The sequence below is a fragment of the Vigna unguiculata genome, chromosome 5 (assembly GCF_004118075.2).
Source record: "Vigna unguiculata cultivar IT97K-499-35 chromosome 5, ASM411807v1, whole genome shotgun sequence".
Lineage (NCBI taxonomy): Eukaryota > Viridiplantae > Streptophyta > Magnoliopsida > Fabales > Fabaceae > Vigna > Vigna unguiculata.
The window spans coordinates 48,165,222-48,706,132 of record NC_040283.1 but is presented as its reverse complement, the minus strand read 5'-3'; the positions used below and the strand labels follow the sequence as shown (position 1 = coordinate 48,706,132).

At 32.5% G+C, this 540,911-nt stretch overlaps 70 protein-coding genes across 123 annotated transcripts; 35 read left to right on the top strand and 35 right to left on the bottom strand.

Moving 5' to 3' along the window:
* Window positions 1-2,004: 2,004 nt before the first annotated feature.
* On the top strand, window positions 2,005-7,972 carry LOC114184593. Of its 5 annotated transcripts, none has more exons than XM_028071904.1 (9): window positions 2,005-2,299; window positions 3,937-3,996; window positions 4,208-5,169; window positions 5,301-5,407; window positions 5,489-5,565; window positions 5,638-5,704; window positions 6,793-6,880; window positions 6,963-7,022; window positions 7,224-7,972. In XM_028071904.1, the coding sequence occupies exons 3-9, from the start codon at window positions 4,645-4,647 to the stop codon at window positions 7,833-7,835; spliced, it is 1,536 nt and encodes a 511-aa protein (XP_027927705.1). In that variant the 5' UTR covers window positions 2,005-2,299; window positions 3,937-3,996; window positions 4,208-4,644; the 3' UTR covers window positions 7,836-7,972. The 5 variants fall into 5 exon arrangements, with proteins under 5 accessions (XP_027927705.1, XP_027927708.1, XP_027927707.1 ...); XM_028071907.1 differs by having other exon boundaries at window positions 2,006-2,299; window positions 4,807-5,169; XM_028071906.1 differs by having other exon boundaries at window positions 2,014-2,299; window positions 3,271-3,996.
* A 5,677-nt stretch (window positions 7,973-13,649) lies between these two features.
* On the top strand, window positions 13,650-35,372 carry LOC114185536 (histone acetyltransferase HAC1-like). 3 transcript variants are annotated; one of them, XM_028073319.1, is made up of 17 exons: window positions 13,650-13,732; window positions 14,294-14,570; window positions 15,537-15,651; window positions 15,884-16,181; window positions 16,260-16,760; window positions 17,521-19,316; window positions 20,113-20,409; window positions 20,486-20,764; window positions 22,643-22,771; window positions 22,863-23,063; window positions 23,222-23,364; window positions 23,483-23,795; window positions 24,016-24,155; window positions 28,719-28,797; window positions 33,588-33,980; window positions 34,458-34,675; window positions 34,756-35,372. In XM_028073319.1, exons 2-17 carry the CDS (start codon window positions 14,389-14,391, stop codon window positions 34,868-34,870), a joined length of 5,199 nt encoding a protein of 1,732 aa, XP_027929120.1. In that variant the 5' UTR covers window positions 13,650-13,732; window positions 14,294-14,388; the 3' UTR covers window positions 34,871-35,372. The 3 variants fall into 3 exon arrangements, with proteins under 3 accessions (XP_027929120.1, XP_027929122.1, XP_027929121.1); XM_028073320.1 differs by lacking the exon at window positions 13,650-13,732 and adding an exon at window positions 13,753-13,846; XM_028073321.1 differs by lacking the exons at window positions 34,458-34,675; window positions 34,756-35,372 and adding an exon at window positions 34,427-34,450.
* A 3,908-nt stretch (window positions 35,373-39,280) lies between these two features.
* LOC114183700 lies at window positions 39,281-43,814 on the top strand. The gene is made up of 3 exons (XM_028070814.1): window positions 39,281-39,740; window positions 39,840-39,884; window positions 43,576-43,814. The coding sequence occupies exons 1-3, from the start codon at window positions 39,352-39,354 to the stop codon at window positions 43,637-43,639; spliced, it is 498 nt and encodes a 165-aa protein (XP_027926615.1). The 5' UTR covers window positions 39,281-39,351; the 3' UTR covers window positions 43,640-43,814.
* A 3,827-nt stretch (window positions 43,815-47,641) lies between these two features.
* LOC114183938 (pollen receptor-like kinase 4) lies at window positions 47,642-50,554 on the top strand. Its single transcript, XM_028071137.1, has 3 exons — window positions 47,642-48,677; window positions 48,759-49,409; window positions 49,562-50,554. Exons 1-3 carry the CDS (start codon window positions 47,921-47,923, stop codon window positions 50,191-50,193), a joined length of 2,040 nt encoding a protein of 679 aa, XP_027926938.1. The 5' UTR covers window positions 47,642-47,920; the 3' UTR covers window positions 50,194-50,554.
* Window positions 50,555-53,981: 3,427 nt separating this feature from the next.
* Window positions 53,982-58,539, top strand: LOC114184137 (U-box domain-containing protein 35-like). The gene is made up of 10 exons (XM_028071394.1): window positions 53,982-54,247; window positions 54,383-54,504; window positions 54,610-54,731; window positions 54,904-55,115; window positions 55,203-55,248; window positions 55,330-55,615; window positions 56,102-56,209; window positions 56,294-56,722; window positions 57,271-58,035; window positions 58,173-58,539. The coding sequence occupies exons 1-10, from the start codon at window positions 54,052-54,054 to the stop codon at window positions 58,248-58,250; spliced, it is 2,364 nt and encodes a 787-aa protein (XP_027927195.1). The 5' UTR covers window positions 53,982-54,051; the 3' UTR covers window positions 58,251-58,539.
* A 2,700-nt stretch (window positions 58,540-61,239) lies between these two features.
* LOC114185990 (transcription termination factor MTERF2, chloroplastic) lies at window positions 61,240-67,018 on the top strand. The gene is made up of 5 exons (XM_028073981.1): window positions 61,240-62,259; window positions 62,386-62,499; window positions 62,739-62,921; window positions 65,897-66,114; window positions 66,511-67,018. Exons 1-5 carry the CDS (start codon window positions 61,273-61,275, stop codon window positions 66,857-66,859), a joined length of 1,851 nt encoding a protein of 616 aa, XP_027929782.1. The 5' UTR covers window positions 61,240-61,272; the 3' UTR covers window positions 66,860-67,018.
* A 929-nt stretch (window positions 67,019-67,947) lies between these two features.
* On the bottom strand, window positions 67,948-90,391 carry LOC114183220 (helicase SEN1). 5 transcript variants are annotated; one of them, XM_028070152.1, is made up of 23 exons: window positions 90,073-90,386; window positions 89,219-89,603; window positions 88,379-88,495; window positions 88,210-88,289; window positions 87,706-87,852; window positions 87,463-87,611; window positions 87,240-87,370; window positions 87,012-87,134; window positions 86,806-86,879; window positions 84,015-84,617; window positions 83,790-83,901; window positions 83,558-83,695; window positions 80,469-80,798; window positions 78,976-79,249; window positions 77,629-78,881; window positions 76,452-76,854; window positions 75,424-76,343; window positions 75,269-75,334; window positions 75,063-75,188; window positions 72,724-72,968; window positions 71,476-72,647; window positions 70,244-70,402; window positions 67,948-68,309 (listed from the first exon to the last, which is right to left on the bottom strand). In XM_028070152.1, the coding sequence occupies exons 1-22, from the start codon at window positions 90,210-90,212 to the stop codon at window positions 70,386-70,388; spliced, it is 7,005 nt and encodes a 2,334-aa protein (XP_027925953.1). In that variant the 5' UTR covers window positions 90,213-90,386; the 3' UTR covers window positions 67,948-68,309; window positions 70,244-70,385. The 5 variants fall into 5 exon arrangements, with proteins under 5 accessions (XP_027925953.1, XP_027925951.1, XP_027925954.1 ...); XM_028070150.1 differs by having other exon boundaries at window positions 67,948-68,261; XM_028070155.1 differs by lacking the exons at window positions 67,948-68,309; window positions 70,244-70,402 and having other exon boundaries at window positions 72,367-72,647; window positions 72,724-72,963; window positions 90,073-90,391.
* A 3,692-nt stretch (window positions 90,392-94,083) lies between these two features.
* Window positions 94,084-104,754, top strand: LOC114185935. Its single transcript, XM_028073902.1, has 14 exons — window positions 94,084-94,594; window positions 94,736-95,038; window positions 95,521-95,700; window positions 96,765-96,900; window positions 97,338-97,669; window positions 99,347-99,476; window positions 99,844-99,972; window positions 100,097-100,141; window positions 102,301-102,380; window positions 103,174-103,270; window positions 103,390-103,479; window positions 104,034-104,087; window positions 104,203-104,268; window positions 104,385-104,754. Exons 1-14 carry the CDS (start codon window positions 94,230-94,232, stop codon window positions 104,535-104,537), a joined length of 2,160 nt encoding a protein of 719 aa, XP_027929703.1. The 5' UTR covers window positions 94,084-94,229; the 3' UTR covers window positions 104,538-104,754.
* An 11,304-nt stretch (window positions 104,755-116,058) lies between these two features.
* On the top strand, window positions 116,059-120,556 carry LOC114184863 (putative pentatricopeptide repeat-containing protein At1g16830). 5 transcript variants are annotated; one of them, XM_028072228.1, is made up of 4 exons: window positions 116,059-117,488; window positions 117,594-118,678; window positions 118,953-119,656; window positions 119,992-120,556. In XM_028072228.1, the coding sequence occupies exons 1-2, from the start codon at window positions 116,627-116,629 to the stop codon at window positions 118,589-118,591; spliced, it is 1,860 nt and encodes a 619-aa protein (XP_027928029.1). In that variant the 5' UTR covers window positions 116,059-116,626; the 3' UTR covers window positions 118,592-118,678; window positions 118,953-119,656; window positions 119,992-120,556. The 5 variants fall into 5 exon arrangements, with proteins under 5 accessions (XP_027928029.1, XP_027928028.1, XP_027928026.1 ...); XM_028072227.1 differs by having other exon boundaries at window positions 116,059-118,678; window positions 118,953-119,096; window positions 120,056-120,556; XM_028072225.1 differs by having other exon boundaries at window positions 116,059-118,678; window positions 118,953-119,096.
* A 2,239-nt stretch (window positions 120,557-122,795) lies between these two features.
* On the bottom strand, window positions 122,796-130,013 carry LOC114185283 (mediator of RNA polymerase II transcription subunit 8). The gene is made up of 6 exons (XM_028072922.1): window positions 129,240-130,013; window positions 128,770-129,158; window positions 128,093-128,299; window positions 125,561-125,614; window positions 123,432-123,492; window positions 122,796-123,261 (listed from the first exon to the last, which is right to left on the bottom strand). The coding sequence occupies exons 1-6, from the start codon at window positions 129,985-129,987 to the stop codon at window positions 123,071-123,073; spliced, it is 1,650 nt and encodes a 549-aa protein (XP_027928723.1). The 5' UTR covers window positions 129,988-130,013; the 3' UTR covers window positions 122,796-123,070.
* Window positions 130,014-131,057: 1,044 nt separating this feature from the next.
* LOC114185559 (E3 ubiquitin-protein ligase MARCH2-like) lies at window positions 131,058-136,190 on the top strand. Of its 3 annotated transcripts, none has more exons than XM_028073367.1 (8): window positions 131,058-131,302; window positions 131,661-131,979; window positions 132,141-132,226; window positions 132,423-132,569; window positions 134,721-134,823; window positions 135,031-135,143; window positions 135,366-135,461; window positions 135,801-136,136. In XM_028073367.1, exons 2-7 carry the CDS (start codon window positions 131,748-131,750, stop codon window positions 135,456-135,458), a joined length of 774 nt encoding a protein of 257 aa, XP_027929168.1. In that variant the 5' UTR covers window positions 131,058-131,302; window positions 131,661-131,747; the 3' UTR covers window positions 135,459-135,461; window positions 135,801-136,136. The 3 variants fall into 3 exon arrangements, with proteins under 3 accessions (XP_027929168.1, XP_027929169.1, XP_027929167.1); XM_028073368.1 differs by having other exon boundaries at window positions 131,079-131,307; XM_028073366.1 differs by lacking the exon at window positions 131,058-131,302 and adding an exon at window positions 131,498-131,660 and having other exon boundaries at window positions 131,758-131,979; window positions 135,801-136,190.
* Window positions 136,191-138,356: 2,166 nt separating this feature from the next.
* Window positions 138,357-142,540, bottom strand: LOC114185373 (uncharacterized membrane protein At1g16860-like). Of its 2 annotated transcripts, none has more exons than XM_028073062.1 (5): window positions 142,237-142,540; window positions 140,655-141,545; window positions 140,233-140,388; window positions 139,317-139,528; window positions 138,357-139,073 (listed from the first exon to the last, which is right to left on the bottom strand). In XM_028073062.1, exons 2-5 carry the CDS (start codon window positions 141,525-141,527, stop codon window positions 138,881-138,883), a joined length of 1,434 nt encoding a protein of 477 aa, XP_027928863.1. In that variant the 5' UTR covers window positions 141,528-141,545; window positions 142,237-142,540; the 3' UTR covers window positions 138,357-138,880. The 2 variants fall into 2 exon arrangements, with proteins under 2 accessions (XP_027928863.1, XP_027928862.1); XM_028073061.1 differs by having other exon boundaries at window positions 140,655-141,605; window positions 142,237-142,539.
* A 3,576-nt stretch (window positions 142,541-146,116) lies between these two features.
* On the top strand, window positions 146,117-152,106 carry LOC114183120. The gene is made up of 10 exons (XM_028070016.1): window positions 146,117-146,220; window positions 146,346-146,614; window positions 146,705-146,821; window positions 146,926-147,015; window positions 148,102-148,198; window positions 148,402-148,544; window positions 150,762-150,864; window positions 151,058-151,170; window positions 151,399-151,484; window positions 151,826-152,106. Exons 2-9 carry the CDS (start codon window positions 146,525-146,527, stop codon window positions 151,450-151,452), a joined length of 807 nt encoding a protein of 268 aa, XP_027925817.1. The 5' UTR covers window positions 146,117-146,220; window positions 146,346-146,524; the 3' UTR covers window positions 151,453-151,484; window positions 151,826-152,106.
* Window positions 152,107-153,773: 1,667 nt separating this feature from the next.
* Window positions 153,774-170,831, top strand: LOC114183119 (calcium-transporting ATPase 9, plasma membrane-type-like). Of its 6 annotated transcripts, XM_028070013.1 has the most exons (33): window positions 153,774-154,407; window positions 154,487-154,603; window positions 154,691-154,730; window positions 154,857-154,960; window positions 155,054-155,187; window positions 155,275-155,365; window positions 157,736-157,805; window positions 158,987-159,057; window positions 159,132-159,215; window positions 161,149-161,226; window positions 161,306-161,377; window positions 163,126-163,209; window positions 163,315-163,397; window positions 163,490-163,598; window positions 163,674-163,729; window positions 163,845-163,887; window positions 163,980-164,063; window positions 164,164-164,301; window positions 165,639-165,704; window positions 165,785-165,883; window positions 166,092-166,202; window positions 166,493-166,660; window positions 167,437-167,496; window positions 167,702-167,866; window positions 168,029-168,145; window positions 168,260-168,358; window positions 169,154-169,291; window positions 169,537-169,637; window positions 169,737-169,782; window positions 169,887-170,018; window positions 170,145-170,252; window positions 170,317-170,408; window positions 170,488-170,698. In XM_028070013.1, the coding sequence occupies exons 1-33, from the start codon at window positions 154,237-154,239 to the stop codon at window positions 170,600-170,602; spliced, it is 3,246 nt and encodes a 1,081-aa protein (XP_027925814.1). In that variant the 5' UTR covers window positions 153,774-154,236; the 3' UTR covers window positions 170,603-170,698. The 6 variants fall into 6 exon arrangements, with proteins under 6 accessions (XP_027925814.1, XP_027925812.1, XP_027925811.1 ...); XM_028070011.1 differs by lacking the exons at window positions 153,774-154,407; window positions 154,487-154,603; window positions 154,691-154,730; window positions 154,857-154,960 and having other exon boundaries at window positions 155,059-155,185; XM_028070010.1 differs by lacking the exons at window positions 153,774-154,407; window positions 154,487-154,603; window positions 154,691-154,730; window positions 154,857-154,960 and having other exon boundaries at window positions 155,059-155,185; window positions 170,124-170,252.
* A 412-nt stretch (window positions 170,832-171,243) lies between these two features.
* On the bottom strand, window positions 171,244-174,821 carry LOC114183118 (protein MANNAN SYNTHESIS-RELATED 1-like). Of its 3 annotated transcripts, none has more exons than XM_028070006.1 (7): window positions 174,620-174,821; window positions 174,391-174,544; window positions 173,673-173,808; window positions 173,502-173,572; window positions 173,022-173,107; window positions 171,879-172,458; window positions 171,244-171,787 (listed from the first exon to the last, which is right to left on the bottom strand). In XM_028070006.1, exons 2-7 carry the CDS (start codon window positions 174,490-174,492, stop codon window positions 171,530-171,532), a joined length of 1,233 nt encoding a protein of 410 aa, XP_027925807.1. In that variant the 5' UTR covers window positions 174,493-174,544; window positions 174,620-174,821; the 3' UTR covers window positions 171,244-171,529. The 3 variants fall into 3 exon arrangements, with proteins under 3 accessions (XP_027925807.1, XP_027925808.1, XP_027925806.1); XM_028070007.1 differs by having other exon boundaries at window positions 173,673-173,802; XM_028070005.1 differs by having other exon boundaries at window positions 174,391-174,626.
* Window positions 174,822-177,005: 2,184 nt separating this feature from the next.
* Window positions 177,006-181,029, bottom strand: LOC114182933 (receptor-like protein kinase). The gene is made up of 2 exons (XM_028069744.1): window positions 177,867-181,029; window positions 177,006-177,749 (listed from the first exon to the last, which is right to left on the bottom strand). Exons 1-2 carry the CDS (start codon window positions 180,766-180,768, stop codon window positions 177,397-177,399), a joined length of 3,255 nt encoding a protein of 1,084 aa, XP_027925545.1. The 5' UTR covers window positions 180,769-181,029; the 3' UTR covers window positions 177,006-177,396.
* A 1,227-nt stretch (window positions 181,030-182,256) lies between these two features.
* Window positions 182,257-187,629, top strand: LOC114185481 (DNA-dependent metalloprotease WSS1-like). Of its 5 annotated transcripts, none has more exons than XM_028073217.1 (7): window positions 182,257-182,484; window positions 183,024-183,211; window positions 183,300-183,495; window positions 184,045-184,479; window positions 185,036-185,216; window positions 185,410-185,502; window positions 186,604-187,629. In XM_028073217.1, exons 2-6 carry the CDS (start codon window positions 183,057-183,059, stop codon window positions 185,478-185,480), a joined length of 1,038 nt encoding a protein of 345 aa, XP_027929018.1. In that variant the 5' UTR covers window positions 182,257-182,484; window positions 183,024-183,056; the 3' UTR covers window positions 185,481-185,502; window positions 186,604-187,629. The 5 variants fall into 5 exon arrangements, with proteins under 5 accessions (XP_027929018.1, XP_027929023.1, XP_027929022.1 ...); XM_028073220.1 differs by lacking the exon at window positions 182,257-182,484 and adding an exon at window positions 182,497-182,605; XM_028073219.1 differs by lacking the exon at window positions 182,257-182,484 and adding an exon at window positions 182,646-182,943.
* A 1,063-nt stretch (window positions 187,630-188,692) lies between these two features.
* LOC114185371 (vacuolar cation/proton exchanger 3-like) lies at window positions 188,693-195,849 on the top strand. The gene is made up of 11 exons (XM_028073060.1): window positions 188,693-189,356; window positions 189,447-189,475; window positions 189,674-189,870; window positions 189,975-190,187; window positions 192,411-192,542; window positions 193,792-193,870; window positions 194,086-194,123; window positions 194,198-194,251; window positions 194,418-194,534; window positions 194,685-194,781; window positions 195,499-195,849. The coding sequence occupies exons 1-11, from the start codon at window positions 189,016-189,018 to the stop codon at window positions 195,504-195,506; spliced, it is 1,305 nt and encodes a 434-aa protein (XP_027928861.1). The 5' UTR covers window positions 188,693-189,015; the 3' UTR covers window positions 195,507-195,849.
* A 1,172-nt stretch (window positions 195,850-197,021) lies between these two features.
* On the bottom strand, window positions 197,022-199,305 carry LOC114185517 (4-coumarate--CoA ligase 1-like). Its single transcript, XM_028073275.1, has 4 exons — window positions 198,028-199,305; window positions 197,691-197,904; window positions 197,506-197,611; window positions 197,022-197,434 (listed from the first exon to the last, which is right to left on the bottom strand). The coding sequence occupies exons 1-4, from the start codon at window positions 199,223-199,225 to the stop codon at window positions 197,303-197,305; spliced, it is 1,650 nt and encodes a 549-aa protein (XP_027929076.1). The 5' UTR covers window positions 199,226-199,305; the 3' UTR covers window positions 197,022-197,302.
* Window positions 199,306-200,855: 1,550 nt separating this feature from the next.
* On the top strand, window positions 200,856-202,325 carry LOC114185460 (probable pectinesterase/pectinesterase inhibitor 36). The gene is made up of 2 exons (XM_028073191.1): window positions 200,856-201,483; window positions 201,569-202,325. Exons 1-2 carry the CDS (start codon window positions 201,189-201,191, stop codon window positions 202,246-202,248), a joined length of 975 nt encoding a protein of 324 aa, XP_027928992.1. The 5' UTR covers window positions 200,856-201,188; the 3' UTR covers window positions 202,249-202,325.
* A 111-nt stretch (window positions 202,326-202,436) lies between these two features.
* Window positions 202,437-209,127, top strand: LOC114185459 (ribulose bisphosphate carboxylase/oxygenase activase, chloroplastic). 2 transcript variants are annotated; one of them, XM_028073189.1, is made up of 12 exons: window positions 202,437-202,826; window positions 202,929-203,014; window positions 203,095-203,104; window positions 203,458-203,520; window positions 203,839-203,952; window positions 204,245-204,306; window positions 205,202-205,256; window positions 205,421-205,622; window positions 205,897-206,003; window positions 206,355-206,410; window positions 207,308-207,400; window positions 208,679-209,127. In XM_028073189.1, exons 1-12 carry the CDS (start codon window positions 202,487-202,489, stop codon window positions 208,691-208,693), a joined length of 1,203 nt encoding a protein of 400 aa, XP_027928990.1. In that variant the 5' UTR covers window positions 202,437-202,486; the 3' UTR covers window positions 208,694-209,127. The 2 variants fall into 2 exon arrangements, with proteins under 2 accessions (XP_027928990.1, XP_027928989.1); XM_028073188.1 differs by lacking the exon at window positions 208,679-209,127 and adding an exon at window positions 207,901-208,291 and having other exon boundaries at window positions 202,438-202,826.
* Window positions 209,128-213,781: 4,654 nt separating this feature from the next.
* On the top strand, window positions 213,782-215,612 carry LOC114186150. The gene is made up of 2 exons (XM_028074177.1): window positions 213,782-214,306; window positions 214,915-215,612. The coding sequence occupies exons 1-2, from the start codon at window positions 214,225-214,227 to the stop codon at window positions 215,109-215,111; spliced, it is 279 nt and encodes a 92-aa protein (XP_027929978.1). The 5' UTR covers window positions 213,782-214,224; the 3' UTR covers window positions 215,112-215,612.
* A 995-nt stretch (window positions 215,613-216,607) lies between these two features.
* On the bottom strand, window positions 216,608-218,282 carry LOC114184804 (anti-sigma-I factor RsgI2-like). Its single transcript, XM_028072110.1, has one exon. The coding sequence runs from the start codon at window positions 217,802-217,804 to the stop codon at window positions 216,608-216,610; it is 1,197 nt and encodes a 398-aa protein (XP_027927911.1). The 5' UTR covers window positions 217,805-218,282.
* On the top strand, window positions 217,566-225,008 carry LOC114185248 (ubiquitin receptor RAD23b-like). 2 transcript variants are annotated; one of them, XM_028072869.1, is made up of 12 exons: window positions 217,566-217,726; window positions 219,195-219,356; window positions 220,880-220,918; window positions 221,005-221,066; window positions 221,145-221,189; window positions 222,746-222,923; window positions 223,009-223,143; window positions 223,217-223,279; window positions 223,889-223,936; window positions 224,021-224,130; window positions 224,336-224,414; window positions 224,523-225,008. In XM_028072869.1, exons 2-12 carry the CDS (start codon window positions 219,198-219,200, stop codon window positions 224,637-224,639), a joined length of 1,035 nt encoding a protein of 344 aa, XP_027928670.1. In that variant the 5' UTR covers window positions 217,566-217,726; window positions 219,195-219,197; the 3' UTR covers window positions 224,640-225,008. The 2 variants fall into 2 exon arrangements, with proteins under 2 accessions (XP_027928670.1, XP_027928669.1); XM_028072868.1 differs by lacking the exon at window positions 217,566-217,726 and adding an exon at window positions 218,692-218,971.
* A 564-nt stretch (window positions 225,009-225,572) lies between these two features.
* On the bottom strand, window positions 225,573-228,296 carry LOC114185878 (protein FAR1-RELATED SEQUENCE 6-like). Its single transcript, XM_028073818.1, has 2 exons — window positions 227,847-228,296; window positions 225,573-227,720 (listed from the first exon to the last, which is right to left on the bottom strand). Exon 2 carries the CDS (start codon window positions 227,648-227,650, stop codon window positions 225,767-225,769), a length of 1,884 nt encoding a protein of 627 aa, XP_027929619.1. The 5' UTR covers window positions 227,651-227,720; window positions 227,847-228,296; the 3' UTR covers window positions 225,573-225,766.
* Window positions 228,297-230,273: 1,977 nt separating this feature from the next.
* Window positions 230,274-237,117, top strand: LOC114185553 (nudix hydrolase 3-like). 2 transcript variants are annotated; one of them, XM_028073349.1, is made up of 22 exons: window positions 230,274-230,406; window positions 231,461-231,508; window positions 231,593-231,748; window positions 231,947-232,024; window positions 232,111-232,201; window positions 232,328-232,437; window positions 232,589-232,670; window positions 232,774-232,860; window positions 232,989-233,095; window positions 233,190-233,361; window positions 233,447-233,685; window positions 233,962-234,043; window positions 234,365-234,430; window positions 234,733-234,810; window positions 234,917-235,012; window positions 235,137-235,243; window positions 235,330-235,498; window positions 235,743-235,826; window positions 235,925-236,019; window positions 236,102-236,192; window positions 236,269-236,415; window positions 236,862-237,117. In XM_028073349.1, the coding sequence occupies exons 2-22, from the start codon at window positions 231,468-231,470 to the stop codon at window positions 236,913-236,915; spliced, it is 2,232 nt and encodes a 743-aa protein (XP_027929150.1). In that variant the 5' UTR covers window positions 230,274-230,406; window positions 231,461-231,467; the 3' UTR covers window positions 236,916-237,117. The 2 variants fall into 2 exon arrangements, with proteins under 2 accessions (XP_027929150.1, XP_027929151.1); XM_028073350.1 differs by having other exon boundaries at window positions 230,292-230,399.
* A 790-nt stretch (window positions 237,118-237,907) lies between these two features.
* On the top strand, window positions 237,908-244,547 carry LOC114185465 (threonine--tRNA ligase, chloroplastic/mitochondrial 2). The gene is made up of 8 exons (XM_028073199.1): window positions 237,908-238,266; window positions 238,485-238,631; window positions 238,748-238,895; window positions 240,602-240,855; window positions 240,932-241,309; window positions 241,597-241,905; window positions 242,620-242,820; window positions 244,056-244,547. The coding sequence occupies exons 1-8, from the start codon at window positions 238,006-238,008 to the stop codon at window positions 244,314-244,316; spliced, it is 1,959 nt and encodes a 652-aa protein (XP_027929000.1). The 5' UTR covers window positions 237,908-238,005; the 3' UTR covers window positions 244,317-244,547.
* A 722-nt stretch (window positions 244,548-245,269) lies between these two features.
* On the top strand, window positions 245,270-247,664 carry LOC114184184 (tubby-like protein 8). Its single transcript, XM_028071455.1, has 9 exons — window positions 245,270-245,712; window positions 245,791-245,905; window positions 246,052-246,228; window positions 246,316-246,371; window positions 246,459-246,555; window positions 246,670-246,759; window positions 246,832-246,924; window positions 247,105-247,172; window positions 247,267-247,664. The coding sequence occupies exons 1-9, from the start codon at window positions 245,369-245,371 to the stop codon at window positions 247,340-247,342; spliced, it is 1,116 nt and encodes a 371-aa protein (XP_027927256.1). The 5' UTR covers window positions 245,270-245,368; the 3' UTR covers window positions 247,343-247,664.
* A 390-nt stretch (window positions 247,665-248,054) lies between these two features.
* LOC114185845 (AP2-like ethylene-responsive transcription factor At1g16060) lies at window positions 248,055-251,810 on the bottom strand. 2 transcript variants are annotated; one of them, XM_028073782.1, is made up of 8 exons: window positions 251,545-251,810; window positions 251,361-251,437; window positions 251,216-251,224; window positions 251,046-251,134; window positions 250,875-250,948; window positions 250,726-250,776; window positions 250,027-250,103; window positions 248,055-248,545 (listed from the first exon to the last, which is right to left on the bottom strand). In XM_028073782.1, the coding sequence occupies exons 1-8, from the start codon at window positions 251,676-251,678 to the stop codon at window positions 248,136-248,138; spliced, it is 921 nt and encodes a 306-aa protein (XP_027929583.1). In that variant the 5' UTR covers window positions 251,679-251,810; the 3' UTR covers window positions 248,055-248,135. The 2 variants fall into 2 exon arrangements, with proteins under 2 accessions (XP_027929583.1, XP_027929582.1); XM_028073781.1 differs by having other exon boundaries at window positions 248,056-248,545; window positions 251,361-251,443.
* Window positions 251,811-254,220: 2,410 nt separating this feature from the next.
* On the bottom strand, window positions 254,221-256,222 carry LOC114183885 (aspartyl protease family protein At5g10770-like). The gene is made up of 2 exons (XM_028071052.1): window positions 255,978-256,222; window positions 254,221-255,687 (listed from the first exon to the last, which is right to left on the bottom strand). Exons 1-2 carry the CDS (start codon window positions 256,195-256,197, stop codon window positions 254,429-254,431), a joined length of 1,479 nt encoding a protein of 492 aa, XP_027926853.1. The 5' UTR covers window positions 256,198-256,222; the 3' UTR covers window positions 254,221-254,428.
* A 943-nt stretch (window positions 256,223-257,165) lies between these two features.
* LOC114183786 lies at window positions 257,166-262,065 on the bottom strand. The gene is made up of 5 exons (XM_028070918.1): window positions 261,888-262,065; window positions 259,856-261,235; window positions 258,800-258,874; window positions 258,180-258,703; window positions 257,166-257,551 (listed from the first exon to the last, which is right to left on the bottom strand). Exons 2-4 carry the CDS (start codon window positions 261,198-261,200, stop codon window positions 258,264-258,266), a joined length of 1,860 nt encoding a protein of 619 aa, XP_027926719.1. The 5' UTR covers window positions 261,201-261,235; window positions 261,888-262,065; the 3' UTR covers window positions 257,166-257,551; window positions 258,180-258,263.
* An 817-nt stretch (window positions 262,066-262,882) lies between these two features.
* On the bottom strand, window positions 262,883-263,519 carry LOC114182955 (anther-specific proline-rich protein APG-like). The gene is made up of 2 exons (XM_028069765.1): window positions 263,417-263,519; window positions 262,883-263,300 (listed from the first exon to the last, which is right to left on the bottom strand). Exons 1-2 carry the CDS (start codon window positions 263,508-263,510, stop codon window positions 263,110-263,112), a joined length of 285 nt encoding a protein of 94 aa, XP_027925566.1. The 5' UTR covers window positions 263,511-263,519; the 3' UTR covers window positions 262,883-263,109.
* Window positions 263,520-266,409: 2,890 nt separating this feature from the next.
* Window positions 266,410-269,923, top strand: LOC114183721 (putative leucine-rich repeat receptor-like serine/threonine-protein kinase At2g24130). Of its 2 annotated transcripts, XM_028070838.1 has the most exons (3): window positions 266,411-268,281; window positions 268,387-269,196; window positions 269,299-269,923. In XM_028070838.1, exons 1-3 carry the CDS (start codon window positions 266,673-266,675, stop codon window positions 269,712-269,714), a joined length of 2,835 nt encoding a protein of 944 aa, XP_027926639.1. In that variant the 5' UTR covers window positions 266,411-266,672; the 3' UTR covers window positions 269,715-269,923. The 2 variants fall into 2 exon arrangements, with proteins under 2 accessions (XP_027926638.1, XP_027926639.1); XM_028070837.1 differs by having other exon boundaries at window positions 266,410-269,196.
* Window positions 269,924-274,301: 4,378 nt separating this feature from the next.
* Window positions 274,302-278,982, bottom strand: LOC114185566 (shikimate O-hydroxycinnamoyltransferase-like). Of its 3 annotated transcripts, none has more exons than XM_028073381.1 (3): window positions 278,467-278,982; window positions 276,164-277,097; window positions 274,302-274,541 (listed from the first exon to the last, which is right to left on the bottom strand). In XM_028073381.1, exons 1-2 carry the CDS (start codon window positions 278,872-278,874, stop codon window positions 276,198-276,200), a joined length of 1,308 nt encoding a protein of 435 aa, XP_027929182.1. In that variant the 5' UTR covers window positions 278,875-278,982; the 3' UTR covers window positions 274,302-274,541; window positions 276,164-276,197. The 3 variants fall into 3 exon arrangements, with proteins under 3 accessions (XP_027929182.1, XP_027929181.1, XP_027929180.1); XM_028073380.1 differs by having other exon boundaries at window positions 274,302-274,532; XM_028073379.1 differs by lacking the exon at window positions 274,302-274,541 and having other exon boundaries at window positions 275,669-277,097.
* On the top strand, window positions 274,964-275,513 carry LOC114185567. Its single transcript, XM_028073383.1, has 2 exons — window positions 274,964-275,119; window positions 275,239-275,513. The coding sequence occupies exons 1-2, from the start codon at window positions 274,969-274,971 to the stop codon at window positions 275,436-275,438; spliced, it is 351 nt and encodes a 116-aa protein (XP_027929184.1). The 5' UTR covers window positions 274,964-274,968; the 3' UTR covers window positions 275,439-275,513.
* Window positions 278,983-282,158: 3,176 nt separating the features above from the next.
* Window positions 282,159-287,623, bottom strand: LOC114185154 (magnesium transporter MRS2-1). Of its 3 annotated transcripts, none has more exons than XR_003604754.1 (7): window positions 287,274-287,623; window positions 286,038-286,647; window positions 284,861-284,989; window positions 284,426-284,758; window positions 284,295-284,342; window positions 282,961-283,254; window positions 282,159-282,362 (listed from the first exon to the last, which is right to left on the bottom strand). XR_003604754.1 is itself a non-coding variant. In XM_028072709.1 (6 exons), the coding sequence occupies exons 2-6, from the start codon at window positions 286,626-286,628 to the stop codon at window positions 283,024-283,026; spliced, it is 1,332 nt and encodes a 443-aa protein (XP_027928510.1). In that variant the 5' UTR covers window positions 286,629-286,647; window positions 287,274-287,623; the 3' UTR covers window positions 282,719-283,023. The 3 variants fall into 3 exon arrangements, 1 of the variants encoding a protein (XP_027928510.1); XR_003604755.1 differs by having other exon boundaries at window positions 282,159-282,359; XM_028072709.1 differs by lacking the exon at window positions 282,159-282,362 and having other exon boundaries at window positions 282,719-283,254.
* Window positions 287,624-289,772: 2,149 nt separating this feature from the next.
* LOC114183949 (pentatricopeptide repeat-containing protein At1g80880, mitochondrial) lies at window positions 289,773-292,062 on the top strand. Its single transcript, XM_028071153.1, has 2 exons — window positions 289,773-290,410; window positions 290,770-292,062. The coding sequence occupies exons 1-2, from the start codon at window positions 289,887-289,889 to the stop codon at window positions 291,782-291,784; spliced, it is 1,539 nt and encodes a 512-aa protein (XP_027926954.1). The 5' UTR covers window positions 289,773-289,886; the 3' UTR covers window positions 291,785-292,062.
* Window positions 292,063-294,383: 2,321 nt separating this feature from the next.
* LOC114185256 (putative receptor-like protein kinase At1g80870) lies at window positions 294,384-297,212 on the bottom strand. Its single transcript, XM_028072878.1, has one exon. It carries the CDS (start codon window positions 296,826-296,828, stop codon window positions 294,690-294,692), a length of 2,139 nt encoding a protein of 712 aa, XP_027928679.1. The 5' UTR covers window positions 296,829-297,212; the 3' UTR covers window positions 294,384-294,689.
* Window positions 297,213-299,691: 2,479 nt separating this feature from the next.
* LOC114183684 lies at window positions 299,692-300,346 on the bottom strand. Its single transcript, XM_028070794.1, has one exon. The coding sequence runs from the start codon at window positions 300,285-300,287 to the stop codon at window positions 300,108-300,110; it is 180 nt and encodes a 59-aa protein (XP_027926595.1). The 5' UTR covers window positions 300,288-300,346; the 3' UTR covers window positions 299,692-300,107.
* A 3,565-nt stretch (window positions 300,347-303,911) lies between these two features.
* Window positions 303,912-306,521, bottom strand: LOC114184115 (EKC/KEOPS complex subunit Tprkb). 2 transcript variants are annotated; one of them, XM_028071364.1, is made up of 7 exons: window positions 306,436-306,521; window positions 305,651-305,737; window positions 305,003-305,069; window positions 304,587-304,709; window positions 304,424-304,507; window positions 304,251-304,337; window positions 303,912-304,172 (listed from the first exon to the last, which is right to left on the bottom strand). In XM_028071364.1, exons 2-7 carry the CDS (start codon window positions 305,716-305,718, stop codon window positions 304,086-304,088), a joined length of 516 nt encoding a protein of 171 aa, XP_027927165.1. In that variant the 5' UTR covers window positions 305,719-305,737; window positions 306,436-306,521; the 3' UTR covers window positions 303,912-304,085. The 2 variants fall into 2 exon arrangements, with proteins under 2 accessions (XP_027927165.1, XP_027927166.1); XM_028071365.1 differs by lacking the exon at window positions 306,436-306,521 and adding an exon at window positions 306,345-306,434.
* A 1,100-nt stretch (window positions 306,522-307,621) lies between these two features.
* LOC114185635 (probable fucosyltransferase 8) lies at window positions 307,622-311,294 on the bottom strand. Of its 3 annotated transcripts, none has more exons than XR_003604852.1 (5): window positions 311,072-311,294; window positions 310,603-310,980; window positions 310,399-310,482; window positions 308,035-309,988; window positions 307,622-307,964 (listed from the first exon to the last, which is right to left on the bottom strand). XR_003604852.1 is itself a non-coding variant. In XM_028073486.1 (5 exons), exons 2-4 carry the CDS (start codon window positions 310,892-310,894, stop codon window positions 308,523-308,525), a joined length of 1,842 nt encoding a protein of 613 aa, XP_027929287.1. In that variant the 5' UTR covers window positions 310,895-310,980; window positions 311,072-311,294; the 3' UTR covers window positions 307,622-308,435. The 3 variants fall into 3 exon arrangements, 1 of the variants encoding a protein (XP_027929287.1); XR_003604853.1 differs by having other exon boundaries at window positions 308,044-309,988; XM_028073486.1 differs by having other exon boundaries at window positions 307,622-308,435; window positions 308,523-309,988.
* A 969-nt stretch (window positions 311,295-312,263) lies between these two features.
* On the bottom strand, window positions 312,264-314,250 carry LOC114182969 (galactoside 2-alpha-L-fucosyltransferase-like). The gene is made up of 2 exons (XM_028069781.1): window positions 313,812-314,250; window positions 312,264-313,708 (listed from the first exon to the last, which is right to left on the bottom strand). The coding sequence occupies exons 1-2, from the start codon at window positions 314,053-314,055 to the stop codon at window positions 312,435-312,437; spliced, it is 1,518 nt and encodes a 505-aa protein (XP_027925582.1). The 5' UTR covers window positions 314,056-314,250; the 3' UTR covers window positions 312,264-312,434.
* A 2,080-nt stretch (window positions 314,251-316,330) lies between these two features.
* On the bottom strand, window positions 316,331-319,906 carry LOC114184084 (galactoside 2-alpha-L-fucosyltransferase-like). Its single transcript, XM_028071323.1, has 3 exons — window positions 319,754-319,906; window positions 317,889-318,076; window positions 316,331-317,786 (listed from the first exon to the last, which is right to left on the bottom strand). The coding sequence occupies exons 2-3, from the start codon at window positions 318,073-318,075 to the stop codon at window positions 316,363-316,365; spliced, it is 1,611 nt and encodes a 536-aa protein (XP_027927124.1). The 5' UTR covers window position 318,076; window positions 319,754-319,906; the 3' UTR covers window positions 316,331-316,362.
* A 5,592-nt stretch (window positions 319,907-325,498) lies between these two features.
* LOC114185848 (galactoside 2-alpha-L-fucosyltransferase-like) lies at window positions 325,499-329,392 on the bottom strand. Its single transcript, XM_028073786.1, has 3 exons — window positions 329,264-329,392; window positions 327,109-327,221; window positions 325,499-326,998 (listed from the first exon to the last, which is right to left on the bottom strand). Exons 2-3 carry the CDS (start codon window positions 327,218-327,220, stop codon window positions 325,545-325,547), a joined length of 1,566 nt encoding a protein of 521 aa, XP_027929587.1. The 5' UTR covers window position 327,221; window positions 329,264-329,392; the 3' UTR covers window positions 325,499-325,544.
* Window positions 329,393-334,044: 4,652 nt separating this feature from the next.
* LOC114184803 lies at window positions 334,045-341,571 on the bottom strand. The gene is made up of 6 exons (XM_028072109.1): window positions 341,552-341,571; window positions 341,332-341,444; window positions 339,778-341,221; window positions 335,855-335,896; window positions 335,560-335,747; window positions 334,045-335,446 (listed from the first exon to the last, which is right to left on the bottom strand). Exons 2-6 carry the CDS (start codon window positions 341,441-341,443, stop codon window positions 334,050-334,052), a joined length of 3,183 nt encoding a protein of 1,060 aa, XP_027927910.1. The 5' UTR covers window position 341,444; window positions 341,552-341,571; the 3' UTR covers window positions 334,045-334,049.
* A 777-nt stretch (window positions 341,572-342,348) lies between these two features.
* Window positions 342,349-346,184, top strand: LOC114185355. 2 transcript variants are annotated; one of them, XR_003604783.1, is made up of 3 exons: window positions 342,349-342,717; window positions 343,691-343,935; window positions 345,275-346,184. XR_003604783.1 is itself a non-coding variant. In XM_028073026.1 (2 exons), exon 1 carries the CDS (start codon window positions 342,374-342,376, stop codon window positions 342,710-342,712), a length of 339 nt encoding a protein of 112 aa, XP_027928827.1. In that variant the 5' UTR covers window positions 342,349-342,373; the 3' UTR covers window positions 342,713-342,717; window positions 343,691-344,204. The 2 variants fall into 2 exon arrangements, 1 of the variants encoding a protein (XP_027928827.1); XM_028073026.1 differs by lacking the exon at window positions 345,275-346,184 and having other exon boundaries at window positions 343,691-344,204.
* LOC114185354 (aquaporin NIP6-1-like) lies at window positions 343,486-347,194 on the bottom strand. Its single transcript, XM_028073025.1, has 4 exons — window positions 346,484-347,194; window positions 346,206-346,400; window positions 345,316-345,377; window positions 343,486-343,923 (listed from the first exon to the last, which is right to left on the bottom strand). The coding sequence occupies exons 1-4, from the start codon at window positions 347,102-347,104 to the stop codon at window positions 343,725-343,727; spliced, it is 1,077 nt and encodes a 358-aa protein (XP_027928826.1). The 5' UTR covers window positions 347,105-347,194; the 3' UTR covers window positions 343,486-343,724.
* Window positions 347,195-354,300: 7,106 nt separating this feature from the next.
* On the top strand, window positions 354,301-356,070 carry LOC114185712 (40S ribosomal protein S12-like). Its single transcript, XM_028073588.1, has 5 exons — window positions 354,301-354,422; window positions 354,520-354,563; window positions 355,209-355,497; window positions 355,685-355,750; window positions 355,835-356,070. The coding sequence occupies exons 2-5, from the start codon at window positions 354,556-354,558 to the stop codon at window positions 355,892-355,894; spliced, it is 423 nt and encodes a 140-aa protein (XP_027929389.1). The 5' UTR covers window positions 354,301-354,422; window positions 354,520-354,555; the 3' UTR covers window positions 355,895-356,070.
* Window positions 356,071-357,627: 1,557 nt separating this feature from the next.
* LOC114185711 (40S ribosomal protein S12-like) lies at window positions 357,628-359,509 on the top strand. Its single transcript, XM_028073587.1, has 5 exons — window positions 357,628-357,764; window positions 357,847-357,888; window positions 358,667-358,955; window positions 359,143-359,199; window positions 359,283-359,509. Exons 2-5 carry the CDS (start codon window positions 357,881-357,883, stop codon window positions 359,340-359,342), a joined length of 414 nt encoding a protein of 137 aa, XP_027929388.1. The 5' UTR covers window positions 357,628-357,764; window positions 357,847-357,880; the 3' UTR covers window positions 359,343-359,509.
* Window positions 359,510-361,843: 2,334 nt separating this feature from the next.
* On the top strand, window positions 361,844-364,561 carry LOC114185415 (cinnamoyl-CoA reductase 1-like). Its single transcript, XM_028073128.1, has 5 exons — window positions 361,844-362,088; window positions 362,208-362,362; window positions 362,678-362,863; window positions 362,955-363,307; window positions 364,122-364,561. Exons 1-5 carry the CDS (start codon window positions 361,953-361,955, stop codon window positions 364,306-364,308), a joined length of 1,017 nt encoding a protein of 338 aa, XP_027928929.1. The 5' UTR covers window positions 361,844-361,952; the 3' UTR covers window positions 364,309-364,561.
* Window positions 364,562-373,907: 9,346 nt separating this feature from the next.
* On the bottom strand, window positions 373,908-376,095 carry LOC114184189 (CBL-interacting serine/threonine-protein kinase 5-like). Its single transcript, XM_028071462.1, has one exon. The coding sequence runs from the start codon at window positions 375,619-375,621 to the stop codon at window positions 374,224-374,226; it is 1,398 nt and encodes a 465-aa protein (XP_027927263.1). The 5' UTR covers window positions 375,622-376,095; the 3' UTR covers window positions 373,908-374,223.
* A 15,318-nt stretch (window positions 376,096-391,413) lies between these two features.
* On the top strand, window positions 391,414-393,319 carry LOC114186032 (probable WRKY transcription factor 40). 2 transcript variants are annotated; one of them, XM_028074031.1, is made up of 5 exons: window positions 391,414-391,724; window positions 391,836-391,898; window positions 392,009-392,397; window positions 392,498-392,614; window positions 392,710-393,319. In XM_028074031.1, exons 3-5 carry the CDS (start codon window positions 392,044-392,046, stop codon window positions 393,052-393,054), a joined length of 816 nt encoding a protein of 271 aa, XP_027929832.1. In that variant the 5' UTR covers window positions 391,414-391,724; window positions 391,836-391,898; window positions 392,009-392,043; the 3' UTR covers window positions 393,055-393,319. The 2 variants fall into 2 exon arrangements, with proteins under 2 accessions (XP_027929832.1, XP_027929831.1); XM_028074030.1 differs by having other exon boundaries at window positions 391,415-391,724; window positions 392,071-392,397.
* Window positions 393,320-395,863: 2,544 nt separating this feature from the next.
* LOC114184102 (ACT domain-containing protein ACR11-like) lies at window positions 395,864-398,522 on the bottom strand. Its single transcript, XM_028071344.1, has 10 exons — window positions 398,255-398,522; window positions 397,944-398,004; window positions 397,673-397,798; window positions 397,494-397,588; window positions 396,871-396,955; window positions 396,716-396,775; window positions 396,503-396,558; window positions 396,319-396,424; window positions 396,175-396,243; window positions 395,864-396,107 (listed from the first exon to the last, which is right to left on the bottom strand). The coding sequence occupies exons 1-10, from the start codon at window positions 398,395-398,397 to the stop codon at window positions 396,045-396,047; spliced, it is 864 nt and encodes a 287-aa protein (XP_027927145.1). The 5' UTR covers window positions 398,398-398,522; the 3' UTR covers window positions 395,864-396,044.
* Window positions 398,523-400,576: 2,054 nt separating this feature from the next.
* Window positions 400,577-404,603, top strand: LOC114183154 (3-isopropylmalate dehydrogenase 2, chloroplastic-like). The gene is made up of 11 exons (XM_028070064.1): window positions 400,577-400,886; window positions 400,964-401,093; window positions 401,175-401,286; window positions 401,565-401,640; window positions 401,769-401,857; window positions 402,545-402,631; window positions 403,250-403,366; window positions 403,498-403,605; window positions 403,749-403,802; window positions 403,883-404,035; window positions 404,194-404,603. The coding sequence occupies exons 1-11, from the start codon at window positions 400,673-400,675 to the stop codon at window positions 404,272-404,274; spliced, it is 1,221 nt and encodes a 406-aa protein (XP_027925865.1). The 5' UTR covers window positions 400,577-400,672; the 3' UTR covers window positions 404,275-404,603.
* Window positions 404,604-405,654: 1,051 nt separating this feature from the next.
* On the top strand, window positions 405,655-408,928 carry LOC114186075 (BRCA1-associated protein). The gene is made up of 12 exons (XM_028074089.1): window positions 405,655-405,927; window positions 406,001-406,116; window positions 406,196-406,304; window positions 406,409-406,523; window positions 406,674-406,771; window positions 406,926-407,032; window positions 407,145-407,391; window positions 407,491-407,544; window positions 407,641-407,784; window positions 408,020-408,084; window positions 408,404-408,458; window positions 408,561-408,928. Exons 1-12 carry the CDS (start codon window positions 405,748-405,750, stop codon window positions 408,714-408,716), a joined length of 1,446 nt encoding a protein of 481 aa, XP_027929890.1. The 5' UTR covers window positions 405,655-405,747; the 3' UTR covers window positions 408,717-408,928.
* A 75-nt stretch (window positions 408,929-409,003) lies between these two features.
* LOC114186076 (transcription factor bHLH18-like) lies at window positions 409,004-410,917 on the bottom strand. The gene is made up of 4 exons (XM_028074090.1): window positions 410,714-410,917; window positions 410,090-410,521; window positions 409,309-409,668; window positions 409,004-409,223 (listed from the first exon to the last, which is right to left on the bottom strand). The coding sequence occupies exons 1-4, from the start codon at window positions 410,753-410,755 to the stop codon at window positions 409,137-409,139; spliced, it is 921 nt and encodes a 306-aa protein (XP_027929891.1). The 5' UTR covers window positions 410,756-410,917; the 3' UTR covers window positions 409,004-409,136.
* Window positions 410,918-419,590: 8,673 nt separating this feature from the next.
* On the top strand, window positions 419,591-421,735 carry LOC114183793 (transcription factor NAI1-like). Its single transcript, XM_028070933.1, has 4 exons — window positions 419,591-419,743; window positions 419,819-420,244; window positions 421,003-421,353; window positions 421,439-421,735. Exons 1-4 carry the CDS (start codon window positions 419,615-419,617, stop codon window positions 421,532-421,534), a joined length of 1,002 nt encoding a protein of 333 aa, XP_027926734.1. The 5' UTR covers window positions 419,591-419,614; the 3' UTR covers window positions 421,535-421,735.
* Window positions 421,736-425,096: 3,361 nt separating this feature from the next.
* LOC114185588 (F-box/LRR-repeat protein 14) lies at window positions 425,097-427,238 on the top strand. The gene is made up of 2 exons (XM_028073411.1): window positions 425,097-425,254; window positions 425,622-427,238. The coding sequence occupies exon 2, from the start codon at window positions 425,625-425,627 to the stop codon at window positions 427,026-427,028; it is 1,404 nt and encodes a 467-aa protein (XP_027929212.1). The 5' UTR covers window positions 425,097-425,254; window positions 425,622-425,624; the 3' UTR covers window positions 427,029-427,238.
* Window positions 427,239-429,524: 2,286 nt separating this feature from the next.
* Window positions 429,525-434,394, bottom strand: LOC114186311. The gene is made up of 5 exons (XM_028074367.1): window positions 433,800-434,394; window positions 431,634-431,684; window positions 430,472-430,534; window positions 430,282-430,350; window positions 429,525-430,154 (listed from the first exon to the last, which is right to left on the bottom strand). Exons 1-5 carry the CDS (start codon window positions 434,118-434,120, stop codon window positions 429,912-429,914), a joined length of 747 nt encoding a protein of 248 aa, XP_027930168.1. The 5' UTR covers window positions 434,121-434,394; the 3' UTR covers window positions 429,525-429,911.
* A 4,295-nt stretch (window positions 434,395-438,689) lies between these two features.
* LOC114184174 (probable receptor-like protein kinase At1g80640) lies at window positions 438,690-442,623 on the top strand. Its single transcript, XM_028071441.1, has 10 exons — window positions 438,690-439,181; window positions 439,849-440,019; window positions 440,140-440,381; window positions 440,478-440,610; window positions 440,708-440,771; window positions 440,858-440,954; window positions 441,042-441,141; window positions 442,002-442,120; window positions 442,211-442,300; window positions 442,386-442,623. The coding sequence occupies exons 1-10, from the start codon at window positions 439,064-439,066 to the stop codon at window positions 442,536-442,538; spliced, it is 1,287 nt and encodes a 428-aa protein (XP_027927242.1). The 5' UTR covers window positions 438,690-439,063; the 3' UTR covers window positions 442,539-442,623.
* Window positions 442,624-443,668: 1,045 nt separating this feature from the next.
* On the bottom strand, window positions 443,669-446,220 carry LOC114183095 (ribonuclease 3-like protein 1). Of its 2 annotated transcripts, XR_003604291.1 has the most exons (5): window positions 445,934-446,220; window positions 445,605-445,824; window positions 445,257-445,368; window positions 444,630-444,910; window positions 443,669-444,387 (listed from the first exon to the last, which is right to left on the bottom strand). XR_003604291.1 is itself a non-coding variant. In XM_028069962.1 (4 exons), exons 1-4 carry the CDS (start codon window positions 446,033-446,035, stop codon window positions 444,772-444,774), a joined length of 573 nt encoding a protein of 190 aa, XP_027925763.1. In that variant the 5' UTR covers window positions 446,036-446,220; the 3' UTR covers window positions 443,669-444,771. The 2 variants fall into 2 exon arrangements, 1 of the variants encoding a protein (XP_027925763.1); XM_028069962.1 differs by having other exon boundaries at window positions 443,669-444,910.
* Window positions 446,221-447,883: 1,663 nt separating this feature from the next.
* Window positions 447,884-451,890, bottom strand: LOC114184133 (ATPase 9, plasma membrane-type-like). Its single transcript, XM_028071386.1, has 9 exons — window positions 451,688-451,890; window positions 451,470-451,589; window positions 450,813-451,364; window positions 450,259-450,705; window positions 450,042-450,164; window positions 449,017-449,946; window positions 448,752-448,925; window positions 448,483-448,665; window positions 447,884-448,374 (listed from the first exon to the last, which is right to left on the bottom strand). The coding sequence occupies exons 1-9, from the start codon at window positions 451,727-451,729 to the stop codon at window positions 448,096-448,098; spliced, it is 2,850 nt and encodes a 949-aa protein (XP_027927187.1). The 5' UTR covers window positions 451,730-451,890; the 3' UTR covers window positions 447,884-448,095.
* A 3,484-nt stretch (window positions 451,891-455,374) lies between these two features.
* On the bottom strand, window positions 455,375-456,542 carry LOC114185688 (ethylene-responsive transcription factor ERF003-like). Its single transcript, XM_028073560.1, has 2 exons — window positions 456,229-456,542; window positions 455,375-456,108 (listed from the first exon to the last, which is right to left on the bottom strand). Exons 1-2 carry the CDS (start codon window positions 456,309-456,311, stop codon window positions 455,619-455,621), a joined length of 573 nt encoding a protein of 190 aa, XP_027929361.1. The 5' UTR covers window positions 456,312-456,542; the 3' UTR covers window positions 455,375-455,618.
* An 8,501-nt stretch (window positions 456,543-465,043) lies between these two features.
* Window positions 465,044-466,388, bottom strand: LOC114185863 (zinc finger protein 1-like). Of its 2 annotated transcripts, none has more exons than XM_028073805.1 (2): window positions 466,314-466,388; window positions 465,044-465,996 (listed from the first exon to the last, which is right to left on the bottom strand). In XM_028073805.1, the coding sequence occupies exon 2, from the start codon at window positions 465,984-465,986 to the stop codon at window positions 465,240-465,242; it is 747 nt and encodes a 248-aa protein (XP_027929606.1). In that variant the 5' UTR covers window positions 465,987-465,996; window positions 466,314-466,388; the 3' UTR covers window positions 465,044-465,239. The 2 variants fall into 2 exon arrangements, with proteins under 2 accessions (XP_027929606.1, XP_027929607.1); XM_028073806.1 differs by lacking the exon at window positions 466,314-466,388 and adding an exon at window positions 466,221-466,304.
* Window positions 466,389-470,248: 3,860 nt separating this feature from the next.
* On the top strand, window positions 470,249-472,801 carry LOC114183935 (mediator of RNA polymerase II transcription subunit 15a-like). 2 transcript variants are annotated; one of them, XM_028071133.1, is made up of 6 exons: window positions 470,249-470,392; window positions 470,767-470,867; window positions 471,609-471,711; window positions 471,809-471,993; window positions 472,261-472,372; window positions 472,474-472,801. In XM_028071133.1, the coding sequence occupies exons 2-6, from the start codon at window positions 470,767-470,769 to the stop codon at window positions 472,540-472,542; spliced, it is 570 nt and encodes a 189-aa protein (XP_027926934.1). In that variant the 5' UTR covers window positions 470,249-470,392; the 3' UTR covers window positions 472,543-472,801. The 2 variants fall into 2 exon arrangements, with proteins under 2 accessions (XP_027926934.1, XP_027926935.1); XM_028071134.1 differs by having other exon boundaries at window positions 470,281-470,392; window positions 470,734-470,867.
* Window positions 472,802-474,744: 1,943 nt separating this feature from the next.
* Window positions 474,745-481,919, bottom strand: LOC114183420 (pentatricopeptide repeat-containing protein At3g53360, mitochondrial-like). Of its 5 annotated transcripts, none has more exons than XM_028070436.1 (9): window positions 481,825-481,919; window positions 481,592-481,692; window positions 480,466-481,458; window positions 478,931-479,616; window positions 476,115-478,765; window positions 475,867-475,988; window positions 475,652-475,780; window positions 475,345-475,486; window positions 474,745-475,204 (listed from the first exon to the last, which is right to left on the bottom strand). In XM_028070436.1, coding segments are annotated over exons 5-6 (2,289 nt in total). In that variant the 5' UTR covers window positions 478,403-478,765; window positions 478,931-479,616; window positions 480,466-481,458; window positions 481,592-481,692; window positions 481,825-481,919; the 3' UTR covers window positions 474,745-475,204; window positions 475,345-475,486; window positions 475,652-475,780; window positions 475,867-475,987. The 5 variants fall into 5 exon arrangements, with proteins under 5 accessions (XP_027926237.1, XP_027926238.1, XP_027926236.1 ...); XM_028070437.1 differs by having other exon boundaries at window positions 476,133-478,765; XM_028070435.1 differs by having other exon boundaries at window positions 475,867-478,765.
* Window positions 481,920-482,038: 119 nt separating this feature from the next.
* LOC114183421 lies at window positions 482,039-485,038 on the bottom strand. Its single transcript, XM_028070438.1, has 3 exons — window positions 484,627-485,038; window positions 484,395-484,463; window positions 482,039-482,830 (listed from the first exon to the last, which is right to left on the bottom strand). The coding sequence occupies exons 1-3, from the start codon at window positions 484,842-484,844 to the stop codon at window positions 482,332-482,334; spliced, it is 786 nt and encodes a 261-aa protein (XP_027926239.1). The 5' UTR covers window positions 484,845-485,038; the 3' UTR covers window positions 482,039-482,331.
* A 3,813-nt stretch (window positions 485,039-488,851) lies between these two features.
* LOC114185394 (vacuolar protein-sorting-associated protein 33 homolog) lies at window positions 488,852-503,214 on the bottom strand. Of its 3 annotated transcripts, none has more exons than XR_003604791.1 (22): window positions 503,005-503,214; window positions 502,862-502,901; window positions 502,591-502,671; window positions 501,984-502,178; window positions 501,767-501,877; window positions 501,567-501,632; window positions 501,267-501,374; window positions 501,094-501,138; window positions 500,670-500,726; window positions 500,263-500,357; window positions 499,302-499,353; window positions 499,065-499,121; window positions 498,636-498,698; window positions 498,442-498,548; window positions 497,418-497,540; window positions 497,151-497,232; window positions 496,988-497,058; window positions 496,376-496,461; window positions 490,743-490,800; window positions 490,550-490,614; window positions 490,072-490,165; window positions 488,852-489,264 (listed from the first exon to the last, which is right to left on the bottom strand). XR_003604791.1 is itself a non-coding variant. In XM_028073095.1 (22 exons), exons 1-22 carry the CDS (start codon window positions 503,055-503,057, stop codon window positions 489,175-489,177), a joined length of 1,794 nt encoding a protein of 597 aa, XP_027928896.1. In that variant the 5' UTR covers window positions 503,058-503,214; the 3' UTR covers window positions 488,852-489,174. The 3 variants fall into 3 exon arrangements, 2 of the variants coding, with proteins under 2 accessions (XP_027928896.1, XP_027928897.1); XM_028073095.1 differs by having other exon boundaries at window positions 496,376-496,456; XM_028073096.1 differs by lacking the exon at window positions 488,852-489,264 and adding an exon at window positions 489,905-489,960 and having other exon boundaries at window positions 496,376-496,456.
* Window positions 503,215-512,986: 9,772 nt separating this feature from the next.
* On the top strand, window positions 512,987-524,685 carry LOC114186042 (mediator of RNA polymerase II transcription subunit 15a). Of its 2 annotated transcripts, none has more exons than XM_028074038.1 (12): window positions 512,987-513,116; window positions 513,633-513,756; window positions 515,674-515,785; window positions 515,884-515,998; window positions 517,206-518,474; window positions 520,351-520,421; window positions 520,833-520,907; window positions 521,127-522,479; window positions 522,609-522,953; window positions 523,493-523,693; window positions 523,794-523,882; window positions 524,150-524,685. In XM_028074038.1, the coding sequence occupies exons 2-12, from the start codon at window positions 513,647-513,649 to the stop codon at window positions 524,352-524,354; spliced, it is 3,945 nt and encodes a 1,314-aa protein (XP_027929839.1). In that variant the 5' UTR covers window positions 512,987-513,116; window positions 513,633-513,646; the 3' UTR covers window positions 524,355-524,685. The 2 variants fall into 2 exon arrangements, with proteins under 2 accessions (XP_027929839.1, XP_027929840.1); XM_028074039.1 differs by having other exon boundaries at window positions 512,990-513,116; window positions 513,677-513,756.
* Window positions 524,686-527,801: 3,116 nt separating this feature from the next.
* LOC114184855 (topless-related protein 1) lies at window positions 527,802-536,201 on the bottom strand. 2 transcript variants are annotated; one of them, XM_028072202.1, is made up of 26 exons: window positions 535,943-536,201; window positions 535,361-535,497; window positions 535,050-535,229; window positions 534,849-534,962; window positions 534,622-534,780; window positions 533,979-534,156; window positions 533,760-533,883; window positions 533,538-533,647; window positions 533,266-533,431; window positions 533,044-533,153; window positions 532,897-532,966; window positions 532,724-532,797; window positions 532,529-532,624; window positions 532,358-532,453; window positions 532,082-532,209; window positions 531,725-531,959; window positions 531,480-531,641; window positions 531,308-531,406; window positions 531,015-531,161; window positions 530,295-530,405; window positions 530,020-530,199; window positions 529,810-529,938; window positions 529,630-529,725; window positions 529,261-529,449; window positions 529,013-529,179; window positions 527,802-528,390 (listed from the first exon to the last, which is right to left on the bottom strand). In XM_028072202.1, the coding sequence occupies exons 2-26, from the start codon at window positions 535,438-535,440 to the stop codon at window positions 528,186-528,188; spliced, it is 3,405 nt and encodes a 1,134-aa protein (XP_027928003.1). In that variant the 5' UTR covers window positions 535,441-535,497; window positions 535,943-536,201; the 3' UTR covers window positions 527,802-528,185. The 2 variants fall into 2 exon arrangements, with proteins under 2 accessions (XP_027928003.1, XP_027928004.1); XM_028072203.1 differs by having other exon boundaries at window positions 533,538-533,581.
* Window positions 536,202-540,911: the final 4,710 nt, after the last annotated feature.

The window sequence follows — 540,911 nt, the reverse complement described above, 5'->3', positions numbered from 1 at the left end:
TCTTATCTTTTTTTTCTTTTCTCTTTTCTATTTTCTCTTATCTCTTATATCTTATCTCTTATCTCTTTCTCTTTTCTCTTTTCTCTTTTCTCTTTTCTCTTTTCTCTTTTCTCTTTTCTCTTTTCTCTTTTCTCTTATCTCTTATCTCTTATCTCTTATCTCTTATCTCTTATCTCTTTTCTCTTTTCTCTTTTCTCTTTTCTCTTTTCTCTTTTATCTTTTATCTTATCTCATATCCTTTATCTAATTTCTCTTTATCTTATCTCATTTCTCTTTTTTGTTATCTCTTATCTCTTATATCTTATATCATATCCTTTGTCTAATATCTTTTATCTCTAATCTCTTATCTCTAATCTCGTGATTGTTTAACAAATAATTAAAGAAACCAAAGTAAACGTAAACATAAAAGGTTAAATAGAAATGAAGAAAAAATTTGATCTATGACATAATTGCTAACCGAAAAAAGGCTGGAAAATGTATAGAATAGAAAACATATCAAGGAATCATTGATCTTAAGGAGATAAATTTACCAGACTATATAAAATAAAGTGGACTCGCGATTATGGATGTGTAAAATTAAAAAGTATTTATATAAACTAAAAAAAATTCTTACAGAATATTATTATTATTTATTATAATTATGAATTTTATTATTATTAAACTCATTTTTACATTTTTAAACCCATTTTTGTTTACTTTAGGACCTAGTAGTTCAATGGCTTTTTCTTATTTTTACAACCATCTTATTTTTTCTGTTTGAACCCCTTGCAATCTTCTCCACGCTGTCACATGCCCCAATTTCTTTATCTCTCTCCCAACAGAAAACACTAAGGGTGTGTTCACTTGAGAGGATGAATTTGAGGAATAAGTGAATGGATGTATCTTAGTGAATCTGGATGAATTTTAGTTGTTTCTTTTAAGGGATTTGAAGGTAAAGTGGCTGAATTTGATGGTAAAGTTTATAAAAATTTGTGAATGATATGATAAATGAAAAAAATTTAATAGATTAAAATATAAGATTACTATTTTACCCTCATAATTAAAATTAACATATTATTATTATTACTATTATTAAATATTATTATTATTTTTATTATTTAACATTATTATTATTACTATTATATATATATATATATATATATATATATATATATATATATATATATATATGGGAAAGAGCATATAGTTATATATTTATTAAGGGCAACATAATTTATATTTGGCTTGTATCGATTATCCGATCGAATACAAGGAACTAATTTACTTAATCAATAAATTGTTTGGAAGCAAATATAAGTTAGAATATTATGTTACCTGAATTTAGGATTAGGGATATTATAGTAAAAATTCAATTTAATCCTAGAAATCCTTTCATTTTGGTGAGATATACATCCCACAAATTCTCTTATTCACTTGCTCAAGAATCTTTGAAAACTAACTGTTAATAATCTCGTAAATCTGCTCATCATAATCTGTCTGTACAATGAATCTGTCCAAACGAGCAGACCCTAACGCTCACCCCAAAATCACACACTCGAGGCACACCTCACTCATAGTGCGGGCCCTCACCCTAACACCACTCACTATTCACACACGCTGACTCTGGTGCACACCACACACCAAAGAGAGTACTTTCACCTTTCGCCTTTAAAAAGTTACCAAAATATCCTTAATGAAAAAATAGAATGATTTTATAATTTGATGTTATAAAAATAATTATAAATAATTAATACAAATTAAAAAAATATTAAAATTATATAAAATTTTAAAATAAAAAAAATTATGAATGTAAAAAATTATATATATATATATATATATATATATATATATATATATATGAAACTCGGTTTTCCATCGTCACAAATTTAAATTTCTTTTTTTTATCACGAATCATGAACTTAGTTTAATTATTATACAAAGAAGAATATAAAGGTAAAATGATAAATAATATATATATATATATATAAATAATATACATAAATCTGAAGCGGATGAAACTTTGGTTCGTAAGAAGGACCCACTATAAAGAATCGGAACACAAAGGCACTACACACGAGAAATCACGTTTTTTCTCTCTGGGTACAGTGCGGGTGAGCATAAATCCTACCGCGTTCGTCTTTAAGCGGCACCACCGTTCACCGGTCGTTACCGTCAGCTGCTCACCGAATATGACCTAACAGTGAGGACCATTACGCACCCTCTGCCTCAGTCGTTCATCCGACGTGCTACAGTCCCAAACCCCGACGAGATTCACTCAACGGTAGCGTCTACATCCGAAGCTCCATAGCTGCTGCCGAGGGTATCTATGCCTCTATCCCTTCTGTCGTTCACGTCATACCGAAAAACCTAAGCCATAAACAGCCATTGGCCACTGGTTTCCCCTCTTTGTCTCTGTTTTATTCATTTCTGGCCATTGTTTGAATATTAATTGGATTTTGTTTGGGTCCATAGCTGTTAAAGCCAAATTGATGAGGCTATTGAGTAGCTATGAGTTGGCATTCGAGTTGCTGTTATTGGCAATTTGTGGAATCTATGTGTGCGTTTTTGGGTTTAAGTCGATTTTGTTGGTGTTTTGGTTCGTGACTGGGTTGGTATTTTCTGATTGTTCTTGGGGTGGGAATCATTGGGTTATAATATATCTAGATCTGTATTTGGATTGATGAGCTAGAGTCAGTACTGCTTGTGTTACATGAGTGAGGAAATGGCCATGAAAAAGAAGAATGAATCGCATTGGTATAGATTTAATTCCATAATTGATTTGTTTGAAATAAGCATTTCGTTAATTGGTAATTTGAGCCCACGCCTTTTGCTGTTTTCTTTAATTGGGGTTTTTCAGTTTATAATTGTGGTTTGAATTTGAGTTTATGCATTCTTTGGGCTATGTTTAGAGGAAGTGAATAATGAGTTAAATTTGGATTGTTGATGGTTTCAATTTCGTTTAGAATGTTCAATTGTAGAGATGTTCTTAAATGCCAAATATGTTGAGACATATGCTTATTGTTTGTACTGATTTCTCCTTCTCCATAGCTTTGTGGTTTTGGTTTGTGAATTTTGAATTCATTTTTTGGGTGTATTTGGAGTTACACGTTGATGTATTATAGAAGTTTAAGCTGAAACAGGAGTGTGACTTTGTGATTAAATTTGTTACTCATTTATTATTATTATTATTATATTTTAATTGTTGTTGCGTAGAGAAATGAAATTAATTGCTGAGGTTGTTTTGTTATGAGTTTAATACTGTTTTTTTTGCTGCTGCTGGTGAATTTGTAGTTGTCTTGGGGCTGGTTCGTGTGGCAGAACTTCTCCACTGTTCTATCTTTTTTATCTGGTTCGATTGTGTATTTTTGAGCTAGTGTAAAATTCCCATGGTTTGTGTTTGTCAATGGTTGGAAAGATGAGAAAATTTATACTCATTTCTTTTAGGTATTGATTTTTACGATTTTGTCGTGGAAACTCTTTCCTATCACCAACAAATACAAATTACCAACAGCAACAGAACCAAGCACTGTGTTTGAAATCAAACAATAATAGAGAGGAAAATTTATCTGAATCAGTCACCATAACCAAACACAAATAGAGATATGAAATATTTCATTTTCACCTTAGCAAACCAGGATGTATGCAAGCTTATCTTATGAGTGGATAATGTGATTGAAGCAGCACCTTATATTTTTTTACTAAAATGTTGCTGCAACATAAATCATTGATTATTAGTCTGCTGTTTTTAAGCATTTAGTTTTTGGTAAGTGCTTAAAATTGACGTTGACTTGTTTAGTTCCTAGAAGAGGAGGGTTGGGGAGGGGAAACCGAGTTTTTATATTTTGTGAATGTACAATTACTGGCTTATTATGTTTATGTTTAAATGTGTAAACTGCAAACTTCTCACATTAACTAACTGTAAATTTTTACATTTCGGTTTGACTCTGTTTTTGACAGGTCAATTTGTTGGTAAATATAAGGCTGTGTATGTAATTGTCTTATTGATATCAACATTTGGTAAGCCTTCTTTCTCAACAGTTATTTGTCACCTCTTTTTTATTTGTCTTGTCATTCTCTCTCAATTGGTTGTTGTTCTTCCTCAGTTGCCTGGTTTATTTCTTAACTGATGTTTCCAATCTTGTTAAATTTGGCATGCAAGCAGATTCCATATATTTAATGATCGCAACTGTGTATAATGGAGGTTGTTGTCCTTTTTTGCTTTGATCAGGTTCAGAGTTTTTGTGTTCCTTTCCTACACTTCAGATTCCAAAACTGTGTTTCATTGAAACTTTGAATTGTATAAATTTCTTGTGTTTATGTTAACATCATGGCTAACAATGCCAACTCCTCCTCCAAAACCCAACCCCCTTATGCTCCTAATCCTAACCATCAAAATTTCTTACAAAACAATGGTGTAGGCATGACACCCCAGGCCCAATTTTGTTTTGGCAACCACCAAAGCCAAAGCTTGTTGCCCCCTTTTATGCAGCCACTACCCATGAATGCGGCACCTTTCATGAATGCTGCAAATCACAATCATTTTCCCTTGCAAAACGATCAGATGCATCTGCGTCAAATGGGTATGCCTGGTCATCAACAGGGTCAACCCCTTGTGGGGGTTTAGGTCCCCAAAATAACGTTAGCAATCCCAATTACAGCAATCCAATGTATCCTGTTCAGGGACAAGTCATGCTGAATGCAGCTCAACTCAATTTGTCTCAATTACAGGGACAAATGTTGGCACAGAGTATTTTGAATATACTTCAGCCATCTAATATGAATATGAGTATGCCAAATGGCCAATTTTGTGCCCCTTATCCTATGCAGAATATGAATCAACAGTTACCTACACAAATGCCAAGCCCTTCTCAAGGGGTTCCGCATGGCATGCATCCGAGTTCCTGCCCCATGTTTGGGTTTCCAAACCAACTGCCTGAGGCTATGGTCCCACAGAATTCATTACTTTCTGCAAGTCCACAGTTAGGTTTTGAGCCTGGAAGGCAGGTCCGATTGCACATTGAGCCGAACGAGAAAAACCTTACTCCACCAAACGTGAATGCAAATGCTTTTGTATCACGGTCGCATTTTTCATCTCAGCAATTACAAGGGAATACTTCTGGGTCACGTAATTCTAATTTGGCTCATACAAGTAACTCTCAACCTCCTGCATTTTTAAAGTCGCACTCACAGGTATTTAAAACTAAAGTGTTTTCTGTCTTTTCATTGTATGTTAGCAGAATTTATTGTTCTACTATATGTAAATACTATTGTAAATGATGTTGTGGTATTATATTTACTGCAAATCTCAATAATTGTTGCAGGAGAATCCTTATGGCAATATTAAAACTAATGTTCCAAATACCAACTGGAATGGATCACCCAGCAAAAACTTCAAAAGTAGACCAAAACGAGGGGGGTTTAAAGGAGGGTATGTTATTTTCTTTTCTCTTTGTTACTCTTGATCACTTGCATGTTTTTCCTGGGCGTTACAATTGTCCTGTTTCTTTAGATTCCAGAAGTCTAAATTTAATGATGTCAATAATGGAAAGAGGAGAACTGGGTTTCCTAAAGATCATAATGGAATAGGTTTGAACTTTTCTACCTTGTTACCCAGATGAAACATTTTCTATGGTTAGGCTAATGTTGTGATGAAAGCAGGCCCTTACAGTGGGAGGGCAGGACAGGATAGTTTAAGATCAAAGGAATTTAAGCATCAACCAGAAAGGTAGCTTCTGCTTCACTTTCTAATCCTTTATCTGGTCCCAGTCTATTACTTGTTTGCAGTCCTTTTTTAATTGTCTTTGTTGATAATGATAATGTGTAACAACATGATGCTAATTAATTAATTCTTAGTTTATTTGTTACTTCCTGAAATTGAAGGTTATTTTACATTGCTGTTTCTGGATAAAATAGATAGTAGAATTAGGGATAACAAATAAATCTACACCCAGGGAAATCTGTGGATAAAATATGTAATAGATACTAAATGAATACTATTAATGGATAACTATGGATTAGAGTATTTTGATTACTTAGTTGTAACGGGTATGGATGTCATGGTATTCAACCCACATATACTTGCTAATCATTATTAGTGAATTTTATTTGAATACTTAAAGAAACAAGTGGTAAAAAATTAAGTCATGAGTGAGAGAAGTATTATTCATTAAGGAAGGTTTTGGAATTTGATTTTGTATTTTTATATTTTTTTCTTTAGTTCTATGAAATTTAAATTATTTCTAGAAAGATTAATTCCTTAAAACGTATTCTTTGGTGCAACTCAATTAAAGAAATCATATCAGATGAAACAGTTGACAAAGACTTACGCATAGAAATTTCTGTTGGAGGGAAATTTTCCAAATTGATTCTTGTAATGGAGGCGTGATAAACAGATAATACATCTAGTATAGTATTTTTAACTTTTACATTCAACATGGACATTAGTATGTGTTGTGTGTATTATTTGATCCATCTGAGTTTTTAAATGTATGATAAGTGTGGTTGTCAAACACACATGTGGTTCTATATAATTACATCGTCCTGCCTCCCTTTCGGCATCAGACTTGTGACTTTTGTCCAAATAAATGTTTTCCACAATCCAGATAACCTTCTAAATGAAATTAGATTTCCTTTTGGTATTATTTTTATAAATTGTCTGCTTTCTTATTAGATTTTTATTGTCTTTTCACTATTAAATTACTTTTCTTAAACTTCGAATTTCACAGCTTATTCTTTTATTATACTGAAAATATTTTAACTCTAACCCTGATTTTTTTTTTATGATTGCTATTATTTCATTTTTTGAATGGTTAGATCTTTCTCTGTGACTTACACTGAGCAAGAAATCCAACAATGGCGTGAAGCACGGAAAAAGAATCATCCTTGTAACAACTTTCAGAAGGTTGTAAACAAACTGATATATCTACCGCTTGTGTTTATCAGATGTTATTTTCTAAATATCAATTCCTGAATACTAATTGCAGAGGCACAGTGAATGGCCGATGGACTCCAAGGTCATTAATAGGGAGGTCTTACAAAGAGAGGTATACTTAGAGGGATGTTATTAACTTGTAACACTTCCCAATATAATATTATCATGTCGTAAAATTTAATAATGTTGTTCAATATGTAAGTTAAGAAAATAGGCTTTTTTAGCAGGAAATATAAGTGCTCACATAAATATTTCTTGGACTCAGCAAATGGTATTCCAATTCATTAGCAATGTATATATTTTGTCTTTGCAGCTTAAGGAGGTTTTAGCAAAGCAAGCTGAATTGGGAATCGAAGTTGCTGAAATACCATCACACTACCTTAAGAATTCTGAAAATCAAGGTCTTCAGAATGAAGGGAAAAACAAATTTAGTGACAAAAGAAAGTTCCAAAACAAATTCAACAAGAAATTGGACAGAAAAGGTCGGTTCGGCAAGACGCAAAAGTTTGCTGACTTTTCAGAAAACCCTTCGTTAAAGAAGAGGAAGCCAACTTTATTGCAGAAACTCTTGAGTGCAAATATAAGTAAGGATAAGAGCCACCTGTTTCAGGTTTTCAGGTTCATGGTAATAAATTCTTTCTTCAAACATTGTCCTGACAAGCCACTTAGATATCCATCAGTCATGGTTAAAGAGAACGGGTCTGAAGTTGACACTATAAAGGATGTTCCTAAACGCGGGAACGAGGGAGCGGTCAAAAAAATTGTTAGCCTCAATAATGATGATGATCATAATAGTGAAGACGAAGACAGTGATGTGGATGAGAATGACTCTACTGTACATAATAATCCACACGAAACACTTTTTTCCTTGGTTAAAGAAGGATTTGAGAAATCTGATGAAGAAGAGGGAGAAATTTTAGAATGAAATTCGGAGATTGGTGCTCCAATTTTTGCAGCAAAGTTTTGAATACTGTAGTGGTAACATTTTTTGTTTAATCATTTGTTTCCCTTATGGTTTTACCATCACGCATAATGTTACAGTAAATATATTTTTGCAGCAAAGGTTTCTTAATACTAATTTTAAGCAATATATTTGCGTACATGTCTATCTGCTGCTTTTAGCAAAGGATTATTAAGAAAAGTTTAATTAGATATTTTTAATATATTTTTACTTTATTTCTTAGTTAGCTACTAACCGAGCCTTTTACCATTATATGTTTTTTTCTCTGTCTGCACGTTTGAGTAAAATTTTCCTGTCCATTAATATATATATATATATATATATATATATATATATATATATAATGAATTTACATGTCAAAAAGTAGCTTAACCCTCAAACCTAAATTTTCTTTTCCCAAGTTTCGTCCTAAACTTTTTATATACTTTTTACAAATATTCATTAAGATATCATCAATTTATTTATAGAAGGTTGCAGATTGGATATTACATTTAAACAACTGATTAATTCAGGCAAGGTTGTTTCTTTCTGCACCCTCACTTTTTTCTTCTGCACTACCGTAAAATATGGAATTCCCAAACTAAACCTTGCTAAAATTATAATAAAAATTGCTACATCTCCTTTTTAATATTTTTCGAAAATTCAAAAATATTTTCAAGTTCCAAAATAACATCAGAAACATTTATTTTTTTATATTCTAAAATGGCTGTTATGAAATGTATTTTTGAATTTGGACTATGGAATGTAGATTATAGATTATACAGTACACAGAGGCCACAAACCATAGTCCATTGGCTCATGGTCCATAGATTATAGATAATAGTGGTTTGTGGACCGGGGTTGTGAACTTTTTTATACTGTGATCCAGTAAACAATGGATTGACACTATAGATTATGGATTATAGTCCATTATGGACTATGTGTTGGGATATATTTCATATTATAGTCATTGAAAAATTGTGGTTTTATATATATGACATGATCTTATACATATAAGACATTTGACACCACTTTAACCTCAAAACCTTAAGACAATTATGTTATGGATATTTATTTTTATATAGTGTTTAACTTTGTCTATTCTATCCAAGGTGAGACTTTTGATTCATACTTGGACTTTTTCCAACAATTTCCCCTCAAGGGTGAGTCTTTTTTTTTTCATATGATATATTTCCCTTTAGGTGTATGTTGACTCCTTTTTTACCCGTTTTTTTTTTGTTATGGGTATTTATTTTTATATAGTGTTTAACTTTGTCTATTCTATCCAATGTGGAACTTTTGACTCACATTTTGACTATTCCCAACAATTTCTCCTCAAGGGTGAGTCCCTTTTTTTTTCATATGATATATTTCCCTTCAAGTGTATCGTGACTCCTTTTTTTGTATGGTTGTGCAGTTAGTCACTTCGGTGACCCCTTTTTTTTGTTATGGTTATGCGGTCAGTCACTCTGAACCATCGATTTTGATGCCACTGTTGGGTTTATATATATATATATATATATATATATATATATATATATATATATATATATATATATATATATATATATATATATGGGTTATGCTTATAGAGAAATTGTTGTTCTGTGTATATGATATTAGTCTTACACATATAAGACATTTGACAACACTTTAACCCCAAAATCTTAAGGCAATGGTATTATGGGTCTTTATTCTTATGGTGTTTAACTTTGTCTATTCTATCCAATGTGAGACTTTTGACTTACACTTGAACTATTCCCAACACTATGTACTAGTGGACTGTGGTCCTATTGTCTGTGGACTATGGCTAATGGCCTATGGACAATATAGACTATATATTATAGCAGTGGACTATGGACGATGACTTATGACCCATGACCTATATAGATTTAGATTATTGATTATGGATTATGGATTGTGAATCGTGGACTATGGATTGTGTACAAAGGTCTATAATGTGAATTATTGACTGCAAACTATGAATAGTGGACCGTGACCCATGGACTATGACCCATAGTCCGTTGACCACTAGCCACTAGCCATTGTCCAAGTCCATTGGTCACAAGTTAAAAGGGGGCTTCTTGCTGCACCCCCAAGCCTTCTCATGTACCCCCAATAATTACCCTTTTGACCCTAATCAATTTTTACTTGTCAAGGTGGATGGGTGAAAGCAATGTAATTACCCCTCCCCCTCAGTAGTTACACTCCCTCTCTTCCCCTCCAACAACCTCACCCTCTACGGTGACGCCTTCTTCTCTCACAAAGTCATCACTCTCACCACCCACCAACCCACCTGCTCCTCCTTCTCCATCGGCAAAGCCTTCTTTATCTACCCCATCCATTTTCTTGACCCCTAAACCAATTACACTGCTTCCTTCTCCTCTCGCTTCTCCTTCTCCATCATCTCCTCTCCCTCCTGCCCCTTCGGCGAAGGCCTCGCCTTCCGCATCGCCTCCTCCACCCACTTCCCTGCCCTCTCCATGGGCCTCCCCCAGCTCAACCTCCTTCTTCGCCGTCGAGTTCGACACTACCTTCGACCCCTTCCTCAACGACATCAACGAAAACCACGTGGCCTTCGACGTCAACAACGCCTCCTCCTTCGTGTCCGTCGATGCCTTCTCCCGCGACATTGACCTCAAGAGTGGCAAACTCATCATTGCATAGGTGGAGTCATGCAATCAAGATGGTACGTGTCTGGCTCGCTTATTCCTCCACCAGACCTTCCACTCCCATTCTTGTTTCCCAAATAGACCTCTCTGAGACATTCGAAGACTTCATGCACGTTGGTTTCACGGCCTCCAATGGGGAGGGGTCAAGTGATTACACAGATAAGTATCAAAAACAGAATTCGTGATCCGTTTCAGAAAAGTATGCAACGAATCCTGAAATTCATTTCATAAAAAAACATGAAAATTTATGAAACGGATTTTGGAATCCGTTTCATACTTTTCTGAAACAGATCACGAATTCTGTTTCTGAAAAAAAAATTGTGAAACGGAATTCATGATCCGTTTCAGAAAAGTATGAAACGGATCCCGAAATCCGTTTCATAAAAAAAACATGAAAATTTATGAAACGGATTTTGGAATCCGTTTCATACTTTTCTGAAACGGATCACAAATTCCATTTCGGAAAAAAGAAATTTAAAATTTGGGAAACGAAATTCGTGATCCGTTTAAGAAAAGTAAGAAACGGATCCTAAAAGTCGTTTCATAAAAAAAACATGAAAACTTATGAAATGGATTTCGAGATTCGTTTCATACTTTTCTCAAACGGATCACGAATTCCGTTTCTGGAAAAAAAAAATAAAAAATACCAAATTGACCACTTTGGAGAGAATGAAGCACATAGAAGAGAATTAAAATGAAGGGACCACTCAGAAATGAAAGGGACCACACTCAGAAAGCAAAAAAGACCGCTTTGGAGAAGAAACAAAGAGGAGAAAGAAGTTGTCGAAATAATTGGGGGTGCAACTCAGATAAGAAAAATACGTTGTCGCAATAAATATCATTTACTGCTCTTCCACCTGTTTTCACCTACTATCAACTATAAATTAATTAGGGATAAAATGGTAAATTTGGGATACCGAAAAAGACTTGGAGTTGCAGGGAGAAAGCGCTGGTTAAAATTCATAGTTCATAATCTACATGCCATAGTCCATCGTTCAAAGCTAACAGTCCAATAACCACACACCACAGTCCACAATCTATAATCCATAACTACATTCAATGAACCGTGGCATAGATGAATAAACGATGGACTATGATTGTGGCACAATCCACAATTTAATTCTTTTGTAAATTAAAATAATTTCTATTTTATTTTTTTAATAATTATTTTGGTCCCTTTATTTGTCATGAAATTTTATTTTGGTCCTCGCGTTTTTCGTTGTCTCAATTTGGTCCTCATTTTCTTAAAAATGACTCAATTTGGTTCTCACCGTTAACTTTGACCAAACGGTGTTAAAGTTAACACCACGTGTCAATTTCTGATTATTTTTTTTTTTAAATTTTCAAATTTTTTAATATTTTTTAAAATTTTTTTCTTTTTGACACGTGTCACTTCACAGTCATGCCACGTGTCAAAGTGACTCAATTTAGTCCCTATATTTGTTTTTAGTTTCAATTTAGTCCTAATTTTTGTAAAAATGAAACAATATTGTCCTTTCTCAAATTGACACTAAATTTACTTTTTTATAAATCTTATGGTGATATTCTTATTAAAATTAACGTTTTTATTAAATATTTCTATAAATATTTTAAATTAACTTTAAATTCTACACAAAACATTAGACTTTGATTTTGTTTTGAACTTGAAATTTAGTTTCTAAATTTATGTGTGACAAGTTATTTGATTTTTAATCTTTACCAAGTTTGTATAATATGATACACTTGATGCCTTTATATATGATGACAAAATTGTTAATTTTTGAAATTAAGTTTGGGGTTTAACTTTGTTTAATAATAAAACTAAAAAAAAATTATTTAAAAATATTTCTATAAATATTTAATAAATATGTCAATTTTATTAAGAATATCATCATAAGTTGTATACAAAGATTAAATTGAGTCTCAATCTAAGGAGGGACAATATTGCTTCATTCTTACAAAAATTGGGACTAAATTAAAACTAAAAACAAATATAGGAACCAAATTGAGTCACTTTGACACGTGGCACAATGGTGAAATGACATGTGTCAAAAATAAAAAAAAAATTCAAAAAAAAAATTAAAAAAATTCAAAAAAACCAGAAATTGACACGTGGCATTGACTTTAACACCGTCTGGTCAAAGTTAACGGTGAGGACCAAATCGAGTCATTTTTAAGAAAATAAGAACCAAATTAAGACAACGAAAAACACGAGAACCAAAATGAAATTTCATGACAAATAGAGGGACCAAAATGGTAATTTAACCTAATCCATAACTACATTCTATGAACCGTGGCATAGATGAATAAACGATGGACTATGACTGTGGCACAATCCACAATTTAATTCTTTTGTAAATTAAAATAATTTCTATTTTATTTTTTTAATAATCATTTTTTTAATTCAAAAAAAAAATTATAACAAAAAATTATTTAATAATGAAATATTATACAAATTATTTATTTATATAACTATTTATAATAAAAAATATTTTATAATTTAAAAATTTATTCTAGAATAAAGAAAAATAGACATACGTGTTTTCATTAATTATTATCCATAATTACTTTTAATAAAAAATATTACTTTTATTAACTACTCCATAATTAATATTTGGAATACACATTTTAATCTCAATTCTATCTTTATTAATATAAATTATTTTATCCTTTATATTTTATAATTATCTTTTGAGAATATAACTTTTATAACTTAAATAAAATTTTCTATTTTAATATTAATTAGAATAATTAATTTTTATTTTATATTTTAAACACACATATCTTCACTAGTATATAATAAATAATTTATTATATAATAAATAATTTAATAATAATTAGAATAAATAATTTTCTATTTTATTTTATATTTTAAACACACATATCTTCACTAGTATATAATAAATAATTTATTATGTGTTATAACGTAATTTTTAATTGTGAATAACTTTTAAACAAACATTGAAATTGAAACAAGATTTAAAAGTAATACATTAAAAGAGATAAAAGTAAAAAAAAAAAAAAAACTAAAAATATTATCATTAACGTAATTATTATATTTTTTATATTTTTGCAGGTTGAATTTTGACAAAGAAAAATTAGCAGGTGAAACCTATTTAAACAAACTTGTTTTCTAAAGTTTGCTTTTGCATACTTCACTTCCTGTTTTGATTCGTTCGTGGCAAATTCCGCACGTGCGTTTACTTGGAACGGTGTAACCGACTTTCTAAGGTAAAAGAATCGTTGATGGTAGTCGTCTTGGTCATCTGATAATCGTGGCTACTTCCGATTTCATTTAGTAATTTCGAACTTCTGATGAGTTTTAACCTATCATCCCTCGTTTAGGTTCGATGTAACCCATCAACCTTAGGGTTTATTTTTCCCTTGCCTGTTTTTATTTGGTTTGATTTACTGTCTACCTATCTACAGTGGGTTACTCACTGTAACTATTGTAGTTAATTAAATTTATTTAATACAATTTTAATATTTCAATTACCAATCACGAGCAGAGGGGATTTGCGTAGTCGGAATTTTGTCTGCGCCTTCCCTTCTGTTAGAATTCAGCATATTTTATAATGGATGATGGTATTTATTATATTCAGTCATTTCCTTCCAGATTTTGTAACTTTAGATATCTTTATTCTCTGTAGTTTGGGCTTTTGAATTGTTGACTTTTTGATATATTTAAACGGGGTTTAGAAACTGAGAATACTGGCAACAGTTCTTTTGTATGATTCTTGGATTGTTCCGTGAGTTGTGTCAAGTAATCATATTTAGTTGTCTTTTCTACAGGCATACAACTGAACTGCTATTTGATGGTGGAATCCTGGCACAGGTTTTAGAAATGCAATATTTGGCTGGAAAATCAAATGTGAATAATACAGACAATGAAATCACAGGCACAGTTTCCAGAAAAGATATCAGGGCAGGTACCTAATCAATCTGGGTCTCAGTTGCCTGGCCTGATTCAGCTGAATGGAAATGCCCTGCATCAAATGCCAAATTTAGGTGTTTTTCCAACTATGGACGCTGAATTTCTTAGAGCACGATCTCTTACACTGGAAAAAATGTAAGTTTTATTTTTAATGCATTTGTAAATAGTTTATTCTTGGTACACATTCAGTTTGGTGAACTGTGCTGAGTCACTTGAACAGTAGTTTTATCTTTAGGGTAGGGTATTAATATGGGTAATGTATTTTTATTAGACAAAGTCAATTGACACAATGTAGTCAGACAAGGCTTACATTCTATACATAAGTTCATATTTGGAAATAACCTGTTGAAGTTATCTAAATACACAACTAGAGAAATATTTTTTGATAGAGCTCAATGACATTGATCAAGGAACCTCATGTAGTAGTAGGATATGAGTATAAGACTTTATACTCCTCATGGTAAAACGAATGAGAAGTGAAAGAGTTTGAGAGCTTGCTAATGTTGAAGCTTTAAGTATGACAATAGATTCTGTTTAGTCTTTTTCATAATTTAATTGCTTAACTTTGTATTAGCCAGTTCAGTCTATCAAAGTTATTGACTAGAACCCTCGTAGTTTAGGTGCTTTCTAGGTGAACTGGTTAGTCTTTCCATCGATGATTATATTAAGTGCCCATGGACCCATCTATCTTTGATCTACATACCCTTAAAATTGTATAATATACACTTGATAATCTTGTTTTACTGTGTGTTTGGGAGCACCTCCAACATAGGCTTCACATGTCAGCTTGAAACTAATATTACTTGCCTCTACTTTTTTTATATGCTTTTGGAGTGAAAAATTTTCAATATGAGCACTTCTAAAGCTAGACTAGCTCTTAGGTATAGAATCATTCACAAGCATTATTGAATTTCTTTAGCTTTCGAAATAATTTTTTCATGAGATGTGATCAAAGCCCTTATGCCAATGCTCAAGAAGGCAGGTCTGATTATGCTTTCACCTAGAAAAATAAGTTTCTGGAATAGTTATTTTATGACAATCTTTTATATTTTATGCTAATTTTACTTGACAACAACAGATGTGTTACTTGCTACCTTTCAGATGTAATATATTACTGAAGCGGTACCAGCATCCTGTTACAGAAGCACATAAAAGGAAGGTTAAGGATCTTGCAAAACGTCTCGAGGAGGGCCTGTTAAAAGCTGCTATATCTAAGGTTTTTCCAGCCTCTATCTAATTGTCTTGTACACTTTTTGGTGGGATGTCATTGAAATTTACTTTTCCTCTTTAAATTCTTGAAATTTCTGATTCTGTCAGTTACAGCATGCTACTTGTACATTGTTTCGTTGTCTAATCTTAGGATCTTTGTACTGTTCTCTGGTTTTATATTATGTTCCCAACTATTACAATTTTTTAGTGATGATGATGGTTTTGTATTTGTTTCTCAGGAGGACTACATGAACTTAGACACGCTAGAGAGTCGCTTATCTAATTTCCTTAGAATGTCATCTATGACTACTAACAACCAACAACATCCTCAGCTTGTTAGCTCTTCTCCAATTGCTACAATGATACCAACCCCTGGCATGTCACATATTACAAATTCCACCATGATCACGGCATCTTCTGTGGATACGTCGATGATTGCTGCCAGTGGATCTAACAGCATATCATCCCCATCAGTCAATAGTGTAAACATGTTACCAGCAGGTGGCATGCTTGGCAGCACCTTAAATAGATCTGATGGTAATTCTGGTTGCTTGTATTCCTTAGTCCTTTCACTGTGATTTTCTTTTCATGCATTATTGGGTCTACTTATTGCAGGTTTGTCGAATGGTTATAAGCACTCTGCTACAAGTTTTTCCATTGGTTCAGGAGGAAATATGTCATCCGTTGGGGTGCAAAGAGTTACTAGTCAGATGATTCCAACTCCAGGATTTAGTGTCAGCAATAATCATAATCATAATCATTCATATACAAATTTGGATCCTTCAAGTAACAACAGTTCTTTTTCCGGTGTTGATTCTACATTATTATTGCCGTCACAGTCTCAGCCACAGCGGCACCAGAAGCTGCAAGATAGTGACCACAACAATCATGCATTGCACAACCTTGGCAGTCAAATTGATGGTGGAAGGAGATCTGATTTACTGCAAAACACATTTGCATTTCCAAATGGTTCTATAAATAGTGGGCTAGGTTTGATTGGAAACAACATACAAATTGCAAATGAACTCGGGACTGAAGACTACACTTCAGCATACTCTAATTCCCCCAAGAACTTACAGCAGCTATTTGATCAAAATCAACAACCAGTAGTGCAGGGTAATATTTCTTATTCTTTTTGTTTGATTTTTTGGAGTGTGAAATCAAATGCTTTTACCTCCTTTCCTGCCCCTCCTTGCAGTGGTATAATCTTTTTTAGCTGTATTGTTGTTGGCTTTACATGATTTATGATAAAACTATTATGAACCTTCATTTAGAGGATCGAGTGTTGGACATATACCTGAAGTAATCTTTCTTGCAGACTATGGTAAAAGCAAGAAGAGGGTCCTCCTAGACTAGTCAAGTTTTTCTGACTATGATTTCACATCAATTATGTTTCAATCAAGCCTGCCCTTTAAAAGGGTTACAAAGATATCCCAAACATTTATCCTATTGGTCCTTATTGACAAAATTAAATATTTTCCTAATTTATAGAATCATAACTAGCAATATCCTAATTGATAAATAAAATAAAGAGATCCCTATTTAATATGACCGTATCTAAAAATTATCCTAACTAATAAAGGAAGGATCTGAAATTAGGATTCTGATATCCAGATCTTATTAAGATAGAAAAAGCTGAAGAAACAAGATGAAAAATAAATCTATATTGAAATATAGAGATATGATAATCCTAATTAGTAGTCCACACAAAAACGTCTTGTTTTCAACCTAATGGAAAAAGGCTTGGTTGTTGTTGTTTGTTGGGTCATATATCTATGTGCACATCTTTTCCTGTTAGACTTTGAGGGACGGAAAGATATTTTGTTCTCTCTACCAATTTTGGATCTCACTCAAAGGGTAACAATCTCATTTTCAGGTGACAAATATGGATTGATTAATGTTGACACTTTTAATTCTGGAAGCTTTTACGCATCTGCAACATCCTCGGGCTCTATGTTGAACACTCAGAACATGACTGCTGTAAAATTGCCCTCAATACCCATTTCTAGCTCACTCATAAGTGGTCATTCGAATTTGCACAGTATGAATCATACTGCTCATCACAACTCCCAAGCAATAAATTCGTTGAAAAATTTAAAATTCCAGCCTTCCCTGACTTCAAGAAATGACCGTGTAAATACTCAACATCAATATGAGCAAAGACCCCAACAATGTCACCAGTCAGATTGGTATGCTCCACAGCAATTTCAGCTGAATCAGCAAAGTCAGCAACCTCAGCATTTGGTCAACAATGATGCCTTCCCTCAGTCTCAACTCTCCTCCGGTCTAGACAATAACATAAAGTCTGAGCCTGGTGTTGAACCATATAAAGAAATTCTCTCTTCTCAGCTTTCTCAGCAGTTCCATACATCTGAAATGCACAACCAGTTCCAACAGATTTCTTCTAAAGACTGCTCTAAGGCTGCTCAGCAGCAGGTTTCATTGGATCAGCACAACTCATCCTCATCACCACCTCAAATTTCTCAACAAATGTTGCATCCTTATCAATTGGTTTCAGAGTCTCAAAATAATTTTAACTGTCTTTCAGTTGGATCACAATCCAAATCCATACTTAAGAATCAGTGGTCTCAATCACAGGATGAAAATGATGTTCCTAAGGGTATGTCACATGAACAGCATCTTCCCATTGATTTTCATCAAAGAATACCAAGGCAAGATGAAACTCAATGCTGTAATTTACCATTAGATGGATCTATTATTGGTCAAGCTGTTGCCTCTAGAAGCTCAGTTCAGCTGCTAGACCCAATGAATTCTATAGAGAAGGAACACAGAAATCAACAGAAGTGGCTTTTATTTTTGTTTCATGCTCGATGCTGTTCTGCCCCAGAAGGGCGATGCCAAGAACGCCATTGTTCTATTATGCAGAAGTTATGTAATCATGTAGATAGATGCATTATATCTCATTGTTCATATCCTCGTTGTGGTCGTACCAGGAAATTGCTTCATCATTACATAAAATGCAGGAATCCACGTTGCCCTGTTTGCATTTTAGTAAGGAAGTATAGGCATGCATTTCAACAGAAGTCCCGAGTTCAGTCAGATCTTGAACCATGTTTGCCGGTTGCTTTAAATGTATCCACCGAAACCTTTAATGCAGTGGGCCTTTCACCTAGATTGATCTCCAAGTCTCAACTAGTGGTTGAAACTTCAGAAGACCTACCAGCTCCAAAGCGTATGAAAACTGAGCAATACACCCAGTCCACTAATCCTGAATATGATAATGCTGCCTCATCTGCTCTTCCAAGCTGTGAATTACGAGATTCAAAGGATACTCAATGCCAATCCTACTCCATTGGGGATATGTCTGTATCAATTAAATCTGAGCTTAATGAAGTTAAAGCAGAAGTTCTGGCGCACTCAATGCATGAAAATCTCAGCGAGACGAGAATGGAGGAGGATAATGCACATGACAAAAGGCCTGCTGGTAAGCCTGTCACATACAATGAGCCTGCTAATATAGCTAGGTTGGAGAATATTAGAACTGAGAAAGAAAGTGGTCAAGATAAGCAAGAAAATGTGACCCAACCATCTGAACCTGGAGCTGCAACCAAGTCTGGTAAGCCAAAAATAAAGGGGGTCTCATTGACCGAGCTGTTTACTCCTGAGCAAGTCAGGGAACATATCACCGGCCTCAGGCAATGGGTTGGCCAAGTAAGACTATTTATTCTGATGCAATCTTTTTTCAATGGAAAAATTACTTTATAGCCATTAATTTAATGATAGCATGAATAATATCTATTATAATTTAAAAATCATGAAATGCAGGAATTTCATTGAGCTTTCCCTGCCTTTGTCTTATATAAACCCCAAACCCTAGTTTACTAAACCTCCTATCTCAGGATTCTCTGAAAACCTAAAAATGACTAAATGCATCAGATGGAAATCATGAACTATGTTTATCATTCATATGCAGAACTTGAGTTCCTAATCATCATTTCATCTTGATACTTATGCTATTTGTTATCTACTGAACTTTGTGATTATTCATGCATATAATACGACATGTCTATAATTTGTTTGAGTGTTTGAATCTTTCCCCTCATTTTGTCAAGTTTATGAAGATGTAATTTCCTATGCTTCTTCTAGAGGCTTAATTTGCTTAATGCAATCAGCTTTATTTTCATTTTAGCTTCTCTTTACTTTTGTGAGGCATATATTTTGCATGCAAAAATCCAGACTGATAACCATTATTTTTTTCTATAGGTGTTTAGGGAATTTATTGAGTTAAATGCTCACAAACTCGTTGAAAAACAAAATCCTATCGTCCCAATTATTTAAAAATGCTAGGATGTTAGTTTTGCTAAATGTTACAAATAACCTTTTGAAGGTTTTCCTTATAATTATATAATGCTTGTTTTTACTTCTTCAGTTGCTTGATCTCATTCTTATTCTTTGATTTTGTGGATATCCTTATTTTTTCCATGATGCATCTAATTTATTGTGCCAGAGCAAATCAAAGGCAGAGAAGAATCAAGCAATGGAGCATTCGATGAGTGAGAACTCCTGTCAGTTGTGTGCAGTAGAGAAATTAACTTTTGAACCACCCCCTATTTATTGCACAACATGTGGTGTTCGGATTAAACGCAATAATATGTATTATACAATGGGTACCGGTGATACACGACATTATTTTTGTATACCATGCTACAATGAGCCTCGTGGAGACACCATTGTTGTTGATGGGACTTCTTTTCCTAAGTCAAGGTTAGAAAAGAAGAAAAATGATGAGGAAACAGAGGAATGGGTTCGTATCATATGTCTTATTTTATTTATCAATTAGCAGTTTACTTTGTTCTATTAACCATCTACTTTATCTACAGTGGGTTCAATGTGATAAATGTGAAGCATGGCAACATCAAATTTGTGCTTTATTTAATGGTCGAAGAAATGATGGTGGACAAGCTGAATATACTTGCCCTAACTGCTATATTCAAGAAGTAGAAAGAGGTGAGCGCAAGCCCTTACCCCAAAATGCTGTTCTTGGAGCCAAGGATTTACCCAGAACAATTCTCAGTGACCAAATAGAGCAACGATTATTTAGGAGACTAAAGCTTGAGAGACAAGAGAGGGCCCGACTTCAAGGGAAAAATTATGATGAGGTGATTTATTTCTTTCTATATTGCATATGTAGAGAATCATTCACGAGCTTTTGTCTAATAATGGCATGAGATATATGTAAAGTTGACTCTCGGCATATATAAGTATATATGACTAAATTGGATAGAGCTCTATTGATGTGACCTTTTCCTTAAAAGTATTGAATTTCAACAAAGGGTAGGTTGGGCTTTGTAATTATCCGTGCTTCAAGCCCAATGGACTCTTGTGTCGGTGTCTTGTGCCATTCATAAGCCTTCACCTAATAGCTTTAGCTTTTAGAAGAGTTAAAACTTGATAGTTACTGGTGGTAATCTCACATTAACTAAAGATATAACCAAATTATAACATATAAATGGTTGTAAAATTTCACCTTGAAAATCTGATCAGGAAAATTAAGTTAAGTTAGATTTAAGACCCACTTTATAAGAGTTACCATTTCTTCATTTAACATCTATTACTAAAACCAAATTGCATGCTGAATTTTTACCGGGTAATGGCTGCAGATTATTTATTACAGTCATAAGAGTAATTATAGGGTGGACCACTCTATAAGTTGGTCTATGAAGGACCATTATTTATAACACTTGGATTAATCTACAGTGTTATTTTAAATCCTCTCCATCAAACATTTTCTTCTTTACTCCTCTTTCTGAGCAACCCTTCACCTGCTTCTAGTGACATCTCCATGCCTCCGAAGATGCCCCATTGCATCCGGCACTACGCTTCAGGCACATTTCTGACAACATATCTGCATTCAACACCGTAAATTCAAATATTGACCCGTTTCTCATTTTAGATGATGTGAGTCTTCTCATTTGAATGCCTGACACAAATCCTTTCTTCTGGAGTACTTTCCCCTTCACCGAGTTCCTTATTTGCTGATGTGGGGGTGTCCATGGCACTTTTTTGTTTCCTTCTCCGTAGTCTCTGAGCTCTTTGCATTTGGCCAGTTAAATTGAATACACTATATTATTTTTTTTTATTTATACACGTGATTTTTGTTTTTGTTTAACCCCATTGGATTATCAAATACCTGGAGCTTGTTCAGGACTGATGCCTCCTCTGCCGTCAGTGTGTTTATACTATAATAATAAGTTGCAACTGTGGTTATGCGGGGGGCTGGTACCGCTGTCTGATGGCATTTGGATCTGTTGCAATGTGGGTGGCATGGCTGTTGAGGCTGGAGATGTGGTAGTTGTCAGCATGTTTTTGTGTCTGTAGATGGAATGCCAAAGGAAAAAAAGAAAAAGCTTACTGCTGCTGCAGAAATCCCTTCAGCGGCCAATGGTGGCCTGTGAGATTGGGGGAATGGGACAAGTATTTTGTGTGGAGAAGTCTATAATTGATCAATGTTATGGTTAAAATTAATTGCTGATCAAGGACCACTCATCTAGATAGTCAACTAGTCTCACTCATTATCATAAAATTTCATTTATCAGTTATTTGTATTATTGTATGCTTCCATCCGAATTTTGTTTGATTGGAGAATTGAGCTTAATTTGATCATTTATTTTTTGTGTGGAGAATTCTATAATTATTAGATCAATGTACGGTTAAAATTAATTGTTGACCTAGGACCACTCATTTAGATAGTCAACCCTAGTCTTATTCATTATTATAGAATTTTTCATTTATCAGTTATTTGTATTATTGTATGCTTCCATCCGAATTTTGTTTGATTGGAGCATTGAGCTTAATTTGATCATTTAATTTTTTTATATACATATTCTTGTCATTCTGTGTGTTATTGTGTTTTATGTTGGTGGCATATTCTTATTGGAGCTTGATGACTCCTCCTAACTGGTTTTCTGCTGAGAGGATTCTGTTTTGGTGTGTGTTTATGCTGGATATATATATAAGCACTTTTTAATTGTTCCCAGGTGCCTGGAGCTGAATCTCTTGTTATAAGGGTTGTGTCGTCTGTTGACAAGAAGTTAGAAGTTAAACAGCGGTTTTTGGAGATTTTTCAGGAAGAAAATTACCCAACAGAATTCCCATATAAATCGAAGGTAAGGGGAAGGCTGCTTCATATTTAGTTATGTTGGTAATCAAGTTGTTATTGATTATGTGAATTTTTATGACATTTGGTTTTCATTTCAGGTAGTTTTGTTGTTTCAGAAGATTGAAGGGGTGGAAGTATGCCTCTTCGGCATGTATGTTCAAGAGTTTGGATCTGAAAGTAAATTTCCAAATCAGCGCCGGGCTTATCTTTCATATCTGGACTCTGTTAAGTATTTTAGGCCTGAGGTTAAAGCAGTGACTGGAGAAGCTCTTCGAACCTTTGTTTATCATGAAATTCTGGTAACCTTTATTGCTGATTCCTTGTCCTTGTGTACGATGATCTGTTGTACAGCTTTGTGGACCCTTTCTTTGATACATTCAAGTTCTGATTTGTTTTCTTCTTGTAGTTTCTATGATATAGAAATATTTGAGTAGTTTTAATTCTGATTTTCTTTTAGATTGGATACCTTGAGTATTGCAAGAAACGTGGTTTCACTAGCTGCTACATTTGGGCTTGTCCGCCACTAAAGGGTGAAGATTATATTTTATATTGTCATCCAGAAATTCAGAAAACACCAAAATCTGATAAGCTTAGGGAATGGTAAGTTTTAAAGCTTCACAAATGAGAAAGTAAAGTAGGTTCAATGTTCTGTATGTACAAAATGCAGAAGGTTTTCATCTCTAACTCTAAAAATTTGTTTCATAATATATTTTTACAGGTACCTTGCTATGTTAAGAAAAGCTGCCAAGGAGAATATTGTGGTTGATCTCACCAACTTGTACGACCATTTCTTTGTATCTTCTGGTGAATGTAGGGCGAAGGTTACAGCTGCAAGGCTCCCATATTTTGATGGTGACTATTGGCCTGGGGCTGCCGAGGATTTGATTCATCAGCTTCGCCAAGAGGAAGATGGAAGAAAACAAAATAAGAAAGGAACAACTAAGAAGACTATAACAAAAAGGGCTTTAAAAGCATCTGGTCAGTCAGATCTTTCTGGAAATGCCACAAAGGATCTTCTCCTGATGCACAAAGTAAGTTGGCATTTTAATAGTGGAACATATTATTCTTCATTTGTTCTTTTCTGCAAATTAAGTCCATTGCTAATCATGTTTTTGAATTTGTTTCTTATTTTATATACCTAGATCTTCAAATAATTATATATTCTTCTCACTTTTGCGTTTGACATCCATATGGGGTTAACTTCTGTGGAATTAATAATTTCTTTATTGTAAAATTTTGATCCCTCTCCAGCTTGGTGAAACCATTTCCCCAATGAAGGAAGATTTTATCATGGTTCATTTGCAGCATGCATGCAGTCATTGTTGTATTCTGATGGTGTCAGGCAACCGTTGGGTTTGCAGGCAATGCAAGAATTTTCAGATTTGTGACAAGTAAGGATTCTTTGATAAACTTGTTCTGTCATTTAGTATGACAATTTAAATATGCCAAAAATATATTATCATATTTCTTTTTTGTTTTCCTGAGTAGAGAGAATTTTTTTTTTCTTTTTCTGAATTTGCAAGGATTGTACTATTATTACTATTTTCAGGAGACCAATAAAACATTTAAAATATCACCACTTCCTAAGGTACATTGAATTCAACTAGACCCAATAACCGATGCTGTCAAGACGTTGCACCAGGAGTGGGGTTGCAAGATCATGAAAAGTAGGCACTGGGGTTCGTAAGATCTTAATAAAAATAGAAAATATGTTTTGATACAAATGTATTAGCTAGTACCTTTAATAATATCACAAATTCGTTTAATAATTTAAATAATTTGTTGGGAGAGTACAATTGCCTTTTTCACTTAGCCACTTCCATTCCAAGAAAGTATCTTAACTCCAAATTCTATCTCAAATTTTTGTTGAGAGGAACTTCTCAATTTATTTATCTCTAATGCTATGAAGCACCGTCTTAGATACTAAACATGACACTGCCATGAATATTGGGACACAACTAATGTCAAAAATATGACACATCCCCGCTAGTAATTTGACAAAAAATAGTTTGGTTTGAGAATTAAGATTTATATAATTCTCATTGTAAAAAGAATTTGCTAAGTTTTTTTACAACTTCCCTATATTAGAAGCGTTTCTCTTTATAGTTGAAATAACTACTTAAGTCACATGAAATAAACCTAAAAAAGTGTTGTGTACCTTAGGTATTTTATAATATACGTTGTTTTGTTATAACTTCTTTTTACATTTTTATGATATTAGTGTCAAGGAAGTGTTTAGCCAAAAATAGGTGTCTTTTCATTATTCATGCTCATGCCGTATTGAAGAGGTGTTCAAGATGTGTCAAAGTTGAAAAAAAAATATTCTTTTAAGAAATGAGATGGGAAAAATACAGTGTATTCAACTTATATTGTTAGACTTTTATTGATGTATTTATAGGATACAAAGAAGAGGCAAGACACTTGCCTAAAACCCTAACTCTAATGTATTTATAAGTGTGTCTTCTTTGGCTAACTCAGTCTAAAAGGATATAGGTGCTTCTCACCCTCCCTTCATTGTTACTTAATTTTAGGCACCATCACCTTCTTTGAGTCTCATCCTTACTTTGCATTGATTTTCTTAGCCCGTTACCATGCCTTCATCTACTTTGATGTACCTTACTTCGTCCTTTTTGGTTCTGCCTCCTCAGCATGATCTTCTTATTGTCCTTTCTAATCGTACACACTCCAGTTGTAATCATTTCCTCATTATATCACTCTGAGCTAGCATTGTTTGTCTCCTTTCTATTACATGTTCCTCTTCCATTTCCTCGTGCCTATTCCTAAAACTACAAGTGATGCCTTGGCCCACTTTGGTTGGAGACAAGCCATGCTTGTCGAAGTGTATGCTCTTCAGAATAGTGGTAGTTGAGATCTTGTTCCTTTGCCTCCCAAGAAGTTAGTTGTTGGTTGTTGATAGGTTTTAACAAACAAAGTTGGCCCTAATGGAATTATTGATCAACTCAGCTTTTTTTGTAGCCAATGTTATACTCATTTTCGAGCTAGACTTGGTGAAATGTTCTCTCGAGTCATCAAGATGACCTCTGGTAGATTATAATTAGCCATGGCTACTCATCAATGTTGGCTCCTCTACTAGTTGAACATTAAAAAGACCTTTCTACATGGTGATTTGCTAGAGGAAGTATATATGGAGCAACCACTTGGATTTGTTTCTTAGCTTAGTAAGTTGTCTCTACAAATCTTTGTAAGGTCTGGAAGTATATATGGAGCAACCACTTGGATTTGTTTCTTAGCTTAGTAAGTTGTCTCTACAAATCTTTGTAAGGTCTTACTTAATTTCCTGAGGCATGGTCGGTATATTCAATTAGTAGTCCAACAATTTGGTATGACTTGAAGCAATTCTAACCATTATGTGTTCATCATTCAATTGTTGGGTGCATCTACTTGATAATGTATGTTGATGATATTGTTCTCATAATGGCATCTCAGATATATAAGAACACTTTTGTCAACATTTTCAGACAAAAGATCTTGGCAGACTCAGGTACATTTTGGGGATTGAGGTGGAACAATCTAATAGTGGATTAGATATTTTAGAGATGGGCTAATGCATTCCAAACCCATTGACACACTTTTGGATTCCAAATGTTAAACATTTACTGAGTTAGGGTAGCCACTTTTAGATACTTGGAAATATAGGAGACTAGTTGGAAAATTGAACTACCTTATCATCACTTGTTATGCCATCTCATTTGTAGTCAATTTCTTAACTCCATGTTTAGGATGTTGGAATGCAGACATTCACATTCCAAAGTACGTTGAAGGGGGCTTAGGAAAAGGTTTGTTATATGAACTCAATAATCATACTCAAGGTAGTCAAACTCGAGAGTTTACGTAAACTCGGAGAAGGCTAGTAAACTCGGATCGTAAACTCGTAAAAATCTATTTAAATAAAAAAAGTAAAATTATCTATAAATAATATAATACTTTATTATTATATAATTTTATAAATAATTTTTTATATTTTTTTAATGAAATATTATTATTATTATTATTATTAGATTATTATATTATACTTTTAAATACTTTTTTATATTTTTCTTATATTATAGTTCTTCTAGAATAATTGTAATTAGTTAGATTATGAATGGACTCTACTTTATATATAGATAAAATAGGTTGGATTTAGGTCGAAATATACCTTAACTAAAATTTGAAATTAAAAACCTTAATTCCTAATTTAAAGATTCTATCTTAAAAAGCTGCATCACAGACACCACACACTAAAATTCTTTTTCCTACACACAACACGACCCCTTCTTTCCTCTCCTAACCACAGTAAAATTCCTTTTCTCCTACACAACAACACAACACCTGCCTTGCTCTCCTAACCGTCAGCACAGTTGCAACACAACGAGATGCAATCTAGCGGCATGGAATGACAAGCAAACGAGTGACGACGAAATGGTGGTGCAACTAGCAGCAAGTGAGTAACTGTGCAAATACTCTATCTCACAGTGCTTTAGCCAAGAAAGAACACAAAAGCAGATGCAGAAATGAAATCCTACGAGTTTTCTTCACTATCTCACACCAAACAACTATGGTGGCTGCGATTTGGTGTTTAAAATTTTTTTCCTTCAAACTTGTCAACTCAGTACCAAACTCGCGAGTCTGAACGAGTTCACCAAGTACACTTGAAAACTATTAGTAAAAACGCAAACTCGGACGAGTTAACATCATAGACACCACACTAAAATTCTTTTTCCTACATGCAATACGACCCCTTCCTTCCTCTTCTAACCACAATAAAATTCGTTTTCTCCTACACAATAACACGACACCTTCCTTGCTCTCCTAATCATCAGCACAGTGAGATGCAATCAAGCGGCATGGAGCGGCAAGCAAACGACGACGTGGCAAGTGACGATAAAATGGCAGTGCAACGAGCAACAAGTGAGTAACTGTGCATATACTCTATCTCACAGTGCTTTAGCCAAGAAAGAACACAAAAGCAGATGCATAAATGAAATCCTACAAGTTTTCTTCACTTTTTCACTCCAAACAAGTATGGTGGCTGCGATTTGGTGTTTAAAATTTTTTTCCTTCAAACTTGTCAACTCGGTACCAAACTCGCGAGTCTAAACAAGTTCACTTCCGAGTTTACCGAGTTTACACCGAAAATGAGTTTACTTTCGAGTTAACTCAAAAGCTATTAGTAAAAACGCAAACTCGGACGAGTTAACTCACGAGTTTGATAACCATGATCATACTGGAGTTTTGGTATACTCATGTGCAGATTGGGTAGGCTTACATAGTTGCAAGAGATCCACTTTTTGATATTGTGTTTTTATTGGTAACAACTTAAGCTCTTGGGAAAGTAAGAAGCAAAATGTAGTGGCAGGATCTAGTTCAAAAGCAGTTTATAAAGCCATTACTTGTGTATCCTGTGAACTGATTTTGTTCTAGTTGTTGCTTAAAGAACTGTTGAGATTTGAGGAAGTTACACAAATCTGTCTTTTATGATAACAAAGATGCTCTTCATTAGAGAACTGTTGAGATTTGGGGAAGTTACACAAATGTCTGTCGTTATTCTGTTTTGTTTATTATTTTATATTAAGTTCTCTACTTGCATCTGGCCCCTTCTATTCGTATGCTACCACTATCTACAGTCAACATATTTTCTTTCACCTTTGTGAAGTCATCATTGTTTTCTGGGAGGATTTTATGATTTGTATGTCAATGTTTGGGTTCCTTTTGCTGGAGAACACTGGAAAGGCTGGTGACATTGTCTCATTTGCATACACATCTTAAAATTGCAATTAGTATGCATTATTGGCATTATTTTTATGTTAACTAAACCAGTTCTCTCCTTGTCTAGGATTATCTGTTAACTAAACCAGTTCCATACACCTAGAAATTTTATTTGTCACACACTGTCTTGCTTTTTCCCTTTATATTCAAAGATGTTCAATATGTTGATAACAGTGTTCTCTTAGGTGTTATGAAGCAGAACTAAAGCGTGAAGAAAGAGAGCGGCATCCTATTAACCAGAGGGAGAAACACATCCTTTATCCTGTGAGTAAGCAGGCATTTTTAATGTTCACATTTAAAGTGATTGATTTTTCACCAGTTTTTGTAACCTTTACAGATGTGAACAATTGTTAGCACTAGGCAGCCAATACTTACACTTATATGACATGCCTAGTCATATATCCTGGGTGTATAACACATGTGAAAAAATTATTATGAGCTAATATATTTGAGATTCAGATCCGGTGCTTGAGGGGCTTGGATCCTACAATCTCAAATTTAGAAAGAATGATATAGTTCTTCTGTATTACAATAATGAGGCCATTGGATCTATAAATACATGAACCTGCTGGTTATTTTAGGAAATATAGAGACCTAATTCTAAGGAAACAAATGCGGTAATTATGGGATTGAATCTGAATACATAATCCTGTAGTATTGATAGCAAGATACTATTGTAATGAAGAATAAATTTATAGCAAGGATAAAATAAAAAAAACTTCCTAAAATGCATAATATGTGTTGAGAATAAAGAAAATAGGGATTGAGATTAATCTCCCTTGTGTATAAACCATACATAGGGTAATCTATTTATAATAGAGAGAGGTACACGTAAAAAGAGTAACTGAAAATAAAAATATTAAATAGAAGATATTGTTTGATATTGTGGTTATCAATATCTAACAATATCTTAATAATATCAAACAATATCTAACACTCCCCCTCAAGCTGGAGCATACAAATCGTATGTGCCAAGCTTGTTACAAATATAATCAATTCTAGGCCCCAGTAAAGACTTAGTAAAAATATCTGCTAACTCTGATCACTTGAGTTAACAAACTCAGTCTTAATGTCTCCAGACATAACCTTTTCCCGAACGAAATGACAATCAATCTCAATGTGTTTGGTCCTCTCGTGAAAGACAGGATTAGAGCTAATATGAAGAGCAGCCTGATTGTCACACACAAGTGTCATTTGAGTAACATCTCCAAATTGTAACTCTTGAAGCAATTGCTTGAGCCAAACAAGTTCACAAGCAGCTGAGGTCATAGCTCTATATTCTGCTTCTACACTGGATCTTGCTACAACACTCTGTTTCTTACTTTTCCACGAGATCAAGTTACCACCAATGGAGACACAATACCCAGATGTAGATCTTCTATCAGAAGGAGATCCTGCCCAATCAGCATCTGAATAGCAAACAACTCTTGTATGGTTATTAGAACCATATAACAATCCTTTTCCAGGAGATTTTTTAATATACTTCAAGATGCGAATGACTGCATTCCAATGATCTTCACATGGAGAATTAAGAAATTGGCTTACCACACTGACTGCAAAGGAAATGTCAGGACGAGTAACGGTAAGATAATTCAATTTCCCAACGAATCGTCTATACTGCTCAGGATCAGATATAAGCTCCCCCTGATTTGGTAGAAGTTTAGTATTGGGATCCATGGGTGTATCAACGTGTATCAACAGACTTTGAACTCATCAACCTAGTTTCCTCTAGAATATCCATGGCATACTTTCTCTGAGATATAACAATACCATCATTAGACTGTGCCACCTCAATACCTAAGAAATATATGAGTTTGCCAAGATCTTTGGTCTGAAAATGGTGACAGATATGTTGTTTCAACTGAGAGATGCCATGGTTGTTACTCCCTGTAAGAACGATGTCATCAACATATACTATCAAGTAAACACATTCAGCACTCGAGTGTTGATAAAAGACAGAATGATCTGCTTCACACCGAGTCATACCAAATTGCTGAACAACATTGCTAAACTTTCCAAACCAAGCCCTAGGAGATTGTTTTAGGCCATATAGGGATTTGCGAACACGACATACCATCCCAAGACTCCGCCTGAGCAACAAATCCAGGAGGTTGCTCCATATAGATTTCTTCTTGCAAATCACCATTGAGGAAAACATTTTTAACATCTAGTTGATAAAGAGGCCATTGTTGAAGAGAAGCCATGCCGATAAATAAACGAACAGAAGCCATCTTTGCCACGGGGGAAAAAGTATCTCCATAATCCATCCCAAAAATTTGAGTATAACCTTTGGACACAAGATGAGCTTTGAGGCGATCAATAGTACCATCAGGTCCAACTTTGATAGCAAACACCCACCTGCAACCAACAACAAATTTCCCAGACGGCAACGGGACCAGTTCCCAAGTTCCACTGTTATGAAGAACACTTAATTCATCTGTCATGGCCTGACGCCAACCAGGATGGGCTAAAGCGTCACGGACAGTTTTTGGAATGGTCACAGAAGAAAGAGAGGAAAGACATGTATAAAAAGGTAATGACAATCGATGATAACTCAAAGCAATATAATGGGGAGAGGGATTACGAGTAGAACGCATACCTTTTCGGAGGGAAATGGGAAGGTCAGACTCAGGTGTCAGAGCCGGAGGAGACAGAGTAGTTGGCACTGGAGTGGAGTCACATGGTGGTGGTTTTGATCGATTACGGCAACTATAAACCTGAAGAGGTGGTGGAGGAGCAGGTGACTGTGGAGCAGGAACCGAGGGTGAAGAAGACACAATAAGAGGGTCACAAACAATAGGAACATTAAAGGTATTAGAAGAGTTGTCAGGATTGGATGGAGTCAGAGGTGAAGATTGACTCTTAAAATAAAGGGAGAACTCATTAAAGGTGACATCTGCAGACACAAAATAACGGTTAAGAAAAGGAGAAAAACATTTGTATCCTCTTTGTGATCTTGTAAACCCTAAGAAAACACACTTATGTGATCTAGGAGAAAGCTTGTCAAGACCAGGACTAAAATTATGAACAAAACAAGTAGACCCGAAAACTCTTAAAGGTAAGGGATGAAGAGGTTCATGAGGGAATAAAATGGAATGAGGTATGTTATTCTTTAAAATCGAAGAAGACATACGATTAATGAGATAACAGGCAGTAAGAATGGCATCACCCCAGAAATGTTCAGGAACCTCGTCATGAATTAAAAGAGTGCGAGTGGTTTCCATAAGATGTCTATTTTTACGTTCAGCTACACCATTTTGTTGAGGGGTATAAGCACCAGAAGTTTGATGCAAAATGCAAAATGCCGTGAGAAGCCATAAATTGTTTGAAAGAATGAGAAAGATATTCACGGCCATTATCACTACGCAAAACTCTAATAGAAACACCGAACTGAGTTTTAATTTCATTAAAAAAGGATTTAAAGATATGAAATAATTCCGAATGATGTTTCATTAAAAATAACCAAGTGCATCTGGAATAATCATCAATGAAAGTAACAAAGTATTGAAAACCTAAAATAGACTTAACGCGGCTAGGACCCCAAATGTCAAAGTGAACCAAGGCAAAAGGGGACGAAGCATCACGTGTGACACTACGAGGAAAAGAAGTACGAGTATGCTTGCCTAATTGACACGACTCACAATCCAAACGAGACAACTTGGACAAGGCAGGGACAAGCTGTTGTAACTTGGCAAGGCTTGGATGACCTAACTGAGCATGAATAAGAGAGGGAGACTCCATAACTGCACCAACATGTGTAGAGGGACGGAGATGATAAAGACCATGAGACTCATATCCTGTGCCAATCACCTGTTTCGAACTACGGTCCTATAAACAGACAAAATTGTTGGTAAAAGAAACAACACAATCAAGAGAACGAGTTAGGCGACTGATGGACAACAGGTTAAAAGGAGACCTAGGTACATAAGGAACATTATCAATGGATAAAGAAGGAAAAAGTTTAACAGTGCCAACACCATGAGATGAGACTCTAGAACCATCAGCCAGTGTAACAGAAGGTAAAGGATTAGTTGAGGATAAAGAAGAGAACAAAGATTTGTTACCAGTAATATGATCAGTGGCTCCTGAATCAAAAACCCAAGGACCAGGAGAAGAAGATTGAGTCAGACCAACAAAAGATGTACCTGTGTGAGCAACAAATGCAGTGAAACTAGAAAACTGTTGATCCTTATACCATTTGAGAAATTTGTTGAACATAATAAGTATATCGGATGAAACAGAAGAGATTTCAGAACTGAAAGAAGCAGTTGAAGACGCCATGGAGGAACTGGAAGAGACGCGACTTCGAATGGCGCATGAGGGACGATCAGAACTGTATGGTCGCTGGTCGGAACTAACACTCCGGCGACGACGACTCGGCGGCGACGGTGGTGGCGGCTCCGGCAGTGGCTCCGGTAGCGTTTCTGGCAACGGCTGCGGCGGGCGGTGCCGGCGGCTCCGGTGGTAGCAGCGGCAGTGGCGGCAGAGACGGAGGCAGCTGTAGCGAAAAAAAAAAAACTTAAGCTCTAGATACCATGTTGAGAATAAAGAAAATAAGGATTGAAATTAATCTCCCTTGTGTATAAACCACACATAGGGTAATCTATTTATAATAGAGAGAGGTACAAGTAAAAAGAGTAACTGAAAATAAAAAGATTAAATAGAAGATATTGTTTGATATTGTGGTTATCAATATCTAACAATATCTTAATAATATCAAACAATATCTAACAATATGGATCACGGTTTTGACATACAACAATCCAAAATCCCTTTCAAATTACAAGATCCTATCAACCGTTTTTCTTATTTGTATGCAACTTCCCCAAATGACTACCTCTAATAATCAGTCTCGTCACAGATAGTGTTTATATAGATTTTTCTTTTAGTGTATGTTAAGGTTTAGTGTTTCCCATGTCATATTTTAATACTTCAACTTGGCTTTGAATCACCCTGGTTATGGAGCTCGAAATTTGATTTAATATTTTCTTTTGATGACTTAATTTAGAAAAAAATGAATTTGAAATTTTTCAAACCCTGTATGTCCTTTGCAGGTGGAAATTATTGATGTACCTGCCGATACAAAGGACAAAGATGAGATTCTTGAGAGTGAGTTCTTTGACACTAGGCAGGCATTTCTGAGTCTCTGCCAGGGAAATCATTATCAGTATGATACTCTAAGACGGGCCAAGCATTCCTCTATGATGGTTCTCTATCATCTTCATAATCCAACTGCTCCTGCATTTGTTACTACATGTAACATTTGCCGTCTTGACATAGAAACAGGCCAAGGTTGGCGTTGTGAAGTGTGCCCTGAATATGATGTGTGCAATGCTTGCTATCAAAAGGATGGTGGCACTGATCATCCTCATAAATTGACAAATCATCCATCAATGGCAGATCGTGATGCTCAGAACAAGGAAGCTAGGCAACTACGAGTATTACAGGTTTGAATGAGATTATATTTGACCGTATCCGTGTCATTTTAATGATCATGTTTATTAGTTGGTTATATTGGATTTCTAATAAGGAAATCATGCATCTAGTGAAATTTGAGTGTGAAGAGGAATGTGAGAATTATGAATTTTTCTTGAATTTTATGCATATGTAGAACATACATGTTGGAGTGTTTATTTGGTTACTATCAATGATAACAGCAGCCGCAACAAAGGCCGCATGACCTCTAGTTAGTCATCTTCCGTGGTTAACTTGGTTAAACTTTTTCTGATTATCATCAATAAATTGGCAATTTATTTTTCGGAAGGAGAGGGGAGGTTTACAAAATACGTTGTTATTTACACGGGATAATACTTTAATTGCATACTATTGAATTCTTTATGGTTGTGCACCAATTCACCATGCTCAGTGACGATATTGCTCTTCTCTTCGTAAGGTCTGATGTGAATGGATTTCATAATTTGCAGTTACGAAGAATGCTTGATCTTCTTGTGCATGCATCTCAATGTCGTTCTGCCCATTGCCAATATCCAAATTGTCGGAAGGTGAAGGGGCTTTTCCGTCATGGGATGCATTGCAAAACACGTGCCTCCGGAGGTTGCGTTCTATGTAAGAAAATGTGGTATTTGCTTCAACTCCATGCTCGTGCCTGCAAAGAATCTGAATGCCATGTACCACGTTGCAGGTTTGTGGGTCAAGCGTTGCAATTTCTGTAGTCACTAGTGTATTTTGCTTGTATAACATTTTTCTTTTGGGTGAAATCAGAGATTTAAAAGAACACTTGAGGAGGTTGCAGCAACAGTCTGATTCACGGCGAAGAGCAGCTGTAATGGAGATGATGAGGCAGAGAGCTGCAGAAGTTGCAAACAATTCTGGATGAGCATTTTTTATTTTTGGGCATGTGCATGTGGGATGTTTTGGAAAATGCTCCTGGCAAATATTAAGTGCTGGAAACCGTATTCTGACTAACTGTGCGAAGATGGTTTGTATGACTAGAAGATATAGCCTCTTGGAGATTTGCTTGTCTATATGCATGACCTGATTGACCCCATGAGGATCATTCAGCTCTGCCCACTAGTAATGCCTTTCACTAAGCGGGTCCAGCTGGGTATAACTGTGGTGGTGCTATGCGATTTGATGATTCTTTGATATTGCCAGCTTCTCCTTTCATCTCTAACGGTCATTCTGTGGCAAATGTCCTATATTCTTAATTCGTCAAAGTATCTTACGTTGTTTATTGCGGGCGGGGGGTTGAAGTCGCATTTTGTCCTCTTCGCAAATATTGACACTTTCTGTAGTAGTTTTAATTTAAAAGATGAAAGAATCAATTAGTTACAGAAATTCGTAGTATATGTTCTCTTATGAGATTTAGGGTTTGGAAATGGGTTGCATGGCAAGTAATTCTATTATCAAGTAAGATGTCTCTAACATTACATTATGCCATTTTTAAAATAAATTCGATTTCAAACTTGGTTTATTATCCGTTGACTACTAAAACAAATGCATTTCAATCGATGTACGGTAAAGATTATCCTGCTGCAATACCAGCTTAAAATATATTGATAATCATGGTTTTTTCCCACTTTGATAATATTGTAAAATTTGTAATAATTAATATTGTAAAATTATGTACGTTATATTGTAGTTTGTTCATTAAAGGAGACGCTTTTAATATATATTTTGGTAAAAAAAATGAAATATACTGTAAATGCAAGATTAGACTAATGTGATGAACTAAAAAAATATTTGTAACTTCTCAATTTAATAGATAAATTTATTTAAATAAAACATAATATATATTATAATATTTAAGGACACGAAATTTAAAGTGTAAGGATTTCACAGCTATTGAAGTATTTAATGAAGAAAACCAAGGCATTCCATTGTACCCTTAACCCAAGACGGAAAGACTCGACAGATGATCAAAAATTTGCTCATAAGCAAGAGATTATAATATAATAATGGCTCTTCATGGGCTTAGCAGCGGTCCAAAACTAAACCATGTCCAACTAAGTTGCAATATCCATGTCGCTACTACGATTACCAAGAATTTTTACATCTGCTCACATTAATAAATTGTGATCATCGTAAAAGGTGAAAATCACACACAAAACACACAAACAAATATAAAGATTAAGTTAGAGTGGAAAAAAAGTATCATACAATTGAGCATGCAACTTAAAAGTTAAAGATAGATAAATCAACCAAGCATGTGAGGACCAACAAACAAGACACTAAGACTCAATTATCTGGATACATATAATCAGTCAGATTCACTGGATGCTTGCACTTGTGGTGGCCTCTACTGCTCTGCAGATCTAATTGCCAATGAGTTTCACCTTACCACGCACAAGGTTAACCTTCAAACATCTAAGGTCATTATCCTGCCAAAGACTAGGGTCTTTTGCTACTTTGACCACTTGAGTCAGTGCGCTCTACGTGAGATTAACTGACTCCTTAGAGTTTTAGGATGCAATCCTTACTAAATTATATGATGAGGCACCACTACGAAACCTTCGTGGAATTACATCCTAACCATGAGGCACCACCATGAGCTCCCACTAACAGAGGTCATGGAATTACTTACGTCTTAACCATGAGGCACCACCACAAAACCATCATGAAATTATGTTCTGACCATGAGGCACCACCATGAAACCTTCGGGGAATTACATCCTAAACCATACCAAAATTATGCATTATCAACCCAACATAGAATTATCATGCATACCAACCCAATATACAACCAACCATCCAACCATGTTTCATACGCATATCTTGCCAAGCTCATCAATTCCAGATCCCAATATATCATATAGAACATACAAGACATCATACTTGAACTATTTAAAGCAATCAATCATTCGATCATGTGAAACATACAAGTATCCAACAAACCCTGTCAATCTTGCTCATGCTAAAGAGCTCTCGCTCAGGCGAGAGGGATCCCTTGCTCAAGCTACCAGCTCTCGCCTGGGCGAGACTGCATACAGAGGGCACGTTGAGGTCTCGCTCAAGCTAGCTCAGGCGAGACTACTCTCGTTCAAGCAAGTGGCTTTCGTTTAGGCGAGCCCTCGAACTAGAGAGAAAAGTGGGTTGCAGTTGTTCTCGCTCGGGCGAGAGCTCCTCGCTTAAGTGAGAGTTTTTCATATTGAGCGACCAGGCGAGATCAACAAAACCTCCCCTGCTCTCAAGCATACCAAGCCATATTCAATCACATTAATAGCACAGATAATGTATTTTCATACGACAAACAACATGAATCAAGCACCCATAATGCAAAACAGGCAAAGCATGCAAAAATTACTTTAAACAACGGAACCCTAGCATCCCTTACCTGGAAAATACTAGCCAAAGACACCAACACCTAAGCCAACGAGCACAACAACTCCAAGAGTAGATTCGAGAGTTGGGAACAATGGTACATATTAAAAACGAGGTTATCAACGTGCATCTCAGTTGGAAATCACAAAATAGAGCTTAGAAAAGAGAGGGTACGGGTTGAGAAACAACTTACGTGGAATAAAATGGGGTTCTTCTAGCTCAATGAAGAGTGAGAGCAAAATCCTAGTACAGCTCACGTAGCAATAAAGGGAGAGGGGATGAGAAACTGTTTTTCTGAAAAGTGTAGAATGAGGGGGGTTAGGGCTGGTTTTGAGGGTTTTGGGCACCTTGTGGACCAACCTTAGGCTCAACTGATTAGAACAGACCCCTTAAATATAAGGAGTAGACCCCTTAAATATAAGGAGTAGAAAAAGTGGGTCTTACAATCTCTTATACTATGGTATGGTGAATGTGGAAAATAATGTTTATTTCTATTGACATCTCTAGTTTTACAAGAAAACCAACTACTACTTAATTAAAAAATTAGGTTTAATCAAGTGGGAAGTACATTTTTAATGGAGTTTTCATTAAATTTTTTTTAATATATGAAGTATTCAAAATTTTCAATTGAGTTTTTATTATAATTTTTCTATTAATTAAAACGGTGTGACTATTATCTTTAAGTGATATAATTAATTGTTATCTTATTTATTTTGTTTTCATGTGTAAAAAAAATGTGAGGTTTTGCATGCATATTTTCATAAAATTTGAGATTTCGATATTAATATAAAAACAAATTCCATGATTAATATTAAATAATATAAATTTATGAAGTATTCAAAATTTTCAATTGAATTCTTATTGTAATTTTTCTATTAATTAAAACGGTGTGACTATTATCTTTAAGTGATATAATTGTTATCTTGTTTATTTTGTTTTCACGTGTGAAAAAAATGAGAGGTTTTGCATACTTGTTTTCATAAAATTTGAGATTTCCTTATTAATATAAAAAATTTCATGATTAATATAAAATAATATAATTGTTAATGTAAAATAACAAATAGCTTTTTCAAAATGATTTTGATTTTATTATCTACGAGTATTAGCCATCAGCACCACTGATCAGATTATCAATGTCAGGTGTTGGAAGTTGTACCTTATTATCCAACAATTTTTAATTAAAATAATAAAAGTAACTTGTTAATTTATATTAAAGCAAATGTTATTTTATATTAATTACAAATTTCATATATCTTAACTTGTAAAGTAAGATAACGTAGTCAAATAATAGTTATATTATATAATTAATAAAAAAATGAAACTATGAAGACTCAGTTGAAATATATAAATTAAGTATTTAATAAACACAAATTTAATGAAACTCAATTAAAAATATCCAATTTAAGAGGGATTTGTAACTTAATTAAGCCTAAGTTAATATATTACAAATACTTTCTTGTAGAGATGTAAGTTAAGAAGTTATTTTAAACTTTCAAAACATTAATATAAACTTGAGAGCAATTTTGCTTATACTAGATTCTATAACACCTCAAAGACCAAACAGGATTGGTAAATATTCTCATAGTTCCCACTTCTGCAAGTAACAAGGTGTTTCTAAGTCAAACAAATTTAGAAAAATTAAATATCCACTCACTTTGGGGTTTGACACAAGAGGATCCAAATATTAATTACATAATGAATTCTAATTATGTCCTAACAATGAAATTCTAAAATGATTTATCCAACACAATTCTACACATAAGGTATGGCCAGAGTATTTCACCATTTTTGAATTATTGGTTTCAATAAAATAACATGTCAATTAATTAGAAATAAAATACGTAATTTTATTGAACATGTTAATTAATTAGAAATAACATGTCTCCATTTGCACTTCTAGGTAGAAATTTTTAAAAAATTAAGTGCAATTAATTTTGAAAAATTATCCATTGATTCTTTTGTCTTGCTCCCACAAAAACGCAGTGCATACAAAAGGGAAGAGAAGATAATTATGTAGTTGGGGAGTGCCTAAAGATAATGGTAATTTATGGCCCTTGTTTATCGGAGAACTGTGGTTGGTGGGTACGTGCCGGGGGGATTCAGAGTGCGACTGGAACTGGGAGAAGAAGCATGGTCACTTGCAAAATCCAGAGTGTGAGATTCAGTAAAGCATGCAGTGTGGCACTGACTACCTTTCTCACGACTGCTGCTGTAATAGCTTCTGTGGCAACAGCTGATGAACCGGAAACTCTATCTAATATACCCCAAACATTGTCCGGTGAGTGCACGCTGCCCAAAGACTGCAAGAAAACTAGAATACAGAAACCAAAGTCGAGGAAAGCGGAATCGTGCACAATTAAGTGTGTCACCACTTGCATTCGAGGTGGCGAAGGCTCTCCTGGAGAAGGCCCTTTTAACGTTATAAGGTACAACAAGCAAAACAATAAACTTCCTTCTTTGATATTTTAAACGTTGCATTACCTTGGTTTATGTAGTTGTCTAAATGGATTTCTTTTTTTTTTCAGACCTCTGGTTGTTTTTAAGCAAGGGTTTCGAACTCGTCAATACTGGTAAATCACTTCAACTCTTTGCTGTAGTTTTTAACTAGTGAGAGCTTCCTGTCAAAATGATGGGTTGCCTGCTAATTTTATGTGCTTGTTAGTGATAAAATTAGCTGTGGACTTCCATACCAACTGAAATTTTTTGAGGGATATCGAAACGGTATTTTAATAAACCCTCCCCTTGTAGATAGAAGTTTGATATCCTTAGGCTAAAAAATATCTTAAAAGATTCTCAAAGACAGAATCATTCTCTTCTGTCACTCACCCTTTGCACAGACACAAATATATACGTGAGAGTTACAACAGAACGCCTAAGATTGGGCTATCCAGATTTATTCCCAAAATAAATGGGATTATTCCAAAATGTAACTCCCAAAATCACGTCCACATGATTGTTGGCTAATAATGTGTGGTCATATCGATAATGTTTTCATCATCAATTCTGCTATGATTTAATCATAACAACTTGTTGTCTTGTAATTGTAATGATCTCACTATCCCCATCAAGTTAGAGTATGTAGATTGTAGGATCTTATATAGTGAACTTCTTTCTAAGAGATCGTTGTTTGGTTTTAAATTGCGTCTAATAGCTTAGTGTGTCTCATAGGAGCGTATATTGGGTTAGAGTTGGTTTCGATCTTTGTCCTTTATCAATGATTAGTTGTTGAAAGAAAGAGGGGTATCATTTCCAAGATCAAGAAATTCAATGTGTAAGTTTCTACAGGTTTGCACGAGACAAAAGATTAGATTGCATCCACGTGGATTGTTGGGTGCCATCTAATGCTCTAGTATTGGGAGGATACTTTTTCTTAATAAACAGTGATTGGTCAAGATTCAAATGGGTATTCATGAGAAGTAAAAATCGAAGGCCTTTGAGAATTTCAAGCATTTGATGCTCCCAGTAAATTGGTCAAATGTAAATCGGTCAAGTGTGTTAGGATTAACAATGATTTGAAGTTTTTCTCTAAGGTGATTAACAACTTCTATAGATATAAAAGCATAGTTAGAAATTTGATTGTACTCCATACTTCACAGTAGAATAAAGCCATTCAGAGGATGAACAAAACCGTGGTGAAGAGAAAAAGGAGTATGTTGTCACACAAACACTCCAGTTTGGACAAACACTACCAGGTAAAACTATACTCAAGATAAATAGACTGGAAATAAAAGAGATAATGTATTTTAGAGGGTTGGAAAACACCTCTCTTATGATCTCATATTTATAATGATAGAATTCTAATACAATGAGAAGTGGTGAAGATCAAAGATCAAAAGTTTGAGCCAAAAGCCTAGGTACAAAACTAGGAACAGCTCAAGATTTAATTACTTAACATTGAGGGTATTTGGTTGTCATGCTTATTATCAAGTAGACAATGGTAAGCTTGGGTCTAGGTCCATGAAATGTGTGTTGGTTGTGGAGTTGGAGTGGAGGTTTCAGAGTTTAGTCACCATATGAAGGAAGGGTGATTTTCGGTACAGACTTTTTTTATGAAGTCTTTATGACCCAAAGGAGATCGAAGGAGGGAGGCATCGGAGTATACGACTGAAAGTTCGGAGGGAGTGCAAAAATAAGTGGAGTTTTCTTTGAAGTAGTCATCGGATGGACCTATGTCAAAATGCCTCTGATCATCAAATCTCTATTCAGAGATCTCAATGGCAAATTTGTCAACTTGAGAAATATGGATTTAGTTGTACCCTTGCTATGCTCTAGTTTCACAAACGAGGCGGAGTCTCTTGGGTTTGGAGAATAAACTTAGATGTATTAGTCGTTGGACTCTATAGATAGTTAATGTATTAGTTGTTGAAGGCTTATGGATAGTTAATATGTATTAGTCATTGAAGTTTTATGGATAATTAATTGTTAGTCATTTTTGTCTGTTTTGAGTACAATGGTCAGAAATATGTGAGTCTATAAATTTTATTGGTGAATAAGTTTGTGTTGAGAGTGACAATTGGCTTTTGACCATGCACAAAAAGATGGAGTTGTTGCAGAATATTGGGACTTGCGGAATAATGAGACTTGAGATCTGGTAAGACCACCTCAAGGAAAGAGCATTGTTGGTTCCAAGTGGATCTTCAAGAATAAGATCTGAAAAACATCTAAAGGTAGTGCCTCTATTGAGGCGCCTGTATCTAGGTCTAGCAACCGTGAATCTTGTGAAGCGACTACGTCAATGTCTAATAGTAGAATGGGTGGTGGTGAGCTGTCTACGTTGGGAGGAACATTTGGCGGTAGTTCATTTGTTGAACATCTATATCAGGATTTAATGTAGAACATTTGATAACCCGCTCGTTTGGTAGTTAAGGATTATGACCAGAAGGAGGGTGTTGATTACAGTAAGATATTCTCTTGATTAATTAGCCACTCGTTCATCAGGTCTTATTTGCACTTGTTGTTAGTGAAGGTGAACGTATGGAGCTTGAACAACTAGAAGTGAAGATGACCTTTCTCCATGGCCTCTAATTTATTAAACTAAAGGTTTTGAGGTAGATGGTGAGGAGATGATGTGTGTAAACGAAGAAGTCATTGCACAAATTAAAACAATCTAATATAAGAGGTTTGATTGGTTCTTTGTCTCTTGGGATACAACAAAAATTCTTATGATTCATGCATCTATTATAAGAACATGTAGAATAGTGAATTTATCTACATGTTATTATATTTAGATGATATGTTCATTGGATCTTCAAACGTGAGCAAACTTAAAAAAGGCATTGGCTAGCCATGAGAGGATCATGAGACCTAAATGGAGCAAGGACATTGAAATTATTTTTAAGGGTGATTGATTAGTAATACAAAGGGAAGGGTTCTCCCAACCACCCTCCTCTCCAACTCCCTTAGATCCCCAACAATTGATACAGAGTTCCGATATGCTATTTAGTACCTTAATTTTGGACCAATTTAGATGGTGTGTATCGTTGAGTTTTGTTAGAAATGTTGGAATAAGCAATTTCATTGAAACCCTGAGCTAGTTACAACCCAGGTTATTTGCCAGGCAAGTACAGTATCTGGTGTAAAAACTGATGCAAGTCCTGCATCCTTCTATTTTGCCGCATCCCGCATTCAAGCTCGCCATTGACGTTTGGTCAGCGGAGGGGTCTATCTTCTGGTGATAACGTCCTGGTAGGATACCCAGAAACAGATGACTGGCATAAAGGAGATACATTACTGGATGAGTAGCCCCTGGGTCTAGGTTTCGGTTGTTAAGTTAGTCAACCTTTATTCCTCTTCAACACTGTCCTAGTTGTACTTCCATCAGATTTGGATGCTATCGGCGCATTGTACTCGGGTTTTGTTTTGTAATGAAGCAGTTTGATCCATTTGCTGCTCTGCTCAGTGACCAACCTACGAGGGAGAATAAAAACAAGGAAATGAAACAATAGAAGTGAGTAATTTAATTTAAAAGCCTTGCCATTACAACGATGGCACATAGATATAACAGAGTCAGAACCTCTTCTCGCAAGGAAGGAACCAATTATCTCTTGGGTGTGTCATTTTTAATTGAAGCACAAAAACAATATTCGTTTAAAAAGTTAAGGACTAATCATATTTAAGTAAAAAAATAATGTTTTATTAGTTGCTTTTAAATAATTTAAAAAATTAGCGTTAAATAAGTTTTTTCTGTTTTTAACAAAATGAATATTTTTTGACTCGGGCGGGTACTTTCGACTACTGATTAGCATTTATTTCCTTGATCAGTTTGGTGGAATGTTCAGAAATTTGTAACTTGATAAGCGATGTTGCAGTAAGGAAAGATAGGTAGTCCCTCCTTCATTTAACGCTTACTTCACCTTGTATGTATACTTTCCTTGTGTAATGTTCAAATATCTCTAGTTTGATGGCATCATAGACATTCAACTTATGTTTGGTTTATAGCATTATAATTAATAGTTGAGTACTTCTTTGATAATTAATAATAATGTGTATCTTGGTAATCATTTCGTGTGAGAATATACACTTGCGTAAAGGTGGATGGATCCCTCTATTTTCACTTTACAGTAGGGGTTGCCTTCCCTTCACAATACTGCTAACTTATTCACACAATATATGTTTAGTTTAGGGCTAACGAGGGCGGAAATATGAGTGGATAAGTTTTTTCAAAAAATACGTGAACTTCTTATGTATTTTGGTTTGATGTTAAGTTTTATAAATTGATGTTAATTTTACACATCACTACTATATACTAGCTATTTATAAATTAAAACTGTCTAACAAATTTATTGTTAATTGTTGCACAAAGAAGAGGAGAGAAAAACAGATAAAGTAATTGTGAAATTAATTTAACATAATCCGTTAATATTTTGTTTTAATCAATTAATTTGTATGTTGTTCCAGTTTTCTTTTGAAATTTGATTTACTACGCACCTAAACTTATACTAACCGGTCAAATTTGATTAAAATGGATTAAGTGGAGAAGCATGCTAAGACACACACATACTAAGACTAATACTTATCTATCTAAAATACACATCTCTCTTAACTTGGACACAAAAAAACACTTAATGAATTATTCCTAGCAGTGTTCTTTTCTTAGACACATTTTTCTATTGAAATAAAAGTTTTTTAAATGAAACAAAACATAAGGATCACAGAAAATAAAAATGATAAAAAAATTTACATTAACCCGTAAATAAAAGTTTTATGCTATTAAACCCTTTAAATTTATTCTTGTAGAAAAAGAAAACAATAAATTAGAGTTGAAATAATCAAATATGAGATCTAAAAATTATTGTTTATCTATATTGATAATATATTATTTTAATATAGTTGAAAATAAAAATATAATCAATGTTGTTATAAGAGCTAAAATACTTTGAAGAGACGAGATATGTGTGAATTTTATAGATATAAAATAAGTCAAATTATTAGAAGAAAAAATAAAAAAGTGTGTAGAAAAAAAATTATGAAACTAAAGAGTAAGTGAATATATATATATATATATATATATTTGTTAAATTACTTAATAAATTATAAATACTTTACTAATTTAAACGGATAAGACGAGTGTGGAGACGCGTTAAGAAAATAACGATATGTACGTGCTAATCTCCTTCCATCATAACTAATTGAAAAAAAAAAATTGGTTATTACTCTCGTACTCAAATATTGTCGGTGCAAAGATTCCCAACAGAACAAAGATGAGTTTGAATAATATTCATGGAAATTTATTTGTCATCCTAATAAATAAATAAAACTTACACAATTTTACATTTTGTATTAAGATTTGCCTATTATATAAAAAATATATTAAATTAATGTCACTAATATTTGTATGTAACAGTTTACATACCGGTGATAACGATAGAATTAACACATTTAACTCAAATCAAATCTAAACGAAAGTATTTTACCTAATAGTTTAATGATTATTTTGTAGAGATTAAAATAATTAATTAATTAATTCATGTTACTTTATAGTGATGAAAATCGCTTAACTTAAAATATTTAATTGAATTTTTCAGTAATTTTTTATTATTATAATTTTTTTTTATTTTAGTTTAAACTTTATTATTTGAAAAGGAATAAAAAGGTGAATCCTTTTAAAAAGAAATCATTGGTGGAAAATCTTAAACAAAGCGACCATGATTTTAAACAAACACAAATTATTGTTTTAGTAAAGCTTTATTTTATTAATCACTGAAAATAAAATGATTTATATTTTAGAGAAAAAATGAAAATGATAAAACAATTATTTTTATAATAGATAATAAATTATTATTCTCAGTATTACTATTAGTATTACTAATTAGGGGTGGCAATGCGGATCGGTCCGACCTGTTTAGGCTCGACCTGTACTTGACTCGCAAAATGCAAGTTGGGCTGATTTGTCCAGGATAAGTGCAGGCCTGCGGGCCTGTGGGTCAACCTGCCTTTTTTCTAAAATTTTGATGATGATAAAGCTTTCAATGTTCAATAAATTGAGAAATTTTAATAAGTTCACAAAATTAAACAAAGATTTTGAAAAGTTCGATCATAAATTGATAATTCAATTTTTCATCATATTCTTATTCATACTTTGGCATACACAATGTATTATTCAAATTTTAGTAGATTAAGAAATACATAATACCTTGTCTTTTCCAATCATTTAACAATTTGGAACGTCAATGCAGAAGTTCATAAGCAAGGTAACTGATATACACAAGTGCAAGTTTTTTTTTAATGCGGGCCAGCAGGTCGACCAGCACGGGGTGTGGGCCAGTTCGCACGGGCTACGGCCTTTTGCAGGTCAGGCTTTTGCAGACCAATGGACTCAATGTCCTAGGTCGCCCCACATTTTTTTTTGTGGGCCTACGGGCCGACATGTCAGACCAAACCCATATTGTCCCTTACCATCTATGAAACACCGATACTTTAATTTTGGTCATGTAGTTGTGTCTGATATGTATCCATATCTAATACTTTATAATACTTTAGTAATATTTATTAATGAAGTATCTAATATATGTAATATCCCATTTAACATTCTAAAACATCAAACAAAATATTTCATATTTGATTATTCACAACATAGAACCTAAGTATATAAATATTAGATTACAGTCGTCCCACCAAATTAGGTCAATTGCTATACAATTTTTTTAGACTTAAATACACATTTGGTCCTTATTTTCGTTGTGTTTGTTCAATTTGGTCCTCATTTTCGTTTTGTGTTTAATTAGGTCTTCATTTTTGTTTATTTTTGGTGAATTTGATCCTTTTTACTAAGGTATTTAAATAATTAATGTTTTTGAACAGCACATGTCACATGTTAGTTTTTTTTTAATAAGGTTAAATGATTAAAAAATGTGAATATAAGTGTTATCATAATTGTTTAAATAAAATATTTTTAAAAGTTAGGAAAATTGTTTTAAAATCTTTTTTGGCTGTAACTGTTTAAAACAAAATGTTAAAATTTATTCAACTAGTGATTCTAATATTGATATAACACTTTGACAATAAATTTACACATTTAAGTAAAAACACGATATCATAAGTACATGTTATATGAAACTTAATTTGATATATTAGTCTTTACCTTAAATTAGGGTCTAATTTAAACATTAATCTCGGTAACCAAAACCAAAACCTTTGTAATTAATGATAAAAATCAATTAAAACTCTAATTCATAAATTAATTATATATTTTTTTCTTTATAATATAGACTATTTTAGAAATTAATCATTTTTAATTTATAAATTAATATCTAAATTAGTTATTATAATAATTATTTTTGTCTTTGAAGTTAATTTTTATTTAGTGTTTTTTTAGTGATAATGTAACTATTTATATTATTTAAAAATTTTAAATTAGAATAACTCAAATAGTTTATATTGTTTATTTTAAAGAGTATAATAGATGCTTTTTTATTTTATATATTAAGAGTGAAACGTTAAAATTATTTAATTACAAAACTTGGGTAAATAACTTTTTATTTTATATAAAAGAAAAATGATAAGTTAGATTAGAGTAAGATTTAAAATGTGACTTGGCATTTTCCTTAAATATTTGTGCCAGAAAAGGGAAAGTGGTATTTTGTTACTCTTCCAATAAAATTAAAGATAAAATATTATATATTAGTAGTTTAAGTTAAAAAAAAAAAAACTATTTTGAGTTGTTAAAAATGTGTGCTTTCTTTATCCTTTTTTTGAAAGAGCAGGCGAGAAAAGGATATGGTAAATTTTGATGAGGATGCGTGGTTTGGTTGAAATTAGATAAAGATAAATGCATTAATCTAATAATGGAAAATGGAATTACAATGCAAGGCAAATAAAACGGTTTGGCATCTTAAAATACACGGGCTGAAAAGAAAGAAGGAACAAAATGAGAGGACCTCCTTAGACCTCGCGCCCAAAATGAAGCTACCACATTCTAATCTAAGCCTATTCCTCCTCATTTCTTCTCAATCTCTTCTTACTGCCCTCTCTGTTAGTCCTAACAGTTCCATCACCATTGGCCTCTGGCCAATAATGATCAAAGATGGTGCTGTATAGTAACAAAAAAAAATAATAGTAAAAATGATGGTGATACACCTATCATTGTGATTCTGATTGGGAGTCGGAAATGGGGGCGCGCTCTGCTTCGGTGGTGCGCGCACCATTCAAGAATGTGAAGCCGAAGCTGTGGTTGAGCGTGGTTAAGGGTAACGTAGTTGTGTTGGTATTGGCATCAATATTAATATCATCAAGCTGGTGCACATCAGCGAAAGCCATGTATTCTGACGCGGAGGCGCTGGTGAAGTTGAAGAAGTCGTTCACAAACACAGTGGCCTTGAAAAGTTGGGATCCAACCACAAACTCAAAACCACCTTGCTCTGGAAACATTCCGAACTGGGTGGGGTTATTTTGTTTGAGGGACAAGGTTTGGGGGTTGCGACTCGAGAACATGGGACTAACAGGCACAATCGACATAATGACTCTGGCTTCCATCCCCGCTCTCCGCTCGGTTAGCCTGATGAACAACACCTTTGTGGGTCCCTTGCCTAGCGTAAGGATGCTGCCAAATCTCAAGGCCCTCTACCTCTCCTTCAATCATTTCTCAGGACAGATTCCAGACGATGAATTTAAGGGTTTGCATAAATTGAGGAAACTCTATTTGGCCAATAATGAGTTCACAGGTCAAATTCCTTCTTCCATTGCTACCTTGCCTTCTCTCATCATCCTCAGGCTCGACTCAAACAAGTTTCAAGGTCCAATCCCCCGTTTCCTACACGTTAATACTACTAGTAATTACACTTTGAAGATCATCAACTTTTCTAACAATCAGTTGGAGGGTCCCATTCCGCCCAGTCTAACCACCTTCGGCGCCACCCCATTTAGCGGTCGGTACCTTATAATTATTGTCATTCATTTTATTTCATTTCATTATAATTAGTCTATCTATCTATCTATCTATCTAATAGGGAACCCTGGACTATGCGGGGCGCCCCTCCAGAATGAGTGCCAAGAGGTAGCCACACCATCCAAAATGCGTCTTCTAAAAATTTTACTAGCTATTGTGACGAGTGCATTGATAGTAGCCATCCTGGTTATAGTGTTGGTGATATGTCGGTTGAGGTCACAGACATCCCAACTGCAACAACAATCCGCAGTAGAAACGTTGCAGGGCCATGTCCAGCAGGCTCCTCCCATTTATGTCAAAACTAAAAGCCTAGCCGATCACTACGATGGTAGTCCCAGGCAGGCGTCATCAGGTCAGGGTCTTGGACGTCCACGTTCCAGGAGAGGTGAACCAGCCAAACTCACATTCCTCAGGCATCAAGAACCTATGTTTGATTTGCAGGATTTGCTGAGGTCCTCCGCTGAAATTCTTGGAAGTGCAGCATTTGGTTCCTCCTACAAGGCCGTCATTTTAGACGGTTACCCCGTTGTTGTCAAGAGGTACAAGCATATGAACAATGTGCCCAGAGAGGAGTTCCAGGAGCACATGAGAAGACTAGCCATTCTCAACCATCCCAATCTTCTCCCTCTCCTCGCCTTTTATTATAAAAGGGAAGAAAAGCTTCTCCTCTCTGCCTTTGTTCACAACGGTTGCTTGGCCAGTCATCTTCACGGTAATTATTACTTTGTTTCATCCCTTTTCAGCTTGTGTATATATATATATATATATATATATATATATATATATATATATATATATATATATATATATGTGTGTGTGTGTGTGTGTGTAATAACAATGTTATTGTAATTACTAATCGTTCAGGCAATCATAACTCCCAAAAGCGGGGACTTGACTGGCCAACTCGCTTGAAAATCGTGAAAGGTATAGCCAGGGGTTTGGCTTACCTATACAGTGCACTCCCAAGCGTAATTGTGCCTCATGGTCATCTCAAATCTTCCAACGTCCTTTTGGATGAATCCTTCGAGCCCCTTCTCACTGATTATGCCCTCAGCCCCGTCATCAACCTTGACCATGCCCAAAAAATTATCATGCCTTACAAATCTCCAGAGTATGCTCAACTTGGGCGCATTACAAAGAAGACTGATGTGTGGAGTTTTGGAATTCTGATTCTGGAGATCTTGACCGGCAAATTCCCTGAGAACTGTCACACACTTCGTTATAATACTGATTCTGACATAGCCAGTTGGGTAAATACCCTGATTACTGAGAAGCGCACCAGTGACGTGTTTGACGTAGAGATGGGAGGAATTGGAAATTGTAAAGCTGAATTACTCAAACTCCTAAAGATTGGCTTGAGTTGTTGTGAGGAGAATGTTGAAAGAAGGCTTGATATCAAGGAAGCTCTTGAGCAAATTGAAGACTTGAAAGAGAGCGAAAATGATGCTATTGGAGAATACTCCTCCACTGAAAGAAATACTTATAGAGCTGTCTGATTGTCACTCACTTTTATTTCCGCTGCTTCACTCCGACTTTATTTGGAAGCTACCAATTTGTACGCGTGGAAGCTGGCTTTCCCCATGAAGATGAACATATGCTATTAATTAATCTTAAATTCTTTTCAATTAATTAATTAGTTGTTCTGTCTATCTGTTTTTTTTTTTTTTGTTAACATAACGTAGGCACTTATAGTTATTCCTCTAACTGAACCATCTTGTAATGTTACTCTGTCCATATAGAACTAGATAGGATTAGTAACCTCTTTATTAATTTCACCTATCTCTGTATAAAACATTATCTCACAATTTTAAATAGTGCTAGTCATTGTGCCACACATGCACATATTAACAAAAACTATTAATTGCTCGTAGGTATCTATATATATATATATATATATATATATATATAAACAGAAGTCCTGAAAATATTTCAATATATAAGATAAATTTTCTTTTCATTATCTTATATTGTTTCAAACTTTGTTATTGGTCCACTTATTTTTAATTACTGTATTTTTGTATATCGTTTATGCTAGAGAACATGTTTATAACAAAAAAAATTATACAAATTATTATTCTAAACTCGCGGGTGAGGTGCGCGAATTCCCTCATACCCCTCATATATAAGATTTACCTTCAGTTGCATAAAAGTTAATCAACCGTACTATAGTCGGTCAGTCATGCAAACAAGTAAGATCAAAGTCAACTCTACAATATGTCTTTCATGAAGTATCTTTCTAAGTCACTCTAGTACCAACCTTACTTGGATGGTCGTACTTAAAACAACCGGTTCAAGACTTTAATTAAGAGCAAAACAATTGAAATATATATATATATATATATATATATATATATATATATATATATATATATATATATATATATATCCTAAATGTGTTTTAAATTTGTTGACATAAAACATTTCTCTAATTTTTTTGTTTTAGAAATTGTCTGAGTTGACTCTTTTTCTACTCTTCTCATTTGTATCATGCGTTCTTCATCCATGAAAAACTAATTCTTGAAAATCAATTAACGAAATCAATATAAAACAAGGATTTATTATTTGTCTATGTGATATGGTTTGATTCTAAACTTTTAAAATAAATAAATATAGTTCTTTTCATTAAACAACGTTAAGGATTCACCGCTATGACAAAAATAATACTGTCACGTGTATGTCTACATTTGCACGTGATACACATGTAACAACATAATTTGTCACATCAACAAACTATTTTGGTCACAAATGTTACTTTCATTGGTTAATAATGTTTAGAGATGAAAATCATTTAAAGTTTGGGATAAGAATCAAATACAATTTTGTATTAAAGTTAAAAAATTAAAAATATATTTAACATTTTAAAAAGAAATTATAAACATTTTATTTTTAATATGTATGAAAAATAACATGTTTTATTCTTTTCAAAATAATTATAAAAAATTTTCTAATAAGTTTAAATAACTTAAATAATAATTAAAATTCAAATAAAATATTAAGTAATATACATGTGAAATAATAAAAATTATTACAAAAGTTAAATTTTAATTCAGTAAAATAAAATAGAATAATGTGTGTATATATATATATTTTTTTTTTCTTTTATTTGTTAACTATAAAATAAATTTTATATTAATATTATTTTTTGATTGAAATTGAACTAAACTTGTGCCGTTGGTTATTTTAATGAGGAAGAAACACATCATAGAATATGTCAAAATAATGAACCTAAAATTATTTTTCACTCGAGTACATGACTAAAAAGTATATATATATATATATATATATATATATATATATATATATATATTTAAATCTTTATTTATTGTCCAGTAAAAATTGAGAAATACAAATAATAAAATCAAATGAAATAAAATTATAATGCAAAAATTAATAGAATTTATTTTTATCAAAAATACTATTTTTTTATCTCTATCAAAATATAAGTAATGTTACATTTTCAATTTATAGGCACTTTTTATATAAATAATTAATGAAAATTGTAGCGATACTTTGTACTTATAATATAGTATAAACATTTAAATTGTATAACAAGATAGAAAAAATAAAAAATAAGTTAAGAAACATACAAATTTACAAGAAAATAAAATAAAATGTTAAATACTTAGTTTTTATTTTTATTATATGTTCTCATCAGTAATAAATATTGGTTACAACTTTTTTCAATTTATATTTTATTACATATGTGAAATATATATATATAAAATGGCGAAATATTTTTCTACTCAAATCCAAATTATCTTCTATTAATTAAGAGATATATATTCCTTTTTAATTTTAAAGGTTAAAATGTTGCTAAATTGGATTTCATGCCTCATCCAAACTTTCAATCATTTTTATTCTTCCAATTTTTTTAATAAATTGATCTAATTCTCATTAGTTAATGATGTTAAAGATGTATTGACGTGAAAAATGACATGTGTCAACACATGACAACATTATTTGTCACGTTAACAAATCCTTAATATTAGTTAATAGTAAATATTATATTTATTTATTTAACCATTTTTTCTTCTAGAAATCAATTGAGTTTAAATCTGAAACTTTAGGAAATAAGATGAATTGTTTGGTTATTGAATCTATAAACTGGCCTATCACCTTTTTAATTTTCCTATTCTCAATTTTGTAATTATTTTCAATTTCAATTCTACATTTCTCAATCCCTAAACCTATATTTTATTTGTATGAAAATAATATATTAAATAAGGACTATAATTAATATGTGTGTTGTGATATCGATTTAAGAGTTTCTCTATATTGAATATTTTATGGAAAATTTATAATTTTTTATTTCAAAAAGGACATTGAATATATGCTATCGACAACATTGAGTTTGTCACCATGGTTCAATTGGTTGCAAATCAAGAAAAAAAATAATAACCTAATGCAAAATTGTTTGGAATGAGTCTATCGATTTCATGGACAACGAATAATACCATTCAAGAGTTGGTTCTATAAATGTGGTTGAAAAGGAGTTCTGCTCTGATCATTCTCATTATTTCGTGTTTTACGATCACGAATGAGTACTTTTAGTTGATCGCATAGACCTTATAATTCAACTTGATGCTATTGTCAAACAAGCTCCGAAGCTTTACCAAGATGCCTCTAAAGTTGTACTGAACACTAGAATATTTATTAAAAAAATATTTCATAAAATAAGTGGTTTGAGAAAAAACTTTACTTGAGCCCACGGTCGATTTCAAATGTTCTTATCTGAAGGCAACATATTGTCTTTCTAAGTCATGAAATGGTGAACTCTCCTTTTCTTAGTTTTTAATTCATTGTGGATGAGCTCTAACTTGCTGTTAAAGATCAAAAGAAAGATTTACTTACAGACAACACAAGTTAGTAAAAACTTTAAATAAAAAATATGATGTATAACCAAATATTAGTGGTGTGGTACCTTTAATATTAGTATGTATTTATAAAATTTTTAGGCATATAAATAGTGTTTAAATGTCAACTATCGATCAATTCACTACTAGTACCGAATCGATGACTAACTATATGAAAGATTCAAACTACATATTAGTCCAAGTTTATAATAGGATGGTATGTATGATATTGATTAATGTATAATAAAAATTAGTAACAATTTAAATTTTATGAAAAAAAAACCCGTATTTAAGGTTTTTGTCATTTGTGTTTACCTCTAACTGATAGGATAAGAAAAGAAAAATTTGATTGAATGAGCATAAATTAGGGATAGTTTTTAGTTTTGTTACCTAATAGAATAGGATGGTTATAGAAAAGATGAGAAGGCAGATGAAGAGTAATTTTAAAATTAATTTGGGGGATGAAATGAAAGCTGCACGAGTTGGCTGAGAAGAAGAGAAATGTGGCTTCCACATCCTAAAGGAGGAGCAGGGATTAGAAAGGGAGAAGGAGGAGGCAATGGAATAGTGGCAGTGGCTATAGATAAGGATAAAGGAAGCCATTACGCTCTTAAATGGGCTGTTGACTGTCTGCTTGGCAGAGGTCAGACTTTGATTCTCCTCCACGTTATGCACGGGACATCCTCACATGTTTCCGGTTAGTCCTATTTCTTCTTTTCCTCAAACATTAACAAAATCAATTTCAACCTCCATCATATAAGATTCTCAAACAAACTAAAATGGTTTTTGTTATTTCAATCTTCTTCTTTTTTTTTTTTTTCCATCGCAACAGGAGGTAGCGAGGCCGTTATATGTAACATCACCAGTTCATCTGCGTCTCCACAGAGATACCAACTTGATACCACTACCAAGGATTTGTTTCTCACTTTCCACTGCTATTGTACACGCAAAGATGTAGGTTTCGCGCTTTTGTTTTCTTGTTTTACTCAAATTAGTATGATAACACGGTATTACATTTTCCCCCAACATTATTCACTTCTGTACAAAATATTTTGTTAGGTACACTGCCTTGATGTCCTGCTTGAAGACAATGATGTTGTGAAAGCAATAACAGAATACGTCTCTTATGCTGCGATTGAAAACTTGGTGATTGGTGCAACATCCAGGCATGGGTTTATTCGGTAGGATTTCATGTCTGCAATTTAATCTTAAATTAGGATTGAATTCGTAACTATTTTTAGAAGGAGTATTATTTTGAAATTTGTGGACAGAGACACGCAAAAGGATGAGTCATTGTCATATAGTATTATCCATCATGTTGCACCTTTCTTAATGTAGTCTTTCCCTGTGCAGATTTAAGTCATCGTCAAGTGCATCAAGTAGCATATCAAAGGGGGCGCCGGACTTTTGTACCGTGTTTATCATTTCAAAGGGAAAAATCTCGTCAGTTCGGAATGCTACTCGACCAGCCGCACATACATCCCCACTTCTGATCCATATACGGAATCTAAAGAACAAGGACGAAAATCATCAAGAAATACCCTTCAGAAATACGAATACCAGAGGTTTGTTTCTGTTTTTTGGGTGTGTATATTCCGCATCGATCAATTCTTGCTTGCACTTAGTTTTAATCATGTGTATATATGCTGCAGACAGGACGTCATTCAAACCACAGAGCTGGCACGAAGAATCTATTCAGTAAGTCTTTAGTCAAACCATTCAAAGTCCAAGCCCATAATAATATAACACGGTTTCCTTGGTTCGGTTGGGTTGAAGCAGGTCTCCATTTTCAAGAGGAAGAGGCACGACTGGATTGTCATGCGTGGACTTCCCAGACTCAGATACAGAAATATCATTTGTAAGCTCCGATAGGCCTAGCAGTTGTCGTTCGTCCTCCGTTTATGACTATATTGATGCAAGCCGAACTCCGCGGGTTTCTACCAGTTCAGATCATAGCTTTGGATCAACCCGATTGGGACTCAAGTTCAATGACCTCGGTTCACCCGATACGTCATTTTCTCACGAAAGCAGTAGAACATCATTCTCATATTCATCACAGAGCATGGTGAGTGAGTGAGGACATGTGTTTTTCCTTTATTCTTTACACGCCACTTCTATTGATTGATCATATATTGATATTATCCGAGTAAAGCAAGCTTTATCATTACATTTCAAATGGATAGGTTTTATATTTTTAAGATTTAGGGTTTAGGGTTGTCGTTGAAAGACTCAAGTCGGCTATATTGTGGTTACGGTGTAAGTCACACACCGAACCATCCGTTCTTATATCATTGATGAGTTATTTTTCTTATATAGAGTTGGTCATTGAGAGATTATAATTTTATATATCAATGACATTAGTCTTATACGCATAATATATAGTCTTTCTATTTATATAATGTTTAATTTTGTTTTTTTAACAATTGTGTGATTTTAACTCACACTTGAATTATCCCGACATAAATAAAAAGATAAAATAGTTTAATCATGTTTGAGCCCATCAATACGTGACCATTGAAGGTATCAACTTCCCTTTGCTAAAATAATTTAGGATGAAGAAGCAGCAGAAGCTGATATGAAGAGGCTGAAGCTTGAGTTAAAGCAAACGATGGATATGTACAGTACAGCATGCAGAGAAGCACTAACAGCCCAGCATAAGGTATATTCTGAAAAATATACAGTCTCTTTTTCTATAAATGTGTTATTGGGATTTCAACTGGTACCACTATTTTGGTTGCTACAGTTAGTAGAGTTGACACACTGGAGAATTGAGGAAGAAAGAAAATTAGAAGAGGCACGATTGGCTGAGGAAGCTGCGCTGGCAATTGCAGAGAAAGAGAAAGCAAGATGTAGAGCAGCCATGGAAACTGCTGAAGCATCGAAGAAAATTGCTCAGGTTGAAACACACAGAAGAGCGACTGTTGAAGTTAAAGCTCTTAAAGAAGCAGAGGAAATGAGGAAGCTTTTGGACAATCTAGCCCAAACTGATGTAAGATATAGGAGATACTGTATAGAGGAGATTGAAGCAGCCACGAACTTCTTTTCTGAATCCCAGAAAATCGGAGAAGGAGGTTATGGCCCTGTTTTTAAATGTTTCCTTGATCACACTTCGGTTGCTGTCAAGGTTCTACGTCCAGATGCTGCTCAAGGGAAGGCACAGTTTCAGCAAGAGGTGATCAACCAGTGGACATGAGTAATTCTACACCAGTTTTTTGGTATTTAACTGCATAACATGTTTCCATCGCGTCTAGTCTACGTTAGGTTTGGCCTTTTATGATGAATGAGACCTGTAAAATCTGATGAAACCACAACACGGATATCCATATAGTTGGATAGCTAGCCTCTCTTCCACAACATTCTTTTCTATCATAAACTTCTCGTCACATCTCTCTCTTCTTTCCATTTCTCTTCACTTTTTTATTCAATCCATTTCTTAAAACCCAAAATTGGGATGAACACTCCTCAATCACTTCCCAATGAAATCTAGCCAATTCCAAAGACACATACACACACAAAGAGTGGAGAGAGAGAAGGAGAACTTTAGATCTCAAGGGTAACCATGCATAATTTAAAGCCTCGTGTCTATTTTTATAGTCTTCTGAGTTCTGATTCACAATGCCTGGAACAGAATTGTAGGAACCAATCAGAAATACTAGCCAAAGTTGTTGTGGGAGAGTGATATTTGTAATCAATCCTAAATATATAAATGTGCTTATGCAGGTTGACATTCTGAGCTGCATGCGACACCCAAACATGGTGCTTCTTCTGGGAGCATGTCCGCAGTATGGCATATTGATATATGAATATATGGCTAATGGAAGCCTGGAAGATTGTCTGTTTCGAAAAAGGAAGAACAAGGTTCTGTCTTGGCAGCTGAGGTTGCGAATTGCTGCAGAGATAACGACGGGCCTTCTATTCCTGCATCAGACCAAGCCTGAACCTTTAGTGCACCGTGATCTGAAACCAGGCAACATTTTGCTAGACCAGAATTATGTGAGTAAGATAAGCGATGTTGGATTAGCAAGGCTTGTCCCAGCAGTAGCTGAAGACGTAACACAATGCTGCATGACATCAGCAGCTGGAACATTTTGTTATATTGATCCTGAGTATCAGCAAACAGGAATGCTTGGCGTAAAGTCGGATGTTTATTCTCTAGGGATAATTTTTCTTCAACTATTGACTGGCAGACCTCCAATGGGATTAGCTCACCATGCCGCCCAGGCTATAGAGAAAGACACCTTTGAGGAAATGCTGGACCCATCTGTAACCGATTGGCCTCTTCAACAAGCCTTGTGCCTTGCAAAGATAGCAGTCAAGTGTGCGGAACTCAGGCGAAAAGATAGGCCAGACCTTGCCCAAGTGGTGTTGCCAGAGCTCGATAAATTGAGAGACTTTGCAGAAGAAAACATGACAGTGCGATTGTTTCCCATCAATTTAGAATGCACTGCGCCCTCACCCTGCCACAGTGAAACTTCTGTGCAACAGGTTTTTACTTTATTGCTCCCAAATCACCTAATATGCATAAAAATTAATTATTTATCATAATATGATGACATTTATATGGATGCATACATACTATAGCAGCCTTCCAATTTAATGATCTTGTTGAGGTCATGTTGCAGGATGTGATGAGCGACCAACGCCTTGTACATTCCGTAGGCTCATCAGCTCCATCGACTCCCACAGAAGAAAAACATTAAATATATGCATATATTTATTAATATAGACGAGACTGCTTTATTCTGCAGGAATGTCAAAATCTGGGATGTACATGCATGCAGCGCCTAAACTCAAGCAGAGAAAAATACAAGTAAAAAGTTTTTTTCGGTTGACAGTGTACACATGTAACAAGGACTCATTATGTTCTAGGATATGTGGGGTGCAAACAAAGGTAGAGCCAGCATTAATTTTTGTATTATGTAAATATCTTAGAATGTAAATCCCACATTTTCTATACTCTGACAAAAAAAGTACGACAATTTGGTAGTACAATCCTATCGCACTTTTTTTTTTTAATGCAGCAACATGTCTTTTCATCGCTATGAACATATAAACCTATTCTCCGGTATGGTTTGCAATGCAAATTGAAGTTACAGAGTACTCAAGGAATTAAATAATGGATAAAGATACTTTGATATACTTTCATTTTTAATTTATCACTTTTAAATTATTACATCACAAAAAAAATTAAAATAAATAATTAAAAAAATTTGGAGTAGTAAATCAAAAAAATTAAATCAAAATATCATTATTCTTAAATAATACAACTCGTTCGTTTTCACAGTACAGAATGGTATAAGTTTTTTTTTTCACTCTAGTTGCTTGGAAAAAGTTTGGTGGAAATCAATTTCTATCGCAAAGGAGTTACTATAGATCATATGATGCGAAGATAAATAAAAATAAGATGGATTAATGGAATTTATAATATATAGGGGTATCTATATGTCATCACATTATCCATTTAGGCCTAGACAAAAAAAAGTTTTTCTTCTTACATCATACGATCCTATGTAGAAATAGGAAGAGGAAAATATTTAACATTTAAATGTTTTCTCTTTTCCCTCATTCTTTTTTTAGGCTTAATTAGACTTTTGGTCCCTTACTTTATATGCTGGATTCATTTTGGTCCCCTAATTTTTTCGGAGTTCAATTTAGTCCTCCACTTTGTTAAAACAGATTAAAATGGTTCCTCCCGTTAGTTTTGGTTAAACGGCGTCAGAATAGTACCACTGTGTCGGTTTGAAACAGGAAGGTGACAAGTTTTGAATCCCTTGTCATCAATGTGGTGTAATGAGGTGGCAACGCAGGTTATTTATGGAGATAAAAGTGTTCATTTGCCCTAATTTCAGTGCTCTTCTTTGTTCTGTTGAAGTTCATCTTCATTTGACAAGCTTTATTAATTCTGAGTGATGTCTAGGAGCCACTGTTCTTTATCTTTCTCCTGTAATTCGTGGGGTATGCAACATTGAATCCATTAAAAAACCAAAAAACTTACCTTCGATTTCGTGCCACTACGAACAAAGCGACGACCCTATGCCACATCGAAGGAGAGCACGAATCCTTCCTCTTCAAATCTTTATCTATTGATTGTTTTTCGCTTCTTCCTCGAACCCTAATTTCTTCAATCGTTATCCCCAATTTCTTCCTCGAACCCTAATTTCTTTCAAAACCCAATTACAACTACAATTTCTGGTTTACTGTACACATAATCTGATGTCCCTACCTTGTCACGTCATTTTTAATTGTCACATTATTATTACATCAGATCACTCTGCCGTTAACTTCTTTAACGTTGTTAATGTCGATGACTAAATCTAACCTCCTACACAAACTAGAGGACTAAATTGAACCCCAAACAAATTAGAAGACCAAAATGAATCCAACATATAAATTAGAAGATTACATCAGATCATTCTGTCGTTTTCTCTTTTCCCTCATTTTTTTTAAATAAATATAAACAAGTTAATACTATAATGATTTTTCCAATTTCATCTCTATTTTCAATGTTCTCACTTTTATTTTTAAGAATGAGTCAATATAGTTTTTATGTCAAATTGGTGTTAATGGCATAAATAACAAATAACATGTCATCTATACAAATCTTATGTTAAAAAAATGAAGATTTGTCCTTGATATTGCATATTTTGTATAATCAAGTATTTGTTGATTTAGGGATGTAAATATTATTCTTCAAAGACTACATAGAGTTGATCAATCAAATTTATAAATTAATGTGTTTTCTTTTATCCTTAAACTCTTATCCCTATGTAATGTGATTGAATGCTTTCATTTTGTAACATGTTTTTGAAAAATAATGGTATCTATTATTCAATATGAAATGTACATATTTAAACTAAGTATGTTCTTAAATAAATTATTTATTGTTAAATGATTAAAAGTTATTGACTCTTATGAGTGTTAAAACAAATTATTTTCTGATTGATAAATCTGTATCATCTAAAATAAAGTCGTCTATTTTTTAATCATTTAATTTATTAGAGGCCTGAATTTTATTATTTTTCTTCTAATATGGTTTATTTTCCTGAATTATTTTTATTTAATATTTGAATTTTAATAGTTTGTACTAAATATTAGTAATCTCTAATATATATCATCTAATTTTATTTTATTTTACTTCCTTTTTAATTATTCAAAATTATAGTTATTTTATTTTACTTTTAAATAAAATAAAATATATAAAATCAATTTATATAATGTGTAAAATTATCATTTAATTTATAGATATTCATATTTAACTAAAATTATTATATTTAACATATTTTTTTCAGTAATTTAAATTTAAATTTTTACTTTTTGTTTCTTTATGAACTTTAAGTCTATGTATAATTATAATATACATCCAATTTTATCCATAAATATAATATTCTTTTTATAAACATTTATTATATAATTAAAATTATTTATTTTATAAAAATTATATATAAAATAAAACATGTGAATAAATAATATATATATATATATATATATATATTCAATTAATGAAATAAATCTTTGTTTTAAAATCACATTACATATATTTATATTTTTTATAATGATATTTTGAACTTTTATCTTTAAAATGGATAAATAAACTTTATAAAATTAATTAAAATTAAAAAGATATGAATATTTGAAGTTGGGATGGTCAAAGGGTTTAGAATTAGAGTATATAGTAGGGGTTTTAGGATATAGTGGGGATGAGTAGAGTGGTTATCTGAGAAGATGTTGGTTAAAATTCAAACAAACTGGTTTGTCCCTGTTGCAGTCCCATTCCCAGTCCCACACAAGGTAGAGGGTTGTTATGTGATGAGTAAGTGCCTGTTATCCACGCATCCTCCTACACCATTTGAAGTCGATAATGATAAATCGAGGAGAAGAAGAAGAAGAAGAAGAAGAAGATCAAATTGGAGTTGTGGTTGTGGTTCGGAGGAGGCACATGCACAGAGACAGGATCTCTCTGAATCTGAATCTGAATCCAAACGGGAATTGGAAGTGCTGGAAGCTCGCAGGGCCATTTCAAGTTATCTGGGAGAGTTGGGAGTGTCAGAGGAGGAATCGTTGTCCATCGCGTGGAATTGCCCGGGGTATGTGAAGATGTTGGTGGAAGGTGTGAGGGATTTGGATGAGTGGGGGTGGGAGGCAGATGAAGAAATTGCTGGATTGAGCTTCAAAGACAAGATTCTTCATGTTGCCGCTCAAAAAGGGGACAAGGGGAAAATTGCCTACTTAGAGACTCTGGGTCTCACTCTCTCTTGGTCTATCAACGTCGCCGGATATCTCTCCGCTCACACCCTCCCCTCTCTCATGCACAAGGTTACGCGCATCAAGCAACTCTTCTTTTCTCCTTCCGATAACGATAACAATAACCACCCCTCGTTGCTCATGAGAAACATTCGCCTCACTATGCGCCACTTGTCCATTTCAATTGACGAAGACCTGCAACGCACTTTCTCCTTTTTCGAAAAGCTTCAAGCAAAGCCTGGTGGCCTAAACATCTTGGCTTCCCAAGATTCTGCTTTCTCTTCCTTAATCCAATCCTTCCCTCGTATGCTTCACTTATCCGTAGACAACCACTTAACACTCATACTGGATTCTCTCCTCAACTTTGGAATCCCCACATCTCGCGTCTCACACATAATACTTGCTTTCCCTCCTCTTCTCTTCTGGAATCATCAAATCCTGCAAACTAGACTCCTCGCCGTCAAGCAGGTACCAACCTACCGTCCCTTCCATCTATTCTTCGTTACCTGTTTGCCTTATAATTAAATCCACGCATCATTTTGATCTCAATTTCTTCCTTTTCAACTAATAAAATACTATTATGTTATTTTCTAGATTAACGTGGCTGATCAAGATTATGCCAAGTTGCTGCTAAAATATCCTTGGCTTCTGTCGACAAGTATACAAGAAAATTATGTAGAGCTCCTTGCTTTTTCGTATTCTATCAAGGTATAATTTTGTTCTGTCATGATTGCGTGTATCCATTTGATTTCGGATGCATATTCAATGTAACTGGATATATCATCACTGAAAGGAAACCAAGGACATTTTATTTGAATTATTGTTTTTCAATAATTTACATGAAAACATATTCGATAGTGAAATGGAACTAATGAACAACCTTTCGTTCCACCCTGGTTGAGGGATTTATGGAAGGACTGAATTAATAATAGAAGGCTTCAATATAGGTTCCAAAGACACAGATAGACCGTGCAATTGAAAGCCACCCTCATCTATTGAGCTGTTCAACTAGCAAGCTGGAGTTGATGGTAGATCAGTTTGCTAAACTTGGAGTTCGGAAGAAAAAGTTAAGTCAGGTTATTGCTAAAAGTCCTCAACTACTACTACGGAAGCCCAAAGACTTTCTACAGGTATTTATTTTTAGCTTCAATAAAGTGTTTAATTTGTAACAAATGACATAAGTGTATAAATCCATTGATGTGAGTTCACTCAACAACATAAGCTTTTGAGATTGCATGCTTTTGGCATGTTATTAGAGCCTCCACCAACAAGTGGTCTAGAGTTCAATCCTCGCTTCACCCATTTTTGAATTAGATAAAGTTGAAATTTAGCACAACGTAGGGCCTGTGCACTATCTTTCATTTGAGACCAATAGGGTCCTGTGTGAGGGGGCAAATTAGAGAGGTTATGAAAGAGTTAAAATATTTAGGTCATGCATGTTGGTTGGCTTCTCAGAACTTGTGAAGTTCATGATGCTCAATAACTAAAGTAGGAGTGGAGACTTGGGCCACAATAGTTAGTTGAGGTTGCGAGAGCAAGCTTTGGTGCGACATTCTTCTTCAACGTGATCACAACCGCCACCACATCCTCTACTTCGATAATCACGATGAGAGGAGTGAGAGACTAGGGCAAGGAATCCCCGAGAGACATTGAAGTGCTTTCAAAAGATTCGAGAAAGATACAAAGGAATTAGAATAAATTTGAGAGTGCGTGTTTCCCTCTCTCACTATTTTATACTTGTAATCATTTTGGATACATTAGGTACAATGTCCGAGAGGGAAGAGGAGAGAATTCGAAGAGATACATCTAGGAACTAGGTCCAGCACAAAACACACAATAATTCCTATTTAAGACTATTCAAACAAAAGTAGAATATTTTGCAATCAGGTGATTAGGCTTTTGAACATACGTCTGGATGTCTATGCTCTCCAACTTGATGTTCATCAAGCTGGTGAGTACATTGTAGAAATGATAAACATTGTTTGAATAAACTTTCTTTGCCTTTGTCCATACGTCACATCAGGCAGTAAAGGCTTGGTACTGTGCCTGAAGATTGGGGGTAAGAGAGAACAATAAGATGCTACATAAAAGAGGTGGGAATTGCGGAAGTTGTAGTTGTTAAATGAGCTTTTGCATGGGATTAGTAGTATGTTGGTGAAAGTTAGGAGAGATTGAGTGGAAGCCAAAATTAAAAAGAAACCGTGGAGTCAAACAAAGCCCAAAGGTGGTTTGCCCAAAGAAGGAGAAGAACAATAGGAAATCATGGAACGGTGGGTCACTGGAAAGTATTGTCACGTGCTGATATGCTGTGGTTGAGTGAAAGGAATTTAGGCAATGATTCTTGCACGATGGTGGTTGTCGGTAGATGGCAACTTCGGTGATGTCTGCTTGTTGGAGAAAGGAGCACTCGTTGGTGAATGAAGAATTGCAACAGTTTGTGTGAGCAATGCACTGGGGTAAAAAGGAGAAGATGAAAAAGGAAAGCCTAGCCCTATGATACCATAAAAAGTTTTTCTGTTGTGACTTGTGTTTAATTACAGATGTAAATCCTTTATTTATAATCATTCAAAATATTGAATAGGGAAACCTAATAATAGCTAATAATGGAGAATATCCCTGGTTATCAGTTCAGTTGTACATATTTCCTTAATTACTAAGATCAAATCATATCTTTTACACAGTTCACATGTTCCAAGCTTGGTGCATATAACCTATACCCTCCATCTTGAAGGGGGGAGTGCTACCGAAACCTTTTTATTGTCATCTAGATTATTTTGTAAATGCTGTTTCGGCTGTGGTTGTCAATCATATAGGGTCATAGGTGCAGGTTTTCTGTCAGTCTCTTTGTATTTCTGTTCAGACTTAACATGTATGAAATAGATATGCTGAGAGCTCACTCTCAAGCATTTTTTTCTCTAAGACACTTCTACTCTCAAGAATTTGGGCTTAAAAGGCCTAAATATATCCAGTGAAACTGACTAGTAATAGCCCTATATACTCAGCCCCCCAAAACTAGTAAAGTGAGATTGTACAAACTTTATATGTAAACATTATCTTTAGGCTATGTGGGACTAAACCAACACCCCTTATGTTGCAATTAAGGCAGACTCCAGAGAGGCCACAACTGAGGAAGCCACAATTAAGGCCGTTTTTCAACATGTATCAATAAATGCAATTAAAGCTTGGGATCAATCCCTCTCAGAACTAGGGCTATCGGCCTGGAGTAAATGCAAGTGACTCAGCAATGGATCTTGGGTAAATTTTCATACTATCTCAAAATTTGGGTTAAGAGGCCTACTCGTCCACTGAAAACTAGTTTGTAAAATGAGAATTGTCCAAAATTTCCAAATTCTTTGTAAACCTTATTTTTAGGCTTGTAGAATTAAACCAACACTCGAGGTTGCAATTAATTCCAGAGTCCACACTAAGGGAAGCTTGGGATGACCACAATTTAGGCAGTTTTTCAACATGCACCTATGACTTGTTGCTGATTCGTAGGCCTCAATCCCTCTTTTCTTCTGGCGTGTGTTTTATCTTCAGTTCAGATTGAGAGACAAAGCACAAATGTTATCATCTTTCAGATAGCTGTTACTTTCCCTCCGTAGATGTTACCTTTCTGGAAAATGAACCTTTAGAGAGAGAACATTATTTTGAAAGCTTATGTCTTCTTTTCTGAGATAGTATTTCCTTGTTGTCCTTTGAAATGTCATTTGACAAATGTATTAGCTTTTTTGTGTTGGCATCTAAACTAAACGTGCTGAGACCAAGGTTGGTACCCTACATTGGTGTATCAGACGAAAGGAAAACAGAAACTGACTCAACAAGAACAATCATCTAAACCTACTAAATGTTCCTTTGCTCATTCCTTTGAGTAATTTTCTGAATCAGATAGCTTGTCAATCATGAAAGCACTACCTATGGAGATTTTCCATGACCTTATTGGCAAGTTCGAAATAATAGATTTCCAATTTCTATTCTGTAGCTTCAAAAGGGAAGTGTTGTAATAATCCCACTAATTACTTTATAATTATTGTAATTATTAGAAATTAGGATAATTGTTTGTCACTACAAACCTATCAAGTCTCTTGCTCGTTGTTGCCTGCAGATTGTTCTGTTGTTTGAAAATATGGATTTAGATAAAGAAACTATTGGAAGAATACTTGCCCGCTGCCCTGAAATTTTTGCTTCCAGCATTAATAAAACTTTACAAAGGAAGATTGAGTTCCTTGATAGGGTTGGCGTTCGAAAGACTTTCTGGCCTGGGGTTATCAGAAAGTATCCTGAATTACTTGTATCTGACATTGACAAAACTTTACTACTAAGGTATTGCTCTGACTCATCTATTTTATTTTTTATTTTTACCTGTTTCAGTATTATATTTGTTTACTCTTACCCAACTAATGTTTATACATTCACTATGCACCCTGTGTCATTTTCCAGCAGCAGGTATCTTCTATTTTAAAATAACCTTTCGTGCGTTAGATTTTTTAATGATATAACCATGATATTGTTCTGATGCAAGTTTCAGTTTTCTCTGATGAGAAATAAAAGCAAATAATGATTTCGTAATTTCTTCAACTGTATTTTGACCACTCCATAAATGTTACATTTCATGAGCAAAAGACGTGAAACATGAACCTGCTTCTCACTAGTGATTGAATGATTGAGGTGTCATTTTGTTTATTATCTAGTAATTTTATCTGTTGTTGATGCTTGCAGGATAATGTACTTAATGAAGTTAGGTCTTTCAGAAGAAGAAATTGCATTTATGGTACGCACATTTTCTCCTCTTCTTGGGTACAGTATAGAGGGGGTTCTTAAGCCAAAAATAGAATTCCTGGTGAACTCAATGGAGAGGCCAGTTAGAGATGTGGTGAGTTACCCTCGGTATTTTAGCTATTCACTAGAGAAGAAGATAAAGCCAAGATATTGGGTGTTGAAAAGAAGGGATATTAAATGTAGCTTAAAGGATATGCTGGGAAAAAATGACGAAGAATTTGCCGCTGAGTTTATGGGTATTGGAAGGATGCCCGTCTCTCATCCTGAGTCTTCTAATGATAGCCTGTAAATATCGATTGTTGTATTGTAATTTTAGGTTTCCCTTGTAGAAATCGAGGTTAGTACATCAGATTTGTAGGTCTCGCTTGTAATTATTTTCAAAGTGATAGAAATTCTTTCAAAAAATTCAAAAAATTTAAAATATCTTAGATTACATAATGTGAAAAAATATCTTAGATTACACAATGTCAAATTTAAAAATGTGTTCCAAGTTGAAAATTTTAAAATGTATTTTAAATTGTTTCATTTGATTTTTTTATTACATAATTTCTAATGTATTTTGAAATATAAAAATATAGTTTAAATTACTTTGAAAACAGTATTTCAAATTATATAATTTATAATGTATTCTGAATTGAATAATAGGAAATGTATGTTCAAATTGAGTAATTTAAAAATATTTTAGATTATACAATCTAAAATATATTTCAAAAATAACACAATCTAGATATATAATATAAAATACATTTTTTATTTATATTTTATTATTCCAATTTTACCTTTTATTATTTTAAAATTTAATTATTCTATAAATAATTTATCTTTAACTATTATTTAAATTTTTTTTACATAAATATTTTGTTTTTTTAATTTTTGTAAAATTTAAAAAATTCGAACAAGCACCGTTATTTTAAAAACATTTTTAACATAAATATTTTATTTTTTTAACTTTTGTAAAAATTAATAAATACGAACATGTACAATAACATGTATTTTCGTTAATATATTATTCCTCTCTTTCCTTTTCCTTTATTATGTTTATTGCTCTCTTTCCTTTTCCTTTATCATGTTTATTCCTCTCTTTCCTTTTCCTTATTAAGTTTACAAAATAAGACGTTGAGCTAAGTTATTACAGAGATAAATAAAAGCTACCATTAAACCTATAAAGTTAAAATTGAATGTTGATTTGTTTGCAAAGAAGAAATCCGTTAAAAATAGAGAAAATAAATGTTTTCAAAATTATGTAGTATGTAGTTTGATTAATTTGATAGAAAATACGGAAAGAAATAAAGATGATTAGAGATATGTGAGAAATAAAAAAAAAAAAAAAGTCCTATTTGTTCTTCTCTCTTCTCCTATACCAAATAACCATTATCATTTATAATTAAACTATAAATTGAATATTATAAACAATATCATGATTTTTTAACTATATCTTATACAATCCTTGATCCATTTAATCTTCCTTCTTTAGGACTCCGGCCCATACTATCGTGTGTCATGCTCAACCAACCAAACTAAACTCCCTTGACATCCTAATGATATTGAACAAATTAAGCTTGTAAAAAAAACCATAAAGAAACTATCATCGTTACAAGTGTAGTGATAGTTTACTCAAGCTCTGTTAGGAATCAAAAACCAATTTTCTCATTTGCTGGCATTAGACGTTTGGCATCCCCACAAACTTGTAACTGCATGTAAGATAGACAAATTGTGAAAGCCATTGTCAGTGATTTAAACTGTAAAACATGAAAACAGACAGCAGTTAGTCTTAGTGTACCCAAATAACTAATTCTTACAGCGATACTAAAAGAATATTTCGATCAACAACTGTAAAGCATGAAATCCCAAGAACCCCGATGCACCACATTGCATACAACTGTAAAGCATGAAATCCCAAGAACCCCGATGCACCACATTGCATTATATACTCACGTTGTAATGCCAATGCACAATACATCTACGTAATTCAGGAATCACACAAACTAATTTACAGAAGCGCATAACTAATATGGACTCCGATGTTAATTCAATTCTTTAGGTAAGGAAAGTGTTGGCATCAAAAGTAATAAATGTTCCCTTTACGAAGTGTTAGATATTGTTAAGATATTATTAATTACAATATCTTGTTTTAGGTACAATATTATGTGTATTTGGACTTATTCCATAGTTTTCTGAATTACTCTTCATTATAAATATATTTTCCTATTATGTGTATTTTCTACATAAATGAAATTAATCCTATACCTAATTTTCACTATTTTTACATGGTATCGGAGTCCGGGTACCTCCAGGTAAATTAGTATCCGCCTATTAACTGATTGAGGGTATCCATTAGTTGTTAAATAAAATAAGAGTTTTGTCCCAAGGTTTTCTCATTGCAACTAGTATCTTTCTCTACCATCATGAATTAGGGTTTCACTCATTACAGTTTTATCTCTAGATCTTGGTTCTCCCTCTTTTGAATATTGGCAAGAGCTACTCCACACCAGTCACAGTTGCTTCACTAACGTCCACGCCGTTACTCATTACCGTTACTCATGCTGACATTTCTTTTTTAGTCGGTATGGTGAGTCAATTTCTCAATTCCCCATGTGCAAATCATTGAAATGCAGTCATTCCTATATTAAAGTGCATTAAAGGATTTCCTATAAAATGTTTTCTATTTGGTCACAGTAACCATACTAAAGTTGTCTAATATTCAAATGTTGATTAGGCACAATCTCCTTCTGATACAAGATCTACTTTCGAATATCGTACTTTCATTGGAAGTAACTTGATTTCTTGGAAAAGCAAGAAACAAAGTATTGTGACAACATAAAGGGCAGGAGCAAAATATAGAGTTATGACCTTAGCCACTTGCAAACTTGTTTGGTTTAAACAATTACTTAAATACTTGCAATTTAGAGATGTCACTCAAATGACACTACTTATATGTAACAATCAAGTTGCTTTTCACATGAATTCTAATCATGTTTTTCATTAAAGGACCAAGCACATTGAAATTAACTATCATTTTACTCGAAAAAAGATTATATATGAAAACATCAAGATTGAGTTTGTTAACTCGAGTGATCAATTAGCATATATTTTCATCAAGTCTACAAGATCTAGAATTGATTATATTTGTAACAAGTGTAGTACATATGATTTATAGGAGAGTGTTAAATATTGTTAAGATATTGTTAGACACAATATATTATGTTAGTTACAACATCATGTGTATCTGGGCTTAGTCCATGTTTTCCTGTATTATTCTTCACCATAAATATATTATTCTGTGTATTTTCTACGCGAAAGAAATTAATCTTATACCTAGTTTTCACTATTTTCACACAAAGCAATAATCACGGTGGTTTCCAATACGAATTGGTTTTAGCCAAGATATCAAATAGAAGAAAGTATATTATGAACTAGAATTCCTCATATTGATTACTTGAACTTGAGAAACTTCACTAATCCATCCACCGGAACAGAAGGGAAAACAAGTTGTATAATGCAGCCAATTTTTCCTTCTTTTTTTTTCTCCCTCAAAGATAAAACATAAACAAAATTTCTTTCATTTACACAAATTTGTGACTATTTATACAAGTAATTATGATTCCTCGTTGCATTGAATAACTTGAAAGTTTCAGTTTTTTCCACATTACTGAACATATAAAAAGTCACTCACCATTACATCATGGATGGGAAATGATCAGATGTGGCAGCAATATCTTCACCCAATGTAAGTCAAGGTGGTGATCACTACAAGAACCATGAAAACCCTCAACCATAGTCCTTGGAGAAAAACTGTCGATTCCTTAATCCCATGCTCATTGATTTGATCTTGCTGAAAAAGTGTTTCAAATTCAGGGGAAAATGCAACAAAAATAAATAGCCTTCATTCACAATCCGAAGCAAGGCTTTTATAACAGATCATATAAGAAAACAAAAAAGTTATTGACTCTAGTTTTGGGCAGCACTGGTTTTGGTAATCTGACACAATTGGGTGCCAGTTACTGATGCCAGCAAGCCGACCTCAAACGGAGGTAGTTTGCCAAGACAAACTAGTGCAAAAATCCTCCGTGAATAGGCCCAGGGATGGGGTCTTTTAATAACTTCAATACAAGATTACACATCTTGGATGCAAGAGGAAAAGATAGTCCTGAGGCTAAATCACTCCTTTCATATATTCTCATATTTATATTGACCAAATTCAGATACAATAAGTATAGGGAAGAGCAAAGATCAAACTAGAGTCCTACGTACAAAAATAGGTACAGCTCATACAGAAGTTTTTCAATTCAACTACTTCCTACCAATAATCGACCTTGAAGTTTAAAACAAACATAAATATCATGCATGCTTCCCATATGAACCACGCAATATAATCACAAGGAATATAATTGAAAAGCTAACATTTGAGACAAACAATGCTCCTTAGCCACAAGTGGGCATTAACATCTTCCATTCCTTTCTAACCAATTTGGTGTAACATTATATATATATATATATATATATATATATATATATATATATATATATAAATCACCTTCAAATATGCAAGAGATAGTTTAACCAAATTAGTCCTGAATAGGACTTTTAGAAGAAAGTAGATAACCATCTAATTAAACAGAGACAATTCTTGACATAACAAGAGGGAATTCTTAAAATTTGCATGTGTCGAACTCGACCCTAACAGCTAGCTTATAGAATGAGAATTGCCCTCTATTTATGTATGCTATCCAAGCAATATCTCTACTTAATAGGGGACTCAGGTTTTCCCCAATAGCAATATCATATGTTGATTTAGTAAAAAGTGAAAGAGGAATTTCAGTAAAGATAGAAAAGTTCCCTTGGCATCCTTGTATTCAAATTAACTAAAAGATAAATCATACTAAACAAGTCACAGCAGAAGTTTACCACTTTTTGTCTTAGACAGCTTGATACTCCTACTAGCAACAGATGAGGAAAAGGGCCTTTTTGCAGAAACTTTTGTGCCTGTGTCTTCCTTCTTTGTAGATATTAAAGATGAGTAAAGAATAGCATCTACAGCTTCACGCTGCTGTTTCCTTTTTGAAACTTCATCAACTTTATTTTTATTAGAAGCAGTACCTTGATCAACTGGATCTTTCTCTTTGTCACTGCTTTTCATTGAGGAAACAGAAATTTCAGTAGAACTACTCTTATTCCCTCCAGAATGCAAAGTTGGTCTTTTTGATACCTTTTGCCCACCACCTGCCTCTTCCACTGGACAGTCTAAATTGTTCCTTGATTGTTGAAATTTTAATTGTCTTTTACCCAATGTTTTATTTCCCATGCTAACCTTCGATTTGTCTTTGCCTTCTCTTCCCCCATCACAAATCTGAGGACCTGACATTGCAAGCATGTCACTGCAGGAGCTTCTGTTTTCATGTCTTGCAATGGAGAAATGCTCATCTTCAGATTTCCTTCCCTTACATGGAGCATACTTTCCCAAACCTGAAGAAGAATTCTCATCTCCATTACCCTTATTCCTGTCCCAGACTTCAGAGGCAACACATTTCTTTTTCCTCTCAACAGTATCCTTTCCATGAACCAAAATTTTGTTTACAGTCTGGTCCCTATCTTTAACCTTCTTCTCATGCTTCAACGGTCTTGCATGATTATCAAAATTTTCAACAAAGCAATTACTTTTATCTGTTTTGAACATTGAATGATATGGCATCTTAGCCCTCATTATCAAGTTTCTTTCTTCAGCATCCTTCAAAAGAGCAGCCCAGTTCTGGTTAGTCTGTAGAGTTCTAGCATTACCCAAAATCCAAAGTGATAACTTGGCCCTTGTCAAGGCAACATTCATCCGTCTCACATCAGCAACAAATCCAATAGAGTTTGAGTTTACTTTGGAAGCAGTAACACCTGAATGAGCTGCTCTTACAGTAGAAAGTAACAATATATCCACCTCCCTACCTTGAAAACCATCCACAGTGTTAAATTCAATATCTGCTGCACTCAAAGATCCAAAAGCATTAAGAAACCGGGATCGCAGAAGGGAAAGTTGAGACTTGTATGGAGTAATCACACCAATTCTTCCACCAACAAATTCAGCAGGGTACCTTCGGAGACATTCCTAATTTCGTAAGTAAGCATCATGATAAGCTAAAAGCAAGAAAAACAGAAAGTACATTTAACCTTTTCTTGAAAAGCTTTAGTACTTCAACCGCAGCATCAGCTTCATGCTCATTACAAAGTGACATTACACCAGAACTTTTCCCACGAACCTCCTGGCCATCAATGATATCATAAAACACATATGGCCCAAGACCATTGATTTGATGAAATGCTGCTGATTTGTTAGACATTTGGCTACCATTCAGTAATTTGTTGTCATAGAAATGCAATGATGGGAACTTGCAAATCTCTGGATGCATCCTATACTGCCATTGTGAGAAAAAAATCATAAAGGGATTCAGCTTTGAATCATAGAACAGGACAATGTAGACATACAAACACTCCAACCAAAACACAAATAGAGAGGACTGCTTGCAATGGTGTGATTGTGGATACATGAGTGCTCTTATTTATAATGAAGAAGAGATACTAATAAAGAAATAAAATCAATACGTCATGGAAAATATTTGATGAGAAAATTACCCACTCAAATCAAATCATATCTCTTATTTAATGCAATCAAATCATATTTTTAATACCCCTTCAAGTTGAAACATATATGCCCCACGACCCATGTTTGTTACATACGCTATCAACACATCATAGGTGATGGGACACTATCCCTGATTACATTTCCTATGAGATTTTTTAGGATGGATATCAATTACTTCTTGATAGGTTTGTCCCTTAAGTGGGTTTGGTTGGATCCTCCCACTCTTTTAATGTTTTCTTTTTTCTTATGATATTTCAGTATGCTGCAGATAATTGGTGTAACTTGGGGTGTAACCTAGTTGGGATCAGTGTTGTTAAACTCAAGGATCGTGAGGAGATCACAACAACAAAGAAAGATAGTAACTCGATTCATAAGAGTAATGAATTTAAAAGAAAAAATTATATTCATAAACAAAAATTATATTTATAAATAGATGTATTATTAAAAATAATTCACACAAAATAATAACTATATTAATAATAATAATAAGTTTAAGTATTAAAATTTAATGCACAAGTCCTCCATGAAAAGAACCAATAAGCGGGGATGATATATTATTTTTTCAAAACTTGAGCCAATAGAAGAACCAAGCAACCACGACAGTAAAAGAATCCCTAGAAAGAACAAAGATGAAGAGGAAAAAAAACAATAGTAGAGAAACATAGACTAAGTATATCGTCGACTGCAAGTGTCCTACACGGGCAGCTAGTGCTGACACCACGAGAGCGGCTAGTGCCGACGATAGCGAGAGCGGTGATCACCGGCAATTGCGGGGGTTGCAAGTGTCGGAGACTACAAGGGCGGCGCTCCTATATGCGAATGTAATCCTAGTAGAAAAAGGTAAGAGCATTGGGCTTCTCATGGGTTAGGTCTATCATAGGACGAGAAGGATCGACACAACCCATAATCCCCGATTCAACGTGCATCCTCGCATACTCGCTTTGATCCGCATTGTTTACGATCCACCTTCCGTGTTTACTGGCTTGGTGGTCCACACTTGCAGGATCATGCGAGTTTACGATCTTACAATTTTAACAACACTAGTTGGGATTACAAGTTATATAGTGATGCCTTGGCATACTTACCTTTTATGAGAAACAAAAGTTGATCAGGGAATTATCAAAGTCAGTGTTTATTTCTCTTAATAACACCTCTCTCTCAAAGAGAGAGTCAATCTCTATGCGTTTGGTTATCTTTTTGTGTTCTGTTCCTATCGGTTTAATTGTGTAAATCAGTTGTATCTTGGTTTTATTACTAGCGTATCAATCCCACAATCTCAGGTATTTGTTTCCTAGAATAGGTTGTGCTTATTTCCTGAATTATCTAATCAATGTATGTATATAATCGGAGGTATGTGATGAAATAGAATAAGAGAGAAATTATTTTCTTCTAAACTTGAGACTTAATAAGAAAGTGTTGCCTCTCACCATAGAATAAATTGTTTGATGCAATCATACAATAAAAAGGTAGTTTTCCTACTAGTTAAGGTCAGCTACATGGATCAAAGAACACCTATGTATTCTGACAAAAACAAACTATAAATGATTGCTCTCAGATCCATCAAAATTTATGGCATAGAATGAAGCATTGACCTAACAGTTTCTAAAGCATATTTTACTCGTCTAGGAGCATACTATCTAGGAGCCTCTCACCATTGTCTAAATTGTTTGATCCAATCATACAATAAAAAGGCAGTTTTCCTACTAGTTAATGTCAGCTACATGGATCAAAGAACATCTATGTATTCTGTCAAAAAACAAACTATAAATGATTACTCTCAGATCCATCAAAATCGATGGCATGGAATGAAGCATTGAACTAACAGTTTCTAAAGTATATTGTACTCATCTAGGATCATACTATGTACCTGTTCAGTAAGCATAATAACAGGATGCCCAGCCTTTTGTAAGCGTTCAAACATGCTACACTCATAAAGAAATTTACTGGCAACATTTGAGAGGACAGTTGCAGGAAGCTGCTTTGGGTCACCAACCTTGAATAAATTACAAAGGTCAGTTTTACTATTTACCCTACATCAGTATAAGTTTAAAAGCTTTTGGTTAGTACTCTTACCATAATGCATTTGGTTCCACTTGACTTTAAAAGCTGAAGAGGAATCAGAGTAGCTGGCTCAAGAGCCTGCAGCAACAAAAATAGATCAGAAGGTAAATATAGTTAACTAGAGGATTGTAGATAAATTATTTATAGCAGAACAAAGATATATATACTTGGGCAGCTTCATCAATTACAACAGCATCGAAAAGGGTATGTTCAGATGTCCCCCCAAACTTGGAGTTTAACATTCTCTCAGAGCATACCCCATAAAGATCCCCACCACAGCCACTCAATGTAGTTACCACTATTTCAGCTTCCTTTAGTATAGCCTTCCGCATCTTATTCCTAAGAGCCTTGGTTTCTTCATTGGCTTTCTTCTCCTGAGTCTGAACATTACAAAGATCTTTATATATTTGTCTTTTTTTATCGTACAGTTTCCGTAACTCCATTTCAATTTCTGTCTCTGACATTTCCTTCTCATTTGTCCTAAGAGAGTCATTATACAGATGACTTTTAACATTAGAATTCTGATCCTTTGAGTTAGCACGCTTGGCTTCGTAAAACCTAATAGAATCAACTAGTTTCTCTAATTTAGACCGCAGCATGGCTGATGAATCTACCCCTAAATCACTATTCACAACATTTGAATGCATCCTCTCTTCAGCTACACGTTGATCAACTAATGTATCAATAAAGAATGGCAGTGAGTTTGAATGAACTGTTTTTGCATTTCCAACCCTCACGAGATAAGGCTTGTACATTTTCCCATTACTGCCATAAAGACCATGGCTAGAAATTCTTGCCACCAATTCATCCACTGCAGCATTAGATTGAGCACAGATAAGCACTCTCTGTCTCACATAATTTCCAAAAGATGTTGATGAATTTTGCATATCATTGGCCGACTGTCTGGCCAATGCTGCATCTTGCCATGCCCTTGCAATGGCAGCATTCTGACTAACCTTCGGTCTTGAGTATGCAGAAGAATTTTGGCACAAGTTTTCATCAAACGGATTTTTTAGACAACTCATCTTTGGTTGAGAAGCTAGAAGAGCACTGACAATTGCAACAATAGTCCGAGTCTTCCCAGTTCCTATATTTACATAAGCATACATGCAAATTAACAATTTAAAAAGCTTAAGCAGAAAAGATGACAAGATCTTCTTCATGGTTTAGAGATAGATCAAGGTGGATCAACTACCTGGAGGACCCTGAATGAGACATAATTGAATAGTCTTTTTTGCTTTGGCCCTTCCAATAGCAACACTTATTGCTTGAAGTTGGCTATCATTAAATGTTGACCTCAGAGTTTGCTGCAATGACTGGCACAAATTGTTGAGATCTACTTCTTTACATTCGTTGAAACAAAAGGAATTGTTGACAGGATTCAAAATGATAGGAAGCAAAGGGATATCTTTTATTGATGACAACGCATGAAATTCTCGCATTTGTGGGGTAATGCTCATTATACGGCAAACATGCCATTTACTTCGTTCAGTGAGATTCCTTCTAGCTTGATTTAATCGCAAAGAACCATTTTGAAAATAGAATTTGATGAGAATAATACTTGAACCCCTTTTATTGTCTTTTTCACGCCTTTCAACCTGCAAAAACAGACAGCTTTAACATGAAATAGATTTATCCGCACTACTTCAGGTTAGGTGCGTAAGTGGCTCGAGGTTAGCTTTTGACACATTGGGGAACCAGCACAAATTTTGTTCAACAAAAAGGTAACCCAACGCACAACAACTTGTTTAATGTAAACAGTTGCAGTCTTCCAGAATCAAATTAACATTTGATGCTATTTGCCACTAAAACAAGATAAAACATAATATATTTCTGATGAAGGTTGAAAAAGGAACAAATTAAGATAATGGCAGGGAAATTCAGAGTTCAACCATCTTATGGTCTATTGGCTATTGCAATTTTCAAGCATGCTCAACAATAGAATTAGCAATCAATTATCAGCAAAAAGGGACAGCAGGCTTACCGATCATGAGCTCACAAATCTTCATACAAGATAAACTTCCCAACAAAACACAATATGACATTTAAGTGGCTTAGTATGCTAATGATATTATTGAAAATTGGGTACAATATAAGACACTAGGAATTAAGCTTGTTTGAGTTGATTGAAATTAAGGAGAAGAGATTGGTAGAGCTTGAAAGCTTTTAAAATTTTTAAATATGAAGATAGAAGTGGAATAAACGAGTTGGACAACAATTGAAGTTTAGTTTTGAGTAGTTTTCTTTAATTTTCAATCTTCACATTTTCCACCCACTCAAGCATGTATAGCTTAAACAATGAATTGTAGGACACTATAGGCATTGGAGAAAAATATTTGGACGATAGCAATCACACATTAATGAAAGTATACCTTTCCAACCATATGAACATCATGAGAAGATTTTTGAGGAGGATCTTTTGTTAGCAAAAGAAAGTCATTTTCAGCAAAGCTCCTACATTTTGCAGAATCACCATCATCATGGACACAGCGTACCATATGGAAATCATCAATTCTCTCAATTGACATCACAGAAAGGACTCCATAAAGCATCTCCTCCCATGAAGACATTTCAAGAAAAGAATTTTGTAGTTGTGCTTTGAACTCCTCCAAAACTAACGGCTGAAATATCTCAACATACTGTTCAGGAGATTGAAAATATACAGGAACTTCCTTTAATTTGTTAACAGTTTGATTTTCGTCTTTTCTCTTGGATGACAACCCAATTGTTGCAAAATAATCTATCTCAAGAATAGCTTTATACCAATCATCCAACCTTAGTGGCCTGAATCTTTTCATTGGATCCTCCAATTTACGAAGATAACCAGATTTGTTTTCAAAAGGTGTTTTGAGTTGAATAACTTGTCTTTTCAAAATTGTAGGCTTTGGTACATGCAACTGGACGCGTCCCGCAGATTTCAATGCAGTCTCTAGGGGATCATCATCTGCATCTGTATCACGTAACATTTTACTGCAAGCACTCGACACAGTGTCAACAGTTTTGGGAGCCATGCTGCCACGAGTTTTATTCAAATTTTTAGCATTGGCACCTTCATCCGAAAGCTTTGTCAAGTTGTTCATATCCTTGGATTTTGAACTTGCTTCTTTCCTATAACTGCCTGAGCCTTTTGAATCAATAAACGAAGTCACCACAGGCTTATCATTTAAATTACCAAAACTGGCCTTTTTCTGTAAGGACTCCTTCGTTTTCTTCGAAGTTTTAATGAATGAAACATTCTGGTTTGAAGGTTCAGCAGCTGGTAAGCTAGTACCAAAATCATGGGACACAATATTGCAATCAGAAATGTGATGAACATCCTCACCAACAGATAAAATGTCCTTCTTGGAAGAAACTTTTGGTTCCACTTCATCATCGGAAAGAATAATTACACTGTCAGTGCTTTTGTTGCCGATCACAATTTTAGAGTCCAGATTTTGTAAGTCTATATACTCCATGGATGAAGAATGAACATCTGAAGAAAAACAGCCCTTCTCAAATGGAAATCTTTCAGATACCAATGACTCAGAGTTAACGGTTGCCTCTTTAGAACTATGAGATCTCTCCCTAGATAAAGAAACGGACAGGCATGACACTTGTTCTGTCAATTCTTCCAAAGTATAACCATCTAAATTGACAATGCAAAACATTAACAAAATATATTAATGTCATAGAACTCACAGAATCATGGAGGGAAAATTGACTACAGAAATCAAACTCACCATTCAAAATAAGATTTTCTATGGTCATGATTGTTGACAGAGAAGTTTTATCACAAGAAGCTTTGAACTGATTCAGGATATCAGTAACAGCACGCTTCCAATATACAATTACAACTTTAAGTGATGACTTCCCCCATTCCATAAGATCATGAAGCCATTTGAAATTCAATTTATTTTGTACAAGCATTGTGAGATTCCCCATCTCTTTATCACCAGATAGATAAAGTTTATTGACAAGAACAGGGAGAATCTCAAGTAATCTTACACAAGTCATCTGAAAAACAAGCAATTATATTGTTTACAGTTGTACTTATATTTATTTAAACTTAAACTTTAAATAAAAATAATACAATATTTAGCTAGTAAAGAAAAAAATAAAAAAACTATTTTTTAGTGCCAAAAAGAACTCCAAAGCCCCATGGATCATCGATTCAAGAGCTACAAGCCAATTGAAAAATTGCTTAAAAGAGTTCTCTGCATAAAGTCTTTGCACAGGTTAACATACATAATAGAATAAGAATTGCAAACGGTACCTTTTCTACTATAGCAAGTGCCGGTTTCCTATATCTAAACCTCTAACTCTTTGTAATGTCCTTCACATCCTAAATGTGTCATTTAATATTTTGTCAACTGGCAAATTGACAAATGATCTAACTTATAGGCTATTTTTCACTCCTCTACTTGCAAATTTCAGGATTTGAGCTTGAGGAGGACGATTGATAGTGCTAAGTATGTTGATGGGCTCTTTCTCTGACAATGAAGCTATTTTTGCGGAAAACTATAGAAATATCTCAGTCCAGTCATTGTTCATTAAGATGAAAAAATAATGCTGCAGAATAGTAGGATTCCGAAGTTTTTGTACTTGAAACGGAACATTTATATCCCGCACATTCTAAAAATAAAAATCTTTGGCTCACTCACCTTGAATTTGTAGGGCAGGGCTGGAATGTAGTACTGAATAGACCTTGGGCTATTACAAGTTAGTTTAGCATTTCAGGCTGGCAACTGACAAATAGATCTAACTGTTCCAGTTCCTTGTAATGCAAGCTACAGAATGCTATACATTCTCTAATGTAACAAATCATCCAATAATTATGAAAATCAATTTTCTCCCTCTCAAATTCTCTGGTATTCTAACAATGAAGAAAAAAAATTACAAAGAGTAAAGGAAGATAAGGAAAAGCTAAATTAAACACAAATGTGATCTTTAACATCAATTTAGATATTTGCACAAAAATAAAAGAGTATCAAACAATTATCAAACTAGCAGTGTTCATTACTAAAATTTGGATAGTAAAAATATATTCATTACAGGCTACTTTAAGCCTAATTTTGATAACAATGATACAAAATTCCAAAACTGCATGGCACTAAATGATAAAAAAATTAAAAAAACTAGAGAAGTAAAATGCTAAATGATCTTTTAAATAACAAACTATTTCAAAAAAACTGAACAAACCAAATAGCCAGGGAAAACGAAGACCAGATAGTACCTGGCAAAGATTGTAATCAATGAAGTTTTTTCCATTTACCAAGCATCTACAGAAAATTTGCCATGCCATTTCACATAGCAAACATCCAAACTTTTCCTTTCTTCTTTGTTCAACATTAGCAGCATTTTCAATAACATTCTCAGGCAAAGAACTGAAATCTGGCTGCTTTAAAAACCCACCCTGTGAGGAGAATTTTGGCATTCTTAACTCACTATGTGTATTTTCTGGCAACTCTACGGCAAGTAGACCCTCATCTTTGAGTAATTTGCATAAAAGAAACCAAAAATGATGTAGCATATGAAACTTCAACAGAACAGAATCCAGTTGCACCTAACAGAGATACACGCTCAGATTAGTAAAAGTAGAAAAATAAAGGGAATAGTCAAGACAAAATGCATTTAACACCAACTCAATATTTCACAGGTATGAAGAAGCATGTCCACAAAATCAGAACACCAAATTCATTGGACGGTATTTGTAAGAACACAGACAGAATTCTGTTGCAATTAAGTTGACTCTTGCAGTTGCCTGGTGCATTTGATTAAAGGAGATTCTACGAAGAACTAAGCCACTAACACTCCTCTTGCTTTAGGTGCCAATACGTCCATATTATTAGATATAATATTTTTTTGTTAATAGCTCCTAAGTTTCTGTCAGCTATAACTGTGTAAGAGACTGCCGAGTATCAGTCATCGGTAGTTCATAGACACATGTACGTTTCATTCTCCATTAGTAATCCATTATACAAGTTTCAGAATCACTTTCCTGTCAGATCTCTCTCAAAACTCCACTCATGGTCACACACATTTTCAACACAACTGAGACTTTCGAGATATTTCTCATTGCATGTCCAATTATATATATTTTTCCTAGTCAGCTCAAAGAATAGAACCAACACCTTCATACAACTTGAATACTTGAGCGAACACTTCCATAGTGATATACACTTACTGTGTGTGTGTGTCCAATTATTTTAACATTCAAAATACACATATTATACATAATAAAATCATAGTAGTAAAACCAGGTCATAACATAGAGGATGCCCCAAAAAGCTATACAAGGATAGCAAGTAGTATAATGGCCACTATCATGTTACATAGTTGTCTTATTATATAATATAAATATTTTTTATATAAAATTCATGTTAAGCATTACTTTGAACTATGACATCTCAACTAGGCTGACACCCCATAGTTCTACAATCATTTACCATCACATGAAACAATTTATTGAAAAGAAAGAAAAACAAAACATAAACATGGGGAGGCCAAACCAAACCCATGTTCCAAAAAGAAAAATACAGGGAAAACTCCCTTAAAACTTAAACAAAACGTACAAAAGGGAGTTGGAATCTATTATGAAAAAATTCTAGCCTAATAATCTGAGGAAGAGACTCAAAACAATGGGTTTCATATCTTTTATCAATACCCAAATTTGTAAGCTTATCTGCACAAGAATTTTCGTTGCAAAAAATGTGGTTTACTTTGAACTCCATAGCATCATAACTCTTAATGCATTTTGGTCATCTCACTCAAAGCGATTACGGAACAATTTGAGGAGATGAAAAGGCTTCACAAACCAAAGTAAAATCACATTCCAACCACGCCAGCCTATAACCATCAACCCAAGATTTCTCAATAGCCCAAATAACTCCCATAATATAAAGAATTTTTTAGTACCCAAATAGGAAGAAAAAATTCCAATATCAAAGATCTTCAAAACAAAAAAAACCAATCATATCATTCCGCACAGTCATTTTAGAAGAGTTACCAAACAGCCAGACATATCCCTACTTAGTTTTTATAGCTAACTCAAAATCTATACTTTTTTGAAATCTAGAATAATTTCTCATTCTCCACATCATCCATATAGAATAAATATGTAATAAAAAATTATGTATTAATATTTTTTTATTAAATATTATAATGTAGTCATAGTTTTATAATAGCATAATCTATGATTATTTCCAGAAAATTAAGCAGCAAGAGAGGCCCTCCCCATTTGTAGTACCGTTTAGGGGTGTGGAGCTTCCAAATTGAGGGGGTGCAGGCCAAACACCCACTCACACCCTACCAAAAAACAAAACCCTAGCCACTTTATCCTATCAACTACCAACCCCTATCTCCATCATCTTCTTTCAGAAAAAAAAAATTGTTATTGCTACTGCAACTACAGAATAGGGCAGAACAGCCTAACTATAATGTCATCCCAAAAGTTAACACCTCTCCCTTGCCAGCAGCTGCAGAACACTTTTGCCTTCCCAGAAAACTATAAAAACTCAACACCTCAGCAAAGCAATAACTCCACATGGTATTGGCTACCAAAACGGCTACAAAATGTATCATGACAGCTCTTTGAGAAGAAATATGGCCCCACTCAACTCCACTACCTGGTGATAATGGCACTATGACACACAATAGACAACTATGAATAAGTTATCAAAAATAACGACTTCATTATTTTTCTGTGAATCTAGCTATCATAAAAAAACAAAAAACTTAGAACATTGTTTCGAAAAGAAAACATTACCCATCTATAAGGATACAACTCATCTTTTTGTTTTTAGATTTTTTTTAGAGAAACAAGGTGCTCACATTTATAAAATAATGCCTCTTCGTACTTTTTGAGATATTTCCAAATATACAAATCTTAGTTATGAATATAGATATCATAGTATGTTGCTAATATCTTTTAAATACACACACATACACGGTGTCTCAACTGCTACGTAACCCATGCTGGAGTACCAATATCCATGTGTAGGAGTCTCTCAGCTTTATAGGAGGAGAATGCCAATGAACGGCATCTATAAGGCCCACAGTAAAAACTACTACAAGTGATACAGTCTCTCTGTAAGGGACCACTCATGGTTATTATCTTAAGGGAGTTTAGGATTAGGTTGGGTATGCAGAGAGAATAGATTGCACTGTTACTGTTTTCAGCCATTTCGCTCCTGTTTTAGGGAATCCTTATCCTTCCCCTAAATCATTCTTCTCCACTGAAATTTCCTTATGCACAAACACACAGCAACAAAGGGCAAACACTAACTAAACTATTATCAAGAAAACATTTGCTAAAATTATTACCAGTTCCATAGCATGCTTGAGGCCCAGAATAGTTGCATGCAAAGAGGTCTTGTGAGAACAAAGAAATTTCAATCCACTTGAAAGACCCCGAGTATCTGAAATTTGTTCTAACATAGACTTTCCAAATTGTCTAACATCCTGCACGGGAAAAACAAATAAGAAAAAATAATGACATGGTTCATAACATTCTAACAATGGTAAGCATGATCTTCAAGTTTTAGGAAAATGTTACATCATTCGGATCTAAAAGTGAAAGGATTAAGCTTTCACTCATCAATGGTTCCCAAGTCCACTGACTTCGAAGTTCTCCATGTCTTATCTGAACTAAAAAATGTGCAGTTAACCTGATGTGCAACTCCAGACAATTAGTCAAGAAATTAAAAATTAGCTTTTAAACCAGAAAATGCTCAAACTTTATAACAAAATATAAAGATAAAATAAAGCTGGCGTTAGGAACCTAATAAATGTTCTTAATAAAGGACGAGACATAGTCAACACTTCAACTGAGTTTTTTGATTTGTTTCCATCCCCACCATCATCAGATCCAGTTGGAACCTTCCACCCGAATGAAGAGGAAATTTCTGGAGCATAAGATGAAAGGAAAGATCTGTTTGGAAGCACCATTTCTGCAGTATTCTCATATTCTACCAAAGGAAAACGAGATCGTGCCCAGAAAACAGCTTTGGAAAATGAAATTGGAAGGATTGAGGGATTAATATCAACTAAAACATCAACCCATAACATGGGAATGCATATCCACTGTCGGCAATCTTGAGAAGTTATTCCATTTTGAACTTTGAAGTGACTCCAAGAACTACTACTATCATTCTCTTCGCTGTCTGGAAATGATGGCAGACAAATATCATCATTTTCATCATCCAACTCAATGACCTCATCTATAATGCCACGATCAGTCCTCAGAGTTGTGCAGCCATTCAGCACTGAATGCATTAATGCAGTAGCATCTGAAACTATGATGGTCTGTATAAGGTCAAATGCAGGTTGCCTTAAAGAACTGTGGAGCGAAGAGTCCTTCAGAGATGACACAAGGGAAGGCCCCCTGTCCAATACAAATATCGAGAAGTGATTAGGTAACTACACTAATGAATAAAACATTAGTCCAAGTACCAGGGCACTACCTCTGGTCTTGTATGAGATATACACGGATTTCCCATGAAAATGAATGCCTTTATTGGGCTATTAACGGTATAAGTCACACAACAAATTATTCCTACAATTAAAAGAATGTCATTAAATATAATCAACACTTGAACCATTCAATTCTATTGGTATTTATTTTAAAATCATTTAAATTAATATTAAATATTAAAATTAGTCAAGTTAACTACTTTTATGGGTTTTTGTAAGTTAGATATTTGTTTCTTAAAAGATAGATAATTGTTTCTTATATATAAGCCAGAAGTAGTGTATCATAAATACATAGCTTTCCATTGAATCAAATTCATAATATATGTTGTGAATAGAGGTTTTTTAGAAGAAAAGTATTTTTGAGCCCTCCTTAATATTATTAGTATTGGATGTCCCACATTGACTAGAGATAAGACCAAGTATATAAATGGATGCAAACATCATTTTACAAGCCAGTTTTGTGAGGTTGAGTTAGACTTAAAGTCCACTTCTTAACATACTATCAAAAGTTATAGTTTAGAGTCTATCCTAGTGAAGTTTGTTGTTAGTTGGGTCTATAATTCCCATCGTCATCAGGTTGCTACCTGACCACCAACTGACCTCTAGTCCCTCATTAACTAGCGATAAGGCTAGTTTACAGTATATAAGTGTTAGTATATCATAGTTGACTATAGTTGACTTGTATAGGTAACTTTTACTTTGTACAGATGTGGGTTTATCACTAGTGTACTAGTTTATCTTAATGTACTGCTGTCAGTTTCTGTTACTCTTAACAAAAAATTAATCTTTATAAATAGTCAATGTACATACATAACATTCAAATTGTTCTAAGATTAATAAAATTGTCCACTTCCTTGTTTATTCTTTCTCCTCTCTCTTTGTTCGTGTTATCTAGAGCTTTTTCTTCACCAATCCAGATTTCATCTTTGTATCATTGACCATTGCTTTCACTTGCTTCCAAATCTATAACAAATACCTTCAATCAGTGAATTGCTTGGTTTCTATTTGTCTTCTTCGTTTTCTCAGTTCAAAATTTTGTTCATCAACGCACTCACGCCATTTGTTTGATAAATCGGTTAATTCTTCTTCAAATGGCTTCTACCTTGGTCGCATCATCTAATCAAACAATTTAATCGGTGATTTGTCTCCTTTTTTGGTGAAAACACTGTTTCATTGGTCAATTCTCTTTGATCTTGTGTGTGTGTTCAACTTATGTGTGTTACTATTCAATTTGTGAATTACTTGTCTTTTTCTCGTCTTCTCAACTTAATTGTCTTCTTACTCTATCTTGTTAGTAGTTCAAGCGTATTTCTATTTCTCGCTTAGCGTATTTTATATCTTGCTTGATATGGCTTCTCCTTCATTCCCTAATTCAATTGTTGAGAAATTGGGTGATTCTAATTACTTAAATTGGCGTCAATACTTTGAACCAATCATGAAGTCACACAAATTGCAACGGTTTGTTATTAATCGTGGGGTTCCTTCTCAATGTCTCACTGAACATGACCGTGTTGTTGGTATTGTCAATTCTGAGTACGAAGCTTGGGAGGTTCACGATCAAACTCAACTCGTTTGGCTTCTTCGGGACTAATGAACTCCAGAGTTAGATTGAGTCTGCATAGGAGGGGCATTGACAATTGGATCTCGAATGGGGAGAAAAGCAGACACATAACAGGATGGATCAAGGAAGATAGGTGGTGTGTTACAAGGTTCAAATTGTGACAAGGTATTTAACAATGCTTGAACTCAACAACTTCGTTTAGGTGATGTGTATGGACCTGTGGGACTAGACTATGAACAATGCCAAAATCATTAAAATGATGTGTAAAGGCTTACATTTATTGCCCAATTTGTTTTTAGGTGCTTTGATTGGTTTGTTCAGTTGTAGATCAATTAGTAATTTGACTTGTTTAAACATGAAAATTATTTCAAGTTTATGTTTGACAAAGAAGATATGCAAGCTAACTAACTCGTACAAAATGTTGACTACAGAATTTGAGTGCTCAATACTTATACATGAGTACAGACAACTTTCTAATACTAAGTCCACATTTATGTTTCATTTGAACACATAAAAAGAAGGGGTTCTGACTTCTTACCACATATGTGCACACTCAAAGGGAGGACAAGGCGGGTTCATCTTGTAACCTCTGTGTACAATATGAAGCGCTATCTGCAAAGACAATCTTATATATAGCATTATACCAATGGTAATAAGCCAAAACAATTTCCAGCATCAATTATAAAAGCTGAATAGATCACACATTTATGTTCATCCATCATGCAAAAATCTAAATGTAATAACCTGACATGACAATTTTCTTGTTAGAACGCTGAAGTTACTGCCCACTGGCACTTGATGGAGCAAAAAATAGAGAAAATACCTACGCTGCTTTTCAAGCTCTCCATCTTGCAAAGCTTCAAGAGACTGTAAATGGGATGAAGTATCTCAATAATGTCAATACAAGAACAACCCTCCTTCTCCCAATACACATACAACAAAGAAACAAATCAAATCACCATCCATACATGCCTGTAGAAAAGGTTGGAATAGACCAAAAATATCTTTATGGATTTTCTCATTGCGAGTATGGAAGCATTGACCAATTAGAGTGTTGCGCATTACACTTGGAGACAATGTAGACCTTAACCAAAGCTTACAACCTCAAAACAAGCCAAAACAACAAAACAAAAAGTCAGCAAAAGAAATATAAATGAATTAAAGAAAATGGAAATGGAAAGGAAAAACAACATACCAAGCATTTCGAAGAGGAGTCTCAAGCAAGTAACAGCGTGTGAAAATTCAAGTGAATCACCACTAATATGATTGAGTACAATATCGACAAAAAAGGGATAGCGTTCCAATATCCCTTCTTCAAAAGTTGAAGGGTCCAAGAAGCCAAGCCTTCACAAAGCATACATAATGATGTAGCATGAAAATATTAGTGAACATACTGAGCTAAAGATTGATGCTACCAAATTCAAAACACACTTCTTACAGTGATTTGATACCAATCCACAAAGACACACGATCCAATTGAGTTCTTGGGGTTGAGGTCTCCAAAGCCACCGGTAAAGCATCTGCCTCTAAACAGCCAATAAATTTCTTAAGCAATGGCTGCAAAGGTTCCAAGTCTGTTGCTCTCCTACACAGAAGCAAACATAGATCATATCAAAAAGGGAAAAAAAAGGCTTTTGAATATCTCACACCAGAAAACTCAATGAGAACATGGTGATGAAGAACGGATAAGTAAAGAGGCTCATATCTATGATTTCAATAGTGATGTGACATATGCTACTATGTGTCTTCCATGTCTTTCTCTATAACAGAACAGCCTTGTTTTGAGACAAGATAAAGATATCCCTATGTACTTTTAGGAGGAATTTACAGATGCAGAGAATTTCCTTTTACAAAACCCAAGTTCAGTGGAACATCATCAACTTAAACATGAAATCACAATCAGTGAAACCGAAGAACTTTTAGGCCAACCAACAATAAGTACCTGATTTTGCCCATTGATCCTGCTAAGCGATATCCAACTGAACGAACACTTCTCTTGCAAAATAGTAATGCATAAACTCCCTAGAAGAAAATGGGTTCAACCATTTAACAAGCTGTAACAGAGAATCTGCTAGCAGTAATACATAGTGAGTACCAGAAATAAAACACACCGGAAATTGTTGATGCCCAGACAAAGCCAGCTCATGCTTATTATCGATAGCTTCAACAAACAACTCAAACTCAGTGAATAGAGGCTCAAAATCTAAGAGGAATGGGAACATCAACACCTGTGTGAAATGGTGAACAGGGGAAAATAAGCAGATAAACTCTAAACTTCAATTTAGAAAATCCATTCATAAAGAAAGTAGAATGAAACTAGTTATAACTACTACCAATTAAAATATCATAAGAGAATGACTATTTTAGCGACAAATAAAACTCTCCATGTGTTAGGGACCTTGAAACAGATATGGGAAAACAAGATAGAGAAAATCAAGAGATTAACTCACAAACTGAATTATTCACTATCAGAGCCACAAATGATATCGTTTACAAAGGAAAATCTCCCTTTCTCACAGTGTTCTCTCTGTCACAAACATCAACTCAAAAAAATTCCCCCTCAACATCCCACAAGATAAGAATATATAGACTTCCCCGGAAAGTCTCCCCGTGTAACAACTAACAATTTTACTACTTTTATGTTTAAATTTCTTTCCAACCCTCTCGTTACTTCACTGCCTAACACCATGTCCCAGTACAAAAGTAAACAATTTGCTCTTCCCAATGAGATTTTCAATTCATCTAGTAGTGAAATTTTCAACACAAAAAAATATATGTAATAAAATACCATGGAAAACAGAAAACATATTTAGATGGAAAAATACAGTGAAAATATTTATTGTACTAATTCAGCAACAAAAATATCCACATATAAAGAGAAATCGTAAGATGCAAACCCAATAAATAGAATGTAAAATATTATATCAACCATACGGACATAGAAAACACACCTCATACAAAACATTAACAACTTCTGCATTATCGCAGGCAGGATCATACTTTTCCCCTGCTATTTTTGTATTCACATCTCTCAGATGTAATGTCACCCTTTCACAATCAAGCTTCTGCAAGACATCGAGAAGAGGACCAATAGAGCTAGACTCATACTCCGTGTTATACATGTCTTGGGCTTGATGATGCTGAGAAATGCATTGAAGGCAAAGACCCATTTCATCAGATATTCTCTTCCATAACAGCCTCAGAGGTGAATCTTCACAATCATTTTTGAAGTAATTGTAAAAAGTCTCCAAAAGGGGTCCCATTATATCCGAAAAGCCACACCAAATATGACTTCCACCGGGCAAACAAATTAGAAATTTATAAGCATCTGCAAACCTGGCAATAATTACAGTCATTATGGAAACTACACCAAGGCTCATTACATATGAAACCAGTTAGGCAAAACTGCCTCAGTAACAGCATAACTAGTTTTTTTTTCATGTAGAATAAAAGAATAACATAATCTAAATAATCATTTATTCTTGAGATACTCACGCAAGTATGACTGACGATTATGTTTCATAATCAATTATTTATTTCTATACTTGTTCTTTATACTCACCGTGTTTATCAAGTGCTTATACTGAGGAGATGAGGAATATGTATAACGCATAAGCAACAGACACAGTAGACATCTGCTTTAGTATTATCACTCTAAACCTATTTTGCTTTCAGCGACAAGTCAAAATAATTCCCAGTAAAACTAAATAGCAATTCCATTATTATTAAAACGAAGAGCCAATTGTTGACTATAATTTGGATTCGTTCTGGCGCTGAAAATAAAAAACGGGGAAGTAGCAATAACCATTGTTGTTTGAGGAGGTGGAGGTTACGATGCTTGGAGGGATCAGCATGATCGTCATCGTCGTTCTCCTCTTCTTCCGCGATGCCTCTCCACCGGTCCAGTAGCTCCCGGCTACCAGTAAGTTTGTTCGCCATTGCCATTGATATGGGTAGGGTTTATCCTGCGGATTTTAAATCATATAAACATTAAGATTACGATTACGTTTATCATGCTAATTTCAAAACGGGACCTCCTTGCGACTGGACTGCAAAAGATTAGGGTGAGGGCAGGGTTTATTTATCTTCACTTGTTACATTCCATTCGCGCGCTTCGTAAATGAAATGTGTATTGTTCTCATTGTTCTAATCTTCTTATTAAAGGAAATATTAAATTATTATATACTACTTTGAAATTTTAAGTCTCGGGACTAAATACAATTTTGATCGATTTTGATTTTTTTACAAAAATTTTGATCAAAAATGATATTTTTATCAATTTTTTTATTTATTTTTAACTCATCATTGTAATTACTTTTTAATTATTTATTTTAATTTTTATCCTTTATAATAATGTGATGTGATGATGATTTAAAGATAATTGAAGTGTTAAATTAAAAGTAGATAAAAAATAATAATTAAAATATCATTATTTATAATTAATAATGTCTTTTCATTAATATTTTTGATTTTGTTTTAGAAATTGCAATACGCGTTATATAAATTTTGTATAATGATTAGTTGGGACTAAATTTACATAAACAAAAACTTTATATAAATATTGTAATAATAGTTTCAATGTGTTTGTTATCGGTTTTACATAGGTTTTTTTTTTTTAAATGGTGTAATTTAGTTTTGCAATTACCAAAGTGGTGCAAAAGATTTTAAAATTTCAGCGAAGGGTAAGTCGTGACAAAATGGTAAGATTTCACAATAAAAAAGTTGTGCCAACATAAGCTGATTTTAATTAAAATGAGCTCAAGTTGTGTCAACATGGAGAGACTTCTTTGTTGTTCAGAAGTCGTGTCAAATCCATACGAATTCAATTAAGTTTTTAAGCAAAATCGTGTCAATATGGGAAAACTTTAGTATTAAATTGTTAATGAATAAGTCGTACCATATTAGAGAGACTTCAGTATTATATTGAGGGTGAAGGGTGCCATGTATTTCTATAAATAAGGCTTCATTTTCTACATTTCTTTCACAAAGTTCTTTAGGAGTATGTTTGTTGTCATTATCTTTTTCTTGCACATTTCATGACGAAAAGTGTCAAATACCTTCTGGTATGTCTTCTAGCGGCTAGAATTTGAGTGTTGTCGAGGGGTCGGGTAGCAACCAATTTTTTGGGTCCTCCGATGCTTTTTCTTTTAGGACGATGGTCGTGACCATGGAGGTTATCATGGAGTGTAGGGAGGACCCCCCTTAGGAGCATGTAGAGCTCCCTTCCAAGGAAGGCCTGTGTGGGTTCACAAAGGGGTGCAGGCAATGTTTTCCAAGTATAGGTGGTCTCAGATATTGTCCTCTTGGTTGAATAGTATATGTATTTTTTACTAGTGTCAGTCCAAACATTGTGGCCCTTAATAGGGTGAGTGGTATACATAATGTGTGTCGTGACCATGAGGGAGATAAGGATGAGTTCTTCTATGTATACATGTGTTTTTTCCTTCAGCTTTATGTTCGACTTCCTTTTGACAAGTTCACCATGGGTGTTCTTCGTCGGTTGAATGTTGCTCCTACATAACTACATCCCAATAGCTAGTTATGTAACATTCTCGTGCCATCTTTTGGTTTCCATGGACTGTGATTATATCCCTTAATGCTGATGAGAACTTCATAACGAGATGGGGGAGGAGGGGTTGGGTGGAGGGTGGAGACTACGACTGCAGATTCAACCAAGGTTGACCTATGAGGATGTTATAGGATGTGTGTGCGCCAATCACTAAATACCGGGTGGATATGGTCTTGGTTATATTTCCCTCTCCAAAGGTGGTACGTAGGTCAATGTATCCCTTCATGGATACTCTTCTTCCAGAAAAGTCGTATATTGGCTCGTAACCATTGCGTCTTTTAGAAATTGTAATTGTTTGTAGGTTTTTCAGCAAAGTATGTCTACTGAATTGCTTGGTCAATCATAACATTTTTTTACTACAAAATTTTTTATTTTCATTGTAATAACCACGATGGACGTCAATTGTTCTTACAGACCCAAAATATATCCTCTGAAGAATATAAATACTTCAAGTGTCCCAAGCTTCAAGGGTGCTTGTCCTTGGATTTCAAGGGTACTCATCCTTGTCAATATGGGTGGGTCGGGATGTGTTTGCAAAAGACATTTCGACTCCCAAGTTAGCCTAGTGCGTCAGATAACAATAAATGTTATCGAAAAAACATAATAATGCATTTTGTGAATCATGTTATTTATACTACTATTCATGTACCATACCTAGGTGGGCCTAATCCCAATATAATAAGGCTTCCATCAACAATATACTATGATGAATGGAATGTGAGATTGAATTGACAAGCCCATGAAACAACCATATTATTGTATCATTTCCAAGCCTCGTGGGTATCAGATACATAAGACTACATAAGACATCGACTCTGATACCACTTGTTAGGTTTATAAAGGAGTATCACTGGGGAGACACAACACCAATGAGACCTGAGCCCAATCACATAAGGTATTGACACCACTCTCAACCCAAAACCTTAAAGCAATGAGTTTATGGGCCTTAATCCTTATATGGTGCTCTACTTTCTCATTTCTGATCAATGTGAGATTTAGACTCACACTTGAATTCCTAACAATGAGATTGTGTACAATCTTACAAGAGATGTATTATATGCGAACAAAGCTACTCCTAAAATGGCCTATGCTAACAATACCATCTTAGAAGTCTTAGAAACCATGAAACACCAATTATGACGTACCAAAAATGATTATGAGATATGGAGAAAGAAACCGATGCATAAGGAAAGAGAAAGAATAAGAAAAGAAGATGAAAGGAAAAATTTAATTTCTTGAATGCATATGGACGCTGAGATACATAAACTAAGAAGGGTTTGCATGAGATAACACAAACTGCATGCAGACGCTGGCACTGAGCAACGGACGACGTATACGTTGGGCGATTAATAACTATCATTGCATGTAGATGCATGCAGACATTCGTGCTGACGGTGTCGAACGTATAACTGGGTGGTTTATTATCAACTTTTTGTGTTCAAAGCCTGTATGAATATCTGAATATTTATTTCCAAACTTCGACTTTTTTATTTATGGCCTTGACAAAAATGTTGGACAATACAAAAAATAATAATTATTTCCAAACATTTTCTTCTGTGTATAAGGTGCTAGTCAACTATCACAGCTGAAAGAAGGCCAAGATTCAAATTCCAAGGCTATTTAAGTTCATTATTGTGTTACATAATTTATTCACTTAAACTTCTACTTTCTGAATAGTTTATAGTTTATTGTCTTTGAGATAACTTTTCTCTTTAAATTTCTATTAGGAGAAAAGTGGACCTTACAAGAAAGTTGGAGTCCAATTTTGCACCTTCAAAACCTTTTTCCTAGCATATATTTTTTTTTCAATTCGTCCTTTTCAGATTATATGTTATTTATTTATACAATTTAGAAACTAAAAATTATACAAAAGTCAAAAGTAATTTTTAAATTATAATTTTGAATATATTTTTTTTTCTTAAAAACACTTTTAGATTGTATAATACAAAAAAACTTATAAATTATAAAATTCAGAAGATAAATAATTTTTAAATTATACAATCCAAAAATTAGATTTAAGAAAAATAACTTTTAAATTTTACATTCAAAAATCATGTTTGACTTTTATAATAATTCGAAACCACCTCACTATTCAGAAGTTTCACAGGACCGAGAATAAATTACAAATTAAATATTTTACGAATTTTCAATTATTTTAATTTGTAGTAAAAACAAATTAATCGATGAAAGGAAAATATTTTAAGTAGTATTTGATAATACACAGTTTTTATGGATTTGATACGAGTTTGGGGTGGGGTGTGTGTAATTTTTAGAACCATACAATAGAGGATACCGCTTTGCAATGGTGTTGTTGTAAGTGGAAGTGGAGCGGTGTGGGTGAGCGAGCGCTGGTGCTGATCAGAAGAGAATAGTCTGAGTAAAATTGAGAGCAGATGTCATATTGTTGGCACAGTTTGGGTGTTGTGCCAATTTCACAATCCCAATCCCTGTTTGCTTTTTCACAAACACATGGTATCTTCGCGAGGCAGAGGGTTCCTTGTTCACTGCTTCAGGAAATGTCCGTGGTGGAACCATCCTCACAATACCAGTATCAACAACAGAACTACCATACAAGTATAAGTAGGAATCCCAGTGTCGGAGGGGATGATGATGGAGACGAAGAAGAGGGAATTTCGAAAATAGGAGTGCCAAGGCAGAAACACATCCCTGTTTCCAAGTCCCAGCTCGTGGATGCCATCCTCTCTATCATGTTTAACCAATCCCAAGATGATGCCCATCACTTTCGCCTTCTCACCTCGTAAGTCTCAGAACACATCACTTCTATGGCATCCTTGTCTTTGTATCTATCTGCTTCTGCATGCGTCTCACTTCATTCTCAACTGGAGAGCCAGCGGAGTGAAACATGTTCTGTGTTTCTTCACACTTTAATTGTCAACAGATGCTTAGACTCCATACTTCACGCTGAGCACAAAAGCATTTTAGAGGAGATGCGTTCCGATTATCAACTTGCCAATCCACTCCAAACACACAGTTCACTGACACAACTGGTGAATGTACCCAATGTGAATACCAAGGATTCAGACACGCTTATTGATGACAATGACAATATTGCAATTCAGGAAGACGCCAACCTCTATGACGACCAGCAGTCTGTGTTCCCTTACCCTGCTTTGGACCTCACCGCTCTTTTACGATCTCTCGACATTGCAGCTACCAAGAAAGATTATGATAGTGGCTCCAGGTTTGTCTCAACACACACGCCATTATCATTATGCTCATTTGTACAGTTTAAAATTACAGAGTACAGGCATCATTAATGATGATGAAACCTCTTAGGAGGATCACAGGTTGGAAAGGATGAGTACTTGGCATCTCTCAAATGGCTTAATTTTCATTTTTCGAATCCTATTTTTTCCCCCTAAAATGTTCATTCTAATTTCTAACTACGTGCTTAGGTCCTTCCTTGGCAGACTAAATCAGAAATTTCATGAACAGAAGGACAAATACGAACTTGAGAAGAATAGAAGTATGTTTTAACATATTCTTTTTCTATAATAAATAAACTTAATGAGGTAATCTTAAAGGCCAGGCTAGGTATCTTTAAACAAAAGTAGATATCTATTTGAGAATTGTTCTTTACATCTTTTCATTTCCTTTCTCTGTAGCTTTGTTTGCATTTTGTTCAAAATGGTGATTGACGCACTATTCCAAATTTGCTGACAGGGTCACAATTGGTACTCGTTTTCAACATGCTTTCATGAAGCTTCTTTCAAATGCACAATTTGAAGAACTATCAGCTAGGGACCTGATGTTAACGTCTGCATTGAACACAGATTATCTCCTTACCTTGCCAATATATGTTGATTGGAAAAGAGCATATGAGTCTAATGCCATAATATTTAGGTAATTAACAAATTTCACATTGAATTTTGTATCAAATTTTAAAAAAATTAATTTTTAATATTTTATGTGCATATTTATCATTTTATAGCTTATAAAAGGGTTATATCAAGTATGGCTATATAATGCTAGGGATTTTTAAATGATAGTTTCAAAATAAATGCTTCAAACAATTAACTGAATTTCCTTCTGTATGATTGATTCCTGATGAGCTAAATAATAGATTTACCTTCCACTCTTCTCGTCTTCTTTAGAATCCCAAGTCAAGGGTTGATTGTTGCAATTTTTTTATTGTTTTTTCTCCAAGATCAAAGGGCCCTAGCATGAAGAGCTGTGTTAGAAATATAATATAAAACATTCATGTGTTTTCTACAAATACCTTAAGCTTTTGAGGTAGTTGACTTATGAAAAAATTATTATTATTATTATTATTTTGTGATTATTTTTGAGTGCATATTCCCTATTATCTGTTTCCAATTGGTCACTAAAGTTTATGGATGACAATGGGATGGAGCGGGTGTTGGTTTAACTATATTGTCCTTGTCCCCGAAGTAAAAAACTTATACTTATCTTTGCTTTTTATATTTGACTATATGAAAGGAAACATGTTATCAATAATACAATGCCAAAAAGACGAATGTTCTTCTCTACATCGATAAATAAGAACGAAGAAATTATAATTGCATAAATTTCAAAATTGAGTACCAAATGAACCAAGAGTGTTTTTGTAATTTAAAATGAGAATGTTTATGAGAACGGGGAGAGGGTGAATATATATGTACCCATCCCCATACATGATTTAAAAAATCTGAGTATTACCTAATACCTATGCTCAAACCCATGCTAGTCATTTTGGGTATTTCATGTCAACACTGAGACGAGTTTGGACAATACTTACAAATATAAGTTTATTTGTCATCTTTTGTAGAGCTTTTGGTTTGGGTAGCCTTGTAGATGGAAGGATTAATATCTCTTTTGGTGGAAGTGAACTTAAGTAATGCAAAATATATAAATTAACATATTTCTTGTGTTATTTAATAAAATTGTTTTATACTTTTTTATTGCAGGCGTGGTTATGCAACTGAGAAGCAGAAGGGCTTGTTAATTGTTGAAAAACTTGATTACTTACAGTCTAAGATTCTGCGAGGAACCTTCTTTGTTATATCAAAACCACTAACAAAACTTGGCTCCTGGATCAGTGAGGTTAAATTTCTGTGGTAGTTCCTTCATTTACCTCTTTTCTATTTGTGTGCAGAGATACAACAGTTTTCATTCTCCATGTATGCATGCAACAGTTTTCATTTTCAGGATAGAATAGAAGTTCTTGCATTTTCTAAGGTTCACTGTTTCCTTTTATGTTTATGAGAGCTATAAATAATTTTCTCTAAACTTTTTATGAGCAAAATATAAAATATTTTGACATGGTTCATCTGTGAAATGGGTTCAATCAATTTAATTCTTGAGACCGATCTATCTATAAAGCATGCCTTGTGGCTGCTTAAGTAATGTCTCTGGTTAAGTATGGTCATGTTTAGGGTTATGAATGAGATGATGACTATATCTATCTGGTCAACATTATCTTCAAAATTTGCACCTGAAGTTTAGGTATAAGAATATAACATTTTTCTTCCTCTCTGCAGCTTTACGAAAATGGCAGTCCCCATGAAATACAAAACTGGACAGAAAGATTAAGGCTTTGGCTAAAGGAATTGTCAGTATTTCAGAAATCACTACTTTATAATGACCCTGCTTCAGATGAGCATATAGGTATAAATCAAGAACCAAATGCAGAACTTCCTATTTGGCTGGCAGCTCAGAGGGCAGTAGCTCGATATGAAGGGATATTGTCACCAGTTGGTCCTCGTGGAAGGCTCCTGAGGAGAATGCTTTCTAAGATAGGACTTATCCCCCCTTTGCCAGAAACTCCTTTTGAAGTTCACAATGACAATAATACTCCTGAACCTCACCTTAGGTTTGCTCCACAAATCATCATTTTATTACAATCAGTTGCTAGTTCCTAGGTTTGCTCCACAAGTAATCTTTTTTATTACAATCTGCTAGTTGCTCCACTTATCATAAAAAAATAGATTGATATGAACTCCATAGGTGACTTTTCTAGGACTAGATACTTGCTCAAAATTAGATTAAGGAACTCTCAAATCTCAACAAGTCTTACATGAATAGAATAAGGTGCCACGAAGGAAAGACCTTTGATAAACCAGATATTCTTGTGAGAAACCAATTAACTAACTAGTAACAACTTTAAAATAATTGAATTCATTGAACTCTTGACTTTGGAGTACATAGGCTTTCCCGATATATTGGCAAAGTAGCGTTATGCTTAATCTAACTTAAATCCGGGCTATAAATACTATGGATATAGAATCCCTTGATTTATGATGCAGTTTATATTTACTTGTTCAGTCTTAATTACATAAATAAGCTGACAATTTATTTTAAATTTATTGTGTAGGATCATTGATCCTGAATTGTAGGGATAGACTGTATCCATCATAAATTAGGATATTCAGTTATTATCAAGTCTTTGTATTCTATTTAAGAGCAATTTCTTCTCTATGAATAATATCGCAAACAATTTATATCCAAGATTTGTGCCATAATTATAAGATAGAGAAAGGAAAAAAAATATTTTGTCAACGTCTTTAACGGGCAGGTTCCTAATTAATGCAGTGAGCATGTCAAAGATATGGAGACATTATAACAAAAGTTAAAAGGAAACTAAACAACTGAAATAAATAGCTGAAACTTGTCTCCATTAAATATGGAAAAGCATATTCATACTTGACTGCTATGTAATTGCCTTAATAGGGCACCATCTTGCTTGAACCTAAGTTGGTTGAATCAGGCGCCACCAAGGGTTCCTTTTACTTCTTTAAAGAGCAGTCTTTATGATCGGACCATGTAAAAATTGAAGGATTTAATTACTTCTCTTTCCATGTGCATATGCTACCCATTCTCATCAACTTGGAACTGATATTATTGATAGCAGTGATGATGGCATAGCAAAATCTAAACAATAAGGGCACAGTGCTGGATAGAAATAATATTTCACATTCAAAATAAATAAACAAATAATAAAAGTACTATTTATATTACTTTTTCATATTATAAATACTTTTGTTTTTTTAGAAGAGTGTTTCTCATTCATCTTTTATATAAAGAATCTCTTTAACGAATTGAAAAACCTCCTACATATTCTAGTTTAATATATTTTGTGTAGAAATTGGCGGTGCCAAGTTTCTGCCTGTTCCATTTCACGGACATAGTTGGTTCTTTGTAGAAGGTTTGGTGCTTTATACCTTGCAGTTAAGTTTAAGTTCAAACAGTATCCTAACATAAATTGATGTGATGTCATCATCATCATCATCATCATAACTCCTTCATAGTAAAAACTTATCACACCATAATACTACAAACTTGGGCAGGTCCAACTGAGCTACCTGCTTTTTGACCTTGTTTATACGCTAACTCACTTTGTAGTGGGTAGTTTATTTTAAATGTCTGTCTTAGTTCAACAATTCAGGAATAATTGTTCTAAATCAATGTTCAGTTTGCTAGTTTAATTTAGGATAAACTAAATTGAAGCATCATTGTTTGATATGACCAATCAAAAGATGTCTCCTTCCAGGCCTACTTTTTTATCAAGGATATCACTTAATGATATATGGAGACCTGCAACAAGGAAATACTGTGGAAATGATCCTTGGAAAACGTTGAAAACTTCCATTTCCATACTTTTCTCACAGTCAGTCCTGCAGGTATTCCCCGTTACCTACAATTTTTTGTAGTGCTGCACGAATATGTATTTAGGAGAGCCATTCTTACTTGACCTATGTGTATCATTTGAGGACATGCCTTATATTTGTGACCTTCATGTCTTCAAGATTTCATTCCTTCTGCATCATTTTTCTAAAAGGATTGGAGATAGATTACACATCTATTATTAGTTATAAATATAGCAGTATCATGATTTTCCTGATGGTTGACATTATTTTTCACCTTTTTAGTCTGGTATTGAGTTTATGTTCCTAGCTGTAAGAGTTAATAAAGTTCTTTGGGCATTGATTTTTTATCTGTTGATTATACTAGAAAAATTGATCCAAATCTTACATGTTCTGAAAATAGGAGCCAGCATTTGAAGAATTAATTCTACTATATACCAAGGAAGTTGGAGAAACAAATGGTAACAATAAAGCTGACGTTTCGTCATTGCAGTTAAAGATCTATGAAAGAATTCCTATTCCAGATTTAGCGGTAATGATTTTGCCCCTACAGGGATTGACAGGTCCCAAATGAGAAGACCCTTCTTAATGTTGTTCCTGTTGTAACCTTCTATTTCTATGTGTAATACTTCAAAAGATTTTGAATTTATTTGCAGGTAATATTCCCTGACAAAAAGCTATCATTCCGTATCATAGACACAGTAAGAAATCTGCTAACATTCTTGCTCTTCATTTCAGAATTAGTTTTAAACTCATTTGAAGTTACATGTTGTGTGTTAAGTATTTTATATTCTTATTTTGTATATGTTGAATTGTGATGTAATTTGAGCTTCCTCTCTTTATTAATAATTTCTGCTAATGCAAACTATTAGAGATCCCACATCAACTAGGGATAAAGCTAAATTATAATATATAAGTAGTGACAAACCTCACCTTACTGAGCTGGTTTTTTGAAGTTGAGTTAACCTTAAATTCCACTGCCTTAATTTGGTATAGAGTCATTTAGAGTTTATTCTAGTGGAGATTTTGACCTATTGAGCCACCCACTATTAGGCCCCTTTCGATTCTCACACTCGATGTCCTTGGTTTGAAAGGTGTATTGAAGATCATACGTTGACTGAAAAGATAAGGCCATGAGTCATGTTCATCTCGAGCATGAGACTAAATATTTTTTAGTGGTTCAATAGAGGCCTAATAGCAGGTGACATGGTAGGCCAACAAACCTTGCTAAGATAGACCTTGGTATCAACTTGAAATATGTAAGAAAATGAAGAATTATTTTATTGATATCAATCACATAAATTATATTCTCATGATCTCTATTCTTCATAATCAAAACCTCTAAAAAGGAAATAAAAATATGCTGAAATAAATTAGCAAGATTCTAAATATATTTTCCCTAATTCCTATGGAGATATTGAAAATATTTTTTACCCCAATAATTTGCTATGTCCAACACAAATGTTTTTTAAATCAGTCTCGCCTAATTTGACCAATTTGTGTCTAGGTAATCCAGTTATAAACAACCAAACCTTTTTAATCAGAAATGATATATGTGTTTGGCGCAACTTTCATGGTGTTAGTATTCAAACTTCCTTAATGTATCTTTGGTTGAGACTAGTGCACCGGATAAATAAAGCTTCCATTCTTCCTGACATGAATTTAATAATAATGGGAAGATTGTAAAGGTGTATGTTGGATATAGTTTAAATGGTTGAGTTCAAGGGATTATGATAATCCCAAAAATAAAGAGTAATTAGTGTCTATTTGTAAAGTAAAGGACCTTGGACACTTGAAACATTGTTTAGGAATGAAAATAGCAAGGAGTTAGAAAGGTATTTTCATTTCTCAAAGGAAATATATCCTTGATCTTCTAAAGGAGATTGGGAAGTTGGGGTGAAAGATTGCTGGAATGCCTCTGGACAGAAATTGGAAAATAAACTTAAATGAAGAAGATTCTCCTTTGAAGAAGGAATCCTACCAGTTCTTGATAGGAAAATTGATTTACATCTCTCAGTAGACTAGACATTCCTCATAGAGCAAGTGCAGTGAGTCAGTTTTCGCATTCTTTGAATCTGTAAACTAGATTCTTTGCTGCCTAAAGGGGACTCCTAGGAACAGTCCACTATTCCAAAAGAAAGATTGTTGGATGATTGAATGTTTTGCTAATGTAGATTAGGCAGGTTTTAATAGAAGATGGAAAGCCAACTACAGGGTAGTGCAAAAAAGTGTGGGGAAATGTGACATGAAGAAGTAAGGAGATAGTCGTTGCTACAATACAAGACCTATTTATTCCACTTGAACTCCATATAGTTGTACAGTGATAGTAAACAAACTATTAGCATAGTTCATAATCATATTCATCATGATAGGATGAAACATGTGAGGATGGACCACAACTTCATAAAGTCAGAAATTGAATGTGGAACTTTCAGCCTACACTATGTGCCAACCAAGTCACAAGAGGCTAATATGTTAACAAAGTCATTACTTCAGTCAGAATTTAATTCAATTAACGATTGGCATCTATTCACTAGCTTGAGGATGAGTGTTGAATTTAGTTCAAATGGTTCTGAAATCAAGGGATCATGATAATTTAGAAAATAATGGGTGACTAGTTGTGTATTTGTTGTAATTATTAGGAGAATAATGTTCCCCTTTACAGGATTTTATTTGTAGCTAATGTTTAGAAATTTATTTGTTTTTATCTCCTTATAAGCTTGATAGTAGCCCATCTGATATAATAATGTACCTTGGTTTCATGGTGAAGATAGACACATAAATTATCTCTAAACCTTTTATTTACAGTATCTTTCTATTAATTTGTTTACCCATGTAACTGTTAAATGTAAACTTACAGGTGCGCTTGGATGTTGCCACAATTTTGGGACTTTCGGCATACTTCATAAACTACAAATTTGAGAATGTCTTATCTTCCCCGTATGTACATTTCAGTTTCATGCTCTCATAAGATAATGTTCCTAAACATTTAAGGTTATTTTTAATTATAGTTCTAAGTTCTCCATAGTTAAGCTTAACTATCTCTCATGCTACAGATGCTTTGCTTTTTTTCCTTGACAAAGTGGGAGCGTCTCACATAGTCTTGTGTGTGTGTATTTTCCCTTTTAGCAGTTGTTCAGAAAAATATTATCAAACAAACGGTTAGGAATTCAAGGTGAACTAAAAGTCCCACATAGGATGAGGATGAGTAAGATGAACAATATATAACTAGAAAAACTCACAAAACTATTGTCTTTAAGGTGAGTAAGATCCAACCATTCAATTACGATTTCATATCATTATTTTGTTAGAATTAAATATTAATAATAATAATAAGGTGATTAAATGATTCTTATTTTAGTATATTTTGAAAAGTGTGTGTGCGCACGTCCGTATATATATGCATGTGTAATATATATATATATATATATATATATATATGAAAGGGACAAATAATGTTATATTAATATAAAATTTTGTATATATGTGATCTATGTGATAAAAGCTTTCAATCGAACGGTAAGTTCTAAATAAAACATAATCCATTCAAAAGATATTGAATGGTACTACATTTGGTAAAAGTTGTGTAGTTTGATCTCTCCCCCTATATAATGAATTCTTTATGATATAGAAACAACTCATTTCTACGTTCCACCAGTAACTTTCCAGCTTAGAAGTTACACCATTTGAAAACTGTTGGTAATCAATATTTATTTACTTTGATTTTTTTCAGATCAGCAATTTTACTTGATGTTGTTGCCATAAGTGCTCTAATAATATATGGGAGTCGTGTGGTCCTTGGTTACAAACAGACATGGGATCGGTATCAGGTAATTGACGTTCTCCTGTGCTATCAGAGATTATGGTAGAACATTGTGAAAGCACAAATCTTTCTATATCATTTTGTGGAAAGGAAAATATCTGAATTGTCATGAATGTTATATTGCAGCTGTTAGTTAACAAGACACTCAATGAAAAAACATTGGCAAGTGGCTTTGGCTCAGTGCATTTTCTTCTAGACGCCTCTGAACAGCAGCAAGTGAGAAACTTCCTTTGTTGTGCTTTTTGTGCACCCTGTGGGTTACATTGAAAAGATGAATACTACTGATTTATTATTTGATGAAGTGGTGCTCAATGTTTTTGGTTTTAATAAAGTTATTTGAAGGTTTTGAACGATTTTCTATGACAAATTTAAGGTATAATCTCTTTGTAAACTATTGAATCATGTGAATGTTCTTGCATCAACTAATCATAATGTAAATTTCTTGCATCAACTGGCCTGGAGAACATCTTAGAATCATTTAATGGTAAATTTGAAAATATGAAAATCAGATCACGAAGAACTTGGTAGAATTAATTCAATTTTTTTGTAAATAAGCAATTATGAATGTATTTTGTGGTTTATGTTGTGAAATCGAACTCCTGAACAGTAGCTCCAGTGATACTAAGTGGACAGGGTTATGCACGGTATCTATATTGTAAAATGGGGGACTGCTCTTCCAGAATAGGGTTTCTTCTTTACAACCTCGTTGTTACGTATTCTGATCTTCATTGATGTCAATCTACCTAAACTTTACATGTACACTTTTGCAGTACAAGGAAGCTGTTTTGGCTTATGCCATCCTGCTCAATGCAGAGAAGGGGCAGGTTTGTCAATTATTCCTCCTAATTGAGTTACTCTGCCTTCAGTTGTCTGCAAATCCATTTTATGATATAGCATTCCAAGTGAAACATAAATCATGTGTAACATTCTTGGCTCCAGGTTATTTCTCAGCAAACTGTTGGAGAAAAATGTGAGAGATTCTTGTATGAAGTGTTTAAAGTAAAGGTGAGGTGATGTATATATAGATATAATTTTTTTTTGGGGGCGGGGGGGGAGCGGTGTCTGCTCTCTATATTATAGTTTGTTAGTGCTGCTGATCATAATCATTGCATAATTGGCAGGTTGAAATGCCAATTGACAAGGCACTTAATACATTATTAAGGTTGGGCCTAGCAACTGAAACTTGTATTGATGGAAAGCGGGGGTTGTTGGCTATACCTTGTCCTAAGGCTTATGAGGCACTTAAAGAACGATGGAATATTTTGCTCTGTTAGAACGTGGACGTCCCATAGAGCACTGGAAACGACCTTCACAGTTTACCAACAAAGGCATTGTATATAGTAACTTAGTAAGTGCATAATCCCTCTTTTTATCCGGTAATAATTCTCTGTATATAAATGAGTCTAGGCACACATATTCATGCTGCACTGTATTAAAAACAGTTCTTTATTTGTTAATATAGTTGTTAATACATTATATATGCTGCTCCTACTACTAGTGCCAATTTTTCATTGTATGTTTTTTCTTATAAGTACCAAATTCATAATGATAATTTGAATATAGAGGAGTTATTTCAAATACTTTAAACCGAAGTGTTGTATTTTTTTGGGTTAAATATGTTTTTAGTCCCTTAACTTTAAGTAAACTTTGAAATTAGTCCATTTTGAAATTTTGGACTAATTTAGTCCTTCATCTTTCGAAATACGTAGATTTAATCCTTTTATTCAAATTTTGTTAGGCTTATTTGATGTTTGATACGCATTTCAGAATTGTATGTAAGTTGTTTATACTATTTGACATATTTCACTTTAATGTAAAGTCAAATACTATTATAAAACGTTCTTGAAATGTCAAATACTTAACGATAAATCAACAACAAAACAAAGTAAAGATACAAGTAATTAAGATATGATCACATATTAAATAAAACTAAAATGTGTGTTACACTATACTACTTATAATAATAATACCGATATAATAATATCCCATGATAGTAATGATAATAATAATAATACAACAATTACATATATGTAAATTTATATACATCTTGTCTTCTTTTTGTTTTTAGAATTTTATCTTCTTAATTATTATTTTTTCAATTTAAATATTTTTTCATAATAAAATATTATTTTCAATTTTATTATTTTATTATTTTGTAACTACTTATTTGAATTCAAATAATACTCAAATGTATAGATAAATGAACAATAAAATAAATAAAAATTGAAAATAATTGAGACATATTTACGTAATAAACAAAAGTAAAATGTGTGTCTAAATATAACAATAATAATAATAATAATTATTATTATTATTATAATATCACTATAATAATATCCCGCAGTGATAAAAATACTAATAACAACAATAATAATATTATTATTATTAATATAATAATATCTCAGAATGATAATAATAATAATAACGATAACAATAATAATACTACTATAATATAATAATCATTATTATTATTATAAATGCAATATAATTATCATAATAAAAAAACATTTTTCAGTTCTATTAATTTATTGATTTTATTAACTACTTTTTAAGTTCAAAGATTTAAAGATAAATCAATAATAAAATAAATAAAAATATAAGTAAATGATATATGATCCTGTATTAAATGAAAATAAGATGTTTTTGTCTCACCATACTGCTAATAATAACAATATGAATACCGCAATAATAATAATAATAATAATAATAATACAACTATATATATATATATATATGTAAAGAAATACAAATTTTAATATCTTATTTTGTTTTTAAAATTTTATCCTCTTATTAAATTTTAAATTTATATAATTTCTTCGTTAAAAAAAATATTTTAAATTTTATTAATTTTTTAACTATTTATTGAATTTAAATAATACTCCGTAGATTAATAAATAAACAACCAATAAATAAAGAATTGAGATAAGATTGGTAGTAAATAAAATTAAAATGTGTGTAATTACAATAATAATACCATTATAAAAATGATATTCGATTTTGATAAAACTAATAATAATAATACAAATAATAATTATTACATAGTAATATAATAATAATAATAATAATAATAATATTATTATTATTATTATGTTTATAGAAATATAATAATTATTATTATTATAAATACAGTATGATTATCATAATAAAAATAATTTTTTAGTTCTATTAATTTACTAATTAATAATAATAATAATTACAATAAAAAAATAACATTAATAATAATAAAAATATTAATTATAATAATGTTAATAATAATAATAATTACGTTGTAGTAAAAATAATAATAATATTATTATTAATAATAATTTTCATAATAATAATAAAACATTATTAATAATAAATTTAATACTTGTAATAATAATTAAAATATTACATGAGTGGCATGTTCGTAAATAATATAAGTGGCATTTTCGTGAATAAGGAAAGACACTAGAGGTAGTAATCTAATACTATATACAATTGGGAACTAACAAAAGGTAAGTTTTTCAATTGAATAATATATCTTAGCTACTTCTCATTTCAAATTTTTATCTACAAAAGGAAAAAACGCTGATGTGTCAAGCTCTCAGCATTTTGAAGGTAGAAAAAAAATTGAAAAACAAATGGAAAAACGAAAGTTTTTATTCAAACTTCATTCTCTCTCTTCCTCAGTCTTCTCACCTTCCGCATTCTCAATTCTTTCTCTCTCTTTCTCATTTTCTCTGCTTCCGCCTTCTCACTTCTTTCTCTCTCTTTCTCATTCTCTCTGTTTCCGCCTTCTCACTTCTTTCTCTCTCTTTCTCTGTCTCTGTTGCTCCGCGTTCATCATGGTTTCTCTGCCTTTCTTAGCTTCTTATCTAACATCTTCTTTTGTTCATCTTCTTCTTTTGATCGAGCTGTTTTTAAATCGCAAAAAACCGACTATGGAGATGCTTTATATTTTTTTCTGAGCTTTCTTCTGTTCATCTTCTTCTGTTCATCATGTTTTTTTTTGTTTACAGGCTTCAACTGAAGATTACAAACACATGCATGTGAGATTTGTCGTTCATAATGAAAGATTTTGTTTTTTTGGAGATCTTTATGTTTTTTACTGACATCTAAGTGATTCTTGGCTTGATCTTATGTTTCAGGTGTTTAAATCCTTGAAATGAAGAGTACAACCACATCCATGTGTTTTAAACTGCAAAAACCGACTATGGAGATGCATTATTTGTCTAATTTCTTCAGATCTGTAGTTATTTTTATGGTATCTCTGTTTTTGTCATTCTTCGCAGATGAATGAAATGAGAAGATCTGAAGATATCGTTTTTTTACTCAGATCTGAAGATGTTGTATCTCTGTTTTCGTTTGTGTTTTTACCTTTCTCAATACTTTCTCAGATCTAACTTTTTTGTTTTGCGTTGATGGTATTTTTCTTTTTTTACAGGTCTAATATGGGTCACTGCGACATATGGTTTTTTTACCCAGATTTCAATTTTATTTTTAGTTTTATGAAGCAAACAACTCATATTCTTCTTATATTTACTTTGATCTAACTATTTTTTGCGTTGATGGTATTTTTCTTTTGTTGACAGGCTTCCGATGAAGAGTTCAAACACATGCAAGAGTCTTTTTCGCTGTACAACTTAACTGGTACGTAATTTTTTGGTTTGGAGTGATGTTTTGCTCTCAGATCTACTTTGTATTTGTTTTATTTTTGGTTTGGAGTGATGCTTAGCTCTCAGAATCATGAGCACTGTCAAGAACACCAAAAAGGTAAGAACTTTTCTACTATTTTTCGTTCTTCTACCATATTTATCTTCTTTTCTTTGTCATATTTATCTGTTTGATGGATGTATTGCTCTCAGATCTACTTTTCTTTGTATATGTTTTGCTCTCAGATTCATAACCATCAAGAACATTAAAAGAGATTTTTTCTTCTTCTCCAAGATCCGAGTACTTTTTTTATGTTTTTTTGTCTTTGATGGATGAATTTATTTGACAGATGGATGAAATGTGTCAAGAACACAATAAAGGTTAAAGGTTGAAACTTTTGCTCTTCTCGCAGATCTTTTCTTCTTCTCCCATATCTGATAATTTTTTTATGTTTGTTTTTTCTCTGAAGAATGAATATTTTCTAGCAGATGGATGAACTTTCCAATAACACAATAAAGGTAGGTCGAAGTTTTTTTATTCTTCTTACTAATCTTTTCTTCTCCAGATCTGAATATTTTTTTTATGTTCTTTTTTCTCTGATGAATAAATGTTTTCTGTAAGATGGATGAACTATTAAGGAACATAATAAAGATAGAAACTTTTGTTCTTCTCGCCAATCTTTTCTTCTTCTTCCAGATTTGAATATTTTTTTTTGTGTTTTTTCTCTCTAAATATATGCTTTCTCGCAAATGGATATGTTTCAAGAACGCAATAAAAGTATAAGTTTTTGTTCTTCTTGCGAATCTTCTCTTCTTCTCCCAGATCTAAATACTCTTTTGAAGTATTTTTTTCTCTGATGGATGATTTCTTTATGTCAAATGGATGAAATGTTTGAATAACACAATAAAGGTACAAACTTTTCTTCTTCTTGCGAATTTTTTCTTCTTCTCCTAGATCTCAAACACATTCATATTTTCTTTAATGATTTTCACTTTCGATTTTTTATTTATGAATTTTTATATTTTTGAATTTTTAGTTCTCTTTGACTGAAGTTTTTATTCTACCACAACGAAGGTTATCTTTTTTTCTTTTCTTCATTTTCTACATTAGAATTTGTTTTTTCCAAAGGTTCCATTTCAAATGTTTAAATTTAATTTATTTTTTTATTATGCGTTCCATTTTAATAACTCTAACGTTATTATTTATATTTATGGTTGGAATAGTCATATCAACACATTTATAATTTTGTCTTTATATATGAATTAAAATTAATTTATTTTTGTATTTATTTAACCATAATTTTTGCTATTTAATAAGTTGTGTAAGTGCAGGATAAGCAATAAATGTGAACCATCATGGTGTACAATTGTGACTGTTAGAATAACCATCATTATCGTATTCTCTTTATATAAACTACGAATGTTGAAATGTATTTATATCTCTCAATCTATTCACATTCTATGAGTAGCAATCTTCTCCCACTTCATTCTCCATCTATAAGTAACAATCTTTTCTGTCTTCTCTTATTGTTATGGTTAAATATCAGTTAAAATTAACGTTTTTTTATCACTTTTTCTATGTTGTATACTGTCTTAAAAGTCGTAAATTATGAATAAATTTATCAACACTTATCTGTATCCATTGTAATCAAAGTAATGCCAAGAAATAAATATTTAAATTTAATTAACTTAATTAAATATTACAAGTGAATAAGCAAAATAAATAATTAATAAAAATAAAGTTTGGATGAGAAATATTTATAACAAAATAAATACTTAAGAAGAAATAAAGTTTGGAGATACCTTTATTATGATGTATTCATATTTGTCAATAACGTTTAATGGTTAATAACGTTTACAAAGTTTAGTGGTCAATAACGTTTACAAAGTTTGAACTTCAAGAACGATAATCGCTGATTTTTGAAAGTGATGAAGACAAAATCAACAAAGATATCATAGTTATTTATCTGTTTGATTAATTTTTTCTATTTCATTTATTTTTCATTGCAAGTTTTTTATTCTTATTTAAAAGACCTTTTATGTTTACAATGTTTCATGTTTTCTATTTTATATTTTAAAATAATATTGTTTTGAATTCTAATTTTAACCATTATTAACTATTTTATATTACTTACTTTAAATACATTTATTTACCAAAATAAAAATTAAGACTTTTATTTTTTGTTTTACCTAGCTTATTGAAGAAGCTTTTTATACTTTTCAAAACTTAATTTTTCTCCTTCAAAAATTAAAAGATATTGAGAAGAATAAAAATAACTTTTCAGTTTCTCCAAATACTACTTCCAAGGTAAACTTTTGAGAAGAATAAAAACAACTTTTCAGTTTCTCCCAACACTATTTCCAAGGTAAACTTTTGTCTCTTCCAATGTGTTTGTATCATTAATTTGCATTAATTATGAACAAACAAATGACTTTTCATGTGTCTCAATGCAATGTTATATTTGAATTTATTGTATTATAATTTTAAATGAAAAATGTTTTAAAAGATTTACCTACCTTTTTGAAAAATTTTTATACTGGTTTCAAAAATCTTATCACCTTCCCATAAAGTAAAAGTCATTTTGAATTATCAAATCTCTAATGATATCTGATCTAATATGTAATACATAATATTGCAAAGCTAACAATATTATTCTGAGTCATAAGTTTAACCATTATTAATCGTAAATATTACAAATAAATAAATAAATAGTAAATAGTAGGCAATAATTAACTTATAATAAAGAAGAAAGATAGAAAGAGAAATAACAAAGAATAGATAACAAAATAAATAAATATATATTTATTATATATAATATATAATAAATACATATAGTTTAGACTTTATGAATTTGTCCATAAACAAATAATAAATTTAAAGAACTTGATTGCATACCTTTATCAAAAATTTTATTCTACATTAAATGAGTGTGCATCTTTTCATGCATCGAGTTTAGCACAAACATTAAATGAGTGTGGTATGCACTTTTCATTTTCTTTTTCATTTTTTCAATTGTGTGATACAATGAACTTTTATGCAGAAATGTCAACTGGTTTTTGTGATTTGGTCGACAATGTCAAGTTTATTCTTTTATTATACTTTCTTTGATTTTTTTTTATATGTGCAAAAAGTATAGTCATAAACAATATGTACTGTTTTCAAATTCACAACATTGTTAGTGATTTTTACTAACAATATTTTTTAAAATAAATTTTTTCAGTGATAAACTTATTTAAGTAAGTTATATTAGTAACCTTATTGGAAAAAATAAATTCAAAAGATGTATGAGTGAAAAAATAGAAGTAATCTTCAGTTACCAAAATATCTTATGGCAACAAGACATTCAAAAATCTTAATTGATCTTAGGTGTACAAAGTTATAACCTACAACTTTTTAGAAAATAATGTTTTTAATTATATAAATTATATATATATATATATATATATATATATATATATATATTAAATAATAATAATAATAATTTAATTTAATACGAAAGTAAATACTTTCAAACATAAATATATAATTAAATATTTCACTGTATATATTTTGAAGTAAGTATTTTAAATAATAAATTTAATTTCATAACATAAAATTTACTATTTGACAATTATAAAAATAAACTAAATGCAAAGCATAAAAGTAAATCATAAATTATAATTTATTTTTATAATAAATGCATATCATTAAGGTGAAATCCAAATTTTCAAAAAAAATAAAATTAAAATCAAGATCACACTCCAATAAATATTTATTAAAGTTTAATAAGTTAAATTTATGAAGGACTCTTTCAACATTGACTTATTTTTATTTAACTTTCTTGAGAAGGTTTATACACCTTTTAAAAAATTTCATTTTTCCATACCTACTTTTCATCTCCAGAAATCAATTATATTGACAAAAGTATAAATAACTTAACATACCTCTTCTCAAAGATGATAGTTTGCTTTTTTTTTTGTTTCCATACACTTAAGATTCATATTACAAATTTTGAAATTTGAAATCCAAAATCACAAAAAACTAGAATAATATGGTGACAAAGTTTGATTAATTATTTAATTCTTATTTAATTGATTTGGTAGAACATATATCGTCAATATTAATTAATTCTGACAGTGACATATTTTGAAAGTATGTTTTATACGAGTATGTATGCCCACCAATTGAAAATGATAATTTCATAATTAAAATTTTAAATTACTTTAATATTGTAGTCGGTCACTCAAGTGTTATATCTTGTAAGCGTTTTGTGTTTTCAAAATGTCTTTGATTTAAGTAAAGTGAAAAATTCTCTGAAACGATTTTTTCATGATTTAAGTCTTTATACTTAAGCTTTTTAATTATTTATTTTACAAACTTCATTTATTTATTTTTTCAATTATTATTTATATTTATTTATTATTATATTAAATGCAATATAATCATTGTTTTTGGATTGCTAAATCACTTTTTCATATTCATATTTTTAAATAAATATTAACATAATTGAAATACTGATAAATGACGTACGCATATTTGTTCAATTTATTTAATGATTTAGGGATTTAGTTCTTGCATACAAACTTCAGAATTTCAATATAATTATTTTTTTTATATTTACTATGTATTTTTTGATTCATTTATTTATTGGTTATGATAATTAAAAAATAATCTTAAATAATATAGTATTTGGGAACAAAATCTTAAAAATAAAGAGTTGAAAAACTTTGATGATTCTTAATAATAAAATAATATGTTATAATTCATAATAATATTCAATAATAATATAATAATATATTTTGCATTAAATGAGTGCACATATTTTCATGTATTGATTCTAACACACACATTAAATAAATGTTGTTTTCTAATATACGCCTTTTTCCAACACACATTCTCCCATCTCTACCAACCATAAATATTTTGGATGAACATTAAATTTTATCAAAAAAAATAGATATGCACTTTTCATTTCCTTTTTCATTTTTTCAAATGTTTGATACAATGAACTTTTATGCATAGATGTCCAACGTTTTTTCAAATTCCATTATTTGGTTTACAAGGTCAAGTTTATTCTTTTATTCTTCTTTCTTTGATTTCTTTGATATGTGCAGAAAATAGGGGTAAAAGCCAAAAACAATGCATACTATTTTGAAATTCAGAGCATTGTTAGTGGCTTTCCTCAACAATATTTTTCAAAATAAATTTTTTTAGTACACTTAAGATGCATATTACCAAATTTAAAATTCGAAGTGGTAATAAAGTTTGAATTTGAAATTTAAAATCGCAAAAAAGTATAATAATATGATAACAAAGATTGATTAATTGTTTAATTTTAAATTAATTGATTTGGTACAACATAAAGTCAATATAAATTAATTCTGACACTGACATATTTTAAAAGTATGTTTGTAAAATAATAATCTCATTTCTCTATGTATAAGTGTTTGAAAATGACAATTTCATAATTAAAATTTTAATTTTTTTAATATTATAACTGATTATTCAAGTGTTTCATAATTTAAGTTTTTCATAATTTAAACCTTTTATTTATTTATTTTACGACCTTCGTTCATTTATTTTACAAACTTTCAAATATATACAACATTCATACATACAAATTCTAATATATGTTAAAGGCATTGTAAAATGTATTTTGAAACTAAATATAAATAGTTTATTAACAACCGATATGTTTTCTGCTTTTTAAATTAGTTTTTTGAAACTAAATATTTTTGATATATAAAATAATAATGTTTGGATTTAAAATTTGAAATTGTAAAAAACCGTAAATAAAATTAAATTTAACATTTAAAATATAAAACATGTACAAAAATTTTAAGTTTTTCTAATAAATATTCTTAATGTTTCTCATAAAAAATACAAAAATTCATAACGATATAATAATTATTATAAAATATAATAATATTTAATAAAAATATAATTATAAAATAACACAATGATATCAACCTAATAATAATAATTAAAATATAATGTAAAAATTACAAATTTTTTTAACTTTAAAAATATGAAAATACTCAACATTTAAATTTTAATCTTATTTTAATATTGTGAAATTTGAAATATATATAGTAATAAAGTTTGAATTTGAATTTTGAAATTTCAAAAAGCTATAAAAATATTCCACTTAAGCTACAAAAAATATTTCAAAATGTAAAGTGAAAAGGCAAGGAGAGGCAAAATGGCCGGGCTGGTACGTTTTGACACCCTACAAAAAATTGTAACATTAAAAACTTTTTAATGAATTTTTAAATGTTTTTGAACAACTTTCACACATTTTTGACATTTCACAAAAGCTTAAACAATAATTTAAAACATAATTTTTATAACATAGACATACGTGTATCATTGCAAAGTGAAAATTATAAATTCTTGAAACTTTTAAAGATTTAAAATTCACTAATGATTTCAATTTCAATATTTTTTTTTCTAAATTAAGATTCATATTGACAAATTTAAAATTCAAAATATAAAGTAATAAAGTTTGGATTTAAAATTCTAAACTGTAAAAACTATAGAAATATGGTAACAAAATTTAAATTTGAAATTCAATATCCAAAAAGAAATAGAAAAATGACTCCAAAAGAATAGTCTATTCTTTATATCTTTCTACATTGGATTTACATACGTAGTTTTTGATCGTTTATATCTTGATGTTTTGTTTGCATCGTCTATCTAACCTTTGTATTTTGAAAGAATCCATTATTTAAATTTATATACACGGCCTATCATTTATAGTTTTATATTGTCTACTCTTTATATTTTTTTATTGTCTATTTTTGTATTTTTATAGAGTCTACTTAACAATTTATATATCGTTCATCATCTTTGTTATTAAAAAATCAACTATTACATTGTTCTACATTATCTATTAAATATTTTATTTAATTTCTTAATTTTAATTAACTCGATTTTAATATATTATTTAAAATAATTATATACAATATATTTTGTTAAAAAAATATATAAATAATTTAAATAAATTTTTATCATAAAATTAATTAAAAATTTATTTAATTTTATAAAAAAAATTATTAAATTTAATTATATTTTTTAATTTTTTAATTTTTAAAATCTTGTGCCCCGTGCATTGCACGGGTAAAAGTACTAGTTAAGTGACAATTAGTAATGAGAGTTTGGTACCTATATTTTTATATTTTTTTTTTCAATTTAGTACTCTAATTATTTAAAAAGATTTAACTTGGTCATTTTTGTTAAGTTGGAGTTAATACCATGTCCACATCATATGTGTTAAGCTATAAAATTTTCATTTTTTTTTCATTTTAAAAAAATAAATTTTTTTAAATTTATTTATTTTTTAAAAAAATTTAAAAACTGTGACGTGTCAGTTTACTATCATATCACGCTTACAATTATGACACGTGACGGTGGTAATAGTCATGTTCAATTTAATCCTCAATTTAAATTTTTTGTTCAATTTAATATTCCAATCCTTTAAAATGATCAATTTCGTCTTTTTCAATTTAAGACAAAATTAGTAACTAAATTTAATTATAACTTATATATACATGTTAAAATAATTGTTTTGAATTTGTACATTAAATCACTACACCTAAATATTCAAATTATTTTATTTTTTACAAGTATACAAATTTCATGTGTAAAAAATTACAATGGTAACAAATGTAAAAAATTTAAATAATTTAAGTATTTAGGTGAAATGATTTGATGTATATATTAGAAAAAGTTATTGTAACATGTATATATAAGTTATAATATAAGTTGTAATTAAACTTATTTACTAATTTGGTCTCAAATTGAAGATGATGAAATTGGATCATTTTAAAAAGTTAGGGTACTAAATTGAACCAAAAATTTAATTAGAGGACTAAATTGAACATAATTATTACTATCGTCACGTGTCATGATTATAAGTTGTCACGTGACATGATGATAAAACGACACGTGATAATTTTTAAATTTTTTGAAAAATAAAAATAAAAAATTAATTTTAAAAAATTATTATTTTTTTAAATTAAAAATTTTACAACTTAACATTTGTTCCATATATAAAAAATCAAATTAAATCATTTTAAATAATTGAAGTACTAAATTAAATAAATAAAAAATATAGATACCAAATAAAATTAACCAAAAGTTAGGATACGAAATCATTAATTATATAAGTGGCATTTTCGTCAATAAGGAAAGATAGTAGAGGTAGTAATTCAGTGACAATTAGTAAGGACAGCTTCGTGAATCGAGTAATAGGTCAATGCAAAATTACCGATTTACAAAAGCAGCCACTGACACAACTGCTGCGACTACGACCGGAACCCTAGCCACCGTCACAGGTGCCCGAAAAGCAGGCCACCATTGATCCCACTGCGAGCTGCGAAACCAGAACGGCGCTCGCGAAACACCCTTACGAGAAAACGAGGATCGCCGACAGAGAGACACCACTGCGAAGCCGCCGCGAGTCGCCTCCGCTGCGACGAAACCCGAACCGGCAGAGCACCGCGAACCGCCGCGACTGCGAACAGGGACCTCACGCGAACCAGATCTGCCTCGTGCCTCCGGCGACCACCACGACTCGCGCCGCTGCAGGAACCTCACCTGCGACTCGCGCGCGACTGCACCGTCGACACCGCTGCAGGAACCTCACCGTCGACTGCACCATGACTGCGCCGCTGCAGAAACCTCACCGTCGACTGCACCACGACTGCAAAAGTGAGTAGAAAACATGATATCCAAGAATTATTAGGGTTTAGAATTGTTTTTGAGGGAAATGATATGGAGTTGGATGTGGAGAAGAAAGGGAACAGGAATAGGGTGGAGACTCAGACTAATGCAATGCCATTCTTCTTCTGCTTGGTGCTGTGGGCAGAGACAGAAGCAGAAGCAGAGAGTGAACAGCCAGAGTTTGAAGCTTACAGTGTCTAGATGTCCATCTGATTTGATTGCTCTCTCAATTTTTCTGTGGACAGCCCAACGGCGCCGCAATGACTTGCCAGCCATCGATCACATCGTCACTGTGCTCCGTCGCCTCACTCACCGCTACAACACTGTCTCAGCCACGCTCTCTGAGTTGAAGAGCATTGGATGTGCCTCTTTAACAAACCCTAAATCTCAGTTGGTGTTGTTGAGGGTTTATTGGCGTGGAGGTATGTACGACATGGTTGTTGAGGCGTATGAGCACATGCAAGGCTCCTATGGATTTGTCCCCGACACCTTTGCTCGTAATTTGCTTATGGATGTTCTCTTTAGGACAGGGCACTCCCATGTGGCGGTTTCTCTCTCTCTCTTCAACCAGACCCATCCCCCTAATTTCTTCACCTTCAACATTGCACTCTTTCATCTTTCCAACATTAACTTGAAGAGACAATGCCGCAACACTCTCCCTTACATCTCTCATATTTTCAGACTTATGTTCAGGGCAGGCTATTCTCCCTCCCCTCTCACATTTCGGATGCTTCTCCATTCTTTCTGTAACATTAATGCACTACCGCAAGCTTTTCAGCTTCTGGCACTGATGACTGTTCTGGGCATCAGTTTCTCTGTCAATATTTGGACCATTCTCATCCATAACTATTGTAGATTAGGCCGTCTTCATCTTGCTGCCAACCTCTTCAACAATATGCTTCAAACCGGTTGTTATCCTAATGTTGTAACATATACCATCTTATTTAAGGCTTTTATGCAATACAACATGCTAACTCATGCTTTCCGTTTGTTTAATGACATGTTATCTACAGGCCAAATCCCAGATTTAATTTTATCTAATGTATTAATTGATTCTCTTTCAAAGGCTGGAAGGTGCCGTGATGCACTCCGAGTTTTTTTAAGTTTATCCGACCAAAACTTAAAACCTGATTCTTATACCCTTACTTCATTGTTATCCACCATCTGTCGTTCCAGGATGTTTTATCTCTTACCCAAAGTAGTTATAGCCTCCAGACATATAGATACTGATTTAGTGTTCTGCAATGCTCTTTTAAGCTCTCTTACTAAAGCCGACCTGCCTTCTATTGCCGTTGGATTCTATGACTACATGATTGATGTCGGTTTTGTGCCAGATAAATATAGTTTTGCTGGACTGTTAAGCGCACTCTGCGCTGCGGGAAGAGTTGATGAAGCTGTTAATGTGTACCGTGTTGTTGTTATGAGTTCTCATGATACTGATGCTTACCTACATACTGCAATAACAGGCGAACTTTTAAAGGTCCAAAAGTATCGCAAGGCTGTCAGTGTTACCAGCTTAGCAGTAATGAATAGATATCCGCTTGACAGTGTGGCATACTCAATTGGCCTCTATGCACTTTTTAGAGATGGGAGAATTCAAGAGGCTTGCACATTGTATTACCGGATGAAGGACAATGGTCTGAAACCTAATGCTCATACCTATAATTTGATGTTTTTCACATTTTGTAAAGAAAGAGATCTTCCAATGATGAAACAGATACTGCGTGAGATGATTGAGTCAGGGATACACTTGAGTGACAGAAATTTCTTCAACTTATGTAAATATGCATGTAGATCGGATATATATCTTTCTGTTTTAAATTTGTTGCCTGAAATGAGAGATCTGAGGTTGTTATCTGCCAAGGCATTGCATGCATTGAACTATGTTTGGCATGAGGAAGGAGTACAAGCAAAACATAAACATCAAGCTGAAGTTAATACAGAGTGTAACCCAATTCTAGATTCATCCAGTTCTGAAGATCTGTCAGATGTAGCTGCTTCAGTTGGTTGAACACTTATGCTTACCATGTAGCCCACTTCTGCTTGAAGGGTTCATTAATTTCTATGCTGTGAAATTCATTAACCTATCATACCCCCGGTAATAGTTACTAATCTTATACTTTTTCTTTATATTTTGTGAAGGAATGGAGGGGGATGGGTGCTAGCATATTCCAGCTATTAGTAGAGCACGTGTATCTTCTTGTAACTTATATCTAACAGTGGCAGAATTCAATACCATTTGATTGGAACACTTCAGATTTGAATATTTGCACTGTATACTTGATAATATCTTTTATATGACTAGCCTCAATTTTGTAACTTTGTTTCACATCCCTGACTAATATTCTTCTATGTTTGTTTTTGTCAACTAGGTTACTTTTAATAGACGGAAGATTCTCCATGCCTCCAAAGATGCTCCACTGCATCCGGCACTACTCATCAGGCACATTTCTGACAACATATCTGCATTCAACACCTTAAATTCAAATATTGACCCCTTTCTCATTTTAGATGATGTGAGTCTTCTCATTGCAACGCCTGACACTAATCCTTTCTTCTGGAGTACTTTCCCCTTCACCAAGTTCCTTATTTGCTGATATGGGGGTGTCCATGGCACTTTTTTGTTTCCTTCTCCGTAGTCTCTAAGCTCTTTGCATTTTGGCCAGTTAAATTGAATACACTATATTGTGGTTTTTTTTTATCCTAACTGGTTTTCTGCAGAGAATTCTGTTTTGGTGTGTGTTTATGCTGGATATATACATATATATATATATATATATATATATATATATATATATATATATATATATATATACACACACACACACACTTTTTAATTGTTCCCAGGTGCCTGGAGCTGAATCTCTTGTTAGAAGCGTTTCTCTTTATAGTTGAAATAACTACTTAAGTCACATGAAATAAACCTAAAAAAGTGTTGTGTACCTTAGCAATGTCCATGTCCACAATGCGTCGGAAGTAAGCCTCCGAGCCATGTCAGAGCTTCATAGCTCATGTATGATGTTGCATGGGATACCTTCAATATTACTGTCTTCATTGACATTTGTCTCTTTTTCAGGTACAGTCTGAATTTATTCGTGATGAATAAATTACCTATTTCCTTTACTATCTTGGATTTTCCTTGGTGCTTATATCTGCATTAAGACTAATAATTTGAAAATGGTGTCATAAGTTTAGATGCTAGCAGTGTTGGTGCATTTATGATTATGTTGTAAAGTAAACTGTATTTGCTTTAAACACTTCTGTATTGATGCTGTTGAATTTGGGAATTCATGATCCTAATTTTTTTGTTGCTGCTGTTTCTAATTCTGATTTTAGTAACCCCATTGCTCGTACTTCGAATCTTAATTTTGTTGCTGCTGCTGATTTTAATACTGTTGTTTTTGATAATAGTGCTGAAGTTACAGTTACAGATGCTGTTGCTGATGATCTTACATCTCCTATTTTACACATTCAGCCACTCTCATTGGATGATGAGAAGGAGTTGCTACTGCTGCCACAGATTTCTATAGACAACCAGATTAGTGCGTGCACATACACAGATTGGACAGAGTCGAGCAGAAGAATAATGTGTTTCAATTTTTGCTCCCAGTTTTTGTTTTTCCTAATAGGAGTAGAATTTTGATACTTTCTTTAGTTAGTATAACTACTAACTAGAAGTTGTAACTATAGTATGGCCAATTTGAGTTAGGCCATGCTGTTTTTAGTTTAGATTAGTGCAGTTTTCTTTCCTTTTCATTAGTTTTGCTTAGCCTAGTCTTCTTCAGTTTACATTTGCTGATTTTGTTATCTTTTACACTTGACACTAGTTTGTAGCTATTAGGAGTCTGGTTGTACTTCAGTTTTGATAATTACTGTTTTCTGAATTGTTTTAGGATATTGGTTTAGGTTAGTTGTTGGTTTTACACTCTTAAGTTCGGATATTATATTTACCTGTTTTGCCGAGATTTCTAATTTTGATTAGTTCTGTCGATTTCTACATATGATCTTTGAATATCATTTAATAATTTGGTATTTGAATCTATAATTATTTGAGTAAAGAAATACAAAAGTTATAAATAAAAGAAATTTGACAAGGAAATTGTTAAATGTTTGACACCTTTCAAGGAAGTGGAATTTTTGTCGGAGTTAAGAAAATCTTTACCTTTGAAGAATGATGAATGGCTATTCAAATAAAGTAATTGGACTATATGTGTGATCTATATAATGCATATATAATGTAAACAATTTCTATGACATGATAAATATTTTGCCAAAAGTTTCTCCCTTTATGGAATCCTCAACTCAAACGAAAAGAGAGACTGAGACAAAAGCTGAAAGTCAATCTGAAGCAAGGTTGGTCAAGCAAAGAATGAGTAGCTAGCTAAATAGCTGATGGTTGGCACTTGCCAGGGCAATTTGGCACATGTATGACCGTTAGGTTGGTTACACCTAAAACTCATGCATGCCCTTAACTTAAGATTACTGTTGCAGTATTGTTTTATATTTAGTCCAGGAAATGACTGAGACAGAGGAAAGAAGAATGAAAGTGAATTGGAAAAGATTATGTTGAATTAATATGAATTTAGGGAGTGAGTCTCCAACATCATCACCTCCCACACCTCCCTCTCCACTTCCCATTAGTTTTGGACCAGGCAACAGGACATACTCCTTCTCAGTATCTTCCACTCCATCGCCACCTTTCTCACTCCCTCCTTCCTCCCACCCATCTCATGACAATCTTCCTCTTCTGCACAAGACATTACCCACTACTAATGTTCCTTACGCATTTTCATTGGATCACCAACAACTCGAATCCAAGAATACGTGCCTCAAGGATTTGTGAGTCCTCTCTTCTCTTAATTTCATATGCATTTCTACGTATGTAACAAACAATCTTCGTTTCAAAATTTGATTTTGCATTCTCTTCGTTTAATTATTAAGTTGAACTTTTGATTGATACTAAATCATTATGTTGTACTGAGAGGAGGATGCTAAGCATTGCAAATTATTATTGGTGGGTTCAACTCTTCTCAGTAACATTGAGAAATATAAAGTTGATCTAAAGGGTTTCAAATGGAGGGTGAAAAAAGTTGTAGATTCATTTCTTTTTAGTAACAAAATATTAACAACTAATGTGAATAAAAAAAGAAATTGACCGAGACCGACGTTGAATTGTAATTTTACCAAGTATGAATCATGATGGTTTAGGATGTTGGACTTCCTTTTGTTCAAGACTAGCACAAGTAATGCACATGACAAATTATCTCTCTTGGACTGGTAGGTATTCAAAGAGATCCCTCTTTGTTATCCACTAGTCAAAAACAATTAGCTAGGTCTTTTCCCGCCATTCTTGATAGATGCAAGGCTGAAGATGTCACTGACAATTTTTTTTTCTCCATTTTCTAAGAACAGGTTAGAATGGTTTGTAGAAAGATGTTGCAGTTGCCGTGACAAACTTCCTTGAATCTTCCAAATGACACAGAACAGCTCAAGGAATAGCAATATTCACCAGAATTTGTTCCTATATTATTGAGGCATTCGATTAAACTCTGAAGTGTGTACCTAGACACCATCTAACATCTCTACTGAATATCCTTTACCATTGTTTCTTTCCCTTTTATTTTTATTTTATGTTTTGCGAAAAAAATTGATAACAATTCAGATATAATTGAACAATTAACCGATCAACGGTTCTTCTAGAGATTCTATACGATCTCCCTCCCTAATACCAACTGTTTTGACGTTTTTCCGGGCTCGTGTTGCCATGAAAAGCTCGTTTTCTCCCTCTAACGTCTACATTTTCATTATAGGGACCTTTTACAGGGCACTCTTGTAAACACTAACTTCAAGTATATTTCATTAAACGAGTAAATATATTTCTGCAGAATTAAATTTAAACAGAAGTAATATATTTTTGAAAATTTTTCTCGTACAAATAAATTTGTATTTAATCCTAATAGTTTATTCTGCAGGCTTGTTTATTCTAACAGCACTGCTTATCTTTGAATCACCTATTCTCCACGAACAGCGCACATCCAATCAAATGAAGAATTGGCAAGAATGTTGGTTAAATGATTGGTCAACTATTACAATATGAAATTAGACGTAATCATGGAAGGAAACCAATTTCACGTGTCTGGGTTTGGTAAAAATGGAACTCGATGAACGACGATTTCCATTATCACCTCTACAAATAATTTAGAGTCAACCAATCATTTTATGCTCTTCACACAAACTATTTTCTTAATTATAATATATTTTTGCACAATTGTAATGCATTTATAAAATCCTGCCTTATAATTTCAATTAACCTATCAACCTAAATGGACTAACCAGTTTCTTTTTACAGTTCAGTTCTTTTACAAAATTAGAAACAATTTGGCAACCCAAAATACAATAAAAAGTTGGTTTCAGTTTTTCTAAACCACGTATCTAGAGCAACAAAGTTCGGTTCAGGGTTTCAAGCAAAATCATCCATGCCTAGTCCTAATCACTGCGGATTTTGCTGTCTCTGTTGAGAGAAATTGGGGTGATTCTGTTGTGTGTTTTGAAGTGTCACCATCCCAGATTGAAGATTCTGAGCATTCGATGCCATGCTACCAAATGCCTGTGAACCATGTTGTTGTTGTTGCTGCTGCATGGGCATCATACCACTGGGATTGCCACCTCCCATGTTAAACACTGCAAGGTAAACCTCACAGTTATGATTAAGTTAAAACTCGCACACAAATAGATGGAATAAATGACACACCAGGTTGCCTCACAACCGTTTCAAGGAGGACAGACTAGCGAACAAAGTTCCATAAATAACCAATGAAAAAAAAAAAAAAGATATAGGATAAAGTTCATACTCTGATCACTCAACATTTGAGAAGTATGACTTCGCTGAGGGTTGTTTCCAGATAATCCGAACTGAGGAAATAATAAATGTAGAGCAAGTTTGAATATTTTATCCTCATTATTTGAAGTCAGCCAAAAGCAAGTAGAGACAACTATTCATTCTATACAGATGATAAAAAATCAGTAAATGCATAATACAAACAATTTATTCAAGAAAGCTGCCAACTGAAAGTGAGTCACAAGGAAATGATAGGGTATATAAAGAGAAGCAGAAGTAGTTAGAATATTAATGAATTAGTTAGTTAATTGAGACGTTAGTTATATATAAGGGAAGGACAGAAGGAGGGAAATATGTTCATTGGTAAACTGAACATTAGATCTTTGTAAAAGGAGAAATCCTTTAACAACGGGAAAGAGCAATCTCTTATTTCTTGTTCCTTTCATCCTATTCAATAAAGATATTTATTTTCTTTCTCATTTTAATTCTTGGTTCCCGACAATTAACTTGCTGAATCTTTGAGGGAAAGCCAATGTTATAGATGGTGGGAGCACAAATTTTGACCAAGGGAGACCTGCCAGCCTTTGTGGGGGAAGATTCAATTGGGTGAAATGCTAGGGCCAAGGCACAATATGCATTCATGAGCATAGGGGGTGTAAAAATTGGAATTGTCAAAACAGGTTTAAATCCACGAGCTAAACCAGTCCACTACGTGCTCGAACAGGGCCATAATCTAAAATTTTACAGTTGGTAAAGATTTCAGGACCAGTAACCTATTAAAATGTCTAAAGAATCCAATGAATAAAGAAACATAACCCCTTTAAGAAAATGCACCAAAAACATAATTGTGCAAAGCAACCTATTAACTTCCATTTGTCCTAAAACTCTTGATGGATTAACTCAATTTTTTCAAATGTCCACCTGTCAAACATAATTGTGCAACCAATTAAATTCCATTTGTCCTAAAACTCATGATGGATTATGTTAGATATATTGTGTTTTATGTTAATTAGGGAAACATAGCGTTTGTTGTTTGTTAGGGAAACATAGACATTGTTTGATGTTGGTAGATATTGTTTGTATCAATATCTTCTATTTACCATATTTATGTTTGGTTATCATATATACTTGTATCACTCTTTATTATAAATATATTCATCCTATATGTATTTTAGACACAAGGGAGATTAATCCTATACGGTTTTTCTTGATATTGAACCGATTAAATCAATTTTTTTCCAATGCTTGATTTGTATGCAATGACCATTGGGTTCCCATTCCTACAGCAGGAAAACATTGCAATGCTCTGAGGAGGGCAGATGAAGATCATAATGATGAAGATGAGTCATGTGGTCCATCCAACTACCACAAATCCAACCTTGAGGACAAGGTTGCTTTTTAGGAGTGGTGTATTGTTAAGGTACTAGGAGAAGGAAATGTTAGATCAGATAGCTAAAATACTTCCGAGTTAGTGAGTTAGTTGAGGTGATAATTAGATATAATAGAGGAAGGATATGAAAGGGGGAAGATGTTCATTTGTAAATTGAGTATTAGCTCTTTGTGATGGAGAAATCATTTCTTTTCCTTTTCATTTCAATTATTGGTTCCTAACATAGACTAGCCAATCCTTATGTAAAATGAAAATCATGTTATAAAATTCCAAAAAGCTAAAAGAAATTAAAAGCTTCTAAAACCAATTTCATAAGTTTGCAAATCAGAACAGCCCCTAAAAGTCACCAATCACTTTTTATAATAGTTGCAATGATGTACTAATGGACTTGAATCATCATGAAGTATAACATCAATGGAGTGAGTCAAGCAAAACACTGACTAAATTTTTCTACGAATAAATAATATAGTTCAAAACATGCAAGAAAACCATATATAGATCACCATAATTTCTTGACTTCTTTCTTGTTTCATTCTAAAAACTAATATACCCCAAATGCCGAAGGCTCCTTACAATGCAGCAAAAGTATAGGGGAGGGTTATTGTAAGCAGGACCCACCAGACAACAAGACACAACTTTACAGTAGCACCAGTCACCCTCTTGTTTCATTTGAATCCAACAAAATTTTACTTCAATAAAACCAATGAGACATATTGGGCTTATCCACTAGGCGAAGAACATAGAAGACAAACCTGCATTCGAGGAAGAAGAGTCTGCGAAGGCAATGCGCCAGAAATGTTTGGAATCTGAGATATTTAAGAAAAAAATTGTCATAGAAGTAATTGTTGGAGGAAGGCACATTATCAGTAGGGGGAGGAGCACAAAGAAAAACAGCAACAGTAATCTTTTCAAATAGCAAGACAAGAAATCACTACTCAAAATACATAAATCATGTCCAGGAACACATTATTATATTTGATCCCAAAAGAACTTTACTATGTTCAGAAAGCTCCACTTCAATTAAAATAAGGAACTTTCACCAACACTTTTTGAAGCTAATGTTTCTAGCTGAATAGAAATGCTCTTTTCTGTGGCATTTCAGGCCAAAAATTCTGTACCATTAAATGTAACTACATCATCAACAAAATTCTTGCTCACATCTCATTTTCCCCACCCAAGAAGCCAATAAAAATCTTTGTGCCCAAGGGAAGCTCTAGCACTAAAGGAATTATCAGAAATTACCCATAACATACTGTAATAGGGAAAAAGAATAAGGTTATCTGTTTAACATGAAACACGCCATTTCATTTATACACATGACACATGTTCAATAAAAAGAAAAGAGATGAGTGAGGTTTTCATCAAATAACGCATCCCCTATTTATCATTTCAGCATCTCTCTCATCCATCCTCTCTTTCGTTTTCTTTTCATCACATTGTCCCACTTTTTTAGAATCTATCCTTTGAGTTGTTGTACCTTAGAACCCTACCCACATTGCTTTTCTCTCCAGAAACTAAGCTGTGGCAAATTTTGGGTACAGGGATGGTGCTATGAGGAAGGAGGAGAGTTCCCACACCAAAAAGATTGCTCATTTTGACTCTCTAAGGGACACCCACAACTCGTAAATTTAAAGAATAGGCTATTGCCATGTTTTAGCTTTGGTAGGATTAATATTTGTGAGTTGTGAGCTCCAGTTTTAGGGATTTTATTAACCATGGTGCACAAAGCTTCAAACAAATTTCTAAAACTTCTGATATTTTTGTTGGTGCTCGGATGTGTTAATTTCTACCTGGCTACGAAGCAGTTTTGACAGTCAATATAGCCTACTTTAATATTTTTATAAATTCTATTTTAAAGTATATTGTTGTATTTCAAGGATGGTAATAAAATAAAAATTTGGAATAAATATTAAAAATTGAGATTATATTACTAGGATCTATGTTAGAACCTGTATGTCATTAGCGGATGATAATAACCCAGGCTTGCATGACTCCAGGAGGAGAGGGCTATCCGTTACATGGAGCTGCCACAAGGGAGATATCACCCATCGAGGAGAGGGCTATCAACAAGATGTACCAGCCCCAGGTAATACTGAGACAATGATATATTTTAGTGGAGAAGACAATCCATTAATTTCACATCATTTACATTTTTTTCTCTTGATAAATTTTATTTTAAATTTTCTTATTAAACTTATGAATGATAAATCTGTTACTACTTTGGATATAATAAATTTGAACTCTTGAATATTGGATATATTGTGGGATTATTGAACTCACATGTTTTATAAGTTTTATTTGAGGATTAAGTGTTATATTGAAGTTGTTTTACTGAACAACTCGTGTGTTGCTGTGTTTTCCTTCTGGTTCATAGTGGTTGTTAGCGCCATAGTAAGTATTCTTGTCAGTAGATTTGGTTCTTTAGTTTCACTGTTATTGGTTTATGTAGGCCTCCTTTGTGTTGGTGGCCATTTGATGTTATTTTGGGATAATATGTATATTCTGCAGCTATAAGGAGTTTAGTCATGGTTTTATGTTGAGATTGTTATTTTTTTTTTGTGTTGATTGGATAGATATCATGGTTTTATGCAGCTATATGTTCATTTTTTTGGGAAAATCATTTTTCAAGTAATGCTTCACTGTCTTAGATTGTTTTAGACTTGCCAGGCGAAGGGTATTGGCCAATGCCCAATCACAGTTTGTTGGTTTGGGTCGTGACATAACAATAACACCATATATTGGTCAAACCACAATCATGGAAGACATAGCTTTGTTTTATAATAAATAACTAAAACATTTTGAAACATAAAGCATTTGAAAGCCATACCTACTCTATACTGGAAGCAATGCACAATTCAAATAATTACAAGCCCAGAACAGGATCAATACAAGCATGTGATGAATCACCCCTATCCCTCTTAAGAGATTTCCAAGAAACAAAAAACAAATAATATTAACACACAAACACAAAGGGCAAAAAAATGGAGTCATGGCGAAATTTACTGCAAAAGGGTAAAAAAGCACACAACTAAAACAGTAAGTTCACATCTGTGTTAGATGTAGACCACAAAAAGTTGCCCTCCTTCAAAGAAGTCCGTGCCTCCTTTTAATTTATTTAATTATTTATGGTGTTGGCTTTCCCTTCAAATAAATACCAATAGACAATCAAAGAAATTTCAATAAATTAGCTTTAACTTCCTTCTGCAATTAATAGTTCATGATGTAAATAATAGCATAGTAAAATACCCGCTACTTAAATAAATCAGATTGCATAAATAGCATACCATTTGAGTATTAGGTGTTGTTTGAGCAGCACTGAATAGTGCACTGTTAGCAGGACCAGAAAACTGGCTTAATCGAGTCATTTGATTTCCTTGATTGAGTTGGCTTTGACCAATGCCATGCTGAACATGTCCTGAAGGCAGCTGTCTACCCTGGAATTGCTGATGCCCAAGTGGTTGAGAAAATTGCATCTGGTGTTGTCCATGCAACTGATGGCAAAAGCACGCTCGTTACCACCAAAAAAAGGAGAAAGATACAAAAAAATAACACTGATTTAATTTCTTCTTGGCCATTAATGAGTCCATGCGTGTATTCGTGGTGTTTAGACTACCCAAACAGTACGTACTCAAGCTTTTCTTCTTTATATTTTATATTGATCACTCAAAATTTACTAGTGTCCTGAAGCATGCAAGCAAGCACACAGATAGACACAAAACAGGGAACAATTTACTAGCCAAAGGACTGGTTTGTGGTTAAACTGGTATAGGTTTCAAAACTATATTTTTCCCTTTAAATAGGACAAAATTTGGTACCGAAAGCAGAGTTTAACACGTGGCAAACTGAGAAGCTAGAGCACAAAAAGATTACACAACCATATGTATAACGTACTCGAACCGATGTTTAAGGTTAAATGAAGGATGTATTGAGTCAGTGCAAAATACATAACCTGAAAACTTACCTGTCCCATTCCTTGCATTGCCGATTGCCTGAGCTGTTGATGCTGAGCAAGCATTTGGTGCTGCTGTTGTTGAGGTAACTGCTGCAGAAGTTTCTGGCGTTGCTGCTGCTGCTGCTGTTGCTGTTGCTGCTGTTGCTGCTGCTGCACTGGGGGTTGCTGTTGTTGGGTTTGCTGTTGAGGGGATGGTGTGTTCATGATATTTGTAGAAGACCTAGGTGAATTGGCATATGGCATGGGTGAAGGTGTTGTGTTGTCAAAAGAAGTGGCGGAGGTTGGGGCGGAAGGAGATGCTGCTGATCTTCCCAAAAGTTGTGACGCCGAGGTCTGTAACAAGGGGTTCTGTGGAGGCATGGTATTGGAGGAGAGAGGGGTATTCTTGATGTACATAGCTGGAAGTAGTAGTTAAAAAAGGAAGTTAGTGGGAGGAGAGAAAGAGAATGATAATAAGTAATAGCACATAAAGTATTAACTGTTAGGAGCAGAAGAAGCATCGTGAGCAGGAGGGTCAATGAGTCCTGGAAGTGCATCTGCCAAATGAATGGGAGGAGCGGTAGTGATCTGCCTCTGGTCAAGGGGAATGCGTAATCCCTCACCAGCATTCACAGCAGCGCGGAGTAGATTTTCTTGTTCTTGGATTTTGGCAGCCTGACCCTTGTCGAGAGTGGGGGCAATGGGGCCCTGACGAGTTCCGAAGCAATAGGCTTTGCGGGTGTCGGCCAAGACCTTTTCAGCGCCTTCGCAGGCGGCGGCGATCATGTCGAGTCTGGCCTTGAGCTTCTCAATCTGAGTGGGAATTGGGAGGTTTTGGTTTTGCATGCCCTCCAGCAATTGCTCTCTCTTGGAGTTCTCCTCCGCCTCCATTTCGGGGAGAAGTTTGGAGGAAAGCATGACCGGGAGTATGCTGGCGTTCTCTGCATTCACGTTCTTGGGGTGGACCACGAAGGCCTTCGAAACCTTCTTCATGTCGTCGACGATGTTGAAAAGCTCGAGGTTCACCATGGAATACTGACCCAGGATGTCTTGCCATTTGGGCGTGGTGTTGGTGCGGCCGTATGCCTCGAAATCTTCCAGAATACGAGAGATGGCTTTGAAGAGGCTAATGGCGCGGGTCTTCACCTGCTTCAGATTCAGCTGCTGCTGCACTGCCTGGTTCAGCCGATCTTCACCTTCTCCGCCTGCACCTGTTGCTGCTGCTCCTCCTCCTCCTGCGCCCTCCATTCCTTTCTCTCTCTTTCTCTCCAATTATTTACATGTTGTATTTAAATTTATATTACTCTTTTAAGCTAAACCATATTTTTAATCAAAATCCATCTCCTTTTCTTTATCATATTTATCGATAAAGATTAAAAAAAGGTTAATTATTTATCTGGTTTCTGATTTAACAAAAAGAATGTGAAGTTGATTTTCCTGTTTATCTTAATCTAATTTTAGTTTATGAAAAATTAATGTAATTTAATCTTTATTTTTTTTTAAATTATACAAAAATTGATATAATTTTGTAATTTTTATAAATTTCTTAAAATAAATTAATAAATTTTCATTAAAATTAACATCAAAATTATGATTATGTTGTTTATATAAATAAAAAAATCGTTCTTATTAATTTGATAAATCTTTAAAAATTATTTTGGATGTTAAAATAGATATATATTTTTTTAAGGCGTCAAATATACTAGATGAGTTAAAATATTTTTAATCTCTTAATTTATATAAAATTGAAATTATTTTTGTCTTAAACTTTTATATAATTTGATCATTAAAATTAAAGAATGAATAAATATAAATGTTTTTTAACCTAGATGTATTGAATTATTTTATGTATCGAATGATATTTTAGATTAGTTTTAAAATATTCTCATGAATTAACATTTTTTTCAACTCGTTTAATATGTTAAATAAATTTAATGTTATTAGATTAAAAGTATCAGAAATCATGATGTATCCAAGTTTTAAATATAAATAAATTACAATTTCACTTTTAAATATATTAAAACTATAAAAAAAATTATTTATTTGAAAAAATCTGGGAGACAATGGTGCCTCCAACTATACTAAGGGTTTATTACCAACTTCAAATTTTGAAAATTATATTTAATGGCAAATAACGAGATAAAATAATATTTTTTTATTAATTAAAAAAATAATTAAATGGTAAGAACTTAATTAAAAATATTTTTTTAATATTTAATATTTAATTGTTTTTAAAATTTATCTTATATTTAAAACTTAATTAAGTTGAATATAATAAATAAAATATGACTTGGGCTTATTATGACATTTGCTGAATTGGGCTCCGTCGGTCCAAACTTCAAAATAGGAAAGCAAGGAGAGAAGGGAAGGGATTGGGGTTGGTTGGTTGATTGGTCGTTTTGTTTGTTTTGTAATGTTGATATCGGTTCGTGCTTTCGTTAAAGTTAAAAGTTGAATTCATCTGATTCTGATTCGGATCTAATCAATGAGATCAAAATTGGGGTTTGATTGCGATTGCAATTGCACTTGCAGGGATTTCTCTTTGGTGCTTATTACTATTAAGGTAAGGTAAGTCTTGCCTTTCTTTCTGCAATCAATCAATCAATTAATTCAGCTCCAGTTACAGTTTCAGCCATGTCCTTTTATTTATGCAATGATTGAAGCATTGTTATGATCCACAATCTTCTACTTATTAGATCTTGTTGTTATGAATATGGCTGCCTATTATTATAATATAATATAAAATAATCTACACTTTGTTTTTCATGTAGACATGGCATCAATTGATATATATAATATGATCTTATTGAACGTTGTCCAATTAGGTTTAGAAGAACTTACCCTAACTATCTATCTTTCGCCATTGCAAAATTCTAATTCTGTTGCTATTTCCTCTCCATTTCTTTCTCATCAATTTGCAGGTTTCTTTCTTCTGTTGAAATGATATGTAGTAATTATACTTCTGCCAATGAATCTCATTGCTTAATCCTGATTATACGTTTCCCGAAATGCAATTAGCGTCGAATGGCGACAACGAAGCATGTTCAGAAAGCGAACCCATCTTGAATCACCTCCATCTTCATTTGCAACCTCCTGGAGAATCCTCCTTTTCCTGTGAAATTATTCCTATTGCTCCCAACCATGATGTCGACCATGATTTACAAAATGTTCGGGTTGATGAGACTTCTCATCTCGTAAATGCAGATCAGCCACAATGCCGAATATGCCTCGACATTGGAGGTCTCTCTCTCTCACATATATGTCTGCTTGTGTATCTTCTCACCATACTTCCATTACATCATATTCTTTCCCTGAATCTTCTGGATGATTTCACAACTTGAGATATTCCCAGGCTAACCAACTTGCATCCCGTATTACTTATCTTCCAAATAATTTTTCAGGAGAAGATTTAATTGCTCCGTGCCATTGCAAAGGTACGCAAAAGTACGTTCACAGATCATGTCTGGATAATTGGAGATCCACCAAGGTAAGTTCTTTTTCCTTCTTGGTTCTCTTTTTGATCAAAATAATAGTATTTTCTGATTCAAATGCAGTAGAATTATCTATTTTCTATATAAATCTAGTGTTGATCTATTCTATGTTCCTTCTATTATCCTGTGAAGATGTCCGGGTATACTTATGATCCTGCAATACTTACTGACTTTTCATTTCTGTTCTACTAGGAGGGCTTCGCCTTTTCTCACTGTACAGAGTGCAGAGCTGTCTTCATATTACGTGCAAATGTCCCACCCGACCGTTGGTGGTTGAGATTAAAATTCCAGTTCCTTGTTGCTAGGGATCATGCGTTCATTTTCATAATTGTTCAGCTGGTACGCATATTTATATATTGCAAAATTGGTACTCAGCTCTTGCTGATGCCATACTATTTGTAGTTATGACTTGTTTCATTTTCTGATCTGCAAATACTAGCAATGATGTTATGAAGAAGTCCTAGCTAACAATTTCCCTCTCGGATGGTACAAATCATTTTATGAAAACTCAATTCAATTTGTTTACTTGATTCATGATAGCACTGTAACTAAGGAAACACCCATAAGTAATTAAATGTTTTTAGCATCTCTAATTTCTTCAAGAAACATAACCGTTAAATCTAGCATAATTCAAGCATTTTATTTTGGTTGAATGTAAATAATTTTTTGTTGGGATAGCCAAAGAGACAGAACATGATTGAAAGGATTATGTTCAAAAAAAATTTGAAAAAATTGCATGCAAATTTTTTTTGGATCAATTGCATTTTTACACCCCCAATATTTTAAATTGTGCAATTTTTGTCTTTTAGGTTTCAATTGTGTGAAGAATCCTTCAAGTTTTTTATCATCTACAATTTGTCCCTGAACCTTTATTTTATCTGACATTTTCAAGCTATGTTTTAAATATTGAATTTTAGTGCATAGCAGCCGACAACAAAAACGTTGCAGTGGGATGCAGCTATTTTGAAATTTTTTATGTAGTTTTTATAATGTATACTGTATACTACATATACATATCAATTCTCAAAATGATACAAAATATTGAGATGTAATGACATTCATAATTAACTATGCAAAATCATAGGTGTCTTAAACCAAACATACAAGTAAATATCAACAAAAGTCAAATACAAATTTTCTAGATAGGAACCAGTCATCATCATCCTCAAAATCCACACCTTATTTATCATCTTTTCGATTATTACAGTTGTAGTAGATTTCATTTATGTAAACTGAAATCCCAATAATAAATCCTCAAAAAAGCCGTTGTGTCCAGTCTGAGGGCTAATTTGGAATTTACACTTAATGTCATTATAGCACCGCTTTTTGAAGTAGCAATTTGGTGCGCCATAACCACTCCACTATGTGAGTTGAGGCTGCTTCATACTGCTCCTCTGCTAGAGTGGCATTATAGCATGTTATTCAAAGCCTTCTTTTGAAGTCATTAAATTTCCCACAATGGAAAGACTTTTCATTTATTGTTCATTCTTATTGTAAAATTAATAAAATAATTTACCTACAAGCATTGTCAACCTGACAATTAAATCAATACACTCAATGTGCCCTTTTGGTCATGTAGTTCAAATATTCTGTTTTTTAGCTGGCATATTGTATTTATTTACTGTAATGTCATGTCCAATTTACAGCTTTAGTTAATTTCGTTAAATATTGAATGAAATCAAGATGAAGAGACTTGATTGTCTATGGGGAAAACTTGAAGGATTCCGTGCAATTGAAATTTAGAGGTCCAAAATCTAAAAAAAGTGGTACATGAGAGACTAAGTTTTAATTATGTTATTAGTGTGATGTATAGCCATCAGGTGGGCAGGGACGCTCAACAGAAGAACCTCTGTCCTTGCTCCCTATTTTTAAGTAACGGCAAATTAACATCCTTAGTCATTATCATACAGTGTTATCAATGGTGGGTTGTTCAAATTCCACTAAATAATTTATAAACACACCATTGCGGCCAATGGTGCCATCATAGCAGTCCTCCCTTCATAAATTGTATATGGTGGTTGGTGAAAAGCTGCCACGCCATTTCGTCATGGTTGCCCCATTTAAATACAGGAATCCATACTGTGTCTGTGCATGGCACATTATTAAAATTTGTAACCTAAGGAGCCCGACGTTGATTTCCGAAGGCATAACAGTTTTTATATTACATGAGTGATTCCTATTTCTGGAAACTGAATCCTGGTTGGTTACTCTGCGTGAAGTGTCACTGTAGAAGGCATGCCTTTGTAGATTCTAATATTAAATACTCAACCTAACCCAACTCAAATCTGCAGTCTGTGGAATTGTAAAAGGAAGTAATGGTGCAGGAATTTGTCTTAAGAGTTTTATGGCAGTTGATTTGATAGACTTTGAATATTCATGCCCATCATCCAAAGAGACTATATGATGAGATACTGCTAATGTGTATTTTAAATTTATTAAAATATAAACTTGAAAGATTATCTGTTGCTTTACCTTCTCTAACTTTAACAGGTTGTTGCTTTCTTGGGAGTGCTTGTGTACAAATTTTATGGAGATGAACTGAGGGAAATGTTTGGTTATGAAGAACATCCATATGGATTTTATACAATGGCTGGTATATACCCATTGCTTACCCTCAAGAAATTTCATGGGCAATATAAATAGCTTTTTTCTTTCACTTGTGACTATTTCATGCTAGGATGTTTAGTTTGTCACTAAGTTGGTAAACTTAATGGTATATATGAACGGTGTTGGTAACTATCTTAACCTAAACACATTATAGTATGATATGGGAAACTCATTGTATTTCTCTATTTTGCAGTTCTAGCCATTGTTTTGGTGGGATTGCTCTATGGCTTCTTCATAGCGATAATATGTGGCCAAAGAATCAATGAACGCCACTATCATGTTCTTGCCAAACAAGAATTGACTAAGGTATACTTCCAGAAAACCGAAGTTTGTCATGTAAAACTAGTAATACGACTGCATCTAAACAAGTCTTTTGGTCCAAAGATATTTATTTTCAGGGAAATGCATCATTTAAATTTTTGTTCCTGATTACAATTGACTTTTACAATATAAGGAATATCCTTTATCTTTTACGAAATTTTGTGGACATTCAACTCTTCACTTTGTTTTTTATCTCTTCAATTTCAGGAATATGTGGTAGAAGATCGAGAGCATGTAAAGAATGTGCCTGAACTTGATCCTAGTCACGTGACAGAGCTAAGGATGTTGGGCCTTTACTAGTTGGTATATGCATATCTCATTCTTTCTCTTTAAAATTTTAATTCTTCATTTTGTAAATGTTAGGTTTGAAATTGTCTGGTTTCATCTTTACCCATATCATACTTGTACGTACTTAGAAAGTAAATGTTGCAAGCTTTCTGTTACTATTTTCAATTTCTAATCTAACCTAAAAGGCCGATGTTAGCCGTCTAAATCATCCTTCACAAAAATTCTTGTGCATTATTATGTGTACATCCCCATTGTTCGAACCAATATTCTTTGTTCTTTGCTTACATTATTCTCTAGAATTACTTTCATTGCATCATTCTGCAGAGTAACGTTGTTGAATTTGTTGTTATACAGGCTTGTCTCCATGGTTCCTTTCACATCTGTAGATCACATTGGTCCGTTTAGAGTGAGCACCCACTAATATGGCTGTTTGGACAGTGCGCAGCCACGTGGGTGTCGTTTGTCTCCAATACCGTGTACTCTATTTTGATTCTTTATTTTTAATATATGCTTTTACAGCAAACTTATGAAAGAAATATGCTATACTTCAGCTAGAAAATTTGTGAATCAGTGTTGTTTGGTGGAATGTAAAAGAAAAAACCTGCAGATCCTGTAAACCTGTAGCTGTTGCATGGCTGTGTTTGTACTTGTAACTTATAAGTCCCTGATGTAACCCGCAGTTCACCCTTATTTTGCAATGTTTTTTCTCATTTTTATACAAAATATTATAATCCAATTTAGATATTTCCTTTCCAGGTTCTTAAACCTAATATTGTTCCGGGTATGTTTGGTTATCGTATTGTATTATGTCATAGAAAACTGTTAATTGTGACAAACTATATGGTCGATTCATTTACTTACTCCAAAATCTAAAGGAAAAATGCGTAATCCAGTTTTTGGGAAGAAAGAAGACTGAAAAAAGAAGATAAAATTACTTTATCCTTGAATCATATAATAAATTGTTACGGGTGGAATGAATACATTTTCTTTTCATAATATGAAGCTGCTAGTAATTCCCATCAAATATCCTCTTATAAGCTTACATTTAGACTCTCGCTAGAAACATTTTTAGGCTAGAAAATTAAAGAAATGAAGTGCTTTTTTATAAGATAAAATTAACTTAAGTATAAATTAATTTTGTAAAACTATTTTCATACAACTTGTATTGATTTTTCATTTGTATAAATAATGATTTTAATTTATAAAGAATTTTATTTTATTCTATTTTTTCTGAAAATATTTATGAAGAATTTAGGGGTTGATGAGGTTACAAAAGAAACGAAAATGATATTTTATTAGCAAAATTTGACTCACTTTTGAACTAGTAATGTAGTATTTTCAGAATCAAATTTAACTTCTATCTGGTCCATTTTTTTTTATCTACTGTGACGAAAAAATTGAAATACTTTCGAAGTATTTTATCCACTTTAAGAATTTATAAATTCTTTCTAATTTAAAGATTAATTACATAAGAAAATGTATAACTAAAGTGGGACACCAATTTATAAAATGATAAAACAAATCTATCATTGAAGAACTCAGGACAAATAAAACTAGGAACATTATTCTTCGAAGTTACCAAGTGTAATCCTTAGATCTAGTCAACAAGTTTAATAAAGCATTGATTTTTCCTCTATACAAAAATGAGAAAAAAGGAATACGCATACTATAGTATTGTTTACAAAGAAATTCAACCATCTATTACAACACTCATAAGGAATAATAGAACTGTTTAATTAGATTTAAACAAAAAAATTGAGGATGACACCTAATTCATAAATTAGGTCAACTTTTAGAAGTAGTAATAGCTTCAATAAAAAGAGCGACATCCACCACCTTAACATTGATGATCTCTCTCTAAAACTCCTCCCACAACCAGGTCTACAGAAGAACCTTTAGATGCACTATTAATATTGCCTTTAAACCAAAGACATGGAAGATGTCAATAAATAAAAACACATGATGAAACTTCCCTAGGATATATCTACTCAAAATTTTGAGAATGAGTGATTATTGTACATTGAACTTTATGCACATAGTACAACAGTTTCAGCTTTATTAACATTGACTTATTGAAGAACCAACTTAACCCATAAACAAAGTTGAAGAAAAAATTCATACTTTTGCAACTTGAAGGAGGAAGTCCCACCTCAAGGTATCAAAAGCTTCTTTAATAGTCACTTTAATAACAAGGTTCTAGAATAACATATTTTGTTCATAAAATCTTCATAAAGAACACCAATGCAATATGAGATGCTTCACCTTTAAGAAACGCAAAAGGGAATTAGTTGATCATGATTTGTGAGGGGAAATTGATTACTCGTATTAGTATCTATCCTCGTTTTCATTTTAAATTACTAAAACATCTACAATTTATCATATAACATCTTTAATTTATCATAATATGAAAAAAAAATAATAAACTTTTCTTTAATCCAGTTTCTTGATTCTATAAATTATTTTTAATACACATTTGATATATTTTACTTTTTTATATAATTATTTATTTATCCAATTACTACTTATACAATTATTATAATTATTAACATTTATCTAATTACTCTTATTTAATATTTAAACAATACATTAGAATATATTGACTAGAATATATCATTTTGATATTGAATACTTTATAATATCTTACTTTTTATAAATAATTATTTAATTAATATTTAAAACAGTAAATAAATGTGTACGAACCAATATCAGACAAAAAATTTATATTCATCATATATAAGTGTAGAGAAAAACTTTTACTTAGCGAATGAAAAATGAGATATCAAAACTAGTTTCGCTTGATATAATTTAACTAGATAAATGGGACTTATATTTTACTTTTCAATAAGATAAAATTTTCATAATGTTAAAGATACTAACATGGTGCAAACTTCAATGACTACTCGAATTCACTGAAAAAAAAATCAATTGAGAAATATTAAACCATGTATATCATTTGCTCTTTGTAATGTCATTCGGCTCCTTGTCAGGCATGGATCTGAGAACGGTGGACAGAAGATGCAGAAGTAATTTAATCAGACTTTCTTCCTGCACCCATCAATTTTTTTTCTTGCACCCTACGGCGAAATTTGACAGGTGCAGGAAGATACAACCTTTAATAATCCTCTTCCAAAACCAGTAAACAGCTAAAATATATACCATGCATGATATCTTCGAAATCTAAAAGAAACTGACCCTACCGACAAACTCACCTGGTAAAACCACACCCATTAAAAAGAATAAACTCCTTAGGAATAATAAACGAATACGAATTTTGATTAGCTATACAACAAAGTAGGAGTTGAGAGTAGGAAAAAGAGAATGATTGATGTGCGTTGCAGACCCATCACGCTTACCAATAACACTTACAAGAATACATAGTTTTAAGCTGTGGTAAGAAAATACTTGTTGAAAGAAGAATACGATGGAGAGCGCAACTACACCGGAATGACATCAATCTTTGATGTGTCTTCACATCTCAAAATAATACCCTCAAGGCTAACTGGAAATATACATTTAGCCCATTGGCACCCGGTCGTCAAAGGTTCAGGAGGAGGGACAATCATAAGTACATTCTCATTTCTTTGAACAACTCCCATTACGCTAACTGTGCTACCTTCTTTGATGTACCTACAAAAGGAACAATGGAAGTCTCATAAGAATATCTTACCTACCTACCCAGGGTCACCATTAGTACCAAATTATGAATTATGTACCAATACGCAGATACGTCACACAAAGCAACACGCTATGAAAAATAGCTGTTTTTGCCTCTGCTCAACAACTATTGGAAAGGATTTAACCTTAACAGCTTCCCTTTACACAAATACATAACCTGGAGATTTAAACTCTTACTCAAAGGAAGAACTTTACCCTTCTTTTAATTGCATCATCCGATCATCACTTGAAATACTTCTGTCTCTCAACCACCGAAGGAACTCTGGGGACATGTCTTTATTGTCAGGGCTGACATCAATTACAATAGAATCGTCAACATAAGGAGTCACTCTTGCACCATAGCCTGTTTTAACCAATGCTCTCAGTCCAGATTGGAAATCAGAAATGTAGAAGTCCACCACATGCCTCTGCATCATATAAATCTCAAGGTAAATATTAAAATACTTGAGATATAATAATTAGAAAGCAAAAAGAATTCCAAATGCAGGTCTGGTACACACAAGAAAACAGTTAAAATGGTCACAAACTTTAACTGACCATATTAATATCTAAAACTTCCCAACACACACACACACACAGAGTATTCCTATTACATCAGGCATGAAGTTATTCGTAGTGACGGTAAGAGAATATTTACACAATCAATAGCAGATAAAGCCTTCAAAGCATGAACCCAAAGTCCCCAACATATTAAGCGGTCAAGAGCAAGGGGATAAAGGCATTCATTGAATTGCTTACATGGAAAGTTAATAATAATAATAACTTTATCCCCTTTCAATAGCTTGAAGACTCATGGAACAACAAGCTCCCAAAAACTTAACAAACCACTCTATATAAGCCATTTCTAGGAGTAGTTTATTATAATGTGATTGAAGTAAATATAGAGCTATATTGCAGGTTACAAATAAAAGGAGAGATTACAAACTCTGTCAACAGAATATATTAGACCATAGGAAGTTAAAAAGTGAAATTTTGCTCTCACAAGCAAAAGAAGTTTAGAACAAACAAAACCTAGTATCTGCATTCTGGTCAAGGTATCTCAAGAGTCTTCAAAGGTAATTCTCAATAAAATAGAAAACTGAAAAGAGAAGATTCAACATATTGAAGTTACCTCAGCTGCTCTGAGTCCCCATGTAAAACAGCGATGCTTTGGATTGGCTGCTTTTGAATCCCACCTTCGGTATTCAAACAAGCTAGTAGAAGTATAGACACATCTAGGAACTTTTTGAAAGGATGACTCTAGTGGAACATTACCACAGGTAACCACCTTCAAAATGAACAACAGACCATTGGCATTCGTCTCATATATATGCACGCAAGAAACAATAACAACAACATAAACAACAGCCAGATCAGTACAATTACAGATGAGAGACACCCAGCAATGATTCAATTCAAACTGATATCCAATGAATAATAATCAGTCCCTTAACCACGTAAGACAAGAGTTGTTGGTTTGTGCATGCAATCATGATTTTTCCATGGCTGTGCTTAATTAATCAATAACGTATGTGTCAATATTAATATACATACCCCAGAAACCTTCACAAACTGCCCATTCTTGGCAGTTCTAAGCTCAGTGTCAGGATAATGAGAAATGAAACTAACAATCGCTGTCCTCCCACAGCAAGTATTCCAGGTGAATAATGCAACAACAGCACAAAAAAGAACAATTACAACAACTAGGAGAATGGGATTGTGGACAGCTCCAAGAATAAAAGCACCAGCAATGAATCCCATAATGAAAATAAGAATTACAGACCACAATATTGGCTTTGGGAAGTTCCTGCTGAAGGAATATTCATCATCTAGGCTAAGAGTGGTCGTGGCTGGATTGTGAGTTACAGAGCTATGTGATTTCATTGATCCTGTAAACTCTAACGGACCAGATACCTTCCTAGGAGCCCCAGATGAATTTAGAGGACCAGATGTAATTAGACCAGTTGTAGGAAGAACAGGTGGAATCGGACCAGAGTTTTGGCGCGTAACTCCGCCAGATTGAGGTCCAGATGACTTCTTCACAGGCTCCCCATGTTTGTTCAGTGGACCAGAGGTGGTCTTTTTCATGGAGACAGAAGCCGACACGCCTCCTGAAGATAGGTTACCTGATGTGGTATAAATAGAACGAGCTGCAGTATTTGGCATTATAGGTCCAGAATGTGAAGCAGCACCCACAAATGATCCAGTCCGTGAAGGAGCATTATTTAACTGACCGGATTTTCTAGATTTAGAACCATCCATTGGGATATCAAACATTTTGCCTAATTCGCCTGATTTCTTGATGTCTCCACCAGTGTAAGGCATGGCAACTGAGGTCGTGATCGGAGTTCTTTCTTTTGGCTGTTCAGGCCGACCTGATACATACAGGCCATTGCTGAGCTGATGAGATGGGAATCTCGAACCCATCACACTTCTTTAAAGCAGCTGCAGGAGGCAACCGATATGAAACAATAGCACTATACTCAAGCAGGAATCAAAGTAATACTGCAACAAAGTGAAATTGACAAGAGAATTAAAACAAAATTTCGCCACAATTCCAGGTTTTAATGGGAAGATATGTACGCATTGATCTCTCTAGAGAAGAAAACATAGAAAGTATGCTTGAGAAGTAAACTTACACACGCCCTAGGCCTAAAAGAAATTAAGAGAAAAATACAAATTGCCCATTTTGTAGGAAATTATTAAGAACAGACACTATAATCCAGCCCAATAAAAATGATGTCTGCGATAAATAGAGTGCATTGCAGGGAGGGAGGAGTAAGAGGTATCTCAATCTTATCTATGAAACAAAGTGTGAAGGTGTAGGTGTGAGTGTGAGCTAGTGAGTGAGTTAGGTGAAGAAGTGATGAATGGAAAAATTGAAGATCTCAACAGTCATTTCATTGAGGAGAAGGATTGAGATCCAATCATGATGATATTTGGATGAATTGAGACAGTTGTTGCGTTGTGCTGCGTTCCAGTGATTGTGATAGTGATAAGATGAACACAAATAAATGGAATCGAAAGCAGAAAACTGCAGCCACGTTCTCATCCATGCAATGCAATGCAATGCAGCGAAGGATATGGATGGATCCGTCAAATATCTGTTCAAGAACAAAGGAAGATGAAGATATACCTCCAACTCAACTCAAGAATCCACCGGAGAAACAGCGATGAGACCACGATTCATGTTCACACAAACACTAACACACTCTCTCTCAGGATACAGATCCCATCTTCTCTTCTATCTTCTTCTGTTCTGCTGCTCCACTCGCTCACTGCCACCCTTCTTTTAAAACTAAATACAAATTATATTATTAATAGAATACTGCGAATGCAAGAGAAAAACCCTCTCTCTCTCTCTCTTCAACAACCACTGGGTGGGTTGTCTCCTCCACTCTCTCAAACCAACATTACATAACATAACCATGAAATGCCGCAAACCAAACACTGTTTTTTATTTTATTTTATCTCGATACCATTCATTAACCCCCCTCGCTATTATTATTTTGTTTCTTTCATAAATATTTCATTTTTAATCAATTTTGTCCTATTCTCCACATTTTACTGTGAAATCTTCAGAGCAGTTTTTTTTTTTTTTTAATTATAAATGGGTACCACTCCTTATTTTGAAAAATTATATACACAAAATTTAATGAAATGATAATTAAATCTGGATGGTAGAATAGAGGCAACTCAAATGAAACGTAACCCTACTGTATTAATTAATTTATCTTAATGTAATTTTGGCTTAAACCATACGAAAAATACTCTCCAACCGCATCCATCTCTCTCAAACCATACACACCATATCCATCCTTTACGTGAGGATTTCAAATTCCAATCTTTTGCTCTCCACTCTACACCATTGTGCCAATTGAAATTAATGGATTTTAATAATAATTAAGCAACTATGATTTATTATACAACTAAAATAATTTATTATAAAAACAAAAACAACGTTATAAATATATTTATTTGCATATCAATTCCAGCCCACGGAATCAGTTTCATCGTTTCAAATTCTGTAACTGTAACTCGGTTTTAGCTGGAACTTCCATGGCTCCACCTCCACCACCTACTACCGCGTTTAGTCTCTTTGTCTACATCTAATTAAACTTTTTCACACGTATTACAATTTTATTAAAAAAATATATATTCTCTTCGAAAATGTATTCATTTTTATATGCTACAATATGATGTATTTTATTTCACAACAGACTACCGAAAAAAAAACTACGTTTTCTTAGAAGGTGATAATGTCATTTATTTTAAAAATCAAAACCGGACTTACTTCACAGCGAAAAAAAGTTAGTATTTCTTTCGTATTTTCCTTTTCTTTTTCAATGCTTGGTATTGTGACATCTGTCATATTTTGAAATTCTTATAATTAAAAAATTTATCATTTTAATTTTCATGCTTCAAAGTTATATCTTTTAGTTTTTTATACATACTATTTTTAGTATAGATGATTTCAGTGAGCAGAAACTAAAATAAATCAAAAGTTATATATATATATATATATATATATATATATATAAATAACACTAAGAAATATTATAATAACTTTTTTTTTTAAATTTGTATAAATTATTTTAAATGTAAATATCAAAATGTAAAGTTTACATAGTTATGTTTAATAAATAGTTATGTTTAATAAATGAGTAATAAGTTTTTTGTTTTGACGTTAGTCAAGATTCTTGTACGAAAATGAAAAAAATAATATATATATATATATATATAGTAATTAATTAGAGATTGATAATTTTTTTTTGAATACAGGAGGATCATAGTTTCGCAGTATATGGTGGTTGCAGTTACACACCGTTGATGTACGAAGCAAGCAACTTTGCGTATCTTCAAAGAAATATCATTTGTTTCTCAAACAAAAAACATCATTTGTGTTTGTTTGTTAGGTCGTGAGAGTCGCCATAGGAAACATTTGTTATTTATTTGGTATAGTTCAAAATTGTTAATTTGTTAAGGAAATATAAATCTAAACATACCATGACAAATATTTATTATACTAAAATAAAATATATTGTTTTTTTTCTTTTCTCTTAGATAAAATTATTATTATATTATATTAAAATTAGTTCTTAACTAATATTTTAAACAATAACTAGAAAATTTTCCATAGTAAAATGTTTAGAATAAAATTAGTGAAAGGAGAATTATTAATAATATACCTTTTTAAACACATATAAATTGTTTCAGTTCAAATTCTTAAGATTAAAAATAAAGAAGGATTTCTGGTTATTTTTTATTTAATCCAATTACTTGCATGTATGGATTATTATATTTTCATGTATGGATTATTTAATTTTATACATCTATTTTTTTTATATGATAGTACCAATTTATTAGCAAAGAGACCGATAAATAGATTTATTATTCCCTTTTTCAATTCCAAATTGATACAAGAACTAAAGAGAGAAGTCCAGATATTAACTGAAATTGTAAATAAAAATATAGATTTCACTTTTGATTTCACCACAAGTCTAACTTATATGTAATATCCACAAAATACCTTTTGAAATAAAAAGTATATGTATTATAAAATCTATTTTCTCTTTCATATTATATATATATATATATATATATATATTATTAATTGAATTTAAGTGTGTGATAAATTTAGACATTTTTAATTGAATTCCTATTAAATTCTTTTTAGTTTATTTAATACTAAAAAATTATATAAGTGGTTTTTATTGTTAGATAAGGTAAATTAAAACGAAGAGAAAAATAAAACAAAAATATAAATAGTGTTGGGAAACTGCAAATAAGTGAGTGAGGGATGAGATTGAAGGAAAAGAAAATGAAAACGTGTTGGATGAAGGTAAATGAAAAAAAAAAAATGGTGGTGTAAGACTAAGAGTGTGATTGAAATTGTGCATAAACTTCACAAAAATCAAGGTTGGAGCTCTTGAATATATATTTTTTTTATATGAATAGAAATCGTCTTACACAAAACCAATAATTTGTGTTTATGAGTGGTTTTAAAAAGAAAGGTAAACGGGATGTTATTTGGATAAAATTTTCAAAAAGTGAGCTTATTTAGATAAAATTGTCAACAAATGAACAAATTGAACAAATGAATTAAAATTCCTGAGTAAACTCAACTTTGGTATAAGTTTGAGTTGTTAAAATAAAAAAGGAAATTGAGTACAGATAAAAAAATGAATCCTATCTATTAAAAATTTGGTATATCCAAATTAAATTGGTGACGAGTGAGGTTGGTAAATTAACCTAAACACAAAAAAATATTTATTAGATTAAAATTATTTATAATTATAATTTAGTTTTTGAGATAAATGAATTATTTGTTGTTTAAAATGATAAAAAACAAAATTTTAAAATAGGTTTGAATTTTTTAGATTTTAATTACATATTAAAAATATATTAAATTGAAGAAAAAATATTGTAATTTTTCTGTGCAGGTACAATTATGAAGGAGGTGTGGTGTCCTTGGTGAAAGAGGTAAGAACAAAAAGAAGAAAGGGATGATGGTTTGGTAAAGGATGATTATGAAGGGTTTCTCCCTTGAGGGGCAAATATGTATATTTACACGTGATGAATTTTTGTCTCAACTTGCTTCAAATTCGTAATTATAAGATCAAATTAAAATATTAGAAAACTAAATCAATAATTATATAAATAATAAATAATAAAAATTCAACTAAAAATGTTAAAATTTATCAAAAAATTAAATAAATTAAAACTTAATTAAACATATATAAAATTATCCACCATTCTACAACTCTACTGAATTATAATATTTAGAATTAATAGGTTGAGCAAAATGTTAAACATATGTGTAGCAACTTTACTTTCACATATTCATGGTTTTCAATTTTTAAATAGAATAAAGAACACCAGACAGATATCAAACATAGTTTTTAAAAGAATAAAATAATTAGGAATCTGTTAATAAATAATATATATTATTATTTAATTTAATTTTTTTAATTTTGGTGTATAGGTAGAATTGAATGGGCGTATTTGACGTGGGACTCAATTTTTGTCCATTATACCTACACTCATTCGTTCTTTTTTCTTCCACAAATGGATACTTGCTCTCATGATTACTGTTCAGGAAGTAATATGATGGGAACTGGTAAGATGTTTAATCCTCTCTTCCGTTCCATAATTTTATATCATTAATGGTGTTTGAGACTAATATGATGCGTGAATGGAGATTGCAATTTATAGATTAAATTGTATTGATGATTCTATATTTAGAAGAAAATGGAGAAGTAATGTACGGATGTGAATCGACGACGATGGAGATGATAGCATTGGCCAACAATCGGGATGGGGAAACAGGGGATTGGATTCAATTGAACCGGGATTGTGAAGGCAAATGTAATATAGAGAGATGAGTAGAACGAGCAACACGATGAGCTCCACCTCCTCCTCCAATGGCCATCTCGCCGTCACCATTGGCAGCGGCCACCCTTGGTGTGATGAACCTGTCGCGGTCTCCGTCAACAACGAACGATGACGACTTGGTGAGTCTACTTCAACTTGCCGAGTCAGTCTCCTTACACTTCGATGAAGCCATCTGCTTTGCTAATATACTTTTCTTCTGTCATATTCAGGTTAATGGCTTATCAAATTTACTCAAATCAATTCCCGATAAAGGGATTAGTGGGGATGACGTTGATATATTAAAGAGGAAGAATGCATCTGGAACCAATACATATCCTCGGAGAAAGGTAAAAAGTTTCTGGGTGCATTCTTTATCATCAATCTTTATTTCCCGTTACAGTTGATCGATTAGTTGTTGTGCTGCTATTGATTCTCCCTGTTCGTTTTACAGAGGTTTCTATGGGAATTTTTGCAAGATCTTACTCTTATAATCTTGGTTATAGCAGCTGTGGTGTCATTGGTACTTGGAATAAAAACAGTGGTGAGACTAATACCCTCATTTTCTAATCCTTATACATCACAACAGTAACTTTAGCACTGATATTAGGTCCCTTCTTCACATGAAAAATATGAAGCTTGGTTGATTTCAATCACCCAAACGAAATAGTAACAAGTGAGAAATATAATTGAAGTCAGTATTATTTTTTAAGAACTCATTACTTCATGCTTCGTGAGTGGAGGGAAAAGGAAAGAGATATGTATGAATACCATATGTGAATTCAATTGTGCTCAATTATACCAGAAATTAGGTAATAAGAACACGTTTTCTTTAAGCTTAAGCCGTTTGAGGCATTCTTTTGATAGAATGTTACCGAAAATTTTTTATAAATCTGACTAAGTTTTGTCAGATTAAACAATTACTATCACAGGTAAATCTAATATGAACGGCCATACTTGAGCATGACATATTGCAAAGAGACATAGCAAGAGCAAGATAATGTGAATTCATCATAATTATTTTTATTGATATATTATATATTCGAAAGCTGATTATTTCATTTATTTATATATATATATATATTATTATGGTGTCCCATCTTTGGATATTATATTCCTACGGGACCCAGAGCTGGGTGAGAGGGGAAGTTCTTCTCACCATTTGTCTCTATCATTATTGTCTCTCTATTACACCCTCCTCTATCTATATAATTTCCAATTTTTCCTCAGGTTTCCGATCCTATTTAGAATTTTGTTACTAATAATATTTTTGTATTTATAGCATAAAATTTTTTTAGTAGCTATCAATAGTACTATTGAACCATGTCATTTAAAGAGGCGACGAAGGATCCTTTAACAACAGACTATGAAACATGAAATTCAAGCTGTAGAGAATAATCGTACTTGGATTATTACTCTTTTTACTTTTGGCAAAAAGGCAATTCCTTGCTATTGAAAGATGAAAACTTAAATACTTTATGGGTATTCATGCCCATCCAAAGAGATTTTTTGATGAGATACTGTTAATATGTATTTTAAATTTATTTATTTATTAAAATATACACTTGAAAGATTATCTATTGGTTTACCTTGTCGAACTTTAACAGGTTGTTTTCTCTAACTTTAACAGGTTGTTGCTTTCTTGGGAGTGCTTGTGTATTATGGAGATGAACTGTGGGAAATGTTTGGTTATGAAGAACATCCGTATAGATTTTATACAACGGATGGTATATACCCATTGCTTACCCGCAAGAAATTTCATGGGCAATGTTAACAGATTTTTCTTTCACTTGTTACTATTTCATGCTAGGATGTTTAGTTTGTCACTAAGTTGGTAAACTTAATGATATATATGAACGGTGGTAACTATCTTAAGGTAAAGACATTATTGTATGATATGGGAAACTCATTGTATTCCTCTATTTTGCAGTTCTAGCCATTGTTTTAGTGGGATTGCTCTATGGCTTCTTCATATTACGTGCAAATGTCCCACCAGATCGGTGGTGGTTGAGATTAAAATTTCAGTTCCTTGTTGCTAGGGATCATGCATTCATTTTCATAATTGTTCAACTGGTACGCATATTGATATATTGCAAAATTGGTACTAAGCTCTTGCTGATGCAATACTATTTGTAGTCATCAATTGTTTCATTTTCTGATCTGCGAAAAGTTGAAACGATGCTAGGAAGAAGTTCTAGCTAACAATTTTCCTCTCTGATGGTACAAATCATTTTACGAAAACTCAATTCCATTTGTTTACTTGATTCGTAGTAGCACTGTAACTAAGGAAACACCCATAAGTAATTGAATGTTTTTAGCATCTCTAATTTCTTCCAGAAACCATTGATAGATCTAGCATATTGCAAGCATTTTAGTCTGGTTGAATGTAAATAAATTTTAGTTGGGATAGCCGAAGAGACAGAACATGATTGAAAAGGATTATGTTCAATTTTTTTTTGAAAAATTGCATGTAATTTTTTTTTGGATCAATTGCATTTTTACTCCACCAGTATTTTATATTGTGCAATTTTTTCCTTTTAGGTTTCAATTGTGTCAAGAATCCTTCAAGTTTTTTATCATTTAAAATTATGTCCATGAACCTTGATTTTATCTGATATTTACCCAATGTTTTAAATCTTGAATTGTAGTGCATAGCAGCTAACCGCAAAAACGTTGCAGTGGGATGAAGCTATTTTGAATTTTTTTATGTAGTTTTTATAATGTATACTGTATACTACATATACATATTAATTCTCAAAATGATAAAAAATACTGAAATGTTCTAGATAGGAACCAGTCATCATCATCCTCAAAATCATAGATGTCTTAAACCGAATATACAAGTAAATATCACCAAAAGTCATACAAATTTTGTAGATAGTAACCAGTCATCATCATCCTCAAAATTCACCTTATTTATTATCTTTTCGATTATTACAGTTGTAGTAGATTTCATTTTTTTAAACTGAAATCCCAATAATAAATCCTCAAAAAACCCTGTGTCCCCATTCTGAGGGCTTTTACAGAATTTACACTTGATGTCTCTATAGCACTGCTTTTTGAAGTAGTAATTTTGTGTGCGATGACCACTCCACGATGGCAACCATTGTAGTGAGTTGAGGCTGCTTCATACTGCTCCACTGCTAGAGTGGCATTATAGCATGTTTTTCAAAACTTTACTTTGAAGTCATTAAATTTCCCACAATGGAAAGACTTTTCATTTATTGTTCATTGTTATTATAAAAATAATAATAATAATTTACCTACAAGCATTGTCAACCTGACAATTAAATCAATACACTCAATGCTCAATGTGCCCTTTTGGTCATGTAGTTCAAATATTCTGTTTTTTTAACAGGCCTATTGTATTTATTTACTGTAATGTTACGTCCAGTTTACAACTTTAGTTAATTTCGTTAAATATTGGATGAAATCAAGATGAAGAGACTTGATTGTCAATGGGGAAAACTTGATGGACTCCGTGCAATTGGAATATTTTAGAGGTCCATAATCTCAAAAAAGTGGTATATGAGAGACTAAGTTTTAATTAAGCTGTTAGTGTGATGTGTAGCCATCAGGTGGGCAGGGACGCTCAAAAGAAGAACCTCTGCCCTTGCTCCCTAATTTGAACTAATGGCAAATTAACGTCCTTAGTCATTATCAATGTTATCAATGGTGGATTGCAGAAGGTCCAAATGCCACTATATAAACACACCATTGCGGCCAATGGTACCATCATAGCAGTCCTCCCTTCATAAATTGTCTAAGGTGGTTGGCAAAAATTTGCCACAGTATTTCATCATGGTGTCGCCATTTAACTACAGGACTCCATACTGTGGCTGTACATGGCATATTATTAAAATTTGTAACCTAAGGAGCCTGAAGTTGATTTCGGAAGGCATATAACAGTTTTCATGTTACATGAGTGATTCCTATTGCGTATAGCTTTCACGGAAACTGAACCCTGGTTGGTTACTCTGGGTGAAGTGTCACTGCCATGTCTTTGTGGATTCTGATATTAAATTCTCAACCTAACCCAACTCAAAATCTGCAGTCTGTGAAATTGTAAAAGGAAGTAATGGTGCAGGAATTTTTCTTAAGAGTTTTATGGCAGTTGATTTGAAAGACTTTGAATATTCATGCCCATTCAAAGAGATTATTTGATGAGATACTGTTAATGTGTATTTTAAATTTATCTATTTAGTAAAATATACACTTGAAAGATTATCTATTGCTTTACCTTCTCAAACTTTAACAGGTTGTTGCTTCATCTTTTTATAACTTTAACAGGTTGTTGCTTTCTTGGGAGTGCTTGTGTACAAATTTTATGGAGATGAACTGAGGGAAATGTTTAGTTATGAAGAACATCCGTTTGGATTTGATACAATGGCTGGTATATACCCTCTCAAGAAATTTCATGGCAATGTCAATAGATTTTTCCTTGACTTGTGACTATTTAATGCTAGGATGTTTAGTTTGTCACTAAGTTGGTAAAGTTAATGGTATATACGAACGGTTGTAACTATCTTAGCCTAAAGACATTATTGTATGATATGGGAAACTCTTTGTATTTCTCTATTTTGCAGTTCTAGCCATTGTTTTGGTGGGATTGCTCTATGGCTTCTTCATAGCCATACTATGTGGCCAAAGAATCAATGAACGCCACTATCATGTTCTTGCCAAACAAGAATCGACTAAGGTATACTACCAGAAAAACCGAAGTTTGTCGTGTAAAACTAGTAATAGGACTGCATCTAAACAAGTCTTTTGGTCCTAAGATATTTATTTTCAGGGAAATGCATCATTTAAATTTTTGTTCCTGATTACAATTGACTTTTACAATATAAGGAATATCCTTTATCTTTTATGAAATTTTTTAGGCAATTACTCAACTCTTCATTTTGTTTTTTTATCTCTTCAATTTCAGGAATATGTGGTAAAAGATCGAGAGCATGTAAAGAATGTGCCTCTAGTTACGTGACAGAGCTAAGGATGTTGGGCCTTTACTAATTGGTATATGCGTATCCCATTCTTTCTCTTTAAAATTTCAATTCTTCATTTTTTAGATGTTAGGTTTGAAACTCTGGTTTCATCGTTACCCCTATCATAATACATGTACGTACTTAGAAAGTAAATGTGGCAAGCTTTCTGTTTCTATTTTCAATTTCTAATTTAACCTAAAAGGCCGATGGTAGCCGTCTAAATCATCCTTCACGAACATTCTTGGTGCATTATTATGTGTACATCCCCATTGTTCGAACCAATATTCTTTGTTCTTTGCTTACATTATTCTCTAGAATTACTTTCATTGCATCATTCTCCAGAGTCACATTGTTGAATTTGTTGTTATACAGGCTTGTCTCCATGGTTCATTTCACATTAGTAGATCACATTGGTCGTTTAGAGTGATCACCCACCAATATGGCTGTTTGGGCAATGCGCAACCACGTGGGTGTCGTTTGTTTTTACAGAAAACTTATGAAAGAAATATGCTATACTTCAGCTAGAAACTTTGTGAATTGATGTTGTTTGGGGTGGAATGTAAAGGAAAAAAAATTGCAGATCCTGCAAACCTGTACCTGTTGCATGACTATGTTTGTGCTTGTAACCCTCAATTCACCCTTATTTTGCATTATTTTTTTCTATTTTATGCAAAATATTATAATCCAATTTAGATTTTTCCTTTTCAGGTTTTTAAACGTAATATTGTTCCGGGTATGTTTGGTTATCATAATTGTATTGTGTCATAGAAAACTGTTAATTGTGACAAACTATATGGTCATGCATTTACCTACTCCAAAATCTAAAGGAAAAACGCGCAAACCAGTTTTTGGGAAGAATGAAGACCGAACGAAAGAAGATAAAATTAATTTATCCTTAGATCATATAATATATTGTTACTGGTGGAATGAATACATATTCTTTTTTTTGAAAGGAAGCTGCTAGGAATTCCCATCAAATGTCATCTAATAAGGTTACATTTAGACTCTCTTTGAAACATTTTTAAGCTAGATAAATAAAGAGTTCAAGTACTTTTTTTATAAGATAAAATTAACTTAAGTATAAATTAATTTTGTAAAACTATTTTCATACAACTTGTATTGATTTTTCATTTATATAAAGAATGATTTTAATTTATAAAGAAGTTTATTTTATTTGTTTCTCTGAAAATATTTACGAAGAATTTTGTTTAAATTTCTTTTGTTGTTGGGATGTTAGAAGCTGATAAGGTTATAAAAGAAGAGAGAGTAAAGATTCCGAAAAGGAATATGATAAAAGAGAGAAATTAAAAATAAAGAGCAAAATAGGGATTATTAGAAAAGGTTAGAAAACATACTATCTTTTTTAGAAGTTCATTTCTTTTTATTTGTAAGTATATGGGATATTTTTCATGTTTGAATTTTTAGAAAATATGAAGCGGTTTAAAATGAAATAGAAACAATTAGTTGTCGGTTAAAATATTTTTTATTCTTCTAATTTTTATACAAAATTCAATTAGATATCTAACTTTTATTTGTTCAATTTAATCTTTTATTTAAAAAAATATTTAATTAGATTCTATTCATTGGATTAGTCTTTGATTTTTGTTAAAATTAATATATCAAATCACTTTACTTAAAATATTTAAGCTAATTTTATTTTGTAGAACTAGTGATTTAATATATAAATTACAAAAAAATTTTAACGTCAATGTAATAAAAATATCTAATTGGATATTTTAAAAAGTTAAAATGAACCAAATAAAGATGAAGAGTGTAATTGAATTAAATTTTTAATGAAAATAAAAGAACCAAATTAAGATTTTAACCTAGTATAATATTAACATACAAAATTATATATGGAGACAATAAGATGATAAGACAATATAATAACTAGTTAACAAATAAAATAAACACAAGAAATTCAATTGAAAAATATGAACCTTTTTAATATTAAATAAGCAACATAGTATTTATAAATTCAATTAAAAATATCAAAATCAAAGAATTAAAACTTAATTAAATATATATAAAATTACAATATTTAAAATTACTAAGTTGGAAAAAATGTTAGACATATGTGTAGCAACTTTACTTTGACATATTCATGGTTTTCAATTTTTAATAGTTACCTCATCAATAAAATCACTTCCACTAATCTCTTAGAATAAAGAACACCAAACAAATATCAAGCATAATTTTTAAAACGAATAAAATACTCATGATTCTGTTAACTAATAAAATATATAATTATTTAATTTTATTTTTGTGTATTAATAGAATGGAAAGGGCGTGTTTGGTGTGGGATTCAATTTTTGTCCGTTACATACACTCATTCATTCTCTTCTCTTCCACAAATGGATACTTGCTCTCATCAGGAAGTAGTATGATCGAAACTGGGAAGATGTTTAATCTTCTCTTCTGTTCCACAATTTTATTTAATTAATGGTTTTGAGAGTAACATGATGCGAGAACGGAGAGCGTAATTTATAGATTAAATTGTATTGATGATTCTATATTTAGAAGAAATTGGAGAGGTAATGTACGGATGTGAATGATCATGGAGATGATGCAATGCTAGCAATAGTATTGGCCAACAATAGGAATTGGGAAACAGGGGGAGAGAGAGAATCATTGGAATGGGTTGGAATCAGAGAAGGGGAAGGAAGGACGGTACCACGCACAGCAAGCCTGCATTCGTCGTTCCAGAGGGAATTGGATTCAATTGAACAGTGATTGTGAAGGCAAAGGTAAGATAGAGAGAGACGAGTAGAAGGAGCAACACGATGAGCTCCACCTCGCGTGGTTCAACCTCTTCCTCCAATGGCCATCATGCCGTCACTGTCGCTGTCGCCGTCAACAACGACGACGATGACGACTTGGTCGCTGATCCCGACGATCCTTTTGATATTACGAGTACAAAAAATGCACCTACCGAGTCCCTCAAGCGTTGGAGAGTGCGCATCTATCTCCTCACATCTCCCACGTAGTAGTATTCCATCCCTCACTCTTAATCTATTCATTCGTTATTTTCAGGAAGCATCCTTCGTGCTCAATGCGTCCAGGCGCTTTAGATACACTCTTGACTTGAAAAAGGAAGACGAGAAAAAGGAAAAGAAACACATGATTAGATCCCACGCTCAAGTCATCAGAGTAGGTCACAATGTTTATCAACCAATGTCGTTCCCAATTCTAACTCACTCTCTTTGTTTTTTCTTATCATTTCAATTCTTGCATTAGGCAGCTTTGCTTTTCAGGTTGGCTGGTGAACGGGAACTAGGTATGTATGCATGAATGTATGTGTGAGTATACTCTCTCATAATCCACAGTTTTAATTTCATACAATCACGTAGTCACTTAATAATATTTTGGATTTTATATACGGTAACAATCTTGCCAAAAGCAGCAGCGCCGGCCCCAACTTCAGTTGGTGAGTACACAATTGGGCTCGAAGAACTTGTTTCAATGGCTAAGAATCAGAATATTTCTGCTTTACAACAATATGGAGGGGCAAGTCTACTTCAACGTTGCCGAGCCAGTCACCTTATACATTTTGATGAAGTCATCTGCTTTGCTAATATACTTTCATTCTGTCTTATTCAGGTTAAAGGCTTATCAAATTTACTCAAATCAATTCCCGATAGAGGGATTAGTGGAGATGAGGTTGATATATTAAAGAGGAAGAATGCATTTGGAACCAATACATATCCTCGGAAAAAGGGAAAAAGTTTCTGGGTGCATTCTTTATCATCCATTTTTATTTCAAATTACAGTTGATCAATTAGTTGCTGTGCTGCTATTAATTCTCCATGTTCGTTTTACAGGGGTTTTCTATGGGAATCTTGGCAAGATGTTACCCTTATAATATTGATTATAGCAGCTGTGGTGTCATTGGTACTTGGAATAAAAACAGAGGTGAGACCAACACCCTCATTTTCTAATTCTCATACATCAAAACAGTAATTTGAGCACAGGTAATAGGTTCCTTTTTCAGAGGAAAAATATGAAGTTTGGTTGATTTAAATCACCCCAACGAAATAGTAACAAGTGAGAAATATAAGTAAAGACAGTATTACTTTTTAAAAACCCATAGGTGGAGAGAAAAGGAATGAGATATCTATGAACAGCTACAAGTAAATTCAATTCTGCTCAATTATACCAGAAATTAGGTAACAAGAGCAACGTTTTTTTTAGCTTAGGCTGTTTGAGGCATTCTTTTGATAGGAGATAAACTTAGTGGAAAAATTTAATAAATCTGACCAAGTTTGTCAGATTTAAATAATTACCATCACAAGTAAATATAATATGAACGGCCATACTTGAGCCTGACATACTGCAGAGAGATAGCAAGGTAATGTGAATTCGTCATAATTATTTTTATTAATATATTATGTATTCGAAAGCTAATTATTTCATTTATATGATTCTGGTGTCCCATCTTTGGATATTATATTCCTACGGGACCTGGAGTTGGGTGAGAGGGAAGTTCTTCTCACCATTTGTCTCTATCATTGTTGTCTCTCTATAGCATGAGTAGAACTCATCGAAAACTAACTTATTTGAAAGACTATCAATGTCATACTATTACACCCTCTTCTATATATATTATTTTCAATTTTTCCTCACGTATTTCCTACATCCCAGAGAATTTTGTTACCAACAATATTTTTTATATATAACAAAAAAAATTCTCAGTAGCTGTCAATAGTACTATTGAACCATGTCATTTAAAGAGGTGATGAAGGATGCACTTTGGCAACAGACTATGAAACTTAAAATTCAAGTTGAAGAGAATAATCATAATTGGATTATTACTCTTCTCACTTTTGGCAAGAAGGGAATTAATTCCTTGCCAGTGAAAGATGCAAACTTAAATACTTTACAGTATTGAATTTGCTCGTCGTTCTTTTGATTTATTTTTTAGTCTACGCAAATTTACTATGGATATTTTAAGTGAACGTGGCTTAAAACGAGTTGCATTTTCCATGGATCAAAATCATAAATTAACTATTGTACGTGATCAGGCCTATAATGATAATTCCTGTCATCGACGACTTGTAGGCTGTCTTGTCTATCTTACCATCACTTGCCTTGAGATAAGTTTTGCCTTCCATTCACTTTCTCAATTTCTCCAACATCCCCTCCTATAAGAACATTATGGTGAGTGTTTGTGTGTGATGCACTATATCAAGAGTAATATCAAGCAGGACCTCCTTCTTAGTTCTTCTTGTGATATTTCCGTTTGTGTTTAGTGTGCCTACGATTGGGCGAGTCGTCATGTTACTTGACGGTTCATCACTAGTTATTTTATTACACTCGAACAATCTCATGTCTTGTGGAAATCTAAGAAGCAACATATCATTTCTTGTTCCTCGTTGAATTTCTATACATGATAGTTGTTACTTCTAAACTCTTCTAGAGTATAGGATCTTGGTGTTATCCGCTCCATACCCATTAAACTGTATTGTGCTTGTCAATCTAGTTTTCATATTGTCTCAAATCCAAATTTTTTATGAGCGTACAAAACACATAGAATTAGATTGTTATTTTTTTATGCAAACATGTGATACTAAAACTATATGCAAATATCTCGACTAAAATACTTGACAAAAAGCAGCTTAAATTTTAACTATCCATGCCTCACCTTGAAAGGGAGTACTATAGGATAAGATTAATTAGTCATAAATGATAGAAATAATTTTTACTATTAAATATATCTGATACACATGATATTTTTAATTTTAGGGATATGATATTTCATGTATTTTAGTATTTTTTTGAGAGATCTTATTTTTTGTATTTTAGCCCTTTTAATTTTATATTATAGTTTTTATTTCGAAGATCTTTATAATAATCAATATATGAATACTAAGATAGACAGACTACTTATTCAAAAATAATTTCTTTAAAACATTTTAAGAATGAAAGTAACCTAGAAAAAAAAAAGCACAAAAGTAATTCTAAAAAAAATTACTTTCACTTTGTAAAACATAGAAGAGAAGTCATAAACTTTCCATTAAGTATCTTAGTACTATTATAGTGTTTAAGTGTCAGTGGTGGTATGATGGAAATCAATACCTCTATAGCTTTGATAGAAAACCAAAGTTTATCATTTTCAGCATAAATTATATTACATAATTATTAAAGAAAAACATTTGAAATGTTATTAGGAAATTTGTGTTTCTCCAGGGTGCTTGGTGCACTGTAATGCTTCTCATTATGATTGATATTGATATTTTATTTGAAGAATGTTCATCTTTTTCGTTTTTTTTTGGCAATCACCAGGGCCTGGAAGAAGGGTGGTACGACGGAGGAAGCATTGCTTTAGCTGTTTTTCTTGTCATCATAGTTACAGGTAATTTCGTTAACAGATTCTTTTGGCTTGGATGAATTTAATCTCCAATCTCCGCAAACAAATACTTGTCCATGTATGTGGGCTAAGCCTCGGGTTGGATATATTCAGTTGGAAATTAACACTTTCTTTAATATGCCAACGTCACTAATTAACTGTTACATCTACCGAGAACATAATATTTGGGCCATTTTTCCGTAATAATCAAAAGAGATACATATATGATTTTATTTTAATTAAAAACACATAATAATTACATAAAATATTATAATAAAGAAATAATTTTGATTAATCATAATAATAGTTCTAATATTAATTACTAGAACCAAATTTAAATTTAAGATTTTGATGAAAAGCAATATGAGATATAGTAGTTTTTTTTTCTTTCAAATCAAGTAATACTTTTTTGAAATAATCTTTTTATAATAATATATTTGTATTTTGGTGATAATGAGATATCCGAATATAAAAAAACATAGTATAATCTAAGATCTAACTTATTTATAAATAAATATGATTTTTTTAACATTATTATTTCTGAAACCTAAACTATTTATAAGTACATGAGATTTTACTTTAATATTATTATTTATCTATTATAAAATAAAACCCTTTAATCATTACAAGCTTTCATAACTTCAGTGAAAAAGTATTTTAATATCATTTAATTATTATTTATTACAATTTATGTATTTTTAATATCTTTCATTTATAATTATTCATATTAAAATAAATTTTAGAAAGAAATATCTATCCATTAATAAACATGTTCATAAATTTTTTTAATTTGACCTTTTAAATAACTATTTTTCTAATTTAAGTAAATATTTTTTTTCAATTTTATCTTTTTATTAACTAATTTTTAAATTTAAGTAATCATTCAAATTAAAAAAATATTTTTTTAATTTTCTTTTTGAGTAACTCTTTTAAATTCAAATAATTATTTATAATAGAAAATTATTTACATAATAAAAAGTTATAAAAGTTATTTATTTATTTTTTAATAAAAATAATAAAAATTATTATTTTTATTTAATAATTAATAATTATTTCATAATTTAATAAATTTTAAATATAGTAAAAAACAATGAAATACACATGTTTTCACTAATAATAAATAAAAAAATTAGACTAGGATGTAAAAAGATAACTACATATTTTTACTTGTCTTTTTTTTCTGCCAGCTGTAAGTGATTATCGGCAATCTCTGCAGTTTCAGAACTTGAATGCAGAAAAAGAGAACATAAAATTAGAGGTATGCACCATTATGCTTCTAAACATTAATTTTGTGGAAGTTAAACTGAGCATGTGCTCTTGAACTCATTACAGGTCATTAGAGGTGGCAGAACAATACAAATATCGATATTTGATGTTGTTGTTGGTGATCTAGTGCCTCTTAAAATAGGAGATCAGGTGATTTTGAAAAATATTTCATTTTGTTTTTTTTTCTAAATAAAGGTCTGTTTGGTTTGAAGTGGGTATAGTAGAATTGATTTTTGTTAACAGAGCGCTATTATCTGTTTAACCGTTTCGGTTATCATGCCTGCATGAACTCTATTTATTTCCTTTCTCTCTTCAGTATCAGTCACTCAATAATAGAACATTTCTCTCTCTCTCTCTCTCTCACTCTCTCTCTCTCTCTCACTCTCTCTCACTCTCTCTCTCTCTCTCTCTCTTTCTCTCTCTCAACATGGTCTCAAGAACTCACTTCTGAACCATGGCTTCGAAAATTCCGCTTCCGTTGTAACTCCATCAGATTTTTTTTCCACCCACCCCACATTCACTCCTTGCACCTTCACCACCCCTGTTTCCATCAAGTTAGATGAAGAAAACTACCTTGTCTGGCAACACCAAGTATTAGCTACCATTAAAGGCCTCAAGATCTTGAAATTTCTTGATGGGTCTGATATTTCTCCACGTTTTCTCACATTCGCTGATGCTGCCACTGGAAACGTCAACCCAAAGTACCTTGGTTCTATGCCAAACACCATGCTTACAAAAATGGTAGGTTTGCATATCTCTGCTACCATTTGGAAGAAACTATCTACATATTACGCTAGCCAATCTAGGGGCAAAATCAAAAAACTCAAAATACAATTAAAGACTGCCAAGAAAGATCGAAACATATCCACTTATCTTATGGAGATTAAAAGTACAGATGAAGATCATGTTGAAGCAATCTTGGATGGATTGTCTGATGAATATGACGCTTTTGTCACGTCAATTCTTTCTCGTCTTGATCCCTACTCCATTGATGAAATCGAAGCCTTCCTTCTTGCTCAGGAAGAACGTCTTGAGAAGCATAAACATCTTGATCCAGTCATTCAAACTCATGCCAGTTCTGCTTCTTGGAACAACACAAACCGCGCAAGATCCAATACTCGTTCTGGACGCACCAATTCCAGAAACCCAGCCGCTCGTGGAGGTCGCTCTAACATGTATCGGTCCAATTCTAGTCAATCTTGGCAATTTTCTTCAACCTCCACGAGTACACAACAATACAAATATTATATATATATATATATATATATATATATATATTGATCAGCATCTTTTCAACCACGATTTTCAGCCTCAACCTCAACTCCACAATTCCCAGGTTCCTTCTTCCAATACTGAGATTGATGATCATCTATCTGTTTCTTGCACCGTTCTTGATTCTCTGTGGTTCTGGGATAGCGGGGCTTCGCACTATGTTAATAACGATCCATCAAATTTTTCATCAAAGTCTTCTTACAATGGTAGTGAACAAATCAAACTAGGAAATGGCTCAGGTTTATCCATAACTCATACTGGTTCTTCTGTTCTTTCCTCTTCTTCTCCTAAATCTCAGTTTATCTTGCGTAATCTTTTACATGTTCCACATCTCAACAAAAATCTTCTTAGTGTCTCAAAATTTGCAAGAGACAACAATGTGTATTTTGAATTCTTTCCTGATTTTGGCAATGTGAAACACCAGGTAACGAAGGAGCTCCTTCTTCAAGGAAGTCTTAAAGATGGTATCTACGCCTTTCCACCTTTGCAACCTGTCTCTGCTTCCTCTGTTAACAATACCACTCTGGCTAAGTCTTTTTCACCTTTTAATCTTTGGCAGGCTCGCATTGGTCACGCATCCAAAAGCGTTCTTTTGCAGATTCTTCGTTCCTGTAACATACCTACAACTTCATATGTAGATTTTTGTGATTCTTGTGTTGTAACATTATTTCATTTTGTTTATCTCAAAATTTAAGGTCTTTTTGTTTTAAAGTGGATATAGAATTGGTCTTGATTCGTTGAATATAATTAAAACGTGTGTTACTTAATCCGAGTCGTAAATGGAAAAAAATGACTCTATGGATGTCGTCAGGTTCCCGCCGATGGAGTTGTTATCACTGGTCACTCTCTTGCCATTGATGAATCCAGTATGACTGGTGAAAGCAAGATTGTATGTTGTTCATACCTTCTAATGACCTAACTATTAGTTTTTTAATACTTATTATTTTTAAGCAATGAACGTTTTGCAGATTCACAAGGATCATAAAGCACCTTTTTTGATGTCTGGTTGCAAAGTAGTAGATGGAATTGGCGCTATGCTGGTATGATGTGGTATTACACCCTTTTATGCAAGTCTGTGTGTTATTTGATGGGCAGAGTATAGGTTGACGTAAGCGTGAAAACTTTCTGCTTTGAGAAGTTAGTTCACATGCTACATTATGATTTTATGCAGCATGCATGTTGATATTTTCTTTAAATTGGTGATGTCTGGCCATACCAGCTGATTATAAGAGGGCTGATTGCGTTACCTTGTTGATTATGTTACCATATTTCCATACTAACGTTATTATTTGGTGTGATTGTCATATTTCTATTTTCCTTAGTAACTCTCAGGATTAATTTCTTGATTTTCTTATCCTATGATTTATTTTCTTATGTAATCAGGATTATGAGTCTAGTACAATCATAAACAAGGATTATTATTTTTATCATTTACATCGCCTTGAATAATATTCACCAATTCAATTCCTCATCGTTTAGATGTAGTACTAGAGTTATTGTATCTATCTTGAGAATAATTCCTTCCTTCTATCATTGCGAGTTATGAATCTTAATTATCACTGGACTGTGATCTCTCATTTGTGAGTTTTTGTCACTTTCAGTTCAGTTTCAGGAAACTATTTCGCAATGCGTTGTTGCCACAGTCCAACTTCTTTCCACAGAATGGTTCTATTTCAACCTTATTTTGCATATTGGTTCTGTTACATGTACTTTGACCTTTTTCTTCTGTAGCTTGGCTCTGCTTGAGCTTGGCGTTTCAAAACTTGCTTTGTTTTATCCCATCTTTTAGTAGATGGGCAGTTTTGTTAGCTTATATGATTTGACTTTGTTACACACTCTGATCCAAATAAGTCTAACCCTCTCATGTATAGTATGGCCCTGTCTCCACTTCCAAATGTATTTTGACTTCTCTTTATCTCTCATGCCAGTCCAGGTTTTCTGCTTGTTTTTGGTTGTCTCTCTCGTGAGCCGTCAAAATACACTTAAGTTGATATTTTATAAAAAGTGTTTAATATATTTTAAAGCGTGCATATCAAAGTGTTTTGAAGGAACAACACCGGAGAGAATCCAAATTTCCCTCGTGCAGTCTCACGACATCTCTACCAATCCTATTTGACCTTGCGTGCTTTCGTACATTGGTTTTTAAACTCAAGTTGGTTCCACCAGCTCGTTCTGAGTTTGAGGGGCAATTTTGGTATAATTTCCATCACTATTTGTTTTGGTTGCCAAAATTTTCTTTTCCTTCTTATCTCAGGATAAGTTTTTACTTATCCTTCTTTTCGTAAAAAAATAAAAATCTTATGTTATTATGATTAAAATTGTAGAACAACTTTAAATAAGGATTACATTGTTGTCTTTATGTGACATTGAATAACACACGTCAATACACTGCAAATAAATTTTATTCTCACCTTTTCCTCCCTCAATACCTTAGTTTTCATAATTTTAACAATTACATTGATCAACAGAAGTATAATTGGTAACATTTTTTTGTTTGCTAAAATATAAAATTAATTTTTCATTGGTTTCAACTTTTTTTACTATTTTTTTTCTTTTTATTAATATTCCATTAGATTGTTTGTGTCTTTTTGCTGCAATAAATTTAAGTCTTTCGTATCAATTATTTATTGATTGAAATTTAATTGTCATTTTGCCATTCATGCTCCTTATGGATATGTAGAAGTTTGTTTTACACCTTTATCATGATTCTAGTGGCATATATTTTGCACGTGAAATAAATATTTTCAGAATGCTACTACCCTGATTCATTCTATAATGTCATCTGTAGGTAACTGGTGTTGGTATAAATACCGAGTGGGGACTGTTGATGGCAACTATCTCAGAGGATACTGGAGAAGAGACTCCATTACAGGTTCCTCTCACCCGTATCTAAAATCAATAACTGTTCCTTAGATGTACCTTAAAGAAAAACTGGTATCACATTTAAACTTAACAAATTTTTAGGGACGTTTAATAGGTTCGTTTGAATGGAGTGGCTACTTTTATTGGCATAGTGGGGCTTACTGTAGCTGTTTGTGTCCTTGCTGTCCTCGTAGGAAGGTAAACACCAGCTGCTCTTTTGCTGTTCTGAACTTACTAATACAAGATCGGTGCTAACTTTAACTAGTTATGTAATAATTTTGGAATGCTAGATACTTCTCTGGCTACACGAAAGATTTAGATGGAAAAGTACAATTTGTTGCTGGAGAGACCAGTACTAGTGAAATAATAGACGGAGTCATCAAAATTTTTACCATTGCAGTGAGTGTGAATTCTGAATTTTGTTTAGAAACATCTTTTGTAGTAGTTTTTTCAACTAATTATATAGCCATGCAGGTAACAATTGTGGTGGTTGCAGTGCCCGAAGGTCTACCTTTAGCAGTTATGTTAACGTAAGTAAATGCTGATAACTATTTCATTGTACAACACAAGATATAGCCAAAACTAAGCTGCATGATGTTTCATTCTAATCTGTGTAATTTTCTTCCTTGGCCACACTCATGATAGTTTGGCATATTCGATGCGGAAAATGATGGCAGACAAAGCTTTGGCAAGTATCTTTTTGTGTTCCAACAGTCACCACAGTATCTTCTAAAGTTTTTAATAATTTGCTCTTTTTGTTCTTTTATAACTATTATGCAGGTGCGAAGGTTGTCAGCGTGCGAAACTATGGGATCTGCTACAACAATTTGCAGTGATAAGACTGGAACGCTGACCTTAAATGAGGTGGGTTCTGGGGCCAGAACACCTGTATCTGCATTTTCCTACTTCATTTTACCTGAATCCTTGAATTATCAGTATTTGATTACAAATTTTTGGATTATAGATGACTGTAGTAGAGGCATATGTTGGGAGGAAGAAACTAAATCAACCAGATGACTTGACAAAAGTGAATCCGGAAGTTCTCTCTCTGATAAATGAGGGTATTGCACAAAATACGACTGGCAATGTTTTTGTGCCTAAGGTATGCCTTTTTAGTTGACAATAATGTCTACAGTTCTCTTTTAATGATGTGATCTTTCGTATATTATCCCTCGGATTTTTGGAAAATCTCCTGCTTGTTCTTATACCTAGAACCTACAGTGTACCCCTACATCTATGCAACTTAATATTTTTGCTGTCAGACATAGTTTCATATAATCTAGCATGAAGTAAGTTTATTAAATTTATAAATTAAATTATGTATTTGGAATTTACTATAGAAATAGAATTCAAATAAATTTAAAAAAGAAATGTATATTTTAAATATTTTATTTTATTAACTAGCTTTTATGGGTAAATTGGTCAATTTATATTTATTATTTTGCAACTTAATATTTTTGCTGTCAGACATAGTTTCATATAATCTAGCATGAAGTAAGTTTATTAAATTTATAAATTAAATTATGTATTTGGAATTTACTATAGAAATAGAATTCAAATAAATTTAAAAAAGAAATGTATATTTTAAATATTTTATTTTATTAACTAGCTTTTATGGGTAAGTTGGTCAATTTATATTATTATTTTAAAATTATACTAATTTCTGTAACATTTTATCAGATTTAATAGAACAAAACAATGAAATCCATGTAATTTTTAAAAATTTTTAAGCAAAAGATTTGGTTTACAAATTAAATCAAATCTCGGTTAATATATTTTCCATTACGCTCATTGAATTTAGATAACATAACAAGACCAGAAGCAAAGAGTCTACGTATTTATATGTAGGATTTAAAGGTTTAGAATTGGGTAAAACACTAACAGTCACATGACTGTTCGTTTGCAAGCACTGACATATACTGCCCATGGGACATATTATCAGCTGAAGCAGATAAAGCCCTTCTTAAGTTACTCTCTTAAAATTGGAGTTATGATTAATATGTCTAAGACTAGTTGGGTATTGTACTGTGATTGTGGCCAGTTTCTTTTGTATTGACCAATATGAACCAAACACCTTTTATAAGCTACACTAAAGATGCTTGGTTTACTGATTTGTTTTCACTACTATGAGATCACACTGATCTTCCTGTGAATGGTAATAAAATTGATGGTTATTTATTGTTGAGATTGCAAGTTTCAGTATAAGTTTTACATTGGTTAGAAATAAGAAAGTTAAACAACATATAAGGTAGAAGACCTATAAACCCATTGTTCCATTATCTTAAGTTTTGGATTAAAAATTGTGTCAATATCCTCTGTGGATATGATTTGTGTTTTAATAGTGTTGTATCTCCCCGGTGAATTCTCTCAAAAAGACCCGTTATTGGTGTTGATATCTATTTATTAGTATATTCTGTGTGTATGCATTTCCTTTGGTAGGATGGTGGAGAGATGGAGGTGTCAGGATCTCCTACAGAGAAGGCAATTCTTTCTTGGGCAGTGAAGGTACACTCCATTTTTTTATTTGTCTTTGATTGGTAATGGGTTTGAAGGTGATCAACTTATCTTTTGAATCCTCGTCGCAGTTGGGGATGAATTTTGATTTTATTAGATCAAATTCAACAATTCTCCATGTCTTCCCCTTCAACTCTGCGAAAAAGAGAGGTGGTGTTGCTGTGAAACTGGTAATCATTTGATACAGTTATTTTTCAACTCATCGCTTCTTCTTTTTTGCATGTATTGTGATACATAAATATCGATCCCATGTTTTTTCAATCTTTACTTCTCATTTTGAATCTATTTAATCATTGTTTGTGTTGAATCATATCAGTTGAGTGTTTTTCATTATCTTTAATATGATAATCAGAAATACTAATGTAATTTGCTTGGCAGCCGGACAATGTAGTACATGTACATTGGAAAGGAGCTGCGGAGATAGTTCTAGGAACATGTACTCAATATCTTGATTCTGATGGTCACTTGAAATCTATTGAAGAAGAGAAGGTTTGTAACAACAGCTTCATGTGATATAAACTTTACTGAGGGAATTACGATCATTGAACTGAACCAGTGGTGATTAAAAAGAAGACATTTTCTTTTGGTTAATAGCTGACCAAAGTTTAAAATCATATATAATGCTACCACACCGAGTCACCTTATCCATGTCAATGAGTCTTTTTGAAGCCACTCCAATGCCAACTTATGCAAGTATACATTGGGTACCATTATTTTTCCAAAAATTTAGCGACTGGTAGCAGTTGGTAGCAGTTGATAATATTCGCACTATTTTCCAGATATTCTTCAAGAATGGTATCGAAGACATGGCTGCACAGAGCTTGCGTTGTGTTGCCATTGCATATAGATCGTATGATATCGAAAAAGTTCCATCTAATGAGGAGGAATTAAACCAGTGGTCCTTACCAGAACACGAGTTGGTCTTGCTTGCTATCGTTGGAATAAAGGTAGAACGCAAATAAAAGATCACTGTTAAAAATGTGCTATATTATAGTTGATGAAATTTGTTTTTGTCCTATATTGCATTTGTCTGAATAAATAGGGCAACAAGAAAGACTTGTTCCCTGATAAATATGCTCATAACGCATTGTTGGGTTCATTCAACAATGAAAAGAAAAACACAAGAATAAAAATGAAAGAAAACAGTTGTATTATAAGAGAAAGTTCTATAAAGAGGGTACATGTCAACACAACATATATTGCACACACACTTGGAGTTGTGTGTTCTCCATATATAAAACTAAGGAAAAGAATATCAGAAAATTATTAATACGGTTAAGACAAACACATGTAAACAAGTAGTAGACGCTCTTTAGTAATGATCTTCCATACTTTTCATAAGACGATCATGATTTAGTTTCAATATCTCTCTCTCTCTCACACACACACACAGAAACACACACACACACACACACAGAAACACACACACACACACACACACATATATATATATATATATATATATATATAGTGAGAGTAAGTGGTGAAAGTATGATTAAATGATTGAGTTATTCTCATATTCTCACTTGATAGGTTGCCTGCTTAAATATTACATTTTAATGAAGATTGCAATTTTCTAGGGTGAAAGTATTCTTATATAAACATTTTAACATGGTATTGTCATATTATTGTTATACGAACTGTATGCTCTGGCGCTTACTTTTGTCCTTAAAACTATTGTCCTTAATCCTTCATGTAACTACATTAATCTGAATAATCTCAGGATCCTTGTCGCCCTGGAGTCAAGGAAGCTGTGAAAGTATGCACTGAAGCTGGCGTTAAGGTAATGTATAATTTTATGTTTGATGAGGAGTATAGTTTTTATATTGATTCAATAGCAAGGTATTTTCATATTTAGATTTTCTGTTCATTGAAATGATAATGTTATTCATGGAGGTTCTGATTTTAAAACTTTTGTGAGTGTTTACCCATATTCCAAAATATAAAATCAATGCAATCCGATATATACGAAATGAACTAAATAACAGGTACGCATGGTTACCGGTGACAATCTTCAAACAGCAAAAGCAATAGCTTTGGAGTGTGGAATACTGACGTCTACTGAAGAGGCTGTTGAGCCAAATATAATTGAAGGGAAGTCATTCCGTGAACTATCTGAAATCGAAAGGGAACAAGTTGCAAAAAAAATAACAGTATTGTTCTTTCATTGTGATTCCTTATGATATTCGTTCCTTAAATAAATATTCGATAATATTATTAATTCTCTACCAGTCTTTCAATTGTCCAAGCTAGTTTCCCATACTAGAACAAATGCCCCGCATGTTTAATATATACTGTTTAATATATACATATAGGTTATGGGGAGGTCTTCTCCTAATGACAAGTTGATGCTTGTGCAAGCACTACGTAAAGGTGGTGAAGTTGTTGCTGTCACAGGAGATGGCACCAATGATGCTCCTGCACTTCATGAGGTCTGTATACTTCTTGGATATAAACAGGTCTCTCTAGGCTAAAAATAATTTGACATCAATTATGTTAATTTCTTTATTATAGTTGATATTGTGTTCTACTATTTTGTTATTTAGGCAGATATCGGCCTTTCTATGGGCATCCAAGGAACAGAAGTTGCAAAAGAAAGTTCAGATATTATTATCTTGGATGATAACTTTGCATCAGTAGTAAAGGTAAACTTATTATTTATCAAGGAGTTACTTTGAATTGGAGTCCTACACTATATAAAATGGGCAAGTTGAGCAACATTACGAGAAAAGACCCAAAATCTTATTGTTTTAAAGTTTTAGATCGAAAATGTTGTTAAACTCTCTTATATTGTTCCACTCCTAATCTATTGGTTATGATATCTTAGAGTGTTTCTTCCTGTGAGATTTAAGAGAATGTATTATTGCATTTTTTTTTGTGTCTGCCACTGGTAAATGATTTCACATGCTCAACTATGAAGTCATATACATTTTTAGCCATGGTTTCTCTAGCTTTTATTGTTCAATAGCTTTCTAAAACTGTTAGATTTTTAATCAATTCCTATAAATGGTTAAATAGCTCCTTACTGGGCTACGACTTATTAGACTAAATTAATGTAGACAATCATGAATCATCGGTATGTCATTTAGTGTTATTGATAACTTAATGAAAAATCAAATGAATTTTAGAAATTTATTAATAACTGTTTACAATATAGAAACCCCCTTTAAAACTACAATTTATATAAAAATAAATTTAAAATTGATAAAACTAGGCTTATCTATTAATTTATTTTTATCATTACTTTATCATCTGTGTTCATTTTACCTTTTCTGCAAGAAAATAATTGACTGTAATTAATTTACCATGGGCAGTAAACAGGCCATCGATGTAATTTGATTTTGGCTTAAGAAGTGATAAATTTATTTCGCTTGGACAGAGGCATTAGTGGATTGGTCTGATTTATAAATTATATAAGGTCTGTTGTTCACTTTGTGTAGGTTGTTCGTTGGGGTCGTTCTGTATATGCAAATATCCAGAAATTTATTCAGTTCCAGCTCACTGTTAATGTTGCGGCTCTTGTAATAAATGTTGTTGCATCAATATCTTCTGGTGATGTTCCCTTAAATGCTGTACAGGTATGGTGCCCTCTTTCTTCTCTAATTTAGTTGAATATTTTATTATTTGAAGTTGTATGATTCAAATTACATATAGAGTCGAATTTGGATTCTCTAATAATTTTCTCATAACATTTTCTTTCAATGATGTACACTAATTTAATAAAAATACAGTTGAAGAACGGCACTAAAAAAAGCAGTAAAGAACATGGATCTATGAGTCATAAATACTGGTTTCCTATCTAAATGCTCTTTGTTTGGTACAGCTTTTGTGGGTCAACCTTATCATGGACACACTTGGAGCTCTTGCGCTGGCTACGGAACCTCCAACAGACAGCCTTATGCACAGATCACCAGTTGGCCGAAGGTTTGGTTTGATTGATTCAAATGCATGCGTCACATTATCATTTTATGCTCATTTTCATTGCAAACACTCGGCTTACTACGATCTTATGTTTGGCTTCAGGGAACCTCTTATAACAAATATCATGTGGAGGAACTTGCTCGTGCAGGTAAAAATATGTTTTAATTCTATAGAGAGATTTGTTAAGATCATCAGAGAAATATAGGGCTGTTTAGATCCTACCATTTAATTATATATAGTTTGCCATTGCAGGCCCTCTATCAAGTCATTGTTCTTCTGATTCTTAACTTCTGTGGTGAAAGTATTCTACGTAATGAGGATTCCACAGTCCATACCATACAAGTGAAGAATACTTTAATTTTCAACGCATTCGTCTTTAGCCAAGTACGTAAATTTTTTCTTGTCTGGGGTTGACGGATTGAACCCCCCTTTGTTCTCCCGTTGCAATAATGTAAGTTTTTAATTCATTGAATTCTTATTGAAGAGTAGTTTTACAATGCTTCAACTCAGATATTCAACGAGTTCAATGCTCGAAAACCAGAAGAGATGAATGTGTTCCAGGGAGTGACTAAGAACCGTCTTTTCATGGGAATTGTTGGAATGACATTTGTGCTTCAGGTGAATCCTCTTGTTAAGTAATGTGTTACAATATTTCTGAGACTAATGCGTTAACAATCGTTAGATAATCATCATCGAGTTCCTTGGAAAATTCACAACCACGGTGAGGCTTAGCTGGAAGTTGTGGCTTGCCTCTCTTTGTATTGGGTTTTTAAGGTGAGTTAAAGTTCTACCCTCATTTCATATGCAATTATTACTTTGCTAGCTAACCAGCTGATTGATTTAATTGCAACAGCTGGCCTCTTGCCGTTGTTGGAAAGTTGATCCCAGTTCCCAGAACACCACTGTCCCGATATTTCTCCAAGTCACTCAGAAAATTAAAAAAGTCCAAGTCCCATGCACAACGATAGGATCACTTCCACTTCATAACTCACATCTAACAATATTACTTCTTCATCTAGAATGTGTAAGGACCATGATTTTGTCATAAATATATAAATCCTAATAACTGACATCAATTTTTTCTTCTCAAATATATCTTAAGGGAATTTAAACATGGAAAGAACTTACATCAAGTCTATTAGTTATGTGATCAACTTAAAAATCAAACAAGGATATCTACATTTTTCAGGCTTAGATATTATCTTTTTAAATATGACTTCAACTAATTTTCACATTGCAAAGAAACATATCAGGATATCAGCATTTTGAAAATTTTAAAACAATGTCATAAATTAATCAATAAACATTTTTATGAAATCCTAATTTAATGTATAGAAGATTGTTATATAATGAATGAATCTGCCATCATCCTTAATGTTAGCTTTAAAAAATGATTAAAAAAATAATCCCTAGTGAATAGGCATTAGCACTACTATACTGTACATTACATGCATTACAGTCAGACAAGGGAATCATGCTCACTTCCGCCCTTTTTCTCTCTTCTCACTGTGTCTAATATTATTGCCATTGATTGAGAAATTGTCCCTCATCATATCTCACTAACAATCAAATCAAAATCTTTTAATAAATGATTAGCTAATATGCAAACTGGTCTGAAATGGAAATGATATTGATATACCTTTTATCCAAAAATCCAATACATGCGATGCCACTATACCATCAAACAAATACATTATCTTTCAGTTTCACCACCACCACTATGATAAATAAAAATGAGGCAACCAGAATTTTACAAACAAACTGTGATGAACAGAAAACGCTCTGTACACATTTGACCGTGACTTGAATAGAATAGCTCAACCCTTTTGGTGAACGCAAAAAGCCATAATCGGCGAGTAGTTTTGGAGCGTAGCAAATAAATGCACAGGTTGTTGCTAACAGTAACAAGAATAAGCAAAGTGGTTTTTGTTGGAGACATAAGGAGAGAGAAAATTGGAGGCTGAAGCAGACGAAGCTGGAACCAGTATGCGTGTTTTCCCAGAACCTATTCTCTTTCCAACTACATTGGCGTAGAACAGACCTGAAATTGCTGGTACGAACACGTCACTCTCTGCACTTATATAAAAATCAATCACTTTCTCAAATTCAGAATCTAGGAACTTTTTCTTCTTATCCGCTGGCATAATGGCTTCCTGCACCAACCAACAACCAACTTTCAAATACAAACAAAAACAATGGTTCTAATTTGAATGATAATAGATAGATGTAAACAACTTATCTCACCTTTGTATACGTCTTGGGGAACAAATCCTTGAGAGAATCAAGGCTGCTATCCCACCTTGATTCAGTGACATAAACTGTGGTATCCTTGTCAAAACCAATCTGCCTCAAAAACACTGCGATTTCTTGTGCATTGTAGCAGCTTTTCTCCCCATCGTTATCACTATTTTGGCACCCTTTCTTATCCAACATCTCAACCCTTAAGTCCACAGCTATGAATTGGCCGTCTGAATTTCGGCTTAAAGTTCTTAGTCTTTCAACAATGGAGTCAACCACTTCATGCATTTCTGGCTGCAACTCTAAACTTCCAAACATTGCTAAGCATGCAACAGAATCAGTGTCGCCTTTTTTCCCTGCCTTTCTCATGTTTATTGAAGGGAAGTAAGTTGCAAGTCTTACGCTTCCCTTTGTTCTGTATATTGGCTCCACATGTTCAGCTATGTAATCTTCCGTAACACGATTAGGTACTTTCACGGCAGCAATATTCCGTGTTGATACACGACCAGGAAGATCCTTTACCACTCTTACCACCCCTTCCAGGCTTTTTGTGAACACATCAACATCATAAATGTCCTCAAAATTCCTGACATTTCAATTACATTAGTTAGGAACATCTACTCTACACCATTACAATTTACAATCAAAAGTAAATTAGACTGAATAGAAATTTTAGTTTAAAGAGCTATTCATCAATGACATCTACAATTAATTATGCTCAAATTGGCCCTTGTTTAATGGAGTGTACTATTCACAAACAGAAACCATCTACCTACACTCAAGCCCAAGTTTTAAAGAAAAAGAACAAGGTTGGTTTCTGATAAGATTTAGACCCTAACTATTTACAAACAAAAAGGTAGGAAAAGAAAATTTATTAGGCAATTGAGAAATAAGCCTAGTTCATTTTCAGCGTGTTGTTTAAATCAACAGCTTACGCATATTTGTTGATATGATAACAAAAAAAATGATAATATCAAACACAGGATCCAACATCATGAACTCATTTGAAATTAATATTTTAAAATTACCGAGGAAGAAGGGAACCCTTTATAGAATAAGCAAAGCAGAGGTTAAAATATGGACACCGGATTAAAATAAATGCTCTCATCTGTATAATCTTTTATAGAATAAATAAAATTCAGCACTAACCTCCTGTCACCAGGTTGGCTTCCTCTGATGTCAGGTATCACAAGCGTTGCCCCCAGACTTCTAGCAACAATCACTGCATCTGCTATCTGATAACCATCACTATAGTGTTAGAGAATAAAGAAATCAACAATCACGATATTTTATTGATGATTTGAGTACATCTAAGATAAATTCCAGCTACTAGCATCAACAATCAGGAAGGGGGAAAAGAAGAGGCAAAGCAGATCTGCATCACTTTTAGAAAGTGTTCATCACAATACTTGACTTCAAGGATAAGTTCTAGATTGAAAGCACAGGTAAATAAAAGAATCACATGCATCGCAATCCACCAATTTATGAATGCAAATGCTAATGATAACATCAATGTGGCAAAACATGGTAAAACTTCACGTAATAATGGCACCATTTATTTTTGTAGGAGAGGGATGACCATTATGCTTAACTTCTCAATAAGTTAAGCATAATGATTGAATAAGTTACCTGAGAAATATGGTATTCGGGGCCATTGGTTAATGCAAAAGTAACAAATCCTTCAGTCTGCTCCACATCATCTGCCACATGACAACACAGGTATCAAATATTTACTATTTGATAGCATTTGTATGATATAAGTTCCTCAAAACTTTTGTAAGTCTTAAAACAAAACCTTACCAGCAGATGGCTTAACCCAACACGGTTTTAGGTCATCCACGTCTCCCTTCCAAAGTCCTATATTCTTTCTCACATGAGTAGCATCAAACTTAACAGTCTCAAAGTTGGAATCCTCCGATCCTCCGGGTAGCTTTTCCTTACAAGTGAAAAATATGAAATCAGGGTCTTTGAAAGTGAGAAGAGTAAAAGTCGAAATTAGCCAGCTCTAGGAAATACACGGAACCGTATTAGGAACTGGGTTGCTGAGAAAAGGTAGAGAAATAGAGATCAGAGACTCTGGGATTTGTTTACTTAGCTAATTAACTTATTTGGCCAGAGTTCATACTTTCTTCCCAAATTCTATCATTAGAGAAGATTAATTGATCACCAAGAGGAAGTTTAGATATTGAAATGTGGTCTAAATAGTTAATAGTTTGACAATCATTGTACAACATAGGTTTCTGTGGTGGAATTGAAGAGAATGAATGAACAATGTAGAAGACATGGTTGAATTATAAAGCATTCCTGTGAGTACTTGACTGAAAATTATGTATAAAACAACTGGGGTCTTCTCTCATGGCTCAAGTTTGTGAATGTGAACAGGGGATCTATGAACAATGTATGTGAAAGAAATAGAAGGGTTATGTTATGTGGGTGTTGTGATGTGTGTGAATTGTGGAAATGGAAATGGAAATGGAAATGAAGAAGGAAAAGAAAGATGGAGAGAAGAAGGGTTTACTTGAAGTGAATCAAAATGGTCTCTTTTGATCATATTTCCAAGCATGACAAACATTGTGAGGGTGAGAACTGCTGCAACCACTTGTCTCAAATCCACTCCCATGTCTTCTTTCTTCTCTCTTCTGCTTCAGTCCCTCACCTTTTTAATAAACCCTCTGAAAACAAAAAGGAACCTTGAGACTCTGATATGGGATGAGATGAAATTGCAAGGTTAAGATAAGAAAACTCACTCAACAAGTACAAATATGCTAATGCCTTGTACCAAACTTCCTCTTTCTAATTATTATTTATTAACAAAGCTCTCTACTTTTTACACCACCGACACTTCCGCTGCAAAAATCAAATCTTCTCCAACATCCTCCTTACCCTTCCTCTCTTTTTTCGTTCAAATAATGTTTTTCTTAATTTTTTCAACCACTGCACAACTTTTGTTGACCCTTCAATTCTGCTTTAGACCGTATTTTTAAAATCTATGCATATAAACTAACTAATTAAATACATTATTGCATATAATTTCAAAAAATAAATCTCAGTTATTTTACTCATTTTTTTTTCATTTTATAAAGATATATGTTAATACCTATATTTCATATATTTACACGTATAAATATTTACAGATGTATGTTAAGAGAACAATAACTTTATATTTAAATAAATTTTGTAAGAGGCAAGGATATTTTTAACAGAAGATATTTTAACTAACATATAAAAAAATTATATAGTGGATGTTGTAAGTTACATTTGCATTAAGACAGGTGGTTCAAACTGCATATTTATTTGTAATTTATTTCTCTTTTATTATAGATCGGCCAATATTTATTTTTAAGTAGACCTAATCAATTGAATATAAAATTTAAAAGTATAAGTTTACTATAAATACATTCAAGATAACAATTTACATATGATACAATTATTTTTATTTCACAAAATAGTTGATCTGGTGTGGTTAGATGTCTTGGTTCAAAAGATGTTGGACATCACAACTTCTTCAGTCTAAAGTCAGAGACATCTCAACTTGTCCAATCTAAAGTCTTAACCTTTCTGAGATGTGATGTTAGTATTAGAACACAGATTACTGAAGAGGTATTTGGTATTTGTTATTTTCATATTGGTAGGTAAGAAAGTGAGTCTGCTGAATGCTGAAAAAAAAAATCATAAAGGATGTTGTTTTTTGTGTAAACAGTGTGTGCACTGAGTTATTGAGAATAAATACAACCTACAAACAACCATGGTAGTGATCAAATAAATACTTTTTTCTTTTACAAATATAAATATGCATGACGGAAAGCAAAGAATCAAATTGTTTTTTATCATCACATCCAGGGTTCTTTATATGTGTTGATGAAAAAGGATGTAATGTAATGAAATTAAATTATTATATCAAATTTTAAAGTTCATTGAGAAAAGTACATTGCATCCGTTAATTAAATTTTTGAATAAAAAAAATACTTATATAGTTATAATCTCATAAATGTATCGACTTAGAGTGAAGGTGAAATAAGGAGTGAAGAGATGGGATTAGATGAGATGTCCTAATATAATGCTTAATTGCTGTTTTATTGTGATAGATTTGTGTTAGAATGTTGTGTAGGCAATTACCTCCACCAGGATTTTGATTTTGATTATTTTTTTAAGTATCTGTAATATTTCTTTCTTTGAAAGTTTTAGGTATTGACCTCTAATGAACACAGTAGACTCATTGATTTTTCTAAACTATTTTTATATGTATTCAATTATATATGTATTTCTGAAACAACTTTTTGATATTGACTATGAGATATTTATTCAATATTTTCGGCATGCACAATCATAATGTGAAGAACGAGAAACAAATAAACACTTAAAAATAATAAAGTTAATTTTTCATACTAAATAAATATGAGATACATAGCTTTTAAAAAGGTAGACATTAAGACGTAGTTGTAATATATATAAGTGATGGTAAAATGCGTCAGTCCAATATATTTGTTTTTATATATTTATAAATAAATATTTAAAATATATTTAATTATATAAATATTTTTGAAATTTTTTGTTTATTAATTAATATTTTTAATTGTATAAATTAAAATAATTCGTATACTTTTTAAATTAATCAATTATAATTAATAATTAAAATTTAATTTATAAATATTAATAATTTAAATTATAATAATATTATATATCTATATCTTTTAACAAGTTATACAAACTGGATCATAAAAACCTGACACTCTCCATTTTGACGGACTGACCAAACCCACTTTCCCACCGATATATACATATACATGCATGTAATGAGTTAGAGTGCCATTAAAATCTCACTAATTTAAAATAGAAAGTTATTTTAATTATATTTTTCAGCTATTTATTTAATTAGAGTGAAGTCTACTTTATCTGTTCTAAAACCAGTGATTCATGAGTTTAGAGGAATAAAATTAAATGATGTCAACTATTAGTAAAAGATTAAAAAATTAAATTTTGATAAATTCATGATTTATTATGAATATACAATATAAATTTAAATGGTGTCAAACAACTTCTAATTAATAGATGGTAATATTAAAATAAGTAAATTGTGTGTAATGATTATCAGCGAAGATAATGGAGGGTGCAGGAAGGTAAAGCAGTGAGATCAAATGATGATGGTTTGGCAGAGCAGTAATTGATGTTGCTTGTCTGTGCAAACCTCTTTGATCTGGTGGATAGCGTAAAGCAAAATACATTTTAATCCATCACAAGTATCAAAAGTACTCATTTTTTCTTTCACTAAATAGCCCTTTTCTAGTTTAATTCACCTCATATATGACATTATTTGGACGAACAATCCAAACAAACTACACTTACAGCACCAAGGTTAGGAACATAACATACCACACACACCATAACCTATTTAGCCTCAAAGATACAAACGTAAATCAAGTACAACACTGCTACTATTGCTGTCACTACTAAATATAAGCTAATTTTGCATTGGATTGGTGAGACAAGGAGTAAAATGCATGCTGCAGAACTGCTATCACGGTAGCTACCCCTTTGTGCTTCTTGTTCGTGGATTGGAATCTGACAATTGATTAATAACATCTCTCATTGTGGGTCTCTTGTGTGGATCCTTCTCAGTACATCTCAAACCAACCATAAGCACTTTGGTAACGTTTTCCATTATATGGGTATCTGCAAATTCCCCTGAAAGGATAGAATCAGCAATTTGATGAATTTCTGCTGTTTCCCTCCACACAGATTTAACCCAATCCACCAAAACACCACCCTCCATGTAGGAAGGATCTGTGGCTGCTTTCTTTCTTGTTATCAGCTCAAGCAAAACAACTCCGTAACTGTACACATCACACTCCCTACTACTTGTTGTTGCATAAGCATTCTCTGTCATGTCACAAACAAGCCAATGAAACATGTTACTTGATGCATAAGAAGATTTATTAAATCTCTGATTTTGTTATGGAAACACACATCAAACCAATAATAATGTACAAGACTTACCTGGAGCAATATAACCAATAGTACCCGGCACAACAATGGAAGTATTTGAAGCAGGAGAAGACTGTTCCAGAAGTTTGGCAATACCAAAGTCAGCAATGTGAGGCTCCATGTCAGAGTCTAAAAGAATATTGCTGGGCTTGATGTCTCGGTGCACAATGGGAGGGTCACAGTCATAGTGGAGATAAGCTAATCCATGAGCAATTCCAACAGCTATCTTATACCGAACACTCCACTTTAAGGTTGGTGGTGGTGTCCTTTCATGCAAAACATCATGGAGACTTCCCTTTTCCATGTAGCTGTACAAAATTATACCACAATCTTTTCTCAACCAAAAGTCTTCCAATTTGACTAGATTTCGATGCCTGATTTTCCCAAGGGTCTGAATCTCTCTGACCATGCTCGAGTTCTTACCTTGGCTCGCAGCCAATCCTATCTTTTTCACCGCAAAAGCTTTGTCTGGACCTATCAGAGCTTTATAAACAATTCCATGAGCTCCTCTACCAATAATATATCGATCATTTAGGTTCGCTGTGGCCTCCATGACTTTGTTAAGAAGGTATGAAGAACCCTGTTCAGAAGAGATATTGTTTTCCTGCTTAGCTATTCTCTCAAAAACAACAACACAAACTAATGCCAGCAACCCCAAACCAAGAAATATGGACAATCCAAGAAACATCTTCACAATTTGAATTTTACTCAAGCCTTTGTGTTTAGTAGATTTGTCATCGCATGATTTTAGAGAGCTTCTTTCCGAGAAAGCCAAGCAATCTGACGCTGAACATCTGATGCAGAGGCCAGGATTGCCCCGGAACGATGACAAGGAAGAATTAAGAAACTTCATCAGCGTCTTTGGTACAATACCACGAAAAGAATTGTATGAAATATTGAGTTCCACTAAGGAGATGAGGTCACCAAGAACTTCTATGCCTCCTGTCAAATTGTTCTGAGACAGATCCAGTGTTCGCAACATTTTCAGGTTTCTAATCTCCACAGGAATTTCACCAGTCAACCTATTTGAACTTAGATTCAAACCATAGATCAATTTCTGCATTGCTCCAACTGATACGGGAATTTTGCCTCCGAACACATTGCCACCAAGTTGTAGCTCAGAAATCATTTTGAATTCCGACAAGAAAGACGGGAGGCCCCCACTAAAGCGATTCTCGCTCAAAATTAATGTGGTTAGCTCTGTCCAGCTCTGCAGACTTGATGGCAATGAACCATTTAGGAAATTGAATCCGACATCAAACCTGTCCATTCTGGTGCACTTTGATAGCTGAGAGGGCAAAGGACCTTCTAAGTTATTGTGAGCGAGATTCAAAGTCCGAAGATTCACTAGGTTCCCTAGCTCTGATGGTATTGCCCCTGTAAATTTGTTCATGGACAGAATTAAGTCAGTGATACGTGTGCAGTTTCCCAAACTTGATGGAATTGCTCCATGAATTTTGTTGTTGCCAATTTCCATATAAACGAGATTTTGACAGCTCTTAAAATGAGGAAGAGGCCCAGTAAAATTATTCTGTTTGAGGATTAATCTTGTAAGTGTTGTACAGCTCCCAACATCAGGAGGTACGCTACCTTGAAGTTGATTAATGCCCAAATTCAGGATCTTTAACTTCTTGCCAAAACACAGATTTGGTGGGATGTTGCCAGTGAATTTATTACTTGTGAAGTCCAACAGAACTAAACTGCTGTTAATTCCCAAGCTTTGAGGTATGACACCGGAAAACTGGTTGCTAAACAAAGAGATGTTTTTCAGCTGCTTGAGCTCTGCAATCTCCAATGGCAATTCTCCAGAAAGACTATTATTATACAGATGCAGAGACTGAAGACCTTTAATCTTCCAGATGCTGAGTGGAATTTCACCAGTCAATTGATTTGAAAACAATTGCAAATCCACCAGTTTTCTTAGTTTTCCCAATTCACTTGGAATGTTACCCTCAAGCCGATTGGAATACAGCTCTAAATCTGTCAGAGACTTGCAGTTCCCAATTTCTGGAGGTATTTTTCCAGATAAATGGTTCACCGGAAGGCATAGAATAGAAAGCTTGGTCAGTAGCCCAAAGGAGGGTGGAATATTCCCCACCAAATTGCAGTTCACAGCAAAAAATTCCGATAAACTACTACAGTTCCCCAGGCTTGAGGGAAGGCCACCACTAAAGTCATTGTCTGAGAGAACCAAAACTACTAAATTTTTACAATTAGTTGAACCCAAAGAAATTGTACCCGTAAGTCTATTATCGGAGACATCAAAATATTCCAGATGATCGAGATTATCTAGACTCTGAGGCAGTACACCCTCCAACTGATTCGTGTTCAGACACAATTCTTGCAATTTACTGCAATTCCCAATGGATGAAGGAATTGTCCCAGACAACTGGTTACTCTGAAGATACAACAGCAAAAGCTCAGACATGTTCCCAATACTGGTGGGAATGGAACCGCTTAAAAGGTTATTTGATAGATCAATAGTATCCAGAACAGGTATTTGAGACAAGGAATGTGGAATTTCACCAGATAGCTGATTATTGGCAAGGCTGAGAAACTGGAGGCTGTGCAAGTTTTTGAAGGAGTGAGGTATTGGGCCACTGAGGTTGTTATTTGTAAGGTCTAAGTAGTTTAGGCGAGAAATGTTTCCAATTTCAGGACCTAACTTACCAGAAATCCCATAACCTGTGAGGTTAAGGTAGATGACATGGTGGGTATGGTGGCATTGAACTCCTACCCAAGAGGCGCATGGAGTGGAATCAGAGGCAAGCCACGTGGTGTTTATGGAAGGAGGCACGGAGTTCCAGTGGGTCGTGAGAGATAACAGGGTGAGGCCATCGGAGGTGAGTGCAGAGACAGCATGAAAGAGGAAAGAGAAGAAAAGAAGGCACCTTGTGAAGATGGTGGAATGCATTGCTGAGCGGTGGAGGTGGAGAAGCGCAAAGGCCTCACCTTGGGGAAGCACCACAACCGCTGCAATGGGAAATCAACTCTTCTGGGCTCTGACCCATGGTTGAAAATGCGAGGACAAAACCAATGGTCATTCATTGTTGTCTGTCGGAAACAAATAAATGGTGTCTGTGTTGTCTTCGAGCTTTCACATTGGTATCTGGGAAGTTGAATTTTGTATGGTCTTTCTTTGTCAATTTTCAACTAACTTTTGGCTTTGAAAACTGTGTTTATGGAATGTAATGTATTTATTCTTTCTTAATGTAATTAGATAAATATAAAATAATAACATTGGATATAATATATGAGCTATGATAGGTTAAGAAAGTGTTTTAATAATAATAATAATAATAATAAATTTTGTTTTTTTGGAAGATAGCATTGAAGAATTTATGGTGGTAGTAAAGAGATTAAATTAAATTTACTCAACCTATCCGAAATAAATTTGGCCGTAAGATCGAGTTAGATTAGCTAAAAGAGTAATATTTTAGTAAAGAAATATTAATAACGATTGAATTTAAGTAGTTCATTGTAATTTTGTGATTATTTCACCTAAATGTAAAGTAAAATTTTACAATTTATACATCTGTAATATATTTTAAATTTGATTTTTTTTATATGATACTTTTTTATTCAAATTATAGTTTATTATAAAAATAATTATCAAAACTATTCGTACATTGTTTCTAGGAATTAATATATTTATTTCATTTGTTCAAAATTAACATAGAAATTAAAAAAAAAAAGTATTGATTTAATATGATATGAATCTAAATTCGAATAATCATTCCAAAATTAATTCGCAATCTCAACAATTCAAATATGACTAATCAATTAAAAAGTATGTGGTATTAAAGATAAGACTTTTCGATAGAGGAAATAAATGATATAATTATAAAATAAGTATGCATTTAAGCAATCAAAATAACTATTAAGAAATACATTAGTTAGCTAGTAATATATAGATAACATTTTTTATATACAAATTAAAAGGCTAAATCCTCAGCGACTTCAACTATATTTAATATCAATATTGTAGTGTTTGTGTATAGTATTGTGAGGTGTGTTGTCGGAATTTAAATATAAATAAAAGAATACCTAAGTTTGATGGATTAAAATACAAACAAAATTGAACCAATTTAATATTATTTAAAAAATGATCTTATATTAATCATATTAATAGTGGATATCAAATGGAAGGCATTTTCTTTTATTTATACAATTGAGATATAATACTAAAATGACAATAAGGACAAACTAAAAGGTGATGAATTTAGCCAACTCGTTAAAGTCTGAACCTAATAACCCTCTCTGTAACAGAACCAAAATTAGTATCTTTTGGATTGTTGGCATTAGTGGATTTTAAATTTTTAAATTCAAATTTTAATGAATTATGTATTGGAATTTATAAAATAAATTTAAAAGAGGTAAGATATTTATTTTTGGTTGTGTTGTTTGTTTGTGACACACACCGGGAATCAGCGTTGAATACTTGCGGATAATTGCGTGGATAATTGCGTTTTCGTCCTTTCCACTCCCTCCAATCCCACATACATAGGGCAAGAGTAAGAAAGATCCAAAGAGTGTAAGAATTTGGACCAACCAAAGCTTAAGAAGCAAACTCCACGCTCATTTTCTTCTTTCTTATTGTTGCCAAAATACAAAGTAACGCGTTATTGAGGTCAGTTTCTGGGAATTCTTCTCTTTCATATCTACTTTCTAATTTTGTGTGAATAGAAATGCTTTCAATTTTGATCTTGTTAGTGGATTCAATTGTGAAATTTTCCGTGCACGCTAAGTTGGTTAGTTTTTAAGTCAATTTCTCTGTTTTTTTTTTTTTTTTCTGGAGCAAACAAACTCATACCAGAGTCATCTGGGAAAGCAGATTAGATGAAGAGGGCATTTTTTTTTCTTTAAACATTCTCCAGCATGTGACTATATGACAACCGCTTCGATGCATCTAGTTAGATTTTTGCTTATTCTATACGCTACTATTTTTGACTCAAATATTTGGTAGTTTAAGTATATATATTAGATTGCATAACCGTTTCATCAATACTATTAAAAAGGGGTGATTTGGTTTTCATTATGCTTTTCAACCTTGAAACAAGCTGGGTCTGCCAACTTCTCTGACTTTTAGGTTAACAAAGATCTTCTAATTCTTGTGTTTTCGGATTATGTAAATGGAGAGTATCATCCATCGCTTCAAATTTGTTACAGAGGCAAGCTTAGGAGCCTTTTTCTTATGCTAGCATGGATCTTAATGATCTTAACAAAGTCTGGGAAATCAAGCCTCTAAAAAGAATCGGAGAAGATGACGCAAGGAAGATTCTCGAAAAGGTAGCAAAGCAGGTTCAACCGATTATGCGAAAAAGAAGATGGAAAGTCAATGTTCTTTCTGAATTCTGGTACTTGATCATTGAAATCCCTTCATTTTACTTTTTTAAATGCTATGTACTTGTGTTAGTATTAGTCGTCTAAAACCTTGATGTGCAGCCCTGCCAATCCATCACTTTTAGGGTTAAATATAGGACCAGGTGCAGAAATAAAGATAAGACTTCGGAGGCCAAACTGCGAGTGGGATTTCTTCCCATATGAGCAGATTCTCGATACCATGTTGCACGAGCTTTGCCATAATGAACATGGTCCCCATAATGCTCAGTTTTATAACCTTTTGGATGAAATCAGAAGGGTAATGATTTGTTGCTCTCTATCAATTTATATTTGTAGTGTTGTCTATACTTAACTATGAATGCATTGTTCTAGTTCCTTAGACTTTGACTGTTTCACATTCGCTTTGTAATGGTATCACCATGTGTGGTACACTATACTGCTAATGCATGTGTGGTTTTCCAGATACAAAATTTAGTGTGTTTTCAGTGGAGGCACACTTACATACACATTCAGCAAAAGAATTTGGGAACTGTGAGACTATTGTTACCCTTAGTTCTAAAATTTAGCATAAACTCGTGGTTCACAGTTATCCTGGTAGATATGCACCCATTTCTTTACGTAGTTTACCTAACTGAATATTTCATATATTGATGAAATTTAAAAGAAGACTCATCAGATTACATTGCCTAAATAAAAAGTGGAATCCTTATTTTCAAATTATGTGCTGATAATAGTTCATGAATATATTGTTTCTGCTGACTTGCTATCTTTGTATATATACGCACATCCTTACTGTCACTGGTCATAGATAATTAATATTTTTAGTTCAAACCCTATTCTACTGTAGGAATGTGAAGAACTGATGGTCAAAGGGATTAATAGCACTGGGAACGGATTTGACCTTTATGGGAGACGTCTGGGTGGGTCCTCCCAGCAACCACCTTTGTCATCACTTCGCCAGACTGCATTGGTAGCTGCTGAAAGCAGGGCACGTCATAGAGCTTTGCTGCCTTCTGGACCTCAGTATTTAGGTGGTGATAAAAATATCAAGTCTTCTCTGAGTCCAATACAAGCTGCTGCCATGGCTGCTGAAAGAAGACTGCACGATGACAAGTGGTGTGGGTCAAAATCTCAAAGGAGTGAGCCTCAAATGAGGGAGAATACAAGTTCTAGTGAAGCCTCTTCAAGATCTATTCAAACTTCAGCTATTCAATCTGCAACAACCAAGGAAAAATTTGAGGGAGCAAAATGGCAGTGCAACACTTGCACTTTGTTAAATAAGGTACAATTTGTTATGCTTCTATCATAATGAATTTGATAGATTGTATAAAGTAGTTCTCGTTTTGATTTCATTTAATATTAAATTATGTATGTACAATGTTCTATCTCATTACTGTATTCCATCACGAAAACAATAATCTTATTAACTTGAAAATTTCCAATCTCTGCCCTCCCATCCAACGTCAGCATGCCTAGCAGAATGAAAAGGATCATTCAATAGTGCCTTGACTCTAATTTCATAAGCTCTTCAATTTTTCAAGTTTTCTTGCTGGAGGCCAAACTTGATTCATGGAAATTATAGGTTATTTTACCATAGTGATGTAGTGAGCGTTATAGAGGAGTTTCTATGCTTTGTAGCACCCCCAACCTTCCCAAAAACACATTGATCTAGTGTTTGTTGGTTATGTTAACTCACTGCGCAGGGACTAAAATTTTTGTCGGATGAGGTCTTTTGTGTTATTAATAATAATGCTATTGACAATTTTAAATGTGATTGGCAAACTGCTCTTGCATGCACTGAGTAGAATTATTTGTGGTGGTGATCTGGTGTATTGCAGCCATTAGCATTGATATGCGAAGCCTGTGGAACAGAGATGCAGAAAGGTGTTTCCAAGTTCAAAATTTGGTCTTGCAAATTTTGTACTCTAGAAAACGGGGTTGAGCTGGACAGATGCTTATGTTGTGGAGAATGGAGATATTCATATGGCCCATCAGTGACCACCCGTGGGCCTTACATTGGTACCTAACCGAACCAAACTTTACAATTTGCAAGTATTTTGGTTGTAATCACAACATTTTAGCATGGTCAATGAAGTTTTCGTGAGAAATTAGAAGAAAAAAAACATAAATTTCATTTTGTCTGAAAGAGTTAAAATAAAAAGGAATTAGTAAAATCAGAAGTAGCGGCTAAATATTATGTTTCATTTTGTAGCTGTTAACTTCATTGTGTTTAGAAGGTTCCAACCCAAAATATTATGGCCTGTTACGCTTCCTATGAATTAGTCCGTATCTAACCAATGAAAAGGTAGTTTCTTCCTGCACCTCCATAACATCTCCATATAAAAAATATTTCTATTTTGCTTAGATTATGTAGTCCGACTTGAATTGTACAATCTAAAAGATCACATTTTCTTTAAAATAAAAATTGGATTGGATAATCTGAAAGTTATTTTAGTTTTCAAATTATATAATTAAGAAAAAGATAAATGAAATATTTTTTAATGAGTACAGAAAGAAACTTATAGATTTGCAGGAAGAAGGTGCCTGTAAAGAACAAGGAAACTTATGGGTTGTTGTATATAGATTAGGCTTTTACTTTCTGCGTTCGTATACTTTTCATCCTGCACCTCCGTTTTTCGAAGATGTCCTTTTTGCTATATATAACTCATTCTACCTCATTGATTGTCTTCATTGGTGCCCTTGGGAGCACTTGCTTTGGACATTGGAAGCGAAGGGCTCTTATGTAGGGACTCTTTCTTCAGTAGTTACAAGAATGAACATAAAATTCTAATCAAATATAGTTATAATCTATGCCCATTAAGGATTTTCTTTATTATTGTTATTACGTAGACATTTTGTTATTAAATATAAATTTATTAATATAATTTATTTTATAATAAAAAATTATTCATAATAAAATTATTTATTTTATAGTTTTTTTATTTTTTGTTATCATAAACCACCACTTGTTATATTACAGATATAAATATTATTTTATTTAAAAAATTCAAAATCTTGTAATTACTCTCACTCACTATTCTATTCAAATTATTATGATGGTTAACTGGAGAGAATGTTGAATCTTAATAATTTTGAGTATATAATTTAGTTCTATTTTATAAAAAATTAAGAAGAAATTTAAATTATGAATATTTAGTACATTTTTCTTTACAATGGTGATAAAGAGTAATATTTATTGATTTAGAATTATTTGATATAACTAAGAGTAGTAAGTATGATAAAGTAAAATGAAACAAAATTAGAGTTTTCTTTTTTTTTTTAAGTGGGCTCAAATCCAATTTTTAATTAGATTTCTAGTCTTTTGATATGGAGATTTCTTGTCTTGATATGGAGACTTGCCACTTTAATGCAAGGCTATATTTAATTTAAACAGTCTCTGCTGTAGGCAAGGCAAAGGTTATAAATAAGTGATTTAGGCGCTTCAACTTCCATTCTTTGTTGTGACGTGAATCGAAGGCATCATAACCCTTTCTTTTTCTGCGCCGCCGATAAGGAGCTTGTGGCTATGGCGGAACCTGTAACCATGCCGGACGTAACCATGTCGGATTCCAACACTCACGACCAAGGTGAGGATCCTTACAAATTTATTTTCGATCATTCTCGTATCTCAGCTTCGCAGGAAGAATACCTGCGCGATCTTTGTGTCAGAGCACGCGGTCACCACTCTCCCTCAACCTCCGTTGACTCCCCCGTTGTTCCCCTGGACGTTTTCCACACTCCACCGGAGAACACCTCGCCACCCTCCTTCTGCGACCAGCCGACGGCCGCCACCGAATGCGACCATCCTTGCACCGTTAATCATGCCGTCGATGTTGACGCTGCTACGCAAGGGTTCATCTATTTGAGCGAGGGGTTGAACTTAGGGTTTTCAGGAGTTCAGCCGTCGCAGGGAACGAACGTCGTCGGTGAAAGCTCGGTGAAAACATCAAAATTTTCGGAAGGCGACATGGGTTCTGAGAAAGAACCATGCACTCCTGAAGTTGTTGATTCGTTTAGAGGTCTCTTAGAGTTCACACAAGAAGAGGAGAAAGATCTTGAAGATTTTACTTTGTTGGAAGTAACCCAGGCTTCTGAGATGGTTTTTCCTCGGCCAAATTGGTGGCCGGAAGGCTTTGACGGATTGGAGAAACCGCCATGCTCTGATGATGTGTATACAGCTTTGTTAAAGATAAAAACTGAAAAGGAGAAAAATTTTGAAGATCTCAATTTATTAGAAGTATTAGAAGTAGCCAAAGCTTGTGGGATGGTTTTTACTCCGCCAAGGTGGTGGCCGGGAAGGCTTTGACGGATGAGAAAAGTGTAAGAAAACTGTCAAAACTCTTTTTTTGTTGCTTCTGCTTCATTTGCAGCTTTTTTGTGCAGTTCACGAGTTGACGTTTTGATAATACACGAGATATGTGAATTTGGAAAAGGGATTCAATTAAGATTTCATCTTATTGGCTCTCGAATTCATCTCTTGAACTGCTAGCATGATTATTTGGGAATGTGTTTCTTTAAAATTCTATAACGTTCCAAAATCAAAGCCATTATATAAGGAAATTAACATCGTAATAAAAAGTATTAAACGTTATAGGAAGTTACATTATATTTTTATCGTACTGAATTACGGACACTATCTTTTTACCGTAAGAATTGCTGTTTGATTCAAGATACAATGTGGTAATATTAACTTCCATGGACAAAGTTCGAATGTCTGATATCTCGTTTGATTTAATTTCTCTTTACCCGGTTAATAGAGGTGACCAATTTTTCATAAACGTATCAAATCAGAAAGTTTAAATTCTTGAGATAATTATATTATCCACTATCTGATTACATCTTAAATAAAGATGGTCCAAGGAAAAAGAAAAAAACTTGTATGAAAAGTCAGAAGTACTTGTATAAATAAACCATGTATTGATATTTTACACCATTTTCTAAACAACTACATTCTTTAGATTATACATTTTTTTCTACGATGCTTGTAAAACACATCTCTTTACCCAACTCACTGTTTTGAAAATTAAATCCTGTTTATAATTCCACCACGCTATAAGAAAATTCAAATGAACCAACTTTATTAAACGTAGGCAGTAAAACATTAAATTAATATTTAAATATATAACGAGAAAAACAAAATATAATAATTAGTTAAAATATGATTACTGTGGACATATAGTAAATTTCATCCCTCAACAAATGTACACAGTAACCTACATTCAAAAGGACAAAAGTTAACTTTTTTCAGATCAATTAGGTTGATGATAGAAACTTCACATTACTTGAAATATAGTTTATTTATATATATATTTATGGGTATTTGAAAACGGTAAGGAGTGAATTGAAAGCGAATAAAGATGGTATTTGAGAAAGTATGGTTCTTGTTTCCATATTTATTTATTTAATTTAAGGATGAAGGACACGTGGAGGCAGAGGAAAAAAAAGAAAGACATTGAGATTAGGCTTTGAAATATATAAATGGAAATAATTTTAATTTGAACTATGAGAGAGAGATTTAGAGAGAGAGAGAGAAAGAGGAGATTTCGCAGAAGGTTCGGAGGTGTGACTGCTGACTTGCCAGGCACAGCGTAGTTGCCGGCCATCGAACGCCGTCAGGAAATGATTTGATTTGATTTGAATTGAATTGAATGGTGTGCTATCACATCGTCGTTCTCATTTCTGAGTTCGGTCTTCTTCTGCTTCTTCTTCCTCACTCATCATCATCACATCCCTAGATTTTACCCTAAGCTCTGTACCTAAGCTCTGTCATCATTTCTTATCTTCCTCGATCTGTGCTCTCCTCTTCCGTGCTTCGCAGATGGCTTCGCCGGAGGAGAAGATAGAGCGAGATCCTTTCGACATCCTTCACCACGACGACGACGACCACACTCCCTTCGCCTCTTCCACATCCGCCACCAAAGTCCGCCCCTTCAATTTCGAGACCACCGTCGTCGATTTACGAACCTCCTCCGCCTTCAACATCAGACGCATCAGCAGGAGTATATATTTCGTCTTAATTAAGGCCAAGATCAACATCTTGCTTCCATTTGGTCCTTTCGCCATTCTACTGCATTATCTCACCGGACACCATGGATGGGTCTTCTTCTTCACGTTATTGGGTATCACTCCTTTGGCCGAACGTCTCGGCTATGCCACTGAGTAAGTCTTACGCGCTACTCAAATCTATGCTAATCTAATCTCCTCTTTAATCTATCGCTAACACGCTCAATTTCCTATTCCTTGATCCAGGCAGCTTGCCTTCTACACGGGACCAACAGGTATAGTTCTACCTTTTATAGTAACTAGTGTTGTATATATCACCATGTTCAATAATTTGTGATTTATTGATGACATAAAACGCATAGTAACGCATCCTCTATTTATTGTACTTATTCCTTGTATGCGTGTACGCCTTGTATCGAAGTACATGGAATACGGGTCAATTGAACTGACTTGACTTCTGTTGGTATGCGCAGTTGGGGGTCTGCTTAATGCCACATTTGGCAATGCAACTGAAATGATTATATCCATTTACGCATTGAAAAGCAATATGATAAGGGTTGTGCAACAATCTTTACTTGGTTCTATCCTGTCAAATATGCTTCTAGTTCTTGGCTGTGCTTTCTTTACCGGTGGCATTGTCCATTACAAAAAAGTACAGGTTTTTGATAAGGTACATTTCATGATCTTGGTGAAAATTAGTGCATGTAATTGTCTCTTTGCGTTTTTGTCCTCCTTCCGTCACAGACTTCACACTGTAGTTTGCCTTTGCAACAGGCAGCTGCCGTTGTCAATTCTGGGTTACTCTTGATGGCTGTAATGGGAATTCTGTTTCCTGCTGTGCTTTACTTTACTCACACAGAAGTTCATGAAGGGAAGTCAGTTTTGTCTCTATCAAGATTTAGCAGCTGCATAATGCTGGTGGCATATGCAAGCTACCTTTTCTTTCAACTTAGAAGTCAGCAGAATGTTTATACTCCAGTTAATGAGGTTAGTTCTTTTGTTGCTTTTTCTCTCATGTTTATGATGTATAATTACCATGACATGCACCATGTGATGTGATTGGGGCGAAGCCCGTCTATGTTTTGTTATCATTTTCTTTCTCATTGGAAAATACGCTTTATAGTGGCAATTAGATATTTTAAGTTTTCGACTATTTAAGGAGATAAATATGTATTTGCCACCTGTTAGTAGTCACAATTATGGTCATTTACTTAATCATCCTGTCATTGTCGTTTTCCTGTGTTAACTAGTGTTACACATTTACCGGTCACCATTTCGCCAATAGACCCTTGGTGGATGAAGGATATATACACAATTAGAAAGAAACGTGTTTTGTTTCAACTGTTAGATTAAAATGTTTTATTTAGTTAAGCATTTTACCAAAAGAGTGAGTGGAAAATATTTCCATGAAAAATAAAGAAGAGATGACTACATTGGCATGGTGTGAGGTTTAGCTCCTCAGTCAAATTTTGGTAGACTCCCAAAGACAATGGGAAACACAGCTTCAACCATTATTTTGTTTCATCAAAACAGACTATGTAATTAAATCTAAATGGTGACAGAACTTCCTTTACAATTGCATATGCAGTGGTAGAGCTTGTATAATAAATTCTAAAGACGTTGGAAGGGTCAAATAATAAATATTATAATGTTTAAATTGAATGAAAGTGTCATGATAATATCACTCCTTATGAGTGATTTTTAGTATTTCATTATACTATTCAAATATTAACTACTTTCTTAATCAATTTTTTTTCATGATATTGGAACGTATTTTAATTTATTATTAACACTTCCCAAGTTTGTTTTTTAAGACTTCTATTCTTTTTTTTTTTTGCTACTGAATTTATGTATTTTATAGATAATAAAATTTGTATGAATACGCAAAAAAGTTTTACGAAGTTTTCAATAAATTTAACGAAATAATATTTTTCTGCAAAATCTTAGCAAAGTTTGCTGAAATTCCGTGTAGAAAAAAAATCACATAATTCATAAGAAAAATTGCTTGAAAAGTCCACGTGCAAGACATATTTATAGATTTAAGTCACATTATATAAGTTTCCTTGTTATTAACAAGTATACGAAGGTTATACAAAAAATTAGTTTGATAAAGGCAAAATAGTTAATAGTTTGAAAAGGATTAATTAATAAAATGCTTAACACGAGGAAAGTGTTATTAATGTTTAAAATCATTCATAAAAAGCTAATGCTATCAAAAGATAAAATTTAAAGTAAAATATTAATGTAAAATTTTCTATAATAATAATAATAACAATCACAAACAACTTCAATTATAGTTTACCTGATATTAGTGTTATGCTCTATGTTCTTTCAACAACTTAGAATCATTAATAGTCTATAAAGCAGGAATGTCTCTCTTGTTCAAAGTGTCACATTGCAGACACGAAACACTTCTAGGTATTTTTCCAATTAAAATTAATTTTTTATCGGCTTTGACACTTGTAAGTCTACACAACAACACTTGAGCCAACACCGGATTGCCAAACCTAATGCTTTTCAAGAATATTCATTTTTTTAACTTTTAGACAAGTCAACTTCGAATATAATATAAAATAATAAAAATATTGTCTCTTCCCTTTTTTTAGGATTTTTATCATAGAAAAAAACAACCAAGGTTGGTTTAAAAAAGTGAAAATACCATCAATTTTGATCTAATACTATATTATTTTATTGGAGTCTCTCTTTGTGCATGTGTTTCCTGGTGTCTGGTGTCCTATATTTTAGACTCTAGTGGTGTGAAGTGTTGATGTCCATGTAAGAGTCCCTACTTTGTGCTTCATAGTTAATAATTAAGAAATAGACAACTTTAAAGTGTATTTGAGAATATTATGAAAATCTTATTAGTATAAGAAGATGGGGAATGACTCCCCTGTCCATAATCTGCTACTTTACCATGAACGTGGCTTCACATTTTGATAGATGTCAGTCTGGGTGCAGTATTTTTGCATGTATTAGAAAAGGAAAAAGTTTTATTTTCTTTTGTGTTTTCACTCCTCTGGCGGGGTTTAAAATGGTTTTATATTTTCTAAAGTTGATCAGAATATTAAATCACTATATATATATATATATATATATATATATTTCGAAATAGAGAGGATTTACTTGAGTAAGTTGGTTCCTATTGAATGCTTTTTTCTATATCATTTAACAGTGCATTTTACACATAATCTTCTTACTTTTATAATGTAGGAAGGAGATAATGGTGAAAATTCTGATGAGGAAGAAGAACTTGAATTAACTCAATGGGAGGCAATAACCTGGCTTGCTATTTTGACAGCATGGGTGTCAATATTGTCTGGATACCTCGTAGATGCCATACAGGTATAGCTATATCATTTCGAAACTTCTTGATCATTAATTACTATGATTGTACTACCAAAGACTCTATTCTCTTAGAACTTTTAGTTTGAGCCTTTATAATTTTTTTAATTATTCTTTCATTTTATCTGTTGATTTCTTTTGGAAAGGTGCTCTAGAACTTGCAAGATGATTCCAAAAAAGAGTCTTACTTAGCAATATAAGGTTTTGATCTTTGATGTTCATTTATAAAGCCATAAATAGAAAACTAATTTGATGTTCATTTATAGAGCCATAAATAGATAACTAAGTTACTAATCCAAGAATCACTAGGTGACAGCTCAAGGGTGATAAACATACAACCTTTAAGAAAAAATATTGAAGGAAGGTAATTTATAATAAAGGTATAATTTCTTCTGAAAAAGATGTCTAATAAAATTAGAAAAAAATTCCAAACCAATCATGGGTGAACCAAAAAGACTTTGAACCAATAGCTAATGGTTCTTGGTGGTGGAATGCAAGTAATTAGTGAAAGCTAAAAAACAAAATGGAGTGTTTTATGGTCTTAGACTCTTGCAATCACTAGTACTGAATAGCGGCATGAACTGGCCGCCCTTAAAAAGGTTGTAGCAGGATAGTTGATAGCTAGTTTCTACTTAAAAAGGTCCTTATTTATTATTTTTTTAAAATATTACAGAGGATCTTATAGTATTATAATTGTATAATGTATGATTAATAAAAAAAACATGGTCCCTTATAGTACCCCGGTCAAAGCCAAAGATCAAATTATAAAACTCTTATTTATACTAATAGTATTTAGGTCATGTTAGGAACGAGCCCATCTCAACAGCTCTTAACATAGTTAAGTACTATTCCTATTTAATATAACAACTTAGGAAGTTACGGGAGTAAAAGCAATGGCTTAATACTAATTAGATTCAACAAAAAAGGAATTACTTATTTTTGGAACTATGCAGTAGAAACAGTGATGTGATCAGGTCAAGTCACAAGGGATAACAACCTTCGATTCTGCACTGAATTTTTGGTAGAAGTAAAAAGAGATATATTGCAATCTATTAATAAGATTTTAAATAATGGTGATATTCAATACTGGCCTTATAACCTTATTTGTACTAATCTAATTATCTGGACCTGTTACAAAATATCTGTTTTTCCTGTCCTTGTTGACAGACAGAAACGCTAATATTCTTATTGTCTGTAAACTGTGTCATAAGTTGATTCATAAACTTATTGTGTTTCTGGCCTCTTACAGGGTGCATCTGAGTCATTAAATATGTCAGTGGCTTTTATTTCTGTCATCTTGCTTCCAATTGTTGGCAATGCTGCAGAACATGCCAGTGCCATCTGAGTCATTAAATATCTGTTTTTCCTGTCCTTGTTGACAGACAGAAACGCTAATATTCTTATTGTCTGTAAACTGTGTCATAAGTTGATTCATAAACTTATTGTGTTTCTGGCCTCTTACAGGGTGCATCTGAGTCATTAAATATGTCAGTGGCTTTTATTTCTGTCATCTTGCTTCCAATTGTTGGCAATGCTGCAGAACATGCCAGTGCCATCATGTTTGCCGTAAAGGACAAGCTTGTAAGTGGCTTTCAAAGCCTACTCTTCATTCTATAAATATTGTTGATCTGCTAATGGATTCAATCTCTCCTCAGGATATTACTATTGGAGTTGCCATAGGATCGTCTACACAGATATCTATGTTTGTGGTATGGCCTTGAACTGTTATTAAATGGTTATTTGGAGTTTACATTTAGTGTGTCTTTTCGTGAATAAACTATCCTGTTAAAAGAAATGGGCTTGAGTTTATAATGTTTTTAAAATTAGTAGACCATTGCTAAAGTTAATGATTCTTCGTTTTCTTGAAAATTGCAGATCCCCTTCTGTGTGGTTGTTGGATGGTGCATGGGAAAAGAAATGGACTTGAATTTTCAACTCTTTGAGACTGCCACGCTTTTTATCACCGTGTTGGTAGTTGCATTTATGATGCAGGTATTGATTTCTTACCTATAAATTGTATTGGTAGTGTTTTTTCATTGGAATCCCATGTCAGGCATCAGTTTTTCATTCCATTGTATGGAATGTTATTATCATCACTATTTTTAATGTGTTTGAAAACCATTTTAATTTGTTTACTTGCAGGAAGGAACCTCAAATTATTTTAAAGGCTTGATGCTTGTGCTGTGCTATCTTATAGTTGCTGCCAGCTTTTTCGTACATGTTGACAATAATAAAAGTGGTGAGTTACTTGAGTATACTGCTTAGTTTCGCACAACAAGCTTGCTTAACTTTATGTATTTGCCTACCTGTCTCTTCCCTTTCTCAAGATACGTATATTTCTTTGTTACACGATATGAACTTCTGGATATTAGAACTCGGACCCTTCCAGATTCAGAAGGTGTCATCTCTCTAGTTAGAACATGTTATACCAAAAGTGGATTTGCAGTTCCACATTTCTCCTGAACTGGGTTACTTACTGACGAATTTAAGTAAAATCCGGATTAGTATATAATATTTTTATTCTCTGGTATGGTTATTCATTATTGCCTAATACCTAATGACACTGAACCGTATATTTAGTCACATGACACATCATGTTGTCAATTGCAGTTTGTTTATCAGATCCATTTAATGAATTTATCTTTGCAGAATATACGTTGCATTGTTCTTAATCTTTAAGATCTTGGTAGAAGTAAAAAATAGGGGCCTCACGTATATTTAATACAGTTTATATCCTCTGGATATGGTATTAGGATGTCCATTTTTTGGAGTTTCACATCAATCAATTTTGACTCTATATCTAATCATGTTCAATTTGTGCAGCCATGATTGGTAGTTCTACATCAGGCTATTTACTAATAAAAAAGTGAACCTTAGTTAGGATTATGTTTGGCTGTTTATTTGACATATATGTTTTGGGCCTGTTCTAATGCTCTGTTTGTGGAATCTGGTACAGGTGACTAAATATTTAGAGTAGGTGTGGTAGTTGTCAATGTTCCACTTTCTGTACCAAAAACGTAGGAAGCATGGATTTCGGAAGGGTTCAAGAAAACCTTCGACCTGCTTTCAACATGACCTGGAAACCCCCGAAGTGACCACGAGCAATTTGTTGTACTGGAAATTTTCATCCTTGTATTATATATTGAATTTTGAAAGTATGTTACCTGTATTATTTTCATAGTTTTAATTCATTCACCATAAAATCTTGTAGCCTGTGGGCTTTCATATCTCCAATGAATCACGTTGAAAGTAACAAATCACTGTCATCTTTCATTTTTTTTTTTGTTGCAGTGTCCTTTTGAGATTATTGACGGTTCATAATTTTTCTTCAGTTTTTTAGAATTGGGTATTGGAAATTTGGAATGTGACTGAACTCTTCATATTTTATTTCAAATAAGGTACAATGTGCTTGTTTCCTTCCAACAAAATAAGTTCATACGAAATACAATCATAGAAAGCAGCAAATGAATGGAGGCATGGAAGGAAAAGACGGATGATGAAAACTGGACGCAGCTTCGTATGATTAATTCAGCGGTGAAAGTGGTTCATCCGATTCCTTCACTGAAAAGGATTTCTGAATTTTCATTACCATTCTATTGACTTTTGAAATGCTAGCTTGGCGGTGGTAGTTGATGATGTTCAGTCCAATACCTAATGGATTGTCGTGTAACAGTGATGCACCCAATATGAATTGGGTTACTCTTGAGTTGTTAAAATGGATTTTCAGTCAAAAAGGTCATTCAAGTAAAAATAATTGTGATATAAATATATTTATATGTCAAATTATTATATCCAAATTTGAAATTAATTTTACTGGTCACTAAAATTTCAAACTATACATGTTTAATATTTATTTATTTTTATATATTTATTAATTTTTTAAACAAACTAAAATTAATCAAACCTAAAATCATATTCCATTTTAATTCGTTATTTTATGAGACCGTCTATCTTCATACACATCTTCATTATTCAATATTATTCTAAGACTCGACAAGATAAAACTCAAAAAAATCTCATGTATTTAAACAATATTACGAGCCTATAATATTAAATGCTTACTCCTTGTATCTTACTAGATCCTTTATCTTTACCTATAACTCCTCAGTTATCGTGTGCTGAGTTCATTTATGTTTACTGCAAATATTTAAAAAATATATTAATTAATCAAAAACATTCCTAGAAATATTTACACGTGTTTTTCCGAAAATTTAAGATTTCCTTGTTTACAAATTATTGTTTCATTTCTTGGGTATATAAATTGGTTTTACATCATTATTATATTAAAATAAATAGTGAATTCAAGTTTCTTCTATTTTGAAAACCCAATTACATTTTGAAGAGAATAAAAATACTTTTGCAGTAGTAAAAACTACACCCTATATGGATTAAAACATTTGTTTTGGTTGATATTGATAATGGGACATCATTGATAAGCCTATCATATGGTCGAGTTTGAGTTTATGTAAAGTTCACAACTTCAAAATTTGAAACTGAAATAATATTGTTTAAAAACTATTTTGGTATTGTAAAGGGTGAAAATGGTTGAAGGAAGGAAATTTACACAGAAGATATCTGTTTAAAAAAAATCACACTCGTAAGTTATACACTGCTGTTACAAACGAGGGTACAAGAAAACACGTAAGACAGGGGTGAAGGCTCTCAATAATCGCTGTTGCTTGTGTGTTGTTGAAGGTTGTTGGGAACATTGTAAAGTATAATAAGGAGAACATCGTATCGTAGAATTCATTGATGTTACATCATTTTGATAAAACTGCTGGTGCTGGTGCTGCTAGCTGTGCTCGTAGATCCTTACGCAAGATTTTGCCTGACGGTGACTTGGGAATTGCATCAACGAAGAATACTGTGTTTATTCTCTTGTAAAACACCACCTGTAAAAAGATCATTTTTAGTAAAGCTATTGCAGCGTAACTAAATGTGAATCGATGAAGAAAAGAGGTACCTGTTTGGAAATGAAGTTCTTGATTTCATCCTGAGTTGTGTCGATGGAAGAATCTGATCTCACCACAAATGCCACAGGTACTTCTCCCGCCGCTTCATCCTTCATTCTGAAATTTATGATTAATTAGAAGATAATACATAAGTGGTTCGAGTTTAGAAGAGATTAAGATGAGATGAGAGAGTTACGGAACGACGGCGGCGTCAGAGATGTTAGGATGAGTGAGAAGAAGGGCTTCGAGTTCAGCCGGAGCCACCTGAAAGCCTTTGTATTTGATGAGTTCCTTTAACCTATCGACGATGAATAACTCATCGTCATCGTCGATGTAACCGATGTCACCTGTGTGCAACCAACCATCTTTGTCGATCGTTCTCTCTGTAGCCTCTTTGTCGTTCAGATAACCTGATTCATTCATTCAACCATTAATTCACCATTTTCTTGTAACACACGTCACCTCAACAACCTTAATCAATGTCCCCCCCACCTTTTTCAAACTAGAAATAATGAGAGTAGGTTAGTAGGTACCTTTCATGATCTGGTCGCCTCTTATGCAGATTTCACCGGACTGGTTTCGAGGTAGGGATTGGGAGGTTTCAGGATCCACGATCTTCATCTCTGCGTTTCTCACAACGGTTCCGCATGCACCTGCTTTCACGTGCATGGGTTCTTTAGCAAAAGCTAAGGACATTGTGAGCACAGGGCCTGCCTCGGTCATACCGTAACCCTGCCCGAGTCTGGCGTTGGGGAATTTGGTCCTCACAGTGTCTTCCAGCTCTTTTCCGAGAGGGGCTCCGCCGGACTTGAAGAGCCTGATGGAAGAGAGGTCGTAGTTGGCGAGATCCGGTGACTTGGCAACGGCGAGAACGATGGGTGGCACGACGGGGGCAACGGTGATTCTGTGTTTGTGAATGAGGGCGAGGAGGGCGTTGATGTCGAACTTCGGCATGAGGAGAATCGCGGCCTTGGAACGCAAGCCACAGAGGAGAACAGAGTTTAAGGAGTATATGTGAAACAGGGGAAGCACGCAGAGGATAATGTCGTCGAAGTGGTAGTAGAGGTTCGGATTCTCGCCGTCGACCTGCTGAGCAATGCTCGTCACGAGTCCCTTGTGCGTGAGCATTACACCTTTCGGAAGCCCCGTTGTGCCCGACGAATACGGCAATGCCACCACGTCATCCGCTTTTATCTCCACCTCATCCATCACGCCGCCGCCCTCACACAACTCCGAGAAATGGACGTGACCGCCGTCCGCCTCCGCTGCCGGACACGAGTCCACGAACACCAACCTCACCTCCTCCAGCTCCCTCACCTTTTCGTAGTAAGAGGCCTGCGTGATGAGCACCTTGGCCTTGGACGCCTTGGCTTGCTTCGCTATCTCCGCCGGAGTGAAGAACGGGTTGGCCGCAGTGGCCACGGCGCCGCGATAAGACGCGCCGAGAAACGCGAAGACAAATTCGGGGCAGTTGGGGAGAAGGATCATGATGACCTCGCCCTGTCGCACGCCGAATCTGTCGAGGCCGGCGGCGACTTTTCGGGCGGTGGCGTCGACGTCGGAGTAGGTGTAGAGTTTTCCGGTGGGGGCATTGATCAAGCAGGGGCGTGAGGCGTGGTCCTGCAGATTTTGGAAGCAGTAAGAGTGGAGGGGAAGGTGTTTGGGGATGTATATATCAGGAAGCTTGGACCTGAAAATGAAGTCCTTCCCCTGTTCTGTTTCAGTGGCCATTCCTAGGAAAAAACAAGTCACAAAATTTATGTTTGTCTATGATAAGATGAAGTCACAGGTTCCCTGTGTTGGTGATGGTTTGTGTATTTGTAATGCAATAATGATAAAGGATGATGAGTAACGGTGGTGGTGGTTGGTGAAGGGCAGAGATGGAAAAAGAAAAGAGAGGATGATCTAATGGAGGAGAGGGGTTGGGGTTGGTGAGACAGAAACAGAGGAGAAGAGAATGGGACCAATGAAAGGTTGTTTTTCTTACTCTTAAAGACTTTTTTGTAGTTTTTGTACCTACCCCACTTCACCTCTCCTCTCTTCTCCTTCACCTACCGCTCTCACCCTTCCCACGCCATTTATCAATTCATCATCTTCTTTTCTTCTCTCATTCATTCACCTTCTTCACTTTACACTCTCTAACTTAACAACGTTCATTAATGCTAATATTCAATCGTAACTCACGTCTCTTAATCCAGTTCAGAAGCATAGGATCCAATGTTATCTAATCTTATCTATTTTTCGGTGTGTCAATTTAAATCCTGTATTCATTCCTTGCTTCTCCATCATCTTTAATACTTCCTTTAATTCAACTCCATCATCGTTTAAATCTCAATCATTTAATTACAAAAATAAAATTATTACATTCCATGATCATAACCATTTTAATTATTATATCCTTTTACAAATTTTTTATCTTCAAAAAATCATGAGTTTTGTAAATAGTAGAATTTGATATTCAGGAAAAAAAAAATTAAAATTTTCAAGTTGTGAAATTGTTATTTAGTTAGCACAAAAAATTGAGTCGTTCCGAACAAAAGATCAAGACGAATCGATTTAAGTCAAATGTTGAGTCGAACTCAGTCGAGCCAAATGTAAAAACAAACTAATGGTCGAGTCGAACTCGATCAAATCAAAGATAGAGTAAAACCAAAGGGCAACTTAACTAAAAATTAAAATAAGTCTTACCAAATTCAAAAATGAACAAAATTAGTTAAATTTAAAGACAGAGTTGAATTTTATTTAAAATGAAAATTAAATTGTTTTCACAAAACAAAACATTTGAAATTTAAAATTTTCTAATTACTTTATTCAAACTATTTATTTAAAAATCAACTAAACTAATTATTTAAAAAATTAAAAAAAACTTAATCATAAATAATACAATTACATTATATATTTTAATTTTTTTAAATTATTGAAATCACTCGTCCAGTAACAAATAATTGAGATGTCTATAGCTTATAAATACCAATTATAATCAAAACAATCACCAAAAGTTCGTACTTGTTATCCAGAAGAGAACGAGTTGGAATATATTTGTAGTTTTTTAGCACAAATTATAAACATATTCTATAAATCACAGATTAACTTAATTACAAGAGATTAAATGATTTAAAAGTATATCCCATAATAAAAGATAGCTTTACTCTCAAAAAAAATTCTGAACCAAAGAAATAAGGCATTATTTATTACCTGAGGGATGGCCAACTGCTCCTACCGAATCCATATTTTTGGTTAACCTACCCGGTCAGTGTTCTAAAAGATAAATCGGGATGCAAATATTATTTTAATCACCACAAACTTCATGCCATATAGTTTTCACATAAATTCATTGGATTCCCGGCACCAAAAAGGAAAATTTTGCTCTGTCATTTGGTGTTTTATACCTGGTTTTCAGTTGCGTTAGGATATTACTGTTGAATAATTTTCATGCAAGATCAATTTTAAAATTAACACCCTCTCTCTTACGTCTAAGATGGTTGAACTGGGAACCTCCAAATTCTTCTTCTTTTGGGTGCCCCGTGGAAGTTCAGGTTAGTTATATATTAGTTTTGTTTTCCTTTTATTTATTTATTGAAGCAGATACAACTAGCATGCATGGAGTGTAGAGAAGTCAACGTGGATTCTACCGAACCAGTTGTGTATATATACATAGACACAGAAAGGAAGAAAATCATTGCATGCTTTGATAATGGAGTCAAGAAAAAGCGCAGTGTTGCTGATATTTCTTTCAGTTTCAATGTGGCGGGTGCAGAGTGGAAGTAGCAGTGTCATCGTGTCGAAGGATGGGAGTGGAGATTACAGAACGGTGAGTGAAGCCATTATTGAAGCTCCTGACATGAGTGACAAACCTTACACCATTCACGTTCGAGCAGGCACTTATCAAGAATACCTCTTCATTCCTTCGCATAAGACTAATATTAGGCTCCTCGGAGACGGACCTCACCACACCAAAATAGTAAGCTACCAAAGTGGTTCCACCATAGGTACTGTAATGTCTATCTGTAGCTTTTAACACTTCTGGTTTCTGTTTTTGTTTTTCTTGCATTGATGGATTGGTTTGGTTTGCAGACATTCGTGGAGATGGGTTCATGGCGGCGAAGATGGGATTTGCGAACTGGGCAGGGCTAAACGCGAGCGGTGCAGTGGCGGTTCGGAACGAGGCAGACAAGAGCGTATTCTTCCAATGCTCCATCCAAGGACTCCAGGACACTCTGTGGGCGGTTTCCGGCCGCCACTTCTACAAAAACTGCGATATCTACGGCACGGTGGACTTCATCTACGGCAGCGCGGCGGCGGTGTTCCAGGACTGCATGGTGTACGCGCGGTACAGAGAGTACGTGACGTTCACGGCGCAGTCGCGAGAGGATCCGAATGAGAAGAGCGGGTTCAGTTTCCAGAGATGCGAATTCAGAATGTCGCCGGAGGATGAGAGCAGAAAGAGAGAGGTGCATGCGAGCCTCGGGCGTCCCCTGAGACCCTATTCCACCGTCGCCATTCTCCACTCTTACATTGACTCCATCGTCGATCCAAAAGGTTGGGAGCCCATGCCCCACCAGCCCACCGACAAAGTCACCTACATCGAGTTTCAGAATTTTGGGCCGGGCTCTAACACCGACGACAGAGTTAACTGGGCCGGCGTCACCGTCCTTAGCCACCCGGCCCAACTAGCCCCTTTCACCGCCTCCTATCTCTTAGACGCTGACTCTTGGATTCCCTCCACCGGAGTTCCCTACCACACTGGACTATAGTGTACTCAATCAAATGTATCTGTTCTGCTGCAACAAATATTACTGCAATTTTTACATTTTCAAATTAATCGCTATTTAAATTACTTGCTCCAAATTTAGGCAAATTTTAAAAAATTAATTGAATTGATAATGATAATAATTAATTAATTAATTTATTTATTTATAATATGTTAGAAAAGCGATATGGTAGTATAAGAGAGGGAAATACGATTGAGTGGCGGGGAATTGTCATATCGAGATGGCGAGGTGGTTATCACATTCATCACTGTGGCTTCCAATTCCAAAATCAAATTCAAATTTAAATTCAAATCCAAACTCAAGGGTGCTACAGTATCAACATGCATACAGAGCTCAATTGCGTGTTCGATGCAGTGATGTGGGTGAGGAGAAGGAGAAGGAGGAGAAGAAGAAGAAGAAGAAGCGATTGTCAGAGCAGTCGTCGTGGGAGGCGAAGGACGCAGAGGGAAGAGACTATCTGTACAGACTTGGCAAAGAGGCTGATAACATGAACATCGCCGTCGGCCAGCGTGCCGGCGTCATCGATTCCCTTTTCGCCGGCAATTTTCTCGGCAAAGATTGTCAGTCTAATGTTATTGTTATTACTCTCTTTTTACGCACAGCGTTTTTTCAGTAACAGTTCCAAACACCGCATTTTTCTCTTCTTTCTTTTTGTTGTGCAGCGGACATTGTCTTTGACTATCGTCAAAAAGTTACGAGGTCCTTTGAATACCTTCACGGCGATTATTACATCGCTCCTCTCTTCATGGTGATTTCTTACTCTTTATTTATTCCACTTTCTCGCAATTCTTCCGGCACCCTTTGTCATTTCTCTTCCTTCTTTCACAGGACAAAGTCGGTAAGCACTCTCAAAATGGACCCTTCTGAAGAAACTGTGCTAATAACTCATTTTGGTGCAGTAAGAGAGCTTGGTCGAAATGGTTGTTTATTATAGCTCATCTCATCATCAGAGACTGTCACTCTGTCAATACTCCTGCTTCCTTATCTTATTCAATTAAACCCATTTACTTATTTCGCGCGCGCTTATCGAAACTATTCAATCTTCCCCGCAATTTCTTTTAGAATCACAAAATTTACATGTGGTCCATCCATCCCTCCTTTTTTTAATATATAATTCTCTGTGTTCAAATTTTAAAATGTTGCTGACATATTTTGCACATTACAGTAACTTATCTTTTTCTGTGAATGCAGTTTGTCACATTGTCAAGAACTACCTAGCTCATATCCTCAACACTAAAGTTCCTCTAATTCTAGGTATATACCAATTGCAAATGAATGTTCTGTAGTCTGTCCAGAACCCAAAACAAAGTAAAAATAACTACTTTTCGTTAAGTTCCTGCTGTTACTGTATGTAGTTAATAACTGTATTTGTCTCTGTCTCGAATGTGATTGTGAGATTGATGCTCTCTCTGAAAACCTGCCCTGCCCATTTTCAGTCTAATATTACTGCACAATTATAATTTTAAATTTAATCTTTCTGAAAAGTGAAGCCTATGGCTAGGCTTATATGCAATTAGAAATGTTTTGCGCGTTCTATTTTAAAATTTAATCTTTACTTTTAATTTCCTCCAGGTATTTGGGGAGGAAAAGGACAGGGGAAATCATTTCAAACAGAACTTATATTTCAGGCCATGGGAGTTGAACCCGTAATTATGTCTGCTGGCGAACTGGAATCAGAGAGAGCTGGTAAGTCGATTGCTTTAATACTTAAAAAATAGACAACTTTGCCATGTCATTGAAAAAATGAACAAAACAATGTCCATTTAACTGATGCAAACTAGTTCTTCCATCTGATACTCAACAATGATTGGTGGGATTATTTGAAATTGTTTTCATTGCATTAGTTCTTACCCCTTATTTCTAAATTTGGTTAATAATGAATGCTCGTGCAGTTTATTTAATTTTGAATACCGTATGTTTACGTACGTATATGTTTAACTGGTCTAGTCACCCCATCCTACCAACTTTTCATTTACAGGAGAGCCAGGAAAATTAATTCGCGAGCGTTACAGAACAGCATCTCAAGTTGTCCAGAATCAAGTTAGGAGTTTTAAAGTTTTCAGTATGTCTTGTTTTTTAAGTTAACATGTTACTTTATGTGATTAATTACATGACTTTGGCATTGGAAAATATATTATTCTCTATTTTATGGAGGTTGTACACTGCAATTTTCTCTTCCTTTAAGGTATTATGAAAATGTTGCATTGAGTTATTATTTCTTTGATGAGAGAGAAATTAAAAAAAGATTGATTAATGATAACCTAGAACATGTTTAAAACTAAGCGCTAATATGCCCAAACCAAACGTACCAGAGCTTACCCTCCTTGTGCTGTAGGCAGAAAAGAATGCTAGTATATATGACGTATTCTGAACAACGTAATATTTGTGCTTCAGATTATTCTATTAGAGAATTATGACATTCATCACCTAAAGATTGTTAACTTCATATTCATCCGCTTGTATTGTATTTTCTTCCAACCTTTTTTTATGCATTCTCCAAATTGCATTGGAACTTGTGCTTTTCATTGGATGCAAGTGTTCATTTTCTTATGGTTAGGCAAACAAACGGTGCCTAATTTCTTATTCATATTTACCATCTAAGGGATCTAATTGACGAAGAAGGGAAAGGTCAACCTCCTATGGTGTGCACAAACTATAACATGAATGTTTCTAAGTAAAAAAGACTATTTTAGCTCTGGCTTGAATATTTATGCTTATAATAATGTTACTGTAATTCCTTGGTCTGATGATACAGTCTGATGTTATTTGAACAATGTCTATACCAAGTGTGGCATAGGCTGACAAATTTGGTTAAAATAATAAGATTGTTCATATTAGTGTTACGTCTAACTTTAATTTCTATGTTTTTAGTTGGACAATGTTATTGTAATTGTTTAATCTTCTGAAATTGTGGAGTTGTGCTTTCTTGATACAGGGGAAAATGAGCTGTTTGATGATCAATGATATTGATGCTGGACTTGGTAGATTTGGTAAGCCTATATCAGATTTAGAATGGAATAACATAAATACTGTGTAATTTTGTGTCATGTCCCCTTTTTTGTTCACTACACTGTGTATGTGTGTCCTGCATCTTCTAGTGTGGCTGGTATTTGATCAACTATTTACTGAATGCAATGTTGCTACTTTCACACAGGGAATACTCAAATGACGGTCAACAATCAAATTGTTGTCGGGACTCTTATGAATCTGTCAGACAATCCTACAAGAGTAAGTGTTGGCCAAGATTGGCGAGATTCAGATATCACAAACAGAATTCCAATCATTGTAACAGGGAATGATTTTTCCACTATTTATGCTCCGCTGATTCGTGATGGAAGGATGGATAAGTTTTACTGGTAAACTGCAATCCATCTTATTCTAGGATTGTTATACTTACCGTTTTGAGGAAGTTTCTGAAGGTGCATAATACAAGGTTTTAGTATAAGATTTACATTAGTGTTGCAGGTGGAATTTTCATGATAGATGTTTTTTGATAAAGTTATATTTTGGAATGATTACATCATATATCACATTGCTTATGTAATGAGTTGGAAATATCTCTTTTGATGGAGGCAGGTAACCATTCCACTCTTCCTTAAAATTAAAATGCTGTCTGTAAATGTGGAACAGGCAACCAAACCTCGAAGATATCCTGAATATCGTTCACAGAATGTATGAGAAAGATGGTATATCTAGGGTTGAAGTTGAAAGGGTTGTGAACACTTTCCCTAATCAAGGTAATTGATCCGCATCTTAGAGGTTTCTACCACTACATTACAGTAGGTCCAAAAAAGTTGTCATGAGCAGTTATTTTGTTAGTGTGTGGCTATAAAGAACATGTTCTTTATTTCGTGAACAGAAAAGAAAGAGTCACGGTTGCCTAATTATTTTTCTTGGGTTCGTATGATATGGTTTCAGTTTCATGCTTCTCCATATAAAATCCTATTTAATTACATGTTTGTGGTTATTATCTGCGGCTGATTTTAAGTAACTTGTACTTACCATCTTTTTACCAATGATAGAATTTTGAATGCATCATGTCTGAGATATCAGGGTTTGTTTATTTTTCATTCTTTTGTTGTTGTCAGCATTGGACTTTTATGGAGCTCTAAGATCACGTACTTATGACACATCTATTTTAAAGGTAAGTTTACATTTAGATCTTAATTATTGCTATACAATTTTCCTTTTCGATAAGGCAAAACTATAATTTTTATTTACTTTTATTAGTCAAATACTTACAGTAGGTTTAGGTAGTACAAATAATATCTATCTATCTATATCTATCTATCTATCTATCTATATATATATATATATATATATATATATATATATATATATATATATAAAAGAAGAGAAGAAGAAAAAAAGGATTCTCTGTTTATGTGACTCTTGTATGTAGTTATTTTGCACTATAGAAATTATTTCACCCATTTATCAGAGAGATTTTGTGAGGCATCATGTTTCTTCATGGAAAACTCCTTAATAACAAAATAATTATGTACTTAAAATCCTATTGCAACTTGGGATGAACAATCTGTTGAAATTCTGTTAGGATACGATTGCTAGAAATGAAACGTAACTCCCACACTGTTTGTGTGGAGTTTAAAGGCCTTTAGCCTCTCAAACTGCAATGGATAACTTCTATATTGTTCTCCCAAGGTTCAAGGATTGAACTCCCCACCATGTGGTCAGAAAGGCTCTTATCAAATGTCATGTAAAGAGAAAGGCTCTTATCTAGAGGGAGAACCCTTACATCTTAATATATATGTTTCTATCACCTTACATCTTAATATTATTTATCTAACTAAGGGAATATGTTTCCACGGTACAGGAGTATGACTAATACAGCTATCTACAGAAAATAGTAATAATTAAATACCAATGCTTGTATTGCTGATGTTTCAAGTTTCAACGATGATAATTGACAAACGCCTTTATACATGAGATCATAGAGCTGGAATGCAAGATTAGTATCCAAATTTAATTAATTTTTTCATGAAATCTGGTTTATAATAACACAATACGTGGTGGATTTTAGTGGATTGATGATATTGGAGGTGTTGAAAATTTCGGAAGCAAACTTCTCAAAAGAAGAAAGGACCCAAGCCTTCCTGTATTTATTCCTCCAGAGGTAAATTCATCGATCGTTTTTCTGTTTCTGCATTTATTCTGTATCCAGTAATGGTACAATAACTGACCAGATTGACTGTAGATCAAATTAGTCGTGATGAAATATTGCTCTAGAGCTCCTTTAGCAGTTGACGGTTGTTGGAGAATATGAAATGATGTAGTGAATTATCTATTCTAGATTCAAATTGACTTGACTGATTTACTCCAGCATTAAATGAAATATTATTTTATCCAAAGGTAGATAATTATTATGAACAATAATTGATTTTATTATGGAAGCATATTCTCTGTTTGTAGTTTCCTACCAAGTAGATGGAAGATAATAAATGTAGTATTTTTTTATTGAATTGAATTCTTCAGGAAATTCAAATTATTCAAATTGACCTGTTTGACTGTCTTGCCTTGATTCTTTCATTTCTTATCTTCCTATAAACATCTTCATTTGGTTTTGTGAAAAGATTTCAAATGAAGTTGACTCTGCTTCTGTATTTGGTTGGATAGCAAACGGTGGATGCTTTACTAGAAGCGGGTTATTCTCTAATCAAAGAACAACAGTTGATAATGGAAACTAAACTTTCAAAGGAATACATGAAGAACATAGATGACTAATATAAAGAATGTTCCCGAGGTGCAAGTCCTCGTGAATTATGATTGGGCCAGTTTGGAATCTTATCATAGTAAATTGCTATCATGGACACGGTTCACTTTGGAACAGTGTACTTCTCTTTAGCCATTCCCTAGTTTTAATAACCATTATATTTATCATGATGTAACCCAATTTTAAGATAAGGAAATACATGAAATTTCATCTCCATACCAAAACAGTGCAATGTTTGATCTTACATTGCTGAACCGCTTGTTCAAAGGTGATGTAATTATTCTTTTAATTTAACCTGCTTCTGCTTTATATTATAGTATTCAAATCCAATAATTAGTATGGGAAACAAACCACAAAAGACCATCAATAACCCTACTGACTGATTCATTTATAGTCTTGAATATACTGCTGTTTGCACAGATAATTAATGATTTCTTGTTTTTATCTTCACTCTGCACTATTTAGAGGTTTTATCTTCTGCCGTATTCCAGATGTGCAGTAAAAGTTCTTCAGGCAATCTCCGAATTTATACACAATGTTTTTTAACTGTCCACAACATAAACTTGTCTTTACAAAATGCATAGTAGTAAAACATTTTAGCTACCTGGGAGTTAATGTTAATTATGTGATTACTTTAAATGACGCAATGATATTAACAGAAGCATCAAACTTTTTTGTCAGCTTTATGTCACATAACCAAGCACCTCAGACTGTAATCACATCCTGTTCCAGGCACTAGAGACATTTCAAGGCAAGAATCATTTTTGTATTTTGAAGCAGGGTTTGACCATGGCCAATGTAAGTTTTGCCTCCACATAAATTAAGCGTTTCAAAGGTCAAGGAACACAACATAAATCAACAACCCCACCCCACCAAGAATATCACTGCGTTCGTGCGTGGGCACAAAAGCACTTGCTCGGCCACCTCAGAATGAGAATATATGCAAATCTCTAGATGATTTGGATTTTGAGCTTTTAGTGATTAATTTTTTTCTATTTTTATTTTTAAAAGGGATAACTGGGCCACTGTGTTACTCCAGTAGGTCTTCTGTGTGGATACTATCTAATGTATCTATGTGGTACTTTGAATTTTATATTGAGATGTATGCCAAAGATTCTTGACCATTTCTGTTTTGAAATCTAACTTTGGAGAGAAATTTATGAGACCAAACATGGTGCTCTTTCGACACAAGACCAGTAGTTGAAAATAATAATTATAAACTGTTGAAACAGAGGATGCCATTTCCTCTGTTTGTGGTGGTTAATAGAGTCTTGATTTTGAACACTTGCCCCATGTAGAAAAGGTAATCAATCACTCGAAAGTATATTAAACAGAGGATCATTCCCAACGTGTCCTTGATTCCTTATGGTCCTCTCTTATCTAAAACAATCCTTCCATGTTAAGTATTGTGTGTGGTGATGACATGTGAAGGTTACATTTTATCTCAGAACAATCCAGATAGTCCACTCTTTATCGGAATCCAATGCTCGGTTATTTTGGAAAGTTAACAACTTTTTGGTGATGCTAACTTTGGGTTGGATAAAAAGCATCCAAAAGAATCACTAATTTTACCACCCTTTACAAGTTGCAAAACACTAAAATTTCTTCCGTGGTTAGTGGTGTGAAGTGGAATGTAGGTATTAGAATTCTAAAACAAGAAGGGCAAGCACTAATGTTAGCTCTTATCTTTTGTGATTGGTTTTGGCTAAAAGAAAGAAAGTGCATGTGTGTGTGTGATAAAGAAGAATAAACGAATGTCAGATTTATATATAATAGGATCTGAGATTAAAGAAGAGTGATGTGTGTTTGACTTAAGCACAAATTGATTGTGGGTGCCACAGCAGAAGATGACAACATGATGTGGCCCTCATTGATCCTGCTTTTCCATTGTACATCCATCCAAGGCAACAAAATTGGGTGGAATCGCTGAGCCAAAAAACAATATTTGAATTGGTTCCAAGTTGCCATCTTCGCCAGAATCATCGCCTTTTCCACTCTCATCAATGTGCTTCTGTTCTTTTGTTCTATAATTTATCCACAGTGCCCTTATTCAGCATCAGAATTATCTCAGTGCGCAAAAGCATATGCATCTGGTGACCTAACTCAGACTTCACCCAATTAATTTCCCATCACCCATCATGTCTCAATGTCATCAACTGCAACAACTTATATGCCAATTATTTTTAACCTAATATTTGTCAATTTTAATGATCTAAATGTTTGTTAATTCAAGCAGTTTAAATGCCTTAAGAACATTATACAATATATAAAGAAAGTGAGAAGGGGGGTGAAGAAATGAATTTGTCTTCACCAACTTTGCTATATAGGGGATGCAAAGATAGGTTAAAGAAGGCAAACAACATTAATCATCATCATTTCACCAACTTTATGAACTTTAATCATTAAAAAGAGCACAAACATCGCCAATGAACCTTCAATTTCAACCTCTCACCATAATATGTACTGTGAATAAAATTGTTGACTTTTATTGCTACTTTCGTAAAAATATCAATAATAACATCTTTTTGGTCGGAAGAGTAAAAATTTCCGCAGATAATGCCTAAAAGTTAAATTCAATAAAAATACTGGTTTTACAGCTCAAAAACTTGTAAAAGAGATATTATTACTAACTTGTACGTTCAGAAAAGGTGTTTGTCTCTTTTTTTATTATTCAATGGTTTTACACAAGAGAACCTAATATATGTTTACATTTACTTTACTTTCATTATTTTACCCTCTAATTTCTTTTTTTTAATGATCAAAATATTTCTAAAAATAGACTGCCATCTTATATCTTATATAAGTGGTGATAAAAAAAATTATTTACAAAAAATACATATGACATTAGCTACAATTATTCCTGAATATATACCAATCATCACTTGTATAAAATTTGGTGAACTATCTGAAATTACATGAGAGATATCGTTTAGATATTATTCGAAATTACTTTTCCTACTATGAGTGCTAAAAATAAGGTTGTGTGCAAGAAAAGAAATGCACAATTTGTGGTTGAGATCAAAGTATTTAATTAGTTAAATTTATATAATTATAATAAAATATTTATATACAAAAATATATGAATACAAATTATAGATTGAATTTTATTTTTTTATTTCGTATTAGAGTTTAGGATTTTTTTTCCTGTTAATTTTTGGACCTCCAAGAAATAATATCAGTGTATAAGAAAGGGTTTATGTTCAAAAATAAAAAGGTAAAAATATGGGGTTTGATATCCAAAAAGAAAAATATTATTCGTTTTACCTAATGCTTGATATAAAATAAGATTGTATGTAAGTTGAAAAGGTTATTATACGAGCTAAAATAATCAATATGAGCATTGTTATAAATTCATTCAATCAATGTTTATTTTTAGATATTTACCGAATAATTGACATCATATATTGTTTTCAAATAAAGGAAAGATAACAATTCTTATAATCTATGTTGATGACATGATAATTATGAGAGATGATCCAGAGGAATGAAAGGTTATTGCAAGAATACTTAGAAAAAAAAAATTAGATGAAACATCATGGTTCTTCACTTGTTACCCTCTCCACACACTTCAACCTCACAAACTCAACACACATAACATAACCTAATGCTTCTAAATTGGACCAACCATTAAAACTTGTAATCTTTGAGGGTGAGTTTGTGAATTTTGATGAGATAATAAAAAAAGATTTAAAACCGATATTTTGGTTCCAGAGAGTAACAGTGGTTGGTTGCATTGATTGAGAAGAGCAAAAAGTTTGTTGTTCCTAAAATAGAGTAATAGAAAGTACTTACTGACAGAACCAACCAACCACTATTCTTATATTCAATTTCTGCTGCATAATCAAAATCAACCCTCCACCAAACTTCACCGACACCAACCTTTTTTTCTTTTAAATATTTCATCTTACACTCAATTAACTCAAAATTACTTTTTCTTTTTATTGTTTTATCCATTTTAATAATCAAAAATTATTTTTTATGCTTTTCGAAACTAAGGACTTATATGAATAAATAAAAAAAGTAAAATCTGAGTCGAATACGTGGATAAACATTAGAAACAGTGTTAATAATAAGGATGTTGTTTGTTTATAGAATGAAAGAGGACAACACAATATGAAGCACGTGTTTGTTTTTATTTTGGCAGTGACAACTTAAAATATTGATGAATAAAAGGACAAAGAGTGTCAGGGAATAGGTGCCGCTCTTGTTGAATTACCTTTTTCTCAATTTCTAATAATTTAGGGAAATCATTGAATGGTGCCCAATATTCTGCATTTAGACAAATTTTAAACAAAATAAATGAGGGAAAATCATTATTTTTAGGTTAAATATATTTTTTTTCGATGAAACTTTAAATCAGTCGTTTTTTAAAATTTTTGATTAATTTAATTTTTTATCGTGAATTTATTTCTTTTAACCAGATTTTGTTAAGTTTATCTCACATTTCAAATGTATCAACCTTAACAAAATTTGGTTAAAATGACTAAATTTACATATTTTTAAAGATGAATGACTAAATTGGTCAAAAATTTTGAAGAAAAATTAATTCCAAATTTTACTGAAATTTGAGGGACAAAAATATATTTAACCCTTGTTTTTATTGATTGACAAATTAGTTTTTTTTAATAATTATATAATAAATTTACATTTGAGATATTATATCTTTTAAGTTTGTGTCATTAGAAAAATGTCTCACCTAATTAAAAATGATGTATATAAATTATTATTAACCGATACAAGGACTTGTGTGCTAATAGGGTATATAAGTATATATAAGTTATTTTGATTTTGATTCTTAAGATCTAAAACTTGTAGACAAGGAAAAACAATTGAAAATAATGTGTTAAATTTTGTTATATAAGGTCACACATATCATTAGATAGTAATATTATTGAGTTATTATTTATGGTATTACCAGTGTTTTTTTCTTAAAATATTATGCAGTTACAGTGTGCTGATTTGAATAATCACAGCGCCAAATTATTATATGCAATTTGAAGTAACGCCAATAAATAATGTACACAACTGTTTCTAAAATGAATTTTCTACCTTTCTTTATTATTTGTTAATGATGAGAAAAATACTAAATACATTTATTTTCCGTTACTTCAGAAATAAATAAATAAATAAATTTGGATTCTGAAACATTTTTCTTTACTTAAAATATCGAGATCCTCGTTCCTACATGCAATATTTGTGTCAAATGATAAAATAACTCCTTCTCCTAAGAATTTTATTTTTTCTTACATAAAGAGTGTCTCTTTTTTTAAAGAAATTTTTCACAAATTATAAGAAAAAATCTAAAAGTTACCACTAAGGTCAAGTATTCATCTATAACAACGTAGTCAAAAAATAAAAAATCTTTAATCTTTGTAATTGTATCCGAAAAAAATAAATATAGTCAAATTATGTCATTAAATATTAAAAAAGAACTTTAAACTTAATTCAAATTAGACTTAAAATGTATATTTTAATATAATATCAAAGTTTATTTAATTAAATTTGTTATCAGTTGGAATTACAATATCAAACGACTATATTATTTTTATTTGAATAGTATAAAAACTAAATTGAATAAGAAAAAAATTAAATGTTAATTTAAAATAAAAAAATCATATTATTAATTAAATTTTTATCAAAAATATTAAAATTAAATATAAAAATTGAAAAGAATAAACTATTCGTTTAGTTATAATTTAGTAAAGTTATTGTAGTATTATGATGAGAAAGAGAAACTGACATGGTTTTTAGTTTTAATTAATTAATAAAAGAAAAGAAATATCGGGTGACGTGGAGATGTGAGAAGCAGGAGGAGGAGTAGTTTTGTATTGTGAGTGTGAGTTAATGGAAGGGTGATGAATAATATTAGTTGGTGGTGCGTGAATAAAGAAAAGAAAAAAAGAGTGACAAGAGAATAATAAAAGATCACGTGTCGGTGGTGTGAGTTTTATAAGACAGAAACGCGGAAGGGGTGAGGCGAGGCAATAGCCAACATCATTAGGCTTTCTTGTTCCTCGGTGCGGTCGCTGTCTCTGTCTCTGTGTTCGAATTCGAAGAAGAAGAAGAAGAAGAAGAAGAAGAAGAGAAACATGATATGATAACAGTAGATAGGTCTGGCCTGGTTAAGAAGAATAATAGCGGTGCCACTTCGGCAGAGAAGAAGAAAGAACAGAAAGAGAAAGAGAAAGAGAAGAATCATCCACAAAACACCAAATCCCAACAAACTCATGGATATCTGGCGCAACATGATTTTTCCAGTCAGACGTGTCTGGCTTGCTCTCTCCGCTCGTCTCAAGACTCGCAAAAACGGTTCTTCTTCTTTTCCTCTCTTACATCATCACACTTCGAATTTCTTGTTTCTTGGTTTTTACTTAATTTCGATCCACCCACCCACCCATGACACTTCAAGACAAAACCATGCGAATTTCCATTTTATCTTATTCATGATTATACCTTTCTACATCACATGCAATTTATTTCTATTTTATAATTCATTACATTTACTTACTAGAGCTGTTTGCAGCAGTAGCTAACTAATCCTTTCATCACCCAAGGGTAGGATCCACATCTTTTTCAGTGCAACTTTATGCCCCCAAAAACTTTACCGGTGGCACCAAATAACATAGTCAAAGTTTTTTTGTATTATTGATATTGATTGATCCCTACTTTATAGTGCCCAGTGGCCCAATAAAAGTCTCCTCTGTTCCGCACCAAAACTTCAGTCACACAACCAATATTTGTTGCTTGTTACATCATAGAGATTTAGTCGGTGATACTTTTGTATAAACCAAAGTAAATGGATTCCCCAAAGCATCCTTAGTGGTTATCAATTCATACACGCATCTCATAGACGCAATTGAGACTCTCTTTTTTTATCATCGGTTGCATTAACATGAATAATCTGTAATTTGCTGCAGGAGCAGGACTGCTGAAGCTTCAGGATGATGTACAGACATGTGGATATGAAGATGTACAAGTGATGTGGGAAATGCTACAAAGAACCGAAAGTGATGTTACAGAAAACCAGCATAAGCGTAAGCAATTGCCATTCTGGAGGATCTTTGTATGGTCCAACCACAGTGAAGTTTCATCGGAATCTGCAAATCACACTTGAAAGTTGAAAACTAGACACGGGTTTTAAGTTTACAAATAAAACCTCCACTGATGTATTGCAGGGCCACCGTTTGCCAGCATGGCGGAGGCATGTTTCTTGGCCGCTAAATCCAAGTACATGTCACTGTGACAACAAAATCATTTGAGGTTTCTCTTTTACAGCTCAAACTGTACTCCGTATGACAGTAGTATGTAAATATGCCAATAGTTTGTCAAAAGTCACACCCGGGTTTCTCTAACGCCAAAGCAAGCAATTTCACTTAACTGTCTTCATTGTTAGTAACAAGCAGCAGAGTGTTTAAGCTAATAGTCTCAAGTTTTCTCTGTATGCCTACTAGTAAAAGAGAAATCCGAATGTTAAATCCTGAGTCAAAAGCGAGAGCGTTGTGGTGTTGTAATCTTTTAAAGATTATCTACTTTCAGACCACAACGATCTTTAACAGAAGACACATGCAGGTACATCGTAATATGATATATGTCAATTTCTTTCTATTTCCAAGAACGTCCTCAGCTTGCTAATTGGTGAAATTAATGTAATGTTGACATAACTGCACATATATTGTTCCAGTTATAATATGCTACCCCAAATAGTATTTAAGCTACAATGAAGATATATATAATTTGGCTTTTCATCACCTTCATCTCAGTTTAGATTGAAACTGATTGGTTTTAAGTTTTAACTACTAACCGTCCTAAAGCATAGTCTTCGGTTGAATGATTCATGAGAATGCCAAAACTAGATCACTTCTTGAACATAAATCATATGCTTAAAAGTAAAAGTTGAATAGAATAGAAAACCTATCAACCTGGCACTTTAAAATTTTAGGCTGAAGGTAATATTTTCATTGGTAAATAAGAACTGCTAGCACCTGAGGAGGAGAAATGCGTATCAATGTCATAGAGACTTGGGTACATTTAAGATGAGACTTGGTTATGATAAGCTATATTGAAATGGACAACCTGGTTATGATAGATAAGCTAGTCTACAAATAAGTTCTTTCAAATTTTCAAATCATATAAGTGGCACGTTCAAATGTGTATTCAATAGAAAATGTATGCGTGAATAGACAGTTTATGAAAATAAGTTGAAAAAGCATCCAATTAAGAAGGTCATGAGTTACTTTTTTAAGCTTTATACAAGCTCTTGTATCAAACAGGAGGCAAACTAACATTGACACGACACACTCTGAGGCTTATGGTAAAACGAAGGCTTTTAGTTCCATCCATTTACCCAAAATGTTGTACCAGGAACATGTTATAAAAATGTAGAAGATCCAAAAAACCAGAAGTAAAGCGCGGTAACAGTTAAAAAGAAGAAGAAGAAGAAAAGAATAAGCAACAAAGAAGGAATCAAAGTATTATTCTGCAATGCATGCATGTAAAATAGAAAAGAAACATTACAGGAATAATAATAGAAAGATGGTAAACAAAGGAATGAATTAATTGCTCTTGTCCTAATCCTATATCTACTGCTGGAAGGTTCATACTAATAATCCATCAATACTCATAATTCATAAACAGTGAAGCGGAGAAAGCAAGCAAAATAGCTAAAGACCAATTCACGCCAAACAGAGCAACCCCTGACTTTTCTTTATCATCGGCAGTAATGTCACTCCCATCATCTGGACCGAAACTGCCGTCATCTGGACCCGCAGAACCGGGACTGCCATCCTCGTCACCAGCTGCTGGTGCCATTACCGGCACCGGGACTGGGACAGGCACTGGCTCTCTCACAGGCGATGCTGCCGGAACCGGTGAAGTTTCCGGTGGCCCCACTGGCGCCGGGGGTTTGATCAGATTGGCGGGAGAGACTCCCGGGGGGTTAACGAGAACCGGAGTGATTATTGGGACTGGTGAAATAACCGGGACGGGGGAGATGACCGGAACCGGTGAGATTACAGGGACGGGTGTTATGACCGGGACGGGGGTCTTCACCGGAACGGGGGAGATTACAGGGACGGGTGATATAATATCGGGGGAAATTGGTGTTAGCACAGGAGTAGGTGTTGGAACAAGCGATATTACTGGGACGGGTGATATGACCGGAACGGGTGACTTGACGGGAACTGGGGTGTACACTGGTACGGGTGATATCACCGGCACCGGTGACTTGACTGGGATTATAGTCTCTGGATTGGTGGTCATCATGCGGCGGTTGGTGGTCATCATGAGGCTGTTTACCTGCACCACCGAAATATTACATTCAGCCAGAAGGGGTTTTATGAGTTTGGCTCTGGCCGCGCCGTTTGGCTTGGCGGTGGACACCAGGGTGACGTCGCCCTTGTTGATCTTGAGGAGCACTCCCTCATCCTGCGACAGCGTGGTGGCGTTGATGGTTTCATTCTGGTGGAGATCCAGGTTGGCCAGCGCCACGTGGTGGCTCAATATGGTTTTTATGTGGTGGATTGGTTTCCCGGAGAGAGGAGCCATGGCGGTGTTATCCACCGCGAACACCGTCACGCTCTGCCTGGCGTTTATTGCGTCGGCCAGCTGCGTTTTGGTGAGGTAGCCGGAGAAGGAGGAATAGGCGGGATATTCCGACAAGAGTTTGGTTATGTCGAAAGCCGCCACAGTGCAGGGCTCCAGCATTGCAAGGGAGAGAATCAGCATTGTCCAGTAAGAACAACGTGCATTACTCATGTTCTTCATCTTCATCATCATCATCGTCGTCTTCTTCTTCCTCAATGCATACATTTACATCACAGTCTCCAACCACCCAAAACATGGTCGCATCTTTTATATACACTCTCTCACCCTTCTACCTCTTCCTCACTTGAGATCCGCATCTCAAGTACTCTGATCTGTTCCCCCTCTTTTTCAGCAACTCTCTCTTCACATTCCTTGCCCACTTTCACGTTTCACTCTTACTACTATCCCTATATTTAGCTCATTCCTTCTTTTTCTTTCTCTTCAACCTCCACCATGCATCTTTCTCTATATTCATCCATTCTTCTCCACGCTCATGCATTATTTCTAAAACTATCAATTCTTATTTTTCATTAATTAAACTAATTCTTTTATAATTAACCAAATTTCTTTACACAACAGTTTGACCAGCTTGTTCCTAAAACCAAATTTCAATTTTTTTTATCTTAACAAAATAACAGAACGTAAGAAAATAAATTAGAATCACTTTGTTATTAAAGAAATAAAATAAGAGTCCATGTTTAGAAAAGAGCTAAACTATATATATATATATATATATATATATATATATATATATATATATACTCTTCCTTTTATCTCATTTATAAGATTTAATTTTTTATATTTTTCATCTTTCAACTTGGAGTGAGTATCCTTTTAGTGTTGTTTTTAATTTTAGGATAAACCATATAATATAACCCTTTTTTGATTCTGTGTAGGACTTAACTCCTACCGATTTTATTATTATTTTTATTTAAAAATCAATATATTTAATCAAGGTAAATCTAATAATATTCATTAATCAGTAAAAAAATAAAATGAAATGAAATCATAAAATAAAAGAAGTATAAGTATTTCAAAAAGTAAAATTAACACGCTAAAGAAAGAAAGAGGGGTTTTAAAAAAATAAAAGAAGGAGTTGAATTTTTTATTTTTTACTTGAATTTTCCCAATCAGTGAATCATAGAAATAAAATAAATGAGTGGTATTAGTATCTAAGGCGTAAAAGAAAAAATAAAGTTGAAAAGGAAAAGAAAAAAGCGTGGGTTTGTGAGAGTGAGAAGGTGTGAAGGTAAACTCTAGGGTTTGGCGGGGCGGAGGTGAATTGGATTGGAATCGGCGGTGTTGACAAACGACCGGCGAGGAGGCATGAAGCTCACCGTCAAGACTTTGAAAGGCAGCCATTTCGAAATCAGGGTTCAGCCCTCAGATACTGTTAGTAATATCTCTCATTCCAATTTCTCGTATACTTTCACTGTTTCCCACCCTATTTATCCTCTTGTATTCTATCTTCCCGAACCATTACATCTCTGGTGTTTTTCCTATCTAAAATACGACTACAATGATTTATTATATCAATCTGCTAATATTGCATGAAGGGTCATTCAAATTTTGTTCTTTGTTAGCTGACATTGCCCTTCTATTTATTCCCCCTCAGATTATGGCTGTGAAGAAAAATATTGAAGATGTACAAGGCAAAGATAATTACCCATGTGGACAGCAATTGCTGATTCACAATGGTAAGGTTTTGAAAGATGAAACTACATTAGCAGACAATAAGGTCTCTGAAGATGGCTTTCTTGTTGTAATGCTTAGTAAGGTATATTTCCTTAAGGACAAATTGTGTTAAAATAATGTTGTTATCTTTTTTAGAAAAATAAAAATCAATAAGAACTTGTTGTGAGCTGTGTTCTAAACTGCAATGATGTGATGAGAATGACTCTGGACATGCTTCAAATGGTTGTTGTGTTGAAATCCTTCTTCCTCTACGGTTATATAGTAGGTGGAGGAGCGTGGGAAGGGTTTGTGTGCTTGCCATGGCACTCCAATATTCCAAAGTTAGCATGATGACTTAGGGGTTAGTTAGACGGAGATGATGATTACCTGGGTGGTGTAAGGTGTTTGTCCTGACTTTATAGGATGTGAGGTGATTATAATCACTCTACAAACAATGTAGTTAAAGTATTGCTGGTTGGGATAAGTCAGTGTATCTTGAATGACCATTTTAATTGGGGTAGGGACTGTGAGGTTTGAGGGTGCCTAGCATAGCTGAATAGATTCGGTTGTTAGGTGTGAATAAAATGCTAGGTTGATTGAGTTAGGTCCTAGGTTGGGTATCCATCGACAATGCCAAATGATGTTTATGATGACATGGTGTAATGCAATCATGCTTTTCAATTTTGAAATATTTTTTCTACCAGTGTAAAAGATCGCCTTTAGTTTTTGAAGTGAAACTTGTGGCAAACCAGCAAGGTAAATTGTCACGGTAGCCTAGCATGTTGGCATATAGAACTAAAATGGCTAAACAGAAACCCAACTAGGCATTTTGATGTACAGTGATAAGCCAAAAGACCTGGTACTCTTTTAGGGTAGGGTATTCCTCTGAGTTATAAATCTAGTACACCTTTTGGGGAAAAATATTCCTCCAGATTGTCAAATTGAGCACTACTATACCATGCAATCATGCCATTGCAGCTGGTTTTACTAATGTGCTTCTCTCAGATTATTTTGTTATATTTGCTGTCATTTATGAACAGTCTCATACACGGATTCTCATATTGGTGCGTTTTTTTAGTTAAAGATATTAATAAATATATTCTTGCCTTTGTTAGAGAAATAAAAGTTGAGATAATTTTTAAACTATTTGTTTCTAAATAATATGCAGCACTATGATCTTTTATACAAAAACAGTCCTTGAACGATCTAATAATTATATTAGTTTTTCAGTAGTTAGGCCACCATAATTGTGAATATAATGTCATTTGAAGTTTTTAAAGAATCAATTTAATTTAAGTTAAACTTTGATAGACTATTTTGTTAATAAAACTTTTAAAAGTCTAATATAATGAAATTTTAAGCATAAATAGTTTAGATTTTTCACCTTTCTAGATTGTGATGGAATGGAAGTTATGTGTTATGACATTCTTGTTGAAAATGGGTGAAAGCATTAGATGTTGTCATATGTTTGAAGTAGGCCATTTATTATGTTTGATAAACCTAATTCTGTGTTCATTTTTGTCCTTTCAATAGTTTGATAAGCTATTTATTATGCTTTGGTATGTTTTGTTTGTGATTCCTTTTTACTTCTGTGAACATAGTTTTTCCATGTTTCTTCAATTGCAGAGTAAAACCTTGGGATCTGCTGGAACTTCATCAAGTCAGGCATGTTCCTTGCTCATTTTTTTTTTGGCATTTGGCTTTTATTTCTTTTTCCCCTGTATGAGCTGGTGATTGGACATATGTGACAGCCTGCTAGCAACCCACCTATAACTGTATCAACACCAAATTCCTCGTCTCTAGTACAAACCCAGTGAGTTTATTTGAAATAGCTTTTTATGTGGTTGTTTTTGTACCAGCTGAAATTTTTGCCTAACAATTGGTTTTGCAGATCTGCTAACAATAATGCTCCTGCAACAGATGTCACAACTACAAAGTATGACTTTTATCTCTACAGTTGCCTGAATATACTGCTTATAAATTCTGATGAAGTTTCTATTCTTTATGCCCTGATGTTCCTTTTAAGAGGTTTCCATCTAAAGAAGGCTATTAATGAGGGATCCTTTTCGTTTTTATTAATAAATTTAAGGTAAAATGATTTTTTTGTAATATGAATTTGGTCTGATGCTGTTATAGCCCACCTGATTACTTTGGCTACTATTCAAATTAATTTCTGTCTGAGGCCAAATCTGGCCAGATCTAGTTAATTTTTTTCCACTGTCCAGAAGTTCCTGTCATATGCTAAATCAGGATGAAATTAAATTAGGGACTAGCCTGATAACTTATAGGTTTTCCCAGACTGGTTAGTTATTGTTTCCTTTGCAGCCATGAAAAGGCGGGAACTTGGACCAGCACAATTCCTTTTCGGTTTGGCCCAATCTAATTAATCTGTTTTTACCCGTACACAAGTTATTGTCCTTAGAAGGATCAAGCTTATGTCCAGATTTCATTCAGCCTGTTGCATTCAGTTAGTTCTTTCAGCCTGTTGCATTCAGTTAGCATTCCAGATGAATGAAGGCTACGTGTTCCACAAGCAACTTGAACAACCCTTTTTCCTATAGGCAACCAAAACTTTGGGCTCAAGAAATTTTATTCTAGAATGGCAAATCATAGCCTTGTGATCAATGCTGTCAAACTTGAGGATCAGAAGGAAAATAAAAAAATTGTGACTCAAAGATCACAACTCAACTCTTAAATAGTTACAAGTCTATGAAAAACTATATTTATAATAACTTATAAATTACTCATAATAACTTATGAATTCATAATTGAACGACCTTGCAAGATCAATCCTTGCTCCAATACCACTTCCTCTTCTAGTTACGTGATGTGAACCATCTTCAGCTGATGCCATTTTTCTTCAAATTTTTTAACAGAACATAACACTCCCCAAATTGGCAGCAAAACAGATGAAAATACTAAAAAAAATTACAGAACAAAACAAAGTCGAAGCAGCACCGATGACATTATTGTGAGACTCAGATGGTGAAGCAATGGCCTTGAGTGTTGTGATGGCCATCAACGGTGAAGCTGGCATAGGTGACAATAGTTTAGTGTTGTGATAGCCAATGGTGACCGAGAGTGTTGTTGATGGTGATGGTGTTGTTTAGAGGTTTTTGGTTTTGTTCTAATTTACAAATGGATCCCTGGGGAAACGGGCCATCCTTGAGTTGGATTTTTTTTGTCTATTTGGGTTTTTTAGCAAGCAAGTAGCTGTTTCAACTCAAACCCTGACTTGCTCAAACGGATTTGCGGTGCACAATCCTTTGATTTCATGAGCAACCGCGTGACCCCGCTTTGATCAATGATTCTTCCGATCTGCTGTGCTCGTCATCACCACATTGTATACTTTCAGGATTGCATGAGTGTGCTTGCATGTCCTAAATTACTATAACGTCACCCTCTTTTTCAATTAACAAATTGAGCTGTCTGCCAATTTCTGATTTCCTGTAATCAAGTCTTCTGAAAAACCATTTGGTATCATTTTTGCAGTGTGACTACGGATACTTATGGCCAGGCTGCTTCAAATTTAGTTGCTGGTAGTAATCTTGAGCAGACTATTCAGCAAATTATGGACATGGGTGGTGGCAGTTGGGACAGAGATACAGTTAGTCGTGCTCTACGAGCAGCTTACAATAACCCAGAGCGTGCTGTGGACTACCTGTATTCTGTATGCATAAAGTGCTCATTATAGAACTAACTGCATAGATTTTATTTTCGTAGCTTTTGCATTTACTTATTTGTTTTGTTTACAGGGAATTCCTGAAGCAGCAGAAATTGCTGTGCCAGCTGCTCCTTACCCAAATAGTCAGACAACTGAAACAGGTGGGGTCACTGCGGGAACTGTTCCTGGTGTCCCTAACTCGTCTCCCTTGAACATGTTTCCACAGGTAAACCTAGTCTATACATTTTATGCTGTTAGTTTTTTTGAGCTTTATTTTAAGTAGATGTACTTTTTTTCAGGAGGCAATTTCTGGTGTTGGAGCCGGAGTTGGGTCACTTGACTTTCTAAGAAACAATCCCCAGGTGGGTTTTGGTTCTGTAAATTGCTATGCTCTTAATGCTAGTAAACATTTTTGTTCTGCATATCCTGTTGCAGGAAATAGTTCTAGTATCTTGAACTTTTTCACTAAAAAGTTGAGATTATAATACCATGAATACTTTTAAGAAAGTGTAATTTAAGTCTAACTCAGCCTTATATCACTAGCTTGAAATTATGATTTGATACATTCACTTATATATTATGATTTGATCTATTTTTAGTCAATGTGGGTGAGTGGTTGCAAACCTCATCTTGAAAATCGGTTTTATAAGGTTGTGATAGACTTAAATTTCACTTTATTAAGAAAAAATGAAGTATAAAGAACTTTCTGAAAGTAAACAATAAATTTTATGATGTTTTTGTTTTTTCATTTCGTCATATTCTTAGCTTGTATGAAAAATGCGGTGACATATAACAAAGTTAGTTGTCGTTGGTCCTCTTGTCTGTTAATACTGTGGTTTATATGATGGGGGCTATTTGGAAATGTATGCATGTAGAACAATTAACAATTTAGTATTGCATTTGGTTTGCTATTCTTATCTTGTTTCAAGCTTTAACTGTATTAGTAACTGTGTCTTTGTTTGCATTTTCAGTTTCAAGCATTGCGATCAATGGTGCAATCCAATCCGCAAATTCTGCAGGTATCTAATTTAACTATATTCTCAATCACCAAATTGCTGATGAAGTAGTCAGTTTTTAATGTCTTTTGAATACTTCTATTGCAGCCTGTACTTCAGGAGCTTGGAAAGCAGAATCCTGGTCTCTTAAGAGTAATTCAAGAGCATCATGCTGAGTTTCTCCAGTTGATTAACGAACCTATTGAGGGTTCAGAAGGGTGAGTGTACTGCTCGCCATATATGGTATATGCTTGACAATTTTATTTTTGCTGTGTTTTACTAACATCGATGCTTGGTAATCTCTGTTTCATATTTTGCTATTTCAATTGGTAACATGAAAGTAACCTTTTGACTGATGAGCTTGATAATATGTATTCTCTAAAAAATTTTATTTACAATTGTAAACCCCCTTTCTTTTACTAGTGATATATTTGATCAACCTGAGCAAGACATGCCTCATGCAATCAATGTGACGCCAGCTGAGCAGGAGGCAATTGGAAGGGTATGTCTTAAATAAATATTTAAGTCTGATATTTTCTCTTTTAATTTCCACCGACTTGACCATTAGCTTCACCATTGCTGATTGGTTTTACTTATGATACATATATAGCTTGAAGCAATGGGATTTGATAGAGCCTTGGTCATAGAGGCATTTTTAGCATGTGACCGTGACGAGCAATTGGCAGCAAACTACTTATTAGAAAATGCTGGAGATTTTGAGAATTAATTCACTGACCTACATCAATTTGTAGTTTTGTTTCGGCCTTTTTGGAGGATGGGAGCTGTTGCATTTTTTTCCCCTTTACTATGTCTTGGAAATTTTACGCGGGTAGAGTTTTAGATATGGTTTGACGTATTTGACTGGCACTATGGACAATTACTCTTGATTTTAGATTGGTTAGTTTATACAACTGTGTTTTTCTAGTCATCTTCCTTGATGAAATAGCAAAAAGCTCAAATTGTGAGTTGGTTTATTTGTCGCAGTGCAGCAGATTCCATACCTTGCTTTATATTTGAGTAGGGAAAAAGAACTCGACTATGCATTTGATCCCGTCCTGAACGGTGATCATTGTGAGCATCACGATATTTTGTTCAAGTACTGTCGTTCCTTATTTGTTGACACGTGTCGTTAATAGTATATAGAACTGCAATGACAGTGATATCGTGAGAACTTAACAAATTTATACAACTATTTTACTACTTACTCTTCCTTTATTTTTAACACATTTACAATTTTTTTAATTACTCCATTATTTTTAGAACAGAATATTAAGTGGTTACATGAATGTCAAAATATCATCTTTTTAATATATAATTTTGATTATCCATTTATGATTTATTGAATGTTCGAGAAAGTCAGAGCTGCAAATACGAAGTACTATATCCGTGAAGAGGCTGGTGCTACTTTGAATGCTCTTAATAGTTCGAAGGTTTAATGAATCCAGTTGCTTAAGTAGATGAAATGTTGTTAAAAGAATTATTTCCTTTAGTGGAATCTTAAATTCTCATCCCTCGCTACAAAGTTCTAATGAAAAACTAACAGAATTCTTGAAAATATTAGATGTGAAAGATTGTTTTTTTTTCTTAATTTTTATACTCAACATAAATTTAAACCTAATATATCTTGGAAAAAAAATGCAAAAATGAATTCCATATCAAATACCTTGTTGCATCTCATCATATTGCTCCATCCCAACAAATCAAATATCCCCTTAGCTTGTTTAGGAGTTCATACCCAAAATTTATTCCTATGAATTCTGATAATGGTTAAGTCCGAGGAACTAAATATTGGCGTGAGATGATTACAATGTAAAGTCGCAAATATACAATGGCGATGCCCAAGTTATTGAGACATCAATGCTTGTACATTATTTTGTCGGGATCCTCAACGGTTACAATATGAAGCTTCCTCAATATATTTTCCATTGCTTGTAGTGCAGTCCTGTAATGATCGTGAGATTTCTTACCTTCCTCTACAACCTTCACAATCTGTCTGTATAAATGATCATACCTATGAACTGGATTACTTATATCAATTCCACCACAGTTGTGATCGTACACATTGCTCCGTTTCACATCTTTTCTCCACCGTGAAACAATGTACTGAGCTGGGATCTCTTTTATCCCATTTTGGCTTAAAATAAACAAAGCATGCCTGCACAAGTAACCTCTGATATTGAACAGGCCACAGATGCAAAACACCTCCATTTCTGCTTCATTATAACACACCTCATAATCTCTTGCACCTCTGTGATTTCCGTCAACTTCAACTTGTTCTTCCACAATGTACGTCATCACCGGTCCATCAACATTTATCTGTCTCGAGTTAAAGCATGAAAACATTCCTTCCACTTCCCTTTCAAACATTCTTAGTATTTCACTGGTATATAACTTTGAAACCTGCAATTCAAAGTAAGACCTCGACTTTGGTGCAAAGCTACAAGATTTTGAATCCAAATCTGCCAAAGCTTCAAGTTGTCGCTTTGTCTGTAAAGTCTGATCATATTTTTCAATAAATTCTTTCAAAGAAGTCTGTTCATCGAGGTACCCATGAAAGAAAAATGATACAGCATCGCTTTGTTGAACTGAAAATATTCCTGCCAAGAAGATTTCCTTCAGATAAACTGGAGCCCACCGTTTCCGTTCCTCATACAAAGATTGCAGCCATTTATTGCCTCTAATTTCGCTGCTTTTCATCATATCCTCCCAAGTTGCTTCAAATTCCTCAGCCCTTAGAGAGGAATATACTGCTCTACTCAAAGCTGCATTGATTGCTTCATAGTGTACGCAGGTTCCCAGTTTTTCTGGAACTTTTTGCATGATATCAAACAAGCAAAGGCAATGTGTAGATCTTGGAAAGACATCAGCAACCACAGTTTGCAAGATTCCACATTGGTTGGTGATGATAACTTGTGGGGGGCGTCCTAAGATACAAGTAAGCCACGCCCTGAACAGCCAAGTGTATGATTCAACAGATTCACAAGCAAGCAATCCACAGCCAAACAAGATGGATTGTTTGTGATGGTTTTTCCCAAGGAACATAACCAGAGGAACTTCATATGCACCGTTCAAACATGTAGTGTCAATTGCTACAACATCACTGAAATAACTGTATGCAACCCTGGATTTTGCATCAGCCCAGAACAAGTTCCTGAAACACCCCCTCTCATTGACATCAACCACGTAGAAGAAGTCTGGATCTGCCAATTGCTGGTGACTGAAAAAGTTCAAAATTGCTTCGGCATCTCCTTTCTTCAGCTTCAACTGATTGTTGGAGTAGAGGCCCTTTGGATTTGGAGATTTCCCTTCATCAGCATCATCTTCAGCATCGATTATGAGAGTTCGAAACATCCTGATTTTGTGAACCTGTTGAGCAGCAGTAGCATCTAAGTGGAAGGTTCTTTTGGTGCCAAGAGCAACTTGCTTATGGGACTTGTAAAACTTGCCACTGGTGGGGTTAATCAAGTGATTGTGGTCAAGCTCAACTTCAATAATTCTCCATCTTGTGGAATCCATCAACCTGAACTTGATCATAGCAGGACAACCAGTTCTGGTTTCGGGTCTGGGGCGATTAGCCTCCGTTCTTTTCTTGAAGCCTGCGCTGCTGCAGCTAAGTTTTGCTCTGTAACGTTCCTTAGTCTTGCGGTACCAGGTATTTGTGACCCTAATCCCAAATCCCTGTTCCTTAGCGTACCAATTATAGAAGTAATAGACATCCTCGTAACTCTCAAATTCCATTCCAACCGCAGGAGCAACAGGGACATGGACATGGACATTGCTCTCGCCTTCTTCATCTCCTACCGCATCACTGTTCAGACAAACTTTATCCATCCAAATCCAATGCCAACACAAACCCTAAACACCACAACCCTTTACCCTACACCATTATTCTTTACCACAATCAACTACACTACAGAAGAAACAACGTCATTACCTTGTTATGATTACTTTCGACTTGGGAGATTCCACTTCACTGCTTCTTCTCTCACCTTCATTTCAGGGCTCCCAACTGCAATCTGGAGATTCCATTCCACACCACACCCCCTCCATTTTTCTTCCCTTCTCTTTTCAATTCACTTGCTGCATGCTTCTAACCTAGTTCCATTGGAGTCAACTGAAGTAAAGTAACAGCATTGTCCACATTTGCCCTTTTCTTCTGAATTAAAAATATAGGGTTCATAATTTCCTAAAAAATACTTTTTTTTTTTCATTTGTAAGTTTTAATTTACCAAGCTATCATCTTGCTCAATCGCATCTGTAACAGAAATATTTCATGGTTTCTAACATCAAGATTCACATCTTTAAAATAAAAAATGAGATTTTTCTAAAAAGCATACTTATTTAAAGCGTGAGATAAGTTTGTGAACCCTCGAATCAAATTTGTTAAGCATGAGGGTTTCAAGAACGAGGTTCATTTTTTATTATTAGATTCAGTACACCAAAAATTTGTGAAACCCCATCATTCTACTTATTATTTTTAGTATTTTTTTTTATTATTTGATTTTTCTTCTCTTCTTTTCTCCACTCTAAAATTTCTTCCTATAACAACGAATGAGATTTTTTTCCTTTTTTAACCTTTTGAATTAGCCAAGATATAGTGCCCAATTTTATCTTGACTGATAAAATTATTATAAGAAACCATTCATAAATAACTCTAACTTATTAAAGAAAATAAATCACGTTAGTGTCATCCGAATATCAACCTTTAACAACACCAATTAAAATACTTTTATTATATTGATTGACAAAAGGTTCGATAAATAAATATTCAAGATGACATAAAAAAAAATAGTCTTATTAATGTTAACATAAAAAGTCTTGTTTAATGTTGATTTAAAAATAACACCAAACTACACTGAAAAAAAGTGGTTAACATCATGTCAAAAAATAAATCTGACTAATATCGACTTAATCTATAACTTTTAATTTTTTATAGTTTATTTAAAATAATTTATTGGAAAGAATAGTGGAACTTCTTACCTTAAAATTAATCTTATAATTTATTAACTCTATTTTTGATAATTTGTATATATTTAAGAATTATGATTTTTTAATATAAAATAATTACAAAAGAAAAAAAAATGAGATCCGAAATGATATGGCTTGATTGTAGTGGGCCTGTTTTGTGCAAAACGTATCATTGTCCATGTGAGTACCATGTTCCACTACCAAAACAATTTCTAATCTATCACTATTTTGAAAATAAATACATAAATATATTTATTTTAAATTTAATCTAAAATTTATCATGATTTACAAAGTTAAAAAGTGAAATAGATTATGTATTAACCTGCCATTTTTTTTTATGAAGGAGGTGGTCAAATTATCTTTTCGTTTCAAATAAAAAATATTTCATGCATTACAGATATTAAGATTTCCATATTAATAATTAATTTAAAATTATTTAAAGTCTAATTTTCAGAATAACCATCATAAAAATTTAAATTTTTAAAACAGTTATCATAAAAATTATACTTTTTATAACAACTATTATGATTTTTTTATCGTACATAAGAATATATAATTATAATTTAAAAACGTGTAATTAACTAGCAGTACACAACTCTTACAATATCGACACTTAATTTACTTTAATTCTAATAAAAACATTAATTTTTAAAAGGATAATATCTATATGTTTAAACGTTTTAATTCATTTAAGGTAAAACGACTTCTGATTATATATTCAGGGTGAACAGATGAAAGGATATTACACTTATCTTGTTTCGTTTAAGTACACAGATAAAAAAAATCTTAGAATAAACTTTTACTATATATATATAAAAGAAAATGTCTTTTGATAGTGGACAACTTAGTTTTACAAATATAACTTTCATATTGGAAAATTTAGTAATATATGGTCCTGTTGTTGTTGGAATTTACGAAAGCAAGAAAAGTTTTAGTATGTAGTGAAGATTTGAATTGTTTGTACGTATGCGTTTTAACAGAAGTTGTAGTACGATGAATTTTGTGTTTGAATGAAGTGTTCCATCATCTCCATTTCTCTTCTCGTACTGTAATAAAAATGAATGAATTTATGATTCTTTATTTTTATATAATATTCTATTTTTTTTTATTTTTAATCAATGTGAGACTTAAAATTACTTGAATTCATAATCTTCGATTATCTTCTTTCTGCTAATTCTGATTTGGGTGGTATATATCGAAGGATTGAAACTGTATATTCCATTAACATAATAAGGATAAAAATATAAGTTAAGAAGGTGAGTGCGATTCATATCGGTGCCAACTCAGTGAAAAAGATGTATCTTGCAGATAGAACAAGAGTGAATGATATCTGCGCATGCAGAGAAAAAGACATGGCAGTACTACATATCATTGAAACGCTCCTTCCATTATTGCAATTATTGCCAACTCATGAATGAATAATGTAACTTCATTCATTCTCAGCCATTATAAAACCCTCACTCTCCACTTCTCTTTTCTCATGCTCTCTGTCTTTTCCTTTTTATAATACTCAACTCAGGTTTCAGGTTACTCTATCTCTCAACTCTTTTATCATCTTTATCTCTTCTTTCACTTTCATAACTTCGTCGTTGATGCTTTTCTTATATGTAATAACATTTTAATATTATTGTTGTTTGTGTGAGCAAGGAGGAGTAATTATAGCAAGAGTCTGAGTGGGGAATCTGCTACCAAATTTGTGATGAAATAATGAGAAATACCCTTACTTATTTAACCATTTTCTTCACTTTTTTATTTCCTCATCGAAGATTTTGCGAGAGATCAGAAATTCCTGATTATTTGTAATAAATAACCAGCTCAAACATGATAAGTTACTATTGGAAATGGGATGTAATAAGTTGGTCATATTTTATTTAGTTAAACTTAGTAAAAGAAATTCCTAAACTAGTAGAGAAATGTAAAATGACATATTTATAGATTTTTTTTTCCTCAAAATATCGTTTTAGATAATTGTAATTTGATATTATTAAGTTTTAGTTCAAGAAGACAACGTGAGAGATATTTTTTGGCAAGAAAGTGAAAAATATTTTAACTCTAATGTTGAGAGGAAAGAAAGAAAGAAAGACAGAAAAATATGAAATTGTATTAAAATTTTAAAAGAATATAAAAAGTTATAAACTCAGAATAATAAGATATAAAGGTAGTTAAAAAATATATTACAATTTGTAAGATAGTACAATAAATTAGTCGATCAAACATTCTTAGTTTAATTAAATAAACTTGTATATTAGTTAATAATAATAATCTTAAAATAAAGTAAATAATCACTTAACCGAATTTTGAAGTCAATTGTTTAGTATCACATTTTCATAATGTAATAATCGATAATTATCAGTTTCACCTGAAATCATTCTCATGTGTATACGATTAAAAAAAAAACTATATTTACGGATATTTATAATTAAAATATGTGATAAATATTAAATAAATATCTTTAATGAATATTATTGAGTACTGTATACAAGTATTTTAGTTATCCGTTATTGAGTAAAGTATACAACTATTTAATACGTTTTTATTATCAATAATTAAAAATATGAACTGAAAAATATTGTGTATCAGGTATAGAATGGGTGGAGGCAAGGTTGAAGTTGACGTTGTGAGTAAGAGGTGTGGTAAAAATCTAAGATTAAGCAACTTCTCCATTCCACAGAATTTATTTTCGAGTTTTAACTATAATGTTAATTGTGACAGTGGCAACGATGATGTTCATCGTGCTGTTCATGTCTGGATTTTCGCTGAGACCACACAACAATTGCTTATCCACCAAACTCACAATCGACCTGGCTTCTGGGATATCACTGCTTCTGCTCCCATTCCTCCTTCTCATTCATCTCTTATAACTGCTCGGTAAATAAATGTTCGGATTATATTTTTTCATATAGGTTATGATCGTCATCAAGAGATTATAATTCTATATGCATGATATTTGTATTACGTATATACAAGACATACAAAATCTAAGTCATATGGGTCTTTATTTTTAGTGTTAAACAATGTAAAACTTTTTGATTCAGACTTCAAATTAGTAACATATTGAACTTTCAGAAAGGAGCTAAAGAAACAGCTGGGTGTAACCCTTCCCAAGGATGCATTTGAGTTGATATATGTTCTCACAGAGGACGGGTGAGTACATCAAATTTCAACACACTTCCTTAATTCAGTCATCTGTTCACAATTTGGAAATAACTTTAAATTTGAAAAACTTACAGTGATGATGAAAAACAGACCAAGAAGGAATCCATTGACGTTTATCTTGTTACAACTATTGATCCAATACCTCTGGAGGCCTTCACTCTTCATGTGAGCATGTCTAATTTGTTTTGTCACACATTGTTTCTCTTTAAATAACCTAATACTCATCTTCTTCTCGTTAGTCTTTGGAAGACTTTTTATGCATATGTGAGGGAACGTTTCTTGTTTTGCCAGGAAAAGCAAGTGTCTGCTGTAAAATATCTCTCTTATGATGAGTATAAAGGCCTTCTAGCCAACCAAGATTCTGGACGACATGCTCAACTCTTTGATATAATTGAAAAGAGGTAAGCACAAACTTTTATCAACCTCGAAAAACATAACTTTGTTCTTTCAATTCTTGGACCTTGTCTATCTAGTATTTGTTTCCTGTCGATCCAAGGGGAACAAAATGTTCTTTACAAATAATTCATTCTGTGTAATATTTTATATTTGAAGGTACAAAGAGAATACCGGAGCTCGCAGTTCAACTTTGCAAAAGCAACTAAGTCGTTACGCTCCTATTTCCCTTAATGCAGAGGTTAATTGTCTTAATATTAAAACTTGTTTTGGTTTCATTTTTAGTTATAGTCGAGATCATGACATAACATAACATAACATGACTTTTGTTTTTATTTTGCCAGTTAACGGGGCTTACCGATTCAGATAAGGAAGCTCTTGTTTTTGTGGTCAAGGCTGCAGCTGTTATCGATGAAATTTTTTACTTGCAGGTTCTAATTTATGACACGGATATGGTTGTGTGTGCAATGATCATTGTTCATATACCTTGTGCTTGTTGATTTAATAATTATTATTGATATGGTATTATTGAAATTTGACTAAATTTAGTTTCAACCAGTCTTGGTACAGTAATCCATCTCTTAGAGATTGGTTGAAGGAACATGCTGATGAATCAGAGTTGGATAAGCTGAAATGGTCCTATTATTTGATTAACAAGAGCCCGTGGTAAGAAACCCTTAAAGACTTCATCATGAAGAGCATGAAGTTGTTGATTGAGTTCATTGGAGTAGAATTTAATGGATGAATTGGTTGTTGACAGGTCTAGTCTTGATGAAGAAACTGCATTTTTAACGACTGCAGATTCAGCAATAAGGTTAGTTTCTGCAGCAACTAAACCTGTTAAAGGATGGAAAGGTCTAGAATACAGAGCAGCATTTCCTGAGCCAAAACCTCGTGGTTCGAATTTCTACCCTCCGGATATGGACAAAACGGTACATGCAAAGCAAATGATGTCAGAATTAAATGATACAATCTGTGAATATGAGACATATATAATAATGTTTATTTGTTGTTTAGGAGTTTGAGACATGGAAGGAGAATCTAGAGAAGGAAGAACAAAAGGAGGCAACAGGGTTTTTTAGTGTTATTAAAAGACACAGTGAACTTGTTTTAGATTCTGATACCTACGACTCCGAAAAGAAAGAAAGTTATGATGATGATCTATATGTTGTGCCTTACTCAGAAGAATATAAGCCTCTTCTCACCAAAGCTGCTGCTTTATTGCATAAAGCTGGCGACATTACCCAATCACCAAGGTCTCTATTAGTTTTTTTGTGCTGTTTTCTGTCAAACATTAAAAATACATTGTGTTGACCTTTTAATTATCCTTCAATATGTTTGAAAACATCAAAATTAGTGATAATCAGTGTATTATGAAGACACAATAGAAAAACAACACCAAAAAACTTAACAGAGAATTCAAATTCTCATACATCTTATTCATCCCTCTTCTAATCCCCATTATCACCAAACTCAATGCTAAACATGGCTTAATTATAAATATTTTTGTTAATTTTTTTTTTCATTTGCAGTCTGAAGAAGCTGCTTCATAGCAAGGCTGATGCTTTCCTTTCAAATGATTATTATGAGTCAGATATGGCTTGGATGGATTTGGTTAGTCACATTCATTAGTGATCTAAATCACTTGTTAATTGTTAATGCTACTTATGGTTTACTTAAGCTTAAGGTTATAATTCATTTCTAATATCATCAACATTTTTAATTAGTGTAATATGGTAAAAAGAACATTCCGTACTAATGTTCTAAAAATGTTCACGATGATCTCTGAAATCCTCGTTAATTACTTCTCTGTCCCATGTATACGGTTTCTTTAAATCTAGTACACTACATTATTATTCTTGATAATTTTTCTTTTAGTTTTCTGAGAAATTTTGAATCATACAAGGATCTTTCACCTTTATATTTTTTGTGCAGGACTCTAAATTGGAGGTCACTATTGGTCCATATGAAACGTACGGGGATAAACTTTTCGGATATAAGGTCATTATTCTCAACACGAGACTTTACACGTTTGAATAATGATTGCTCGTACTTCACACATTAATTGTTACTATACTGAGTCTTTTTTGTTTTACTCCCCCAAAGTTTTATAATATTTTACAGGGTGAACGAGTGTTTTTATTTAAGTATATATTTAATCTATGAGTGATTTTTAACAATTTTTAACTTCCCTTAAATTTGATTTTTTTTTATATGTTTCCACCAAACCCACCCACACACTTAGTATTATCCAACAAAATAAGGAATTGATGGTTTTGCTTAACGTCATTGATTTTCTTTAGGCTTCCTTTGAAGCATTTGTTGGAATCAGGGATGATAAAGCTACGAATCAGCTGAAACTCTTTGGCGATAATCTGCAGGTGTTTTTCGATAAATGTTATTAATTTTAATTTTAATTTAATACAGATGGTGTGTGTATTCTAAACTTTGCGTTACTAAAAATCTTAATTCAACTTGATATTGAAGCTTTTGGAGCAAAATCTTCCTCTTGACAATGTCTACAAATCCAAAGAAGTGAATGCAGCACCTATTCGTGTTATTCAACTCATCTATAATGCAGGGGTAAGGATTTTCAATGTTCAAATTTTGAATATTCTGAGTTTTATGATCATAGAATTATTATTTTATGCATGTTTTTCACCTGGATTATTATACTTGCACCACATTAAGATAACTTTTGTTTCAGGATGTGAAGGGACCACAAATTGTTGCCTTCAATCTACCAAACGATGAACGTATAGTAAAAGATCGAGGAACAGCAATGGTGATGCTTAAGAATATTTCAGAGGCAAAGTAAAATTTCTAATCTATTCACGTTCATGCAATTTTTCTGAATGAGCAGTAATTAAAGTTGGCAAACACATGAAAATTGAGAACAGGTTCGAGCATATTCTTCAACCCATAGCTGAACACTGCGTGGCAAAGGAGCTACAAGAATTTGTAGATTTTGACTCATATTTTACACATACAATTTGCCATGAATGCGTCCACGGGATTGGACCTCATTCTATAACACTCCCAGATGGTCAGAAGAGTACTGTGCGATTGGTGAGTTGGTGTTGAGAATTAACTTCATTTTCATTTTTTTTTTCTGCATAAATGTGTAAACATCAAACGCTTACCACTAGACAAAAAATTATTGCTGTTAGTTAGGATACAACTCTCTTTATTTAAGAGTGTAATACAAACTCAAATGTTACCATTTATTCGATTGTGACTCGGTTCATTTACCTAATCACGAAACAATTGATGCACTCGAAACAAAATGAGAATATCTTATGTCTCCATATAGGAATTGCAAGAATATCATTCAGCTATGGAAGAAGCAAAAGCTGATATAGTTGGTCTCTGGGCATTGAGGTTCCTAATCTCAAAGGTTAGTTACTGTTTTGACAGAAAAAGAAAAAGATATTACAGAAAGGTTGATATATAGAGTTATTAATGTGGTGTGTATTGATACTTTATGGTGATTAGGGTTTGCTTTCTGAAAGTTTATTGAAGTCCATGTACGTTTCTTTTCTGGCTGGGTGCTTTCGATCAGTTCGTTTTGGTTTAGAGGAAGCTCATGGGTAAGTAAATTATATGCAAAATGCATCAACTAATTTTTTTTTAATAATTAATTCCATTAATTTCATGCATATATATATTTAGAAAAGGACAAGCATTGCAATTCAACTGGTTATATGAGAAAGGAGCATTTATCCCACACTCTGAAGACACAATTTCTGTTGACTTTTCCAAGGTATATATCTAATAAATAAAGTAGGTATACTATTTTTGAGTGATAAAATAATAATGAATTATGTATTTTGTTGAAGACCGAAAGCGCAGTTGAAAGCTTAAGTAGGGAAATACTGAGCATACAAGCGAAAGGTGATAAGGCAGCTGCTGGTTCGCTTCTTCAGAAGTATGGTGTGATTTCAGAGCCACTCAAACTTGCTCTTCAAAAGTTGGAGAAGGTTCAGGTAATTAATAATAGATTTAATTAGTCGGAGGTATCCAATTTTGTTTACATTTGATACCCGCTTGTAAAAATGTGTTAATTGAATTTAAACTTTTGAAAAAATAACTTAATGAGGTCTGTTTCAGCAACAAATTATTAACATCATAAACAGTATTGGTATTTAAAATGACTTACAAAATCAAGTATTGATATTTATATTAAAATTTGGTGATAAAAGTCATTAATTAAGTTAACGACTTTAATAATTTTTATTTGAAAGGAATTTGATTATTCAAAAGTTGGAACTCTATTAACATATTTTTAAGAGTGAATATCAAACTAACACATCTAAATGGGTACCATCCGACTAATTAAACCTTAATGAAATGGGCACAATTTATTTTACATGTTAATGAAAAATAAAACCATTAATTATTATTATTATTGTTGTTTTTATGATCTAAACAGGTACCGGTTGACATAGCTCCAAACTTTCCCGTTGCCAACAAAATATTGCAGTGAAGATGCAAAGAAGTATAAATAATGGAGCTATCTCCTCTCTTTTTTATTCATAAAATAACGTACTTTTATGTTTTGTTTCTGGACGCTTGTTGATACTATGAATAATGGACAACAATCCAATAAAATGTGCCAGTTTGTGTGTTATGGATAAGACTTATTTGAAGCAATTAGATTGATGAAGACCATGGTATAATATTTTCAATGTTACCGTGTGGAAACTCACAAAATCATCAATAATTTGTTTTCAATATATCTATATTTATTTACTTTTTATTTGAAAAACAGTGTTATACATTAAAAGTTGTTACAATGCTTCCTTCCTAAAATGTCTTCTTCTCTAATAACAATTCTAACTAACTCTTCTTATATATAAATTAAAGTTAATATTAAAGAATTATGTAATTGTCATTAAAAGAATATTTAATTATTTTACAAAATCCATTATACGATAAATCGATTTCATGTCGCAGAAGCTAATATGACTTACTTCTTATAAGAAGTGAATTTTTTTAGTTTTTAATTAATTTTAAAATCAAATATACACGATTTTGCGTTGAAAAATCAATTATACACATCGATATGAATTGCAACCAAACACACTAAGTACATCAACTAAGAATATTAAATATATAGTTTAAACTACCCGCAATAAAATCATTTACGTATTAATACGGTTGTCTATGACTATCATGTTCTAACACGTCGCCTAAAGTTACACAACGATGTGGTTTTTGAGATATTAACATATAATTGTTGTCAAATCTATAAAATGGTGTATCTAACTTTCGATTTTAGTTCTTTTAATTTTTGTTTGTAATTCTGATCGTACTTGTTGTAATTTTAGTTGTTAAAAAAATTATATTTTTGATTAAATGTTTATTATATTCATCTTTTATTTTTAGTTTATTTAAATAAATAAATTTGAAGAAAAAAACTACGGAGACCGGTATAAAATATTAAATTTAGTTATTTTTGTGAGCCTATCAGTTCCCAAAATTATTCTGTGGACAGAATTTGGATTAAGTATGAGGAGGTGACGCTACGCGAGGTAGTTTCATCATCGTTTCCTCTGCTCTTCAGTTCACTGAAAATGGGTAGCTTAGCGGTAGCAACAACGTATTCACCATCTTCTATCGCTCCCCTCAGAGCACGATGTCGTTTTGGTTTTCACTTTGCTTCCTTTCTTTCTTCCACCACAAAGCTAAAATGCCCATCAATCGCCACCAGAACCACACTCGCCGTCGCCACTGACCCTACGGTTTCGGTCAACCCCAATCCCAACCCTAACCCCAATCAGCTTCTTCTGCCTTCTAACGAATCATCCGAGAGGCTTCTCAGAATCCGCCACACGGTAATTGGAAAGCCAATTCTGTGGTTACCGGGTCTTTTTTGTATATATTTTTAAGTTATTATTCAACAAGCTGCAGCCTATATAGACAATTTCATATGCAACAAACTTATTATAACAAAATAATATCAGAGGAATATCTAGAATTTTTTAAATTATAGTTATAGTTGTGCTCCTACTATCATGGAGATGATATGTTGGTTGTTAACTTTCCTTTACAGTCTGCGCATGTGATGGCAATGGCTGTTCAAAAGCTATACCCTGATGCAAAAGTGACGATTGGGCCTTGGATAGAAAATGGGTTTTATTACGACTTCGATATGGAGCCTTTGACCGATAAAGATTTGAAGAGAATCAAGAAAGAAATGGTAGGCAGAGTCAGTCCATTAAATCTTTATGTTTTGAATTCTTGCATTTTTCTTTTCATGCTTTGCAACTCTGCACAGAACTGCTGAAGGGGAACGCAAATGTTTGTCATATGTAGGATCGGATTATTGGAAGAAATTTACCTCTTCTGAGAGAAGAAGTCTCAAGAGACGAAGCTCATAGAAGAATATCGGCATTGAATGAACCGTACAAGTTGGAGATTTTGGAAAGCATTAAGGACGATACCATCACCATATATCATATTGGTACTGTTCTTGCTCTTTTCTGTTTTTTCGATTCCCTCTATGCATGTTGATGCTACACATTCGAGTGAAAACATAGATAAGAATTGGTGTGTGGACGGACAGGATAACTTCATTATAAGTAGACTTTGTGTGTGTGATGTAATCTACCCTTATTGAAAAGAATATGCTAAAAGATCCATACATCACATATGGCCGGTAGTGTTAAACTCTAAGGAAGAGAGAAACATTGAGTTGAAACTGTATGTTTTTGATTAAACACAAATGGTTTATTCATATTGAGAAAAAAGAATCGATACAATAAATAATATATGTTTTTGACTTACTATGTTCACTACAATGGCAATGTCATAACTAGTCATATTGAGGTACTTTAGCTTACTAACTAACCTTTTGTATCTTCCAGGATCAAAACATGATTCCCCGTGGTTAAGTACAAGTTTGACACTTGGATCCATTAGTGTGTCCATAGGCTTAGCATTTATCATCCCTGCATCTTCCAATATGTTGAGAGCATATTATCTGAGATATGTCCAAACCATCCTTGGATTGTATCACTTCTATACCTAGGAAATACCTTCGGTATCCAAAATCTTTTATTTATAACTTTATAGCAATACATTGTTTTAGTTGTACAATGTCCTCCTTATCACTACCTGTGATAACAATGTTGTACACATGTATAATGAGATAGATGCATCCTTAGAGAGAATGATCAACATGACTTCGTACCATTCCAAATTGGTTGGTGATAGTTTGAAAATACCCAAACCATGCATGGCGTGATTGCTTGATGCCATATTAGGACCTGCGTAATACACATTAAATGACACCCCCTAATCAACAAATCTAGGAGGTTGCTCCATGTAGATAATTTAGATGACCATGCAGAAATGTATTTTTGATGTCAACTTGAAACAAAGTTCAGTGGAGAGTAACTACAATGGAAAAGAGAAGTCGAATATATGTCATTTTGGTCACAAGAGAGAAAGTATTAGTATTATCTTGGTCATATATTAGTGTGTTGTTGCAGGTGGGAGAAATATCCTCTTGTACATATATAATCTAGATATTTTTTATTATATAGAATCAACTCCTTATTTATTTATTATAGCAGGTAGAATTATGTCCTTGCTGAGATGGATATGAAGTGAGAACCTGTCTCATTATGTGTACAACAAAATTTGTGTAGACTTATTACTCCTGTAGCCATTACCAATCTCATCATCACCCACACTGGTGTCACTAGTAGTTTGAGCCATAACACAATACTTTGATTCTCTGCTTGATCCTGCCACTGCATTTTATGAAATACCCATATTTTAATATGTCAAGAATATGTTTCATGTTGTTATTTGCATAAAGTTGGTAATAGTGTAATATTTCTGTTTACCCTTAATCAATAAGAGAGTTATATTATTTAGCTTTCTCAAAACTACATGAACACTTAGCCTAAGTATATAGAGCACTGAACTTCTTCTGCATCTTTAACATGATCAATTAACATGCTTCAGCAGAATGAAAATGGACAGTGTAATGTGTTTGATATTGCAACTGTGAAGATGGAAGTGTAAAGTAGAATAACAATGACGAGGCAAGGATGTGCTCAGAGTGCTGCAGGTTTCATATTGCATTAAAAAAGAAGTTTTTGCCTCGGGTGTATCATCTGCCTATTTTCTGTTTCATCATATACTCTTTTTCTCTTATAGGCAACGAATGGTGGGACCTTTGTGCTGGACCTCATGTTGATTCTACTGGAAATATCAATAAGAAAGCAGTTGAACTTGAGTCTATTGCTGGAGCATACTGGAGAGGAGATGAAAGAAAACCAATGCTTCAAAGGATATATGGTACTGCATGGGAGAATGAAGAGCAGTTAAAAGCTTACCTTAATTTCAAAGAGGAAGCTAAGCGTCGAGATCACAGGCGCATAGGGCAAGATCTTGATTTGTTTTCTATACAGGTACAAGAAATGGTGCTGCTGTGTTCAGGTTTCCTTTTATTATTCCTATTTCACTTACTTTACTATATTCGTGCAGGATGATGCTGGTGGAGGTTTAGTTTTCTGGCACCCGAAGGGAGCTATTGTCAGACACATAATTGAAGATTTCTGGAAAAAAATTCACTTGAAGTGTGGCTATGATCTGCTGTACACACCACATGTGGCAAAAGCTGATCTTTGGAAGATCAGTGGTCATTTAGACTTCTACAAAGAGAATATGTATGATCAGATGGACATTGAAGATGAGCTTTATCAGCTCCGACCTATGAATTGTCCTTATCATATTTTGGTGTACAAAAGCAAACTTCATTCCTATCGTGATTTTCCTATTAGGGTGGCAGAATTGGGAACTGTTTATAGATATGAACTGTCTGGAAGTTTACATGGCCTTTTCCGTGTCAGAGGTTTCACACAGGTTTGTTATTGTCATGTTAACTACTAAAATTATTTTGATCCAGTTCTGCATAAAATTTGTTCTTGACGTCAACATCTACATTGTAGACTGTCAGCCTTGGTTCATTGGTGTGGTTGCACACATTTGAACTGTCCTGAAGAGTGACAATTGGGCAAAGGACTAGGCCACCCTTTTTTATTTTCCTCTGAAATATTCAAGAAATTGTTACCTTCGATTTCTAATTTGTTTTTCGCACATTGCATGTTGATATATTGGATTTTGTTTGACTTCAATTTCCTTTTCTACAGGATGACGCACATATATTTTGCTTAGATGACCAGATTAAAGATGAGATCAGGGGAGTCCTAGATCTTACTGAAGAAATATTGTTGCAGTTTGGTTTTGACAAGTATGAAGTAAATTTATCTACAAGGCCTGAAAAGGCTGTGGGAGATGATGATATATGGGAGAAAGCTACCACTGCTTTGGAAGATGCTTTGGATGATAAAGGTTGGAGTTATCAAATTGATGATGGAGGAGGCGCCTTTTACGGGCCAAAGATTGATATCAAGATTGAGGATGCTCTTGGTCGGAAGTGGCAGTGCTCAACCATACAGGCAATTCTTGACTTCATAAATTTTTCACTATAAAAGGAACATAGTTTGATAGAGAACTATCCTTAAATTCCATACAAGAAGAACTTGAAGAATAGGATCGTATCATAGTTGCCTTTGCCTAATAGCTTAAGGTTTTAGGAGATTTTGTCTTAAATAGATGACATTTCCTGTTTTGGGAAGTCTTATTTTCAGTTTTTATTTACTAGTTCTTGATGAGCTTATGAAAGCTTAGAAAACCCATATAAACTATTTTTGGGTTCTGGCGTATGAAAATAAGCTGTTATAATAAAAGCTAGAAACAGTTTTGGTGATTACTGTTGCAATTATAGTTATACCATAATTATTTACTTAGTTATCAAAATTAGTTGTCTATCCAAATGGGGCCATATGTTAGAGTTTATGTAACCATTTGGTCAGGAATATTCTGTACTTCCCCGCCCATTTAAACTAGGTACATTTGGTCTCTGCATTTTCCATGCTTTTAAACCCAAAGAATTTTCCATGAGGTGGGGAAGTTGCAGGTATACAATAAACTATTCACATACTTGCATGGGTTATATCCTTTCCCTTAAATATCTCAACTCATCAAGGGTTGCAAACTTATGGCTCTTTGGTTTATTGCTTGAATATTGGTTACCTTGTCTCGAATGGATCAATTTGCAGGGAACTATTTCCCTCTTGGCTTGACTTAAAATTCATTTTAACTTGAAACAGGTTGATTTCAACCTACCACAGCGTTTTGACATCACATATGTTGACTCAAATACTGAGAAAAGGAGGCCTATCATGATCCATAGAGCAGTGCTTGGATCATTGGAAAGATTCTTTGGTGTTCTCATTGAGCATTATGCCGGTGATTTTCCATTATGGCTTTCTCCAATACAAGCTCGAGTTTTACCTGTTACTGATGCCCAGGTAACACAAAGTTTGATTACTAAGAAATCTTTGGTTGATTCTACATACTGATCATATTTTATTGGAGTATATACATTATATGCATTATTAGCATGTATCTTCTTTATCTTTTAATACATTTTCATTTAGAAGCTTTCTTAGATTTCAGGATTTTGTAGACAGGTTGGGAATTATCGATATTGATTTACCAACTTGAGAGTGAGTTTTGTAAATAGAAGATTATTAGGACAAAAATATCTTCGATATGTGCATAATAATTAAGAGAAGAATATTGAGTATTTTCCTATTCATTTCAGCCTATTTTTGTTTCCTTATTTTAGAGAGTTTGGTTGTTACAAATAGAGGTGATGAGAGTGCAGTTTGTGTGATTGTTATCAATAAAATAATTCTTTATTTTCTATGTAGTAGATCAAGTAAAATTTAAGTAATTTATGTACTAAGACCTCCTAAGGCTTTCTCGAGCTACATTGACCACTTTAATTTTTTTAAAACATTACAGTTACACCCTAATAAGTTACACCCTGATAAGGGAGGCCATTGTAATGGTGAAAAAAGTAGGGGGTGTCATTGTAATTTACGGCATTTTTTCTAAACGTCCAGCAGACCTATTCAAGAAGAGCAATCAAATACAATGCATTTCAATTTTTTAGTATTATTGAAATGTTTCATCCAAACAAGGTTATGGTAGTAAGGAAGAAATTACCATAGTTAGTGATGCCTAATTTTAAATTACAATTTGAGGTAGAGATCGAATTTGTAGGAAGACAATTGGCACATAAAGTTATGTATTTATGAATAGGAAAATACAAAGAGATGGACTTAAACACTTACATCTAACAAGAAGTAAATAAAGACTGATCAAAGGGCTTTAAAGTACTAGTTAGAGAAGTGTGTTATTGATGGGAGAACTACAAAAATAGGTTCCTAAATTACTATGTACTATTTTAAGATACAAAACAATTCTTTTTTGCATTTTCTTTGTAATTGTTTTTTGTTTATTGCAAGTCAGTTGTCGATGTGTGTATGTATGGATTGTGCTGTTTGAGTTTTTCTAGAGTCTAGTATTTCTCTCCTATCAATATTTTGTTCCCATCAGATTTAAAATGAGACGCATTTGTTAGTTAATTTACAACTATTTTCACTGTCGTTTATAGATACTGAAGTGTGTTTATGGGGCTATCAATGATAAGTGAATTAATGGGGAATGTTTTTCTATATTATATCTTCTCATGCAGCTTGAGTATAGCAAAGGTGTAGCCAACAAACTGAAAATGTATGGCATAAGAGTTGAAGTTTGCCATGGAGAGCGCCTACCTAAACTCATAAGAAATGCAGAGAAGCAGAAAATTCCTTTGATGGCTGTTGTGGGCTCAAAGGAAGTTGAAACAGAAACGGTCACAGTTAGATCTAGGTTTGGTGGGGAGCTTGGGACTATGTCTGTTGATGACTTTATTGATAGAATAAGGTTGGCATCAGAAAACCCTAGATCATTATGAGGTTATTTTAATAGGTAAAAGATGGTTCTCTTAAATATGTTGTATCATTATATAATTACTTAATCATCAGGACCATTTTACATTGAAGAACAAAAGGCTCTGACTTTTCGACTAGGGAATTTTAGTTTTGATACAACACATTTACATTTATTGCATCCTTTTCAGATCACTTTTACTTGTAACCTTGGACTTAGTTTTTTTGTCTACTTTTGAATACAATTTATACCTGCTTATAAGTTGTTTTAGCCAGCCAGTTAAAGGAATCTAACAAAGAATTAGTACAAATTTCAATAAATTAGATATAAAAATTAGTAGTCTTCAATTGGTATAAATTTTACATTTAATTATTCTTGTCGGAAATTCCAAAAATTGAATCACTATATATTTTAAAATAAAAAATCATTAAATAAATTATCTTTAGTTAAAAAAATATAATTTTTGATCAAATGTTTACGATATACATTTTTTTATAGTTTATTTAATTAAATAAATTTTAATGATAACATATAAGAAAATTTAATCATACAGTTCAATTAGACAATATATTATGTAAAATAAAAACAAAAGGAAATGAAGAATTTATAAAATCAAGAATCCTAAATTTAAAATTAAAAAAAAAACAAAATTATAAATTAACCTAAAACAAAATACTCTTTTTTGCGAAGTGTTTGAACATTTTATTTTTGGAGCCACGCTCACACACAAGAATGGGTGGGAGTTTGAATTTGTTTTTTAGTTGTTCTGCACATACAGAAAAGAAAATTATGAAAGTTTGAATAGGAGAATAGTAACCGTTAGATGGTGAGTGGGCTAGGAAAATAAAAAATGGGGAAAGAAAGAGTAGTAGTGCGTTGCCCAAAGCTTGATTTTTTGAAATTCAAACATGGCGGAGGGACCCACGGGCAGAGAGTAAATTGCAATAAAAATCTAGTCTTTACCCAATTCATCATCATGCGTACCTGTTACATAGTCCCAGTGTTGTGTTCGAAGATTGCCATGGTTGTTTTGCTTGTTTCCTAAATTAATCTGTCCAACAACAATTCCAGTGAGCGATGAAGAAGACGAATGCGTTGTCGGTCTCAACCACACGCACTTACAGTTCTCTCTACTTCAATCCTCTGAACCAGCCCAGCCACTGCCGAAGCTCCAGCACCGACTGTGTCAGAAAATCTCAGTTTGAATTTGAAGATGAACACCCCGACAAAGAAAACCAAGATTTCAATGTCAATGTCAACAAGCCCAAGCCTTTCAGGTCTCTCTCCACTGACAGAATCTTGAAGCCCACCTCGCTTGAATTCTGCATGCAGATGAACCACTTTCAATCCTCCCTCAACATTTGGGACTACTCTGATTCCGAGTCCGCTCCTGCTTCATCCTGGTCCACACTGCCCAACAAGTCTCTCTCTCTCTTCTTTTCTTTTCATTTTCCACTTCATCTTCTTCACCTTACTTAACTGGTTTCAACAATGTCCAGGTCCTTGATCTGTAGACCCTTGCCCTTAGATGTTGGAAGGTGCACATGTTTTATTCTGAAGGAGCCAACGCCACCTGGACTATCAGGGGGCACTTTCTTCTCTCTTTATACCAATGTAATTCAACTCAATTCAACTCTTCTGCTTATAATCATTTCTTTAGGTTAATGAATTAGTATATTGTTCTGTATGGTCATTGCATTGCATTTTTTAGTTCCTGCTTCTCACTTGGGCAACACCATCATCAACGTTGTATTATATAGGAAGGCCAGGGGCGGCAGAACAGGAAGCTGGCCGTGGCCCACCACAAACGGCGGAATGGGAAGTCTTACTTCGCCGTGGCTCAGAATGTAAAAGGATTACTCTCCCATTCTGATGATACTTTTCTTGGCACAGTAACAGCTAACCTCATCGGCTCAAAATACTACATCTGGGATCAGGTTCCATTTTTTTCTTCTTTTAATTTATCCGTCTATGTTTGCAGAATTTGTGTTAACTTCAACCATCATCTTCTGTTTGAATGTTAGGGGTATCGTCATAATTCCCGTGGTAAACAACCAAAGCCACCTCTTGCTGTTGTGACGTAAGTCAGAATCTTTCTCATCTTTCTCTGTGCTCCCACCAACTCTCATTATCCTCTGGCTAAGTTCAACATTTGATGTTCATGCAGCTATATACCCACCATAACAACGTGTACAGGAAGTCACAGAAGCATGAGAGCGTATGTACCCAAGCATCAATGCATGCCACTGAAGAACACAAACCAGGTTAACTATGAATGTTCCATCTTGGATTCACATCTAAATCCTATTATTTACAGTTAAATTAGGTTTGAATATTCAAGTTCCAATTTTTGTAAAGATGGGGTTATTTTGGTACAGGTACAACATATAAAGGGATTGCCAATGAATTGGGAGGGAAAGGTGGACAAAGTCCATCAACTGTTCTCAAAGGCTCCACATTACAACAAGGTAGGAGTTTCTCTGTATCTACAATCAGGCACATGCATCTGGATTTGCTTAAATTTTTCAATGGGTTTTCAGATTTCAAAGCAATACGAGCTTGACTTCAGAGATAAAGGAAAAGCAGGACTCAAAATCCAAAGATCGGTTAAAAATTTCCAGCTAACTTTAGAGGTATGTTAAGAATATTTGGACCTTCTGTTTGTGGTGAATCATATAATTAAAACTAAATGCTGGGCATAGTGTGTTTTGTCCCTAAATCACTTTTGTACTGCATATGTATGTTGCACATTTTTAGTCCACCATGGTTGTCTTGTCTGCTTTAGCTATCTCACTTGTCTTCACTGCGATCAGGAGAATGGGAATCAGACGATACTGCAGCTGGGGAGGGCAGGAAAATCAAAATTCGTCATGGACTACAGGTATCACTAAAGCAATACATAGCTCAAAAACATTTTGTTATAATAACCAAATTTTTGGAATTGGTTTTGACAGCAATTGCATTTTCCTCTGCAGGTACCCTTTGACAGGTTACCAGGCGTTTTGCATGTGTTTAGCTTCCATGGATGCAAAGCTCTGTTGCACAGTGTAATGGGGAATTTCTGTTACCAAACTTGGTTCAATCTCTGAACACCTAGGCAAACAAAACACAACTAGTTAATATAGACAGTGTCAGATGGTGTCGTTTTCCCAAGGAAATTGAAGATTTTGCCGGATTTGTTGTAATTGGTGTCTCCAAGATTCAACTCAACTCGGAAGACAAAGATACCAAGTCACCAAATCTTCAAACAAAAGATTCCAATTTATAAATCGTTATAGTCCCACTTTCAAGTGTTCTGAACATGCCTAACCTTGTCTCTCTGAAGCATTTATGATTTATCTAATCTAATGCCGAAAATCCATTTTGTCTCTGATGTTTGTTCTCTTCTCTGTGTCTGAACTTGGCTAACTTTGTTTCACGTATGATCCAAACCAAGCAGTTGCATGAGTTCAAAATCAATGGTTAAGTTGAACTAATTTCGTATGGATCTATTAACATGCTCTGTGAAGCTTATTTAATAACGAAAGTCTTTTAATAGTAATAAATATTGTTCTGTGACAAAAAAAGAAAGAATTACATTATTTATAATGTCTTTGTAATTCATTTTTTCAACAATATGGAAGGTGGTTTGTACAAGAAGAAGAAAAAGGGGCACCTTACTTAGACATAATAGAATTTGAAAATCTTAATTTAGTTTAACCATAATTAATAAGAATGGACAGAAGAAGAAAGGGATAAAAAATAGGAAGGAGGAGGAAGGTGAGAGTTTTAAGTTAAAGAATGAATATATGTTCAATTTTATGTAAGCAAAGGAACCAATGGAAATCGTTATTGAAATTAATAATTAAGCATTAAGATCACAATGAAAAATTGGTGAAGCAATGGAGGTCAAGTCGCCAAATATAATGTCTTCAGTGTCTGTGTAGATTCCAGCTGAATCTTGAGTTTCAAAGAAAGTTTGAATATCTTCGGGGAATGTGCGAGGAGCAGGAGGAGGAGGATTTGAGGTGGAGGGTGAAGAAGGTGGCGGCGACGGCGGTGGAGGGCCCAATGCTGCGGTGGCATTTTGAGATTCAGATCCAGATGGTGTGGTTGGGCTTGGGCCGTGATGTTGGGCTTGAATTAGAGGTTGAGATTGGTCTTTTGGACGTAGGCATTTCATATAACGACTGAGGTCAAAGTTGGTAACAGCATTAAGTCCACGGTATTCTATTGCCGCCATATCGTACGCCACTGCTGCTTCTTCTTCTGTACCTGCATTTCATGAAACATTAAACGTATAGATTAAACATTCAGATTATTTAATTAAAAATTATTTATTTATTGCGGTTAATATTTAGTGATTTATTTGTTTGTTCTATAAGTAGTACTTAGCAGCCCTTGAAAATGTTCGAAAAAAAAATTTAAATAGCCTTAATGAGCAGTTGAGTTTGGTGATCTACTTCTTAACTAACTATATTCTATTGTTGATTTGACTTGTTGGGTCCCAAATTGGATAAAGCCCTGTCAGATGGATTTAAATAATTTGTTCATGTGTACATTTGTATCCTTATTTAAGATTGTCTTCTTTGTTCCATGCATGTTTAGGAAAATACATTATCATTAAAATGTTTAAAAAAATATTTAGTAATAATTTGAAACACTTATAATTTAGTAACAATTTAAAAAAATTTCATATTTTATGAAATTTTTCTTATATAAATTTGTTAAAAGAATTTATAATTTTTTATTATTTTTTCTAAGTGTTTTAATAAAAAATATTTTTTTTAGATAACTATATCCTAAAAATCATAAAATTTTTAAATATTTTTTATGAAAATTATTTTATACAAAATATTTTACAAATATAATACTTGTAATTTTTTGTAAATTATTTTTCATAACAAAATTTGTAAGTATTTTTTTAAAAAAACATTAAAATAAAATTGACAAGAAACATGTATTTTTTAGTAGTAAAAGTAGTGCTTTCATTCATTTAAAATTAAATAAAACAAACTATCAGCATAAAAATATTATTAATAATTTGTATCAAATTATAGAAGTAAATGTATTTTAGAATTGATTTTGTATTTTAGATAATCTTTTAACTTTTAGTATTTGTACGTACCTCGTTGTTATTATTAATTATTTCAATCATTTTCATAAACAGAATCATCCCTTAGAATATTTTCGATCAAATAGTATTGATTTTTGTTCTTAATTTGTTTAATAAATATTATCATTATTTTAATATAAAACTTTTTTTTCTATTCACGTGAAAAAAAAATTAAATTACAATTATTTTGGGATGGAGATAGAATATTTTATCTTAAAAAAACTAGTTGTTGAGTACTATGCATGCATACGTTCTCTATAAAAATTGAACACTATAATTACAAAAATACCATTTGTCTTATTTTATTCGAAGCAAAAACTAAAAGAGTCCAATTTTGTCAACTCGTGACGAAAAACTAAAAACCATTTACTTGGAGCAATTTATTATGCACAATACTAGCAATGCCAAACTGGTATAAGGCAAGAAATTCTAATAAAATATATGCATGTGGTTTAGAATTTTGATTTGCATTAATAAATAGTAATTATTAATATATTTTAGTTTATCGATTTCTTTATCACTGTTTGTTTGATTAGCGAACAGAATCTAAGAAAAATTAAACTTGTTAAACAACTGAATTTACCCTAAAAGAAGGAAGAGAACCTTAATGATAACAGTGTATAAATGCAAGGAAAATTACCGTAAGTTCCAAGGTATAGATATTTATTGCCGAAGACTCTGCCAATTCGTGCTTCCCATCTTCCATTGTGGTGGTGTCTATACATTGGAGACAACAAGATCACAACATTTCAGACTAATTTTCAACTTATTCAAGATAATTTAAATATTTCCATCACATCTTTTCTATTTTTCTTAAATATATTGAATGCTTTGCTTTAAAATAAACACAGACTCACCTAACCTATCCCAGAAAAAAATTAAATTAAATACTGTTATTTAATTATTGATGTCATTAATATCTACGATTAATTATCCTAAAGAACATCAGAAAGTTACACATATTTTTAAACAGGAATGTTTAATCAAAATGGCCCCTGTGTGATCCATTACCCTCAACGAGTAACTTACTCCATTAATGTTCATTATTAAGAACCGAACTTGTGGATGGAAAGAACGACAGAGGGATGAAAGAAGCTACACATATCCACACCAATGACCTATCCTACAGATAATGCGTTGCAGAATATTGGGTCCTTCATTGCACCCAGAACTTCTTTTATTCAACACAACATGACCCACAAAAATTTAATGTGTCTCCAAATCCTTTTACTTTTCTAAAAACAAGTAAATCAAACATCTCTTGTTAATTAAGTTGCAAATAGGATAGACGCAAATTCAAAATTAATTTGCAGTGGATCTTCTTAGAGTGTACTCATACCTTGCCACGCCTCTGAATTTTGAGACTCCCCGAGAGAAACCGCTACTTTTTCTGCAAATTAAAGATTAACTCATCGTGGAACAAACACCACATGGCATAAGAGTAAACACAAATTAGTATTAAGGGGAAAAAAAAAAAAGAAGAAAAACCTTCTTAAGGATCCGATATACTCTTCTTTAGATTGATCCTCCATCTCCTTAAGCTGCTCTTCATAATTTGATAGCTAAACGTAGAATGCTATGATAATTAATATAAGTATTAATGAAGCAACGAAAGTTGGTCTGAAGGATTATTATTGAGTGGAAGATGAAAAGATTTACAGGGAAATTGAGGACGGTTTCCGAACCCCAATACTTCAATGCTGCCAAATCATAAGCACGTGCCGCAGCATCTTCATCGTCGTATGCCCCTGTAACAAACAAATCACGCACTCATTCATTTTTCCAATCACTACTTCATCACCGTGGTATAAATCATGTATTATACGTACCCAGATATACTGCAGTTGCAAGTTCAATTTCGACCGCCATGGATCCACCGTGAACCGAGAAGATGAAAACGAGGAATGAGAGAAGAAATTGATATATATATATAGAGAGAGAGAGAGATAGGAATGGAGAAAGATTTTGAAGAACCTTGTCTTCCTTTCTTGTTCTGCGATTGATTCCATGAAGTCTTATCCCAGAGATGAGCCTCATATCGACCTGTCCATCTATGCCTATGAATGAATGAATCGATAACTATGAATACATTGTACATTGATTTTTCATCTTCTTTGAATCGATAAAATTAAAGAAGGAAGGAGATGAATGAATTGACCTGGTAACACCCCTGTAAGGAGAGGTTCGTGGCAAGGGAGTGTCTCTTGGAAGGGTTTTGCGTGGGCGCTTCTTCTTGTTCTTGAGCATGGGAGCGTCGACGCTGAGGGTTTTGTGTGAGGTTTTGGCAGCCATTGAAGGTCGCGAAGAGGTTTACGAAGGAAACAACTTTGTCATCAAATGTGAAACAACTTTCTCTCTTTTTTCAAGGAACGGAACGGAAGATGCGATGCTGCCATAAAAAACAGTTGGAAGTTGAGGGGTGAGTGAGTGAGTCAGTGAGTGAATGTTTATTATCATTACCACATTTATCGTTATTTAATAATAACAATAATAATTTCAAAAATATAATAACGGGCCGGCCACAAATCAAAAACATTGTTTTTATTACGTCGCCGTCTTTAGGCTGTAAAGTAACTCCATTCAAATATACCATCTTTCTCTTTCATTATATTTTTAAACCAAAACTTTAAATAATAATTTCTTATGATTCATGAAATAAAAATGTAAAAATGGTAATGATGTAATATGAAGGGATTGGGAGGAAAAGTTAAAAGAGTGAGAGTCAAAGAATTAATAATGAAGGATAAGATTGAGATGATGGGTAGAAACAAAGTTGGTTGGATGGTATTGATATAAAAATATGGCATGAATTATGGGATGAGGAGGAACTGCAATAAATACCAAATACAATCGTTAATTCGTTGTGGGATAAGGATGTTTTTGAGATAAAGCAGTTTATTTTCTGGATCAAGGTGTATGAGGATAGAAGGTGTCTCAAAAAGAAAAAGGGAGCTTTTAATGTTTATCCATCAATTGCTTAATCTCTTAGAAAGGAAGAGAAAAAAAAAACAAATATATATATATATATATATATATATATATATATATATATAGCTGACATATCGTATTATATTGTTAGTAGTCAAAGACGGGGATAGCTTTCAACTAAACTCGCATTGAACAATTTGTGCATAACAATAATCTTACGTTTTTATTTAATAATTTCTCTGGATTGTATTATAAACACAAAATATCCATCAATAATTTTTCTTTCAAATAATTATTTTTACATGTAAAACTCGAATTTGATATATAAAAAATTCCACTTTACATCTTTCTATTCCCTCCACGCCTAGGAAGTTGACAATTAATTCAACTTAATAAAAATTTAGTGAATTTTATTGATATTATTAAATTTACCAGTATGTATAATATTTTTCCTAATATTCGGAGAAAGATACCACTAATGAAATCTAAATTTCTAAAACTAAATATTTCGTTCTTCATATAGTGAAAAGTAATTTAACAAATTTATTATAAATTTATATTGTTCTTTTCTCGAAACTACCCTTACACTAATAGTTTTCTTTATACTTTTTGGTTAAATTATTCATTTGGTCCCAATTTTTGTATGTAAATTTGAATTTGGTCCCTCAATTATTAAAAGTGTTAACTAGATCTCTAATTTTGATAATTTGTTTCAATGAAGCCCCTTCCGTTAAAATGGCAGAAACGGTGTTAAGAGCACAGTGACATGGAGATGTTAGACGGAACTGAACAATGAAGTGGCACGTTAAATGTGGTACACATAGAAATTTGAATGCTGTAATAAATAAATAATTTCGAAAAAAAAAATATGCTAGGGTTTGCCAGCAAATTGGGGATTATTCTAGGGTTTGCCGCAGAGTGTGAAACTCAACCTGCCTAAACAAGAGTGGATGAATTTCTTGTTTGATCCCACGTTCCAGAAACATTGATGCTATTCTTGCATCCCCAAACTATTTAAATTAACCACTTCAGTACTCAGCACAAAAAATGCAGGAAGACCACCATCTACGGGACAATTAAATGTTATTGCTCCTCCAATATTCACACTAGACGTACCACAGTTATATAACAAAGTGTACTCATCATCATTAGAAGTGTATTTAAAGAAATCAGGATCCAACAGCAGCACCAAAACTCCTCTCCAAATCAGTTCTTTCTATTTCCTCCCAATCATCCTCATCCTCCAACAAGTCCTTGTTTTTTTCACCGATATCCTCGTTCCTACCAGATTCATCAATCTGATTATAGTTTTTTTTGAACTGCAAGATCTCAACCTCTTCAGCTTTGAGCACTCTTAAAGAATCATACTCCACCAGTTCCACCTCAACTTCGTTAATTTTCACAACCCTTCCTTCCTCCAATTTCAGCCACGAATGCAAACCCTAGAATAATCCCCAATATGCTGGTTAACACAGACGCCGACGCTGATTCTGTTTTATTACATATTAAATGCACACCATTTTTTTTTTCGAAATTATTTATTTATTACAGCATTCAAATTTCCATGTGTACCACATTTAATGTGCCACTTCATTGTTCAGATCCATCTACATCTCCACGTCACTGTGCTCTTAACGTCGTTTCTGCCATTTTAACGGAAGGGGCTTCATTGAAACAAATTATCAAAATTAAGGACCTAGTTAACACTTTTAAAAATTGAGGGACCAAATTCAAATTTACATACGAAAATTGGGACCAAATGAATAATTTAACCTAACTTTTTTTATCAATACTCTCTCACTTATATTAATTACGGTGATTTAGGAAGTTGAACCTTTATCGAAGCATTAGAATGACAGAAGTTGGTGAATGCAGTAGCTTATCTGCAACAAGGTTCATCATGAACTGATACTAATTATGCAGTCTCAGTTCCCTCTATTATTCCAACTCAAACTACAACATCATACATTTTAGAAGCTTAACAGGAGTCAATTTACAATCCAATGGAGAGAGAGACTCTTATCTTGAAAAAGGGAAATTAATTTATATCATCATGTAAGTGGAAGATGTTGTTGCATGAAGAAGAATTACAGTATATGACAGTATATATGCATTCAAGTGAAGCTGCAAGCTTCTGCAGCAAATCCCACCTTAGAGAGTTTGGCATCGTAAATGACCCTTTGATTCCTCTGCTGATAGTTTCCAATGATTCCCATTTCATACTCATCTGAAACACTAGCAAGTGCCAAACACACCCTCGAAGCATCTTCTTTAACCAGATAGAATATGCCAGTTGCATCCACATTCAGCTCAGCATTGCCCTCAAAATGCATGCTGATGGTAGGTATGTTAACCTCCTCATACCCAGTGAGATTAAAGCAGGTATCCAAAATCGAAAACCCTGGTGCTGAAGGGAAACCAGAAAACTCTTCCAAGAACTTTGCTTTCACAGCATTGTACACGGATGGAGCCAGTCTTGAGATCACTGTCCCGGAATCAAGTATCACTCCACCATTGCCAAAACTTAAATTTTGCAGAGCCACGCCTCCAACATCTATGCCAGTGAGATTCAGTATGTAAAAGGTCGATAACTGTAGATTGGGAACCATCCTAGTGTAGGCAATTGGAGTAACATTTTTGAAAACTTCACTCTGATTACCCATAACCAATGACCCAGAAGCTCCATTTCGAATTGAAGGTAAGCAGTAAGAAAAAACTCCTCCAAATGTAGCATTTGTTTGGGAGATCATTGAAAGTTCACTTCTTCCCAACCCCATTATACCTGAGGCTCCTCCAAATAGACCTTTGTTGTTTCTTCCACAACCAAACACAAAATTACTCACTGAAATACCTCCAAAACTCAGCTTCTCAAACCCCAGTTCACCTCTGGTGTATGATCCATCACCATAGTTAACCACATAGTCACAACTTGACGGATTACTGTCACATGCTCCTGAATTTCCTGTGCCCGATTGAAGAGACTGGCAGGTTGTTGAATTACACAGAATTGATTGAAAGGAAGTGGAATTAGAAGATTTGAACAAAGGTCCTTTCTGATTGTAACATGACAGGCAAGGCTCGCATTGGACCCATGTTAAGTCGCTTCCAGTGTCAACTATCATGGTCATGTTCTGGCTTCCTAATCCCACACTCACAATGTAGTTTAGAGTCTGGAATTTTACGCCAGAAATTAATGGAACTTGGGTTTCCGAGGAATCTTCAATATGTCTAGAGGTCGTTTTTCTAATATGATTTTGAATTGAACGAACGTGGAGAACATCCAGCGCCAACTGTTTCTCATGCCAGTTATCTTTTTCCCCTGACCACTCACCCCTGTCCTTCATTTCCAGTATAATAGCACCTTTTTCCCTCCCTGAGAATTCAGATTATATAAAGAGTTTTATCTGTGAGTTGAGAACCAAAAAGGTTGTAATTTAAAGAACACAAGACATTGTAATGCAGTCTAGAAAACGTAACATATACAACATGGACAGGATTTTATTAATCTATGCTTAATGACTTTGACATTGAAGGACAAACACAGATGAATAATTTCTTTCAGGGGATTTCAGATTCTTAACAATAAAAAGAAAGTTCTGATAAAAGTAAAGAGATATGAAAGTAGGGTTGGTGTAGTAGGTTGGTTTTTACTACAAAACTCACTTGATTGGGGAAGGAGGCACCCCGGGGCACGATTTTGGTGTTTTTTCTGCGACTTTTGCAGGTAAAAGGTGTTGTTGTCGTAAGAGTGAGCGCCATTTGGCATGATGAGGAAAAGAGAAAGAAGGAAGAGGAGGAGGTATGTTGACTCCGCCATTGTGATGCAATGCAAGAGAAGGGAAGATGAAGAGGAACAGTGACAGTGATGTAAATGAGATTGCATTGAGAAGAGAACAAAAGAAGAACCTCTGGCTTTGAGGGTTTGAGACCCCACTTGTGTTGCATGACAAATTATTGAGGTTTCACGTGCACGTATTGAGAAAACAAAACAAGTAGTGTTCTGTGCTAGTTTTGTTGGTGTCTTCACGGACGTGAAAAAAATGTATTTTTATATGCTATTCCTGAGTCTGGCACACACTCAGATCAATAAGCTTGACATGTATGAGATACAAAACTCGAGGGTATTTTGTTGGTAGCTGGTAAAGTTATGTACATGTTTGAATTTTCTTTTGGATCATCTTATGAACAAGTATCTGCTTCAAAGGTTTCGATTTTTAATTTTCATTCAAGAAAACTGAGGTTTCCTACATTTGTACGAGATTAGTTTGTTCTGTTTATATATATATTGGTTCACTTTAAACCTGCTTCAAATCTTAAAATCAATATAAAAAAGTTATTAGTACAAGTGGTTTGAAACCTAAGTTCTCTAACCCCGAGTTCCACGTGAATTTTTTATATATATTTTTTAATTTTAAATAAAATTATTTAAAAATGAAGCTTTAAAATATAAACTTATATTCAAAATAATTTTTTAGTACAATTTGAATTGATTTACTATGATATATTAATGCAAATAAATTTGATATTTCTAAAAATCAAATCTAAATGAGCCGGTCAAGATACAAATTTTAAAATAGAAATCAATCTTTTATTAAACAATTTCATAGTTCTAAATAAAAATATATGAAGTCATTTTTTAAATAATTTTTCCATAATGAATATCTTTTTCAATAATAATTTTTTTTATCATTTGAATTTTTTTAAAATTATTCAAGTAAAATTACTAATACCACCATGCTATAAAATTAACAAAAAAAAATACACTGCCATGTCATTGGCTTGTACTTTACCAACTGTGCTTAAAAACTCAAAATCGCAAATGTCTACTGATAATTATGTAACTACGTATAATTTGCATCAATCTAAAATATAAATATAATTAATAACCTGAACAGATGCTGGGACATGACTATGATATTCATACATAAATAAATATAACCTTACTATACCTTTCCCTACTACAAAATCTGTTTTCTTTCTAGTTACCACTGAACCTTTTGAGATAATAATGTATGACTAAATTCACTACTCGCCAAGGGCACAAGGAATACATGGAGGGTCTTTGGATTGGTCGCAAGGGGTTATTCGCTCCAAACAATACTCATGAAAGGTGTGGCCACATGATAGGACAGCAACAGAAGGCGAAGCAGGTGGAAGGGAAATAGGCCCTTCTGGTTCGTAGGAGAGATCCCTCTTGCACAAAAGGCACTTATAACCAATTGGTTCTGGCGTTTGATCTGAACCAGAAGAAAGTTAACACATTAGCACATTCTACGAACATAATACTCAACAAAATCCATCTCCACAAATTTGCTAATTCTTTCACTGTTAAATTGATATTCATAGATAAATGATGAGCTTTTCAAAGGAGGTAGAAGCACTTCATATATTGATAGACCAGATTTTAAAGGAAAGGCAGAGATTTTGCCCACGACAGCCTATCTATGATTGACGTTATTACCAAATAAAGTATAATGGACTTTAAGGAACAAGGAATGAGTATCAGGCCTCATGAATTAAGGTTGTGTGTGTGTGGGTGGGTGGAGGATATTCAGGCCATACCTCTATGAATATACTCAATTTAAGCAACCCTACAGGCAAAGTGATTCTCCTGGGATTCTTTTTAGGGAAAGAAATTACGATAGGAATAATTCGTGAAAAGCATTTTTTTAATTGAGCTATCTCACTCGAAAATAAATATAATAATCATGCTCTCCTCATCAGAATAATGAACATATTTTCAATGCCTATTAAATGCAAATGAACCTAAATATACTGTGAAGAAAAAACACATGAAAGAAATCACGGAGGACACAAGGAATTTGTTAAATACGCAAGAAGAAATAAAGAAGCTCCAAGAGATACCTTTAAATTTGATGTGATTGGAAGCAATTCTAGGAACAGCTGGTATAATTGAAGCCTTAAAACGCTTGCGAGCCAAAGCCTGAGCTAACAGTTGATGCTGATTAGATACGTTTGTACGAGGTGATGTATAGGATGAGGGATGATGGAAAGATGAGACTCTCCTGTAATTAGGTGGGGGAAAGGAGCTGCATGCATTCTAGGAGGAATTGCCCGGGTTTTGTTTGGCGGTGGTAGAGCAGATTTAGTCCAAGTTGTTGGGAACAATGGAGGAACAACAGACTGAGTAGCTTGGGGCGTGATAGATTGGGCTGGTTGGGCCAAGGGAGAAATTGCTCGTGATGTAATTGGGACTGATGGAGCCAATCTGGTCCTTGTTGGAATTGATGGATGTACGAACTGAGTTGGCATTGTCTTCCTGTGTTGACTCTGGACAGTGGATGACAGCGGTTGGGAAGCAGCTCTCTTTAGAGATGACCTTGAAACTTGAGCAGTCATATTTCCACTTCCAGTTTGTATTCCTAGATCTGAAAAAGCTAGTTTATTGCTTCCATTGTATAAAAATAAAGAAATATCCAAATAGTGAATGGATATAATGATATGTCGTTTAAGAAGGTAATCACCAGAAGTAGATTGTGGTTGAAGACGAGAGTTTGATTGATGAACAGAACCACCTGCCTGAGATTGGCCATGATCACCTACAAAATGAATCTTGATAAATAAATAGCAATAGACCATTCACTCCATCTGCAATTTTCTAAAATCTACAGACATGCAATGTCTGTCTATATGCATCAAATGAAATGCTAACATTTGAAATAATCCTACATTACAAATGATCAGGGCTCTTGTTGATACTTGGTTATGCCACATTACATGGAAAGAAGCACCATGATTAAACCAAGTAAAAAGGTCTGTAAAAATCCGAAAGCTATTCCTTAAATAAGCAAGTAATACAGTTAAATGAAGATCTTTCAACAATAATGAACAATACTAAATTAATAACTTGAAAATGTAAGTTGCAGAATGTGTTTAAAGGATTGTTCAATTTGAGGTACTTCATAACTATCCATTTGAATTATTTCAAGCACAACAAAGAAACGAGTAGGCAAGAAACAGCAAGAGGTACCACCTGAGAAATTGCAGATGTGGTCCTTTCACAAGTTAATAATCCTGTTTATTTTACTTTTATTTATGTAAAAGATTTGGTCCTTTCACAAGTATAAAAAGATAATTCAGATATCAATAGATACAGAAAACAATTCTAAATCCAAAAGATCTGGGTGAAGTGTTTATTCACTGCAAATCGGTTTCAAATAATTTATCTATTGAAATACCTGGAACAAGATAATAAAAAGAAGAATGTGGTCTACTGGAACATGAAAGATCAAGAGCCCAAAACTTTAAAAAAAAAAAAGAAAAGGAAAGAGAAAGTAGCTTAAAAAATAACACTTTAAGACCGTTACAAAAAATACCTGCTACATTTGAAATGGATTTTATGTGAACTAATAAAAGCAAAGGTGCAAAAGACTAAATTCCATTATGTTTTAACAAAAACTGCTAAAGATGATCAAATAGGTTTATGCTTATTAAGAATGATGACAAATTTAAGGAGATTTCATTGAGGTATAACAAAGTTTATGAGCAGAAAATAAGGAATCAAGCAGTAGAACACATACTTGTAAGATCCTGCCCTCTGGTGCTTCTAGGGGCCATGGCTAACGAAGGAGTAGAGAAAACCTGTGACGAGAACTTATCATTATTTTTATGTAACAGCTCAGTGGACAACTTATCAGTTATCATTTTGCTTGAAGAGGGAAGTAGCTGCCCATTCACATTGTTCTGTCCACTTTCAAAAGGCACAGTTTGACTGGCAACAATTGGCAATGAATTTAGATCCATGCATCTTTCAGGGCCAACATTGCGACCGATGTCTGTAAATTCCATACTTATGTCTTTCACACCTCCAAGACCTAAATCCCTGCTGACCTGTCCTAAATAAATGTTTTGATCATTGGAGGCTGGCCTTTGAAAAGCATATGAAGGTCCAAGACATAAACCAGGTCTAGAATCAAAAAGAGCTTCATGATTGCTTGCAGGAGCTAAATCAGATATGATTTGTCTTTCATTCTGAAAACCAGAAAAAGCAACATTTGTGTCTAAACCAGAATTTAAGGAGCCTCTGCTACCCTGTTGATTGTGATAAGTACTGATTGGAGGAAGAAATGCCCTCTCAGAATGACCAGTCGAATTGAGATTTGGCATCTCAGTTCCTGATGTGAACTCATTGATATTACTTCCAGAACTAATGGTCATAAATCTTTCATCACGTTTTCCAATTGCAAGCAATGGTTCTGCACCACCTTGATTTGAACTACACAATGTCATTCCCAAATTCGTATCTAGTGAATGCTGATCAATATTACCACTCATTGTTCTTCCCCTAGGGGTGAACATTTGTGGCCTGCTGGTCAAACGATAACCTGGGGTCACATACATCGCACCACTATCAGGCTTCTCAAAGTTATTTAGATTGAAGGCAGCATTCCTCAAATTAGCAGGGATTGTTAGATTGTTATGCCTATCATATTGATATGGCCAACCTGTGTATCCTTCTGGACATGGGTAACAAGAATTTGGTCTGCATGGAACAAAATTATGCTCTTCTGCCCTGTGTGAGTAATTATGGTCCTTCTGGAGATTCTGATAACTTCCAAACTGAGAGGAACTGTGTTCTTCTGCGCTGTGTGAGTAATTGTGGTCCCTCTGAAAATTCTGACAACTTCTAAACTGAGAGGAATCAATCATTGATGTTCCTCCAGCTGGTTCATTGCTAATAAACTGAGATGTTTCATTCAAATTCCAGTGGGGAAAAGGAGATGGTGAATCCACGGGCAGAGGGGTGGTTGTATCATTACATTGACGATCACTAGGATTACTATCATGGTTAGCAGGCACCGTGTTCACTAAACTGAATCTGAGTTCTTCACTGAGTTCTGCCATGGAGGCAGAAGAAAAGGGCATTTTCTCGTCCTTTCAATAGTCTAGTAAGGATAGTTCTGCCACCATGAAAGTAAGAAAGAGAACAAGTAAACCCAGTTAATTAAACTCAAACAAGTTGAGGATAACAATCATATAATAGATAGTAGTGATTATACAAAGCATGCTAAGTTATTGACAAAATAAGGAAAGACAAATCTCGGATTCCTTTGATCATGAACAAAACTATTGAAATTAGCACAGCATACACAAGGAAAATGTCAATTCATGCTCTCCCCAATATTGAAATAAAAAGGAAAACAGCAAGAAGCAAGCAGAGATACTAAGCACTACAAAGAACTTGAAAGATGTATACTTGAGCTAGAAAATATCAGTGCAAGAAAAATCTGCTGATATCGGGTAGGTGTAGCTTCCCATCCCCCATATATACATGTATAAAGTCGTTCCTCCCTAATTCAAAATCACTAATTGATTGATAATGAGCATGATGAGAAAGGTCAATCTAAGTGAGAAAATAACGATTGGATCAAAACGGAGCACATATAGTTCCGAAAATGATAAAATCGTAAATCTTGAACAAATATATTAAAAAAAAAAACAAAAAAGGTGAAATGGAAGTGGTGAAGGGTTGAGAATAAAAGCATGAGAAGGATCGAAAGATGGAGAAGAGAAGAATAGAATGTTAGGGTTAGGGTTGGGGAAAAGACATACCAGCCAAGAGGGTGCTGGAATTACGGTGAAGGTGGTAAGTTGGGATGAGAGTGAGAGAAGAGAAATTGGGGGGTTTTGGCGCCCTAGTGAGGTAGACATTTTAAAGGGTTCGGTGTGGGGTCTACCAATATCTGCACACGTGTTTCTTCCTCCTCTCTACTTCATAATAATTCTCATTCCTCACACCGAAACTTCTTCCTCCATTGTCTCATCTGAACTATTACTAATATTAGCACTCCCATCTTTTTACTATAATAGAACAAATTCAACATAGTAATGATCATGATAAGAAAAATTATATTACAATACTAAAAAATTATATTAGTATACATTATAGAAATAATAACTTGAATTTAATAAATAAATTTATTTTAAATTAAAAACAAATTTATGATTAAATATTGATCAAATCATTCTAATAATATTAATAATATTATTTTTAAGATATTTACAATATTATAATATTACAACATTAAAAAATTAAAATTTTAGTGATTTTTAAAATTCAAAGCACACACAAACTTTAAAATAAATAAATTTAAACGTAAACGTTGCAAAATAATATTTATTACCAAGAATAAACTTATCTCTTAAATAAATAAACAAAAGGTATTCTAAAGGGGTTCATTTAAAAGAATATAAAAAGATGAGAGATAATTTATTAATTTTGTCAGTTTTCTCAACTTTTTAATTCTTTAATTAATTATTTTAACTTGATTATGTAATTTTTTGAATCAAATTCACTTCTTTTTATGTCAACTTGCTCATAATTTAGGATTAAAAATATACTTAAAATATAATATTTAAGTAAATTAATTGTTTTTATTAAACTTTGTAATAATGGTAAGTGTAAATATATATATATATATATATATTAATTGGAATATATGGATTAATCATTTTTGGTTTTTTGTTAATTTGAGGTTAAGAGTTAAATCATGAAGTCCATTAAGAATCTAAGTTTCTAGACATGTGAGGATATGACGAGAGAAATATAAACTTAATTAATGAACACTCATGAACTTCAAGAAAGTTCCAAGCAATTATACTTAATACATATACACAAAGATAATTTAGAAGACTGAGCATACAACCCAGATCATAATCTCTGCAGTAGGTTTATCCGCACCAAATATTAATTATAGCAAAGACTTAAGTCTTTATTTATGATTTACACAGAATAAAACATTGATTCACACACACACAGATATGTAAATATTGATCATGCTGATGCAGAAGAAGGATTGGAAGGGTTGATAGGAGCTGCTACAACAATGGAAGAAAGTGTCGGAGGAGATCCTTTAGTTTTTCCTGGACCCGGTTCAGGAGAATAACCGGGAGTTGGTGGTGGCGGTGGGTGCCGTCGTGGATGTCTCGGTGGCCACAAATTCATCACTTTCACAGTTGATTCACCTGAAAATATATACCATGAATAACATAATAAAAAACTTCTCTTCCACCTTAATTTTCTTACCATGTTACGTTATTTTCAGTTTATAGTTTCTCAATTGTTAAGTAATTAATAATACCCAGAGGTGCAGCATGTGCATGTGGAGGAGTAGAAGGAAACAGCAACACCTGGAAAAGAAAGAGAGAAAGTATGAGAAGATGGAGAGTCTTCATCTTTCTCACCTTAAGTTGATGTGCTTCTTCAAATTTCTCTGACATACCTTATATATACACTCACCACACTCACAACATGACAATTCACAAACATATTATATGGAAGTAGTTCATGGGTCACATTATACCAAAGATGCATGAGAAACAATTTTGAACCAAATTAATCATTTGAAAAATCTAACTATTTCATGCATTAGATACTGGACAGGTGTCATCCCCAAAAAAATAATACTAGATAGGTTACAACAAAACCAAATAAAAAAAATTCCAAGTATTCACTGACCCCTTCTTTTTATTCTAATATTATATATGTATATTCTCCTTACTACAAAGGATTAGATGAAATCTAAAGAACAACTTGAAGAATTGTTGCGTACAAGGTTGTTTGCTGGTTTGTCTATACCGTGTTTGGTAATATAAAATTTGTCTAAAAGGGGTGACGTATATGTAGTATTTATTATGATGCAAGTTATTTGTTTAGTGTATAATATGAATTGATACAAATATTTAGGTATTTAAGTTTGATTTCTTTTTAAGCTATTAATTACATGTAATATTTGTAATTTATTTTCATATTATAGATAAAATATTTATCAATTTTTGTAAGGAGATTTTTATTGATTACTTAATAAAGCTTTCTTTTTTAATTATTTTTTCTATTTATAAAATTTATACTCGAGACATTTCTTATTAACCTATTGAATTTCCTTTAACTTGGAGGAGTTTTATAGCTTAGGATATGTTTACTTTCTTTCGTATAATTTTTATGTCGTTTTTATTCCATTTCTATAATTAGTCCTTCTCCACTTAAAAGAATAAGTAATACATTCATGCATTATAAATTAAAATATACAAATTTACTTCATTCTCCAATATGACATTCACAATAGTATATTCATCTGAATGTACATTGACACATGCATTATCACATCTTCAACCAACTAAAATATCTGGTCTCAATTATATTAAATTATTTTATTTTTAATCTTCTTAATTGTCTTTTCATGTCAATCTTCTCTCTTTTATTTCTATTTACTCAGTTTCATTTTTTTTAAATTACCAATATTGATAAAAATAATTATATCACTATTAAAAGAGTAAAATATATTATGGTAGATAACTTAAATATAGGATTTTTAATATTTTATGATCTCGTGAAGTCTAAATCCAGTGATTTTATACGAGCTACATTACTTAAATATATATATATATATATATATATATATATATATATATATATATATATATATATATGTTATATTGAAATAAAATTTAGAAAATATTTGAAGATGCCCCACTCATATTGTATGTATAGGAAAGGGTTGTAATGCATGTTATTAAAATGGCATCCCACGCATAAGGTTGTGGTCTTTTGCGTTTGGATTAGAAGAAGCAGGTAGCAAAGTAATAAATGACGATGACACTATAAGTTATACTAAATCTATGCGATAAACAAACATGGTATTGTTTACCTCATCTATTAGGCAACCAAAACCTTTAACCCAACTAAACAATGGGAATAGTTATAAAAATGTTTCTTAAACAAACCCTTTCTTATTCAATAGTTCAGTTGTTGTGTGCCATAATTAATGAACAAACACCAACATCATAGGAACCACGTACGCATGGACTCTCCTTAGAATATACTACTAGGATGTGGATTCGGCAAATTTCCTGTACTACAATTTGTAACTCATGTTTTGATAGATTTCATAGTCTTACATGGTTTGATCTTATATTATTTAAGAGTTTTAGAATAAAACTTTGATAGAATTTTAAACTTTAAAATAACAATGTATCGAATGTAGTGATTGATCCCTCAAATGTGATGATCGACTCCTCTAATGTAATGATTAACCCTAATAATAATATTTCTTAGACTTAAGGTCAGAATATTACGTTAAAGAATCTTTTGTATCTAAACATTTTTTTTAATTGAACAGCTAATAAAAAATTTAGCGTTATTTCAAAAATTCTGCTATTTTTTATATCAAAGATTGATAATATAAAATTTAAATTATATTTTTTATGTTTTTAAAATATACTATTCTTTTTTATTTTTAAATATATTATAAGAGCTTTTAACATGTCAAAATCAATATATTATAAAAATATAAAAGAGAAATAACATAAAAATACTAACACAAAATATATAGTCACCTATACAAACATTTTATTGCACGAATAGAAAAATAAATAAAAAATATTTTCAAAAATTCACGATTACAAACTTAGTGTCACTATATATAAAGAAAGAAACAAAAAAATTATGACACCCAAAAGTTATAACTACTTTAATGATACAATAATATATATGTCAATAAATATTATAAGAATTGATGATTATTGTCGTTGACCAATGAGATGAACAAAATACGATGTGAGTGAAGAATCGTATATTTGTTCCAAGTAAAGTTGTCTCGTTATGGTAAATAATGTTTTAAGAAAAATTTGATATCGATGTGTTGTTTTCATCTTATGTGATCTAGAAGATATAGTATATAATATTAAAGACAAGGGAAGAATAAACATTTTTATAAGAATTTAAACTAAAATTTTATAATTTATTAAATACTAAATTAAAGAAAAACAAATGCAAAAATAGGTAATTTAGTGAGTCCGTAAAACTTACACGACACTGAGTTGACCTATCCAACCACGTTACGATCGAGGTTTTGTGTTCTTGTACGAATCCCACTGAACACAGTGAAACCAAGCAATTGCTTAGACATTTTCCTAAGATTGTCAACTTAGTTTGCATACGTTGCTATGTGACGTTTGTGACAAACGCATTGCTTTGCACAAAAGGAAAAAAAAAAAAATCTGCTCTTTCTTTTAATATTTCTGGGTGCTTCGCAGCCATTTTTGCAATTTAAAATTTCTACTGGAGGGGTGTGTGTGTGAGTGCGCCACTGTTGAAAGCAGAAGCAAAGATTGCACGCTGCGTTGGAAATGTGAGTTGAGATCATCTCCATCTTCATCCATTACCAATTGACGCTTAACTCAGTTGAGAATCCACTCATCTCCAATCATGGATTTTTCTTCAAATCATCATCGCATTTCTTCAAAGTTTTCCACTATGCCAGAGCATTCTTCAACTCTCCAATCTTGCATTGTTATTGCCAGAAAAACCAGATTTTATGGTTTTCTTACATCATCAACATGGTTTTCTTACAAACCTTGTTCCTCCTTTTACTTGTAACATTTGGTCACTCCTTGCACCACCACCTCCACCCTTCTCATTCTTTACTCACTGATAAAGCTGCGCTTCTGGAATTCAGAAAAACAATCGTATCAGACCCATTTTCCTCACTTGCAAACTGGGTTGAAGCTGTTCCTGTGTGCAACTTCACAGGTGTTGAATGTGACAGATCCCATAATCGTGTTATACGACTAATCCTATATGATAAAGCTCTTGTGGGGCTCCTTTCACCTGTTCTTTCTAATCTCACTGGACTGCACAACCTTGAGATAGTTCGAAGTCACCTATTTGGTATTATTCCCCGTGAATTTTCCAACCTCAGACGCATTCACAGCATCATCATTGAGGGCAATAATTTGCATGGCTCAATACCAGACTCCTTTTCCATGCTTTCCAAGCTCAACATTCTGGTCATTAAGGAAAATAACATATCAGGTTCGCTTCCTTCATCTCTCTTTTCCAACTGCACTCTGCTAAATGTTGTGGACTTCTCCAGCAACTCGTTGAGTGGTCAAATCCCGGAAGAGATTGGAAACTGCAAAATCCTGTGGAGTATCAGTTTATACAATAATCAATTCACTGGGCAGCTTCCACTCTCGCTCACCAATCTATCGCTTCAGCATTTAGATGTGGAGTACAATTATCTATCTGGCGAATTACCTGCTAAGTTTGTTAGCAACTGGCCTTATCTCCTTTACCTTCATTTATCATACAACAACATGGTAAGCCATGATAGCAACACCAATCTTGATCCATTTTTCACTGCTCTCAGAAACAACAGTAATCTAGAGGAGCTTGAATTGGCGGGGATGGGCCTTGGAGGAAGGTTCACCGATACTCTCCCCAGCCAACTCAACAACCTAAGAACCCTGCTATTGCAGGAAAACCAAATTTTTGGATCAATCCCTCGTGGCTTAGCCAGCCTTTCAAGGCTTTTCATTCTAAATTTAACATCCAATCTTCTGAATGGAACTGTATCTTCAGATATATTCAGATTGCCGAGGTTGGAACAACTTTTCTTGTCACACAACCATTTCAAAATTCCAATTCCAGAAGCAATAGGCGAGTGTCTCAATCTGGGTCTATTGGATCTGTCACATAACCAATTCTCAGGTAGGATTCCAGACAGTTTGGGAGATTTGGTTAGACTAAATTCATTGTTTCTCAACAATAACCTTCTCTCAGGAACAATACCTCCCACATTGGGACGGTGCAGTAATCTGTATAGGCTTGATTTATCCCACAATAGATTAACAGGAAGCATCCCACTGAAATTGGCAGGCTTGCGTGAGATCAGAATTTTCATAAATGTTTCTCATAACCACCTTGAAGGTGACCTGCCAATTGAGCTCAGCAAATTAGAGAAGGTTCAGGAGATAGATCTTTCGTCGAACTACCTCACTGGAAGTATCTTCCCTCAGATATCAGGATGCATTGCTGTTTCAATGATTAACTTTTCAAACAACTTTCTTCAAGGGGAGATCCCTCAGTCCCTGGGTGATCTGAGGAACCTTGAATCTTTTGATGTTTCACGAAATCAATTATCTGGATTGATACCAGCAAAACTTGGTAAAATTGAAACGCTCACTTTTCTCAATTTATCATTTAACAATCTGCAAGGAAAGATTCCATCTGGTGGTATCTTTAATTCAGTTTCAAACTTGTCATTCTTAGGGAATCCAAAACTCTGTGGGACGATTGAAGGCATATCTTTGTGCTCTCAAAGGAGAAGATGGATTCATGGTCGTTTGTTATTGACTATATTGATTTTGGTGATCTTGGTATCAACCTTGTTGTCAATAATTTGCTGTGTAATTGGATGCAAGCATCTTAAAGCAATCATCAGCTCTCAGAGGACTGAGGCAAGCAAAAATGCAGGTAGAGCAGAGTTGATTAGTAACTTCCCAAGAATCACGTACAAGGAACTATCAGATGCCACTGGAGGATTTGACAATCAGAGACTCGTTGGATCAGGTAGTTATGGACATGTCTATAGAGGTGTTCTCGCGGATGGGACACCAATAGCAGTAAAGGTGCTGCATTTGCAATCTGGAAACTCTACCAAGAGCTTCAACAGAGAATGCCAAGTTCTGAAGAGAATTAGACACAGGAATCTTATAAGGATTATCACAGCATGTAGCCTACCAGATTTTAAGGCTCTTGTTCTACCTTATATGGCCAATGGCAGCTTGGAGAGTCGCCTCTATCCTTCTTCTGGATCATCAGAATTGAGTATTGTCCAGAGGGTGAATATTTGCAGTGACATAGCTGAAGGGATGGCCTATTTGCATCATCATTCTCCTGTCAGAGTCATACACTGTGATCTAAAACCAAGCAATTGTCTCCTCAATGATGACATGACAGCTCTTGTCTCTGATTTTGGGGTTGCAAGGCTGCTTATGAGTGCTGGAGTTGGGGCTACTGATAACATGTGCAACTCCAGTGCAAATTTGCTTTTTGGATCTATTGGATACATTGCACCAGGTAATTAATTAATCTGTGTATCTTGCAAAATTAAGCATCCATGATTTCTGATAATATTTTCCACTAGTTCAAATAATAAGTCATCCATGATTTCTGATGCAGAATATGGATTTGGTTCCAATTCATCTGTCAAGGGAGATGTCTATAGCTTTGGCATTCTAGTTCTTGAGATGGTGACTAGAAGAAGACCAATAGATGAGTTGTTTGTTGGTGGGTTAAGTCTGCAGAAATGGGTGAAGGTTCATTTTCATGGAAGGGTGGAAAAAGTGGTAGATCCTGCTTTGGTGAGAGCCTCAAGAGATGAATCCCAAGAGGTTAGAAAGATGTGGGAAGTTGCTATTTCGGAGTTAATCGAGTTGGGACTTCTCTGCACACAAGAGTCACCTTCGACAAGACCAACCATGCTTGATGCAGCAGATGACTTAGATCGTCTCAAGAGATACCTTAATGGGGACACAGCAGCAACTTTTGCCTCTTCTCTAGGAATTTCATCTTCCACAATAGCTGGTGACTGCTGAGCCCAATGGCAGATCTTATTTCTGAATTTCTAAATTATGGTAACAGTTGTTAGAAATCCAAGCGTGAGTCTAAATTCTACATTGACCAGAAATGAGAACGTAGAGCACTGTATAAAAATAAAGATCCATAAATTTATTGTTTTAAGGTTTTGTGTTAAGAGTGATATTAATACTTTATATAATTGGACTCATTTCTCGTTGGTGTTGTATTTCAGACTATCCTAATGAACCTAAGTGTAACACTTATGGGTAAACCATGATTCAAGAACAGAGTGCAAAATCAATACTTTATATATGTCCATGATATAACCAACTTCAATCATTCAACTAACTTTCTACGTAGTACTATCTATCATTCGTGATCTGTATTATATAACGTGTCGTTTTGTTACAGATTTTTTTAATGATGTCTATGGATTTCCTCAGTTTTATCTTCTTCTTGTTGCTGGTCCTTTATGCTATTTGTGACTTGATGTTCATCTTTAAGCTTCGCAAAATTCTCTTTAATTATATAGTCTCACATGTGATTGTATCATTATTAAGTTTTAGAAATATACTTGTCACCCACTTTTGTTGTTACCAACTACATTAGTCTCACTTCCATCTCAATTTCATTATTTTCTCATCATTTAGAAATTGAGATTAAAGGTAATTAAAATATGTATTTTTCTCAATATTTTTTATTTAATAATTGTTTCAAAATCCCCAGAGAAAACATTTGAAATCGGAAATCGGAAATAATGCAACTCAACGTAAGTAAATGGTCTGGAATGCCAGTCATAATAATAAACATAAATTTCTCTCCGGTTTATGTTTTTGTTTTCGAAAGAAAAAATAAATTTTTATTTATAACAATATATAAAGAAATATCATTTTTTTATCTATATTTCGTTATTTTAGTTTTATTCTTAATTATTATCTTAAAAATTAATTATTTAATAAAAAAATTATCTTTAATCTTTATTTTAAAAGAAAAATTGTCTTTAACAATTATTTTAAAATCGGTGTACATATTTCTTTTTTAATTTTCCTTTAAACAAATTTAAAAAAAAAATAATTATTTATTTTGTTTAAGTTTTAAATCAAAATTTTAAAAACTAATTATTTTATCCATGACAATATAAAAAGAAGATATCATCTTTTTTGTTCATATTTCGTTATTCTTTTGTGTCTAAAAATTTCTTTTGTTTTTAACCGTTGTTTTAAAAATTTCTCTTATGTACATATTTTATTTTTCTAATTTTATAATTAACAACTATTTTAAAAATTCATTATACATTGAATTGAACAAAATCGAACCAGACCGAAACAAATCGGACTGAGCCGAACCGAACCGAACTGAATGAACCGAGTTGAACTGAACCAAATCGGACCAGACCGAATCGAACCAGACCGGACCAGACCAAACCAAACCAAATCGAATCAAACCAAATCAAACCAAAACAAACCGAACTGAACTACTTTTCAATTGTGCTGAATTTTAAAACACATCGATAAAAATGAGAAAATTTAAAGGAAAGTTTTACACTTTGATAATTAATTAATATAGAACAAATGGAGAGTCGTTTTGTAATGTGCGTAAAAAACGTCACACCCAAAAGCTTTTTCAGCATCAACACCACAATCATAAGGTCCTTAAAGAATTGAAACATAGTGTCTTTCCCCAAATTAAATATAGCAATATAACAATATATAAAGAAGATATTTTCTTTTGTGTTCACATTTAGTTATTCCAGTTTTATTCTTAATTATTATTTTAAAAACTAATTATTTTATCCATGACAATATATACAGAGGATATCCTCTTTTGTATCCACATTTCGTTATTCTTTTGTGTCTAAAAATCTATTTTGTCTTCAATCGTTTTTTTAAAAATTTATTTTATTTATATATTTTATTTTTCTAATTTTATAATTAACAACTATTTTAAAAATTCATTATATATTCTTTATTGAACTGAACCAAATTGAACCAGATTGAACCAAATCGGATCGAACCGAACCGAACCAAATCGAACTTAATCAAATCAAACCAAATCGAACCGAACTAAACTGAACTACTCTTCAATTATGCTGAATTTTAAAACACCCCGTAAAAAAGGAGAAAATTTAAAGGAAACTTTTACACTTTCATAATTAATTAATATAGAGCAAATAGAGAGTCGCTTTGTAATGTGCGTAAAAACTGTCACACCCAAAAGTTTTTTCAGCACCAACATCACAATCGTAAGGTCCCTCTTAAACAATTGAAACATAATATTTTTCCACTTTTATCCTTAATTATTATTTTAAAAACTAATTATTTTATCCATAACAATATATAAAGAGGATATCCTCTTTCTTGTCCACATTTTGTTATTCTTTTGTGTCTAAAAATCTCTTTTGTCTTTAATCGTTGTTTTAAAAACTTTCCTTATGTACATATTTTATTTTTCTAATTTTATAATTAACAACTACTTTAAAAATTCATTATGTATTCTTTATTGAACTGAACAAAATCGAACCAGACCGACCCAAACCGGATCGAATTGAACCGAACTGGAATGGACTAAATCGAACCGGACCAAACCGAATTGGACCAGACCAAATCGAACCAAATCAGACCGAACCAAACCAAACCAAACCGGACCAGATCGAATCAAACCGGACCGAACCAAACCGAACCGAATCAAACCAAACCGAGCCAAACCGAACCGAACCAAATCGAACTGAACTACTTTTCAATTATTCTGAATTTTAACACACCTCGAAAAAAATGAGAAAATTTAAAGAAAAATTTTACACTTTCATAATTAATTAATATAGAGCAAAAAAAGAGTCGCTTTATAACGTGCGTAAAAGATATTACACCCAAAAAAATTTTCAGCACCAACACCACAATCCTAAGGTCCTCTTAAAGAATTGAAACATAATGTTTTTTCCCAAATTAAATATAGCAATATAACAATATATAAAGAGGATATCCTCTTTTGTGTTCACATTTCGCTATTCCAGTTTTATCCTTAATTATTATTTTAAAAACTAATTATTTTATCCATGACAATATATAAAGACGATATCATCTTTTTTCTCCACATTTCATTATTCTTTTATGTCTAAAAATCTCTTTTGTCTTTAATCGTTGTTTTAAAAACTTCTCTTATGTATATATTTTATTTTTCTAATTTTATAATTAACAACTATTTTAAAAATTCATTATATATTATTTATTGAACTGAACAAAATCGAACCAGACCGAACCAGACCGGATCGAATTGAACCGAACTGGAATGGACTAAATCGAACCGGACCAAACCGAATTGGACCGGACCAAACCGAACCAAATCAGACCGAACCAAACCGAACCAAACCGAACCAAACAAAATCAAATCAAATCGAACTGAACTACTTTTCAATTGTGTTGAATTTTAACACATTGAAAAAAATGACGAAATTTAAAGAAAAATTTTACACTTTCATAATTAATTAATATAGAGCAAAAATTTACACACTTTGTAATGTGCTTAAAAAATGTTACACATAGAAGTTTTTTCAGCACCAACACCACAATCGTAAGGTCCTCTTAAAGAATTGCAACATAATGTTTTTCCCCAAGTTAAATATAGCAATATAACAATATATAAAAAGTATATAAAGAGGATATCCTCTTTTGTGTTCACATTTCGTTATTCCAATTTTATCCTTAATTATTATTTTAAAAACTAATTATTTTATCCATGACAATATACAAAGAGGATATTCTCTTTTGTGTCCACATTTCGTTATTCTTTTGTGTCTAAAAATCTCTTTTGTCTTCAACCGTTGTTTTAAAAACTTCTCTTATGTACATATTTTAGTTTTCTAATTTTATAATTAACAACTACTTTAAAAATTCATTATATATTCTTTATTGAACTTAACCAAATCGAACCAGACCGAACCGAACCGGACTGAACCGAACCGAATCGCACCGGACTGAACTGAACCAAACCGAACCGAACCAAATCGAATCGAACCAAATCAAACCAAATCGAATCGAACTGAACTATTCTTCAATTGTGTTGAATTTTAAAACACCTCGTAAAAAAGGAGAAAATTTAAAGGAAGGAAAATTTTACACTTTCATAATTAATTAATATAGAACAAATGGAGAGTCCCTTTGTACGTAAAAAGTGTCACACCCAAAAGTTTTTTCAGCATAATACCACAATCGTAAGGTTCTCTTAAACAATTGAAACATAATGTTTTTCTCCAAATTAAATATAGCAATATAATAATATATAAAGAGGATATCCTCTTTTGTGTTCACATTTCGTTATTTCAGTTTTATCCTTAATTATTTTTTAAAAAACTAATTATTTTATTCATGACAATAATAGAAACAACATAATAAGAACAAGTAGAATTTAAAAAATCATTATAACTATTTTCCTAATGTCGTGGAAAACTAACAACAGGTTGTTTATGCTCCTTTATTCGTCATAATATATAAGTAAGTTTACATTTAAACTAAAACTATTTCAAATGACTTCACTTGTTTACATTTAAAAGATCTATATGCAGATAGCATACAAAAACAGAATTGAAGCAATCTGACATTACCATGCGATGAGAAAAAGGAGAATAACTGTGTAATATATTACTAAGCTTTGACATGTAATTGAGAATGTTGGGAGCACTTTTACATGCTCACATTGTTTCAACAATCTTATCAAAAGAAACTGACTTTAATATCATGGATGACTCAGAAAAGTGCACCAGATGTTATCTCAACATGCTACTTTGAACACAGCAAGCATCTGATGCAAAGCAAAGAGGTAGAAGAGACCTCTGCAGCACTCTGCTTCCCCTTCCAGCAATCACATAACACAATATTTACTAATTATTTAACAAAATAACTGAGACCTTAATTTATTAAAAAAAAAAAAGGGTCTACATTTTCTATACACACATTATCTTAAAATATGCGTGTAAGAAGAAGATTCAGATTTAGCAGCCTTCTTTTTCTCATACATCATTTTTAAGGACGGCCTGTTCATGTTCATGTATGAAAAAATCTAACATTTTCTACCCATGAATATTCATTTATGCATATAAAATTAGTAATCAATTATGTCGTATAATAGAGTACAATGTTTATTCAGAAAAAGTTGTTTCTTTAAAACTGGTTAAAACATATTCCCTAGATCTAGATCGTTCTCCATTGATGGAAGGAAAAGGAAGTATATAAGTGTAGAGAAAACATCAACTCCCCCATCCCTTTAACAAGCTCACCCATGGAGACAAAATTTCTTACGTTTCTCCTCTTCCTTTCATGTATTCAAGCCATTTCAAGTTCAGATTTTGACAGAAATTTCAGTTCAGAACAGACAGTTGCAAACGCAAACCCCTCCAAGAGCAACATTGTGCTAACACAGGATCAAGTGGGTAAGAGAGAGTTGATTAATGTTTCAAACAAGAGCATCATCATATTATTTATTATTTCCGTAAGTAAACTGTGCATCTTTTTCCTACATATTTATTAGTACTAGTATTTGCAACTGCAGAGAAGCATGGAATCGCAACGAAAGCACTAAGGAAGGACATAGATGTATCTCATGGCTCAAAAACACAGAAAGGAAAAGGAGCTACTGGGGGACAAGATGTTAATCACCGCCCAACCCACAGCTCTGCTGCATCTTCTTTATTACCCTGCATCTCAACTCTATGTGCATGCCTCATTTCATACCTACCATTATTTTCTTAATTTCTACTTCCTCTAACATATGCCAAATGTTTGAGTCTCTATACCATGATATCGGAAAACACAATAATGACTATGGTCACTCTGCATTTTATATTAAATAACCTTCATTATTCACTCAGATTAGTTTCGATATAGTACGTTAATCCCTTTATCAGCACATCTCTATGAACTTGTAATCTTGTCTTAATGGATGCTTAAACAGTCAAATGTTTCCACCACACGATTACAACTTACACAGCCAAATCATTAATAAAATGGATTAATTTGAAGTGCTTTATCCGCCGCAAATTTTGGATTTCAAATGTTGAAAGTTGAAAGTATACATGGGTTGCTGATGCCTCTGAGTCAAATCCACTTATTAGAATGATACCACCTCCATCTCTCATCTTAAACTAATACATTCAAGGACCTTCTTCATTTTATGTTACTCAACTCAAAGTGAACTTAAATTCACCATAAGAATATAGAGAAAAATACACATAGCATTGGTAAATGCAGTCAGTCAATTATGGGATTGCACTGACACACAAATGTTTGACAGATACATACATGTGACATCAAATGGATAATACGAAGGTGTCCTTGTTTCCAAGTTCATTCATATTTACGGATTATCGTGCTTTGCGAATGCAGTCTATTATCAAATTGTATAACTGGATATATTCATAGAGTTTATGAAAAAAAAAACAAAAATACTTAAATTGAAGTAAGAAGTAAAACATCACCTTAGAATCGATGGGGGCAAATTGAAGCGAGAGTTCAAAAGTCATAAAACAAATCCTGAAACACTTTCATTCGGTCAGGAGGAAGAGCGATTGCCACAGACATGTTGCCATCATTTGTTGAGCTGGGAATAATGAAAGAAAGCCCCTCGTAGGCAATCCCACCAGGTCCCATGAAAATGGGTCTTCCCCAACCAAAGTCAGCATCATGGATCGGAAGCCTTACCCAGCTAGTGATGCCAAGGTTGGGACACCGAAAAGTATGTGATCCACGAACAAGAGCTTTTAGATCAGGCTGAAGCTCTAGATAATCAAGAGCTGATCTCAAATATTCGTTGTCCATTCGCATCAATGCATCGTGGATTCTGCTGGCAGCATACCATGTTGGTTTTGACATGAGATCGCCGGCGACTGCTACAGGAGTGGTGGTGAAGATGACATTGCCAAAGTAACCAGGGGGAAGGGGGGGTTGCAGCCTTGACCTTCCATCAGTTGCAATATACAATTTTGTTTCTTGGTCATGAGGGAGTGCTCTTGCCTTGCACACACTTCTCCATACATGACCAGCCAGCATCTCGTAAGAGCTATAGCTGATTGAGTTTCCATCCTCTCTGGACTTGGCCTTTAGGGTGTTGAGTTGGTGGCGGGTCAATTTGAAAGTGGAGACGGCGGTGGCGGCGGCATCAGAGCCTGGTTTTTGGGGTTGCAGGGGAGTGTTCATGGGTGGTGCAGGCTTGTATTCGATGTGATCAAAAACAGGACGAGGTGGATCTCGGGCACGGAGCAGTGTCCTGTCGATGAACGGAGGGAGGGAAATATCCAAGCCTCGAGCAACATCGGACCATGCATTGATGAAGTGAAGACCCGATGCCCCATCTGCTACGTGGTGTTGCATACCAACACCTAATGACACCCCTCCACATTTGAAATATGTTACCTGTAAATATTTTTCTCATCTTCTCAGATGTTTCAAAAATAATACAAAATTGCAAACGCTGAAAACATACAAACATGAAAATTATGTATGTGATCTCAAAACATCATGGGATGTCAGTCGATGTAATTTAATCTAAATAAAAAGGATATTTTTTATATCATATTTTACACAAATTTTAGAACATCGAATTGCTGCCAGTAATATCTAAGGTAAATATTTTTTTTATATTACTTACACGGAAAATTCATTTTTAAGAATATTTTAATCATTAAAAAGGTTCACTTTTATAATAATAAAAAATATTACTTTTATTTATAAAAAACAATTAAAATAAAATATGTGTAAAAAAGAATTGGTGTGAGAGTAATAATTCCCGGTATCTAATTACAGGTGAGTGGTTGGAACGCTATCGATTAACCGTATGCTACTAATTTTTTCATAAAGGTAAAATAGTTAACTCGGGCCCAACCAAATCCATGCTTCTCACGTGGATTCCCACTTCTCTTTAGCGAGTAACATCATTTTCAAAGTTTTTTTTTTTCGATTTTTAATATCAGGAAGTACTTGCAAGTTTATAAATATTTAAAGTACATAATATATTAGGACTTACGACTATACATTTTGGCGACAAGTTTTAATGCAATTGATTATTTATAATACCATATTTCTGCTTTCGTCTCTACAATTTAGGCAGTATTCTCCGGCATGTATTATCCCACCATTGTTTTGTTTATATATTTAAAAGATGGTACATAAATTAATTAATATATTTATTTATACTAAAATTATTTTAAAATATAACGAATAATAAATATTTATTTTGATTTATCAATGGTGTGTTTAAGACAATGCAAACCTAAATCATACATTATTCATGTATGTCTTTTAATCCAGAGTTAGTTTTATTTAATTAAGTAGTAGATGTAATGTAAAATGAGGCATATAAGTTTTAATCATATATATGTCTAATATGTAACAGACATATATTCGTTCCAAAGTCACGTAATTTTTCAACAAACAGGTTTAAATATTCGAAACAAACTATAATTAATTACTTGGAAAGCATTTCAGAATAATCTACAGTATTTTGGTAAAATAATTTGTAATCCTGTTTTTTAAAATAATAAATGCTATCTTAATAAAAAAAAATGATTTTAGGTAGATAAAAAAATGAGTGTTACGAGAGTATTATTGTTTATATAAATGGGTGTGGGTGAAGGTGTAGGTGTGTATCCGGTAAAGGCAAAACTCATGAATAAACTAAACCTTGATATCAACGTCAAGCTTGGATCAGAAGAAAACAATAGAACTGTGGGGAAAGGAGCGTGTAAAGTGTGAATGAAGAAGTAACAGAGAAAAGAAAACGGACCTGAAGAACTAAGAGCGGATAAGTTTCGATCCCGGCAGAATAATCCACGGCGGGGATGAGCTGCCGGAGCTCAAGGGTGGGTGAGAAGTCGCCGAAGTCGTCGATGGCGGCGGTGGTGTCAGCCTCGACGAAGAGAACTCCCTGACCGTCGCAGAAAAGCTCGACGCGACCGTCGTCGTCGCGGCGGAGGCGGGCGGCCATAGGATAGAAAGGGACGAGGGCCTTGCTGAGAGCCTCCTTCATAACGGTTGTGTCGAAGAAATTGGAGGCACCGTTTGGCCTGTAGAAATAGACGCTGGGCGTGTGGAAGTTTGGCACCACCAAATCGACGTTGGAATTCCACAGCGCCTTGGGCGGCGTCTCCTCCGCCGGGCGCACCATGGTGGATTGCTTAACGTTGATCAGCATATCTGTGCTCCCTCCAAAAAACCAGAATGCAGAATTAATTCCTGAAAAGAGTGTTGAAAAGTTTGATGGTGTGGGTGGGATGGGATTTGGTGGCTCTAACTTGCTTTTAAACTTGACAATGCAAACCGAAGCAATGCAATGCAATGCAAAATTAAGCAATGTTGGATGGATCGGACCCACTCACCAAATTCAACCTTTACCCTTCCGCCACGTCATTATCCCTTCCACTAGTTGGTAAAGATACTGTATTTTCTTGATGAATTTTTAAGAAAGAAAAAAAAAATATTTGACACCATGACATATTATTGGGAAAATAGTCTTTAATAAAAATTATTTTTTATATTTTTAGAATAAAGAAAAAGTAAATAATAGTGAAGGATAATAGTATAAAAAAAAGATTGATATCAAAATATCATTATCTTTAAAAGAAATAAGTTTTAAAAATTAAATTTGATAACTTTATCTTATGACAAAATGATTTTATATCTAAAAAAAATTTAAATAAAAATAAAATAAGTTAAAATGTAATTTTATATTACTTTATTTCAATGATATAAACTTATATTACTATCATGTGTATAAATTATAAATTTATATCATTGATTATCACGTAAACACAAGTGCATGTGTACGTATTTTTTAAATATAAATGATATTATATTAATAGGTGATAATAGTGTAATGTTATTAAGTTAATATATAAAATAAATATATATTTATTAAAAATAAAATGAAATGAATAGAGAGAATAATGATTGATAAATAAAAAAAGAAAAAAAATAATCCGTTTTATAAAAAATAATTAAAAATAATCATTAATTTTATAAAATTTAAGAAATAATTATATTGTAAATGATATAATTGATATTATGAAATGTGGACACAAAAGAAAAAAAATCATCTTTATATATTTATATATTGTTATAGATGGTTTAACGTGTCAAATTAATAGTTTTAAATTTATTTAATTAAATATATTAATTAACTAATTAGATATTGGTGATGCTAGGAGCGGTGCAGTACTGTTAATGAATGAAGAAAGTGATGCGTCAATGTGGACAGAAATGGGAGAGGTTTGACTAAGGTGTTGAGGTAGAAGTGGGAAATTAGTAGATTGGATTTAACATTTTAAATTATATGATATAATAAGTAGGAATAAGTTTAATAAAAAAAATGTGAAAATGCCAAAATTAAATAATAAGGAAAAGTATAAAACCTTGTCCTATTAACAACACAAATTTTCAAAATAAATATGATTTACAATTAGATATGGAAGGTTAAGTGTTTCCTAAGTTAATTATTATTCTCGGGATTTCGTGTGAGATACTTGAGTTGCCCTATCTCTTTTTAAATTACTATATTGACATATAACACAGAAAATATTGAAACTTTTATGTATAGTTATAGATACTTCTTCAAATTTTTGTAAAAATAATATTTTTTAATAAATTGTACTATTTAACATAGTTGTTATTGGCATGAAGAGGTTCAACAAACAAGTATTTTAGTTTTTTTTTTTATCCCATAGGACAAGATATAAGTGATGATATGCAATATTGATCAACTATAATGGATTTTATCATGTTTAAAGACAATGAGTATGTAATGGAAGAATAAACCTTGATTTTTTTTCTTTTTAAATTAACTATAAATGTTAAGTATCATTTTGGTTAAATTTGTGGTTAAATTTAACATTCAACTGTGGTTGAATTTGTTTTACGTCCTCTATCACTAAATTTGATACATAAGGTTTTCTCTAAGCAAGACTTTTTCTACTTCCATCAAGCTAAATATAAATATATTTAAGTCTTTTTGTTGATATAACTTTGATATAGATAGATAAATGAGACTTTACATTGAATGAAGTAAACATGATGGTTGACAAACATGATGGCTTAGGAATAGCAGAAACAAAAAAAAAAAAGACAAATATATTGAAAATGATCTTCAATGTGATGGTTTTAAGTCAATAATAAAGATCTATACCACTTATTTTGATTCACAGAAAATAGAAAATACAAAAAAGAATTGAAAACTTTACATATTTTTAAGGATAAGAGATGGTTTATTTCGTAATAAATTATAATAATATTGATAATTACATTAATTAGAATCCATATCACACTAAAATGAAGTGTTTTGAAAGAGAAAATTTATGTTGATAGTCACTAAAATATAATTCTTAGTTTTCTTTGAAAAAAAAATCAATATAATTAAATAATTACAAAAACACACAAAAATATAATTTTAGTTGTAAAAATATTATTTAATTTAACTCTGTCACTATCAATGTGATTGTAGACAATGAATGAATGAGACATTTTGCCAACTCAACTAAAAAAAGAGATGTTATTTTTTATCCATATTTAGAAAATATAATACATTATTTTAGTAATCCCACACGTAACACGTTTGATTATTAAACTTTAAAAATAACCCTTTTGGTTAAGTGTAAAGTTTTAGGGATGATTATAAATGAATTGGTTAAGAGAATGGGAAGGAGAGGTGATAAATAAGAGTAGGGTTTGCACCGATTTTAGGGTTTAAGTTCAACGGGATTGGGTCCCACGTACATCAATATTATGACTTATCACGGTTTATAGGCATTAAAGATGTTATAACAAGTTTGCGATACTTGATGTTAAATTTGGTGAATCTGAGTTTTGTCAAACTACTTTCCCATCACTTTCTAGATGGCTGCAACCACTCACCCAACCACAACAATTTATTGTTTAACTATTCGGCCCTTAAATCTTATTCTTATCTGCAAAATTTGTCCTAAAATATCAGACATTTACAAAAAATATTTAATGATTTTGTAGTTCTATTAGACATAAACAAATGTGTTTCCTTAAAATATAAGCAATATTATGAAATAATTTTCTGTGAATACAAAAGTTAAGTTTAAATATTTAAATGACTATAAATATATATATTAAACAACTATCTATGATCTATAATGATCTATAAAGAAATTCTTTTCTTCTGATACATTCATTTCATATTGCTATTTTATCTTAACTATACTTTACAATGGAAATAAAAATAAATGATCTAAAAGTAAATACACACTTCAAAAACTACCTATATATTTATGTAACTACTCACTACGTTTTATTTAACCATTATAATTAATATATTGTATTTTTCTTAAATCATGAAGCTGGATTTCCCGCTAGTAAGTATCAATAACATATATGAGACTTGGAATTGGACTAATAATGTGGAGCTCCTGAAATGGGGTTTACTTGGATAACAGTTTTTGCAGAATTTATATACTATGATGACAGCACAACAACCATTTCATTTAAGTTGGTATTTGATTGTGATGGGCAATTTGAGAGGAGAATATAATGCAAGCCAAGTGTAGGAATGTCATGAAACAGACACTGAAGAGGCAATGAGAGGAAACAATGGATATTAACCCTTACATATGAATTGAAATCTTCCGTAAATAATCCAAGTTGGTGAAAAGCCAGTTCCATCTTCTGTCAATAAACAATGAACTGTGTTAGCAGTTGTTTTCCCAAGTTTTCACTCATAATAACCAGAGCAGAACTTAGAGGACTTCAGGTACCTTTGCCCTCCAAGAGACGTAATGTTTAAGGATTAAGGATGTTAAACATTACGACAAATAGTGCAATGTAACAAAGTTGGCAGATGAGGTATACATATCAACTCAAGAATAACAAGGAGAGCTACTTTATCCAATAAAATTGTAGTATCACATCATTTATCTGTTTCCTTCAAATTTTATGTTAATTCAAAGTTTGATTTACTTAATTTTCATGTAATCTTATTTAAACCCAATACTTAATTATCATATTAAACATAAAAATATATCTAACATCAAACATAACCATAACTTTTACTTCCTTCGACCCTCTCAACCCAAGATGATAGCGGTAAAATAAAGATGTTTTGTCCATTCAGGTATTCTAACTAATAATTCTGTCCATAAATATAGACATGACATTACCGAATCAGATTGTCATGATAAATAGCCTAAAACCTGATACAAAATTGAATTGAAAGAATAGCTCTGTGTAAGAGCCGGCTTTCCTTTTGAATGCTATGATTGCATACCAAACATGAAACATTGGTAGAGAGGACGCAATTATTTAATCTTCTTCATGGTGGTATAGCTTTCTATAGGGGCATGAGTCTTCTGTACTTGAAGAACCACACGAATGCAGAAAATATAAATACTCCACAAATTCCTGTTATTATAAGGACCCACTGGAAAGCAGAGGGGACATTGAATAATGCAATTTCAAAATTCATCCCAAATATTCCCGCTACCACTCCAAAAATGGCAACCACAAATGTAGCAGTTGTGAGTAAAAGCTCGAACTGGATAAGCTGATTCCGCACATTATCCTGTGAGGAAAAAAGTAGAGTTATTCTAAATTAAAATAGGTTAAATTACTCATTGATCCCTACTGTTCATCAACAAACTTTACCTTGTAATATTTACGCCTCAAAATTAACTATTATATATATATATATATATATATATATATATATATATTTTTTAAACCCTATGACTTTAGACGTCAGGGGCTAAAAGAGATTAAACATGATATGTAGAGAGACTAAAAGGAATTACAATTGTGTAGGAAGTAAACGAATAACTTCTTAAGTATTAGGACCAAAAGATAAAGTATTTACAACTATAAAGATTAAAAAAGTAATTAAACCATTAAAATAAGGTCTGTTTAGGTAAGCTTTCCTAAACACTTAGTAGAAAAAAAAAATTAGCATATGCATAAGTAAAAAAAAAAATTAAGAAGTTTATATCAGAAAAAATCTATAAATTAGCTCATGCAATAGCTAATTTTAATTTATGGATAAATTTAGCTTACTTTTCCTTTTAATTTTTTGTTTTCCTGTAAGTGTTTGTGAAGAAATTCATCAAAACAAAGTGTCGAATCGTTTTTGTTCTTCTAGAGCCCTACAGCATGATAATCAGAAATACTACGGGGGAGTTTGTTTCAAGTTACATATTTATATTGCCACAGTGATCACATTCCCCAAGAATATCATGCCTAAAATATGATCCCATGAAGATGTTTCAGAGGCACTTTGTAATTTCAGAAAATAGAATAGATTTATAGAACTTAAAAGGTGAAAAACTAAAAATGGAAAAAATGAAATGGAAATTGGTGGTTATTGAAGAAACTAATTTCTCTTCCCATGAAATGTAAGATACACAACTTTCACTGAGGAAATAAGAAGCTATTGTCCCATTCGCCAACAATCTTAGGGCAACAAAATTCAAAATACTCCGACCTCTCCCCATTGTGAGTTTTAGTAAACATGTTCCGTAATTTGCACTTGCATATATATGATCAGACATAGAAACACGACCAAACTAGGATAAACAAAATTGGCATAAACCCCACGAAAAGAAAACAAACCAGTTGGATGTTTATGAAATCTTCTGTGTCATCAATGTATTCTTTCAACTGAAACAAAAAAGCAGGAAATAGTGGTTGGTAAACTGTCTGAAACCAGAAAGAAAAGGGTTGGTGCATACAACAGTGTTTACCGATGTCAACTTGTTTAGAGTGCTGTCAATGACAACAAAGTATGCTTCCAGCAACATCTCAAGTTCCTCTATACTTTCCGTAGTAGTTTCAGAACTTCGCATGCTCTCATGTCGACTTCTAGCAATACTGAAGCTCTTTTCAAGCTTTCGAGAATCAGGAGGTGATGACACAGGAGAAACCGGGGCAGAAATGGATGCACCATCAACTGATTTATATCCAACCATAGATTGATCTCCATAAAATGACAACTCCATCCGTCTTTTCTTCTCAGTAAGATACATTTCAGCCATGTCACCATCATCGTCCATAAGCTGCTCTATTTCATCTCTAACCTGAATATATGCATTTGCAAAGCAAATACTAATAAGACAGAAAATATGGTAACTGTTACTTCCAATAAAAAGTGGAAAGAAGGAAATATAAACCAGCATCACCTTCTGAACCCTCCTGGTCAAGGCAACAAGTCTGCTTTTCAATCGACGAACCCGTTCCAAATTTAGAGTACTGATCTTTGATGTCAGTTCGTCCAACAAGGGATAAGCTTCAATTTCTAACTCTGCTGCCTTTTGTAAATGGCCAGAACAGAAATTCAATTTTTACAGAGTAATTTATCCAAACCAAATGAACAGGAATATCAAAGAAGAAAATATTCTACACAAGCACATGGATCAAGAATTATGTTTGAATACAATATGAAAGAATTTGAGTTTTGAACAATTATGCAATCACTTGATTAATGCTGCCATATCAAATAATTTTTTCAATATCAATGAAGACCATGTGAAGAAAGTGGAGGTAATACTGTTGCCTTAAATAACTTTTCATCATACCTCTTAACAATTACATATTATCTACGGTTGACCTCCTTGGCATACAATAATATGCATATATCGACTGTATCTACTGTCAACTACTGTTTCCCACTTTCCACCACAATGAACCTAACATTAACATGTAGAAACTCACGAAGAAATGCACAGTTTCATATTTAATTTTCCTTAGTTCTCACTTGTAAGTAACACCCATACAAATTTACCACCAACAAACCACATAAGCTATATGATACATCAAATTGAAATCATCCAATTACTGCATAGCCAAGTGATCCTCCTACAACTTTCTCAACAATAGGATCTAGAGACAAGTGTTTACATTAAAGGTCAAATAAGGGATTATGAAGTTGGAGGTGGGAGGAAATTTCAATAACCAAATCTTTTAATGCCAACAGGAAACAACTGCGATATTCATCCAATTTAAGTTGTATAGGTGGTACATACTGGCTTTCTCTAAAAATATTTCCTACAGAACATTCTAAACTAAAGACTTAGCAAACTGTTACCAGAAAAGGGCAGTTCGGCCTTAATCAGCAGGTCCAGATAAAAAAAAAACAATTACCAACAAGTTCACTCAACCTTAACATGGTCATACTTCCCCCATATGGCGAAGATTAATATTGACAGAAACTCAATGTTATCATGCAGACTATCCTACAGAAGTACAAGATCTCTGTTGATAGCAACCAAAGAAAAAAAGAAATGAAGAACAATTTAAATTAAAAAAAAAAAAATCAGAATTTGTTAGTCTCTAACATAAACATGTACTTCTACGAACCTGAGAATCAAGAAATGTGCAAGCCGCCTCCAGGGCAACTTCAAGAGCCCTGAACTCGAAAGGTAAATAATCAGGGGAAGAGTTGTTAAATACATTATCAAAACTCCTACTTCCCCTCCTTCGGTTCACGTCAGAACCCTCTGATTGCCAAACCTCGCCTACCCCATTTGCTGTCAACCGTCGTTGTAGCTCCATTACATAGTGCAATACATAACTATCAAGGGAATTCAAGAGAAGAACTTCATCTGCTGTAATGATACACCGTATCTGCTCCAGATTTACAACAATAGCTTTTTCCCTGCCAAGGATTGTTGATGGGTAGACAAACAAAGGATCAAGTAGGCGAAGATCACGAGCAGGTAGATCACAACGTCGCATCATGGTAAACTTGTCTACTTCAATGGCTTGAGAGTTTCCAGATGTGTCAACACGAATCCATGATCGGAGACCTTGGCCTCGCTTCTTTAGCCCCAGAACATCCACCCCTTGGAAAGCATGCCTTCCAGAGGCAGATGGTCGATTGGCAACCTCTCTTACATTAAGAGCCGAAGCAGGTTTTGGTGGTAGCAGCCTCTCCTTGAGATCTGCCATTGTGAAGTTTCACCAATAACTGAAAGCACATGTGAGAAAAGAGCTTTAACCACCCACTGATTCCAACAATATTATACAAACAAATTATCACTCATGATGGATAGTATTGATCTATCTAGACACACGTCAATCTCTCAACATATTTGTGGCCCCAACAGATGAAGAGTGCATCAATTAGGAATCTCCCACAGTATATTCAATGACATCATGGTCTGAACAATAATAGAAGTCTCACACAACTACAAGATAGTGGGAGGACGAGGCTCATGCCCTAATTGACCCCTTACAAGTTGGCTTTGGCCACATCATAACTGCACAACAGTCTTCACTAGCTATCTCAGAGAAGCACATCTCATGATGAAGTAATCAATTAAGTTACCAATACAAATACTATGCACTAGAGTACGATTATTAACTTATTCTATCAAAAGGAAATATCCAGGTTTCGGAAAATAACGAGTCCAGCCACCTGATACTATTGGAATAACACATGTATATCATACCCCAAACAAAGCATCTATTCTACATATGTCATCCGATGATAAAAGACATAGCAAAAATAAAAAATCACGCGTTTTTTAAAGAACAAGTCAAAATCTTCACACCACAAGGCATTCATAGACTTTATACAAGGAAGAATCATACCTCCGACTTTCCGACTTTACTTCAACAGAAATCGGATAATTGCCGAGATTCGCAACAAATCCGACAAGGTAATCTATCTTAAATTATGCGGGAAAACCGACAAGAAAGGGCTTTTTACCGAAGAAACTCGAAACAGAAGAAGGGGGAAAAGTAAGAAGATCAAAGCCCTTGAATTAGAGTTGGGGAAATACATGAAATAGAGAGAAACTGGGATTGATTAGCGCCGAATTATGAAGAAAAATAGTTCAGAGCGAAGTCCGTAGTGTTTTTGTGTCCGCGGTGTGTGTGTGTGTGTGTGTGAAGTTCGTCACACCTTCAGACACTGCGCAGAAGAAGATAACAACAAGCCACAGAAACAGAACTCAAGTAATCTTGTGATTATAATTAATAATTTACTGATTATTATTATTATTATTATTATTATTATTCCAAAAGTAATTAACTTAATATGTCACAACGTGAAAAAATGTAATAAAAATTAGTTATGCACATTCATATAATAAATTATTAACATATTATTTCTTTTAGTTTTATGCTGAATCTAGCGTGGTTGCCAGTATAAAATTATGATTGAATTTGCTAAATAAAATTTCAACAATATATAAACAACTAAGTGAGTGTCACCCAAAATTAATACATCCGTTAAAAATGTATACAATTTTTATATTATTAGTTAATGAGTAATTCTTATACACCTTTATATTCCTTAATTGGCCTGGATTTGGAATTTTTAATTAATATTCAATATTTTTTTTCATTAACAATGAAAGCAACTTTAATATCGAATTTCCATTTCTGAAAAAAAAAAATATCCTGCATAATTGCTGAAAATATAAAACTCGACACATGATATTATATACCTTTGAAACTGCAAATTAACTCAACTATTTTCGGATGAAGTTGAGTATTTTGTTATCAGGAGTTAAAATTGTTTACGGAATATTATATTTAGACATGATATTCCTATAAATATATTTTGCTGATATTTAATCATTTAAAAAAAAATTAAAAAGCTATTTAAACAATAACTTCTATTCCCATGAAAATATTATATACCTACCCTTTTCTTAAATGAGTTATTTTTACAAAGTATATATAACTTTTCTCAAATCATTAAAAGTAATAATTTTGAATTTAATTGTTTTAAAAAACTTATAACAATTTTAAAATATAAAATTTTGAAAAGCATTAATTATAGTTTTGGAATGATTAAAATTAACAAATTTGAAATTAAGTATTTAATGAAAGGGAAAGTATACTCCCAGCATGATAGTGATGCAGCATCGAAAGAGTCCGAAAAAGGATAAGGTGCTTTGATATGTGTTGCCTCTTGGACCATAATTGGATTCCTCGTTTTTTGTTTTGGACTATAACTGCATTCACATTTTTAATGTGGAAACTTTACTCATATGTTTTGTTTTGAATTATAATTTTAACAATTTCATATAATAATAATAAAGTTCCTAGTTTAATAGATTAAAATAATACCTTTCTATTTATGAGGTTTAATTACATAATTATGATAGTTAAGAGAAATGTTAATATCAAAACTGTTAACGGATTAATACGCATGAAATAGATTTTATATTTAACTCAATCTTATAAATTAAAATGATTAAAATGTATTTACATACATATAAATTGTATATAATCAGTTAATGTGAAATCTTCGATATATATCTCCACTTTATTAGAATAAACTCTAATATATAATTATAATACCATATAAAAAACATGAATTTTAAATTTAATTAAATTTTATAAAACAGACTTGTTATATGAGATTTACCTTACTTATATATTATTTGTATATTATATAAGTTGGTTATATTTTTCGAAAATTACTTTATTAGCAATATTCATCTATGTATTATAATTAGAGGAGTTTTGTCTTTGATAAAAGATAATAAAAAGTTAAAATAAGGTCAATTTAAATTTATTTTAGCAAAGTACTTTAAGAATTATAAGATATTTACTGTATTGTGAATTGTAACTTAATTATTATTATTTTCATTAATTATTCGTAATACATTTTAATGATTTATAAGAAAAGATGAAAAGCGATTTCAACATTTAAGATATTAAATAGTATATATTTATTTTAGTTAGGTATGACAATATAATGATATCATAATATGAATATATGATGATATAATGATAATACTATATTATATAATGATAAGATAATATAACGATATAATAATATAACGATACAACAATATAATAATATGATGATATGACAATATAATAATATGATGATATAATATTATGACAATATGATGATATAACGATATGACGATATATTACGATATAAAGATATAATGAAAAAGTATGACTATATTGTTTAATAACTACATCATTAAATTAAAGAGAAAAAAAATTAATAGTGATAATTTAATTGAAAATTTTAAATTTATTGAGTCCTTGAAATATTATAAAAATTTATCAGAAAGTTTCTAAATTTACAATATACTTAGTAAATAAAGCCTAAATGTATCTTAAAAATACGAACTCTTTCCTCTTTTCTGGCACTGACAAAAATTAAGCTCCCAACAGAAGGAAGGTCTCATGGTAACATAGGATGCGTGGCAAAGGTTGAAAGTTGAAGTCCCAATGGCTGCACCTCTCTGGCGCTACTATTCTTACTTTTCATGCAGGTTGCAAGGCATCGCAAAACCAAATTCCCAACTGACTGTGCCCGTAGTCGGAATTGGAAGCAGTAATAAATTTTCCTCTGAGGCATTGCATCAAACAGTTTCATTACACTCTCGGACTCACAACCAGTACCATGCGCCTTTTGACTTCAACTTCAACTTGGATGACCCATCACTACCAGAGTTTCTAGAATTGCTCAAAAAAATTGCCCATTCGTCTTCGCAAGCAGAGGGTTTCCATTCATCAAGTTTCCAAGTAAATAGGGATTTGATATGTTCCGCTATTTGGGCATTGAGGGAGGAATGGAAACCTGCATTCCTTGCCTTCAAATGGAATTGCCATCTTAACGACGAGAAAGTTTGCAACTTGATGATCTGGGTATCGGCAACTCATGGAAAGTTTTCCACTGCTTGGTGCATCATTCGAGATATGCATCATTCGTCTCTCTCTACGCGTCAAGCTATGCTTATTATGATTGATAGGTAAGCTACTTCAACATTCAATCTCCAAATAAATATTACTCTAAATTGCCTTAGTTTTACAAATTTATCTTCATACATTTGAAATAACTTATCTGCTGAAGTGCAATGCATAGTTGATAGCAAATAAAGTGTACAGCTTGTTCTCCTTCAGTCTATTGTGGATATGATAATATCTACTTTGACGAATTCTTAGCCATAGATTGTTGATGCCAGTCTTGCTTTGATTTTTTCTGATTCATGACATGATCTTAATTATTTTCTTGTGATCATAAATTTTGTCGATTCTTGATAGTGTTGTCAATTCTGTTAATAGTGGGTAGTTTCCCTCATTTTTACTTATGGTATTTTGTTTCGTTCAGATATGCATCTGTAAACAACACAGCCAAGGCTATTCAAACATTCAACTTTATGGACACGTTCAGATTGACTCCTGATCAAGAAGCATTTCATGCACTTTTGGCTGCTCTTTGTAAATATGGAAACGTTGAAGAGGCCGAAGAGTTTATGCTAGTGAATAAGAAGCTCTTCCTACTTGAGACAAAGAGCTTTAACATTATTCTTAATGGATGGTGTAACATAACAAAGGATGTATATGAAGCAAAAAGAGTTTGGAGAGAAATGTCAAAATACTGTATAACACCCGATGGTACTTCGTATAGCTACATGATTTCCTGCTTCTCAAAGGAAGGGAACCTCTTTGACTCTCTTAGACTCTATGATCAGATGAAGAAAAGGGGATGGACCCCTGGAATAGAGGTATACAATTCGTTGGTATATGTTTTAAGTCGTGCCAATTGCTTGAAGGAAGCTCTTAGGACTATAGATAAGTTGAAAGAACAAGGTTTGCAGCCTGATTCTTCGACCTTCAATTCCATGATACTCCCTCTTTGTGAAACTGGAAAACTAGCGGAGGCAAGGGTAGTATTTAACACAATGGTAGAAGAGAATTTTAGTCCAACCACTGAAACCTACCATGCATTTTTTGAGGGAACAGATTATCAAGGATCATTGGAATTTCTGAGTAGGATGAAAGATTCTGGTCTGGGTCCAAATAAGGATTCCTTTCTCATAATTCTGACAAAATTCTTAAAGTTGAAACAACCTGTAAATGCACTGAAAATTTGGACTGAAATGAAAGCATATGATTTGGTCCCTAGTTGTGTGCATTACAAAGTAATGGTTGAAGGGCTTGTAAATTGTAGGTGGTTCATAAAGGCCAGATATTTTTATGAGGAGATGATTTCAAATGGATGTTCAGCAGATCCAAAGCTTAATAAGCTCTTCCAGAAAGAAGTAACAGTTAGTGGTGATAAAGGAAAACAGAATGTTAGAAATGCTAGTAGTAGTAAAAGTGTGAAATATTCTATAAAATGATTAGATGAAGCAGAAAAATTATTAAGACCAGTGAAGAGAGAGGACATTCTGTAACTTGTAACAGAGAAGCAGATGCTCCCCATATTTGCCAAATTTCCTACTTTACTCGTCTTAAGTTATCAAATTCCATATACGAGCATGTAGAACATCTGTGTGTATCTGTGTGTGTTTATTTTATACTCTGTTTCAAGAAAATTAATCCGTAGGTACAATTCCCAACATAGAAATGCCAATTTTCCAAGTCTCGTGAGGAGTTGCAAGTTTGCATTCTAACTTTTCCTTTTCCTTAATGGTGAATTTTGTGGTTATGCAAATTATGAATTATTGCTCTGTCTAGAAAGCTGTTACATCCTTTCATGCATTTTATTATTTACTTTAATACATTTTATTATTTGAATAAATTTTATGTTAGTTTCATCTTTATTAAAAGGTAAAATAAAAAAAGCGTACTTTTGTTAGTGGGATATGGCCAAACTTATATCAATGCCATTATCTCTTAGAGCATTTTAAATATAATTGTCTTCCAGAGGATCTTATTTTAAGATATAAGATCTTAGTTTTTTTTTTTTTCTGGGTGAGTTCCTTCAGAATAAAATCTTTATGGTTGCTTGTAAATGAAAAATTATTTCATTGTTTTTAATTAAAAATACAGAATTAAAAATTTACTCTGAAACTAAATTAATTAAGTACAAATAAAAAGTTGCAAAAACATGAGTTCTTAGACATTTATATGATTAAAAAAGTAAATCTATACATGATGTAAACATGAATAACATTAATTGTTTTAAACAAGATAAATATCTTAAATTGATAATAACATTAGAAATATCTTAAATTGTAAGAAGACTACTGTTGGTGTAAGAAGTCATGTTCAACTTTTTGAAACCTTCACGCTCGTTTCCCTATTTATTCTTTTCAGAAAAAAGTAAAGTGCTTCAATTAAAAAATAAAACAGTAATCTTAATAATACCTATGGCTATAGGCTATGAAGCACTTTTAATCTTTATCTTAGATATTATATTCTTAAAGGAACAAAGTCCGGATAAAAACTTTCCTCCTAAAATTAAGATTATTTTTACAAAAATAAATAAAACAAAACCAGTTAATTGATTAATAACCATAAAAAATAAAAAGTAATTACAAATAATAATTAAAAAATAGAACGTTAAATTTAAAAAGAAATTTTCATTAATTTAATACGCAAATCTAACAAATATTTTTATATTTAATTAATATACTAGGAGAAAAATAATCATATCAAATCATAAAATATATCTTTCAATTCCTTTCGAAGTAATTAAAAGGAAACTAAAAAAAGAAGGAAATTTTAATTTTTTCTTGTGGTATGTATTCTGGTGGATTGAAACAAATTCTTACAAGTAAGATTTTAAGTAAAACAATTGTTGAGAATAATAAAAATATACTTAATGAAAAAATGTGAAATTTAAATACCAAGATGCAACAAATTATAGAAATAAAAAAAAATCTAACTCAATGATTTATTTTTACTGCATTTAATTTTTTTTCAAGTGTTTATTTATTTTAAAATTTTGAAACCATTGTGACAAAAAAAAAAAAAGAAAGAAAGAAAGAACGAAGAAAGATGTAGAGTTTCTTACTTTTCAAATTCAATGAATTTCCATCCAAAAATATACAAAACTATTAACGAAACATTAAAACTATAAGTTCACATTCAATCTTCTTCCTACATTATAATTTCTTTTTAAACCATTCTTTAATGTTAACAACTTTTTATATTTCATCCTCTTAAGTAAAATATTGAGTAAACTTGATAATCTCGAAAACAAACTTCAACGATTTCAATCATGATTTAGAGTGTTATTTATAAAACAATTCAAAATTTGAGATAATTAAAACATATTTAATCTGCTATATATTTGACTTCTTATTACTGTGTATGTTCATTAAAAAGATTTAATTATGTTTGAATTTTTATATTTATTTTTTCACTTTGATATTATAATAAACATCCACATCTTTGCACAAGTTCATTCTCTAGTAAAGTGTAAAGAGAAGCAAATCATGCAGCATTGGTGGGTTAGTATATGCTTTTTTCAGTGCTGTAGCATACACACCACAATGATATCATTACTTTTACGTATTCAAGTATTAATAACAATCTCTGTTACTTGGTTTTGTCCTTATATATACACGAATTTTTTGGATTGCGTGGCGTTTGATTTGGCTTTGTCTTTGTCTTCTTTAACAAACGTTGAGAATAAAGACAAGATGATTGCATGTCGTGCAAAATCATGGAAAACAAAGTAATGTCAACGACATTATGACACAGTCATACTTTTACTGAGAAATAGAACAAGCACAATGCTGGGTTAATCATGCTGTTTTAATAGTGACTCACTTTAGTCTCTGATTATGACTTCTCTTGTCCTTCGTCAAACCACCAATAAATATCAAACATGTTATACAATTAAAAATTTCAAACCTCTTAGGTGTTAGAATTGTTTGCTGTTAACAAAAACCAAGCTTAGTTGTTGGATCTGCTATATCAGACAGACCAATGCAGCCATAAATCTTTGTTTTTTGTTCTTTGTTCTTTGTTTTAGTTGCTTTATGGTAGTCAAATTCAAAGTGGTCGTTTTTTTTTTCCATTGCCACAACTAACATTTCACTGAAAAACAAATGCAACTAACAGATACCCTTTTGCCCTTATCTGTTACAATGAAGAGTTAAGCTAAATCAGTAACCATTCTATACAAATTTCTGATCAAGCCACACTGAGAACAATCAGTGGAAATTGAGTCATCAGAAAGAACAAATAACTTAGCTGATTTACATTCAACATAAATCTAACAACAGGCGTGTATTCAGGCTTGAATGAAAACATATCCACTGATTCTGCAGATGACTTGTGAATCACAAAAAACTATTCTGCAGTGCTCTTCTGTTTTCTCCTTGTTCTGCCGTAAAATTTGGAAGGTGGAGAAGGGGAGAGCTCAAATGGAAGTGGTGGAAGATCCATCTCCCCCTTCAAAATCTTAACAATATCCCCAATATCCAGCCTCAACTCAGGAATTTTCTGTAAGCAAGTGAGTGCCAAATTGATACACAGGCTTGCTTGCTCCTTGTTGAAATCCTCTTTCAATCTCTCATCAACTAGTTCTAAAATGTTACCAGCTTGAGCCAAGTGTCTACACCAGCTTATCAGGTTAGCTTTCTCTAGCTTCATGGGTGATGCAAGAACATGTAAGGGTCTCCTACCTGACACAATCACAAGAATCAAAACTCCAAAACTATAAATATCAGCTTTCTCCATCAAGAATCCACACCCTCCATATTCTGGTGCCACATAACACAGTGTCCCTCTCATGCTAGTTGTGCTGCTGAGCTCGCGGCTGAAAAGATCTCCACTCCACATGTCACTACCAATGGAAAGAGTACTCTTTTTCTTCCACCCTCTTCTGAAGCTAAACTCTCCATTTTGATCACATTCATCTTGACCCTCCTCTCCAAACTTCTTACGTCTGCAAAGATAAAACCTTCTACCCAAATCAAAATGGGGCACTTTCATTCCTTTCTTCCATTTAGTGTGAAGATTTTTCAGTTTATTTGTCTTCTTGCTTAATTCAGCCAGATGCTCTTCTCTCCACCACTCTTGCATCTTCCTGTGTTTCTTTTTCTGATTTTTCTTTCCCCTTGACTCTTTTTTCTCAATCCCATTATCTGTAGTATTGTGTCCTACCCCAAACACCTGTGGCTGGGGTGCAATTGCATCTTGGTCTTTATCCTTTGGGCTTGAAGTTTCCAACTCCACTTTCTCTTGAACATTGTTCTTACCATGATCCCAATCAGGGTTTGATGGACAAATCTGACTCCCAATCCACTCCATAACATAGTCTTTACTACATAACTCTCCACTTCCATCCTGTCTCCACCACCAGTCCTTTCCCCACTGTTTCCCATTTGCCTTTTCATCATCCACCAAAGGAGAAGCATTCACTGTTAACTCCTTACTATAATCAATGCTAGAAAGCTCATCATCATAAGGAAAAAACTTACCATTCCACTCATCTCTATCCAAAGCTGATATTTCCTTACCCTTTGCATTCACACTCCTGATTTCACTTTCACCAGCAATATTGGCATTATAATTCAAAGAATTCAAATTCAAAGCTTTGACATTAAAGCAGGTCCTACTATTTTTAGATGAAGAAGAGGCTTGCAAAGCTAGAGCAAAATCTACTTCACTGACACTCTCAACCGGAGTACCAATAGCAGGAGTTTCTGCAGTCAAATTAGTCAAATTACCTGAAAGCTCTTGGCTTTTCCATAGATCCTGGCTCCTCCCTAGGTCCTGGCTAAACAAGTCAACACCAAACTCACCCTCCACCTTAATCCTTGACAAGCCAAAGTCGGAGATCTTCCCACGCCACTCTGCATCAAGCAGAACATTGCTTGGCTTGATATCACCATGGATCACTGGAGGATCACATCCAAGGTGCAAGAACTCCATAGCTCTAGCAACATCCAATATTATGCAAAACCTGCTCTCCCAACTCAAACTCAAACCCTCATCTCCAAAGAGGGACTCCTGCAAGCTTCTGTTGGGCATATACTCATACACCAGCACCCTTTTGTTCTTTTCCACACAGTAACCCAAAAGAGTCACCAAAAATGGTGACCTTAACCCTCCAAGAATCTGCAGCTCGTTTTGAAACTCTCTCTCTGACTGCAAAGACAATTGGTCCAGACGCTTGATGGCAATCAACTTGCCGTCTTTAAGCACGCCTCTGAAAACAGTGCCAGAGCCACCTTTGCCAATTACATTCGCAGTGTCGAAGCCATTGGTGGCGTGCTTTAAATCTTTGTATGCGAATCTTTGGAGCTTCAAGGGAGCACTTGCATCAAAGGGGATGGTCTTGGCCCTGTGAACTAGAGAAAGCCACAGATGGTAGAGGAAGTAAACGATTGAGCAGAAAATCACAACACAAGCTGAAATGGTGAGTGCTAGGAAGAGGGCCTTGGTTTTTGTGGGACTTGTGGGAGGAAAGGGTCTTGAAGGCATGGCGTGTTGTGTGGATGAGAGAATGCTGATCACAGAAACCAGTGGAGAAGAAAAAGTAACTGAAGAGTAGTAATATGGAGATGGGCATTCTGGTTTTCCATTTCCTTCTCTTTGTGTTTTCAAAGGGTATCCAAAGTAGATCGCTTTACAATTAGATAATCATCAGAGTAGGAGCTGTCTTCTACTATTCTTAACTCTCTTTTGTTTTTCTCATTTCCCTTGATTTATGCTATGGTTTGGTTTCTATGCACTCATTTAATCAAATGATACGAGATTAACGATTGGGAAATGAGGATTAGAAAAAGGCAAGGGAGGGAGGGACCCAAGGTGCTTTTGACTAAAGAGAAAGTTTTGCGGCAAAGTCTTGGGATCACTTACGTGAAGACGAGGGAGAGACAAGGAAAGAGAAGCAAACACTACTCAGTGTGTGATAATGTTGGGGGAAATGAACATTATTGTTATTATTATTATTATTATGCATTACAGATGTTAATTGGTTTGAAAACATCAAAGATTATTTTATGCGCAGTTATTTTGTCCCATGCGCCATCACTAGGCCACGTGCACTGCTTAGAATCTAGAGATACTACTCTTTTTAATTCTTTCTTGTTCAGTAATTTCTAGCAGAAGAGGTTCGCACTTCACACACATCCTTGGATAACCACCATATCTTGTCTTCCATCATTATTTACATTGCAGCTCCGGTCCCATGTCGCACTAAAATACAGCATCATATGTGAACAACTTTCATTAAGTAATGCTTTTTATTCGGGTCGTGGTTGAAGATGATATTATGTTAGACATACAGATATAAAGATAACGTGGTACTGTGTAATACATTATTTGAAGTATAGTTTTACTTGAAATGAATTTAAAACTATATTCAAAAAGGTGAAACTGATTTCTGATTTTGCTATCTTAAGCAAGTGTGTTACTTATAGTTAAAGTAAATTAGGCTGTGCAGAAAAAAAAAATACCGTCAAACAAATAAAGGTAAAGTAAATTCTCTAGCTTTACTTTTGCTCAATCTATTTTTAACACATCCATGAAACCTTTGGTCGAGTTGATCGTTGTCCATATCAGACCAAGTTGTGGCAGAAAAGGGGTGAAATAACTCAGAAGTTGGAATATCTTAGAATAAAGAAACTCATGTTCCTCCTTCTCTTTGCATGATAGCAGACCTATGATTGACCTTTAATCGTCGAAGCTTTGCTTTCTGCTTTTTCTACTTTCTACTTTTGGATACCAATATCATTAGAACGATAAACAAATCACAAGCTCACTCTTTCTTATTGATCCAAAGCCCTTAAGAATGTAACAAACAAAATTAAAGGTAAATATGTATGCATGTTAGAGTGGTGTTCACATCATGGAGGCCCAAAGTGTCATCTTCTGCAATTGCACTAGCAATAAACATGGCATTGTCGTATGTGTCTTTGTTACTTTAGTTCCTCAGTGTCCCACTTCAAAACCCAGAAAAGGGAAGTGCACATAGACAAAATTAGCTGTCTAAGAGAATAACAGGTGGAATGTTGCTATTCCTAATGCACTGCACGCAAACATAGTTAACTTTTTTCGTGCTTCAGCAGTTAGTGAGCAAAAGAACATGGGTGCAGGTACAATGAGTGGGACCTCGTTCAACTCCATTCCACCAAGACCATATCTGTTATTTGCTTCGATTTCTCTCTCAAGTTGTTTGGTGTGGAGGATATTTTTTCATTTCTTTTCACAAGTTTATGCAGAAAATAGCAAAAACTACTTCTGATATAGTCTTATGTTTTCACTTCTTTTATAAACTTCAAAAAACAGGAAATGGGTACGAAGTTTATGTGATTTAGATATAAAATAACTATATATCCATATAATCAAACAGTTGAGTTACTTCAACATTAACCTAGCTCGCTCTCTGGTGGATGCTTTAGGTGCTGCTTTCATTATTAGTTTGTGTTTCCCTTTCGTCTGCTCTGTACCTAAAAATGATTTTAAATTTTTGAAGTACTATAAATTTTCAACATGTTCATACTTATTTTATCCACCAGCGGAAAATGACCTGCAACCATAAGTTATTTGATATGGAAAGACATACTTCAAACTGAAAGTGAAACTTTTAAGTGAGAATATTTTCGAGGGAATTTCCAACAGGAAAGTAAGAAATAAATTAAATATTCTTAAAAGTATGACTAAAATTTCTCGTCACTGCTTATACTTTCCAGGTAAGATACTTTAATTATAGTGACGATATTGAACGATGGTTTAATTAAAGAGGAATATTGCACTTGATGGTGGGGTAGACCATATATGTTTTTAAAATTTTTTGTCTCAACAGAATTTTCGTCACGATAAGCATAAAATGTAATCATTAATGAAGTTGATTACATTCAATCGAATGTTGCTGGACCATTGGCGATTAAGCCCTTTTCTTTAAATAAATTGGTTGATCCCATGCCTGAAATCCATCCAAAAACTGGAGGATTGACCTTTTAAGAATAAAAGATTTAATTAATGACAAATACACTTAATGTGTGTCAATCCCATAACTATTTCCATAAGGACTCTTTCTGAGGTCTCTTCTTTTAAGATTACCCTTTCTAAGTTAGATGGGTTATAAAAGAAAAAGGATAATAATGACGAAACGATCCGATTCCAAAAAAAAAAAAAATAGCCTTTTGAGAGGAGATCATCGTTATTTAAACAGACCTTCCATGTTTGTTAAATGAGAAGCACACCAATACATACTGAAAAGAGGATGGCATGGGTGAAAATTTTGTACATTTATATGGGGCACAAGTAAACAACAATAACAAGTCTTATTACTGTATGCATTGGAATGCATAAGCGTAAATGAAAAATCAGAGTCCACCAATGTAGTAGGGGCATCATGTTCTTGTTAAACCAGAAAATCAAATGCACACAAAAAATATTTGTTATCAAGCCCATAATTGAATGTTAAATAAAACTCTCATGACCATGAAAAACAGATTTCTGGCCTGGAGCTATCTTATCATCCTAGTTTCCCAGATTTAAGAAACTGGGTATATGATACCTTTCAACAGTGTCTCAGTGCAAGATTCAGATCAGGAAGACCGCGGAAGAATGCGAATGCTTCCTAAGAAAGGACAAAATAATGAGCATTAACTGCTAAGAATGCTTCCATAAAAATCTTCTTCTAATTTGTGTTTTCAAAAAGCTTATAATTGAGGTATTTGAACCTATAAAAAAGGATTTTTATAAGGCAAAACAAAACAAGAATCTTATTCCAATATGGCACCAATTTACAAACTAAACATCATCATCATCATCCCACTTCTTGGGCTTGCGGTATTTTTCCTCCACAACTTTTGCCATGAACAAGGCAGTGTCAGCTAACTTTGTGATATTAGGAACTTGATAATTCTGAGCCAAGTAAACCCCACATACTGTCCCTGATATGAAAGAGAAGCAACTCCTAATTATACCCATAGTTGCTCAAGTGTTTGCTATGAATGTCTGCTATTGAGAAATCGCTTTAGCAAGAATCACTGTCAGAAATAAGCAAACCAGCATTTAGTTAAAATCATATAAGTAGTTTTAAATTTCGTGGTAGGCCAATGGCTGTGAAGAAGTTCCACTGGCATATACTCAAGGAGGCCACTAACATTAGTAATGAAGTATTTTCCAAATCAATGGTGTGTGGCTACATAAATATGTATCTAACTTCTAGTCTTAAGGGTGCTTTGCTAGTTTAAAAGTGCTATACATGATTTAGAAAACATTATGATAAACAATTCCAAATTAGTTCTTCTAATCGATCATTCACAAAACAGAAGTCTCTATTTGTGAAAAGTTCATTTGCCTATAGGTTGCTGGATTGACTGTAACATAATATCCCATGTAGCATGGCATATTGAAGCTATTCTAAGATATAGCTCATACTATATTATATTCAAAATACAAAATCTAAAATGAGAACCATATAAAACAGAAGTGAAAATTATACAGAAAAACTATGGCCTAGTCTAGTCTCCCCCAATGAGTATGTTTTGGATCTAAATAGTGATAATGAGAAATATATCTAAGTTCTGGAAGCATATAGGCAGATATTCAACCTGACTAGCAACACATTAATAGAGAAGCCACAGTATAGCCCAGGAGAAAATACGTACAGAAAACAATTTAGTATAGCTCAGGCCAAGGAAGGATATGCAATCACATAGCAAGACAGCCAAGGAAAATACAAAGTGAAACTCATATCATCAAACCCAAAAGAAAAGAAGATAAACCAGAAGTGAGGAGGAGAAAGCAAGAGAAAAGCGTAGAGGATGCCAAGAACGGATATGCAATCACATAGCAACACAGCCAAGGAATATACAAAGTGAAACTCAAATAGCCAACCCAGAAAAAAAGAAGATAAACCAGAAACGTGGAGGAGAAAGCGAGAGAAAAGCATAGACGATAGCAAGGAGCTGTAGTTGAGGCTTTTGGCTTGAGTTCCTAGATGCTTCAGTAAATAATAAAGAAATTTGATTAAGATTACACCTAATGTTTTAAAGAGTTTTGCATTATTTGAACATATACTCTAATCAATTTTAACCAAATATTTTTATAACTTCTCTAAGAAATTGTTTACTACAATATTTGGACTTACACCATCAGCCAATAAGATTTTCCATTAGAATAAGAGCATGCCTGTATGTAGGCGCCCACATTTGCATGAAACTGTATGAAAGTTTAATCACAAGCATGAATATAATGTCCAAACTATCAATCTCGGCCCACAGAGAATACAGAAACGGTGCCATTTGGATTATTATTTTATTTGCAATAAAAAATTGTTGTGTAATCCAAGAGTGAAAAAATGGCTATGAATGTAATGCAGAAAGTTAGAAAGATGATAATCAAAACAGAGACCAATTCAGTTTCAAATTATCTTTCACTTGTTTTAAATCTTTTACCCAATTAGGAGTAGCTATAGTTCATCATAAAACTTGATTGAGTGTTAAATACCAACCTTGCCTCTAGAGTACCACCACCAAAAGTAAATAAGAAAATGGAAAAACGAGTGCCACACAACAGAATATTTTAGTTCACTCTTCTACTAACCCACAAATAAGAAGAAAGAGTAAAGAATGTGAAAATTGGAAAAAATACTAAATATTGCTTATAATTACATGATTGAATAAAAAACATTAGTGTAATGCTGCAAGCCATGGACATTAAAAAACATTCAAATATTGCTTATAATATGCATAAATAATCAACCATACCATGTCGTCTAGAACTGTTGATATGCAAACCCCAGCCACCGAAAACACTCACAATTCACAATGCCTGCTAATGCAACATTCTCCTATTCTATTGAACTCAACACGCAGCTTTGCGCACTTTTTCTCTAAAAGCTTATTACTTCATTAAGAAGGAACTAACCCTAAACCCTAAAAAGGAACTATGAAAAGGCTCTAAATAGTGCAAGAATGATCGAGACCCAGATCAACCAATAAAACTTCATAAAAACTAGAAATAAGAGGTGCTGAGAGATGGAATCAATCTTATCGATCTATGTTAGTGATTAGTTAACTGCAATTGAAATAAAATCAATGTATAACAAAAATAGAGTGTAATTTGAGGGAGAAGAAAGTGTGGTGTTGCAAATTTAACAGGAACAGAAGGGGTAAAGATGAAGGATGAAAAGGAATAATTAGAATACCTAAAGAAGGGTAAGGAATTAGGAAAACCCTGTCTGCGATCTTCACTCCACCCTGTCTTCACCTATCCTTAAAACATTGCTTTGAATCCTCCAGCACAAACACAATTTTTTCTATATTATTTAACACAATTCAAATTCAAATATTCAAATATACAAACAATAGAAAACAATTTATTTTTTACTTTTTAAACTTTTTTAATAACAATAGCAATTAAAATACATCATTGTATACAATAAAAATATTTTAAAAAAATATGTACGCTGAATTTTATTTATTAATAAACTTAATTCTAAATTTATATTTTCTTTAAATATTTTTTAAAATTAAAATAATTATTTTACCAATTATTTTTAAATTAAATATTTTTTATTTGATATTTTTTTAACTTAACCAACTTTTAATTAAAAAATTATTTATAAAATAAATAAAACTATTTATAATAATATTATAAAATGTATATTTAATTTATAATTAAAATAAGAACAATAATAATTATTTTTTATTTTTTATTATCATAAAAAAAATAACTCTCATAACGCATATATTTAAAATCTCTCTTAAACAAGAAAATGGATAACTCCAGATGGTATTGCTCTTAGTTTTCTATACATCATAGACTAACAAGTCCAGTAAGCATATTCCAGAGCAAATAACTACCATCTTTTCTATCTTTTTATTTTATTTTATTTTTTTTACCATAATTGTCAATTCAGTAAAGTTTTAATTAAAAACAATCAAAATTATAACACAAATCTTAAATAAACAAAATGAGGGTTGAAGGTTTCTTTTGAAATTATTATTATTATTACTTTAATTATAAAAGTAAATGCAAACGATTTTAATAATTTTATAATAAATAGTTATTTTAGTGTAAAAAATATTAAACTTAAAAAATAAAATTAATAAAATAATTATATATATATATATATAATATTTCTTAATCATATTGTGAAGGTTAAAACGCATTTTTTTCAGTTAAACCTAACCAGACCCTTTTACTTAAAAATATTAAAGTCAAAAGAGTCTTTCAATTTTTATATCCATATTCATCATGTATTTATATACGTGATATAATTATTATGATACTATTAATTATTTTTTTGAAATGAATATTTATATATAAATTTTATCCTCCAAAAAATTAATAGCTCTAAAACCATTCTCCATTTTCAGATTTCCTTCCCAATATCGAGTTACGTGCATATTTTCCATTGATGAGATTAGTATTTCCTGGTAATAGAAATAATGATGTTATTCAATTTCAGTTTCATTGTTCTCCTATTTGAAATCCCATTCCTTCTAATTGAGTTCTCTGTAAATTTCATGGGTCTTTTAAGAGTGTGATTCTTCAAAGTTTTGTTCGATTAGTTTGCATCTTTAATCATGATGCGAGAAAAGCTTAATAATGTGTCCATCAATTTGAATGATAAAAAAAATCATAATTATCACACTTGAAAGCTAAAGTATATATAATGCAAGCCAAAAACCTGTAAAAATTTCATGACATGTTCTACAGTCGATTAAGAAGAGATAGGGAAACTGGTAGTATACAAGCAGATCACTATCATTCTTCTCACAAGGCATCACGAGCAGCTATTCGGCAAACTATTGCATCAGCAAGTGATGATACTCCAAGTTCCGATGCAGATATCTTGTAATGCTGAATGACAACAAAAGACTGAATATGCTATACATGCACAAAAAAGACAGAGTCATTTGAATCAGAGCTATTACAGACCTTTTGTATCTGGGATTGGTTTGCTCTCCCTTCTAGCTCCTCCAGGTCAATCTCTTTGCCATTGATGAGCTTCTCTATAGCTTGTATCTAGTAAAGATACAGAGATCACTTTAGTTATGTGTTTGAAAGAAAGAAACAAATGTGTGCCATATTTTAATGTAGAATTATCTCACCTCATCAGGAGAAGCATCAAATCGAGCAGCAAGGATATAAGTTGTGCTGTCAGAGATGCCACATCTTTTCAAAGATTCAGTAATCTAGTCACGAGAAATGCCAACGTAAGTAATCTAAGGGGAAATATGAAACATAACAGATTAAATAGCAATGCATAATTACATGCTTGGACCCTGAGTAGTTGTAAACGAGCTCTGAGTGAGGAGTGCGTGTGGTCAATGAGTCTCGTGACTTGGCTACAAGTGTCTTGTGAGCAGCCGCTAGAACAGGGAAAATATTGGGAATCTGGTTCAGTTGACAACAATGGTAACATCAGAAAAAAATGAAAAAGAGAAAAAGTATTGTTAATTGTCATTGCTGAAAATTTATGCACCAACATCATTAGGTTCTTCTCATGATACATACTCAAATGTGATGGTGGTCACGTATTGAAAAAGAAAGAAACGAGTAAAACTATAAATACTTCTGTATACTTTTCTCTAATTACATCGTTTTCTTCCGTTTGTACACAAAATTATTTTTATCCTCTTATAAATGTTGTTGAAGATGACCTAAACACAAATAATAAGAAATCATACAAGTAAAGCATTGAGGAATGCAACTTCTGGCTCCAGAGTCCCGGTTTGCATACTTTCCAAGAGTTCTCTGTGAGAATATAAATTACATAAACACACTTTAGCTAAGAGCGGGTTCACAATCCTTTGAATCAACTACAAATAAACAGATAAAGTCTTTTACAAAGTGTTCTGTATATTTACTTTTATAGATTGTCATATGACAATAAATAGAAAAAAATTGCAATCAGCCAAACGCCAACTAGAAACAATTATCTAAGAGCAACTGGCTCATCAATTATCACGGATTAAGTACTGTAACTGCACTACTTGTGCATAATGTTCTTACTTGCTATAACAAGCAAATGCAAATCAAACTCTAACTACGTTTAAACTGAATTATGAGATGAAGTGGTCCCTTCTGTTGTGTCTTACAGATATCAATATTTCAAAGTGGCCCAAAAATATCATTCCCCTTATCACATCCATGCCTAGTGACACAATAAAGAAATCTGACTTTAACATAATTCAGTTAATAGCAAATAGCTTCTAGACAGCTCCTATGATAAAAAGAAAATCTTTGATTTGATTAAATAGAAAAAACAAGCTGATCAAACTATCTTGGCTTATACTCAATGGTAACAAACCCATGACAGAGAGAGAAAGACTAACTTTGAATTGGTTACATCAGTGTAGAGTGCAAGGGAAAGAGTAGTTCCATTTATATTGAACGACTTCATAGCTTCTTCTGGGTTGAATCTGTAATACAAAAGGAAAGAAAAACGAAAATAAGAATTCCTGAACCTATTTATACTGATAAGCAGTGATGACCACATTCTATATTAAAAAAAAAAAAAAACCGGACCTATCAATTCTCTTCTCCACTTCACTTTCAATTCGTATTATATTCTTAACAAAGAAAACTATTTTCACTGCCCCATTTATTTCCTATCTTCCCCATTTTTTTCCAGCCTTTGACCAAACTCTAGTTGTTAGAATATTAACCATTGTTAACCTATTAATATCATTAATTATACAGAAATATGACAATTTATGCAACAGAATTGGCATCACACAAGATACACGCTTTACACTTGATCAATGAAGTATATAAAGAACGAGAAAAAAAATGTTCATAAACCCTGGCGAGAAAAAATGTTCATAAACCCTGGCGAGAAAAATAATCCCCAAACCTGAACTGAAAACAATAAAAGAAGCAACTTATGCTCCAAACAATTTCAAGGAAATTAAAATAATACGCACACAATTCTTCCCCTAACTAAAACCTAAATTGTTAAAAATAAGGTGAATTTCAAAATCTTTAACAGATTTTCAGCCCATCCTCAACATCCAAATTCTGAAGTACCAGGTTAATGGAGCGAAGAAAAACAAGGCTGGGGAAAGAGGAGCAAAGAAATTCCAAGGAAGTAAGATAGTGAGAAGAACAGAGGTCTTACCATATAGAGATGAGAAACAGTGTAACTGAAATGAAACCCTAAAACGGTATATGAAATGAAAGAACAAAAATAAAGGAAAAAAATACCAGGAATCTATTACAATTAATAATAACGAAATTTCTCTTTTAACCAATTTTTTTATTTTTATAATATACACATAACTAAATTGAAATACTTATTATATATTTATAGAAATATTCAAAAAGTTAATTATTAATAATTATTATAAACACTATACTTATAAGTTAATTCTTTTGCTTTTTTACAACCTTTTAAAAGTGTTTTAACAATTTTGCCTACTCATAAAGAGGTGAGAGCCTTTATTTAAAGTCTCATTTAATATTTGATTATCTTTTTTTTTCTATGAAGTATTTACGATCTAATTATTATTATATTTTTTACAAGTAAAAATATTGTGGGATCTTTTGTATATTTATTCCTTAAGTTTCAATTGTATTTTCCTGAAAATGAGTGTTATGGTTTTGAAGTGAGAAGAGATGTTCATTTTGAGAAGAAAACTAATCCTCCCAAAATATGGAAGCTGAGTTATTTCTTGAAGGTCTATAAGAGATTTAACTTTCTTTATTTTCTTCAATTTTTAAAGATTTATAAGAATGCCAAATGTACCAATGTATTTAGTTAAAAATGTTGAATGAATATCATGTGTGACATTAACATGTATTTAGACATTTCTGGTTTCTTATAAAAAAAATTAATACTACAAAATGTATTTAATTACATACATATAATATCTCACTTTTATTCGTACTCGTCACGAATAGTTATTAATTATTTATTTGAGTTATTTAAAAAAAAATCAAGGAAAAAAATATATCAATTCCAAGGGTGTAACCTGCCTGGATTTTATATAATATAGCCAATTTTCCCTAAGCAAGAGTTAATCTTTGTATAATTCAGTGGCAGAATATGAATATTTTTTTTTGAAAAAAGATCAAACATGTTATATTCATCCGACTCATGGAGTGAATGTTTTATCTTCAATTATATATGGTAACGTCTTATTGGTACTTGTTCTGTGAGGGGCCTTATTAATATATAGATAAAAATAACTTTTCTTTTAATTTTAGTATATTTTATATATTTGGTGACTTAAAAATTTTTTCTACACAGAATTTTGACTCACCCAACATATATTTTTTTAAGATCACTGCATGTCATCAAGTTATTTATGCATATAACAACTAAATTTGATTGATTAAATACAACAAAAATCCTAAATTTACAATTAAATAATAAGATATGAAATAAATACAATTAAAACAAGTAGGAAAAGGATTTGTTTGCAAGAAACATTCTAGCTAAACTAATTATTACATTCCTCGAGATAGTTCGGCAGAAAAATTGGCAGGGAGCTTCAGAATTCCTGCAATCAACTATCGAAGTTTACCATAACGATATTGAATAATGCATATACCTTGTGCGGGTTTCTGTTGACAAACCATACTTCCCAGATTGAATTATATCTACAATGGCCTTTCTCAGTATGGAAAACCAACACCATCACATCCCTGCTGTAAAAAGAAAAAATCCATAAATAATAGCCTTCATGTTGTCATTGGTGATGAATTAGAATTTCACCTCCAATACCACTCATTCAATATGGTGAAACCGGTTTGATCAGAGACAACCCTTCCGCAGAACAAGGCTACATTGATAACAGGAATCTAAATCAGATGCTGTCCATTTGCTATAACTGGCACTAGAGAAAATTTCAGTCGCGTGATGCACAACACCACAATTTCATTGAGGCTACACAAATGCTCCACTTTAATTCGTCTTGCAAATAGCGCACAACAGAGAGAACAACACCAATTATACCTATGAGACACAGGAAGCAAAGTTTTTTTCCATAACAAAATCTTTAGCCTCTATCCTAGAGATCTAAAAATAGGATCCCTGGATGACTGGAAATAGTGAAAAGTGAGAACGAAATTACAAAACCAAGGGCTCTTTCTCTCTGTTCTTGACAACCTCAAAAACTGTCCAAAGTAGTAATATATTAGAGCAAATAGGGAATATTGTAAAGTTGGCAAAGTAAATAACCCAGTGCTCATCAAGTTTGTTACCTAGTGATTACCATTAACCAGCTTCAGTCCACCAGATACATCTTCACAATGCTTCATATAATGAAAAAGGGAAGTAAAATCAACTGTGCTGTTGTCCCTACAGTCATATTTGGGTGGATAATGGAAACAAGGCTCCATGGACTTGGCATGTCGACAAGGTGGATCTGGGATGGTTTCATTATATGCCCTCTTCAAAATCCATGGCTTCAGACCTCCAAGACTATGGGCAACATAACCAAAAGTAGACTTAGGACTTGTAACCAACGCATCACACAAACTCAGCAAATATATTTCTGTCCATGCCTTAATGTTGTGCATGTCATCATTTGACTTTTGACGCTCTTCATGACTGGGCTGATAAACTCTTATTACTTCCCTGGTCACAGTTTTATTTGTCTGATACATAGTCTTCAACTTCTCACCGTATTCTGAGAACAAAGATGCTACTAAAACAGCTTTTGAGGTCTTCTTCAAAGGAGAAACCACTGACTTTTGTGCGTTGAAATCAGGCAGCAACTTATGCTGAAGGGTGCAGGATACTATTTCATTAATAACAGTTTGATGTGGTGGTCGATGAGTATTAAAAAGTCTAATCTGCACACCTATCCTCTCATTTGCCCTGGCAAGATGTGCCTCATAGAATTTTCTAATTATTTCCCATGCTTCATTTGATGGGTGAAGAAGGTAACGTCCAAGGTGGTGAAAAACAGTGTCCTTCTGGGGGAACATTTTACTTAGTTCTTCTCTAAACGATGGAATCATAAAAAGAGAAGGGACAAAGTATTGATCTGACCGTAAAATTAGTACGGAAATTTTTCGAAGAAGATCTTGACTTCCATCACAATGAAAAAAATTATTGTGACGATCATGGGTGTGCTGTAGATTAAGAATAAGAAATGGTGGCAAAAGTACCTGTGAACTGTTTACCTTGAAATTATTTAATATGTTTTCATATGTTTCAATATGTTTCTGATCTTTCCAATAAGGAAAACTCCTGGACAACAACCATGAGGAATCAGGAAATGGCTCACAAAAGAGACCAGACATATCGGCCCCAAATTTGACAAGCAGTACACGATCGGTAAGAATAGCATAAAGAAATGCTGCAACCAAGGTTACTATCCTGTTCCCTAATCCATTGGCAGCTGTCCAGACAAGATATTTGCACTTCGTACTAACATCAATTTTGTTAAATTTTGTACCCTTTCTCATGATTTTGTTGTAGAATTTGGTAGAAGGTCCACAACTTCGATGAAGATGTTCATAATTTCGTAGTTTGGAAATAAGATACTTAGAAGGTTTGTGAGGGGAAGTTTTGCGGTATAAGTAAGATCGATATCTACTAAAGCATGATGCTTCATCAAATGATGAAACCAGAAGTCCATCAAGGAGTTTGTCTTTAGAAATGGTGGTACTAGACAGGGACACAACATTCTCTCCATCTTCAAATGAACTATTCTTTGGACCTGTAGATGCATAAATAAACAAACAAAAAACCACAATTTTACATAACCTTTATATCCAGATAACAAAACATTGAAACTTCAGTCGAGTTATGGTATAGCTTTAACCCATGAAAATGAATAAATCATATGAAATCATCTCATAGTTCATTTTAACATACGATCTTGCTAGAAATAAAAAATTGAGCGTTGTAACCAATGGTAAGCGGTAATCTACCAATGCAAGTATTAATTTTGTTTTTCTCAATTATTCAAATGAAGTCAGAAATGTTTGCAATGAGCAGATACTTATAGCAATCTTGAAACTAATCCTTTGTATATTATGCGTCAGAAACATATTTAAATTAATAACAAGGAAAATGTAAAAGAAAAAAAGAGGCTGAAATTAAGGTAGAAGGAAGAGTATAAGTTACCAATATCTAAGAGAGGTAGTGTCTGAGCTGGTTCTTCTAAGATCCCAGGCTTAGCATTCTGATTTTTGTTTCCCAACACCTTATCTAACATATAATTTAGAGATATCAGAAGTTAAGGATATTATACAGAGTAACTAGTGATGAATTAAAGGAATAAATTGAAGAATTTGGCAGCTCTAAGACTATTCAAAACAGTGGAGTTACCAATAGGAGCTGCGTCTGGAATAATATTATGATCCTTTTCTCCCCCAGTTTTCACTGTAGCATTTTGAACCCCTTGTATTGACGCATTTTTAGTGGTAACATTTTGAGTTCCTTGTTTCAAGACAATATTAGAAGCATTGTGAGCTCTTGCATCCAAAACGTTAAATCCATGGACGAGATCGAAAACTGAGTTCTGGTGTATGAGAGTAAATGTGATTAAAATAGGGAGGGTTATAGAAGCCACAACCAATAATGTTCTGAAGCTCTTGAAACCACGCCCTACTTTATCCATCGTAACTTGGTGGCATGAAGCAGCTTCAGATATCAATTAAGCAATCGATTAATTACCTTCGCTGCAACAACACGCACATTGAAAAACTACGAAAGACAAACCAAAGCAAATTGTTAGTTGTAGGCGATTCATCAAAGAAAGAGTTACAGTGACAGAAGCCAGATCCTCAGAATTTACCTTCTCGTTTGGGTCGAAATCGAATTTGATCGATAGAAAGAAATTGAGAATGCGAGAAAGAAGCTATGCAAATTACGAGCAGATTCAGCAATAATTTATTTTCTCCGAAAAACAACTTCGCTCTCTTACAGTACAACTGCTTCCTGTAACTATTACTGCGACGTATGTTTCAAAATCTGTCGGCAACACAAAAATAATGGAGAAAACTTTCCGACAAGTGTGATCTCATTTTTTTTTTTTAATTCGCTAAATACTGCTTATATTTTAGTTAATAAAAAAATATAATTTTCGTAAACTACTGAATATTTCAATGCTAACGATTTTCATGTCAATATTAATCAACAAATTGAAAGATAATATAATTAAAGTGTATTATCATGATTTTGTTTTGAGGATACTGTAGACAATACATTCTTAAACTTTTTAGAAGAAAACAAAACTTATTTTTATAAAACAAAATTAACTTATTTATAAACATAAAATTAGTTTAGACGAGTTAAAAGTTAAATTTTAGAAAAATTAATGTATAATAATTTAATGAATAATTTATAAAGAAGTTCTTTTATTTTATTTTTTTTAAGTGGTTATACAAAAAATTATAACAAACACGAAATGATACTCTTTGAAAGTATTTTTATTACAACTTTCACTCTACGCTTCTGACTTGATTTGTAGTTAATTTTGATAGTTATAAATCATATTAATTATATATTTTATAACAAATTTAAATTACACTATACATACAAACAAATGTGCATTTGTTATAAAAACACTGTTAACTGTGGTTTCAAATGAGTAGTCTCTTCGATTTTTCTAGGTTATATTAAAGTGATGTGCGAGAAACATTTAAAGTGGAATGTAAAGTACGTTTTTGTTTAGTAATTCACTTGGAAAAATTTAAACTTCAACAATAGATGTAAGTTAAAATTTGTGTTTAAAACACTAAAATAAATATGATCACTGTTTTACTATTTTTTATTATATGTTGAATGGTTTATTATTTATTTATTAATTAAGTTGTTTTAAGATTTTTTTTTTGTATATTTGCAATTGTATCTCGTACACTTTAATTTTTTTCAAAATTCAAATCATCCATTTAAAGTTGTAATGGTGATTTGATTAACCAGTTCGGGTAATTGGTAAAACAAAGAAGACTATCTAGTTTATTTGTTACAACCTAGATATAAGCATTAGTCACTTTAACTCCACTATATGCATCTTCACAATGTGTAATATGATGAAAAAGAGAAGTAAAATCAACTGTAGTATTAGTCCTACAAGCATAGTGAAAACAAGGCTCCATGTACTTGGCTCGTTGACAAGGTGGATCTGGGACATTTTCTCCATATACAGGTTGCAAAATCTATGGCTTTAATCCTCCAAGACTATGAGCAACATATCCAAAAGTGGACATCGAGGTTGTAACTAATGAATCACACAAACTCAACAAATATATTTCAGTCCATGCCTTAACGTTGTGCATGTCATCACCAAAATGTTGATGCTCTTCGTGACTTGGTTGATACACTTTTATTATTTCCCTGCTCAAACTTATATTACTCTGATATATAGTCTTTAGCTTCTCACCATATGCTGAGTATAAAGATACTACTAAAACAACTTTTGAGGTATTCTTTTCCAAAGGAGGACTCATTGAGCTTTGCATGTTGAGTTTTGGCAACAACTTATTTTGTTGGACGCAATATATAATTTCATTGGCAATGGATTGTGTTGGTGCTTGGTGGGTATTAAATACTCTAACTTGTACACCAATTCTCTCATTTTCCTTGGCTAGGTGTGCCTCATATAATTTTTGAATTCGTTCCCAAACTTCATTCGATGGGTGAAAAAGGTAGCGTCCAAGATGGTGAAAAATAGTGTCTTTGTTGGGGAACATTTTGTTCAAGTCTTGTCTAAAAGAGGATATCATAAAAAGAGAAGGGACAAAATATTGATTTGACCTTAAAATCAATGCAGGAACTTTTTGCAGAAGATCTTGATTTTGATCACAGTGAAAAAGATTGGTATGATCAACATGGGTGTGCATTAAATCAAGAACAAGGACTGGTGGCAAAAACTCACGTGAGTTGTTTTCCTTGTTATTCATAGATATGGTTTCAGGTGTTTCAAATTGTCTTATATCATTCCAATAAGGGGAATTCTTGGGCAACATCCATGATGAATCAGAAAATGGCTCACAAAAGAGATTTAACATATCAACGTCAAATCTAACAAGAAGAACACGGTCTGTGAGGATTGCATAGAGAAATGTTGAAACCAAGGTTATCATCCTGTTCCCTAAGCCATCTGAGGTTACATATACAAGATATTTGCACCTTAAATCATCATCTTTTTTGCTATGTTTTGCACCCTTTGCCATGGTTTGGTTGTAGGATTTAGTATAAGGCCCACAACGTTGATGAAGACGTTCATAGTTTCGTAACTTGGATATCAAATATTTAGAAGGTTTGTGAGAAGAAGCTTTTCGATACAGATAAGATTGAAACCTACTAATACATGATGTTTCATCAATTGAGGAATCTAAAAGTCCGTCAAGGAGCTTATCATTATCATTATTAATAGATAAAGACAGATAATCCTTTCCATCTTCAAATGCATCATTCTTTAAACCTTTAACTGTGAAATGATAAAGTAAAATCAAATATTTTCCAACAATATTTAAATCTATGTAACAATTACATTTGACAATAAGAATGTAAATTTCAAAGTGTGAACTTACCTACAACTGGCTCACTAATATTGAGATTCTTTTTTTCTGTAGCTTGAACTGTTGCAATATTTTGAATCCCTTGTTTGTTAGTAGCATTATTCTGGGTTCCTTCAATCAATGCATTAAATTCTTGGAGGATTTCAAAAACTGAACTTTGGTTTATGACAAAAAATGTGATCAAAATAGAGAAGGTTATGGAAGCTACAACTAACAATATTTTGAAGCTCTTGAAAACCTTTCCTACATCATCCATCCTGATTTTATTGCATGCAAAATTCAACGTTAGATATCAAATAGAGAAATTTATACATTGAAATAGCAACACATACATTCAAATATGATGAAACATAAAAAAGTTTACTTACATTTTTGTATCAAAATTGCATTTGATTACCAACAATGGTCAATGCAAGAAGATGAAGATAACATTTATTATGGAATGAGTAGTTTGTTTCCTAAAAAACCAACCAACCTCGTTCACTAATCTACCAAAAATTATTTAATACTGTGAAGTACCTTCATTGACTAATTTGGTCAACTTCTAATTTTTGTTCTTAAGTCAAATTATAAAACATATTATAGAAGCTACAAATACACTATAGTACAACTAAATTAAATAATATTAATTAATATTATGTAAACTGATAATATTAAATTAGTATTGATGACATATAAATAAATGTATTCCAATAATTTAAGAAGACTATTAAAATTAAATAATTATAATAATATGCATTTAATGTGAAATAAATAAACGGTAATCATAAATCTAAAAAAATGTCAATTAATAATTATTGTTAGAAGTTAGCATAAAAATACATGGTATGATTTTCCTATTAATTAAAATATTTCTTTTTTACAAAGGGAAGTTCTTGTCTACATTAAAATTATTTGAATACTTTTAAGATTATAAAGGAGAGCTAATTTGTTCTCATAATTTAAAAGAAGATTTTTTAATTTGATATTATGTATTTTTTTTTCCAGTAAAAGGGTATTAAAATAGTACATTTGACTTAATTCTACATTTTATCATTCGATTATCATTATTTTCAAATTTTATCTTTCAGGTTCTTTTTTTTTTCACATTTTAGTATCTAGTGTTCAATTTTTGAACAATTTACCATTCAATTCATTTTTGCACACATTTTGCCGTCGTGTTTTATAATTATTTTCACTTTACTATCATATTGTAAGAAAACAACGTAGTTTTGTAAAGATACACCTATTAAAAATTAAATTAATAATTATTCAAATTTATTCATTGATATTTATTTTTTGAACTACAACTATGTAGAAAATAGACTCCAAAATGTAAAAAAAAAAATGAAAAATACATTTTAGATATAGAAAGAATATTACAATATTAGTTCTTAAAACATTTTTTTTCTTCTTTTCTCTTAAAATGTATTCATAAAATACACTTTTAGTTTTTAAGATTTCAAAAAGTATTTTCTAATTTATCTTCTTAACATTTTGAAAAATACTTAACAATAAAATTTTTATTAAATCAAAATAACTCATTTATAAACATAAAATTAGTTTACACACCAGTTAAAAGTTAAATTTTAGAGAACTTATGGATAGATATTCTTATGAATAATGAATTAATTTTAATTTATAAAAAAATTATTTTATTTTATTACCTTTAAATGTTTATTGAAAATTTTTCAAATTGACCAAATTGCAACATCCAAAACATTCCCAATTCATATAAGATCCCAAATCAACATTTCAATTTCATTTTCTGCGAAACAAAGGAAACGAAAATATACATTTAACAATACCACTCGAAACAGCTCATCGCATTGAATACCAGATTGAACACATCAAGCAATTCAATTGGCAGAAAATCAACATGGAATTCGTGAAGAAAAAACAAGCTTCATTCACCTTATAAGAACACTCAAAACTCTATAAGAACTTCAAGCCACTTTTGAACTCATAAAAATTATACTTCAACCTAGAGAAAACTGAAAGAGATTGGATCGAACCAAACAAGCCATTGGTTAACAAGGAGTGAAATGCAAAAACTCTAGAGCACATGAAATCCTAAAAAAGAATGCATACACGGTCAAACAGATTGGGTATCAAAGGAGGTTGAATTTTAGACTTACCGGAATGGAGATTTGGAGATTTTGTTTGGTTAGATTCAAAGAGAACTCTGCAGCGAACGTAATCCTTATCTCTGATCACGAAGAGGACAAAGTTCAAGTGAGAAACTGAAGGACGAAGGGAAACTATTTTGATTCCTTTTAAAAGGAAGGCAGTTTCATTTTAAAGGATTTTACAGTTAGATGTTAAAATACTAAAAGAAATGTAAACTTTTATATACTGACATGTGGTCTATTTTATTGTTTTTAATATATATATATATATATATATATATATAATGGTTTATTATTAATTGAATTATTCCAAAATTTTTGTCTTTTTGTAATTCTATGTTGTACAATCTTTTTTTTCTTAAACTGAAATCATCTATTTAAAATTTGAATAGTCATATAATCAATAAGTAAAAAGATTATTGGTAAAACAAACAAGACTATCTAATTTATTAGTTTTAAGAATTAATTATCTTCATCCCTCTTGATTGATCTTCACACCGTCTAAGATTAAATAGAGAAGTAAAATCGACATTAGTATTGGTCGTACAATCATAATTAGGAGGATCATGGAAACAAGGCTCCATATACTTGAGTCGTTGACAAGGTAGATTTGGGATAGTTCTTCCATAGATACTTTGCAAAACCAATGGCTTCATTCCTCCAAGACTATGAGCAACATACCCAAAAGTGGACGTAGGGCTTGTAATCAATGCATCACACAAACCCAACAAGTATATTTCACTCCATGCCTTAATGTTGTGTATGTTATCACCTGAATTTTGATGCTCTTCATGACTTGGCTGATACACTTTTACTACTTCTCTGCTCAAACTTGTATTATTTTCATATATACTCTTTAGCCTTTCACCATATCTTGAGTATAAAGATACCACTAGAACAGCTTTCGAGGTATTCTTTTCCAAATTGAGACTCATTGAGCTTTGTATGTTGAGTTGTGGCAACAACTTATTTTGCTGGAGGCAAGATATAGTTTCATTGATAATGGTTTCTTCTGGTGTTTGACGAGTATTATATATTCTAATCTGCAAACCAATCCTTTCGTTTTCCTTGGCTAGGTGTGAGTCATATACATTCTGAATTCGTTTCCACACTACATTTGATGGGTGGAAAAGGTAGCGTCCTAGAAGGTGAAAAGTAGTGTCTTTATCAGGGAACATTTTGTTGAACTCTTGTCTAAACGAGGATGTCAGAAAAAGAGAAGGGACAAAATACTCATTTGATCGCAAAATCACCACGGGAATATTTTGTAGAAGATCCTGATTTTGATCACAATGAAAACGATTAGTAACACGAACATTGTTGTTCATCAAATCAAGAAAAAGAACTGTGTGTGAATTGTTTTCCTTGTTATTCTCAAACACGTTTTCACATGTTTTAAACTGTCTCAAATCATTCCAATAAGTGGAATTCTTAGGCAACAACCATGACGAATTCGGAAATGGCTCGCAAAAGAGATCCAACATGTCATTTTCAAATCTAACAAGAAGAACACGATCGGTGAGGATTGCATAAAGAAATGTTGAAACCAAGGATATCATCCTGTTCCCCAAGCCTTCTATAGCTGTCCACACAAGATATTTACACTTTGAATCAACACCCGCTTTGCTAAAGTTTGCACCCTCTCTTATGATTTCGTTGTAAGACTTAGTATGCGGTCCACAACTTTGGTGAAGACTTTCATAGTTTCGTAACCTAGATATCAAATATTCAGAAGGTTTGTAAGGAGAAGGTCTTCGGTACAAATAAGATTGAAACCTACTGATGCATGATGCTTCATCAAATGAAGAAACTAAAAGTCCACCAAAGAGCTTCTTATCATTCTTCTCATCTTCAAATGTATTATTCTTTGCATCTTTATCTGTGGACATAATAAAATAAAATCACACAATTTTCTATAATATGTATATCTAGATAACAATGAAACTTGAAAAATAAGATAAGGTCGAAAGACTTCACTTACTTACAACTGACTCGCTAATATTAGTAGTAGTATTGTGGAATCCTTCAATCATTAAATTAACATCTTGGAAGATATCAAAGATTGAATTTTGGTGTGTGACATAAAATATTATCAAAATGGGAAAAGTTATAGAAGCTACAACTAACAACGGTTTGAAACTCTTGTGACCCTTCCGTGCACTAGCCATCCTGAAATATTGAATCACATGCATATGCAAAATAGATATCAATAGCAAAACATGAATATTAAAATAACAACACATCATGCAAAGAAATATGATAAAACAAAGAAGTTTAGTTAAACCTTTGTGTCGAAGTTGTATTTGATTCAAAAGAATGGCCAATGAAGAAGATGAATGGTACATATTTATTGAGGAGTGAATAGTTTTTTTCCTCCAAAACCAACCAACCAACTTGGGCTGCCTAATATCATTTAATAACTTATTTTTTGTTCTAAAGTGAAATTATTACCATTTATGGTATTACGAGGATGCTAAATTAAATAATATTGATTAATATTTTGTATACGATAATATTATCTTAGCAATAATAACATATAATTACTAAATGTATTAGAATATTTTAAGGAGAATGTTTAATATAAATAATAATGAATATTTGATGTAAACATAATAAAAGATAATCGTAACGGCAAAAAAATCAATTAATAATTAGTATTAAAATTTAACAGAAAAGATACATGGTGGGTGATACTATTCTATCAATTAAAATATTCCGTTTTCACAGAGGAGAATATTAAATAAATAATTAATGTAATATGAATAAAAAATAATCATAAACATCAAAAACTGTAACTAATAAAAGTTAATATAAAAGATACATGGTAATACTTTCCTATCATTTAAAATATTCCTTTCTCACAGGTTCTCAGCTACATTAGAATTAACATTTTTAGTGAATTATTTTTGTAATAAAAAGTTATCAAAATAGTATAGTTGACTTATGCCTAATATATCTGTTTCTAATTAATCAATAATTAATGACGGGTAAACAAGTAATAAAAAAGATAAATATGCCCTTTTGCTATATATGTATCAATTAATCCTAATTAAAGAGACATTAAAACACCTTAATAAGAATGACTTATCGTGGAGGGAGTCACGCGGATCAAATCTTAAAATACAGAGTCACCACCATTAAGAAAATTTACTGAAAAAAAAAATGGTTTTTAAAATTTTAATATGTTAGTGAATTGATATCTTTTTAGTTTTAAAATTTTAATACTCTTAAGATTTTACAGTTTTTTTATAATTCATTCAGTATAAGATAGTATCAAAAATAATATGTGATATTCTTACATATTATATAATAGAAATATAGAATAAAAACGTTGTAAACTGGTGTATGAATTCTATTTAAAAAATATATATATTTAATATTTATCCCATTTAAATTATATTTAAAAATTAAATATTAAATGTAAATTTTGACCTATTTATTAAGGCAATTTTTAAATAGTAGAATAAAATATAAAATATAAGATGACATTTATAATCACAAGTATATTTAGAATTTATTTAAACATAAACAAAATAGCATAACTAAAAATAACTGTCAAATAAATATTTTAATTAATAAATATTATACATAAAATAACATGTATAAGTATATATATATATATATATGTGTGTGTATATGTATGTATTTAAATAACTCTTTATTAATATATAAAAAAATAATATAAGTTAATAAGATGGTTGGAAAATATGAAAGAGAAAAATTGTGTTAATTAAGAAACATAGTAAATTTAACTTTATGCAATAATTATATATATATATATATATATATATATATATATATATATATATATATATATGATGAGGATGTAAAAGAAGAGAAGCATACCTATGAGGCTTTCAAAACGAAACGTTTTGGAGTTGCCGGAAGATATTACCCTCTCAGTGAGACTCACGATTTTTCCGTTATGTGTTGCAGCTTCCGTTTGAATCACACGTTGTCCCTTTATACAGAGAGTGGGAGAGGAGAGAATAGAAAGAAAGTGAGTTATGGAAAAGAGCAAGTAAAGAAACAAAGACAAAACAAAATAATAAATAAAGAAAATCGTTATGTAGATTTTACGCATTCTCTTTTTATTAATAAATTCTCTTTCATTCAGAATAATATTTGTATTTCAAACTCCTTGTTTTATTTTTTACTTTTAAATGTATTTAAGAAAAAAAAAACGTCATTAGAATTTACAGTTTTGCCAAACTACACATAATTTTATTATAGCAGATATTTTTCTATTTTTTCCAGTTTAATATTTTTATTTTTTGTTTTTTTTTCTTAAATCAATTTTATTTACTTTTATAACATTTTTAATTGACCGAATGTTGAGAATAGTCTCCGTTTTACTGTTTTTTATTAGAAGAAATGAAAATAGACATTTTTATATTATTGTAGTAATAAGTAAACAAAGATAAAAATATAAAATTTATTGGGGTTTCATGATTATGGTGGGGGCATAAGCTTGAGATTACAGATGCCCGTGAATTGACCTTGATATGTGTCAATCAGATTTTAAATTATATCCTTAATTATACTTATAAATAATAATCGATTTATATATATATATATATATATATATTTATTTATTTATCTTTTTTATTATTATTACCCGCTTATTATAACTGGAATATATATCATGTTAGTTGACAAAAATAGATTTAGTAGTAAAAGAAATATTAGTCGATACTCGCCATATAAAAAAAAAAATCGAATTGTTATATGTTCCATTATATTCTGTCTGTCTGTAAAAAAAATATCTGTAATTATTTTTTTATATCTGTGAGTATGTATGAATATTTAAGAATACTGTATATGTATAATACTTGAGAATATTGTTCATATGTATATAATATTTAGATTTAAATAAAATTATTTGAAAACAAATTTTTAAAATATAAACTTAGATGAAAAATTTATTTTTTAAGTACAATTCAAAGTCAGTTGACTCAATAAAATATTAATGTAAATAAATTTAATGATTTAAAAAATGAACATTAAATGTGTTGTGTTAAAATATAAATTATTTTTCTTCTGTAAAAAAATTTAAATTTCATATAAAAAATTAAAATATATAAATCAACTTTTAAATAACCTATACCCTATATGACTTGCTATTAAATTTAGATTCAAAGGTCAATTATGTGTAAGAAAGTCATGATATAATTATCTTAAATTAAATGCACAAAAATCAAACAAAAATGTGTACAAACAAATTAAAGTTTTTTTTTTTGTAATTTAAAAATATTTATAAAATTATTTATTTGAACTCTACAAAATTTGACTTTATTTTTATATATTTTCATTGAAAAGTGTTTAAGTTGTTTATACATATTCTAACTCAAATATTATTTTAAAACATATTTAGCAAGTAAAAGAATGTAAAACCATTTGATATAAATAACTATATTAATTCATTTTTAAAGTTTGAGAACCAAAATATATAAGATAAGAATGAATCTAAATCTCATATTCAAGTTTAAGAATTACTAATATATTTAATTATAAAAAATATTGTTAGGAAAATGTTTATGTGAGCTGACCAAAGCTTTGATCTTAAATATTTGTATTCATAATAGAAAATCAGAATTATTTAAAAAAAGTTTGTATGTTGATATTTTTTAGTTTTAAAATTTTAATAGTTTTAAGATATTTTTTTTGTTTTTTATAATTTATCCCGTTTAGATATAAGATAAACAGAAGACTACACTTGACACTCTTACAAATTATACAATAAACAAAATTATAATAAAATTTTAGAATGTGACGTGAATTTTATTTTACAAAAAAGTATGTTTATTTATATAAGATATATCCTATTTAAATTAAATTTCTAAAAGAAAAAATAAATACCGGGTATAAAATGATAGGATTAATCATATATCTAAAATTTATTTAAACAAAAAGAGTTAGTATAATTATTATTATTTTACTTCTATAATACGCGTATTTAAACAATTATTTAATGTGTAAAGTAATATAAAGCATACAACTGTATTAGTAGAATCAGTGCAAAACATAAAATAGAAAAAAAATTATAAATGAGGTAGAAATAGAATGAAAGAAAAGTTGCCTAAAAAATATTCAAATAAAGTATTAATACATTGTTTATTATAATAAAGTCAAACAAACTCTTCGTGACCCCAATTGCAAAATACCTAAATAAATATTAAAAAATGTGAAAGGCATGAGTTTCTCATTTTCTAAATTGTCACTCTCACGCAAACACAAGTTGGTTTTGTCTGTTATGCCAAAAGCAGAACCCAACGTCTCATTTCCGCTTCCGCCAAGCGATCTCTTCCTTCTTTGGCGCCGCCAGCAAAGCCTCGAGATCTGATTCCGGAATCCAAGATCCGCTTCCTGAACCGCACCTCAAGTGGGTCAACTCGCCAAGTCAGAACTCGTCTGCGAAATCGCAACACTTTCTTGTGATAGCGATGAAAATGGATGTTTAAGAGTAGATAACAAGTTAAGTTAAGGATTTGACTTAAATTTATTTAAGTAATTTGTAATTTACTTTTATACATTTTTAGTTTAATATAATATTGTAACTATTAACTAGTTCTTTATATTAGTATCAAGTGTGTTCTTAGTTGACCGTTGAATATTCTTGGAGTGAACTATCTGCATATTTTTTTTTATGATAATAAAAAGTAATAAAATTATTATTTATTTTTATTATTATAGTTATTATTATAATTATAAAGTTTAAATATATTTTGTAATTTTATTATAAATAGTTTTTTGTTTTTTTGTAAGTAATTTTATAATTAAAAAATAGTTAATTTAAAAAAGTCAAATAAAAATTAGGTAAATTTAAAAAATACCTTCAAAAGTATAAATTAAAAAATATATATTTAAAATGTAAAATTATGTAAATAAAACAATGAATTATTATTATTATTATAATTGTAAAATTAAAATAAATTTTGTAAATTTATTCTAAATAATTTTTATTTATTTTGTTGGTAGTTTTTTAATTAAAAAATTGATTAAATTTAAATAAAAAATAAAATTGATAAAATAATTATTTTAATTTAAAAATAAAAATATTTACTTAAATTAAAGAATGAAATAAAAAATAAATGTAAAAACGAAAAAAAATCTCTTTTTGTGCAGAAATAGTAATTACACATGCAATATTTTAATATGTAGTAGATAAATAGATAATTACGTGTATTTTTTGTTATATCCTAACATTTTTAAGTTGGCGTATGGAAAAAAAATTGAGCATAATTTATATGAATTATTTAAATACCTTCAATTTCAAAGATGAATTAATTTAAATATTTATTTTTATGTTCATAAATAAATTATTCAACGATTAATTGTCTTTTCGATTTCAATTTATACTTGTATATATTAAAAAATTAAAATAAAAATATATTTCTTATGACAATTTATTATATTACTCAATTAATTTGACGTTAATTAAATTCGGTATTGTTTTTGTATTTCCTATTTCCTTTCTTTCCTTTTAACAAATCTCATTTTTCAATTTTTCTTCTTTCTTAAATTTTTTAGTCTTCTCCTGATCTAACAAAAACAAAGCAACAAGATCGAAAGACAATAAAATTTAATATATAACTAAATGTATTCTAATAATTTAAGAAGAATATTAACTATAAATGATAATAACAATAAATAATCGATGTAAACTTAATAAAAGATAATCGTAAACGTAAAAAACTCTAATTAATAATTAGTATTAAAATTTAACATAAAAGATCCATGGTAACACTATTCTATCAATTAAAATATTCCTTTTTCACAAAGTAGAGACTATTAAATAAATATTTAATGTAAAATGAATAAAAAATAATCATGAACATCAAAAAGTGTAATTAGTAAAAGTTAATATAAAAGATACATATGATAATACTTTCCTGTCATTTAAAATATTCCTTTCTCACAGGTTCTCAACTACATTAAAATTCTTTTAAAACTTTAAGTTATGAAGGGGAGATATTTAACAAATTTTCGTGAATTATTCTTATAATAAAAAGTTATAAAATAATACAGTTGACTTATGCCTAATATCTCTATTTTGTATATATGTAACATGGAAAGGGATATATTTAATGTGTGTCACATATCCATTAATCCTAATAAAAGAGACATTAAACACCATTATGAAAATTTACTGAAAAATAAAAAAGAATAGTTTTTAAAATCAAAATTTTTTGGTGTAAGAAAAAGTTTCATAATAATTACACAATTAAGTAGATCTTGTGTAGAAAACGAAAAAACCCAGAAACTGGAAAAAAAAAAAAATCCTGAAGAAGGAAAAGAGTATGATAGGATATAAGAGTCGATGTCAACTAAAATAAAATCGGAGACTATCCGCGTTCCAAGTCCCGGGGAATGGTTTTATCATCCGATGTCTATAAACTATATGCTCTTTTGTCCACGTTTTAACGTATTATATTTTTATTAATAATTAATTCATGTTTTTTAATCATCATTATTATTGTTAAATTTTATTATAAATAAAAATCGTTATTTAGTTTTGTAAAAAATATTTATATTTGATTATTTTTAATCATAAATTAACAAAATATGGATTATAACTAATTATTTTTTTATAAGATTAAAACTAATTAAGTATAAATATTTTAAAGAAATTAAGTATTGATATTTGTATTAAAATTTGGTGGTAAAAGTCATGATTAAAAAAATATGGGTTAATAATACATAATAATGTAATATGTTAAAATGTCATTGAAAAAAAGTTTAAATACTTTATTGGTCCGAATTTTCGTAAGTTTTGTTTCGTTTGGTCCTCATTTTCTCGAAATATTTAAAATAGTCATAATTTTTGTAAATTATGGTTAATTTGGTCATTTTTATAGATGTTGTCTACATCGAATGGGAGGTGAACAATAACTATCACATGTCACTTCATGATTTTTTTAATTTTTTTAATTTTTTTTTAATTTTAAAAATGTTGTCTATGTGTCAAGTCAACATTGTGACACGTGGCAATGTCATTGCCAAGTGTCAAGCCAATGTCACTGCCACGTTTCAAATTAGTGTTATTGTCACGTGTTAGTGTCTCGTGACTTATATTAAAAAAATGAAAATTAAAAAAATCATAAGTGACATGCGGTAGTTATTGTTCACCTTACGTTAACGATTTAAATTGCGTATGTAAAAAAAGACCACATTGACCACAATTTACAAAAATTAAGATCATTTTAAACATTTCGAAAAAATAAATAGGACCAAACGAGACAAAATTTACGAAAATTGGAACTAATAAAATATTTATTTTATGATTTAATTGCGTATAGTGTAAATTTTTATACTTTTTAATTAAATAAGAACTTCACTAGAAAATACAAAACATTAAGAAAGTAAAGAGAAAATAAAAAGTTACCGTAAATTCATAACTTTTGACTTTGCTTGTATTTCAAAAGAAGAGTGGATTATAAAGGAGGTTTCGGACAACTTAAATGTGAATACTTTTTTGACAATAATATGGGTTAAGATTAATATAAAGTTCTTAAAATGTAAAAATGGTATTGTTTACTAATTAACTTAAAAATATCTAACGACAAATTAGAAAATAAATGGAAGTAAGAATTACATTAAAACAATAACGATCAAGATTATGTAAATTATTTGTCATTTAGTCATACATATTAATTATCTTTATTCCTCCGGGATAATCTTCGCAGTGTTTCGTATTATAAAAAGTAAAAGTATCATTGAACGGGGTATTAGTCCGACAATCATACTTTGGAGGAATATGGAGACAAGGTTCCAAATTGTTTTGTTGACAAGGTGGATTTGGGACAATTTTTCCATGTACATTTTGCAAAATCAATGGCTTCAAACCTGCAAGACCATTAGCAACGTACCCAAAAGTGGACCAAGAACTTGTAACCAATGCATCACACAAACCCAACAAATATATTTCGATCCATGCCTTGATGTTGTGCATGTTATCTCCTAACTTTTGATTCTCTTCGTGACTTGGCTGATACACTTTTATTACTCCACTGCTCAAACTTGTATTACTTTCATATATACTCTTTAGACTCTCACCATATTTTGAGTATAAAGAAACCACTAGAACAACTTTTGAGGTATTTTTTTCCAAAGGAGGATTCATTGAGCTCTGCATGTTGAATTTTGTCAGCAACTTATTTTGATGGATGCAAGATATAGTTTCACTGATAATGATTTCTGGTGTTTGCTCGGCATTAAATACTCTAATTTGTACGCCAATCTTCTCATTTTCTTTGCCTAGGTGTGTCTCATAATATTTTCGAATTCCTTCCCAAACCTCATTTGATGGGTGAAAAAGGTAGCGTCCTAGATGGTGAAAAATAGTATCTTTATCTGGGAACATTTTGTTTAAATCTTGTCTAAAAGAGGATATCATAAAAAAAGTAGGGGCAAAATATTGATCTGCCTGTAAAATCAATATAGGAATTTTTTGAAGAAGATCTTGATTTTGATCACAATGAAAACGAGTATCACCAAGATTGTAGTTCATTAAAGTAAGAAAAACAATTGATGGCAAGAGCTCTTCTGAATTGTTTTTCTTGTTATTTGTAAGCATGCTTTCAAATGTTTTAAATTGTTTCAAATTATTTGAAAAAGGAGAGTTTTTGGGCAACAACCATGAAGAATTAGGAAATGGCTCGCAAAAGAGATTCGACATATCATTGTCAAATCTAACAATAAGAAGGCGGCCTGTAAGAATTGCATAAAGAAATGTTGAAACCATGGATAGCATCCTGTTCCCTAAGCCATTTGCGGCTATCCATATAACATATTTACATCTTGAATCAACATCATGTTTTCCAAATTGTGCACCTTCTTTCATGGTTTCATTGTAAGATTTAGTATAAGGTCCACAAATTTGATGAAGATGCTCATAGTTTCGTAGCTTAGATATCAAATATTTAGAAGGTTTGTAAGAAGAAGTTTTCCGGTACAAGTAAGATTCAAACCTACTAATGCACGATGCTTCACCAAATGAGGAAACTAAAAGTCCACCGAGAAGTTTGTCATCAGGGATTTTAGATAGAAATTGATTATCCTTCACATCTTCAAATGGATTATTCTTTGGACCTTTAATTACAAAAACAATAAATTAAAATCAAATAAATTCCAACGATATTTATATCCAAATAAAAATGATGTTTGAAAATAGGAGTATAACTTTCAAAGAGTAAACTTACCTTCAAAGATTGAGTTTTGATATATGCAAAAAAGTATGATCAAAATGGGAAAGGTCATGAAAGCTGCAGCTAATAATTTTCTGAAACTCTTCAAATTGTTTCCATCAACCATCCTGATTTGATAACATGCATATACAAATTAAATATAAAATAGATAGACATGTTCATTGAAATAGCAACACATGCATAAATATGATGAAATACAATGAAATTTACTTACATTCTGATTTAGAACTGTATTTGATCCAAAAAATTAGAAATCCAAGAGGATAAATGGTAAATATTTATTGAGGAGTAATAGTCTTTTTCCTCCAAAACCGACCAACATAACTCATTAGACCGCCTAACATTATTTAATAATTTGGTCATATAAAGCACCTTTTTACCCAATTTAGCTAACTTTTAATTTGTGTTCTAAAGTCAAATTATATATCATTAAATCATGAGGATAGAAGTTACACATATCTACTATATCATTCCATTATATTAATTTATTTTCTAAAGTTTATCTTACAGTTTTTTTTTCCCACATTTTTGTTCCAAATTTTAAATTTTTGAACAACCTATCATTTAAACTCTTTTCCACACATTTTCCGATAATATTATATATATATATATATATATATATATATATATATATATTAATTACTTAACTTTGGAGATATTAAACACCTATCGGATAGTCACAAATTTAATATATGAATATCCTAATTTAGAGCGTTATTTTTAAATATTTAAATATTTAATTTGATAAATATTTTCTTAGGCTGCGTTATGGTTAGTGTATTTAATCTATGAGTGTTCCAAATTAAAAGTTTTCAAATGTAGACACTTATAGATTAACTTACGAGAAACCTGTGTTATATTTGACTTAAAGTATAATTTATATCTTTTATTAATTTCACTAAGAAATATATGAGAGATATTTGTTTTTCCTTTACATTTTGATAAAGACGTTATAAATTTTAAAATGTTTTTTTTTTTGTGTTTAGAAAAAATTCCATGTATAAAAGACAAAAAAAAAATGTATTATTGTGTTTATAAAATTTGTTAAAAAAATTATATTATTTTAATTAGGGAAGTTAATTATTTTAGATTTAAATATAAATATAATAGAATTAATAATTAATTATTATATCTTAAATAGTATTACCGATATTTTAATTTAGTATGTATTCGTACTGGACACATATATGTATATGATATCTTACTGATATTTATGATTGAAGTATATAATATATAAACTAATACTTTTATGATAACAATAATTTATAAAATTTCATGTTAAAAATGTTTAATATATTTGATTTGAATTTGAATTTATACAATAATAATCATATATTTATATAAGATTTTTAAGAGTTTTTTATTATATAATGTATCGTATTATATTATTTTTAAAATAATCGTATTGACATATTTGATATGTTTTTGCTACACATTGTACAATTGTGTTTGTGCATCATAGCTTATGACACTACATTGGTTAACATTTTTTTTTAAAATACTTTAAATTATGATATCATAAATTTAATTAAGAGATAACTTTTATCTCTTTTTATATTATTTTGTCTTCTTATATTTAAGATAAAATAAGAGTATTGTTTTTGTTTATTTTTTTATAATTAATTTATATATAATATAATTAAATTTTTTAGCTGTTGTTTTTTAATTATAATTTTTATTAACTTCGCTGAGAAACGTAGGAATGATATTTTTGTTTGTTTATTGATAGAGATGTTATAAATTTATAATTGTTTATTTTTTGTTTAGAAAAAGAATGTAAGTATAAAATACCAAAAATGTGCTATAGTGTTTATATTATCCGTTATAAGAATTTAAATTATTTTAATTAGTAAAATTAATTGTTTTAAATATAAATATAATTATTAGTTATTAATTATTAATTATACCTTAAATATTACCTTATGACACTAGTTAATATTTTTTTTTCTTTTAAATATTTGAAGTTATGATATCATAAATTTAATGAAGAGATAAATTTCATCTGTTCTTTATATTATGATAAAACGTGAATGTTGATATATATGATGGAGTGAAGAAACATAATAAAATTAATTTAATGCAATGATGATATATATGATGGAGTAGTAAAATATATGCATGATGAGGATGTAAAAGAAGAGAAGCATACCTATATCAGCCTTTCAAAACGAAACGTTTTGGAGTTGCCGGAAGAATATTATCCTCTCAGTGAGACTCACGTTTTGTTGCATCTTCCTTGTCAATCACACCTTGCCCCTTTATATACAGAGAGTGGGAGAGCAGAGATTTGTTATGGAAAAGAGCAAGTGAAAAAACAAAGACAAAACAAAATAATAAATAAAGAAAATTTTTATGTAAACCAGTGAACACATAAACGTTATAGTAGTTCTTTGTTCGCATTTTATTAATTTTTATACAAATTTTAGCTAAGGCGAATAAAAAATATAGAATTAATTTTTAAAATTGTTATTAAATATAAAATTTTGAAAATAATCATTAAAAAAAGAAATTTTTAAAATAAAAATTAAAAATAAAATATTTATAAAATTATTAAATATGAAAATAATAATTAAAAATAAAATTGAAATATCGAAAGTGAAATCTTCGTAATAAAGTCAAACAAACTCTTTGTAACCCCAATTGCAAAACACCTAAATAAAAAGTTAAAAAATTAGAGGTGAAAGGCATGAGTTTCTCGTTTTCTAAATTGTGACTCTCACGCAAATACAAGTTGGTTTTGTATATTATGCCAAAAGCAAAACCCCAAAGTTTCATTCCGGTTTCCGCCTTCGACGCCGCCAGCAAAGCCTCGAGATCTGATTCCGGAATCCAAGATCCGCTTCCTCTGCGCTGAACCGCGCCACAACTGGGTCAACTCGTCCACGAACCCATACAGAAATAGCAGCACTTTCTTGTGATAGGAGGAAAATGGATTTTTAAGAGTAAATAACAAGTTAAGTTAAGTTAAGGATTTGACTTAAATTTATTTAAATCATTTGTATTTTACTTGTATACATTTTTTTAATTTAATATAATATTGTCACTATTAACTAGTTTTTTTATATTAGTATTAAGTGTCCTTAGTTGACCATTGAATATTCTTTGAGTCAACTATCTGCATTTTTTTTTTATGATAATAAAAAAGTAATAAAAGTATTATTATTATTATAGTTATTATTATAATTATAAATTTCAAATAGATTTTGTGATTTTATTTTAACTAGTTTTTTTAAGTAATTTTATAATTAAAAATAGTTAAATTTAAAAAATTCAAATAAAAAAATAGATGAATTTAAAAAATACCTTGAAAAGTATAAATTACAAAAAGAATTATTTAAAATGTAAAATTATGTAAACAAAATAAAGAATTATTATTATTATAATTATAAAGTTAAAATAACTTTTGTAACTTTATTCTAAATAATTTGTATTTATTTTATAGGTAGTTTTATAATTAAAAAATTATCAAACTTAAAAATTGATTAAATTTAAATAAACAATAAAATAGATAAAATAATTATTTTAATTTAAAAAATATTTACTTAAAGAATAAAATTAAAAATAAATATGAAAACGAAAAAAAAATCTCTTTATGTGCAGATATAGTAATTACACATGCAATATTTTAATATGTAGTAGAAAAATAGATAATTACGTGTATTTTTTGTTATATCTTAACCTTTTTAAGTTGGTGTTTGGAAAAAAATTGAGCATAATTTATATGAATTATTTAAATACCTTCAATTTCAAAGATGAATTAATTAAAATATTTATTTTTATTTTCATAAATAAATTATCCAACGATTAATTGTCTTTTCGATTTCAATTTATGCTTGTATATATTAAAATAAAAATAAAAATATATTTCCTGTGATAATTTATTATATTACTCAATTAATTTGACGTTAATTAAATTCGGTATTGTTTTGTATTCCCTATTTCCTTCCTTTCCTTTTAACAAATCTCATTTTTCTTCTTTCTTAAATTTTCTAGTCTTCTCTTAATCTAAACAAAAACAAAGGTCGAAAGACAATAAAAAAGTGTGGATAGGCTCTCCTCTCCTCACTTACCTCACTTACATACGCTGTAAATAATTTATTTTATATTTATTAGTGGATATACATTATTTATATATAATATTCTGACTGTTTTGTAAATAATAATTATTTAATTAGAAATTGATTTTGGGAGTATTTCTAAATAAGAATGGATTTGCTATATAAGACGGAGGTTAGGAACAATTTAAATGTCAATATTCTCTTTAGTAATAATATGTAAATTTTGTAATGGGTTAAAAATAATACGATTCCTCAAATGTCAAATGGAGTACTGTTTACTAATTGTTTTTAATTGTTTAAAAAAAATTGTAATGGATTAAAAAAATTAAAAAATAAATTAATTCATTAAATGACTCTATCCAAATACACCTTAAAGATTATGACAAAGCAGAAAAATATTTATTTAACATATTTTCGTGAATTATTGTTATAATAAAAAGTTAAAAAATAGTACAGTTGACTTATGCCTAATATCTGTATTTTGTAAATATGTAACATGGAGAGGGATATATTTAATGTGTGTCACATATCCATTAATCCTAATAAAAGAGACATTAAACCTCTTAATAAGAATGACTTATCGGCAAGGGAGTCACGCGGATCAAATCTTAAAAAACAGAGTCAACACCATTATGAAAATTTACTGAAAAATAAATAAAAAAATGGTTTTTGAAATCAAGATTTTTTGGTGTAAGAAAAAGTTTCATAATAATTACACAATTAATTTTTGTAGCCTATCCGCATTCCAAGTTCGGAAAATGATTCTTCTGATGTCTCCAAATGATATACCCTTTTGTCGACGTTTTAATATATTATATTTTTTAAAATTTTTGAGATATTTTCTTAATCATTATTACTATTGTTAAATTTTATTATAAATAAATATTACTTAGTTTTGTAAAAATATTTCTATTTAATTATTTTTAATCTTAAAAAAATATGGATTAACAAAATACGGATTATAACTAATTCACTTTTTCATAAGATTAAAATTATTTGAGTATAAATATTTTAAAAAATTAAGTACTAATATTTGTATTAAAATTTAATGATAAAAGTCACGATTAAAAATAATATGGATTAATAATATACAATAAGATAATATGTTAAAAGGTCATTGAAAAAAAATTGCAACAAAATTGAATCAAAAAGACACAAGTACTAGATTGAATCAGAGAGACATGCGCATGGACTAAATTGAATAAGATAGACATATAAATAAACTAACTAAATTGAAATAAATACAATAACTTGACATTATGGCAATGCTCCTGCCACATGCCACATAAAGTTGCACGTATCACATTAAGGACCTGACATATAATAACAAAAACTTTTACATAAAATAAATATAAAATTCAAAGAAAATAAAAAATTGACACATGATATGCAATTAATATTGTTAATAATTTTTGTAAAAAGATATAATTGAAACTTTTTAAAAAACAGAGACTAAATTAATATACTCTCAACAAAATAAGGACTATTAGGGTAATTAAGGATAAAAAAGTGAGTTATGGAAAAAAAGAAAAAATAAATAAATAAATAAAAATAATCGATACGTAGATTTCACACATTTTTTTTATTATGAATTCTCTTTCGTTCAAAATAATATTTACACTTCAAATTCCTTATTTTATTTTTTACTTCTAAATATGTTTAAGAAAAAAAATTCATCTACTATTTACAGTTTCGTCAAACTAAACATAATTTTGTTACAGCATATATTTTTCTATCTTTTACAGATTATTATTTTTTATATATTTTCATGTGTTTTTTTAAATCAATTTTATTTAACTTTATTTAACATTTTTAGTGTTGGAGACGAAATTAGATGTTGAAAATTGTAAGTTTACTTAGATTTTATTAGAAGAAATAAAAATAGACATTTTTATATTATTATGACAATAATAGATAAGTAAAGGTAAAAGTACAAATTTTATGAATTTCATGGTTATGGTGGGCAAAAGCATAAAACTACACGTGTCAATCAAAATTTGATTTTGGGTGTGTTTGGAAACATTTTGAGAAAATTGATTTTATTTGATGTAGGAAAATCAATTTTGGTTGATAAAAAATTTAGAAAGAGTTGTTTTTCTTTAATGTGAATTTTTTATCTACAATTGATTTTGGATGTGTCCAAAGTGAAACCAAACATGCACTTTATTATGCGTCAATCGAATTTTAAAAGATATTCTTAGCGTGTGTTTAATTGATACTTAAGAATAAATTATTAAAAATTTGTTAAAAATAATTTTTTTTATTTTAAGTTCACAAATTAATTATTCAATGATTAAATAATCTTATTGATTTCAATTTATACTTGTACATATTAAAATAAAAATAAAATTATTTCTTGTGATAATTTATCATATTATTTAATTAATCTGACGTTAATTAAATTCGATATTTTTGTATTTCTTATTTCCATCCTTTCCTTTTAACAAATCTCATTTTTCAATTTTTCTTCTTTCTTAACTTTTATAGTCTTCTACTAGTCTAAACAAAACAAAGCAACAAGAAGGAAAGTCAATAGAAAAGTGTGCATAGCTCCCCTCACTTACATATGCCACAAATAATCTATGTTATATTTGTTAATGGATATACATTACTGATTATTACGTAAATAATTATTATTTAATTAGAAATTGACTTTGCTAGTATTTTTCAGTAAGAATGGATTTGCTGTATAAGAAGGAGGTTACAAACAGTTTAAATGTTAATATTCTCTTTAATAATAATATGTAATAAAATGTAAAATAGGGTAATGTTTACTAATCGATGTAAAAAAATTAGCGACAAATTGAAAAAGAAATGTAAGTAAAATTTATTGATTAAAACAATAGTATTATTATGTAATTTATTTCTCATCTAATCCTACGTATTAATTATCCTCATTCCTTGTGGTAGATCTATACAACGTTTAATATTATGAAAAATAGAAGTGTAATCGACTGGGATATCAGAGGCACAATTATAATTGGGAGGATCATAGTAACAAGGTTCCATGTCCTTGAGTCGTTGACAAGGTAGATCTGGGATAGTTTTTCCATCTATACTTTTCAAAATCAATGGCTTCATTCCTCCAAGACTATGAGCAACATACCCAAAAGTGGACCCTGGGCTTGTAACCAATGTATCACACAAACCCAACAAATATATGTCGACCCATGCCTTAATGTTGTGCATGTTATCACCTGAATTTTGATTCTCTTCATGACTTGGCTGATACACTTTTATTACTTCCTTGCTCAAACTTGTATTACTTTCATATATACTCTTTAGCCCCTCACCATATTTTGAGTATAAAGAAACCACTAAAATAACTTTTGAGGTATTCTTTTCCAAAGGAGAACTCATGTTGAATTTTGGCAACAACTTATTTTGCTCGAGGCAAGATATAGTTTCATTGATAATGGTTTCTTCTGGTGTATCACGAATATTATATATTCTAATTTGCAACCCAATCCTTTCATTTACCTTGGCTAGGTGTTCCTTATATACATTCTTAATTCGTTCCCACGCTATATTTGATGGATGGAAAAGGTAACGTCCTAGAAGGTGAAAAGTAGTGTCTTTGTCGGGGAACATTTTGTCGAAGTCTTGTCTAAATGAGGATACTATATAAAGAGAAGGGACAAAATATTCATGTGACTGTAAAATCAGCACGGGAATTTTTCGTAGAAGATCCTGATTTTTATCACAATGAAAACGAGAATTACCACTATTGTAGTTCATTAAAGGAAGAAAACTAATTGATGGCAAAAGGTCTTGTGAGTTGTTTTCCTTGTTTTTCGCAATAATGCTTTCAAATGTTTGAAGTTGATTCAAATCATTTGGAAAAGGGAAGTTCTCAGGCAACATCCATGACGAGTTAGGAAATGGCTCGCAAAAGAGATTCAACATCTCATCATTAAATCTAACAAGAAGGACGCGATCTGTGAGGATTGCATAAAGAAATGCTGAAACCATAGATATCATCCTATTCCCTAAGCCATCTGCAATTGTCCAGATAAGATATTTGCACATTGAATCAACACCATTTTTGCTAAAGTTTGCACCCTCTTTCATGGTTTTGTTGTAAGACTTAGTATAAGGTCCACAACGTTGATGAAGATTTTCATAGTTTCGTAGCTTGGATATCAAATATTTAGAAGGTTTGTAAGGAGATGCCTTCCGATACAAATAAGATTGAAACCTACTAATACATGATGCTTCATCAAATGAGGAAACTAAAAGTCCACCGTGAAGTTTCTCTTCATCATCCTTCACATCTTCAAATGTTACATAAATGATAAGTTAAAATCACACAAATTCCAACAATATTTATATCAAGGTAATAGTGAAATTTGAAAATAAAAATATAACTTTCAAAGACTGAACTTACCTGGATTTTGAGTCTTCTGTTTATTAGTAGCAATATCGTTGGCTCTTTCAATGAATACATTGTATTCTTTGAGGATATCATATACTGAGTTTTGGTGTGTGACAAAAAGTATGATCAAAATAGGGATGGTCATGGAAGCTGCAACTACTAATGTTCTGAAACTCTTCAAATTGTTCCCTTCAGCCATCCTGAATTGATAACATGCATATGCAAATCAAATATAAAATAGAGAAACAAGTTCATTGAAATAGCAACACATGCATATATATGATGAAATACAAAGAAGTTTACTTACATTCTATTTTGAAATTGTATTTGATCCAAAAGAATGACAAATCTAAGAAGGTAAATGGTACATATTTATTAAGGAGTGAGTAGTTTTTTCCCTCCAAAACCAACCAACGTAGCTCATTAGGATGCCTAACATCATTTAATAACTTGGTCATATGAAACACCTTCATTCACCAATTTGCCTAACTTTTAATTTTTGTTTTAAAGTAAAATTGTAAAACTCGTACATAGTACTGCTAAATTGAATAATATTGATTAATATTTTGTATACGATAATATTATCTTATTAGTAGTAATATATATATATATATATATATATATAAATGTATTATAATAGTTTAAGAAGAATATTAAATAATAATAAAAAAATATTTAAGGTAAAAATTAATAAAAAATAATCGTAAACGTCAAGAACTCCAATAATAATTAGTATCAAAAGTTAACATAAGATACATGGTAAGTAATACTATCCTATCAATTAAAATATTCAATTTTCATAGAGGAAATTCTAATCTACATTCTTTAAAAACTTTAAGGTTAAGAAGGGGAGATATGTAATAACGTCTTTCGTGAATTATTTTTCTAATAAAAATTTATCAAAATAGTATATTTGACTTATTTACCAAAGTTTGGAACTTTAGAACAACTTACCATTCAAATTATTTTCTACACATTTTACGATCATGTTTTATAATTATAATTATATATATATATATTTATATTTATATTTATATTTATATTGAGTATGTATCTAAAGATGAAAATAAGATGACAATAAGATCAAAATTATATTATAGATGTGAATAAATTTTATAAGAAATAAAACAATTAGAAGAAATAAAAAATAAAAAGTGTGTAGTAATATATATATATATATATATATATATATATATATATATATATATATATATAAATAAAAGGTTACTTACTTGATTAACTGTGAATACTTTAATCATTTAAAGGAGGACGAGAATATGGTGGGGATATGTACGATGGCGGGTATGGGGACAGGGTCAAGGACGAGACGAATATGTATATCCCCATACCCAATTGAAAAGAGTCGAAGATTCCTCATACTCATACCAATATCCATTGGACCCGAAAAAATTAAATAAATAAATATTTATTCAATATAAATGCATTTAAAGGGATCTTTATGTTAATTAAGGCCAAAAGTTATGACAAGGAGTGATGGTAGCTTACGTGGTTGAAAATGTTGAGTGGTGTTGAGAGGACTTGGGTTTATTTGTCATCCCTACTTGGGTTTAGTACACCCATACCCAATGAATGCATCAATGCGGAGATTCCCGATCAAAACGGTGACATGTTCGGACAATACCCACGAGTTTATTTGTCATCCCTACATGTATCAATATTAAATATTCTAATACAAGATGTTATTCTTCAGTAGTAGCGGATCTTTACCATTAAATTTGGGGAGCCAAAATAGTATTCTTAAAATTTATATATTTCATTACTCTCACTAATACACAAAAATGAATACATAATTTAATATAATTATATCTATTAAAGAAATCACATATATCTAATAGATTTTTCTATATTCTTTTAAACTATTGAACCCATTATAATTATGTCAAAATTAAAATTTTCAGTTATATTTTCTTTCATGTAAATAATTATATTGTGTGCAAGATATTCATGCTCCATTTTATTTCATAATCATTTTTGACAAATAAAGAAAAATCTTTCTGTTAAAGTAAGATGTACTTCATATTTTTTTAAAGATCGATATAATTCAAAGATGATTAATACTTTTTTTCAAATTTAAATAATTAAGAGTATTAACAATATATAAAATACTGAAGTTAAAATTTTAAAATAATTTTCTACTGAATATGATATTAGCCACATTAGTTACAAAATAATTAATTAATAGTTAGTGAGTAAGTAAGTAAAAATATAATAATAAATATTGTTATCTTTCTTTATGCTTTTAAATTCAACAATTAATTAATTTTTATCTTTAACTAAATCAAATATATATATATATATATGCTTTTACTTTATTTTTATTATCAAATGTAATTTTTAAAATATAAATAAATGATGTTTGAAATAATACAAAAATAAAATAAAATCAAAACATAAACAAAAACAAAAACTTTGAATAAATAATTAGATGTGAATTGATATGTCCTAGCTAAATAAAATAACAACAATATAAGACAAAATTGTGTAATTAAAGATAAATTAAGTAACTGAATCATATTTTTTAAAGATGATGATGAGTGCGTAACTAAAGATAATTATGTTGCCAATTTATGTGATTTAGGACTTTAACTCTTAGAGTGAGCCCAAACTCTTATTTTATTGACAATATAGATTTATTTTGGACTTTGTATCATGGACTTAGTAGTGTAGGATTTATTTTAGACCTTGTATAATGGACCAAGAGCATAGGGTTTTTGGGCCTTAGAAAGCCTATCAGTGAAGCACATATTTGTTTGACTTTTGGAAGTTAATGGCGCCAACTTGGTAGCTTGAAAGGCAAGGTAAAGACTTATCTCCTTTGGGAGAGAGTGACCATGTGTCATGTTCTTATTGGAGAAGTTTTATCCTAGTGGCCACATGACACTTTAGGAATGAAGAATATTTTTCACCTTCTTGACTAACCACATGACACTGAAGACTATTTTTCACCTTCTTAAGTGACCACATGTCATTTTCCTATTGGAGAGTTTTTCTCTTAGTGACCACATAACACTTTAGGAATGCGGAGTATTTTTTACCTTCTTGAGTGGTCACATGATACTCTAGGAATGAAGAGTATTACTCACCTTCTTGAGTGGTCACATGCCACATGTTCTTCTTCTATCGGAGAGGATTTATGCCTAACATCTAGCAAAGTTATAGTTTTTAGGGTTTTGCATCTCCAATTTGGGGACATCTTATGCTATAAATAGAGGTGTCTCTCCCTTGTAAATTCACTTTGAGATTAATAAAGTTATCATGCCAAATTGTTTTATGCCTACGTACTTTTCTCCAAAGTCTTGGTTAGAGCATCTCATGTAGTCTCCTTTAGCCACCATTCCTTGAGTGTTGGCCCTATACCTCACTTAGAGAGCACTTAAACACACAATTTTATCCATTCATGCTTAAGGAATAGGCATGTAGAAGACAATAAACATGTCAGCAGCACAAATACATCTCGGTCTTGTAAGAACATTTTATTCATTGATTTATTTTATTATGCTCAATATTTATACAATAAAATAAAAGAATTCTAACGAATTTAACCATAAGTTAAAAAAAATAAGGATGTTATGCTAGACTCGTGTGTGTCAATTTTTATTATATGATAATAAAAATGTAAATAATTAATTCTTATCATCATTACTAAAGTAAAAGTATTATTATCAAATTTATAAAATAAATATTTTCATAAATATTTTTTGTGTGATGACTAAAAATGGTAATTTTTCTAAACTTGCAAAAATTTGTGAGGAGTGTCAACAATAAAAAAATGACAATAATAATTACAAAAAAGAACACCAATATAATATATATATATATATATATATAATTTTTATTTGTAATAAAACAATATTAACTTAGCATGATATTATTACTTAATTGTAATTTTATAGATATAATTAATTGTTTTATTTCATGATTTAATTGCGTATAGTGTAAATTTTTACACTTTTTAATTAAATAAAAAATAAAGAGAAAAAAGGTTACCGTAAATTCATAACTTTTGACTTTGCTTGTATTTCAAAATAAGAGTGAATACTCTTTTTGACAATAATATGGGGTTAAGATTAATATAAAGTTCTTAAAATGTAAAATTGGTATTATTTACTAATTAACGTAAGAAAATCTAGTGATAAATTAGAAAATAAATATAAGTAAGAATTACATTAAAACAATAACAAATGTAAATTATTTTCCATTTAATCATACATATTAATTATCTTTATTCCTCCTGGATAATCTTCGCAGTGTTTCGTATTATAAAAAGTAAAAGTATCATTGAACGGGGTATTGGTCCGACAATCATACTTTGGAGGAATATGGAGACAAGGTTCCAAATTGTTTTGTTGACAAGGTGGATTTGGGACAATTTTTCCATGTACATTTTGCAAAATCAATGGTTTCAAACCTGCAAGACCATTAGCAACGTACCCAAAAGTGGACCAAGTACTTGTAACCAATGCATCACACAAACCCAACAAATATATTTCGGTCCATGCCTTGATGTTGTGCATGTTATCTCCTAACTTTTGATGCTCTTCGTGACTTGGCTGATACACTTTTATTATTCCAGTGCTCAAACTTGTATTACTCTCATATATACTCTTTAGACTCTCACCATATTTCGAGTATAAAGAAACCACTAGAACAACTTTTGAGGTATTTTTCTCCAAAGGAGGTTTCATTGAGCTCTGCATGTTGAATTTTGTCAGCAACTTATTTTGATGGATGCAAGATATAGTTTCATTGATAATGATTTCTGGTGTTTGCTCGGCATTAAATACTCTAATTTGTACGCCAATCTTCTCATTTTCTTTGCCTAGGTGTGTCTCATAATATTTTCGAATTCCTTCCCAAACCTCATTTGATGGGTGAAAAAGGTAGCGTCCTAGATGGTGAAAAATAGTATCTTTGTCTGGGAACATTTTGTATAAATCTTGTCTAAAAGAGGATATCATAAAAAAAGTAGGGGCAAAATATTGATCTGCCTGTAAAATCAATATAGGAATTTTTTGAAGAAGATCTTGATTTTGATCACAATGAAAACGAGTATCACCAAGATTGTAGTTCATTAAAGTAAGAAAAATAATTGATGGCAAAAGCTCTTGTGAATTGTTTTCATTGTTATTTGTAAGCATGCTTTCAAATGTTTTAAATTGTTTCAAATCATTTGAAAAAGGAGAGTTCTTGGGCAACAACCATGAAGAATTAGGAAATGGCTCGCAAAAGAGATTTGACATATCATCGTCAAATCTAACAATAACAAGGCGGTCTGTAAGGATTGCATAAAGAAATGTTGAAACCATGGATAACATCCTGTTCCCTAAGCCATTTTCGGCTATCCAGATAACATATTTACATCTTGAATCAACATCATGTTTTTCAAATTGTGCACCCTCTTTCATGGTTTCATTGTAAGATTTAGTATTAGGTCCACAACTTTGATGAAGATGTTCATAGTTTCGTAGCTTAGATATCAAATATTTAGAAGGTTTGTAAGAAGAAGTTTTCCGGTACAAGTAAGATTCAAACCTACTAATGCACGATGCTTCACCAAATGAGGAAACTAAAAGTCCACCGAGAAGCTTGTCATCAGTGATTTTAGATAGAATTAGATTATCCTTCACATCTTCAAATAGATTATTCTTTGGACCTTTAATTACAAAAACAATAAATTAAAATCAAATAAATTCCAACAATATTAATATCAAAATAACAATGGCGTTTGAAAATAGGAATATAACTTTGAAAGATTAAACTTACCTATAGAGATTGAGTTTTGGTATGTGCAAAAAAATATGATCAAAATGGAAAAGGTCATGGAAGCTGCAACTAACAATATTTTGAAACTCTTCAAACTGTTCCCATCTGCCATCCTGATTTGATGACATGCATATACAAATCAAATATAAAATGGATAATTATGTTCATTGAAATAGCAACAAAAACATAAATACGATGAAATACAAATAAGTTTACTTACACTCTAATTTAGAATTGTATTTGATCCAAAAGAATGAAAAATCCAAGAAGGTAAATCGTACATATTTATGGAGGAGTGATGATAGTCTTTTTCTTCCAAAACAAACCAACATAGCTCATTAGGTTGCCTAACATTATTTAATAATTTGGTCATATGAAGCACTTTTTCTACCAATTTTTTTAACTTTTATTTTGTGTTCTAAAGTCAAATTATATATATCATTAGATCATGAGAATGGAAGTTACACGTACACTACAGTAGTACTAAATTAAATAATATTATGTAAATTGGTATTGTTATATTAGTAATATTAATATATAATAATGTATTATAATAATTTAAGAAGACTATTAAATAATAGTAATAATAAATATTTAACGGAAAATTAATAAAATATAATCGTAAACGTCAAAAACTCCGATAACAATTTAGAATCAAAAGTGAATATAAAAGATACATGTTACCTAATACTATATATCCTATCAATCAAAGTATCCATTTTTTACATAGGAGAGTTCTAATCTTTTATCATTCAATTATTATTATTTTTTTCTAAATTTTATCTTACAGTTTTTTTTCCCCACATTTTAGTTCCAAATTTTAAATTTTTGAACAACCTATCATTTAAATTCTTTTCGACACATTTTCCGATCAAACACATAATTTTAATCAATCGTGTTTATACAGTTACAGATATTTTTAATCACATAATGATAATATTATTAATTAATTAAAACATAATTTAGTATTAAAAAATATTACGTTATTTATTTATTTATTGAGTAAATAGACGCAGTGTGAAAGAGGAAGGGGAAAGGGGCAATGGCGGAGGGAGTGGGAGATTCAGACCCATGGCTGGGAATTGATAAGCTCTATCACCTTCTCATGTCTTTCTTTCTCACTTTTCTCTTTTACTCTTTCGCTTCTCTCACTCCATATCGCCGCCACGCTATTTCCATCGGATCTCTCTTCTCCCTCCTCGCCGGCGCCGCCAAAGAGGCCGCCGATCACCTCGGCTACTTCCACTCTTCGGGGGCTTCTGTCAGGGACGCCCTTGCCAACATCCTCGGCGTCTGCATCGCTTCCTTCGCTCTTTCTCTCTTCCCATTCTCACTCCGATCCCCTCCGCCTCATCACACGCGTGCCCTTTCCCTTGTTTGATCATGGTAACTCTTCTTTCGCTTTTTTTTTTATTTCATTTCTATTTATTTTACTCTAGGTAAGGCCACCTATGTGATGCTTAATTGCTCGTATTTTCAAATCATATATTTATGTACTTCTCTTCTATGTGCAATTCATTTTCAAACATTTCGCATCATTCGCTGTTATCTTCATTACATTTACCTCCCTCAACCGCAACTCTTCCCATTAGGTGGACCTAGCTACATTGATCAAGTTGTGTAACTCTTTGCATATGAAATCTCTGACCTCTCCAAAACGAAGGGTAAACGTTGCCACTTAGGTAGATTAAAACAGATTTTTTACGCATAATTTTATAAATCTGAGGTCAACTTTAGATACCATCAATTTGTAGCGTATAAATGACTCTAGTTCATGGTGTTAGAGTTATAGTTTTCAGCTGTTTATATGGTCTGTTGTTTTATCCATTATTAACCGCCATGGGAGGGCTACTCTCGTATTATGTATGTGTTGGAATGACAGAAGTATTGAAAATTTCACATCAATCATTTAACATCAACTAAACATATGATCTTATATAATTAGGTGTAAATCTTAATTTACTTAATCGGTTTATTGAGATTAAAAATTCAACTTAAATGTCAACTTCTTAATATAGTTTTCCTGTATCATCAAATTTGTTTCCTATATCATAAAGTTTAACACATCTTCGAGATTTTATCTACTAGGACATGAATTTGGTCGTTTTTACTAACTAATCGATCTTATTTTCATGTTCCTTTTCAGGACAAAGATAGAGAAAAAAAGGAAAAGAAATTGTATTTTTATGCACTAAACACCACTCATTTTTGCCATAATACATTAAATACACCATAGTCGTCAGCTCACATTTTATACATCTATCATTTTGACGAACCAAACTTTCTCTCTTTTTGCTTGCTTTCTACAATATTTATATATTATCATTTGAAAAAGTACGAACATCCTACAATGTTGCAGTGTCCAAGTTGGATCCTGATGACGATAGAGCAAGTCACCTTCTGAAGCTGATTGAAGCCTTTGCTTTGGCGTCATCGTCTTCTTCGGGCAGCTTCACTGCAGTGTAGGTACCTGCACCGGCTAAAGCTCCAAGTACGGGAGCTACCAGATAAACCCATATGGCTTTGTAGTTGTTTGCGGCGATGGCAGGACCTAGTGTTCTTACTGGGTTCATTGAGCCTCCTGATACTGGCCTGCAATTCAAGGTTAAGCATATTTAACCAAACTCCACTTTTTAGGGGCAATTTTAGACGACTCTACTTTGTTTCTGTGATTTGTTGAAAAAAATAGCTTTTGAGGCAGCTAAGAATTCTTTTCGATCAAGGTATGAGGCTGGGGATTTTGGATTGAAAAAGTGCTTAACAGTAAGCAATGGAGTGAGTGAAAGCTTCTTTATTTTTTACCTTGGAAGGATGAGAATGAGGCCATATATATCTTCAGAAAATAATAATCTATAATGACTTTCGTTTCTAAAGCTTAAAGTGAAAATTACAGTAAGATTTAAGCGAACCATGATAAAGAAGTGGCATATTCACCATAAGATTTAAGTGGCTGCAATTACCGTAAGCTTTACTAAAACAATGATAAATATACTCTTTCAAAGTTTATTTTAGATCAACCTTGTGTACTTCTACTTCATTCTCCTTTTTTGAACTTGTTTGCAATCCATTTTATAATTTTCGAACGGTGACTAATAGCATAGTTTTTAGAAGATTACTAGTATGTTTGAAACTCATTGAGGATAGAACAATTGTATTTCAGAAGTGAACCTGTACCTATTAAGTTTTCAAAATTCACTTTTGAAACATAAAATGTATACACTTAACGATGCTTTAAACTTAAAAGAGGGAAAAATAAATCCTAAACTCAAATCTACAATTAAATAAATAAAAAAAATTGATCAAAATTGAATGGGATCTTATATCCTATTTAACATGAAGAGACTTACTAAAGTGTAGTGTAAGATCTCAAACTGTTCAAAAAAAGACTAAAATCCTCTCTCTTTTTTTAAAGAAAATGATAGAAAAAAAAGTATCAAGTCTCTTTTCTCTTTTTTCTCACCATCTTCCTCTGATAAAAATTATGTGTGACTGTTAAATTGTGAAAACTCTATAATTGGTTCAATTTATTATACAAAAAGGAAATCTTTGTTTTCATTAGCTTGCTGATGGAATGTTCAAAAGCAAGTTACTATTTCTCAGAATTGATGTATACTAAACGTTACCTCTAAATTAGCATCTGAAATTGTAAGTGCCAGTCATTTCAGTTTGCTCTTTCAAAATTATCATTTAATTTTTAAATTTGTATGAAGCCATTCGTTTAAATTTTACCATTTACTTAAAGTTCTCACTTTTTATTTAGTTTTTAACATTATAAAAACATTCAATTCAATCTCTCCAGTTAATAAAATTGAGAAAATAAGTATCGTGAATGGCAACTTCATGAACTAATTCTGTAAATAACATGTTTTACAGTAACGAGTACATATAAGAAATCAATTTGGTAAATTTGTTTTGTTTAGTAACTTTCGTTGTTCTTTTTTAGGTACCCATGAGTAGTTAGCAGAGACATAAACGGTGACATACCCTGCTATCAGTATGTTGAGCATCACAGTAGCTCCCACCGCGATTCCCGCGAGTTCTCCCACCTGCAATTACATCCATCACGGACTTAGATGCTACACTAATCCGTATATATATATACTTGTTCTGGTTTAATCATCGATTCAAGACGTTTGGATCACGAATCGATGATTAAATCAGAACAATAATTTTATACTTATGCGTACAAATACGAATACATATACACCCTTCATACTTTATTAGCTAAAACAGGTGTCAACTCTGTTTCTGCAGAAACTGTTAATTGGTATTAAATTTGATTTATTCCCGGTAATTGTACGTTTCCAGATCTGTGCTTGATTGTTAAATAAGGGGTGGTGATGTTGCTGTTTTTATGTTCAAAGTAGGAAAATATTATTTTGTGGTTCCAAATCCTTAAAACGCGGACAAAGCATGATAATCTCACTGCAAAATAAGCATAAACTTTCATTTCATGTGCCTCAACAATAATATTTTCTGGATCTGTCGCACAACCCATCACACTTGTCTTCAACTTTCATGCATAGACTAAGATTTGAAATAATGTCAGTGTAAAAAATAAGTCCACTCCTTATCAATTTTCATCAGAGAGATTCTTTTTACATGCATGAAATTTAACGTATACAAACACTAACCGGTTTTGGATTAATATATATAACCTTTTGTAGATTAAAATTGAATTCAGTTTTGTTAAAAGTTTATGTGGCAGGAGTGTCCAAAAGTTTATGGAATCACGAAAAGTACTTTTTTTTTTTTTGTTTTTCCCTGATAAAACAAAACTGTTCCTCTGTCATCAATCAGACATCATGGTCATGGAACATAAACAAAAAAACCACGTGTAAGGAGACAGAGAGAGAAAAGAAAAATAGACTCACAGCTCTGGTGTCGGTGGCGACTGCAGTGACAACGAACATGAGATTGAAGGCAATAATGAACTCCAAAGCAAAAGATTGGCCATATCCCCCGGAAGGAACGGTGACTCCACCACTCATGAAAGGGTGATAAACCCCTTTCAGAGCAAATGCGGCACAAATCGATGCCAAAACTTGTGCACCAATATACATAGGCACCTGCAGTATTATATATATCAATGAAGATGAACCTGTTTTTTCGTAGAAAAATAATTAACTAAGATAAGAGTTGTTGTACTTACATGCTTCCAGGGGAAGTGCTTCAATGCAGCGAAGGAAAGGGTGACAGCAGGGTTGAGATGAGCACCGGAGATGTGGCCGGTGGCGAGGATGACGATCATAACGGCGAGACCGGTGGTGGCAGCGCAGCCTATGAGGGTCTCGGAGCCGTTAGTCTTCTGGTTGACAATGGCGGCGGCAGTGGCGGCGAACATGAGAATGAAGGTGCCGATGAACTCAGCACCGACCTTTCTTGCTAGAGGGACAGTAGGAGGCGGTGGCAAAGAGCAGGAGACGGGTGGTAATGCTCCATCTTCTATGGTCCAATCCTCCACAGTGAAGCATCTACAACTCTTGAGAAGCGATTTCTTGTTATTACCATTATTAGTCCTATTGGTGAAACCTCCAAAAAGAGGTGCACCAGGAGTTCCTGGGGTGGCAGGTGTTGAAGGGATTTCGTCATTGTTGTCCATACCCCACAAAGAGAGATGAGAAATGTTTGTGTGTGGTGAGAAGAGAAGAGATGAGAGGCATGTGTATATATAGTGGTTGGTTGAGTTGATTGCAGAATGAGAAAGGAAAAAGGAGTGAGTGAAGAAGTGCAGTGGTAGGGTAGGCATATTAACAAATGGATGGTGGGACATTGAAGACTCCAGGTTCAATTCAGACAACAGTCGCAAACTTCGGGCATCAGTCACTCAATTCTTTTCCAATTCTAAGTATTTGGGACAACCTCTGTAAGATCATTTCCGACCATTTCTCGTGCTTTCAATGGATACAAATATAAAAAAAGACTGAAATATGTTTTCAGTCACTATATATCAGTGCCTAAATTATAAGTCCTCGTAACTAAACGACGACGGTATAAAAATTTACTGACGTAACTAACAACGTACTTTTATGTTCATGTGTTTGTGTTGATAAGTGTGTATCCATGTTAGCATATGGACACACATGTAGCAATTTTGTGATGTCTTATTATGAGAATTGGATCTTTTTTATTTTAAAGTTCGAATATCTTTCTGTTCTTAGACCTTAAAAACGAATGAACTAATCTTTAATCAAAAGAAAATAAGAATTTATTAATATTATAAACAATATCGTCATATGTGTGTTCACGTGTTGACTTAAACACACAAATAACATCGTTAATTAATCATGTCAAATACTTAATTTTGATAAATTATAATAAATATGTCTATTTATTTTTAAACTTTGGAAATCACGTACTATCAACAAGTTTAAGATAAAAATAAAATTTAATTTTATATTATAGATCAGAAACTAAAACATACTTAATCCATATAAAAATAATATTTTTCCCTCAATTATTGATTGAGAATTTATCTCTGACTTTATAAGAAAGTTGAACAATAAGTTAAAAAGGAAAGACACCAAAATATATTATCTTAAATTTTTAATCGAAGGTGGTGTGTAGTATTTGCACTAAAAATTTCCTAATTAATTGAAAAAACAAAACATGTAATTTTAAAATGCACTATTATTTCTGAATTACATATTTTCTTCTTGGATTGACTCTATTTAATTTCGTCTACGTAATGGTGGTTTGAAAAAAATAGTTATTTATTCTCTGAATTTAAAACTATAACCTAATATTAGGATGAAAAATAAAAACAAAATATCATACAGACAAATGTGGATTTTGTAGGCAAATGTGATTCTCCCACCACAATATAAATAACATGAAAAATTAAAATTAAAAAATTTTGCGGACATCATAGATGATCCATTTGTACTATCTCACAAAATTAAAATTAAAATTAAAAAATTGTACTATCTTACGAAATATTTTGTTTAGCTTTCAAAAAAAAATAGTCTATAAATAGTTATTATTTTTCAAGTATAAAAAGACAGAAAAAAGTACAATAAGAAAAATAAACTAATGGGATGTAAGTAAATAATAAAACGGGAAAAGAGAAAACAATTGTATGTATATAAGTGGAAAATATGAGTTCCATGGTGCAGTGTACCTACGAAATTTTGAGATGACATTAAAAATCTTGGTAACTGGGTGACATATATACACCTTTGACAATGTTGTGTTAGAAATCAGTATGTAAATGTTTTTTACGTAGGTCCAATGATATTTCATAAATGTGATGAAAAGATTGCAGTTTTAATTTGAATTTGTTTTTGGCTAGTTAGTGTCCTCCTAATGATAAAAGCAAAGACAAATACGCATATTTATTGGTGGAGAGTAAAAGGAAGAGAGGGTTCTGGTTGTGGTTCTGGCAGCAATTATGGAATGCTATCTGCAAAACTGATGAATATGACCCATCAACCACAAGCTTTGTGGGTAGCATGCATCGAAGATTTCATGGCGATCATTGTTGTGTTACTGCTCCAGAATCAGCATAATGATTAATGAGATTTATGTCTCAACTCTGAAACTGTTTGCTGTCATTTTGAAACATCAAATCATACAGGGATAGAGAGAAAGAAGACCCTAAAAGTGTCTTCCTCCAAGTAACTATGCGTAGGGGGCACCAATTCTTTTCTTGTCTTAACATTTGTGGTTTTCTTCCTCTTTCATGTCCTTTTCGATTCTGGGAATTTATCAATAATTATCACCAAATGCCCCTCGTACTAACGTTAATTATCAATCTGGTTTTACTTCTCAAATTCATGCTTCAGATAACTTACTGCAGCTTAGTTGACTAAAATTGAAACCAGAATTACCTGTGATACAATAAAATAGCATATATAATAGATCATAAGATGTTGGTTAGTGTTGGGTTTGTTCGAGAGATATCATTACGAACATACATTACCGTTGAGACATTAGTACAAATCACACATAAGATATTGACACTATTTCTGATCTAAAATTTTAAAACAATGTATCTTTTTTCATTTTTACTTAATGTGAAACTTAGATTCATTAATAAATTTTTAATTATGTGTGTTAGAAGTGGGGTTTAAGCCCACAAAACCGGCTTGTAAGGTGAAGATTGCACCCACTTATATATTGTGTCTTATCTCTAGTCGATGTAGGATTTTCAACACACCTCCTCACGTAGTCCCTTAACGGCCCGATATCGAGTGGAACAGAATATTTAAGAAAGTTCACTAGGATAAGCTCTAACTTGGCTCTAATACCATATTAGAGGTGGACTTTTTAAGTCTAACTCAATTCCATAAAACCGGCTTATAAAGTGAGAATGGCACCTTATCTCTAATCGATGTGAGACTTTCAACACTTTGAAAAATATGTAGGGTGGGATTGATTTAGGAATGAAGAGGAGGTGAATTTGAAAGGCAGTGCATGAATTACAATATTGAAAGGTGGGACTCCAACAAAAGATGAAATTAAGATTGGTCAAAATGAGTTGGCATTTTGTATCATTTTGTCCTCCACTTGACGCACTCCACATCACTTGGTCAACTTACTTCAAATATAGAATTCTGCCTGCACACGCTATGTACCATGTTGTTTCAATGTGCACCGTTCCTTTTTCTCTTTTCTTCTCTCATTGGTTTCAATAATGTTCTCCCTTTAATTTTAGCTAATTGTGTTATAAACCAAAAAGCTGATTTGACTCAAACAAGATACCTTAGACGTAGGAAACTGCACCTATAAAAAAATATGCAGATTCTGCAGGCGCAACAGATAAGTTAACAACAACTATTTCCATGACACACAACATAATGCATGCTCGTTGTTTATAAACCACAATTTCTCAAAATGAGTCTTCAATCAAGCATGTTGGCAGTGCTAATAAAGTTAACTCAGAAAGAAACCTTTCGCGTTTCATTTCACCATATATGTCAAAATGGCCCGCATACAACAACGCTTAATTATTACCTAAGTTTTTTGGTGTTGAAGGAAATTTCAGTGTCATTCCCTACTCATTAATCATGAGTTTTACAGTGTGCTAACACTCACTTTGACACAAGAGAAAACAAAAAAAAGTAGTGACTCTAATTGCTCCACGTTTCGCCCTCACATTTGATTGCTTGGAACCAGGTGTGAGGATGACTGAAATTTTGGCCCCACGCCATTGCCAAACCTTATGAATCAGTTAACACTCAATAACTAGCATTGGTGGTTTAACCTCAAACTCAAACATGTATCGATACGGATTGTTATTTAGCCAAACCAACCAAAGAGACAACCTCGTATGTTATCGAAAACAGAGTTCAATTCACAAAAAGAAATTGATTATACTCTCATTCAAAACCTTAAGACGATAGATTTATGGAACTTCAGTGTAATGAAAAAAGGAAGTGAAAGAGAAGGGCCAGAAAATTAACATGATGCAGAAGTGGAGAGCATATGATTAAGTGCAATTCTTATTATTATAATTCTAAGAAAGAAAAGACAAAAGATGAGAGAGAGTTAATGGGTTGTTGAATACATAAGCCTTCCCTGGCTGTTACTAATACAGAATTTCTCCACTAATCAGAAAAAAGAGAATGCCCAATAACTCTGACTTAGGTTATTTATTTGGTGTGGTCTTCGGATAAAGATTCTGCTTTGAAGATAATGTAAATATGACATATTCCAACTTCATCATAGCCAACACTTTATCTAACTTAGTATATGTTTTTTATATTTCAATTGCTTCCAACATATTATTATACCCTTTCATTATTTCTTTTATCTTGATACTTTCATTATTTACATTATAAGTATTCTCTTTTCAACTCATTAATGTTAAAATATTTAATTAAGGACTTTACGCATTATCTTTTCAATGGTGCATATCAAACTCTTTTATTGATATGTATTATAATGAAAGAGACATAGGTAAGTAATATGACATATGTCTTGATTATATAATTGAATAAATTATCATTTGGATAGTGCTGCTTAATTTTTATAAACAACTTTTTCTTTGCTTCATTTTTAATAGCTTGGGTAAAATTCAAAATTACAATTTGATAAAAATAAAGCATTTTTTTTTCAATTTTGCATTTGCGAAAATGTTGATGACCTCCTGAAAACTAAAATACATATAATCTTAAAGTGAGAATTAAGTAATTAAAATTATACATCGACAATAATTGAGGATTCAACTCGTTAAGAATAAAAGACAGTAGTTAATTAAAAATTGAAAATCTCGTTAAACCAACATTTTATATCTTCCGTTGCTATAATAATCATTCAACTTTGTTTAGTTCGCTATAATCATTCATCAACTTTAACAAGTGCAACGCATGATGATGAAAAAAAAGGACAGATTGTAATCTATGTCCATTATATTTTCAATAATTAAAATATCATAAAATTTAAAATAAGTAAAAGAAAAAAAAAGAAACAACTTTGAATTTAATTCAAACTTCAAGAAGTCTTGATCACACATTAAAAAATAAAGTTCCAAAATAACTAAAGAAGGTGTTAAAAAATAAACTACTATTATCAAAATGAAATATAAATTAATTTGTATTTAGTGATTTTTATGCCTAAAATTTGTTTAACCAAATATCTAAATTAATACTTTAATTTGTATTTAGTGATTAATATTTAGTAAAATAAGTGAACACTTAACCCATGATAAATCAATCAGAATTAAAAAAAATTATAAATCATAGAAAAAGTGATAAAAAAGTGAAGTAAATTAAATTGACTTATTTTTACCTTATAACCAAATTAGTTCACTTTCACAATCTTACCTTTTTAATCTTAATTGAGTGATATTAAATATTAGGGTTAAATATGTTTTTGGTCCCTCAAGTTTGAGCGAAATTTGGGTTTAGTCCCTCATCAAAACTTTTGACCAATTTAGTCCTTCGTTTTCCAAACTGCGTGAATTTAGTCCTTTTAACCAAATTTTGTTAAGTTTATCTGACATTTCAAACGCATTTCATGATAGTATTTAAATTATATATACTGTTTGACACATTTTTGCTTCAATGTTAACTTAAATACTATCATGAAATGCACTCGAAACGTTAGATAAACTTAACAAACTTTGGTTAAAAAGACTAAATTCACGTATTTTGAAAGATGAATGACTAAATTGGTCAAAAGTTTTGATGAGGGACTAATTCTAAATTTCGCTGAAACTTGAGGGACCAAAAACATATTTAACCCTAAATATTATAAGATCAAAAAACATGTTTTACAATTTTAAGACGCTAAAAAATTCCTTACATTGTAAATGACAAGAAATTTGTTCAAGAAAGTGAATTTAAAAGCAGAAGAAAATAAAATGGATTTTTCAACCCTTTCTTATTATGAATCAATGAACCGTTCAAAATCTCACTTGAGGTTTAGAAAAACATAAATGGGCTCGCTCAGCCCATTAGGTTAAATGGTTTATCGCAAAGCAATCCATACTTAAAAGGTATATACTTTTTTGTAAAAATAAAAAATAAAAATTTAGTTTTACTTTCCAATTCTAGGGATGGTGCGAGAATAATAAGCACTAACACATTAGTTTTCAACACACCACTTATTATTTATTGAATTTTACTAAAACGTTTTGTTTATATCAAAATTATAATTTTATTCAATTTTATATGACAGTAAATTGTTTAGTAATACTATTATTTATAATATATATTACTACATAAATAGTAAATAGTGACCAATTTGGTGATTAGGTTTGTAGTCCAAAAAATCAGGAAAGGTTTTTCTTCCTCTTGTGATATGTGATTTGTTGGTAGTTACTACTGAAATTAACAATGGATTAGTAGTATACAATAAGAAATGCATATTTATATTTTAAGTTTGTAATTATTAATTTAAATTATAGTAAAAAGTAAATTTTAATATTTTATAATTTATTTTAAAATTAATGAAAAATTAAATTTATTAATAGATATAAAATATTATTGAGTAGACAAATAAGGAAGTGAAAATTTTTCAAAACAAATTATCATTATTTAAGGACCAATATAGTGATATTTTTTATATTTATATATTTGACCACTAAATTGATTTTTATGTAAAGTGGTTATTAAATTAGTTTCGACACTTGGTTACTAAATTAGTTTCAACATAATTTATTTTCATATAATTTGTTGTTAAATATTTTATATATATTTAAAAACTAAATTGGTTTATAAATTACAACCGAATTGGTACCTAATATTAGCTCCAATATTTATAATTATTTTTAACTATAAATTGGTTCTAAATGAATTAGTAACCGATTTTATCATTTAAGTAACAAATAATTTAGTTTCTAAAACAAAATTTTCTTTTAGTGCTAAATATGTCTTTGTCAAACGTGAAAATAATAAATTTATACTTGATTTTCAAAAACGGAACAAACACTGGGAAAAAAATTGATTTTTCGTTTTAAAATGAGAAAGGAAATTACAGACAGAACCTAGTTTCTAAAGTATTATCAAGTACACAATAAATAAAGTCCTTGACAGAATAAAACCCAATTTGATTATAATTAAAAAAATAAAATTAGGTCTTCATATAAATATAATAATTAGAGGTGAGTAAGTGGTAGGTCTAAAATGTTTAAGATATGTTTCCAATTTTTTTTAAGTGGATTGAATAAGTTAGTCCAAAAATTTAATAGGTTAAACCTAAAATTATCTTTATTTATAAATTTTTTTTAAAATAGAGTCTGTTATTCGTAAGATATCTGTCCACCCTACCCTAATAATCAACTTATTTTATGATATAAAATTTATTTCTATTTATGGTCAATTTAGAGTAATTTATTCACGTCAAATAATGCGATTTCATTAGCTCAATAGAATTATTTGAAAAATTAAAATTTAATTTAACCATATATTTATAAAATTAAAATCTTAATCAATTTTCAATTATGTTAGCAGATTAAAGCTACAAGTAAAATTTTAAATTTTATTTAATGCAAAAATTAAAACAAAGAGGGACCATTCGGGCTTTTCAGCCCAAATTGTTAGGGTTTAGGGTTTCACATATAAATGCCCAACATTTTTCTCTGTTATTTTCGTATCAGAAGCAGAATCAAAGAACTAGGGTTTGAGTTCGGCGGCTAACTCCTCAAGGTCTCTCTTCCCTCGTCTTCTCCGTGACTGTTCTCTTTGCGTATTGTCGTCGTGTTTGCACAACTTCTGATTTATATTGTTGTTTTTATTTTCGCAGGAAGCAAAAAGTGTCATTTGAATTCAACAAGGAAAGATGTCAGGGTATGCTCAATTATTCCTTAGGGATCTTCTTAATTGGTTTATGGATGCAACTCTCTGCCCCCTTGATTTTTTATTCAATATTTAGTAGAAATGCCTATCATGTTATTGTTGCCTGAGAATGGTTCCTTCAGCATGATAAGTTTGATAATGAAGATATACATAATAATTACAATGTCTTGTCGTAGTTGTACCTTGCCTTGAGGTTCGATTTGGTAGTTTCGATTTTCGATCTTAACACATCGATGGTTAAAATGAATTAAGTGGAGTCCGATTTCCACTTTGATTCACTCCTAACATGATTCTTTGTGGTGAATATTAATGAAGTGAAGTATCTGCGATCGTTTATTATAGTACCGGGCAGTTTTGACATTTTGTTGCGGCATTTAACTTGATTTACAGAGAACTGAATGAGAACGCTGCCCCTTAGTCTTGATTAGAAGTTAAGGAGACGAGGAAAACTAAATGTATTATGTATTACATATTAGTATAAAAATATTATTTGTAGATGCAACTGGTAATACTTGTTCACATGCTTCTAATATTATGTGCATTGCTCAACTCTTTTTTTCTGGTAGCCTTTCTTCGGTGAGTTTAAGATTCTTGTATGGGTTTCTACTGACTGTTTAGAGTACTTTTACTATGCAGTGAAGAGGTAGCTGTTGCAGCTGAGGCACCTGCTTCCATTCCCGGGGAGCCCATGGACATCATGACTGCTTTACAGCTTGTGCTGAGAAAATCTCTTGCTTACGGTGGACTTGCAAGAGGTCTTCATGAAAGTGCCAAGATCATTGAGAAGCATGCTGCACAGCTCTGCGTTCTAGCAGAAGATTGTGACCAACCTGATTATGTGAAACTGGTTAAGGCCCTTTGCGCCGAGCACAATGTTAGCCTTTTGACAGTTCCAAGTGCTAAGACCCTTGGGGAATGGGCTGGTGTAAGTGCCTTAGACACTCCAAACCATTTTACTTAAATTTGTTGTAACATTTCTTTACTACCAACCAATTCCCAAATTCAGCTGGTGATGTTCACAAGGATTTTATTGTTTTTAAACATCAAACCACAAATGGGGTCTTGTTGCATGGTATTCTTGTAACATTTTTTGTTGAATATTTTTGTTGCAGTTGTGTAAGATTGATTCAGAGGGAAAGGCCAGGAAGGTAACTGGTTGCTCATGTGTGGTTGTTAAGGTATGGCTTCAAGGCTTGTATTTGAACTGATGTTTTGGAGTGCATTTCATGTATGTGGATGTTTATGTATTTGCATTTTTGCAGGATTTTGGTGAGGAACATGAAGCCTATAATGTTGTTCTGCAGCACGTGAAAGCTAACTAAGTTAAATGCCTGGATTTGTGGGTTTCTGTTTGGTGCTATTTTATTAGTCTGAGGAATATTTTTGTCTCTGGAGTATCTGCATAGGGATTTTGACGATTTACAAGCATATCAATTCTCATTGTTGTTTAGTGAATGGATTTTTATTACTATTGATTTTCAGTGTTTTTTTACATAGACATGTTGAGTCAATTGCTTTAACTTCAACGAATCAACTTATGTTAATAGGGTTAGGATCTCGATAATGATACTACACATTGCTAACGTACTGGGTTAGGACTATCATTAAGTTACGAATCAACAATCCCCTAAAATTCACGAGCATTTTCCTATTGCCAGCCCAGTTACGTAGTGAAAAGGGACACAACATATTTGGAGTTTTTTTTATCATCGTAGGTTAGCTAAATTCATCCCCTTTTATGACTCATCCAGGAATCGAAAGTCATTTCAACCTACCCTTAATTTGATTTTAGCTGCGTACTTTGATTTTTATTTTTTATAGGTTAAAAATCTTGATTCATAATGAACTTCCTATTCTACGGATGATGTGAAAATAATAAGTCCTAAACACATTAGTTTTTAACACACCATTTACTATTTATTGAATTTTATTAAAATTTTTTGTTTTTATCAAATTTATAATTTTATTCAATTTTATGACAGTAAAAAGTTTAGTAATACTATACTGTTCTTTATAATGTATATTTCATTGTTAAATATGATAATAAGATATATATATATATATAATGATTGATTAAAAAATTGTTAATTTTTTAAAGACTCTTTGAAATGGGATTTTTATTTTATTAAAACTTAGTTTTTAAAAATAAAATAAACATTGGATAAAATTTGAAACTTTTTTTGTGTTTTAAAATGAGAAAGGAAATTACAAACAGAACCTAGGTTCTAAACTATTATCTAGTATACAATAAATAAAGTCCTGGAAAATATAAACTCTATTTGATTATAATTAAAAATATAAAATTAACTCTTCATATAATAATTAGAGTTAAGTGGTAGGTCTAAAATGTTTATGATATGTTTTTCAAATTTTTTTAAAGTGGATTGAATAAGTTAGTTTTCTAGATTAGCAGCAAACTTACGACATTAGCATGTATTTATATTTTTCTTTTATTTCTTAAACATAATCTATTAAATTAAGTAAAAATTTTCTTGAAGTAGATTATTTCTATAATTTTTTTTTTCTAAAAAAAGGATGTCCACGAGTTCGCGGATTCATGGATTAAGCCCGCATATCGTTAAACCTAAAATTATTTTTATTTATAAAAGAAAAATTAAAAGTGTCTGCTCAGTGTGATATATTCAAATACCTACCCTAATCATAACTTATTTCACGATATAAAACTTATTTATATTTATGGTCAATTTAAACTAATTTATTCACCTTAAATGGTGGGATTCTATTAGCTCAATAAAATTGTTTGAAAAATTAAAATTTAATTTAACCATATCTTTAAAAACATTAAAGTATTATTTTATCCAAAAATCTATTCTCATAACCATTACAATTTTATTTTAATCATTTTCAATTATGTTAGGAAATTAAAACTATAACTAAAGTTAAAGCTTTTATTTAACAACAAAAAATAAAACAAGAGGGAATTAGATTAAAAATAAAAAATTATAATCTAATTAATTTCCCGAATGAATTAAACCAATTCATATAAAACTGATTTCAAAATTCTAAATAGAAATAAAATTACATTGATTGAACAACAAATTTACATAATTCATCTCTTCCGTCCGTTAGGTTTATGGTTTCACATATAAATTTCTCATTCTTTTCTTATTATTTCCTCATCAGAATCACAGACAGTTAGGGATTGATTTCTACAGCTAACTCCTCACCAAGGTCTTACCGTTTCTCTCGTTTTCTCTACTCTCACTCATATTTTCCGAGAGAATACATCGTAATTTTTTTTTTTTTTTTGCAGGAAGTAGAGTGTCTCTTGAACTCAACAAGCAAAGATGTCTGGGTATGCTCAATTTTTCCTTAGCCATCTTAGTTGGTTTATGAATGCAACCTTCTGCCTCTAGATTTTTGTAATTCAATATTTATTTGAAATATCATGTTATTGTTGCCTGAGACGGTTTCAAAATTATACGGCTGAATTTTTTATATTTGTGGATATACTTTGGTACCCGTCTGCGAACTCAACGGTAATGATTTATGGGATTAATGTATTTATCTATTACCCAAACGGATTTTACCGCGGATACGTATGGATATTTTTGCTATTCTTGGATTTGGTAGTTTCACTTTCGATTTTAACACATTGATGACTAAAACTAAACTGATTTTATCACTTCATGTTGTTTAATTTAATTAATTGGAGTTGGGTTTTGATTCCTTGTGCTGGGAATGAATGAAGTGAAGTATCTACAATGGTCTATCATAGTTCCAGGTAGTGTTGGATTTTTGTTGCGGCATTTATCATAAGGAAATTATTTTTTAAAAATTAAAATGGGTTTGACCAAATTGCCAAGAATGCTTGTTTAAGCACTGCTAATCAATATAACTTTGATTTGTGGAGAATTGAATGATAGCGCTGCCTCTTAGTCTTGATTAGAATTTATAGGGTGAGGAAAACTAAATGTACTATGTATTATATATCAGTATGAAAATAATTCTTGTTCAACATGCTCCTAATATTATGTGCATTGCTCTACTTTTTTCGAGTAGCTTTTCCTCTTATGAGTTTAAGATTCTTGTGTGGGTTTCTCCTAACTGTTTAGAATACTTTTACTATGCAGTGAAGAGGTAGCTGTTGCAGCAGAGGCACCTGCTTCCATTCCCGGGGAGCCCATGGACATCATGACTGCTTTACAGCTTGTGCTGAGAAAATCTCTGGCTTACGGTGGTCTTGCAAGAGGTCTTCATGAAAGTGCCAAGATCATTGAGAAGCATGCTGCACAGCTCTGCGTTTTAGCAGAAGATTGTGACCAACCTGATTATGTGAAACTGGTGAAGGCCCTTTGCGCCGAGCACAATGTTAGCCTTTTGACAGTTCCAAGTGCTAAGACCCTTGGGGAATGGGCTGGTGTAAGTGCCTTAGAGACTCCAAACCATTTTACTTAAATTTGTTGTAACATTTCTTTACTCCCAACCAATTCCCAAATTCAGCTGGTGATGTTCACAAGGATTTTATTGTTTTTAAACATCAAACCACAAATGGGGTCTTGTTGCATGGTATTCTTGTAACATTTTTTGTTGAATATTTTTGTTGCAGTTGTGTAAGATTGATTCAGAGGGAAAGGTAACTGGTTGCTCATGTGTGGTTGTTAAGGTATGGCTTCAAGGCTTGTATTTGAACTGATGTTTTGGAGTGCCTTTCATGTATGTGGATGTTTATGTATTTGCATTTTGCAGGATTTTGGGGAGGAACATGAAGCCTATAATGTTGTTCTGCAGCACGTGAAAGCTAACTAAGTTAAATGCCTAGATTTGTGGGTCTCAGTCAGGTTTTATTTTATTAGTCTTTAAGGAATATTTTTGCCTCTGTAGTATCTGCATAGGTATTTTGATGATTAACAATCGTACCCATTGTCACTGAGTGAATGATTTTTTATTACTATTGATTTTCAGTTTTTTTTAGATTGACATGTTCAGCCAATTGCTTTAATGTTAAAGAATCAAATCATGGTAGTAGGATTTGGATCTCGATAAAGAGACTACAAATTTCTTAGGACCATTATTGAGTTCGTATCAACAGTCCTCTGAAATCCACGAGCATTTTCCTATTACCAGCCAAGTTCCGTAGTGAAAGGAACACCACATATTTGGAGTTTTCTTCGAATTATGCCTATCCAAGGTAACTTAGGATCCAACCAAATTCTTCACCGTACTTTACCATTTTTAGCAGAAAGTTTACGCTGTTATGACTTGGCAGAACAGTTCGCTTCATCTAAGTTCACTTTAACCTGCCCTTAATTACATTTCTTTTGAACTAATGTACATATAGCTAGGCGTGTAGCTCGGTTGGTATCGACGTTAGGTTTTAAAATCTAGAGTATGACGTTAACAATGCTTTTACAGGTTCAAGTTTTTGACATAATAACAGAACGAAAACGGTAGAAAGATTAAATACCCAATTAGGTTCATAGTCCCTCGTCACCCATCCCAAATCCACCAAAAGGCTCTTGAAAACTAAAGTTCATTTTATATAAAATTTTGTTAGAGTAAATAATTGTGTACAAGAGTCAAAATGGATTGGAACCCGCAAGTCAACTTGGCCAATCACGGGTTTGAGCTGGGTTTGATTAAATTTTTTTTACAAATTTCTATATTGATTAATTTTTTACCAGATCCACCCAGAACCTGACTCATCTAGGTTGGTGAGATAAAGAGTCACACATGTGTTTTTAATTATGTTGGACTTTGAAGTTGGATTGTATTTTTGTGATTTTGGTTTGTATTTGGAGTTTAATATTTTTTTGGATTGCATTGAAGTTTATTTGGATTTTAATTAAATTTTTTTTAATTAAGTGAGCTAGTGAGCTAACCCATTTAACCTACCAATTTGTGGTGGGTTGGATCGGATTTGAATTTTTTGGCTTGTTAATAAGTAAACGGGTTGAATTGACTCACTAAATAACCAATCTATGATGGACTGGGTCAGATTACTCGTTTTAACAACTAAATGAGATTATAGGATGTTAATATAAACTAAATGAGATTATAAACTCATTCTTACATCGGATAATAAGGATGAATGTGTTGTAATGACTTTTTACAGTTATGGTTATATATGATATTTGCTTCACTCAATACGACAAACCATGAACAATGATATCATCAATTTTTAGTGACATCTCATATTTATTTGTGACAAAAATATTTGTATTATTTATATTTAAAATACGAAAATCTATTTTTTACTTTAAAAATGTTTGTTAAGTGTAAATGTATATACTTAAGAAAATAAATTCATTACCGAACAAAAGTAGGTGATGAACACATATTATGAAATAGAAAAAGGGGTGCGCTTTTGCTTATGTTATTTCGACCACAATGTTTGGTACACATTATTCATATAAAATCAACACAAATAAAAAAGTTGTTTGCACGAAGTTAAAACTTGATTATTTTTAAAACGACACTGAAAGAATAATAATCCATTTTTAAATTATTATACTTGTGCAAATTTTTTAACATGTTTTAATATTTTAGTAAAATTATTTTTTGTTATTTAAACCGTGTGAAGATTAGAAGGTGAGTGAAGACAGCAGTTATGTAAGACCGGCACTCTGCGATGGTTGGTCATCACTTGAGAGAGTCAAAACTCCAATGGCCTAAGAAAGAGGGAAAGTAAGAAATAAATGATTCACCAACTTTCCTGTGATCAAAAATCAAACACAAGTGTACAAATAACTCTAAATTATTCAGAAACTTGTAATTCAATCTCTTCCCTCACCAACCAAACTCATGAACACCAAAACAAAACAAATTGCTATTACCATCTCATATTTAAAAAAAACAACGAAGTTTGGCAAAAGATAATTTGGCAGGCCTCGATTCTTTACCATAAGTGGAGTATGCAAATGTGAAATATAAAAATCGGCATTCAAAACCTTAAGGCATCACTCTCTTCATAATGTTTGAGCATCATTAATATATGCAATATGAAGCTTTAAAGGATGTTTTTTTCAAACAAAAAAATAATTTCATTGATGTAAAATATTATCATTATTAAGAGTATCATGGATTAATTACTAAAGAATCGATTTAATTTAACCAAATTAAAAGTTGATCGGTTAACTAGAATATTCAGTGTGTATGAAAAGGAATAAAAATATTTGAACTCAAATAAAAGAAAAAGAAAGTGAAATTGTAAAAGAAATAATTATGTGTATGAATGAAAAATGAGAAATAGTATAGTTGAAGGGTTAGGTTAGGTGAGTGGGGTTGGCATCCATTTTCCCTATATAAAACCACTTTCCACGTATCTTTTGTCACCATACTTCTCATCAATTTTCCCTTCGTTTTCTTCTACTTTCCCTTCCATTCCCTACCGACAACGTCGTCATCATCATCACCACCATGCCTTCTGCAGAATCATTGCCACCTTCCTCCCAAACCATCTGTGTCACCGGCGCCGGTGGCTTCATCGCGTCTTGGATGGTAAAACTTCTCTTGGAGAAAGGCTACACTGTGAGAGGAACACTCAGAAACCCAGGCATGTGTTTTCACAACATTACACAAACACATAACACAGTTAGTTTTTAGCCCAAGTTAAAGTTATGTGATTTGTGACGTGGAGAGAGGCATGCATGAATTTTGAATTTCTCTTTTCAGATGATCCCAAGAACGGACACTTGAAAGAGTTCGAAGGAGCCTCCGAGAGACTAACTCTGCATAAGGTTGACCTCCTTGACGTTGACTCCGTTAGATCAGTAATCCACGGCTGCCATGGCGTCTTCCACACAGCTTCTCCCGTCACCGATAACCCCGTCAGTTTCTCTTTCTTCTTTGCTTTACGTATTTCTTTATTCACGTCTTAACTTTACCCAAACCGCTGCAAAAGCAAAGTACCCAACTACTTCATGATCTTTCTATGATATATGTATTAAGTGAAACATAAGTATACTTAATTTATCTATGTAATTAGTTTTTTTGCTTAATATGGCTATTGATTGTACTGTTTTTGTGGTTGAAAATCATCATTGCTGGTTCTGTTTGTTGATCAATTTGTCGTAAATGGTTTCTTTGCAAATTTGGTTTGGTGGCAAAAGGAAATTAGTTAAACGGAGGCATGAATGATGCAGGAAGAAATGGTGGAGCCAGCGGTGAATGGAGCGAAGAATGTAATCATAGCAGCTGCAGAGGCAAAAGTGCGACGTGTGGTGTTCACCTCATCGATTGGTGCGGTATACATGGACCCTAAAAGGAGCATCGATTTGGTGGTTGACGAGTCTTGTTGGAGTGATTTAGAGTATTGCAAGAACACCAAGGTTCAATTTTACCTACCCAATGATGATTTCTTATAGACAAAGTAACCTGAAGGGGAAGAAAATAAGTGTTTAGTTTGAAATGATATTGCAGAATTGGTACTGCTATGGAAAGGCTGTGGCTGAAAAAGCAGCATGGGACACTGCGAAAGAGAAAGGAGTGGACTTGGTTGTGGTGAACCCAGTATTGGTTCTTGGACCACTGCTACAACCAACCATCAATGCCAGCACCATTCACATACTCAAGTACCTCACTGGCTCTGCTAAGACCTATGCAAATGCCACACAGGCTTATGTGCATGTGAGGGATGTGGCATTGGCCCACATACTTGTTTATGAGAAATCTTCTGCTTCTGGTCGATACTTGTGTGCTGAAAGCTCCCTCCACCGTGGAGAACTAGTTGAAATTCTCGCTAAGTATTTCCCTGAGTACCCAGTTCCCACCAAGTAAGACACTCTGCCATCATATTTACCATTATGATTTTGATTTCTTCTGTTAGTACATTGAATTTGTCGGTTCTTATGTTTTTCAGCTCACCATATCCACATGTAAGGAATTTTTCTTTAACTTATCTTTAAATGAGTTGAGGTTGTTATGTATGACCTACAACATTCACATCTTGCATTTTCGTGTCCCGCACGGGTGTTGGAAAACGACATCTAAATTTATTCGTTTACCCCTAAAACTGAGTTTTTGTGTGTCTGCATGACCTCAGGCTCTCGTATGGACAGTTAGGTAAAAATTAACATCCCATTGCAATGCCATACTTTTCTTCTTCCAAACATTGGAAAACCTGTATCCTCATATTTCACTGAAGAGTAGAGTGATGAGAGTTTTGGTTATTGAAAAGTGTCCAATTCTGATATGATTTTTAATGAACTTCATAATGCAATGATTTGTGTACATCTGGTGGTAACCCCATTTGAGGTTATTTTCTTGGGATGAGTGGCTGTGAATGAAAAGGTGTTTGTGTTTGGAGTAGGTATACCAACCTTGACTTATGTAATCGTCCACTCACGCATGCCTGAAAAAATTTCAATTATTTTGTTTGTAAAAGAAACAAGTGGAGCGTACGAGTCCTTACCAAACTCAATGTCCTTGTCACTTGTTAGAGTGTAACCCCTTATCACTCTCTGACCCACATCTTCCACTATCACACTCACCTGTTAAATATTTTTATTAACATTGTAATTTTTTTTATGGCCAACATAAACTGTTTTGGTGATTTGTATGGTGATGTAAAAATTTGAACTTGTGCAGGTGTTCCGATGAAAAGAATCCCAGGGCAAAACCCTACACATTTTCAAACCAGAAGCTGAAGGATTTGGGTTTGGAATTCACTCCAGTGAGTCAGTGTCTGTATGAAACAGTTAAGAGTCTGCAGGAGAAAGGGCACCTTCCTGTTCCTTCAAAGCAGGAAGATTTAACGACAGTGAAGTCATCATGAACAAGTTTAATTCAGGACAAGAAGCTGCAGCTTTAGCTCATGTTATGCTGTTATAAGGGAATCCTACAACAGAAAACTGTATTTGGGTTTTTGTAAAATAGACATCAACCATATTGTTGCCATTCATGGACTTAATGATATTAATGATACTTTTAAATAACATTGTCCCAGCAAAAATCTCTTACTTCCTTGATTAGCATTTAGCTAAACTCTGAATTCAAAAGAAAGAGATTCCTTCTTTTTTACAAGGAAATAGACTGAAAATGAAAGAATTCAGAAGTATATATATATATATATATATATATATATATATATATATATATATATATATATATATATATATATTTGTTTTCCTTTTTTTTTTTTTACCTAACATAGCTTGGACGAAAGCGGGGAATTTAGGTTCATAATTAATGAAAGAATACGATAATCAACATGAGTGGGCCTTGCCAATATTTATAGACCAATACAGAAGAGAAATAGAGATGATTAAGTTTGACATTGAGGGTGATGGTGACACTGAGAGAATTGTAGTTTTCAACTTTGAAATTTGCAAATTCATGCATCAGTAAATGTAAGAACTTTGTATCTGTAGGTAAGAAAACAGAGTTGAAAAATGAGACTTTTATGACCTCTTCGTATGTTGGGAGCATCCAAATCCAATTTAAGATTGAAGTGAGTTTCTCGCTATTCTTTATTTAGAGTCTGTGGAATTCATCAAAATATGTTGAACTTTAATATTTGAAGTGCAGAATTTCTTTATGTTTGTGTATGAAGAGTCTTAATTTAAATTCTCAGTTGGATTTTTCTGTCTTATTTTTAATGGACACTGATTTTAATGTCTTAAAATATGTTAAAAATAATTTTAATATATTAATATTAATGTATTTTTAATGTTTAAAATACTAGAAAAATTCAAAAAGAATCTGAACTTGTTGATGAAAGATAGGTTGTGCATTGAATCTTAGAAGAAGAAAAATGTTGAATGATGATGATGAGTTATTATGCATGTGTTGTAGTGAGATTAATGAAATCAGTAGATCATGTTATTGCTTACGTGTGATTTATTACACAAAAAGGTTTGTAAGAAGAAAGCATGAACTATACTTTGTTATTGGGCCTGGTGTAAAAGGATTAAATCGATGATTTTTCTTCCTACACCACCATAACTTCAACCTGAACCCTAATAATTATAAAATGACCACATTAACCTTCGTGAAAGTTTATCGGATATCTTTGTAACAGGCACGGAAGAATAGTTTAATTATAATTATATTACATGTTAGACATCGAAGTGAATACACAAACATGAACAGAATAAAGTAGACAACAATGAAGGATTTCTAACTAATAAGAGCATTTGGTAATAATTCAAAATTATAAAAAAATCATCATCCAAAAAAGAAGTAGAACAGATTGATATAAAGAGACAATGAAATTCAAGTGAAAACACATGAATATCAACTACTATTATGTGGGAGAGGATTAAAACTAAAAACAGCAAATAATCAACCTTCCTAGTTGAACTCTATAATTAGTAGGAATTTGAAATATTAATTCATTATTACTAATTATTTAAGACGCATACGAAATAAGAGTTTTTTTGTTCTAGTTCAAATTTACATCTACCGTTAAAGGAGATAAGATATCCTCATGTTATGATTACCATAATTGATGAAGTAGTAGGAAGTAAAAAATCATCGACATTGTAGTTACTACAATCACAGAGCCCATCACTGACATACTAACATTTGTTAGGAATTCAAGGTGGATGATCCGTGTCGAGACAACGGATGATCCGTGTCGAGACAACGGATGATCCGTGAGGCGAAGGGGCTAGGGCTAGGTCCTCTTGTCCTCCTCTACGCTTGTGTGTGTATTGGAGGTAAAAGCCCATGTTTTGCCTTTGCGTGTGCGTGGAGATAAAAGATGATGGTGAGAGGAAGGAAGAAGCGGTTTCCCTTCGGCAAGCGAGCAAAAGTGGAAGTGAAACATAGTTTTCACTGCTTGTCGCCACACGCGCCTCATGACTCCTCGACTCCACCACTAATTCCAATTGCCACATCACAAACGTTAAAAAAATTGAAAACAAAAAATCATAATGCCAGATCACATTGACACATACATTACTAGAAATTTTCATATTACATGGGATTTTCCTTGCAAATTTGTTAAAAATTTGCAAGAGAAAACTGTTTTCTGCCATTTTTTCTAAGAATTTTAATTGGTAGGTAATTTCTTCGTGGGTAATCATTTCTTACAAAATTATAAAATTTGCAAGTATTTCATACAAAATTTGTTGCAGAAAGTGTTTTATACAAAATATTTTGCAAGAAAATTGGTAGCAATTTCTTGCAAATTTTTTTTCACAACAAAAATTTGTAGGTATTTCCTACGAAAAAAAATTTGAAACAAAATTGGTAGGAAATATGAGTTTTTTTAGTAGTGATAGGTGAGTAAGAAAAGGATCACTTTTTGAAGGTCATTGTATCATTATCCTTGTGGAAGGCTATGGATATGATATTTTCAGTTTCAGATTTTCAGAATCTCTAAGTCTCATTGAGTATAATTGAGAAAGTTGAGCACCATATAAGGATGAAGACTCATAAACCCATTGTCAAGGTTTTGGGTTAAGAGTGGTGTCAATCTCTTATGTGTAAATTGGACTCATGTCTCATTGGTGTTGTATCTTTGAATCTTCCATGTGTCAAGACCTTTGAATCTTAAGTCTCACATTGAGTACAATTGAGAAAGTTCAGCACCATATAAGGATAAAGACCCATAAACTCATTGTCGAGGTAAGAGTGGTGTCAATCCATTATGTGTAAGTTGAGCTAATATATCTCATTGGTGTTGTACCTCACCGATTTATCCTTTGTCCTGAGTAAATGAGACCGATTTGTCCTTTATCCTAAGTAAATGAGAAACTAGATGAATTGCTTAGCAATAAACAAAAAAGGAAGAAAAAATTAAGAGAAAGAGTTCAAGGACTTCAAAGAAAAAACAAAATTTAAAAAAATGCATCACAACATTTAATAATTTCTACGATGATATTTCACTTTACATGATATTATGTAACAATTTAACAATTTAATCATACATTTTATGAACAAAATATCTAGATACAAATATTCATTCAGCTTGTAAAAAAAGGTGAAAGTTAAAAGATCAAATATTTTCAAAAATAAAATAAAAGTTCAAAACAGAAAATAAAGTCCAAGAATAGTAAATGTGTGGTGCAATGAGCAACATGTGAGAGGTGTGTAGTGAATATTAACCTACAGCAAATAAACACAGCAAACAGGTTCAAAAACAATAAACAAAGAGTTTAGGAGGTGCGGGGTTATCACATATGAGGTACATGATGTAAAATTAAAACAAGCCCCAAACAACCGACCAAACAAACAAGGTGTGTGGGGTTTAACAGAATATGGGGTGCATAAAGAAAATAAAATAGCAAAGCTCATCAAAAATAAGTAGAGGAGTGAGCGGGAAAACTAGGGGTGCCAACGAGATTTTCCTGCTTCAGGTTCCTTTTTTCTTTATTCTTACCGGAGATCACCCGGAGCAAGGGTTTCATCATTCCAACTACTTCTTTTTGCACGAAGCATCTTGGACCAGCCTCCACGCTGCCGCTGCACGACCCCCGCAGTCACCGGCGACGACGCCGGCCTACACTGGAGGCCTTGTTGGCGTCACCACAACACCCCCTCGTCGACCCTTCTCTCATTCCGGCAAGAACCAAACGCACACATGTGCCCATCGCCGCTGCACATCACCATGGCTGCCAAAGGAGCCGCCGGCGACGCTGGTCGCCATTTGACGCATCGCCGGCGAGGACCAAACAGCACGAACCAACCATCTTCTCCTCTGATACGCGACCGAATCGCCTTCGTTGAATCTCCGACTCGCCTCCGGCCCCTTCCTTCTCCTGTTTCTTTTTTTTTGTGTTAGATAGTTACTGCGAATGAATGTGATTGCCGAAAATTTGAGATGGAGGAATCGACGGTGTTGTAACAATGCACAAGCAATTGTTACAACATCAAATTGATGATCCTATAATTGCAGTAGAAAAACAAACACTTAAGGAGTTAACTATGATTAAACAAGTTTAAACAATCACTTAATTAAGCTTCATCTAGATTAGTCAATTTGGCCCAGCCCACAGGGTTTGGCCCTGGCCCATGTGGGCTAGGGCCAAAAAAGTCCACACTGAAAAAAGGCCCCCAACAAAGAAGCCCACAGGGCCAAAAGCCCTGTGGGCCAGGGCCAACCCATGGGCTTTCATCTTCCACATGAAAAATATATTATTTTTTAAAATATATTACTATCTGTGAGACAGACCCAACGAACCGGACAAGCACGACAACCCGAATAGGTCTAACGACTCGGACCTGCCCGACGACCTCGACAAGAACGACGACTCGAACGGGTCCGATGATCCAAACAGGCCCAACAACCCGAATGGGCCCGACGACCCAAACGGGCCCGAATACAGGACAAACCCGACAACACGAACGGGCCCAACGACATGGAAGGGCCCGACGACCCGAACAGGCTCGATGACCTGGACGGGCCCAATGACCCGGACAGGCCCGACGAACTTGACAGGCCCTATGACCCAAACAAGCCCGACGACCCGTATGGATGCGACGACCCGAACAGGTCCTACAACCCAGACGAGCCTGAAAACGCAGATGGGACCGACGACACAAACGGGCCCGACGACCCAAACGGGCCCAACAAGTCAGATGGGCCTAATGACCAAGACGGGCCATACGTATAGGCCTGAAGACACGGATGGGCCCACCGATCCGAACGAGTCCAATGATCCAGACAGGCCCAACGACCCCAACGGGCCCGACAACCTGTATGGACCCGACGACCCGAACGGGCCCGAAGACAACCCGATCGGGTCGTCAGGCCCGTTTGGGTCATCGGGCCCGTTCGGGTTGTCGGGCCCATTCGGGTCATCTAGCACGTCTGGGTCATCCGGCCCGTCTGGTTCGTCGGGTCATCGGGCTCATTCGGGTCCTCGGGCCCGTTCGGGTCGTTTGGCACGTCTAGGTCGTCTGGCACGTCTAGGTCGTCGGGCCTGTTCGGCTCGTTGGCCCCGTTCGGGTCGTTGGGCACGTACATGTCATCGGACCCGTTCGGGTCGTCAGGTCCATACGAGTCGTCGGGCCCATTCGGGTCGTTGGGCATGTCTGGATCATTGGGAATGTTTGAGTTGTTGGGCCCGTTCGGGTATTCGGTCCGTTCAGATCGTTGGGCTCGTCTTGGTCGTAGGACCCATCTGCCTCCTCTGGCCCGTCCGGGTTTCGGGCCCGTTTGGGTCGTCGGGCCCATCTCAGTCATCTGGTCCGTCCGGGTTTTCGGGCCCGTCCTGGTCATTGGGCTCGTTCGGGTCGTCGAACTCGTCCGGATCATCGAACCCGTTCGGGTCACTCAACTTGATCTTTGACTCTGACTTAATGTAGTATTATTTGGGGGGCTAACCCACATTAGCCCTAGCCCTAACCCACTAGAGAGGGGCCTTTGGGGGCTGGGGCTTTTTTTTAGCCCCATCATTTGGGGGCCCCCTAAAAGGGGGCTTTATGAAGAGTGGGCCAGGACTGGCCCATGGGCTAGGGGCCAAATTGACACCTCTAACTTCATCCACAAGTCCAAATAAGCTTATGTGATTGTTAATACGTAAAGCTAATTTTCTTTTTCTTTATTATAGACAGACACACAAATTGACAATAAAGAATTGCAGCATGATCATTAGTCACACACAAAGAAACTCATATTTGTGGTTTGGACAGAAAATCAGTTTACATTATCTGGACATGCGAACAAAAGTATGGTACTATATTTTGTTGTTGGGCCTGGTGTAAAAGGATAAAACTAAGTGTAAACCTTTCTTCTAATAATTTTTCTTCCTACACCACCATAACTTCTATCTGAACCCTAATATTTTTTAAAATGACCACATTAGCTTTCGTGAAAATTTAATGGATATTCTTTGTAACAGGACACTGAAGAATAATTTAATTATAATTATATACCTAACTTAAAAAAAAAAAACATTTGTGATGCACAAACCATGCTCCCTTTTCCATGGATTTGGTTTGTTTGATTATAAAAGAAGACAAACAAGCTGACCACAGTGTTTGCAATTAATTTGAAAGAACTTCGGAAGTGAAGCTCAAACAAAAATTATTTGGAGAGAATGAGAAAGAAAAAACTCCGTCACAATATTTTTTTTTTCAAATTTAATGCTTTTATTTCTTTCTTTAAAAAAAAAATAGATGCATTTGTTTCAATAAACAATCAGGCTAACTCTTGAAAAGAAATGAAAATGAAGTTTATATTTGACGTATAAAATTTTATAAAATACTTATGAATATTAAACCATCAACCTATAACAGAAAAGTAATAAATAATTAAATTTTTGCCGTCCCTTAATTTACCAATCTCGTTCTATTCTGAAAAAATATTCTCCAAATCACAACCAAAATTCACCAACACGATTGCTTCAAACAAAGACAACTTTCACAATTGGATTTGCAGTCCTTTATTATGGGCCATTAACAAATCATAGTAAAAAAAATTCATAATAAATCTGAAGAACAAAAACAAATAGAAAATGCAAGAGAAAAGAGTGTACAAAAGCACTATCATTGCTTCAAATCACTCCTTCACGTCAAACAAAAGGACATTATCTGCATTACTGTTACTATCTCTCATCACACCATCATTCAAATGCTAATTATCTAAAAATTTAACCAAAATGAATTATCAATAAATTCGACATATATCTATTCAAGAAAAATCTGAGATGAGACTTGTTTGGTTGTGCATCGTGTCAATATAATTAATTGTTCTTTCCCTCTGAATTGGCAACAGTCATTGTACGATTAATGCATGCGTGCATGGTGGCATATTCCTGTTACTAAAAATCTTCAACAGAACATATAAACACAAAACATTCAAAACAAAACTTATACACTCATCTTTTTCTTTCATTATTATCTTCTACTCAATATTTTATTTTGAGTCCTGAAAAAATCAACACACCTTTTTCTTCACTTTTTTGTGTCATGTTCTTTTAACTCATATGTAACTATCTTACATCACTGGTTAATAATTTAAATTATCATACACATAAAAGTCATTTACATTAGTTTTTTTTTTGTTCTGGTCAATAAAAATTAACTAAATATTTATTTAGTGAGGAGAGGAATATACTAATATTTATGCAACAATATAAAAAAATTAATCATGATTGTTGGAGTACTTGGTGAATCAATGAAGCAAACAAAAAAAATAATTGATAATTTGAAAAAAATTTTGTTGTTGTTGAAAGTACATCCTCAACTAGAGGCCAAGTTGGTGATGGATAGAACCAAAATATCTTCTTCTTTTTCTCTCACTCCATTGTTTTCGTCTTCTTCCAAGTTTTATTTTAAACATTGTTTATGCATTATTAATCTAGTTTTATTAAGTACTTTTACATAAAAAAAATCAACATTTTCCTAAATACAATGAAAATTAAATTATGTTGGTCTATAAGCAGACCTTAAGATATGTTGGTATAGAATAACGTTTTAAGTATACTTTTAGTCATTTTATTTATAAGTTTTGGTTTCTACTCTTTATATTTTAAAAGAACATTATAACTAATTATTCAGAATAATAAATTTATTGCTTTGAATTTATCTATACAAAAACTATTCTTCTTCAAACAAAAAAATAGTCATAAATATAATGAAATTCAATTAAGAAAATAAAAAAATTCACAAAACTTAATTGTTCCGATTTTTTTTTCTTGCTTATAATAACTTTTCGTTCGGAGGAAGTCATTAAGATCTGAGGTTTGGATTTTAAAGGGGAAAAATGAAAATATTTTTTAAAAATAAAATATATAATATGTATAAAAGAAATAAATCATTCATATTATTCTATAGTTTCATTTTGTATTTTGAAAAATAAAATTAAAATAATTATTTTTCTAAAACACAAAGTCTAAAATATATCTGACCTCTACGGAATATGATATCCAACAATTTTATTTAAATATCTTTAAAAAAATAAGTGACTAAAATAAAATTATTGGGAAAAACATTAAGGATTGAAGAATTATTTAAAATTTAATCTTATATATATTTTTATTTTTATTTAGATATATGAAAATGATTTTTTTTAAAATAATATATATATATATATATATATATATATATTTCTTAAACTTATTTAAATTTATTTTTCTGAAAAGAATAAATTTATTGTAATATATACTTTTATTTGAATTGTATATTAAAATGAATTTAATTTTTTATTTCATTTTATATTTTAAAGACTTACTTTAAATAATTTTACTTAAAATAAAGAAGAAAAGTATTCAAATATATTTATGGATACCAAAAATATCTACAAGTACATTTTTTTTACATAGTCATCAAATGTATTAGATGGATATTTTTTTAAAGGGATAGCAGATCTGCATAGTCCAACTTGTTAAAAGAGACTGTTTTAGCAGACTCACAGGTTTTCCTTATTTTGACTGGAGGATACACATGAAAATTATTTTTTATTATTCAATTTATAAAAAGATATCAAAATGGAAAATAAGCATAAAGTGAATCATTTTTATAATTTTATCATATGTAAGTAGGTTTTTTTTAAGTACTTATAAATAAAATAAAAAAACAGTTTTAGAATAATAAAATAATAAAATAATTCATATTAACAAAAATAAAATTGAAGTAAAATATATATATATTGTGAAAGAAAATGTTTTAATTTTCATTATTATTTTAGTCTTTTTTATGTTATTATGAAGTGATTCCAAACTATTTATGTTGATTTTATCTACCAATTTTGATATTTGAAGCTAATTGTGCATAGCAAAAACAGTTATAATGTGTGTAAATTAGTGGGAATTATGAAGAAAAAGTAATTAATATTTATTTTTATGTTGGAGAATTATCCATCTTGAATTGCTTAAGAGCTTTCATGAAGAATAGACTAATCCAAGTGGGAAGCAACAATGATGACAAATAATTTGTAATAGTTTGCCAAACCCACAGACATATCTAACCCAAGGAATTGCCTCCTCACTCACCACTTTCTCCTTTTATTTATATATTTTTTTATTTAGTTTTCGAACAACCTAAATTTTTTGTGGACAAAGCAACATCAGGATACCTCCTGCATTAAAGTGTGTTTAGCTTTGATAGAAACACCAGAATATGACACTTGTTTTTTGTCCTCATTTAGAGATGAAATGTAAACATTTATTTAGGTTGTTACTTTATAAAGTGTGTTTAGCTGAGACAGAAACAATAACACACTTGTTTTATCCTCTGTTCGACGTAAGACATTTAATGTTAGAATAGGAATAAAATAAATTTAGAAACTTTATTAGTGAATTAAATTAGTTAGTTAATTAGTGAATTGGTGAGAGCAAAGTATGCGTATGATCCTAGTCAGCTTCTGTTGCTACTTTCCAACCAACCTCTCACTATACCCCACATCATTGTTTTCTTGCTTCCTCCTCGTCAATTCCCACCCTTCAATTTCAATACCATCCACTACAACCACTTTCACGAGAATTATACCACTCAGATTATATATTTCATTCCCAGGGTAGTCGAAAACAACATAGAAACAGTACGTTTAATGGTGTGGTATCTCAGAAAAGTTAAAAAAAGACGCCAAGGTTTGCATGGAGAAATGTTGCGGAAAGAGTTGTTATAACAGGGTGGTGATAAACAAGGAGACTTATGTTCTGCAGTATGTGCATATAAATCTAAACCCAAAGGGACTCGTAACGAAAACAACTAAGATAATTCACTACCTAGCTATTTCGGTTCTCATCTTTCGCAAACATAATCATAAATAATATTGGGAAAGTAATTCCGTTGGGAGTCACTGCCGGGAATCGCAGTCCCCTTGCCAACTCCACACAATGTCTTTCAGCGAAGGCCTCACTTCTTCCTCACACAGCTTTATGTACTCAAGCGTGTCTCCGGCAGACTTCGAAAACTCCACCACCGCCACCTCCGGCGCCACCTCGAACACCTCCACTGTCATCCCCAGCTTCCCCTTTCTCCCCTCCGTCGCCCCCTGCATTCTCACCGTGAACTGCTTCTTCCCGGTCACCCTAAAGTTCAGCTTTTTCGCCAAGGCCTCCAGTTTCGCCATCACCGTCGACGCCGAGTGCTTCGATATGAACATCGACGGCGACCGCTTCCTTGTCTCGAACAGATTACTCAGATCAAACCCGTTCGACAACGACGATATTATCTCGAAGGCATTGTAAGACGGACGAGCCGGCTTCGCCCCGACCAGTTCCCCGTTGCTGTTACCGTCTTCGCTGCCACTGACGTTTCCGCTGCCACCGCTGCCACCGGCATCGTCCCCGTTGAAGTCGATGTTATCCTCCAGAGCCGTCTCCTTCATGGAAAACGCAATGGGGCGCATGAACCCAACTTGGAACCAAGGATCCTTCATGATGTCAGGAATGGAATACCTCTTCTCCGGGTCCACAACCAGCAAACTAGAGATCATGCGTCTGGCCCCAGGCGAAATCCACTCCGGGAATGCATAATCAGCTTTGAAAGACTTGCTATAAATCCTCATAACATTCTCACCCTGAAAGGGTAAATACCCAGAAAGAAGCGCGAAGAGGATCACCCCGCACGACCATATATCAGCCTTCGACCCATCGTAGCCCTTCTTTTTCAGAACCTCCGGCGCCACGTAGGCCGGCGTGCCGCACGGCGTCACGAGCATCCCGTCAGATCTGCGCTGGTCAGGCAGCGCGGACAGGCCGAAGTCCGAGACTTTCAGGTCTTCGTTCTCGTCGAGGAGCAGATTCTCCGGCTTCAAATCACGGTGGGTGACGCCACGACTGTGGCAGAAGTCGACGGCGCTGATGAGCTGTTGAAAGTACTTTCGGGCGATTTCTTCCTTCATCTTTCCCTTGGCCACCTTGGCGAAGAGTTCTCCTCCCTTGACGTATTCGACGACCAAGAAGATCTTGGCTTTGTTGGCCATGACCTCTTTGAGCTCCACGATGTGGGGGTGACGCACCAATCGCATGACGGAGACCTCGCGCTTTATCTGTTTCACCAGCTTATCCTTCTGAAGCCTCTCCTTTTTTATGACCTTGATGGCCACGCTGTCGTTTGTGTTCAGGTTTCTCCCGTGGTACACCTTGGCGAAGTTCCCCTGCCCCAGCAGCTTCCCTATCTCGTACTTGTTGAACAGGATGTTCCTGCTGCTGCTACTACCCGTGCCCGTGCCGTTGGATCCGCGATCCATCTCGGCGGCGGGGATTTTTGACCGAACCAGTTTTTTTTCCCTAACCCTGTTGGTGGTTTTGGTTTCTACCTTCTCTAGGGGGTTTTCAATTGTAGGCTTTGAATTGGGATTGGTGGAGGTGGGAGAGACCCAGATCGAAGGGCTTCATCCTTATAATGAAGAGGGTGTCGAATGGACACACCACGTTCTGGAGAAAAGATTTGGATGGGTTGAAAATCTTCATGGTTGCATGCGGGTGAGGGAGGGAGAGGAAAAAGGGTGCGCTTGGATTCGTGTTTGAGTTCGACAACCCGATTAGGGGAACAAGCCCGAAATGAAAAAGGGTTGCAAAAACAGAATAAATAAAGTACTGTAAATGGTGGAGGAAGATGAAGAACGCGGGTATGACGCAGAAGCAGAGAGAAAAGGTTTGTGTGGTGTTGGGAGAGAAGAGGAGAATGCGGTTTTATGAGGAGCGGTTGGAAGAGATGGTTTCGAAACACAACATAACGCCACAAAATATCTGGAAAAAACCTAAATTAAGATAAATGGGAACAACAACTGGACCTATGTGGGCCACTTTTTTACTTGCTTTCTTCTAAATTAAATTCTTTTTTTTTTTCCTTTCAACCGATTGAACTTTTCCTCCTAATATATTTATAGATAAATCTATTTTTAATACCCATGTGGTAAATAATTGCTTTGGAATTCTGAAAATGTTATAAACAACATATTACCATAGATGCGAAAGACAAGAAAAGGATGGGAATAATGTGTTTAAATTAGTATTAATTAATATAATAAATGCAAGAATAAATAAAAACTAGAAAAAAGGAAAAATGGAGAGAGATAAGATTGATGATTGGAGGTGAATGATGAGTGGTGACGTGGATGTGAGTCGAATACAGCTAGCTAGGTACTGTTGGTGGTGTGTGTAAAGTTTTGACCAAATAACCAAACCCAAACCTAACAAATTGCAACCTTTTTTTTATTGGATACGCGTGTTTTGAACGGCCGTCGAACATGAAGCCATCACTACCACGCAATAAACGAGATCCCGTTTCGCGAATCCACAGGATTTCAGAAAACGGATTTCTCCTTTCACACCCCGTTTCTATTATTATTTATTATATTTTTCAAACTAATTTCTTATTTAATGCTGAATAATAATATATTCACAACTGATATATAATTACTTCACGTACTTCTATTTCTTACTAAATAGTTTTATATAGAAAAAAGATCATGACATCTGATTTAATGTTATGATAAGAACCGAAAAAATGGAACACCAATGTTTAACTCTGTTGACTCAAATCTTGATCTCGGCTGTTGAAGATTTTTTGCGAAATTCATTATTTTGGCCCATTACTTTTAAAAGTACTTTTCTCTATAAACAAATTTTTATTTGAACGATACATCGTGGTTTAGGAATTGTTACGTCTATATTAACCATAATTTTATTTTTATATATGATATAATATACGATACATGTATCGAATACGACACGTATGAAAATAATAAGATATGATACGTGATAATGATAGATACGTGATATATGAATATTGAAAAGTATACAATAATTCTTACAAACATAATAAATACATGATTGTTAATGTGTGAATCTAAATTACTTAATTAGAGACCAATTATTTTGGTAGCCAAAACCTGGTAGCTAATATTATTAATCAATTTAAAAACTAATTCATCATTGAAATTATTTTAATTATTAATTTAGAGACCAATTATAATTTTTTAAAACTATTTTAATGTCAATTTAGTAATTGTCTTTTGTTACTAAAATTTGTTATTATTTAAAGATTTTATTATAGGATACTACAATTTTATAAATTAAATATAGTAAATATCGTTAAAGTATCCTGAAATATCAAATACAATACATATTAGATACAGATACGTGATCCAAGTTGAAGAAGTATGAGTGATAATAGATACCACCAAATTGATGATTTTTTTTTTTTTGAGAGAACTGAACTGTGTTAATAATTTCGGAAGATAAAAAATTTTAATGCCGCCGAAGACGTCGTATAACGCACGCAAATATACAATTTTCTGATACTTACAAAATAAATTATGTAGATATTTTGTGAAAACGTGACGAACTTGTTAGTGATTGATCACCTATTTCAAGTTTCTATTCAATCGTAAAGATTATTTGGCCAGAATATTTTACTAAAAGAATTATTTATATGGGCAAAAACTATGTGATATCTTTACAATCGTAAAGATTACTTTTTTAATTTTAATTTAATTTTGGCAAGTGCTTATTAAAATCACATTAAGTCTTTAAAGTTTGTCATTAATATTCAATTTAATCCTTCTAAAACTCTACTTACTTCTCTCACCTAATCAGTTCAACTTTCAAGCCCACTGATTTAATCAATTAATATTTCTATGACGCAAACTTGTTACGTGTTGTAATTATGATATATTTTTGTCTCTTTTCATTATCATTCATAAATGCAAACACAATCGGTTCGTTTAGTCATTGTCGAACTTTTTCTTTCTGATAATACATTTTATATAATCATGTATGAAGAACAAAAACAATTGAAAAGGATACAAGAAAAGATAAATACACTAAAAAGGAAAAAAAATTGTTTGATATTATTTACATTACCCTAATAAATAAAAATATATATTCTTAAAATCTTTAGATCAGAGACTAAACCAAAATGTTAAACAGTCTTAAGTACAAAGTTTAAACATGATTTTAAGATTTTGAAGTAGAAGTGTTTTGTGGCTTTCCTTCAAAGGTCTTTCATTGCTAAGCGAAATCTAATGTGCACTTAAAGGAAAATCAAAATACCTCTTGTATGGACCAAAACCTCATAATTGCGTAAATTTTTCTTTTCAATATCAAATGCTCTTTAGTATTGACTTTAAATTACAGAAAATAATCTATAAGTTGAATGAGTCAAGCATAAACAATTATATATCAATGAGTCAACGTGCACTTTTTTAGCCCAACGCAATCACAATCCAAAGTGTGAACAAAGACCTAAGTTAGGGACATAATTTTATCACTCAAGATTTTAATGTTTACGTTACATTTATAGTCCAAGCAAATTAATTGCAGAATGCTTCAATAAATATATTTTTTATGTTAATTTGTATTTTTCTTGAGGTCAAATTTTTGTCTTTGTCAAGTAAAAGCAATTGTTGTTGATTTTCTTGTTATCATTTCGGAACACGCTTACCTAGAACCCTTGCGAGAAAGATTTTCAATACAAAGATCATACTATACTCGTCTGAGCTGGTTTTAACTATCAGTTCTCATACCACTGTTGGGTCTTTCAAGAGAAGATCATCAGAGAAATATAACACTAATGAGCATGAGTCCAATACACACATAAAAAATTGACATCTTTTCTAACCCAAAACTTTAAGAAAATTATGGAACAATATCATTGCAATTTATACGCAATTACCTTTTGCACGTTTAAGAGATATTTCAGATTATATAATCTGTAAAAAATTGAATTGTATATAATATATATATATATATATATTATTGAATTGTATAGTATAATATATATTATTGAATTATGCATTTTACAATCCAACATAGATGTATGAATTATAGAATTCAAAAGATTTTCAATCCATGAATACTTCTGACTTTTTACACACCTCTGAATATAAAAGGAAGAAGATTCAGTGGTGCTAAGAGAAATAACCCTGGACGTAAAAGGATCGTTAGCTGTGTCCATAATAATTATCCAATAAAAGTATTCTGGATTTAAAATTCATCGCTATTTTGATTTGGGCCATTGCTTCCTGCACTCCCATGTTTTCTTTTAGACACCCATACTTTTTATAATTCCAGTAATATTCTTAATGAAAAAGCAAAAAATGAATATGGTTGTTGTATGATTTGAAGGTAGTGTGCGTGTTGGTGGCGAGTGACAATTAGGGTTGTTCTGAGTTATTGTGACGTGAGCTGAAATATTTTAGATTATATAATCCAGAATAAAAAATATTGTTTTTATCTATTTAGATATCTAAAATGTAAATTTGTATTTCAAAAAAAAAAATAAAATCAGAACACTTATCTCTTTAAGGTCCGTTATGCAACACTCTTCTTGTTAATGAAAAACACTCAGAAAAACATCTTCTTGGAGAGCTTCTCACACAAAACGGAAATCAATGGAATTGAAGGTGATGCGTGACTACTTAGAGAGGAAGGAGGAAAGTGACGAGAAAGAGAAAATATATATTTTAGATTTTTATTATATTTTTTCAACAAGGGTTAAAAGAGTCATTTCATCATGTATACGGTGCCTCAAGAAAATATGGGGTGCAGGAAGCAATGGCCTTTGATTTGTTGGATTAAGCCTATGGATGTGGATCCAATTAATTAGGCTTTTTTCAACTCACCTCTAATTTTTATTTTAGTCACATAATTTTTACATTAAAATAGCAATATATTTGTTTATTGGATTTATTCCAACGTAATTTTCATTATTCGTTCTAAGTTTTTAATATTTTTATATAGTTTTAATTATTAAAAGGTTTTAAATAGTTCAATTAAGTTATTCATGCATATTTTCAGTACAAATACGATGAAAATTTTGTATGCAGAGAAAATAAAACAAAATTTTATTTTGTAATAATTTAAACATTCAAAATAATACGTTTATGATTGAGTTAAGAACTAACTTTTTATACTATTTGCAATAGAATCATTATTCGGTAAATAGGATAAGTTGATGTAATGATTCAACATTTTGTATTAGCATATTAAGCGATTTATTTAAGAGTTTAAATATGTTTTTAATCTTCAAATTATACCATAAAATTGAAATTGGTTTTCGTTTAAAATTTTGATACAATTTAGTTCACAAATTTTAAAAATTATTGAATATAATTTTTTAATTTAATTTTGTTATATTTTTTAATTTCAATTTGTATTTTAGGTTAATATTTAAAATTAATTTTACACGTTTTAGTTTAAGTGTCAACCCAAAAATTGTTTAACATGTAAAAAAATAATACTTATTCTTTTTAAAATTGAGATTAAAATATATCAAATTTATGTCCACGGACAAATTTGAACTTTACATAAAAAATTAAGAACTAAAAGTATATTTAACTTGATTAAAAATTCTGTATCTAAACTATTTTTTGTGGGAAACAACGGATATTTGGAGCGGAATAAATACATAATTGGAGAATACGAATGTTAAGTAAAAATATAACTAAACAAAATAAAAAGGAATTTTTTTAACTTGATGTTTTCCCTAATCGACGTTGTTATTAAAAAAAATGAAAAAGAGAGTGCAGAAGGAAGAAACAAATCTCTTTATACCAATTTATGTTGCCCGTTTTTTATTCTCTGATATAGACAGGAAAACATAATAAAATTGTAAATGTTAATTTATAGTTATGAAAATGTTTATATTACAATAAATAATTTATGAAATAACTAAATAACAATAAATATTCGTTAAGTTTAAACTAATTTAAGTTTGTATCTTGTCTAAATCCGTAATCCGTATTTGAAAGGAAAAAATTTTCTAATCAATAATTTTGAGATTTTATTTTTTGAAAATAATAATGTAAAGTCATTTGACTTTATATTCGATTACCTTTTATTATATAAAAAAAACATAAAATATATGAATAAAATAAAATAACAATTAATATATTTATATTTATAATGTATATTGTAATTTGTATCCCTAATATTTTAATAATTTTTACAAATTTTCAGTAATTATAATATTTCATGTTGTAATATGATTTTTAAAATTTTATAAATTCACGTCTCAGTAGTCTTTATCAAATTTTTGAAATTAAAATATGAATTTAAGGAATGTTTACTGTCAAAAATAATTATTGTTAGGTTTAATTCTTATAACCTGATTATATATTGTTTTTCGAAAATTTACGACAACATTGTTAAATAAAATATTCTACTGCCTAATTTAAAATATAGTTAAAGAAAAGTTGATTTTGTGGAAGAACAAAAATCACGGAGATTGCCCAAAAAATTTGGAAATATTTTCATTGAGGGAAGGCCTTTGAAAAAAAAAAGGAATTATCAAATTGTAAAAATGTCAAAAAAATAAATAAAAAAATAAGTTGGTCCAAAAGGACGATAAAATGGATTAGGTAAAGATATTGTAACATAAATGGAAATAAAATATGTTTATTTGATTGGTTGGATTTTTATAAATTATTAATTATGAAAAAAATTTATTAAAGGCATATAGTGATTTATATACCAAAAATAGTATATCCAGAATTAAAATTAATTGAATTGATATGACTTAAATTTAAATATATTATTTGAAAAAATATTCTACTTTTTAAGATAAACCAAAATTATTAATTAGTCTGATATAGGATAAAATTATTAGATCAATACAAAATTATAATCTAACATATTGAATCGTCCTGTTTACCTAAAAAATATTACATGTTAGTCCTTAAATATGTTTTATCTTGTGAAATTAGCATTTCCAATCTATTAACAAAGATTAAAATGAACATTTAAGTGCGATTGTTTTCCTCATTCCTAAATAAGTGCTATTTATTACGTAAAGTTTTTTTTTTTCTTCAAATATTAGATCTTCGCTCATCTTAAAATAATGTCACCCTCTATTTTTAAAATCAAAATCAAATTAAAAAAACAAAATTTCAGTGTGACATAGATTGGACTAGACCTTCTCCTATTAAAATGGATTAAACGTGTGAGTGATATTTATACTCTAATTAACATATTTTTATTTTTATACTTTAATCGTGAGAACGTCCAATTGTTTATGTAAAATAATTAAATGCCAGTCTTTCTTTTTTGTCAAATAAAAAGAAGTTTTTAACTATTGTTAGTTGACGTATTCTTGTAAATTTACCACCTAACCTAATATAAAACTTTTTTTTTCTTCATACTTATATTATTCAATGTGTATTCGTTATTTATGTTTAAACGTGAAAGAAAACAATGAATTTATTGACTGAAAAACGATTTATTTCATGTTTGTGTATAAAAAGCAAAGCATAGATTATAATTTTGCATCCCTTGTAAATTTCAAATATGCAATTTACATTTTTGTATCCAATTGTTAACATTGGATTTTTATATTTTTAATAAAATAATTAAAAAAGAAAAAATAGTGAAGTGAGATGTATATTTTGGGATTAAAATTTGAGTAAGGTAGTGATTGGACCGACAAAAGAAAGTGACAGGAATAATGAGGTTTGGTCAGTCACGTAGAAGTCAATCCTCGTGCACATTCCTTGTTTCTTTGTTTGTTTGTTTCCCATGCTTTTTGTATTCTCGTATTAATTTTTAATTACCTTTTGGTTGTTAAAATTAAACAGAAGAGGAAAGTGGTTCGTATTTGGAGTTCTCACAAACTGGGCCCACCACTTCCTTATAATCACTCTCACCAATTCCAAACACGTGCTACGAAATACGACCCAGAATTTTAATGTGAATGCCATAGACCACTAATCTTGTAATAAAAACTATACACTAAAATTTGTGTTTAATTAGTTAGGCATTACAATGCTCCAACACGTCTCATAAATAACGTTTTTCGTGTTTGATACGTATCGAATATCGACATTCGTACCATATTTATATTTTTGACATAATTTTGATGATTAAAATAAGAAATAAATCTTATTTTATCATTAATTTTTGTATATTAAATATTAGATAAATAAATTGAATTTATTTTTGTGTTAATTAACAATATGTTAGTTGACAATTCCAAATTTAACATGTATATACACACACTATGTATATACACACACTGTATATTATATTCTATGTTTTTTTAATTTAATCATATCTCTGTATCTTGTTACTGTCGTATCTATACCGGAGATAACATAGGTTAGGCATAAAGAAGAGTAATAATAGTATACTGTGATGTTAAAAGTAAAATAAAAATTGGTATTAGTGGTGATGATGGTGAGCGCACGTAAAGAAGAAATATAGAAGATAGAAGAGGAGACACGGAAGTGAATAATATTGGTATTATGTACACGTGAGTCTAGCCAGGTCTTTCTTTCGGAACTTTTTTTGACTAAAACCTAACCACATTCATTTTTTTATTTATTACACTGCTAACGTTCTCAATACGTTCCCTTCTTTGCCCTATCCTCTAATATAATAAAATAAATTTTATTTTACCATTTACTTTTACGTCTAATTTTGTATTCTTCTATTTTTCTAATTTAGTTTTCATCTCTTAAAAAAAAGTGTGATTTTAGTTTAATCCTTAATCTCACATACGTTTCATTTCATTATTGTGGTCTAATTCAGCTTTATACATAATATTTAACAAATTTATTGATAAGTGTAGTTAGAAAGGATGAATTGTTTCAAAATTTATTTATTTAATATTGTTTGTGTAAGTAGTGTGTGCTATCTACAAGTTTTTTAAGTATTTTTCTACAAGTTTGTACCAAGTTAAGTTATTCGGTTTAATTGAATTAAAAAAAATGTTTAAATATTTTTTTGTCCTCATTTTCGTAGTATTTGTTGCTGAGGATTCTCATTTTGACAGAATGTTTAAAATGGTTCTCATTTTTACCGAATGTTTAAAATGGTCCTCATTTTCGCAATTCGTGTTTTATTTGGTCCTTTTCTGTAATGTCGTTTAAATCATGAACAGAGCATTGTACAGGTGGCACGGTTTGTATGTACAATACACATAACACACTTAAATACAAACTGTGCCACCTGTACGATGCTTCGTTAATGATTTAAACGGCATTGGAACCATAGGAATGGGGTAATCTTTAAGCAAAGGAAAGTGGACCCTATAGAAATTTTCAGTCATGCTCAAATGGTAGCTTGGGTATGGATGAAACATAAGATTCCTACTACATCGTTCTCTTATAGTGATTGGATTTTATCCCCATTTACATGCTTAAAATCCATGTGATACGGTAATGTTGTGTGTTCCAGTGTGATAGGTATCAAACTGCAGGTGTTCAAAAGCTAAATGGAATTGTATTGTGGTGGTGACTGTGTACAAGGGAACACAAATCAAGGTTCAAAACATATTGTAGTTACATGTTGTTGGGAATAGTCCAAGTGTGAGTCAAAAGTCCCACATTGGATAGAAAAGACAAAGTTAAACACTATATAAGAATAAAGGCCCATAACAACATTGTCTTAAGGTTTTGGTGTAAAAGTGGTGTCTAAGGTCTTATATGTGTAAGACTAATGTTATATAACCATATGGAACCACAATCGCTCAATGACCATAACCATGACCATAACTATAACCATGACCACAACCATAACATATGAAACATAACATATAAGTGAAGCCGTAGGCATTTGGAATAACTTGGATGCTATTGCTGAAGGCTTAAAAGGACACACTACCAGCGACAAAGATCTCCCTCCACTGTGTTCATAACTATTTTATGATGCAGCATATTTTCAGACCTCCATTACGCTTGTTCTATTCTGTAGCAACCAAAACACAATGAAGTGGTGCTTGTGGAAGCAGAAGGGATTAGGATAGCAATTCAAAGGAGGCGGATCAACTCTATTATGCTGAATCTGCTAGATCTTTGTGTTTGGATCCACAAGCCTATCTCATAGTTTTTGTTCAGGGTTATGCTATTGTTCTAGCTTTGTACTAGATTGTTTTGTATAAGGGTTAGAGCACCCCTTAAGTGCTCTTTCTTAATTATATCCATTCTTTGCTGATCAAAAAAAAATTATTTAAACGGCATTACAATAAAGAACAAATAAAACACTAATTGCGAAAATGAAGACCATTTTAAACATTCCGTAAAAATGATGACAAAAAACGTATAAACTAAATTTAAGATAATTTAAATTGAATAAGAAATATCTAACTAAATTTGATCTAGTTAAATTAAATATATATTTTATTGGATTTGTATTAGATCTGATTTTAAAGATTCAATAGATGATCAACCCTAGATTTAAGTAAAGACTTTTTACGATTATAAATAATAGATAATAGTAATAGTGTTTGATTTTAGTATTTGCGAGGAAAATATGTCTTTAAAAAGGTGAAAAAATGTTACGGAATCAAACGACGTGATAAAGCTATAGAAAACTGTCTCCTTTACTCTATTTAATGATTTAATGCAGAGGGATGATAATTAAAATCTTATTTATGACAATTATCCAAATTCATCCTATTGATCGAATATAAGTATAAATAGTACATAATTTTTTAAATGAAGTAGAATATATTAATGAATCTCATTATCTTTTAAATTCAGTACCATTATTTTATTTAATATTATATTTTGAAATATATTCATTTAGTTTTCTTGATTTATTTTCTATATAAAAAAACAAAAATGTATATTCCTTTTGACATAATTTTATATAATATCGTGAGTCTTTTGCTCTGTTTTTTTTTTAATTATTTAATAAATAATTGAATTGTTACAAATATACCAATTATTTCATGAGGACAAGGATTTATATGAAATATTAATTTCATATCCCTTAAGTATTGGGTATGAGAACGAGTGTGCTTTTCTACTTTGAAAACCGAGACATTATAAATTCGTATTTGCTTTATCTTATTATCATCCATAAATAAAGATTTCTCTCAACATTTCTGAAATACTATTTTTTTTAAAGACTCGTATAAAACGCCTAACAATTTTAGTTAGAAATTGAATTCGCATTTTATATTTATCTACCTTTTACACTTTATATTAACCTTCCTTATTTATCAAGATTGAATACAAATGTTAAAGAAGTCTTTTGAATAAGTAACGTTTGATATCATTATTTGGAAACCTAAGTAAAAATAGTAATAGAATTTTAACCGTAGATTTTTTTTAATAAAATTGTTGTTAGTGGAATAAAAAGTTTAAAGATCTTAAATCTTAACAGCATTATGTTATATTTTATATAATTTTATTATATAAAATTATTATTCTCTATTATTATTATTATGGATTAATATTAATTAATAAATTATATTATTTGTAGATATCAGTTATATTGCACAATTGTTATTAATTTATAGATAATAGATATAGGATTTTTTATGAATGATCTGTGATGGGTTGGATTGTTTAATGAACGGTCTTTGATGAATTTGACAGTTCAATAACCATGTTGAGAGGTCCCTAGTCTATGCTGGTAAAAATATAAAATTGATATTTCATTAGTCAGTTCCATGGAACGACGTAACAACACATTTGTAAAATATATCCTAGGATGACCTCGTACCAGAGAAGAGAACAATATCGTCTCATGTAAACTATTTTTAATTTTCCATTGATTCTAATTGGAAGATCAGTACTACTTTTCATCTATATTGTGTTCCTAATTACTGATCAAGTATATTTTTGTATTTTACTATTATATTAAAGACTGCTCTTAATATTTGGAAATAATTATTTATATAGATGGTTTGATGCCTTTTATAATCGGTTTAAGTTTATCATAATCTAACACTTTAGCAATAAAATTGGTTGTGTTATGGTAGTAAAATAAAGTAGTACTTGTTTATTTTATTCAGCATATTTTTTGAACAGTTTATCATAAATTTCACGAGGTTGATGACTATATGATTTGCAATAAAGAATAATTATATAATTTGTTTTGAAAGGGAAAGAAAAGAAAAGAAAAGTAGGATAAAAAATAGAGTCGTGAATAATATGCAGAAAAGAAATGATGGCGTTTGCGTGGGTTACATTGCATCATGCATGGCATCACTCTGCAACAACTTGTGTTGTGTTTTGACATTTGAATTTGAAGAAATGAAATTAAAAAAAAAAAAAAAAAACAGAGTCTTTGGTCTTAGGTGCAGATTCGCCCACGTTACTTATCCACATTTTACCTTCCAATCACTGTGTTTTGTGTGTTTCATGTCTGAGTCAGTGTTTTTCGTATTACAAATAATTATACAATGTAATTATGATTTAAAAGCATGAAGCCAAGTCAACAGAAATGAAATTAGCAATCACAAACCTCTGTTAATTACTATTCATGCGCTAATTTATGCTCAATAAAAAAAATCTAAACTTTTACGTGGTCACTTCTACACTACGTGATACCTTTTATAATCACAACTTTAATTTAACTTTATACCCACTGAATTTAATTACTTAAAAATCTGAAGCCCATTTGTCTTAAAAGAAAAAAAGACCTATTCTATCTTTTAAAAAAGTAGTTTTAAGTCTAATTCAGTTGATGCATAATTTTCAACGCACTTTTCATTTTTTTTTATCATCATATTTAGTTCTTTGAACATACTCCTTTATTTATATATATAAATTATGAAACTAAATATTAATGATCATCAAACAATCTAATAATTAATAATATAATAAAGGATAAAATATGTTTTTAGTTTTTGAACTTTGATCCAAAATTAGAATTTATACTTATCTGAAACTTCAATATATTCTGGTCTCTAAATTTTTTTTAAAAAAGGAATAAATATAATTTTTTTAATCCAATTACGTAATTGTTTTTAAGTTTCAAACGTATTTCTCAACATACATTAATTCGAAAATATGTACAACCGTGTAAATAGTTTCAATACTAGCATGAAACGCTTCAATACCTCAAAAGAAGTTAGCTTTATCGTGTTAAATGACTATATTTATTCATTTTTAAAATTTAGAGACCAAAATATATTGAAATTTTGAACAAAGATAAATTTCAATTTTGGATTAAAATTCAGGGACGAAAAATACACATAATAACAAATAATAAATTTTGTTAATATAAATTTACCACCGCATCATAAAAGAGAATTTTAATTTATAATTCAATTTTACAAAATTATTTTAAAAAATAAATTTTAAATTTATTTATGTATTTTAAATTTGTCTTATCGTAAAAGATTTAGTATTTTTAAGTTCATTTAAATTAAATGGAATGTTTTTAATACAAAATATAAAGTACAATATTTTTTTTTTTGGAGCATACGTATAAATTAAATGTAAAACCTATTCGGTAGAATGTTAAAGTTGATTTAAAATTTACTTGACATTATCTTCCTTGTGCTTGTTTTACAATGAAATAGGACATAAATAAGAGAAAAGAAGGCGGATATATCAATTTTAATAATTTATGTTGTGCAAAAAATATATAAAATTAACTTCTTTTCTCATATCTCACGTGTAAAATGTCTTCCCCACGGGTTGCGGTGGAAATGGAGCGAAATAGTTGTGACATTTTTTTCCCCTAAAATTAATGTTTCAAGCATAAATTAAAAATATGAATTAAACAAAATTTCAAGCTAAGAATTTTAATATGAATTAAAAATTTCACAGTAAGTGATACATATAAAAAAAAATCTATGAACATTAAACTTTAAAAAAATTAAATTAAAAATAATATTTTTTAGGAGTTAAAAGAGACTTGAAAGTTTCAGATAAAAATAAAAAAATCATAAACTCATTATTTTTAAATTTATATCAAAAGTGTTTGTTTACGAGATATTTTCTTAATCACCTCAGTTAAAAAAGAAAAGAAAAAAACTGGATAAGAGTGTTTTGATGGGAATTATTGTGATTATTTTTGAGTGGTATGAATTGGGTGGGTTGGTGCAAGATGAAGCCTAACTGAGAGGAGTGAGACATGATTAGGTTTAGGTGCCGTAATTAATTGAACACGGACACAAAATAAAACCCTTCGTTCATGAATGTGTGTGTGAACCAACAAAAATCAACGTTTCCTCTTCCTTCCTTTGGTCATGGTCAATTTGTGGGTCTCACTTCTTGTACTTTCCTCAATTACCTTTTTTCCTTTCCCCTTTAATAATTCCCTTTAATTTATCCCACACTTTTTTCTTACACTACTCATTTTTTTTCCTTATAACGAAATAAACACACGTCCGTTTTTTCGATGAAAGTTCTACATTGATTAGAGATAAATTTATTTCATAATATATAAGTGAAGTGCAAATCTCACCTTATAAATCAGTTTTATAAGATTGAAATATGTTTAAAACTCATTTCTAACATGATATCAGAATCTATTCTAGCGAATTCTATAATATATAAGTAAAGTGTAAATCTTATCTTACAATCCGATTTTGTGAGATTGAATTAGACTTAAAATTCACTTTTAACACTGTACATATTTTTCTTACGGCATTAAACCTTATTTTTCTTGGTCACATATATTGAAAATGGAGTGAAGAAAAATAAGACAGGGGTTGAGACATTTGCACCGAAAGTTTGCACCTTGAACTGTCATTTGTCTTCTTGCCCCTTGTAACTTCTAAATTCCATTCCAAAACAATTTGCTTCCTTTCCTGTTTCACTACCAACGTTTTTCATATCGACACTGTTCTGAATATAAAATAAAAAAAACGACGCAAATGATTCAGTAAAAATTATAGTTTAATTCGACCTGTACCTATAATTTAGCCCGGGAATAATAAAAATAAGATGAAGCATGATTTTCGATTTTATATTTAGATCTAGAAACATTATAAACGTTGTGTGTTTTTAAGGAAATCTACACATGAAAAGGACAATTATATTAGAATATACATTCGTTCAACAAATTTTATAGTAATTTAATTCTCTTGTTTAAATCTTAACCCTTTCTATGTTTAGTTAAGTTCTTTCTTGTTTGGGTTATTTGACGTAGTTTCTTTTAATAAACTTACGTTTTTATGATACGTATGTATCTTTCTTCCATCTTTAAGTCATTGATAATTAATTATTTTAAGAAAGAGATGTCATACCTATTTCATTTAAAAATTTATTTCATAAGTGTATGTATCACGAGACGTAAAGGATAAAATCAGCCACTTAGTACTTTCCACCATTAAGGATTTGAAATCTTAATTAATGCTTATGATGTTTATTTGGTTTTTAATTACGTAAGAAGGTAAGATTTTAACTAATGAAAGAATCTAGTATACAAATTAAAACACTCTCACTGATTTTAATAATCCTTTTTTCTTTTCAGATAATTCAATCATCAACGCAACTCTTAGTAAATTACGAATCAGTCTTGCATGTCTGAAAAAGAAAAAAAAAACATTACTTAATATAAAAGATAAATAAAGTGTAATAATTTATTTCGATAAATTCTAATAATTGAAACATAGATGACGCAACGTGTAAAATGTTGGGAATAGTAACCGTGACAAGAAATAAAGAAAGGACCCACCGAGAAACAAAAGTATGACCGGGACAAATTAAGACGACTTCGGGTCAACATAAAACTTCTATCCACTTCTCGTTTTTTTTTAATATGAATCATTATTTTCAAATTTTCACCAGTGAGATATTTAAAATAATTATTACGAAATTAACAGACTTACTTTTGATATTATATAATATAAAAAAAGAAAAAGAAATACAGAATCGATGTAAAGAGAAATAAAGTTTTGATGTAGTAGAGTATAATGTAGTATCTGTAATGAATAATTTAGTGCAGAATTTTCAAGGCGGGCTTGACTTTGAAATTTGAATTCCATTTCATGTACCTACAATTTCACCGACATATATTTCTCGCGTCAACCCTGTTCCTTTTAATAATAATATTATTATATTATTATTTTCGGTGGGTGATCTATTTTAGAAAATAATAAATGGAGTGACACGTTCTTCTTATCTTCTTTAGCAGTCTAGTCCAATGCTAGCTCTCTCAAGCATTGAAATTCAAATAATAATAATAATAAATGAAAAATTAAAAAAAAATTAAAATGCCAGCTCTGAAAAAAACAAGTAGTTGGATAATCGGTGTGAGTGTCGTCTTCTTCTCTCTCCTTCCTCTGAGTTTCCTTCTTCAACTTGTGCTCCTTTCAACTTGCGCTCTCGCTTTCTTCTCCTTATATAAGCCTCTTCCAATTCGTTTACTACGAACTTCACAAATTTTGAACCTTTCACCTTCCTCTATATTCTCTTCATCTGGGTATCGCTTGATTTCAAGAAAAAATAAAATCTAGCTTCAATTTGACTTTTTGCGTAAAGCAAGAGCTTTTCATAATTGAAGCTTTACACAAGAGTGCTTAATAACAACAGCTTCTTCTTCTTCTTCTTCTTCTTCTTCTTCTTCTCTTTGACTTTATTTTCCAGTCATGGATTATTCATCAAGGATTAACACTTCATTGGATCTCAATATCAATCCTCGCAGGCTGCATGAAGAATTTCCCGTAAGTGTAAACAATCCATTCCGATGATGTGAAGATCTTCTGTCAATCGTTTCCCTCGCAATGATGTTTGATATGGGAATTAATTCTTTCTTCTGTGTCTGTTCATTTCAGAAAAAGGAGGTGGAACACAATTTTTTCTCTTTGGGCGTGAAGAAATCTTCTGTAAAAGAACAGGTTAGTTCTGCAAATTAATTCCTCTTTCATTTGTGTTCTTCTGTCAGCAATCTACGGCACCATTTGGTTGAACAATTCTTATTAATAATCAAGTTCTGTGTGGAAACTAGATATAGGCTCGTTTTCCCCTTTCTAAAGCTGCATAATGATCGTGTGTGTGGTGCCATTTCAGTCTTCGGGTGCCTTGGTGGAGGAGCTGAAGCGGGTGAGTGCAGAAAACAAGAAGCTGACCGAAATGCTGACGGAGATGTGTGAGAACTACAACGCTTTACGAAGCAATTTGATGGAGTATATGAGGAAGAATCCCGATAAGGAGCAAAGTTCATCGAAGAAAAGGAAGTCTGAAAGCAGCTTCAACAACAACAGTGCTCCGAAGAGCATCAACGGAAACTCCGAGAGCAGTTCAACCGACGAAGAATCATGCAAGAAACCAAAGGAAGACATCAAGACACCAGTTTCAAAAGTTTACGTGAGGACAGAAGCATCTGACACAAGCCTGGTAAGATCCTGAGCATAAAAAAAAAACATTTAAGTTAAGTCGGAACCATTAAGATTGTCGTGCATTAGTTTTACATGTTTTTCACTTTTCGTGTTTTCAGATCGTGAAAGATGGATATCAGTGGAGGAAATACGGACAAAAGGTGACCAGAGATAACCCTTCTCCACGAGCTTACTTCAAGTGCTCTTTTGCTCCGAGTTGCCCAGTCAAAAAGAAGGTAAATCCATGAGCTGATTAAGAATAATTCAAACTACTCTATAAGGAACTGGATCTGAAGCTAAATAAAATTTGTGTTTGTAATTGAATATTCAGGTGCAGAGAAGTGTGGATGATCAATCTGTTCTTGTTGCAACATATGAAGGAGAGCACAATCATCCTCATCCTTCTCAAATGGAGCCAGCAACAGGCTCAAACCGTGGTGTGAACCCTGGTTCAGTACCATGTTCAGGGTCTCTCAGTTCTTCCGCACCAACAGTTACTCTTGACTGGACAAAATCTAAGTCCAGCAGCGATTCGAAGAATATAAGTCCCAAAACGGAAGCACCAGAAGTTCCTCAGATTTTGGTAGAACAGATGGCCACTTCCTTGACCAAGGATCCAAATTTCAGAGCAGCACTAGTTGCTGCAATCTCGGGAAAAATGTTGCACAATAATTGAGTAGAAAATGAAGTTTTCTATAAATGGATCGTGTTTAGAGAATAGGATCTCTATGTAAATACAACATAGGACATTATTGGGACATATTTCTTTTCTATTCTTCTGCATCGAGGTAAACTAGGATAGTTAAAATCAGGTTTCGTTCAAGTTCTTGCGAATTTTCTGCGGTATACAGAAGCAAAGAAAAAATTTTGCTTCAAAAAGTGTAATTCTATTGATAGTACAATATCTCCTTTTCATTTCCCAACTCTCTATTTGGAACACTGATAGGTTTGTATCCCCTTAAATTCTGTAAATCGTGAGATTACCAACAAAAAAAAAAATTCAAACAAAACCACGTTGAATCCAATTTGCAGAAGACGGTTTATTCTTGACTAAATCAATGTTCTTGTCTGAGAAAGTAAAGATAGTATAGTTTTCGTAGGTAGTGGGTAGAGAGTATTAAAAGCAGGAGAATGGTGAGGAGTTCAACCAATACTGCAAACGAATCCAGATTTGTTACATTGATGACTACTGAGCAGGTAGGCAATGCAGCTATTATGCTGTACTAAGTTGACCACTTTAAAATTTGGAAGTGTGAGGGTAAATTTTATATCGAGTAAAAATGAAAAAATGAAATATTATACAAGAATAAAATCTATAGATTTATCGTCTTAGAATTTTAGATTAAATGGTGGTGTCAATCTTTTATATATGGATCAGACCCATATTTTATTATTGTATCTTTCTCATGATTTTTTCTCGAAAGACAAGTACTCAACGACAATATCAAAGCTACCAAAAATTAAGCTGAGAGTTTTGGCTACTCAGCTCTAAGGACGAAAACGAAAATGCTCTGGTTTAAGATTACCTAAACTTGGAACCATAACACGTGCCATACTATACTTCAAGAGAGAAAGATAAAGAAGACAGAAAAGTGTAAATATGATATTAATTAGGATTTGATGAGAAAAAAAACAATAACAAAAATTGCTAAAAGAATGAGTTTGGTACCATAAGATGGAAGTAACTCTTCGTATCAGTAAGATATTTAAGTCTAACTCATTTTATCTATTAATAATATTACTACAGTATTTCATAAAGTCATTACTTTAAAATTTTAAGTTGAAAATGATATTGATTCTTGGATTGATTCTATCTTATTGATATGATGATTTTATCCTCGATAGATCCATCATAATTTTGGTGTGATTTTTGTCTGAGATACTCATTCATCACCACCATTGAATAGAGGTCTTCATTTTCATTGCATTGATTTTAGGGTTTTTGAGATTCAATTAATCTAAGGCAAGATGATGTGGCCATTTGTTGGCCAAGTATGTGAAGGACTGAATCTGTGAGTGGTTTTGAGAAGCTGTTACTTATTTTATCAGCCGATTAAGAAATTCATACTTGTCTTCTCTGTGACCCCAACACAAGTTGATTTTCTCAACCACTTCTCCTTCAATACTTCAATATGGGTCTTAAGAATCAGGTTCCTTTCATATTTCATAATAATTTCTCATTGGTAGGTAGCAGAGAAGTTTGAAAAAAAACAGAATCATTTGTTTAAGGCTGTCCCTCACTCACCTCATTCATTGTTTTTGTATGATACACATGACATGTAAGTGCTCTTTCAATTATATCTACCAATCTTTTATGTCTTTCAGATATATATATATATATATAATGGTACTTATAAATTATAATATTATAGTATATTCCTTTCCCAAATAGGAAAGATTAAATGTAAAAAACAAAAAAGAAGGATTGTAGTGCATTTTTGGACCAGCAAAAGCTTTATATAAAGTGATAAAAAAGTCAAGACAATTTAGAAATATGACAAGTAGTGACATTTATGTTCGCAGTAAACTCTTGCCATTACTTGCCTTGCACTGCTGCACCAAAAATCTAAATCATATGTCGGTTCATGATAATTAAAATTTACCTTTGGAAAACAAGGTTTTGTTGTTAAAATCGATTTCTATTTGCGTATTAGATGTGTGCATAAATTTTTGAAAATGTGGAAAACTTTCATCGAAAGAATCACATTATCATAATCTACTAAACTAATTATGCATTGATTATGTATTTGGTTTTTGAGTTTATCACGAACACGAGGAGTTAGGTCATTATAAAAGGAGTCCTGATTTTCTATGGATATTTTTGTGCTATTTTCTGTTGAATATTAGAAATACATTGTATTAATATTTTAAATATCTTTTTAATATATTTTAAAACGTTAAAATTAGTAATAATTAATGTTTTATGAAAACAAAATAGAAGAATAAAAAGAAAAAGAAAACTTATCATAGAATTCAAATTCCAAAAAAACAAGTGAAAGAGATAAAAATGAAAATAAGATGATTTCTTTTTATTCATTATCTATGAAATCAAAAATGAAAATCATTTTTAGTTTAGAAATAGAAAACAAAAGTGGAGATAATCGTACCTCCCCCACCCAACCTTATTAAAATAGAATAGTTTAATTAAGAAAGTGATTGACCAAAGTGGTTAGGTCAAGTTGAATTACTTCATCAGATGGTTAAAATAAAAATAAATGAAATGGAAAATTAAAATAGTTAAATATTAAATGTCTTTTATATTTTAATATGGTCAAAATTAGATGGAGTCAGAGTCAAAATCTTCAACCCCTGCAACCCAAACACTGTTTTGGATTGCTTGGCTTTCTAATGGGTTAGACTTATCCATTCAACCCAAACCAATTGTTGTGTGAAGCCAAGTCAACCCCAATCTCCTCTGTTCTTAAATTAAAGATGACTAATTAAGTACGAGGTAGCCAATTAATCTACAATGTAAAAAAAAAAAGAAAAAAAAAAACAGGGGACAACGTTAAAATAAGAAATTGGCAACGTTGACTTTACAATGATTCGCAGGTTTTTTAAATTTTATCAGTAAAAACAGTATAAATGGAGAAGAATACATGCATGGTGCAATTATATCGGAGAGAATGTGTTGCAGTTGTTGTTGAAAGTTGTGATAATTGGCACTCAAAAACTAGATTCTTCAGTCGTAGGTCGCCTCAAGAAATATCTCAAACTATTAACAAGAACCTACAATATACAATATAATTTAATCACGATCCATTCTTGGTTCAGCAAAATTTAAGAAAGTGTTTACCTGCTGAAGAGGCTTGATGAGAGCTTTATCCTTGTAGTTCACATGAAACTTTGCCTTAGCCAACAGCCCCTAAGTTTGGATTAAGGTTGAATGTTTAGGAGTGCAAAGTTAATTAACATATGATTAATTTAATTAATTACATACCTCAGTGTCAAATTCTCCAGATTCAACAGCAATGTTAATGTCAGTAATAATCTTTACAAGATCAACCAGTAATCCAGGTCGATCTGCTGTCTCCACATACAGCAAACTGCAGAAAACAAAGCTCAAATTCATTAACAATTGTGTTATTATTATATTAAGAATCTGAGTTTGAACTAAGCATTACCTTCTGTGTGGGCCATCATCAGATATGGTTATGTGGGTTGCTATCTCTACATCAACCTGAAACATTTTAATAAAATTCAAATAACCAATTTTGATTACAGAGTATTGTTGTATTCATTCAAACTAAGCTTATATGGTATGTGAATTAACATTGTTGAGAACATAAAATTAACACTTTAGAAGTGAAAGTTGGGTATGTAAGTTTTATCATCACCTGCTCCGGTGGAGCCACAAGTCCAAAAGCTGCTCCCAGAGCCAATTGGGCGCTTGATTCCTTCACCACCATTTTCAATCAAATTAACTCTGTTAATTCCAAAACCATGCATGCTTCAAGATAACACAAGAATGAGAGTTTCTGAAGAGACATACCGGGTGATACTGAATCATTTTATTCAAAATTGTCAAACGGATTGCCTCTAATAACTCTGGATCTTCCACTTTTCTACCAGAATCACTGCAAACAAAGCTCCATTAACACAATCATTCAAAGGGTTACACAGACCAATTCTGAAGGCTGTTTCAATGTAAATAGTGGACGTGATTAGAAGTTTTCCCAGTTTAAAGTAGCCATCTAGAACTTCTACTGTGATAATAGTTAAGGGTTAAAATTTTTCAATGATGTGTTTCTGCTAATCTCTTCATCCGTTCTGTGGAACATTATTAAATATATAGTTTTTAATTCTTAAGCTACTATTTTTTTCTTTTCACTTTTAGACAGAAAGATAGATAGATTCGGTCTCCCTCAACAGACAAGAAGATATGGTAGGATAGCATCAAATTTTGGCCATTCTTTAGACATTAGACATTACAGCCAACAGCTTAGTATTTGAAGATGTTATTCCCATTGACAAAAGATGTCCCTTATTACCAATCGCAGCAATAGCAGACTTGAGAAATAAGAATACGCAACATGAGTAATTTGAAGCCTACCCTCTTTTTTTTTCCTGTTATTCCTTTTAAACAAATAATTGATTCTAGAATACGGTTCTTACGCTTTTGTTATGGAAAACTTGTTGTGCTTGCCAGAAGAATCCAAAAACACATTTGCCTTAACAACATTCAGCCCCAAGTCTTTCAACGCATTCATCTGCAACAGTACTTATAGTCAGTTTTGGTAATACTCATATTATCCAAAAATGGAAGTAAAAAGAGAGTTAGTGGCTTCAATTACAGTGTCAAGAAGAGCACCAAGGCGATCACCAAAGGTTATCTCGACCACCGTTGCATCTGGATCAGAGTCTTGATCGATTATAACTATCGGAGTTGGAATGGTATCAGTCTCTCCTTGATTCCCATCCTGTTCTCCACACAAAAGTTGAACTCAAATGTTTCAGTGATGAGAGTCAGCAACCATCACAAAAATGAAGTAGGTAGTGCCTATATATTCACATGCAATAAATGAATGACAGCAACCATATTCGTTGATTTTGCTAAATATATACCTCCACAGTACCAGTAACTGTTGATGCTCGTGGGATGATTGTTATTCCTGAAGATGATAATCTGACAAAATGATACATACAATTAACACAAATAATTGGGGTGCACTCCTACCAACTTTACTCTCACTTCACTTTTATAATTCCTCCACAAATTGAACATATTAATCAACTAATATCTTTCACTACTCATACTATTACGTGAAGTGAAGCATTACAGCAGAAACTGTGAACCCAATAGAAGCTAGATGGAATTTCGTCATACACAAGACAGGCAACAGAAGATTAGAGTTAGCATATATATATATATATACCTTGTTTTGTGAGTAATGTAACAGAGTTTGGTAGCATCAGCAATAGAAGAAGGCTTGAAGAGAGTGGTTTTTTCAAAAGCTTTGAAGGTGTTATCAGCAGCCAAGTGAAGTCCAAGACTGCAAGCAGCCATGGCTACAGCCATTTTGAGGAAGAGAGAGAGGAAATGAAATGGGAGATCAGAAAGAGCATAAAAATGGTTTCTTTTTATGTGTCTGAAATCAACTGATAATGTTGTTGGTTGGGCCTTTATAGATTTGGACAAGAACAGAAACAGCGACGCGTTTGGTGGAGAATTAAGATGTGTGTGAAGCAGAGTAGCATGATGTGCAGGAACAGATAAAATCGGTCCCTCCTCACTTTAATTTTAATGTTGTATATCCACAAATATCACCTAAAAACTTATCCAATCTCATAACATTATCACACTTAAATTATTCTTTCACCTTTCTTTACACCAGAAAAGAGTGAAATGCCAGAAAAAAATGTTAAAAATTTTAGATAAATTAAAACTATATAAATACAATTGCAAATTCTGCGAGTCACAGAATATGAATAAATAAATTCAAATTATTTCAAGCAACAAAATTTATAATTTATATTTCAATAAATGTATACAAATAGAAGTAACAAAAAAATGACAAGTTTTTACAATTGATAATATCACAACAAATCTTGCAAATGGTGGTGGCAAACTAAAGTATCTAACAGTTAAAGAGAAAAGAGAAAGTTAAAAGAATATATGAAGAAGACAAGTAACAAAAACTGCTACTGCAACTATTCCAGTGCGAGATCTTCAGTACCAAATGTTCCATCACGAGTCTTAAGATCCAGTGTCAGATGAATTCACGAAAGATTTAAAAATTTAAAATTTTTAATTTCATTTCTTGTCTTTTTTTCTATTTTAATTTTCATATTAAATTTTATTTACTTTAATTTAATTGTTCTTTATCATTCGTTTTGATGTTTACATATATATATATATATATATATATATATATATACTCAATTTAGTTTTAATTTCATTAAATAAAGTTAATTTGACTTTTTCATTGACGTCAACAGAAGTGTTACGCAAAATATGATAACTAATTTAATAACATTATTTTCGTAGAGTTGAAATTAAAATAAAAATTATACAAATTTTAATATTTTGTATGAATTTTTTATTTATTTTATTTTTATGGCAAAACCTAAAGAAGATGTGTGATACTTTTAAAAATTTTTTCGTGTCAAAGTAAATTTCTATAATGAATTATAGATTAAGTTAATAGTTATGTCTCTCTTATTGTACCCAAAGTTTGAAATCAAACTACATGGAATTTCTTTCTTGACTTGGATCAAATATTATAAGTCCTGAATCTTTCTCTCCTACTAAAATTTTTATATCATAGTTTATTAATTTTATTATAATGTATATTGGTTCTACTTTTTTAAATACAATTTTTGTTTATTTGTTTATTATTTTTTATTAAAATATGATAGATGTTTTTAAACAATTTGTTGACAACTTTTATGGGAGATAGTGTATTATTTGAAAATGGTATGCTTTGGCCAAACTCCAAAAAATCTTGACATACCTATTTATGTTGGGTTATTTTGTCAATGTTTTCTTTAACTTTTCTAAGTTTAAAAATTTAATATATATATATATATATATATTAAAAACATATTGAATTATGTAAATTTTTCTTATATTTTTAATTAATTAATTAATATATCCGATCAATTAGATCGAAATAACTATAAACGTTTACGTGCTCTATTATAATTAATAATCGATACTTAATTTATAAATATTATTAACTTAAATTATAATATTATTATATATTTACATATTTAAAGGAGCATAATATTAAAAAAAAATTATTTAGATTCTAATTTTAGAATAAGAACTTACAAGTCAATACGTTCTAATCTACGAAATTGATGGATTAAGTAAGAGAAGTTAAACAAGGGGTTGCTGAATTTAAACTTTCAACCCAGCCCATTAAATTTGGACCAGCCAAATGATCCACTAACTTTCTAAAAACTCATAGGTTCTTTTCAGTGGCGTTTCTCTTTTAGTAAATGATAAATTTAAATATTTTAATTAAAGTTTTTTATTACAATTTTAATTCTTTCAAATATTTTTTTAAAGAACAAAATAAGTGAACGTATAGACAAATTAGAAATTGAAAAGTGAAAATAATATTCACACCATTTCATTAAGATCAATGTAACTAAATAAAAATAAAAAACCTTTTTAAATTTTCCATAAAATTAATTTTTTTAAAGTGACTAAAAAAAAAAGCCAAACTCCTTTTTCCTTTTTCATTCCAAAATTCACTCATAAGAACAGAAGAAAGGGGAAGAAAAAAAGAGTCCCAAAGGTTCAGTTGAGTGAGGCAAGCTTGTTGAACATCGAGAAGAAAACGAAGATGGCGGCTTCTCTGCAACTCCTCCAATTCAAACCAGTGAAACCCTCTTTCTCATTCTTCTCACGAAGGTCAGCGCCTATTATTTGTTCTGCCGCGCCCACTCCTTCCAAATCGCAGCGTTCCTACACTATCACTCTCCTTCCCGGCGACGGTATCGGCCCCGAAGTCATCTCCGTCGCCAAAGACGTTCTTATTCTCGCCGGTTCTCTCGAAGGTACGGCGCCATCTCTCTTCGGAATCGCAGCATTTTCAATTTGGATTGGGTAACTAATTGGTGTGTTGTGAAAGCAGGGATCAAATACGAGTTCCGAGAGAGGCTTATAGGTGGAGCTGCGTTGGATGCCACAGGAGTCCCATTACCCGATGAAACACTTTCTTCGGCCAAGCAATCTGATGCTGTTCTGCTTGGTGCTGTTGGAGGGTACTTCACTTTTTTCTTTAGCTTTTTTTTTTTTTTTAAATTTTTGTTATTGTTTTGAAATTAAAATGAATTTACTTGAAGTTATAAATGGGATAACAACGACAAACATCTCAAGCCAGAAACTGCCTTGCTTGGGCTTCGTCAAGAGCTTAAAGTCTTTGCAAATCTCAGGCCTGCGTCTGTATTTCCTCAGGTAATAACTTCTTCATACATCATTTTCTCATTCTTGATGGTGAAACTGTGAAACTGAGATGAGTATAGGGGGCAAAGTTATTTGCTTTTTGTCTCTGGAATTGAACTGCTTGTGTTCTGAAATGGATGACAAAGGAAGGACATCTGGGGCATGCTATATGATGTGATAAATGCGTGAATAGAGATTTTATTTATTTATTTTTTTGTTTCCTTGCTGTCTACTAATAGTTTTCAACCCATCTCTAGTGTGGTTTTTAATCTGTGTTAATTCTTCTGTAGTTAGTAGATGCTTCGACTTTGAAGAGAGAGGTTGCTGAAGGGGTCGATCTCATGGTTGTAAGGGAACTCACTGGAGGTATGTGGTGTTATGATTCTATAATATTTAAAATTTGGAGAGTCACTTTTTCACCCATTTTCTTAAAATGTGGATATGTGGAGCTAATTCGCTGGGCTAAATCTTTTTTTTGCTCTGTTGTTATTTAGGTATCTATTTTGGAAAACCCAGGGGCTTTGGCACCAATGAAGATGGTGAAGAGTGTGGTTTTAATACTGAGATTTATGCTCAACATGAGGTATCATACTATTATAAAACGATTCTATAGATATATAATGCATGCTTACGATTTTGAGCTATAAAAATACATGTATTACAACAGATTAATAAAGGTTACTGACCTTTGTTGGATATTTCTGCGAAAGAGAATTTTAGTGGAGTTTCTTGTGCAATCATTTCAAGAAAGTTGAAAACCAAAATTTGACTAAAAATATTAGTAGCTGGAGCTTGGGTTTCATCAAGATCTATAGTTAAAACATGTAAACATCGCGTTAGGAGTTAGGGAAGATGAAGGGGAAGTTAGCTCAGATAGGTAGGATACTAGTTAGTTAGTTAGGGGACGGGGTAAAAAAATAGAGGAGTGTAGAAGAAGGGGATTCATTCAGTCTTGTATGTATCCTTTGAGAATTGAGCTTTGCACATTATGAAAGAAGAGAATCTCTGAAAGAAAATCTTTGTGGAGGGATCTTTTTCTTTTGTTATGTCAATTCAATTAAATCTTTTTCTTTAACACATTTCTAGTCTTGGGGAGGGATAAGGGTCTTTTACCTCTCAAGGGGCTTTTACATGCAGATGTGGATTTCACCTTTTTCTTTCACTGAGGACCCTGAGGGGACTTTTAGTTTTCTTCCGGATCTGTTTCTTTAACTATTTACGTATTACCTCTGGATCCTGATTCTGTGATCGACAATAATTTCTGTACCAGATTGATCGCATAGCTCATGCTGCATTTAAGATAGCTCGGAAGCGTAATGGGAAACTTTGCTCTGTTGACAAAGCCAATGTACTAGAGGTGTGTATTACTGGATTATGCCATGAAACTTACTACTGTGAAGCTTTTGCCTTACTATGATGTGTATACAGACAGAAAAGAGAGTTCATGGCAGATGCCTCAAATTGCTTAAACTTGAAATTGAAATATTCAGACATGCTGCAAAGAAAATTCTCTTAGTTGTTTTATCTTGTTTAAGATTCAGTTTAGATTAGGTGTTACAGATAACTTTTGAGACAACTTGGGTTTAAAACATGGCTACACTCTTTCTGTTAGTATTTTTTATATTTTTTCAAATAGATGCAAATTTCTGTTGATCTATGTTTGTGAATAGTTTAGAAGCACGGTTGTATCTGTATATTTCTTGCTTATACCTCAGAAATATTGTTGTTGATTAGGTTGAGATATGCAGTGATAGGTTTAACTGTGTCCCGAGAAACCTGAACAAGGAAATCAAGAATTGAACAATGGAAACTATGGAGGTTTTTTGCAGATGCATCTAATGTTATATATAGATTTACACATTCACAGAAAGATATAAATTTGTGCATTTTTTGTATCTTGGGGAAATGAACAAGAAGATAATAGTGACAGATTTAGGTCCAGTTCCTGCATACTAACTATATTTGGATTTTCCAGGCTTCAATATTATGGAGGAGGAGAGTGTCGGCAATAGCACAAGAATATCCTGATGTTGAACTCTCTCACATGTATGTTGATAATGCCGCAATGCAACTAATTCGCAATCCAAAACAGGTTTGCTTATGGAATAAATTACTGTATTTCGTCTTTCACTTTATTTATGGCTATTAAAATTTCTACTCAAACGAAAAATTGTTTGATGATAAAATGCGAGTGCTGCAATATCTAACCCTGTGTTTTTGCAGTTTGACACCATTGTGACAAACAATATTTTTGGCGATATATTATCCGATGAGGCTTCAATGATCACTGGAAGCATTGGGATGCTTCCTTCTGCTAGCCTTGGGGCTTCGGTACGAAAAAAAAAAATCCATAATCAATTGTAATTTGGATCTCGAGCATGTTTCTCAAGTTTATCTAGCAATGCTTCGTGCCATGTTATGACGCAAGTAACATTATCGATTTCCTTTTGACTATTGGATATTTATTGGATCAGGGTCCTGGACTTTTTGAACCCATACATGGTTCAGCACCTGATATTGCTGGACAGGTTGGTTTCTTGTAGTTACATTTTTTTTTTCATTTGCTTAAGATGACATGACTAACAACAGCATAATTATTTGTATACAGGACAAGGCAAATCCATTTGCTACTGTTCTTAGTGCTGCTATGCTTTTGAAATATGGCCTAGATGAAGGAAAGGCAGCTCAAAGAATAGAAAATGCAGTGCTGGACACTTTAAACAAGGGACTGCGAACTGGGGACATATATTCTCCTGGAACAGTAAGCATCCCTTTCATTAAAATAACATGGATGTTGAAAAAACATCGGTCCCGTTTTAATCACACATCAGATAATTTTTGCATTTGATTAATTAGCATTGGAGGATAGAGAAACATCTTGCTAAATTAGGTTGATGTTTGGATCATGTGTTGATGCAGAAACTGGTAGGGTGCAAAGAGCTAGGTGAAGAGATAATGAAGTCAGTGGAATCCAATGTTCCTTCTGGTGCTACAGTGTGATTCTTGAATTTAGACGAAATTGGCGTAGAATCTTGGCATCTGATGTATCTTGGAGATCACTACCAAAGGTGGAAAAATCTCCCTAGTTGGGAGAGTTGAGGCTTCCTTCTGCATTATGCATGTGTTTCGGTTTCCAACCAGCCTATGAATGATTGTACTTCGAAAGTGTCATGGTTGTTTTCTTGTTCCCGGCATTGTACTGCTTAATTTAATGCAGATTTAAATTTCATCCATTCTCTAATTTGGAAAGCTATTTCTACTACTTACAACGTTTGAAGCATTGGTTTGCTTCCAGTGTATGGTGATATAAAGCTTTTGAAACTGGGACATCTTTTGCCTTTTTTTTTTAACAAATCTTTATTGTATTCATTGTATAAATTTAAACTGTAATATTTTTAAATACTTTTAAAATATACTATTTTAAAATACTTTTACGATATTTTGATTGCAATTGCTTATTAAAATTATAGATAGAGTTTATAAATTTAAAATTTTTAAGATCTTGATGTCACTCACATATGTTGTCCTGTTTATTAATTACTCCGTAGATAAAGGAATAAAAGTTAATAATTAACGTACTCTGAGGTGCTAAATATATGTAATGAAGTATTTAAATAATTATATTAATTTAATTATAGAAAAAAATTCTTTTCAGATAATTTTCATTGATTTTAAACTAATAAAATGGAATTACTTATTTCGAATTTTAATAGTCACAACCTCACAGATTCAAGTGTCTGAAGAATAATTTAAAAAAAAAATATAATCTTCAAAATAACTTATAAAATACATTATAGTTTAAAAATAATATTTAAATTTAGATCATAAAAGTAAGTTTTAGTCTATCTTTCATAAAATTACAGTGACGCGATTCTTTTATATAACTAAAAAAATAAAAATTATTCAAGAGAGTACATTTTTTTTATTATGAAGTCCACTCTCCAACACGTTTTATTATTCTTTATATTTTCTTAAAATAATTATCTATTTTAATGAATTAAAAAATATCATCGATGGATACAAAAGAAAAATATATTTTGTCACCTTTATCAAATGAACACCCACTTAATAGTTCTATTTTAATAATATATAAAATGTATTAATCATTTAATTTAAAAATTAAAAATAGAATTAAAATGTTAATATAAATAATTCATTATCATAGATTGTAAAAATATCCTTGAAACTTGGTTTGAAGAAATCATCCAAATTCCTTTAGACAATCTTAATCCCTGCTTTGCTCAGACAAAAATTTTAGCATTATATTATTAATTCTTAAATTTACGAAAACAGATTTATTTTATTTTCTATAGATGAGTAAAGTAAAGTAATGGAAACGTTACAATATTAACAAGGAAGATTTGGAATTAGAGAAGAAATTGAGAAGTTTAGGTTAAAATAGAAAGGTAAGTTTAGCTTGAAAGTGAGTATTATGTGTAGGTGGGTGTGCCACGGTGCTGGTGTTGTAAAGCGATGTGGAGTTCAACTTCAAGCACAGCGATTGCAGCACCCTCCTCCGACGAGGATCCCACCCAATCCTCTTCGTCTTCATTCTCCACTTCTCTCTTCAATTTCTCTTCTGGAAACCCTACAATCGAAGAGACACGCGGCCTCATGCATCTCTTCCCCGACGACGTTCCTGCCACTCTTCCGGTATCCTTTTATTCGTCTTCTATTCCGTATCATCACATCTTCAATCGACCAATCAATTTCAATTTCCTGTTAGGTTGGACGCAAACCTCTTGTTTGCGTTGTCGGCGTCCCCAATCACATGACATATGCGGATTTCTGTCAGTTCTGTGGTTCCTTCATTCAGCACATGCTAGAGATGCGCATTGTTAGGTATGCAACTACATGCTATGCTCGCGATCACATCACAGGAATAACCTCATGTTCACGTTTTCTTTGTTTCTTTTTTCAGGATGGACGGTATGGAGGATCAGTACAGTGTCTTGATTCGCTTTGACCACCAAGACTCCACCGACAGCTTCTACAAGCACTACAATGGCCGCCGATTCTCCTCTCTCGAGGTTCCTTCCTTGTTTCTTATTTTAATTATTATCCATTTTTTTCAACTTTTTGCTCGTTTTATGACTGAATTGAATTTCCCTTGCTATTTATTAATTAATCGTAGGTTGAGTTTTGCCGAGTTCTTTTTACGTTAGACGTGCAGTACACTGGTTCCATTGAACATGCGCAGCCCTCAAATGCCAGTTCAACTGAACAGCCAACTTGTCCTGTTTGTCTTGGTACATATTACATCCCTTTTTCCTTGCCTTGCCTTGTCTACTGCTATTCAATTTTATCTTTTTTAGTCTTTCCCTTCCCTTTCATTTATATATTGCTCGTCACCAATGATGCATGGACTAAGTGTTCTAATTATTTATGATTTCTTGCAGAGCGATTGGATCAGGACACCAGTGGAATTCTTACAACCATATGCAACCATTCTTTCCATTGTTCTTGTATTTCAAAATGGGCAGATTCTTCTTGTCCTGTAAGTGGTTTCATTCAGTCTTTATATGCAAGATCGAACAATTCAAAATGAATTGTATGCTTTATAATTTATAGTAATAATTTCTTAACTGTTAATTTTTTTATCAGCCGATTAGTTAGTTGCGTGTTTACTGGTCTCCCACTTTTTATTTCAGGTATGCCGCTATTGCCAGCAGCAAGCTGAAAAATCGTTTTGTTTTGTCTGTCAAACCACTGAGAACCTGTGGATATGCGTTATATGTGGGTATGTTGGCTGCGGAAGGTGAGACTGACAGTTTTCTCGACCAATCCTTATTTTATGATATTTCTTTCTTTTTAATTTGTATTTGATTACAACAATATCTTCTGAAACTCCTAGGAAAATCTTGTTTCAGATACAAGGGAGGGCATGCTATAATACACTGGAAAGAGACGCAGCATTGCTATTCCCTAGAAGTGGAAACCAAACGTGTGTGGGATTATGTCGGAGACAACTATGTTCACAGACTTATTCAGTCCAAAACTGATGGGAAATTGGTTGAGCTGAACGCTCACTGTGCACACGCTGACAATGGATGCGGAAGTTGCAGCTGTGAAGACAATGCCATGAGTGAGGCTATACTTAATAGTAAAGTCGAAGCTGTAATGTTTTAAGACTAATTTATTAATTTTTTAGATTTATGTTCTTTTACAAGGAGTTTTAATTTTTCATACATTAAATAAATATCTTTTCTTTTACAGATTGTCAATGAGTACAATGAATTGCTTGCTACACAACTTGAAAACCAAAAAATTGTAAGTAGACTCTATTTGTCATTTGCTGTGAATCTGCTAATATCTCTAAACTTGTATGGATTAATCTTTTTCCGTCTTAAACTAAATTAAATGTAGTATTTTGAATCCTTATTACAAGAAGTAAAAGAAGAATCTGAAAGAAAAATTTCCAAAGCTGTTCAGAAGGCTATCAATCTTAAACAACAGAAGATTCAGTCCAAGATTGACAGATGTAAGAAAGAGAAGAAATTTCTGGATGATGTAAGTTGTAATCCAATCTTAGAAATTCTATTTTTGCAGAATTCGCAGCATTAGTTATATGTGTGTGTAGCATACTAATATATTGACATCCAAAACCATTTTACAGTGGTGTTTTTTTAATTGAAAAAAATTATTCTTGTCTTTCACTGAATGTCAAGTGCTGCCCTTTTTTCAGGATATAATGTTTCATATATATACATATTTACAAATGTTCATATTGTCTGTGTATCTGCAGCTTAATGAGAATCTTGTGAAAAATGAGGACATTTGGAAAGCAAAGATACTTGAGGTTGAAGAGAGGTATACTTTTATTCATTATTTCTCATTCATGATGGTGTTTTCTATTGAGTATGGTATGAAGGTGTCTTGTATCCGATTAAATCAAAGGTCTGCAGTTGCTGCTTTAATGTGCGTTTGTCATTTTAAGTGATGTTCGTATTCTCAGTTTTGTAATTCCATGGACTTTCATTTGTTGTACTAAGTAGTAGCAATTGATATGGATTTCCATTTCCTTAACTCAAGAAGTTGCAATTGCTATGGATTTCTAATTCTTGAACTCGAGTAATTGCAAATTTGGTCCAACGGTTTGTAAACTGACGTGTGAAGTACCTTTATTCAGGGAGAGAAAAAGTACCAGAATGATGGAGGATAGAGTAGCGGATCTGGAAAAGCAGGTGAGAGATACCGTTTTCCTAATTTCTCTTTTTTCTTACTGAATTCTAGTGTGCATTAAAAACTGATGGAACTAGAGTTTGATACAATTGTAATCTGTGTAGCTTGGAGATCTCATGGTTTGTCTTGAGGGGGGGAAGATGGTAGAAGAGTTACCCGTTTCAGATGATGAGATTAAAGAAGGGACTGTATTTCAAAAATCAAAGGAATCATCCTCAATTAGTGCTTCTCAGCAGGAAGGAGAGTACACGCATGCATAACAGGAGAATGAGTTATTTCATTGTTCCGAGTGACCCATTTCTTGTTTATATTTTCACAAAATTATAGAAATTACAGTTGTGCGTCGATCCTCGGTTAACATGTTTTCACTCCGTTTTTTTTCCTGTATGGAAAACGTGTATGTATCTGTTTAGACTTGTAAATATTGAGATTTCCACCTTTACTTTTTATTAGTTATAAATTACAGATTAAACGTGTATCCTCATATTGGTGATCTTGGATCTTCCAAGACTAACATACCATAATAAAGCAGGCGTGAGATATATAATTAATAGTTAACAGGACCAAACATAAATAAAATTTTATTGGCTCAACATAAAACAAAAGAAGCCATTGAATTAAAGTAAAACGGCTTCATAAGTTGTGATTCTGAAGTCCTTAAACTAAAATGAGTGGACTCGTCACTGTGACGCACATGACTTCATCATAGCCACTTGTCTCAGTTCTTTCACTAGATCCTTCACTACCATCTTGTATTCATCACCCATCTGCAATACAAATATGTTGCAGAAATCAAAATACACAAATTTGAACAACAAACTAATTACAAATATGTTGGTATTAATTAATTACCTGAGCAATGATGGTGATGTCAATGGTACTTCCAAGTGGCAAGACATTGCTAGTGGATATGAAGAGATGAAGACGCTCAAGCTGAGACAATATTTTGAGCAGAATACCCTTTTGTTTTCCACAGTGAATTTTGATCAACACTTGCTTCCCTAGGACTCTGGCTTCAACTTCAGCAGGAACTGCTTCATTGGACCCATACCATTCATCACTCTTTGTGTCATCAATGCAGAGATGAGATCTTGTTATGGTGATCGCTGATTCTGCACCGTTCTTCTGGATATCTTCTTCTAGCACTTCCACACGTTCTTGCAGTTGCTTCACGTAATTTATTGCTTCTCTTAGTACATGTGCCTTGTCCATCTACACACATTTTTAGCAGTTTTTAGCAAGTTTTCTACACCATCTTTACTCAGTAACTTGCTCTTAACTTTTAAAGTTGTTTAGGTTGATCAGGTGAATAGTTCTTCGTTTGAAGTGGTTACTGTGATCCACTAGCCACTCTTCTGTGTCCATGGTTTCACACCAGACATTGTTGTCTTGTGACACGACTACACGAACAGGTTACTATTCTTGCCTTTTCCTCACCAATAATCCTTCACCACTATTTCTTTGCAAAACTGTTTAATACTTAAAGTATATAGATTGTCGTATTATTACTTCTTTAATTATTATCAATATGATGGCTATAAGTTCTATAAAGATCAAATAATTTCTGCATAATAATTCTTAGTTTTTCTGCCAATTAATAATATGAGTATTCGTTTATGAAAGATAAAGGTACCTTCTTCAAGCCAGGGATAGTGGAAGCAAGTGCTATGAATTTTCTGGTGAGTTCCTGTCTCCTCTTTCTCTCTGACATGATGTGATCCATTGATTCAGAAGCGCTTCGAGTTTTCTTGGTTCCCTGGTTGGTCCTTGCTGAGGACAAAGGCAAGTTGTGGGAGACATCTTTCCAAGCAGACAGAGGATGAGGATCAGCGGATTTGTCAAAAGACAGAACATAGGTGGTCGGAGATGTGGTTGGCTTGTTCTTATTTTCACCACAAAGATTCATCATGGATGAATTGGTGTTCTTCATCATCAACTTATCAGCACCACCAAAAGTATTAAGATCTGGACCCTCTTGCGGCTGCTGCAGAATATCTCTTAAAAACTCTTCATCAATGGGGTTCGTCTGGCACAAACATTCATTCAACACCTCATCCTCCATTTCCTACGAATCGATCCAACAATTTTCAGAAACAATAATTGATCAAGTTACACTACGACTTATATATATGCATTAATACCATTGATTTGTGCATATATATATATATATATATATATATATATATATATATATATATATATATTTACATGTGTATATGTCATATCATGCAATTACTATATTGCAATTAGTTATTACCATATGGGAAGAAGAGCACTTCCCCCACTGGTTTTCCTCCATTATTTGGATACGGAAGAAGGTGATGGGGACCTATACGTGTGACTTTTCTGGTCCAAGAAGAAGATGCATGAGGAAAAAAGGGGCTCTCCTCATCAATAAATAATAACCAAGTGCATCCATGAAAGAAGCAAAATAATGTATGAGAAAAGAAATTACTCCTTCTATCATTTATGACACGTTACTCGATAATTTTTATTAACAGAAAAAATTGAATTTACGATCTCTCCCTTCTCTTTTGTCTAATCAGTAAATCGTATTGTTTATTTATATGACAAGACAAGACAAGACAGATATTTACTGTATCTACTAGATAGAGGCTTTTTTTTTCTTCTGTCTGCATTATGTTAGGTTTTTGAGGGATGATGACTCTGTGGTGTGTAACTTACGATAAACAGTTCTTAAAACTTGAACTTATATTGAAAGAAAGATGTGTACATTATACATAGTTATCAAGGTTACAAGAAGAACAACATGCACGCAACTATATGAGTAGTGTCTGATTAATGAATTAGTTACAATAAACCTTATATCCCTCATGAGATTACTGCATGAACAACATAATTAGAAAAAAAAAAAAGTTTGGTGTATCTTAAAACATGTTGAAACTGAAATGATTGAGGCAACGCGTGATGTTGTTGTTGTCGTCGTTAATGAATAGTAAGAAATCTATCGTATTTGGTTGTCAGGAATAAAGTCACTGCCGATTTCAACATAAGTTTGTGGAGTGTGGCCCTGTCTTGTAACAGCTGTTTCGATTGCAACCCTTAACATTCTCTTCTTTAAAGAGAAAAAAAATTGCAATCAAGTTTTTTTACATTTTTAAAATTTGGTTCACCTGGTTCTTAAAACTGTGATACGTAATTTGTAGTATTTTTTATATGATTTATTAAAGAGAAAAATATTAAAAAAATGTATTTATATATTAGTCCTTTGGTTAAATGACAAAGATTGAAATGGGTGCAGACAATGACAGTTCCCAGGACCCATCCCATGATTGAGGGTGGCTTCTCTTCTTTGAATTGGTTTCACTTACAATTCCGATAAAATCACACTGCGAAATTGTACGAAACTCATTTTTACACGAAAATTCTCTTTTTTATTATCTTTCTGAATAATTCCATCACCAGTTATTTTACTGTGCAACTCCACTACAAGAAATTTTGTATTTTGCTAGAGAAATTAGCTAGGAAAATTTTTTATAGCTAATTCCTCACTAATTTGCGAGGAAATAGCGAAAAAATAAAATTATAGCTGATTCGTAGCAAATTAGCTACAGATTTACCAAAACATATATTTGTAGTTAATTTTTTACTAATTTGCGAGAAAATAACGAAGGAATAAAATTGTAGCTAATTCATAGCAAAATAGCTACAAATTTATCATAACATATATTTGTAACTAATACCTAGCTAATTTGCGAGAAAATAACGAAGAAAAAAATTTGTAACTTGTTCGTAGCAAAATAGCTACAAATTTACCATAATATATATTTGAGCTATTCCTTCTCAATTAAAATTATATTAAATTCAAAAATAAAAACAATTTTTAATTTAAATATATATTTTTTTAAAATTTAAATATTTTAAAATTACTATTAATTTAAATATTTAAATTATTATTTTTAAATATAATTGTATATATTAAAATATAAAATATCAATATCAATAAATAAATTATAATATATTTTTTATTTAAATTTGGCAATTTAGGAATTTTATTTTTATTTTTTAATCAGTAAAGTAAAATATTATTAGTTACCTTTGTAACTATCTTTTAAACACTGAAATATTATAAATTTAAAAGAAATAATTATTATTTTTAATAATTTTTAATTTAAACATCAACTTTTTAAAATTTAAACATGTTAAAATTATTGTTAATTTAAATATTCTAAAATTATTGTTAATTTAAATATTCTAAAATTAATTTTAATTTAAATATTTAAAATTATTATTTTAAAATATAATTGTATATATTGAAATATAAAATATCAATAAATATACAGCAATATAACAAAGGTTTTAATTAAAAATAAGCAATAATATATATAAACATTAATTTTAATAAAAGAATTATAAGTTTAAGAAAAATAATTTTATAAAATTATTAAAATTTTGCTATTTTTTTATTTAGATTTGGCTATTTAGGAAAAATATATTAATTAGTTCACTAAAAAATCCTAGAAAAAAAATTATGCTGGATCATTAAACACTTTGCGAGGGAAAAAATATGTTTCCTTTCGTCTTTGTACACGATCTCAACATTTATTTCGTTACTATTCAGTCTTCTTCTAGTCTTCCTCTTTATCAACGGTTTCCTCTTTCTCCATTGTTAAGCTTTGCTCTAAATTTAATAGTCTCTTTCATTCTCCATCCTTTATTGTGCTTTTGGAATCTTAACCTCTCACGTTGTGTTGCTTTTGAAATGCTACATTCGTCGGCGTTGGTTTTCTTCTCTTCCTGTCACAGTCGTTCACCATTGAGAAGCCTCCACACCACACGCCGCTGCTGTGCGGAGGAGGTGCCGCCCCAACGTAACCATCGATTCCTCGTCCACCGGTATTTCCCCAACTTGGCAGCGCACGAAGGCTTCACACTCCAATTTCTATCTGTTTTCTTTTTCTTCCTTTTCCCAATTTCCGCGATTTCAAACCAATCCTCATCCTTAGGTCAGTTTCCATTACATTAGTTTCTTTCGTCATGTTGATTTCTCCGTTTGCTTTTTCCCTATTTCTTCTTTAATGTTTGCATGTTGTAGTGCTTTACTTTCATTTCATTATTACCAAAACTAACCCTAAACAGAAATAGCTCCTCAACAGAACTTCTTCATGCTTTTCTTCTTCTCTTAAAAGGTTTACTTTGTTGTTATAGGATGTAAACTTGTATTTTTGTAACTTTAATTTATTTGATGATTGATGGGATGAATATCACTATCCTGGCTTTGGTTTGTAAGTTTAGCATCAGATGCAAATAATTTAGCACCACAATTCTGTTTAATCATTATTTCTTTAATGACATTTTAGGTGGCTCATTAGTGTTTTAGCTTTACAATTTTAAAAAATATTTAGTTGGAGGTTGCAAAGCTTCACAAATCATGGGGTTGGTGGAAGGGAATAAAATGGATAGGTGCTCATCAATTATCAACCTGGTTATCCAATATCTAGGCAAAAGGTGCTCATCAATTATCTTTTGTTCTTCTATTTGTATATAGCTCTGATCTTTTACATATTTATGAAGGGATGTGCATATTCTGGTAAGGCGTTTTTGTGCACTAAGCTCACATGTTTAGTTTATGAATTGTTACATGTTTTTTCATTAATGAATTCTCTCAACTCAACTTAACTATCAACGATGAAGTCTTTTTATAATTGGGATATTTGAGCTTATCTTCAACGAAAGAGTCATTTCAGTTCATCTTGCTGGTTAACTAACATGATTTGTGACTGATAATGAATTAGAATATTGAACTCTTATTGGTTAGAAAGTTATGACTTCTAATTATATATCGTGCTCATCTTTTTAATCTTCGTTTGAGAAAATGATAGCAGAAATGTTATGTCAAGTCCTTACTGTGATTCAGGTATCATTCAATTTGGTAGAGCAAATTAATATGTCATTGAATTTTTTTTATCATTATATATAGAAATGGATGCTTGGTATTAATTAATTTGCATGTATACTTCTTTTTAATGTGTATTTTCATGCTAATAATTTTTACTTTATGTCCTGCTCATGTTGGCTGCTTCAGATTTGAACTTTTGCATTGTTTACTTGACAGCCAGAGTTTCATAGTATTGAAACTGCTTTTGTTGCTGCAATGCACGCATGCCTCTCAGCCAAAAATACAAGCACTGTTGAATCTGGTTTTTCTAATGCTTTATTCATTTATTACATTATTCTTGCTATTTTTTTATTATTTGTTAATGGAATGTAAGATCACGTTTTTAATCATTATTCATAAATGATAATGGATTGATTTTGGACTTGTTATCCTGTAAATTCGTAATTAATTGTCATCATTATGGAAATATTTAAATGGTATGATTAAATATTTAAGGAACTCGTTGGTAACATGACAGTGTGACCCACTTAAAATTTATTAAACTAAAAATAGATGATTAAAACTTATATATATTACTTGACAACTCTTTTTAGACAACTTTTTAATAAATAAAAAATAACGTATTAATTTATTTAATTAAATAAATTATTGAATATCTTATCACTATTGAAATTAAATAACTACTTTTAAAATAACATATATACAATTTTTAAAATTATATACATTTTAGATAACATTATTGTATTATTTTTAATTAATTACTCATAAAATAACAAAATAACTTATTCTTTAATAAAATAAGAATATGAATATAGATAGGTGTATATAATTGTGATAAATTAGACTAGCGAAAACAAAATTGTGAGGAATTAGCTACGGATTAGTAAGAATAAAGTTGCGAGAGATTAGCTACGAATTAGCGAGAACAAAGTTGCGAGAGATTAGCTACGGTTTAGTGAGAACAAAGTTGCGAGAGATTAGCTACAGATTAGCGAGAACAAAGTTGCAAGAGATTAGCTACGGATTAGCGAGAACAAAGTTGCGAAGAATTAGCTACGGACGAGAACAAAGTTGCGAGAGATTAGCTACGGATTAACAAGAACAAAGTTGCGAAAAATTAGCTACGGATTAACGAAAACAAAGTTGCGAAAAATTAGCTACGGATTAGAACAAAGTTGCGAGAGATTAGCTACGGATTAGCGAGAGAATTTGCTACAGAATAGCGATGAAATATATCTCTCTCTAATTAGCTACCTGGATTTAGCTACGAAATATTCTCTAGCAATTTTGTAGTTAATCTGTAGCAAAACTGATTAGCGAGGGATTAGCTACGAAATAGCTACGAAATTTTCTGTAACTAATATGTAATTTTTTTGTAGTGCTCTAACATAAGTAAAAATGAATTTGTTTTCCTATCTAATTCTCATCCCTGTTTTCTAATATTCTTCTAAATGGCCAAATATAAAATATTATTCAAGTTTTTTTTCAAGTAAATGAAGTATTATTTTAAAAATATTTTTCACTAAAAAAAATTAAATTAGAATAATTGAGGATATGAGTTGGAGACATGAAGTTTAAAGAAGAGGTTTTAAAAGGAGAAATTGAGAGATTCGTTTTTTTCCCAATTAATTCCCTTGTATAATTTCTTAGATTATGCCAATTACAATTCCTCCATCACCATCTTAATCTCATAAATTTTCCAATAAGTTTATAATTTATTATATGTTTTTTTTTGTTTCTTAAATTTTGACTACGATTGTCGTACCTTAAGCGAATAATACAATATCACATATTGATAAACTATTATAGAACTTCGGTCTCAAACAAATCTTAGCCAAAAAAATAAAAAATAAAAATAAACTCAGTCAATATATAGGGAAAGTACGTCAACAATATGTACACATAAAAAACAGTAAACTATATGTTGATCTTATATGAGAAAGTGTAAAAAAATTTGATAAATTTTTTCAATGGCAATATCTTTTGACAATTTTTACTTACAAACATATATTGATAACTATCTTTTAAAAATAAATACTATATTAAGATCAAAATAATAAATATAAATACAATTTTAAAATAAAATAGCAATATTCAAAGTTGTATTATAGTGTGATATTCAAAAGAAAAAATAGAATAAGGTTTTAGAAGAGAAACATAAATACATTGAACATAGATTGTGTGTGTAAAATATATGAAAGATGTGTAAAGAAATTGTGCTTATGGGTGGTTGTTGGTGAAGTGAAGAGTAGGACACATGAATGGATAAATGAGTGGTCGTTGTGGTTGTAGCTTCTGATGAGAACACAACAGAGCAGAAAACTGTACCATAAAATGAGGAATCAAACAGTACACAACATGCATTTGATAAATTTTTTATTTAGTTATATACAAATGTTATACCAAATTTTTTTTTATATTACACTAATTTATTAATTATTTGAAATAGAGATATTAAAATTGGATTTAAACTGAGTCAACTTGATTTATCATGAGGTGGGTTGGATTGAAAAATTTTCAATTTTTTGGAATGTTGGTTGAAATGAGTTTGATTGACTTAACCAATGGATTAAACAAATTTGAGTCGAGTTGAAGGTGGATTGATCCTAAATTCACTAACAACAATACTTTATTGGTATTTTTACAATTTTTTATTAAAAGTTTTCACTACTTCTAATTATGTAGGTTTATTATTTGATCTTTTTAAGTATTGGAATTGATCAATAATATTTGAATAGTTTAGATATTTAATTTATTTGTCTGTTAAGTTATATATGTTAATGCTTTAATTTTTAACTACAATTTTTATAATAATATTTGAATAACTAGATAAACACTTTGGTTCCACTACTATAAACAACGTTGATCGAGTCAATTCACTTTTGTTGTAATACAATCAAAATATAAAATAAATTATAAAAACAAAACATTTATAAGTGAATCAGCTCATTAATCCACCATTTATATGTATAAAACTTTAAAAAATAGACACATCAATTGTTGTATAACATCATTCATCATCTTAATATTACATTAGTTGGGTGAGTTCCTCTTGATTGAGCAACTTCATTTATATTTACAACATGTCATTTGTTTCACTTGACTCAGAACACCGACGTCATCTATGGGGACGAAAACTCTCCTAGCTTCCGATTGAGAGTTTGTTCTGGTATATCCAATAGTCTCACATCGCTTAAGAATTGAGGCGAGCAGGTTAAATACTCCTTAAACTCCCTAAGACCTCTTTTAAAGACAAAACATGACAAAGTTTTAGGCTCCATAATGGACAATGCCTCGAATGTAATTATTGACTCTAGCGATGACAAAAGTTATTAACTCTTTTAAGGACAAAACATGACAAAGTTTCAAGCTTCAAAATGGATAACAGTCGATTAGGTATTTGTTCTAATATATCCAATAGTCTCACATTGTTTAGGAGTCAAGATTGGTTTAAATACCACTTTCTCTTTCAACATCATCATCCGATACATCTTTTAAGAAAAAAAACCGTAAAAAAACTTCATACTTAAAAGTGGACATATTGACAGACTTGGAATCAGAAGAATATTTATTTTTGTTTGAGCGAAATTCAACACGAGAGCACTATCCTTCCATAACTCTGGCGACCCCATGATCATCTCGTCACTTGAAGACTATGACTGCGTTCTGATATGGTGCGGGAAGCTTTAGCCTCACATGTGTTGTTAGATGATTTCTTGGCCCAACAAAAACATCGTTTTCTATTCTCATTAACCAATCTATTCCTCTTTCTGGTTGGGCTATGTCACGCCCTCTCAACAATACTTTGGTATCCACGTCGATTCATTTTTACTTTCTGTACCTCCAATTCAACTATTGTTCCACCCTTTATCTCACTAAAATTTATAAATTTATTACACTTATGAATCGAACCACGTAAGATTTCTAACTTTCTCTATATTCACTTTATTATATTTTTAGAACTATAAGTAGATGTTATTAAAAAACTATATTTAAGTATAGAACTAAAAATAATTGCTTAAACAGACTATTGTAACTATGTTTGTAAATTTCACTCTTAATATGAATAACTTATGATATAAGATTGAATTTTTTTGGGGAATCATAATGGCAGAGTTTATCAATTTTTAATGTTTTGGAATTGTTTAAGTTATCTTAAAAATAGCTTCAAATTGCAATTAACCTCTTTAAAGTTAAATGATTGTATGCTGTTTATATAATTTTAGTAAATATAAGTTATAATATATGTACTATAATTCTAATAGTAATACAAATACAGAAAAATATATAATTCTAATACAATCACCCATCTTACCTCGTATAGAAAGTCACGGTTCAAGAAAGCTTAATATACTATTTACAAATATTTTATTAATGCCATATTTTGATATATTAAATATGGTGTATGTGTGGTTGTTATGGATTTCTCACTTTTTAGTTGTTCCACATGCTTGATTAATGGAATAATTAAGAAAAAAACAGATTTCACCAAAACCGAGGAAATAATTAGGGCTCTAATCAATATGAAAAGCAGATAATGCAATTCAAAAAGTGAACATATCCTTATATATATAATTTTAAATAGTAAAAACCTTATACCAGCTAAAAATATAATTAAAATACATTTTGATACGATAACCTCATTTTACAAACTATTCTTATAAAATATAGAGTAATCTCGCTTTACAAACAAATTATAAAAATTAAATTAAATATGCATATATTACTAAAAAATTTTATATTATAGGAGATTTTTTTTGTAAATTTATTAAAAGATTTACAAAAAAAAAACTTTTCTCTACCGTTTTTTCTATGAATTTTAATTGACAAATAATTTTTCGTGAGTAATTATTTTTTACAAAATTATAAAATTTAAAAATATTTTTTACAAAATTTGTTACGAAAAATGTTTTATACAAAATATTTTATAAAAAAACTATTAGTAATTTTCCGTAATTGATTTTTTATAATAAAATTTATAAATATTTTCTAAAAATAAATTTTAAAACAAAATTGTCAGAAGTTTTTTTAATAGTGAAGTTCAATGTATTTATACGTGTCAAGGGGAAGCGCAACACCCATAAATTATATTATTTATTGCGTTCACTCCTCCGATCCAATCCCAGGCCTTTCTTTTCACACCCCACCGTCCACTATCTACATCACTTTAGTGAAACGTTTTTTTGACAAAAAATATTGTAAAATCATGAACTTAAGAACTTACGATTATTAAATATTAAATGCATAGCATTAATTGAGCATAGGTGTGTGTAGTATATAGAAGCTGAAAAGTAATGAATGTTATTTAAATGGGGTATTAGTTTGAAAGTCACTGAGGCACCTGGACTCAACTCTTGCGGAAAATCATCAGAGAACGCACTTTACTCTCCGATGGAGCAAGCATGGCAGAATTGGTCTCATCAAATGGTAACATCAGAAACACAAGGTACCATGTTATGTTATCGTTGTCGTAACATGTTTGAAATGATTGTTTTGTCGTAGGAAATGGACGATGATGATGATAGGCACGAGGATCTGATGTTAGAAGAGTGCCACACAGAAGAGGAGGAGTTCCTGAGAGAGATTCTTGGTGAACCAAGTTTTTGTTCTGAAAGTGAAACTCATCACCACAACTCCACAACAATGGCACCTTCCAAAAGGTCTTCTTCTTCTCCCAGAACATATATTTTGTCTTTCGATAGCTCTACCATTATACCTGCTACCACCCCTCAACCACCGTCTTCTTCCCCTCTCTCCGGCAAAAAACGCCGCCAAAATCTCAACTCAGAACAACCAAAACCCAAGTCCACAACCCAAAAGAGGGGAAGAAACGGTTCCGTGGACCACATCATGGCCGAAAGAAAAAGGAGACAGGAACTCACAGAAAGGTTCATCGCACTTTCAGCCACCATCCCTGGTCTCAAGAAGGTACCTTGTCTCTTTCTCTAACCCCACATTTCTCTCCCAATTTACTCTATGCACTGTTCTAACTTTTTCTTTCCATTTTTAAATATATATATTATATTATTATTACTCCTCTCTCTGGGTATCTATCTATCATATCAGTGCCTGTTCAACTTTTTTAATTTATATTTCAACTTGGTACTCAATGGAGAAAATTTGTCAACTTTCGCGTCTCGGTAATCAAAGAATACTGGAATCCTATGTACAGATCAGAGTATATTCCTATACTCCCTTTATAATTCTTTTTTTCTTCCTGGATTAGGTTTTCAGAGACACCATTATTCGTTCCGTACTTGATATATCGTTTTTTTATTAAAACTTAATCTTGATCTTCACTAGCGTCGACGATCTCCGTGCTGTGCTGTAGCCTGTAGCATGAAGACCGGTCTTCACATTTTCGAGACAAAAACAAGTTTTTTTTTTTTTGTATTGTATTATAATCTTAAAAAGTACAGTAGTAATGAGAGCATCACATTGTGACACATGGTAGATACCTGGAACACAGCGCATCAATGCACTCTGTATCGAACAAACCTTCATTTTAGAATGTGTTTGGTTGAGATGATCGGAGACGATTTCAGGTTAAATTTTTATGAAAAACCAACTTGCCCATTGGTTTTTGGCCACTAAAAGACCCTGATTTACACAGCAAAATGTCATCTTTTTCATTTGAAAACTTTTCTTTCAGTGCATAACTATCTAAGCAACATGATATTTCACAGACGGACAAGAGTTCGATTCTGGGCGAAGCGATTAATTACGTGAAAGAACTTAAAGAACGTGTGACGGAGCTTGAAGAGAGAAACAAGAGAGGGAAAGAATCGGTGATGATCCAGAAGAAGAGTGATGTGTGTGACTCGAGTGAAACAGATTCGAAGGATTGGTGTAGAATGCTCCCTGATATCGAAGCGAGAGTGATGGAGAATGAGGTGCTGATTGAGATTCATTGCGAGAAGGAAGAAGGGGTTGAACTCAAATTATTGGACCACCTTGAAAATCTTCATCTCTGTGTCACCGCCACCAGCGTGTTGCCCTTTGGGAATTCAACTCTTGGCATTACCATTATCGCTCAGGTACTTTCATCGAACAGTTCACGTTCAAGTAAATCTTTGAATAACTATTCTACTGCGTGATCAGTGTTTGCGTTCATGGTTGCAGATGGGTGACGCATACAAGATGACAGTGAAAGATGTAGTGAAAAATCTGAGGAAAGTGCTGATGAATCACATGAACATCCATGGCGATCCGTACTAGTGTATCAAACAGTTTGTTTGGGAATTACTCACTTGGTCTTTTTATTTTCCATGGTTCGATCTTGTATCAACTTTGAAATTTTAAATTTCAGAGATTCCATTTCGTGTTCTTGTTTATAACAAAAAAACGAAAGCTTCACTGGAAAGTGTTTCTGATAAACACATGTGCTTCTTTTCTTTTAATAATTGTATTTGAGTGGTAGATCCATTAAATGATTTAATTAACCAATGCTTTATATATATATATATATATATATATATATATATATATATATATATATATATATATATATATATATATATATATATATATATAAAGTTTTGCTTTTATTTAAAATAATTTACTAAAAGTATAATCACCTTTTCGAAACCTTTTGAATATATACGTGGAGTGCTTATGTATGACGAAATAAATGAGAATAGAAAACGTGTATACTAAAAGTAAATATCATAATTTTAGTAGCAAAATCATTTTGTATACTATTTTTAATTTAAATTCCATACATGATCATTACAAATTAAAATTGTGTGGATAGTTAAATAAAATAAACTGTGAAATTGTGTGGATTGTAATTTTTAAAGTAATATGTTGCATCACTTGTTTATCTTCTTGAATAAAATGATAAAATCTGAATTTAATTAAAATTTACTAAAAACAAATGTTATGATTTAAATTGTTTCTTTCATAGTGAACTCTCCATTTTGAGTTGATTGTAACAGTTCATAGAAAGTCATATTCAGAAATAGATAACTATCTAACTAACTTTCGAAAAAACAATTAAAGAGATGAATAAATAAAATTTTATAGTAAAAAATGAAAAAAAATATAAATAATATATAATATATAATAATGAAAAAGAAGACAAAGGAACTAATAAAAAACAAAGGATTCCATTATCATACTTTCTTAAAGCATAAGAAAATTTATCGTATTATTCAGAAATGTAATATTAGAGTTCTCAAATAATTCACAATATTTATGTTATGAGACAAATAAACTCTAATCATTGGAACATTGATTCTGATGATAATAATGAAGAAGAAAAGAGTGAGACAAGATTGTTAACTTTACTTTTTCTCAAATTTCAACTCATAGACGTCTCGAAATTGATAACCATATTCGTAAATTGATGAAATTATTTTAGCAGGATTATTATGCATAACTACCATTTTGATAGAGTATGAAATAAATATTTTATATTATATATATATATATATATATATATATATATATATATTGATAACAAAATCATAATTTTAGGTCATTGAATATTAAGTATTAAGTCCGAACTTTTTATTTAAATTAAATAATGTAATACTTAAATCATTAAATATGTAGTGCGATGTCATGTTATATGGGAATTTTTTAAAATTATTAAAAGTAACAATTAAAAGATGTAATAATAAGCTGCAAGATAAGAAAAAATTTAATGATAAATCTTCGATGAAAGTCCTACGTATAAATTTTATTATTTTACAAAATTTTACACTAAAGTAGAACATAACATTTCTATTTTAAATAATGATAAGATTATAAATATTTTCAAATGATAAAAAAATATTACATTTCAAATTTGTTTTTACTAGACCTACAAAAATTTACTTTAACATATAAAAATTTATATTTTACGTTGTATAACAAAATCTATTTGAAAAATAGCATGAAATCTCCGAATACAAATTTGGACTAATTTTTTCCATAAATATTATCTTAAATAATTAGGTAAAAAATTATGTATAATTATTTGTCAATATTCTATTTTAATATTCAAGTGGAGCAACTTTTTTAATTAAAATAATTCATATCCACACCTAACGCATACACATTTGTCCTAAGGTTTGGCTTTATACTTTCTATTTGATTTTGATATAATGGAACTTGTTTGGCATGATTAACTGCATGGGTGTAGGTTATTATTATTATTATTATTATTATTATTATTATTATTTATATATATATATATATATATATATATATATATATATATATATAAATATAAAGTTCACTATACATTAATGTAAAATCATAAGGTCTTGTACTTAAAACTACGTGTTTGTTTGAACACTAAAGGTAGATATTATGTGATGAGTATAATAACAATTTTAGTTTGAATCAAGTTTGGTTTTTATGCAAGAATTAAAGTGGAGTCTTAAAAGAGTATTAGAATTTTTTTAATTAAAAATAAAATTACGGTATTGAATAATTCAGTAGATATTAAACTTGTTAACATGATTATCCGAAAATATCAATCGTTCATTTGTTATACTATTTCATATAATACTTATGCAAACTGAAAATAAAATACATTAGTACATTCAAATCAAACTTAATAAATTTAAATAAAAATAAAAATATAATATTTTTTTAACATATTATAGTACCTAGATAATTATAACACTTGGAGTAATTTGACATGTCCCACGTCACACAAAAACATGAAAACAAACGTGATTCACATTAACTTGCTAAAATCCAAACGCCGAATGCGCGTGTCGCAGCAGAACAAGTTCTATGATTACTAACTAATAATTGTTAAATAAATGTGGTAAAAGTGATTCAAGCTTTATTTGGAAATATTTTACTTCTATTATTACACAAATTATCATCAATTTTTTAAATTTTCTAATATTATGACTCTGAAATATAATTCATCATTAACTATTAAATTAAAATATAAAGAGTAGAATTAAAAAAATACTTTAAAATAAGTTTTTCACTCCTAATTTGTACTGATATCTTTAATTAATACATTTAAGAGGAGAAAATATATTTAAACGTTTAAGATATTAATTTGTCATAATCCTAATAAAAGAGAAGAAAATAAACAAAAAAAACTTAAAGTTATAAAATCAGTATGAAAACATATTGAGTAGTATCCGAATTCGAACACATTTAAGTAGAAACTTAAAAAAACGAAAAAAAAATCTATACTACGATCTAAATTTGAACGCATTTAAGAGGTCAAACCAAAGGTGAACCCACTCATCTTATTTCTTCTTTTAAGTAATTGATTTTTTTTTCTACACATATTTATTATGGTGATTTCTTTGTTAAGTCATATTTGTTCCCTACCCTATTTATTATGGGATAGTAGATATGAAACTCAACTACTATTTATTAACGTCTCTTAGACAAGGTAGATATTTTCAACTAACACATTTAAACACATTGTCGAATATTCGATTATTTATCATGCTTTGTTTCATTTAGTGATGTATTGTGCATAATACATTCAATTTATCACTCCTCCAAAAATCATCTTGTATTCAATTCTCCGTGTCATTCTTCATGCACTCCATTGAATTTTCCATGTCAATTCACACATAAATATTTTGAAAAAGAAATATATATTACATAATGATACATTTTATTAATTAGTACGTATAAAATATACACTTTTACTTATAATCAAATATTACGTAAGAAGGCGGATTTAATAATTCTGTGGAAATTAAAATTGTTAAGTTAATGTTTAGATAAGTTGAAACATCATTGGGCTTTTAATGGTTTGAGTTGGGCTTAAAAGAAAAAGCCCAATGGAGGAAGTATTTGTTTTGGGGCCTGAGAAAGGAAATATCAAGAGAAGAGGTTGTAAGAAAAATATCTAATGCAAATCCTGTTTCAAATGATGATTGATATTTAGATTCATATGCAAACAAATCTTGTTTGGTCGGTTATTTGGTCTGATCTGGTCTGGGACATTCACGTCGTGAAGAACAGGTAGGCAAAGGATCCATTACTTCCTTTTTCATGTTATCTCAAACTTTATTTTTCACTTCATTCTCCTACCATTCAATCAATCACCCTATTGGGTTTTGGGTTATGCATAATTTCCAATTCTTTCTCCAATTCCCAGTTCAATTCATTACAGAACGAATCAATCCTTGACCCCTTTTAAATTTCGCCCAGATCTAACCATTTTTGTAATCGTGTTTCTTCTCGTGTCAAAGGGATAGTCGACAGAGCAACATACACGCGTGATGTGTATCCTATGTTGGAATTTTCGAATTTTAATTGTTGGGCATTGGTATAAATGAGTATGGGATGAAAATTTGACCTTGTTGCGATAAATTGTTTATTTTTGCAGTGGATGGATATCATACCAGAGCACATAGTATGGGAGATATTGAGTAGAATGAAGAAAACAAATGACAGAAACGCTGTTTCTCTTGTTTGTAAGCGTCTTTTTTACTTGGACAATGCACAGAGGCAATGCATAAAGGTTGGGTGTGGTATGGATCCTGCAGATGAAGCTTTAACGTGTCTGTGCATAAGGTTTCAGAACTTGTCCAAGGTGGAGATTACATACTCTGGATGGATGTCCAAACTGGGAAAACAATTAGATGATAAGGGTCTTCTGATTCTTGCAAAACACTGTCCTCTGCTCAGTGATCTCTCCCTCAGCTACTGCACATTCATCACTGATGTTGGTCTCCGTTACTTGGCTTCATCTTCCAAGCTCTCATCTCTGAGGTTGAATTTCACTCCAAGGATCACTGGCTGTGGCATTCTCTCTCTTGTTGTGGGTTGCAAGAACCTCTCAAGGCTTCACCTTATAAGATGTCTCAATGTGAGTAGTGTGGAGTGGCTTGAATACCTTGGCAAGCTTGGAACATTGGAGGATCTCTCCATCAAGAATTGCCGGGCCATTGGTGAAGGGGACTTGATTAAGCTTGGACATGGTTGGCAGAAACTCAGAAGGTTGCAGTTTGAAGTGGATGCTAATTACCGATACATGAAGGTCTATGATCGGTTGTCTGTGGATAGGTGGCAAAAACAGCATGTGCCTTGTGAGAATATGCTTGAACTTAGCTTGGTGAATTGCATCATCAGCCCTGGGAGAGGACTGGCTTGCGTGTTGACAAAGTGCAAGAACTTGCAGAAAATTCATCTGGACATGTGTGTTGGTGTGAGAGACTTTGACATCATTTGTTTGTCCGAAAGATCAAGTGACCTTAAATCGGTTTCATTTAGAGTTCCATCGGATTTTTCGCTTCCCTCATTGGTGAACAATCCATTGAGATTGACAGATGAGAGTCTGAAAGCCTTGGCTCAAAACTGCTCCAAGCTTGAATCAGTGAGGATATCTTTTTCTGATGGGGAGTTTCCTTCATCATCCTCGTTCACATTGAGTGGAATACTATGTTTGATTAATAAATGTCCTGTTCGACAGCTTGCACTAGATCATGTTTATTCCTTCAATGATGTTGGAATGGAAGCCCTTTGCGCTGCAGAATATCTTGAAACTCTTGAACTTGTAAGGTGCCAAGAAATCAGTGATGAAGGACTACAGCTTGTGAGCCAGTTTCCCAGATTGTGCATTTTGCGGTTAAGCAAATGTTTGGGGATCTCTGATGATGGATTAAAGCCACTTATTGGATCTTTGAAGTTGGATTTCTTGGCCATCGAAGATTGTCCTCAAATTTCTGAAAGGGGTGTTCAAGGTGCTGCAAAGTCTGTGTCTTTCAGACAAGACTTATCATGGATGTACTGAAGCTGTTGAGGTTTAAGGAATCTTAGCTATCTTCAATGCTACTCTATACCTATGTGTCGTGTATCAAAATCATAGTGTCACACATATATAAGATTATTCTGTTGTATTTATTTTGTACAGGAATTGATCAAATAGTATTTCCTGCAGTATATGGTTTATATCATGTAAGCAATACTTCCTACATTTATGAAATTGGATTTTTTTTGTAAACGGAAAGTGTTGCTTCAATGTTCTCAAGTGAATGCAGAAAAGTTCATCATAAAAGTAGTTTTTACTTAACTATGTTACAATTTGATTCTTTCTGAACCAGGTCTGTCTTGTGGCTGATGCACCCTGTAGCCAAACCCAACTGAGGCAATTAGCTATAAATGTGTCTTTCCATTCTCTTTTCTGGAATAACTATGATGTGTTGGGCCCCTCACTCTTTCAATGGTGTTCAAGTTTTCATTCTTTGAATCAAAACAATAAAAATATCACAAAGCATTAATTCATATTATTGTTAATGATGGTTTAAGTTTTGGGTTTATGACGGTTAAAGATTTGATTTTAAAATTGAGTTTCTTATGCCATTTATAGTAATTATATTTCTGATATATTTATATATGAATCCAATCTTTGTATGCAACAAAAAAAAAAGAGAATGGAACTGAGTAGAAACTCAAGAAAAACATGATACAAAGAATATTGAAAAGAAGGTCATTATTTAGACAGGTTTCACAGTTCCCAAGTTCTGTTCCGGTTTAACGGCACTAGAATAGGAAGTTGATAAAGATATAGCATACTTTATTAACCTATTGTTCAACTTAAATTTTACCAACTTTCCTTTTTACTTAAGTTAGTTTTAAATTTTAAAAAAAAAATTCTAATTTCTTGTTCTTGAAATGAATATGATGAGAAACCCAACCAAACTGTTTCTAAGTTAATTAAAGAAAAATAGATTGAGACATTTGGAATTTGTGAAAAAATGTGATAGATTATAACTTGCACTCACAGTTTGAGAGGATTATCTATGATAAGATTGTTATGAGTTATTAACTTATGAATCTTATATTTAGGAATTTTATTCTGATATTACACCTTTTTCTTAATTTACTTTTACAGCCTTATACCTAGTTTCACTTTTTAATAATTTTACATAAATTTATTTATTTGTATCAATAATTTTCGTACTCCAACTATACTATTTTAAGTAAAATTGGTAAATGTGTTATAATAAGTAAATAAAAATATTATTGTTCACAAACACTGCTCTTGAGTGTTTATTTCAAAGTTGAGTAGTTGAACAAACTGAATGAATGTTTCTCTCATCTCAAGCTTTATGCTTTTTCACCATTTCATGAAATTGATTTTTAATTGTTAAGAAAATTTTATTTGTACAAGCAACTTTTGCATGAGAATATAACTCTCTGTGGTCCAATGCAATAGAATTCGGTATTTTTTTTTTTGGAAAATTATTAGAAACCACACGAAATTGTTGATTCAATGGTTAAAAATTCTAAAATTTCTGGATAGAGCAGCGCAGTACAAATACCAAAATTTACAATATTTTCAGGAATATTCAAATCTTGTCATCTAATGCAGCAAACTAATAAACACTTGATTTTTCATTTTTTTTATCCGGTTCTATAAATAACAGTGTTCCAAAAGTTGCCATTGCTCATTATTAATTTTTTAAAATTGTGAAAATTTTAATTGGATTGAAGACGAATGTATAATTGAATATAGATAAACGATTAAAAATGAAAAGATATGTCAGTTGATGAAACAGAAGAGAGAGTGAGTTGATTATTTGTTTATTGATATGTCTAAATCTTTTCATTATTTTATAAATATTTTTTCTTTTGTTTAAGTTTTGAACTTTGATTGAATAAGTAATGGCACTAATCATAAACTTAATTAATTTTAATCACCGAACTTTACTCACTAATGGCACTACTTTAATAATTAAATCAAACTACAAGAATAATTTAGTCAAAATTTTATTCCTATTATTAAATTATACACAAACATTTAAAAAACAAAATACTGTATTAAAGGATGTAGAATCTATTCTACTAAAATAACGACAATTTAGTTTTTTTGTTTAAATATATTCACTAAAATAATACTAAATTAAATGTTACTATATAAAGAAGCCTTGTTAAAGTGGTTTTAATAATTGATTAAATAATACTTATAATAAAACTATAATTCAATTAACATTTTAATAATATAGTATTCTACTTTTAATGACACTTTAATTAAAAACGAAATATATAATAAAACTTAGTTAATTCTATGTTTTAGTGTTTAATGACTCTATCAATCCATGGTCCAAAAAAGCATTCAAACGAACACCCCCTCCTACAGAAACATTATGATTGTACAATATAACATAATTTCACACTTATAAAACGCAAGCTAAACAAGAGGTTCAGTGAGTACCGAGAATTTGAAAACGTTACCTTCTTCAACGATGCATAAGAAGCTTTTGAAGAGAATTAAAAAGAAAGCAAATGACCACAAGAACCAAAATTCTTGAATTATCTATGTAGAACAGGTAATTACATTAATGAGGAAATATATCTATAATAAAGGACGATCGAGGGTTGCCAGAAAGAATTTTGGACAATGTAGAAACCTGTGAAGGGAAAAAAAATGGAACTACACCTGATCTGTTAGGATTTCTACACTACCCTCAGTTTCATGAATGAAAAGAAAAAAACAATTTCCACATCAGTTTTGACCAAGTGGGAAATGTGAATGGTTTAACATCTACAATTACATTAGCAAAACTTACTTTGTTAGAACTGACGTGCTATTCCTTGTACTATCACTATTAGGCACAGTTGCAAGCTGAATGAATGTCACTGGTGATTTTATCTTTTTATTAGGTAAGCTAATTCAATGCATGGCATTGGCGCTGAAATCATCATCAACGGGCAAATTTAGATCAGGAAGCACGAATGTAGATTCTTGGTTACCATTGTCTTGTGCTTTGGGAGAAGCATTTGCTGCAGAAACAGGTGAAACGTCATGTGTGACAGTGTCTGGGGAGGCTGAATTAGATGAATGACACTCTGACGTTGCAAACTGAGATGGGCCACTCACAGCTGCACTAGAGTTTTGCCGTGACACAAAATCAAGCTGTTAAAAAAGTTCAACACATTAGATTCTAATGCACCATATCTCAGATAGTTTATTCGTCATTCAACAAGTTTTACAGATTTTAGTTTTACAGGTTTTACAAAGGAAGAAGATGAGGGAGCTTTACCTTAATTCTCTTTAAGCTTTCATTTGTTGTTCTATGTTTCTCAACAGTCAGACGCAAGGACGCCAGTTCCTGTTCCCAAATCCATAGGATGTTGGTGAATAAACCATAACAAATTGTATCTCCAAAGGTACGGAATGAGACTCAGTGAAGCGAAATTAACCTATTTATGAAAATAAAGGCAAAAACTCACTTTTTTCAAACTTCTTCTTTCCTTCAACAACAAATCCTCCTCATCTTTTAGTTCAGCTAAGGTCTGCAGACACGACAAAAATTAAGTTTAAGCAGGCAACTGAAACAGAAGGGAAGAAACACAAAGGGAGAACAGACAAATTTAATTTTATCCATAAGTGTAATCGCAAGAAAAGAAGTAAAACATGGGGCCATGGCGCTATTTCCAATTGTGTTAGCTGTAAGAACTGGTTAAAATTATAACTGTACCACGAGCTAAAAAACAAAAGATAAAATCACTAAAATACATATTTTTTTAAAAGATCTAAAACGCCAACAACCCATTCAGTCACGGTCTTTAATAAAGGAGAAGCTGAAAAAACAGACAAAATTGAATTGTAAGTTAGTTGTTGGATCAATCAAACTTTGCTTTAGTGTGTTTTCAATACTCCATGAGAACATGTAAACTAATTTGTTATTCTATTCAATTAACAGCAAATCACAACTACTAAGGTCGTATGAGGTTAAGCACCGTTTATCACCTCCACTAATTGGTCCTCTCTCTAGTTTCTTAGGTCATATGAGAAAGACAAATTATAAACATGCTCCATCCAAAAGTGGAGGGTGGGGAGGGAAGGGAAAAACAGGGTGCGGGGAAAAAGGATGAAGAGAGAAAGCAATAGATGGGATACAAGATATAGTAGAAATGTAGAGAAAGATTGGGAGTGACCAGTAAGAAGTCAAAAGAATGTTTGTAAGGACACAATGAGAACACATTGTTATAGGAAAATTCGCTGCATAGATCATGTCTACACAAGTTGGTGGTGTAGACCAATCAATAATAGACAAGTTGGGTAGTCTAGGTCTATATGATTATGTACCATAAAGTATAGTGTTGATGATTTGGTCTGCCCAACTTTCTCAAACATGGTCTACAAAAGTATATTTATCCCGTCATAGATTGGCAACCATCCAGCGCTTCTTCTATCTAGCCTTGATTCATATTCTTACAATTCTTAAATAGCATACAGATATATATATATATTCTCTCTTATCTCCTAAAATATCCTGATACACGCGCATCACGGTTCCTATAATCAAGTGTTCCTCAAAAGTTAAATTTATGAAACACTCTAATTACTAGAATATTCGAATATGGACATCAGTAAAAGGCTCATATTTACCTTTTTTCTTCTTGACTTTCTGGTAGTGGCTGTTTCACTGGGATTAGTAACCTGCAAAATACCAAATGTAAGAGAATTCAGGATCCAGAAAAATATGGATTTATAGAACAGATTATTAAATTAGTACAACTAGATCTTATTTTAGGGATTGTTTTAATCCTAAAAAACACAATCTCGGAAGTTAGCTGTTACGATCTTTATTTGAGAGAGAAAAAACTAATTTTAAATTTGAGAGTTTTTTAAATATTATATTTGGCCCAATTTCTCCGTTTTAGAGGAATAATTTGTTTGAAAGAAAACTAAGTTACACCGCATATTAGAGTAGAGATAAATAAGCAATAAATCAAGCAAAGCCCACTCACATAGACCTTTTTTGGGATCTGAAACTTTTAATGTGAGTAAGTAATAATAATGTGAAGCGAGAAAGAAAAACTGAAAAAATAAAAAATGCATCGTATAAGTATGAGTCTGAAGCACTCAAGGTAGCATTAATTGAAGTGTACCATATTCTAATATGAGAACTTGCTATTTATACCTTACGCTCATAGTGCAGTGGCTCCGTACCATCACAGCGATACAGAAAGAACGACGTTGTTTTGGGTTTAGGGTGAAGAAGAGAGCTTAGCTAGGATGGTGGTGAGAAACAAATCGCTCTCTTCAGAACCTGTCCATCCAAAAACGAACAAGCCTACGCCAAATAATTTAACTGTGTTTCAAAATGAAGACAGAGTGGTAGACCGGTAGAGATTGGTCCATAAGCCATTGACCCAACCCAACCCACCGATTTGGTAACCATGTGGTCCCCATCGATTTCGTATAGGAGCTACCAAAATCGCTATAATCGTTGATGGCATTTAACGCACCACAGTGCCACTCTTCCTTCGTCTTTTTACTTTCCAAGTATATTTATTTTGAACCCAAATAAAAAACAACACGAGATAGATACCCCATTTCATTTATTTTCCTCACACACTACACCACTCCCTCCCCAAAATAAAAAATAACCACAGATTCTCAGAATTCGGACCCTGTCCCACCAAACGCGAAAAAGACCACTGCTACTACCATAACAACAAAACAATTAAACACCCTCTTATTATTCTATGGGATAACACTTCCCAATCAAAAACTCCTATTCCCTTTGCTCTTTACCTTTTCTTTCTCTGAAAAAAAAAAATCGCATTCCTGATTTTGACTTTTGCCATTCACTATCTTATTATTTGACATCAACACAGAGGCTCGCCTTGTGTTCAAACTCTGACGCGGATATCGTAACTGACATTTGTCATCTTTTATTTAACTGGCATGTGAATGAAACGATGACGCACACCGAGATGGAGTGGGATTAGTTAAAAATAATTACTACTATTAATTAATAATTATTACTAGTATTATTAAAGCACGAAAGCGAGAGAGAAGAGAGAGAGAGAGTGCGGGTGCAGGAAAAGCATGAATGGAGCGACGACACAAATACAAGTTTCCCACCGAACCCTACCCTTTGATAGCATCGTAATTATAAAAACACCAAAAAAAGCGCACAACCAGTCAACCACTACTAAACACCACACCAAACATTATGCAATGAAGAAGACGAAGAAGAACAAGAAGAAGCAATTTGCCACGAAAACACGCCACCCAAAAAAACATGCTATTCCCGTAATATTACGCAAATACCCCTCGCAAATACCGATATCAATAAAATAAAAATAAAATCAGTTGCAACTTCCATCTTATACGGGCGAAACACGCTGGAGAGACGAAATTGGGTTCTGAAGGAAGGGCGTTTCCGTCATTTGAGAAGGAAAAGTGTGGAGGAAGAAAGGTGTGGAGAAGAAGAAGAAGAGTCATCGAAGCAAGGCCATAGTAACTACTCTTGTTTCAAATTCACAAAAACTCAATAGTAACAAAATGAAAATAAAAGTAACAGATGTAAAATTCTAAATCTGGCGTAGGCGAAATCCTCGTCAATGGCATTTTCGTCCATTCGAGAATCCAAGAAAAACCGCCACACCAACATGCATACACATACACACATATAGCTACAGTTACAGAGAGACACACACAAAAACAAAAGAAACCGTTTAACTCCGACACGTGAGGGCCACGAGCGTGACGGAAAAGTGAAACACAAAACAGAAGGAGAAGGAGAAGGAGAAGAGAATGAACCTTAGATCTTGAGGTTTGGGGTAGAGTGGTTAGGCGGCTGGACTCCTCGTAACCGTCCAGGTTGCCGCCGCTCGCTGACGTGGCGCCGCTCCAGGAGAGCGGCGTGGTGGGGCTGGCTCTGGTGGAGTCCTGTTTTTTGTGCGACGCGGCGGCGGCGTGTCTGCGGGCGGATCTTGAGCGGCGCTGACGCACGGTCCAGTGGAGGTGAAGAGACGGCGGCGGCGGCGGAAGAGGAGGAGTGCGGCGGAGGCGGAGGAGAAGGTTGACGACGAGGGAATCGTCGGCGACGGCGAGGTTGACCCAGTCGTCGTCGTGGCACATCTGGTGAGACGGATTGGAAGAAAGAAAACAAGTGGGTGTGGTTGGAATGTTAAATAGGCAATAATAAGAAAGAAAGAAGAAAGAAAGAAAGAAGGTGTGGGAGACTTATATGATGTTCCTGCTTCTGCTATGTATGCTTCATATCACCACTCCATAGATATAATAATATAATCAGAAATGAAAAAGAAAAACAAAAATGAAGAAAGGGAAAGGCTTGTGTTGTGATTGCAATTGAAAATTGTAATCGAAGAAGTTGCTGTGTGGATCATTCCTAGGGGTCCCACATCGGTTTCACGTGTCAAACAAACCTCAAGTGTTCTTTTTTATCTTCTCTACTCTTTTATTCCCATTTTTGGTGGGCAAGACACTGCCAATTATCGCAACAAAAACCAATTTTTCGATTTCAAAGAAAAATATAAAAAGCATGGATGGATTCTTGTATGAGCATATGCATGGACCCCATTTTGTTTTCATATTTCCACATCTAAACCTATTCTATAACTCTTTTTCACTGTAACTTAATGCACTAACTTTACTTTTATTTACATCTATACACAATCATTATATAACAAACTTCATAATTCACTCACAAATAAACACATATTATAGCCCAATAACTTTGTTACTTATCATTTAAGAGCCTTATAATATATTATGGTATAAATAGTTTACTTAATTATTATTCAAAGAGCACATTAAAATTCTTTTACTTATAGTGAGATTTTTATTCAATTTCCAAATATAGTCACATTACACGTAATTATGAACTTTAATGTCTCGTTTATTCAATTTATAACAGTGCAATCTTTTATTTATTTTCATATAAAACATAAAAAATGTAAAAGAATTATGTACACCATAGATAAAAAGTTTCCATTAATCGATGGAAATAGGTATCTATTGTACTCTTTCTATTTATATATGTTTTCCGTTGATAAAAATTATATATAAAGAAATTACCACGATAGTGGTGAAATAGTTATGGAAAATCAAACCATCAAAATTAGAGAACCATCGAGTTAATCACTTTTAATTTTGATAAAATTATTTTTGCAAAACTAATATTGAATAACAATGTCTTGAAAAAAATTATGTTCACAAACAATATCTTAAATTTGGTTTTAAAAATCTTATGTTTTAATTGAAGAAAATATATACTCACTTTGAAAATATCAATGAGAATATGTCTTGTCTTTAATGATGATTAAAAGTACATTGGGAAGACATTAATCATTATATAACAAACTCTTTAAGACTTATTTCTTTTGAAATTATTTTTTAAAAGTTCTATTAGAACTTTATATTTTAAAAGTGTATAGAATAATTAAAGAAAAGAGATATATTTAAATTGTTCCTGAGGAATATGAAACTATTTTTAATACTGAAACATATACTTATATCTATCTATGTTTTGTAGAAATATTTTATATAAATTTTGTTTATTTTTATTTTTCTTCTCTTAACACAAAATATATATATATATATATATAATAAATTTAATAAATTTTTAATTTTTCTCTTTCTTTATATGAACGAGAGTATTCATTAAAGAAAAATTATTAATAGAACATCAATAAGTTTCTTCAATTAAAACCGTGATTTTAAATCTTAAATTTACTTAATCAATTACTGAAAACATAAAAAATCTTAATTAATTATCAAGTTTAGTGAGGACAAATATATTTAGAGATGATGATTAATATAAAGATTAGTCCATAGTAAAAATTACTTTAATTACCGATTTATAAAACCAATTATAATTGTGTGAAACTAATTTAATTATCAATTATTTTTAATTTATAAATTGTTATCTAAAATAATCAATAATTAATTAATTTTTAACAATAAAATTGATCATTGAAAGATTTTTTTTGCGGTAAATATTCTCAAATATATTTTAACGGAAATCCAAAACTCGTTCAAGCCTCTTCATTAAATTTTGTTGTTTTGAATTCCTAAGGTTTTTTATCAAGCATTTTTATTTGATTAGGAAAACGAAACTATTCAAATCATATATTTATTTTCATCCTTAAAATGAATTACTTGCATTATTATTTTTTAAATAAACAAAACAATCGTCACGAATTATTTCAAATTTATATTTAATATACCTTTTTTTGTTTATGCACGAGAAAAAGACTCCCAAATAATTTTACGGGTACGCTTATTTGTATTCAAAAGTAAGTTATATACACCAGAGAAGTAAAATAACCATCCATGAAGAAAAAAAAATTCAAATTACAAATTTGGTTGAGTTGAGAGTTTTTTTTTTTTTTTCCACTTACGCGTAATTTAAGCAATTTGGGTGAACTATATTAAAACAGAAATTTAATGGATAAAAATTAGTGTGTGATTATAAACTCAATGCTACATAGTGAGAGATTTAAAAAAAAAAAACAACTAGATGCAATGTGTATATTTTAATATAATTAAATATACCTCGAACATCAAAGAGTTTAGGATTTAACTAAACAATTGATATGTAACGATATACTAAACAAAATATATTCAAATTTATATTTAACTCTATATTGATCAAAACTCTCCTTAAAGATGATCTTTGTGTTGGGTTCATAATTAGTTTTTTTTTTTCAAATCTCATTAAAAAGTTAACGTCGGAAATATAAAATTATAGTGTTTTATTAGTCCAATTATGCGATTATTATATTAATGTTACTTTTATAAATATTTGGTTATACATCGAATAAAACTGTATTTAAATTATAAATATTTGGCTATACATCGAATAAAACTGTATTTAAAGTTAAGTATATAGTTTAAAACGTAATGAATTTGAATTTTCTGTTGGATTTTTTTATGTTATTTTTCTACTGTACATTTATAACATATAGATTATCACTATTTTTGACGTTTTAAAATATATTAAAAAGATATTTAAAATATTAATACAATGTATTTTTAATACTCAGCAGAAGACAACACAAAAGAAAAATAATAGAAAATCTAAACTCGAATGTAATCGTGTTTTTGATATGATAGATTGCATCTAATTAACAAGTGATTACATCTAAAGTGAGAACAAAAGATAAGTAAAGGAAAAAATTTGAGTTTGAATTTGAAAAAAAAAGTGTTGGTCCTTTGGAATGCTTCCCTTCCCAAGATAAGAATCTTAATGCAAATTTCATTTGAAAACCTATTTCTCTCTCTTTTATTATAATATATATGTTTACTCTTGTTCCTGCCACTTTTTATCTTATTATTAAAACTATGTTTTAAATTATATAATAACTTGTGTAATTTATAATATATTTTGGATATATAGTAACAAAATTATATTAGTCATTTTTTAAATTATGTTATGAATGTAGAAGAAGAAGAAGAAAATGTGGAGGTGGAGAAAGAAATAACCCAAACCATGGATATATAGCCCAAATAAAACCCAGTACAGTCCCAACCCACAATTTAGAGACCCATCAAACTATGAGAATTCATTTAGTGTTCAATGTTGTTAAATATTTTATCAAACACTACACGTCTCAAATGCTTTATTTTTAATACGTAATTTTTTTTATTTAATTTATTTTCTTAACCAGTATAATTCATTAACATTTTGTTTTATTACTTTAGATTATGTAATTCTAAATTTGTTTCTCTCTTTCTATTTATTCTATTGTTTCAAAACTTCATGATAATATCGAGGTAATTTTTCAACTATATCCTTTTGAAACAAGAGAGAAATTTACAGTACATAATAATAAAGAGATCAGAAGTGCATTAAAAATTTAAATAAATTTATCATAAAAAAATGCAAATCATTTTTTAATCTCTGTCATAAACTTAAACACGAGAATATAACATCATAGAAAAACTCAAATACAACATTGTATATATGTTATTAATAGTTGTTTAATATCCTAAATATATGGATAAAGCACTTGCATGTTAAGAAATGATGGTAGTTATTTTGCCTATGTTTTCCCCTTTCGATTGGATGGTTTTTTTTATGATAAAAAGTTCACGTGACATATGTGACGTTATCGCAACATGCATTTTCCTCCAAAAAGTAATTATACATTATGCATTACATGAATATAATTATGGCTAACTTTATATTCTATTCTTCTTTAGTTTAACTGTATTTCTTTGTTGTTTTCCCCCTTTCCTTCGGCAATGGTTAAGCTGTATTGTTTGGTGAAAATTACATGCCATCCCTCTGATATGGTCACATCCTGTTCCCAATTATTCTGTGAGTATGATTTCAACTTCAAAGTAAAAACAGTGGAAATAGCAGTTTAACTAAGAGTTTAATTTCACTTCCAAATTCAGTAATCTAGTGTGTATATAAATGTGCATTGGGAATTGAAAGATGCATACTCCACTACTGATTAAGTAAACACAGAAATGCTAAGATTTAATTTCAATCTGTTCAGAAATGACAAGGTATAATGTGTCTTTGAATAGGCACTCTACTTTTATGACAAATTGCCAAACAGGGGGACCCTGAAGGAGTTAGAGAACAAGTCTATAATTTGAAGAAAGAAGAGGTAAAGAGAAAGCTTAGAACTTTATGTTCCAAAAGTTGGCAAAGCCAGCACCTTAGGAAAATCCTTGCATTAATTTTTGTTGGTGTAGCATAAATGGTGATGACCCACATGCAGGTTGTGCATCTCACAAACCCTGGGTGTCCCAATAACTTTTGAACTCTCCTCACTCACCTTTAGATAACTGCCACGTGATTTCAGGTTCCATGTTGCCCCCCACCTTCTCTCTGCTGTGAAATCTCTCATCATGGTTCTTCAATCAGCAAATTAAAAATGGTTTAAAAAGTGCTTTCTCGGTTTTCCTGAAAGAAGAACCTTTGTGGCTTTGTCCATTTCTGCACAGCCAAAACTCGTTTCAAAATTGAACAAGAAAAGAAAGAAGCTTCTCTTGACAACAAGTTATTCCATTCCACTCTCTCTCCTTCGACAAGGACACCCCAGATGAATCTCCTTGTTCTCTTCCTACCTATTTGGGTGCTTAGCATTTCTCTTTCCTCGCCAATTCTTCATGCTGCATCTTTCATTTCTGTTTCTCAAAATGCACAAGCTGAGTCTCCAGGTACCACACCAACAACTTCTACGCTTATTTTTAACATTCCTTTTTTAGTTTCTGCTCGCTCCGTGCTTGGTAGTGCCTTTTATGAGTTAGCATTGGTTCTAAACTCTACAAAATTCTGAACTTGAAACCCCAAACTACACAGCCCTACTGTACTGTTTCTGCTTCCTATTTCCTGTTATCATGAATTTTCCTTGAATCGTGGTCGGGTGTGATCATTTTATTGATATGTATAAGTGTGGTTTCTGAAAAATGCAATTTTGAAAGTAAAAAATGGTAAAAATTTCATATTTTGGTGCTGAAGTCCTTAGAAAACCATAATCCTTTCACTGGCAGTCATAAATTCTGATCAAGCAAAACTGTTTCCTCATTTCTGCTCTTTAAGTAGACATTTTCTGACTTTAAAGATCTCCCTACCAACTTTTTCATATTATATTTAACTTTTTGAATTGTAATTCCCATCAACGTTTTCTTTGATTTGAATTTTTACAAGTTCGGTATATCGGTTTTATAAAAGCTCTGGGACAGGGTTTTTCAAGTGTCAGCAATTGCAATTGTGTCTGCATTTGTCCGTATTTTTCTGCAATATCAAGAAAGATGACAGAAACTGAATTTAAAACCTTGTAATTGGTGTTTAATGAATTATTGTACTGTTCATATGTTGGAACAGGTATTCATGAGGTTAGAGCAGTGCACCACCAGAATTTGACTAAGAGAATTCTAATTGCATCAGTTGCTTCTTCTGGTCTTCTTGGTGGAGTCTTCCTAATCATAGTTTATGTCTGGTTCCGTCGACATAAAACCTTAAAACGCTCCAGAAGTAAAAGCCAAGAAACCACCGGTATGTCTATTTTCTCCGGTGAAACTTTATTTGGGTCTTCTTTTTGTTTTTGTGCAGAGGTAATGCAAGCATAGCAAATTCCTTTTCCGCTCCTCATTCATTTATCTATTGAACTTGTAGAGGCTGCAAAAGGGGAAACTTTAAGCTCGGTTAATGCAAAACTTAACTACTCAAGGATGGCAGATAAGAAGAGTTCAATTGCTATTTTTGAGTATCAGCTGTTAGAGGCTGCCACGAACAGCTTTAGCACAAGCAGTATTATGAGAGAGAGTGGTTCTAGAATCATTTACAGAGCTAACTTTGATGAGCATTTCCAGGCAGCTGTGAAGAAAGCAGATAGTGATGCTGATAGAGAATTTGAGGTGATGGTCCTTTAGAATTAGACTTGAACATGTATTTCCTAGGATATGATATTTCTCTTTATTGAATTCGCCTTTAGTTGTTGCGCTAAATTGCAGAATGAAGTGAGTTGGTTGAGCAAGATGCGCCATCAGAATATCATAAAACTTATGGGTTATTGTGTTCATGGTCAATCGAGGTTCCTTGTTTATGAATTTATGGAGAACGGGTCTCTGGAAACTCAATTGCATGGTACATTTTTCATTAATGTTGATCAAGAAAAAAGGAAAAAGTTCATGTATTGGGAACTTAATGATCACATGTTGCTCATTGATATCAACAATTGTAGGGCCTAATCGAGGGTCATCTTTAACCTGGTATGTCAGGTTAAGAATTGCTGTTGATATTGCCAGGTGAATTTTGGATGCCTGTTCTACTTAAAATTAATTAAGTATTAATTGCCTTATCTGTATTGTCTAATGCATATTTCGTCTATTAGAGCATTAGAATATCTACATGAGCACTCCAATCCTCCTGTGGTTCATCGAGACTTACAATCTTCCAATGTTCTTCTGGATTCTAATTTTAATGCGAAGGTTAGATTGTTATTCACTTAATAATCTTACATGTTCTCAATTAGTTATTATATTGTTCATTTTCCTTTACTGAGTTTTGTAATTCAGTTATCAGATTTTGGATTTGCTATGGTTTCCGGAATGCAACATAAGAACATGAAGATGTCAGGAACTTTAGGATACGTGGCCCCCGAGTACATATCACATGGTATGCAGGAATATCTATTATCATGAAAAAAGACATAACATAAACCTTGCTACACTGTTGTTTCATGCTCTTCCTGTTTGATCTCTTCACTTTTCATTTGAAAATCATTTCTTTCTAAGTTATTATGTCATTCTTTTCTTCTATTTCTCTAGTGACTGCTGCCATTGTTAAGTACTATAATAAATAAGTTCTACAATTGTGATTATCCTGAATGACAATCAGTGAATGGAATTTTCTTATTTGGGTAGAGTTTCTTTTATCCTTGTGCAAGTTGAGAAAGGAAAAGGATATATTCCACTTTTTCTTTTGTTGAAGTTTAGTAACTTACTATATGTAGTATTGTAAAGGAAGATAATCCAATTAAGAGGGATAGAAGAAGACAGGAAACCTAAAAGGCTATGTTTGGACTGTCTGAAAGGGATGGAATGAAGTGAAATGAGGTGTAGTTGGATGGAATGGAATGGACCCTTCTCTTTCTTTCCTTTGAATTTGGAAGGCATGGGAATGGGATTATCTATTATTCCATGATAAATTTCTAAAAATGGTACCTTTGTCCCGCCGTTTCGTTCTATTCCACTCCCTTCTCTCATGCATTTCATTATTTCATATTCATCATTAGATATTGAAGCCTAGCCTTAAACAACTTCAGTAGAACCCATTAAAAAATCTTGATAGATGGTAATGATTGTGCTTATTGTGTAATTTGCAAGTACTAGATTCTTTTGCGAGGGTAGAAGAGATATTAGTGAATTGAACCGTTTCCCCTTGTAATAGCTTTAAGCTGACTGAAACTATGAAGCTTGATCTTTCTATTTTTCCATTTTCCTTCAAAATGAATGTAACAACAACCAGCTTTTCAGGTAAACTAACTGACAAGAGCGATGTCTATGCTTTTGGGGTTGTCCTTCTAGAACTCCTAACCGGAAGAAAACCCATGGAGAACATGACCTCAAACCAGTATCAATCCCTTGTATCATGGGTATGTTTTCTTTCATGCCTTGACAGTGGAGAAATCTGAATGAAAACTCCAGTTCTGCAGTACTTGATGGTTAAAAGTTTCACCTTGCAGGCCATGCCTCAGCTAACTGACAGATCGAAGCTTCCAAATATTCTTGATCCTGTTATCAGAGACACAATGGATTTGAAGCACTTATATCAGGTCCGTTGAATAGAAGCACTGTTATCACAAGTTTTTCTGCTTAATGATAAATGCAACATCTTAAGTTCATGTTATCATTCTACAGGTTGCTGCAGTGGCTGTACTCTGCGTGCAAGCAGAACCAAGTTATAGGCCACTCATAACAGACGTGCTGCACTCTCTCATCCCTTTGGTACCCGTTGAGCTTGGAGGGTCATTAAGACTTACAGAACCAATCAGCTCAGAGAACTCTCATTGATATTGTATAATCGTGTTTTCATTTTTCAACTATGGTACTTGTGCACTTTTTAAACATTTTGCTATTATAATTATTGTTATTGATATTACAAAGAGCCAAAGAGGAATGTCCAAGTGTAATTATTTATGATTGCGATTTGATTCTTCATTCACTCGTACTATATGAGACTGGCATGCCTATCATATAACGGTGATATTACCATCTTTACAAGTTCTGAAAACACTCTAAGATTAATTTGGTGACTGTCCAAAAGCATAAACTTGGTACCTTAACAAAACCAAGCTCTTCACCGCTTAAACTAACACATGCTGCTTGTTATTTCTTTGGTTGTATTATCTCACTTGATAATTGAGAAAAAGACATGAGGTGCGAATCCTTGAGAGAATCAAACTAGTGAATGGAAACACGTTCACCCATCTGCGGTAATTGAAGCAGGGTCAAGTTGGCATTTTTTATAACTAGAAACAATCTAATAAGAACACAGCAATGAAGTTTGTTTTCAAGTCAAACTCATGGAAAACAACTAGAACGAGAGTCCAAGATTTCGTTCACTTTGTTTTAATGTATACTAAACTTCTTGAAATTCACGATTTTGTGTCATTGGTTTGGTTTCCAAAGCAGGTATGAACATACAGAAAATGTAAAATTCCTCCAATCATCTTCGTAAGAATCTCATGTTTCTTCGTAATCATCAATTTGAAGGAGTGCAGTTACAAACAAAAATTTGCTTAGTCGGCTTAAGGATATGCCTTATAATTTCTAAATGGATACGATTAAAAAATTCGTGATACTAATTTGGCTATAACTTTTATTTGACAGAGAATCTGCATTGTTCTCGACAAACGGTCCATGCAATCGTTGAAACATTAAGAAAACTTGCAGTAGTACATCTAATTTTCATATGAAGTACTCAAGTTATTCCTTGCAGAATCCACAACAAATACATAACGTACAGATCATTCATCATGATTCCGTGACCATAACATAAATAACTCCTGGATTCCAATAAACTTCTTAATAAGAACTTGAGTACTTTTCTACAATTCTAAAGTTATTTGAACTAATATTTTCAAAGATTGAATTACATTACCATAAAAGTTTTATTTTAATCACTTAATTTTCTTCTGTTATAAGGGAGCATATTGTATAGTTCCATTTCATGGTGAAAAAAAAAATGCATTATAAAATGTCATCTTAGTAGGCGTAAATGCAATCTTGGAAAAGAAAACAAGAGAAACATGAATGATACAGAAGATTCAATCTACTATGCCTCGATAGGAGACAATTTTAACGATACTACCAATGAAGGAAATCACTAACAGCCAAGGCAACATGTCTTGTAATTTTCCTTTTACCACTTCACCTTGATGAATGAACTACTTAAATACTCTTCCTAATGAGTTTAGAACAGCTTCTCCCCCACCCGTCCTTGCACTCCCAAAACACAGGGAAACCATGGCATTGTCACGCAGGATTTTGGCAAAGAATCCAAAGACAAAGCTTCTACAGATTGTCCATCGTGGTGGTCATGTTGAGCTTCATGACAGACCAGTAACTGCAGCTGAGATTATGTGCCGCTATCCAAGATGTTGTGTAACATATCCACATGTGTTCCAGCAACCATGGGCAGTTGTTGAACCAGATGCAGAGCTAGTGCTTGGACAGAAGTACTATGTAGTACCAATGAGCACAATAAGAAAGCTTCAAGGGCTTTCTCCAAGGAGCTCTCCTTCTCCTGCTCGTGAAATTGCAACCAGTTCTTCTTATGAGATTAGAAACACACAATCCAGCAGAGAGGAAAAAGATGATGGTATGCTTTCCACTTGTTGTGTCTTCATGAATAAAAGCACTGCAAAGCAAACAAATAACAACAAACGACATTCCAAAAATAAGAACCATGTTAGGAATTTGAGTACAAATGTTAATAATAATAATAATGGTGGTTTATCACGTGATAATTGCTTTGTGAGTCTGCTTAATGGAGGCAGGACTAAAACAATTGTTGGTGATATGACAAAAGAAACAAGAACATCATCAAACAGAGCTCAAAGTCGCAATGATAACACATTAGCCAGGAAGAGGACACAAGACCTGAGGGGAAAAGGGTTAAGAAGCTCTCCTAAGAATGTATGGTCTTCTTCTGACCATTGGCTGCCGAGTCTAGAGAGTATCACCGAAGAATGAAATAGTAGAAGTCTTGGCTGTTGATGATATCCAGTAACCTACTTTCTATTTATTGGCAATACTTTAGGTAAAATAATGCTCCCTCAGCTGCGTGATCTGCTGCTTCTTTCTTTTTCCGATGAGGCGCACCATAGCACTCTAATGTGTTTCCTGATGCTTCTACCGTAATGATAACCTTGAAGGTGAACCTGAGATAAGCATCAACTAGTCACAGAGGATAACAGAAAGAAAATGTATAATGATGTTTCCTTTAGTTTCATTTCATCATGAGTGACCAACAGAAGCAAAGCAGCAAAAGAAATTTACTATCATAAAGGCCAATTGTTTCAAGTTTATTCAAATTCTGGATGACACTTGGTCAAGTAATTGAACAACTTTAGTGGCAATCATTGCAATCTTGTGAGCAAGAATGAGTTTTTTTTTTTTTTTTATATAAGATATTGCAACTTAAATTGTACAGTTGAGAAGAGAAAATCAAAGAATTATTCAGCGAGGCAAAAACATAACCAAATAAGATGTAGCTCGTACACATACATTTTCTCATGACTTGGGCCTTCCTCTTTGCAACATTCAAAGAATGGAGGTTTCCAATGATTTGCAGCACAGATTTCATACAAAGTAGACCTTGCAGTTCCTTTCTTCATACCTAAATTCAAAGGGATCATAATAATGATAAAAGAGAGATCTTGAAAGAAAACAAGTAGGAATTAAAAGAGAAAGATAAGACATCATGCAAAAGTGGCAAACCAAAGTAAAAGACAGGAAAACAATTTAATGGACTAAATCAAGAACCCAATGGTTCTCCACCAACAACTTGAAGACCTGATACATTATAATGATTAGAGACAATAAGAACAATTTCGAGAAAGCACGTATACCAACCTTGTTCTCTCTGAGATGGAATTGTTGGGGTACTACCACAAGACTTACTCTTTTGGTTAGATGAAGTTGAAAATGCTTCTTCAGCTACAATTTTCGTCATTCCCGAGGAGGGTTCTTTGACAATGTCTTTATCAGAAGCATGCATCATCTTTCCCAGACTGTGTTTTCGATTTCCAGCTTTAGCAGCAGGTCTGCTACAAAAACTGTTGTTCAACTTACTCTGCAAAAGAGGACAAGAAAAAATTTCTTTCAAAAGAAAAGACAAATTTTGCGCGAACCCAATTATAAAAAAAGAAAAGAAAAGAAAGGAAAATAGAAAAATTAACAACCTTTGAATTAGAGGAAGGATTTGTGACTGGAAAGGGATCAATTGGAGGAAGGTGTTTGAGATTAACAGCAAGTTTTGGGGTGTGAGAGCAATTGTTTTCCATGCTTATTTGTCTTCTCCTGTTCAATAATCTTTTGCAGTATTTGAGAAGATAAAATGAAGAAGATTGAAGGGACCGAGAATGAAAGTTCTGAAGGAAACAGCACACAAATCTAGTTGTTCCTCACTGTATCTTTCTTCTCCCAAATGCAATCCAATGAATGAGTTAGGTTTACTTTTATAAACTCTCTGAACATTAGGTTAGTTATTCCTGGAATAAAGACATTCAGTTAAGTACATTTTAATAGAATATTTTCTGTAAAGTACAATCATATCATAGAAAATAGAAGAGATACAATTATCTCTGTGAAATTCTATTCATGAAAAAAAAATCAAAAACTGTGTAAATTTAAAGATAATGAACTTTAATATTTATAAAACCCTGTCATATAAATTCTACATATAAAAAAGTATTAAATTTTAGGTTAAATTAAACTTAGAAATACAAATAATTCACAAAATTCATAAGCAAAACTCATGTAATCCACGTGTTAAAATATTGAAAAAAGAAAATGAATCCACATTATCCAAAATTGTGAGTAGTATGTTTTGTCAAATTTCAAACTTTACTTTTTTTTTTTTTTATGAATAAAAAGAAGTGTAAAAGTCTTATCTGGACACTCGAATTCATTTCTTACAAATTGGAGCCAAAATAGGACACTCTACTTGGATTACCAACTAAATAAAAATTTTCTTTCATAATTGATAATATTTATTATTAGGATTATTTAATTGATATAAAAAATATAATATCTTATAAATTCAGTTAAAATAACGAATCTCTCAACAATGGAGGCCATTTATCATTGTGGGATGCTGTATAAAAAAGTTTAAAACAAATAAGTAAATGCTTTTAATAATTTCATAATAATAATAATAATAAATAGATTTTAATAACTTGTTTGGCCAATTCTTTGCTCCAAACACAAGGCAATTAAAAAAAATGTTCAAACATTGATTTGCTTAATATATACTAAAACAATAATACATTCAAAATGACGTTAATCAGACAAAAGAAAATATTCCATCGGAATATTCACTTTTAAAGGAAATGAAATAGAAACATGCTTACGGGATAAAGTATTTAAATAATTGTAGTTTTGTTGTTAAAAAATGTCCAAAGGAGGCATATAGCTTTGGTTGAATTTCACAACAAACGTCATGAGTTATATCGTTTTAATTCATCAAATTTTATTTCTAGATTAATATTTTTAAGGTTTGAATTGTTCCATTTTTTTGTGACAAAAATATTTTTTTAAAATTACAAAACGATTTTTTTTTGAATATTTATATCTTATTTATATTAACGCTTGCTTAAAAACAAAAATGACTTCAATAACTTTATAAAAATTATCAAGCGACTATATATATATATATATATATATATATATTTAATACATTACAACTTTACTTTAATAATAAAATATTATACTAAGTTATTGTGACTCAATAAGATCAGCAACAAAAAATATATAGGTATTATAAGTGTTATGACAAGTTAGGAAGTTGCAAATAAAAGTTGAGCTTCTTTGGGTTTAAAAAAAATAAATAAATAAAAGTTGCAAAATTTATCATGGTTTGTTTAGATGAGATTAAAGAAATAAAAAGAAAAGAAAATTATTCCTCTGTTAATTTAAATTAACTTGTAGATAAATTTATTTATTCATTTATTTATAGGACCTCTTCAATGTATTTGTTTTATTTTTTAATTTATTTATTGGAAGTTTTCTACTGCGAGTTCCTCTGTAAATGAAAAAAAATACTGCGAATCTAGTAATGGTGAAGACAGAGAGTGAAGACACAAAATCTTCTTTCATTGATTATGAAATAAGAAAACAAAGCTAGAGCTAAGGCAAAATTAGAACGATAACTTAAGCAAAACACTGTCTTCCAATCATGGATTGTGATGCACAATCTCAAAGCATTGGATTATTCTATCAGTCCCTGCGTTCTTCAGAATCCAAACAAGATTCGAGACGACAGGGACAATATAATAAATTATCTATTTCTCTTCTATTTTATTGTCTAAATCTATGTTGTCGTGATTGTTCCGACAACCCCTGATCACACTGTGTAGTGCTGCTGGATTGTCTCAATGTCAAGTCCTTTCAGCTTCACAACAGACTCAACGTGACCCTTCAGAGTGTGAAGCTCCCTTAGCCTTGCCACCTCAGCACGTTTCTTGGCCTGTTCTGCAAGTTCCGACAGCTCCCTGTAGTTGTTTCTCTCATTCAACATCTCGTCGGTTTCCGGTGGATTCAACCCATGCAATGTGCGCTGAGCGGCAGCCCACTGCGCTTCTCTTTCTCCCTTTCCGTAATCGTTCTTTGAGGTGAAAGCAACCTGCATCATCATCGTCATCACACAAAAACAATGTCACAGGTACCCACTTAAACATTCGTGATTCACAAGGATATACACTGAGATGTTGTGTTATGTTATGTTACGTACCCTATTGTCAGTGATATTGTTCCAGGCCTTTCCGGTTAATCCATATCGGATGATGAACTTCAGAATATCCATGGGAATGTAGAAAACGATGCTGTAGAGCCAAATCACACCAGCCCAACCCCATCCAATGCCTTGCATCTTTGCGAAACCCCAGTTTGCATACACAGCTATCACTGTGGCAATCTACAAAGACACCAACTTTATATACATATAATGAAAGAAAAGCAGTGACCGAGCCACAAGAACACGTGCATTTGATCGATACTCACCAACTGTGCTATAAGAAAAGCAACGACAAGAAGCAGACCAGGGCGTTCAACGTAAGACCAGCTCCTCGAGCGTGTCACAAAGATGAGTGCTTGACTTACAATGCTCACTTGGAGATAAACAGCCGCCGTGAGCTCGCCGTGGTTATCCCTGATGGATCTCACTCCGAATTTGTCCTGCCATTGGTGTTTTTTTTTTTTTTTTTTTTTTTTTTTAGAGGTTGAGAAATATTAAAGAAATGATTTTGGAATAATTTAAAAAAGTTACCGAGAAAAAGTTGGATGCATGAGCAGCCCAGAAGAAGACAACGGTCATGACAGCAAGGTAGGTACCGAGAACAACGCCGGTGATGAAAATCTCTCTCAACTTCCAGGAATCTGGCATTGGAGATGGCTTCACCCTGTCTTTGGAAATGGTCATGATGGTGCCGTCGTTGAGAATGGCAATGATGAGAACCATGAAGGGTGAGAAGTCAAACTTCCAGATGAGAGCGAGCAGCATAAAGCCCAACACAACTCGGATGGTGATAGAAACAGCATATATGGTGTAATTCTTCATCCTTTGGAAGATTGCTCTGCTTGTCAACACAGCACTCACGATCACACTCAAGCCAGGCTCCGTCAGAACTATGTCAGATGCACTTCTAGCTGCGTCAGTTGCATCAGCAACAGCGATTCCAATATCTGCTCTTTTCAGTGCAGGAGCATCGTTCACACCATCTCCTGTCATACCACAGATGTGCTTCCTTTCCTGGAGTCTCTTCACAATCTCGTACTTGTGCTCGGGGAAGACACCGGCAAAGCCATCAGCTTTCTCGATGAGTTCATCAACGGGAAGTGTAGCAACGGACTCATCCTTGTTCTGACCGAGGAGGGATGAAGAAGGATACATGTTGCTTCCCATGCCAAGTCTGCGACCGGTTTCCTTGCCGATAGCTAGCTGATCGCCGGTGATCATCTTAACGTTAACTCCGAGATGGAGAGCGCGCCTTATAGTCTCGGCACTGTCGTGCCTTGGTGGGTCAAAAAGTGGCAACAGACCCACGAACTGCCATGGTCCTCCAGGACTCTCTTTTGTCTTTTCTGGCACTTCTTGTTTTGAGACAGCGAGCGAACGAAGACCGCGATCAGCAAATTTTCCAATGATGGATAAAGCCTTCTTCTTCACGTCTTCCCGGAGGTTGCAGAGCTCGATAATCTGACAATGCAAGCAAATGTCGGGTTAATTTTACTTCACAGGTAAGTAACTATGAAACATACAAACTTGGTTCAGTGTTGTTGTTCACTGATTACCTGTTCTGGTGCACCTTTGCTTACTCTGTACCAGTTACCTTCACTGTCTATGTATGTTATGGCAGTGCGCTTTTCCACCGGGTTAAATGGAAGAAAGTGCACCTCTGTAATGCCATCTCTAGCCTGCACCAAACAGAACAAATTTGTTTTGTTATCATTAACTATTCCATATCTCTTTTGGTTTGTTCATGTAGAATGAGGATTGTTTGTTACAGACCTCTTTTGGATCACCCAACATTCCAACTATGCAAGTATCAATAGCATCCTGGTTTTCAATTCTGGAGGCCCTGGCTCCAAGCAAAATCACTGTATCCTTGTCGGCATCTCGTGAGAAAACCTCAATCAAAGACTTGTCCACTGTGAGCTTGTTGAGTGTTAGGGTGCCAGTCTTGTCACTGCACAGAACATCCATCCCAGCCATTTCCTCAATGGCTGTCATCCTCTTGGTGATGGCACCTTGCTCAGAGAGTCTGTGGGATCCAATTGCCATTGTTACTGACAAGACTGTAGGCATGGCAATGGGAATCCCTCCAATGAGAAGGACCAAGAGGTTGTTGATTCCACTCCTGTACTTGCGGTGCTGAATTGGATACATAACCACAATCTCAATGATCATCCCCACAGCGATTGAGCAAATGCAGAAATTTCCAATGGCCGTCAAAACCTGATCATTAGAAGTTGCATAATTGAGAGTTTACAACGGACATGAACATTAATTAACACGAACACGAACAACACAGACATGAACACAGACAGTAGAAAAGGTTGTACCTTTTGGAAATGACCAACTTGGTTAGTGCTGTCGACTAAATGAGCAGCCTTACCGAAGAAGGTATGAACCCCAGTAGCGATTACAACTGCTTCAATCTCTCCTTGCTTCACTGTGGAGCCGGAGAAGACTTCGTCACCAGGGTTCCTAGTAACAGGTAATGACTCACCGGTGAGTGCAGATTGATCAATCTTGAGGGAATCTCCTTCCAAGAGACGGGCATCAGCAGGGATGATGTCTCCCAGTTTGACGCTGATTATATCTCCTGGTACGAGAATGCTGGCATCCACTTCAGACCACTTTCCATCTCTCACAACCTTCGCTTTGGGAGCAAGACCTGCCATGAGTGCTGCTGCAGCATTGCCGGCGTTGTTTTCTTCGATGAAACTGATGGTTGAGTTGATAAACAGCAACACCACGATTCCAACAAAGTCTTGCCAATCTGGTGGTTCACCCCCTCCATTTGCCAATGCAATGGCCATGATGGCAGCGGCTTCCATCACCCATGAGAGAGGGTTCCACATAAAACCCAAGAATTTAAGGAGTTTGCTATCCTGATAGATCAAACAAACATAATGTTTGTCAGAGCGAAATGAAAGAAACAAAGAAAGAAAGAATCAAAGAATCAAAGAATCAAAGAATGAAAGAATGATGATTGCCTCCTTTTCTTCCAACTTGTTGGGTCCAAAAACTTGCAACCTCTTTTGGCCTTCCTCATTGGTGAGACCTTCCTTTGTACAATTCAGTTCGCGGAACACTTCATCGACAGGAATCCTCTCCTTCAAAACACAAAGCCACGTTACATTATAGTAACATGAATCTGAGAATACAACGAGAAAGAAAGAGAAGAAAAAAGGAGACAAGACAAGACACTCACGAGATCCACTGCCTCGTTCTTGATGTCTTCGAGACCTCCCATGTTGTTGTTGTTAAGTTAAAGAGAGAAAGAAGATGGTTGCTTGAGAAAGAAAGTGTGAGAGATGGGTATATATACACAAAAAAATGCTAACTATTTTGGTACTATTTTGGTTCATGGCAGTGTGTGAGTGAGAGTTTCTCTCTGTAGCGTTGTTCTGAAATCTCTCCTTCCCACTCGTTCACTAACAAACTTTTGCTCTCTCTTTCCGTTCTTTCTTTTTCATAACTAACTACACTAAAAAACGAGCCAAGCACCGAGCCTCGTGGCGTTACCTTTGACCCCACTCGTGCGCTCCCACGTGCCACCCAATCTCATCGTTATTACTACACATCGTGGTCAAATCATACCATGGTAATACACGTAGGACATAGGCCCAATCCGATTTATACAAACACGGCCCAAAACACTTGGACTAACTTCTACGGCCCAAGTAACATTTTTTTTTTATTTCAAGAAATTTTCTTTTCACTTAACATAAGATTGCACTCACTGGATCGTTTCAATGTGAAGCCTTTTTTTTCTCTTGGATAATAATCCTCCAACTTCATTTTTCTCTCCTTGTTTCTGCTATACATCTACTGAGTATAGAATGGAGTTTGGATTTTCTATTGATTTTTTGTTATTGTTCTTCTGTTATGTTTTCAAAATACATTGATGACCATTAATTTAAAAATTTAAAAATATATTAAAATTATCTTTAAAGTATTAAAATAGTGTGTTTTTAATGTTTAGCAGAGAACAATAAAAAAAATTAGACTCCTGTAGAATGGTAATTTTTCAAAGACAATGATGGAGTTCAAATTCATTTTTTTTTATATATATTAAGGGCACGCTTTCAGACAATATTGCACTAATAACATTAAAATAGTGTCTGTCCCATGTAAAGGAAGAATACCAATACTTTGACACACATAAAATTTTCTATACTATTCTTTATTTATTTATTTATTTTTAAATACAAAAGTTTGTTTTTTTATAGCTATTTTGTTTCACAGATTTAACTAGAATAGTTTCAATTTGTCACTATCATTAGGCTATTCAAAGAAGAGTTGTTCTTTTTCTATGATTCTTGCCAAATCGATTGAAGGGCTATTGCTTAGCATCTTAACTAGGTTAGACTGTGACATGACCATGATTTATGGTATCCTTCTATTTGAGGGAAGAGAAGAGAGACTTGTTAAGGTTAAAAATCTAATCAAAGAGACCATGATTCAGCTACACCGAATTATAGTTTTTATAGTCATGTCATTAAGATTATCAAATTTGTGCTTTTAAACGGTTGTGGAAGACAAAATCAATTACCAGATGGATGAATAATCATTAGGCATGAGGTTAAAATAGTGCCGTTTTTTGTCCCACCCACCTTTACAAAGATTTAAATTCACCAAAGTTAGATCAACATAGTAGCAAAAAAATTGATGAATCATCAAAAATTAAGACCATACCAGCCATTATTTTGTTAAGAAATTTTAGAACCTTCTCTAAATCAGTAAAACTTTTTATAACAATGGTATCAAAATCTTGCAACGAACTCAATGTCTCAAATTGGAACCTCGTTGTTTTAACGAGGTTCTTACTCTAACGAAAGGGAAACTTAAATTTAATGATAGAAAAGTTTTGAGATCTTGTACGAATGGGTTAACCTTTTGAGAAACGGTGAGTATTTTTGTTTGCATAATTGCATTAGATACCAAAACATTCAGAATCTCCAAAGTTTTACAATTCAATATTTTCATTGTGTTTGGTTGTTTTGGTTTTGTAGCTTGATTTGAACTTTACGATAGAAATGGTATAATTTGCATTTTACCTCAACATATGATCGATCACTAACTGCAATGTTTGACACTATTTTCCATGTCTTGTGCACTATTGCTCTGCTATGAGAACAATCATAGTATGACTTTGGCATGATTGCAATTTGAAGGGACATGCTGGTCCGTGTTGTTGGAAACAAACATTGTCTTCATTGTAAGCATGGAAGACATTCTCCATGCACATGCTTAAAGTTGCCGGCTGAAGAATTAATTGCATTACAAAAGTGACAGATAATGCTACCAAATCTCTATTTTTCTTCTGAAAAAAAAAAAAACTAAGTCGTAAAGGAAAATTTGAAAGACATCGCTTGTTAATTCAATTGCATCGTAATAGACCTTGTATCGTGTTTAATTATATTTAATGCTCAATAAGATTATCTAGACCAAAAGATGCATGTGAAGCAAAGAAAAAAGTGGTACACAGACAACTTTTGGGTACATTGATTCATAAAACATTAAATTTTGTGTCTCTCTCTTTTTTATCCACGACATGTAATAAAAAGAAGAAGTGTAAATGTGATGCTATTGAATGTATATAAGATCTGAGTGTTTAGATTTTAATATAGTAAGGGGCTTCATGAAATCCGGACAAAAATAAAAGTTGTGAACGGAGATGTTTTGCGATCGGTAAAAAAGAGGATTATGTGGGTCAAAAGTTGTGCTTTTTGCAGGAACAAAGGATAAGGGATGGAAGGATAGTTCAAAAGAGAATAGAAAAAAGGGTCTCTGTTGTGTTATCAGCTAGAAAAAGCAAGTGGGAAAACAATAAGAATGTTCATTGTTTAACAAGTAATGCCCATTTAGCTCACTTCACATTGCCACACTTTGTCATTCATATTTGGCATTATTTGTAATGTTCACATCTCTTGGATTTCTTGGATACACACCAAATCAAAGTATTGACTTTATATGTTTGGGCAGTTTTTGATGATCCACCACCCAAACTAAAACGTTTCTTGCTCTGTGATCGCTCTCTCCTAATCATGCCTCCAGGTGCTTGTTACTATCCACTCCAACGCCTGCTACTGCCAAAACCGTTGCACTAACCCTCTTTCAATAATTCCTCTTTACCTTCATAATGCAATGCTTCAAGTTTGTTACCAAAGATCAATTTTGCTACTAGTTAATCATTGCCCTTCTTTTCTTTAGGTTATTTTCATAATCCATAGTTTGTTAGTAACTGAACTTTAATTCAAACTCTTCACTCCGAAACATATATATAATGGATGAGACTAAATATTGATAGGTGATCTGACACCGATTCGATTACGGGGTGAAACAATGTATCCAACTGTTAAGATCGAACGCTTACCACTATGTCAAAAGCTATAATTAGTAGTTAGGGCGCAACTCTTTTTACTTAAGAGTGTAACACAAGTCCAAACGTTACGATTTATTCGATTGTGATCCGACTCACTTGGTCTCTGTCACGAGACAATTGATGTCACTTGCAACAATCTCATCCTTAGCAATTGTCCTACTAGAAACTTCACTTGGATTGTGACTTGACCCATTTGGCCTTCGCCACGGAACAATTGTACAACCCGCAACACCAACAAACAATAAATTTGGATGGAATAGACTCTAATTGATGATAAAAATTGGATTTCAAAACTTATCTGATGTTACAATATCAACTTATAAAATGAGATCTCATTCCATTTATACAGGATAAATTGATTTTATTTATTGGATGGGACGTGAGAGTTCTTAATATTGGTTGTTAAACATATAAATGTCTGGGACAGCATAGGTCCCACATCTGTGTAGCACTTTTGAAGAATTTTGGGCAGCTTTCAGTATCAAACAAACAAAAAACAGAAGTCGGAAATTTGTAGTCTTTTGATGTTTTACTTATGCTATCTAGAATATAGTCCACATCATATATGCATGCGTTGGTTTTTGTATGATTGATTACATTCTAGTTCCACATGCTTGACCATTAAAATGAGGAGTGATTGAAACTCATGGTGAAAACTATGGTACTAAAGTCTAAAGCTCGCTATTTTTTATTACATGGGGGCATTAGTAAATAGTACCATACGGAGGAGAATGCTTGTAAATTTGCTTCGTTTTTAGACCGAGTCAACACAACTAAACTCCATTGACCCATAATCAAGAAGCTCCTGAATCATCTGTTCAATGTGATCATCTTCAAGAACTGGCTGAAACTGTTGCTGCTGTTCTGCTTCTCCTTCTCCCACTTCAACATGGTACTCTTCTACCCACTGCACTTCCTCGTGTCTCTTCTCTGCCCATCGGAAACTTTTTGTGTCCACGCTCGTTCCCGCAACGGCATTGCCTGAATTTGACGACCCTTCTTCACCCTCTTTCTGAGATCCCTTCTGCTTGTTCATTTGGAGCGAAAGAGACGCCATGTGACACTTGTGTAGCTTCGCTGTCAGAGTAGCAGAAAGAAGCTTCGACGAAGATAATTGTGGGTCGTTCGGATTGTAAGCGAAATTGGTGCGCGCTTTTGGCCCGCACATTAACCTCGCCGCTTCATCGTACGCTCTGGCAGCATCTTCCGCTGTTTCAAACGTTCCCAGCCATATTCTGGTCTTCCTAGAAAAACCAGCAAACAACGTTAATCAGTGTGTTACATAATGCGGTTTTATTAAAAAAACTACAGGGTAACACGGAAGAAGAAAAAGTTGGTATTTAAGAAGAAAGAGTGAGTATTACAAAAGAGGGTGGCGAATTTCGGAGACCCAGGAGCCCCAGTGCCTCTGGCGGACACCACGATAGCGTTGTTGGGGTCTAGCCATGATGGTGATTGGTGGTTGAAACTTGTTGGTGAAGCGTGTTTGAGAATGTGAAAGTGAAGTGTTAATGGAGTGGAGAAGGTGGTAACACTCATTTATATAATACTCTTTTGCGGCTTTCTCCTCTATCAAACCATGGCCCCACCAAGTTCCCTCCTTTTCCAAGCCTGGTAATTTTTTTGTTTCACCTTTTTCTTTCTCTGCAACTCACAGTCAAGAGTTCATTCCTAATACATACATGATTCTACAAAGAGCAAGAGAAACATTGATTCTACAAAGAATAACACTGTTTGGTATGATTTTGAAGAAAATGAATACAAGGGTAGGGTACTAACTCAACTTTCTTCTCTGCTTTGACTTGATCTCAGAGACTTAATTAATAAACGTGTTATGTTCAATATGCAAATAGATAGGTATGAATAAGACAGACAATGATGATGTCTAAATTATGAAGTATATAGGTAGATATGTACTTTAATAATAACCTTCACAAGTGGTGTGAGTGTATTTCTTTACTAGCAATAATAACCAGATCGAGAAAGGGCATGTGAGAAAGGAAGTGACAAAATATATATATATATATATATATATAAAAGGTCCATCGGTATTATTATAATCAATCACCATATTTTTTTAAGTATTGTTCGTTTTGGATGGCAGTGTTTTATTACATATATTTTACAGGGTGAAATGAGCTTTTAAAATGAGTTAAATATGTTTTTTTTCTTTCAAATTTTAGTGAAATTTAGAATTAGTTTCTCTTTATAATTTTTGACAAATTTAGTTATTTATCTTTAAAAATGTATTTCATAATTTTGACATATCATTTTAACCAAATTTTGTTAAGTTTATCTAACTTTTGAAGCGTATTTCATAATAGTATTTGAATTGTTTACACCATTTCAAAACTTTTGACCAATTTAATCATTCATCTTTAAAAATGTATGAATTTAATTATTTTAACCAAATTTTGTTAAGTTTATCTAACGTTTCAAACGTATTTCATAATAGTATTTGAATTGTTTACACCGTTTAACACACGTCCGCTTCAATGTTAACTCAAATATTATCATAAAATGAGTTTAAAATGTCAAATAAACTTAAAAAATTTAGTAGAAAAAACTAAATCCACACATTTCTAAAGATAAAGAATTAAATTAGTATTTAATTTCAAAGAGGGACTATTCCAAAATTTACTAAAATTTGAGGGACTAGGACCAAAAACATATATAACCCTTTTTAAATTATGTTTGACATCAATTTTTAGATGATGTGAGATTATTAAATGTACCAAAGTAAATTCCTAAATAAAAAACAAAAGTTTTGATCCTTACAAACAATAATATTTTTAAATCAATCACTTTTAAAAACGTGAAATTGTTTCAAAAGATATAAGAAGTATTTAAGTTACGTTTAAATTTTAAATGGTATTCAACTATCGAATATACCATAATATATATATATATATATATATATATATATATATATATATATATATATATATATATATATATATGGTATATGATTGAAGATATTTGTGGGCGACATGGATACGTGGCTCACATCAGGGTTTTCTTAACGCAACAATGCAAGATGATGAAAGAGTGAATGCATGTTTGATGGAAAATTGAAGCCCATTCTTTGCTCGCGCGTGTGTAGGGCTGTAGCTGCTATATTTGACCTCACTTTTTTTCATTTGCCATGTCCAAGTTAGCAAAAACCTTGTTCATTTTCTGACATCAATGTCACACTGTTGGGATTTCAATTTATATTCTAAATTTTATATCGAATAGAAATAAATAAATTGAATTCTGTAAAATATTTACAGATTTTATTATTTCGAGATTTTGAGTTGAATTTAATGTAAAAGTTTTTAAGAGAATTTGACTATGAACTTGTCCGGGTATGAAAAAAGTAATGAACACTTAGCTGTAAAAGCGCACAACTATTTTTTTCTGACACATGGAAATTAACTACTTAACTTAAACGAGGTTTAACAATGAAACACTGCGTTTTAAGGGTTCACTATGTTTAATTGTTTATCAATTGAAACAACTCTTGGGTCCCATGTTCCAAACAAGACACCCACCATTCCCCCAGAAAGATTTACTATACCTATAATCATTCATGGATAAAAACAATAATAATAATTCAGAATGTAAATAGTTCCCACATATACCTTCAGCGTGTGAATGAGTAATTAAATTGTTAAAATTTTAGAGCTTTAAATCTAATTTAACTCCACAAAAATCAGTGTGTAAGGTGAGGATTGCACCTACTTATATATTATGAATTAGCTTTAGTTGATATGAGACTTCCAACACACCCATTAGCAGTCCGATATGAGATGAGACATAATGTTTAAGAAAGTTCACTAGAATAAACTCTAACCTGATTCTGATATCATGTTAGAGGTAGACTTTAAATCTAATTCAATCTCACAAAACCAACGTGTAAAATAAGAATTGCACCAATTTATATACTGTAAATTGACCTTAACTATAGACGATACAGGACTTTCAATACTTTCTTTTGTTATTTAGTAAAAATAGTAAAACATAACCAAAAAAATATTTTTGGAAATTAAGAAAGCTCTTACGTAGTGGTTTTTGACTTGTTATCATTAATCTATACTTGAGTTCTACTTCTGGAATCTATAAGCCAAAAAAGTGATTTTGAGTGCCAGCATATCAGCAACCAAACGACCCAAAAAGCAAACATTACGCGTGCTTTTATAATTATGTATAGAAATCATAAACAACCATTGAGTGATGATTTTCAATGAGAAAAGACTTTTCCATGGAAACTAACTTTTCTTCTCAAAAAAATCAAAACCTTTTTTTTTCATAAATTAAAATTAATCTATGGATAAGTTGATTTATAGAAAATCTTTCATATAATTTTCCCTAATTTATATATAAATTAATTTTATACCTTACAAAAAATAATTAAATTGACGTTTCATCTATTTAAAATGCAAGTGCGTCTCGATTATCATTTCCCCATGCATGCATTAGAAAGAAGAAGCTTTTGAATTAGTGGATTTCACTTTCCACTTTCTCAACCTTGTGAATCCATCTTAAAATGTCATGATACGAATCCTTAAAAAAAGCAATTAATTGCAAGATTTTAGGAGCTATAGTAGGTATTCTCATCCGTTGAAATAATAATATTTCAAGATAGTGTTTCTGAAAATTTTGCTATAGTCTTATTTATAAAAGCTATTTCAAAAATTAAAAGAAAAATGTAAATTTAAATTATTTTTGACTTTGATTCTTGAAGTGAGACCATTGGATACACAACAATAATGAAAAGTAATATTGTTAATACAAAATTATATACAATATGTTAATATTTTTTCTTTTAATTTAGACGAACATATATGTAGAGAACTTAAAATGAGTTTTAACTTGTAAACCAACTTAATTTATTATGAATTTTTGGGTTGGGTTAAGATGAAAAAAATTTAATTTTTTAAAATGTATGTTAAATTGGACTCGGCTCAACTCACTAATTACAAAGTTTGAAATCAAATTAAAAGTAGATTGACTCGTAACATACTGACAAAAATTGTTTATTAGTTTTTTACCATTTTTTATAATTTTTTTATTGTTGACACTTTAGTTTTTTACCTAGTGTCTTTATAATAATAATAATGTTTGGTAAAAAATGTGAAAACTTCTATTATGATGTTATAAAAAAATGAATTTGAGTTTACTTTTATTATACTTCAATAAATTATAAAATAAATTGTAAAAAATATTCATTAAATCATAAACATATAATTAATAAATTGAACTGAATTACAAAATTTTTAACTTAAAAACAAAAAAAGTTAAGTTGATTATTTTTTTTCTAATTATGTGGTAAGCTAACTTATATGAATTAAATTCACTCTCTTAATCACTCATAGAAATTAACACTACTAATTCAATTGTGGTAGTAGTTTAATTTGGAAATAAGTATATAGAGCCAAAAATATTAACATCTCACTTTATCATTGAGAGATAATGATAACACACGCAGTGCTCAAGATATATAGCAACAATAATTATACAAAAAATCATCAATGATATATATATGTAGCAAAATAACATCACCATCATATGAACATGTACGTGTGAGATGAATGAACGTACCCATATACTATCAAAGTAGAGAAAGTAACCAAATATAGTTATCTCCTCAATTTCAAAAAGATTTATCTTTTCATTTTACTTTTATATATCAAAGATAATAACTTATCATTGACAATAATTGCATTGTACTTAATTTTTCTCTCACACCCATAATTTCTCCATGTTCATAATACTGATTACTTAAACTCATGAATATTAGTATTGATCCGGTAACTCCAAAAGTTTTTATGTTTAGAAGTCAAAATTATAAATATTTATTTTCTTACACCGAGTTCCAAAGAAAAAAGAAAAAAATACTCTTATATTTTTTAACCCATTTAAAAGTGAAATTAGAAAAGTCTTTCATTTGATTAAAATATACTCAGTAACTAAAATCCAAAAAGTTCTTATAAATTATATTCGAACATGCTTTTAATAATGAAAATAAAAGAATTAATATTTTTTTTATAATTGTTGGAAGTCTTACATCGATTAGAGATAAGATCAATTCACAATATATATAAATGGGTGCAATCCTCACCTTACAAACCGGTTTTGTGAGGTTGAGTTAGACTTAAAACTCAAGTTAGAATCTATCCTAGCGAACTTTCTTGGACATTTTATTCCATCCAAAATCAGATCGTTAACAGACCATCCACTAATTTCTTGTTTTATGTACAAAATGAATATATCTCTGATATCGACTAAAGATAAGAGTGTGTATGATACCCGAAAAGGGATGGTGAAATATCTTTGGCTTGAAAAATGTGTTTGAAGATTTTTGAAGGTTAACTAAAACATATACCTTAATCTGGCATTAGTAGAAATCCTTATAATAATTGAATGAAAAAGTCACATCAAGATGTCCCAACAAATCTTAATTAGGTAAATTCTTTTGTCTTACACGTAAGTGTTACTTGAAGTAAGTTCACGATCATGGGGAACCAAATTCGCAAATTTCTTGCTTAACTGGCATCACCCATTTCCAACTTCTGTCATATGAGTTTGACATTTTAACTCAAATATACAATTCACAACGCCAAGATGTGTGAATTACAAAACTCAATCCATGCTTCATGTTTTCGTTGAAGCATGGATAGTTAGAAACCAATGGCAATTATTTTTATTTTTCTTTAAAAAAAATAATAAATATGTACTATGAAAAAAAAAACATGGGAAAAGCAGAAAAATATGGGGGAAACAAAACAGTAGAAGAGACAGAGAAAGAGAACATAGTGTGTAGGTTCACATGATGTCGTAAAAATTTACATTTGCTGGCATCAACATTACTCAAATTAAGTATTGTTAATAAAACTAACGACAAGGAGTAAAAAACCAAATTGGTAAGCATAAACGTCATTTTTATCTTGGTGCATGCAGCAATGTGTCACGTATGCAACAAGGAATGGTGAGAGAAAAAACAGAATAAAATATCACATGAATTAATATATATATATATATATATATATATATATATATATATATATAAAATAAAAGACTCTGCCGAAAAAAAAATCCATTAATCAAGATTTAAATGAATAAGTATTGTGTACTTTAAAATAAAAAACTCAGTCACCTGAAGATCAAGTTTCATGATCTTAAATATTGTGCCATACAAAAATCTCATTTAAAAAATAAAAAGTTAAACTTTTGAAATTTATAAATAGACTTATATATTATATATTATGAAATAAACCCATATTAAATATTTCAGTTTTAATTCCCTTTTGATATGACGTATACTGTAAATATGCTTGTTAGTTAATTTCTTGCCTAACCATGCAAAAGAGAAAGAAACCATTGATATATTTTAGGGTTAAATATGTTTTTGGTACCTCTACTTTTAGTGAAAATTGAAATTAGTCAATCTTCGAAACTTTGGTCCAATATAGTCTCCAAACTTTAAAATTGCGTGGATTTAATCCTTTTAACCAAATTTTGTTAAGTTTACTTGACGTTTCATATGCGTTTCATTATAGTTTCTTAACTAATATTGAAGCAAAAATATGTCAAACGTTGTGAACATCTCAAATGCTATCATGGAATGTGTTTAAAACGTTAAATAAACTTAACAAAATTTTCTTGGAAAGATTCAATTCACCCAGAAGTTAGGAGACTAAATTGGACCAAAGTTTCGAGGATGAACTAATTCCAGTATTTACTGAAAATTGAGGGACAAAAACATATTTAACCATATATTTTATACCATGGGTGAATGTCAAATTTCATTTATAATCAATTATTTAGATTTGTAGTATTTCACAATCTAACGGCACATTTATGGGTTGCATAATAAAACATCCATAGAGAGCTTAAGATACGAAACATGGCATGGTCCAGCCCAATGCACCTTTGTGGGTTGCTAGCAAAGTTGAAGGCCCAAAATCTATTTCTCCGTTTAAAAGAAAACCTTTGTAGCCCATACGGATTCAATTTGGATTTATTGATTTGATACAGTTTTTTAAATATCTCATCCACATTTACAATATATAAAAGCCTTAGTTAAAATTTCCAATATACCCATTTGCTGTTAAAGTGTTTAGATCTGGAGTAAAATTTTCCAATGAAGTATATAATATTTTAAACTCATTTCATAAAAATTATCAAGTTACTAATTTTATTACCTAAAGACTAATTTAGTAACTAATTTTTTAATTTGATATAAATGATTTTAATAGTCAAAATTTTAGTAATTAATACCAGTGACCAATTTATAATAGAAATTATTTTAGTTATTAATCTAGAAATTAGATGTAGTGTTTAAAACTGTTTTAATTATCAAACAAATTTAATTAATAAATTAATATCTAAATTGTTAATAGTAACTAATTTTCTTTTATCAAATAGGTCGGATAATAATTTAGAATTTAACTTCTGCTAAATTTTTCTTTAATGTTTTTCTCTTATATCTTTAAGAAAAATCAATAAAAAATCTGAAGTGGAAAATCTTAGACACACCGAAAAGAACAAGAAGAAGCAACAAACATGAAAATAGTAAATAAAAAATGTTTGGGTGATAAAAAGCATAGTACGTAGGATAGTGGAGGAAGAATAAAACAAAAAACGTAGCATACTATGATACAGTCTGAGGAGCCTAACTGAGATGTTGATGTCAAATCAAATTCCTTAGCCTACATTCACCGAATGCGACCGACTATCTCGACTTTGATTATCATATAAGATCTTATGAACAAACAAGACGCAGTTTTTGCTTCAAAACTGAACCTAATCCCAGAAAAAAAAAAAAAAAGATAGCACCCAGTGGTCCATGTTTTAATGAAATTAAAGTGTTTCACTCTTTCTTGGAGGAGAGGCAAAAGTGAAGGTTCTCTCAATATTTTAATGAAAAAAAATGGTGCGGTGAAGACTGAGGCATGCCACCACAACCAAAATAGACAGCCCAACCAACCAAGATACCAGATTCTCATTCATGGCTACAAACATCAAACATATTCCCTCTGTCTCTTCACCACCATGTCCTGTTATGTTAGTTTGAGATTACTATGATTGTTAACTGTTTTAATCACTACATGTTTCAGTTACTTAGCCCATCATCACACAACTTATTTCATCATTAACACCAGATTAGGTTGTAAACATCAGCAGATATGGAGCAACATTGTGGGGTCCCCTAGAAATCAAGGGCATCAAAATTAATAGAAGCTTATGAATAATTAAAGATTTCTTTTGAAATGATGTGAAAGCTTACTTTCACATGTCTTTGCCTCACCTACTTCTTTCAAAACAATACAGAAGGTCCATTTCTCCAACTGCAGGTGGGTCAAAGTGGTAGTCGCTTGCATAATCACAACCATTCAATTTTATGTACATTTGGTGGACCAATCTTGCATAAGAATTTATAACAATCACACTCACCAGTATCCACGTCTCTACTTTGGCCCTTTGTCACCCAAAATGTCAGACAGATATACCTTCATCCCAACAGTTCCCACCTTCAAAACTAATTGCGATCAAATATTTTTTAAATTTAAGTCTCACATTGACTAAAATCGATAAAGTTAAACACGATATATGAAGAAAGATATTCATAAATATAATGTAGAGATTTTAAATTAAAAATGATATCAATTTCTTATATAAATTCTAATGATGTCATATTTTTTAACCCATGAATATATTGAGGTTTTTAATTAAAAGTGGTATTAATTTTTTGTATTGATTACATTGATGTCACATTTATATAACAATGATCTTCAGACATTGTTTATCTGTCTTTTTTTTTCCTTAATGGGACTAAGAAAGGAAACTGAAATAGCCCACACATGAGTGATGATATGGGAGTACAGTGCATACAGCACTGTCCAAAAGTAAGATAGCACTAACACATAACAAGATACAATCTTGAACAGAATACGTTTAAAATATGATTGCCCAAGTGAATCAACTCCACCAATTAATATACTAAGAACCTTGCTTATGTTTCTGACACATGCAGACCCTTAAACGGATATCTGTGGAATCAAACTTTAAACGGCTCAAATGAGTGTAGAGAGAGAACATTGATTTGGCTGCATTTAGTTTAAGATTTAGTTCACCTAACTTTCCTACCCTGCTAAGTCTATTATGTCACGAGAGAGCATCAATTGACTAATGCTATTGAAATCCCAGAAGAATCCATTAATTCAAATCAAAGCAAATGATATCAAGACACGAACTTTCGTTTTTATGCGGCTAAAATGCATTTACAGCTGCTGCAACTAGTGTGATACAAGAGCAGAAACAGAAAAAGAAAAGATAGAGATCTCTTGTTGGAAAGAGAAAAGACACAATTCATATGAAGGTTTGGTTGCACTTAGAGTTTAAGGGACAAGTCAAGCTTGTGCAACTCCTCTTGTTTAGTCTTCAAATGGTGAACACTATCCAACCAGTAGCTTCCAAATCCCTCTGGCATCAGCCTTGGACAAAACTTCCCTAGCCGTTGGATGGTACCATCCAAGGGTGATTCAGATTCTGCCCCAGTTGCTTGTTGTGAGTAGTACAAAGGCCGCTTCTGAGAGCAGTTTTGAGCATGAGAATGTGACAGACAAAAACCTGGTGTTTGTGTTTGAAAAGAGCGTTTGTTGATCATAGAATGTGCCTGAATTCCCAGTGACCTATTATAGGAGCCATGCAGAGGCAGAGAAGCCATGCTAGAATACCTGTGTGCAAAATCTATTGGAACTGCAGCACCAGCTTTGTGTCCTCTTTTTGCCAAAGTTCTTTCACGCTTATGCGCATTCTGGTGTCCCCCAAGTGCCTGCGAACTATAAAACTTCCTTTGGCAGTAGTTGCATGAGAATATCCTTGGCTCCAATTCATCACCGTGTCCTCCTCCATGACATGATTCTGAAGAAGAGTTCATGCACAAATTTGTATCTATGCAGTTGATGAGGTTGAGTTCAGGCTTTGACTCATAGTGATGTTCTTGGTCCTCCTTCTTCTCCTTTTGGATATCCATGGAAGGTAGCACTGGCTTTGAGCAAGGTGGAGGATTCTCTGAAAATGGAACGTTCAGATCATTTTCAGATGATGGATGTGGCTCTGACCACACAAGCTCCATCTACTTCTACCTAGGAAGAAACTTGCAAAAGGGTTTGATCAAAATTTGGTTTGACAAAAAGATAGATGAAATTTATATATAAGTGATGTAAGAACAATAAATGCTGGTGCGTGTGTGTGTGTGTGTTATGTATGGAAGTAGTAGCCACCAGTTAGTAGCTAGGCATCACTATTTTACAGTTACAATGTCTTAATATAGCAAGACCTAAAAAGCAAGACATCCGTTTGTGCTTACAGAGAATGAGTTATGTCTTTTGATAGCAACATATGAGGAACACCCATGTACAACTTTTGCTTCCTCATAACCCATTGCTGTTTTTTTTCTTACCTTTCTTTGTCTTCCACTTGTCTTTTTACGTTTCTTGTCCTGGGGTCTGCTTTTTTTTTTTCCGGTTTTTTCATGTCCATGGTTTATAGCTAGCTGAGTAAAATCCAATGTAAGATCAGTGACATGCTTTTGAAATTCAGAATAATAATGCATGACTTACTAAAAGTGCGTTGTTCTAAATTTCTTAATCCATGAGTTGGTGGATTTGTTGTGTCTATACAGAAACTCTTCCATCTTTGTCCTTTTTAATAATGTTTAAGTCGTGATCGAAAATTGATTTGTCCCCCTACATTGTCCCAAAGAATACTTTCATTTTTTCATATATCAATTTTAATGCATAATGATTAACTGTTATAAAAAGATTACTGCCATTAAAATTGGTGTATGGTGTGGAACTTTATTTATTGCTTTGCTGCATGATGGTATCTTTGTCAGCTTTATACATCATACTTATTATATAGAAAGAAGAAAAAAACACATCATGTTTATTTGATTTATAAGTCATTTTAATGATAAAAAGACTTGAAATGTGAATTTGATCCTAAAAGAAACACTCGATTCCTTAATAATTTTGACATTAAAATAGTATAAACATTACTTTAAAATCATTTTCTATGAACTGTTAAAGAAAATGTCATTTCTGTCAATCAATAACTTTCGATGTTATACTAACACTGGAGATGTATAGTTGCTGCAAAAGACTAGTGTACACACGAAGCAATATCACCAACTACATTAAGACACTTCATATTTCTCAACCTTTCAGAATAAAACCATGTTTCAGAACCTCCATGAATCATGATACAAGTTCCTGTTGAAATTTAAAAAGTCCCATATTGCAGTGCTTTCCTTCTAGACATCATTGTTATGTTAACATCATAGACGAATGAAAGTTATTAGTATAATCAGGAACATGAAAAACTCTTCCTTGTCACACAGTCGAAGTACAGGTTCTTTCTTTTCCCTTTAATTCACCTTCCCCAAATAATATTTTTCTGAACATGATATGATACACTGTTTTTTTTTTTTCTTGAACAGATATATAATTGAAGCCTATTCTAGGAATTTCAGAAGGCAGTTTGATGTACTTTCATAGACTAGAAAAGCATAAATATAAAATGAAAAAGTCCTTTATAGAGAGACAGCCAATTCCAACTTTCTTCTTAAAGGGCTCCACCTATCAAATGTTTCTTCTGTCCCACTTCACATGTAGCATCATGCATGATTCCACAGAGGAATATAATTTCCAAAACACCCTTCATAAAAGAAAATTCGCAGAGTCCAGATTTTCTACTAAATTCTTTTGTGCTGTCTTGTACTGAACATTAGAAATACTGATGTTCGTATATTATGATTCCTTTCGGTGTCAATGTCATAGTATAGAAACAACATAAAAAATTTAACAGAGAATCCAAATTCGACATTCTTTCTCTCAGTAAAGTAGAATTATTGTTTCTCTTTTCAAATGGAATTGTTATTAGTTCATGCATAAAGACTGTGTTTGCTGGATTACGTGACAGAGTTGGATCTGTATGGAAAATGTTAGGTAAGTTTCCATAATAATTAAAGCTAAAACTATTATAATTTTTTGCTTCTTTAGACAAGCCATAAATCAGCATCTACCTCTCAAAAGGGCTAATGATCTAATAATACTAAGAGCAAAATGTGAGGTCCCCTCTTCTTTTCTTTCCTCAAACCTTTCCCTTTTCTTAGGGTTGGACCTCTTTCTCTCAACATTAGCCTCATTTTATTTATTGTCACAACAACCAATACAAAGTTTTGGACACAAGCGACTGAAACCATTGAATATCAGTACATATACATAGCAAGGAATTCTGAGTTTTGATGGATAAGTAATAACTTCTGTGAATTTGCTTGTGTTCATGTTGGCTTGGGATCAAATCCTTGACAATAAAGGGATAGTGACAAGAAAAGGGCTTCTTTTATGCCTTCCTCACACAGGGAAAACAGAATGGATATTCCACTATACAAACTTTTCTTGCATATAGAATCTGCTGGGAAGATAAATTGAGTACTGTTCTGGAACAGGTGAGGATTGCACCCACTTATATATATTGTGTTTGTGCGTGGGACATGATACCATGTTAGAAGTGGAATTTAAATCTAATTTAATCTCACAAAACCAGTTTGTAAGATAAGGATTGCACCCATTTATATATTGTGAATTGGTTTTATCTTTAGTCAATGTGGAACTTCCAACAAGTACTAAAAGCTACTTTACTTCTGCATCATATTTAGATTTGAGTCCTATTTAACATCATAAAACATAAAGATACATTGAGTGTGTAAGAGATTAATAGTTTTCACATGGGGTTGAAATATATGCAGAGCTTTTTTATCTTCTTTAAACAGACTTAAGAGTTACGAATGAAGAGCTTTTTTATCTTCACCATGATATTTAATAAGTCAAACTTTATGAGTGTTGCTCCTGAACATAAGGATACTGACAACTTCAAATTAACTTGACAAGTTGGTGGGTGAAGACTTCAGTTTTTTCAAACTTAACATTGACTCTAGCCACCTAATTTAATTTAAATCTTGTATATATATTTGTTCCAGGCCAACTGATTGCAACGTATCGAATAAAAGTTCTCCACCCAATTCCCACCGCTCATTAAGCCACAATTTTATCTTCATTTAGATTCATTCCACTTTTCCCTTTAGAGAATTGAGGTGCAATAGATCAAAACCATTCACATATTCCACCTAACATCTTAAATTTTAGCTTATTTAATGATTTCTCTATATATCTTAGCTTAATTAGTAATTTGATCTTTATATATGGCTTTTTGACTCATTTTAGTCCTTATATTTTATTTTTTTACTCAATTGAATGTCTACTTCTGAAAGAAGACTTAACATGCTCCTTGAGTTAAATTGGCATTGACACCATTTAAAAGTATAATGTATTAAAATCTATATTTGTCATTTGTCAATAAATCATCTTTGAAATTCTTGTGGTTTTGATATGTGTCACCTTCCTAGAAAATGATTCAGAATTTGACACGTTATAAACTCAGATTTTGATATGTATCATTTCTAAATGAAACTAACATCAATTTCACATAATGAGTATTTTTATAAAAATAAAAACTCAATTAACTCTTTCTAAAATATACGAACTCAATTGAGTAAAAAATAATATAGAGACAAAATCAAATTAAAGTTCTAAATATAAAATTTGAATTGCTAATTAAGCCTAAATTCGCCTAAATATCAGAAAATCCATGACCAAGTTGCCCTAATTTATTAATAAATAGTTGAATTTCAGCACAAGATATATAGATGGACTTTTATCCAATTACTCCAGAAAGAGCATTAGCATTCACTTTTCATGACTGAACAATTCAAAGCACCTTGTGATTCCAGTGCTCTTACTTTTAAAGCAACAAATTCTTTCTTTATTTATCATTTCGTGCCTTGAAATTTGGGAATGTAAATTAGAATTTCTAAAACACTTTCAACTTTTATCTAAACAGAGCCTTAACTTAGCTTGCGATGGAGAAACATATCACACAGTTTTTGAAGTTTGCAATTGTAATGTGTGTTTCATATACATTTGCTAAACGTTATTTGTTTTTGTCTTTTTTCTCTCTATCTTTTGTTTCTGCATAGATTTTTACTAATGGCTTATGCTTAATTGCAGTAGTAACTCTACTTTAAGAATTTCAAGTATAAGTTTGATCTCAAGTTGAATAAGAATAAACATAAGAACAACACAAAAAACAAAACATGGATACATCATTATCTTAAAATTTTGAATTTGAAATAATCTTTTAATTTTCACATGAATTTCAGCTGAGTGAGTAGTAGTGTTAGGATTGTTAGATTTCAATGATTCAAATATTTTTGTTTGTATTATATTTTATTATATTTTATATGTAATAAATTAATAAATTTAGAAATTTAGACAAGTCAGAAACAACCATTAATAAATAAAGCTTTTGCACCCATTTGAAGTTACCTACAGTACAGTTGAAGCTTACAATTCACACACGCAATCTGTAACAGTGCCCACGCCATCGCCGGAAAATTGCCGAAACCGCCACCACCGTCAGGTCCGTTTTCTAATGTCGGATTTATCATCTCTCTTTTCTCATTATAACGGTTTAATCGAAAGAGCGAGTAAAAGGGGACGCTTCTCGTTTGAATCATTAATCGACATCTTTGAAGGGAATCAGAACGAACACCATCGTCAAATGAGGAAATATTTTATGTAAAATTGGAATTTTGTTGTTATTGACTTTTACAATTGATTACCATACCATCCATATCTGTATTCCTTATAAAATTAATGTTTTTGCATGCATTATAGGTTTTCCTAATATTTCTTATATTTATATTCGTCTTTGTATTCATGTTTTGCACCTTCTTCCGGAATCGGATTTGACAAGAATAGTGTGGTGTTGGTGTTTCTGTTGATAAAAATTAGATGGATAACGATAATGGGAGACCTAATCAAGGTACTGAAGCCAATCGTGATTGGAGAGATGAGCTGCAGCCAGAGTCACGGAAAAGAATTGTCAAGAAGATGTAAGATTCAGTTTTTATCATTCGTAATTTTTTACTTTTGTTCCACAATAGATGATTGCCAACATCTGAAATGATAAATGAATGTATATGAAAGAACATTGATAGGCAGAGTCATATTGTGAAAACATGTGCTCAAATTTCTGGTTCATAGTACAGAAACATAATTAAATCTGTTCATTTTTTCTCCAAACTAATATTTAAGAAAAAATGTTTGTCTTTGCATACTGATTAGGATTGTGTATTTTTCTCTTAAATAGCTTATACATATTTTCTCTTCATAGAGAATGTTTGGCAGATGGATATAGTACTACTGTTAGTAGAATTTTTCTCTCATGTTTCTGATAGAGTTCATATATGAAAAGGAAGCTTAAATTCATATGAAGCAAGATAACTATTGGAGTTGAATCTATCTTTGACTTAAAACTTGAAATCAATTCTTGAGAGGCTTGAATCAATGATTCTAATCATAAGAATTGGAACAAGTGTAGCGTAGGATCTAGAAGTCAATCCAAAAACAATTTAAAATTCAATCTAGCATAATAAAATCACTAACAAGAACATAACTATGAATGGAAATGGATTAGATTATAATTGAACCGAAAATTATAGAGCATAAGAATATGAACAGAAATTAAAAGATAAAAAGTGGAGAATACGTTGATGGTGGAAGAAGCAAGGCCCGCTACATGATTTTGAAGATATTAATTTAGTTATTAAACCGCTTTTCTTTATTTTCTACAGAATGGGCACGTTTGAAAAACTTCTTCCTGTTTCTGGTCAAGAGGAACTTCAAATGATTGCTCAATGGTTTGAAGAGAGGTTTTTTACTGCTTCAACGAGCCTGGTATGCATTTGATTTTAGAATTATCAATTTATAATTATGTTTACAAACACATACAATATGAAAGGCTGATGTTTAATCTGATATTTCCTTATTTCAGAATGATTATCTACAGAAAATATCTTTAGAGATGCTTTCGATGGAGACTAGATCCCAGGGCACCAGGGCCAATATGGATAACGATGATAATTGGAGACCTATTCAAGGTACTGAAGCCAATATGGAAACTAGTGCTTGCAGATATGGACTGCGGGCAGAGTCACGCCAAATAATTATCAACATGATGTAAGATTCAGTTTTAATATTGTCTATCATTTGTAAGTTCTTACTTTTGTTCCTCAATATAGGTAAATCAATGATTCCATATACTGCCAACATTTCTGTGAGGACTCTGTTCTTCTTTCCAAATGATGAATGAATGTATATGAAAGAACATTGATATCTGTCTTTTGTTCTGGATATGTGTATGATTTCAATGAAGTCTTCTTGCATTTTAACGAGCTTGTAACATTATAGGATTGTTTGACCATAAGTTTTCTCCATTTTCTATAGAATGGCCTCGTTAAAAAGACATCTTCCTGTTTCTGGTCATGAGGGATTGCATGAAATTCAGAAGATTGCTCAAAGGTTTGAAGAGAAGATTTTTACTGCTGCAACAAGCCGGGTACCTATTTGATTTTGGAATTTTAGATTTATCAATTTGTGATTATGTTTATAAACACATGTGAAAGGTTGATGGTTTAATCTGATATTCTCTTATTTTAGCCGGATTATCTACGGAAAATATCTTCGAAGATGCTTCTGATGGAGACTGGAAGTTCTGGGAGTAACTAACTCGGAGTTGTTTCTATCAGCCTGAGTTATTGGAACTGTATTGTGTGATTTTTTCACCCAAATAATCACACCTCAGAATTCAGTTTCCAAGGAACTGAATTCTAACATGAAAAAAAATAACTTGTATTATTTATATAAATATTTGGCACAATATGTTATTTAGATAGTTTTTGGATTCATGTGTACCATTTGATTTGAGTAAAAAAAGTTGTATTCTGTCGTCTCACAGTGATGTTAAATATCAGTATCATTTTATTTTTGTTTGGTGTTACATGTGTTCCTGGTAGTTTATTTGTTTATTTGGGTAAGTTATTTTATTTAAAGGAGTTTATTGATATAAGACTATTAATCAAATTCAATGTTTATTTGTCTTTGGAAATAGATTTTTTTTTCAATTTTTCAATTTAAACTATAGTTATATAGAATTTGATTTTTATATTTTTCACTTTGTGTAATTTTTATATAGCACCGTATGATAAAATACTAATTATTTTAAATTATAATGTTAACTTTTTTAATTTCAATTGAATAAAAAATTAAACAGTAAGTTAAAAAATATGTAAAGTAGTGTGATAATTTATCGTCTCTATAAAAGTAAAATTAGCAGTAATAAAAAGAAAGCTAAAAGTAATAAAATATATATTAAAATATAAGAAATAGTAGTGAAAGAAAATTAAGTAATCTAGAAGGCAACTCAAGTTTATTGTAGCTTACAAGGTAGAAATAAACTACTTTAATGTTAGCTGATTTTATATATTGAATTTAAATTACAATTTATTATTCAATTATTTAATTACAATTTCATAATATTAGCTGATTTAAATCTTTTCAGTTATATATGTTTTCAATGTTCTTTTTTACATTTACATTTTATCATGAACTTTGTAGAGTCGGCGTAAATATTAGGGTTAATTTTTGAATTATTGAATCTTTAGATTTATATTTATCCAAAAAGTTTAAATTTTAACAGTTAATGTTATATTGGAAAGATAAAGCTTTGACTGATTTTTATTTTTTATTTACAAATCTTGATTTCTATTTATAATGTTTGAAGCAAAATGAATTTTAATTGAAAAATTAAGGAAATGTTCTTAATAACCTAATATTAAGGTTTAAATATTATATATATATATATATATATATATATAATTATATTTACAGAAATAATATATTATTAAGATTATTTATTTCTTTAACTAATTCAATTTAATTAAAATTTTAATAAAGCTTTGAATGAATTATTTTTTTTATTTACGAATTTTGATTTTGATTTATGATGTTTGAAGCAAAATGAATTTTATTTGAACAATTAACAAACATTTCAGTGCTTTTACATGAATAGCCTATGTATTATATATTATATAATATATTATGTATTATTATGTATTAGGTATTGCGTATTATGTATTAGGTATTGCGTATCATGTATTTACTATATATTATGTATTGAATTTTTATTTATTGAATTGAATTTCTATATTAAATTATTGTTATAAACCTTTTTAATCATTTTAATTTTATTTTTATTTTTAATGTTAGTGGTTGGTTACATTATTTATTTATTGTTATTAATTATTTTTTAATTAATTCAATTTAATTAAAGTTCTAACTGTCAAACGATGTATTAGTCTTTATTTTGAAGATAGGTACACAATTTTTATTATTAATTTTAGTTTATCACATATTATATATTATATAGTGTGTTTTTTATTAAATAATTATTACAAATATTTGTAATGATTTCTAATTTTCAGATTATTATATATTGTAGTTTTCTTCAGAAAACATTATCAAAAACAAATTAATAACTATAATATTTTTTATTCAAATTACTTTACGTTGTATAAAAACAAATTAATAAAAAAAAAATAGACGAATAATAATTGTCAACAAACATATAGTAAATTTGTTGCTCAAACCCCAAGAAAACAAATAATAACTGTCAACAAATATATTGTAAATTTGTTGCTCTAACCCCAAGAAAAATATGCAGACCTAAGTGCTAACATTCAATTTGAAGAGAAACACGTAGACAATGTGGCTCGTGAACATAGATTATTTGATAATTATGATACTCCGAGAAATTAGCCTTCAAAATAAATCCAGTCTTAAAACATCCTTTAAAACACCAACATAATCCAGCCTCGCCTTCAAGGTTTCACTTCAAATGTTCAGCTTAGCATTATTCACCTTCATTTTTTAAATGGCAGAAGATAATACCAGGAACTCGAGCTTTAACATTCTGCTGATCCATTAAAGTTGTGCACTAGCGCTAGACCAAACAAATTAACATAATCCATTGACCCATTCTCAAGAAACATGCTTCTAATCCATGTGATGTGCATTAATAGCAACTCTCATAAGATCTAATCACGATGAGAATCTAAAAATGGCTAATGACGCAAAAACACACATTAACAAGTTAAAGGACACTAGGATAGGATCCAAGAAAAGCAATTTCACACACAAGCCGTAGTAGTATTCCCAGAAATACTACCGGAAATTTCAGGTTAAACTCATGTTCCCATTGTATGGTGTTATAGGTCTGGTTTTGTTGAGATTGAATCTGTTTTGGGGCGGTGCATCTTCCACTTATTCTGCAACTCACAAGCCGATGCTGCCATAAGATTAGCAACATTCCGCAGGAAGGGAAGGTCTTTCTCTGCCAGAACGACCTCATCAAAACACTATGTTAGCCAACAGTAATAATTAATGGATATAGGAAATAAGAGTCTCCATGAGAAACTATAGCCCTATAGCCCTATAAATATCTTTTCTCAACATTAATATAAATGCACATACCAATTCTGTGGACATATGCGGAAGCAGAATCAGGGAAATCATAACACAGTTTACTCCTTTGAAAGCCATGCCCAGGACACCCACGTTAGTAACAATCAAAACCAAGGTTTTTCCAGCTCTGAAGTTACCAACAACAATTTCTCTACAAAAAAAAGAAAATGTAGGGAGAATTCATAAACAATAATAAAAAAAAATCTGCTAAATGAAAAAGATTGCTTTAGAAGGCGGCCATGAGAATGATACAAACTATAGCACCAATAAATATCTTTTCTCAAATGAAAACCAACATCAATATAGCTGCACATACCAATTCTGTGGACATATGCGGCAGCAGGGAAATCATAACTAATCACCCAGTTCACACCTTTGAAATCCATGCCCTGGGCAACCACATCAGTAGCAACCAAAACCCATGTTTTTCCAGAATTTTCTCGCTCTACAAAAAAATGTAAGAGATTAGGATTCATAAATCACGAAATAAAAAACTGCTAAACCAAAAAGTATGTTTTAGAATTGGAGTACCTAGGTTGAAACGAATGTCAGAAAACAAAAACTACGAGTTGTTGGCCATTGGCGAGTGGAAGAAAACGAATGATTTAGGGGTTTCTGTAATGATTGACGGCTTAGCAGTTTCCCTTTAATTTCTATTACAATAATATAAAATGGGAATAATGATCAGATTTCACTCTTAATTAAGTGTCATCGACTCATTGGATCACTAAGGATCATCATAGATTTTGGAAGGATTATAACAATTGGTGAGTGCCTACCAAATGTTAATGTCTAACCTCTGACAAGGATCATAAGCATGATCCAGCATCTGCAACCATAAATCTTCCAGCATACTGTAGATTTTTCCGCTCTGTGGATGAGAACTGTCTTCTGAGAAGAACACGTGGATCTGATCCTTAAATTCTATCCAACTTTGACCAGGAACCTTCTGTACACCCATTTGTTTCATCAAATGCCTCAGTCTCGCAACTTCTTTCCAGTTACCGGCAGAAGCATTTATATTAGAAAGTAGCACTAGAGCAGCTGAATTGCAAGGATCAAGTTTTAGTATATTTTCTGCAACTCGTTCTGCAATGTCAGCATTACCATGAGTTTTACAAGAAGCAAGTAGGGTTTTCCATGTATTAATGTCAGGGTCAAATCCCGTTTCCTTAATAAAATTCTCTGCTTCAAGCAAGCATCCAGCACGAGCGAGCAAATCAACCATGCAAGAAACATGCTCTCTTGTTGGTGCAATACCTAGTTCCACTTCCATGGTTTTATACAAATGCCAACCTTCCTCCACCAATCCAATGTGACTGCATGCACTGAGAACCCCCAGATATGTGACCTCATTAGGCTGGACACCAAGATTCCTCATTATTCGAAAGAGATTAAGAGCTTCATGTCCAAGTCCAAACTGAGCATAGCCAACAATTAAACTACTCCACGAGACAATATCTGGGTTCTGGGTTGAATCAAAAACATCACGAGCATGTATAAGTGATCCACACTTCGCATACATGTCAATTAATCTATTGCGGACGGAAACATCAACCACTAGCCCACTTTTAATAGTAAAGCAATGGACTTGATTCCCAACTTCAAGAGACGCCAATTCTGCACAAGTTCCTAATATGGTAGTTATGGTGATACTGTCAGGCTTATTTTCAGAAAATAGCATTAGCTTAAATAATCTAAAAGCTTCTTTTGCATGTTTGTGCTGCAAGCATGCTGATAGGATTGCATTCCAAGAAACTAAATTGGCTCTTTTACCCAAATATGCGAAAACATTGAATGCATCATGTAGATTTGAACACTTTGTGTACATCGTTAGCAAAGAGTTGCATACAGCTGTTTCCTTATCTAAACCTATTTTAATAATGTAAGAATGCATTTGCATTCCTTGGTTACATGTCAAAAAGCTCCCACAAGGACATAGTAAGGAGAGGAAAGTAATGTTATCTGGCATCAGTCCTGTCTGCATCATCTGGCGAAAAAATGATACTGCTTCATTAACATGACCACTATCAGAAAATGCTGCAATAATTGCATTCCATGACACTAAATCCGGGCTTTCAATTTGATAAAATGCCTTTTCTGCCAAAGGTAAGAATCCAAATTTTGAATACATGTCACAGAGGGAGCACCCAGAAAAAATGTTCCTCCCTAAACCAAATTTAGCGCAGACTCCATGAATTTGCCTTCCAAATTCCGGTTCTAGAAGGCTTCCACAAGCACTGAATACACTGCCAAATATAAACTCATTTGGTTGGTAAACAGATTGCCTGAGCATATCTCTGAAAAGATATAAAGCATCTATGTCATTACCAAGTTGAGTAAACCCTGTAATCATAGAAGCCCAGGAAATTAAATCCTTCGTGGAAATCATGGCAAACACACCTGAGGCCAGTGCAATTTGTCCAAACTTTGTGTACATTGAGATAAGAGCGTTTTGTGCAATTAAGTGACGATCATACCCTGATTTAATGACATGACCATGCAGTTGTCTGCCCAAGTCTATATCTCCCACAATGCAGCAAGCCTTGATAATGCTTCCAAATGTAAACTGGTCCGGGAGATAACCTGATCGCAGCATTTCAATATACATGATGATGGCATCATTCTCTTGATCATTCTGCATGTATCTGGAGATCATTATAGTCCAAGAGACCACATTACGCAGCTGCATTGCATCAAAAACTTTTCTAGCATCCTTCAAAGAACCACATTTTCCATACATATTAAGAATATGATTTTGGAGAACAAGGTCTGACTGAAACTTGGATTTTGAAATGTGATCATGGATTTTCTTGCCATAATTTAGATATCTAAAGTTGGTACAGGCCAGTATTAGATTCGCATACGTGCTTGGTTCTAGCTGGATACTCGATTTCTCTAGATTGAAATTAAATGCATCAAGTGCTTCTTTGTATTGCTGTTTCTTGCACATCAGGTTGATGTAACTGTTGGTTGATAACTCTGCACTGAGACTGGAAACTACTCTTGTTGATACAATAGGTCTTGTATAATTGTATATACATCGAATTTGGCTTTGGATGATCATATGGACAAGGGATATCGAAAAAGCAAGTGAAGTTCTTAATGTTGAGAATCTTACTGGGTGATATGATGTCAAGATAATGAAATGGTCACAAATGGGTGTTTGTGATTAATGAAATAAAAAATCCATAATTAGATGAACCCACTGAGAATACTTATGTAAAGCCAGCATGATTATAAACTAGCACCTGGGTAAAGCCATTTTGATTTACCCATCCCTATCTACGGGAGTTAAGGAGTCAAAAGTCATCAACCATCAATTTATGACAAGCACCCACCTAAGTGCTCTAGCTTTCCTTTTATCTTCCTCTTCAACTCCTCAGATTTTGATGGCTCTGATACCTGCGAAGCGGGAGCAGTGCCAAACCTACACGTGAATGAAACACTCAACTGATATAAAACTAATATTTGATACAAAAAAATAGGGTACATAAATCAATATATGAACAGCGACAGACAAAAGAGGATACGGACGATTGAATGTATATTCAAAAAACCAAAAAGTGAAATTGGGAAGAGCATGGAAATTGACCTTTCGGCTCGGGAATTGCGCTTCTCTTTCTCGGACAGCTGGACGGAAATGCCGAATTGCTCGGCTCGGCGAATCTTCTTCTGAATATCGGAGAGCGGAGCATCGTTTCCGGATTCGGGTGGCGGAGAAGTCTTGGCTTCGGCAGCCTCAGTGGCGACAAGGACTGGATCTGGTATTGTGGGGTCTAGGGTTTTGTCAGGGTTTTCCGGTGCAGGGTTTTTATTTTATGTGCTTATATTAAAATAAACTGAGTAAGAACTAATTTTTGAAATCTATGATTAATGGCATAATTTCTGTTTTTCATTCTAAGTAAGTACAACTGTTTTCATATGTCTGTTACTCGATTGCATATGGTGAGTTTGAACGCAGTATTTTAACGAAGTAATTTTTTTTTTTTTAAGAATTTAGATATTTTTCTAATAATATATTTTGTTTGGATAGAAGGCTAATGTGGTCATTTTAAAAATTATTAGTGTTCAGATAGAAGTTATGGTGGTGTAGGAAGAAAAAATATCAGAAAAAAAGCTTTACACCTACTCTAATTTATCCTTTTACACCAGGCCCAACAACAAAGTAGAGTACCATACTTTTGTTCTCATATGTTCTTTCCAAACCACAAATATGAGTTTCTTTGTATGTGACTAATGATCATGCTGCATCCCTTTATTGTCAATTTATATGTCTGTCTGTAATAAAGAAAAAGAAAATAAGCTCAAAATTATATTATATGTAAGTTAAAAACAGTTTTAGAAGAAACTAAATGAAAGAAGTTTTACGTATTAACAATCACATAAGCTTATTTGGACTTGCGGATGAAGCTTAGTTAATTGATCGTTTAAACTTGTTTAATCATAATTAATCCTTAAGTGTTTGTTTTTCTACTGCAATTACAGGATCATCAATTTGATGTTGTAACAATTGCTTGTGGCATTGTATCAGAGGTGGTAGAGTGGCTAGATTGCATGAAGCACCTGCTCGTCTTTTTTCTTTCTTTCTAGTGCTACTCAAAATAATGAAAAAGCAATAGTTTTTATAGGTATAATATAATAACGGTATAAAACGGTAATATTAGCGGCTACATTGATAACGGTCATATTAATAGCTACATTGATACGGTCGTATTAACAGCTACATTGATTAACAGTTTGATCTTTGACTCTTGCTTGATGTAGTATTATTTGGAGAGGTACTAACCCACCTAGTCCTAACCCAATAGAGAGGGGGTTTTGCTGGCTGGAGCTTTTTTTTGGCCCCCTCATTTGGGAAACCCCTAAAAAGGGGCTTTATGAAGAGTGGGTCAGGGCTGGCCCGTGGGCTAAGGACCAAATTGACAACTCTACATGAGCCCAACTCACACATAAGGGATTGACACCAATCTTAACCCGAAATCTTGACAATGAATTTATGAGTCTTCATTATGGTGGTGCTCAATTTTCTCAATTATACTGAAAGACTTAGAGATTTTAAAAATTTGAAAATAAAAATATGATATGCATAAGGATAATGATACCTTCAAAAAGTGGTCATTTTCTTACCCGCCTATGTGTCAAGGTCAATCAATGATACATGACTTGACAATTTTCATTGACCTTGGCAATTGGAATTAGTGTCGGAGTCAAAGGGTCATGAGGTGCCTGTGGCGACAAGCAAGCAGTGAAAACTAGGTTTCACTTTCACTTTTGCTCGCTTGTCGAAGGGAAACCGCTTCTTCCTTCCTCTCACCATCATCTTCTATCTCCATGAACACACAAACGCAAAGGCAAAACAAGAGCTTTTACCTCCCATACACACACACAAGCGCAGAAGCGGATCTAGCCCCTAGCTCCTTCGCCACGAATCAGTCGTCGCCTCAACACCATTTATCAGAGCCTCGGTCATCCTCGAGTATCGACACCATCAATAGTGGCTTCTTCGGATAAATGACATTTTTTATGCATTTTTCCTTCGTATTTCTTCGTAGTGTGCGTCTTCTATGGTGATTGTTGCTGTTGTTGGCTTTTTCCCAACCCATTTATCGGAGAGTTGGTTTCTATTGGTCGCTGGTAGTGCTTCGTAACAGGTGAGCATGAAATTTTTAGAATTTCTCGATTAGGTTTTCATGCCATTTTTAAAAGTAATGTTCAATGTAAGTTAATTACATAGTTGGAATAAGATTTGGACAACATTTTAAAAAAATAATAACTCAACCCACTATCAAAATATTTTTTTTCCCACCCTGGTCTGCTAAACTATGCTGATTGGTTACTATACCTTGAAGGTCCACATCACCTCCGAAAGCAACAAGCAGTGTTGTCCAATACATAGAAAGGACCCAACTTTCTTTTTTACACAGTGAGGGGAGAAATTAGAATACTACCGGAAATTTCAGGGTTAAACTCATGTTCACATTGTATGGCGTTATAGGTTTGATTTTGTTGAGATTGAATCTGTTTTGGGGCGATGCTCTTCTTCCACTTCTTATTCTGCTACACACAGGTCGATGCTGCCTTAACATTAGCAACATTCCGCAGGAAGGGAAGATTCTTTCTCTGCCAGAACGACGTCATCAAAACACTATGTTAGCCAACAGTAATAATTCATGGATGTAGGAAACAAGAGTCTCCATGAGAAACTATAGTCTCTATAAATATCTTTTCATAACATTAATATACCTGCACATACCAATTCTGTGGACATATGCGGAGGCAGGGAAATCTTAACACAGTTCTCTCCTTTCAAATCCATGCCCCGGGAGCTCTGAAGTTATCAACACCATTTTCTCGCTACACAAAAATGTATGGGGTCAGAATTCATAAATGAAAAAAAAAATGCTAATGAAAAAAATTGCTTTAAAATTGGAGTATGTAGGCTACCGATGAAAAAAATATTAACAAACAAAGAAATTGGTCGCGCACTTATCAGTTTTCTTCTCATTTTTATGTTTTTTTGCAGAGGGGAATGTTGCAGATTATCCATGCATTTTCAAAGAAATATCTGATGTTGTTCGAACGACCTCTTGTTGAGACAAATTAGAATGAATGACATCAACTCTAATGTTATCAAATGCAGCTCCTTTATGAACGTAATGTTACTTCACCAAGTATGATATAATCATCAATCACTAATATAACTAACTTTTGAATTTCACAACGGACCGATTTCCTAACTACAAAACAAACAATCCCCACTGCTACGACAAATGTTTTTAATTTCCATGGTCACTAATTTTCAGAAACTGGTCAATTCTCAATGCCATTGTGGGTGGTGCAAGCTATGTAATTGATATATACAATACAAATCACTAGATTTTCAACTAAATATTTTCAGAAACTGGTCAATTCTCAGTGTGGGTGGTGCAAGCTATGTAATTGATATCTACAATACAAATGACTAAATTTTGAACTAAATTTTCAGAAACTGGTCTACTGTCCTTTTGACGTCTTTCTTTTGATATGGGGATTTTGTGAATGATCTACATTCTTAAGAGACTTAGGACCAGATATCTTGCCTCTCCTCACAACCTCCTCTGCCAATGAGTTGAGAGGCACTGTAACATCCAAAGGAAGAAGCACCTCTTCCAACTCCTGCCAATCAAGATCTTCCGAGTCGCCATCTTCATAGTGGACCCTGTACCACCGAGAATCTTTGTCGTAATCAGTTACTCTACCTGAGTAATATCTTCCCATAAACCACTTTCTCACTTCCCTCCCTTCAAACCATTCACCCAAACCTGAAGCCACATTTGTTTCAACTTTGCTCGGAGCATCACGGAGAACAATAGAGCAGTCACTGGGGATTATGTCAGGCACCCCATCAATTACAATAGCAGGTTCTCCAGGTACCTCATAAACCCCAGCTGCTGAAGTATTTGACTCTTGCTTAATTCCTTTGTCCTCCATTTCAAAATTTCGTTCGGAAAATCTACACAAAATAGTAACCAATTAATTATACAGGAAATGATAATCTTGTATCTGCACTCCAAGGGTCCATGGAGATTGTACCTCAGAACACGATTTCACAAAAAGTATTGTTTGGCAAAATAATTATAAATGAAATGATAATTTTGGGTCTACACTCCAAAGCTTTGCGGAGACTGTGGCTCAAAACGCAATTTAACGAAAGTAAATGTTATTAAAAACTAATCAAAGAATCAAACAGATCATAAAAAACATTCAGCTATTGCAAAAAAAACAAAGCCCAAGTGGGACATAGGATATAGAGACAATACAACACAGAGAGGAATATGGCAAAATTAATAATTATGAACATAAGACTCCACATCATAATACAAATACAAATACAAATTTAAGCTAAAAGTAACAAACTAAAAACATGAATCACGAGAGTCATTTTCTGTGTAATTATTATGGCATTAAAGTTTATATTAAGGTATAAATCAAGGTATTAAAAAGTAAAAATAACAAAATTAAATTAAAAGTTTTTGAAGCATCTATGCACCAACATGGATAAATATCTGACAACACAACTAGTGTTTAGAAGTGTATATGTTTCTTAGAAGCAATATTGCCATAAGTTGTTTTACTCAACTAATTCACAGAGTATTCCAATACATTTTGAAAATCTCATGGGCAAACAGTCACTTTAATCCCTCACTGTAATATATATTGCTACATTAGTACATGAAACAAAGAAAGAGTTATAAAATAAGTCCTCAAATTTAAGGACTCACCGTCATTTAATTCCTAAATTTATGTTAATATTATCAAGATCCCTTCTTTATGAGTTGTTACCCTATTTTTCTTCATCTAAGCATTAAGCAATTAAATGAGTTTAGGGAGATATGAAATAAATGATGTCATTTATACAAGTTAATTGTTTAAAAATAACTGTTTAAGTTACTTTTCATGAAAAAATAATTTAAACAACTGTAGGCTGATGAACTATTTAAATTCAAATTCGGTCAAGTACATGAGAGATAGATATAAACAATTTTATAGTTGTCTAGTGGAATGTGTGCTCACTTTTATTATCCAATTCATTTTTTTTCTTATCAAATTCATCAATCAATATAATTTAAAAAAAAATCACACTTTTATACTTTACCAAATAACTAAATATTTAATTTTCTATTACCATCCGTAAAAATAATAGTAATAGCATACAATCACTTCAAAATTGTTTATTGAATTCCTTATTAAATATGATTAATTCAATTGTTACTATTATTATTATTTTATAAGGATGTTATATATGAAAAAAAAACTATAAAAAGTCGATTGGCTAGTTCCAAGAAATTAGGATTTAGGATGTAAGTTTTTCTTTTAAGTAATTAATAAAGTATGTGACAAATAAACTATCTATATTTGAACTAGTAAGTAAAACTAAACCTATAATATTCACTTAAAATTATGTCATCCGATATTTTAGAGAGATTTCTTCGCAGTTTTTTATAATAAGAAAAGCAAACACATAAAAAAAAACATTATATTTTATATAAGAAATAAGTGCATATAAATCAACTTACACGGCCTTCCTCTTTAACTCCTCGGATTTTGAGGGCTCCGATTCATGCGAAGCGGGCCCAGTGCCACACCTACACGTTAAGAAAATGCTCATTTCAGATAAACCTAAAATTTGATACACAAAAATAGGTATATAAATCAATACATGAAGACCGACAGACAAAAGAGGATAACAATACAGACGATTGAATGTATATTTGAAAAACAGAGGAGTGGAAGAGGTTGGAAATTAACCTTTCGGCTCGGGAATTGCACTTCTCTTTCTCGGAGAGAGGAACATCGTTTCCGGATTCGGCCGGCGGAGAAGTCTTGACTTCGGCAGCCTCCGTGGCGTTTGTATCGTCGACAGGCTCAGTGGCGACAATGACTGGATCTGGTAAGGTGGGGTCTAGGGTTTTGTTAGGGTTTTCCGGTGCAGGATTGTTGTCATTGCTGTCGGTAACTGTTGCCATTGGAATCGAAAGTGCGATCGAATAATCAAGGGAACGAACGAAGAAACAGAACAAACGAGGAAGCTGAGAATGAAACGAAGCGACAACAAAACGCTGGCAAGGGATTCCGTTCTCTTCCGAAGACGAAGAGGGGTTTTTGTTGTGTAGTTCCTTCTCTAAGTTGCAGTGAGCAGGAGGATTTTTTATTTATTATTACAGCTGAGGAGCATGACATATATACTCAGATATGTCTCCATTTTCATTTGTGTGGGCTACTGGGCCAGGGCTGGAGTAATCAATCCAAATACAAAAGCTTTTTACTCTCTGCACCCCACAATTTCTTCACGCACCTCCAGATTTCAAAATTACTACTACTCTTCTTCTACCGTGTTCTTGTTCTCTTCTTCATCCTTTGGAGCAACAACGATAATAGAAACAACACAATGGTAACGTGTAGCGTGATACAGTAGTGAAGAGTATTTTAGTTCTTTTATTTAGTGTGGAGTGAGTTCAAGAAATAATAACCTGTACAAATTCCATTCATCATATTTATTAAATTTTCTTACTTCTTACGTTTTTAATTTCAAATTATATATAAACATATTATTATATATTCTTTTAAGTAGTCACACGAACTGTATGGTCTACTATTACAAAGGTAACTTAAGTTTTCAGTCGTTATAAAATTAGTTTTTGTTAAAATTAGTATATCTTTTTTTTTTAGTATTTTATATATTTAGCCTTTAAAAAACATTACATTAACTTTATTAGTTTCAAATTAATGATATTATCATAGTAAGATATTCATATATATGTTAATTTGTGAAATATTGAAAATTAGTACGTGAATTTTGTTTTTTCAAAAGTAATAGAAGGTATGAAAAATGCTAACTTTCTTCAAGCTATTAATTTCAATGGAATAACTTACTGTATTAATTAATATATATGATGTATAAAATCAAACATGCACATAAAATTAAACATTAAGCTTGTGAAAAATACAAGCATCTTCAATTATATTCCTTTTTTTATATGTATACTTGAAGTTCCATTTGTTTCTTTGTATTCCGTGTTAACTATCAATTTTTAACATAAAATCTCCTTTCTATAACTAACTTATTTATTTTACTTGATTTTACTAATTTTTACTTTATATTTCTTCCTTCTTTAACCTCCAATCAAACAATTTTGGGATATAGAAAAGAAAAACATACAAAATTTATATAAAGGGTTTAAATAACACATTTTAAGAAGATAATTATCTTTTAAGAGAATCTGCGATGCTTCATAACAAAATATATATTACATAAGAATTTTTGAAATAAATTGACATTATAGGAATTTATTAGAGTTATTGGATTGTTTAAAATTAAAAAAATTCAAATTCTACCAAAAAGATAACAATTTAAAATTCTTTATATTTTCAAATTCATACTTTTGTTAATTTTATAAATATTATTATTATCATTATTATTATTTTAATAGTAATAATAATATTTTATATTATATTATTTTTAAATATATATAATATTATGTTAATAGATGATGATACAGTAATATTATTAATTAAGTTAATAAAAAAATAAACTACGTACTAAAGCCAATATGGATACTTGTGATTGGAGAGATAGACTGCATCCAAAGACGCCAAATAAATGTCATCAATATGTAAGTTTCAGTTTTAATATTGTCTATCATTTATCTCGAATAGCTAGAATTTTAACCTTGTGTATGGTCTCAGTTTCTAAAGTCTGAGAAGTATAAAATAAAATAAAAAATGAAGAACTATTTTTATGAGCAAAAGTATTTTCTCTGGTTATACTCCTAGTAACTCTGCTTGAAATTATGTATTATTGTCCTTTTTCTTCATTCTCAGTCATTCAATCATCAGATTTGTACGTAGAGGGGAGACTATCCAAATTATCAAAACAACCCTTGCTGCTTGCGCTCCATTTCTGATATCCATTATAATATATTTGTTTTTGTTCTGGATATGTGTATGATTTCAAAAAGGTCTTCTTACAGTTTAACGAGCTTATAACATTTTAGGATTGTTTATTGACCTTAAGTTTTCTATAATTTGTATTATTCAGTTATTACATCGTTTTTCTTCATTTTCTATAGAGAGGGCACGTTAAAGAGATATCTTCCTCTTTCTGTTCCAGAGGGATTGCATGAACTTCAGAGGATTGCCCAAAGACTTGAAGAGAAGGTTTTTACTGCTGCAACAAGCTGGATATGTATTTGATTTTAGAATTTTAGAATTTTAGATTTATCGTGATTATGTTTACGAACGCATACAATATAAAAGGTGGTTTAATGTGATATTCACTTATTTCAGCCTGATTATCAATTGAAAATATCTATGAAGATGCTTGCGATGGAGACTTGGAGAGCATGAGAACATGATATTTTACTGTTCCAAATGGTTACACATTTGATATTTTCTTTTGATTCAGTTTTCGAATAGTTGAATTCTGAACTGTATTACTTTTTTAAGGTAATAAATTACAAGTAAGCTCAAGTAGATTGTAACTTATTAGGTTAAAGTAAGCTACTTTAAAATTTTTTTTTAAATCATATTTTGGCTAAATTACCTTCTAAGCTACTAGTTGGCTTATTAATTTTATCAAATATACTTTACTTTTGAGTGATAGTACAAGTAACTAGTTTTTGTTTTGTACTTTTATAAGCAATATTTAGGTACCTTTTAAAAAATGTTATTTTTTTAATAACTTTTGTTGTGGAAATAATGCTATTTTTATTTTTAATAAAATATTTTAGTCTTAATTTTTATTACTTTTCTTGTAATTCATTGTTTTCTAGATAGATATTTTTATTTTGGAAATTATAAAGGATTGTGTTTGCAGTCAAATAATTTATTGGTCTACCGATGGATTTTATCTTATTTCGCTAATGAGACATATTTAATAATTTAAATATTGGTCTATTGATGTATAATTTAATAAAAAAAAACTATAATTATTTTTGTCATTATTTGTTATACCAGAGACATGTAAAGGATGCTGATGATGCACTAGTTTCAGAGGCGGAAAGTGAGGATTTATATAGAATTACCAGAAGTCATTTTTCAGTTTATTTTGACCTAACCTGTCATCTTGAATAGCCTGGATTTTTTTTTAATCAAAAGTTTATCTTGATTATATAATCTAAAAGTATTTTTAATTTTCAAATATAAAATTCAGAGGGGGCGATAGACAAAATAACCACAGAAGTCGCATGTCACTAATAATTTTAAGTTTTTCTGCAACATTTCAATTAGACGGGTATTTTAATGATACAGAATTTTTACATGATAGAAGAAAGAAATTAAAATTAATGTTGTTTAAATATGAAAAATCATGAACAGTGTCTTTGGCTAGGAGAACAATTTACAAAACATATCTTTCACATCTAAAACTAATTGTTGTAATCAATATGATCATTCTCCATTTACTAAATATATCTTTCACATCTAAAACCATAATCTTTGGCAAGGAGAACACTTACATATGATCTGTGCACAAACCTTCAATCGTCAAGGGGCTCCGTTTACTTGTATAATCTAATCCAAAGTCATGTTTAGCAAAACACAAATCTGATGTAACATTTAATAATGAATTGAGCCAAAATAATTCACAACCATCTTAGACCATTCTCTGTTTTCACCAACAATATTTTATGATAAACGGTGAAATAAACAACATCATCGGGCTACGTATATTTTAAATGTATATTTGTACATATATAGTAAATGAAACAATTGACCGAAAGGGGAACAAACAAATGCAAATAATATCATCTTGTAACTAGAGTGAAGATGTTGTAGCCAGGGTGAAGACAACAACACCCAAGGAAAGATTAATTCTATGAAGGAGGATGAGAAAACTTCAATAATTTTGCCTCCAATGTATACAATTTTAAGCTCTCATGCCAATAATACAATAGATCATATAAAATCCAAATGCGGCAAGGACTAAAATTAATTAAGTATTCAAGAGAGGAAACGACTCATGTCAGCAAGACTGTTAAAATCCATATAATCCTGGCTATTATAATTCATGAACTCCCCTGTGAGTTAATATATTCAACTAAAATCAAGAATAACACATTGCTAATACAAGTAGGTGAATCTGTTGCATACAATGAAAAAGAGCAGAGAAAAATAAAGCTCATACTATTAATTCCAGACAGTCCCTCTTAGAAAACCAACACAGAGGATTACATAGCAAAGGCATCGTCCAAAAACGAACTAGCCTAGTCATAGAATGGGTGTGACATCCTCGATATAAACTCAACATCGCAAACAAATATAATCGGCATGATAAACTGACAAAACTACACTCATTAATCAACCTAGCTTTTCCATAAACGGTTCAATCAAGCTTTGGCCATTGACTATTTTTGTTGTTGCAATAATCAAATCATATGCCATGCCCTCCTACAAAATAAACCACTATGAGAATTCGAAGATAAGCAGTCAAAAAGATTTACTCATAATGCCCAGTCAATTGGATAAAGCAATCAAAAAGATTTATTCATAAGCCTATTTGTTCTTTCAGCCATTATATTTATCTTTTCTCTGGTTCTGCTCATTGTATCCCAGTTCATTATATCCCTAGTCTTTTCAATTAAGAACTCTGATGTTCCAAGTCCCTCCTGTAGTGTTTCAGACATCTGAGACTTTTTGGCATGACCATGAAGTCTGCAAATGTGTTTGGAAAACAAAGTTTAGGAATTAATTTGGTTATTCTGTGTTGGGTAAGTTATAAAATAGGAAACGATTTTGAAATTCTTAAGTTGTGGTGGGTATTTAGAAGAAATCCACTCAACTTTGGGTGGATTTTGATATTTCTTTTTTAATTACTCCAGCTTCCCAATTTGATCCTTATTTGATTACCCTTTGTGCGTTCTCTAGGTCATGTTATCACAGGTATGGTCCAGAAGAAAGTTATCCATATTTCTCCACAATTCCCCAGTGCTCACTGAAGATAGAATATAAGAGAGCACCAGACAGAGATTTCCATAATTAAAGAACCCCGCTGGGGCAAGCCCACCCACCCACTCACCTAAAAAATAATTGCTCATCCACCAAGCTCAGCCACACAACACAAATTTATGAAGCAACGAAATCCACCTACCCGAAACATTATGTACCATAACCATATTAAAAAAATAATAAATTATAAGTTATTGGTTAACCTAGTGTCTACGCGACATTGAGAAATAGGCAACAGTTATGACACACCTGAGTGCTGAAAAAGCGGAGTGCGGAAATCTCTGCAAAGGTAACACCCCCAACAAAGACAACAAGCACCAGGGCACGCCTTCCATCTGGTACCCTGAAAGATACGAAGTTCCAGAAAAGAATTACAAGATCTCTTCCTCAAAGACTCCAAATTTTAGTAAATGTTGATACACCATGTCAAATGAAAACCATCAAGTTCTAAAAGGTTTATCTATTAAGAACCTTAGTTAATAGATTACACAAGACATTAAACCACACCTTAGGAGGTAAATCCACACCAACAAGTAAAAGATTTTGGATAAAATATAGCTGAATCGGTATAAACCTTATTAACAGGCATAATTTTATTGTAGTGATTTAACCCTTACACGAAAAGATAAGCATTGAATTTCCTGGCATTTATTACATTTTTCTGATACCATTTTACTAGAGATAAAGAGATGCAGAATTTTTAAAGCTGACACTAGGTAAAACATACTTGGCCAAGCTGGTGGTTGAAACCCCTGATAAAGTGTCAAATGATGGACTATTTGAAAATCCGCCCTGCACAGTAAAATATAAAGACTAAGAAAGGTGAATGGGATAATATGTGACTTTGATTCAAACAGTTATAAATAGCATAGAAACATTACATGAGAAAAAACATTCAGTCAGAGTTCACAGGTACTAACCCTCTTTGTTTCTAAATGTGGTCCAGGTAGTAGCTTCAAAATTTCTTCAACAGGACGCCTAAAAGATCAGTAACAGTCAGTAATGTTTCAGTTGATCGACTATTAAGCTTAGTTCACAACCCAAACATAGAAAAAATTAAAGCAAGCAAGATATATTCAAGCTAAAGAAAAGGTATTGCATGCATAAATAGCAAAAGGGAAAATGTGAAGTTTTAAAAAACTGTAATTAGGTAGTTGTTTAATATCAAACAGCCTTCAATTTTATCATAGCATATGGACAGTCTAGAGAGGCGTTTCACTGCTAGATATGTTGGGCCTTGCTGATAAAATAAAAAATAAAAAAACTGCTAGGTATGTGGGGACATCGGCATGTATTAGTGTAGAGCCAGCTGTCAACAGCTGTCATTCTGTTATGCTTAGTTAGTATACAACTATCAATCTGTTGTATTGTTGTGTATAAATACGTGTTGTAACCCTATTGTAAATATCAAGTATCATCTACTCAATATATTCAGTTTCCTCTGCTAAGAGCATTTCTCCTTTTTCTGTTCTTACTCTTTTCTGTTATGGTATCAAGAGCCAGAAATCTCCATTAATGGAGTCGTCGCATCCTACTTTCTCAACCTCTTCCATTCCTTCTTTTCATCCTATCTCTGAGAAGCTGAGTGAGTCCAACTTTCTTTTATGGCAGCAGCAAGTTGAACCAGTGATCAAAGCACACAAACTGCAGAGATTTGTTGTGAATCCTGTTATTCCCGTACGGTTTCTTACTGAAGATGATCGTGCAGCAGGCAGTGAGAATCCAGCGTACTCTACTTGGTAATAGCAAGACCAAATCCTTCTATCGTGGCTTCAATCGACGCTTTCTTCTTCGATCTTGTCTCAATTGATCGGTTGTGTACATTCGTATGAAGTTTGGGACCAACTTCATGACTATTTTCAAAAACAGACGTGTGCGAAAGCCAGACAATTACGAACAGAGCTTCGCACCACGACGCTTGAGCAAAAATCAATGTCTGAGTTTCTTCTTCGCATTAAGTGTCTGGTTGATGCTCTCAGCACTTGCGGTGATCCTGTTTTGCCTCGTGAACATCTAGATGCTATTCTTGAAGGTTTACCAAAAGATTATGGACCGATTATATGTTATCGAAAGCAAAAGTTTCGAAAGAAGTTACTCGAATCTCCTTCGATTAACGTTGCTCAAGACGGATCCAGTTACAATTCTCCAAACAACTTCCGTTCTCAGGTCCAACATTTCAATAACACATACTCTGTTAATAGAGGCACTCCTGGCTATACTGGCAATTCTAATCGGACTGGTAATTTTGATCGAATAACCACTGCCTATAACCGCGGAGGTGGTGGTTTTACTCGCGACACTCGTGGTTGTGGAGGCAACGGCAGAGGAAGAGGTCGTTATGCAAACTTCCAGTGCCAAGTTTGCTTGAAATTTGGTCATACTACAACTGTGTGTCATTATCGGTTTGATTCTGATTATCAACCTAACTCAACATTAAGCCTTCAAGAGCATGTGTTTTGTAATTCTTCCAGCACGTCAGATGTTCGACAGAATGCGTCACAGACCAAAAATGTTGTTCCAAGTGCCATGATCCTTAACTCTGAAAATCAGGATCCGAACCTTACTACATGGATCCCTGACTCTGGTGCTTCGTTTCATGTTACTGGAGAGTCTCAAAATATTCAACAACTTCAGTCCTTTGAAGGTCCAGACCAGATCTACATAGGCAATGGCCAAGGGCTCCCTGTTCAGTCGTCAGGTTTCACAAAAAATTGTTCACCTTTGAATCCCAACTTTCCTTTAGCTCTTAATAAACTGTTGCTTGTTCCGTCTGTTACCAAGAATTTAATTAGTGTCAGTCAGTTTTGCAAAGACAAGCATGTCTTCTTTGAGTTTCATCCTAATCGTTGTTTTGTTAAATCACAGGCCACAAATGAGATCTTGCTTCATGGCTCCTTGGGTCCTGATGGTCTCTATGTATTTCCACAGTTACAGACTTCTCAATCTGCTGCTCAACCATCCTTCTCTGTCTTTTCTATGTCTCCGAGTACTACTACTAATAAAAGTGTTGATCCAAGGTTTTCTATTCAAGATTCCAAGCCATCTGAGCATGTTGCTCCTAGTTCTCAAACTTTGTGGCACCTTAGATTAGGTCATCCCAATTCAAATGTACTTAAAATTGTTCTGAATCATTGTAATATTCCCATATCAAATGAAAATTTGTTTGAGTTTTGTGCAGCTTGTTGTGTTGGAAAATCACATCGTCTACCCTCTTCCTCATCCCAAACTGTTTATTCTGTTCCGCTTGAACTTGTCTATAGTGATCTATGGGGTCCTTCCAATGTTGTGTCAACAAATGGTTTCTCTTATTACATAAGCTTTGTTGATGCTTTCTCTAAGTTCACTTGGATTTATTTTCTGAAAAATAAGTCTGAAACCTTCACTGTTTTTCAGCAATTTAAGGCCATGGTTGAACTGCAGTTTAATACCAAATTAAAGAGCATTCAAACAGATTGGGGGGGTGAATTCAGACCTATGTCTTCATACTGTAAAAATCATGGTATTGTTCATAGGCTTATTTGTCCTCATACACATCATCAAAATGGTGTTGTTGAGAGGAAACATAGACATATTGTTGAGTTGGGAATGACTCTTCTTAAGCAAGCCTCTCTTCCAATCAAGTTTTGGGACTTTGCCTTCAAACCTCTGTTTACTTAATCAACAGGTTGCCCACATCCTCCTTACAGTTTCAAGTTCCATACACTGTCTTGTTTCACAAGTCTCCTGATTATGCCTTCTTGAGAAACTTTGGTTGCTCTTGTTATCCCTTTCTACGTCCCTATAACAAAGACAAGTTGGAATTCAGGTCTCATGAATGTATATTTTTAGGCTATTCTCCTTCTCATAAGGGTTATAAGTGTTTGTCTTCTAGTGGTCGTTTATATGTTTCCAAGGATGTTGCCTTTAATGAGTTGAAGTATCCTTTTCTTGACTTATTTCTCACCACTAGTAATAAATATGTTGTTTCTCCCATTGTGGATACTTTGCCCAGTACCACTATTCCAATTGTTTCGTCTTCTCCTTCTACTCCAGGTGTAACCAGTCAGTTTTCTCCACCCACCAATACTTCTTCTGCTGTTATTGCTCCTATTTCTGGTCAGTCTCCAGGTTCTGTGAGTCATTCTTCTCCTCCTCATTCCTCTCCACAAAATATACATCCTATGCAGACCAGGTCTAAAGCTGGTGTTTTTAAACCCAAAATTCACTCTTCTCTTCTGTTAACAACCTGTGAACCCAACAGTGTGAAACAGGCCCTTGCTGATCCTGAGTGGTTTGCTGCTATGAAACAAGAGTTTAAAGCTCTTATTGATAATAATACTTGGGACTTAGTTACTCTTCCGAATGATAGACAACCAGTGGGTTGTAAGTGGGTTTTTCGAATAAAAGAAAATGCTTATGGTTCTGTGAATAGGTACAAAGCCGCCCGCTTAGTGGCTAAAGGATTCCATCAAGTTGCAGGTTGTGATTTTACTGAGACATTCTCTCCTGTCATAAAACCTGTTACCATTCGATTGATTCTTACTCTTGTTGTTACTAACAAGTGGGATTTGTTTCAGCTCGATGTTAATAATGCATTCCTAAATGGTTCTCTTCAAGAAACTATATATATGCAACAGCCACCAGGGTTTGACAGTGGTGATAAATCTCTGGTTTGCAGACTTAATAAAGCCATATATGGTCTTAAGCAAGCCCCGAGGCAGTGGTTTCAGCGTCTAAAACAGATTCTGCTACAACTTGGTTTTGTTGATAGCAAGTATGATCCTTCTTTGTTCATTTACAGAGATAACAACAGTACCGTGTATGTTTTAATATATGTGGACGACATCATAATTACTGGCAGCTGTGTTTCTCTGGTTCCACGCTTTATATCTCAGCTTCATTCTAACTTTTCTCTTAAACAATTGGGTAAATTGGATTACTTTCTTGGTATAGAGGTTAAGTCTTTTCTTGATGGCTCTCTTGTTCTGACTCAAAGTAAGTATATTAGAGATCTCTTACAAAAGACTAAAATGGTTGAAGCCCAATCTATTTCATCACCTATGACAACGCACTGCAAACTCAGTAAACATGGGACAAATTCTTTTCATGACCCTTCTCTGTACAGGTCAGTTGTTGGTGCCCTTCAGTATGTTACTGTCACTCGTCCCGAGTTAAGCTATGTTGTTAATAAAGTGTGCCAGTTTATGGCTACTCCATTGGATTCACATTGGGTTGCTGTCAAGCGTATTTTGCGCTACTTAAAAGGCTCTGTCAGTCATGGCTTACATATTCAAGCAGCTCCTTCCTCCAAACCGTTTCTCATCAAAGCTCTATGTGATTCGGATTGGGCCTCTGATCTTGATGATCGACGTTCTACGTCAAGGACTGCAATCTATTTTGGCCCCAATCTTGTCTCTTGGTGGTCGAAGAAACAAACTGTTGTTGCTAGGTCCTCCACTGAAGCAGAATATCGCTCTTTAGCAAGCACTGCAGCTGAAATTACCTAGATCCAAACTCTTCTTGTTGAATTAGTTGTTTCCTCCGCTGTGCCAGCTTTATATTGTGATAATCAGAGTGCGGTTGCTGTCACTCACAATCCAGTTTTACACTCTCGCATTAAACACATGGAAATAGATGTTTTCTTTGTCAGGAAAAAAGTCTTAACTTAGAAGCTTCAGGTTTTTCATATACCTGCAACAGATCAGTGGGCTGATGCCTTAACTAAGCCTCTATCTCCTAGCCGTTTTCTGTTTTTACATTCCAAACTCAATGTTGTTGATTCATTTTGTAATTCTCAACCCCATTGAGTTTGTGGGGGGCTATTAGTGTAGAGCCAGCTGTCAACCGCTGTCATTCTGTTATGCTTAGTTAGTATACAGCTGTCAATCTGTTGTATTGTGTATAAATACGTGTTGTTACCCTATTGTAAATATCAAGTATCATCTACTCAATATATTCAATTTTATCATAGCATATGGACAGTCTAGAGAGGCGTTTCACGGCTAGATATGTTGGGCCTTGCTGATAAAAAAGAAAATAAAAAAACTGCTAGGTATGTGGGGACATTGGCATGCCTTGTCACATGACTCGATCTTTGTTTCCAGGGGTTTCTTTTGTATTTTATTGTGAGAATGTCGTTCTCTATCTTTATACTGTCCATTTCTTTTCAATCAGAATTCTCTTTCTTTAAACCATGTTGGGAGAGGATTACTCACACTGGATGTGCTCAAGTTAACAATAAGACAGACAATAAAATATCCTGCTTTCCGTAGCATGGATTGAAAAATGATTGTTGACAAAATTATACAATGAAACTAACATCTCAATTAAACATGGTGTTTAACATTTTAAACTAGAGTTTTTAAGGTCGGCACAAACTCATTTCTAACGGCATAACATTTTACAAAAGCCAACTAGGATCTAAAGATGCATGAGATGAAATTTAAAGTTCAATGAGTTGAACTTCGTTATAAATTTATACAATTGCGTTTGTAGGTAATAATGAAACGAGAAAGTTTATTTTCATAATAAACAAGAACAAGAGAGACAGTCATTATTAGAGATTCAGATTTACCATCCAGAACGAATGGCATGCTGGACCAGTCGAATGCTGAGAGGTGCATATCCAGAGAAGACGTAAGCAATATCATTGGGGCTGTCCTAGTAGGAAATCATTTTAAGAGTAAGCAGGGAAACAGGACAAAGTAGATAATTGTACAACATTTGCTTATCAAATAGCAATAATAACAACAACTTAATAGAGCCCAATGAGATTTAAAATGCATACATGAAGACAAATTAAAAGAATACAATACGCTAGAAGTGTCATTAACTGCCACTGCAAAATGAATTGATTTTTGAACAGAGAATTCTGGCTATAGACACTAAGTAAATAAACAAAAGAACAATAGAAGAGCTCATGGTTAAAAATAGCTGGGAAAAATATTGCTTCAAGACTGCAACAATAAATTAATCTTAAATGCGATTGGGCAAATATTAAAGATTTGGGATGCTTAGTTCAACATTTGTTATCACTTCAAAATGGAAATATGTATGCCGTATTTTATTTCTCTCGCACTCACCCATCACCATGTTTACACAGATTATCCAAATCGTGACCATGAAATTAATATAAAATTTAAAATATATCAAATGTCTAATGATCACATCATTTAGAAGAAATTACTTGGCTGTATCGGTGTCTTCAACCACAAGCTGCAAAGCACGTTTTATAGTGACCCAATTGCTTTTTGACTCCTAAAAGAATCACAGGCACAATAAGAGTTAATTATTAAATGACAAATACATAACCCATTTGAATTTGAAACTAAACACCTAGAGTATTGTACCTGCTTTTTAAATAGTCCAGCTTTCTCTAAATTGTTTAGCATTGCTACGTGCTCAAATCCATAGCTATGAAGTAGTTCTCTCCTATGAATTGGAAGTTACAAATATACATTAAAACTAAGTACTTCAAAAAATAAAATCTGCTAGTATATTGTACAAAAAGCAAATGGGAATAACATTATAGGCTAGGGATTCCCATTAATCTACAAACGTAACAAAATGAAGAAAAAAAAAATAGGACAAGGTATCAATGAAGCATGCAAGCTTGCCTGAAGTAGTCAAAGTGCTTCTTTGGCAACCCAGAATTAGTAATAGAAAATAGTATTAGAAGGCGTAAGACTGTTGTCAAAGGCTCCTGCTTATGGATCAGTTCTTCAATATAATCAAAGCATCTGCATAGGTGATGACAAAAGTTTCATATTATAAACACATTCAGTTATGTGCATGCATCTGTGAACTGTAATGCCTCAATAGCAATCAATTGCAGCACTGACCCGGCTAACAATACCATAAAATTAGTTTTGGCAAATCAAGTCTATAGTTTATTCCATGTAATTTAAAATTCATCCATGAACAGCAACTATAAGCGCTACTTCATTTATCTCAGGTGCTGTAAATTAAACAACCTAAACTATAATATGGCATTATGACCAGCAAATAAAGCTGAATTGCCTATTACAACCTAAACTATAATATGGCTTTATGCACATATAGCCAATTTTAAGTCTTAATATGCAAATTTCTATTAGCAGGCAGTTATTAGTCAAAGATACTTGATGCACTAAATTCTTGTTTACAAGGAAAACAAAGCACCCCAAGGCCATGTCTTCGATGGTAGACTTCCCAAATTGCATCTCAGTTTTTATTCTCATGTTTAATGCCGATCCACAACGTATACTAAAAGCTTGGTTTTAAGTTTTGACAAAGAAAGTTGATATCAAATTAAATTTTAGGCATAAATTGTTGGCCTTAGATGAAAAATCCTCAAATTTTCATGGCGAACAAGAAAAAGCATAAAATATATACCCCAAACCAAAACATGAAGCTTTCAAATAGAAGAAGCTACAAAGTAATATGCTCCAAACAATGGTACTAAAGTACCAGTTCCTACCTTAGACAATTAAATATGGTTAATAAAACGTATTCATTTGCCCATCTTACACATTATCATCTACTCCCTCCAAAATACATGATATCACATCCTACTTAATTCATATAAAGAGGGAAATTATATTAATTTAAAATACAACAACATCAAGTATATAAAACTCTCTGTATGCAAAATTAACTCACATGTCATAACTCTGGGACTCCACGATTGTATGTTCCATATCAAGTTGCCCAAGAAATGAAGGCTTTGACGTGAACGTTGATAGATGCTGGGCAAGATTTATGTGCCTCTGGGAAGTTATTTAAGGAATATTCTGAGTTGATAGACACTGTGATGTATTAATGAAATATCAAAATTACAACAAAAATGTTCTTACAGTCATCTCCGGCAATGAGTTCAGCTTTTTCACGAAGTCCTTCAACTCAGAAACTGTTTGTGTCTGGTCATCATGGAAAGTAATATATATTAGAAATTAGAAAGCTTTTACAAATCCATTTTAATTTTCCAAAAGTAATAAAAACTTAATTTAAGCGCATCTGGAATTGTTTGAGTAAACACAATTTATTCAAGCAATAGATATTTTTTTCTATTTTTAAATATTGCATCCTTCAAACAAACATCAAACTGTAGTACCTCTGAAGATAAAGTATGGCAGAAAAACTATTTGAAAACTTCAATTTATTATATTTTGGAAACAGCACAATTTCAGTCGATTCACTGATATTACTCACATAAAACAAGGTTTCAATTACTTTTGTAAAATTGACAGCAAAATCAATGTCCAAGTATAAGGCCATATACTTACAGTAGTTGTCATTTCTGTGTAGTCTTGCTTCATGGAAGTAGCTTTTTGACGCAAAATCTGCAATACTGCAGACAGCAACTAAGAAAATAGAACTACAAGAGAGCCAAAGATTTTTTGATTAATGTTTCTCTCCTTGCTCTTCTGTGTGTGTGTGTGTGTGTGTGTGAGAGAGAGAGAGAGAGAGAGAGAGAGATTATTTAGTTATAACTATGCTACAAGTGGTAAAAATGAATCAACCTGGACAACAACTTCAAAGTTTAGATCCCGAATCTCCTTAAAAAGCTTGTCACTAACAAAATCCATGAAAGTAAACATTATTTCAATAAATTACTTCGAGCAAATGGAAAATGAACAATAAAATAATAATTGCAAAGAAACAGAATATGGATGTCTGAATTATGGCTTAAAAGAGGATTTGGAGAAAAAGGTCATCCAGAAACATATATTTCTTTTTGCTACACCACAACAACAAAAATTATTGTAATATAGGCATCATTCAAGGTTCACGTCCTCTTACAACTTTAATTACATACAAACTGATATTCAAGGTAGCAAAAAAACTCAGATATTGCTTAATAGAAAACCAATCAAGCCTTTAGTACAACATATTCACTGAACATAATGTGATATAAATAAAATAGGATTTCTTCAATCAAATTAAAAAAGAAACAAATTAAAGGATGTGATATAAATAAATAGGGATTCCTTCAATTAAATTTACAAAGGAAAGAATTAAAGGGAAAACGTCTTGAAGCTGAGATCATGTTTATAACAACAATAATAATAACCCAAATTCCAAACATTATCTCATTAAGTGAAGTTGGAATGGATCAATTGTTTTGTCATTAATTATCTTTGTAATACTCTTTAATCTAAATAAGATCATTCTGCCAGGAGGAAAGCACACTTATGCATATGAAGAAAAAAATTGTTTCTCATTCCTCCACAATATAAACATGTATGATCGGCTTCAATTAATGATGCAGAGCAGTATGAATCGTGTCAGGATATGGGTATCAAAAAATATCTAGAAGGAGAATCGATTTGACGGAGCAACCTACTCATTAACAGATTGAAAAAGTTTCAAGCAAAATAAAAGATTGGAAAAGTAACAAAAACATGATACAAATCATCCATGTGATAGAAAAGGGGTCTCATGTTTGCAAACCAGATAGAGCAAGTGAGAAATGTAACTTACCTTGAATTCAGGGGAACTTTGGTTTTTTTTCCTTCTTGTTGAAGACCCATAATAGATGCATCAAGCTCTACAGAGCCATTGTTGATGTGCAGAAACTACAATTATACAAATTCAGCAAAATAGTCATCGTCGCTTCAAACATATTTATAGTATGAGTAAATTTATACAAAATATTTTTCTGAAGATCAATTCATGCCCCTACAATAATCCATGATGTTTAATTCTAAAGCTCCTTGACAAAATCACCAAAACATACAATGGAAAAACTTCCACATTGTAATTTGCAACATCACAAAATTTGTTTGGGGATATTCTCAAAAGAAAAGCCCGATCAAATAACACAGCTAAATCTTTTATGCAATAAATATTCATTCTTAAAAGTGTATATTGATTATGTATTAACTTGCCTCATCAAGCAGTCCCTCGTATGTTAATTGGGAACACAAAGGGGTAACCATGTCCACCTGCACTCAAAGCATACCCAAATTCAATGACCACCATTCATGTGGACCCTACTCATTCAAACAACTGAAATGGTAGGACCTAAAAAAGAATGTAAGTTAATGTGAATATACAAAATTAAGCATGGATGAAGAACTAGTAATAAATTGTTTAATTTCAAAAAAATTCAATCTCATTTATGTAAAAAAAGTCTTTCATTAACATTTATTTTATGAAGTAATGAAGGATAAATGTATTGGACGTGAAATGCACTCTTTAAGCATTAACAAAAACATTCATAGACAACATAGTACAAGGGCACCAAGTATAACGTCCCCCAAAGACACTACCAATCAGAACAACGGAGATGAGATGGGAAACAGGTGGTACCTCTCTATCTAGAAGGATTAGTGTATTTATCTCTGGCACAACAATCTGTGTAAACGAAACAGAGGATTATATGGTGTATTTTAATTTTTGAATTGAATACAATATCAACATAGCTTTTGTTTGTTATTCTGCTACTCTAACTTGAAGAGAAAGACAGCGCAGAGATAAATTACATCAGATGAGTTAACTGGTTCCTCAGCTTGCATTCGGTTTAGGATGTCTGCAACACACACAGATGCTTTTCCTTTTGCCCTCACATTTGGTATCACTCCAAAAGAAAACTACGAAAAATTAAATGAAATGAAATAGTTATAAGTACATACACACAATGATTGAGATCATGTTAGATTTGATGTTAATGATGATGATGGTATTTCATAAAAGGACAACTGTATGCGACTACTCCCTACTTGTTTGATGCTAATTGTTCATGTCTAAGGAAAATTTCAAGTGTGTGAGTTCAAAAGTACAACCTCAAGTTTGTGAATAGCTTTAGCAATGTGCCAAAGCGATCCTGTATCACCATCAACTTGGCATTCCTACCACCGAGAGAAGGCAAACAAGAATAAATAATTAGTCAAACCAAATACAGAAGTAAATTTGATAAATTACAACACTAAAAGAAATTCTATAAATAAGTCACAACCAGAAGAAGTATTAATATCCAGCTTACTTTGTAAGAAAGATCAAGTTCAAATGATAACACATCTTCATCCATCGGTACAATATACAAGGGATATTCCCCAATTGAAACCATATGATGTAATTTCTCTTCCTCAAGAACCTGAGCACGAAAAATATTCATTTATGCCTGGCAGAGATTTCATGTTTAAAATAGAGAGGCATCCTGCCCAACTACGAAAATTATTTGTTTCCAATGAAAGCTTTACCTTCTCACAAACAACAGTGCGGCGGGGGACAAAATAAACATGATATTCTCTTTGCAGTCCTTTTGATAGATCATTATGAATATTAGAACATATGAATTTCATCAACTTGGGCTGAGCATGCACAAGGTAAACTACTTTGCTGCAATCAGTCTGAATTGGATCACTAGAAAGATGTCGCAATTCAACTCCATGCTCCTGTTTGTAATTCAGTGTGAACTCTCAATATCAACAAAATATTAAAACAAGCAAACAGTCTATTCACAAAAGAACTACGAATTTTTGTGGGTAAATGTTGTTAAATAACCACCATTGAAGGGAAGCCCGTTATGGTGGAGCCATAGGTCACAATGGCATGTTTATATGACGGAAATTTAGCCTTCCACCATTGATAATTTCGGTGTGTAGGTACACAGAAAGATTATTATTATTTTTTATTAACAGTCAATTAAAAACTAACTAGCATATTTTAAAATGTTCGAAATATATATATATATATATATATATATATATATATATATATATAAATTTATATATATATAACAGATTATTCATGGATTGATATCCCATTACATAAAACCCAACAAGTTACTAAGGGCAAGATAAGTGCCTTGAGAATGGATGTCTGTATAATAAGTGAGAGAGAGTCTCCGAGCTTCGGATCAATGACCAAACACTTCTTTCCTCGAACCTACAAGAACACGACAAAAAGATCACACACTTGCGAACTCGATATTCAGTGCCGTTACAGTAAAAGTGATCAAAATCAAAATAAACAAAACAGTCAATTGTCCAACATCAAATCTTAATTCCAAATCACGTAACCGAAGTTGAATTTCATACGAACAAAAGAAGAGGAAAAATTCAAGGGCAAGAATTACATTCTTGAGGATGTTGAGGAGTTCTTTTTGGGACTGTTCCCTGAACGCAACGAGAAAAATTATGGTTAAAATAACTTGAAGTTGAATTTGTGAATACTGTGAGCGTGAAAAATGAATGGGATGATGAATGAGTGAGATTTGACCTAATGGATGTGAGATTGACGGGAGCATTATCTAGGTTCGGAATCTGAGCCATCGAAAAGAGGTAACACCACTACACAGTTTTGGTCTTCGCAGAAAGTTCGATCAGAGGCGAATCATAGTTGCAACTAACAGGTTCTTGGCTGAAGAAGAAAGAAATAGGATTGAAGAAAACAAGAATATAAATGTGTTCGATTAAAAAAACAAGAGCGCAACATGTTAAGAGAATACATACATACATATACATATATATATATATATATATATATATATATATATATATATGTATATATATATATATATGTATATATACATATATACATATATATATATATATATATATATATATATATATATATATTGTTTTTTTTTAAATATTTAAAAAAATGGAAATAAACAACTCATTTACTTAAATAACTTAACATATCATTACATCAAATATATACTCGATTTTTTTTCTTCCATTTGATGTGAATATGTCTTCATATTATTTTTTTCTAACATTACTTTCATTCAAATTATGAATCACGTAGCAAATATAAAGAATAATAATACATGTTTTAATTTAAATAATTTTAAAAAATTTTAAAAAATAAACATAATATTAAATTTACTCATTGATATAATAAAAAAAATCAAACATATGGATAAAATAAGAATCTAAATTTCCGTCTAGTCTTTTGACGTTGTTCCGTACTCATAATTCAAAATACTTTATGTTATATTCTATGAATTTTTTAATATATTTTAAAACTTTAAAATCAATAATCATTAAGATATTTTTAAAGGCACAATAAAAAACTAATACATAGAAAATCCAAATTTGTTAATAGTTTATTTCTTTCATCTAAATTACTATACAATCTTAGAAAGTACTTCCAAATTATGGAATAATTGTGTGAGAAAGAAAAAAGAAAAATTATAACCAGATTTACTGTATTTTGAAATATTGTTGTGCATGCATAGGTCTCTTTTTGTTAATATTGTGTTCACGATCTTTCCTTGTATAGTCAAAACGATAACGTATTAAATATGATATTTTGCACTTTGATTTTTGTATTGAAGTTTATGTTGAAAATTGTAAACTTTTTATTGTTTTGATATTTTTAGTTAGAGTTATGACAATCATTTTTACTTGATGATAGAATGCCTCCTTTTTTTGACCCCAAAGTTACCCGCCTACGTGGCACTTAATATTTTAATAATTTTTAAGGAAATGGAACCAGAAACGCGTGAGAGAAGTTGGAGTGAATTGTGAGGTTGTGATACACGCGCAAGAGAGGAAAAAGGAAAAGTTAGAAAAACAGAACTTTCACTTGCGGTTTAAACTAAAGGCGAGAGTGCGGCTTGAGTGTGGCGAGAGTGCGGCGAGAGTGCGGATTGCTGCCATAGCTTCGTGCGTCGAATTGGAAGCCCTACTTTGAAGTGTTCTTGTTCTGCAAATCAAAGGGTGCTCTGGTATGTTTTACTATCCGATTACAAACCCCTATTTTTATGATGTTCTTCCCCAAATGAAACCACTATTTTTGTGATGTTTTTCCGGAAATGAAACCCCATTATCGTATTTTCTTGTTCGATGAATGAAATGGCATTTTGATGAGTTGTTCCCCAAATTGTTCCTCAACTTAACAAAATCTATTTTTTTGCAGGTTGTAAGTTTAATGAATATCACATTTTTTGGTGGATATGACACTCCACATTCAATTCCGATGACATTGACAAACACATTCTCAGCTTTGTGGTTGTTGTTTGTGAATGACATTTGATGTTTTTTGCAATGAGCAACAAAACCAGAATTGTGTAATTCGTGCAGGATTTGCCTATATTGGATTCAATATGTTTGTTGTTCATCAACATTTTTTTAAAAACTAACTTTTCGAGTTCGATAATCAAGTGTCCTTTTGTTAGTCCATAAGTGCCTTTTTACGTTTTACGTTTTGTACACGCAGTACTGCAACTGCTTTTAAACTGTATAATTACGTGAAATATGGTTTGGACATAATCCAAAGGTCGTCCAAATAATTCCATCACCATCAATCATCAGCAAAAAACTTCAATAAGTATTTGAAATTGAAGATTGAATTAAAAATAAAGTTTTCTGGTTCGAGATTTAAGTGTTCTCTTGTGACTCCATAAGTGTCATTTTACGTTGTAATTTTTGTACATGAAGTACTGCAACTGTTTTTCTAGTCTATCATTACATAATGATAAATTTGTACACAATCCAAAGGCCATTCAAGTATTTCCATCACCATCAATCATCATAAAACTTCATTAAGTATTTCAAATTGAACATTGAATTAAAAATAAAGTTTTCTGGTTGGAGATTTAAGTGTCCTTGTCTGACTCCATAAGTGCCTTTTTACGTTTCCGTTTTTGTACACCAAACACTGCAACTGGTTTAAAACTGTATAATATCGTGAAATATGATTTGGACATAATCCAAAGGCCGTCAAAATAATTCCATCACCATCAATCATCAACAAACAACTTCAATAAGTATTTGAAATTTAACATTGAATTAAAAATAAAGTTTTCTGGTTGGAGATTTAGGTGTCCTTTCTTGACTCCATAAGTGCCTTTTTACGTTGTTGTTTTTGTACAGGAAGTACTGCAACTGTTTTTCTAGTCTATCATTACATAATTTGTGTTTTGGACACAATCCAAAGGCCATACAAATATCTCCATCACCATCAACCATCACCATAAAACTTCTTTAAGTATTTGAAATTTAACATTGAATTAAAAATAAAGTTTTCTGGTTGGAGATTTAAGTGTCCTTTTCTGACTTCATAAGTGCCTTTTTACGTTCTAGTTTCTGTACAGGAAGTACTGCAACTGTTTTTCTAGTCTATCATTACATAATTTGTGTTTTGGACACAATCCAAAGGCCATATAAATATCTCCATCACCATCAACCATCACCATAAAACTTCTTTAAGTATTTGAAATTTAACATTGAATTAAAAATAAAGTTTACTAGTTGAAGATTTAGGTGTCCTTTCTTGACTCCATAAGTGTCTTTTTACGTTGTAGTTTTTGTACAGGAAGTACTGCAACTATTTTTCTAGTCTATCATTACATAATTTGTGTTTTGGACACAATCCAAAGGCCATACAAATATCTCCATCACCATCAACCATCACCATAAAACTTCTTTAAGTATTTGAAATTTAACATTGAATTAAAAATAAAGTTTTCTAGTTGGAGATTTAAGTGTCCTTTTCTGACTCCATAAGTGCCTTTTTACGTTGTAGTTTCTGTACAGGAAGTACTGCAACTGTTTTTCTAGTCTATCATTACATAATTTGTGTTTTAGACACAATCCAAAGGCCATACAAATATCTCCATCACCATCAACCATCACCATAAAACTTCTTTAAGTATTTGAAATTTAACATTGAATTAAAAATAAAGTTTTCTTGTTAGAGATTTAAGTGTCATTTCCTGACTTCATAAGTGCCTTTTTACGTTGTAGTTTATGTACAGGAAGTACTGCAACTGTTTTTCTAGTCTATCATTACATAATTTGTGTTTTGGACACAATCCAAAAGCCATATAAATATCTCCATCACCATCAACCATCACCATAAAACTTCTTTAAGTATTTCAAATTGAAGATTGAATTAAAAATAAAGTTTTCTGGTTGGAGATTTAAGTGTCCTTTTCTGACTCCATAAGTACCTTTTTACGTTGTAGTTTTTGTACAGGAACTACTGCAACTGTTTTTCTAGTCTATCATTACATAATTTGTGTTTTGGACACAATCCAAAGGCCATATAAATATCTCCATCACCATCAACCATCACCATAAAACTTCTTTAAGTATTTGAAATTTAACATTGAATTAAAAATAAAGTTTTCTTGTTAAAGATTTAAGTGTCATTTCCTGACTCCATAAGTGCCTTTTTACGTTGTAGTTTTTGTACAGGAAGTACTGCAACTGTTTTTCTAATCTATCATTACATAATTTGTGTTTTGGACACAATCCAAAGGCCATATAAATATCTCCATCACCATCAACCATCACCATAAAACTTCTTTAAGTATTTCAAATTGAAGATTGAATTAAAAATAAAGTTTTCTGGTTGGAGATTTAAGTGTCCTTTTCTGACTCCATAAGTGCCTTTTTACGTTGTAGTTTTTGTACAGGAACTACTGCAACTGTTTTTCTAGTCTATCATTACATAATTTGTGTTTTTGTACAGGCTGTACTGGAAGTTTACTAATACAGTCGAAAATAGCACAATTGCCTTCCCAAATTAAAGTATATTGATGTTTATATTACCATGTCATCATGAATGTATCTGTCAATGTACAAACTACATATTAACTCCAACAAATGATTAAACAATATATACAATTGTGGCAACATAATTGACTTTGTCTACCTCAATCTAACTATCCCTATGTAAAATTATCTCAAAAATCTTGTGATGGAATTATAATTTCTACATTCACAGTAGCTATTTCTTCAACAGCAGATCGTAGTGCTGAATAACTTCATCACGAAGGACATTATCTTCATTTAAAACTCAATCACAAACGAATTTCTGCCTAATTAATTGCAGCTCCTCCTAAAAACATCAACACAATGTTACCAACTGTAATCTTCAAAGAAAAACAATAAATAATAAAACATATTATAACGGTCAACTTACAGTAGTGTAGTCAGGCAGGGCTTTGCCATTAAATTGACTAACACCATCCCACATCTCTATGAATTTCAATACTAGGACCCCACAGTCATGACTGCGAAATGAAATACAACACAATATTCAGACATCATTAAGCAGTGCTAAATTACACTCATTGAACACACAAAATGTTAGAAGTTACCCATTAGGTTGAATTGGAGTGTCCACACACTGCACTTCAAAAGATGGATTCTTGTCCGATTCACAATTTAATAACATACCCAAAACACTTACTTGTTCCTGTTCTAAAACTTTATCTTTCATACTCTTTCCAGCCATGATTCATCAACAACCTATAAAAATTTAATAATAATACAATAAGGAATCACAACAAAACAAATTCAACAAAAAATACACTTCACAAATCAAGGAATCATAAATTACTTCACAAATACAACAACCTGTTATGACGGGAATCAAAAATAAACTTCACATGTCCAATTGGAGAAATTACTTCATATGGCTAATTACTTCATATGACGGGAATCAACAATCCAACAAAGGCATCATCAACAAATTGTCATATTACAAAAGAATATAACACCAAATCAACTAATTTAAATTTTGAACTTCAGAACAAATACTTGGACAACCTCACAGACGAAATGAACAGAGTGCATTATAGGGTATTTCCACTTCAGAACACCTTCATGTGTGCGAGGGACATATGGATCATCCCAACCCTGACAAAACCATCAATATTAACAATGGACGAGTAGATAAACCAAAAGAACCCTATACGCACATTTTGGGGTTTCACTGCAGTTATCAATTCTAATGGCAAAATGGCACAGCATGCTAAGTAAAAAAAAAACACATTAAATCTTCGAAAAGGGGTTTTCCACGATAACCTACCGGAGAAATCTTCGTTCCGTCAATGACCTTAATCAACCAACAAATACGCCAACAAGAGAGCGCCCAACCAATGAATCGAACGGTACCCACCACTTTTCGCGGAAGCCGCCGCCTCCAACAACCCAAACCACTCTCCACACCTCCGCTATATGCTTCCACTGTGACCCACAACACCAACTTTTATGGAACGATAGCTTTTTTGGGAAGACAAAGCCTTGCGATTGAAATGTCTTTCTGCGTCTCTGCTCGAAGAAGAAAGTTGAGGAGAAGAAGAAAGTTGACGGGAAGAAGAAAGTTGAGGGGAAGAAACGAGGGAAAATAGAATGCCCAATGTGTTTTTTTAAAAAGTTTGTCCAATCAAAGCGCGTGCACTTCACGCTAACTTTCCCAAACCGCTGCCTCCATTTTCCGTCTGCTTTAAAAATATTAAAATATTAACTGCCACGTAGGCGGGTAACTTTGGGGGTCAAAAAAACGGGGCATTGTATCATTATCCTTTTTACTTTTATAGGTTGAAAGATCTATTGATACTACTAAAGCCATAAATTTATCTTGGTGATTGGTTTAAACGAGTCTATGTGTCAAAAGTATTTCTAATATAAAATTAAATAAGTGTGTTTGGATATGATGAACAACAAACAACGAAATAAATATGAGATACTCATTGTTTGAAAAATGTATGCTCAAGGGAAATGTGTCATTATGAATTGACTCATCTTAAGAATTGAGGAGAAATTGTTGGAGATCCAAATTTAAGTATAAGCTTCTTAAAATTTACGATGAAAAATTTTAATACAGCGTAAGGCATAAGACACAAGACCTACAAAATCATTATATTCATGTTTTAGATTACAGGTAATGTTAATTCTTTAAGTAGATTAAACTCATGTGTCATTAGTATAAATTCTCTTTTCATTAGTATAAATTCTCTTTCCAAAAATTTACTAGCCGTGTCAAAATTCAATTTCGAGTAACGTGCATTTTATTAATTATAAAAATTGAGAAAATGTTGTTTTGATGGAAGATATTGGCTTTGTGTTTTTTTTTTTTATTGAAAATCATTATCATTGTGAATGTTGTTCTCACATTCATGTGTCTTTAAAGTGTGAATATCATTTTCATCATTCCTAAAGAGGTTAAACACTTTGGTCACGACTAAATGTTTTTGAATAATTTTATGTTGTTGTATTGGTTTATTTTGGTAAATAGGTTTGGGTAGAAAAAAAATAGTTTTACAAAAATTATTTAGTTGTTGAGTACATGATTGTTTTTTTACTGAATGACCAAAATATGTTTACCATGGTTGGTTAAAACAAAAATATGTGAAGGAGAGGTTTAAAAATGATTTAAGATACTGAAATATATGTTTGAAATTTTCGAATTAATATCAGTCAAGTTAATCCCTGAAACTTTATCATGTAAAAAACATATATATTTACCCTTATTGCCATGTGTGTAACTTGTTTTACCAATCCTACTGTGACCTTTATTAATTTATAATAGTTATTTCATTAGTAATATTTTTAGTTGAGAGATAATTCATAGTTTTGAACATCATTTTTAATTATTATTATTGAAACTTAAAGTATATTTTTAATTGAGAGATTAATTCATAGTTTTGAACATCATTAATTATTATTGAAACCTAAAGTAGGTTTTTAATTCAGAGATTAATTCATAGTTTTGAACATCATTATTTATTATTGAAACAATGATAAAGTCTCACCAACTCCTCATGATTTGATAAGATGAATTGATAATTCAGTATTTTTAGTCCATCGAACTTTATTTTTTATAGTTAACTTGATGAGTTAGATAACTTCTTTTTTTTTTAATTAAAAATCAAAATAAAAAATATTTTAAAAGATTATTTCTTTGATTGTTTTTTCAAACGATTATACGATCCAGTCAAAATAATTTAACATGAAAAATTAAAAATATTTCATAATTATTTTAATCTGTTTAATTAAAAACACCAATTAATTTATTAAAAGTTAATAAAATATTTGCATTATTAAATATAAATTTAAAAGATAATTTTAAAAAAATCATAAGAAAATAAAATTTGTTGGATAACCCTTAGTCTGGAAAAGTCAAAATTTGTAATCGGCAAGCATTTCTTTTTACATCCCACTAGCGTAAAACAGACGCTATCGCGTATGTGTGTACGCATTTTTTGAATTATATTAATAATTGATGATATTATAATGTTATTAAGTTAATGAAAAAAATTAAAGTATATTTATAAAAATTAAAGTGAAATGTATGGAGAAAATATGAGAAAAATAATTGTTGATGAATAGTAGGAGAAAAAAGAAGAAAGAGATAAATAAATAGTTTTATAAAAACTTGTAAAAAGTAACCGTTAATTTTTAAAAATTTAATAAATAATTAAATTGTAAAGAATAAAGTTGGAATTATGAGATGTGGATACAAAAGAGAGAATCCCTTTATATATAGTTATAGATAATTCCACTCTGCATGTTCCTTAAGGCTGAAAATATATAATTTAAAAAATAATTTATAAATTTATATCTTGAATTATATATTTAGAATATAAATGTATATTATTATACAGTTCATAATAAACAATATGTAATCAAAATTTGTACTCTGAAATATAGATTGTTATTTTAAATTATGTAATTCCAAATATATTATTTATTTTGTATTTAAGGATGTATAATTTAAAATACAATTCATACAAATTTGTAATTATTATAATTCTAAAATAGAAAAAATTGATATTTAATATCCTAAATTTTAGAATTTGAAAAAAAAAAACGGACGAAGTTTATAAAAGATCCGAGGAATATGGTAAAATAAACAAAGTTATTTTAAAATGTAAGATTATTCTTTTATCTTTATTTATTTATTTATTATTATTATTTATTGTTATCGATATTTATTATTAATATTATTTATTTTTTTGTTACTTTTGATATTTATTTTTGTTCTATTTTTTTATGTTAAATTTATAATAATCTTAATAGAAAAAGAAGTACATGAAATTCTCACTCTTGAGTAAATATGATTATGTTATGGTTTTAAAACACGTGTGCATGGAAGAACTAAATATTGTCTCCACGAATCTCTTGAAATTTCGATTAGAAATGTGTTTTTTGTGAAACTATTATAGTGGATTTGATAAGAGTATAGGATACGACATCTAATATATATTTATTTTAAAAATAATATGATACAATACATTATATATGTATATTAAAAAATATGTAATTATTTTTAAAAATATGATAAATATATTAATGTTACGTGTGTATCTAAATTAAAATTATAAATATTAAAATTATCAACATAACAAATTATAAATTATTTTCATCGTGAAAGTATTGTTACTTTATATATTAGATTATTCATTAGTAAATGTCAATAAAATATTATAAAATACCAAGTACAAATATATGTTAAACATAGATACATAATTCAAATTGAAGTATAGATGCTTCATAACTAAGTATGGCAACACAAATATGAGTTTAAAAACCATTTCATACACCATAATTGGTTCCAACAACATAATATTTGATTCCCAAACATGACGGAATTATTCTTCTGTTATTTGTTTTGTCTTCTAATCGGTTCAACTACACCAGAATCGATTTTCACATCATCAAACTTGAACCATGCATTTCAGAATCACCTTCTTTGACCAATATTAAAATTCACAATACCTTCCAAAATTGTATATACATGAAAATCACGTGATTTGAACAAGGATATTATTGTAAAAACTCATGTATAACTCTCAAATAATCTCAACTAGAACGAGACTCGGAAAAATCACCATCTTGCTAATCCATCATTTTTCTCATCCTCGTATATACACCACACCGATATCACCCGAAAATCCATCACTCACAATCATTATCAACAATAAAATCATTGAAAACAAACACAATTTTAATGATTTTTCTAATGATTTAATAAAAATACACATGAGACAATTTTTTTGACTATTTTAAATATCATTGAAAAAAAATGAAATTTCCTTGACTTCCAGTTGTAAAATGCAATATTTACAAATTTTAACGAATTTATGTATTTTGGTGTAATAAAATACAAGAATATCATAATACACGTGCAAAATAGTTAAGCTTTATATTAATAGAAATATAATATCTCATTTCAAAAGAATATAATAAAATAATGTAATTTTTTAATTACTACCCAGCCAGCATTCACAAATTAAAATAAATATGAAAAACTAAAAGCTCATACAATATAAATAGACATACTCAATAATACTTAATATAATATAGTCATATACATTAATAATAATTAATCAACCACTTAAAAGAGCAATGTATAATCTTAATTTTTTCTTAGTCTTAACTGTTTAAATACGAATTTATTGTCCGTATTATATTTTACCTGTAATAAATACAGAGAAGTTAGAAGGCTTTGTAAACAATAATAAATACTTCGAAATTGTTTCTTCGCCCAAGTCACCTACAATACAGTAGAAGCTCACGAGTCAGACACGCCATCTGTAACACTGCCCACACATCGCCGAATCGCATGAAAATCGCCACCACCATCAGGTCCGTTTTCTAATAATGGATTATTTTTCTTTTTGTTCTTTCTTTCTCTCTCGTCGTTGAAAGATGATTATTGGCTCCACAATCATGGAGAAATCTTTAATCCAAAGAGCAAGTAGAAAAGAGGGGCGTTTCGTTTGAATCGATCTTTGAGATATGAGAACATGACAATTAATTAAGATGGGGCATAAGTCTAGATATGGACAAAATTGAGGAAATACTTTATGTAAAACTGGATTTTGTTATTCGCTTTTACAATTAATTACCAGACAATTAGAAAATTAATGTTTTTGCGTTCATCTTGAAAACCTAGGTTTTTATAACATTTTTCTTTGTTGTATAACGGTTTTCTTGACTGTACAATTTATTGATGGACTGTTGAATTTATTTATATGGGTTATCTTGGATTATCTTTGTAATATTTCATACATTTATATTCATCTTTTGCACCTTCTTTCATTCGGGAATTCGGTTTGACAAGAATAGTCCGTTTTTCGTTTTTCGTTTTTCGTTTTTCAGTTTATCAAAATTAGATGGATAACAATAATTGGAGACCTAATCAGGGTACTGAAGCCAATATGGATACTAGTGATTGGAGAGGTGGACTGCAGCAAGAGTCACGCCAAAGAATTGTCAACAAAATGTAAGATTCAGTCTTGATATTGTCTCATTGTTTTTTACTTTTGCTCATAATTCCATAGATTGCCAACATTTCCGTGAGGACTGTGGTCTTCTTTCCAAGTGATAAATGAATATATGTGAAAGAGCATCGACAGCAGCGTCATATTGTGTAATTGTAATCCTCTGATGCAAAAATTTGTGAAACATGTGCTCAAATGTCTGGCGGTTAGGTTAACAAAATAATTAAATGGGTTCATTTTTCCTCCAAACCAATATTTAATAAGATATTTCTTTTACTGTTTTTAATGTCAGAATTAAAGTGTTGGGATGAGGTTTAGCTTGTCAGCATTGCACATGCTCATTGATGTGTTAGTGGGACAATTTTGTTAAAATCATTTGTGCCTTGTATGATCGTATCATTTTACATGTCAAAGGTCCTGCGCAAGCTGAACTAATTGAGGGTAGGATCACTCTGGAAATATGATTTACCAGGTTGAAATTGTTAATTTTTATGAATTATTTCTATCATGTTACAAATTTTATTTTTCTCTCTAGTTGTCTATACATTTATGATTATGAATTTTCAATTTAAGTTTTTTTAATGATGTGAGTTTCTTTTTCTTCGTTATCTATGTTCTTTTTATGCATATGTATTATTTATGATTATTATTAGGTTGAAATTAAGATCTTATGATTCGAGTTTCTAGCTTTCCACTCCCTCTTGATTCTAGGTTGTAACTAGAGTTTAATAACTTTGGTGTTGACCACTATATCACCGAAAAATACAACTTCAAAGTTTTTTCAATTATTTGGTGTTATCGCACAATGTGTTAGAATGAAGTTTTGCTATTGTGGGTGCATATTTAGATGTCTCAAAGGAGGAGAGCTGAGTTTATTTTTCTATTTGCTGTTATTATTTTTCATGCACTATCATTGCTGTCATTTAGTGTGTTTGGTTGGAGGTTACTGCCATTATTTTCGTAGAGGAACATGTTTTTCTTTGCATACTAGATTTAGGATTGTGTATTTTGCTCTTAAATAGCTTATACATATTTTCTCTTCATAGAGAATGTGTGGCTGAGGGATATTTAGCGGAAAACTATAGTACTATTAGTAGAATTTTTTTCTCTTATGTTTTTGATAGACTTTTCATATATGCAAAGGAAACTTAAATGGATACGAAACAAGACAACAACTGAAGTTGAATCTTATCCTTGCGTTAAAACTTGAAATCATTTCTTGAGAGGCTTGAATCAATGACTCTAATCACAAGATCAATATAAGAATAGGAACAAGTGTAGGATCTAGAATTATATACTAGAACAATTTTGAATTCAAGCTAGCCAAATAAAATCATTAACAAGAAGATAACTATGGATAGAAATGGATTAGAATAGAGTTGAACTAAAAATTATAGAGCATAAGGACATGAACACAAATTAATGGAGAAAAGGTGGAGGAGGAGAATACTTAGATGGTGGAAGAAACTGGTATGTTACTTGAATTTGAAGTTCCATCTTCATCTTCGTGATAAGCAACAAGGAAGAGTAATCACTTGGACTACTAGAAATCAAGATAAAATTCATAAATGAGAACTATTCTCACAAGTGCTTCAAACTCTCAATTTTTCATATATTTCAGAAGTTATTTTTGAAGGAAAGGCATTGCTATACTTAACCACTCATGCTAGCCTTGGCCGAGAATATTACAGAAATAAGAGAGGGAAATTCGAAAATTTACATTTAAATTTGCTGCTTGCACTCCATTTCTGATATCCATTCTACTATGTTTTTTGTTTTGAATATGTGTATGATTTCAATAAGGGTATTTTTTTTTACATTTTAACGAGCTTATAACATTTTAAGATTGTCTATTGACCATAAGTTTTCTATAATTGTATTATTTAGTTAATTAAATCACTTTTCTTCATCTTCTATAGAATGGACACGTTAAAAAGACATCTTCCTGTTTCTGGTCAAGAGGGACTGCATGAACTTCAGAAGATTGCTCAAAGGTTTGAAGAGAAGATTTTTACTGCTGCAACAAGCCAGGTACGTATTTGATTATAGATTTATCAATTTGTGATTATGTTTAAAATTACATTCAATATGAAAGATTGATGGTTTACTGGGATATTCCCTTATTTCAGTCTGATTATCTACGGAAAATATCATTGAAGATGCTTACAATGGAGACTAAATCCCAGGGCAGCATGGCCAATGCTCCAAATCAAGGTGGTCCAAGTAATAAACCTCCTGATCCAGGTTAGCTTTTTATGCTTTGGCATAGTGGCTATATTCACATTCTAACGCGATTTGACTTGGAGTTGTTTCAAGTTCAGCTTAAGTTGTTGGGACTGTCTTGTGTCCTATTGGTGTGAAGTATCATTAACATTTGATTTTTGTCTGCTGGTGTTACATATGATCCTGGTAGTTGTTTTTGAATCACTTCCTTTCAAACTTTTCCATTGATATCAACTTTTTAAAATCTATTTGTAAAAACGTTGCAATGTCAGTGTCTAATCCGTTATTGACTTGCAATTTTGATTTCCTTTGCCATTCCTGCTTTTTTCCATGTTGATTTTCGTATCTAAAGAAAATTTGTTTTTAATTGTTTGGTTTGAAATTGAACACCAAATATATGTATTTTCTTTTTTTGGTTTGGATTGTATGTGGATTTGAGCTAAGTGATTGATTGCCAAAAGATAAAGGATGCGAGTGTTGTATCCTACATTAGGAATCTTTTGTTAATCTTGAGTTTAAGCCTTCGACAAAAAAGAGCACATTGATATTACAAATCTAGGTTTTGGCTAAGTAACCGTTCCGACCAAAATTGATAGGGCAAGGATTGTGGGCCTAGACACTCACAATGAAAGGAGTAGTGTTGTGGTGTTGAAAGACGTAACCAAATCAATTAAGGAATGTGAGGGATAGGGAGAATATAAGGAAGTAAAATAAGAGGAGGTAGTGGGGAGAGAAAAAAATCCGGTTAGGAGTGGGAATGTTGTTTCCTTGAAGGAGCTTGCTCTGTGGCAGTAGGATTGTTAACCCTACTGTATTTCTGATACATTTTAGAATAATAATATCGGCTTTATTCCATCCATTTTGTTGTTGGACCCCTAACAAAAATCAATCTAATTGTGAATGGAAAATACAAATTACAAAAAAAGGAAAAATGTGATGAAATGCTTAATTTTTGGAAGTTCAAAAAGCTTGAACCACATTGTTAACTCTTTATTCCCTCTGAAGGCCAGCTTGTATCCATTATTACAGGTAGTTTTGCTTGTTCGTACAGTTGCTTTCTTTTATTTGGACCTTTCTTGGTTGCTTGATAGCTGTTTGGTAACTTCATCTCCTTGTTAGGTTGCAAAATTCCAATTGCGTGTTGTTAACATTTCATTTGGATCCTGATGCTATATCTTAAATTTTTAGTGGGTTTCTCTGTCTTAACCAATCACTGTTTATTTAATAGGGCTTGTAATTCCATCTCAAGTTCACAATCTTGGGCAGCAACATTCTATTCCTATGTCCAATCAATCCCAGGCACGCCAACAGCTTATGCAAAATAATATTGCATCTCAATCATCGGGTTTAACCCAGACTCCAATCCAAAATGTTGGCCAGAATAATCCTAACATGCAGAATATACCTGGACAGAATTCAGTGGGGAACACCATTAGCCAGAATTCCAACATGCAAAATATGTTTGCTGGTTCCCAGAGACAAATTCAAGGGAGGCAGCAGGTTGTTTCCCAACAACAGCAACAATCACAAAATCCACAGCAATATCTGTATCAGCAACAAATTCAACATCAGCTTATGAGGCAGAAGTTCCACCAGCAGCAGCAGCAGCAGCAGCAGCAACAGCAGCAGCAGCAGCAGAATCTTTTACAACCAAATCAGCTGCAATCTTCTCAGCAACCTGTCATTCAAACATCATCTGTTATGCAGCAGGCTCCCATGATGCAGACATCTCTACCCAGCATTCAGCACAATCAACAATCTAATAATGTTCAACAATCAACACAGTCTGTGCTTCAACAACACTCCCAAGTTATCAGGCAACAGCAACCACAACAAACTTCAATCATTCATCAGCAACAAACACCAATGACTCAACAGTCAATATTACCTCCACAACAGCAACAACAACAGCAACAGCAACAACTTATGGGTGCACAGGGAAATGCCTCAAACATGCAGCATTCCCAAATACTTGGGACACAAAATAATGTTAGTGATTTGCAGCAACCACAGAGGTTACTTGCACAACAGAACAATCTCTCCAACCTGCAACAGCAGCAATTAATAAATCAGCAAAACAGCCTATCAAATATGCATCAACAGTTGGGTAATAATGTCCCTGGATTACAGCCACAGCAGGTCTTAGGACCTCAATCTGGCAACTCAGGTATGCAAACAAGCCAGCACTCTGCACACGTGCTACAACAATCACAGGTTCAAATTCAACCACAATCTCAGCAAAATGCATCAAATTTGTTACCATCTCAAGCGCAGCAGTCACAGTCTCAGGCTCCACAACAGCAATTAATGCCACAGATTCAATCTCAGCCTGCGCAATTGCAACAACAGTTGGGTTTGCAACAGCAACCAAATTCCTTGCAACGGGATATGCAACAAAGGCTTCAGGCCTCAGGTCCCTTACTTCAACAATCAACTGTTCTTGATCAGCAGAAGCAGTTATATCAATCACAAAGACCCCTTCCAGAAACTTCATCAAGTATGTGAAATTGCAACTATGCATTTTTCTTTGTGTGCTTTACCTTCTGTCAATTGATGGTTTCTTGGTGGTCAAACTCGTGAGGTTACCTACTACCTTGGGTCATTTAGGAGGTAGACAAATTGTGCAATCACATCATGGAATAATAGATACCCATCTTATATTAAATATTATTTCAAACATCCATATAACATAAATAGGTTAGATAACTTTGAAATCTCTACTGACATTGGAATAAACTCTTATTCTAAATACAATACAGATGTAATTCTGCAAGGTCTAAGCCTTGTCTGCCCTGCAAAAGAATGGCCTAAGCCCTCTAATAGAGCCAAGGTCACTAGTTAAATGATGCAAATCGCAACTTTAAAACACTAAAAAGATTTATTTTTCAGTGAACTGTGAGAGTTGCCCCACAAAATGTAATATTGCAAAAGCAGAGAAAGGACTGTACATTAAAATATGATAGAACAGATATAGTAATCTAAAACATACTCTAGCAAAGTGCAGACTTAACTGATGACAGTAAGCTAGTCTATATTTCTTTTATTTTGCTTTCAACACATAATAGGACTTGAAAACCTCCTTCCTTGACCATTGTACGGAGGGTTACCTCTGTTGTGTGACATTTGTTTCTTCACTTTTCAAGAGTTTCCCCCCTTGCGTTTGTTCTTTCATCTTTCCAGTCCACATTTAGCTTTACTTAAGTTGCTATGTTTTGTTTTTCTTTTTTTCTGTTAATTTCACCATCATTTTTCTTTCTTTTTACTTCATTACTGTGTTCTTATTGCTCCTAGATTGATAGTAATTGGGTGTGTAAATGTGACTTATTATTTGTCACGAATATATTTAACATCTTTTAGTATTGTATTATAAATTATTTAGTTTGTATTATAATATTAAAAATAGCACTCATCCAGTTCCTGCTATATCCTTTTCAGAAGTGTTTGTTATTTGCCACTATTCAAAATTGATAGCTATGAGAACACGCCTGCCTGTGATTTAGTTTTAAGGTGGTAGCACTGTTCTGTCCTTGCCCTAGACGGCTAGACCTTATATGCTCTGTGCCACCAGTACATAAATTACACCCAGTCTCTAGTTACACGTTGATAACTCAACTTCAGTTTTGATGAATATGATATTTTTAGCAGATATTGTTCGTAGACATTGTGTTTTGCAGGTATGAGAGCTCTGCAATATGTCATTTACATTTTGGGTATTCTCTGGGTTTGGGTTTGATTTTATCAGCAGGTAAGATGCAAAACCAAGGGCAGGATTAGTGTGATTGCTTGATCCTAATAATTTGACATGCTGGAATACAGTCCCTGCATGATCTCAGTAGGACGAGTTTTCTTCTGAATCAGGATACTCCATCTTACAAGCATGTAGAAGTAGAATCATTTACGGAATCTACATGTAGGAGTTCTATTTGGACTGCCTTGGATAACTCTTGCATTTTTTGTCAAAAGATTGCAAAGAAAATGAAAATTGTAAAAGAAATACAAGAATTCAATGTATTTTTGTGCGTTCTCTGCCCTAAATTATGATTATCATCTTATTTCTGTAAAAGAAGCATCTATTGCTTCAAATTTACCATTTCTGGTTTGTTTGTCTTTCCTCCATGACTTATTTGCCTTGTCTAATGCTTGTGGCATGACTCAGAAATTCCGTTGTGATGTTTGTGTTATGAATAACTCGTTCATAAGCAACAAACTTTCTGAAAAGCAACAACATAGGATATCACATATAATCTATCATCTATTTATGATAGAATAATGTTCACTAACATATTTTGCAATTACCTCATTAATTTTCGAAAACAACAAGTTTCTGCATTTTTTCAGCCCTAGCTCACATGTGTGTGAAATATCTTTTGAAGCTTCTCTGGATTCAACAGCACAGACTGGCCAGCCAAGTGGGGGTGATTGGCAAGAAGAAGTTTATCAAAAGGTAATATCCTATTTTCTAATCATTTCTTAAGACCGTTGAAATAAAAGAGAAAGAAGCATAGGATGAATCTCTAATGTGTATTGGTGCATTTATAAATAGGAAAATATAATAAACTGAATGGATAATATCTAACACTCTCCCTCAAGGTGGTACATATAAATCATATGTATAATGCTTGTTACAAATATAATCAATTATAGGTCCGTGTAATGATTTAGTAAAACCACATGCTAGTTGATCACTAGAATTAACAAACTCAAATTTCTCCAAATATAATATTTTCTTGAATGAAATCACAATCAATCTTAGTATTTTTTACCCTTCCTTAAGGCAATAGTGTTACAAATCTTCTTGCACCGGAGATTCAAGGTTTATAATTGATGATTTGCTTCTGTTGATTTTAAACGGCAGATTAAATCAATGAAAGAAAGTTACTTGCCAGAGTTGAATGAAATGTACCAAAAGATTGCTTCTAAACTTCAACAGGTATGTTTAGTCAGGCAAACTTTTAATATCAGCTATGGACAAGGAAGCCTTTTTCATTATTATTATTATTATTGTTATTACTATTATTATTATTATTATTATATTATTATTATTATTATTTTATTCTGGCAAACTCTAAAAGGAGAAGTCCTTTATTGTTTTTATTTTTACTCAAATTAGTGTTACTGTTTAACCTTGTATCTTTTCTTTGTTTATCAGCATGATTCTCTTCCACAACAACCAAAGGCAGAGCAGCTTGATAAGCTGAAGGTGTTTAAAATGATGCTGGAACGAATTATAACATTCCTTCAGGTTTCCAAGAGTAATGTCTCACCTAGTATCAAGGAGAAACTGGGTTCATATGAGAAGCAGATTATTAATTTTATAAATACAAATAGGCCTAAGAAAAACATACCTGGACAGCTTCCCCCACCACATATGCATTCCATGTCACAGTCACAACCCCAAGTTACACAAGTGCAGTCTCATGAAAATCAAATTAATTCTCAGTTGCAAACATCAAATATGCAAGGCTCTGTAACAACAATGCAGCAGAATAACATGCCAAACATGCAGCATAACTCTCTGTCTGGTGTATCTACAGCACAGCAGAGTAAGATGAATTCAATGCAACCAAATACCAATTTAGATTCAGGACCAGGAAATGCTGTAAACTCCCTACAACAGGTTCCTGTGAGCTCACTCCAACAAAACCCTGTTAGTGCTCCTCAACAAACTAATGTTAACTCCTTATCCTCACAATCCGGGGTTAATGTAATCCAGTCAAATCTTAACCCCCTTCAGCAAGGTTCCAGTATGCTTCAACACCAGCAACTAAAACAACAGGAGCAACAGATGTTACATAATCAACAAATTAAGCAACAATATCAGCGACAGTTGATGCAGAGGAAGCAACAACAGATCATGCAACACCAACAACAACAACAGCAATTACACCAGACAGCAAAGCAACAACTGCCTGCACAATTGCCGACTCATCAAATACAACAACTCCACCAAATGAATGATGCAAATGACATTAAGATGAGGCAAGGAATTGGAGTTAAGCCAGGGGTCTTTCAGCCACATCTTACATCTAGTCAACGCTCAGCTTATCCCCACCAACAGATGAAAGGGAGTCCTTTTCCTGTTTCTTCTCCTCAACTCCTGCAGGCCACATCTCCTCAGATTCCACAACACTCATCTCCTCAGGTTGACCAACAAAACCACCTTCCATCTCTCACAAAGGTTGCTACTCCTCTGCAATCAGCTAACTCACCTTTTGTAGTACCCACTCCCTCACCTCCCTTGGCTCCATCTCCTATGCCAGGGGATGCTGAAAAGCCCATTTCTGGTGTTGCATTGATATCAAATGCTGCAAATATTGGATATCAGCAATCAGGAGGTGCAACAGCACCTGCTCAATCCCTTGCCATTGGAACACCTGGAATATCAGCCTCTCCTTTACTTGCAGAGTTCACTGGTCCTGATGGTGCTCTTGGTAATGCTTTTGTATCTACATCTGGAAAGTCGACTGTTACTGAACAGCCTATTGAGCGTCTAATTAAAGCGGTTAGTCTAGTTAATCTTAAGCTGGCCTGATCTGTGACTGTGGTCTTTAATTATTTACGAATTTGACAATACATTAAAGTTTCCATAATTTTTCAACTTAAAAATTTCTGTCCAATCATTTGATTCCAGGTGAAATCAATGTCATCAAAAACATTATGTTCTGCTGTTAGTGACATTGGTTCAGTTGTAAGCATGAACGATAGGATAGCAGGATCAGCACCAGGTAATGGATCCAGAGCTGCTGTGGGTGAAGATTTGGTTGCTATGACTAATTGTCGCCTTCAGGCAAGAAATTTTATCGCACAAGATGGTGCCAATGGAACTAGGAGGATGAAGCGCTACACTTATGCAACACCCTTGAATGTTGTATCTTCTGCTGGTAGCATGAATGACAGTATCAAGCAGTTAACTGCTTCTGAGGTCTCTGATTTGGATTCAACGGCAACATCTAGATTCAAGATGCCGAGGGTTGAGGTACCATTATTTTTAGTTGTTTCGTTTTATTTAATGTTGAAAAACATGAACAGATAAAACAGCGGGAACAAACTTAAACTGAACAGGATATTTTTATTAACTGCTCTTTTACTTGAATCTTATGTACAAGAGGTATATATAGACACAGATGTCTAAGAAGCTGTTATAAACCGACAGTTGTAACAATGAAAGAAACCTACAGCTGTACAAGTTTGACTAATAATACAAGTTGACCATAAGTTGACTATAGTATACATACTAACATTTAAAATTGATGTCTTTTACTCTGGTTTTATATTTTGGGCTATTGTTGAGTTGGACAGTTCTGGATTCATCGTATAATGACTTAAATTTTGCTGATCTGGTTTAGATTTTTACATTTGCTTCATTAGAGAATTAGATGATTTTTAGGTTATTATGTTTTAAAATTATTCTGAAGTTAACGTTGTGAAATTAGGAAATCACTATATAATTTATGGATTTACTTTAAACATGCAGCCTTTGATTGTTGATAAGTAATTTATTGACTTTTATTGCAGGCTAATCATTCCCTTTTGGAAGAAATTAGGGAGGTTAATCAGCGACTTATTGACACAGTAGTAGACATAAGCAATGAAGAAGTTGATCCAACAGCAGCAGCAGCTGCTGCTGAAGGGACAGAAGGAACCATTGTCAAGTGTTCTTACAATGCTGTGGCTCTCAGTCCGAGCTTAAAATCCCAGTACGCTTCAGTACAAATGGTGGGCTTTAAAACATTTAAACCACGTGCATATTAAGTAATTCTTGTCTTTGTTAGAAAAATTTCAACTTTGTCCTTATTTGTGTTTTACTGCCTTGCAGTCACCAATTCAACCCTTGCGCTTGCTTGTTCCCACGAATTATCCTAATTGTTCCCCCATACTCCTCGACAAGTTTCCCGTTGAATCTGGGTGAGAGAATGAGCATTTTGCATCTCTTATGAGTCTTATTTTCCTTTAAACAAATTCTTTACTTCCCACGACAATATGTTCTATATTTGCATTTATCAACAAAAAGAAGAAATGTATTGTTCATATACAAAACATCTTTCGTTGATTATGACTTTTTTCTCATTCATGAAGCACGGGTTTGATTTATTGTATCAGACTGAGTAGCTTCTGTTATATGTACTGAGAATTCTTGTGTTTAATAGAAATTGTTTTTAATATTTCTTTCAGTAAGGAGAATGAAGATCTTTCTGTGAAAGCAAAGTCAAGGTTTAGCATATCCTTACGAAGTCTATCACAACCTATGTCCCTTGGGGAGATAGCAAGGACTTGGGATGTTTGTGCTCGCACTGTTATTTCTGAGCATGCACAGCAGAGCGGTGGGGGGAGTTTCAGTTCCAAGTATGGGACTTGGGAGAATTGTTTGACCACATGATGATCCTTGCCATTCCGTGCAAACATCTTCTTTATCTCAAACTATTTTCAAAACTTGTTCTTATCGTTGGATAAGTTTTTGGGTTGAGGTAACAGCAATTATATCGAACTCGTGTTGTTGTAGTGAAATTATTTAGTGCATAGTTGTTGTGTATCAAGTGCATCCATTTCCTTGTTTATTTACATCTCAATGTAGTGAATTTGTGTGTATTGAACCAAAAAGCCTTCACCTTGGCTTAGTTCTTACTAGTATAGTTGCTGAAAATAACTCTTCCCGAGTTGCATGCTAATTTGTGAGTTATGTTTGAAAATATGGTAATTTTAATGAGTAACTATATGGATCTGTCAAATTACATGTACATTTTTTTGTGTATTTTAAACAAACTGTATCTATATTTGTTAAGTTACCAAATAAATAGGTTAAGTTACCAAACTTCGTATCTATATTTGTTAACTCAAACATGTTTTCTTTTTCTTTTTTGAGAACGTTAGCACGTGACATCATGAATGTACTTTAAGAATTTTAGTTCTATTTATTAAATAACATGTAGAGCATTTTTTAACTTTTTCAGTGACATTAAGTTTTATTATTACATTAATTATATTAATTTATCATTTCTTAATAACTAACTTATTTTCTACATTTTTGTGCCTTAATATATATTCTTTCACCTATTATTTCTCTTTTTCTTAACCACACTTCTTCTACAAGACTAATCTGAAAATTGAGAAATAGCACAAAAAAACATATCCTCAATTTACGAGGGTCATCCAATAGCTGAAAGAAGTGATCCCTCAAACCCAAACCAGAATTCCCAAATCTAAATGTTTCAAAACAAGAAGACCTCACAATTCGGAGCATTTCTTTCTGTACCCCCCTTTTTCTTCCTGCACCCCCTAATTTTTGAAATTCCAATTTTGCCCTCAACCCACTAAAAATCCTAAAATTTTTCAATCTTATATTCTCTCCTCAGCTTTCCCTTTCTGCAGTCGCCGCACACCCCATTGACACCTTGCATCCCATCTTCTAGTGATGCCTTGCACGTCCTTTACCCATCACCTTGCATCTATTTTTGCAGCCTTTCGGTCTATCTATTTCTTGCTGGTGTGGAGTGCTGAAAAAGATCATATCAAAGGAGGAGGCGGACGTAGGAGGACACTGGAAAATCGAGTGCAAAAGAGAAGGACAACGCGCCACTTCTCCATCCACTCCTTATTCGTTGTTTCGTTCGGTAAAGAAGAATAGGTACATCGAACAATGGTCTGAGGTTATGGTTTTATAGTTTTTAGGTGGAAGTGGTTGTCAATGGCGAGAATGAGAGAAGAAAAGGCAATGCAAACCGGATTAGCTAATTTGGTATTCACTACCGGATTAACCAATCCGGTATGGGTTCTTGGGTCTGATAGTAAATATTGGATAAGTTCAGTTTGCACATATTTCTTTTCTCTGTTTGTTGATTTTATAGTTTAGGGTTCGATGTTTTAGTTGTCCATTGTTTTAGGTTTAGGGGAAAGTTAGTTTTCTTTATGTTATAATAATTTTTGTGTGTTGTTGTTACAATGGTTTTTCATGTGATGTTTTTGATATGACTATTTCCATACAGTGAAATGGCAAGGATAAGAGGTGTTGGCTCTACCTGTGTTGGAACCCACACAAATGGTACAAGATAAAGACCCACGACATTTGTTTATAGGAGGAATAGTGGTGAACCTCTAGATATTAACCCTGTTGCTACAACTCAAATGGTTGGTGATGGTAACAAGCATGAAGAAGGCTTTCTTGAGGCCATTAAACACCTCTCTATTGGTAAAATATGTTGACCACATGGTTTTTAAACTCTAGGAGGGTGAGGTAAGTAAACAAAAAATTTAGGTTGTTCTTAATTTGATGATGAATTGACGATTTATATAATGTATAACAATAATAAATGTGTAGGATCGGGACCAAAAACAATTCCTCGCACCTACTCAAATAGATCATCACGCGTAGCAAATATATCAATGTCATAAAATGTTCACTATAATCTCCTCCTCAAACATCATCTTCACTAATTAACATTTCAAATTCTTCCGTGTACAAATTTCGGTCAACTTCTTTTGATACTTTATTAAAAAACTATTCATGTCGAACATGTTAAACACTTTAAAAAAGAACAGACAAATTAGATAAAAAAAAATTGCATTGTTCTTAAGCATATTACATAATTATGTAGAAAACATCAAACAATAACGGATTGGGTAATCTGGTATACAACGCCATATCCGAAAGATCATACCAAATTACTTAATTCGATTTGTAGAAATATATACTAAATTATGTAATCCAGTATGTGTAATCAGATCCGAAAATATACCAATTTATGTAATTTGATACACATTTTTATATATCGAATTAGGTAATTTGTTATGATCTTCTGAATCCGATTATGCATACTACATTGTCTAATTCATTATTCTACCAACTTCACACTTCTAACTTTTATAATCCGATTCACGTTCATCCGGTAATTAATACTAGGATGCCTAATCCGGAAAAATTTAAAAACCTCAGGTAGCACCACTGCATGGCACCCCTAACAGAACCCTACATAACCCTACCAGAGAAGCTACTAAACCTATTAAAACATGCATACCTCTTTGTTGTTAAGATGAAAGGGAGATTGGTTGATTAGGAGCTGCTGCATGGAAAGAAGGGAACACGAAAACAAACTAAGACCAACAAGATCAACTGTTGGGACGAGATGTAGTGGAGAAGATGACAACGCCGGAAGCAAACCAAAAGCAAAAGAAGAATTTAATTTTTTTTTATTACAATTACATTTAAGAAGGACATATGCAGGATTTTATGACTTAGGGACTTCAGTAAGAAATAAGGGGGTGCAGAAAGAAATGCTCCACACTTGGATTCTGCATTAAAAGACTAAAAATCATAACTCAGAAAATTTTCTTCTCACAACACCACATTTTCTTTATGCACCCCCAAATTTTTTAAAGTACCCAATTTGCCATTTCGGTTTTATTAATTATCATCCAACTTTCATTATTGTCCCCTGTTGATGTTCTTATTTGTAATCTATCGATTTGAATATTGAATTTGAAAGTATTATTAAACGTGGAAGTTTTGTATGATGTTAAAGTTAGATTTAGGATATAGAATTTTCATTCTTTAAAGATTTTGAAAATTGAGATGAAATTGATTTTCTTATTTTACATCTGTAATTGTAATAGATTGAACTTTGAATAATAATTATTTCACGACTAAAATAATTACCTAAACCCTAAACCTTTAAAGAAAAATCCAAATAATACTCATTAATAAAAGAAATTCTATTTTGATTGTTTGCCATTTGCTCAACTTCCAAAGCCACCACAGAGAGGGGAAACTTTACGATGATCCCGAGTCAAGTGGAGAAAAAAAAGATTCATCACTATGTCATGAACCACAAACTAAACCGTTTAAAAAATTTATATATTTATATGAGTAAAATTTGAGCAGCCGAAGACAAGATATCCTAGTAAGTTACATGAAGAGTGCATGGGATTACAACAGAGAAGTTAGGATAATAAACCAATCTAAATAAATAACCAGAAAAAGTTTAAACTCAAGAACTTCTGCTCTGCAGCATCATTAGACTTAAAGAAAATTTTCACATATTTTGGCAATTACAAGGTTTAGGTTTTGGTTCAAGGTTGGTCCATTGTTCTGGCATGTGTTCAACAATGGATAGACCTAATTCAGAGAGTGTCCTGCATTAACATAAGTACATACCTAGTTCTTGAAATGGCCAGCAAGCCAAGTATGTAAAAGAAACTTGTCTTTGGCTGACATGGATCATCTCTGAGCTTCATCCGAAGAAGCTCCAACTGAAGTAGCTGCTATATTGCTCGTTGATCCGTTCTCATTGGGTGGAGGCACACCCCATTTGCCTTCAGACTCAAGAGGCTCAAACACATGAACTCCACCATCTGATAATCCTACAGCAAACTGATTTGGTTCTTGAGGATGTGCAGCAATAACAAGTGGTTGTACATTAGAACTGCACAGCATAGAAACCAACAATGCACTTAGTATTCAACTAGTACTGCAGAAACGATTGTCAGATAATATAAAACAAGCAAATTTCAAATACAGAATAATCTTCATAAAGAATCAATGAATCATATGTAATGTTAATTAGATCAGATTCACTTTAGAGTGACTTCCTTTTCCCATCTTTATAGAGTAAACAATAAAGAAGGTAAAACATTCATGTATTTTCCTTTGAGATCATTTATATAATAAGCATGAAATGATATTTGCATATGGGTCTGTAATTCCAGTGTATAGTTCAAATGAAAGTTCGTTTGGTCTGGAAGTTTGAAGAACTTGTATTTCCAAAGGATGTTGATAGCAAGAAAATGTAAAATGTTCACAACTTCAATGAGGTTTTGACTTTAAAAACAGATTAACTAGACGAAACAAGAATAAAAATTGAACTGCTTGGAATTTTCCATGACTTCAAACCCAGTTGCTTCAAAAGAAAACGAAAAATATCCCAAATTCACAGTTTCAAAACAAAATTTACCACAAAAGTTAAGATTGAGGAAAATGAAAGCCATTAATAAGTTGTGACAAGTATCATACTAAGTATTATAGAAGTCTATCAAACAAAGCATTACCTGACACTGGCTGAAAGATAAGCAGAAGGATTGATTCGACAACGTAATCTAAGGTTTGAAGCACTAAATACACAGACTGTTGCATCTAAGAAGCTGGCATATATGAGCTGGCTATCACATGAGAAAGTTGCATGTGATACTGGGGCTGCTGATTCTCGTGGGAACCACTACAGTTCACGTTTCAGACATTAGACTAGAATAAAATTGATTATTTATAGTTAACTGAAAACTGAATTTAATGAACTAACCTGCTTTAAACATTCTAGTTTTGTTGCTTCATAAATGGCAAGCTGAGTTTCATGTACAACCAAGAAGCGGATCTGATCCTGATGAAACTGTACACGGGTATCTGCCTGAGCTGGTGGAGTCCTCCCAGCAGGAAGTTGCAAGAATCTAGATTTCTGCTTTTCCCATCCATCAGTATTCCACACACAAAGCTGCACAACAGACATAAGACTTTTAATTCAACACAAAACCAGCTTTATAAGGTGAGGTTTGCACCCTATCCAATTATATATTATGAAATTGCCTTATCTGTAGTCGATATGGGATTCCAACACAATTTAATCATAGAAAACATAGAATTCAGAGAAAGACCTACAGGGGACAACTATTACCTGAGCATCTGCCCCAGATGAAACTAGCACATTCAGTACATGAGAAAAAGCAAGACCAGTTATTCTTTTAGTATGACCTTTGAGTTTACTTTTAACCTGCAAAGAAAAAAGAAAACACAGTAACACCTTATTACTCAGACAAAAGACTAAGCGGGAAATGTTTATGGGCAGCAATGATACCTCATCCACACGGACATTATATATTTGAATGGAAGAATCATCCATGCCTATAGCAATAATATTATTATCCTGAGGATGGAAAGCAAGAAATGTAGCTGCAGGTGGTGGGGGCATGAATGTTGTCATTGTCTGTACTTGGCCAAGAACATTGAAATTGGTTAGTTGTAAACCAAATAAAGTCTTGAATAATGACTATGGATAATAGCTCACCTTAAAAGTCATCATATTGAACAGAGAAATCTTCCCTCCTGATGCTGACATTACATAAGAATCATTTTTTGACAGAGCAAAGCAGGGAACGGCATCCTCAGTATTGCTATCAGTAATGTCATTAGTCATCAGAATGCCACTGGAAGGTTGCCACAACTGTGGCTGCACATTGGCAGTGGCCTGCAAAAATAAATATTATCAGAATAAAATTTCTATGCCGAATTGTATGACTAGAGAAGAGTGATGTCTGAAGAGTAATTTGCAGATTCCCACACCTTGCCGGTTGAATTACGATCACTTCGCTGCCATTTCCAGAGCAGATGAATGGCATTTGAAGCTAATGCTAGAATAGCATTACCTGAATTAGTATATATCAACCTAGATATCTGAAAGAACAAAGATGAAGATTAAATCAGAAACAACGTCAGTTTTGGAGGGAGTATCAGCTTACAAGCAGGAAATTTGAAGGTGGTCTTAACATAGTATTCATAAGTTAAATGAAATGAAGGACACATGATAGAACCCATGACTTTGATGGGTTGGAGGAGGTCCAATAGCAGAAATAAAGTTTGACTACAGAAAGGACCAGAAGACCAGCATAGGACTGTTACTGAGAGGAGAGAATTTAGTAAATGCGGCATAGAATATTTATTGTGAAATGGGGGAGTTAGCCCTGTTTCAGTCTGGTTTGTGTGCTGTAGTGTAAAGAAGTGCTGCCTCTGGATCTGTGTTTATTTTGTAAATAGTGTGCTGCTAGAATTCAATAAAATTTCATTATTCAGAGGTGGTGTTCAATAGTCACAATTGCCCAGTTGTTCTTTCATTTTGATTGGGGATGCAAGAAAGGGAGGGGAATGCAGGAATCATTAAAACCATGTTCATTGAAAAAGACAAATTCCAATGTAATTAAAATGCTATGAAAATTAATAAGGATATTTGATATGATCTACCACATGAAGATCTTTTAAGGACAAATACAGCAAGTAAATACATACCTTGTTCACTCTAACATTCTCAGGTAGCTTCAAGGGTCTACATTGAGATGGTTCACTGATTTCAGTGAGCTTCCATATCTTTGATTTATCATTGGATTCTTCACTAATTCTAGGTTTAACATCACCCAAGTTTCGAGCATCCCCATTCTGATAAGTTGAAATTTACAGTGTTAATGATAAAAAAACCAATAGTAATGAAAATAAATATGCATTGCAACAATTGCAGTGAGATCCTTAATCAGCGGCATTGAAGTAAATAAGATCCTACTGATACAAAGACAAGATAACCAGACCATTGCAGTAATAGCTACAACAGATGAGGCCCTCTCTGCAAGTGCAGCACTGGTTGCTGCAGCAGCTGCTGCAGCAGCTGAAATTGGATTTATTGCAGGCTGCCACAAATATCATGTCAGACTAGGTTTAATTAACAAGAGAAAGGAAAGTATAACATCTATATAATTCTACCTTTGTCATGGCTTCTGACGTTCTAGATGTATCGTATAAAGAATTCTCTAATGTACGTAACACACGAATACCATCTCCATTGGCTAAGATTTTGATTCCATTCTCATTTGCAGAAACAGCTAAAAGAGCTCCATCCTTATTAAAACGGATACGCGGACTTGCCTAGAATTAAGATAACCCTAACAATTAGCAACTATTATCTCTAGATAATGGCTATCCAAATTGTAATAAAATAATGAACTTACAGGGAGACCACCATCAGCATCAACAGTTGTCAAAAGCTGAATATTGTCCATGTCCCAGAATTTAATGGAGAAATCATCACCTGCAGCCAAATATCGATTTTTGGTTGTATCAAATTGTACAACACCCAAAGATCGTTTCCGAAATCCTTGATAAGTCCTTTTCACAGCTCCTTCACTTTCATTCCACTCAACGATAGAGGATTCCCCCTCCTTACTCGTCCCACATGAAAAAAGTCTATAAAATACATTTAAGCCAAGGAAATGTTTTAGCAAAATTAGATCAAAACAGATAGTATAATCCAACAATAAAATAGGATTCAGATTTAGAGTGCAAGTAGCCATGGTTAGTATACAAACCTTGTACCATCAGCACTGTAGGCCATGGTTGTACACCAACGACCAGGAGCTTCATAATCAACACGAGATCCCAAATTATCATACAACCATGCTTTTATCTTTCCATCTAATGCCGTGGAAAAGATGAACTATAGCAGATAAAGTTTCAACAAGAAAACAAATTAGTACCATTGTCAAAGGATTTTCTATGGGGCACTCTACCTATACAGCTAAAGGAATCATATGGCAACAAACTCAACCAGCATTATCCCATTGGGTATCAAAGTCAACCTGTACCTGAATGTTTTCTTTATAATGTGGACAGACAGAATAAACTGGAGCCTCATGACCTTCAAAAGTATATTGTTTTGTACCCGAAGCAGCATCCCAAACCTTATATTGAATAACTTAATTAGACACATGTTATATTCACATCAGAAAACTAAGCTCAAGATTTGATAGACCTACCTTAATGGTCTTATCGTCACCACAGGTAATGACACATAGCTGCTTATTAGGGTGGGAAAATGCTAAATCATTAACTCCACCAACATGAGCATCAATCTGGTAAAGTTCAAGTAAACAATTACACAAAAGGGTCAATAAAACCTAAATTAAGCAAAAAGAACTCTTCATTATACAAGTGTTTGCATGTGCATATACCTCCAAATGCTGTCGAACTTCATCCCCACCGTGGTAAGAGTATATCTGAACAATGTGCCTTGAGTAAGCAACTCCTGCTCAACAGAAAAAATCGATAAATGAGAGAATCCTTTAGTCTGACAGTATACATTATTCACATTTACACAAAACTTGAAGACTTGAAAAGCTTTTACCAAATAAAGCCCCATCAGGACTCCAAATCACACGGTTGACAGAAACACCCGGATCTTTGACAAGAGCAGCCTGGATTGTTTATGATTAGTTATGTTTTCAATCATTGCAAACTCAACAATTCAATAAATAAGGCGAGAAAGGGCAACCTGAAAGGGCATTGAACAAGCACTAAGATCCCACACTTTAAAATTCCTCATCAGCAACCGCTCCCTGGAGCCCACTTCCCACAAAGCAATGTCCCCCACATTCGTGCCAACTAACACATTGCATCAAGAAAACAAAATTCAGTCAATTTCAAGCATGAATAGTTAATACGTGTAACTATAATCACGTAAACACTAATAAAAGGCCTTAAAAGTGTAACAGACCAAGAAGCAGTGTCTGTTGAACTGGATGAAAATCCATGCTCATAGGAGATGAGCCTTGATTCAGAGTTCGCATGACAGTCTTCGGCAAGTCGTCAGGTGCATTAAAAGCCTGAGCATGACTATGACCAGGAAATGTAGCTGACAGAACATTGACTGGCAGATTGACCTGCACAAAATAAACACAGATTCATAGCAGAAATGTGAAAGTTAATAACTTGCATTCCTGAGTTCCAAGATTCTATAGGATGTTTCAATAAATGAAACCAGATTACCTCATCTGATATTCCCATTGGTCTTGTTCTCTTAGAAACATGATCTGAATCACCAGACGGATAATCAACAGAAGGATTAGTTGGAGGGGTCCTAGGGTGCTTCAAAGCAGCTTAAAAGGCAATGAAACATCAGAGGTCAAAGATTACAAACCAAGCATAGCATCCTAAGTACAACTAGTCATCAAGAGTTAGAGAACAAAAGAAAGCAAAAGAATATAATACCCGGGATTGATGGTGCACCAAGACCTATAGCTCCACCAGAGACTGCAGGATGTGCTACAGTTGTTGGATTTGACATCCAACCAGCCAGGGGTGTTGGCACCGGTGTTGGAGTAGGTTGAAAAGGCTATACATGTGACAGAGTCCAGCATCATAAAAAGAACCAAAACAAAATAACATATCATACAACTCCTATGAAACCAAATCAGTTCAGTAGCCCACCCCATGTGCACCAAGAGGAGGAAATCCTCCAGCCTTCGGTAATGATCCCAGTAGTGGATTGCTAGCAGGGGATGGAGCCCGTGCACCATTAGGTTGTCCACACGAGTGATCCACGAAAAGTGTTTTTATATCTGGATTTGGCCGGGGATTCTTACAAAGTTGATGCTGCCAATTCAAGCTGAAATTTAATTTTGAAACAGGAAAATAAAAAGAAAAGAAAAAATCTCAGTTATCCCATCATAAAAGATTATCTTGTCAACTTTAAATAGTATTTACATTGCAAAAGCATATGCAGTAACCCATCTACATGCCAGAAGCTTTAAAGAAGGAACTAAACAGTCAAGTATTAGAGGATATAATAAAAACATTCTGTGAACAAAATTACAATGCTTCCACGTAAAAAGTGCAATAGGTTTCAACGGTCAGAATATTGGATAAGCATAGCATGAACATGTGTACGCTAAACAAAATAGAGATGTAAATATGGAAAACGGCAGATGACACCTCCTTCAATTGTAACTTTTATGCAGACATACCAAAAGCAATATCAGATATACAGTATATACCAATAAGTTATTACATGCAGAGCATAGAGTACAGTTGTATGTTTATTGAAATGATTTTAGACCTTCAAATTAATTACCTCTGATTGATGAGAGTCCGTAACCTTGAGTTTTTAAGGTTGGGAAATTGCAATTTATCTCGAAACAAGGGATTAGCCTCAATCAACTTTTTGAGCTCAACCAACATGATTGCCCTTGCAGACTTCGTATCACCATACTTGGACAATTGCTCGTTCTCCCTATAACAAGGAAATCACTTTCTGTCTTTTACATATGTTTTAAACCAATCTACCAATTATATCCATACCTAAAATTCTCCAATGTCAAAAGCTGTGTGATTTCCTTAAAAAGTTCTTCATTAAATGTGGCAAAGACTTTCAAATCCTTCACTAATATTTCCACAGCCTTGGACCGATCATGCCTACAAAATATAAATTAAAACAGCTGAAGTTCAATACTTAATATTGAGTCTCAACAGAATGCATCTGTAAACTGGTTGAGAACTTACTTATCTAGTGCCTCCAGGTACTTCTGCTTCCTTATCTCAAAAAATATCTTCATAGAATACCTATTGTCGTCTACTTTGGTGAAACCAGAGAGATACCTCTCAACCTCATCCCAATTACCATTGTGCACTTCATCTTCAAAATATTTCATGTTAAAGAAAAATCCAGACTCCTGCTCCAGTCTAATATTTAAAAATAATAATAATAATTGGTCAGATAATTATTGTGATAAAAACTAATCAACACAAGTAGAGATGACCAAAATAATAATAATAATAATAACGCCACAGAATTTAAATGGAACAAGCCCCACTTGTGAACAGTTTCTTTGAACTTTTCCTCATCCAGAAACTGCAGGATTAAGAACACCAACTCCCGACTGAGAGATGACATCGTAACTGCCTCGCCTTCGATCAGATAAGTACCAAAGTGAGCAACTATAAACTAGATCTGCGGACAAAAAAATTATTTAAAAAAAATGGGCGGTTAGAGAAATTGCACGCCGACCAGTCACGAGAAAACCAAACAAAAAATGCAGACAAGAAAATCAAGACCGGTAGTGTTTCATTTGACTAGCCCCAAGAAAACATTTAGGAAAGAAGAGCTTCTATGTCCAAAAAATCAACCAAAACAGAGCGGAGAAAGAAGGTTTTAGGGGAAAAAACAAAAGGGCACAAGAAATTGAGTGTATTCCATAAGATCAAAGCTAGAGAACGAAAGCGGCTTTAATCCCATAAGGGAATCCAAGATGCAAGAGAAAACATCATAAAGTGTTTTATAAAAGGAAAGAAAAAGAAGGAAAAGTCGAAATTAAAATACACATAAAAGCTACAGACTTTAAAACAGCAGATTCCGAAACTTGAAAGAGAGAGAAAGGGTTTCGAGAAGCTCTCACCTTCAAAACTCCGAGTCACATGGGAGGCAAGGTCTCCGAATATATAACGCACCACCACACCACACCAAGAGAGAAACCCAAAAGACCAGAACTTTCTCTCTCTTCTCTTCTTCTCCACTTTCTCTCTCTTGCAAGAAATGTCCAAATATACTCTCACTCACTCTCTATCTCTAATTACCAATCTCTCTCTATATATATATAGGACACATGAACTTGCTGAAATAGGTTATTTTATATAGGACGCGACAGGGAAGGGAGATGATAAGTCATCGTGCTTATTGTAACAAGTTATCATAATTCTCGATAAGCTATAAGAGAGCGACACTGACTTATATTTCAAGTTCAGTTGGATGTGGGCCCCACTAAGCCGGCTTAGTTTTGTCTAAATAATCGGCTAGAATCTGGAGCTGACAGCTGTCGTTTCGGCTTGTAGTAAAAGTTGGAGAGGGGTAATAGTTTCCCACATCTACACCTAGAGTTTTATGTCGAATATGAACCGTTCATCAAATTTCCACTGGACAGAGAAGGTCATTTGAGAGATCGTGGGGGTGAGAACAGAGCAAAAATGCTTGGGCGAAGGAGGGAATAAATTCAAGAAAGCCAGTTTTACTGGGTTCAGATCCCCCAAGTAACGACAAAGTTTCTCGGACGAGTCTCAGAAGTGTTTGGGCTCAGTGTTTGGAGAATATTACGGTTTCTGCCATGGAGGGATGGCACTTATTGTATCACGTGATACGGCGATACAGTTCATGATTGCGATACGATATTATGAGATGATACGATATTATGAGATGGAGTAAAGATTCGCAATATGAGAGTTAATAAAGTAAGTGAAGTGAATTAAATGTGTGGTGAGAGCGTGTGTAGGTTATTGTCCCTGTCAGATGTGTACGTTCACCTCTTTCACCGAACCAACCATAAGATAGGTTAATTACTCGTGGTATAATTATTGATTTAATGTTTTAAATTTTTTATTTTGGTTCAATTTATTTTTTTATTATTAGATAGTTCAATCTAGTCTTTTAATTGTTAAGAAGAGTTCAATTTGTTTATTTTCACCGGAGATAATACTGTGTATGTACAAAATACGTGTTAAGCGGTCAAACTTTTTATTTTTTTAACTTTTAATTTTTTTTCTAAATATTTATAAATTATCACATGTCACGTTTGTGTCGTGTCACGACAGTTTTTTATCGTGATATATTACAGTGATAATATTTGTTTTCAATTTAGTCTTCTATTTTGATTTTTTGTTCGATTTAGTATTCATGCTTTTTTAAAATTATCAAATTTTATTCTATCCAATTTGATGCTAAATTAGTAAATAAGTTTAATTATAACTTATATATACATTTTAAAATTATTTGTTTTGAATTTATACACCTAAATATTCAAATTATTTTATTTTTTACAAGTGTGAAAAATTACAAAGATAAAAAATGTAAAAAATATGTTAAAATACTCCATTTGTCCATGTTTTTGTTGAAAAATCTCAAATAGGTCCTAAGATTTCTTTTAGTCTCAATTAGGTCCATATTTTTTAAAATGTGTAAAAAATGGACTGAAATGTAATAAAAATAACAAATATATGGACCAAATTGAGATTCAGACAATGATTTGACACGTGTCACCTTACTAACTTGACATGTGACACAATACTGAGCATGAATGATTTTCAAAAAAAAAAATTAAAAAAAATTAAAAATAAAATTAAAAATAAATTAAAAATCAAAATCAAAATCAAAAAAATGTGAAGTTGACACGTGGCACCTCTTTAACACCGTTAACTCTATTTTAAAACAAAATATAAAATAAACTTAATATTATTAAAATGTTTAATAAAAATATCATTATAAAATTTATATAAAAGTTAAATTTGATCTCAATTTGGAGAGGATGAAATTAAAAATTAAAAAAAAATGGACTGAAATATAATTAAAATAACAAATATATAGACCAAATTGAGATTCAAACAATGACTTGACACGTGTCACCTTATTGACTTGACACGTGACACAATATTAATGTGACACGTGGCATGAATAATTTTCAAAAAAAATTAAAAATTTAAAAAAAATAAAAATGAAAATAAAAAATTCAAAAAAAATGAGAAGCTGACACGTGGCATATCCTTAACACCGTTAACACCATACTAACGGAATGGGCCTAATTGTTACACATTTTTAAAAATATGGACCTAATTGAGACTAAAAAAAATCTTAGGACCTATTTGAGATTTTTCAACAAAAACATGGACCAAGGGAGTATTTTAACCTAAAAAATAAAATAATTTAAGTATGTATGTGGAGTGATTTGATGTATATATTAAAAAAAGTTATTGTAACATGTATATATAATTTGTAATTAAGTTTATTTAATAATTTGATCTCAAATTGACAAAGACGTTATCGAATCATTTAAAAAAATAGGAATACTAAATTTAACCATAAATTTAGATAGAAGACTAAATTGAACACAAATTACCACCGTAACATGTTAAGATTGTAAATGGTCATGTGGCACGACAATAACCTGACACGTGACAGTTTATAATTTTTAGGAAAAAAAAATTAAAAAAATAAATACAAATAAAAATAAAAATTTTAGGACTTACGTGTGTCCTATACAAACAAGGTGTTAATTCTAATTTAACATAAAATACTATATTGAACATTTTTAAATAATCAAGAAGCTAAATTGAACCAACTAATAACAGGGAACCAAATTAAATCAAACAAAAAAAAATAGGAACTAGATAAGTAATTATACCATTACTCTTCATTTTATAGTTACCTTTCTGTTTTTTTAATAAAAATTAAAACTAAGTACTAGCTATAAATAGAAAATATCAAATAACATGATCAAACTATAAATATAAAAATGAAGAGAACACACATTTTTAAATAATTATGAGAATTCGTATTTGAATTTTTTATTTTTATCTCAAGGTTATTGATATTTATATTGACATAAAATCATTAGAATTAATTATCATATTTAAAGTATTAATCATTTTAAGATTTAGAATTCCATTGCCATTTTAATTTTAAAAGACATTTTATTTTTTAAAAATATATTTAAATCATCTATAATTTTGATGTAGTAATGTAAAATTATTAGACTCGCTCAGACAAATACTTAACAATAATACTATTTTTAAAAGGAAAAAAATACATTTGACTCATATTAATAATTATTTTTTAAAATACCGAACGCATTTAATACAGAACTGCCAATAAAATTTAACTATTTTTCTTAATTATAATACACTAATTGATTTTTTGACATTTAATGATTATTAGTACGATTTAAGTTTGTGGTCTAATATTGAGAAATTAACTACTATCTTTGACTCGACAATTAATGTTGCGATTGTGTTTATGAATAGTAATTAATACGTTGTTTTTAGTACACGGGAATTAAGGGAAACAAACAAATGAATCTAGAAACAACGGAATGTGTTTTTAACAGCAACAAATATATATATACATATATATATATATATATATATATATATATATATATATTGTGCTTTCAAATTACTTATTTATGAACAAAATATTAATATTATATATTAATTACCAAGACTAAATTACGAGTTTGAAATTCAATGGAAAATCATATACTTTATCAATTCAGCAATTGCGTATATATTTAACTTATCGTGTTTTCAATAGGCCAAGTTCCTGGTCAAAGCTCAAATCTAGCTGGCAATGTCAACAAATCGAGCTGTTTTTTAAAAAAATTAAAAAAATTACATATTGACACGTAACATTAAATATTATCTAAATAATTAAATCAATAATTATATATTTTCTACCAGTTTTTTTTTTTTTATAATGATAATATTAAAATTATAAAATTATATTTAGTTGTGAGTTCTTTTCAACTGTCCAACTTTTAAAACATTATATTCATACAATATCAAAACCTATTGAAATTTTATAATAATAACCTGAATTAGGAGAATTAATATGATTGATGGGAATCTATTGAAGTGGCGAAAACACAAAAGCATACTAGCAAACAAGTGGCATGCGTTCATATGCTACATGATAATGCAATAAGTTTATCCTAACCAATCATAACATTTTATTCTCATTAGCTGCCACATTCACATATTCCCATGTTCATGAATATGCACGTATACTTGATACTGAGAAAAAAAAGATTAACCTTTTTCTTTATTTGAAAACGTGAGAAAGAAAGACATGGCATGAAAAATGTTATGAATCTAACTATGGTCAAAGTCACGTACTAAATTTGAATTATTTTATTTTTGAAATGTCGGGTAATTTAGTCTCACATATTTATGTAAATTTAATTTTTCAAAAAATTAAATTTAGTCAAATTTATTTAATATTTTAAATGTGTTTCATGATAATATTTAGATTGTTTATGTTATTTAACATATTTTTGCTTTTAACGTTAATTAAAAAATAGAATTAAATATGTTTTTTGTCTCCTGACTTTCATTCAATTTTAGAATTAGTCCATTTTGAAATTTTGGACTAATTTAGTTCTTCATCTTTCGAAATACATGGATTTGGTATTTTTAATCAAAATTTGTTAGATTTATTTGATGTTTCGTACGCATTTCAGGATTGTATTTGAGTTGTTTATATTGTTTGACACATTTTTACTTTAATGTTAAGTCAAATTCTATTATGAAACACGCTTGAAATGTCAAATAAACTTAACAAATTTTGGTTAAAATTACTAAATTCATGTATTTCGAAAGATGAATGAGTAAATTAGTCCAAAATTTTGAAATAGACTAATTCCAAAATTCACTACAAGTTAAGGAAAAAGACATATTTAACCCTAAAAAATATTAAAAAACGTTTTGATTAAAAAAATTAAATTCACGTATTTTTAAAAATAAAAATTTAAATTAATTTTAAATTTCGAAGAAAAACGAATTTTTGTTTTACCGAAAATTAAAGATAAAAGTATATTTAATTAATTT

What these genes read in the sequence shown, in the direction of transcription:
- LOC114182955 (XM_028069765.1), bottom strand. Translation starts at nt 263,510, where the DNA reads ATGAAGACTCTCCATCTTCTCATACTTTCTCTCTTTCTTTTCCAGGTG. An exon ending in TGCACATGCTGCACCTCTGG is followed by an intron (nt 263,301 to 263,416) that starts GTATTATTAATT and finishes ATATATTTTCAG; the next exon opens with GTGAATCAACTGTGAAAGTG.
- LOC114185373 (XM_028073062.1), bottom strand. Translation starts at nt 141,527, where the DNA reads ATGGGTTCGAGATTCCCATCTCATCAGCTCAGCAATGGCCTGTATGTA. An exon ending in AGTTTGTGAAGGTTTCTGGG is followed by an intron (nt 140,389 to 140,654) that starts GTATGTATATTA and finishes TTCATTTTGAAG; the next exon opens with GTGGTTACCTGTGGTAATGT. An exon ending in ATGATGCAATTAAAAGAAGG is followed by an intron (nt 139,074 to 139,316) that starts GTAAAGTTCTTC and finishes TTCCTTTTGTAG; the next exon opens with GTACATCAAAGAAGGTAGCA.
- LOC114182969 (XM_028069781.1), bottom strand. Translation starts at nt 314,055, where the DNA reads ATGGATGATGTAGGAAAGGTTTTCAAGAGCTTCAAAATATTGTTAGTT. An exon ending in TATTAGTGAGCCAGTTGTAG is followed by an intron (nt 313,709 to 313,811) that starts GTAAGTTCACAC and finishes ATCATTTCACAG; the next exon opens with TTAAAGGTTTAAAGAATGAT.
- LOC114184137 (XM_028071394.1), top strand. Translation starts at nt 54,052, where the DNA reads ATGTGGCTTCCACATCCTAAAGGAGGAGCAGGGATTAGAAAGGGAGAA. An exon ending in CATATTCATCACAGAGCATG is followed by an intron (nt 55,616 to 56,101) that starts GTGAGTGAGTGA and finishes AAAATAATTTAG; the next exon opens with GATGAAGAAGCAGCAGAAGC. An exon ending in CACTAACAGCCCAGCATAAG is followed by an intron (nt 56,210 to 56,293) that starts GTATATTCTGAA and finishes TGGTTGCTACAG; the next exon opens with TTAGTAGAGTTGACACACTG.
- LOC114185465 (XM_028073199.1), top strand. Translation starts at nt 238,006, where the DNA reads ATGGGTAGCTTAGCGGTAGCAACAACGTATTCACCATCTTCTATCGCT. An exon ending in CATCACCATATATCATATTG is followed by an intron (nt 238,896 to 240,601) that starts GTACTGTTCTTG and finishes TTTCTCTTATAG; the next exon opens with GCAACGAATGGTGGGACCTT. An exon ending in GTGTCAGAGGTTTCACACAG is followed by an intron (nt 241,310 to 241,596) that starts GTTTGTTATTGT and finishes CCTTTTCTACAG; the next exon opens with GATGACGCACATATATTTTG.
- LOC114184593 (XM_028071904.1), top strand. Translation starts at nt 4,645, where the DNA reads ATGTATCCTGTTCAGGGACAAGTCATGCTGAATGCAGCTCAACTCAAT. An exon ending in TTTTAAAGTCGCACTCACAG is followed by an intron (nt 5,170 to 5,300) that starts GTATTTAAAACT and finishes TAATTGTTGCAG; the next exon opens with GAGAATCCTTATGGCAATAT. An exon ending in TTTAAGCATCAACCAGAAAG is followed by an intron (nt 5,705 to 6,792) that starts GTAGCTTCTGCT and finishes TTGAATGGTTAG; the next exon opens with ATCTTTCTCTGTGACTTACA.
- LOC114183949 (XM_028071153.1), top strand. Translation starts at nt 289,887, where the DNA reads ATGGCTGCACCTCTCTGGCGCTACTATTCTTACTTTTCATGCAGGTTG. An exon ending in ATGCTTATTATGATTGATAG is followed by an intron (nt 290,411 to 290,769) that starts GTAAGCTACTTC and finishes TGTTTCGTTCAG; the next exon opens with ATATGCATCTGTAAACAACA.
- LOC114184189 (XM_028071462.1), bottom strand. Translation starts at nt 375,621, where the DNA reads ATGGATCGCGGATCCAACGGCACGGGCACGGGTAGTAGCAGCAGCAGG.
- LOC114185460 (XM_028073191.1), top strand. Translation starts at nt 201,189, where the DNA reads ATGGAGTCAAGAAAAAGCGCAGTGTTGCTGATATTTCTTTCAGTTTCA. An exon ending in CCAAAGTGGTTCCACCATAG is followed by an intron (nt 201,484 to 201,568) that starts GTACTGTAATGT and finishes TTTGGTTTGCAG; the next exon opens with ACATTCGTGGAGATGGGTTC.
- LOC114185711 (XM_028073587.1), top strand. An exon ending in CCCTTGGGGAATGGGCTGGT is followed by an intron (nt 358,956 to 359,142) that starts GTAAGTGCCTTA and finishes TTTTTGTTGCAG; the next exon opens with TTGTGTAAGATTGATTCAGA. An exon ending in GCTCATGTGTGGTTGTTAAG is followed by an intron (nt 359,200 to 359,282) that starts GTATGGCTTCAA and finishes TGCATTTTGCAG; the next exon opens with GATTTTGGGGAGGAACATGA.
- LOC114185863 (XM_028073805.1), bottom strand. Translation starts at nt 465,986, where the DNA reads ATGGAGCTTGTGTGGTCAGAGCCACATCCATCATCTGAAAATGATCTG.
- LOC114184115 (XM_028071364.1), bottom strand. Translation starts at nt 305,718, where the DNA reads ATGAAGTCGTTCAATATAAATGGAACTACTCTTTCCCTTGCACTCTAC. An exon ending in ACTACTCAGGGTCCAAGCAT is followed by an intron (nt 304,508 to 304,586) that starts GTAATTATGCAT and finishes TCTCGTGACTAG; the next exon opens with ATTACTGAATCTTTGAAAAG. An exon ending in TTGATGCTTCTCCTGATGAG is followed by an intron (nt 304,338 to 304,423) that starts GTGAGATAATTC and finishes TATCTTTACTAG; the next exon opens with ATACAAGCTATAGAGAAGCT.
- LOC114185283 (XM_028072922.1), bottom strand. Translation starts at nt 129,987, where the DNA reads ATGGAGGGCGCAGGAGGAGGAGGAGCAGCAGCAACAGGTGCAGGCGGA. An exon ending in CAATGCAAGGAATGGGACAG is followed by an intron (nt 128,300 to 128,769) that starts GTAAGTTTTCAG and finishes TTTTGCCATCAG; the next exon opens with TTGCATGGACAACACCAGAT. An exon ending in CTCTTCTTCCTCGAATGCAG is followed by an intron (nt 123,493 to 125,560) that starts GTTTGTCTTCTA and finishes TTATTTCCTCAG; the next exon opens with TTCGGATTATCTGGAAACAA.
- LOC114184803 (XM_028072109.1), bottom strand. Translation starts at nt 341,443, where the DNA reads ATGGCAGATGGGAACAGTTTGAAGAGTTTCAAAATATTGTTAGTTGCA. An exon ending in CCAAAACTCAATCTCTATAG is followed by an intron (nt 341,222 to 341,331) that starts GTAAGTTTAATC and finishes TTGTAATTAAAG; the next exon opens with GTCCAAAGAATAATCTATTT. An exon ending in ATACAATTTCAAAATAGAAT is followed by an intron (nt 335,748 to 335,854) that starts GTAAGTAAACTT and finishes TTATCAATTCAG; the next exon opens with GATGGCTGAAGGGAACAATT.
- LOC114183935 (XM_028071133.1), top strand. Translation starts at nt 470,767, where the DNA reads ATGGATAACGATAATGGGAGACCTAATCAAGGTACTGAAGCCAATCGT. An exon ending in TTACTGCTTCAACGAGCCTG is followed by an intron (nt 471,712 to 471,808) that starts GTATGCATTTGA and finishes TCCTTATTTCAG; the next exon opens with AATGATTATCTACAGAAAAT. An exon ending in CAAATAATTATCAACATGAT is followed by an intron (nt 471,994 to 472,260) that starts GTAAGATTCAGT and finishes CATTTTCTATAG; the next exon opens with AATGGCCTCGTTAAAAAGAC.
- LOC114185588 (XM_028073411.1), top strand. Translation starts at nt 425,625, where the DNA reads ATGGATATCATACCAGAGCACATAGTATGGGAGATATTGAGTAGAATG.
- LOC114185481 (XM_028073217.1), top strand. Translation starts at nt 183,057, where the DNA reads ATGGATCTTAATGATCTTAACAAAGTCTGGGAAATCAAGCCTCTAAAA. An exon ending in AATGTTCTTTCTGAATTCTG is followed by an intron (nt 183,212 to 183,299) that starts GTACTTGATCAT and finishes CTTGATGTGCAG; the next exon opens with CCCTGCCAATCCATCACTTT. An exon ending in CACCCGTGGGCCTTACATTG is followed by an intron (nt 185,217 to 185,409) that starts GTACCTAACCGA and finishes TTCATTTTGTAG; the next exon opens with CTGTTAACTTCATTGTGTTT.
- LOC114186042 (XM_028074038.1), top strand. Translation starts at nt 513,647, where the DNA reads ATGGATAACAATAATTGGAGACCTAATCAGGGTACTGAAGCCAATATG. An exon ending in AAGAAGAAGTTTATCAAAAG is followed by an intron (nt 520,422 to 520,832) that starts GTAATATCCTAT and finishes TTTAAACGGCAG; the next exon opens with ATTAAATCAATGAAAGAAAG. An exon ending in AAGTTTCCCGTTGAATCTGG is followed by an intron (nt 523,883 to 524,149) that starts GTGAGAGAATGA and finishes TATTTCTTTCAG; the next exon opens with TAAGGAGAATGAAGATCTTT.
- LOC114183684 (XM_028070794.1), bottom strand. Translation starts at nt 300,287, where the DNA reads ATGGGTATAATTAGGAGTTGCTTCTCTTTCATATCAGGGACAGTATGT.
- LOC114185559 (XM_028073366.1), top strand. Translation starts at nt 131,513, where the DNA reads ATGGCATCAATTGATATATATAATATGATCTTATTGAACGTTGTCCAA. An exon ending in TTTTCATAATTGTTCAGCTG is followed by an intron (nt 132,570 to 134,720) that starts GTACGCATATTT and finishes TAACTTTAACAG; the next exon opens with GTTGTTGCTTTCTTGGGAGT. An exon ending in CCAAACAAGAATTGACTAAG is followed by an intron (nt 135,144 to 135,365) that starts GTATACTTCCAG and finishes CTTCAATTTCAG; the next exon opens with GAATATGTGGTAGAAGATCG.
- LOC114185878 (XM_028073818.1), bottom strand. Translation starts at nt 227,650, where the DNA reads ATGGAATTTGAGAGTTACGAGGATGTCTATTACTTCTATAATTGGTAC.
- LOC114186032 (XM_028074030.1), top strand. Translation starts at nt 391,650, where the DNA reads ATGGATTATTCATCAAGGATTAACACTTCATTGGATCTCAATATCAAT. An exon ending in GGCTGCATGAAGAATTTCCC is followed by an intron (nt 391,725 to 391,835) that starts GTAAGTGTAAAC and finishes TGTTCATTTCAG; the next exon opens with AAAAAGGAGGTGGAACACAA. An exon ending in GTTGCCCAGTCAAAAAGAAG is followed by an intron (nt 392,615 to 392,709) that starts GTAAATCCATGA and finishes TTGAATATTCAG; the next exon opens with GTGCAGAGAAGTGTGGATGA.
- LOC114183095 (XM_028069962.1), bottom strand. Translation starts at nt 446,035, where the DNA reads ATGGAAAACAATTGCTCTCACACCCCAAAACTTGCTGTTAATCTCAAA. An exon ending in ATCCTTCCTCTAATTCAAAG is followed by an intron (nt 445,825 to 445,933) that starts GTTGTTAATTTT and finishes CCTCTTTTGCAG; the next exon opens with AGTAAGTTGAACAACAGTTT. An exon ending in TCCATCTCAGAGAGAACAAG is followed by an intron (nt 445,369 to 445,604) that starts GTTGGTATACGT and finishes CTTTGAATTTAG; the next exon opens with GTATGAAGAAAGGAACTGCA.
- LOC114184855 (XM_028072202.1), bottom strand. Translation starts at nt 535,440, where the DNA reads ATGTCATCTCTCAGTCGGGAGTTGGTGTTCTTAATCCTGCAGTTTCTG. An exon ending in CGTCAGAAGCCATGACAAAG is followed by an intron (nt 531,407 to 531,479) that starts GTAGAATTATAT and finishes TATTTGTGGCAG; the next exon opens with CCTGCAATAAATCCAATTTC. An exon ending in TATCTTTCAGCCAGTGTCAG is followed by an intron (nt 528,391 to 529,012) that starts GTAATGCTTTGT and finishes TATGCTGTGCAG; the next exon opens with TTCTAATGTACAACCACTTG.
- LOC114185635 (XM_028073486.1), bottom strand. Translation starts at nt 310,894, where the DNA reads ATGGATAAAGTAGGGCGTGGTTTCAAGAGCTTCAGAACATTATTGGTT. An exon ending in TCCAGACGCAGCTCCTATTG is followed by an intron (nt 310,483 to 310,602) that starts GTAACTCCACTG and finishes ATTATATGTTAG; the next exon opens with ATAAGGTGTTGGGAAACAAA. An exon ending in ACTACCTCTCTTAGATATTG is followed by an intron (nt 309,989 to 310,398) that starts GTAACTTATACT and finishes ATGCATCTACAG; the next exon opens with GTCCAAAGAATAGTTCATTT.
- LOC114185845 (XM_028073781.1), bottom strand. Translation starts at nt 251,678, where the DNA reads ATGGCTGCCAAAACCTCACACAAAACCCTCAGCGTCGACGCTCCCATG. An exon ending in CCTTACAGGGGTGTTACCAG is followed by an intron (nt 251,444 to 251,544) that starts GTCAATTCATTC and finishes ATTCATTCATAG; the next exon opens with GCATAGATGGACAGGTCGAT. An exon ending in TATATCGGATCCTTAAGAAG is followed by an intron (nt 250,777 to 250,874) that starts GTTTTTCTTCTT and finishes TTTAATTTGCAG; the next exon opens with AAAAAGTAGCGGTTTCTCTC.
- LOC114183700 (XM_028070814.1), top strand. Translation starts at nt 39,352, where the DNA reads ATGGTAATTTATGGCCCTTGTTTATCGGAGAACTGTGGTTGGTGGGTA. An exon ending in GGCCCTTTTAACGTTATAAG is followed by an intron (nt 39,741 to 39,839) that starts GTACAACAAGCA and finishes TTTTTTTTTCAG; the next exon opens with ACCTCTGGTTGTTTTTAAGC. An exon ending in TTTCGAACTCGTCAATACTG is followed by an intron (nt 39,885 to 43,575) that starts GTAAATCACTTC and finishes TTCCTTGATCAG; the next exon opens with TTTGGTGGAATGTTCAGAAA.
- LOC114186311 (XM_028074367.1), bottom strand. Translation starts at nt 434,120, where the DNA reads ATGTGCCACGACGACGACTGGGTCAACCTCGCCGTCGCCGACGATTCC. An exon ending in AAAGAAGAAGTTTGAAAAAA is followed by an intron (nt 430,351 to 430,471) that starts GTGAGTTTTTGC and finishes ATTTGGGAACAG; the next exon opens with GAACTGGCGTCCTTGCGTCT. An exon ending in AAAGCTTAAAGAGAATTAAG is followed by an intron (nt 430,155 to 430,281) that starts GTAAAGCTCCCT and finishes CTTTTTTAACAG; the next exon opens with CTTGATTTTGTGTCACGGCA.
- LOC114183938 (XM_028071137.1), top strand. Translation starts at nt 47,921, where the DNA reads ATGGGGGCGCGCTCTGCTTCGGTGGTGCGCGCACCATTCAAGAATGTG. An exon ending in CGGCGCCACCCCATTTAGCG is followed by an intron (nt 48,678 to 48,758) that starts GTCGGTACCTTA and finishes TCTATCTAATAG; the next exon opens with GGAACCCTGGACTATGCGGG. An exon ending in CTTGGCCAGTCATCTTCACG is followed by an intron (nt 49,410 to 49,561) that starts GTAATTATTACT and finishes CTAATCGTTCAG; the next exon opens with GCAATCATAACTCCCAAAAG.
- LOC114184184 (XM_028071455.1), top strand. Translation starts at nt 245,369, where the DNA reads ATGAAGAAGACGAATGCGTTGTCGGTCTCAACCACACGCACTTACAGT. An exon ending in TCTTCTCTCTTTATACCAAT is followed by an intron (nt 245,906 to 246,051) that starts GTAATTCAACTC and finishes TGTATTATATAG; the next exon opens with GAAGGCCAGGGGCGGCAGAA. An exon ending in CCACCTCTTGCTGTTGTGAC is followed by an intron (nt 246,372 to 246,458) that starts GTAAGTCAGAAT and finishes ATGTTCATGCAG; the next exon opens with CTATATACCCACCATAACAA.
- LOC114185355 (XM_028073026.1), top strand. Translation starts at nt 342,374, where the DNA reads ATGGCGGAGGGAGTGGGAGATTCAGACCCATGGCTGGGAATTGATAAG.
- LOC114183118 (XM_028070006.1), bottom strand. Translation starts at nt 174,492, where the DNA reads ATGGGAGTGGATTTGAGACAAGTGGTTGCAGCAGTTCTCACCCTCACA. An exon ending in ACCATTTTGATTCACTTCAA is followed by an intron (nt 173,809 to 174,390) that starts GTAAACCCTTCT and finishes TTCACTTGTAAG; the next exon opens with GAAAAGCTACCCGGAGGATC. An exon ending in TCCCCAAGACGTATACAAAG is followed by an intron (nt 171,788 to 171,878) that starts GTGAGATAAGTT and finishes TGGTTGGTGCAG; the next exon opens with GAAGCCATTATGCCAGCGGA.
- LOC114185712 (XM_028073588.1), top strand. An exon ending in CCCTTGGGGAATGGGCTGGT is followed by an intron (nt 355,498 to 355,684) that starts GTAAGTGCCTTA and finishes TTTTTGTTGCAG; the next exon opens with TTGTGTAAGATTGATTCAGA. An exon ending in GCTCATGTGTGGTTGTTAAG is followed by an intron (nt 355,751 to 355,834) that starts GTATGGCTTCAA and finishes GCATTTTTGCAG; the next exon opens with GATTTTGGTGAGGAACATGA.
- LOC114183421 (XM_028070438.1), bottom strand. Translation starts at nt 484,844, where the DNA reads ATGGCAACAGTTACCGACAGCAATGACAACAATCCTGCACCGGAAAAC. An exon ending in TGCAATTCCCGAGCCGAAAG is followed by an intron (nt 484,464 to 484,626) that starts GTTAATTTCCAA and finishes CTTAACGTGTAG; the next exon opens with GTGTGGCACTGGGCCCGCTT. An exon ending in GAGTTAAAGAGGAAGGCCGT is followed by an intron (nt 482,831 to 484,394) that starts GTAAGTTGATTT and finishes TATTTTGTGTAG; the next exon opens with ATTTTCCGAACGAAATTTTG.
- LOC114184133 (XM_028071386.1), bottom strand. Translation starts at nt 451,729, where the DNA reads ATGGGAGGTCTCGAAGACATCAAGAACGAGGCAGTGGATCTC. An exon ending in AAGTTGGTCATTTCCAAAAG is followed by an intron (nt 450,706 to 450,812) that starts GTACAACCTTTT and finishes TCTAATGATCAG; the next exon opens with GTTTTGACGGCCATTGGAAA. An exon ending in ATGCATCCAACTTTTTCTCG is followed by an intron (nt 448,926 to 449,016) that starts GTAACTTTTTTA and finishes CACCAATGGCAG; the next exon opens with GACAAATTCGGAGTGAGATC.
- LOC114185415 (XM_028073128.1), top strand. Translation starts at nt 361,953, where the DNA reads ATGCCTTCTGCAGAATCATTGCCACCTTCCTCCCAAACCATCTGTGTC. An exon ending in AGGAACACTCAGAAACCCAG is followed by an intron (nt 362,089 to 362,207) that starts GCATGTGTTTTC and finishes TTCTCTTTTCAG; the next exon opens with ATGATCCCAAGAACGGACAC. An exon ending in CTCCCGTCACCGATAACCCC is followed by an intron (nt 362,363 to 362,677) that starts GTCAGTTTCTCT and finishes TGAATGATGCAG; the next exon opens with GAAGAAATGGTGGAGCCAGC.
- LOC114185248 (XM_028072868.1), top strand. Translation starts at nt 218,906, where the DNA reads ATGAAGCTCACCGTCAAGACTTTGAAAGGCAGCCATTTCGAAATCAGG. An exon ending in ACAGATGTCACAACTACAAA is followed by an intron (nt 221,190 to 222,745) that starts GTATGACTTTTA and finishes TCATTTTTGCAG; the next exon opens with TGTGACTACGGATACTTATG. An exon ending in TTCTAAGAAACAATCCCCAG is followed by an intron (nt 223,280 to 223,888) that starts GTGGGTTTTGGT and finishes TTGCATTTTCAG; the next exon opens with TTTCAAGCATTGCGATCAAT.
- LOC114184174 (XM_028071441.1), top strand. Translation starts at nt 439,064, where the DNA reads ATGAATCTCCTTGTTCTCTTCCTACCTATTTGGGTGCTTAGCATTTCT. An exon ending in CCCCGAGTACATATCACATG is followed by an intron (nt 441,142 to 442,001) that starts GTATGCAGGAAT and finishes CCAGCTTTTCAG; the next exon opens with GTAAACTAACTGACAAGAGC. An exon ending in ATTTGAAGCACTTATATCAG is followed by an intron (nt 442,301 to 442,385) that starts GTCCGTTGAATA and finishes ATCATTCTACAG; the next exon opens with GTTGCTGCAGTGGCTGTACT.
- LOC114183420 (XM_028070434.1), bottom strand. Translation starts at nt 478,402, where the DNA reads ATGATCATCCAAAGCCAAATTCGATGTATATACAATTATACAAGACCT. An exon ending in GCTTATGATCCTTGTCAGAG is followed by an intron (nt 475,781 to 476,132) that starts GTTAGACATTAA and finishes ATTTTTTTGTAG; the next exon opens with AGCGAGAAAATTCTGGAAAA.
- LOC114185566 (XM_028073381.1), bottom strand. Translation starts at nt 278,874, where the DNA reads ATGCTGATCAACGTTAAGCAATCCACCATGGTGCGCCCGGCGGAGGAG. An exon ending in ATCCGCTCTTAGTTCTTCAG is followed by an intron (nt 277,098 to 278,466) that starts GTCCGTTTTCTT and finishes AAATATTTACAG; the next exon opens with GTAACATATTTCAAATGTGG.
- LOC114182933 (XM_028069744.1), bottom strand. Translation starts at nt 180,768, where the DNA reads ATGCATTCCACCATCTTCACAAGGTGCCTTCTTTTCTTCTCTTTCCTC. An exon ending in TATTGGTTATATTGCTCCAG is followed by an intron (nt 177,750 to 177,866) that starts GTAAGTCTTGTA and finishes GTGACATGACAG; the next exon opens with AGAATGCTTATGCAACAACA.
- LOC114184084 (XM_028071323.1), bottom strand. Translation starts at nt 318,075, where the DNA reads ATGGCTAGTGCACGGAAGGGTCACAAGAGTTTCAAACCGTTGTTAGTT. An exon ending in TATTAGCGAGTCAGTTGTAA is followed by an intron (nt 317,787 to 317,888) that starts GTAAGTGAAGTC and finishes TTATGTCCACAG; the next exon opens with ATAAAGATGCAAAGAATAAT.
- LOC114183786 (XM_028070918.1), bottom strand. Translation starts at nt 261,200, where the DNA reads ATGCCCTTTTCTTCTGCCTCCATGGCAGAACTCAGTGAAGAACTCAGA. An exon ending in CAGAGGGCAGGATCTTACAA is followed by an intron (nt 258,875 to 259,855) that starts GTATGTGTTCTA and finishes TTCATTTTGTAG; the next exon opens with GTGATCATGGCCAATCTCAG. An exon ending in TCAACCACAATCTACTTCTG is followed by an intron (nt 258,704 to 258,799) that starts GTGATTACCTTC and finishes TAGCTTTTTCAG; the next exon opens with ATCTAGGAATACAAACTGGA.
- LOC114185567 (XM_028073383.1), top strand. Translation starts at nt 274,969, where the DNA reads ATGGAGACAAAATTTCTTACGTTTCTCCTCTTCCTTTCATGTATTCAA. An exon ending in GCTAACACAGGATCAAGTGG is followed by an intron (nt 275,120 to 275,238) that starts GTAAGAGAGAGT and finishes TTGCAACTGCAG; the next exon opens with AGAAGCATGGAATCGCAACG.
- LOC114185688 (XM_028073560.1), bottom strand. Translation starts at nt 456,311, where the DNA reads ATGGCTAGACCCCAACAACGCTATCGTGGTGTCCGCCAGAGGCACTGG. An exon ending in GAAATTCGCCACCCTCTTTT is followed by an intron (nt 456,109 to 456,228) that starts GTAATACTCACT and finishes TGGTTTTTCTAG; the next exon opens with GAAGACCAGAATATGGCTGG.
- LOC114185459 (XM_028073188.1), top strand. Translation starts at nt 202,487, where the DNA reads ATGGCGAGGTGGTTATCACATTCATCACTGTGGCTTCCAATTCCAAAA. An exon ending in ACTGGAATCAGAGAGAGCTG is followed by an intron (nt 203,953 to 204,244) that starts GTAAGTCGATTG and finishes TTTCATTTACAG; the next exon opens with GAGAGCCAGGAAAATTAATT. An exon ending in CTCAAGTTGTCCAGAATCAA is followed by an intron (nt 204,307 to 205,201) that starts GTTAGGAGTTTT and finishes TTCTTGATACAG; the next exon opens with GGGAAAATGAGCTGTTTGAT.
- LOC114185394 (XM_028073095.1), bottom strand. Translation starts at nt 503,057, where the DNA reads ATGGCTCAGATTCCGAACCTAGATAATGCTCCCGTCAATCTCACATCC. An exon ending in GCACTGTTGTTTGTGAGAAG is followed by an intron (nt 501,878 to 501,983) that starts GTAAAGCTTTCA and finishes TTTCGTGCTCAG; the next exon opens with GTTCTTGAGGAAGAGAAATT. An exon ending in TAATCCTTCTAGATAGAGAG is followed by an intron (nt 500,727 to 501,093) that starts GTACCACCTGTT and finishes CTTTGAGTGCAG; the next exon opens with GTGGACATGGTTACCCCTTT.
- LOC114185371 (XM_028073060.1), top strand. Translation starts at nt 189,016, where the DNA reads ATGGCTTCGCCGGAGGAGAAGATAGAGCGAGATCCTTTCGACATCCTT. An exon ending in CTTCTACACGGGACCAACAG is followed by an intron (nt 189,476 to 189,673) that starts GTATAGTTCTAC and finishes TGGTATGCGCAG; the next exon opens with TTGGGGGTCTGCTTAATGCC. An exon ending in TGTTGGCAATGCTGCAGAAC is followed by an intron (nt 193,871 to 194,085) that starts ATGCCAGTGCCA and finishes ATGCTGCAGAAC; the next exon opens with ATGCCAGTGCCATCATGTTT.
- LOC114185354 (XM_028073025.1), bottom strand. Translation starts at nt 347,104, where the DNA reads ATGTCCCACCATCCATTTGTTAATATGCCTACCCTACCACTGCACTTC. An exon ending in TCGCCACCGACACCAGAGCT is followed by an intron (nt 345,378 to 346,205) that starts GTGAGTCTATTT and finishes ATGTAATTGCAG; the next exon opens with GTGGGAGAACTCGCGGGAAT. An exon ending in CTCAACATACTGATAGCAGG is followed by an intron (nt 343,924 to 345,315) that starts GTATGTCACCGT and finishes CTTGAATTGCAG; the next exon opens with GCCAGTATCAGGAGGCTCAA.
- LOC114185990 (XM_028073981.1), top strand. Translation starts at nt 61,273, where the DNA reads ATGTTGGTTAAAATTCAAACAAACTGGTTTGTCCCTGTTGCAGTCCCA. An exon ending in GACTCCTCGCCGTCAAGCAG is followed by an intron (nt 62,260 to 62,385) that starts GTACCAACCTAC and finishes GTTATTTTCTAG; the next exon opens with ATTAACGTGGCTGATCAAGA. An exon ending in GACAAAACTTTACTACTAAG is followed by an intron (nt 66,115 to 66,510) that starts GTATTGCTCTGA and finishes TGATGCTTGCAG; the next exon opens with GATAATGTACTTAATGAAGT.
- LOC114185256 (XM_028072878.1), bottom strand. Translation starts at nt 296,828, where the DNA reads ATGCCTTCAAGACCCTTTCCTCCCACAAGTCCCACAAAAACCAAGGCC.
- LOC114186076 (XM_028074090.1), bottom strand. Translation starts at nt 410,755, where the DNA reads ATGGAGGAAAACCAGTGGGGGAAGTGCTCTTCTTCCCATATG. An exon ending in AGTGCTCTTCTTCCCATATG is followed by an intron (nt 410,522 to 410,713) that starts GTAATAACTAAT and finishes ATCGATTCGTAG; the next exon opens with GAAATGGAGGATGAGGTGTT. An exon ending in CTATCCCTGGCTTGAAGAAG is followed by an intron (nt 409,669 to 410,089) that starts GTACCTTTATCT and finishes AAATGTGTGTAG; the next exon opens with ATGGACAAGGCACATGTACT.
- LOC114183154 (XM_028070064.1), top strand. Translation starts at nt 400,673, where the DNA reads ATGGCGGCTTCTCTGCAACTCCTCCAATTCAAACCAGTGAAACCCTCT. An exon ending in CTGCTAGCCTTGGGGCTTCG is followed by an intron (nt 403,606 to 403,748) that starts GTACGAAAAAAA and finishes TTATTGGATCAG; the next exon opens with GGTCCTGGACTTTTTGAACC. An exon ending in CACCTGATATTGCTGGACAG is followed by an intron (nt 403,803 to 403,882) that starts GTTGGTTTCTTG and finishes ATTTGTATACAG; the next exon opens with GACAAGGCAAATCCATTTGC.
- LOC114183885 (XM_028071052.1), bottom strand. Translation starts at nt 256,197, where the DNA reads ATGCAATCTCATTTACATCACTGTCACTGTTCCTCTTCATCTTCCCTT. An exon ending in GTGCCTCCTTCCCCAATCAA is followed by an intron (nt 255,688 to 255,977) that starts GTGAGTTTTGTA and finishes CTGAATTCTCAG; the next exon opens with GGAGGGAAAAAGGTGCTATT.
- LOC114183220 (XM_028070152.1), bottom strand. Translation starts at nt 90,212, where the DNA reads ATGGCAATGGCGAACAAACTTACTGGTAGCCGGGAGCTACTGGACCGG. An exon ending in CACCTCCTCAAACAACAATG is followed by an intron (nt 89,604 to 90,072) that starts GTTATTGCTACT and finishes AATTATTGCCAG; the next exon opens with GTTTGCAGATGCTTATAAAT. An exon ending in TCAAGCATGCTATGGAACTG is followed by an intron (nt 80,799 to 83,557) that starts GTAATAATTTTA and finishes TATCTCTGTTAG; the next exon opens with GTGCAACTGGATTCTGTTCT.
- LOC114183119 (XM_028070013.1), top strand. Translation starts at nt 154,237, where the DNA reads ATGAGCTCCACCTCGCGTGGTTCAACCTCTTCCTCCAATGGCCATCAT. An exon ending in TGACTGGTGAAAGCAAGATT is followed by an intron (nt 161,227 to 161,305) that starts GTATGTTGTTCA and finishes AACGTTTTGCAG; the next exon opens with ATTCACAAGGATCATAAAGC. An exon ending in AGATCACCAGTTGGCCGAAG is followed by an intron (nt 169,638 to 169,736) that starts GTTTGGTTTGAT and finishes GTTTGGCTTCAG; the next exon opens with GGAACCTCTTATAACAAATA.
- LOC114183721 (XM_028070837.1), top strand. Translation starts at nt 266,673, where the DNA reads ATGGTTTTCTTACAAACCTTGTTCCTCCTTTTACTTGTAACATTTGGT. An exon ending in TATTGGATACATTGCACCAG is followed by an intron (nt 269,197 to 269,298) that starts GTAATTAATTAA and finishes TTTCTGATGCAG; the next exon opens with AATATGGATTTGGTTCCAAT.
- LOC114185536 (XM_028073319.1), top strand. Translation starts at nt 14,389, where the DNA reads ATGAAATCACAGGCACAGTTTCCAGAAAAGATATCAGGGCAGGTACCT. An exon ending in TTGTTTATCATGAAATTCTG is followed by an intron (nt 23,064 to 23,221) that starts GTAACCTTTATT and finishes ATTTTCTTTTAG; the next exon opens with ATTGGATACCTTGAGTATTG. An exon ending in TCTGATAAGCTTAGGGAATG is followed by an intron (nt 23,365 to 23,482) that starts GTAAGTTTTAAA and finishes ATATTTTTACAG; the next exon opens with GTACCTTGCTATGTTAAGAA.
- LOC114185935 (XM_028073902.1), top strand. Translation starts at nt 94,230, where the DNA reads ATGTCATATTGTTGGCACAGTTTGGGTGTTGTGCCAATTTCACAATCC. An exon ending in CACTTTCGCCTTCTCACCTC is followed by an intron (nt 94,595 to 94,735) that starts GTAAGTCTCAGA and finishes AATTGTCAACAG; the next exon opens with ATGCTTAGACTCCATACTTC. An exon ending in TCAATGCAGAGAAGGGGCAG is followed by an intron (nt 104,088 to 104,202) that starts GTTTGTCAATTA and finishes TCTTGGCTCCAG; the next exon opens with GTTATTTCTCAGCAAACTGT.
- LOC114184863 (XM_028072227.1), top strand. Translation starts at nt 116,627, where the DNA reads ATGATATGGAGTTGGATGTGGAGAAGAAAGGGAACAGGAATAGGGTGG.
- LOC114186075 (XM_028074089.1), top strand. Translation starts at nt 405,748, where the DNA reads ATGTGGAGTTCAACTTCAAGCACAGCGATTGCAGCACCCTCCTCCGAC. An exon ending in TTAATAGTAAAGTCGAAGCT is followed by an intron (nt 407,392 to 407,490) that starts GTAATGTTTTAA and finishes TTTCTTTTACAG; the next exon opens with ATTGTCAATGAGTACAATGA. An exon ending in AGAAGAAATTTCTGGATGAT is followed by an intron (nt 407,785 to 408,019) that starts GTAAGTTGTAAT and finishes GTGTATCTGCAG; the next exon opens with CTTAATGAGAATCTTGTGAA.
- LOC114183120 (XM_028070016.1), top strand. Translation starts at nt 146,525, where the DNA reads ATGGCCATCTCGCCGTCACCATTGGCAGCGGCCACCCTTGGTGTGATG. An exon ending in CAACGAACGATGACGACTTG is followed by an intron (nt 146,615 to 146,704) that starts GTGAGTCTACTT and finishes TGTCATATTCAG; the next exon opens with GTTAATGGCTTATCAAATTT. An exon ending in ATACATATCCTCGGAGAAAG is followed by an intron (nt 146,822 to 146,925) that starts GTAAAAAGTTTC and finishes TTCGTTTTACAG; the next exon opens with AGGTTTCTATGGGAATTTTT.
- LOC114185517 (XM_028073275.1), bottom strand. Translation starts at nt 199,225, where the DNA reads ATGGCCACTGAAACAGAACAGGGGAAGGACTTCATTTTCAGGTCCAAG. An exon ending in TCTGACGCCGCCGTCGTTCC is followed by an intron (nt 197,612 to 197,690) that starts GTAACTCTCTCA and finishes CATAAATTTCAG; the next exon opens with AATGAAGGATGAAGCGGCGG. An exon ending in AGAACTTCATTTCCAAACAG is followed by an intron (nt 197,435 to 197,505) that starts GTACCTCTTTTC and finishes ATCTTTTTACAG; the next exon opens with GTGGTGTTTTACAAGAGAAT.
- LOC114185848 (XM_028073786.1), bottom strand. Translation starts at nt 327,220, where the DNA reads ATGGTTGATGGAAACAATTTGAAGAGTTTCAGAAAATTATTAGCTGCA. An exon ending in TCAAAACTCAATCTTTGAAG is followed by an intron (nt 326,999 to 327,108) that starts GTAAGTTTACTC and finishes TTGTAATTAAAG; the next exon opens with GTCCAAAGAATAATCCATTT.
- LOC114186150 (XM_028074177.1), top strand. Translation starts at nt 214,225, where the DNA reads ATGGATATCTGGCGCAACATGATTTTTCCAGTCAGACGTGTCTGGCTT. An exon ending in TCTCAAGACTCGCAAAAACG is followed by an intron (nt 214,307 to 214,914) that starts GTTCTTCTTCTT and finishes AATTTGCTGCAG; the next exon opens with GAGCAGGACTGCTGAAGCTT.
- LOC114185553 (XM_028073349.1), top strand. Translation starts at nt 231,468, where the DNA reads ATGGGTGGAGGCAAGGTTGAAGTTGACGTTGTGAGTAAGAG. An exon ending in AAGAATATTTCAGAGGCAAA is followed by an intron (nt 235,244 to 235,329) that starts GTAAAATTTCTA and finishes AATTGAGAACAG; the next exon opens with GTTCGAGCATATTCTTCAAC. An exon ending in GGTTTAGAGGAAGCTCATGG is followed by an intron (nt 236,020 to 236,101) that starts GTAAGTAAATTA and finishes ATATATATTTAG; the next exon opens with AAAAGGACAAGCATTGCAAT.
- LOC114184102 (XM_028071344.1), bottom strand. Translation starts at nt 398,397, where the DNA reads ATGGCTGTAGCCATGGCTGCTTGCAGTCTTGGACTTCACTTGGCTGCT. An exon ending in AAGTTTTCCATAACAAAAGC is followed by an intron (nt 396,956 to 397,493) that starts GTAAGAACCGTA and finishes CTTTGTTTGCAG; the next exon opens with TGATTCTGGTAGAAAAGTGG. An exon ending in GATGATGGCCCACACAGAAG is followed by an intron (nt 396,425 to 396,502) that starts GTAATGCTTAGT and finishes TGTTTTCTGCAG; the next exon opens with TTTGCTGTATGTGGAGACAG.
- LOC114185154 (XM_028072709.1), bottom strand. Translation starts at nt 286,628, where the DNA reads ATGGCAGATCTCAAGGAGAGGCTGCTACCACCAAAACCTGCTTCGGCT. An exon ending in GCACATTTCTTGATTCTCAG is followed by an intron (nt 284,990 to 286,037) that starts GTTCGTAGAAGT and finishes CATTTACAAAAG; the next exon opens with GCAGCAGAGTTAGAAATTGA. An exon ending in ATTTCATAAACATCCAACTG is followed by an intron (nt 283,255 to 284,294) that starts GTTTGTTTTCTT and finishes TTTTCCTCACAG; the next exon opens with GATAATGTGCGGAATCAGCT.
- LOC114184804 (XM_028072110.1), bottom strand. Translation starts at nt 217,804, where the DNA reads ATGTATGCATTGAGGAAGAAGAAGACGACGATGATGATGATGAAGATG.
- LOC114183793 (XM_028070933.1), top strand. Translation starts at nt 419,615, where the DNA reads ATGTTATTTAAATGGGGTATTAGTTTGAAAGTCACTGAGGCACCTGGA. An exon ending in AGAATTGGTCTCATCAAATG is followed by an intron (nt 419,744 to 419,818) that starts GTAACATCAGAA and finishes GTTTTGTCGTAG; the next exon opens with GAAATGGACGATGATGATGA. An exon ending in CCATCCCTGGTCTCAAGAAG is followed by an intron (nt 420,245 to 421,002) that starts GTACCTTGTCTC and finishes GATATTTCACAG; the next exon opens with ACGGACAAGAGTTCGATTCT.